Source organism: Grampus griseus (genome assembly GCF_964374135.1).
Source record: "Grampus griseus genome assembly, chromosome: 4".
In the NCBI taxonomy this organism is placed as follows: domain Eukaryota; kingdom Metazoa; phylum Chordata; class Mammalia; order Artiodactyla; family Delphinidae; genus Grampus; species Grampus griseus.
The window spans coordinates 26,331,589-26,908,304 of record NC_138997.1 but is presented as its reverse complement, the minus strand read 5'-3'; the positions used below and the strand labels follow the sequence as shown (position 1 = coordinate 26,908,304).

The window sequence follows — 576,716 nt, the reverse complement described above, 5'->3', positions numbered from 1 at the left end:
ACCTTATTCACCGCTTGACCTTGTTAGAACAGTCATGTTTCTTCATAAAATATTCTTAATGAGACTATTTACCTTGCATATCCAGTGAGATCGTACTTCATGTAATAAGTTCTCTGCTGAAACATATGCCAAGAAGGCGGCTCTTGCAGCTATTAAAGAATGAACTTTTTAACTGAGAGAAGGACCTTTTGCTGGACAGCCATAGCTATCACAGTGCTCTTTTTCTTATTTTAAGTAGATTGTAAAACTAGAAGGAGCTTTTCTGTCTTCTTTTTGCTTATTTGCTTGTGTTTTGTTTTACATTTACACAGATATCAATCTTGAGCACAGCATCATTATTCCCAAAGAATAAGAATTTACAAAAGCAAATATATTATCTGTATTTTCTAAAGAATGCTCATTTGATTTAAAAATATATTTATTCAGACTCAGAACTCAGCTATCAGTTGCAATGGAGCTTAGGAACCTTATGTTTTTTACCTAAGAATTCTGCTTTATTGGTGATGCAGAAATAAAATAAGATCATACGTGAAGTTTAGCTGAACTAATACTTATAAGAGTTGACATTTGGGTTCGTACATTGATTAATCCATCTCTACTAACCATTTCAATATTCTTGAACATAAGAACTTGATTTTTTTTTTTTTTTTTTTTTTGTGGTACTTGGGCCTCTCACTGTTGTGGCCTCTCCCGTTGCGGAGCACAGGCTCCGGACGCGCAGGCTCAGCGGCCATGGCTCACGGGCCCAGCCGCTCCGCGGCATGTGGGATCTTCCCAGACCAGGGCACGAACCCATGTCCCTGGCATCAGCAGGCGGACTCTCAACCACTGCACCACCAGGGAAGCCCAGAACTTGATTTTTAATCAGAAGGAGTAAGTTCTTCCCCCAATAAGTCCTGTTTTTTAGTACAGACTGGTTTGATTTCTGCCTGCTTTGATTTCTCCTGCCATCAGAGTTGAGGTGTCAAAACAAGGAGCAAAAGCAAAGAGACTGTCTCATCTGCTACAGCAACAGCCCCGGAGTACACAGGGGTTGACTGTCCTACACAGGGGTTGACTGTCCTGCCCAGGGAACTAGGAGAGAAAGCATCCTGTGTATTGGTACCGGTTCTTCTGTGTCTCCCATTAAAAAAGGCTGCTGATCTTGTTACTAGAGGTGATCCAATGGCAACCTCGCTGATAATCTAGAAAAGTCTTTAGGGCTCTGGGTCCTTTTCATACCCCTTTGACCTCCTGATTTGATGCACTCTGCACATGTGATGGGGTTTCTCTGTTCTCTTTTCCTATGCCCTGACAAAAACTCACTTTCTCCTAACTGCAGACCATCCTTGTGACCCTGTACAAACCACTTTACCCCTGTGTACAGTGGTGCTAACAATAGTACCTAGCCACAGGGCACTTATGAGGACCTAACAGGATAACATTTTTAAAAGATGCTATCATGCTGGACATACAGATTCTCAATTAATGATAGCCTTTACTATGAACTGTTTTCCCCACTTAAAAAAAAATTAGGTAACCTCAGGATTAGGAGAAACCACAGAGCCCATTTTCAGTACAGACCTGAGTTCTGTACCTTAAATGGTAAAACTGAAAAAAAAAAAAAAAAAAGTTGGGGGGGGCATGTGAACTCTGGGGATAGGGTAAAAGGGAGCATATAGAACTTTAGGAGTTTCTTCCATGGCAGTGGATGTTCTCCCAAGCCTGCGTTCAGTGATCACAGTATTTGCCCTTGGAGTATATTTTGGAAAAATATTTCTAAAATTATCTCTTACCACATGTACAAGTGTAAGGGATTTCTTCCTGTTTTTGAGAAAAATATGAGCCAGAGAAGTTCCACTCAGACACATGGAAGGCTGGAATGTACATTGGAGGTCATATTTCCTTCCCTTGTAGGGCTACCGGGTCTCGATAACTCATTTCATCGTCCTCCTCCTGCGCGGCAGAATTGCACTCAGGCAAGCAGGGAACCTGCCTACCTATTACTTTCGAGTTTTTAGAAAAGAATATTACATGTTCTTGGCGGTCATGCATTCCAGGCTCTCTCCATAACACATTCCAGAAAACTTGCAGGAATTTCTCCTAATGTCTCATCTAAATGCCTGCTTCTGCCCTTTAAACCCTTTAGATCTTATCTTGACCTCAGTAGAAACAGAAAATAGATGCTCACTGTGATTTGGAAAAGGGTTGTCAAGTTTTTGAAATTGCTATTTGGTTTCTCATATCCCTCACTTTCTACTCTAGAATAACTCAATCCCTGTCTTTTTTCACTTATTTTTTTTTCCCCCCATAAACATTTTTGGTCCAAAGCTTTGGGGATGGAGCGTTCGTCATTTTGTTGCTCCCTTCTGATACTCCCTGGAGGTGTGTATCAGCCCAACAGTGGCAAGGCCCAGGTAGGGGGTGTTCCGTGCAGTAAACCCGCTGTCCACCCCACCTGGCCGTGGGGTGCTGGCTGCCGCCCTTGCCCCACCACTGCCCGCGGTTCTTTAGAAGTGATGTCCAAAGGAGTTCTGGAATTACAGTGGCTCAGCCCACTGCCACTCAGTCCAGTGGCATTCTCTCTTGTTTAAACCAGCAAAGGTTTCAACAGAAGAAAGCACTGGAAACTTTCTCCATTACCCAGAGGCCATCACCAAGAGGCCATTTCTCAAGACATTGTTTCCTCTTCTTTGGAGTTTCTTACTTGGTTTAACGCAGTCCCAGCCTGGCCAGACGTCGAAGACATACTGCCTCACCTTTAAAACTCTGTCCAGAGATGGAACCCTCCCCCTGACACATCCTCCTATGTACAGACGTTCCTGAGTCTGACTGACAGTAAAAGAAAAAAAGGGAGGAGAAAATGTTGCGAAGTATTAGAGGAGAAAAAAAGAATCTAATTACAGAAAAATATAAATGCCATAAAAACAATCATGTTAATCAGCCATCTAGCCCAAGAAGTATCTCCTAGGCAGCGTCTGGCTTTGCCCCTTTCTGAATCCCTGTCTCCAGCAGGGAAGGAATCAGAATATGTCACTGGGGATTGTCTTCCAGAACCTTGTCACTGTCTCTGCAAAATCAGCAGACCCCTATTCTATCTCCCTCAGATTCCCTTGAGTCTCTGTTCACATTTAGCTTCTGGTCTGAGGGACTCTCCTCTCGGGACGGAGGGGGTGGGGGGGTCAGTGATGCTTAACATTGGGTGGATGCCCACACAGGGAAGTGACCGCTCCACGTGGGCCCTCAGTGTCATTTGAATCACACCAAAAGCAAAGCAGGGCACAGTGGGAATTAACACAGAGGGATACAGGAAAGTGGAGGCGCTCATAGAAAGATAAACCAATGTCTTCCTGCCATTGTTCACTCACCACATACATAGTCCGGAACACTGACCCCAAACTTGTCATAGCCTATTTTATAACCCTGATTGCTTTCTTATGTATTGATCCAACTTCCACAAGGTTGTAAGCTCTTGTCTGGACTCAGATCATCTTATTCAGCATTGCACTGCTCATAAAACCAGGGCACTTTCTACACAATGGGTGAATATTAGTTACTTGCTAAGTAGTAGATAAATGTATTCTATAACAATAGCAACAAAATTATGTTTGTTATAGCTATAGAGATATCTATGGTTATCGCTATACACACATTAAAATGTAATCTGTGGAGATCCACTAATCTGGAATGTCTTCTTCCCCCCAGATTTATTGAGGTTATGATTGACAAAAAATGATACATATTTAACGTGAACAGTGTGGTATTGTGATATCAATATGCCTATGTAATGATTACCACAATCGTGCTAATTAACATGTGCATTACCTCACACAGTTAACGTGCGTGTGTGTGGGTATATGTGTGTATGTGTCTGTTGTGTGGAATGTCTTAAAGTGGTCCAAGGTTGGGTCTGAGTTTGCCTTAGCATGGTTTTTATACTAATAAAATCAATAATGCCTGTTCATTTGTTAAATTATGTATATTAACGTGAGAATGTTTAGATATACTTTTTAAGACACCCAGTATTCAAGTTCTATAACCACTCAAGGAGATTTATTAAACAATTGGAATGCCACTTATTATCAATTGAGAGGCTAATTATTTATTCATAAAGCAATGTGCCCCTGACCCTCACCCCAATTCTATTAGTGTGTATGGCTTTGAGAACCGTAGATGTTCTTTTTCCTATTAGTAAAAATGAGAGAGGTTTTGCTGCAAAACCAGTTAAATCTGTAGGAAGGTGGCATTCCTTCCTTTGATCTCATGACACAGAAATACTTGGTTGTTCCGCTAACTCTCGGTGTGTTCCTCCCCTGGCAGGAGAAGGGGAGAAGTCGTGCAGATAAAGGGGATGAGGAAAATAGGAAAGCATGATTAGGAGGAGAGTGGCAAGAGAAATGGTCTATGAAAGAAAGAGAATGGGGTGGATGCTCTTACTGCCCTGTGGGGTTTTTTTGTTTTTTGTTTTGTGCGGTACGCGGGTCTCTCTCACTGTTGTGGCCTCTCCCGTGGTGGAGCACAGGCTCCGGATGCGCAGGCTCAGCGGCCATGGCCCACGGGCCCAGACGCTCCGCGGCATGTGGGATCCTCCCGGACCGGGGCACGAACCCACATCCCCTGCATCGGCAGGCGGACTCTCAACCACTGCGCCAGCAGGGAAGCCCTGTCCTGTGGGTTTAAACCAGTAATTACATTTGGCCTGGAACAGAAAAATACATGTTTTCATATAACCTCAATATATCCTCTCTAATATTTACTGCCAAGACCTAAAATTTCAAGACATGACACTGAGCATTTCTAAAATGACAGAATTCTCACTTTACATCTTTCCAGTGAAATGTTATGGTTGAAAAAGCTCCCCATCAGTCTTTTAAATTAAAGGTTTATTTATTTATTTATTTATTTTTGCGGTACGCGGGCCTCTCACTATTGTGGCCTCTCCCGTTGCGAAGCACAGGCTCCGGACGCGCAGGCTCAGCGGCCATGGCTCACGGGCCCAGCCGCTCCGTGGCATGTGGGATCTTCCCGGACCGGGGCACGAACCCACATCCCCTGCATCGGCAGGCAGACTCTCAACCACTGCGCCATGAGGGAAGCCCCCCATCAGTCTTTTATTCTACTCCAGATGGAAAAAAAAAAAAAAAAAAGACGTTGTCCCAATGACCCATCTCCAAGTCTAAAGAATCTGTCATTTGAACACACTTGAGAAAGATAGTGATGAAAGTAGCAGGAGAATCCCATGCATCTCATCATTTTACTGGGGGATGCAGAAGCGGTGTCTGTCATTCCCAGCCGGCCGTCATTCTACCACACTGGCAGTTTGTCCAAAGGGTATGTAGCAGACCAGGTCGGCCTCAGGAGACAGAGCAAACATGGGCCATGTTTCAGGGCCTTTTTGAATCTTGAGACCCCCATTGGGAATTTTCCACAATTTTTATAGGGTCCCACCAGACGCTTCCTGCTTGCTGTCCAGCTTATAATTCTGGATAGGAAGCAGGTCCTTCCCATTGCACAACTCCTGGGGGAACAATTCATGGGGAATCTATAGCGTTCTTTCCCCCGGCAGTGCCAGGAGAAAGTGGCTGCTAAGATGCTGCTAGTAATTAAGGACTTGGCACCTGGGGGCAGCTGCTAAGCATATACTGTTACTATAACATCCAGGTAGAACAAGTGAAATTCTCCTAGGCTCACGTGGGACTGGGAGACATTCACAGTCATATTAATACACACCACACACACACACACACACCCTGCAACTGTGGCTGGCAGGTGAGAAATGAATTGTGTCTGGGTCACAAGGGAACATGTGTTCCCAAGCCCAAAGGCCATTAACTCCATGTTAATTTATTAAGGTGGTAGGTAGTGATAAGACCCCTAATTTATGTTCACGGATGCTTTGGGTCATGGAAACATGTTCATTAAGTATCTTTGGCCAGAAATTTTCCTGTGTAATTAGCACACATCTTAATTATACACTTGGATTTGAAGCTGGTGCTAATCTTAAAGTATTAAAAAACAAATTAGATAAAGAGAAAAGGATTAAAAGAGAGACTGCATAGCACAGAGGTTAAGAGTGTGGGCTCTGAGCCATGGCCCAGTTCAAAAACTAGCCCTGGTGTTTACCAGCCCTGCAACCTTGAAGAAGTACTTCCTGTCTCTGTGCATCTGTAAAATGGAAGTAACATTGCCTAATCGTAGGGTCATGGTGAGCATCGGAAGGCTTAAGACCACTAGAAATTGTTTTGAACTGTGCTTGGCACGTAAGTAAAGTGCTCCATAAATTGAGCTTATTATTATTTTAGTTGTGGCATTTTCAGAGTAATAACTCTGCAGGTGGATCATTACACAGTAGAAATTTTGAAAAGGAATAATAACAATTCAGAAATTTTATCCTAAAATGTCAAACTTGCCTACATTTCCTACACAGAAGTAAATTAATAATTTACTTTTAATTTAATTTATTAATAATTTACATTTACATATGTAATAGTTTGTTAAAATGTATTACAGTTTGAAAATGAAGTGTCAACAGACATTTATTGAGTACCCATAAGGGTCATGGAAAGTGATGTTATAGGAGCACATCAGACATTGGCAACTTTCAGGGGCTTTAATTTTAGAAGGCGGCGTGTGTTAGAAAGAGTATAAAATTTTAAAGCATTTTAGAAGGGCTACTTTGGGTAATATGATTGTTATGTAACTGTACTCTTTTAGAAAAAGATGCAGGATGAATACACTTGGCTGAAGAATCTGCACACTGAAAATATTTATTTTCTTGAACTATTTAAGGAACTATAAATAAATACTCAATTCCAGTGTCCCTCATATATTCATAAAATTACAACATAAAATTAAATGTAACTGAAATGCTAAACATAATATTGATAATCTGCTCAATCAGTTGTGCTACAGGCCACAGCCTTGTGTATCAGTGCTAGAGAAAATATTAAGCATTCTTCTTCATGATATTTCATAGCATTGGCCTTAAATCAGCCATGAGAATAGACACAGCATTACAGACCAAAGGCCTAAAACAAGTATGAATTTTATAATTAACTTGCAAGCAGATATCATTTTTAATAAAATTTGAGAATATCACCCTTGTCTATTTCTCATCAATCAAATGATGGTTATCATCAGATGTAGTCTTATAAAGGATAAGGACATTTTAATGAACGGGAATAGTTTTAATATCTGCAAAATTATGTGAAAGAATGGAAGTAGCATTGAAGCGCTATTTCAGATGTTAATAATAATTTTCAACATCGTTTTTAGTTTTCTTACCTGTTGAGTCCTCTGTGAGATAGGAGAGGGAAACACTGTCATTCTCATTTTTCGGATGAATGAGTTGAGGCTTAGAGACAAGTTTATGTGACACAGAGGCAGTTAGTCCCAAGTATCTGATTCCCCAAATGACTAATCTGTGCTATCGAGGATCTTCTCAAACTCTTATAGATACAGTCATCCACTGACCAGCATTGGGGATTATCTGCCTGTTTGATTCTTTTCTTCTCCTTCTCTGTTTTGCCTAGTTTTTGAGGCATTTAGTGATGATTTTTTTCTTTGGTTCGTTCACTCATTCATTCATCAGAAGCATCTTGGTCCCCTTCTGTATGCTCAGCACTGCTGAGCAGTACTTTGTCAGCCACTCCCCATTAGCATACTACATGAATAGGATACATCTGCTTTTCATTCAGACAGTTCTAAAACTCAGGTTTTTCTGCCTCTTTCATTGAAGGAGACAGTCCATGAGAAATGAAATGATCTGAAATAATTGAAAATTTTAAATTGTTTTGCTAATTTCAAACTTCTTAAAGATAGGAATTATATCTTGTTCATCTCTTAAGCCCAATTCCAGTATTTTATGAATGTGTGGCAGGTATGTCTGTTGTTGGATAGGGGCTTGTCTTTTATCTGAATCAGTGTTTCTGTGATGCAAGTGGTAAATGTAATATTAATGGCCATACTTACAAGCATGAATGGTTATTTTGAAAATCAAATTAATCGGTGTGGCATAGCCCTACTCTGTGTTCAATTTGTATCCTGTAAGTTTCTCACACATGTTAGAGCTAAGTTGAAGGTGTCTGGTACTTCAAGAATTTTAAAATAAATTCCTCAATAGAATGGAAAACCTTACAATTGCAAAGTAAATTATTACCATAGCTCTAAGCTCAGTTTGGCACATCTGAGCTTTCTCTATCCTTTATCCATTTATTCATTCATTCACCCATCTTCCCCATTATCTATCCATCTCCCCGTTAACCCCACCCACCTGCCATCCATTCCCGAGTCCTCACATCTACCTCCCAATTCTCCCTTCCACCTCCCCAGTCTTTCTTTCCCCGTATCTATTGTAAGAACCCTCAAGAGAGATGTGAATGAAAAGCAGTTGCTGTTACACTATTTACAGTAGCCAAGACATAGAAACAACCTAAATGTCCATCGATAGATGAATAAAGATGTGGTACATATATGCAATGGAATATTACTCAGCTATAAAAACAAATGAAATAATGCCATTTGCAGCAACATGGATGGACCTAGAGGTTATCATACTAAACAAAGTAAGTCAGAAAGAGAAAGACAAATACCATATGATATCACTTATATGTAGAATCCAAAATGCGACACAAATGAACCTGTCTGTGAAACAGAAGCAGACTCACAGACATAGAGAACAGACTTGTGGTTGCCGAGGGGGAGGGGGGATAGGGGAGGGAAGGATTGGGAGTTTGGGATTAGCAGATGCAGACTATTATATATAGGATGGATAAACAACAAGGTCCTACTATTTAGCATAGGGAACTATATTCAATATCCCATGATAAACCATAATGGAAAAGAATATGAAAAAATACATATATGTATAACTGAGTCACTGCTGTACAGCAGAAATTAATACAACATTGTAAATCAACTCTACTTCAGTAAGATTTGTTTAAAAGCAGTTGCTATTAAAGTTAATACTGATTCTTTGGTTTTATGATGAACACACTATTTATTGTCCAGAATGTGGTACTTTTAGGAGTAAACAGGGCACTCACTAATAAGCATGCTGGGAAACAAGCATAAACCAGGACTGTTCTGGGTAAATCAGAATATGGTCACTTGTAATACATTCTACTAAAATTCTAAAGTGGTATTCTTGTACCGTATTGTGATATCTTTTAGTTATAGGCTATGTGACATGTTTATTTATAGTAAAAATACAGAGTAGGAGAGATTTTTAAGGATTGTGTAATGGTATAACTCACACCTGAATTTTTTAATAGCATTAATTCCTGTACGTTTACTGGTTAGTGCCCCAATTTGGAATCATCCAGATATTTCATTTCTTCCCTTCTGTTGCCTTTCTTTGGGGTTGATTAGCTCGCATTCATTCAGTGGAAATCGGTAAGTCACTTTGTGTAGGCATAGCATTTACCAAGGTGCGCCATGCGGGCTGTGAAAGAAGAGGAACACCCAATCTTTATGCCTCAGCAGTTCACAGTATAGCCGGGGACATCGGTCGGTCTAACAGCATCTGCACAAAATAACTACTCTGAGTAAGCAAGTGGTTGCACATGGACCACAGCAGGAAGAGTAAGTGGTAGAGAAGCACCAAAGAGGAATAAGTAAAGGGCCAGAGAAAGCTAATTAGAGGGAGCAGAGACAGCACTAAGATAATAAGCTCAATCGGGCGAGTCTAGCCCTTGTTGCCAATTCTTCGGTGGGTAATAGGTGGGAATTATTGGCTTACTTAAGATTTAGTTGAGGCATATGTAACTTATTAGCATCTGAAATAATTTATCCTTCCTCTGAGCTCTTAACTCTATTTTACATATACTAGCTGTGTAGTCTTGGACAGATTTCTTGACCCTTCTGGTCTGCTTCCTCTTTATAGAATGAGAATCGTAATAGTACCTAGTCATAAAATTGTTAAAGTGGTTAATTTATAAAAAGCATTTAGGACAGTGTCTGGTATCAGAAAAATATTGAAAAGAGGCTGTTCCTACTAGTATAACAAGACATCCTTAGAGGAAAAGTACGCTTTAATCAATATAAGTCAATATTTGCTTGCAATTTACCTCATGTAAGGTATGCCAAACATAATCTTTTTTTAATTCCTTCTTTTTGTGTGGTGCCACTCACTGATTTATTTATTTAATCCCAGTTTTCCTGAGATAATAATTGACCTACAGCACTGTATTAAAGTGTACTGCATAATGATTTGACTTACATACGATATGAAATGATTATCCCAATCAGATTAGTGAACGTTCGGCATCTCATATGGATACAAAATGAAAGAAATAGAAGATTTTTTCTTGTAACACAAACTCTTAAGATTTACTCTTAACATTTGTATATAACATACAAAAGTGTTGTGCTTTAGATGGTATTTATCATGCCAAACATAATCTTAATTTGCCCTGTTTATAATTTTTTTTTTTTTACAGCTCGGAAGTCCAAGAAGTTGGGGAAGTTAAAAGGGATTCACGAGGAACAGTCACAGCAGCCTCCACCTCCCCCCCCACAGAGCCCAGAGGAAGGAACTACGTACATCGCTCCTGCGCAAGAGCCGTCCGTCAACTCAGCGCTGGTTCCTCAACTCTCCACAATTTCCCGAGCGCTCACACCTTCCCCTTCCATGGTCCTTGAAACCATCGAACCCGAGATTGTGTATGCAGGCTATGACAACTCCAAACCAGATACAGCCGAAAATCTGCTCTCCACCCTAAACCGCTTAGCAGGCAAACAGATGATCCAAGTCGTGAAGTGGGCGAAGGTAATTCCAGGTAGGATGGCCTCGCGTTTCAGGGTCTGCGTCCTGAACTAGGCACGTCAGGGCAACAGAGCGTACCGTATACAACGGTGCGATTGAGTTTGCTTTCTGTTCGATCCCGACAGCCAGTTTTTTACTCATTGTCAAATGAATCAAGTGTGTAAAAGAAAAATCTGGTGAATATGCTCATTTCTCTTGAGAAGTTAGAGTTAAGGATTCTATTGTTAATAGAACAATAGAACATTGTTCTATTGTTCTGTTAATAGAACATACCCATTTCTTATGTTGAGGATTGAAATGGAAAGTTTCATTCCAGTAATATTAATAAGGCAAAACACATTCTAGTTGCCAAAGCAAGAATTGAGCCCATTATTAGCAGCTTGTAGCCAGGGCTACTCTAAGCCCTAGACCAGGTAAATCAAGACATATATACACTACTATATATAAAATAGATAACTAATAAGGACCTGCTGTATAGCACAGGGAACTCTACTCAATACTCTGTAATGGCCTATATGGGAAAAGAATCTAAAAAAGAGTGGAGGGCCTCCCTGGTGGCGCAGTGGTTGAGAGTCCGCCTGCCGATGCAGGGGACACGGGTTCGTGCCCCGGTCCGGGACGATCCCACATGCCGCGGAGCGGCTGGGCCCGTGAGCCATGGCCGCTGAGCCTGCGCGTCCGGAGCCTGTGCTCCGCAACGGGAGAGGCCACAGCAGTGAGAGGCCTGCGTACCGAAGAAAAAAAATAAAATAAAATAAATAAAAAAGAGTGGATATATGTATATGTATAACTGATTCACTTTGCTGTACAGCAGAAACCAACACATTATAAATCAATGATACTACAATAAAAATTAATTAAAAAAAAAAGACCTCTCAGGTAGGCTGTAGGGGCCTCTGAAAGAGTCTTTCTGAAAATATCTTACCTCCATAACCCTTTAATTTGTACTTGAAATGCCTACTTTAGTCTGTTTTATGCTGTAGCATTTTATTAATAAGGCTCCTATTAATCTACAGAAACATTGCTCAGAATTGTGATCACATTGTCCCAGTTCATTAATCCAAAGCAGTTTCTTAGATGCCCTGTTGTCAACCAGCAGCCGTAAGACAAAAGTCTGGGGAAAGCTCTGATGACTGACTCTTTGAAGGGGAGCTTGCCCAGGTGAAACTATATACAAACAGAAGAATACCCTGGTGCCCCTGGGAGTACAGAGGGTGAGAAAAGAAACAAAAGAAGGGCCTGAGGCCCAGAAAGGAAGACTGTGGGTAAGGCAGGACAGCATCAAGGATGCTTATTATGCCTCAGAAGTCTGTTGAAGTCTGGCATTATCCCAGCCTAGGGGAAGCTAGGAATAAGACTTTTTCAATCACTGCAAACTCATGTAAAGTAAAATCTTCCACCAGTATTGCAGATATGCAAGAGTTGATGTCATTAAGTTATCTTTTATTTTGAAGTTATTCACTGTGAGTAGGATGAAGCAAGTGGTACAGGTGAACACAAATTCTTTCAGTCTAACTAAGGGTTGTAGACCACTGTCCACAATGAAACTCCCAGAACGTCTTAGTTTTTTTTTGCCTTGGCAGTTTACCCTCATTGACAATTTAAGGTGAATTTAACATGAAATGTTGAACAGGACCAGGTCCACCATAGGTGCTCTGTAAATAACTGTGGAATTGATTTGAGTCAATGAGAGTAAGGGGGCAGTTTGGGGTTGACTTACGAAGCTTCTTCCTGGAATGTTCTTAAATGCTAAGTGTATTTTTGTGATGAATTGTTCTCTTCTTCAGGATTTAAAAACCTGCCTCTCGAGGACCAAATTACCCTCATCCAGTATTCTTGGATGTGTCTATCATCATTTGCCTTGAGCTGGAGATCGTACAAACATACGAACAGCCAATTTCTCTATTTTGCACCAGACCTAGTCTTTAATGAGTAAGTACCTATTAATTAGCCTTCATAAAATAAACCGAAGAGTTACTCGCTACGCTCTTTTATGATTTCTAAACAGATGTACCTTTGTGAAAGAATCCACTGATAACGTTTTTTAAGAGTTTAAAAGCTATCATTTGAGAACTTAAAAATGACTTTTTTACAAAATTATAATGCACGTGTCTGAGTATATATAGATCAGTGTATATAGATCTCACATGATAGTATGTGGGAATTGTCCCAAAGAATGATGATCCAGTTGGCTCCCAAAACTTGATTGGTACAAGCCACAATTAATAGAAAACAATCTCTTCTGGTATCTACTCCAGTTGGGAAGACTGTCTGATTTCTAGGAAATGTGAATGTATAACGTGCCAGTTTTTGAGCACAGTCATATAATGATTCTTTTGTTAATAGTATACATCTGCTCAGTGTGTTTTCATGACAATCATAATTACCCTTCTTTGTGATCATAAGAGAAGCCAAACTGTTATTCTGTAGTGAAACATTTTTAGGTTTATGATGCATTTTAAAAAGATTGAAAGAATAGTACTAGATTTTTCTTTGGCCGTGAATTCCTCCCTATGTGAAGTTTACATTTTAATATTGTTTGCATTCTACATTAGCACATTTCGTGCGTGTTTATATCCAGCCATGCTTCTTTGTAATTGTTGGGTCAAGAAACAGATAAATTAAAAAGGAACATTTGAATGATGATAGTAACCACAGCCATATTCTAACAGATGGCTGTCTCTCAAGATATGAAAATAGGGGTTTTTCAATAGGGAAGGAAGCAGATGAGAAATGGATTGGTGATAAAAGAGAGAAAAGGGACGTGAAAGATTCAAAGTGGACATGTAGTGCCAAAATACCTAAATTGTACCGGTAGTAGTTGCCCTGAGAGTATCACTTCATCCAAATATGCTGGACCTGGGAGGCAGTTTTAGTCCAAGATAAATTAGGAGCATCAGTTGTTGGTTCTTGGGGTGACCGTTCTTTGGGCCATTAGTCAGAACAAATAATTCTACTAGTGCATAAATTTTCATGCTTCAGAAGCATGAAGTGAGGCCAAACAACTGACAGGCACATTTTAATTTACTTGTTTTCCTGAATAATCAGCTGATATTATTAAATAGTAAGACTTTTTTAAAATGGTCTGTAAACCGAAAGGAAAACATATTTGGATTCCCTGGCGGTCCAGTGGTTAGGACTCTGCACTTCCACTGCCGGGGGCCTGGGTTCGACCCCTGGTCAGGGAACTGAGAGATCCTGCAAGCTGCTCAGTGTGGCCAAAAAAAAAAAAAAAAAGGAAAGCATATTAAGGAGGTTCTTTGTTTTAAGAGGACACGTGGGTAAATACGAATCTCTACGGTTGCCATCCGGAGTGTTTCCTTTAGATTTTGTTTTAATAGAAGATTCATTTAACCTTATTCAGTGAATCTGTTGATTCTTTGTAATAAAATACGTATAATATAAAATTTTCCACTTTAACCATTTTTAGTGCACAATCAGTAGCATTAATTGCACTGACATTGTTGCACCACCATCATCACTCTCCATCTCCAGTACTTTTTTCATCATCCCAAGCAGAAACTCTGGACCAGTTAAGCAGTAACTCGACATCCTCCTTTCCCCCAAAGCCCTGATAAACTCTGGTCTATGAATTTGCCTATTCTAGATATTTCATATAAATGGAACCATATAATATGTGTCCATTTTTTGTCTGACTTATTTCACTTAGCATAATGTTTTCAAGGTTCATCTTTATTGTAGCTTGTATCAGAATTTCATTTCATGGCTGAATAATATTCCATTGTACGTATGTATAGAATTGACCTCATTGTTTGCAGATTCTGTAGTTGTGCATTGACCTGGCACATTTATTTGTAACCCCAAAGTCAGTATTTGCAGCACAGAGAGGCCGTAAGTTTGAGGTACACAGCATGTACATTTCAGCTGAGACTCTGCCTTCTTGTTTCAGCTCTCATAGTGTAAACAAGCGTCTTTTCCGTGGTCTATTTAGTGCCATGTTTTTTGCATTGTTGTGCTTTTGGCTGGTGATTTCACTGTTTAAAATGACCCACAAGCAGAGTGCCAGGGCGCTGTCTAGTGTTCCTAAGTGCAAGAAGGCTTTGATGTGCCTTAGGGAAAAAATATAGGTGTTATACATAAGCTTCTTTCAGGCATGAGTGACAGTGCTGTTGGCTGTGAGTTCAATGTTAATGAATCAATAATATATGTTAATAAGGTGTCTTTAAACAGAAATACACATAAAACAAGATTATGTATAGATCACCTGATGAAAATGTTATGATCAGTGTCTACTACAACTTTATGGAATATAATTACCATACTTATTTTTACCAAATAAAGAGAATTGATCACATTTTGTTTATCCATTCACGGATACATGGGTCGTTCCTGCCTTTGGCTATCACAGTTAATGCTGCTGTAAACATTTGCATATGATTATCTGTTTGAGTCCTGATTTCATTGCTTTTGGGTATATACCTAGCAGTGGAATTGCTGGGGCATATGGTTATTCTACATGTAACTTTTGAGGAACCACTGAACTGTTTTCCTCAGCAGTTGCACAATTTTACATTCCCACCCTCAGTGTACAAGAGTTCCAATTTCACCACATCATTGCTGACACTCATTTTCTGGGTTTTTGGGTTTGTTTTTTGCTTTTTTTAATAGCTATACTAGTGGGTATGAAGTATTGGGGAGTTTTTTGGTTTGCTTTTCTTGAAATATATTTGTCATATAACATTGTGTAAATTTAAGGTATACAACATGTTATTTGACACATTTATATGTAATATGATTGCCATTGCAGCAGTAGTTAGCACCTCTGTCGCATTACATAATTATCATTTCTTTTTCTGGGTGGGAATAACTAAGATCTTGTCTTTTGGCCAGTTTGTTTATTATAATATGGTATTGCTGTCTGTATTCACTGTACGGTGCATTAGATCTCCAGGACTTACTTGTCTACTGGTTGCACCTTTGTCCCCTGAAGCAACATCCCTCCTCTTCCCCCATCCCCCGGCAGCCACCATTCTATTCTCTGTTTGCTCAAGCTTGGCTCCTTTAGATTCCACATATAAGTGATATCATCCAGTATTTGTCTTTCTCTGCCTGACTTATCTCATAGTAGGTGTGAAGTACTGTCAGTGTGGTTGTGATGTACACTTCCCTAATGACTACGGAGGTTGTGCATCTTTTCATAGACTTTTTGGCCATTTGTATATCTTCTTTGGAGAAATATCCATTCAAGTCCTTTGCCCATTTTTAATTAGGTTGTTTGTCTTTTGTTCCTGAGTTGTAGGAGTTCTTTATGTGTTCTGGATGGTAAACTCTTATCAGATATATGATATGTATATTTCTCCCATTCTGTGGTTAGGGGTCAAGTTGAAGGCAAACACACATGATCTGCTAGAAATTATCATACTAAGTGAAATAAGTCAGACAGAGAAAGACAAATACCATATGATATCATTTATATGTGAAATCTAAAATACAACACAAACAAACCTTTCTACGATTTCACTCTCTTGATAGTGTCCTTTGATGTACTTTTAAAATTAAAGTTTTTAATTTTAATGAAGTTCAGTTCATCTATTTTTTGTCATTGTTTGCTATGCTTTTGGTGTCATCTATTAATTTTTAATTGTGTGTAAACATCCAGGTGTACAGGTTTCAAAGTCCAAAATTGTAAGAATCCTTTTTCACAAATGAAACTTAGGGGGAAGCACCTTATATCTGAAGCCTGTACCCCTTCAAAATTAATGTCATTGAAAAAAATTAATTTTGAAAATTGTCATTGAAAATTAATGTCATCGAAGGCTTTTAGAAGTAAATAAGAAACCAAAAAAAAAGAAAAGGTCATATAAGCTCTATGCATGTCTATTCTAGAAAATGTTAATAGATATAAAATGGAAACAAAAAAAAAATTGCTTTCTAATGTTACAAGTAGTTAAATAGCATGATATTATACAATTGTTACAGTGAACATTTATTTTTTTTGCGGTACGCGGGCCTCTCACTGTTGTAGCCTCTCCCGTTGTGGAGCACAGGCTCCGGACGTGCAGGCTCAGCGGCCATGGCTCACAGGCCCAGCCGCTCCCTGGCATGTGGGATCCTTCTGGACCAGGGCACGAACCCGTGTCCCCTGAATCGGCAGGCGGACTCTCAACCACTCTGCCACCAGGGAAGCCCTAGAGTGAACATTTTGTTCCCTATTCTTAAAACTTTTGACCTCAACCCCAGCCTAGGCTTAAGTTTTCTCTCAACTAGAAAGAACAAGGCAGAGCTGTGTTTTTCAAAGGGGGAGGTAGGACCTACTCCCAGGAAACATTTGGAAATGACATAAAGCCTTTTGGTCAAATCCCCAAAATTGCCTGTACCTCAGACCCTTTGCCAAAGGGAAGGAAACTGTCTGGCATTTTGTGCAAGGGAGTAATGCATGCTATTCAGCTGAGGATAGAATGCACTGGTGGAACCCTCCCTTGTTTTCCCACCCACCCTCCCTCAACTGTCTTGGACCCCCTCTCACCCGCATTGGCAGATTTTTTTAAGCATCTGTATCCTTCCCTTGTTTGATCGGCACCTCCTCCTTGAAATCACAGACTCTGTCTTAATCATTTTTTAATTTCCAGCCCGTGGCATTGTGTCCAGGACATAGCAGGTACTCCATAAATATTTGGTGAATAAATGAATTATTGAGCAAATGAACCAAACAACCTATTAGTCAGTCTAGAAGGGGTTTTCTAGGTTATCATCGCTAGTTACGAGGGTGAAGCTTATGATCAAGAAGTGTGATGCGGGGAAGCGTTTTCACCAACAGAGACATTGCTATATTTAAAATGGTGAAGAAAACTTGAATAGTTGATCATGTGTGTTTGCCTTCAACTGTGAAATGGATCTGAAAGTTCCCAAAGATCTTATCCTTCAGCTGTGTACCGGATTCATTAGAGTTGGAGGAAAGATGCGAAGTAGAGAATAATTAAGGAAAACATTCTTTCTAAGTTTTTATTAAACATTGGGTTGAAGATATGAGTTAATACTTTAAATTAGAATAGAACTTTTCTTATTATGAACTTAAAACTTTTCAAATATGTATTAAATGATTCATTATTCAATTTCACCTTGAAACAGCTTATCATATACGGCTGCAGATCACTGCAAGTATTCAAATGTCTTATCAATTTCAGTACACGTATTAAAACTCCCATTTAAGCCTGAAATGAAATTTCTTCAGTTTTTTTAAAATTTCTGAAATGAAGGTTCAGTATTACGCTCTTTTAAGTGTCAGCCAATATTTTAGAATTAAAAGCATATATATTATTAATTTTATTGAAGTATAGCTGATTTACAATGTTGTGTTAATTTCTACTGTACAGCAGTGACTCGGTTATGCATAATATATATATTCTTTTTCATATTCTTTTCTCTGATAGTTTATCACAGGATATTGAATATAGTGCCCTGGGCTATACAGTAGGACCTTGTTGTTTATCCATCCTATGTATAATAGTTTGCATCTGCTAACCCCAAACTCCCGGTCCTTCCCTCCCCCATCCAGCCTCCCCCTTGGCAACCACCAGTCTGTTCTCTACGTCTGTGAGTCTATTTCTGCTTCGTAGAAAGGTTCGTTTGTGTTGTATTTTAGATTTCACATATAAATGATATCATATGGTATTTGTCTTTCTCTGTCCGACTTATTTCACTTAGTATGATAATTTCTAGGTCCATCCATGTTGCTGCAAATGGCATTATTTCATTCTTTTTAATTGCTGAGTAACATAGAATTAAAAGTATATTTAAAAGCATGTTTATATTGTTTCAAGTCAGAGCCCAATAAAAAAATGTATTTTCGATGATCTTTCACTGCCTTTGTAGTTCTGAACCTTCAATTATTTCAGTTCAGAGACTGTTGGTGAGAGAGAGAGTTTAAGTCTTAGTGCCACTTTCTGGGTCCCTCAGGTGAGTGCTGAGTGTGACTCCTGGGAGGGCAGTGTTTGCCCAGCTCATCAGTGAGGGGAGCTGAGCTCAGCCCACACTGCCCTCTTTGCTCAGTGCTGGCTGTGTGATGGCAGCACCAGTAGAAAACCATAGGACTTAGTTATCAGTCATTTCAGGCCATGTTTCCGTGGAGCGATGCCCGTCCCTGTTGTGTCCCCACTGGGGACCACTGTGCTGCCATTGCCCAGCTGTCCTTAGTGAGTGGCTCTCCCCAAGGCCAGTCTGCCAACAGGACAGTCTCCTTAAGGTCCTTCTGCACCTAAGGCCCTAAAGTTCCAGTAGTCTTGGCTCACTCGTGCTGTGTGTTCCAGGCCATGTCCCTTTTGTTCAGGCAGGGATCAGAGTGTCCCCACAGGGACCCAGGTGTTGGCACGCCCCGCCCTCGCCTCCTGAGGGCGCTGGTTGATATTCCTGAGCCACAGGAGATGACTTCTTTGCCTGGACCCTTGGCTCCAGCAGGGTTAGGACAAGGGGCAGAGGTGCTGATGAGAGAGCCAGAGGGTGGGATGAGCCTGGTTCAGCATCCCCTGTACCGGCTCCATCTGCTTTCCCCCATCTGTCCCCAGCCTCTCTTTCCCTCCTCTGTTCCCTTGCTGCTGCTTTTGGATAGGATTTCTTACTTCCCTCCGCTTACGGGGACACTGAACTGTGTAGTTTCTGTGTTTCTAGTCTCTGACCGCCTCCCTTTCCCTCTCCCCTCCCTACTGTCTCACTTCCTTCCCCCCCCTCCCTCCCCCTCTCTTTTCTTCCTCCTCTCCTCTCTTTTTCTGTGTCTGTCTCTCTCTCACACACACACATACACACGTACCCCTACACCTCTTTTCCTGCCACTGAAAAATCAGCAGCCTTCTGAGATTTCCATTGTTTTGCTTTCTTGTTTACTTCTGGGTCAATTTAAGGGAGTAAACTATAAAAGAAAAGAAGTCCTCTTTCTGTCTCCACTGGACCCTCCAACACCCCAGGCCCTGTACCAGCAGCTGGAGGGCCAAGGTGTTTAGCAGAAGGGGCTGAGCACTTGGCTTGCTGGGCAGGACTCAGAGCCCCCCCCTTTAGACGGTGCACGAGCTGCCTCTCTCATCACACTTCCCACACCCTCTGCCCTTGTGCCCTTCGTCATCCGTGCCCGGCCCCTGTAGATGGTTGAGTTTGAGACTCTTGAATAAAGAAAAACAATGTCACAAAAAGAGAACGGTCATTCCTTGTCTGCAAGGGACAGAAACATCGCAGAATGGAACTATCTTTCTTTTGCACAAAACTAGGTATAAAGGACATCTTGCCACCTGAAGGAGGCCAGGCAGAGGGAACTGCAGGAGAGGGTGCAGTGGGGTCTGAGGAGGTTTTGTAAGTAACAAATAAGAAATAATTAGTTATATATGAGGGCAGAGAAAATGTAGGTACAGTCCCAAAACAGGAGGTGTTTCTTTTCCTTCTTTTTTTTCTAACGATTATCTTGGGTTTTTTTATTATTATTATTTTTGGCTGTGTCGGGTCTTAGTTGCGGCACGCAGGCTCTCTAGTTGAGGCGTGCGGGCTTAGCTGCCCCACAGCATGTGGGATCTTAGTTCCCCAACCAGAGGTCAAACCCGCGTCCCCTGCTTTGAAAGGTGGATTCTTTACCACTGGACCACCAGGGAAGTCCCCCTTTTTCTTCTTTTTTCAACAATATTTCTTCCCCTTTATCAGCCTAGCATGATGATGAGAAGTAGAGTTGGGAGTTAAAAGTTACTTCCAGATATGTCAGCAGAGGAGGTGAGGGGAGGGAAGTTCTTTTTTTTTAACGTTTTTTTTTTTTATTTTCTTTTTTTGCGGTACGCGGGCCTCTCACTGTTGTAGCCTCTCCCGTTGCGGAGCACAGGCTCAGCGGCCATGGCTCACGGGCCCAGCCGCTCCGCGGCATGTGGGATCTTCCCAGACTGGGGCACGAACCCGTGTCCCCTGCATCAGCAGGCGGACTCCCAACCACTGCGCCACCAGGGAAGCCCGGGGAGGGAAGTTCTTGAAGGAATGGGTAAGCTGCTCACATCAAGAAAAGTGCATCACGGGGAATTATATTCAATATCCCGTAATGGATAAGAATATGAAACCGTAATGGAAAAGAGTATGAAAAAATAGAAATATATGTATAACTGAATCCCTTTGCTGTACAGCAGAAACTAACACAACATTGTAAATCAACTCTACTCCAATTAAAAAAAGAGAAGTTCCTGAGAGGAGCGTGCAAGGGACAGGGACCTCCCTTACCTGAGAAAAATGAGTGTGCTAAGGAGAGCAGTCTTAATTTAAAGCTAGAATCGCAGGTAGATAGTCTTACTCCTTGTCCTGTCTTGTTTTTCCCCATTCACGCCTCTCATTTTGGACCACCCTGGGGAGGAGGAGATAAGTGACGTTCACTCAGTGTGTTCATTCGACAGATATTTCTTGAGCAACTTAAATACATTAAGCACTGTTCTAGGAACCAGGAATTCAACAGTGAGCAAAACATGGGGCTCCCGCTCTAGTGGCAGGTGGGGGGCGTCATGGGAAAAATGAAGGCAGCGTCATGAAGAAATCCCACCTGCCATATCCCCAGAGAATATGACTCAGGTAATATACCATCATCTTCATATAGGACCACAAAAAAGTGGTATTGAAAATAGTAAGGGGCAGTTTGAAGGAATTCTCTCAGAGGATTTTCTAGCGCCCTTGGTTAGCCCCACTGATGACCTTTTGGTGCTTTGAAGGATCTAAGGTCATTCCTGACTCAGGCCCTTCACACTTGCTGTTCGCTCTGTGAAGGAGGATGGTGCGTTCTCACCTTGTCGCTCAGAGTATTGCTATTCAGACAGATTTTGCCCGACCGCCAGACCTAAGGTATATACCCTCCCTGACCACCTTGCCCAATCCCTCCCATCATATCACATGTGTATTTTCTCTGTAGCAGGTCCCCTGACCCCATAACGTAGGCTCAGGGAGGGGAGGAAGCTGGCCTGTGTGGTACACCTTTGCATGGCCAGCACCTAGGATACTGTCTGGCATTAGTAAGTACTTGATGAATTAATTAATTTTATTTTTTTTCTGTTTCTTTAAAATTTTTACTGGAGTATAGTTGATTTGCAATGTTGTGTTAGTTTCAGGGGTACAGCAAAGTGATTCAGTTATACATATACATATGTCCACTCTTTCTTAGATTCTTTCCCATATAGGCCATTACAGAGTACTGAGTAGAGTTCCCTGTGCTATACAGTAGGTTCTAATTAGTCATGCTTAACAGGGAGGGAAAGGGGAGGGATAAATTAGGAGATTGGAATTGACATATACACACTACTGTGTATAAAATAGAGCTAATTAATTTTAACATGCTATTTTCAGTATTATTTCCCTGCATAAACTCTATGCCAACCAAATTAACCTTCCTCTTCCCTTTGTCCTGTCTTTCCACTGCTGTGCCTTTGCTCCTAACATTTTCCTTTCCCCTCCCCCAAGCCCAACCCAAAGGATGCTTCCTCTCCAATCACTTCTCTTACCATCAAAGTCAATAGTGACTTGTTCCCCAAAAACTGTTTTTATCTGTGTCAATTTTTTCTATATCAGTCCTTTGGTACTTTCTATGTTTTACTCTGTGTGTGTGTGTGTGTGTGTGTGTGTGTGTGTGTGTGTGTGTATTTACACATACAATTTTACTCCAGATATACTGTAAACTCCTAGAATTCAGGAAGTATTTTAAATTTTTTCCTTAATGTCTAGCAAAATGCTTTCTACATAATTGGCACTCAGTGATGATTGGGGGGTTGGTAATGAGTCTTCTTTCCAGTACAAGGGTCAGAAGCAAGATTTTTGATGTGGGTTGACCCTACAGTGCTTTTAGGGCTTGGCCTGTAAACTTGATGAAAAGGATTTCCCTTTCAAGGTTGACTTCAAGAGCACTGCTGTAGGTTAATATTTCTTGCGTGGCGTTTCTTGTAGTGTACTTGAGAAATTTCCTAAGTAGTTAATGAAGCTGGGTAATTGCCAGTATAGTACGAAATTAAAGCAAAACAAATAGGAGACTGCAAATGGAATGAACTGTTTAAGCTATTTATAACTATATTGGAATCACAGAGTAGTGGTGATGCAAGAAATATGTCCCAGCTTTACTCTGGCTAACTAGAGGGAGCTATTTTTCATTTCGAGTAAAAGTCAAAACCAGTTTAAGATCATATGTTATGTTTAAAAGGCTTAGTGTGGCTAATATTAGCATGTTGTTCTTCAGTTCAGTTAATGTGCTCAAGGACTTTGGTCTCTTCAGGTAAAAATACTCTTCAATACAAAATGAACTCACTGGAGTATATTTCTTTATTGAAAAACTGATAGAGAAAAATTAGTCTTGATGCAGTGATTATATTGCAAGATGGGGCAGGTGGCAAGGAATGGATTAACCAACTAACACACTAAGGAGAGCTCCAGGCTTCCCCCCTTGACACAGGTCATAAGACACAAAGATGGTAGCTTTTTTTTTTTTTTTTTTTGCCGGGTTGGGTCTTCGTTGCTGCGCATGGGCTCTCTCTAGTTGCAGCGAGCAGGGGCTACTCTTCATTGCGGTGTGTGGGCTTCTCATTGCAGTGGCTTCTCTTGTTGCGGAGCACAGGCTCTAGGCATGCGGGCTTCAGTAGCTGTGACTCGCAGGCTCAGTTGTGGCTTGTGGGCTGTAGAGTGCAGGCTCAGTAGTTGTGGCGCATGGGCTTAGTTGCTCCATGGCATGTGGGATCTTCCCGGACCAGGGCTCAAACCTGTGTCCCCTGCATTGGCAGGCAGATTCTTAACCACTGCACCACCAGGGAAGCTCCAGAGATGGTAGCTTTGACAGCGCCCCTCTGGATTGAAGGAGAACGTACCTGCTGTGTCTTGATATATAAAGTATTTTCTGAACTTGTGTCTTTAGATACTTCTAGAACCCAAACTAGGTCACATGATTATCCATTTTTATTGTATCACACACGAGAGATGATTTTGGTTTTATGTCCCTCACTTCCCCTGATGAAACCCTAAGCTAATTTAATAAGGTTGTGTTTTGGGCAGGCTCTGAAGTGGTTATTTAATTTTTCTTAAGTTCTGAGATTGATACTTTTCTGAAAGAAACAAGTGGAGAAGGGAGAGAAACCAAAAAAAAGAAAGTCATATGTGGAGACCCTCCACCTCCTTATTTAAAACTCATCTGTGTATCTGGGTCATTAGCACTGCAGCAGGAATGTCGCCCCAGTCAACTTACACAGTGATGGGTGTTGCAAGCTTTGTCTAGCTGGACCCATCTTCTGTGCCCATCCACCTTGAAATAGACACTGCCTCAATAGAATCAATGGAATGAATAGTTTATAAACTCCTAACTCCTGTTCTGCTACAAGCATGGTGTCCCCCTCTGTCTTAGGCACCTCAGGCTGCTGTAACAAAACCCCATAGATGGGGTGGTTTAAACAGCAGACCCTTATTTCTCATAGTGCAAGAGGCTAGAAGTTCAAGATCAGGATGCCAGCATGGTCAGGTTCTGCTGAAGGCTTTCTTCCTGGCTTGCAGAGAGAAGGCTGCCTTCTCACTGGTCTCACATAGTGGAGAGAGTCAGCTCTAATGTCTCTCCTGCTTCTTGGAAGGGCACTAATCCTGTCATGGGGGCTCCACCCTCATGACCCTAAATGCCTCCCCAAAGCCCCACCTACTGATACCATCACATTGGGGGTTAGAACATCAACATATGGGGGTTGGGGGAGACGAACATTCAGTCCATAACACTCCATTTACATGGATACTAGAGTGCAAAAGTAATTAATAATCGAGTAGTTTACAGGGGTTATTTGAAGGATTATGGGCTTCTGCTGAAAGCTGGTGAAAGGCATCATGCTGTATGCCATCTCCCACACATGATCCTATTTCATCTTCACAGCTCTGTGACGTGGGAATTTATTACCCCTCTTTCAAAGATGAGGTGACAGAGGCTCAAAGTTTTGAGCCCCAGTGTTTCTCAGTCCAAAACTCAGAATGTTTCAACTACATCAACGCTTATACCTTGACCACAGAACTTGATTTTTCAGGCAGTTAGGCCTAGTGGACCTTTGGTGCTAATATTGGTTTCATTGGGTGGTTTCAGAGACTGTATGTATTTGGAAACTTTACTGACCGATCATGTATCATCTTTCATAAGAGTTACTGTCTAAAATGGGTGAGAATATGCCCAATGTATAAAGAACACAAATGGAAAATAAAATATTCTTAGAAAAACTGGAACTTTGGTTCAGAGTGTGACTTAGTCCTCCAAATCTGTTTCCTTCCTCTCTGATATCACAACAGTATTTAAGAGCTCCATTGTTGAAGACCAGGGGCTCAGTCCCTAACCTTGCTGATCAGTCCCTCAGTGTTGTCAAGTGAATGATTTAACTTCACTAGACCCTTGTCTCCCTTCTGCAGAATGAGGGAATTGGATGAGATCAACAGTTCACAAACTTTTTGTTCTCAGGACCCCCTTTATGCTCTTAAAATCATCAAGGATCCCAAAGAGCTATTGTTTATGTAAGTTATGGCTATTGGTATTTACTCATATCAGAAATTAAAACAGAAATTTTAAAAAAAATATTGATTTATTGATTCATTTTAAAATAAAATTAACCTATTACATATTACATAAATAGCAAGACAAAAACATAATAGCATAAACATTTTAGGAAAAATAACTGTTTTTTTCAAAACAAAAAAAAAATTAGAAGAGTGGCATTGTTTTGCCTTTTTTGCAATTCCTTCAGTCTCACTTAAATGAAGACAGTTGCACTCTCTTACCTGCTTCTTACATCCAGCCAGTTGTGACTGGTTGTTTGGCCAAAGTGTAGGAAAAAGATTCAGCCTCACGCAGATGTATAGTTGGAGAAAGAACCTCTCGGAATCCTGGAAAGGGTCCTGGGGACACCCCCGCATCCTCAGACCACATTTGGAGAACCACTTGTCTAAGTGATGTTTAAAACCCAACCCAGACTCTGATTCTGCTTGGCTTTCAGGAAGCTTCACTCAAGGTCCAGATCTCTGTTTCCTCATTTAATTATCTACATTTCCCACACCGGAGAATCAAAGCTCAGTAGAACATCGTCTCTGTGCTTAAAGGGCTCTCCGTCTAGTAGCAGGATACTTATGGGGCCTGCCATGTGCCATTAGCTCTACTTGATGCTTTTATATGACCCACTCGTTTATAGACAATCATATTTTAAGACAGGTACGATGATCACTGTCTTATAAATGATGCAGCTGCCTCAGGCAGACAGCAGTTCAGTGGATTATCCGCGATCACATAGCAGTGGAGAGGTGAACCTCACGTGTGGGCCCAGGTCTTCCCTGAAAACTCCTGCTGTTTTCATTACATCACATGTCTCCTCTCGTCTACAAAGTAGTGGAGAAGGAAGGGTCTCAGAGGTCCCTTCCAACCTCTTACAGTTTATGATTCTGTAGTTCTGCTTTACCAGTCACATAACTTATAGCTGTGAGAACTTGTGGTTAGCGTGAGGTCGATTAAGAAGGAGGGAGAGGGACTTCCCTGGTGGTCCAGTGGTTAGGACTCCGCGCTCCCACTGCAGGGGACGCAGGTTCAATCCCTGGTCGTGGAACTAAGATCCCACAAGCCGTGAGGTACAGCCAAAAGAAAAAAAAAGGAGGAGAACAATACTACAAAGACCATCCCAGTCACTTCCCCTAAAGTGAAAAGTAAATCTCTTCACTCTTATCATTTAGCCAAAAAAATGAACAACAACTGGTGTTTTGCTAGTCGGGAGGAAGTATTGAGAATGTCTGCATTGTGCAAGGCTCTGTGGTGGCCATTGTAAGGGAACCACAGTGACAGTCACAGTTTCCGTTCTCCAGAATTCTGTCGTGTGGTTGGTGAATTGAGATGTAGACACGTGTGGAGAATAGGGAGCCCTCCTACACTGTTGGTGGGGATGTAAATCGGGGCGGCCACCATAGAGAACAGAATAGAGGTTCCTGAAAAAACTAAAAATAGGAGGGCTGGGCTCCTGGCCCCGTGTGCTCCCCACCACCCAGCGCCTGCAGCAGCTGCAGCGCGATGGCCCTGGAGCCAAGAAGGGCATTTTAGAGTCTCTGGATAGCGGGGAGGGTGTGCTTGGAGACGGCAGCTTTCGCATAACTCTGGAGAAGAGGGGCTACGTGAAGGCCGGGCTCTGGACTCCAGAAGCCATAGTAGGACATCCAAATGCAGTTCGTCATCTTCACGTGGAGTTCTTGAGAGCGGGATAGAATGTCACGCGGACCTTCACCTTTTCTGCCAGTGAGGACAATATGGAAAGCCAGTGGGAAGCTGTAAACACCGCTGCCTGTGACCTTACCAGAGAAGCAGCCGACAGAGCTGACGCTTCAGTCGCAGAGGGGATCTGCCAGACGTCGTTGTACAAACACCACAAGGATGAGGCTAGAATTTTAAAACTTTTTCGACTACAGCTAGAGGTTTTTGCCAGGAAAAATGTGGACTTGTGGATTGCAGACTACTTTGAACACGTTGAAGAAGCTGTGTGGGCCGTGGAAGTCTTAAAAGAATCCGGAAAACCCGTGGCAGCCACCGTGCGCATAGGCCCAGAGAGAGACACGCATGGTGTAACACCTGGAGAATGTGGCGGAAGCTGGTGAAGGCGGGGGCTTCAGTCGTTGGCGTGAACTGCCGATGTGGGCCCTGGACCAGCCTGAAGACAATGAGACTCATGAAGGAAGGCCTACGGGCTACAGGGCTGAAAGCACACTTGATGGTGCAGTCCCTGGGGTTCCACCTGCCCGACTGAGGCGAAAGAGGGTTTGTGGATCTCCTCGAATATCCCTTCGCACTGGAGCCCAGAGTTGCAACCAGATGGGATATTCAAAAATACGCCAGAGAGGCTTACAACCTGGGGGTCAGGTACATAAGGCGGGTGCTGTGGATTTGAGCCCTCCCACATCAGGGCGATAGCAGAGGAGCTGGCCCTGGAAGGGGGATTTTTGCCTCTGTCTTCTGACAAACGTGGCAGCTGGGGAAGTGGTCTCAGCACACGCACCAAACCCTGGGTTAGAGCCAGGGCCAGATGAGAGTGTTGGGAGAATCTGCTGCCGACTTCGGGCAGACCTTTCTGTCCTTCAGTGTTAAAGCCAGATGCCTAAGGAGTCATGAAAGAAAACACTGAAATAGCAGAATGGAAAGAAATCCCCCTCAAGCCCCATCTGGAGCCTTTCCTCGCCTCTATCCACAGCCCACCCTGATGTCTCCAGCGGCTGAACAGCTAATGTGCTGTCAGTTCAACATAGGATGCGTATTGCATCCCTGCTGTGCTTAAGCTCTGAGCGGGATGCTGGGGGGAGATGCAAAGCTGATGAGGAAGGACTTCTCATCCATCCTCCAGGTACTTACTGTCCGGTGATGCTGCAGGACATGCTTTTGAAGGGCATCAAGAATAGTGAAACTTGTCTTTAGAGTGAATTTGAGATTTTAGAATAACCAGAAATCGGTGAGCAACAAACCCAGTGATTAATTCAGGTGTCTAAATTAGGTACAGAAGGACGATAGAGCAGCATTCTAAACTAAAATTAGAGTAATGAGTCTGCCTTTCTTAAATGATTTGTATAATGACTCCAAAGGCGATCCCAAAGGAAAAGATGCAAAAATGTTTGAGGATTTTTTGAAATAATCATATAACCTTCCAGAGTGATTACTATCAAAGATGATTTTACTTAAAGGTGTTAGGTCCCAGAATTTTTTAAATGTGTCTTTATAATCACAAATAGCTAGATTATAAACTGCTAAGGACAAGGACAATGTGATATGCTTATATTTTTTCTTAAAGTATTTACATTATGCCATACTAATAGATGCTCAATGAAATAATGTTGATTGTTGGAAATAAGTAAAAAGAGATAAACAGTTTTGGAAGACCTTTTTAAAAGTCCGAGTTCAAATCTATCTTGGTCTAATATTTTCTTGACTTATGTTTGAGCTATTTGCTATGTGCCAATTTCTCTCTATTTTTCAAAACAATGTATTCATTTGTAACAATTAATAAAATTAAAAATAATCTACCTTTAAAAAAAAACTAAAACTAGAGCTACCATATGATCCTGCAGTCCCACTCCTGGACATATGTCCAGACAAAAACATGATTTGAAAAGATACATGCACCTCTATGTTCATAGCAGCACTATTACAATAGCCAAGACATGGAAACAACCTAAGTGTCCATTGACAGATGAATGGATAAAGAAGATGGGGAACTCAGCCATAAAAAAGAATGAAATCATGTCATTTGCAGCAACATGGATGGACCTAGCAATTATCATACTAAGTGAAAGACAAATATCATACAGAGAAAGACAAATATCATATGATGGCACTTATACATGGAATATGAAAAAATGATACAAATGAACTTATTTACAAAACAAAAATAGACTCACAGATATAGAAAACAAACTTATGGTTATCAAAGGAGAAAGAGGAGAGGGATAAATTAAGAGTTTGGGATTAACAGATACACACTACTATATATAAAATAGATCAACAACAGTGTCCTACTATATAGCACAGGGAACTATATTCAATATCTAGTAATAACCTACAGTGGAAAAGAATCTGAAAAAGAATAGATATTTATGTATAACTGAATCACTTTGCTGTACACCTGAAGCTAATACAACGTTGTAAATCAACTCTACTTCAACAAAAAGTTATTTGTTTGGGGGGAAAAAAGATGGAGACACATGAATAGCGTTTTGAGAGGTGAAGTGGGAATAATAAATGACAAAGGAGTTTTTCCTAAGGTGGGTGCTCCAGGAGTGTAAGGACAAAATAACTCCTCAAGGAAAGCTGCTGGCAGAACCATCTAGCTTTGAAGGCTCTGCCAGCCTCTAAAGGAGGGTTAGAATCGGGCCGGACAGAGTACAGAGGTGGTGTGTGCAGTCCAGACATGAGAAACCATCCAGAGCAGGAAAGGTGATCAGTCTCTGAGTGCAGAGTTGAAGTGATGGAACCACAGGATCTGAAGCACTGCGGCTCACCCTCCAGAGTGGAGGGGGCTCTTTCCTTCTGCCTTCCCTTCTGGTGGTTTCTGCCTTCCCTCTCCTCCTTCCCCCTACGACCATCCTTTTCATCTCTCTCCCATCCCATCCCATCCCATCCCATCCCATCCCATGCCATCTCATCCCATCCCATCCCATGCCATCCCATGCCATCCCATCCCATCTCATCCCATCCCATCCCATCCCATCTCATCCCATCCCATCCCATCCCATCTCATCCCATCCCATCCCTCCACTTCTGCTTGGCCCTTCCCCTTCCTCCCCATTTTCTGGCTTTCTCTCCCCCCCACTTCCTCTTTTCTTCCATCACTGTCTCTCATGTAGACTGAGACCTTATCACCAAATATCGCATTTATTGAATAAAAACATTACCTCCGAATGTCTTACACTGAAATTAAATGCATTAAGGCTTTTCTACACTTTTCCGGGGGAAGAAAACTGATGACACAAACTTGCTTTTTTACTTTACTGTGACCCTGGTGCTCTTCTCTTTGGGGTGGTCACCCTACATGGAAAACTTTTTCCCACAGGCTCCACCAGTTTTGCCCTTGAAATCATTGAAATTTCTGTTCCAGATGTTACTTGAAGGGATGACTTCACTTTTCTAATTTTTATTGTATTTTCTATTTTTTCCCGACTGCTGGCCTCTGTCCTTGTGGCAGAGAACATTGACTCCAGCTGGCTGCCCACACCTGTAACTGCACCCCCAGATCTTGGTGTTGAGCACACAGTGAGGGGGCTTTTGTGGCACCCACCTCTCTCTTAAAGGTGCCAGAGCTGGTGCCTGGCTGGGTACCGGGGTCCTGCCTGCTCCAGAGACCCCAGGGAACTAGCACTCATGAAATGTGAGCCTTAACTCTCTTTGCTTCTAGGCGATGAACACAGAAACCCAAAGAATCGTTTGCTTGTCCTTAAAGAGAGACTCCATGGCCACTTCGTTCCGATTAGAGGAAGTTCAGAAGTTCACAGAATTTCTGAGTAGAAGAGAAGGTTAGAAAATGTCAGCTGTGCTCCTCAGCAGTCTTGACTAGCAGTTTTCTACAAGCAGATTAAAAAAAAGAGAACTGTTGAGGCTACACTTTGAATAAGCATTGTGTTCATGTCATTCCGTGTGCATGTGTAGTGTGTCCCGGTGTTGACATTTATGCTACTGGTGTGGTGGCCTGGGGGGGGGTGATCACCCCCTGGGGGGGTGATCATGAATGATGTAGGTGTTCACAATGTCCTAAACAACATCTGCTTTGTGACAGATGTTTGGAATCAGTAATAAGAAAGGGCACGTGGCTAATCTCTGATAAATTAATCGAGTCGAACATCATCTTTATTTTTTTATTTAGGCAGATAAATGATGCCATTTGCAGCAACATGGATGGACCTAGAGATTATCATACTAAGTGAAGTCAGCCAGACAGAGAAAGACAAATATCATTTGATACCGCTTGTCTGTGGAATCTAAAAAAAATGGTACAAATGAACTTATTTACGAAACAGAAAGAGACAGACATAGAAAACAATGGTTACCAAACAGGAAAGGTGGGGAAAGGTGAGGGAAGAGGGATAAATTAGGAATTTGGGAGCGACAGTACACACTACTATGTGTAAAAACGATAATCAACAAGGACCTCTACTGTAGAGCACAGGGAACTCTACTCAGTATTCTATAATAATCTATATGGGAAAAGAATCTGAAAAAGAATAGATATATGTATATGTATAACTGAATCACTTTGCTGTACACCTGAAAATAACATTGCAAATCCACTATACTTCAATTTAAAAATAATTTATAAATAAATAAATTTAGGGAGATGGATTTATCAGCTTTTACAATGAGTCAAACAGCAGAATCTACCTTTCACCCAGAATTATGGCACCTGAAAATGTTTTCTAGGTCCCCATTTGATTAATGAATTGAAGAGCGTCTATAATAACAGTCGCTGGAGGTTTAGCTGTTTTCTTCTTCCAAAGCAAGACTCTCAAGGTAGAAGAAGGCATCTGTGATCCAGTTGCTTCCCACCTTCCACATCTGCATCCCCATCCTAGCACACACACACTGCTAAGGCCACCTCTGCATGAGTGAGCCGCTCAGCTGTTGCCTTGGAAGTGCAGCTGCACATCCGGGCTTCATCAGAGTGAGCGTCCTTCTTTATAACCTATGGCAGGTTCTGGTTGCTAGAAAAATGTGACTTTTGCCTCAGGAAGAAAACAACTCCACAACTTGCATTTTAATACAAAGCTTTTATCATACTAGGAAAAGGTGTTTTGCTATCACCCTTTACCCAAACAATAGTCTAGCCACACTTCTAAATTCAGCAATTTACTTTGTTCATATTCTTGAAATTCAGTAGTTATCAAGTGGGAATTTGACCTTTTTATGGCCCCTTTTAACAAGGAAACTATGGTCATTTAGTTCATTAATTCATTAATAAATTCATTAATTTATTGAAATTGAGCAATGTCTTTAAGTATTGATATATACCCAAAATGCCTCTGTTTTTGAAGCAGTAGCTCACTGTAGGTTTTCTGTCTTTTGTTGAACCATCTGCAGTCTGCATACTGTTAAATTTACAGAAATTTTCTATTAAAGTCTACAGCCTATGAAAATAAGGCTTGATTATTTTAAAAAATGTTTTCACAAGAGAATATTGTTCTTTTGAATCCTTTCTGTGTGTAGAGAGATTCTAGTGATGACTTTTTTTTTTAATTTTTGTTGGAGTATGGTTGATTTACAATGTTGTGTTAGTTTCTCCTTTACAGCAAAGTGAATCATATATCTTCACTCTTTTTTAGATTCTTTTCCCATACAGGCCATTACAGAGTATTGAGTAGAGTTCCCTGTGCTATACAGTAGGTCCTTATCAGCTATCTATTTTATACGTAGTAGTGTGTATGTGTCAATCGCAGTCTCCCAGTTTATCCCTCCCATTTCCCCCCTGGTAAATATGGTTAGCACGGATTAAATCTCATAAGGTTCTGAGCATGCTGTTGGGTGTTTTAACCTGAATATAACAGTTGAGTCCAGGCTCTGAGACCAAGCTGCTTGGATTCAAATCCTAGAATACTATTTTCAGCGAGGTTTGACTTCCTAGTTTTTACTTGGAATAAGTAAGTCACTTTATCTAGTCAAGAACTAGAGCCTGTTCCTTTGTCAAGGACGTATATAAGCTTCCTTACCACAGCCAAGAATCAAAACATTTGGTTCACTAGGTCTTCACATGTCCAGGGAATAATCAGGCCAGGCTCTGTTCCCCTGCTAGAGCGGCTGCTGTCAGTAGGCATGCAGTGCCAGTAGTATTCACCTGTTTGCCCGTGCAAAAGGCTCCCACCCGTGGTATAGATAATAGACGGTGAGCCATTTTTCTGGTAAACATTCTGCACTTGGCTGGGTTCCTTACTTTATTCTAGTATGAGGTATTTAGTCACACATCTCAGAAACAGGTGTGTCCCCCATGACACAGTGGGTAGTGTCATGAAAAGTTGCTTAGAAATCACTTTTTGTAATTTATTTTTATATTTTATTGAAGTAGAGTTGAGTTACAATGTTGTATTAATTCCTGCTGCACAGCAAAGTGACTCGGTTATACATATATACATTCTTTTTTATATCCTTTTCCATTATGGTTTATCCCAAGAGATTGGTTATAGATCCCTCTGCTATTTAGTAGGACTTTTTAAAATGAATTATACTGTAACTGGCCTGTGGAAATTCACAGTGCAGTGAATACGAAGATTAAACCTTTGGTCAAGCCAAAACATTTTTGTCATGCGATTTATCACAGATACCCCCAATTTAACTTGCTCTAAAATCTGAACTTTCACAGTGGGTTATGGCTGCATGTTTCTTTCCTCTACCAAAAACATGTGTCCTGTACCCAAAAGAAACTGTGCTGACTCTATGAGTATTTTAAAAGGTAAGGTACAAAGGACTGTTTTATCAAAAACTATAGATAAAATGTATGGTAAAGATTAAACATTTCTAGATTTCTAGGACCATCTGTGGTAAATTATGGTTGTTGTATAACCAGGCTGCTTCTAGATTTTTCAATTGTCACATATTCTTTTGGTCTGTGTAACATCCATTAAAGTCAGCAGAAATTGTGATGCTTAAGTCGAGGGCAGTTCTATGAAACGTATCCCTTCTGGAACATCAATTAAGGTAACAAACAAAACACTGAACTAGCTTTTAACTATTACTGGACTTGGCGATGTAAAATTAATAGAGAATACATGAATGTTATGGAGATCACTGGGTACCACTCCCTCTGGCTCATCTGTCCAGTAAAGCAAACCACAAACAACATTCTGCAGTGATTCTTAAGCAGCTGAGTTCTGCCCTGCCTATTAATAAATGATGTAAGTACTATAAAAATGAACAGACATCTAAACTGCAACTAGAAAAATGGTCCTCCTACAGATATATATTGTTTGTCCGTTCAGGAAAAATCTAGTAAGACTATGAAAAAAAATAAAAACCACAAACTGGCATAATTTGAATGCTCAAATTGAGGTCATTTTTATTCTAATTAAGATTTGAAAAAAAAGGACTGTTTCTGCATGCTGTTTCTAGGAAAATAACAAGCTTCAGACAGGCACCATCTGTTACACTGACCATGTAACAAGATGTTAGATTTATTCATACATAAAAATGTAGCTTGCAGTATCATATGTAAGGTCTGGTCCTGCAGATCTGCTGTGATTATCTGTGTGCACCATACCACTCAAATTATTTAATTCTCTGTTGTAAGATTGACACTATCGCTGCACGCATTCCAACCTTGTATAACACACACACACACACACACCCCTACACCTGGGGCAATTGATGGAAGTAATAACATGTTAGCAAACAGCTTTATGAAGAGGCTTCTTCTTGAGATTCCAGAGATTTCAAGGAGTTCAGCCCTGAATGAGCACTAATTTTCTTTGTTTATATCTATATTTGAAGAGCAAAGTCTGTGAAATTTGTTGGATTTCCCTGTTCTCTGTAGCTATCAGGTATTTATTTAGCACTCATGTAATTTTGGACCTATGCACTGTACAAGAATCAGTCATAGAAAGATATGCGCCTTAGTATCCAGGAGAAGGACATAGACTTTCCAGGTGCTGAGAGTTGCCTGTTATTTGATTAAACAATACGATAGCCCTTGGATTCAAGGGATAAAGTGAAATATTTCAGAGGTTTATTTTTCTAGTTCCTTACTAAGTAAAGTGATGTCTTACACACCTAAAAGGTGTTTGGGTGACAGGTACAGTTTGGTGCAGTATTGCTAAAGGAGCTTAAGTTTTTAAATGTCACTGTGCCTTCCCTAGGCTCCCATAGGTAGAAGGGTTAGGAACCTCTTGTGCTTTGGCATTTATGAAATCAGCCAGTGTGAAAGGATTTCATCTATTAAATGTGAGTTCTTGGAAAGAGAAAGGAGTGATAAAGGTAGTTCTATTTTCCCTTCCCCCTTAGGATACCAGAACTACAGAAGACAGGCGTTTAAGGAGCTGTTTCTGACTGATTTTTAAAACTATGGTTTATTAAAGAATTTTCACTCTTCCTGCTTTCAAAAAGCATTTAGTACAGCTTGCAATAAAAACACTGACACAGTAAGACTAAAAATGCAGCAAAACACAAAAAAGGCAAAAGGCAAGTAGTAAAAACAGAGGAGGAAGAAGATAATTTATATATTCTAAAAGAAGAAGAATGAATGAAAAGCCTAAACCCAAAAAGAAGTTACATAATTAAACACAAATCTTAGTTTCTAATCTCTATCGAAGTATAGCAGGTAGGATTATGGGTGGCAAAGATTCGTTTTTTACTGAGGTATAGTTGATTACAATGTTATATAAGTTTCAGGCGTACAGCACAGTGATTCACAATTTTTAAAGGTTATACTCCATTTATAATTATTATAAAATATTGGCTATATTCCCTGTTGTACAATATATTCTTGTGTCTTACCAATTTTATACATAGTAGTTTGTTCCTATTACTCCCATACTCCTATCTTGCCCCTCCCCCCTTCCCGCTCCCCACTGGTAACCACTAGTTTGTTCCCTATGTCTGTGAGTCTGTTTCTTTTTTGTTATATTCACTAGTTTGTTTTATTTTTTAGATTCCACATATAAATGATATCATATAGTATTTTGTCTTCCTCTGTCTGATGTATTTCACTAAGCATAATACCCTCCAAGTCCATCCATGTTGTTGCAAATGTCAAAACTTCATTCTTTTTTATGACTGAGTAGTATTCCATTGTGTATGTGTGTGTGTGTGTGTGTGTGTGTGTATCACATCTTCTCTATCCATTCATCTATTGATGAACACTTAGGTTGCTTCCATATCTTGAGTGTTGTAAATAGTGCTTCTGTGAGCATTGGGGTTCATGTATCTTTTCAAATTAGTGTTTTAATTTTCTTCCGATATATACCCTGGAGTGGAATTGCCAGGTCATATGGTAGTTCTAGTTTTAGTTTTTTTGAGAAACCTCCATACTTTTTTCCACAGTGGTTGCACCGATTTACATTACCACCAACAGTGTACCAGGGTTCCCATTTCTCCACATCCTCTCCAACATTTGTTATTTGTGGTCTTTTTGATGATAGCCATTCTGACAGCTGTGAGGTGATAGCTCATTGTGGTTTTAATTTGCATTTCTCTGATGATTAACAACATTGAGCATCTTTTCATGTACCTTATAGCCATGATGGCCTGATGGCCTCCTTTGGAAAAATGTCTATTCAGGTCTTCTGCCCATTTTTTAATTGGATTGTTTGGTTTTTTGATATTGAGTTATATGAGCTGTTTATATCTTTGGGACATTAACCCTTTATTTGTCATATAATTTGGAAATATTTTTTGTTTTTTGATTTAAAAATTTTTAATTGCAATAAAATACTTATAGCATACAATTTATCATCTTAACCATTTTTAACTGTATAGTTCAATAATGTTAAATACATTCACATTGTTATGTAAACAAGTGCCCATTCCCTCTTACTCCCAACCCTTGGTAACAACCATTCTACTTCCTGTCTTTATGAATTTGACGACTCTAGGTATCTCAGATAAATGGACTCATACAGTATTTGTCTTTCTGTGACTGCCTTATTTCACTTTGCATAACGTCATCAAGGTTCATCCAGGTTGTAGCATGTGTTAGAATATCCTTCCTTTTTAAGGCTGAATAATATTCCATCGTATGTATATGCCACACTTTATCATTCATCTATCAGTGAACATTGGATTGCTTCCACCTTCTGGATATTTTTAATAGTGCTATGATGAACATGAGTGTATAAATATCTCTTCAAGAGCCTGCTTCCAGTTCTTGCAGAGATTCTTTAAGTTGAAGTTAGCTTGCATTCTCCTTGTAGACGGCCACAGCATGAGGTGTCCCTGTAGGTGTTCAGGCTAATGCTTAGAGCTCCTGAGTCCTCTGGTACCCATAACCTGGAATGTGTTGTGGTTTGGGCTTATCAAATGTCTATTTCTATCAGAGTAGAACATGAATATGATTCCAGGAATGTATTTAGTTTGGGGCAATAATTTCCTAAATCAGCTACCTCCAATATGGACCTCCAGAAAACTGAACAGCTAAGACTTTCAAATACATTTTTAGTAGTGTTTTGGTAAGCCAGTACTTGAAAACTGAAACAGGAGTGTTCCTTCTGACAGCCATTGGCCAATAGGTTCAGTGGACTATTCTCATAATGTGAAGTAGGACAACACTGTTAACATATAATAATGGCAAGAGTGCATGGGTCCTGTAGATACACAAGTTGTTCAGATCGTTTAGCTACTAAGTCAAAAGCAGGCAACTAGCATACAAATCATTTAAATTGTGAATGCCCTTCCCACTCTGATTTTAATGAGCCTTTTTCTAATTCTCACTCTTATTATGAGAATAAATTCCAACCCTGAATTCTCTCAAAAAACAGGAAAAAAAGTATTTTCTAATTCTTTGATTATTCACTTTTATTCCAGGTGAATCAGGTTTAGAGACATTAGATTCTTTTAATTTAATATTTTAAAACTATTTCCAAATGATCATATGATTGCAGTTTAGTGTAACACGTCCTAAGAGAGGACCAGCTGAAGTTGTAGCTGTGAATAAAATTGGTTTGCTAGCTTAAGAAAATGACAAAACTATTGAAATGTTTCTTTCATTCTTTTTTCTTCTTTTTTGAAGAGTGTCTTTGAAAATATTTTAGAACTGTCGTTTTCATGGATTTTAACCGAAGGTCTTTGGAATTGGAACTGGATCTCTATGACCATTTGGTTGTTGTGTTTATTTATTTAAAAGTGGAGTTTATGCTGTCCCTGCAAATGAGATGATATTTATAAATCGATGACATGTCCACAGAAGTAGAGACTGATGACTGTCAGTTTTTCAGGTCTGATGTTTGCTTTAATACAGGGATATTTCCTATCTCAAAAATCTCCTACTAGGGCTTCCCTGGTGGTGCAGTGGTTGAGAGTCCGCCTGCCGATGCAGGGGACACAGGTTCATGCCTTGGTCCAGAAAGATCCCACATGCCGCAGAGCGGCTGGGCGCGTGAGCCATGGCCACTGAGCCTGCGTGTCCGGAGCCTGTGCTCCGCAACGGGAGAGGCTACAACAGTCAGAGGCCCGCGTACCACAGAAAAAAAAAAAAAAAAATCCTACTGCCTTTATATTAGCCCACTGTTAAGAGTGAATTTTGCGTTTACTTTTACTTTCTAGAAACATTATACAAATTTCATCTCTTTCCCAAGGTAATCTTGGGAATACCAAGGTATTTTTACATTTTTTTTACTCAAAATGAAGTAAGATTATTAAATGAATAAAAGCATGTCGCGAAGAAGAGTATTTCTGTGAAGTAATGTTGCAGAATTAATCCCAGTATCATGCCAAAAAGATTGTCCTTATTTCAGCTTCTTTGGATGTGCATTCCTGTGCATTTAGTCTAATTGTGCAAAAATGATGTGAAGTAAAATGTGTTTCTAAGATGGCCTATTTTCTTGAAATTTTAAGCTATATTGAGGACACAGTACTCTTCATTTAGAGAACTCAATTTCATGCAGTCGAAGCAGCAATGGAATTTGAAAAACACAACATCTTACTGCATAATGGTGAGCAAAAAATAAACAAATGAGTGAATGTAATAGCAAAACATCTGAGGTTCCAAATATCTCTTTATAGCTGTAAAGAGATACTCTGGAGGAAAGAGCTATAAATGATTGAGCCAGCAGCATGGAGAGAGGAAAAGGCATGAGTTTTGAAGTAAAAAACCTGGGTTTAGATCCATGGCTACATCATATACCTAAATTATTTTCTTGTCATGAACATGAGAATGATTCTGCACAAGGCATTATGAGAACTAGCAAGAGGAAATTTAAATTTGGGCATGGTAGGCACTCCGTAAGTAATAGCTCTGAAAACCATAGAGGTTCTCAAGAAAGAGTTAAAGAGATGCTGTTCCTACTGAAGTGAAAAAAAAGTGCTTTTTATTTTTAGGTGTGTTGTTACACATTAACCTTATAATCTGTTTTCAAGTGGAACCTGAGGTCTCTCTTTAGTAACCTTTCATCTGTGTGTGGATGTTTTGCTAACACATCTGATAACAGAAACACTTTGACACAGAGGCATTTCATTCTCATGTTCTACTCTGGGCAAGTCATGCCTGCCTTCCTGAAAATCTGAGTCCTCTCCAGTTTCTCTCCTGATTTATTTACCATCCTGCATATAGAAATAACAGCAAGAACACAGTCTTATTTTCCTGAAAAGTCATTCTAAGAATTTGATTAGGGACTTCCCTGGTGGCGCAGTGGTTAAAAATCCGCCTGCCAACACAGGGGACACTGGTTTGATCCCTGGTCCGGGAAGATCCCACACTCTGCGGAGCGGCTAAGCTCATGTGCCAAAACTACTGAGCCTGCGCTCTAGAGCCCACGAGCCACAACTACTGAGTCCGTGTGCCACAACTACTGAAGCCCGTGTGCCTAGAGCCAGTGCTCCTCAACAAACAGAAGCCACCACAATGAGAAGCCCACACACTGCAACTAAGAGTAGCCCCTGCTCACCGCAACTAGAGAAAGCCAGTGCGCAGCAGTGAAGACCCATCGCTGCTAATTAATTAATTATTTAAAATGCACTGCCTTTCCTCCAGAGGTTTCAGTGTGCCTGACAGCAATTTATTAAGACACAATCGGGCTTCCCTGGTGGCGCGGTGTTGAGAGTCCACCTGCCGATGGCGCGGGTTCGTGTCCCGGTCTGGGAAGATCCCACATGCCGCGGAGCGGCTGGGCCCATGAGCCATGGCCGCTGAGCCTGTGCGTCCGGAGCCTGTGCTCCGCAACGGGAGAGGCCACAACAGTGAGAGGCCCGCGTACCGCAAGAAAAAAAAAACTACCCACAGTCATGAGTAGGTTCTAAGAAATTATTTAAAAAACAAGCAAAAAGAAGAATATGATTATTTCTTGGTTTGTTTTAACCAAAATGATCATTGGTCTCCAAGAAGCATTTTATTCTCCCCATGATATCAGCAACAACAACAAATGCTAACATTTGTACCATGCTTTATAATTTGAGAACTTCCATACAGCTGGTCCCTACATCTCTGCAAAGTAGGAATTCGTGTTAATTCCCCGCTTCACACATGATAAGCCTGGATCTCAGAAGTGACACGATGCCAGGCTCCCAAAGCCAGCACGCTGAGGGGCCAGTGGGCCGTGCATCTCTACGCCCTGCTGTGGCAAAGCCAAGGATGCCTGTTCTGCCTCCAGCACAAGGGAGAGGAAGGGGTCAAATGCTTAGGAGCGCACTTCCTAAACCGCACAGCTTCAAATGCGTGTTGTGTTATATTCCACGGGGGTCCAGATTTGCAAGCCACTTCACCAATTTTACAATCTAAATCTCTCCCTGTTTTTTATTTAAAAAAATTTTTTTAACATCTTTATTGGAGTACGATTGCTTTACAATGGTGTGTTAGTTTCTGCTTTATAACAAAGTGAATCAGCTATACATATACATATCTCCCCATATCTCTTCCCTCTTGCGTCTCCCTCCCTCCCACCCTCCCTATCCCACCCCTCTAGGTGGTCACAAAGCACCGAGCCGATCTCCCTGTGCTATGCGGCTGCTTCCCACTAGCTATCGGTTTTGCATTTGGTAGTATGAGAAACTTCTTGAGAACTTCACAAATACCGTATCTATTTCATTAGCCATTTGATCTTACTTTCTGTAAGTTTTCAGTATTCCCTTTCTCTAATCATCATCCTCAGTTGCACATCTGTGTGTCTGAAGTTCATTTTGTTGCTTTCACTTGTCCTCTTTCCTTTAGGCTTTCCTTCTCTCTCATTCGTTCATGAAACACTTTGGAGCAAATATTGACACATGGCACTTGCCTATCAGACTCTATTTGACGTTCACAGAGGTCAGTCAGACGTGGATCCTGCCTTTAAGATGCTTATAGTTGGCAATCAGAATGGTGGTAGTGAACTGAGCCTTTTTCCCCCTCTGAACACATAGAAATTTTGCATTAAAAAAAATCTTAATTATATAACCAAGTTCAAAAGAAAAGAAAAAAAACAGGTCTAAGAACAGGAAATTCACAGCTAGAGTGGTTTAACTCGGAGTTAAAGCTACACGTGGCCCACAGACTATTGGATGTAGAAAGATGCCTTAGGGATGTGCATTAGAGCACAAACAGGAACAGGACGCAAGAATGTAGACTCCAGCAAGACCAGGGCATGAAATGGAGCCCCCTGCCAAAAGCCAGGCTCTGCAAAGATTTCACTGTCTACTAACAAGGACAGTAAAACCCAGCAAGCCAGCCAGCCCAGGGACATAGCAAGGAAGCTGAAAGAAATAAGAAATACAAGGCTGCACCACATCAAGTGTGGAGTCTAAAATTTAAACAACGCAGTCTCGCAGAAAGCATTTAAGCTGAGAGATTAGCATCAAAACTGACAGAACCAGTGAAATGCTTGTACCCTGATAGTTATAAATGCTGAAACTTCCTGTAGAGTCCCTTCCACAAGACAGCGCCCCTGGGATTCACCTAGAAAACAATATATACCAAAATAATGCATGTTAGATAGGCATATGAGCATCCCCCCAAAAAACGAATTTAAAACATTTGAAAGAAACTATAAAATAAACATGTTAAAAGTATTTAGAGACAGAATAGGTAAGGTATAATTTAGAGGAAGGGGATGTAGTAACCATAAAGTAAGAAGTCTGTCATGGAAAATAACAGAAGTGTTTGAGAAAGAACCAAATAGAGCATTTCTAGGCACCCAGGCACTAAAAACATCCAAATGAAAACACTGGAGGCATTAAACAGATTAGCCCACAGAAAAGGAAAAAAAATTATTAGAAAATAGATCTGAGAAAACTATCTACAATGCAGTACAGACAGATAAAAAGAAAATATGAAAGGGAGGTAAAGGTGGAAGACAGTGAGATGGTCCAACACACTGCTAACAGGTGTTCAAAAAGGAAAAATAGCAGGAATGGGGTGGGGATGATGTTTGAAGAAACAATATCTAAGACCATTTCAGAACTTAAGAAATACCTGCATCTTCAAGTCAAATAAGGACATTGAGTCCTGAGCAAGAGAAATAAAAATCAGTCTGCACCTCCGTCCTTCATATTGAAACTGCAGACATCAAAAATAAACAGAGGGGCTTCCCTGGTGGCGCAGTGGTTGAGAGTCCGCCTGCCGATGCAGGGGACACGGGTTCGTGCCCTGGTCTGGGAAGATCCTACATGCGGCGGAGCGGCTGGGCCCGTGAGCCATGGCCGCTGAGCCTGCGCGTCTGGAGCCTGTGCTCCGCAACGGAAGAGGCCACAACAGTGAGAGGCCCACATACTGCCAAAAATAAATAAATTAACTAATTAAAAAATTTTTTAAATTTAAAAATATAAACAGAGGAAAAATTTTTTAAGCTACCAAAGAGAAGATGCAAATTCCCTACCTGTAAAAGAATGACAATTAGACTAACAAGAAATTTCCCAAAAGCAGTAGTGAAGGACCAGGTGTAATGGAATATTATCTTCAAAGTACTGAGGGAAATTACCTGTCACACTAGAAATCTATAACGTGTTAAAACTATCATTCAAGAATAAAGGTGAAATAAAGACATTTTCAAACATATCAAGACTGAAAGATTTGAACATTCAGCAACTGACCGCTGCTGAAAAAATTACAAATATATATATGAGTGCGTACCCCAATAGCTTAAATCCAGGCTTCTCATATGTAAAACTGGGAATTAACACAAATTCCTACTTTGCAGAGATGTAGGGACCAGCTCTGTGGAAGTTCTTAAATTGTAAAGCACTGTACAAATGTTAGCTTTTGTTGTTGTTGCTGGTATCATGGGGAGAATAAAATGCTTCTTGGAGACCGATGATCATTTGGGTTAAAACAAACCAAGAACCCAGTTGAACCCAGTAGTACGGAGTGGAGTGCAAAAAGCAATGGTGATGAGAGAAATATGTTTGTAACTCTAAACAGACATGGGGTGTGGATGTGAGAGAGAGACAGACTGATTTCAAGGGTGATCTGAAAACAAGTTGAAATTTAAATACTAAAGAGGAATAAGATGCAGGATGGGAAGCAGTGGACCAAAGATAAAGTACTCGACATCTTTTCAGTTTCTCATGGAAAAGCTATTGATTAACTTTAGATTTTTAAGTATGCAAGTTCATAACTTGATAATTATTTTAAGAGTAAAAATAGAATGTGTGTCTTCTAAATCCCAATAGATGAGCAAAGAGGTTTTTTTTTTTAATTTTGTAAGCTGGATCCATGTAATAAAAGGAAGGAAAGTAGAACGAAAGGAGGGGAGAAAGTTAGAATGGTGGAAAAAATATCCAAGTATATTAGTAATCATGATAAATGAGAACAGATTAAACTGAGCTATTATAATACAAAGACTCTCAGATTCTTTTAATCCAGCTTTTTGCTGTTTAAAAGATACATGTGTGATATATAATTATGTGGGAACTTTGTAAACAAGGGATTTTTTAAAAGGGCATTCCGGGCAAATTCTAAAGAGACAGCAAAAGAAGGAGACAAGAAGGAAGAAAGGGAGGGAGGGAGGGGCTAAGGAAAGATCATCAGACAAAATTTTTAAGGCAAAAAAATATTATGAATAAAGATGGTATTAGTGATAGGAGGGGGAAAAAGCTTTAAATAAAATGGATAAAGATATGAAGAGACAAATCATCAAAGAAGAAACCCAAATGGTCAGAAAACATGTGAAGAAATGTTTCAGCCTGCTGGTGATAATGGCAATGCAAATAAAAGCAACAGTGGGATAACCTTTTCAACCCCCATCAGATGGCGGAAAAAAAAAAATTCAAATCGGTTAATGACAAGTATTCATGGCATGTGGAATAAAAGGACATATCATCTCTTACTGGTTGGAATGAAAGCAGCAGATGTGCACACATCTATGACTCAGCAGTTCTATTTTTGTCCTGTATTTTAGAGCAGTGCCCAAGGATGTCCCTTGGGCATCATCTGTAATACTCGTAAAGTGGAAACAAACCCAAGTGTCCTTCCAGAGTGGAATGGATTAGTAAACTGTGATGTATTCAAACCGATGAAACTCACAGCAGGGAAAATGTCCTTGCTTAGAGTTACCTGTATGAAAATGGATACGTCGTAGAATCACAACGTTGAATAAAAATAAGTTGCAGAAGGATATGCATATCTATTTTCAAATTTACATAAAACCAAGCAGTACTGTGTGCTGTTTTTATGAATACATACGTGTGTGCAAAGTATACACATCTGAGAGGAAATAATAATCTCCCAAAGTGAGTGGTTCACTTCTTCAATGAGGAAGATGAATGGGGACAGGGAGGGAGACAGAGCGGGCCTCAACCCGGCCGTGTTTATTTTATAAAGATCTAAAGCTAATACGGCAAAAATATTAGCATGTATTCTTAATTCTGCATGGTAGGTCCATAGGCTCCTGCTATTTTTCTGTGTGTGTGTGTTTGTGTGTGTATGTGTGTGTGTTTTAAAAATATTTCCTTAATTAAAAATAGCTCCCGGAAAGACACATACCATGTGATATCACTTATATGTGGAATCTAAAATACAACACAAATGAACATATCTACAAAACAGAAACAGACTCACAGACATAGAGAACAGACTTGTGGTTGCCAAGGGGGAGAGGGGTGGAGATGGATAGACTGGGAGTTTGGGGTTAGTAGATGCAAACTATTATATATAGGATGGATAAACAACAAGGTCCTACTGTATAGCACAGGGAACTATATTCAATATCCTGTGATAAACCATAATGGAAAAGAATATAAAAAGGAATTTATATATATATGTATAACTGAATCACTTTGCTGTACATCAGAAATTAACAACATTGTAAATCAACTCTACTTCAATAAAAAAATAAATTTAAAAAATGATAACAATATCTCTTAGCCTGTTATGGGAAGGGAGAGACATATAGCAATAATACCAAGCAAAATGCTATGTGTTCCATTATGGGTTTTTTACAAATGTCTTTCAGACTTGGGATAAAAGAGATTTTTGCCATTTGAACCCAAGAGTGCATCCAGAAGAGGTGTCGCAGGGTTGCTTTGCTACAGACACCCACCTGGTTCGGTCACTCATAGAAATAGATCAGCCATCGTGACCTCCTTTTCTGTGTCTATAGCCTTTGTCAAGTCCTTTCCCATTTCTCACTAGTAAACTCTTTTTTACTAATTTCATTCCGGTCATCATAACAGAGTACTTATCCAGGGCCTCCCAAAAGAATTATTACTTTGAGGAAAAACATCTGAACAACTAAATGATGCCTTACTTCCTTCTCACGGAAAGAGAAAATAATGAGTTCTGTCGTAAAATCATGAGGATTTTTATGGAAACACTTGGATTTGGCGGAGAAAGTAGCTTGGTTGGCTGTTTAAATGGACACGTGTATGTATCACACAAACTCCCATATCACTTTCTCCCTGTACTGGAGAGATTCCATTTGAGGAATCTTTTAAAATGTTGTCTGATTTCCCTTTTGAAATGTGCTGCTGCAAAGAGTTAACGGACACGTTTCACGACCTCTGTAAAGGGGTCCGTGTAGAAATAAGAGTATTCATCACTGTCCTGCATCCACAGCATCTAACACAGCCCTTCCAAATAGTAAGTGCTTGGGATCACTGGCCAAAGAGGAACAGGCATCTCCAGGCTTCCCCCCACATCACAGCAGCTTCTCTGCTTGGTGGACAATCTCACGATCACACACGCCACCATCACTTGTTGTCACTCTTGACGTAAAATGAAATCACGGCACGCTTTGAGAAAGGTTGGTTTCGGTGCTTCTGACACATTCTCCCAATGGACGAGTCAACAGCCTGACAGGGTTGGTCTATAAGCCATTTACCAGTCACTGTGCAAGGCAGCTGACCTGCCTTGCAAGTACACCTCTGCTCCATGTTGAAGCCAAAAGCAAATGAGAGGTCTGACCCAGATCTCTCATCAGGCTGCCTTGGGCCGCCAGTCTGGGTCTGATCGTGGACCTTGCCTTCTCAGACATCTTTGCTTTTCCTTTGCAGAGAGAAGATGCACCAGTCTGCCATGTACGAGCTTTGCCAGGGGATGCACCAGATCAGCCTTCAGTTTGTCCGGCTGCAGCTCACCTTTGAGGAATACACCGTCATGAAAGTGTTGCTGCTGCTGAGCACAAGTAAACTGACACCCACCTGGCCCTTCTCCTACATTGTCACATCATCTCCCCTTTAGGAGAGTTGCCTATTTATAGGGTCAGGGAGTCGATATGAAAAAAAAACAGGAGGAGGTGGGCGGAGGGCTTTGGTGTTGGATGAACTAAGTTACTTGCAGAGTATGAAGCTTTGGGTAGAGCATCTGCCTTGATTCCTTCATCCATCTGATTTGTTAAGTGTCTGTTATGTGTATGGTGGGACTGGGCAATTCAGGAACGACTGGGATGAATGAGGCACAGTCTCCACCCTCAGGGAGTTTTACCGTAAGATAAATTCCAAGGTAGTTTTAATACATTGTGGAAAGGGATTATCTACCGTGATGGAGATAAAGAGGGGGCTCTTCTCTGGGGGCTCAGAGAAGAGAAGCTCATGCTCAGTTCTGGGTATCAGGGAGGGATTCGTGGTGAAGCTGCAACTCAGAGAGCTTTGCCAGGATGAGGGGTTGAATCTGAGGCAGGAGCTGGCCTGCCTGCTGGGGAACACAGCACGAGCGAGCGTGGCATGGTGGGAAGCAGACCCATGCAATAGCACTTAGTTCTCGGGAATTGTTTTGCCTGTTAATGTTTTAAATTTTTTATCTCATTTCTGTATCCACTAAATTTTTCAAGGCACATCAGGTGGTATTGGATTGGGGAGAAGTGGGGAATTAGGTTGGGATGCAGATTGGGCCGGAAGATTCGCACCTGTTGAAGACAACTGGTGTCTATTAGGCGAGCAGGGGAGTGTGGTACCAAAGGCTCTGAGCAGTAGGGTGACATGACCAAAGGGATCCTTCATGGCTTTATGAACATGTATCTGACAGTAAACTGGATGAGAGGGAATGGGACAGGGAGGGAGAGAGGCCAAGCCAGACAGAGAATTGAGCCAGACTAGAAGCCTAGAGACCTGCTGTGAGGCTGTTGAAATAACAGCCTGGAAAATAATGGTGGATGCTATGATGACAGCACCAAACGCGTTCAAGATACACTGCAGAGTTGACCTTGGCAACTGACAAGAAGGGGAAATAAAAATAGTCTGGGTCGGAAGTGACCTAGGTTTTGAGTGCAGCGAAGTGACTCAGATGGCAGTGATACCATGAAGAGAAATGCGTTCACGTCAGGACTTGGAGCAGATTTTGTGGAGCGTAAAATGACTTCTCTTTGGGATGGGCTAACTGTCAGAGGTAGCCTCTCATAGAGAGGCTGAAAGAGGGGGAAACTGGGGGACTCGAGCTCAGAAGACAGGTTTGGGTATCAAGATATAAACTTGCAATTATCCTTGTAGAAAATGAAAGTCCAATGGCGAGTGGGGTGCCGAGACACAGAAAGAAGAGGAAAGAGCCATTGAGCTACTGGAAAGGAGGATTGCAGCGGCTGAGGGACAGGGACAGAACTGTCAGGGAGGTAGGGGAACTGGGAAGGTGCCAAGAGTTCAAGGTTTCCCGAGCGGCATGACTAATGGCATCACTTCCAGGGAAAGCTGAGAAGGCTGACAGAAGCCTAGTGGGGTTGACTATTGGGCATCAGGCAGGTGCCAGACAGCCAGGGACTTGCAGATGGATGGGAAGCCTTTTTAGGCGCCCGGAACCAAGCATGAGAGGAGAGAAGTCGATGGCAGACGGTGCCAGAAGAGACGAGGGAGGGCAGGATTAGCCTTGGCAAGGATGCTGGGCGCTTCTTCCCCAGACAAGGGCACAGGCCTTTTCAAACAGAGGGGAAGGAATTTGAGGAAGCTCCCATCAGATGAGGGTGAGACCGGGAATGACGGCAAGAGACAGGATGGAGAGGAAATCCCAGAGCCAAGCGCTGTGGGCCACTGAGAAAACGGAGAAATGTCCTGAATGCCGAGGACGCCGGGGTGAGTGGCGAGGACTTCAGAGGAGGAGAGTTTGTTGAGCGACCACCTGGAAGCTGAAAAGAGCATCCAGGATGCCGCCAGCTCTCCCCTTGGTCCAGGAATCGGCAGCTTGGGAGAAGGGGCGGTTTTCAGTAGAGTCACGTGCAAGGAAGTGGCATCAGCAGCCAAGCACTGAGGATGGAATAGATAAGAAGAGACGCTGATTCCAGCAAGGGAGGATTGGGTCTGGGGAAGACTGGAGCCTGAGACGGGTAGAACAGGAAGCAGGGAGGCAGTGGCAGATGCCAAGCACTGAGGATGGAATGGATAAGAAGAGATGCTGTTGCCCACAAGGGAGGATTGGGTCTGGGGAAGACTGAAGCCTGAGACGGGTAGAACAGGAAGCAGGGAGGCAGTGGCAGATGCGGATGAGTACCTGCTCCACCTCCGTTTAACACCTCTCAGGTGTTTTTATCTGTGATCTGATTTAACACTGCAAGATGGGTAGCCCTCCGTTCTAAAGTGGACAGGATGGAGGCATGCAGGTGTGACTTGTGCAGCCTCCTTGGGGAGTTAGGACTCAAACCCAGGGCCTTGGCCTTCACTCACAGCGATTCCCGCTCTGCCCCAAGCAGGAAGTGGAAAGCAGGCCGTGACAGATGAGGGCAGCAGGGAGACTGGAGGGAGAGCAGGCTGTGGGAGGGAGCTGGGGTCAGCACTTCCCAGCTGTGTTTCACTTGGCCGGCAAGGCTTTTCAGGTTGCTTTTGGCCTTTTGTCTGGTTTGATTTTCACTGACCAGTTGTGCAGGGCAGCCCATGCTGTCCCCAGTTTACCGCGGGCCCCACCGGTCCCTCCATTCCTCCCTGTACACTCAGCCCACAGCCAGGAGCTTGTGTTTGCAGCCCCTCGTCCGCAGGGTCAGTGGAACCAGGCTTAGCTCCCTGCTCCAGTGTTCCTCAAGGTTTCTGAGGTTCCCAGTTTATTCTTTCTGGAATGTAACCTTGGAAATGTACTCTTAGTTCCCCAACCAGGGATTGAACCCACGCCCTTAGCAATGCAAGTACAGAGTCCTAACCACTGGACTGCCAGGGAATTCCCTGGAAATGTACTCTTGAAATTCAGAGACAGTGATTTTATTCCCCTTTCCAAGCTATGTCACTAATCTTAGAAAAATGTAAAAAAAAAAATATATATATATATATATATATATCAGATGGGTGATATAATTTAATTTTTTTCTAAAATGCGTGTGATACTAATCCTTTGTTAACTTTGACCACTCCTTGTAATTGGTGTCTTATCCTTTTACATCCATTTAATCAGTCAGCCTATAATCAATTCTGATATCACTTTGAAGCTCCCTGAATTAATTTATTAGCTTCCAAGTAGCTCAGTACATTCAAGGCTGATTTTTGTAGATGCAGAAAAAGCAAAATCAAAAAGTAGAACAGAAGTAAAGAATTTTACTGCAGCTTAAACTGCAGCTTATTTTACTGCAAGCCTATTTTGCTAACCTGTGATACAACGTATGAAAAATTTTCTTCTTATTTAGAAGCTTAAACGACACACTTGATGTCCAGTGTATCAGGAAAGTTTCTAAGCAGTGACATCAAGAGAAGATCATGTTCTTTTTGCTCACAGGGGAAAGCAGACCATCTTCCCACCCAGTTGCCTCTTTGCTCTTCTCCAGCCCATAGATTTTGGATGGTTTCCAGGAGCCCTGCTGCATTTAATAAGTAAATTCAGAAAATCCGGGCAGACCTCCAAAATTTGAGGTTTTGCCTAAGTTCTCTTTTTTTGTGGGTTTGTTTCAACTTCTAAAATATCTGGCTGGGAAACTGGTACAATATATTTCAGTCACAGCAGTAAAATACAAGTAATATTTGATACAAGTTGTTCATAATCTTGAGAATTTTGATAACACAGGTATCAGAAATATGAAGGCTTCTGGTTAATCTTAGTAGCTCTACCAAATAGCATTGAAATACAGTTGTGAAATGTATTCACTCCATTCTAATTTTAGATAATTTTTTAAGGTATGACATCCATGAGTATCTATACTGAAAAACTAAAGGTTTACTCCATAACATTTTGAAACTTAAAAAAATAAATGTTTATCTGTGGGTGGGCAGTGTAGGCACTTACTTGCAAACTTTCAGTTTCTTTTGGAACGTTGTGGGTTAACATTAAAGTTTTGGTAGAAAGTGCATCCGTCGTTTCACTATTAACGTCCTGGTTATTACCATCCTGCTTTACGTTTTTTATACTTTTACAGCAAGGGTTTAATTGCAAAGAAAAATAAACTGTCACATAATGGATGATATTTAATTCTGAACGTGAATGTCAAATATTTTAAACCACAACTAATATTGTGGCAGCCTCAGGAATTTGTGCAGTGGCCATTAGGGATTTATTTTTTCCCCACAAAAAATAGACTTAGATAAACGACAAATCAAAAGCCTCAACAATTAAACTCAAGGAGAAGATTATTAACATCATATGGGAAGTTAATTTGCAAGATAATCTGTATCTTTATACAGGACAACAGGGTTTATTTGGAAACAGTGGTATTCCTGCTCCCAGGGTTACATGTAACACTCAAAAACATATTCAGCCATTCTAAAGAGCTGATGGCCCAAGTAAGTTATTATTTATACCAGTTATTGTAAATTAGCAAATAGGGTGTGCACTTAAGAAGTGAGAGTAAGAGCAATTTCAGACTCTATTATCACAAGTTGAGTTTTTATTATCTTCATCATCCAAAAAGGAAAGTTCTAAGTGATTTGATTTTTCAGAGTTAAAGCATAAGCATGAGTACATATTGGCTGTAGTGAACAAAAGCAAACATGTAAGTAGATTTTCAAAGGGGACACCTGTAGCTTACACTCTGCCCTAGATCTCCTCGCAGAACACAGACCCTGGTGCACCCCCTTCTCCATAAAGTGTGTTCACATGTGTCCTGGGAAAGAGCATCTCCTTTCAGGTCACAGAAACACTCGTATCCTTCCAGGTGCTGAATTTCAAAGTATTATTTTTAGTGAGATGTTTTTTTGTTTCATTAGGAAAGCCAGCCACTCCATACAAAGAAAGAAGAAAACATAACCCTTAATTTTCTATCTTATCGAAGATAATGATGAATGTGGTTTCTTCTCTTCGAAAGTTTTTGATCTTGCCTTGTATGCAGAGCACTGTTTTGTTACCCGTCACACACACACAAGCCAGTGCACAGACCTGCCAGCAGGTCTGGGCAGTCACATGACAGTGCCTCGGTGGTCATGTGCTCTTGGAACAAAGAGGACGGGAAGTGCTTCTTTGCCACACACTGTCTTGCCCCTGGTAGATGTCAGGTTTCCCCGAGTGTCTTTGACATTGGAACTGGAATATGAAGATGTTGCTTTCTAATTCCAGCCCCAGCTTAGATTGTCTGTGGCTCTTCCAGTTGTCCTGGAAAATCAAAGTATATTTTCCTATGTCTGAGGTATTGGCAAGTTGGGATTCATAAAAACTTTGATGACAGACCACAAGACAGTATAGCACTGTGGTTAAGAGACAGGCTTTGGAAACAGACAGACTTAGGTTTATACCCTTCCTCTACCATGTATTTATTGTGTCCTTGTGCAAGTGATTAAACCTCCAGTCTTCAGTCTCCACATCTGTAAAATGAGAATAACATAATGATTATGGCGTAAGACTGATGTCAAGATTAAGCAAGCTAATATAAACAAAGTGCATTATAACGTACACCCAATAAACCAGTTATTATTCTTTTGTATATGTGTGTGTACAAAGGTTAACCGTCATATAGCTGCCATGTTTATTCATAAATGTAATCGTTGAGATTCAATATCAATCTCAAAGTGTGAGCCTCATGACCTCAAAATAGTCTAAGCCGTTTGACTATGAGGACGCTAAAGCTGTTTTCCAACTTGGGAGCTTACATGTCGGTATTCCTTCAACACAGTTCCAAAGGATGGCCTCAAAAGCCAGGCTGCGTTTGAAGAAATGAGGACAAATTACATCAAAGAACTGAGGAAGATGGTAACGAAGTGTCCCAACAATTCCGGGCAGAGCTGGCAGAGGTTCTACCAACTGACCAAGCTTCTGGACTCCATGCATGATGTAAGTAGAGCCTCTTGGTGCCTGTTAAATGAAGGATCCACAGCCACACACTGTGGACCCAGAGCAACTGGAGAGCTGAGAAAGTTCTCGAGGCTTTGGGAAGAATAGGGGTAAGTTATCCACGGGAGGCAGCAAGAGTTGAAAACTCAGGAGGAAAGAAGCGTTTCTTCAGAATACCTTTGAAACAAACTTCATGTAAAGGAAAAAGTGTGGCTCTTTTCCCTCCTGAGCGGAGTGTGAGAGAAATGTGCACCATGGTGGCAAAGCCTGAGCTCTGGGCCAGGGAGGGCCCTCGGATTTGCTACAGGTGTCAGATCAAGTTTCCCATTTCTGCTTGCAATTTAGGAACTGTTTGGTTAATGAAAATGTTTGCTTTAACATTGCATAAATAGAGTCCATCTTCTACAACTGTTAATCTAATAACCCAATCTTTCAAAAACATTATTAGTGGTCCAGGGCCAGCTGGGATCATCTCATTTGTTGCCAAATTTTGAATCTTATATTCAGTATTCTTCGTAGGAGTCACCTTTCTTGGCTTGTGTAAATGTGGAAAGTAAATTCTGAGCTGGTTTCTAATTTATTCAATTACAGATGTAGTGGCGGTTAGCAGTTTCTACAAAATACTGACTTGGATAACTTGGTTTGTTATGTCACTTAAAATATGCTTCTTGTTTCATTTTGCAAGCAGTTTCTCTAGTTCTGGCTCAAAAAAAAGTTCTACACGGTCATGCTAATTTAGCTTTCTTATATTTGGAAGGTTTTCCTACTTTCTTTTGGAAAATTTATTGCCCAAGTTCAGCCCATGTAATTTGGGTAAGAAACCCCTTTTCAAGTACTTCTGTATTGTTAAGGACAATGTTGACAGACTTGATGACCAATATTATAATGGTATTACTACTGAAATAATGGTTCATCCTTTAGAGATTTGTTTATGCCAGTGGAATGGTATGGCCTTGTGGGTTGGTTGATAAAAGAATGTCACTTTCCAGGGTTTCTACACTGAAGACCCTGTGCGTATCACGTTGGCCCTTGCTTTCTCTGAACGTTTCATACAATAAGAGTCAAATTTCCACAAGGTGAATAGAGCGATAGATAGTTTTGCTAATTATTAGTGGCCTGAAAGCATGGCTCAATAGAAAATCTCAGGGATAAGAAATGATGGTCTACAGGACTTTGGGGAACACACAAACGATGCTATCCACAGCCCTCACAAGAGGAAGTAAAGGAAACTAGACCGTGGCGCAGGACCATCTACCCGAGAACAAGCAGCACAGTTACTCGCTCCTGTTGGTTTTCTTGAAAGTCCTTCTTAGTGGAGCTGGGGTGGGGGCGGAGGAACAGCAGGTGTGATTCTCTCTTGATGAATTCTGTCATTTGTGCAAATGATTGGGCAGGCACAAGCGCAGTTTCAAAATGAGTGTGTAAGTGTTATCACAGCATATGAAAAGAGATGATACATTTTGAAGCAATTTACATGTAATGAGACTGACAATAGAAGTTAAAACCTGTGTATCCACAGCCTTTCGGGATCTCCATGCCTTGAGCACAGTAGGACAGTGGAAACCCTCGGAGGCTGCACCGGTGGTCAAGGTGTCAGACCGTCCTCTGCTGGCTTGCTTTTAGTGCAGCACAGTGCTTGGCACAAGATAGGAACTCAGTGGACAGTTGCCAAATCATAAATGATGACTTGCTGCAAAATCCCCCAAGGCAAATCAATGTCTTTTTAGTATTTTTTCTATTATGGTATAATTGATACAAAATAAACCAAACCTAGTTAGCGCATACCATGTGAGAAGTCTGACACATGTCTACACCCATGAAACTATCATCACAATCAAGACAGCAAACATGTCCATCACTCCAGAAGTTTCCTTGTGCCTTTTTTTTTAATTGAAGTATAAGTGATTTACAGTGTTGTGTTAATTTCTGCTGTACAGCAAAGTGATTCAGTTATACAAATATATATATTCTTTTTCATATTCTTTTCCATTATGGCTTATCACAGGATATTGAATATAGTTCCCTATGCTATACAGTAGGACCTTGTTGTTTATCCATAAGCTTTCCTGCTACCTACTACTCCCCAGGTGCTTTCCATATTGCTTTCTGGCAATGTAGATTAGTTTATATATGCTAGTGTCTCATATACACGGAATTATGCAGTAGATAGTCTTTGGTAGCTGGCATCCTTCACTTGGCGTAATTATTTGGGGATTCATCTATGCTGTTGCCATATATCAGTACTTCATTTCTACTTATTGCTGACTAGCGTCCCATCATAAAGATATTTCACAGTTCAGCGGTCCTATCACCTATTGATGGACATTTGGGTTGTTTCCAGATTGGGCGCGACTAACAGATAAAGTTGCACTGAACATCGTGTATACGTCTCTGTGTGGACATTGCTTTCTTTTTCTTGAGTCAATAGCAGCGGAAGACTGGGTCTTAGGGTAGGTATGTTTTCGTTGTTTACGAGATCGCCAAACGGTCTTCCAAAGTCACTGGACAATTGTGCATTCCCTCGAGAAGTGTGTGTGAGTTCAGATTGTCCCACATCCTTGCTAACACTCAGTATCATTAGTCTTTTTAGTTTTAGCCATTCTAATAGCTGTGTGGCGATGTCTCCCTGTGGTTTTAGTTTGCATTTCTCTCATGATTAATGCTCTTTTCTTGTGCTTATTCCCCATCTTTGCTGAAGTATCTGTGCACCTCTTTTGCTCATTTTTAACAACTGGATTGTTCATTTGTAATTAGATTGTTGAGTTTTGAGCCTCCTTTATATATTCTAGAAACAATTCCTTTATAAGATATATGACTTGCAAGTATTTTCTCCCAGGCCGTGGCTTATCTTTTCATTCTCTTAACAGTGTCTTGTGCAGAGCAGGGATTTTGAATTCTAATAAAGTCCAATTGATTATTTTTTTCTTTTATGAATTATGTTTTTGGCTGTAGCTAAGAAATCCTTGTCTAAGCCAATGTCACAAAGCTTTTCTCTTCCATTTTCTTCTAGAGATCATTGTCCTTCATTGACTGATACGTAGTGTCTCAAAAACCTTTTCTTCATGTATTTTTTTTCTGAGTATTTTTGGTTATTTCTGGTGGAAGGGTAAATCCAATCCACCTTACTCCACTTTGGCTAGAAGGAGAACATTCTTTTGGGAATCACTGGAATCACTTTAATTCTAAAACCTTTATTTTAAGTAATCAAAAATGTTTGCCCTTAGAAGTAGCCTAACAGAAGCATCTTGAATGCTCTGTTTATATTCCCATCCCAGACAGAACATTGCAAAATGCATTGTAAGTCTAGAGGGACCTTTCTAACATTCACGCTTACTCAGACTTGAGACTGCTTACAGCTTTTTCATTAGAGTAAATAAAAGAGTCAACATTTGTAGAATTTTCTTCCAGGGAACAAAGAGCTACAGAAGGACTGGCTCTGTACTCAGAGCCTCGTTCTGGTCACCTTGTAGAAAGAGAGCATGTGTTCCTAAGGGTCACACAAACAAAAACCCTGTACTGGGCTTCCCTGGTGGCGCAGTGGTTGAGAGTCCGCCTGCCGATGCAGGGGACACGGGTTCGTGCCCCGGTCCGGGAGGATCCCACATGCCGCGGAGCGGCTGGGCCCGTGAGCCATGGCCGCTGAGCCTGTGCGTCCAGAGCCTGTGCTCCGCAACAGGAGAGGCCACAACAGTGAGAGGCCCACGTACCGCAAAAAAACCAAACAAACCAACCCTGTGCATGTAAATCAAAGTTCTGCTTAAATAGCGTGCATAGTACGCAGCCCTCAGGACACACATCCTTAGATCTGGGGACACGTGTACACAGCTCTCGTGATGCATGGTTTTCTCCCACTTGGTGCACACATGGGTTGGCAGAGCAGTGCCGAGGTGCGTGGAAGGAACATTCTCTGAAAGAACAGGTTGGCAGTTAAGTATTTGAACTGGTCAGCAACTTTCATGAATCACAAGCCCTCCAAACATCAATCTTCCCCCCAAAAAAGATTCAAAGAAAGCAGCTCTGGCCAGGCTTCTCAGGATAGGTGTATTTTTGCATCGTAAATGGGCGTTATATGTAAAGCATGTAGATTCCTTATTCTAGTGAGAACAGAGAATTACTAGTCACTTTCTAGGTATTGCTGTGAATGGCAGTTAATTTCCTGTGAGTGTAAGAGGCACGTTTCTAATGAATTTGTTGGTAACTTCCACTCATTCATGGAGATCAGGGACTATTTATGTTACTATCAGTGTGTAGAACAGCTGGTAAACATTAATGGATGATATTAGTGTTTCTTAGAGGCAAAAAAATTGCCCTTTCTCTGTTAACTAGTTTCAAGGTTATACTGTTGTAATTGACTTTATTTCCACCTACACACTAGCCTACAGAGTGCCTCATGCCTAGCAAAATTGATGAGATTGCAGAGGATACAAAATAAACGTGGGACACCAACCCAACCCTCAGACTGCTTAGATTCTAGAGAGACAGCTAGAGTGTAATACAAGGCAGAAGGTAACTAGGGGCAGTGGGACCTTTGAGAGCACCCGCATGTTCATTCATTCATGTGACTGAGCCCCTACCATGTTCTAGGACCAGAGGTGCAAGTGGGAACAGAATGCCCGTCCTTAGGAATCCCACTCACCCTGATGGAGGAAGAGGTTCATCCCATTCTAAAGGGGAAGCCGAGGGGTGAACATTGGTTTGGATGCCTCAGTACCTATGTTATTTCATGCAGTTCTAAAAACCCCCTACAAGCTGGGTATTATTCTCATTATTCCCATTCCTGTCCTTAGGAATCCCACTTGCTCTGATAGAAGAAGAGGTTCATCTCATTCAACAAATACATTAGTGTCTAAAAGCACCAGGCAGGGCACTAGTGGGAGAGACCCAAACCTGGCCACGGGGGGCTTCCTGCCTGCTCAGGACCACCAGACAGCACTATACAGGGTGGCGGGCCGGGAGCTCTGTAGAGATGAGCACACCATGAGTCATGGGCTCACTGATGTTTATTCTGAGTTGCTGGAAAGGCTTGTCGAGAAGGTCTAGGAGCCAGCTGTGCTGGGCAGGGGTCATGGAAGGCTTCCAGTGGTGGGGTAGGGGCATCTCAGAGAATCTTTCTTTCGTAGAAGAAGAGACAGAGGTCCAGAGAGTGATTTCTCAAGGTCCTTAGGTAGCCAGTGGCAGCTTGGAACCCTCTTAACTGACTGGCAGTCTCTATGCCACCCACGTGATGCAGGAGGGCTTCAGGCTGATCATAGCTGCTGGGTTTCAGGTTGGGCTGCATCTCTGGAGATCAGAAAATGAGTACATTGAAAATAGCTGCACTGCTCTCCGGCTCTCCAGACTCATTTTGCTCTTCCCTGGTATCTTCTGGGATGCGTTGTTTTTGTGAGGCATGGGGTTACATCTTGAAGGCAGTGAACCTGGTGTTATATTAAAATGTCATGCACGTTCGGCAGTTCCCAAAACCAAATGTTGGGTCTGCCTCACCATAAGCTGAGCCGTCTTTGGTGGGGAGGGCTTTCATCTCTTCTGATGATCGTTAAACCCGGCTAAGAACCTACCCATTGCCTGGGCAGGTACTGGCAAGTCCCTCGGCATGACCAGAGGGTCCTGTTGCTGAGTGATCGCTTTCTGTGGTTGTAGAGGGAAGGCTGCACAGCCCAGGTGGCTCTTCTACAGCCAGGCTCTCAGAGCCGAGCTTCCCTTCTGCAAGGGGGATGCAGACGAGATGGGAGCAGAACATCTGGTGATACAGTACCTCCCTGAGTGCCCACTGGGAGACTCCCTGCTTTCCATGGAGAGGGCATTACGTTTCAGTTTCATGATCATCAACAAAAGAGACATCGCTGCAAGCAGCTGGATCTATTAACGAATAATTTTGAGATCCCCATTGCTCATTTAACGAGTGGGTGCTTTTGCATCCGGCAGTGATAGTGGCAGTTTCCATCATGACCACGCTCAAGGTGGTTTTCAGGGCAATGCAGATCTATTTCTTCCCGCACACTGAAGCATGCCAGCCCCCAGGTTCGGTGGATCCACCATTTGGGCTGTCTGCTGCTTTGACGTCTGATTCTGTTTCACGTCATTACAGTCAGTATCTCCTCGAGAAAAGTTCCAAGGCCCACATGGGAATCTGCCACAGAATTGTGACCACTGGAGACAGCAGATAGAGCATGGCCTCTGCTGCTCCACCAACATTTCTCTCAGTAAACTTGGGCACTTGGCCTAAATTTTTGGCCCTCCGTTTTTTCAGCTGTAAAATGGGAATAATAATCATTATTATTATGGGAATAATAATAATTTCCTACCCATCTTGTAGGAAATTTTTAGAAGCGCATGAAATAACACAGGTACTGAGGAGTCCACAGGTAACAGGCACCGAACAAATATTCGCCCCTCCGCGTCCCCTTTTCCAAGACTGTGTTTGAGTTTCCCAAAACCCTGTCTCTGCACCACCAAAGAGCATCATATATCAGGCAGTTTTAGTTTACTTTCAGCCCAGAGACACTCAGACAAGCACATGGCAGAGCCTTCAAGGGGGTGACAGTGTAAAGTTGGCAAGATCAAGCAGGGACATGAGCAGGAAAGGCCATTCTACAGGGTGGGGCAGTCACCTAGTCGCGAATCACATAGACCGAGGTCGGTATAGAAGCCTTTCGAGGCACTTCCGGTCCCGGTGCTCTACGTGTGCTGCCACTTACCAGGGGGGCTGGTGTTGCTACAACGTGTTGGGTGTGCTTGAGACACTTTCAGATTCACAGATGGGATGGAAGGTGTTTGGTGATGGAGACAAGGGCAGATTGCTGTGAGGTCACCATCAGGAAAGATGGATGTTGGTGAATGAAAACCCTTGCCCCTGTGATATGATTGTTGGCGGTATTACATGGCCTTCTTCTTTGACGAGACCATGACTAAGAAAGATTCTAAATAAAGGCAGATTTGCTTATCGCCAGAGTCAGCAAAGTGAGCAAAGCCTTATCTTTCAGAGCACGAGGGAGGGGCAAAGACCCACTCGTCCGGGAAAAGAAATCTTCATAGGTAAAGATTTCAAATTAATCGAGTAATTGACCGGGCAGATCTTACTCTTTGTCTAGTTGGTGAAACCAATGGGACAGGTATTAATGGTTCACGGCATCTCTCTCTGCAGCCCTATTTTTGCATTTGCCTCTACAAATTTCCCACTTCAAGGGTATAGCAGGGCTTCCCTGGTGGCGCAGTGGTTGAGAGTCTGCCTGCCGATGTGGGGGACACGGGTTTGTGCCCCGGTCCGGGAAGATCCCACATGCCGCGGAGCAGCTGGGTCTGTGAGCCATGGCCGCTGGGCCTGCACGTTTGGAGCCTGTGCTCCACAACGGGAGAGGCCACAACAGTGAGAGGCCCGTGTACTGCAAAAAAAAAAAAAAAAAAAAAAGGGTATAGCAGAGTTCAGACTGCATTGCCCTGGGTGAATTGTGCCAGTGGATAAATAGGGAAAGGATGACTTCGGGTGTGTGGTGTGAAAAGGTCTAGGCAGTTCCAGGATTGGTGTGTTTCATGCACTGGTAGCTGGGGCCACAAAGCCCAGCTGGAAGATGCAACTGCCTGTAGATACAAAGCGTGTCCTTGCGTGTTGTATCTCCTTTGTATACCATGTTGATGGTTAAGGTTACTGCTGCTCAGTTGTGTTTCCGATCACAGTTGTGTTTCTCCAGGCTACCCTGTAGGTGCCCCAGGAGGCTGTTGCTTGATGTAGTCGTACTCATTGAGCTTTGCCTTTGTCACTTGTGCTTTTGGTGTCACATCCAAAAAATCATTGTGAAAGACAGTGTCAAAGGGCCTGGGGCGGGCAGACACCACCGGGCCAGGCACTGTGCTGGTGCCGAGGATACAACAGTAGCCAAGGAGACTAGGCCCCTGCCCTCCGAGTGTGCGGTCCGATGGGGGAACAGAGTAGACAGGTGAACTGGGAATTAGAATGCAGAGTGCTGGGTGCTCGAGGTGGACTGGAAAGCCCATGGGCCGGGCCGGCGGGGTTGGGGCGAGCATCCAGAAGGTGAAGTGGCAGGGTGGAGATGGGCCAGGGCAGCAGACGATGGAAGCCCCAAAGGCAAAGTGGGAGTTGACCAGACAGACAGAGGGAAGCTCACCGAAACCAAAGGCGTTATTATGCCAAAGGAGAAGGGTGCATGGTGATTTTTGAGAAATGGAGAATTTCATTGTATCCAAGGATTGGAGAAAAATAAGGATGGAGACAATGAAAGGACCTGTAAAACCATGTTGAGGGAGCTACTGAGAGATTTTGAGCACATCTGTGGAGTCTAGCGCCGCTCCTTCCAATGTGGTAACCACTGGCCATGTGTGGCTCTTGACATGTAAATTTAGTTAAATTGAAAATTGAGTTCCCCTATCACACTAGCCACATTTCGAGTGCTCAGGCAGCCACATGTGCCCAGTTGCCATCATCTTGGGCAGGGCAGACGGTCATATTGACAGTACTGATCTGGAAAGTCTATTAGAAGAGGAGCAGAGGGCCAGTTAGGATGCTGGTGCAGTGGTGCAGGTAAGAGATGGGGGCTGGGGGCTAAGTTAGAGCAGGGGTAGGGGGACCTAGGACATATTCAGGTGGTGGGTTGGATGGTTCTTGGTGGTGGATAGGACGGAGAGGTTGAGAGAGAGGAGGGAGCGGATCTAAGATGACCCCCAGGGCTTCCCTGGTGGCGCAGTGGTTGAGAGTCCGCCTGCCGATGCAGGGGACACGGGTTCGTGCCCCGGTCCGGGAGGATCCCACATGCCGCGGAGCGGCTGGGCCCATGAGCCACGGCCGCTGAGCCTGCGCGTCCGGAGCCTGTGCTCCGCAACGGGAGAGGCCGCAGCAGTGAGAGGCCCGCGTACCGCAAAATAAATGAATAAATAAATAAATAAATAAGTAAGTAAATAAATAAGTAAGTAAATAAATAAATAAAATGACCCCCAGGATTTGGACGTAGGTTGGTGGATGGAGTGGCACCAGCACTGGGCCAGGGGATGCAGGCGAGGAGCTTTGTGAGTGGAGAAGATAAGGATGTTTTAGATGTACTGACTTGAGGTGCCCTGAGGAGTCCCGGGGAAATGTCAGGCGAGCTCAGGGCTCCATGGAGATGAGGAAGCAAAGTGCTGATACTGCCTGAGGAGGTACAGCGCGTGGTGGTCACTGAAGCCCAGGGCTCGACAGAACTGCCTGGACATCCGTGTGGCCATACGGTGGACAGAACCGAGCCCGGAGGAAGAGAACCACCAAGGGACCAAAACCAGGAAGGCGCCTGCAGAGAGTCTGGGCAGGAGCTGCCGCTGAGGTGAGATAAGAAGGCAAAAAGAGGGACACGGGGGACAAGCCAGAAAAGCGTGTGTCCCCCCCGTGCAAACGTTGGGGCAGAGGCTGCAGACAGGTCAGTTCACAGAAAGTCTGAAAACTCTTCAGTAGCCATAGCAACGAGGAGGTTTTTGTGAGGAATAGCTGATTGATTCACCTAGGTTTCCAGTAACTCTGCCGGAAGCCACAAAGCCACCAGGGGCTGCAGGAAGCTTTGAAAAGGTCAAGGTGCTGTCTGGTAAAGCCCTTTAGTAAAACTCCTTTAATAAAATAGAACTATAAGTCTTTCTCTGATGTGATGGCAGGTATGTAAAAGGAGCATTTTGAACGTGGTTGAGTGAACTTGCAAAGTTTTGTGTTTATGTGTTTAGATACAGTGAAGAAATCACAGTAGCCTAGCAAACTATCTTTATAAATAACCCCCAAACAAACTTTGCTATGGACCTAGACCCGTGTATGAGTAGTTTTGAATTAGTGAAAGCTTTATTATATATTATATACATGTACTATATATTAATACATGTATATGTACTATTTATAGATAAATCATAGATGATTAGATAGATAGGCAGGCAGACACATAGGTAGGTAGGTAGATAGGTGGGTAGGTGAATGGAGGGATGGATGTGAGTGTTTGGCATTGAAGAGCTATAGATACAGATACGAGATTTCGGCATCAGCGGGAGCCATGATGCTTCAGAGCTGGTCTTGCGCTTCAGGTCATGATTTTATCAGTAATGTTGGTCCTGAGTCCTTTCTCACCCATCACCTTCACATCACACCGTAATTACAAGGACAGTTGATTTCCACATACAGCCACAGAACTTGATCTCCTTTGGTCTTTGCTCATGGTTTTCTGCGGCTGACTTAATGCAAAACCTGGGTTATTTCCTTACCTCCTTGGCAAAGGTTGATTTAAAACGTTTAGATATTTTCAGTGGCTAATGTGTAGACTCTTGAAGACAATGCTTACCAACTGCTGATCCATCACCCGGACACATTCTAAGATGCAGTTGTATTTGACTTCAGAGAAATGAGGAAACAAACTTCAAAACAGGAGCTCATCATTCCTTTTTATTTTTTTAAATTGTGGTAAAATACACAAACAAAATTGACTACTTTAACCATTTCTAACTGTACAGTTCAGTAGTGTTAAGTACATTCACACTGTTGTGCAACCAATTTCCAGAACCCTTCATCTTGCAGAACTGAAACTCTATACCTATTAACTCCTGCTTCCCCTCCCCGCACCAGAACAGCCACCATTCTGCTTCCTGTCTCTGAATCTGACTGTTCTAGTACCTCATCTGTGTGGACTCATCCAGTATTTGTCTTTTGAGACTGGCCTATTTCACTTAGTATGATATCCTCCATTGCCATCCATGTTGTAGCATATGTCAGAATTTCCTTCCATTTCAAGGGAAATCATAATCCACTATAGGTATAGACTACATTTTGTTGACCCCTTCATCTGCCAGCAGACACTTGTCTTGCTTTACTTCTTGGCTATTGTGAATAATGTTGCTGTGGACATGGGTGTGCAGATATCTCTTTGAGACCCTACTTTCAATGTGGGGGGTATATTCCTAGAAATAGAATTCCTGGCTCACATGATAATTCTATGTTAAATTTTTTGAGGAACCACCAAACTGTTTTCCAGTTATTTTTACCTTCCCACTAACAGGGCACAAGGGTTACAGTCTCACCAACACTTGTTATTTGCTGGGGTTTTTTTTTTGATAGTGGCCATCCTAACAGGTTTTAAAGTAGTATCTCATTGTGGTATTGGTTTGCATTTCCCTAATGATTAGTGATACTGAACATCTTTCAATGTGCCTGTTGGCCATTTGTATGTCTTCTTTGGAGAACTGTCCAGTTTCTTTGCCCATTTTTAAAAATTGGTCTTTATCTTGTTGAGTTGTAGGCATTCTTTATATATTCTGGATTTTAACCCCTTATCCAATATATGATTTGCAAATATTTTCTCCCATTCCATGGGTTTTTGTCTCGGTGTGAAAAATCTTTCTCTTATGAACTTACAATGATAACAGACAGTAGTTTGTTCCTTTTAATCCTTAACTGGCAAAATTAAAGATTATGTCTGATCCCAATTTATTTAAAGAGAGGGGAAGAAGCATTTTCTTCTTATGATAACCACTCCTTTGGCTTCGTTATTCATTTCATAAGTTTCATAAGTATACCCACAGAACATGTGCCATTGTTCACAGCTAGTTTTGAAAATCTGTAAGAAAAGAAAGTCCTGTAAGGATGCTGGGGAGAAACTTGGACCTTGCCTTTTTCAGGGACGTTAAGGGAAATGTGCATTCCATTTCCACGTGATCCCGTGAGATTTATGATGCCATAGGGTGGGCTTTCTGGGAAAAAAAACATCAGATAGAAAGATCCACTGAGGGTCCAGGAAGCCATGCTCATAGAAAATCACATCTGACGTACAGGAGTCTTCCCAATCTGAAATCTGTCTAGGGAAGATTTTGGAAAGCTATCTCATTGTCTAACACCTGTGTCTATAAATCCCGCCCCCCCTTAGGCAGCCTAAATCCCTCCTCTTACAATTAAAATAACTACATAATGCCTGGGATTTACCTAGTGCCTTTCTTCCTAAGTCCTAGCATTAAAGCCTTCTAATATCTCCATGAAGGAAGGATGAGTAAATACTACTATTTACACTTCATCACCTCATCTTAATTCCTTTCTCTATAAAAAGGGAATAATAGTAATATTTACTCATTTCTTTTTACCCTGTTTATAGAGAAAAGAATTAAGGCAGGGAGTGATTAAGTGCATTTTCCCTGGTTCATGAGCGAGGCAGGCGCAGAAGGCAGCAGCAGAGGGGAGAGAAGCCCCTGTGGAGGATGGCAGTGCAGAGCCAGCCCTGCACCTGGTCAGCCCTATGGCTCCTGGTATCTTAGCTGCCACTTCGGGGGCCCCGCACATAAAAGGGCCCCCCTCTTGGCTTAATGGTCTGATGTCACCATCTTGAAATTCTTAGCAAACTTTGAACAAGGGGCCCCAAGTTTTCATTTGGCACTGAGCCCCACAAACGATGCAGCCTGTCTCGGGCATAATATAATCTTTTTAAGATCATGTTGATCAGAGGAGATGCTGAGTGTGAAGAGCAGCTTGTAGCCCGTGGTGCACCGTGCAAATGTGTCTGTGGAAGAAGCAGGGGTAGGAAAGGCAGAAAGCTTCATTGGAGCAGGGCGTGAGGACGGAAGGGAACAAGAGACACCAATGCACTGTAAAGGAACCTTAAAACTAAAATCATTTTAAATGACTGAGATTGAAAAGGCTGGGAAGATGCCAGTGGATCGATTTTATTTATCACTGTCATGGTTAATGGGACCAGAAATTGTATATGGTTTCACAGTACAGTAAATAAGTGTCCTTTTGGTGGACTATTTAGTGTCTTTTTTTTTTTTTTTTTTTTTTTTTTGCGGTATGCGGGCCTCTCAGTGTTTTGGCCTCTCCCGTTGCGGAGCACAGGCTCCGGACGCACAGCCTCAGCTGCCATGGCTCACGGGCCCAGCCGCTCCGCGGCATGTGGGATCTTCCCGGACCGGGGCACGAACCCGTGTCCCCTGCATCGGCAGCAGGACTCTCAACCACTGCACCACCAGGGAAGAACTTTTTTTGCATTTTTGTTGGTGATTTTGCTGTTTAAAATTGTCCCCATGTACTGCTCACACACTGTCTTGTGCTTTTCAGCGCAAGGAGGCTGTGATGTGACTTATGGAGAAAATAATCTTCGTTCGGGCATGAGTTATAATAATGCTGTTGGCCGTGAGTTCAGTGTGAAGGAATCAGCAACACACATGGGAATAAGGTGTCTTTAAACAGAAACACGTAAAACAAGGTTATGTATCACTTGTTTGATGAAAATGTTGTGACCAGTAGCTTGTGGGAACCTAACCCTCTATATCCCTAGGAGCAAAGGTTCTGTATTCGCTGACTCACTCTTGGCAATGACTTTATAGAACATAACTACCACGAACAGTGGGAATCAACTGTAAATGTATGTGAACTGCAGTGACTATAGGTTCAAAGGTCAAAAATGGAAGACATGAGTGATGGGAACTCTCCATTTAAATGACAAATTCTGGATCCTTTAAGCTGGGCAATGTTTTCGGTTCCCTAGTTCAACCCCTTTATGGACAAGGATTCTTTCTAAAGCCTTTTTTTTCCTAAATTTTATTTATTTACTTTTGGCTGCGTTGGGTCTTCATTGTGGTGTGTGGGCTTCTCATTGCAGTGGCTTCTCTCGTTGCGGAGCACAGGCTCTAGGCATGCTGGCTTCAGTAGTTGTGGCATGCAGCCTCAGTAGTTGTGACTCGCGGGCTCTAGAGCGCAGGCTCAGTAGTTGTGGTGCACGGGCTTAGTTGCTCTGAGGCATGTGGGATCTTCCCAGACCAGGGCTCGAACCCATGTCCTCTGCATTGGCAGGTGGATTCTTAACCACTGCACCACCAGGGAAGCCCTCCAAAGCATTTTTTAAAGCCTTGAAGAATCTGTATAATATTTGGAACACCAGATCTGGCCACCACCGTATCACTTGATCCATATACTTCTTTTGCCCACATTTAATATTTCTAAAATCAGGAAACATCTTATACTTGCTTTATTTATTTTAGCAAGCGACCAAAACCTGTTCTCCCAAGGCTGTTACTGAATCCGTGGCGTGCCTTCCAATCCAGGGCCAGCAGACTGTTTCCATAAAGGACCAGGTAGTAGATGCTGTAGGCCTTGTGGGTCCCATGGTCTTTGCCACAGCTACTCAGCTCTGTCACTGTAGCCTGAAAGCAGCCACAGATAGTATCTAAATGAATGAGCATGGCTGGGTTCCAGTAAAACTTTTCCATATAATTTTCATCTGTCACAAAATATTCTTTAGATTTTTTTGCAACCACTTAAAAGTGTAAAAAACAAAATGAAAAGACTTACAAACACCATTATTAGGTCAGATTTGCCCTGGAGGCCCGACTTTGCCAACCCCTGATTCCTTCAGTGGCATCGTAGGATCAAAGGAATAAATTCAGCCACCTTGGTCTCTACTGTAGTAGCCCTGCTTGGATCAGAAGAGGCCTTCGGTCCTTAGCCAGGGGTGTCTGCCCTTGTTACTCAGTGTTCCTTTTCTTTCAGAGACTGAAATAAGGATTTAACTGCTTAATCTTAATGTAACCAGACAGTAAAGTTGGTAACTTATAAATATGAATTGGTTTAGGTTTTTACATTGTTCCGTGTAGCGTACATTTGCAAGAAGGATCTAGAAAATATTGAAAACAAAAGTAGCAAAAGTTCATACTTCTATATACAGTAACGTGCCAATGCATTTCACACATAACCCTTTCATTAGATTTCCTTTGTTCAGCAATGTTCTAATTATCCCCTTATCTTTAAGCTCTACTTTCTGCTTTTGCATTGTGTCATTTTTCTTTGTGTTTTTCACATGTACAACAGACCTTATTCACAGGAAGGCGGAGCCGCGATCTAGAATGAGGCTTGTAATACAAGGAAACTTAAACAGAGTGGAAATTAAATAAATTTAAGTACCAAAAAAAATAATCAGAAGGAAATTGAACCCATCTTGCTTAGCACAGCATCCAGACAACGTATTTTGAAGATTGAATATTCATCACTGACCAGAGATCAGTGACTGGTGCTGAATTTATTATAAAAATGGTGATGAGGAATGAATTAAAATGTAACCTCAGATAACAGTCAGATGCTGATGGATGGGAAGCAGAGGTGAGTGTTCAGAAATGCGCTTGGCTTTTCATGAGATGTTGAGCAGCCTGCTTCCCATCCCGGCCGCCAGCCCATTCCTGGGCACCTGGTGTGGCCCAGCTGCTCCAGCCCGTACCAGCCTAGACTCAGGGACCAGCCCTTTGAGGCCACAGGGGACATCCCTGGCATCGTCAGGCAGCTGGGCCTCTGGAAGCAGAGCCAGAGGTGCCCATTTTGGCCTGGAGTCACCCTTGCAGAGAGTCCGCTTGCCTAGAATTTGCAGGCAGGGCTGACATGAACAAGCAACCCCACCGAGGCTTGTCTCCTGCTTCAGGGACACACTTGAATCCAGATGCCCGCCTCCATGTGGGCTGGCCCTTGGGAGAGGACAGCAGTTTTTTAAAATAAGGAATCAACAAAAGATACCCCTTCCAGATGGCAGCTTTGCTGCTGCCGGTGGTAGTTCAGAGCCCCGTAACACCCTGCTAAGTTCCCCAAATGCCTCCTGTAGGCCAAGAATTTAGCTGATACATTGAGCGTACTGACAGCCAAGCTTTTGGCCAAAAAACACCCTTTTGGTGAGCGTTTAAAATCCAATCTTTTTAGGTATTTTTCTGATGGCATTTTTTTTTTAATTGAAGTATAGTTGATTTACAATGTTGTCTTAATTACTGCTATACAGCAGGGTGATTCAGTTATACATGTATATACATTCTTCTAATATTCTTTTCCATTATGGTTTATCATAGGATAGTTTTTTAATTAAATTATTTATTTTTGGCTGTGTTGGGTCTTCGTTGCTGCGCGCGGGTTTTCTCTAGTTGCGGCGAGCGGGGGCTGCTCTTCGTTGCGGTGCACAGGCTTCTCGTTGCGGTGGCTTCTCTTGTTGCAGAGCACGGGCTCTAGGCATGTGGGCTTCAGTGGTTGTGGTTCGTGGCCTCTAGAGTGTAGGCTCAGTAGTTGGGGCGCATGGGCTGTAGAGAGCATAGGCTCAGTAGTTGTGGCGCACGGGCTTAGTTGCTCTGCGGCATGTGGGATCTTCCCAGACCAGGGCTCGAACCTGCGTCCCCTGCATTGGTAGGTGGATTCTTAACCACTGCACCACCAGGGAAGTCCTATCACGGGATACTGAATATAGTTCCCTGTGCTATACAGTAGGACCTTGTTGTTTATCCATTCTATATATAAAAACTTACATTTGCTAACCCCAACCTCCCATTCCACCCCTCCCCCAACCCCCTCACCTTTGGCAACCACCAGTCTGTTCTCTATGTCCATGATTCTGTTTCAGAGATGGGTTCATTTGTGTCATGTTTTAGATTCCACATATAAATGATATCATATGGTATTTGTCTTTCTCTTTCTGACCTACTGCATTTAGTGTGATAATCTCCAGTTGCTTCCATGTTGCTGCAGATGCCATTATCCCATTCTTTTTTATGGCTGAGTAGTATTCCATTGTGTATGTATACATCACATCTTCTTTATCCATTCATCTGTCGATGGACATTTAGGATGTTTCCTTGTCTTGGCTATTGTGAATAGTGCTGCTATGAATAGGGGTGCATGTATCTTTTTGAATTATAGTTTCGTCTGGATATATGCCCAGGAGTGGGACTGCTGGACCATATGGTAATTCAGTTTTAATTTTCTGAGGAACCTCCACACTGTTTTCCACAGTGGCTGCACCAGCTTACATTCCCACCAGCAGTGTAGGAGGGTTCTCTCTTCTCCACACCATCGCCAGCATTTGTTATTTGTAGACTTTTTAATGATGGCCATTCTGACACATTTAAGGTGGTACCTCATTGTAGTTCTGATTTGCATTTCTCTAATAATTAGCGACGTTGAGCATCTTATCATGTGCCTATTGGCTATCTATATTTCTTCTTTAGAGAAATGTCTGTTTAGTTCTTCTGCCCATTTTTCAATTGGGCTGTTTGTTTTTTTGTTGTTGAGTTGTATGAGCTGTTTGTATATTTTGGAAATTAAATCCTTGTTGGCTGCATCAGCCTGTAGGCTGTCTTTTCATTTTGTTTATGGTTTCCTTTGCTGTGCAAAAGCTTGTAAGTTTGATTAGGTCCCATTTGTTTATTGTTGTTTTTATTTCTATTGCCTTGGGAGACTGACCCAAGAAAACATTGGTATGATTTATGTCAGAGAATGTTTTGCCTATGATCTCTTCTAGGAGATTTATGGTGTCCTGTCTTATGTTTGTCTTTAAGCCATTTTGAGTTTATTTTTGTGTATGGTGAGAGGATGTGTTCTAACTTCATCAGTTTACATGCAGCTGTCCAACTTTCTCAACACCACTTGCTGAAGAGACCTTTTCCCATTGTATATTCTTGCCTCCTTTGTCAAAAATTAATTGACCATAGGTGTGTGTGGGTTTATTTCTGGGCTCTCTATTCTGTTCCATTGATCCCTAAGTCTGTTTTTGTGCCAATACCACGCTGTTTTAATTACTGAAGCTTTTTAGTATTGCTTGAAGTCTGGGAGGGTTATGCCTCCTGCTTTCTTCTTTTTCTTCAGGATTGCTTTAGCAATTCAGGGTCTCTTATGGTTCCATATGAATTTTAGGATTATTTGTTCTAGTTCTGTGAAAAATGTCTTGGGTAATTGGATAGGGATCGCATTAGATCTGTAGATTTCTTTGTGTAGTATGGCCATCTTAACAATATGAAGTCTTCCAATCCAAGAGCATGGGATATCTTTCCATTTCTTTGAATCATCTTCAGTTTTCTTTATCAGTGTTTTTATAGTTCTCAGAGTATAAGTCTTTCACCTCCTTGGTCAGGTTTATTCCTAAGTATTTTATTTTGGGGGGTGCGATTTTAAAAGGGATTTTTTTTTTTACATTCCCTTTCTGATATTTCATTATTGGTGTAAAGAAATTCAACCAGTTTCTGAATGTCAATTTTGTATCCTGCTACCTTGCTGAATTCGTTTATCAGTTCTAGTAGTCTTTGTGTGGAGTCTTCAGGGTTTTCTATATATCGTATCATATCATCTGCATATAATGACAACTTTACCTCTTCCCTTCCAATTTGGATACCTTTTATTTCTTCTTCTTAGCTGATTGCTATGGCTAGGACTTCCAGTACTATGTTGAATAGAAGAGGTGAGAGTGGGCATCCTTGACTTGTTCCAGATTTTAGCATGAAGGCTTTCAGCTTTTCACCATTGAGTATTACATTGGCTGTGGGTTTGTCATAAATAGCTTTTATTATCTTGAGATATGTTCCCTCTCTACCCACTTTTGTAAGAGTTTTTATCATGAATGAATGTTAAATTTTGTCAAATGCATTTTCTGCATCTATTGAGATGATCATGTGGTTTTAGTCTTTTCTTTTGTTGATATGACATATCACATTGATTGACTTGCATATGTTGAACCATCCTTGTGAACCTGGGATGAATCCCACTTTGTCGTGGTGTATGATCTTTTTTATGTGTTGATGGATTCAGATACCTTTTTTTATTGAGATATAACTGACATAACATTGTGTAAGTTTAAGATGTCCAACATATTGCTTTGATACATTTATATATTGCAAAATGATTACCACCATAGCATTAGCTAACACCTATCATGTCACATAATTATCATTTCTTTTTTGTGGTAGGAACAATTAAGTCCTAGTCTGTTAGCAACTTTATAAAACAGTATTGTTGTCACTGTGGTGTGCATTAGATCTCTAGGACTTATTTATCTACTGGTTGCAAGTTTGTACCTTCAAATAATATCTCCCTAAGTCCCCCATTCCCTGGTAACCATTCTTCTACTCTCAGTTTTTAAGCATTTGGCTTTTATAGATTCTACATATAAATGAGATCATAGAATATTTGTCTTTCTCCGTCTGACTTATCTCACTTACCATAATGCCCTCACAGTGCATCAGTGTTGTTGCAAATAGCAGAATTTACTCCTTTCTCATGGCTGAAAAATTGTGTGTGTGTGTGTGTGTGTATCACATCTTCATCCATTCATCCGTTGACACTTAGGTTGTTTCCGTATCTTGGCTGTTGTGAATAATGCTGCAGTAAATATGAGAGTGCACATATCTCTTTGATATCCTGTTTTCCTTTCCTTCAGCTATATACCCAGGAGTGGAGTTGCTGGATCATAGGTTAGCTCTGATGTTTTGAGGAACCTCCATACTGTTTTTCGATAGTGGCCAAACCACTTTGCATTCCCACCAACAACAGTGCACAAGGGTCCCCTTTTCTTCACATCCTCACTAGCATGTATCTCTTGTCTTCTTCGTGATAGCCATTCTAACAGGTGTCATCATCTGATATCAGTGAGTTATTTCATTGTGCTTTTGATTTAAATTTCCCTGGTTAATGATGTGGAGCATCTTTTTCACATACCTGTTGGCAATTTGGATGTCTTCTCTGGAAAAATGTCTATTCAGTCCCTCTGCCCATTGTTTAATCAAATTGTTTATTATTGAGCTATATGAGTTTTTAATATATTTTGGATATTAATCCCTTATCTGATATATGGTTTGAAGATACTGTCTCCTGTTCTGTCGTTTGCCTTTTCATTTTTTTTTGATTCTTTTGCTCTGCAGAAGCTTTTTAGCTTGACATAGTCATACTTGTTGAACTTTGATGTCATGTCTAAAAAATCATTGCCAAGACCAATGTCAAGGAACTTCTTTCTTATATTTTCTTCTATGATTTTTATGGTATCAGGTCTTACATTTAAGTCTTTAATCCATTTTGAGTTCATTTTTGTGAGTGGTGTAAGATAGGGGCCCAGTTTTAGTCTTCTGCATGTGGTTATCCAGTTTTCCCAATACCATTTGTTGAAGAGACTATGCTTTCCCCATTGAGCGTTCTTGGCTCCCTTGTCAAATGTTAGTTGATCAAAAATGCAGAGGTTTATTTCTGGGCTCTCTTTCTGGTCTGTAAGTCTATGTATCTGTTTATTTGCCAGTACCTTACTGTTTTAATTACTATGGTTTTGTAGAAAAGTTTGAAATCAGGAAGAGTGATGTCTCTGACTCTTCTTCTTTCTCAAGATTGCTTTGGCTATTTGAAGTCTCTTGTGGTTCCATACAAGTTTTAGGGTTGTTTTTTCTACTTCTGTGAAAAATGCCATTGGAATTTTGATAGGGATTGTGTTGAATCTGTACATGGCTTTGAGTAGTATGGACATTTTAACAGTATTGTCCTTTGATTCATGACCACGGGATGTCTTTCCATTTGTTTGTGTCTTCTTCAACTTCTTTCATCATGGTCTTGTGGTTTTCATTGTAAAGATCTTGCACTTCTTTGGTTAAATTTATTCCTAAGTATTTTATTGTTTTGAAGCTATTGTGAATGGGATAGTTTTATTTCTTTTTCATATGTTTCATTGTTAATATGTAGAAATGCAACTGACTTATGTATGTTGATTTTGACCTCTGCAACTTTATTGAATTTGTTAATTAGTTCCAACAATTTGGGGGCTTTGTATTTAGGATTTTCTGTATATAAGATCGTATCATTTGCAAACAGAGGTAATTTTACTTCTTCTTTTCTGATTTGGATGCCTTTTATTTCTTTTTCTTTAGTAATTGTTCTAACTAGGATTTCCAGTGCTATATTGATTAAGAGGGGTGAGAGTGGGCACCCTTGTCTTGTTCCTGATATTAAATGAAGAAAAACTTTCAGTCTTTCTCCATTGAGTATATAATGTTAGCCCTGAATTTGTCGTATATGGCCTTTATTACATTGAGGTATGTTCCCTCAATACCCAATTTGTTGAGGGTTTTTATCATGCAAGGATGTTGCATTTTGTCAGATGCTTTCTCTGCATTTATTGAGATGATTGTATAATTTTTATTTTTAATTCTGTTAATGTAGTGTGTATTTATTTATTTGTGTATGTTGAACCATTCTTGCATCCCAGGGATAAATCCCACTTGGTCATGGTGTATAATCCTTTTACTGTAATGTTGAATTTCGTTTGCTAATCTTTTGTTGAGAATTTTTGCATCTCTATTCATCAGGGATATTGGCTTATAGTTTTCTTTTCTTTGGCTTTGGTGTCAGAGTAATGCTGGCCTGGTAAAATGAGTTTGGAAGTATTCCTTCTTCTTCAGTTTATAGGACAAGTTTGAGGAAGATTGACATTAATTCTTCTCTAAATGTGTGGTAGAATTTGCCAGTGAAGCCAGCTGGTCCAGGGTTTTCTATATTTGGAGATTTTTGATTACTGATTCAGTCTCTTACCAGTTATTGGTTAGTTCAGATTTTCTGTTTCTTCCTGATTCAGTCTGAGCAGGTTGTGTGCTTCTAGGAGTTTATCCATCTCTTCCAGGTTACCCAACTCGTTAGCATATTATTGTTCTTAGTAGTCTCTTATGATCCTTTGTATTTCTGTAGTATCAGTTGTAATATCTCCTCTTTCATTTCTGATTTTATTTGAGTCTTCTCTCTTTTTTTCTTTGTCTACCTAAAGTTTTGTCAGTTTCATTTATCTTTTCAAAAAACCAACTCTTAGGTTCATTGATTTTTTTTTTTCCTATTGTTTTTCTGGTCTCTATTTCATCTATTTCCATTCTGATCCTTGTCATTTCCTTCCTTCTGCTAACTTTGAATATAGTTTGTCCCTTTTTTCTCCTGGTTCCTTGAAGTGTAAATTTAGGTTATTTATTTGAGATCTCTCTGTTTTCTTAATGTATGCATTTATCACCATAAACCCCCTCTCAGAACTGCTTTTACAGCATCCCATGGATTTTGGTATGTTGTGTTTCCATTTTTATTTGTTTTGAGATATTTTTTAAATTTCTTCTTTGACCAATTTGTTATCCAGGAGTGTGTTGTTTAATTTCTAATATTTGTAGATTTTCCAGCTTTTCTCTTGTTGAACTCTAGCTTCATACCATATGGCCAGAAAAGATACTTGGTATAATTTCAATCTTCTTAAATTTGCCGAGACTTATCTTGTGTTCTCCCACATGGTCAATCCTGGAGAATGTTCCATGTGCACCAGAGATGAATGTATAGTCTGCTTCTGTTGGATGGAATGTTCTCTTAATATCTGTTAGGTCTATTTGGCCTAATATATGGTTCAAGTCCCGTGTCTCCTTATTGATTTTCTGTCTGGACGATCTGTTCATTGCTGAAAGTAGGGTGCTTAAGTCCTTTACTATTATTGGATTGTCATGTATTTCCCCCACCAGATATGTATTTGCTGAATATATTCAGGTGCTCTGATTTTGCATGTGTGTGTGTGTGTGTGTGTGTGTACACACACACACGTTGTTTTCTTGATGAATGTACCCCTTTATCATTATATATTGACTTTCTTTGATGCTTGTTACCATTTTTGGCTTAAAGTCTATTTTGTCTGTAATAAATAGAGTTACTCCCACTTTCTTTTCGATTCTACTTGCATGGAACATCTTTTTCCATTCTTTCACTCTGAGCCTGTGTGTGTCCTTAAAGCTGAAGTGAATCTCTTGTAGGTAGCATATAGTTGGGTCTTGATATTTCACCCATCCAGCCACTCTGCATCTTTCGACGGTGAATTCAGTCCATGTACATTTAGAGTTGTTATTGGTATGTAAGGACTTAGTAATGCCATCCGGTTCATTGTTTTCTGGTTGCTTTGTATTTTCATTGTTTCTTTTTCCTCTGTTTCTGCCTACCTTTGTAAATTGGCATTTTCCATTTTGGTATGCCTGTTTCCCTTTTCTTTATCTCTCGTGCATCTACTCTAGGTGTTTTGGTTTGTGGTTACCACAAGGCTTACATAAGACATTGCATAGATAAAACAGTCCATTTTAAGTTCATAGCAACCTAACTTCAGTTGTCTACACAGGCTACCCCATTTTATATTTTTGATGTCATTATTTAACAAATTATAGTCACTATAATTATTTTTGATACTCTTTGACCTTTACAGTATAGTTAAGTGGTTAACATAGCATCCTATTACAGAATTAGGATTTTCCAAGTCTGACTGTATATTTACCCTTACCAGTGTCTTAGATACTCATATATTTTCATGTCACTGATTAGCATATATTCATTTCAGCTTGAAGTACTCCTTCCAGCATTTCTTTCAAGGGGGGTCTAGTGGTAATGAACACCCTCAGCTTTTGTCTGTTTTGGAAAGTCTTTCTCTCCTATGTATTTGAAAGGTAATTTTGCCAGATAGTTTTTGGCTGGCAATTCTTTTCTTTCAGCACTTGGAATATGTGATTCTGCTCTCTCCTGGCCTGTAGGGTTTCTGTTGGGAAATCTTCTGATAGCCTAAGGGAAGTTCCTTTGTAGGTTATAATCTTTTTTCCCTGGCTATTTTTAGAATTATTTATTTTTGCTGTATGACAGTTTCATTATAACATGTTTTAGAGTAAGCCTCTTTGCATTGAGAAAACAGAGTGAACTATTAAACTTGTGAACTTGGGATGTCCATTTTTCTCCCCAGGTTTGGGAAGTTCTTGGCTATTTCTTGAAATAAATTTTCTGCCCCATATCCCTCTCTTCTCCTTCTGGAACCCTGATTTTTCTAATGTTAGGTGTTTTAATGGAATCCCTTAGATCACATAGGCTTTCTTCACTCTTTTTCATTCTTTTTTCTCCTTTAATGTGCGTATTTTGGAATCTTCTGACTCACTTATTCTTTCTTCCTTTGCTCTGCTTTACCGCAGATGCTCTCTATAGCATTCTTCACTTCATTCCATGAGCTCCTCAGCTCCAGAATTTCTGCTTGGTTCTTTTTTATGATTTGTGTTTCTTTGATAAACTACTCATTTTGAGCCTGTATTTCTTCATGATTTTGTTGAACTGTCTTCCTGAGTTTTCTTGTAGCTGAGTTTGTGCAAAACAGCAATTCTTGAATTTAGCTAGATTGCAAAAGTCCATGCCTTTGAGCTCAGTTATTAGAGAATTATTATCTTTTGGAGATGACGTTTTCTTGATTTTTCATATTCCTTGTAGTTTTGCGTTGCCTTTTTCTTGCACTTGAAGTGGCAGATACTGTCTTCAGTTATTGCTAGTTGCCTTCAGATGGGATAGTCTGTTCATTGGTGCTCTTCTGCCTTTGTAAGGATACATCTGTTCCACTCCTTTTTGCTTCTCGTTGTGGCAGAATTCTGCAGCTTTTATGTCTTTTCTGGTTCTTACAGCTCCCCAGGATGGCTACTAGAGGCCTCTTTTTGTTTTCCAGAAAGTGGCACCACTGTAGCTCAAGTTTGTGGTTTCTCCGTAGCCCACAGATCCTGGCCTGTTTTCTGAGCACACTTCCTGTCTACTGGAGCTCACTCTTGCCGCCACACTCAGGAGTGTGCACAAGATGCCAGCTGCAGAGTGGGGGAAGGTATGAGTTTAGCACTCAGGGATTGGGGGGTACCTGTGGACCCTCTAGGGAGATCCCCAGAGGCTCAGGGTAGACCTTAATGGCTGTGTCCCTTTAATGCCCTTGGATATTCCTATCTGTCTCTTTCCCAATCTCCTCCTCCCTCCTCCCAGTCATGGAAGTCCCACCTCAGTACTCTGGGTGCCACTGGTTTCTCCAGCTGTATCCTGCAACACGAGGGTAGCCAAGCACTCACTCACCACTCTCCTTTTCTCCTGGGGGAGAGGTTGCTGCTACCTGATAATTTGGTCCCATGCAGTGTCGCCAGGGGTTGGGACAGCCCTGGTAAAGTTCTTTCCTCTCCACTACTTCCAAACTCATTTAATTTTATTGCTCCAGTGGTGTGCAGGAGTCTCCCCTTGGGAAGGCTGATTTTCTGCGATTTCTCCCTTGTCAGTCGGTATCTGCCCAGGTCAGCAGTCTCCAGGTATTTTCCTGACCATGGCAAGAGGGGTTGGGACAGGTTCACTGGTTTCATAGCCCATGCCAAAGTCTGTCTGCCTATTACCAGATGCACAGATGGGCAAGACTCCTCCCCAGGTCCCTTTGCACGTGGGACCGGATCCCAGAGCTCCACAAAGGTGCTTTTGTTCATGGATGGATGACTAATTCTTTGTTGAAAGGGGGGCATTGTCAGCGTCATGATGCTGACAGTACTCTTTGATGGTCTCTTGCTGATACTTCTTCTCTCAGTTGCCTCTAGGAGGCCTTCAGGACTCTCCTAAACTCAGCCTCTAGTAGAGCCTGCCAGCACTCAGCGGGGTAGCCTCACTGCAGGGCCTGGGTTTTCAAAGGGAATCCACGAGTAAACAGTCTAACCTTGTTGTTAAAGGTACATTTTCTTCTGGGTGTAGAAACAAGTGCTACCAAGTTGAGGGGGTGTTGTTACCATCACATTTTGCTGAGACGTCACCAGCCAGAGAGAAGCAGTCCTGCGTGGCCACGGGGACCCAGCCTGTGCACATGCCAGCATCTTCCACACTAGCCCTCACTGGGTGGCGGTTGCGGGTTTTGAATGAAGCCCAGACTCCTTATATAATCACTGTGCATCATTTTCCAGCATTCAGAAGGCCATTGCTAGAGGGTAGAGAGTTGCTAGTCGTTTCTGTCTATACCTTAACAGTATTTAGAGTTGAAGCTGTGTATCTTTTGCCCCTAATGCTATCAGTATATCTGGCTAAAATTCTGATCTTTGCAAATAAAGCTTCAAACCTCCCAATGCTCAATTCAAGCCAAAGCGCCATCCTCATGAGGTGAAAGTTCTAGAGTCAGCGGCTAACTTATGAGACATGGGCTTGCTGTTGAAAACCCGTGGGACCCAACCCAGAGAGGCTGTTATCATTCAGTTGCTCAGTCACTGCTCACTGATTGTGTAATCTTGGAACAGCAGTGCCGAACCCTCCCTGCGTGCCCCTCCCTCCAAGAGACTGCAGCTCATGGTGGGAGCAGGGCCCAGCTACTGGCCTGCCACAGGCGATGACTCAGTGGACAGAGTGGGAAATAGGCACCGACTGAGCCTGATAGCTTCAGTGTCGAACAAGCAAAGTGCCACCAGTCAACCTGTGACCTTGTCAGGCTCCTCTGTCACCCTAACAGCTGTGGCCCTGACATCGGGCTCTGGATAAATCATGTTGAGCGTCCAGCTAGACTTCTGTGATCCCAACAGATGCCTTTTGTACAGAACGAGAAGTCAACGCAGGACTCTCTTTGATTCCTAATAATATGGACTCTTATTACTGATTATAATTAGGGTTCTTGACTCTCCTTCTAGCCTAGTATTAACCAGCCTTCCAGGCTGTGACCGTGGGGCCTGCCTGCCCCCAACCAACCCCCTGTACCTGGGGCAGAGGACAGGATGGCGCCTGGTGAGGGCACACGCATCATACCTGGTTGTCCCCATGTTTCCTGGCTCCTCCAGGCTCTGGCAGAGGTGCCACCTGCCTTGCCTCAGGCCGACATCCAGGAGACACACGTGTGTAACGTGACCGTTGGACACTTCGCTGTGACACGGCAGTTTGGCTCAGGAACCGGTATCTGTTCTGATGGGTCAACATCTCTGCCGACCCAACAGTATGTGACCCCCCCCCGCTCTCAGGACCTAGTTCCCACCGCCTCATGCTCTGACCACCTGCAGCTTTGCCCTCCCTGTGCCTTGTTTTTTCCAGGAGGGGTGGTGCCCTCGTACCAACCTCAGCAACAGGCCAACTCCGACATCCGCTAAGGGCCAGGGACCCCTAGGGCCCGGCGCACTGGCAATGCACTGTGGGTCAGCAGGCAGGTCCTGCAGCCTGGCCACTCAGTGACTGGGGGGTTCCTGGCTTCGATGCTCAGATGATCCCTGACCCCAGCAACTGCAGCCGTTGGCTCAGGCCCTGCTGGGTTGGGATCTTCAGAGGTTTGCAGCCCTCCCAGGGCAGGCAGGTCCGGCAGGCTTGTGAGGCAGCCAGCGCCTTCTGGTAGCTGCTGGGGCCCCCAGGCATCTTGGTCAGTTAGTGGTAATGGGGGTCCCCTCTCCAGGTGTTCACAGGGTCAGAGGCCCAGCCCTGGCCTTCCAGGCTGACCCCATGTGCCCCAGGAGAGCCCCCATCCCTCAGCAGCTGACATCTATTATGAACAGAAGCCCTGGGTATAGCTCATAACTGGAAATGAGCTGCTTTCCCAGTCCATGGAACGTGGACCAGAGATGCGTGGGAAATGCCAGCCCCCGGTTAATATGCAGGGTCTGTGAGTAGCGTCTGGGACACCTAACCCCCAGCCAACCTGCCAGGAAAAACAGCCGAGCCCCTGGCCCTGGTCTCTCTCCATCTGGTCTAGTTCCCCAGCATCTCCTAGGCAATACTCGTGTGGGTGTTAAAGATGGGGCAGGGGACCTGTCCCCATTTACAGGCTCACAGAGGTGCTCCCCTGCACACTGCCTCAGGTTCACGGACTGATTTACTCTGCTCCTTACCTCTCGTTGTATATAGGAATCTGCAGGCAGTGCTGTCTCCTGTTTACAAGCATAAACCCTTCGGCGGCCCTGGCCCTGCAGGCTCGCTCACAAGCTTCCTGCTGCTCTGAACCCTCTGAGCGACCCCACACTTGCTCCCTGAGTGCCACACGGCCCAGCTCCACCCCCCTCGGGTCATATGCCAAGGCCACCTTGTCACCATGACCTTCCACCTCACCCCTGCCCCACACCTCAGACTCTCTGAGCACCGGGAGCCTTTATCTCCGGATGTGAGCCAGTCCCAGCCCCGGAGATGTGCAGGCTGTGGCCGCCAAGCAGAGCTGTCCTATGTTGGGGGGGGGGGGTTAACATGGCCTAGAAACTCGGATGTCAACGCTTGGGTTAAAATTCAAAAGGAAAAACACCCTCCTTCACAGCCCTGAAGTTGGCCACCCAGAGGGACCCTCGGGGGCAGTGGCAGGGGCAGAGATCAGGATGAACTTAAACTGGGTCCCGAGTGCCCTTGGCCGGTGCCACAGTGAGACTCGTCTGTGGTACCACACCTGGAGAGCAGGACCCAGTGTGGCTTTTAGCGCCCGCAGCCACTGGCCCACCACCGGAAACAATTAAGAAACCTGCCACCCCAAGTCTATTTCAAGACTCTCTTTCCAGGAAAGGCCAAACACAAAGTTCCCCCATCCCACATTTTATAGAAGGAAGGCCTGAGGACCAGGTTACACAAAGATGACCCAGAGCAGGTCCTGCAAGCTGTGTCCCAGTTTGCAGAGAAAAGTGATGGTTGAAGGAGTTTGGGAAGAGGGAGAGGATGACTGAGAATTGGCATCTGTTCAGCACTTACTTACTCCGTGCCAGTTCACTGACTCAGCCTCTGCTGCACCCCTCTGCAGCTGATACTCTCACGGCCCCCATTTTACAGATGGGGAAACTGAGGTGTATCACTCACTAAGCAAGCACAAGTGTGTCTGAACAAGCCCACAGCAGACGGTGCCTTGTGCTCTTTCCCAGCTTATTTGGCCCCAGCTTCCTGTGGGTACAGAAAAGTCAGTCCTTGGACCTACCTAGGAAGATATCAGTCTACAGACTGAGGGCCTATTCAGGCACCAACAGAAGCACCAGGTACAGCTCCCAATGAGTTTTTCTGGATTCCTGGTTTGTATCGAAGGCCTTTACCACACAGTTATTTACTACGCGACTCAATTTAAGCCTGCTGATTGTTTTGGGTTTTTTTAATCTTGAGGGAAAGTTACAGATTTTCACTTAATAAAGTGAAAAACACTTTACTAAGATGACCGTTTTGACATGTAATGTTAATGTTGTCTGCTTTAATACAGTGGGAAATGACCCAAAGTCATTTTTCCCATGATAGGATACAGAATTAACTAAAGAAAAATTAGAATGTATACTTTCTGATTTGAAAGTATATTCCTAGTAAAGAGAATAGCACCCAGTAATGCTATACTGCATTTGTGGGTTGGTTTGTTTTTTTTAACCTTACCGAATTGGGAGTAGTTCAGGTCCAGGAGGATAGGAAAGGTCCTTGGGTCACAGAGTAGGGAAAATGGCTGGACAGGCGGAAAGACATAGATGTTTTCCTTGATGTTTTCATGTTCTCCAAGGGGCTGAGAATGGATGAATGGATAAAGACGATATTAGATAAGGCCGATATTATGTATCATCTTTATCCATATCCACACATACACACACATAACGGACTATGACTCAGACATAAGAATGAAGGAAACCCCACCATTTGCAACAACATGGATGGACCTAGAGAACATCATGCTAAGTGAAATAAGTCAGAGAAAACTCATACTATCTGATCTCACTTATATGTGGAATCTAAAAAAGCAAACTAATAGAGACAGAGAGTAGAATGGTGGTCACCAGAAGGTGGGGGAAATGAGGAGATGTTGGCCAAAGAGTATAAACTTCTAGTTATTAAGAGGAATAAGTTCTGGTGATCTAGTGTACAGCATGGTGGTGACTATAGTACTAATGCTGTACTCTACACGCAAGAGCTACTGAGTAGATCTTAAAAGTTTTCATCACAAAAAAGAAATGGTAGCTACGTACCTTGATAGAGGTGTTCCTCATTTTGCAATATTATAAGTGTATCAAATCCGCTACACCTTAAACTCACACAAAGTTATATGTCAGTTATATCTTAATAAAGCTGGGAATGGGGCTGAGAAGTTCAGCCCCAGCCCCCAGCTCAGGACTGGGGTCCTGAAGGAAGGAGGACACTGGCAAGATGAGGCCAGGGGGCTGCCGGTGGAAGTCTGGCTCCCCCTGCGGCCACAGCTCCATTGGCAGGGCCCAGCCAGGCCTCGAGGGGGCACAGCACCTGCCCTTACAAGCTGGGGAAGGCCCAGCGCCAGGACCCAAAGCTACACGCAGGTGCTTGCCCCGCCCAATTCACACATTTATAAATGAGGATTGGATGAGAGCAATTCAGTGACCCTGCCGCTATGAACTCTGTTACTGGCCCTGTTGCTGCTGATATATTTAAGACTCAACAATGACACAGCTCCTGTTTGAATCTGTTTTGCACGAAAGACCTATTACGTGCAGCGGACGTTGAGCATCCTTCCTCCCCCGAGACGGATGACTTAGTCACGTTAATTAAGCAGCTTCGTAGACACAGTGGGATTTGTGAATGTTGCTCTGAGCTTACTCTGGAGTTAGTTAGGACTCAGAGGGGCCCGGAGACAGGGTGGGAATCAGGCCTTGATGTCACAGCCCCTCTGTCTGTCTGTTGCAGCTGGTGAGCGACTTGCTGGAATTTTGCTTCTATACCTTCCGGGAGTCCCAGGCCCTGAAAGTGGAGTTCCCAGCGATGCTGGTGGAGATCATCAGTGACCAGCTGCCGAAGGTGGAGTCCGGGAACGCTAAGACCCTTTACTTTCACAGGAAGTGACGGGAGACATCTCACCAGAAGAACTTTGCCTTAAGTTTCCCCGTGTTACTACACACCCACGAAGGACCCAAGAAAATCATATTTTTGACACGTGATGGTTGATTCCCACTTGTTCAGCAGTTGCTCAAGTTGAAAATCATGTCAAGGGTTGGGAGGCAGGCGGGCAGGGTGACGTGGATTTGGCGAGACCTGCATAGTCTGAAAGGTTCTTCCCTCTCCAACCCCCAGCACTTAGAAACACGTTCCTGTTCCTCTGGATGAAAAGCCATATCTAGTCAATAACTCTCTGATTTTGATATTTTAACAGATGGAAGTTTTAACTATGCCATGTAGTTTCTGGGATCGTTCGCTTGTTTTAAAAGGGTTCAAGGACTAACGAACTTTTTCAAGCTCACCCTTGGTTTGCACATAAAGCGTATAGTCAATATGGGGCATTAATATTCTTTCGTTATTTAAAAAAACAAAAAACACAAAAAAATATATACAGATTCCTGTTGTGTAATAACGGAGCACGTGGACTGGACTAGCGACCCCCTTGGGGGCATTGCTTCGCCCACGTCTTTCTGCATCACTGGTATCCACACCCTCTAGCCTCCATTTATTATTTAATTAGAACGGATAAGATGTTCAAACAAATGCCTTGGTTTCAATTTCTAGTATCTATTGTGTTGGCTTTACCAATAATTTTTGCAGTCTTTTGCTGTGCTGTACATTACTGTATGTATAAATTGTGAAGGACCTAAACTAAGGTATAAGGAACTTTTGTAAATGAGACACATACAAAAAAAAAAAAAAAAACTTTAATGGTTAATAGGATGAATGGGAAAGTATTTTTGAAAGAATTCTATTTTGCTGGAGACTATTTAAGTACTATCTTTGTCTAAACCAACAAGGTAAAAAAAAAATTTTTTTTTTTTGTAAAGTGAAACGTTCTGCATGCATCATGAACCGTTTACAGTGTATTTAAGAAAGGGAAAGCTGTGCCTTTTTTTAGCTTCATATCTAATTTACCATTTTACAGTCTCTGTTGTAAATAACCACACTTAAACCTCTTCGGTTGTCTTTAAGCCTTTCTACTTCTTCTGTACTTTCGTTTCGTCCTTGGTCTCCCGCTTGGGGTGTTCGTGGGACTTGAGCACGTTTTCCGGCTTCGGCTCCATCCTCCTTCCACTGGGGACGGCGCGCTGTGGTGTCTGCAGCTCCATGAAGGCGTCATTCGATGACACCCTCCCTGAGAGGATGTCCGGGGAGTGCAGCAGCTCTAGGAAAGCTGCCTCTTTTCCATTTTCCTCAAGAAGCAGAATCAGCTTTAGGGGAGAGAGAGACTGGAAATGCGATGGCTCAGAGAGCGTATCCTCATCCCATTTTAGAAAATCGAATTTTCTCCTTTGGGGGGAAAGGAATTCCATGCACGCGCTACGTCCGCAAAAGGTGAAATGTTCACTTCTGGTCTCAGAAGGGGTTGTTGCACTCCTGGCACTGGTCATGGGAACACGGAGGTCATGGCAGGAGGCACTGGGAAGGTGTGTGTGGGCACAGCACGGTTCAGTCAGAACGGCGAGGAGACTGCACGATGATTAGAGGGTTTTTAGATTTTTAAAAGGTAGGTTTTAAAAATGAATTTTATATGTAAACAGTTTTGGAAAAAAAAAAAAACTACAGATCATATAAGCAAGACAGTGGCACTAAAATTTTTAATTCACTAATCTGTTTGGCACTGATGCAGTTTATGGCTTTTTCTCTTGCCCCAAATCACAAACATGTATATCTTTGGGGAAACTTAACAATATGATTGCACTAAATACTTTGAATAGAGGCCAAAATTAATCTTGTAAAAGTGATGATAATCATCAGGTACTCAGTGAAATCGTATTCTTTTCCAAAACCTAAAAGCTGTAGCTGGAGAAGCCCAAGGCCGGGAGATGGCAGCGTTGGGATCAACACTTTTCTCCAGGGTTCACCATGCAGGCAACATTACCATGTCTTTCAGAAGACACCTGCCTTGTGCAAGGGGGAACCTGTGAAAGCTGCACTCAGAGGGAGGAGTTTCTCTTACATAATTTGCAGTTTCAAGAATTTAATTTTTATGCAGATCTTTAAATACAGTCAACTTACATGCACAGCAATATGAAAGCCACACTTGGAAGGTGATAAATACACAGCATGCAGACTGGGAGTTTCTAGAAAAGAAATGGCTTCACAAGAGCAGCTTTTAGCTCAGACTGACTTTTGATGAAATCGGAATCTTGACGTAACCAGGTTTGGGGATGGAGACGGTCTGCATCGGCTTTTTGTATTAACGAAGTTACTGGCTCTTTGTGTGTCTCCAGGTAACTTTGCTTGATTAAACAGCAAAGCCATATTCTAAATCCACTGTTGAATGCCTGTCCCAGTCCAAATTGTCTCTTATTTTTGTACCATATTGCTCTTAAAAATCTTGGTTTGGTACAATTCATAATTCACCAAAACTTCTTCATATAATTAAAAAAGACACTAAATTAGTTTAAAATGAAGCAATTTATATCTTTATGCAAAAACATATGTCTGTCTTTGCAAAGGACTGTAAGCAGATTACAATAAATCCTTTACTTTAATCACTTGTTGTTTTGGAAACGGTTCATTTGAACGTCTGTAGGAACACGTGGACTTTGTGCCCTTTTCCACCTGGATAATATGCCCTTCTGCCTACATCCAAGATGGAGTCACCATTTTTCCCCCATGTTAGAAAGCCCTGTGTAATCCACATATTAATTATCCTCTTTGGGGACTCGTTAGATGTCCTGTTTCTTACTGCTGATATTTGGTTCACTGAAATACCCCATAACAATTTTATAACAATAACTACTACTGATGTAGCCACTAAATGCTGTAGGTACACTGCCTCATTTATCTTCGCGACCGCACGGAAGCTTGTTCATTTTACAGACTTCCAGACTCACCTGAGTAGACCAGATGCCCCGTCTCATTCCCAGGTCTCCCTCCACACAGTGGAATCTTGCTCTCACCCCAGGTCCTCTTGGACTATCAAGAGACTCCATTCCAACTGGCTGTGATGCTTCTCACATTCCTTACAGGCTGCTCCCCTTGATGTCCCTCATTAATACGAACAACAAAAGAGCAGTAAGCAATTATGAGTTCATCTTAAAACTAGAAAACATGTATTTCCCACAAGAGAAATTCAGGTACATTGTTAATGTGTCATTTAACTGGTGATTGGTCGAACTAGAAGACTATTTGAGAGTTAACCACAACCTTGCTTTAACACAACTGATATATTTCTGGAACACAACATAGCCGTGAAACACAGCCCAGGGAAAAAAACTATTTAAAAAACCTTTGTGGGGCTTCCCTGGTGGCGCAGTGGTTGAGAGTCCGCCTGCCAATGCAGGGGACACGGGTTCGTGCCCCGGTCCGGGAGGATCCCACATGCCTCGGAGCGGCTGGGCCCATGAGCCACGGCCGCTGAGCCTGTGCGTCCGGAGCCTGTGCTCCGCAGCAGGAGAGGCCACAGCAGTGAGAGGCCCGCGTACCGCAAAACAAACAAACAAACAAAAACTTTTGTGCACAAATTTGTAAAGCCTTAATTGAGAATGAAGGTAAGTTTATATCTTAAAATTTATGCAATCTGACCTATTAGGGAGCACAGTTGGTCGCAGAGAGCCCCTAACTTTAAACAAAAGCCATCGTGGGCTGTGAATCTGCTGTGGCCAGCGGTGGGGGGTAGGGTGGAGGCCCCAGGGTTGTGCACCCTTGGCTAAAGTCGGTGCCCTTTCTGAATAGAGCAGGCTCGTTCTTGGGTCAAGTGTGACTGCATTTCTAAGACCAAAAGTGCTCTCGGGCCCAAAGGATCCAGCTGCACATTTAAGAATCACTAGCTAAGAACTAAGTCTCTGCCACTGAGCCAGCCAGCCACTGTACGCCAAAGCAGGAACAATTATGCATCATGATGCATATATAATTAGGGGTTGGTTTACTTCCGTATGACCAATGTCCCTCAAGCAAAAAGGAAACAATGTTCCTTTATGTTAAAGTCAGCTCCAACATACTTTTTGATAAACTGCGAATGTATCCAGACTAAAATGACTTGATTACATGTATCTCCGACACTTTAATTCCAAGTCATGCAATTGCTGGTGCAGCATTTTTCTTGGAAATAAAACAGTGGCTTCCCAAACAACACTGGCTAAGAGAAGATTAAGATGTGATCTCTTAACGTTCAGCATAGACCAAGCCTGGATCCAAAGCAAAGTGAAAGATGGGGCAGAGTAGCAGGTGCTTAGCTGCAGACCACCCCATCACCGAGTGGTTTAAATCAGCCATCATTTATTATTCTCATGAATTAGCTAGCGGGGGGAGTTCTGCTCACCTGGGCCAGGCTTGGCTGGGTTGGACTGGTCATGCAGCCGACTGGTCTGAGATGATTTTGCTCCATGTGGCCTCCCCTCTTCCAGCAGGCCAGCCTGGACATATTTTCATGGTAGAAGAAGAAGGCTCTAAGACAGTAGAAAGGGTTAGCACTTCTCAAGCTTCTGATGGTATCAAGTTTGTTTCCATCCCTTTGGCCAAAGCAAGTTATAAGGTCAAGCCCGGAGCTGACATGGCAAAGGCTCCACACAAGGGCATGGATCCGGAGAGGGGTGAAATTTGGGATCATTCAACCGATGTACCGCGCACAATTTAGGTATTTTTTTTCATAGAATGTATGTTGCCAAGACAGTGATTTCCAAGTTTTCCAAATTCTGAAAAAGCCAATTCTTTGGATCTTCATGCCCTGGTCCAGCCTGGTCCAGAGAGGGTCATGGTTCTTGTGAAAACTGGCTTGAGCTGAGTCGGATCGTGTTCCGCCCACTCTCTGAGATGCTCCACCTGCAGCCGCTAAGCCCTCCAAGGAAGGAAAAATTCAGAAACTGACGCATGGTACCAAGCAGCCTAAAGGAATCCCATGCACTTACTGCCCATCCAAAATGCAGTCTCTCTTTGGGCAAAAATCAAAAGTCTACTTTCCAGTCAAGTTGATATTCTGATAGGAAAGAATTCTCCAAGGTACTCCACCCAGCAGATTGATATACTTTTAGCCAGACATTAAAGCATTAAGAGAACGTGCTGGGTTACCCAAATAGGGGAGCAGTAAGGTACCACCCAGGCCAGCCAAGGAAAAAGAGTGCTGACAAGCATCAGAGAAGACACTTGCAGAGCTAGGAGACAGAAAGCTGTTTGAGGACACTCTCCTGGAATAACTTCCCTCCCAGAGGAGGGAGGAAAGAAAGTCGGGTAGCTCAGGAAGATTCAGAAAGTCACGCAGGACTCTGGCTGAGGAAGGGGTCACCAAACCTGGCTGTGAGAGTCTTAAGGGGAGAACCAGTGAGAAGGGGCCCAGCACGAAAGCGAATGGGGAACAGAGACAAGGTCAAGATGAAAAAGGCAGCGTGTGCCCTTGGGAAGACAGAGAAAGGGCGAAAAATGTAGGGCAGAGGGAAAGAGCAACGTACGGCCTTGGAGAAGGTACGCTGGAGGGAAGCAGGCATAGCTAGGAGATGAAAAGGGGGGCAGAGACTAACCCCACCCCCCAACATGGTACCCTGCGGCTACCCTCTCCCATCTTCCCCGGTTACTAAACCGTATTTCTTGCCAGGTACCCTTGAGGCATTTAATATCATCATTTGTCCCAACCTCCCAGTGAAGTTGGTACCGCTCTCTCCATTTCACAGAAGAAAACCGATGCATAAAGGGGTGAAGTGAACTCGTCCAAGGTCACCAAGGTATAAAACAGTGAAAAAAGAATTTCAAAATAGGTTGTTTTTTAACTCAAAACACGTACTTTAGTCACTGTATTTGTTTCCTAGAAATGTCGTAACAAGGAACTACAAACCGGGGGCAGGGCGGGGGGGTGAGGCACTTAAAATCAACAGAAATGTCTTGTCTCCCAGTGTGGGAGGCTAGAAGTCTGAGATCAAGAGGTCATCAGGCTTGGCTCCTTCCAAGGCCATGAGGAAACATCTGTATCTGGCTCCTCTCCTTGGCTTGTACGTGGCCATTCTCTCCCTGTGTGTCTTCACACTGCCTTCCCTCTGTGCTCGTTTCCGTGTCCAAATTTCCCGTTTTCATAAGGCCACCAATCATATTGGATTAGAGCCCAACCCTACTGACCTCATCTGAACTAATTACATCTGTCATGATCCTACTGCCAAATGAGGTCACATTCTGAGGTACTGAAGTTAGGACTTCAACATATGAATTTTGGAAGGTGGTGCACGGTTCAACTCGTAACAGCCATTGTCCCCTACCGGCCCCCAGTGGCAAGATGGTAGAGCAGAAAGACCATGGCTAGCTTACTGAATCTAAACAAAGCGCTCTGCTCGAGAGCCTCTGTTAAAATGAGATCATTTCCCCTGGCTCAGTCAGTCCCCGTAAAGAAAGAATGAGTTGATGCCCACCACCGGTACGGACAATCCATTGCTTTCCCCACCCAGACTCCCAACTACAGACGTTTCTACTACTACAAAGAAAGGGGGGTTACAGCCCCCCCTAGGCCACTTGGCTCTGATCTCACCTGGCATCTCCTTTCCAAGCACAGAGACCACCAGGGCCAGCCTTGGGGTGACACCATCAAATGCAAGCCCCACCGTGAGAAACAAAATCTGAGCGCCCTCTTTTGCCCAAACCCCAGGGCCCCAGCGTGTGCCTCTGAATGAACACAGGCTGAAACCCGGTCTAAGCAGCTGGTGCTGAAGGAGGCGGGGCTGCGGGTCCTGAGCCGTGAGGGAGGCAGGGCCATTGCTCAGCCAGCCTTCAACAGATGCTCAGGGGATTGGCCGCACCCATGCAGCAAAAACACAGAAAAACCTATCACCCCATCCCCCCATCTCTCCTCTGGGGAAATGAAGATGATCTGCCAGTTAAGGGAACACTTCCTGATCTGGTCACTAAGTACACTTTGGGCCAGGCCCAGAGGGAGGCTCCCTAGCTGGGGGCTGTGGCCAACCTGGCCACACTGGTCCTACCTGCAGAGGAATACACCCCTGGCTCCCCTCTGGCGTGACCCCGTTCTTCCTGAAACAACCACAGGAGGGGTTGGCAGGGCTGGGGCTTGGGGAGCCCTTGCAACCAGTGCTGTCCTGAGGCTTCACCCTTGCCACACTGTCATCCTACAGAACACAGCTGCCCCGACAACAAAGAGGCAAGTGACACTCACAGCAGTAACAGCATGGGGACTAGCAGTGCTAACTGAGCACGTACTATGTGCTGGGCATGGTGCTAACTGAGCACGTACTATGTACTGGGCATGCTTCTTGTATTCAGGCACTTCAACCCAAAACCTCTGAGTACCGTTTTCTTTTTAGAAAGCGGGAACAGAATCACAGAGTCAACTTAATTTGCCCCAAACCGCACAGATAGCCAGACCTCACAGCAATTTTCTTGACCAAGAAAGTGGTGATAAACGCACTTTGGGAGTTAACAACAGTTTGGTGGCGACAGCAGGTTGGGTGCACCTCACGGTGAATGAGCAAAGTCTTCCTCAAGCGAGCAAAGAAATCAAGCCCCAGTGTGGTGGGTCATATTTTTACTGCCCCATGGATATATACCAATTAAGAACACGGCCAGGAAATCCTTCCCAGTGCTAACCTGAGCCCACTCACTGTAACTGCCCATGAGTTTGTATTTTCCCACGGAAATAGGAGGGTTTGCCCCAGGCCAAGTTTTTCTTCTACATCCCTAAGCAGCGGGCAGGGGCAGGAAGTGATAACTCAGAAACGCGGGGGACACGGGGGACGATGCCATCCCCACCCCCTGGTCAGGCTGGCCCTTGGCCTTAGGGCCGGCCATTGTCATGGGGCCCTGGTTTCTTCAGCAGCCCCAAAACCCTCCACTGGGCCTGCAATCCAGTATTTTAAATTATGCTGCACTGAGAGTGTCCTTACTTTTTTTAGGTAGAACGTGGATACTTTTCAATGGGCCTGTTCCCCTCTACACACCTGACCCCAAACTTGACACCTTACCTGGTCCAGGGGAGGTGAGTTCCAAACGGATAACCAGCGCTCTGGAATCATCTTACCTGGGGAAGAGGCGACGGACACATCCTTCCTGTGACAATCTTAGGGGAGAACTGTGACAGGCCGAGGAGCCTCCCATGGGGAAGACAGACATGCCGGGCCCCCAGAGCGGGCCCTGGGGCAGGGCTGGCTTCACAATCCTGAGGCCCCTAGAAATGAGCTCCACAGCCCAGGGACTCCAGGTCAGGGGACAGAGACGTTCCCCCTTCCCGGAGAGGTCGGTTTAGCCTGTGCCTGGGAGTCGGAGACTGACAAGACAAACAACAAAGCATCCATTGCAGGGGCATGGCTGAGGTTCCTCCAGGACCGGTCCGAATGCCTGACCCGCCGCCCTGCAGCCCGGCTTAGATCCAGATGGAGACGTGAGCGTCAAGGCCTGGAAAACATAGGGAGTGTGGGGTGGGGACAGGGCTGTACACTGAAGGTCATTGGGAGGGAGGGTCTCACACACAAAGCCCTGGGGGGCAGCGCCCCAGCCCCATCCTGGCCCGGGTTCCTGCAGGACACGCGGGAGAGGCCAGCTGAGGCAGTGGAGGGGGCCCGCCAGGATCTCACCTGTCAGAGAAGACCGCTGCCCCCAGAAACACGCCCCGCTCCGAAGCGGCAAGGCTCCTGGGTGACCCATCCTGCCTGTGAGTGCACACGTGCCAACACCAGGGGACAGTGCCTCCCCACCCACCGGCTGCCAGATCGTGAAATGTTACAGTGAGTGAATTCCACAGTCTCTTCCCCACGTGAGGACACAGATCCAATAGGAAATTATATTTTATTTCATGTACAGAGAGCTCAGGGCTGAAAGATGATGGTTGGGGAAACAGCACACAGGTGAGCAGCACGGAGGAGAAAGCCTGTTGTGAGTCCACCGGTGCCCTAAGTCCAGTGAGGGTGGGGTCCCCAGGGCAGCTGTCCATACAGCAAGGAGCCTCTGTCCGCTGCCCTCTGGGTTTAGACCAATGCACCGCCCGCCCGCGGCAGCCCCTCCACGACACCAGAGTTAAGGGCACGTCCTGCAAACGCAGTTCCCTTTCAGGTGTGCGGGGGGGGCGGGGGGCGGTGTCCGGTGGTGTGGCCGCCAGTGGGGCAGGCGGGCCGGCAGAAGGCTGCCCTTCCTCTCGCTCTGCAGATGGGAAAATTAAAACTCACGAGTCCCAAGGCTTGAAAATGCAGTCCATCCTGTTAACCTGGACATCCTCCTCCCGCTGCACCTATCCACACAGCCCTATGCAGCTCTGTGCCGTGCGTCCCCTCTCCCCCCACGTCTAGCAGTATTAAACCACCCCCCCACCCCTGGAGTGCCAGTCCGTGATCTGTCATTGCCGTGTGTCCAGGTGGCCGTGGGTTCACCTGGGGGGAAGATGGTGCTCACACCCCACAGGCAGGTCCTCGGGGGCCAGGGTCTGCAGCGGGGCCCTCACGGGCCAGTTGCTACAGAAGCTTGACGTAATTCTGTGGAATCAGGCCCCTCTTGCCATTCAAAGTCCCTTCCAGCCAGCCAGGTTCTCTTGAGGTTTGCACTGAAAAGGAAGAGAAATCCTTTTTAAATGCTCCCGGGTACTTTCCGCCTGGGAACTCACCGCACCGCTGTGGGTCTTAAAGGCTCAACCAACACCGAAACGGGGGCCATTCCTGGGATATCTGGTTACAAATCTGCACAAGAGTTATTTATAGGTGCCCCCTGGTCACCCCAGCCTTCACCTGTCTTCACGCCACAGCCTCCTAACCGGTCCCCCAGCTTCCGGTCAGGTTCTTCCCAATCCACAGTGCACAAAGGAGCTCAATGAACCTTCCAGAACACACAGCTGGACACGGCACTGCCCTGCATAACATCCACTGTCTGTAGGAACAAACCCAAGCTTGCCCGGGCACCTGGCCCTGCCACCTCCCGAGCCACCAGTCACTCGCCCACAAGCACGTCATGCGGGTCACCCACAGTGAATCATCCAGAGAAAGCCCCGGCCGAGCCTCTAAACCTCTGTAGCTGCAGCGCCGGCCGAGCCTCTAAACCTCTGTAGCTGCAGCGCCGCCGTCTGCTGACATGCCTTTCCCGACTTCTTCACCGGGGAATTCTTCCTCGTCAGAGACCCCAGATGCCCTGTCCTCTGGGGAGTCTTCCTCGGCCATTCTCGGCACCTGCCAGGCCTCACCGGCATCATCTGGGCACCTGTCTGACTGCCACCTGGACGGGGAACTCCTGAGGGCAGGGCGAGACCTTCCACAGCTGGGCACAGTGCCCAGCACGTTCCACAAAGAGCCATGACGGACACACAGGACAGGGACCACAGGCTAGACAGCAAAGGGCACAGGGTCCAAACATTCATCACCAGGGTTTAGAAGCATCCAGTAACCCCCAGCTGCGGGCAGGCCCCGACTCAGGCCTCGGCCATGGCCAGGAGCAGATGTGGCGGCCGTGCATGTAGAAGAGAGGGGAGGTGCGGGCTGGATCAGCAGAGCAAGTCAGGAGCTGGCCCAGCAAGGCAGCCATGACCGCAGCCCATCAGAAGACGGCTGACTGTGTAGCTGGAACCCAGCACACACGTCCACGTGCCCAATACACAAGCGCTTCACGGAACAGCACTTCCTCACTAGGTGTGATGCACTCTTTTCTATTATTTTTCAATGCCGATGGCAACTCAGCAAACGGGCTTCATAACCCACTCCTGTGTAGCAACCCACAGTCCAACCTCTGCATGGCTGGTCCTCTGCTTTCCTCCCCGTTTATGCCCGGACAACCCTCCTTGCCCTTCAGATACCAGCTGAGGTATCCCCTCCCTCCGAGACTACTCCCAGTGCTCCAGATCAGGACAGAGCCACCATATGTGCCCCCTACTCATTCCCCCCCCACACACAGGACCCTCCCTCCTAGTCTAGACCGGGACGATTTGCTGAAAGGACGAATAAACAAATGAACCAGAGATGCGCCCTCCAGGTGACCTGGCGGCACCCCTTTCTTCGCACCCTTTTACCCCGACATCGTTCCTCACAGCAGGGTTTTTAAGGGCTCTCACTTAATCCCACGCTGGCAATGCCATCGGAGCACAGCCCCTGTTGGGGAAAAGGACTGGATTCTATGGGAAAGGCACCCAGGGGTCGTGCAACGCGGGGTGGGGGTCCGGGGGCCAAGTAGATCCTTTCCTCAAACACTCAGGGAGGTAGTGACCATGGGAGAGGAATGAGGACCGAATCCGCTCGTCCCCGCATGCTGGGATGCCACCTGGCCACCATCTCCCGTGGGGACAGGGCAGGTCGGTAGCTCCACGCCCCACACCAAGAGGCTGCTCACTGAAGACTCCCACGACACACGGCAAAGAGTACAGCACTCACTTGGCACACACTGGGGAGCACTAACTTTGTGCCAGCTACCGCCTACGCCAGAGACCCTGTCCTGCCACTCACGAGCTGCGTTGGCCCCGGGCAAGGCTCACATCCTTAAGAACCTGATGAGTATGTGATGACGGTCACACCAATACTGCCTGCTATCATCATCTTTTCTACTTGCGGTAAAATACATGTAACATATATATGGAGATATGTAACCACCGGAACCGTTTTTAAGTGTACAGTTCAGTGGCATTAAGTACATTCACAATGCTTTATAACCATCACCACTCTCCATTTCCAGAACTTCTTCATCTTCCCAAACTGAAATTCTGTCCCCATTAAACACTACCTCCCCCCTCCCCCTCCCCAAGCTCCTGGTAACCTTTATTCTATTTTCTGTCTTCATGAGCATATGCCTACTCCAGATATTTCATATCAGTGGAATCATACAATCTGTGTCCTTTGGTGACTGGGTCATCTCACTTAGCATAATGTCCTCCAGGTTCATCCATGTTGCAGCACGTGTCAGAATTCCATCCCTTTTATGGGTGAATACACTATTATACGTAGAGACCCCATTTTGTTTATCCATTCGTCTGTCGGCGGACATGTGGGCTGTTTCTACCTTTTGGCTATTGTGAATAACGCAGCTATGCACATGGGTGTACAAATCTGTTTGAGTCTCTGCTTTCAACTCTTTGGGCTACATATCCAGAAGAGGAATTACTGGACTACATGGTAATTCTATGATTAATTTCTGAGGACCTGCCCCACTGTTTTCCACAGCAGCTGCACCATTTTACATTCCCACCGGCCATGCACTGGGGTACCAATTTCTTCACATCCTCACCAACACTCGTTATTTTCCATATCTTTGATAACGACCATCCTAACAGGTTGTAAGGTGGTATCTCACGGTGGTTTCTCCATGGCCTCCGGATTTACCATCCCATAACAAGGACACTGAGCCAGGGACAAGAATACTTTGTGAGAAGCTTTCTCCAGAACAGAATCTGGTCTCAGCTTGGGGTATTTTTTAGCATGATGTAAACAATATGAATGAGAAATATCTAAATCATCATTACACAACAGAGAGCAGGAACCCACACTCAACTCAAGAACTGCAGCCGACATGGACGCCTCCGTCCTGGGCTCATTCCTGTGTCCTGCCCTCCCCCCTCACACCCTCCCCCTGCTCCAAGGGGATCGGCAGCTTCCATGCTGTGTTTCTCACTGTCTTACCCCAGCGATGGTTCAAACACAGGTTCATCACGTACGTTTATATCCCTAATAATATACTACTTATTTTGTTTGTTTGTGAGTTGAACCAGAATCATACACTATAGAAGCTTCTTGCACTTAATTTTTTTTACTTAAAATGAGTTTCTAAGAGTCCCTCATGTTAGGGATATATATAAGAACACAATTGTTAGGCTGTGGGGTCTATAAGAGGGTCAACTTTCTAAGATAATGATGGCAAGCTGTCTTCCAAGGATTGCTCTTTATATATCCGAGGACTTTAAAATGAATCACCAGCAGCTTTTAAAGATGAATCTGGGCCACACCTGCTCCCCAAACAATGGACAGATCCTGTCTCCAGATTAGAAATGAACAAAGTCTGGCAAACAAGGCAGCCAGCCTCTCTGCCCAGAGAGAGCCAGACCTTGGAAATCCTAATGCCGGGCAGCCCTGGGACGGAGACCACTCGCTGCTTGGACTGGTGGGTCCGGAAGCTGCAGGGCAACCTATCGGGAAAGAGAGCAGAACTGACTGGTCACCAAAGTAACGTATTTCTGAGGTTCCCCAGGCCCAGAGAAAAGGGCCCTGGCCTCTGGCTGACACACGCACATCAGCTGCCCTGAGACCTTACACATGGCGCCCCCTGGAGGATATGGGAGGCACTGCCCCAGAACAACAGCTAAGCATTAGTGCGTCTACTATAGAAATGAATCTTCAGCTTAGAATTTAAACTCAAGTCCAGGCCCACACGGTAAGAGCGAAGAGCAAGGGACAGTTATGGGGCAAGGTGATTACTAAAGATCCCTTTCCCTTCCACACTCTGGGTCAGGATTTCCTACTGTTGTATATGTTCGCAACCACGTGACTACTGACAATGCGGCCCAGGGACCACTCTGACCTGGATTTTGTCTACTCCAAAGGCCACTGAATGGCGTAAGCCAATTTCCTTTGTTGCCTGCACGAGGGACAAGAACGGCTGGCCGGGCAAGAGCAAGAGCATTTACGGTAGCTGGAAGACTCCAGATGGACACAGAAAAAACGTCTTAGGTATTTCAGCGATGCTACGTATCCCTGGTCTGCAGGAAGGACATGTTCCCAGCGACACTCCAGTGGCTGAGCTATAAACAGTGGCCGCCTGGAGCAACGGCAGCTGAGACCAGGGGAGCTGCTGCTCCGGCCCGGCCTGCGTCCGGCATCGGAAGGGAAGAGCCGCAGCCGTTCCAAGAAAGGCATCACTAGACGTGCTCCGAGCAAACACTTCTAACTAGTTATCAAGTCTCTGCTAAGAGATCAACTATGCACAGAAGATGAAGGTACAAACACCCAGAAAAGAATAAATCCTGCTTAAGGGTCTTCCATTTCCTGTGACCTTTAAGAACCACCCTAAGAAACAGTAAGTTTGGGGACGTGGGTTCCGATCGTGGTCCCCGTGCGTATCTTTGGCAACAGGAGTGGGATGCAGGGGCTGCAGGGCAAGGAGCTCACATCAGATGAGATGTGCACGTGCTCCTGTATGGGGAAGGTGTCAACACATCAACAAGCGTCTCTAGAGCAGCTGGCCTGGGGGAGGACCTGAGGACACCAGCGCCACAGAGCCCGGAATCTGAGTGGTATGTGCCTTGGCTCAAAACGAAGCCGGGTGCACGGTGCGCCAAGCGAGGCTCCAAGGTTGGCAACATCCTCCACAATGTCTGTGCTGCACACGTGACCCAAAATGCTGCCCTGACACATCACCACACGTGTGGACATCCTTGCGGATTAGGATGGAGAGGCTGATGCAGAGAGAACTTAAGGAACTTGTCCAGGGTCACAGAGAAAGTGGAAAAGCCAACTGACCTCAGGCAAAATAAGTGCAGAGTTGATAGCTACCTGCTATCAATCACTCTCCTGTTCCCGAAACACACTGAGATATGTGTGTGTATGCCTGTATGTGTGTGTATACATGCATATGAGTATATACAGAGAGACAGACAGACAGACAGACAGACAGACAGACAGACACACACACACACACACACACCCCCCTACGCACACACTATTTTTCTTAGGAGGTCTCCTGCAAGTCACCGAGGGACTTTAAAAGTGCAGAACTTCAGTGTCCCGCATCAGACATCTACCGGCCTTTCCCAATATCCAAGTTGGCAGAACCGGATTTGATTGGGGTCCTGACCCCCATTCCCATGTCTGAGTGCCTAGAGGAGAAGCCCCTGGATCCAGTGTGGTGCTGATTGATCTGAAGTCCTGGCTGGCAATGACTTTAAGGGGAGCACATGACCTCATTCTTGCTATTGAGACGTGAGAGCAGGTCACCTAGGAAGGATGTTCTGAAAGAGTTTTCTCATGCTTCAAAAAAGAACACAAGGATGAGGCAACCCCCTTCTGCTAGGGTTGAGTGTGGCCATGAGGCCTGGAACTGGGACAGCCATCCCACCCGCACTGGGGAAGCAGCCAGGGGCTCCTGTCCATAAGCAGAGATAGAAACACTGCGGTCTTGGGTGACATCTTTGAAAAGGTGATTAACCAGCCCCTGGAGCTCCCCACGTGCAGACTTCTTAGCGCGTGAGCGAATTCGCTTTCGTGACTGATTTAACCAGCTCTATCTGTTACTTGCAGCCAAAGGCATTCTAATAGATACACCTTCCACCAAGGTAAGTATCACACGAACAATACTGTGTTCTGAGGCCCCGAACAAATCCAATCAACCACACAGCGTCAAGATTCACCCTCATTTCCTAAACGGTGGGTTTCAGTGCTCTCCGCTTTCCCTTCTGCCATGTGGGTGCCCGTACATGCCAGGCCTGGAGGAGGGCAGCTAACTGGCTCTCCTGCCAAAACTGCATGCATGTATGTTATGGTGACAGAAGACTGTTCTTGCTTCTACTCCAAGAGCAAAATTTCTCCACGAAGTATAATGCTGTCATATGTGGGGTGTTTTGTTGTTTGTTTTCTGACGCTATCAGGAGTCTCTGGCTCTCCAGAGTACGTATCACACAGATATCGAAATCTACTCTAAATGAGGCAACTCGCTTTCTAAAAAGCAATCATCAGCTCATGCCGCATTACTGACAATATAGCACCAGGCGTTGTGTTGATATACTCCGTATATTCCAAACATTCTGGCTAATCAACCATTCCATTCCAAGCATCAAAGGTTCTCGCTGCCTCTCCAGAACGCTTTTGGGCAGCTCTGCCCCCACACAACATCACTGTTTCCATAGCAACCAATGAATTTCATAATGAGGAGGACGGGGAAGGAAGAAATCAAGGGGGAGGGAAGAGATGTACGCTGAACCATGGGAGGAATTTGTGCAATGTGAAGCCGGGCATAGCTCCTCAACGCTTGTGTGTGACTATTAAACATGCAAACAAAAAGCTATACCCTGGTTTCAGTATGCAGAATCAGTACCCCTATCTAGAGATTCATGCACTATTCAAACAAGCGAAACTCATGTAAAGCAAAAGAATGGTAAGGGAATGATAAACCAAAATTGGTCGACAAAGCACTTGTCTGTAGCACAGAGCTGGTGAACCTGAAGCATTTAGGAGGCTAGGGTGGGGGAGGAAAACAGAGGATGCAAATCACAAACATTTCTTGACTCCAAGTGGCACCGGCTTCTCTACATCAGGAGAAAGATATCCCAAACGAAGACCCTCAAGAGTTACAAGAGTTGGGGAATAACCAAGATTAAAGCGGAAGTGGGCACCCACAGCCCCCTGGCGTTCGGTTCCTGGGACCCAGGTGGGCAGGCTCTCGCCCGTCCAAAGCATCAAGGGACAGACTTCTACTCCTGACAAACCCACAGCCAGGGACCGCCTGCGTGCTCTGGGTGGTAGACCCTCTGCGCCGGCAGAAGACAGCCTCCCACAAAGCTCCCACTAACACTTACCATCCTCAAAAATCGCTCCTATTTCAAAAGACAATTCCGAGCTGTGTTCTGCTTCACACGGGTACACTGCCCGGGCCTTCCGACTGATGAGGCTGAAGAGGGAACATGCAAGGCACCAAGTGAAACATGAGAAACCTCACCTTTCCCCCACCCACATTGCCCAAATCTCATTTCTATGTCACCAGCACGGCAGCTCCTTCCAAAAAGGAAATCAGCGGGAAAGGGAACATCGGGCAAACCACAGCACTTGACTGTCAAGTAAATGACAGGTTTCAAACCCCAATCTTTCTTTAGGGAGCCTCTCCGAGAAGCTTTCCCTGAACCTCTTCACCTACTTTTCCTCTCCGCTCAGTGGGATGCCCTTCCCTCTCACTCAGCGTTATTAGAACCACAGGGCATGTTTATTTCTGAAGCATTTTGGTTTATCTATTAAGGAAAAGCACCGGTGTCTTGAGACCGAAGGCGAGGCATTGAAGGGCAGAGGCACACGGGCAGTAAGAGGCTCCAGCCACGCACCTCGGACGCCCATCAGTCTACAGTGACGCTCTGCTTTCACGCCACCCTGGAAGGGGCTCATTGCTCTCAGCTGGGTCTCGCCCCCAAAAGGTACATCAGTCTTGGCTTCTCGACACTTGTCAAAACATCCTGTGTGTTCTTGTGGGAAAAGAACACACTGGGGAAGGATGGAAAGCAGGCTGTCAGCCAGATGCACGCCGAGGCAGAAGGAAGCAGCCCACCTCACCGGAGCAGGGGAAGCCACTGATGGGGAGAAGAGCCTCGGCCTGCTGTCCCGGAGGAAGGGCTTTGCTACAGGGTCAGCGCCTCTGGCCTCTGCACCACTAGCCCATTAAAGAGCTGTGTTAACTACAGTTTCCAGTGCCCCATTTACCTTCCTTTAAAACAAACCGTGTGCTTTCTATTCACGTATAAAAAGTTCTTGCAAAACACGTGGTTTCATAAATGCACAACCAGCACCAGAAAGAGTAGGTTCAAGCAGGTCTCACGTAAGGCAAATCTCTAAGAATGTACTTGAACCTTTAAGTCTAAGGCAAGGTTGCAAATGTTGTCCACGAAGTCCAGGAGACCAGAAGCTTCTTCCATGTGGGGAGCACAAGAAGCTGCTCAGGTTGATCAAGCCCCTCTGTGTGCCGCCCTCACATTCTACATCACACTCCAAACCACATACCTTTCAGGTGGCTTGTCCGCTACGGTGGCAGGAAGAGAGAGGGGGAAAGATGACAGCTTGGGTGAAGGAGGTGTAGCGGCTGGGTTGCAGCTCGGTGTGGCTGGTGACTGAGGGTTAAGCCACTGGACGGTCGATGATCGGGCCTGGCCTGGGCTAAGTGTGGAAGTTTGAAGAACAGGATTAATAGTATAAAGGCCACGGAACACCAAATACATGACACCCCATCGCTCAATGGCTAGGGTGATTGTTCCTTTCTCTCTCCTGATGACTGAAACGGACAGAGTCCTCTCCACCTCCTCCCAGGTCTGTAGCCCCAAGAGCCACACCCCAAAACTAGAGATGCCTCATTGTACTTCTTCAGGTTTGTGGAGAAGATCTAGTCTTGTCCAACCTAGCACCATACTGGTGCACTAATTACAACACCAGAATCCAACGGCCAAAACTAGTTGCTTGGACTTTTGAGGTATTCATGTTTTCTGCTTATAAGGAAAGTCACAAGAATCTACAGTCAAGCCCATGACCTATAGCTCTAAATATTCAACAGTGGCCTTTTAATGTCTAAATTGGTACAGCCATTACGGAGAACAGTACGGAGATTCCTTAGAAAACTAAAAATAAAACTACCATATGACCCAGCAATCCCACGACTGGGCATATACCCAGAGAAAAAACATAATTCAAAAAGACACATGCACCCCAATGTTCACTGCAGCACTATTTACAACAGCCAGAACAGGGAAGCGACATAAATGCCCATCAACAGAGGAATGGATAAAGAAGATGTGGTACATATATACAATGGAATATTACCCAGTCATAAAAAGGAACAAAATTGGGTCATTTGTAGAGATGTGGATGGACCTAGAGACTGTCATACAGAGTGAAGTAAGTCAGAAAGAGAAAAACAAATATCATATATTAAGGCATATGTGTGGAATCTGAAAAAATTGGTATAGACGATCTTATTTACAAAGCAGAAATAGAGACACAGACATAGAGGAGAAAGGTATGGATACCAAGTGGGGATGGGATGAACCGGGAGACTGGGACTGACATATATACACCATTGATACTATGCATAAAATAGATAACTAATGAGAACCTACTGTTTTATAGAACAGGGAACTCAACTCAATGCTCTGTGGTGACCTAAATGAGAAGGAAATCCAAAAAAGAGGGGATATACGTATACATATAGCTGATTCACTTTGCTGTACAGTAGAAACTAACACAATATTGTAAAGCAACTACACTTCAATAAAAAAATAAAGCTCTTTCATCTGGTCATATACATGTGGCAACTCAGAACAGAATGCCACTGGGAATCAAGATTCCTGTAGAGTGGACCAAAGACTAGCCTTTAAGGGAGAAACCAATGAACAGTAAATCTTTGGTGACCTTAACATTCCCTAGTAGTTGCCAATTTTGAAAATAAGTTAATGTAAAAAGGTCAGTAGACAGACCCATGGAGGGGCTTCTAAACGTGGAGGGTTCGATAAATACATGTTGATCTGAATAAATTATTCTTCAATGATTTCAAAACTGGAGGCTTGTGACGATGGTCTACGAAGCTTGCTTTCAAAGCACAGTGCTGAAAGCTTCTCGTTTTACTCAAGTACATTTTCAACACATATGTATTCAATGCTGCTATACCCCGATGCCCCTCACCTCAAATTCACCCTCTTTGGCTAAAACCAGTTTCTACAAGCAGCTTCCGTGTCCTTCCATATTACTGAGTGTTACCTTTGATTCTTCTTCTAAAGCAGAACTAACACCACATCCTGTCCATTTTTACTGCAAAAAGCTCCCAGGCTGTTCCTTTCTCTACGCTCTCGTCAAGAACAGGAGAGGATCCCAATCTCACTGCTCATGCTGGTGTCAGGGCGGAGCTCTCCTAGCCAAGGCCCTAGCCCCGGGCCTCCCATTCGGCCAGTTCCATCAGCCACGTTCAGCCACCTGGGTAAGACCCAGTCCACCCCGTGTGCCTCCCCAGGAACAGGTGTGCTCTCCCACCTGCCCTGGCAGCCTGGCGGCTCAGCCCACAGCTCTGCTCCCCTGACTTCCCCTCCTCCCCCCTCAGGCTCTTCCGCTCCTCTGCTGGCTCCAATCTGTCCCCTCCCCCCGGCTCAGCTCCAGCTGCCTCCCCCAGTTCTTCTCCTCTGGGCTAAGTCACAGACCTTCTCTGAAGGCCCGTCACACCAATAAACGGGAGGGCCGATCAGCATGAGTTGTTCTGTGTTGGTTTCAGACATTTCTCTCGCCTCTGGGTTGAGAGCAGGTGGGTTAACTCTTTGTGTGGATTCACAAAGCCGGGCAGAGGGCTTGGCACAGGAAGTCTTCAAGCCACATCTGAAGCAGCCAGTTCGCATGTGCTAACACTACAACTGAGTATTATACAGCAGGCCCGTGAAACATTGCATTACTGACTGGATAGATATTTAGCACACAGAAGGTTGCCTTTACTCTGATCAGAAAAGGGGGGGAAGGAGGAACATTTTAAAAACATTATTCTCTGAACAGCTTATTTACAATCCCCCTATCCAGCCATTCATTTGGAAGTCATAAAACCTACTTCATGCCAAGCGAAGACACCTAGAAATCTCAAGGTGATCTGTATCACCAACAGCAAAAGTCACTCCATTCTTCAGCAGAAAATGAAACTTTAACGAGTTCTTCTTACTAATCAGGAAGGGAGAGGATGGCGTGAGTGAAGCTCTGACAGAGAATTTAAGACCACAGTTAGCCAAACAACTGACATGTTATCTCCCAGCAATTACTCAAGGCGTTGGTGGGTGCTGGTGGTGGTGGAGGATGAGGTGGTTTACCCGACCCGAACCAACCCTTCCTGGTCATAAATAGTCAGGTGATGAAACGACGGCCATCTATCTGCTGAGCGGGAGGACAGCTGCGGGATGAAGAGAAGCTCACAGTGTGCGTATCTATAAGGCTCTTTAAAAGTAAAGGTCATAAATTGTACAGCTATGATCTGCTTCATCCTCACATCTTTCTTTTAAAAAGAAATGTTGGGCTTCCCTGGTGGTGCAGTGGTTGAGAGTCCGCCTGCCGATGCAGGGGACGCGGGTTCGTGCCCCGGTCTGGGAAGATCCCACATGCCGCGGAGCGGCTGGGCCCGTGAGCCATGGCCGCTGAGCCTGCGTGTCCGGAGCCTGTGCTCCGCAACAGGAGAGGCCACAACAGTGAGAGGCCCGCGTACCGCAAAAGAAAAATAAAATAAAATAAAAAGAAATGTTTTTTTTTGATTTTTTGTAAAGGGAAAATACTCCTCCTGGCAAGTGAAAGAATTGTTGGAATAGCAGGTTTAGAAGGTAAGGGCCTATCCTTAGCTCGGCTTTCTCCACCCTGTCCCAAAACAGGAACTCAGAGTCACCCATCCTTGTCCAGAGTCAAGCTCGCAACATGAACCTTTCTTGCTTCTTGGTTTGTCCTCTGTGATTTTTCTGTTTTCTGTCAACACACAGATGTGCTATGTGATCCCACACTCACTGGTTCACCAAGAGAGTCTTTTCAGGCTTCCCACTTAGGCCTAAATTTCTGTATTTGAGTCCCTGGGTTTCCCCACAGTATCTCAGAAGCCTCCGCTCGGGACTTCTCTGTGGGCATGAACTTTGCAGACTGGACTATTCATGTTCGCCTCTAATATGGGGAGGAGGTATCCTAAGTCATGTAGAGAACTAAGTCCTGTGAAAGAGGAGACCTGCCCAGCCAAACAAAGTTCAGGAAATGGAGCCAAGGAGCCATGAGGATACAAGAAAATTTCCATGGGCTTCTTCGCTGGGAAGGAGTGGGGATGAGGTAGGAAGCGGTTAAACACACTCAAGACCTAAGACCTGAATTCTCGCCTCAGCCAGCAGAGGCCAGATGACGTTTCACAGGTGTCTCCAAAAGCAACCTGCCAACAATTTTTTTTTGGAAGGCAAGAAATTGTAAATATGAGTTTCTTTATATAAACCATCTCCTACTTTCCAGAATTTGGGTTTTATTTTGCTTTTTGGTAATAAGGATCAAAAAATACTTTTTAACTATTTAATTCTTTAAAAGATAATACTTATAATTTTCTCAAAAAGCAGTAAAGTATTCCTTTTAAAGGAGAATTTCTGGCATTGTCTTTCTCTTCTTTGACTTAAAACATTTTAGAGGAACCCTAGGCATTTGGGAAACGGCAGCCCAGAACAAAGGTCTAGCAGTTTTTCTCAGCCTGGGCCTCCGGAGAGAAGGCGTCCTAAGGCATCCATGTACATAATGAATTAACCCCTCTCCTGCATGTCTAGAACCGTTCTAGCTACCCATGTGTTGGGAGACAATTCAATACGGGTCTCTGGTGTGTCTGCACTTCTAGTGAGCAAAGGATGGATTATCTTTTCAAGGATGCTTTTAGAGCACAGAGCCTTGGAAGATAAAGTTGTGTCTTCCTCTGGAGCGAAGAGCAGGCTTTACTGTCCGTCATAAAAGATGTGTTTTTCCTGAGCTCTGGGTTTCTCTCTTGCTAACACTCCACAGGCAGGTGTTATCTGGGCCACGGGACATCACCCTGTGGCAACTGGGACTCGGATTAATACTCTGAGGACTGCTACAGCTGTGATTAGTACAGTCCTTGGACTCTGACCAGGAGCCCATGTCTTCTGCCAGCATCCTTGGAATCATGGCAGGCCAATGCGGGACCCTGCAGAGTCAAATTTCAGATGTCACAGTTCTTGACAGCATCCTTGGGAGCACTGAGGAAATACCCAGGTCATTTTTTGTATTCTGTGGTTCAGAGGAGAACCCTGGCTAAGAAAGTCTTCGGGTTAACGATCAAAACTGGTAGGTGATCTTAGAATTCAAAAGCCCATTGCCTGCAAGAACGCATGGAATATTTCAAGTGTGCTCTCCTACCACTTCCCAAATTTAAGCATTTAAAAAAAACAAACAAAGCTATTTAATTCCTTCTTCCTCCTGCCCCTTTAACTATGGATTTTTGATGACCAAGACTGGCATGATCAGAAACCACTGATTTTATTGAATAAGGAGCTGCTGAGCAATGATAAAAAAAGCACCTAAAGCGCCATGTTTCCTGAAAGCCAAGCTGTGGTTTGCAAAAATGCAGGCAGAAGTCTACTCTTCCTGAAAAGCTCAGAAACCACATTTACCAAAACAGAAATAAATTACAGAGAAATATGTATCTCTTTCTCTGCTCTCTTCCCAATTTCACACACTAGACTGAAAGCATCATGACTTCTCTCTGTCTTCAGGGCAAAAGAGCCAACCTCCCTTTGAGGAGAAATGTTTCCTTCTCAAAGAAAAGGAAGAAATGGAAACAAGAGGGTTTCACTAAAAACACCGAGATTTCCTCCTGCTAGCTCAGAAACTCATCCTCGAAAACGTTCTGACATTGGAAGGCTACCTGGTATTCCTAAGGCAATGGGAAGTCTCCTGCCTGGGGGCGGGGCAGGTGGAGTGGAACACACATTTGTGAAGGTGACGAGCGAATTCTCTCCACTAACAACACTCTTGCCTTGGCAAAACAGGTCTGCACGTCAGGGAAAGACCGTGTAGCTTTCACGATGGGGAGGACTAAACCCTCAATAACATGAAATTATGACCATTTCTGTGTATGCATACACTTTACAGAGTTCATTTTTCTGAAAACGTAACAAATCAGTGGTATATGCTGCTTGGGATTCAAACTGTGACCCGATCGTCTCCAATAGCAGACTCCACGCGCCATGCATATTAAAAAAAACTTTTTGGCAGCAGAAAAGCACAAACATTTCAGAAATGGGGGAGGGGACTTAGGGCCTTAACTGTTAAAATTCGACAACAGCTGCACCAGTCACCAGAGAACGTCTGCCTCTAACAAACATTTCTTGCAAAGCATAGGCAGGTCAGGCTCTGGGCAGTGCTCGCAATACAAGTGCCTGATTCCAGGCTCTGGGAGCACAGAGCATAATTTAGCATTTGAGGGAGGATACACATCAGGAAAAGAAATGACTGCTTCTCTGAAATGATTAAATCCCCCAAATAGCAAGATATTTGACGATGGCTTTTATGATGTCGGCATCAAATCAGAAGTTTGCACCGGAAGGAAAGATTTTAAAACCTCATTTGCAAGGTCTCCGAGCAGAAGCCAACACATTAGTGAAATGATCTTTCATTCCAGGCTGGGAAACAACGTACAGCATAAGTCTAGAACAGCTGTCCTGGGCAAAAGTGTTTGAAAGTGTTAATAAAGACAGAAGGAAATATTGTCGATCTGTATATTATGAGAAATCTCTGTTCAAATTAATGCCACTGTTCTTCTTTACGTGCCAGAGAGGGGCAATTCCCCAGCCAGCACGCTGTTGGTCCCAAGCGAGCACAGTGAGGGACACAGCCGTGGGGAGAAGCATGCACCTGTGACAAGGGGCCAGAAGCTACAGCACTGGGCCGAGAGGACATCACTGATCATGAGGAGGGTTCGAACTGGACCCTGTTCGCTCATCACTCTTGGTCTGAGAACTACCTGTCAGGCCCCACGCCTGCCCTGGGGACACCCAGGGAACTATAACAGCTCTTTTCCATGAGCACCCAGTCAGGTGAGAAGAGAAGGACAAACTGATGATCATGACGCAGCGTGATGAGCGCCACACAACAGAGAGGGGGCCAGGGTCCCGCAGGAGAACAGAGGAGGGAGCAGCTACCACGTGGGCAGCCAAGGAGGCTTTCCGCCCGGAGCCCACGGCGCCACTGTCAGTATCATCACGTCCTCCCTACATCCTGGCACAGTCGGCGCTGCGCCAGGCACAACCGGCACGCGCTAATCCACTCATTCCCAGCTATGCTACCGCTCCACGCGACACGTGAGAAGCCGAGAGCAGAAAGGTGACGGTGACTTACTCCAGGTCAATGTCGGGTCAAAGCCCCGTTTTGACAAGACCGCACGGAGCTCACAGCCTCAAGTCCCTCCGAGCGAGCAGCTGGAGTGGGACACAAGGAGCTGAATGGAGACACAGGAGAGTCAGAGGCACTCACTGCGCAGGTCCACTGAGTCAGATGCTCACAGGCAGGGTGACTGAAGGATTTTAATCACACCGATTACAATTGCATGAGATGCCGCCACTCTACACAGAGCCTGGGTTCCAAAGATAGCCCTGGCAGTGTGCCCATTTGCAGTTTCCTAATCTCCCTCAGCTTGTTCCTTTTTTTGTTTTTTAAAAAAAGGAGGCAGGGCTTCCCTGGTGGTGCAGTGGTCGAGAGTCCGCCTGCCGATGCAGGGGACACGGGTTCGTGCTCCAGTCTGGGAAGATCCCACATGCCGTGGAGAGGCTGGGCCCGTGAGCCATGGCCGCTGAGCCTGCACTCCGCTATGGGAGAGGCCACAACAGTGAGAGGCCCACGTACCGCAAAAAAAAAAAAAAAAAAGAAGGCAGGAGGGGAATGGGGAGAGAGGGGAGGACACTTCTCACTCTCAGAGGCTGGGGCAGAGCTGGCATTATCAGCCTGGGCTGAGAGTCAGCCACAACTGAAACTTGGGAGAGTAACCATCTCCCTGGTCTCAGTTTCCTTAGCTAAAATGAAAGTAAGTGTTAACAGGCTGGGTGGCAGTAAGATGTAAATAAGATGACAGGTATAAAGCACCCAGCAGTGACTGGAGAACAGTGAGTACTCAACAGGTGAAGCCCTTCTTATGAGCATTAGGTATATTGCCTCTGCTTTCCAAGCTTACATCTTCACCAATGAATCATTTTCTTTACCAAAAGACAACAAACTCTGTCAAAGGGGAAAAACTATAAATATTAAGTAAATGTCACCATTGGGAGAAAAAAGTTGCTAAGTGCAGTATGATTGCATATGATCCAAGACTGAATCCTGGAACAAAAGGACATGAGTGAAACAATTAGTGAAACAGAAATAAAGTCTGTATGTAACAGTGTCGCACCAATGTGAATTTCCTGGTTTTAACCAAAGTACCATGGTTTGGTGTAAGATGTTAGTAGTAGAGCCGGGTGAAGGGTCTATGGGAACTCTCTATACTATCTTTGTAAATTTTCTGTAAATCTAAAACTATTTCAAAATAATTTTTTTTAACAACAGGTTGTAAAAAGAATAACCCCAAATAAATTTTTCAATCACTGAAGCACTAAAAAGCCTTTTGAAATTATGATCACACACTTGAAGGCATCCAAAAGCCATAAGGAAAACTTTTGGTTAGTTCAATGACATGAAAAGATTCCTAAGAGTTACATTTAAAAATCACTTGGACCACCCATCTAAAACATGGCAATTACCACAACTGTTGAAACTGGTTTTTAAGGAGTGTGGGCTTTCCCAAAAAGATCAGTTTTGTTTATAGATTAGATCGAGGTCAGCAAACTTTTTCTGCAAAAGGCCAGATGATAAATACTTCAGGGTCTGCAGGCTGTAGGTCTTGCAACTACTTAACCCTGCCATCATAGCAGCACGAAAGCAGTCACAGACACAACTGTAAATGACTGGGTGGCTGTGTTCCAATAAAACTTTATTTATTAAAAAAAAAAACAGGCAGTGGTGGGCCACAGTTTGCTCACCCCTGGATGAGATGGATCAGATGTGAATCCATTTCGTAGTGGAGAGTTGGAAGAGGTGAAGATAATGATGGTAAACTCCCCTGGGCTCAGAAAACCCACTCGCCTTCCTCCGTCTTCACTGGCTTTGCGGCGTCGGGACTCCTGTGTGTACCAAAAGCCGATCTGCAAGCACCCAGGGCTTTCCTGCAGCAGGAGCTCTCCTGACTAATTGCTCAGGATCACCTCCCATGCAGGAGGCAGACAGCCAATAGATGGAGCCAGCACGTAAAAGCAAGAACTTGGTCCCCCTTGAGGAAAAGGAGGCAGGTGGGCAGGGAGAGGAGGAAAGGCATGGAAGGAAATCTCTCGAACACAGATAAGACAGAACCTTTTGAGGTTGCATACAACCACACTGAACACTCAGTCCCCACCCCCCAGGATGCTGGGTCTGCTGGGGGGTTTCCCTCGACAAGAAAGGACACCACTAGACCTAGTCAGCCCATATCTTATGAAGTTCACCCCCAGGCTGATCATTTTCTCGGGGTTTGCTATGAGAGAACTGAGAGTTACACCTCTGACTGATCTTTCACTCAAAGTGCTCCTTGAATTGCATTTCTCTTCCTTCCAGATCATCACTGTGGAATCAGGGACCAGGCCTGAACTTTAGCTTGCTAGCCAAACAGAAAAGGAGCTGCAGCTGCGTTTCAGAGAATTATGGGGCTGTAGAGAGGTCTCAGCATTATGGTCCCGCAGGGCAACCGACGGGAATATTTCCACAAGCTCAATTCGTATGTGGAAGACAGCCACCAGTCAACGTGAGGGTGGAACATATAAAACAGGGGCTCCCAAGCACAGCTCAAAAGGGGTACAGCACTACTCTGCTAAGAAAATCCTCTGGTTACTTACTAAGCTGTTTTACGGGTTACCTGTGGTGATAGGTGAGCTTCCCATACTGCTCAGAACAGTTTAGAGAGCTGGCTGGGTCCCACTGGGAACACTACGCCTTGGTCATGAGCTACCCAAGGGCCCTATTCTCCGAAGCTTCTACAGAGGAGCTTTCTACACAGCGAGGCAAGGACAGGAGCTGCGGGTTCTCCTGGTATAACTGCTGTAAATGCTGGAAACAATGCAACTTCAGGTCAACACTAAAGGCTTCTCCAGGACTAAAGAGCCTATTTTCCCTAAGCCATTTAGTGGGGAGATTACATAACTGATGAACCAGGAAGTTGGGTCAAGTTCAACTAAGAATATTAAATTAAGTTCTCGGAGGAAAGGAAAATGCAAGCCTAGGGCTCCCAGGGGAGCCGTGACTGGGTTTTATGACATGTGGTACCTTGAAACCTCACAACAATCAGGAGGGCTGGGTGCTGTTACTCCCCCTTTGCAGATAATCTTGCTAAGCCTTGGTTTGCTGACGTAATTTACATAAGGCCTCCAAGGTTTGAAGTGGCAGGAGAAGAATGCAAAGCCAGGCTTGTCTGACTCTAAAATCAGTGCTTTACCAGTCTACACCACGGTCTTCCAACTCACAGAAAGCTCACGAGGCCCCTGCCTGCATTTCAATATTGAGACCCAGCCAACCAGTCCACGCAGAGCAAATGATACATTACAATAGCAAAAACCAGTGAAACAAAAAAGAAAAGCAAAACCAAAACAAGACTAAGGAGAAGACTTAATTTTTGTTTGTTTGTTTGTTTGAATCTTAAGCAGTAGAGCAGCTACTACAAAAATTCAGACCGGCGTCTTTAATTTGGAAAGTCAACTTTCATTACGGGGCTTTAAAGTTAGATGAATGACCAACCATTTGGCTTGAAAATAAAATCTCTGAATTTCAGAACCTGTCTTTAGAGCACAGCAAAGGAAGAGGTGACTCAGGCCACACGCAAGTGCCAAGTACACAATACAAATACCAAAAATACCCCAGCAGGACCCAAGGGACATGTATGGAAGGCTGTGAGGATGCTAGGCGGTCAGTCGGGATGGCGTAATTTCTATACTGAGTTGGAGAGAAGATTGAAGAAGATATACAGGACTAAAGTTATCCACCACCACCACCCCAATGAGTGTGAAGAGACTGAGGGTCGACGGCCAAGCACGTGGGCCCCGAGATTAGCTTCAAGAGCTGTACCGGATATCATGCTACTCATGAAAAGACTGCGGATGCTTCTCTGTTGTAAATATCAAATTTCCAAGTCTCCCAGCTCTGCGGCAGGGGAGGATGCCCTCCTCCACAAATCTCAGCCAAAGGTGTTGGATGGTGAACGTGCCGCAATTCAGATTCAAGGGTTTATTCTCCACAGGTAACTATAAACCACAGCAGCGTGTCTTAACACAGGGTCAGCGCTCCCTCTTCAGAACAAGGGCAGCGGCCAGCTGGCAGCCACTGTTAGCTCACTGTGGGTCTCAGAATCGGGGGAAAACTACAATTGAACAACGTTCCCATACGCCACCAGACTTTCCATACCAACAGTAAAACAAGTCCAAGGGAACCACAGATCACAAGGTCAGACAGATCAGGGTCATAATCCTTCTCTGCCCCTTACTAGTCATGTGGCTTGGGGCAAATTTCTGACCTTCTTTGTGCCTCCATTTCTCTATCTTTAAAAATGAACATAGGGCTTCCCTGGTGGCGCAGTGGTTGAGAGTCCGCCTGCCGCTGCGGGGGACACGGGTTCATGCCCCGGTCCGGGAAGATCCCACATGCCGCGGAGCGGCTGGGCCCGTGAGCCATGGCCGCTGAGCCTGCGCGTCCGGAGCCTGTGCTCCGCAACGGGAGAGGCCACAACAGTGAGAGGCCCGTGTACGGAAAAAAAAAAAAAAAAAAAAAAGAACATAGTTCTACCTCACTGGGTCTGATGTGAGGATCAACATGACATAGTTATAAAGCAGCTACAACAAAGTCTGTGGCCCCCGAGAGTTAATGCTCCACAGTCTTTGATTCTGAGAAATGCAAGAGAGGATCTACCGCATCGAGCCTTCTCTGCAGCCTCTCACCACCAGCCACTGCTGACGCAGACGCTTCTGCCCCCTCTAAGTCCCCAGCCCCCAACAGGTCCAGATGGGCTAAGCTCTGGGCAGAAGTCACAAGGCTGCCGGGGCTCACAGCAAGGCGGTCTACTCCTGCTCATTCATGTGCTTCCCTACGAGCTATCTTACACCTCCATCTTTCTGAACCCACCAGGGACTTTGCCGCTCACTTAGGTATGGGAGACTGGCTTCCAATCCACTCCTCACAGCACCCAGCGCCACATGAAGGCACCAGCTCTACTAGAGACGCCGGTCAATGGAACCCACCACTTTCTGTAACCAGGGTCCACGTACAGGTAAGCAGAGAAGAAAAGGTGCTCCCCTTATTAGGATATGATGTCCTAACTAGCCAATAAAGATGCTGGAAATGCCTGTGATGGGCAATTCACTTTTGGGGGTTAAATACCACCGTCTCCTGATCTCTTTTTAAATATACATAACTTTTCTCCCCTTTTTACAAAAGCCATACGTGCTCATCTTAGTCAAGTTAGCAAAAAAGCAGATATGCACCCCCCCAAGAGAGAGAAAACTTTTAAAAGTTAAATGCCCTATTTTCTTTTGAAACAATCAAAATTTAAGACATCAACTTCTAGGGTGAACTGACTGCCCTGGCAGGGTTGGGAGCAGTAAAGTCAAGGAGCAGTGGGGTTGAGGAAGCCCTCCCTGAAGGGGTGGAGGAGAGAGAGAACAGAAAGAAAGAGAGACGAAGGGAAGAGGCAAAGACAAAGTTTGCCCATGACTGCTACCTTATAATTTCTAAGTGTGCACCCAATTTCACCAAAACCTGCTAAAAATTGTTTAAGGTGATTATTTTTCTGAACTTCAGACAAATCACTCATGGTTTGTTGTCACAGACACAAAGCCAGTTTAAGGGGTACTTTGCTATCTCCCCGCAAAATTCATCAACTCCTTGAAAAGCAATCATGGAACCAAGTCAAGTAATCTCAAATGCCAAGTAGCTGTCTACGGGAAACCTCTATGTGTTTGCCCAGTTTAAAGGAGGCAAGTTATTATTTCATAGACAAGAATAAAAATGGTCACCAGTGAGCACACACAAAGTCTACAGGTGACATGCACGAGGCTGTAAATGGGCATGGGAGCTTACCGTCTAATGACTTTAACCGACTAGCACCAAGCCTGGGGAGGCATATGTACCTCTGAGGCACAACAGCGGCTCAGGGCAGCATCGGGGATAGACGTTGTTAGGAACACCTTCACATTCAGGATAAACCAAACTAAGCCAAGCCTCTCACTGGGTGGGAGAGAAGGATCTATTGCCCTCCCAGCCTGCCAGAGCACACACTGAGTTACATCTCGGGGTACCAACGTTCCCAGCTACGAAGAACGATTCTAAGATGCTGCTGCCATCTTGACTACGGACACGTGCTAGCAGGAGGTACTCCTTTTCATTTGAAATCTGTACAGGAAGCAGATAACAACTCCTGGTATCTACTTACAAGAGATTTTCTTTTGTGGCAGAAAACCTAAAAGAATTACTTATCAAGGACCTGCTCCATCATTTAAAAATGAAGAGAAAACTACTTTACTGGGGAAAAAATGACTTTGGAACATTTGAAATACCTTGACCTATGATGTAATGTCCTCCAAGGAGACTGAGCTAGCAATTCTTTACTGGCAATGAAGTCACCCATCACCTTGAGTGTACAGGTAAGGAATAGCTAGAGATTGATTGACTGCAATGAATAATACCCACAAGTCATAAACATCAGCAGAAACCCAAGAAATCCAATTCTGCTGGATTGTTTTCTACCCGTCAGAGACTACAGCTGTATTTACACACTGCCTATATCAGAATATCAGCTGCTGTAGGTTTTCCTGCATAAGTTTGCTTTCTGGTAGCTGGGGTCATGGCATTTCTGTACAATAGAGCTACTGGGGTCCTATGTGATCTACATACATTTGGGCTTCATTTTTCAGGACCTAAGATAAGGCAGGTGTAAGTTTTGGAACAGAGAGTCACCAGGCTGGATTAAAACCAAGCAGTCCAGGCAGTGCCTCCGTTTTAAGGCTCTGAGAAGAGTTTTAATGACTACACAGCAACTTCAGTTTTATTAAAAGGGTTCTTAATCAGATTTACTCAGATCCTACTATAATCAATACTGTACAGCTGGTATGCAGAGATGATGGATTTTAAAAAAAAAGAAACAAAAAGAAAAGCACATACAATGAAAACTAAATTTATAAGTGCTAAGGAAATAAAGAAAAACGTTATAAAGAGAAAATGGTGAGATTAATTCTGTGAAATTCCCAAAGAGTTTTAAATTGCCTAAGAGACATTCAATGACACACAGAAAGAAATGAGACTTCCAAAAGAAAAGTATTTTTATAAATGCATAATAATTTAAATTGGAAATAAAATATTTATTAATAACTATGTCAATATCACTAAAAAGTTCAAAGAGTATGAGACCCAATTTTATTGTCAAGAATTTTATGATCGAGGGCTTCCCTGGTGCTACAGTGGTTAAGAATCCACCTGCCAATGCAGGGGACACAGGTTCAAGCCCTGGTCCAGGAAGATCTCACGTGCCATGGAGCAACTAAGCCCATGCGCCACAACCACTGAGCCTGCGCTCTAGAGCCCGTGAACCACAACTACTGAAGCCCGCGAGCCACAACTACTGAGCCCGCAGGCCAGAACTACTGAAGCCCATGCGCCTAGAGCCCACGCTCCGCAATAAGAGAAGCCACCGCAATGAGAAGCCCACACACCACAACAAAGAGTAGCCCCCGCTCGCTGCAACTAGAGAAAGCCCGTGTGCAGCAACAAAGACCCAATGCAGCCATAAATTAATTAATTAATTAAATCTATTAAAAAATAATTTTATGATCGATCTTGGAGTGAGGGAAAGATTGGATAGTGTTATGCATCTAATGTTTGTGACCCCCCCCAAATTTGCATGTTGAAACCCTACCCCCTCCCATGGGATGGTGTTAGGAGGTGGGGCCTTTGGGAGAAAATTAGGATGCAATGAGAGTGGAATCCTCATGAATGGGATTAGCGTCCTCCTAAGATCCACGAGAGAGCCTGCTTCCGCTCTCTGCTCTCCATCATGTGAGGATACGTGAGAAGTGAGTCGTCTGTACACTGGAAGCAGCCTCCCACTTCAACCCAGCCAGGCTGACACCCTGACCTTGGACGTCCAGCCTCCAAAACTGTGGGAAATAAATTCCTGCTCTTCATAAGCCACTCAATCAAAGTATTTTGGTTGTAGCAGCCCAAACTGAACAAGACTGATAGATAAGCAGGCAGGCAGATGGAGACACTGATATAGATACATAGATAGACACACACATATACTACACATGTACTACTATCAAATAACAATAAAAGGTAAGTACCAACTAGTACTAGAAGGGGATCGTTTTCTAACATCACGTATTGGGTATAGACAGAGGAAGGGATTATTCCGAACCCTCCAGTAGACTAGAGCCCTAGAGAAGGCTACCTGAAAGTGAAAACTAAATTAGATCCTCAAGACAGGTCAAGATTGTCTTGAGCAGAAAGGAAGGGAGACATGTCAGGCAGAGGGAATCAAAGTTTGCAGGGGCACCCAAGGGCTGCTTGAAGACAGCAAACACAATCCTAGGAAGAGAGAGGAGGGGAGGGGAGGGGAGATGAAGGGAGGGAGGGGAGGGGGGAGGGGAGGGAGGGGAGGGGGGAGGGGAGGGAGGGGAGGGGGGAGGGGAGGGGAGAGGGGAGAGGAGAAAAAAGAAAAGAAAAAAGAAGGAAGCACTGTCACTTCTCCTAACTACACTCCTCAGAGAAGCTGTTTACATCAGCACATGCCTAGAACCATGCGGGGAGGGGCGGACAGGAGTCTATGTCAGGGTTTGCCAAACATCATCGGGGAAAACGTTAGAAATCCGCATTTGCAGGCTCTCCCCAATCCTAAGCCTCACTATGGTGTGGGCCCAGTGCCGTGGGCTGCACAAGCCCTGCAGGGGGTCCTCACGGTCCTCAAGTATGAGAGGCGCCCCCCGACTTCATGAGAAATCTGCACTGAGATATGCTTACCAGTAAGTCCTTTAAAAGATACACAGGAATTCTATTATATATATATGAAAGAGAGAGATGCGTTTTATCCAGTGCCCAGAAAACAAAAAGTCAAGCTCTTCAAGTAGCAGGAAGTCTCCACTATAACAAAAATCTCCTTTCCAGACTTGTTTCAGCTACTTATTTTGGCCCCTCCCTTTCGGGCCTCTCCAAGGTTGGAGTGCTTTCCATGACATTTTAAAATTTGCATGAATAGGAAGCTGGGGGGATTCACTCCTCATCTGACTGATGACCAAAAATATCAAGCTCTTCATGTTTCAGCCATGGATGTGCTGTGAACTGAGCACTGCCTGCGTCGTGGCTTGGAATGTCACTTCTCCACAGAACCACTGTGGAGTAAGAAGCACTGACTAAAATGCTCTCCACTGACTGTGACAGACACTTACTGACAGGAATAATTAGAGACCTGGCTTGTGCTCTAAAACACACACGCGCGCACACACACATACCCCAAATTCCACTGCTGGAGTGCCCAGCATTGCAGAGGCTGGGTTCCTATGTTACCACTGTCACTGTGGCTTGTAGCACAAAAGTGAAAGAGTATTTTTATTTTGAAAAAAGAATAGCAAAAATGACAGGCCTGTTTGAGTACTCTGCGGTTTAAATCCACAATACACAGTCTTCAGCATTTAAATATACATATAGGACAATTTTGAAGGGGAAAAAAAATCTCATCTGGAGAATGCGTACCCATATTTTGAGTTCCACTTGGATTTTCGGTTAGTTTTTCAAAGTCTTCAGGTCACCCCCAAATTTTAGCATACCCAACTTCTCCCAGCCTCTTGTAATACTTACTAAGTTCATAATGAGTTCATGTGAATCCAGCAGTAACTATAAAAAGCCAAGTGATGTGAGAAACACTCTCCAATTCCATTTAAAGTCCCCAGAATGCCCAGCTAGGGTAGAATGACATCATTATCTATGACTTATTTTAAGCAACTTTGAGTTTTTGAAAACATTTTTTTTTTAACTTTAAAGACAGGACACCCAAATACTCTCAGGCTGAATTATAGATGTATTTTTGGATGTCATTTGATTGACTAATCAAGTAATGTCATGTAATTATTAGCAGAGTTCTTTTTTTTTTTTTTTTCCTTCTCTGAGCATCTGTTTGAAATCTGATGCTCCACACCACCACCAACCTGCACTTACGCCACAGCCTCGGGAAGCAGAGAAAGACAAACCCTCATGTGGTCAAACCAGGTCCATGGTATTTTGTTTGTATTGGTATTATTTGTCTTAATACACCTGAGCTGATCTGCTCATGGCTGGCACTCACAAACTGAGAAACTAAGATCGGGTATTTCATCCATCAGTTGTCAATTATGCAGGGTGCTACGGAGTAAACAGAGCAGGACACTAGCGTAAAGCTTGCAAAAATTCATATAACTAAGATATCATCCAATAGAAAGCCTGGAAAGTCTACTGATCACAACGCACGCATTTGCATCTTTCTAAAAGTTTGCAATAACTAGCGAGAAAACATCCCGAGCAGGACAAGAGCAAACTTCCTACGTGCAACCCCAAACTGCCATGAATTGAACTTAAAACAGATTTGAAATAGCACCTGCCCACCCCTTCCATACTGGGAACACAGACACCCTATTAAAGAAAGGCCTTGTTTTATGGACCCTCTCCTTTTGGCAGCCCCACTAATTAGAGAACAAAGGTCCTGAGATCTAACGGCTTCAGTATCGACCTGCCACATAAACTTCAAAATGAAGGGCCACTTTCATTTCAGGGCCCTCCCTGCCTCGGCACCAAACAGAAAAGCACAGCTACTTACGCAGTGGATGCCCAGTCCCCAAAGGTACCCCCATCTGCAAGAAGGTGGTTTCTGTCTGGTCCAGGGGGCCCATGGGCAGCGGCAGCCATGGGAGATGGGGAGGAAAATGAGTCCAGGCTGCTGGGAGGAGTGTCCTCCTTAGGAAGATTGGGACGGTCACCTGGGGAGGAGAAAAAGCCATCAACTTTCAAATACTCAGAGGAGAAAAAAAAACCTCCACTAAGAACTACATGGTATCGCTTGATTAGTCAATCAAATTATATCCAAAATTACATTTACAATGCAGCCTGAGAGGATTTTGGTGCCCTGTCTTTAGGGATTTTGGTGGTTTTTATTTTAACCAAAGATGCTTAAAATACATTATAGGTAATACAAAGTGAGGAGTGTTTTCCCCACAAGAAAAAACAATAATCAAAGTCAGATCAAACGGAAGATGAAAGCCTTAATGGCGGCCACAGTGACCTCCTGGTCTCTAAGGAGCACAGTCATAAATCAGTGATAACCTCGAAAACAATCCAGAGCAGTACCCCAGTCCTGCAGGGTCCAGCCTCTCACTTTCTGGTCACAAGATGGCCCTTTAAGCCACTGCCAATCACCACCCAGTCATAACAAATTCAACAACTTGAAAGGGACCTTATCTTCTGAGCTGGTGTCTTGGATTACAATTTAATAGCCCAATTTATTAAATCCCGGACACAGAGAAACTTCCATTTCCCGGTGAACATTAGGGAGGATGTTCTACAAGAACCAGACCCCTGCAGTGACTGCAGGGGATGACTTTAAACCCAAACGAAAATGCATTTCTTAAATGGGTTGCATGATTTATTCGTTCACGGAGGACCATTTTGTGAAATGCGTTTGTATCATCTGTACACATTATGGGCGTGGGTGGGAAATGCAGAAGGTAGAAAAGCTCAGAAGAGCAACCGTGTCCCTCGACTGGTCTCCTCGCTTTCATGGTACTCCCAGCTGCCATCAACACATCTGAACAGCCCGCACTGAAGCTTGGACCCTTCAGTCAAAGTCACAGTCCCCATTACATTGTAACTGCTCCGGGGCAGCGACTTTCTATTAAGACAGCACTGGCTTGGCCTTGATTTTATAAATGCCGGGTCACAAGAGTGGCTCAACAAACTGCCGTGGCAGATGACACACAATGTGGAGGGTCACACCCCAGCCACAAACAGCTTCCAGCTGATTAAACCTTCGTATTTCCTCAGTCCCAAGTCCCAGAAATGGAGGGTGTATGAACACCAGGAACAGCGAGGAACGTGCTCTCGGAAAACCATCTTAGATGGATTTCAATTCTGCTAATAATGGAGCGCAAGAGCAACCCCGGGCTCTGATGAAGCTCGCTCCCAAGATACTAATCTTGAAAATTGACTGTATAAAATAATTCTTACTTAATTCTGACCTAGCTTACAACTAAGGCTAAAAGAATCTTAGAAGTGGAGATCTGGAGAAGCAGAATTCAGGCCAGGAGGAATTAGAGGGGGTGGTGATGGCTGGAGGAAGGGACCCCTTATAGAAGCAGCTAGGGGGATCCTGTGCAGAAGATTGCGGTGAGGGAGTTTTCTGAACTTTTTCTTTCCTAAGTGCATGGTCAGGGAGAGGGATACAATGGGGTGAGAGGTGAATGTGATCTCTGTGAGCAGGTCTTCTCCCTGGGCAAAGTCGCTCTACAAAGCCTTGCTCTCTCTCCATTCACAAACACACAGCCCAGAAGACCATATGCTTCCTCTTTCAGTGAAGTTCCTTTTTCTACTGCCCTTCACCGCAAACGTATTTAGCTAACTGGAATCATTCAGCCCCAAAAAGAAGGGCTCATTTTCAGGCAAATGAACCCAAACCCACTGATAGATCTCTATGATTTCCTTTGGATTTATTTTCGTCCTGGGATACAGTCCACTTTGAAACAAAGGCTGCCTCTCCCCCTGTGCCTGGATAGCTCAATCCATCCAGTTCTTTCCTGCAAATGAGACCTGGAGCTCCAGCTTTCCAGGACCCTTCTGTGCGTCGTTCAGTCGTCCTGGGCAACAACCCCCTTCAAAACTAAGAAGGTCTCCTATGTAACCCCAGCGCGGAGTCTAAAGTAAACTCCTGAACGTTTACCTGCACGAGAGCTGCCAATTCAGGGCTTGGCCAGAAGTTGCAAAATAGGACCAGCTCTGCAGCAGGACAAGACAACCTCCAGAGTGGGTCACACGCTAGCAGCTTCCTGGCTGCAGGAGACTGGATGTTGGCCCTCTGCTCTCTGGGCTGCAGGCCCTGTCTCTGGGGCAGGACCTGACACAGCAAAGCAGCAAGTGAGAGTCTGGGCCCAGCTATTCCCTGACTCACTCCTACAAGGAGAAACGTGTCAATGAGAAGCTGCTTTGGGGAAGTGGAGCCCAAGGGTCTAAGGTTCCTTTCAAAAAGATACCTGAAAGGTTCTCACAACCATACACACTAGCTCATCACCACCCCCTCCAATCCTGTCCCTAAGCAGACTGACACAGCACAAATTGTCACGCAACATATTAAATCACGTGCTAGTAAGAGAATTTCTCCCTTACTTCCTGCCAAAGAGTGGCAATCTGAACCGTCAAGTGAAAAGAATATTGATACAACGGCATAGGTTTACACAAAGTGATCAAACGAAGAGATCTCTCAGCCTGCTTTCCATGCGCACAAAATTCCTCTCTCTCACTGTTCAAGAATGAGCTTATCTACCTGAGAATCACTGCATTTGAGGAAACACTAATACCAGGCATGTAAAGGTTAAATAGTCTAAAATTTTAGTTCACCAAAATTAAATGACTTCTTTTTAACTAGTAGGAAAATAATAAAGCTTTAAAAAATTCTGTTTGACGATATCAGGAATAAAGATTTTAAATCCTATGAAACTAATTTGTACTTGAGAACTACAGTCCGACACCCTCGTCATTTTTCACCTTTTATTTCTCCAGAGTGTCACACAAACTCTTTCCCTAGGTGCTACCCTTCAACAGGCATCTCCAGACTCATCACCTGCGACTAACAGTGTTGATCCGAGTACGTGAACAAAAAATGGTGCTGAAGGGCTTTTGTTATGAACAGACTCCAAGATGAGAAATAGAACACAACTACCACATCTAGAAGAGACAATGACTTCCTCACAACACCCAGCTTAATTCCCACCTCCTCCATAATCTCTTGCCAACCACCTTTTCTGCTTGTTCTCCTTTCTCACGACAGCAGGCAAGCAGAAGTTTACGTTGCACTGTCAATGCTTTCATGACATGATTTTAGCTCCCCACCTCCGTTATGCATCTTTTGAGGGTGGAGACCATGTCTCATCTTGGTAATCCGTAGAGAACACAATGCAGTGCCAGGCAAATCAGGAGGCTTCAGGAAATACTGGCTGTGGACTCACTGCCACAGAAAAGATCATGAAATTGAAAAGCCAGTGCCTCTAGGAATTAAGAAGGAAAAAAATCTCCAAGTATTGTTAGAAAATCTGCACGCAGCTTCTGATAATCGTCCTCTCCCCTTTCAAGCCACAAACATCTCTCACCCTCTTTCTTCAATTTATTGAGGTTCTACTTATATAATAAGGCACACTGCAGATGCCAAGTTACAAAGGTGAAGAATCAGCCTCTAACCCAAAGGTGCAGAAGACAGTCAGGTAAAGCCAACGCAGCAGAAGGTGGTAGGGTGTCGAGTTTTATATCTCGCTAAGGCGTCTGTATTTGTGCTACAGGCATTAGGAAGTTATTGCAGGGATTAAACAAGGAAGTGATACAGATTCAAGAGATATTCAGGTATTACAGTCATCGGACCTCTGTGAATGAAGGTGAAGGTTGAAAGAGGAACCTACCATGACCCTCAAGTTCTTGCTTTAGGTAACCGGGTGAATGTAGACTTATCCATTGAAATAGGGCATGAAAAACAAGGAGCAAGTTGTGTGTGGGAGATAATAAGACCAGCTGTAGACATGTTGGATTCGAGGGGGTAAGAGATCGAGGGGAAGATGTCCAAAGGAGAGCTGGTTATACAGCCCCAGAGCCCTGGAGAAAGATCTGGGATGATTTTATTGAGAGGCATGTGGGTTGAGTTGAAGTCATAGCACTGGATGGAGAGGGCAAAGGAGAAGATATAGAAATGGAAGAGAACCCTGGAGGAACTTCAGAGTAAGGAGCAGCCTTCTCCATACTGATGGTGGTGGTGGTGGTTATTGTTGTTACTATGGTAAACAGAGAGAAGTGTTATCTTACAAGTATTTCGGTTTCCGGCCCAGACATAGATTCGCATAAAAAATGGACCAAAAAAGTATTCACGAGGACATGCCTTTCATGTCAGCTACTGGATTTCACTATTTAGTCTGATTTCTTTATGACCCTGAGTACATGCACATGTGTTTTGTTTTCAGGAAAAGACTAAAGCGATCTTCAATGACTGGCAGAAAACTGAGCAGGAAGAGGGAAAAAGAACTTGATAATTCTACCACAGTTAACAATACACAGGATGTTTATCTATCTTTCTATCTATCTACCTACCTATCTATCTATCTATTTATTTATTTATGGCTGCACTGGGTCTTTGTTGCTGTGCACAGGCTTCTCTCTAGTTGTGGCGAGCAGGGGCTATTCTTCATTGTGGTGCACGGGCTTCTCACTGTGGTGGCTTCTCTTGTTGTGGAGCACGGGCTCTAGGTGCGCAGGCTTCAGTAGTTATGACACACGGGCTCAGTAGTTGTGGCACACGGGCTTAGTTGCTCTGTGGCATGTGGGATCTTCCCGGATGAGGTCTTGAACCCGTGTCTCCTGCATGGGCAGGGAGACTTAACCACTGCACCACCAGGGGAGCCCTATCTCCTATATTTTAATATGCTGATCAACTTTTACTCTAGATAGTTGAACTTTCTTGTTCTGATGATAAGTGCTTCTCTCCACTCACCTTCTGCTCATTTCACTTAAACAGAACTGCTGTTGGAGGGAATAAGGCTTAGAGTTTTCCCTCCCATTTCATTCATTTCTTCTTTGTCCATCTCTCAAATAAACTTCCTAACTGTTAAGACGTCAGAGATGGTTCCCCTTGAATCCATTACCTGCTGTTTTCTACTCAGTCTAGAATGTTTGAGTATGAGCTGAAACCACAGGAGATTTCTGTTATTTGTCAGAGATGAGTTGTCTCCACTCATAAGGCTGGTCCATGCTTCCCTCTCTCAAACATCCTGGCTTATGAATTAGAAGAAAGAAAGAAAAAGAAAGGGGACAGAAGAGAAGAAAGAAAAATGGAAAAAAAGAAAAGAAAGAGAGAAGAGAAGAGAAGAGAAGAGAAGAGAAGAGAAGAGAAGAGAAGAGAAGAGAAGAGAAGAGAAGAGAAGGGAAGAGAAGAGAAGAGAAGAGAAGAGAAGAAGATCTAATGAATTAGTTAAACTTCTGACAAACTCTGCAGTTACGTATTTGGTTAAATGGAAGACAACAGCAGACTCTCTCTGTGGTTCCGCTGGCACAGAAATATGCTTCCCGTCAGAATAATCTTAGATGCTTCTAAATATCAAACAGCTAGTCACTAGGATCAAAGAAAGATTTATTGTTATAAGTGCAGAACAAAGTAACTGCACTTGTAACAACACAGTAACACTTTTACAGTAAAGGCCAATCAGGAAATTTCCAGTCAAGACGGCAATGAAATTTTAAATGGAAACCCACCTCTCCTCTCACATGTGCCCAACAACAACAGCAATGAAATGACTTTTAAAATAAATTTGCACTTGAAAACTTGTTTCCCATCTCTGTGAAACAGAAACAGAAAGGAAATAGTTTCAGAAGTCAGTGCGAGTACAAGCCAAAAGTCTACCAGCTCCAGGACTCATCCAAACCAGCAGAAACAACAGACATTTAAATCCTGTGGTATCCTTAGGTCAATATACCTACAATACACCAGGCATGGTTCAGGGGTAGAACCAGGCTCCCCGTGTGGAACTAGGGGTTGGGAGACACTCACCACACTAAATGGAGGCCAAAAATCTGTGACCAAGTTCCCCACTTGCCTGGAAAGTAGATTTGATAAGCCCAACCACTCCCCTCCCCGGGATGAGAGTTACGTACAGGAATAATAGCTGGTTCTGAACCAAAGCACCTGGTTCAACCTGGTGAACACAGTGGTCAAGAGCCGGAGAGGGAGTAGAAGAAAGAAGGAAGAGAAGGAGGCTCTAAGTCGTCCCAACGACAGGTACACACACAAAATCCTCCTTCCTGATGGACTTATACCTACAGTTTCTAAGAACATAAAGCAAACTAGGATAGTAAACTCAACAACAACAGAAATTCAGCAATTTAGAGATCTGTAACACAAAAGAGAAGTGAAATTGCCAACATTCAGATCCCAGAAAAAGAAGTATACTGAGAGGAAGAAATATTTAAAGAAATAATGACCAATTCCTCAAAATTAAAGAATTTCAAAGACCTCAATCTAAAGGACTCAGAGTACCAAACAGACAAATAAAGAAAATACTGCACATAAGATACCTTATTGCAAAATTTGAGAATATCAAATACAAAGAAAAAAATAAAAAGCATCCTGACAGAAAGAACAGACCATATTTTTTAAAAAGACCCAGAGTGACATTAGAGTTCTCAACAGCAAAACTGAATTCAGAACAATACTGAAGTAACATTCTTAAAGTATTGAAGGATAAGAATTTTGAGCACAGAACTGTATATTCAAACTGCCAATCAAATGTGAGAGCGTAACAGTGGTTGAGAGTCTGCCTGCCGATGCAGGGGACACGGGTTCGTGCCCCGGTCCGGGAAGATCCCACGTGCCGCGGAGCGGCTGGGTCCGTGAGCCATGGCCAGTGGGCCTGCACGTCCGGAGCCTGTGCTCCGCAACGGGAGAGGCCACAACAATGAGAGGCCCGTGTACCGCAAAAAAAAAAAAAAAAAAAAAGTGAGGGCGTAATAAACCTATTAGACTTTAAAAACACCCAAGGTCTGCCACATAAAGAACTATAATGATAACACTCCCAAAACACAGTTTTCAAGTATTTAAATAAAAGAAGCAATATGAGATTTTCAATGTCTATCATTGTCTTCTAAAAACTCTAGGACAAAAGAAAAGGGGGAAAAAAATAACCAAAATGATCCAGAGCCTAGAATCTAGAAAATATCAACATAGTGGGGGTGGGGAGCCCAAAAAGGAAATGAGAGTCCATTGGATATTCATCTTATTAGAGATGGAGGCAGAAACATAGTTGAGTTTAAGAATCCAACAGATAAATAAGCTTACAAATCTCAAAATAAGGCAACCACCTTAGAAACAAAAACAGGATACACATTATTAGAAACAGCATAACATTTGCTTTTGTAAAGAGAAAGGAGGAAGGAAAACAAAAAGGTATCAAAATTCATTATTAAATAAAAATTATAAAATGACAGAAATCCTAACATAATGGTAATCATAATATACATAAATGGATTAAACTCATCAATTAAAAGACAGTGATTCTCCAAATATATTTTCCAAATCCAATAATATGTTGACTACAAGAAACATGCTTACAACAAAAAGACAAAGCAAGGCTGGAAATTCAAGAAAATAAAGCTATACTAGGCAAATATAAATCAAAGTACACAATGATCTTAATAAACTACATGAGAGATAAAGAGGGTCATTTTACACTGATAAAAGGACAAGATGATGGAGCAAGAAGATAAGCACCTAATGATACAGCCTCAAGCAATATATAGAACCGTAAGGGAAAACAGAAAAATCAACTGTCATTATTGGAGACTTTAACACACTCCTCTCAGAAAGTTCTATCAGGCAGGGAGAGAGAGAAATATCTGTAATCAACAATACAAAGCTGCTCTATTGTTTAGATACACACACACCTTGAAATAACAGAGGATAAATATTCTTTAAAACAAATGTTTTTTTAAGGATTTTTTTTTTTTTGGCCACACCATGAGGCTTGTGAGATCTTAGTTCCCCGATCAGGGGTCGAACCTGGGCCCTCAGCAGTGAAAGCGCAGAGTCCTAACCACTGGAACGCCGAAGAATTCTTAAGGAAATGTTTTGAAGGATAGATATTACACATCCTCTCTTCTCAGACCAAAGTTACAAAATATTTAGAACTTAATAAACGAAAGGATAGATTTTACCATTTCAATATGCTGGTAAACTAAATATGGTTTAAAAGAAAATCATAATGGAAATTAAGAAAGATTTAGAACTCGACGATAAAGACATTTCATGTCAAAATTTGTGAAACATGGCACAATAATACCAAAGAAAACTTTATAGCTCTAAAATATTGATTAGGAAACAAGATTCAGAACATTTCCTATGCCATATTTAAACAGACAATTTCCCTAAATACTGACAGTCAAAGGGTCATCATGACTCTTTAAATATTCACATTACATTTCATCAGGGAAAACTCTCAAAACCAGAATTTACTAAAATACATTTGATTTCTTTTATATTTTAGTGTGCTCACTCAACAGGGATTACTTGTATACTATCATTAGTGTACACTAATGTGAAAAGCTAATATTCTTAACTATTATTTTTATTATCGATTGGTATGTAACACTTACTGGGGGAAAAAGTCTCCAAAATCACAGTGGAAATCGACTAGAAAATGTGACCAGACATATAAAAACTCACTACCTAAGTACAGAGAAATAAATCTCAAGGCTAAACATGACCTAGTTTACTTTTGAGGGGGGCTTCAGCCCAAACTAGGTAGATTCTTTCCCCAGCAGGGGGCAAAAAAGCTGACGTGGTGACATTTACCCTAGCCTCCTCCTCCCCTTGTGCCTGGATTCATTTTCCTGTCATTCTGCACTGTAATTATCCTCCTTTCATTCTGAATTTTCTATCTTTTAAACAGGGCTGCCCAATAATGTCTTGCTTAGAGTATTTCAATTTCTTCTTTGCCCACTTGGTGTGTCTGTTCTCATGATGCTACACCCAAGGAAGACTCAAGCACCAAAAATTGAGGCTTAATGTCTGAAGCTGAAGAGGGCACAGCATGTAGGGAACTGAGAAAGGCTGTCCTCAAGGAGAACATGTCTGGGTACAAGTCACAGTAGTAGACAGACTGATAGCTGTGGGAATGGAAGTGATGGGAAGAGGCTGAAATGGGAAGAGGATGATGAAATGCCACAGGAAGAGGAGAGTTTTGTTTGTTTTGCTAACTTATATAAGCCTGTTCAAAATACAACCTTTGAACTAAGCAGAAAATATTCAGGCTGCCCTAGTTTCCATCATGTGGCAGATATTATGACATCAATAAAATCTCCTTCGAGCCATCGTGGTCTTTCTTCCTAAGGTCACCCAGGACACACAGCATACTGAAAAGGAGAAGGGTGCCTACCATCAAGAACAGTACTCCCAAACTCATTTCAAAGACACTCTGATGTAATTTCTACTATGCTAAAATAAAGTCTGAATTGCTATATTTCATCATGTTAAAAGCTAGTTTCTAATACTGCACTGACTAGTGTAAATTAGAGTAAACCAAAATTTATGTTTTCCCTCCCCCTGCTCAATATGCAATGGGACTTGACGTTGTATATAAAACCTGATGCTGAACAATAAATATGGAAGTGACCTCTATAAATAAAACTAAATCTGTCTAGGAGCTGGTGAGATGCTTCAACATATGAAACAGTAGAAGGAAAACATTCCCCCACCAATGTTCATAAGGCCAGCATAACAGATGGGATGGGTGCCAACAGTGGCATTTTAAGGTTGATAGAGATCAAAGGACATAGCCACCATCCATTCTTTAATGACCCTGTGTACAGGAAAAGTAGCATGGACTGAGCGGTGCTGGTCCCTGAAATGTAGTTAATACAAGTCAAAGTATACTACTTAACTCATGAGAAATGAGACATCATAGAACTGTCATACTGCACTGGAACACTAACCCATCTAGGAGAGCATTCTACTTTTAACAAGGACACTCAAGAACACTTGAGTCATACATAGCCTCACTCTTCCTACCTAAGTCTTAGAAGTACATCATAATGTCTTCTTGCTTTCAAATTACTGGGTGAGACTGTTGTAGTCAATGAAACATTCAAGGGTTCCAAGGCTAAGTAAAGGAGCATGACTTCCACAACAGCTTAACACTCACTACTGCTCCAAAGGGAGGATTACAGTTCTGCCCAGTATTTTGGTTTTGCATCTGGTCCTTAGCGCTAGCATCCCCATATTTACTGATGTGCAGATACCAGTGTGACCAGATACCCAAATTTATTGAGACTGAGGAAAACAGGAAAAGGCTACATTCCAACAACATAGAAAGACAGCCTGTCCTGCCTAGCTGGATTATCTAAGACTAGTTTCGTCCAAGTAGCCCACTCTTTGGCTAGTTAAAAAAAAAAAAAAAAAAAAAAGTGAACAGGCCTGTTTCTTCATAGCATACTTAGATACTCACCCAGAACCTCACGGAGTCCTATGAGCTTCTCGAACTAGAAGCGGCAGTATACACACGGAATGACTAGTGCACAACAGAGCAGTCTGTGAGCAGCATGGCTGAGAAGGGTCAGGATCAGATCCCAAACCCCACTAACACCTAACCAGCCAAAGAAAACCCAGCACTGCCTTCATAGCTTCCCATATGCTTAGTCTACTTCAACTAAAATGGCCACGGAATTGAGAGACCTTGCATTATGAGGCACTAGCAATAGTGGCGTTATACAGACAAGATCTATAGAGAGAAAAAGAAGTCACCCCCCCACACAAAAAAGGAATCCAATGCAAGACAGAAAGTAAAGCCGATATATTTTTCAGGCCAGATATTTATTCTTATCCTTCTAAAAACGTAAGCCAAAAGAGTTATATTATCTTGTACATTAGTTTGTATGTACACGTACACACACACACACACACACACACACACACACACACAATTCCTTTCTTTAATTAGAATAATAAAGATAGGTTAGGAGACTCAAAGTTTGACTTTAAAATTGAACTTTTAAAATTGCTAATGTAATTGGGTGTCTTTCTTTAAAAAAACCAAATCCAACCCTCCCATTCAAAGGGAATTCTTCTTTGCTGTCCACAGAGCAGTAGGTAGTAAATGACTATTAAGAGAAAACAGTTTAGATTCTTTGATCAGAAAATCTTCCATTAGAGAAACAAACGGGAGGGGGGTAATAAGAAATTAACCCTGCCAACTGCCCATTAAGGAAAGAACGCTAATTGTATTTCTCAGCAGTGAAAGGTGCACTGAGAGACCAGTTATAATTGCCAAGTAGAAGGAAAGGTTCGTAAAGTCCCACTGACCCCAATTCTCAGTTCTGCTGCAAGTTAAAGCAATGTCATGCTGGGGGCGGTAGGGCAAGATGTCCCAGTTCCTCTCATTTCATTTGGACTCACCAAACAAGACAAACCATAATGGGAACCATGATAAAGCTAATTAACATGCAGGTTAATGACAGTCAGTGTCTAGCTAAGAATAATTCCCTTGGGTAATATAATTTCTTTATCTGAAATCATGTCTAGGAAAGGGAAATGTGACTCTCAATGAAATAACCTCCCACTCCCAGTCCAAAAAGTCCAAAAAACAAAAGTACACATAGATATGCATCCCCCCCCAGAAAACTGAATAAGAGAGAAGTCAACTCCTAAACTACAAGTTAAACTGTCACAGTAAGGCGTGAAAAGATGTAATGAAATTGCCATACAATTATAAAGCAGATTTTATTTTCTACTGTCTGAAGATATTAAAAATTAAGCATAACGCCTGCCTGAAAAGCTACCGAATGGCTAAGACATGGCAAAAGTGTATGCTAGGAAACGCTGATGAGAGAATCGGCTGTGTTCTAATCGCATGACATAAAACACAGACCCCATTATAACGTTACAGCAGCGGCTAACAGGCTTTCCGTTACAACTCCAGGAACCACCTCTGCTACTTACAAGGTCAATGAAAGGCTGTAGCAATTCAATTACAAAGTGAATAAGACCAGTTCAGCTGCAATGTCAATAGAAGTCAAAGCAAATTGCTTTACTCTGTAAAGCAGAGAGCATTTTTATATCGTAATCACAGTCCAGAGGCATTATTTACAGACTGAGATTTCTGCCTATATAAACAAAAAATATAACCACCATCTACGATTATCCTTAGGAACCAAAAAGTAATCAGATACTGAATCAAGCTGTCTTGCATAAACTTCTGAGGAAGCCTGACATTTTGACAGCTCAGGAAATTTAGAGCAGTGGGTTCAGAACAGACTCCAGTCCAGCTGAGAAAGGAGGGTTGTTGGACTCCTAGCTACTTACCTATCCTCCTCCCCCATCACATCATTCTTTTCACCTGAACAATGTACATTATTATCAATTGTCAGTTTAAGGTAGCAACCAATAAACTTATTAAGCTGGACAAAAATAACCAAACACAAAAGACTAAGTACATTTTCTTGGAAAGTATACCACACAGGAAAATATATTTGAAGCCCTCTCTTTTACACATCAGGCCCGCTGGAAAATCTAAGCTAAACTTGAGTATTCACTAAATATTGGGTGGTTTACAGCCATGAACTCATTTGTTCGTGGCAAAAGCCATGGGTAAGTTTACTGACCCAAACTCAGGAGGCTTCAAAGGGGAATTTGCCTAGGTCATATAAGACAGTAAGAAGAGAACAGGGATTTAAATCCAGGTTAGGTTAAATCCAAATGTAACCACAAATAATTCTACCACTCAATAAAACTCTTTGTGGCCTAAGTATTTCCAGTGATAGTGATCCCCAAAACGCTAGGACAATGTGACTTTGAGAGCAGCCCAGGTAGAAGGTGAAAGATGCATTAAATCCAACAGGAAAACACTAAGCGTGACAGCTCCCCATTCTCAATGTACTGCCAGTGAAATTTCTCCAGGTCAACTCATGCTAGCACGACTCCATATGCTTTTCTCTTGGGCTCTGCTTCACTCTTTGCACTTCAAAATCTTCAACTTACACCCAACACGCCAAATAACAAGCACAACTTGCATCAGTTTTAGGCTGAAACTTTTGTAACTTAAATACACATACTCGTATGCATGATGCATGTGTATATATGTGTATATATGTACACGTATATATGTGTATATATGTGTATATACATATATGTGTATATACGTACATGTATATAACAAGGAAAAAGAAATACAGATACGTTTAAAGAAGAAAATCATCATTCTCTCACTTCCTAAGGAAAACCACTGTCATAACTGATTAATATTTTTCTGGATTTATTTCTATGATTATACACTTATTCACACAGTTTTCCCTTTAGAAGTGAGGCTATTCTGAAATTCTGTTTTATAACTTACTTTAGTCATTCAAAATCACACCATGTATATTATTTCTGTGGACACATTTCTGTGATCCTTGGAAGGCTAGAAGCCTGTGTGTGATGACTGAGGACCTGTACCACCTGCTTATGTCTGGCTGTAGAACAAGGCCTTTAGGAGCACACCCACACAACAGAACATACAGAATACTATACAGCAGTGAAAAAGGAGAGGGCACTCTTTTTGTGTTGATATGAAAACAATACCAGATATAAAGTTTTTAAAAATACGGTGCACAACTAGCTTTTGAGCACACAGGGGATATATAAAAATCTCTATTCATCTCTGCTTATATGTACATGAAGGATTCTAGAAGGAAAAATAAGAAACTATAGGTTGAACCAAGTCAAACTGCTGCTATTCAATCAGTTTTGACATAGACAAACAGCAGAGCAGTTTCATGTGATACGACCCTCCTAATAACAGCGGCCAGCAATCCAATTTGGAATTTTAACTTTGAAAGGATTTAAGAAACTATAGGTTGAAATGACATGTAAATGAAAAAACATTTGAAATTGCTGATATTAGATAACTTTGGAACTGAGAGCTGGCCCTCTGACATGGCTCAATCTATTAATAGCAGTGGTTACAGATTTGGTTTGCAGGAACTGAGTTGATGGGATTGAATGGAGACTTTTCACCTTACTGCAACTAACGTAAGACCAGATATTTGTTCATTTAGGTAAATGGGTATCTACATCACGATAAAATAAATATACTGAAATAAAATGATTGCTTTTCCTTCTCCCTGCCCATAAAAATGAGCGACTCCTTTCTCTTAGAGGACCCATTTTTGTTACAGTGTATTGTGTCCCAGGTTTAAATCCATCCTCATCTCTGGCCCTTTCTTCTCCTTCATCTCCTTCATCAAAACCATCACTCTGATTCCTTTACAACAAAACTAGCCACTGTTTTTAATGGAAAAACTAACAATCACTCTTAAAATTAAAAAAGAATAAATCAATGTATTGTTTGAAAGGCACATGACATCTCTGAAAAGACTGGCCAAGGAAAACTCCAGAGAAGAGAAGACCATTTGCTGAGGCACTTGGGTTTGCACTTGAGCAGAGTGGTAAGGAGCCCAGACTCTGGAATGGGACTGGTTAATCCTGGCTTTGTCACTCACTAGCCAGGAGACTCAGGTGAGCTCCTGACCTTCTCTGAGCCTCAGTTTCCCCAATTATAAAATACGGATAATAATACTACCGATAGGATTGTTACGAGGGTTACCTAAGTTTAACGAATATTGCTAACAGTAGCCGGCATATAGTATGGTATCTGTAACTGTGTACTATTACCCTCCAAATTTTGTATCCTGTTCTCACATTAACTATTAAAATTTTTAAGAAAAAGAGTCCACCTTTAAAATAACTAAGATAATAACCAGAGACTTAAAGAGTCACTATTTCTATTCTGACCCAAAGAGTAAAATAAAACCACAGCCACCATCACCATTCAAGCTCAAAGACTCCTGTTGCTGAGTTCAGAGAACAAATATTAGTACATGTAAAATGTCAGCCGTCTAATTCACTGTAATAGGTTTGAAGATTTTTTTTTCCACCCAAGGTTGACACTGGACTCCTTCTAAATACTGCCTAGAAGACGTGTGTCTTCTGCCATGCCAAGCAGAATGAGCATTTGGAAGGAGCCAGGCTGCAAGGTTGCGACCCAGAGTTCATAAAAGGCAAGGAGACACAACTCGTTACAGGAGTAGCCTCCACAGTTGACTCGATCTCACATCATTTCTTTTTCCTCAACAGCTGGGAAGGATTCAGTAAGTACAAATAAACTGACCACAGGTTTGTTTGGTTCTATTAATTGTAGACAGCAGTCTTATCTCCTGGTAATTTTTATCACGGTCCGTAAGAGTTTTCTGAGTAATAACAATTGCTTGGAATTGGCCACACTGAGATAATACCTTCCCCTTCAAGATTTCTCCTCATCTTCCTAGCTACAAAGGAAACGTTTCAAATCAGTCACTCCTGACAGCCTTAAAAATTCTATTTCATTCAGGATAAACAATACTTCAGCTGGTTTGAAAAGATGTTTCTTAGACAGCCCGGCTACCTCCTACGTTGTAAGTGTTTCAAAGAGGGCTATAAAGAGAGTGACAGCTGCTTGAATTCAGAACTAGAAATTAAAATAAAAGCTATTAGAAGTGAGGAAAAAACCCACACCACAGGGAGACAAGCTTTAAAGAATTTTTCTCTCTTCTATTCTAGTTACCTGCCATGAACTTTTTTAAGGCGTTAAATAAGACTTTTTTTCTTCCCCCTCCAGAGAGAGGGGGAAATGTTCATCCCACACAGGAGCATAGTTAAGATTATAGAGGAAGTCATATAAGAAGGTGCCTCGTGCTTTGTCACTAACATTAGGGGAGCTAAGCTTCGAGGAAGCGTCTGGGGAGACGCCGGTGCAGGAGAAGCAGCGGGCATGATCTATGGGCAGGTCACAACTCAATCACAGCCCTGACATTTCTGGCTGCCTTTTCCAACCCATTGATCTCATCACGGTAAAAGTGAGAAATAATCTGTCGACAGAGCCTGTCACTGGATTCAAGCCCGGTCTTAGATTTAACTTCACAACACAGTAATTCCATGCCAGGGAATCATGACTTTGCTCAGAGGAGGTGGTAAGATGGCTCGGCCTTTGGAAAGTTATTATCCAGAATCTACCCGTGAAGCGTCATGCAAAAAAATGGTAAGAATCGAGAGAAGATTACCAAGCATAAGACATAGATCTGCTTGCAGCCGGTTACTTGGGCTGATTATTAATCTCTGCAAGCTGATCAGCTATGTCTATAAGGAAATGTCAATAGCTGCAGAAGGTCTCTGAAAATCCACATCAAAAATGGTTTTACAGTGATTCTTCTCCCACATAAGTGTCCTGATACAATCTGAGGGAGGACGGGGGTAGTAACAATTCACTTACGAAAGCATGCTTGCTTTCATGAAGGTCATTTCTTTTTTTTTTTTTTTTTTTTTAATTGGAGCACAGTTGATTAACAACGTTGTGTTAGTTTCAGGTATACAGCAAAGTGATTCAGTTATACATATACATGTATCTATTCTTTTTCAAATTCTTTTCCCATTTAGGTTATTACAGAATATTGAGCAGAGTTGTCTGTGATATACAGTAGGTCCTTGTTGGTTATCTATTTTAAATATAGCAGTGTGTACATGTCAATCCCAAATGCCCAATCTACCCCTCTAAAGATACTCCCTTGGGAGCTGAGATTGGAGAGTGCATAGTTGCCGTGACGGTCAGCTCTCCATCCTTGACTTCTACAGAAATAAACATCTTTGAGTATGGTGGGGGCCGCCCATCCTTTACATAAGCCTGTGACTGAATGGATATAAGTCTGAGAGGTAAAGTAGGAGAAAACTGAGCTCTACATTGTTCATAATTATGAGACTAATCTTTCTCTAAGAAGACACAGCATTTCAGTTATTACTTAACATTTCTCTGTCCACTGGCTTTCCACATACACTATTTATACCAAACCTATTTTCTAAACAAGTTACATATAACAATATGTATTGAAGACACTAACAAGATGAGATGATTTCTTCCTTTTGATGGAAAGATGGTCTAAAGATATATATTAAAAAAAAGCCTCAGGACAAAACTAAGACATAAACACAAGGAAAAGATTTACCTATGAGCCTACAATGTGGCTGATGACATCTGTGTTGATTAGCTGCCTTCATTCTCCACACCTGGTCAGTGGAGAAGTACCAACAACTTGCTTTCACATTTCTACCAGATATCCATTTTATTTTCAATTCCTAGAGCTCACTCAAGCCCACATCAACCTAAGCTTAAATTACTTAACCAGCCTTTTACCATGGCCTTCTTGACTCCTACAAGACAGATCTGTCCCACCCTGATTTTACAGACTGATGCATATCAGGATACGTTCTTCCTTTAAGAAAGGAGGAAAATGGTCCTGCTTTATTGTTACCCCATCTCCCCTTCAACAGTTGTATTTTCACTTTTTTGCCTATAAAGTTCTGCATCCTCGTCATGTTCTCTACCACACTGTAGGACTACAATAATACGTGTTCAACAAAATGGGCTCCAGTTAGCACATCCGGGATCCAAGTGGGAAAGTGCCAACCTAACGATACCCAAAGTAAGAACTACCCTAAAATAATATTAAATCCTGCCAATTGGCTCGCAAGATGATTTTGTTTTCAACTCTTTATAAGTCATATCTTTTCTGTTGTCTAAATAAACAAACTGCTATACCATGTACAAAAGAAGACAGGCAAAGAATACCTAATTACCAAAGAAGATACAAATAAAACTAGTCCTGTGAATGTCTAGTTGTGTTTAAAATTAGAGCTAGCGTAAAGGAAGAATGGGAGAGCTTAGTCAAAATTCAGATGATAATCCTCTTCTCACTCACCAAACCTTCTTTTAAAATGTTTCTTCTGCCTTGAAGAGAAAATAGCAAAGAATATACCTCATACAGCCTCATGAACCTTCCTTGTATATGGGGACAAACACAACAGTCTCTCTTTATATAAAAAGGTACTAAGGGTCCGGGACCCAGCCCCGTCCACCAGACACTGCACCAGCAGCCACGTTCCCACCACAAGAGGGCACATGCAGCCCACATAGGGGATACTCCCTGAATGCCTGGCTCTGGTGGCCAGTCAGTAATGCACTTCTGAGCCCCACAAGGCATCTCCTAAATAAGGCCATTCCTTCAATTCTGGGAGAGATAGCTGATTTACCTAATACATAGAAACAAACACAAAATGAGGCAAAATGAGGAGACAAGGGAATAGGTTCCAACAAAAGAAAAAGACAAAGCCTCAGAAAAAGAACAAAAGGAAACAAAGATAAGCAATCTACCTGCCACAGAGTTCAAATTAATAGTCATAAAGGTAGTCATTGAACTTGGGAGAAGAATAGATGAACACAGTGAGAACTTCAACAAAGAGACAGAAAAATATAAGCAAGTACTAAACAGAAGTTATAACTGAACTGAAAAATGCACTACATGGGCTCACCAGCAGACTAAATGAGGCAGGAGGATGAATGAGCAAGCTGGAAGAGAAAACAATAGGACTCACCCAGACAGAGCAGCAAAAAGAAAACAAAAATTAAGTGAAGATACCTTAAGGGACCTTTGAGACAACATCAAGAGGAAGAATATTTATATTACAGGGGTCCTAGAAGGAGAAGAGGGAGAGAAAGGGCCAGAAAACTTATTTGAAGAAATAGTGGCTGTAAACTTCCCTAATCTGTGGAAGGAAAGAGACATCCAGGTCCAGGAAGCCCAAAGAGTTCCAAGCAAGATGAAACCAAAAAGACACACACCAAGACATATTATAATTAAAATGGTAAAAGTTAAGGACAAAGAGACAATCCTAAAAGCAGCAAAAGAAAAACAACTTGTTACATACAAGAAAAACCCCATAAGGCTATCAGCAAATTTTTCAGCAGAAACTTTACAGTCCAGAAGGGAGTGACACAACATGTTCAAAGTGCTGAAAGGAAAAACTTCCAACCAAGAATTCTGTACCCACAAAGTTATCATTCAGAATTGAAGGAGAGATTAAGAGTTTCCCAGATAAGCTAAAGCTAAAGGAGTTTATCACCACTAAACCAGCCCTACAAGAAATGCTAAAGTGACTTCTTTAAGCTGAAAAGAAATGGCACTAATTAATAATGAGAAAACACATAAAAGTAAAAACATCACTGGAAAAGGTAAATATATAATACAGGTAGTGAAACCACTTAAAATGCAAACATGAAGGTTAAAAGACAAAAGTAGTAAACTTAACTAAAATTAAAACAATTAGTTAAAAGATGCACAAAATGACATGTAAAATGTGTCATCAAAGGTATAAAATGTGATGGGGGGAGTAAAAAGATAAATTTGGACACATTCCAAAGCTTTAAGAGGTTACCAATTTAAAATGGGCTACTATTTACTAAGATGTTATATGTAAACCTCATTGAAACAACAGGGAAAAAAACTTGCAGTAAACACACAAAAGAAAATGACAAAGGAATGTAAGCATAACACACATACATACACACGTGCGTGCACACGCGCAAAAACCCACCAAGACACAAAGGAAGCAAGAAAGAGAAGAAACGAACAGAGAAGAACTACAAAAACAGCCAGGAAACAATTAACATAATGACAATAAGTACATACCTGTTAATAATTACTTTAAATGTAAACAGACTAAATTTGCCCATCAAAGGCAGAATGGCTGAATGGAGAGAGACTCATTTCACAAGAAAGGGTACACAGAGACTCAAAGTGAAGGGACTTAAAAAGACATTCCATGCAAATGGAAATGAAAGAAAGCTGGAGAAACTACACTCATATCAGACAAAATGGATTTTAAAACAAAGACTGTAATAAAAGACAAAGAAGGGCATTACATAATGATAAAGGGGTCAATCCAACAAGAAGATATAAGATTTATAAATGTATATGCACCCAGCAGAGGAGCACCAAGATATAGGAAAGCAAATATTAATGGACATAAAGAGATATTAAAGGCAATACAATAATAGTGGAGGACTTTAACACCTCACTTATATCAATGGATAGATCATCCAGATAGAAAATTAATATGGAAACACTGAATTTAAACAACACATCAGACCAAATGGACTTAATAGATATATACAAATACAGAATATTCCATCCAAAAGCAGAATACACACTCTTTTCAAGTGCATATGGAACATTCTCCAAGACAGACTACATGTTAGGTCACTAGACAAGTCTCAAGAAGACTGAAATCGTATCAAGCATTTTCTCCAACCACAATGGCATGAAACTAGAAATCGATCACAAGAAACAAAAGGAAAAACCACAAAAACATGGAGATAAGCCAACATGCTACTGAGCAACCAATGGCTCACTGAAGAAATCAAAGGAGAAATAAAAAAATACCAAGAGATAAATAAAAACAGAAATACGACATGCCAAAATCAACAAGATGTAGCAAAGAAAGTTCATAGCAATACAGGCCTACCTCAAGAAACAAGAAAAACTCCAGTAACTTCACACCTAAAGGAACTGAAAAAAGAAGAACAAAGTCGTCCAAAATTAGTAGAAGGAAGGAAATAATCAAGAGTGGAAATAAATGAAAGAGATTAAAAAAAACAATAGAAAAGATCAATGAAGCTACGATCTGGTTCTTTGAAAACACAAAATTGACAAGCCTTTAGCTAGACTCACCAAGGGAAAAACGAGGGCTCAACTAAATAAAATCAGAGATCAAAGACGGGAAGTAACAACCAGAGAAATACAAAGAATCATAAGAAACTACTACAGACAATTACAAGCTAACAAATTGGACAACCTAGAAGAAGTGCATCAATTTCTAGAAACACACAACTGAATCATGAAGGAATAGACCAATTACTAGTAAGGAGGTTGAAACAGAAATCCAAAAATCTCCCAACAAACAAAAGCCCAGGCAGATGGCTTCACTGGTTAATTCTACAAAACACTCAAAGATTTAATACCTATCCTTCTCAAACTCTTCCAAAAAAACTGAAGAGGAGAGAAATCTTCCAAACTCATTTTATGAAGCCAGCATTACCCTGATGCCAAAACCAAACAAGAACACCACAAAAAAAGAAAATTACAAGCCAATATCCTTGATGAACATAGATGAAAAGAATCCTCAACAAAATATTAGTAAATGAAATCCAATGATACATTAAATACATTAAGAGGATCTTACATCATGATCAAGTGGGATTTATTCCAGGGATGTAAGATTGGTTCAACATCCATAAATCAATCAACATGATACATCGTATCAACAAAATTAAGGATAAAAACCATATGATCATCTCAACAGATGCCAAAAAAGCATTTCACAAAATTCAAAACTCTCAACAAAGTTGGTATAGAGGGCATGTACCTTTACATAATGAGGCCATATATGACGAACCCACAGCTAACATCATATCCTAACAGTGAAAAGCTAAAAGCTTGTCCTGTAAGATCAGGAAAAAGACAAGGATGCCCGCTCTCACCTTACTTTTATTCAACATAGTATGAAAGTCCTAGCCACAACAATTAGGTAAGAAAAAGAAATAAAAGACATCCAAACCAGAAAGGAAGAAGTAAAACTGTCACTACCCACAGATGACATGATACCATACAGAGAAAACCCTAAAGCCTCCATCAAAAAAACAGTTAGAATAAATGAATTCATTAACGTTGCAGGATACAAAATCAATATACAGAAATCTGTGGCATTTATATACACTAATAGCAAACTACCATAAACAGAAACTAAGAAAACAATCCCATTTACAATTGCAACAAAAAGAATGAAATACCTGGAAATCAATTTAACCAAGGAGGTGAAAGACCTGTAAACTGAAAATTATAAGGCACTGGAAAGAAACTGAAGAAAACACAAATATATGGAAAGATATTCCATGCTCATGGATTAGAAGAATTTATATTGCCAAAATATCCACGCTCTCTACAGATTCAATGAAATCCCTAACAAAATGCCAATGGCATATTTCACAGAAGCAGAACAAATGACTCTAAAAATTGTATGGAACCACAAAAGACCCCAAATGGCCAAAACAATCTTGAGAAAGAACAACAAAGCTGGAGGTATTACACTCCTTGTCTTGCAACTATACTACAAAGCTATAGTAATCTAAACAGCGTGGTACTGGAACAAAAACAGACACACAGATCAACAGAACAGAATGAGAGTCCAGAAATAAACCTTCACATATATGGACCATTAAATTATGACAAAGGAGCAAATAACATATAATGGAGAAATGACAGTCTCTTCAATAAACAGCATTGGGAAAACTGGACAGCAACATGCAAAAGAATGAAACTAGACCACTATCTTACACCACACACAAAAATCAACTCAAAATGGATTAAACACTTGAATGTAGGAGGTGAAACCATAAAATTCCTAGAAGAAAACAGAGGTGGTAACATCACTGACATCGGTCTTGGCTATGTTTTTGTGGATCTGACTTCAAAGGCAAGGGAAACAAAAGGAAAAATAAACAAATGAGACTACATCAAACTAAAAAGCTTCTGCACAGCGAAGGAAACGATCAACCAAATGAAAAGGTAACCTACTGAATGGGAGATGATATTAGCAAATCACATATCCAATAAGGCATTAATATCTAAAAATATCAAAATATATAAAGAACTCATACAACTTAACAACAAAAGCAAAAATAAATAAATAAAAAAACCCAACTGAAAAATGGTCAGAGGATGTGAACAGACGTTTTCCAAAACAACACAGACAGATGGCCAAAAGACTCATGAAAAGGTGTTCAATATCATCCATTGTTAGGAAAATGCAAATCAAAACCACAATGAGCTATCACCTCATACCTGTTAGAATGGCTATTAACAAAGACAATAAATAACAAATGCTGGAGAGAATATGGAGAAAAGGGAACCCTAGTACACTGTTTCTGGAAATATAACTTGGTGCAGCCACTAGGGAAAACAGTATGGAGGTTCTTCAAAGAGTTAAGAAGAGAGCTACCATATGACCCAGCTATTCCTCTTCTGGGTATTTATCCAAAGAACACAAAAACATTAATTCAAAAAGACACATGCACCCCAATTTTCATTGCAGCATTATTTACAATAGTCAAGATATGGAAACAACGTTAAGTGTCCATCAATAGATGAATATATATATGTGTACCATACATATTGTATATGTATGTATGCAACTCAGCCATGACAAAGAATGAAATCTTGATATTTGTGACAGCACAGATGGACATTGGAGGCATTCTGCTATATGAAGTAAGTCAGAGAGAGAAAGACAAATACCATATGATTTCACTCACATCTGAAATCTTAAAAAACAAAACAAATGAACAAAATAAAACAAACACATAGATACAGAGAACAGATTAGTGGTTACCAGAGAGGAAGAAGGTTGGGGAGTGGATGAAAGGGGTAAATGGGGTCAAGTGTATGGTGATGGATGATAACTAGACCTGTGGCGGTGATCACTGTGTAGTGTACACAGATGTCAAATTATAATGCTGTACACCTGAAATTTATATAATTAAAAAAAGAGGTAGGGCTTCCCTGGTGGCGCAGTGGTTGAGAGTCCGCCTGCCAATGCAGGGGACACGGGTTCGTGCCCCGGTCTGGGAAGATCCCACATGCCGCGGAGCGGCTGGGCCCGTGAGCCATGGCCGCTGAGCCTGCGCGTCCGGAGCCTGTGTTCTGCAACGGGAGAGGCCACAACAGTGAGAGGCCCGCACACCGCAAAAAAAAAAAAAAAAAAAAAAAAGAGGTAGGAAGGACATAAATTTGGAGTGGGCAGGTATAAACAAAAACACAACATACACTGAACTTTTTGAGTTACGTTACTACCACTTCTAAGGAAATAAAAACACAAAGATAACCTGAGAACGAAATAAAAGGAAGCCTTTGATTTTTTCATCTTCTTTTTAGCACTTAGCAGCCTACCTCATATTTTGCTATTTCCCAACAACTGACGTAGCCAAATCTACTCAGCTTTGAGGTTTGTGAGACTATTAAATGCTATATGAAAATGAACGATATGGCTTCTACAAAATAATAAAAAGAATTTCAGAAAAAATTTAACAGCTGCTCTATTTAAAGAAATCTAGCTAGATAATATATCCATTTCAGTTCATCTTAATCATCAACAGAGATCTTTAAGCAAGTAACTAGAATTCTAAAGTCTTCTGCAAATAACAAGTTTAATGCCATTAAATCACATGTTAAAAAGGAAAATAAATGAGCATTGTGTATGCAGTATGGCTAAATGTGCCAATACCAATTAAAGCCTTTGTTAAAGTAAAGATATTAAGTGTCTTTAATTAAACTTGGGGGGCGGGGTTGAAAAACGATGTCTAACAGCGGAGGGCGTCTCTCCTATTTCACACCAGCTAAGCTAGGATTCTCCACTTCTAGGTCTATCCTACTTCAGCTCATGCTAACAGGCTTGCTGACTGCTAATGACGACTTTCTGATCTGCCTAATGCTGAACTGAAACCAATTCTGAGTGTTTTCCAGGGTTGCCTGTTGGGTCCATCGCATGGTTTCATACCTTACTCAATGCAGAAGAAATAACATACCACAAAACCACTTCACTCAAATACCAAATCTGTGACCAAATCATACAGCTGAGGAAACTCTCCAGTCATTCAAACTAGTTCCTTGAATCTTGGCAAATAATCTACCTAAATTTAAACAAAAATAATTTGTCCTGGATTTTATTAAGTCAAATTTAACTTGTACTACAGTGAATAAATGGGGGGAGGGTAAAGGTGGAAACATACTTGCATTTAAACCTTCTATCGGACTCATAATAAACTAAAAAATTTGGAAAAATCATCAACCAAAGTTGGCTACTAATGCATACCTTAACCAAAACTAGATAAGCATGGAAAGTGACTCAACTACCATCAATAAGAAAAAATACATAAAAAGATTAAACTTTTGAAAATTTCAAATAGAGTTGACAATTAGATGACTCAGGCTACTGAAAAACATTTAAGTCTTGGTGATAAGAAGAGATTTTTTTTTTTTGAAAGGGTAGAGTTTTCAATGTGCTAAGTAATAATCAACAACATAGCCTTTTAATATCCTTTCCTTGTATGCTTCCTTTCAAAAGCATTTTCACCACCTCTTCATTTATTTCTTTTTTTAGAATATGCAAAACATGGATCCCACTTTGTTCTCCCTGAAATAATTCTTTTTCACACAACTTGAGTTTCACTAAAGCTTAGCTACAAATAATAGGTGGGGGAGGGGAGAGGATAAATAACAGGTTTTAATTGCTTTATCTTATGACCTGTAAGATAAAACAAAATCACCCCATGACCAAAATCATGGGCTTTTCTGATTCTAACAACTTCCGGAAAAATCAAAGGCTGCAATCCAGAAGGATCAATGTAAAGTTATAAAAAGACAAAATGTACAATAAGACATCATATAGATGGTGAACGTAAAAACAGACTACAGGAATTAAATATTTGTCCATCTTCTTTTTTCCCTTAAAATTAAAGAGTTGTACAGAATTTATATATGGCCTAAAAATTAGGAAAGCTATGATTGTACACCATTTTGAGTATTCCCATAAAAGATGTGCTAAATACCACTTCAGCAGCTTCTTACCCATTAATAATAATCATTCAGCAACCCAATGATCAAAAAATTAGTAAACTATGTACACATGACTGGCTATTCTGATTCAATTCCTAAAAATACCCCCCAAAGTAGATGTGATTCCCTCTTTGGTCATTACCTTTATGAAACAGAGTCAATTCAGTTTTGCTCAAGGGCCGATGAGCCCAAGTAGGTATTGTTTTACATCGCCTTGATATTGCTCCCCTCCTACTTTCCAACATTTGCCTCGTTCACGAATTTTTTAACACTTCCTCCAGAGGACAAGTGATAGATAAGACAAGGCTCAATTCAAACCAGTCAGCTTTACTCCTTATTAGCAACTCCGTTGAGAGAGTGAACACGAGAAAAGAAACAGAGAATAAGAAGTTGGCTGGGCTCAGAAGCTGAAACTAAGGGCTAAAAGGAAGCTCTGAAAGTACAGGTTGACTTTAATAAATCATGCCCATTCTCTAGAAAATGAGGATCTGATTTTAAAACTAACGTGTGTGCATGTGTATATGTGTGTGTGTGTAATATATAAGTGTATACACACACACACACACACACACACACACTACAGGAGGCATTCTGAGTCCTCGTGTACAGATCCCCTGAGAGTTAGTTAAAGACCGGTGTCACCTGCTTGCATGGGTCTTTGGATATTAGCTATGTGACATTTCATTATACAGCTGCTTACGATGGAGGTATTGTATGTTTCTATCTTCATTTCCTCCTTCCCTTTGACAATCACCTCACACCTCCAAACCAATAAAACCTTGGTAGTTTCGATCTTATTCTCCACGCCAATAACTACGTGATTACAAATCAGCAACTGGGGTCTCGCTATGGCTCACAGCCTTGTTTTGTAGGGATCAGTGTTTAAAATTCCAATTTCTAGGCTCCAGTAAAAACGAGGCAATCTGGCAATACTGAGACAAGGTGGCCACATGACAACAGAGAGTTGGAACAGCGTGGCTTGGATGGAAAGTAAGGACTTCCACTGGTCAGAGTCCCACTGCAGCTCGGTCCACTCAGCCTAGCCCCCGACCGTGGTCAATTTGCCACCCCACCCCACTTTCTTGCCTTACAAGAAAGTCAGAAAACCGGAGGTGCAGAAGCACAGACCCCAGCGCCACAGGGACCCGTGCCTTTGATCTCAATGCATTTAACATCAGACTCCAATCTGCTCCTCTCATGAAAGATCTACTTTCATTTTAGTTCCTCTTCCATTTGTCTCGGGGTTATGTAACCTCACAGGAGGTCACACAAGTCTCCCCAAAAAGAAATTTTAGCTGTCTTTTCAAAGTAAAAAAAGAACTGTGAATAACAAAGACAAACACAAAACTGAAACGTGCATTCTCTCCCTGACAAGGAAAGATTTACCACCCCCCTGCCCCGTTAATCTCAAAAATCATAATCTTAAGGGGAAAAGAAGTTAAAATCCAAAGGATGGAAGACCATGGCCCGCCCTGGGGTCATAGGCTTTGCCATATTCGCAACAGACTATCAAGAAGAAACATGTAATTAACATCTTACCATCTTCCAGTTCAAGACAAAGATTATATACAGCCACGGGTCTCTTAGTCCTCTGGCCCTGTCTCTTCGATTGCCTTGGTGGAGCATTCGGGGGTGATGCTGACAGGGTGACTGGCTCAGGCAGTGTGGCGTCAGGCAGGGTCCTAAAAATCTGCCATCAAAATATGAAGGACATTAATTGTTTTCCATGAACAGAAACCTGGGTTTTCCAACAGTCATACCAGTACCGAACAACATTTGGAGTTCATCCAAAAGGGACTGTTGGAGCCAAAAATCCATGCCTTCAAATTTTGGGTATTAAGCCGTAAGTCTTTATTTTTTAACAGAGATTTCAAAATAAAATTTCTCATTAAAATTAAGTAAAAGCAGCATCAAATCATTATATTTAAAAACAGATTCATGCCCAAACTAAACAAGTATAACTATCTTCACCAGATGTAGACAATACCACAGCTCTTCATCCACAAAGGAAGTAATCGGGATAAAATATTAAAAACAAATATCCCATTCAATTTCACACAGAGTTATATCTATGCCAAAATGCTAGTCTCAATTTTTTTTTCAAACTACAGAAACAGAAACATATGACCGCAAATATTTTTTACACATTTAAAAATAGCCTGTGCTTTACGAAATTACCTTTCGGATTCCCACGCGCATTTTTCAGAAAATGCTTCGTAGATTTCACCAATTCGTTTAATACCTTCCAACTTCTCTTAAATATTTCCCCTCCATTTATGAAACCTAGAGTATCAGCACCTTGATTATCTACAGTGTCATCCATCTATCAGCAATAACAACATTAATTAAAACGTGCTGCTTCTTTGCTCAGCAATTTTTTTTTTTCTCTTGAGAAAAGCAAACTATGCCATAAAGGGAAGCATATCATACAGAGGTGATTCATAATAAAATTTTCATAGCTGCCAAGACCTGAGTTCAGAAGCTTCCTGTCCCCAATAACACTGGAGTCCCTTCAGCCCTCAATGAAGTCATAACATAAAATATTTAGACATCACCCTGACACTGTATCTCCAGAAGGCTGATGTTCTAAAGGTAGATGCTCGAAGAAAGCCAGCTAGCATTAAACAAACTGTAAATATAAAACTCACAATAAAAGGCCCTGTGTGAAAGCCCCACTGTTACAAGGAGATTATTATTTATATACTTGAATAAAAACATGACCTGTGTATACGCGTGAGCGTATCGCATATATGTATCACATTTAATAGCTAACAAACGTGTCAGAATTATATTCATGGTCTAAAAGTTCTCACCTAAAAACTACTGTATACCAACAGAAATAAACAATTTCAACAGAGCATTTACTTTCTAAGTACCATACTGCCCCCTCATGTGTAAACTGAATAAAAAATGGTTTAAATTACTGTGGACAAATATTTGCTAGTTAAGAGTTAGTTTTGTCCTCCAACTGGTAACCTGCTAATACCATATTTCCACAGACTTTGTGCTCCAATAGGGCAGTCTGGAAACAGCAAACTACTCATCTGCCCAAAATCCTCTGCTGTCCCTACTAGAGAATGGACCTGAGGACACAGGGAGGGGGAAGGGGAAGCCGGGACGAAGTGAGAGAGTGGCATGGACATATATACACTACCAAATGTAAAACAGCTAGCTAGTGGGAAGCAGCCAGATAGCACAGGGAGATAAGCTCGGTGCTCTGTGACCACCTAGAGGGGTGGGAAAGGGAGGGTGGGAGGGAGATGCAAGAGGGAGGAGATAGGGGGATATATGTCTATGTATAGCTGATTCACTTTGTTATACAGCAGAAACTAATACACCATTGTAAAGCAGTTACACTCCAATAAAGATGTTAAAAAACAAAATCCTCTGCTGTCTAGACTATCATCCACATCTGGACTTATTGCCATCTCTCATTGTTCAAATTAAGGAAGGTTGTGAAGTAGAGGGAACAGGAGAGAAGTTAGGTTGTGAAGAGGATGACAATGGTGAAGGACAGAAGAAAAGGTGGGAAAACTTGATCCCATCAAAAGAAACTAGCACCTGTGGGTGACCAACACTGGGAATAGCTCATTGACTTATGTTCGATCTTTATAAACATGGCACATGGCTCTGGAATGGTACTCGAATAAAAAACCAAACAACACAGAGCCAATATATCCAAAGTATAAATAAACAGTGGAAAGGTTATATCCCAAGAACCGGCACTGGATAGCTGATAACCTTCCGAGCAGCTCTTCCTGGAAGATCGCACTGACTGGAATGATGAGAATGCTGACCATGGTTTCCCCTCCCTGCCCCACTCTCCTCCACCACCACACAGAGTGAGGGTGAGGGTAGTAAGGTGTGAGAGCAGCCCCGGTCTGCAGAGCCAGAATACCAAGCAAACCGGGACCCAAGAGTGTGACTCCAATGTTCCTGGGGGGCTGATCTGAGACATCCCAGAGCTGGGCCTCCAGAAGTCTCCAGAAGACTTATGACATCGTTCAGTTTACATCAGAGTATCTAGGAAACTATTATTGAGCCATCAAAAAGAAGAAAGTCCTGCTACATGCAACAGCATGCATGCACCTTCAACCTCAGTGAAATAAGTCAGACAGAGAAGGACGACACTTTATGATGTCACTTATATGTGGAATCTTAAAAAAGAAAAAAAAAAAAAACTCATAGAAACAAAGAACAGACTGCAGATTGGTGGTTACCAGAGACAGCTCTGGGGATGGATGAAGGTGGCCAAAAGGTACAAACTTCTTCCAGTTATATGATAAATAGGTTCTGGGGATGTAACGTCCAGCATGGTGAACACAGTTGCCAGCACTATATTATATACTTGAAAGTTGCTAAGAGAATACATCTTAAAACTTCTCATCACAAGAAAAAAAAAATTGTAACTATGTGAGGTGATGATGGATGGTAACTAAATTTATTGGGGTAATTTTTCACAATATATACCCATATCAAATCATTATGTTGTACACCTTCAACTAATACAATGTTATATGTCAATTACCTCTCAATAAAACTGGAGGGGGGAGAATATCTAGGAATGGGGACTGGGCTTGGGGGGGGGTTGTTTTGTTTTTCTGTGGTTTGCATTTTAAAGCTCCCCAGGTGATTCTTTTGTATAGTCAAGGCTAAGAAATACCCATTAGGCAGTCATTCCACAGCATTCTGTACTTGTCTTGGATGGACCAAAATCTAAATTGAAACACCAGAAAAATTAGTTCAAAAAAAGTGGCACTGGGGCTTCCCTGGTGGCGCAGTGGTTGAGAGTGAACCTGCCAATGCAGGGGACACGGGTTCGTGCCCCGGTCCGGGAAGATCCCACATGCCGCGGAGGGGCTGGGCCCGTGAGCCATGGCCGCTGAGCCTGCGCGTCTGGAGCCTGTGCTCCGCAACGGGAGAGGCCACAACAGTGAGAGTACCGCAAAAAAAAAAAAAAAAAAGTGGCACTGGACATATGCAATCAATTCCTTGGATCTTCCCAAGTCCTAATCAGGCATGAAATGTTTCAAAGCTTCTAAAGACCAACCATTCCCTCAAAAAATTCTGTGTATTAGCATTTCAAAGAGCTAACCTATCATCAAATTAGGTGGTTCCAAAGCACAGATGCTAACTTGAAAAGGTACTATCCTGGCTTTTAAGTCTTCCCAGCTATGGAGGCTTAGACATATTATTAAAAGAGTGTATTTCATCTTCTCATTTATATAGTGAGAGCCATAATACTTATGTCTCAAGTTATTACCGGGATTAAATGAGACATTCATAAAGTATTTGGTACAGCACTTGGTACATAGTAACCAGAAATAAATGGTAGCTTTTCTATTTGTAATATGATCACATCCAGTAAATAGTGATAATAAAAATGGATGCAGACCCTCGTTACTCTACTAAACCACTGTTTTGAGAGGTCATTAATTTCTTGAGGTCTTGACTTCCTCAAATTCAGCGTTTAGTTAATCAAAAGTGTTTGTGGAAAAACTCATCAAGAAATGGACTAAAGGGAAGCAATAAACAGAGGCTCTTGTCAAAATTCCAAAGTCACCTAGAATCACACGGTTGTTTTGTGTATTTACTTCCGCATTTCAGCACTGAAATTTGAGATTTAAATTACTTTCTCTATCATTCATTACTTAATAAACACCTACTAGGTGGTAGGCTTTCTCTAAAGCACTTCAATATCCTCAAGAACCTCTGAGGTACGTATTGCTCTTCACAGTTTAAAACAATAAAAGCTCAAAGATTAAACAATCAGCCCAAGTCTCCACAGTGTGAAGATGGCACAGTTGGTATCTTAACTCTCAACTCTGATTCCAAAGCCCCCGCTGCCAGTTGAAAAAACAAACAAAATTTAATTCTTAGGGGAAAAATCACCAATTATACTGTTCCGTATCTGTTTAGAAAGAGTAAACCTGGAGATTATAGACTCACCATCATTGTGCTATGTTCTTCTAGATGTTTCAAGAATGCATTACCTTTTATATGCATTTAACCTTGTCTGCCAATGCATCAACCTCAGTTCTCAATTCTCTTTTTTTTAAAGCTATTGATACAAAGCTATGCTCTCATGGTTCTCTCTGAAACATCAGAAATGATTTTAAAAGATACTCTTTTTAAATTCAGAAGAGGAAGAAACAGTAAATTATTTACTTTAAAATTTGGTCTTCTTTCTTGGCAATCTGATTCTAGAAGTTAAAAGTTAGCTGATCTTGTTCTGTGTAGCCAATGTGTGCCTTCTTTAAATATAACACTGATTTTCCAATTCTAGAACCATGGCATGGATGCAAATTCCTCTAGCACCCAGGTCTCCTTCCAGAATTGTGTGACTCTCCTAACTTCCCTACATCATGTCACCTTTGTTCTGGGGCAAAAGATGAAATTACCTTAAGGAATAGATCAAGTCTACTCAAAACTTATTTTTTTCAGGGTAGAAAATTTCTTCACTTCACCTACGTATTTACAACATAAGAAAAACTCAAACCAGACAATCCAATGACAAAAAACAAAACTCCACACGTAGGTGTCAGGTAAGGAAGTGCTTATTCAGGTCTCTGAAGAGTGCTAGCACAAACAAAGTCTGGCACTATTGCTCAGAGTCACAGATTCCTTACACACAACAACTGGATGTTTATGCCCACGGGACGCAGCCATACATATAAACACCTCCCCAAGTCCTTCCATTGCGCTCTGCTACCAGGGGCCACGTGTGGAAATGACCAGTCCACCTCTGCTGGAAATACTTTGCAGAGAATAGGAAACAAGAATGGGCTCTGCAAATTTCACTTTAGTACCCAACTCAAACCTACAGCATTTGGTTCAGCTGAATTAATAAATACTATGGGTAAAGGAAATTAAGGGGAATGAGGTCATTCTTTTCTAAAAAGCTGTTTCTCCAGAAGAGTTCAGTGATGCTTCTTGTGATTAGAAGATTACTAATATGTTTGTATATTCCTGTCATCTTGAACAATGACAGTTGCAACTATTGGGTACTTGCGCTATGGCTGACATTATGCCAAGTACTTGACTTACAAAGATTTGAACCCAGATTTCCTGATTCCAGCGTGCATGTCTTGGTCATCATGCCCGCCTGCCTCTGATATCACACACTCGTATTAAGCCCCATTCATATTATGTCCTCTTTGGTGATGTCATATCTCTCATAACTATGTGACCCATAACAGAGGTACAGCCAGAAGACAGTTGGAAATTAATGCATACTCCCCTTAGTAAACCTTTAACATGGAAGGAAGGGAAAAATAAAATTTCCAATCTCTTTCTAAAATACATCACGATATTGCTGTACACCTGAAACTAACTCAACATTGTAAATCAACTATATTCCAATAAAGTTAAAAAATTAAAAAAATTAAAAATACAACAAACTAAGGAATACAACAAAAAGGGCACAGACTCACAGACACAGAAAACAAACTAGTGGTTATCAGTGGGGAGAGGGAAGGGGAGAAGGACAATCCAGGGGTAGAGGATTAAGAGGTACAAACTATTGGGTATAAAATGAGCTACAAAGATATGTTGTACTACACAGGGAAAAGAGCCAGTATTTTGTAATAACTGTAAATGGAGGGTCACCTTTAAAAATTGAATAAAAATTAAAAAAAATTTTAATAAAATTACATGACCTTAAAAAATAAAATAAAACACATAAATACAAAATGGCCAAATATTTCTTTCAGCTTCAGAGTCTCTAGTGTGTTTAGACAAATACTCGTTACCTCGGGGCTGTATGACTCTTAAGTTGCCTCCAAGGTAGCCTGAACCATCCATCTACAGCATCACTTCAGAGTTTAGCTATGGTGGGAACAGTCCACGGAAAGCTCTGAAACCTTTCCAGCTGTCTGTCCTTGAATCAGCACTACCCCGTGACCAAATATGGGTCTTTTATAGGAAACTTTAACTAGAATTAATGATAGCGACTGAGAGTGAGACAACAGTTGGGTTCAGGCTAGACGCTGGAAATAGTCTGAGGCTTCATGTTTGTTCTGGTTCATCCAAACTCAGAATCTCAGAGCTGAAAAGGCTCCTAGTTATAATTTCAGCCACCCCTGTATTTCACAGGGGAACAAACTGAGGCCCTGTGGCTAAAGGTTCGCTCACATTCACACCACCACCAGCGGCAGACCCAGGCTTTGTTCCCGGACCAAGGCCTCAACATCCACTGCTATCTCCCATCTTGTTGGCACCAGCCCTTTCTCTCCAACAGACTGTCCTCTATGCATGTACTTCCTCATCGGGGGAGGTTTTTGCTCCGTGGTTGAAATTCCTCTAAGTGCTCTCACATGCATTATCGGACACAAGCCTCAACACACAGAGCTGTGAGGCTGACACAGGAGCATGTTACAGGGTCTTGCTCGGAGCCCTGCTGACGCCCGTCAGCATGAAACCATTTCCATTACATCACAGGGGAGAGGGAGAAGGGCAGCCAGGAAGAATGAGAGGGGGGAAGTGGGCAGGAGAGACAGCCAGCCCAATGGGCATCCATCCCACAGGCTCCGGCTTGACAGGCTCTGGCTTGACAGCGGCCCTGACTTACCATGAGCTTTTTTTTTTTTTTTTTTAATTTATTTTTGTCTGTGTTGGGTCTTTGTCGCTGTGTGCGGGCTTTCTCTAGTTGCGGCGAGCGGGGGCTACTCTTCATTACGGTGTGAGGGCTTCTCATTGCAGTGGCTTCTCTTGTTGTGGATCACAGGCTCTAGAGCACAGGCTCAGTAGTTGTGGCACACGGGCTTAGTTGCTCCGTGGCATGTGGGACCTTCCCAGACCGGGGATCGGACCTGGGTCCCCTGCATTGGCAGGTGGATTCTTAACCACTGCGCCACCAGGGAAGCCCGCCATGAGCTTTTTGAAGAACAACTTCAATTTTGGTTTACAACCGAAAGAAAAAAAAAAAAAAGAAACTAAATTTGGTTTACAACCAATTTATCAATTGGTAGAGTTCCTGTTTTTCTTTTTCTTTCTAAGTTTCCAACTTTAATTTCTGGAGACATTTTCCGACCCCTTCCCAAGTCCTAATGGGATATACATAGTGATTTCTGCAGTTCCCTGTGCACTAAATAGAGGAGAATACATAACTGACTTTGGGTCTTGACTTCAAGCTTTCAGTAAATGATAACCTTTATCAACAAGACTTTATAAAATGGAATGTACCTCAGAACTACCCACCCCAAACCATGGGCATTTTCAGTGACATAAACTGTGGATACAGCATCAGTGCCCTGGTCTTCCTAATGTTCAACAAAGACCAAAAGCGGTAATAATAACAGTAATAATAATAATAACTTTGATAACATACTGGAACCAAGTGGTATTAAAGAAATTCACATAGGCTCATGGAGTAACTTTCTCCCCAATCAGCTCATGAGGTGAACCTCTCCTAATTAAGCCAAAGTTGCATCACTCTTACATTCATGGTGCAAACACATATTCCCAGTTATAAAATGTTGTTTTTTGGTTTACAAACCTTTAAAAACACTCCAGTGCGGTTTTTGTACAACTTCTTCCGAAGTTCTTTTCTTTCTCTCTTTGCCACCCTTCGTCTTTCCAGGATTCAAGCCTGCCTTAGAAACATGTGGTCCTAACGGCGGCACAGAGGATCAGAACACAGGAGGCCTAGCATCTGCAGTCCCCAAAGGCCTGGGGGTCCGCAAAAAGAGGCCTCCCCCAGTCAGGGCTAGCTCTGGCCATGACAAAGGCAGGACTCTCCCTCAATGTTCCTTGTGAATCTTTAAACTGAATATGAGTAAACACATTTAAAACCGACTCATCATCTTATGAAATTTTCAAGGTAAATGACATTGTTTTCCTTTGGCATATAAGCCGTGACCCCTAGTTATTTGGGTAGGCAGGAATGACCATTTCCCTGGAAAGAAAAACAAGCCCTGGACCTATTAATTCTACAGAAGGAAATGTGTGAATTTTGATCAGTGAAGAAAACATCTCCTGAAGACATGTATATGATTATATTTATCAGAATCATCTGAAATCTTTTTCCAAGTATGTACGCCCCCAGGCATGGCCTACATATTTGAGAGTGCAACACGGTTTTTTTTTTTTCTCCTCCCATTTTAGCGATCAGAAAAATAAAATGCCTAAAGCAAAACCATGTTTTGAAGGTGGTCAATGGTGGGACTTTATGAGAAGCTGCATGGGGAGGGGTGGAGTGTGGTTTCAACCTTCATATTTAATCACTGCTCCTAAAATTTATGGGGCTAGTTTGGTTTTCATTTTTTAATAATAAATTTCTTTCAAATTATAATTTATCCATGTTACAAAAGTGATAACATATTACATTCCCTGCAGAAATCCTGATAAACACACAAAAAAAAACTCTTTAAAGATGAAAACCACCCATCATCCCACACACAGAGACATTTCAGTTAAAATGTTGATGACTATTTATCAGAGTTTTTTCTTCCCGTGCAACATTTGTCTCATTTTAAAGAAGTCAATCCATCAGGACAACTGTATCTGGGGTCCAGGTTCCTAGAATTTACCAGTGTGCAGTCCCTAGTTACACGTGAGAGGTGACCTCTGCTATATGGATCTGTTAGGAAGAAGCTTTGGGCAGGATTCTATTTCTAAACACATTAGGACTCAGCTAGATTTTACCCCCCAATTGAAACGTTTCTAATTAGGAGTTTAGAAGATAGTCCTGCATAATTTTAAGAGTATTCCAAACAGCCCAATGTTTAGACAGACCCTCATGCCTGCCAACTCAAGGTTATGTGAAGGTCACACATACTGAGGGCCGACAGCAGCCTTTCCTTCAGTGTGTACGATTTATTTTCGTAAGTCTTAAATATGATGAAAGCATCAACGATACCGAGTTCCTGCACCTTACAAGGAACATCTCAAAAGGTTAATGCTTAGATTCTTGGATTCCACCTCAGTTTGGAACTCGCTCACCCTCCGTCATTTGCAGCTGTGTTTGAAATGCCAAAAAAGGAAGATTTCCCTCAACTGATCACACTTCGCCTAGGACCAGCTTTGACACAAAGGCTTCCAATCATGATGAAAAGTGCAATGATGCGTTAAGTGTATTCCTTAAATTGGAAGGACAGAGAACAGTCAGGATAAAACAACCAGAGAGGGCTTCCCTGGTGGCACAGTGGTTGAGAGTCCGCCTGCCGATGCAGGGGACACGGGTTCGTACCCCGTTCCGGGAAGATCCCACATGCCGCGGAGCGGCTGGGCCCGTAAGCCACAGTCGCTGAGCCTGCACGTCTGGAGCCTGTGCTCCACAACAGGAGAGGCCACAACAGTGAGAGGCCTGCGTACCACAAAAAAAAACAAAACAAAAAAACCACCGGCCACTGGTGATTGATTCAACCCCCAGCCCCTCTTCGCTCCCCCCAAATCCGGGGGTGGGAATGAACATTCCAATCCTTTATTCATGGTTGATTCTCTGGCAATCTGCCCCGGTGCAAAGGGCCTTGTCATGAATAGGAAGACACCCATTTCATCTTTATGGCCCTGAAGGGACTTCAGGAACTGAGGACGAGAAACGAGAAGCGAAATATAACAAAGATGCGCCTACTGCTCTTATCGCTCAGGAAACTCCAAGGGTTCTGGGAGCTGGGAGCCAGGCACTATGGACAAAGACCAAATGTATATTTCTTATTATAAACCACATCAAAGAATGTAACCAGGAAGGTAGGAAATTCAAAACAAAGTCGTACAAGTGAAGGACCCCGAAAGAAATCCAACGGGTGCTGTACCAATTCTCAGATTCTAAAAACACTCTCATGTGGAAGAGGGATTCACCTTGTACTTGGCCCAGAGGTTAAACTGGGGCTAATGAGTTGAGATTATAAACAGGCACATGTCAGCTGAATATGAGGGGAAACAACTTTCTGGACTGGTGAAGTTGCACAACTTCTGAGCAGGTCAACTTGGGAGATACTGAGTTCCGTGTCACCAAAGTTTTACAAGGTAAGAATAGAGGTATTCCAAAAGAGGTTCAAATACTACATGCAGGGCTCAAATAGCTGACCCGTGCATCTACGGGGGACAAAATACATGCCCATCGCCCGAAGACATTCTCACTCACCAAGGTATGTGAGCCAAATGACTCAGCCTTCTCAATACAGAAGCCAGCATGTCAAGCTGCGCTGTCACCCTTTTCTGCCGACAGGGCAACCTTTCCGAATCCCTGATAAACACAGCCTGTGCCATGCCGGGACTTGAACTCCCTTCGTTCCCGACCCCAAGTCGGCCACATTCAGAGTTCTGATTTCATCGGCAGTGCACAGTTATTAACATGTCAAAGGAGGGACCTAGGCTGTTCGGGGAGTAATCTCATCTTAATATACCTCTTAACCTGGTTTTCTCTTTCCCAAAAAAGAACATGCCATATATTAACAAGTACATGAAAAGGCTCTGTAAACCGTTATCATTTCATAAATATATTCATCATAAAGTCATCCTTATTTGGCCCCCAGAAATACTAACTTTATAATTATTCCAGAGACATATCCAAGAGCATAATAGCCTCCTAGAAGTCTCCTAAGAGCCACAGCACCTACTGGCATTTTAACCTGATTTTCCTGTATCACAGTATGCAAAAATATGCAGACACACACAAAAAGACTATACAGGTGCTATAGTCGTACTGAGTACTATTCCCAAGAAGACCTGAGAGTTCCACTGACAAGTCAAGTCCGTGTGTGGGGAAAGGATGGGAGAGACAGGAGGGCAGGGAAGGTGGAAACTTAGCCAGGTAGTGAGAGCTCTAAAATTGCTGTCAATATGGGGAGAATACTATGAGAAGAAAATTGATGACCTGCAGAACCAGCACTGTATTATCATCTTTACAACTTTTATTGTATGAAAGATGCATATAACATTTGTTCTGTAAATACATAACCTTTAAAAATATTCCCGTTTCAGAACACTCCTACACTGTTGGCGGGAATGTAAATTGGTATAGCCACTAAGGAGAAAAGCATGAAGGTTTCTCAAAAAACTAAAAATAGAGGTACTGTATGATCCAGCAATTCTGCTCCTGGGCATATACCCGGAGAAAACCATAATTCAAAAAGATACATGTGGAGACCTTCAAGATGGCACACGTAAGACGTGGAGATCACCTTCCTCCCCACAAATACATCAGAAATACATCTACATGTGGAACAACTCCTACAGAACACCTACTGAACGATAGCAGAAGACTTCAGACCTCCCAAAAGGCAAGAAACTCCCCCACCTACCTGGACAGGGCAAAAGGAAAAAGAAAAAACAGAGAGAAAAGAATAGGGATGGGACCTGCAGCAGTGAGAAGGAGCCGTGAAGGAGGAAAGGTTTCCACACACTAGGAAGCCCTTTCGTGGGCGGAGACTGCGGGTGGCGGAGGCGGGAAAGCTTCGGAGCCACGGAGGAGAGCACAGCAACAGGGGTGCGGAGGGCAAAGGGGAGAGATTCCCGCACAGAGGATCGATGCCGACCGGCACTCACCAGCCCGAGAGGCTTACCTGCTCACCGGCCGAGGTGGGCGCGGCTGGGAGCTGAGGCTCGGGCTTCGGAGGTCAGACCCCAGGGTGAGGACTGGGGTTGGCTCCGTGAACACAGCCTGAAGGGGGCTAGTGCACCACGGCCAGCCAGGAGGGAGTCCGGAAAAGAGTCTGGACCTGCCTAAGAGGCAAGAGACCATTGTTCCGCAGTGCACGAGGAGAGGGGATTCAGAGCACCACCTAAATTAGCTCCAGAAGAGGGCACGAGCCGCAGCTATCAGCCCGGACACCAGAGACGGGTATGAGACGCTAAGGCTGCTACTGCAGCCACCAAGAAGCCTGTGTGCGAGCACAGGTCACTATCCACACCTCCCCTCCCAGGAGCCTGTGCAGCCCGCCCCTGCCAGGGTCCCATGATCCAGGGACAACTTCCCGGGGAAAACACACTGTGCGCCTCAGGCTGGTGCAAAGTCACGCAGGCCTCTGCCGCCGCAAGCTCACCTGCATTCCGTACACCTCCCTCCCCCCCACCCTGCATTAGTGAGCCAGAGGCCCCTAATCAGCTGCCACTTTAGCCCCGTCCTGTCTGCGGGGGGGGGGGGGGGGGGGCACAGACACCCTCAGGCAAACTACACACAAAGGCAGGGCCAATCCAAAGCTGAATCCCAGGACCTGTGTGAACAAAGAAGAGAAAGGGAAATCTCTCCCAGCAGCCTCAGGAGCAGCGGATTAAATCTCCACAATCAACTTGAAGTAGGCTGCGTATCTGGAATACCTGAATAGACAACGAATCATCCCAAAATTGAGGCGGTGGACTTTGGGAGCAACTGTAGACTTGGGGTTTGCATCTAATTTGTTTCTGGTTTTATTTGTATCTTAGCTTAGTAGTTAGAGTTTATTATCATTGGTAGACTTGTTTATTGATTTGGTTGCTCTCTTCCGCCTACTTTTATATTTTTTTTTCCTTTTTCTCTTTTTGTGGGTGTGTATGTGTATTTTTTTAGTTTAATAACTTTTTAAATTTTATTTTATTCTTTCTTTCTTTTTTTCTCCCTTTTCTTCTGAGCCATGTGGCTGACAGAGTCTTGTTGCTCCGGCTGGGTGTCAGGCCTGAGCCTCTGAGGTGGGAGAGCCGACTTCAGGACATTGGTCCACAAGAGACCTCCCAGCTCCATGTAATATCAAACGGCGAAAGCTCTCCCAGAGATCTCCATCTCAACGCTAAGAACCAGCTCCACTCAACAACCAGCAAGCTACAGTGCTGGATACCCTATGCCAAACAACTAGCAAGACAGGAACACAACCCCACACATTAGCAGAGAGGCTGCTTAAAGTCATAATACGGTGACAGACACTCCAAAACACACCACCGGACACAGTCCTGATCATTAGAAACACAAGATCCAGCCTCATCCACAAGAACACAGGCACTAGTCCCCTCCACCAGGAACCATACACAACCCAATGAACCAACCTTACCCACTGGGGGCAGACACCAAAAATGACAGGAACTACGAACCTGCAGGCTGCAAAACGGAGACCCCAAACACAGTATGTTAAGCAAAATGAGAAGACAGGGAAACAAACAGCAGATGAAGGAGCAAGGTAAAAACCCAGCAGACCAAACAAATAAAGAGGAAATGCAGAGTCTACCTGGAAAAGAATTCAGAGTAATGATAGTAAAGATGATCCAAAATCTTGGAAAAGAATGGAGAAAATACAAGAAACATTTAACAAGGACCTAGAAGAACTAAAGAACAAACAAACAATGATGAACAAGATAATAAATGAAGTTAAAAATTCTCTAGAAGGAATCAATAGCAGAATAACTGAGGCAGAAGAATGGATAAGTGACCAGGAAAATAAAATAGTGGAAATAATTACTGCAGAGCAGAATAAAGAAAAAAGAATGAAAAGAATTGAGGACAGTCTTAGAGACCTCTGGGACAACATTAAACTCACCAACATTTGAATGATAGGGATCCCAGAAGAAGAAGAAAAATGGAGCTGGAAGAATCAGGCTCCCTGACTTCAGACTATACTACAAAGCTACAGTGATCAAGATAGTATGGTACTGGCACAGAAACAGAAATATAGATCAATGGAACAGGATAGAAAGCCCAGTGATAAACCCACGCACATATGGTCACCTTATCTTTGATAAAGGAGGCAAGAATATACACTGGAGAAAAGACAGCCTCTTCAATAAGTGGTGCTGGGAAAACTGGAGAGCTACATGTAAAAGCATGAAATTAGAACACTCCCTAACACCATACACAAAAATAAACTCAAAATGGATTAAAGACCTAAATGTAAGGCCAGACACTATCAAACTCTTAGAGGAAAACATAGGCAGAACACTCTACGACATAAATCACAGCAAGATCCTTTTCGACCCACCTCCTAGAGAAATGCTAATAAGAACAAAAATAAACAAATGGGACCTAATGAAACTTAAAAGCTGCTGCACAGCAAAGGAAACTATAAACAAGATGAAGAGACAACCCTCAGAATGGGAGAAAATATTTGCAAATGAAGCAACTGACAAAGGATTAATCTCCAAAATTTACAAGCAGCTCATGCAGCTCAATATCAAAAAAACAAACAACCCAATCCAAAACTGGGCAGAAGACCTAAATAGACATTTCTCCAAAGAACATATACAGATTTCCAACAAACACATGAAAGGATGCTCAACATCACTAATCATTAGAGAAATGCAAGTCAAAACTACAATGAGATACCATCTCATACCAGTCAGAATGGCCATCACCAAAAAATCTACAAACAATAAATGCTGGAGAGGGTGTGGAGAAAAGGGAACCCTCTTGCACTGCTGGTGGGAATGTAAATTGATATAGCCACTATGGAGAATAGTATGGAGGTTCCTTAAAAAACTAAAAATAGAACTACTGTATGACCCAGCAATCCCACTACTGAGCATATACCCTGAGAAAACCATAATTCAAGAAGAGCCACATACCACAATGTTCATTGCAGCTCTATTTACAATAGCCAGGACATGGAAGCAATCTAACTGTCCACTGACAGATGAATGGATAAAGAAGATGTGGCACATATATACAACGGAATATTACTCAGCCATAAAAAGAAACAAAACTGAGTTATTTGTAGTGAGGTGGATGGAGCTAGAGTCTGTCATACAGAGTGAAGAAAGCCACAAAGAGAAAAACAAATACCATATGCTAACACATATATATGGAATCTAAAAAAAAAAAAAATGGTTCTGAAGAACCTAGGGGCATGACAGGAATAAAGACGCAGATGCAGAGAATGGACTTCAGGACATGGGGAGGAGGACGGGTAAGCTGGGACGAAGTGAGAGAGTGGCATGGACATACATACACTACCAAATGTAAAACAGATAGCTAGTGGGAAGCAGCCGCAGAGCACAGGAAGATCAGCTCGGTGCTTTGTGTCCACCTAGAGGGGTGGGATAGGCAGGGTGGGAGGGAGGGAGACGTAAGAGGGAAGAGATATGGGGATCCATGTATATGTATAACTGTTTCACTTTGTTATAAAGCAGAAACTAACACACCATTGTAAAGCAATTATACTCCAATAAAGATGTTAAAAAGAAAAAAAGGACACATGCATCCCACTGTTCATTGCAACACTATTTACAATAGCCTGGTCATGGAAGCAACCTAAATGCCCATTGACAGACGAATGGATAAAGATGTGGTACATGTATACAATGGAATATTACTCAGCGATAAGGAGGAACGAAATAGTGCCATCTGCAGAGTCATGGATAGAACTAGAGACTGTCATGCAGAGTGAAGTAAGTCAGAAAGAGAAAAACCAATATCGTATAATATCGCTTATATGTGGAATCTAAAAAAAAATGGTACAGATGAACTTTCTTGCAAAGCAGAAATAGAGACACAGATGTAGAGAACAAACGTATGGATACCAAGGGGGAAGGAGGGTGGGATCAATTGGGAGATTAGGATTGACATATATACACTAAAATATAAAAAATAGATAACTAATGAGAACCTGCTGTATAGCACAAGGAACTCTACTCAGTGCTCTGTGGTGACCTAAATGGGAAGGAAATCTAAAAAAGAGGGGATATATGTATACATATAACTGATTCACTTTGCTGCACAGCAGAATCTAACACAACACTGTTAAGCAACTACACTGCAATAAAAATTAATAAAAAATTTTTTTTGAAATATTCCCTTTTTCACCTAAAAGCACACTCCTCTGGAAGGCAACAGGGAAAGGGACTCACTAAACCAAAAATCATTTTCACCAAAATAGTGGGATACCACATAACACCACAAAACAGACCTCTCCAGAGGTGAACGGTTTCCAACAACCTCTGTTGAATTACACTCCTCATTGTCCAGCCCAGGAATCTGGACACGGCCCAGCAGGCCCGATCAGCCTCATGGGGTCTGGCTAATGGCTGGACACGCTGGGACATGAATGGGCCCTAAGTGTGAAACCCCAGTTTTGGTTGTCAGTGGGGTTCCTCAGTTTGGTCCAGTGGCGTCTGGGATGATGCCTGGGATGGGCAGGTGGGAGCAGCTGGGGCTGGCTGGGCATCTCCACCTCTCTGCTATGCAGCCTCTGCCCATGGTGAGCCAGGGCCTCCTCACAACTTGCCATTCTCAGGATGGCTGGACTTCCTCCATGGCGGCTGGCTTCCCCCAGAAGCAGTATCCAAGAGGAAGGAAGGGGTCAGTCTCTTCAAGCCACAGCTCTGAGTCACTTCTGCCATAGTCTAATGATCAAAGCAATCTCAGGGTCCATCAAGATTTAAGAGAAGGAGACACTGATTCTCCAATCTCGATGGGAGAAGTGAGAATTTGTGGCCCTCTTTGACAGGCCACAAAGAGACACATTTATTTCCTTTTTCATCTGGTATCATGTGCAGAACCAGGTATGATATGAGGAATATAACCATCCCAAAGTAACTTCAAGATATAATCGCTTCACAATAAATATAACGTGTTAAATAGATCATAAATACCGCTATTTCTCCCAGGACTGCTTCAAGTCTTTGTCATCTGAGGACAAGATGGCCACACAGGGGCTTCATTTATTACAAAGGAAGGACATGGAAGAATGGAAGGAACTCAAAAAAGGTTCAGACGCATTTTTAATGTTTCTTCAAACTGAAACCCGATCTCTCCAGCAATTTCCAGCTTTATCCAATATATAGTCAAACTGACAGATATTTTTACACTGAGATACAGAACTAGTGTGTTTATTTTGTAATATAAATTTAAGTGTGTGGTAGTTGGCTTATTATTTTTTAAGTCTAAAAAGAAAACTACAAATGAGCCATCATCTCCCCACCCTGCTAACACTGTTGATGACGATACTGACACACAAAGAATACTGGAAAAATACTAAGTCCCCTCCTCCCCACCAAGGTAATCGTTGTGTCAGTAGTTTTTCTATTTTTTTAGACTTTTTTGCTAAGAAAACTTTAAAAGTTACCTATGCATATATAATTTCTATTTATGTATTTTAACACACAAAGGATCACCACAGAGATATGGTGCATCACTTCAATTATTTTTTAATATTTTTGGCCATGCCATGGGGCGTGTGGGACCTTAGTTCCCTGGCCAGGGATCGAACTCACGTCCCCTGCATTGGAAGTGTGGAGTCTTAACCACCAGACCGCCAATTTTGAATTATCCATTCAAATATTAACTGAATGCCTACTATGGGACATGCAACATTCTAGACATTGGAAATAAATGAACAAATGCAAAGGCCCTAGGGTAGAAATGTACCATGCATGTTCCAGGAATACCAAAGAGGCCAGGATGACTGGAGTGCAGTGCATGAGGGTATGAAAGGGAAACTGGATCAGTAAATAGCAAGTGATTTTTTAATTTAATTCACAGTGAGACAGGATGCCAGTGTCTTGGAGATCATTCAATTTCAGTGTATTCATTTACTATTGCTGTGTAACAAATGACCACAAACTCACAGGCTGAAAACAATATATTTACTATTACTGTGTTTTCTAATTCTTGTTATATATAACAAAGCTTTCAATTATCTCAAAGTTTCCAGGTGTCAAGAGCCCAGACACATCTTAACTGGGGCCTCTGCTCAAGTCCTCAGCTCACAAGGCTGTTATCAAGGTGTCCGCGAGCCTGCGTTAGAGAGGCTCCACTAGGGATGAATCTGCTTCCAAGCTCATCTGGGTCACTGGCAGAATTCATTCCTTGCAGTTGGAGGACTGAAGTCCTGACTTCTTGCTGACAACGGGCTGGAGGTCACCTGCAGCTTCCTGCCATGTGGCCCTCTCCGAAAGCAGTCTCACAGTTGCTTCTTTCAGGCCAGCGGGGGAATCTCTCCCCAGTCTACTCCAATGGAGGCTTACATAACCAAACAATCTTGGGAAAGAATCCCATCATCTTGGGTCCTACTGGTTAGAATCAAGCAGGTCCCACCAGTGCTCAAGGGCCTGGATGATTGAGTCACCTTAGAGTGTCCACCACAACCAGTATCAGTATTTACATATCTACCTCGTTCTTTTAATGGGCTACCATATGTTTCTTCTTATGGTCATCACATAATTTATTTAATCTTCTTCCTGTCACTGAAGGCTATCTGTTTCTATTTTTTTACTGAGAGACACACGTGGCAGTAAACATCTTCTACATTTTTGCAAAATTTTGAGAATATTGGAATTTAAAAAAAAATTTGTGTGTGCGTGTGTGTGTGTGTGTTTTGTTTTGTTGACTGCACCACACAGCATGCGGGATCCTAATTCCTCGACCAGGGATCGAACCCGTGCCCCCTGCAGTGGAAGTGCAGTCTTAACCCCTGGACCGCCGGGGAAGTTCCTGTAGAGTATTTTGTAGCAGAGAGGTTACCTTCACAGCAGGAGTTCATTTTAATCTTTGCTGCAGGCTGCCAAACCATCTCAGAAAGGCTGAACGAACTCACACTCTCATCAGCCACATATAAGACAACTTATTTCCTCTCACGTTTCTTAGCGGAACTTTACAATTTTCATCGAGCAGGTGTTCTTCACCTCTTGATTCAGGCTTACACTTGGGGGATTTAGCTTTTCTTGATTTAGGCTTACACTTGGGTAGTGTATCTTTTCAAATGACACCAATAATACGGCCTATTCTCCCACTGTATTTTCTGATTCTTGTAATATAAGGAAGCTATCGATTTGGGTAACTACGTTTAGTCCTTTGTCACGATGAATCATTTTAGTATACCTAAGAGTGCTTCAATTTGTTCTCTTGGGCTATCCATGTACACAATCCAATCTGTAAATAATGCAACATTTTCCCCTTCCAGTTTTCACACCACCCTTTTTTTTTCCCCCCTCTCTTTTCTTGTTTAGTAATCCTAGGACAATAGTTAATCAGTAACAAGTCAGAACTTCAACATCTAAAGCATTTCAACAATTAAACAAAAATACTACCTTCAGGGTTAAAATACACATTTTAAATCACTTTAAGGAAGTATCCACAATTTCTGCTTTGTTATTTTATTAGGAATTATGTAAATTTTGTCAAGTGCTTTTAGGCATCTGCTGAAAGATTTTCTCCTTTGACTTAGTAATACGGTATTATATTAATGTATCTCCTAATACTGAGCTGCCCTTGTATTTCAGGGATGAACTCAGCTTAGATTGAAATATTATACTCTTTAAAGTGCTGCTGTTATTTGTTAGTGTATTATTTAAGATCTCTGCGTAAATATTCATAAGTAAAATTGATCTACAACTTTATCTTTGACAGGCTTTGTTACTGCCCTACTGGCGTCACAAAAATAATTTGAAGTTTTCCTTCGCTATGCTGTGGACCAGTTCAAATACCAACAGATTTAACTGTTTCTTCCAAGTTTAAATGCATTCACCTGTGACAATATCTAAGCCTGGTGCTTCTTAGGGAATAGATGGTAACTCTTTGAAAAATGTCTCAGTTTCTTTCATTATTAGTTCACTAATTTCATTCAGATTTTCAAAATTCTATACACCGTGCATCTGTGATCATTTCCACATTTGTTTCTATTTATATATGCAAGCCATCTCTCCCACCCTTTTTTTCTCGACTAACTTAGCCAATGGTTTATCTATTTTATGCTCCATAATCCCTCAAAAATGTAGGAGGTATTTATAAAAGCCATCTTTTTTTCTAATTAATTTCATTTTTTATATTTATTATTTTCTACAAATTTAGGGGGAGGTGGGTGAGTGGAAGCTTATTTCATTCTTTCTGTCTTAGTTATTTAAGGTTATAAATTTCCCTCAGAACATAATTTTTGCCCTATCCTCCAAGTTTTAATGTGCTGTTTTCATAATATTTTTCTAGGTATTGGACAATTTTTTTTAATTTCTATTTTGATCCACAAATCATGAAAGTTTTTAAATTTCCAAATGACCAGAGACATTTTTTTTTGCTTCTATAGTTATTACTGTTAAATTACTGTTAAATTAAATTAAATTAAATTAATACTACTGTTAAATTACTGTTAAAATTTTTCTGGATTTAGAGTGATATGGATCAGAAAAAGTGGTCTGCATTTTTTTTCTGCCTTCTGAAATGTCCGATTTTTCGTTGTGGCCAAAAGGAGACACTCAAGACTTATAAAACACTGCTTTATTATTTTTCAAGTTGCTGTACAAAAATATGAGGCAACCAGATGTGTCCTCCCACTGGAATTGTGATTTTTCCTCAAAAATCCAATAGCTAAACCACACTCTGTCTCTATATGAATAATTCTGAATGACTTAAAATTCAGAATTGATGTTTCCTGCAATTCAGTGAATACTTTGATCAGATTAAGGTCTCACTTTGATTGAGAAAAGAAACCTCTTATTTTTATCATTAAAATTATTTGTATCTATGTACTTGGTTCTGTATCCCCGGGATCTTTCTTGCACTGGGTTATCTTCACCCTCCATGTCTCCTGTTTTCTCAGACTTCTTCCATCTGTCTCTCTCCTTTCATTGAATGGGACTGTTTCATTGATGATGATCACTTGTTTCTTTAATTTTGCTTCTATTCATTTCCATTTTTAATTTGTTCATTTGTTTGGAAATGTCATTGGAGGTATCAGTCTGTTTTCTTAGCCCAGCATGCGTCTTTAAAAAAAATTCTCATCACTTTATTTCTGAACTCCCATTTTACTGAATATTTAGTTCTCCCAGAGAGATAAATTTTAGTAAGTTCACTTCTCCTCTTCCCTAGATCAGTATTTCTTCTGAAACAGATTCTTCATCTACAGTTTACATTTTTTCCCCTTCTGCTGCAATATATTCACATAGACTCCACACTGGACATTTTAGGTTGATTTCAATTATACTAATGTTTTAAATGGGCAGCTTTGTGAACACTCTCTATTCACACCACTACACTTCGGGTGACATCTCCTTGAATCTCTTCCCATGTTTTGGATGTCTGTTTCCTTTTTCCGTGCACTACAGTTTTGCCTGCCCAGGGTTCTGCAGCCTGAGAGAATAGCAGATTCATCTGTTAGGGTCGCCACAGCAGAATATCACAGCTAGGTGGCTTGAACCACAGAAATCTATTTCTCACAGTTCTGGAGGCTGGAAGCCCAAGACCGAGGTGCCAGCAGGGCTGGTTTCTTCCGAGACCTGTCTCCTTCTCACTATGTCCTCACGTGGCCTTTCCTCTGCACATGCACATCCTGGGTGTGTCTTCCTCTTCTTATGAGGACAGCAGCCCTATTAGATTAGGGCCCCATCCTTTTGACATCCTTTAACATAAATTACCTCCTTAAAGACCTCTCTCCAAAGAGAGTCACACTGGAGGCTAGCGCTTCGACATATGAATTTTGAGACGATACAATTCCATCCCTAACCAATGGTTATGGGGAGAACAAGGACTCAGCCAGGGCCTGTATGCAGTATAGTCTCTGACCTCATCTCTGCGGTTTTGCCAAAACGCCCGTATCTGTGTTCACTCCCCCTGCCTGGGCTACACACGATTCCTGCAGAGGGCCTGGCCCTTCAGCCCCCACGAGGAGCATCAGTCTTAGGTGGCCAGTTTATCAAACACTTCCTCATCATTTTCCAGGCAGAAGATGGACCACATACGAGAGAATGACTTCTAGCTGCTCACGCTGAAAGTTATCAGGGTGGCAAACGACACTCCTCTCCTACTCTCAGCGTTCATTTCCCCTGTCTTCTTCTTTTGCAGAAGCTCTTTTCATCTTGAAGTCTTCTTTCTGACTTTCTGTTTACTGCTGAAGATCACTGACCCTGGAGGGTCTCGGAGACAGAGTGTGATCTGTCATGCCCCACCTACTCTGGCAGAATTGCTGGGTGGCCAGGAGGAGCTTCAACCTCTGTGGAAACTGCACATCTTTACCTGAAGCTGCCTAGACCGTCTCTCCCTCCACCTCCCTCCACGAGGAGGTGTCTGAGGATTGCATGTGCGGCTGCCCCATACCGCGTCTGTGGAAGGTCGAGTTAGGCGTAAAACAGAGATGGCCCAGGCCAATTTTTGGAAAACTCCATTTGGTGGTCTCTAGGCCTTTTCCTCCATTTGGCTGATACCAAAGGGTTTTCTCCCTTTTTTAACCTATTTTTGGTTTATATTGCAACATTTTGAGATCTGTCTTTACTCTTAAAGATCTGTCTTTACCTTTATGCCATCAGAAAGCATGTGTCTGAGATAATAAATGGATGATAAATAATACTGGTAAATACATAAGTATTTACCAGTAAAAAGTCAATAAGTAAAAAGTAATAAACCATAAGTAAAAAGTAATAAACCATCACATGTGGAAAACTATAACTTGATAAACTTCACTTCCCCCACTCTGCATATTGTATTAATGGGCCACATGTTTTTATTACATTATTTCAATACCACCCAAGTTAATTTCACCTAGAGCGGGGCTTCCTTGAGGTCTCTTCAGTGTTAGGATATGCCCTAAAGTCATATGCAAATGGCATATATGCATTTGGATTTTTTCAGAAAGTGGGATGTTACCTTTCAAATTCTCAAATTCAAAGGGGCACAAAGCATAAAAACTGGTTCAGAATCGCTGACCTAGAGTAATGAACAGGAGAGCTGCCAAGAATGGAGAACTATAAACAATTTACAATAGGTTGGATTCATCTGAATAATAAAATCAAAAGAATTTTAAGTTACGTGGAATTGGGCTAAAGCCACAGCAGACTTCCAAAAAAGTTCAACTGTGGATATGTTTGTGGCCCTGGGCATTGTAGGAAACAATCCTGCAGAAACCATGGAATAAAATGATTATACACATGAAACAATTATCACTCCAAGGACCTTTCTACATCAATCTGTCCATAAGTACAGCGGACTCTGAGCTTATTAGCGCATTAATCACAAATGACTTAATACCTTCAGTAAATTTTGAAAATGATGACTAATCCTCTTAGTGGTCATTTCCCTCATTTCCACCTAAAGAGAAATGACATTCCAGAGAAACCAAGCATTTGAAGCCTTCCCTGGAGAAAGAATGTCTCCACTTTTACTTACTGCTGAGGTAGGGGGAAAAAAAAATTACCTTAAAAAAAAAAAAAAAAAGGGCTTCCCTGGTGGCGCAGTGGTTGAGAGTCCGCCTGCCGACACAGGGGACACGGGTTCGTGCCCCGGTCCGGGACGATCCCACATGCCGCGGAGCGGCTGGGCCCGTGAGCCATGGCCGCTGAGCCTGCGCGTCCGGAGCCTGTGCTCCACAACGGGAGAGGCCACAACAGTGAGAGGCCTGCGTACCGCAAAAAAAAAAAAAAAAAGCACAGCCTATAAATAAATTCCATTTTCAATACACACAAAAAAAGCAAAGTTGATTCAGCAACAAACAAAAGGGAACAGAAGGTAGATATAGAGAATAATAATATACTTGAGATTACGATCCAGATTTTGAGTGAGTTTCTGATGTGCACTGTTTCTTTCTATGAACATAACACAGAATTACTATCATTTACAAAGGATTATAAATCTTCCTCCAAACCTATTAATTCAACCACTTTAGAGGTTTGGTTTGGCACCATCTACAGTCTGTAGCCCATGTGCACTTTTGGTAATTAAGAATAAGGAATAATGATGACAAACAACACACCAGCTGTGCAGTGATGAATAAGAACTTTCTCATGCACACAACCAGGCGCTGGCATGTGTGGCTCAAGCGACTATAGAATGCTCATGACTTTATGAAATCAAATACAGAGATTTCCTTTATGACTCCCACACATTCCAACAGAGACATACATAAGCACTTTTGTTCAATTTAAATTTAGAGCTATCCATGCAGTAATATTGACTGAAACACTATGCACCATTTAAGCTCAAAAAGAAAAAAAAAAAATATGGCCTTGTTTTTCTTGGGATGGTTAGAGGGACCACAAGGAATTTTCTTACTGTGTGGCTTCATGGCCTGGAATCCTTCTTGGAACGAGGCAGGCTATAAATGAATAAAGCAAGCTGTGTGACCTTGGGTTGGTTAATATCAACTCCCCAAGCTTCAGTTTCTTGCCTGAATCTGTAAACTGCAGACAAACCCATGCTTCCTACCCTCTCGGCATTAGCTGGTCGACTCCTGGTCTGAACTAGAGCTAGCCAGTCTGGAGCACCAGGGCTCAGGAAGCCCTTAGAGCCGAGCCTCTTCCGAACATTCTAGTCTGCTAAGGAAAAGGAACCTTGCATTTCATAATTATACCCACCCTATCCCCTGCAGGCCTCGCTCACTGCTGCAAATGGAAGGGGTAAACATCTTCTGAAGAAACAACTAAGGTGATTCACCAAGGGATGCCTAGTACATGAAGTCTTTCCAGTGCAGAAATGGTCTTAACCTGGCTTTGGACAAAGAAAGCGACTAGCTTCTCAGAGGTCCAAACTCAAACACATTATCTTGAGGCCAGGGAACTAGACTTTGGCTGTGTCAGAGTTAGTTGCACTGTTGTCTTTCTCGCTAAATGCTGGACTTCGGGAAAGCAAGACTTGCTTTTTTTTTTTTAAATCTTTTGTCCCTGTCCATATACTACAAGGCAAGGAGCAGCTTTTAAAATGTTTGTTGAATGAATAATGAACTGTGTAAAAGAAATGGTGCCAACACCAAATATCAGATCACTTAACTTTTATCATCAATCATTTCAGACATATATATACAAGTAAAAATAATACTTTAACGAACTCCTATGTCCACATCACCTACCTACATCAGTCCCTAACCGATGACCAATTTTAGTTCATCCACATCACCCAGATTATTTTGAAGCAGATTCCAGACTATGTACCGTATATACATATCTTTAGGAAGCTTTAGGTGATTAGGTTTTACTCTACTCTAGAATTCCAGATACTTGTATGTTAGCATAACAACAAACACACACTTCTGCATCAAGATCAACAGAATTCACCACTACCTGGTCAGGAGAGGACTGAAGTGAAAAATCAACCCTCCCCCTAAATCGCTCTGGATTAGGGGGTACTTTTAGTATGGATATCATTAAGCTATCTGCCCCCCCCCAAAAAAAGGCGAGTTAGGTAATAATTTTTCAAATATCTGCATGAAAAGAAATAATGACCTTGAGAAAGCTCGTGGGAGGAGGAAGACTGTTAATACTCGATGGAAAGCTCACCTAAGGAATATGGACTAAAGGCTGCAGGGACTTCTTCAAATTTTCTAACAAAAAGGTTTTCTGAAAAAAATTCCAGAAGATTAAATGGAAGAAGGAGCAGATCTGAGGAGTGTCGGTGTCACCCAGATACCACGATGCCCAAGCTGAGACAAGGAGGTGGGTTTTGACCAGATGCAAAAGGGAGGGGGCAGGACAGACATGATAGCACCTTGATCCTTGAGACAACATGGGGCCCCAAAGACAGCACTCAACAGAGCTTAAGGGTGAAAACAGAAACAAAGCTAACCAAACTGATTGCTGCCCTTTGGGGTCACCCTTACGGAGAAATCAACCAAGTGGGAAGTTAAAACAAGGAAGGCTTTTGAGGGACGTTTCATACTGTGCCAAATTAATCCAGTGACATAAGGCGGCATGGCTTGAAATTGACTTAACCTGTACGGACCACATCGTCCTCGATTCCCACGCGCCTCAGCAAAACTCACCCCGCACTTTTCAACAGTGCTGACAATGGGCACTTCCCTGCTAGAATAAGGAAGGTGCTTCCAAAGCAAAAGAGGAAGGGCTCTGAATCCCTACGACAGAGAACATCCTTGCAGGAGAAACAGGAACTCACCCTCACCGCTGCCCTTCAAGCTCCTCACCGTGGCAGGTAAAAGATGCCCGGTGTACACAAAAGAGGAAACGGGGCAGGCCTAGGAAGGCCATCCTTAGAAAACCCTGCTTGCAAAGCTGGTCCCTGGCTGACGTCTGGCAACTTGGCTGATCAACCGTTCTCTAAACTGAAATGAAACATTCCCAAAATGCTTAGGAGGGCCCACTGTGCCTCAACCGTCTCCACATAAATGTGCACGCGCTGGTGTGATGTGGAACACCGGCTTTCCTTCTGGGAGTCTGGATTTCAGTACCCGCTCAGCAAAGGATGACGACATGACTATCTCCCGACAGGCACTGAGTCTCTAAGGCGCTTCCCTGAACAGACACGTTATACGCTTGTGGCTGCATTTTCGGTGCTGGGGGAAGAGTCCGCTGTGTGTGACCCCTCTGAGGAGGTGAGAGCATAAGGAAAATTCCAGTGACTCCTCCAGACCCCAGCTGTGCCGTCATCTTCTCCTTGGCATGTCCTCACTACATCACGGTGATAAACCTAAGCTGTGAGTACAACCACACGCTGAGTCCCATGAGTCCTTCCAGCAAATCCCGGGACACAGGAGTGGTCTTGAGGACCTCGGACACACCCAAGGAGGCAAGCACTAGACTTAATGGGAAGACCTCGATTTGGAGGACCCTCAGTGGCAGCCTGCTTCATCAAGCAGTCACTGTACCCACTCTGACTTTTAACTCCAGTGGAAATCGGAGGATGAATGGAAGTCTAGGAGAAAGAGAACAATTACTCCCCAGGGTCCATGAGGTAAGACCGTCAACCCTTCGTTTAGCCATTCTAAAGGCAGTTGGGTAGGACATCTGCCTAATATTCATTAGGCAGTTGAATATTCATTAACCAGTTGCACAGGACGTCAGTGTTTGCTATACTAAAGACGCAGGAGCTGAGACACTAGCACATGGTCGATTATCACTGACTAAATGCAGCAGTGGGGTTTCAAAACGGGTTAACTTCAGGGAAATGTGAAAGAATTCAAATGAGATAACGAGGCTGCTGTAGGAAGACCTGACCTGGACAGAGGGGCCTTCTTCAATCTGCCCCCGAGCTGATTTCCACCCTCTGCCCCCTGTGGCAGAAGTCTGAACACCACCACATCTCAAAATAATACAAAGGGGCTGCCTTTTGCTATTTAAGCACAATGCCTTTCAGTGGGGACTCCTACTGTCTGTGGCCCAGACAAGCAATCAATACTTCCATGAAAGGTTTCCTGGGTGGCTGGTCCCAAGTGGGGAACATAGGAAACAAAGTATGCATACTCTGGGGTGAAGTGAGAGAGTGGCGCTGACATATACACACTACCAAATGTAAAACAGATAGCTAGTGGGAACCTACTGCAAAGCACAGGGAGAGCAGCTCGGTGCTTTGTGACCACCTAGAGGGTGGGGTGGGATAGGGAGAAGATATGGGGATACGTGGATACATATAGTCGATTCACTTTGTTATACAGCAGAAACTAACACAACATTGTAAAGCAATTACACTCCAATAAAGATATTAAAAAGAATAAATAAAGTATGAATCCTTACCTGACCCCCGCCCAGCTCCTGAGCAGAAGTATGGAAAATAAGTCACCAGCAAAAGGCAAGAAAAGTCGAGCCTGAAGAAATGCTCTGGACCTCAACTCCTCATGGATTATCCTGCAGCTCTTGGTTTCCCTATGGTTCTAGGTTCTTGACCTGGGAGTCCCCAAAATTCCTAAAGTTGTATATATATTTTTTGTTTATATATACTATACTGCTTTCTGGGAACAGGACCCAAAGTTTTCTTTAAATTTTCAAAGTGGGTCTTAATGTAGTAAGGCTTCAGAACTACTGCTCTTGATAGAGGAAAAGGATGTTGGATGCGTGAGTGGACTTTAAAATGTCAACTGACTGACTGAACAGCAGACCAGAGGACCGTCCTGCCGGGAGATGTATGAGAACACAGTGGGGGGTACAATACTGGAGACCAAGCATTAGGAAAACAATTACCTGGCCAAAAAAGAAATGATATGAGAATTGAGAAGAAAGCCATTTCCGGTTTCAACCTCGGTCCAAGAGGAGAAAACTGAAGAAGAAAGTTAAAGAAGGTCTAATCATATAGTTATGGGAAGCGACCAACAAGTTAAGATTTGGGTGACCTCAAAGTACGAGTTTCTACCTAAAACTGCATCGACCAGACCCACTTGCTCTGTTTTCATAAGGACTGGGTGCAAGGAGCAGCTGACCTCAAGGACATACAGGGGCTACGTGAAGTCACTGAAACATAAACTGAGCCAAAATCAAAGCTAATGAATAAACTATCTGTGAATTTATCAAACTGGCCAGAACCCTGCACTGTGTATTTTCTCACACTCTCCAAAGACGACTTGGTTGCAACCAAAATGTTACCAAGCTGACATAATTAAACAGGGATTTATTAAAAGAAGTAGCAGAAAGCAGAAAGAGCTGGAACTCAACACTTGCCTGAATTAGGAGCTTGAGGCCATCAAGAGTCAACCAACAAGTCTCCGCTTCTCGCCTCTGCATCCCTCTTGGGATCAGCTTCCCGATCCTTCCCAGAGCACTGCCTTCCTCCACTTGGTACTGGACTCATCCCAGGGGTTCTTCAGCCCCAAGCCCAAAAGCCACCTCACAGTAACGGGCTGCGTTTCCCCACATCCCAACTCCAAATCTCTAGGAGACAGAATCTCACTCAGCCCAGGTTCCACCGTGTCTGCTCTTCTGCATCCAACTGGCCTAAATCAGCAGACCTAAGTAAGAGGAGCACAACGTCACACGAACGTGCTGGAGGGGTCGACCTCCACAGCAAGCCGCTGGGGGCTGGGCTGTCCGCTAGGACATATCTGTACTAAATGACTTACAGGACACTACAGATGAGGGGGGACAGTCTAGAAAAATGCCCTTTTCCCAGCCCTGTCTACAAAGCAGCAGGAGATCTTTCCAGGAGAAAGAAGGAGAAAAAAAAACCTTTTCTCTGCAAGTATCCTAGTCTGATGCAAATGGCTATGTTATCATGGTATAGGCTTCAACAATACACATACTATATGGTACAAACTTATCATTTTTAATTCTAAAGGTTTTGCTAAAAACATGTAGCTTATTCTCAATCCTCTGGTTTATAGTTTTGAAAAATCAGTTCTTTACATATTATTGAACTGATAACTCCATATTTATGTTTTCCCACTTATACTATTCGGTGTAATTTTAGATATCTGAAAATATATGTGAGACATCAAAATACTGTTTTTAGTGATGTAGTTCAATCTACATATATTCCAGATCTGCTGTTCCTGCGCATCAGAATATTGCAGCCCTGCCCATTAGGCAGTGACCCTGAACACAAAGCCTTCTACTGAAAGCCATTTAGAATGGAAGGAGCAGCAGTAGAGTAGAAGGCTTGACAGCTCCAACCTCTGAGCCAGACAGTCCTGGGTTCCAATCCCATCGTCGCCATTTCCCAGCTGCGTGACCGTGGGCGAATTTCACCCTAAGCCCCATTTTCCAAATTGTAAAATAAGGATGATAACGTCTACCTGAGACGTTAGACGTATAGAGTCGCTGAGCTGGTACTAAACGAGATCATGATGTAGAATACGGTATGAGCACTTGATAAGTATCAGGCAGACTGCTATCCTATTTTTTTAATTTTTATTTTGCGGTACGCGGGCCTCTCACTGTTGTGGCCTCTCCCGTTGCGGAGCACAGGCTCCGGACGTGCAGGCTCAGCGGCCATGGCTCACAGGCCCAGCCGTTCTGCGGCATGTGGGATCTTCCCGGACCGGGGCACCAACCCGTGTCCCCTGCATCAGCAGGCGGACTCTCAACCACTGTGCCACCAGAGAAGCCCTGTTATCCTATATTAATGATGCTGATGGTGATGAAGACGAGGAGGGTCACCAGGGCTTAGCTAGAGCTTTCATCAATGGTGAGGCTGAGAGGCCTTGACCCCGCCTGCCGAGCCTAGAAAGAATGCATCTCAGAAGTGGGCTGTATGTCACAGGGAAGCCACCTGAGCGGCGGGAAGAAGGCCAGTGAGAGGAGTTTGCTTTCTCGTCCTCACCCACTGGGTGTAACAGTCATTTACATAACAATCATCCTGGTTCTCTCAAAATACAAACAAGTCAGCGCTGAAAAGAAATGAGCTACCAAGCCGTGAAAAGATGTGGGGGAACCTTAGATGCACAGTACTCAGTGAGAGAAGCCAATCTGAAAAGGCTCACACTGTATGAGTCCAACTATATGACACCTGGAAAAGGCAACACTGTAAAGACAGTAAAAAAGATCAGTGATGGATGGGCTTCCCTGGTGGCGCAGTGGTTGAGAGTCCGCCTGCCGATGCAGGGGACGCGGGTTCGTGCCCCGGTCCAGGAAGATCCCACATGCCGCGGAGCAGCTGGGCCAGTGAGCCATGGCTGCTGAGGCTGCGCGTCCGGAGCCTGTGCTCCGCAATGGGAGAGGCCACAACAGTGAGAAGCCCGTGTACCGCAAAAAAAAAAAAACAAAAAGAAAGGTCAGTGGTGGCCAGGCTGGCGGGTGGGGAGGGCATGGGTGGGAGGAGATGAACAGACTGAGCACAGGATTTTCAGAACCGTGAAAACACACTGATGATCGTGATGAATACGTGTCATAACGCATTTGGCCTAACCCAAGAAGGTACAACACCAAGAGCGAACCCTAAGTAAACTCTGGTGATAATGACGTGCCAGGGTGGGTCCCTTGGCTGAAACAAATGGAGGAGGCTCTGCACGCATGGGGGCGGAGGGGGTGGTACTGGAAATCTCTGTACCTTCCTCTCAATTCTGTTATCAATCTAAAACGGTTCTAAAAAATACAAAGTCTTTTGAAAAACACAAATAAGTCATTAGTTTCATATGAAATGTGCGTATTTACACACACATGATCGGACAGCTACAGTGTAGATGTCAGGAGTAGGCTTTGGAGGCAGACAGACGGAGTTCAAACCCCAGCCTGGCCACTTGAGCAATTCACTGAGCCTCGTTTTCCTCACCTGTAAAACAGCTCACCTCATCCTCAACACAGGTCTCTGCTGGATAGGTACTTCAGCTTTTCCTCTTTCACAGGTGAGGAATCTGATGATGAGGTTAAGTGGGGGGCCTGGGTCACCAAAGTCACACAACTTGGTGGAGCTGAGATTCCAACCCAAGGAATTCTCCTTTCGAGCTGGCTCTGCTACATTCTGTGATACTGTCAGCAGATTATTTCAATAAAATGTCACACGAGGAGCGGAGCCTAGGTACCAGCACATAACCATCCCTCTGCTGGCTGAGATTATTACTGTTCTCAACTTTGTCTTGAGAGATACGGAAGAGACAGCTCTGAAAGCTGGTTTCTTTATTTTACAAAGAAAAGTTAAAAGGGGGCGCTTTGTCCATGCAAAAGCCAAGCCCATAAGCACCCTACACTCTGCTGTCCCCTAAGGAAAGTCAAGGTTGCTTCTCTAGGGCCCACCCACACACACCACGCCACGCCCACTCCTCACGCTTACATCCTTATTTTCCCTTCCAAGGATTCTGGGTATTGCTGGGAATATAAACAACATAAAATTGTTTCCTCCTCACCATTCTGAATTCTACCAACACTGATTCAGTGTCAAGTGCCAAGCGCTGAGACAAGCTCGGAGGACCTGTCTTTGCAGCTCTGCGTCTCCAAGGTCACTGGCCGAGACTTTCAGAGTGGGCCAGACCTCAGCCATCTGCCAGCTTTCCTCCAACTCCTCAGACCCATCTCTACTAGGAACACAGTCTCATTATTACAAATATTATGGAGTTCTGCCTTCTGTTGAATCAAAAACTCACCTCCCAGCAAGTTCCACTCACTTGGACCAAGTATGCTTTCTTAGACAACAGAGAATAAACCTCCCCGCCCCGCTTTCTACACCGTAGCTCTTCGATCTTCCTGAGCCAGTCCCAGTGCCTTGTCTCTGCTGGACAGGAAAATGTTACAGAATCTGCTTGCATCAAACCACTCTAGTCCCATGGGAAAATATTATCTACCATCTCCAGAGCTATAGCACAGCACACAGCAGAGACATCCCATGCCAGAGCTAAACGAGAAGAGCAGAAGACAATGTCATTATCATTTTCCAACTCTCCTTAAAGGAATGAGAAAGATCAAGCTTTCTGTGCTTTTAAAGCTTCTTTCTAAACACACCAGAAAATGCACAGCCCTGTTGAGAAAAAAAAAAAAAAAAGTAACAGTAAAGTACGTTTTCATGGCTGTGCCAAGGAGGACACTTATGAAAACTGCAAGGGGAAAAGAAAAAAAAAAAACAAAACCTTTGAAAATTTGTCAAATATTCTTGCTGCAGGATTTGACCTCTAGGCTGAGGGGTCATGACTCAGGCAGACACCAACTTTTAGAAACTTTGGAGTTTTATTGTTGTTGCTGGTGCTTAAGACATTTCTTTTCCTGTCGCAGGAAAACTGCTGCTGCCTAGCAACCCAGGGCCAGCAAAGCTCAATCAAGATGCAGTTCAGGCTGGATTCTTTTTTAAAAAGAATTCTTTTCCCCATTAAATGACAAGCACGCCCTAAGACTGGAAGGTTCCTCGCGCTCAGTGAAAAATGGTTTGCATGCTACTCACTTGGGCCTCACTGGCATTAAAGGATGACAGAGATCAACCCGCAGGAGAGAGCCAGGCTGGGTGTGGTTTCTGAAGCTTCAGGAATGGAGGAACGGGCTGCCCTGTACCCAGAAACAGACCACACGTGGACTGCAGGTGGGGCCTGAACAGGGAATCCATCCCACCATGAACCTGGGAGCAGAGGCACGTTCTTCTAGCTTTTGGCAAAGACAGGAGGATGCAGGTCAGAAAGTCAGTCCCAAGGTTAACAAAAGTGATGCACTGCACCACTGGATACCCTTGTCCATGTGCATGTAATTTAATATTCTGGGGATTACGCTGGACACCTGAGGGGAAATGTATACGTCCTTCTCACCTTTACTGTTTCTAGGTTCCTCTGTGACTGGAGGACACAGCCTATTCAAGAACTCTGCAACCTATGTTACAAAGATGCTTTGATAAAGCACAATCTACTGAAGAAACTCGTGAACAAGAACGTGGTCAGCCTTTTCCAACAAAGCGTCACCATCCCGAACGGCCTCCGTTTTCTCACCAGGAAAAACGAGACAGACTGACACAGAGCTCACTTCAAAGGTGAATATGCTTCTTTTAGCAAACTTATAGGAATCCTCACCAAGGAAAAGTTTTGTTTGTTTGTTTGTTTGTTTTTTGCGGTACGCGGGCCTCTCACTGTTGTGGCCTCTCACTGTTGTGGCCTCTCCCGTTGCGGAGCACAGGCTCCGGACGCGCAGGCTCAGCGGCCATGGCTCACGGGTCCAGCCCCTCCGCGGCATGTGGGATCTTCCCAGACCGGGGCACGAACCCGCGTCCCCTGCATCGGCAGGCGGACTCTCAACCACTGCGCCAACAGGGAAGTCCTGAAAAGTTTTATGTAAACAAACTCTTAGCACCTTGTGTCCACAGAAACTGTACTACATAAAGGCTAATACTAGAAAAAAACCCCAAAAACTTCATAACCTACTGACCCTCAGAGAATCAGTGACCATGAAAGCAACCTATCACACTGAAAATCCAACGAAAATCCTTAACAAGATAAATATAACCTGGATTATAACTATATTATGGCATGTATTTTGTAAAGTGATTTGGTTAAGAGTAACATTATGTACCTTACTTTAAATTGGCAGTTTAAACATTAACAGAAAACAAGGCAGATATGAAAAGAGAACCACCCTGATATGTTTTTTTTTTGATGATTCTCAAAGGCTCTTCTGAATCTTCAAGGGCCCCGCGGGACTGAGGCAGGGCAGAGAAAAGGCTGAGTCACATTATAAATATATTTTTTATGACATTAAAAATGTATAAAATAGCAGAATAGGCTCAAGTTAAACAGATCCTGTAACTCGACAGGGTTCTTTACATACCTGTTTAACGAAGTTCCGCTAAAGACAGCCCCCACCCCAGCTGTGAGCTAACAGGTGATCAGAATATGAGAATAATAAGCAAGCCGTGGACAACGCAGGTGTACGCGTCCTCCGTCATCCTTCCTTTCCCTGTCACGGCTGCTCTGACTTTTCCTCCCATCTGTTCTTCTGTCACATGGGAAAAACTGGAAGTAGATCCAGACTTATTATCATCCATTCCTGAACACTCACACGTTTAAGGCCTTACAAGTTGCTCTCAACAGACATCTCACTCTTGGAGAGAACACGCCTTCCACTAGTCCTCATACTTGCCCATCTCCTGACAGCAACTGGCATCACTGACAAAACCCCTTGACCACCCTGACACTGAACTCGTCTGGGCTTCTTCTGGCTCCTCTTTTATCACTAAGAGTAAAATCTCATTATTTCTCAAAGATATTGTTCTTCTCCTCTCTGAGTAATGAAAGCTTTGGGGTCCAACAATCCTTAGTGCAAACCCAGGCATTGCCACTCACTAGCTGTGTGGCCGTGAGCATGGGATGTTTTACCCTTCGGTTTTTCTCATATGCATAAAGGGATAAGATATGTAATATGAATTCTGTACACATATAAGGCTACCATTACATATATATACACAATGGGCATTACACACACACAGGTCATATGAGATAAACACCGTATATAACAGACGCACCACGGAATTCTTTCTCACATCTACCTCATGTCTTTACACCATATGGTACACTTTCTCCCACTAAATTCTCTCCCCAGGTTGAGCCCCACATCTCCAACTGTCTGCTGGGCTTATCTTGCTGGATATCCAGACAACAACTAAAATTCTGCATGTTATAAACGGAACTCACCTTCTGCCCCAAACCCATTTTTCCCCTCCTTCCATTAATAACACCAATATTCTCCCAGGATGGAATATTCAGCATCATTTATAACACCTTCTTCTGAGGTACAAATGCAGTGCCTGGACTGTGTCTATCCCACCTCACAAACTGATGCTCTCCACCTGTAACTCACCACTCTCACAACCATGCCATGCGACCTCTTACCTGGTCTTTTATTCCAACTTTCTGTTGCCAACCCTGCTGCCAGGTTAAGCATGAGAGGCTTAATTTTAAAAACCACCAGAGGCCCTGATACCTCTAAAATTAGATCCAAAGTCCTAAGGTGGCCGTCTGAAACTCCCCACACCTGGCCCAGATCTCCTTCCAATCTCATCTCGTACCGCTCGCCCCTGTGCCAACAGGAGCCTCGTGTTCCCAGAACACACACCTGCTCTGTTTCTCTGATGACATGATGCCCCACACCTGAAGTGTCCCCTTAAAACACCTCCACCTGTTCAAACTCCATTCTAAAACCTACTCAAATCACCTCTTCAGGAAACGTTCCAGATTCCCCACAGGTGGACATAAACCCTCCTTGGGAGTCTCGGCGGCTCTCTCTCTATCTGTGTGAGAGCACTTACTCTCCACCATTTCTTCTTTTCCCTACAGGACTGTCTTCACTTCTCCCAAATCTCACACCATGTCTGATTCAGAGCAGGCACTCATGACAGATGTACTGAATTAATCCGTAACAAGTACAGTCCGTCCTCCGTGGGTTCCCCGTTAGCGGATGTAATCAACAGCAGATCGAAAATATTTGGAAAAAAAGGTTCCAGAAAGTTCCAAAAAAGCAGAACTTGCATTTGCTGCATGCTGGCAACTACTTACATAGCATTTACACTGTATCAGGTATTATAAGTAATCTAGAGATGACAAAGTATACGGGAGAATGTGCATAGGTTATATGTAAATACTTTGCCATTTTATATAAAGGACCTGAGCATCCGTGGATTTTGGTATCCACAGGGGGTCCTGGAACCAATCCCCCCCCCAGATACCGAGGGACAACTGTATACTTTAAGAACAAAACATATGCAGAACTCACACATTTCTGAGGCACAACCCCAGTTTGAAAATCCTTGGGAATTTCACAGTACCCTTTCCACCTGGGAAATGCAATTTTCTGGTTTGCAAGGGAAGAAAGAACTTGATAAATTTTTTGGCCCGCGAACACTTCTTTTAAAACAACATCTTAATGTACTGAGTGGAAATGAAGCCAAAACATATGGATTAAGTTTCCTATAAAGTACATATGGATTTTATGAAAACAACAAAGAGGCTTGGATAAGATGTGATCTCCAAAGCAGATTAACCAAGGGTCTTTTTCTAACTCCGAAATTAATCTGGAGCGTTCTTGCTTTAATTATATGTTGAAAGTTTCCTTTTCTGACTTAGTGACTTTCCTAGTCAGAGTTACCATTTTTCACATTCCTAGGGAAGAAAAATAAGTAACTGAGGAAAAGAAAACATTTTCCTTCTACTGTCATTACCGCCCACCCCCCCCAATTCCTTCTCCTTCATAGACACCACCTAGGCCGTTTCATTTCATTGCTAGTTTCCCCTCCTTTTTTTAATGATAATTTTGTTTCCTTCCTCACGAGACTATTCTTTTTAACGTTTGCTATCCTTCCTCCCTCTCTCTTTTTCTCTTTGTTCTCAAACATTAAGAGGAGCCGTATCTCTCCCTCACTACATTCAAGTAAAACACCAGCTCCTTCGGGTGGTGCATGTGGGTCAGTTGTCAGGGAAATGTATGGCTCAGCTGGGGCCAGACATCCCTACAAAGTGTTTCTACGCAATCACCCTTGTTAGCAGAAATACTCCTCCTCATAGCAGAGCCTGGACTCCGAAGTGAAGACCACTTGAGCATGAACAACGAGCTGGGAGTGAGAGTGACAGTGGACAAGGATGAAATTGAAGGGGTGAATAAAGGGGTAACAGGGATATTAAGTTCTCAAAAATGTTCACTAATCCAAGCTCACTGCCCCTACCCAGCCCCAAGCAACCCTCTGCTTCCAAAGCTAAACTCACACACACAATGAAGAATCTGAAAGTCACTATCTCACCTCCTCTTGGTAGGAAACCTCAGGACTACAATCAGTATTGGTTGTGCGTTCACAGCACTATCTAGCCTGGCCACCGAAAGGGAGAGAGGGAGAACCGAAAGCCCTCTACTGCGTTCAATGAAGCTGCATCTCCGAGAGTGGGTCCAGTTCCATCTGCTGTTAACTATTATAATTGGCTCACCAATGCCACCTGAAATTCCTGTACGATTGGGTAACAAGGTGAAAGCAGCCCTATCTATTTCCCAGCAGAAAAAGATCATGTACTTATCTTCCCAGCTTCAAATAAGAGAAGAAAACAGGAAGCTACGGCATTAGATGGAGAACCTTTAATCCAAGAGCAAGTTCTAAGCTTATAGTCTAATCATTTCTTTTTGTCAAAATCAATAGTAGCCATCGTGCCCTGAAGCTGTCTGGATACTTCCGTACACATTAATGACAGTTTGACGGGGCCATAAGAGGAGGCATAAATGCACCACTAGCTACCAAAAAACAAAACCAAAAACCCCACCAATGTCTGACACCCACAAAACAAGCTGCTTTTACCACACAGATAAAGCAAATCTCTAACCAGGTTTCAAGCCTAGCTTTTCAGAGGGAATCGATATTTGCACCAGCTAGAATTGCTCTAGCCAACCAAGAAATGTTCTCGCAACACTTGTGCAAAAGGACTACACCTCTCTTCATCTGTCTCTTTCCCACTCCCCTGACCCCCAGAAATTTCACTGAATCCATTACTTCACCAAATAAATACTAACCAAGTGCCTAAGGAATACCAGGTATTGTTCTAAATGTGCAAAAAGATCTTTGCCCTCAAAGATCTAGAAGAAAGAAATAGATAACAACTAGAAAAATAAGTCAATTGCATAATATGTTAGACAGGGATGTGTGCTGTGGGACACAAGTCCCGAAACAGGGCTCAACCCCCTAGATCGTGACCCGCTTTCCATCAGGGACTGTAATGTTCATCTTCACCTCCCAGCACCTAATACATACTTGGCATATAACGCAATCTCAATATTTTAGAAAATTTATAAACAATTAAAGTTGTTGACCAAGCATTTTAAGTTTTCCAATTCCCTATCTTAAAAGTGAGGAAAGTTATTAGCAAGGTCCTGATCTATATGAACAGAATAAAGGGGGGAAAATATCTAAAAGTTCTTGTAAGAGTCTATTGTATTTTGAAAAATCATGTATTCCCTTGAATACAGAGAAACAAACAACAGGATATGTTACCTAAGATTCATTTTAAACCAGAGATTCTCAACCTGGAGGCCCCGGGTTTGAGGATGTTGTGAATCCCCTGAAATTGTTAGCACAATTGCAGGGAGAGGGACAGTTGTGTGTGTTTTTCTGGGGAGAGTGTGACACAGACTGACAAAAAATGTTTTCCCTGTGTTACAGTAAACAGAATTTCAGTGAGAAATCCAAGGATAGGAACAAAGGCAGCAAAAACCATAAACAGTCCACGACGACACTGCCGATATTCATATGCATCTGGATTAAACCTTGCTTCCTTAAACCCGTGAGATAACAGAAGACCGGGTAAAGCTTCAGATTCGTGGAACTCCATCCAAAGACAGAAGCTCCATGAGGACTTCTCAGAACCAGGCTCACCATCATGATAATAAAATCATTAAATAAAAAGAGAGAGAAGGAAAATCTAAGAGGACAGGTGTACCTCACACAGGGACAAGCCCAAAACAGGAATTCCCTTCTGGGAAAAAAAAAAAACTTTTACCTTTTCATGGTTTTCAATTAAAATTTCCACGACAATATTCTGAAACTTCAAATCCATGATGGCAGCAACAGTTTCTTCCTGCGGCCTCATCAGAGTTGGTCCAAACACCACTCCTAAATTTGCCACGGTCATGAGGTTCTGCTTGGAGTGATTTGAAACACTAATAAGATGAGGGGGGGGAAGAAAGGTCTCTGGTTAAAAGAAGGGGCAATAACTGTGGCATGCAGAGTATTTTGCAACTCTGTATTTCCCTAAAAACAAGGAGCCAGACTCAACTGTCCTCAGCGTCTGCCACTGAGATCACCGCATCTGCAAGGCCCCATGTGATGGGGTCCCTGCCTACCTTCCTACCTCCCTTTCTTTGATGCTCTGCTTAACCACAGCATCTTTCTTAATAATTCTATGTGTATGCTAAGCTTGTGTCTCTGAACACCTTCATTTACTGTTCCTTTCTACCTAGAACATTGCTTCTTTCCCCAGGTCATTATACCCTGGCTTCCAGGCACTACTAGACCACATGGCACCTTTGTAAGAATCACCTTCACAAGCACACAGAGCTTGATCAGAACACCCAACTCATCCCTCTCCCAGTACCACTGTGCAGTGAACAACCTGGACAACAACTGTTCTCAGCAGCCCTGCAACCTAATTCGGGTCTCAACTCAAAAGGTCTCATCCTCAGAAACGAAGTTCCATAACAACCCACTTTATAGTCCAAAACCCAACATATATTCTTTATCCCTCACTCTACTTGGTCTTTTTACCATTTATCACCTGAAATTATTTTATATTTTTATTTTTAATGTTTATTATCTTTTCCGTCTTAGAAAGAAGGGACTTCATGAAAGTAGGGACTTTGTCTATCTTGTTCAACTATGTATCTTTGTATCAGCTAGCACCTTAAGAAGGCATTCAACCAATATTTTCTGGCCAAATGAATGAACAGCTTTACTAGCAGTAGGACCCTTGGAAACTCATAATATCCTCTGGCCTTCAGTTTCTTTTTCATGTGAAATATGGGTTATAAAACACAGCATTCCTCAGCTTCCTCCCACCTCTAAAATTTTACAATTACAGTGATCTAGGAGTCCTTTATATATGAAGAAAGAGCTAATTTTTCCACTGAATTCTTAGTTTTTGCTTGCTTTGTAAAGAGGGAGTGAAAGGAATAAACTGGATCCTATGAAATAACTACGTATTATTGGATTAAACAAACTTGAAGGACATGTTCAGACTCAGAGTTAGGTAGGTGTGAAAGCAAAGCTAAATTTGCTAACAGGCTTATAATCACATTTCCAGAATCTGTAAGCAGGGAAATGTATAAGATTCTCTTTTCTTACTTCAAATCAAACCCTGAGTTGCTGGCAGTGACGTTAAGCAAATAATTACACGACTTCATGAGAGCATCATATTTCATCACTCTTGTCCAAAACACACACAATAAGGCAAGTGTCCAGCCTGCGCTCGCAGGTGTGGTCCCTGGTATTGTGTAAACAGCCCCAGCTCCAAGTGTTACATATCTGACACCACCGCACGGCGCCCAGAGCAAAATAAAGCAAGTTCGGAAGAAAAAGAGGCTTACTTTGTTAAGTGTTTCACCAGAATATCCAACATTTCTTTATTTTTCTCCGGCAGTTTGTGTACCAAGAAATGGATAGCGTTAACACGAGATTCTGGGCTGCCGCTTTCTTTTAAGAAAAGAAAAAAAGAAAGAAAAGAAAAAGAAGAAAAGTGGTTAGCAGAGAACTCAGAATCAAATATATCCCTAAAAACAATTACAATAGCTCATCCGTTAAATCTTCAAGCAGATAATTTACATGTATTTTGCCACTTTTCAAAGGCAAAGAAAATCCATCCATCCATCTTTCTCCCTATTATGAATCTTCTATGCCTCCCCCTATGACGTAATGTCAGCGGGGCTGCAATTAGTGCCTTTCCCTCTGCTGATATTTAAGAAGAGAGGGTAACTACGGATTCTCCCTCTGGCATGCTGCACCTCAAGTCTGCTCCTCGCTTACCTGATGAGTCTAGTCACTGGGTCACTGCCCCACATTGGAATGCAAATAAAATACCAGGATTAGGTTCCTCCCTTTTACGGGTTAAACTTTATCCCCCCCAAATGATATGCTGAAACTGCAAACCCTCCTCCACCCCAGTATCTCCGAATGCGACTATTTTTAAATGTACCAGGGATTTGTTTTTATCAGGTGTGGTAAGACACGCAGACATGGAAACAACTCTCAGGAACGAAGACGCTTGTCCTCACAGATCCCTAGAAACGGGAGGCATGGCATGGCATGCAGGGCCGCATGGGGAAGCACCGGGGAGGTCAGGAGGCAATGAGCAAAAGGAAAATGTGGGCAAGAGGGTTTATTGCAGTATTCACATGAAGGAACAGGCAAGGCAGGGTAAGCAGGCTTAAGACTGGTTGCTGTGAATTTTTTCAGCAGGCTCGGGGGTATAGAGATTGTTCCTGATTACCTGGTTCCTGGCTCTGAGGCAGTTAAGGCAGAAGAATATTGGTCTGGAGTGTTCGAACCCGAAAGATGGTGTCGGGGAGGGAAAAACGGGCTCTGGATTGGTTAGTCTGCACATGGAAAGTGTGCTCAGGTTAAATATCTCTAGGAATTGGTTAGCCCCAGGAAGGGCAGTCTCCCCAGGGTCAGTCAAGCCCCAGATGTCAAAACATTAGAATAATGAGACATACTTGACAGTGCTTATTTGGAATAAGGTCACTGCAGATATCGTTAGTTAAAATGAGACCACAGTGGGGCAGGGTGGTCCTTTAATCCAAGGACTGGTATCCTTATAAGAAAACAAAGACGTAGAGGGAAGATGGCCACGTGAAGGCAGACATACGGGAGAGTATCATGTATCAATGAAGACACAGATTGAAGAGATGCGCCTACAAGCCAAGGAATGCCAAGGATTGCCAGGAAACACCAGAAGGTGGATGGGGCAAGGCTCCTTCCCTAGAGCCTTCCAAGGAAGCATGGCTCTGCTGACACCCTGATTTGGGACCCCACCTCTAGAATTGTGAGAGAATAAATTTCTGCTGTTTTAAGCCGTCTGGTTTGTGGTACTTTGTCACAGCAGCTCTAGCGAACAAATATTGAATATATTACCTTTATCCCTTAGACTTTGGTATTAATGATCGTCCATGGCTCTTACGAACAATGTGCCCAAATTCCCTTTATTGTGTTGATAGAATATTATGGGACAAATCGATACAATGCTTATTATTGAGAATTATGCTAGAGTTGTCAGGGGTGTCAAAGAAGTGACCCATAAGAACTAGGTGCTCCGTTTACCACAGCAGGAAGGAAGGTTACAAATCGCTATGGAAGTTCACAGAGAGAGGCCAGGGATGCTCAGGAAGGTTTCGCATAAGGGAGAATGTTCGAGTCAGGGCTTGAAGAACGGGAGAGGTTTCAGGGAAGGGTGGAACTAAGGGGTGTGGGGTACATTCTGGATTCAGCAAACAGTGTGAGAAAATACACAGCCTATTCAGAGACCGCTCCTAAGCTTACATAAAGGTGGTCAGGGCCAAACTCTGGTCCGTAAAGACCAATATTACTCAGCCATAAAAAAGAACAAAATAAAAAAATATATATATAAAAATTAAAAAATAAGAAGAAGAAGAACAAAATAATACCATGTGCAGCAACATGGATGGACCTAGAGAATGTCATACTGAGTGCAGTAAGTCAGACAGAGAAAGACAAATATATGATATCGCTTATAGGTGGAATCTAAAAAACAATGGTACAAATGAACTTATTTACAAAACAGAAACAGAGTCACAGATGTAGAAAACAAACTTACGGCTACCAAGGGGGAAGTGGGGGGAGGGATAAATTGGGAGATCAGGATTGACATATACACACTACTATATATAAAATAGATAACTAATAAGGATCTACTGTATAGCACAGGGAACTCTGCTCAGTACTCTGTAATGACCTACCTGGCAAAAGAATCTAAAAAAGAGTAGATATATGTATAAATGATTCACTTTGCTGTACAGCAGAAACTAACACAACATCGTAGATCAACTATACTCCAATAAAAATTAGTTAAAAAAGAGAACTTGTCTTTACTGGTTGCTTCTAAATTAGTCACTGAAAGTAAAGCAAGGAAGGGATACAAGGAGAGTTAAATTGGGGGGAAGACATACCTGACATTTGTAGAGGATGAATTAGAATGGGGAAAAGAGCAAACTAAGAGGGAACCGCTATGTGGTCAAGAAGTATTGAGGCAGCAAGGGGCGGGGACTGGGGTGGGGAAAGGGATCAAACTACAAATAAGGAAATAGAGCAAAGAAGTATAGTGTGCAGTCAGATGGTGGAATCACCGCTTCCAAGTGACAGCTAAGTGGCCTTGGGCAAGTTACCTAACCTCGCTGGGCCTCAGGGTCCTCACCTGCAAAATGAAGCGAATAGCACTACCTCAGAAGGCCACTTGAGATTCCGTGAGGCGGCATCTGTAAAGCACTTAGCCCCAGCACCTGGCATACAGAGGCGCTGGACCGCTGTTAGCAGTCACTGCTGATGCTGTTCACGTCACTGTTGATGTCTGTGTTCCTCTTATGTCAGAGCTACTATGGAAGAGGTAGAATTGACAGGATTTAGCCTCAGACCGGCTACGGGTCAAAGGAAAGAGGCAAAGATGACTGACGTTTCATGTCCTGGTTACCTGGCAGTACGGTCAGTTCTGCTGACAGACAGGAACCCAGGAGGCGAAGCGGGTTTGGGGAGGAAGACGATGGTGGAAGTGATGGAGAAAGTGACATTCAGGGGCTGCTATTCTAGCAGGTATCTGGGAAGGGGAAGAGGCTTTAGAGCTGAAGGCCAGCCACGCTCTCCAAAGGGTGTGACCTCCAGCACGTGGCCAAGGCTGCCCGAGTATTTCAGAGGCTAACAGAGGACGCGGTGGGGAAAAGAGCTCCAAAGACATACAGGGGAGCTAAGCAAAGCACAGGAGGAGGAAGAGACAAGAGGACCAGGGAGTTTCAGGGTCATCAGAAAGTCAAGTGAGAAGAAATCTGCGAACTGGGGAGCTAGTGCTATCCAGAGTTACGGGAGACTGGGGAATCGAAAGACAGAGAAGGGGTCCACGGCTAAATTTACCAATTTTTACAAAAAAAGAGGTTAAAGAGTGAAGTGCTGAAGAGGATGGAGAGGGTGGGTTTCAGACCAATGGTTCAAAACAGAAGGAAGGGAAGGGAAGGGGAAAGAAAGGTAAAGCAGATCAAGAACAGGGAATTTGGGTGGGAGGGAGGGAGAAGCAAGAGGGAAGAGACATGGGAACATATGTATATGTATAACTGATTCACTTTGTTATAAAGCAGAAACTAACACACCATTGTAAAGCAATTATACTCCAATAAAGATGTAAAAAAAAAAAGAACAGGGAATTTGGTGGGGCTTTTTTGTTTGGTTTTTATAACTAAGGTGCAATTGACATGTAACATTATATTAGTTTCAGGTGTACAACATAGTGATTCAATATTTGGATACACTGCAAAATGATCACCACAATAAGTTACCAATTTTTTTTCTTGTGATGAGAATTTTTAAGATCTACTCTCTTGGGACTTCCCTGGTGGCGCAGTGGTTAGGAGTCCGCCTGCCAATGCAGGAGACACGGGTTCGAGCCCTGGTCCGGGAGGATCCCACATGCCACAGAGCAGCTAAGCCCGTGTGCTACAACTGCTGACCCAGCGCTCCAGAGCCCGCAAGCCACAACTACTGAAGCCTGCGTGCCTGGAGCCCATGCTCCGCAGCAGGAGAGGCCACTGCAATGAGAAGCCCACGTGTAGCAACAAAGACCCAATGCAGCCAAAAATACATACATAAAATAAATTTATATAAAAAAAGATCTACTCTCTTAACAACTTTCAAATATACAATACAGTATTAGCAACTATAGTCATCATGCTGTACGTTACATCCTCATGACTCATTTATCTTTTTTTTTCTCATTTATCTTATAATTGGAAGTCTGGACCTTTTGACCCACTTCTCCCACTTTGCCCACCCCCTGGCCTCCCACCTCTGTCAACCATCCATCTGTTCTCTGTACCTATGAACTTGGGTTTTTTGTTTTGGATTTTTTTTTTTAAGAGTCCACAAATAAGTGAGATGATACAGTATTTATCTTTCTCTGCTTGACTTAGGGAATTTTTTTTCAAAACGATAATAGTTTCACCTTCTTATCATTGTAAAAATTAAATATCTTTTCTGCTAAAATTTTAGGAAACATAGATAAAATAAAAATTCAGTTGAAAAAAACACTAAAAATCTGAAACATATAGAGTTGAGAAAGACCAAGCAATCAGATTACACAGAACTCCTACAAATCAGAAAAGAGAGAACCCAAAAGAAAAACAGGGAGAAGCATGGAGCAGAAACTTCATGAAAGGGGACAGCCATACCACCAATAAGTGTATGGAAAAAGCACTAAACCTCATTAGTTATCAGAAAAACAGAAATTAAAACCACAATAAAGGATTCCTATACACCCATCAGGATGGCTTTAAGTGAATATTAAGCTTGGGCAAGGACACGAAGAAACTGGAACTGTTATAGAGTAACTGGGCGGGAATAATTAAATGGTACAACCACTCTGGAGAACTGTTAGTTAGGCAGTATCTACTAATGTTGAACACACACATTCCCACGACCCCAAAATGTCATTCATAGAACCATTCACTAAAGAACACATAGCAGAATGTTCTCGGCAGCAGCACCCTTGGTAACAGTCCAAAACCGAAGCAACTCAAGTACCCATCAAGAGCAGAACAGGAGGGTGGTGGTATATTCATACAATGGAATACTGTACTGCAATGAGAGTGAATGATCCACTGATTCACTCAACAGGAATGAATCTCACAAGATAAGCAAAAGAATCCAGACACATTGGTATATTATGTCTGATTCCATTTACAAAAAAGGTCAAATGCAGCAACCCTCGCCTGTGGTGTCAGAAGTCAGGAGCGTGCTCACATATCATGGGGATGGATGGTGACCGTGTGGGTATGAGGAAGGGCTTCTGACAATGTTTTTGTTTTTGTTTTTGTTTTTGTTTGCAGTTCACGGGCCTCTCACTGTTGTGGCCTCTCCCGTTGCGGAGCACAAGCTCCGGATGCGCAGGCTCAGCGGCCATGGCTCATGGGCCCAGCCACTCTGCGGCATGTGGGATCTTCCCAGACCGGGGCACGAACCCATGTCCCCTGCATCGGCAGGCGGACTCTCAACCACTGCGCCACTAGGGAAGCCCTTTTTTTTTTTTTTTTTTGACTGCACCACTTGGCTTGTGGGATCTTAGGTCCCCAACCAGGGATCGAACCCGGGCCCTCGGCTGTGAAAGCGCAGTGTCCTAAACATTGGACCACCAGGAAATTCCCCAATGTTCTATTTCTTGATCTGGGGGCCGATTACATGGCTATCTAGACTCTGAAAATTCATTAAGCTGCACACTTATTATTTACACTTATTATTTGTGCACATTTCTGTTATATTTCAACAAAAAGTTCCTTAAAGTTACTCACACAGTAAATCTCAACCTAAGATAAGCTAGTAATTTTTAAAATTATTTCAGATTCTTTTTCAACAAGATATTGAATATAATTCCCTGTGCTATACAGTAGGTCCTTGTTGTTTATCTATTTTATATATAGTAGTGTGTATCTGTTACTCCCAAGCTCCTAATTTATTTCCCCCTCCCCTTTCCCTTTTGGTAACCATAAGTTTATTTTCAATGTCTGTGAGTCTATTTCTGTCTTGTAAATAAGTTCATTTGTATCATTTTTTTTAGATTCCACATATAAGTGATATATTGTATTTGTCTTTTTCTTTCTGACTTACTTCACTTAGTATGATAATCTCTAGGTCCATCCACATTGCTACAAATGGCATTATTTCATTCTTTTCTATGGCTAATATTCCATTGTGTGTGTGTATGTGTGTATACACACACATCTTCTTTACTCATTCATCTGTTGATGGACATTTAGGCTGCTTCCATGTCTTGGCTATTGTAAATAGTGCTGCTATGAACACTGGGGTGCGTATATCTTTTCGAATTAGAGTTTTCATCTTTCCCAGATATATGCCCAGGAGTGGGACTGCTGGATCATATGGTATCTCTATTTTTAGAATTTTAAGGACATTCCATACTGCTCTCTATAGTGGCTACCCTAGTAACTTTTAAATTTAATCATTTCAGAGTTTTCCTTCCTTTTTGGTAATGAGATGTTCAAACAACCTATTTCATTTAATATATAATGGAGGGACTTCCCTGGTGGCGCAGTGGTTAAGAATCCGCCTGCCAATGGAGGGGATATGGGTTCGAGCTCTTCTCCAGGAAGATCCCACATGCCACAGAGCAGCTTAGCTCGTGCACCACAACTACTGAGCCCGCGTTCCTAGAGCCCATGCTCCGCAACGAGAAGCCACCGCAACGAGAAGCCCGTGCACCGCAACGAAGAGTAGCCCCCGCTCGCCACAACTAGAGGAAGCCCACGTGCAGCAATAAAGACCCAACGTGGCCAGAAATAAATAAATAAAATTAATTAATTAAAATATATATATATATATAATGGACATCTCTCCATGCCTTTAAATGGAGTGCACACCATCAATTTTATGAATATTTAGATCTCTCCCAATGTTTGTAAAGTTAAGTTTGCGCCAATTTACACTTCCAGGAGTAGTGTCTGAGAGGGAGGAATGAGATTTTACAACACAGAACACATTGTTGCTAAAGGGAGGGGAGGGAAAAGGCTAGGAAATGAACAGGCACATGATAAAGCAGAACGCAAACAATCAAATCATGTAAAAGACTCTTTGATACAGACTACATTTGTCTTCGAAAATAAAAGTACAGCTATCTAAAGAGTTAGGTGATAAATTACAATCAAGTTTTTCATCTGGAGTTAAAACCAACATAATGCCTTACTAAATCAAAGCTGGAGGAAAATGAAAGCAATAAAAATATAATAGCATTTTCAACTCACAGCTTTGATTTTTGAAATGAAATTAAAGCAGGGACTCTGAAAAAGTCAAAAATTCCAAAGGAAGAAAAGAATAACCGCCTAGAATAAGAATTTTGTACATTCAAAGACTGAACATTTTTGAAAACTTCACTGAAACACTTTCTAACTCGTGTGTGTCTTGTCATTAATAATCATTTTCCTCCAAAGAAAACCCAACTTTAATATTTTTTTATTCATTACTTATTGAGAAACACAAGATAGGAAAATAGCTTCCCACCTTCTAAGGATAAGGGCCTTCATTTCTAAGTGGAAAATACTAGAATCAGTTTTAAAAATAAAATCAAAACCTTCCACTTGCTTTTTTGAGTCCCTCTCCCACCAGCTCACTCCCATCTCATTTGAAATCATACACACATTCTTTGCCAAGTCTGCTTTTTCCCTTTTCTTCTAAAAAGAAGAATTTGTGTACAGTAAAACTTGTTCCCCATCTTGTTTCATTTTGATATTAATTAATGCTTTGTATTAATGGGCATTTTCATGTGGCTACAATAATGACTTTAAGGTACTCAAAAAGTTTTCTAAGATAAATTATCCTTAGTTGCTTATGCTATGTGCATTTCATTATATTTTAATTGATATAAATTACAAAGAATGCACAGCATAACTTTTTAAAAATCTGAGATACTGAATTAATCATAACACTAAATTCCTGACGAATGCCAGGGACCGGAGTTTACTGTAATAGCAAAAGCATTTTTAATTGTGAAACTACAAATCAGCATCTACAACACTTAATGTCTATCTGCTTATGTTGCTATGCCAGCTAATGGAGACTGAAAAAGATAGGAGCGTAGCTTACTTGACCTTATCAAAGACACACAGTCAGGGAAACTTAAATTTGATATTTAAACGTCATCAGTCAGTAATACTGTAATTTCAGGAAAGCATTAGCAGTAACCATTCAAGCACTTCCCACAGCACACGGGGCTTCAATTACCAGACATCAAGCATCCCAGTCCTTCTGTGGGAGACACTATCTAATACCAGCAATTGACTACAGCAGGCTAAGATAGCTTGATGTCATTAAGCATCCGATTCCTTTAATTTCCAGATTTCTGAGTCCCTCCCCACCAAGACAACATGATTTTGTCTTGTTTCCCCTGTCTTGTTTCCCCAGGTTTACCAATAAGGATAGAACATTCTGGCTAAGCAAATGCCAGTGCCTTGGATCCTATAATAGTTTTCTTTTTCATCATAAGTGACTAAAGAACTTTGTGATTATGATTTTGCTTCCCAGGTACCTTGACTACAGGAAGAAAACAAACTGAAGACAGCAAGACAAGTGTTCTGGTCTGGGGGACAGAAATTTTTTGTGTGATGCCATATTAGGCGTCCAGGCTTCAGCTGTCATTCTCAAACCAAGTTTAACGTGAGTCCAGCCCTGAAGCATGGATCCAATTCTTACCAATATGATCTGTCAGAGACTCTGAGCCTGAAAGGCTGAGACACACACCAAGGACTACAACATTCTCAAAGGTAATAAACATCATGCAGTAAGAGATCCAGGTAAATGCCTGCCAGCCTTCCCCAGCTGGGAACGACCTTCTGACTCCTGCGTAAACCAAGCAAACTGTACTTTCATCTTATAAATTTCTATACTAAAGGCCCATTATATTCTCTTGCAAGATGGATGGTGTGAAATAATAATAAATATACGTATACTGGTCTCTACACCCAGTTCCTGATGCTGAGCTCCTAAAAGTCTTGTATTTGGGGGTGCTCAGAGAGTCTTTTGTTCTAGTATTTCTAGTTTCTTTTTTTATTTTTTTTTATTTTTGCGGTACGCGGGCCTCTCACTGCTGTGACCTCTCCCTTCGCGGAGCACAGGCTCCGGACGCGCAGGCTCAGCGGCCATGGCTCACGGGCCCAGCCGCTCCACGGCATGTGGGATCCTCCCAGACCGGGGCACGAACCTGTGTCCCCTGCATCGGCAGGCGGACTCTCAACCACTGCGCCACCAGGGAAGCCCTCTAGTTTCTGATACAGAGCTCCTAGGGGCTCTGTCATTTCCTGAGTGATCGGAATGTCTGACACCAAGCTCCTAAGTCCCCTGGAATTTGGGGGCTGATAAGAACATCTTCTGTTTTAATGAGGTGGCTTTTGGTGGGCTTCTAGATGGGGGCTGGTCACAAGAGAGGTTAGAAGCTTGGAATTTTCAGATCTACCCACCATTCTCTGGAGAGGGGAGGGGGCAAGAAATGGAGCTAACAATCCCTCATGGCTACAGGATGAAGCCTTCATAAAAATCCCCCCAGCACAGGGTATGGACTCTAGCAAATTCTCATGTCCAAGGTAGGGGTTACGAGAAAGCTGATTTCTAGCCAGTCAGTCAAAAGTCCCAGGGATAACCTGGGACTTGGAACTGGTGTCTTTCATGGGGGGTGCAGTTTTGTAGGACGAGTCCTTAACTTGTGGGATCAGAGGCTAACTCCAGATAAACAGAATCAGACCTGAATCCAACTGCAGGACACACAGCTGGCATCACAGAATTGGTTGGTGTGGGGAAAACCCACACATTTGGTGACCAGAAGTGCAGTACTATGTGTGTACAAAAGACACACAGGAGTGACTTTCCTAGACAGAGGGTCTCCAGTTCCTTTTAGCAATTTTAAGTTAACTCCCTCAGCTGAAAGGGTTATTTGGACGCTTTCAAAAAAAAAATTTTTTTAATTTCTCAATGCATTCACCATTGACCAGTAGGTATTTCTTTTAAGAATGAAAAACAAAAGATGTTTGCCTTCTGTGGTGACAACAAAGAAAGAAAATTCACATTTGTATCACACACTCCAGAAATTAACTCACAGGTTCTCAACGGAACTCTACAGGAAAGAAACTGATGAGAAGAAATGAAGGGACCCAGGAGAAACCTTCAGAACCCTCAGCAGGGAGGGGAGAAAAGACCATCTCAACATCACAGAACAGACTGAAACTACTGCACATGACTGAAAAGAATCAAAATTTAGTTTCCATGCTGGTGTGAGAGGCAGTAACAGAGATGGGTGATGCTTGATCATTTTAGAAGTCAGCTCAGCTAAGACTCTGCAGCAAAACAAGGGAATCTCTGCCATCGTTAATGGAAAATGATAGTTTAACTGCAATTCCAAGTTTCCAACATTATTCAAGAGGAGACTAATCCTGGCCACCTGATTTCTGTGACCGTTTTAGTCAACACTGGAAAGGACACATGTAAAGATCAGAGGACCTGCTTCTATACTCTCTGCTGAGAGTGCTCACAAGAGAACTGAATAAAAAATGAAAGTCTGCACTGGAAATGTTGGCCATGAAAATACACCCATTTAATATACGTACTTTTCCCCATTAAATAAGGTAACTATGGGTCCCATGCCAACCGTAACTCCACTTGGGTGCAAATACCTGCCAATAATACAGTAGCTACAGTGTTTCTCTGGAACAGGCTTGTTATTCAAATCATTGTGAAGACTCTATGTCAGATCCCAACATAGTCAGGAAGCAGAACACAAGGTACTCGTCTAGGAGGTGATGCTACCCTTCATACTGGCACAATGTCTTCTCCCACAGTGTTGAAAGATAGCCTCAACAACTCTTGAAACTCACCTCCTACCACCACAGACTTAGTAAACACTTGTAAGTTCCTACCTCTTCATCTGGTAAAATACATCAATGTTAGAATTTCAAACACACTGGATTCGGTTACAAGGAGTGATAATGATACTAACCTGTGGTAACTGAAAACTTTATTCCATAATCCCTTTATCTTTCTCCAATTCTCAAAGGATTCTAGATTAAAATTGGCACTCTTCTGCTTTTTCCAGACTCTGAGGCAAACATGAAACAACCGTCCCCCAATGAGAGTTTAATTTCTCTTCCCCCGGTTTGCCAAAAATGCCACGGGGAAGAATCAAAACAACTAAGCATTTGCTTGAGTTTTTGCCAAGAAATCTTTCCCCCACTTCCTTGATCATACAAACTCCCTTTAAAAAGAAAAAAGAAATCCTCTTCCATGTGAAAACAAAAGTGAACAGAACCATATTTTTGCCTTTTCCAAATGCCTGTTTTATATGTAGAGTCTAACTGGGCCTAACTATTCCTTCTTTCTGCAACCTCCTAGGAACCTTCATGCTGGCTGGAGCAGGGACCTCACAAGAAGATACATTTAAAGCAATGTTCAGGCAGGAGTAACATAGGACCCAAGGGATTGCGCTCAAGTTTTCAACAGATTAAACGATGGAATACATCCAAGGGAAGAAAATAAAAGGAAATGGAGATACAGTTACAACTACTGTCAGTGCACCTGTGAAAACCAATACTGCAGGTTTTAGCCAGTGGAACTGGGGTTTTTAATTTTAAATAAAGATCTCCAAAATCTGGCAAGTCACTTAGCATGTCTCCACCTTCCTTTCCTTAACTATTAAATACCTAACACCAGAATATTTTGGAAGACTGGGATGATTTAACACCAAGTGTCGAATAGAAAAACTGAGTGTGTACAACAGACAGTGTAAGAGAGTGTATCAGAGAGAGAAAGCAAGAAAGCTCGAAATGAGTATGACTCACAAAAAATTTAATCACAAATTAAAATGCTACCAACTATAAGCCTTTTTCATTTAACATTTTATCACATAGAATTCACTCTCTACCAAATATTGTGTGGGCTTCCGGTATGAGCTCACAATATTCCTTCTGCCTGCAATTTCCATCTCAATATCTTTCTACGTGAAGTCATTTCCAACATGCGAATCTCTCCGAATCTGCTAATCTCCCCAACCGTCTGTAAGTTAAATACTCCTGTGTTCCCATCGTACTGTGCTCACGTCATTATTATATACATTATGGTCCAGGGAGAGGTGTGTGTGCCCCAATACTTGCTGAAGAATTGGCTCCTGGGGACAGAAATCCTTTCATGGCTCTATATATTCATTATATACCAGTGACTAGTGCACAGTAGGACATAAATACATGTCTGTGAGTGAACGAATGAATGAATGAATGAATATATTAATTGTCCCTTTTTTCATCTTCTAAAAGGGGGGGCAAACACCTCCTCAAGTGATTTCCATTTTTAACACAGATTACAATAACATAAAGATAAATTTTTCATGTGGAAATTTCAGTTTGTACACACTGTCAATCACAAAACTGTTTCTATCACCTCGATGCAATACGTACTGGCTGGAACGATGAAGTCTCCGTGTAATTCATAGGTCATCAGCGGCTCTGGAAGACTCCTGTATTAAAAGGATAGCTTAGAATTACCAAATACAAACAGGTCACCTCTTTTTGCATTCATTTTTTATAAAAGGGTATTAAATATGTCATGCATTTCTTAATGTACAAAACTTCCCTAGGAAATACTTTTACATATCAAAGAAGATACATCATTCAAATGGATTCCTTTATTAAGTGTTATCTGCACCCCGCACTGTACAAGCTTAAGTAGTCACAAATCTCTATCAGATCTAAGCACACAGTACTTCATATTTAATCTTGGAAAGTACCTTTATAAACATCTGATTTCATGTATAAAACTCCCTTCCACATACTAACTTATTTAAAGTCAAATATTCTATCCAACCAAATATAAACATATAATTTTGAAAATCACCTCTAGGATATTAACTGGATGCCACAAAAAAAATATGGAAAAGATTAAACAAATTTAAAGAAATCAAGTCCTCTTTTTTTTTTTAAGATTTTTTTGATGTGGACCATTTTTAAAGTCTTTATTGAATTTGCTATAATACTGTTTCTATGTTTTGTTTTGTTTTTGTTTTTGTTTTTGTTTTGGCCATGAGGCACGTGGGATCTTAGCTCCCCAACCAGGTGTTGAACACACACCCCCTGCACTGGAAGGTGAATTCTTAACCACTGGACCACCAGGGAAGTCCCTCCAGTCCTCTTCTCTTACATCTCTATTATAAAAATATGATATCCAATATTGATGTATGCCTATGAAATAACAGAGAAATGAAATAAAATTGATGACAACTTAAAAAACACCCATATCATTTTAATTTTCTACAAACAGATTACATAAATGGTAGATTTTTATCCTGTGGTCAACAGAATGTTACAGTTCAATCAACATTTATACATATCTTAAATTTTAAAAGACGAGATCTCCAGACTCTATAAACACCTAAAGAACACTAAGACAAGTTATCAATCTGCACAGCCCTTCTGGAGGGCAATCTGGCAAGATAAAAGATAAAAACTTTTAAAAGGTTTAAATCACGTAGCCCAGAAACTCCTCTTCAAATGCTTAAAAAAAAGACATCAAAGATACACACACAAAAAAATTTTAAACATATGCAAAAGCCCCAAAAAAATGCCAGGGATAAAGAAGGTCATTTCATATTGATAAAGAGGTCAATTCATCAAGAAGACATAATAATCCTAAATGGCTGTTTGTTTTTTGTAACAATCCTAAATGTTAGTGGGTCTAATAACAGGATCTTCAAAATCCAGGAAGCAAAAATGGATGGAACTGCAAGGAGAAATAGACAAATCCACAAATATGGCCAGAGACTTAAATACCTCTGTGTCTCAATAACTGATAGAACGAGTAGACAAAATCAGTTAGGATAGAGAAGATTTGACCAAAGCTATCAACCAACTTCACCTGACTGGTACGTCCATCACCTAAATGAAACGCCATCCAAAAGCAACAGAAGACACATTCTTTCCCAGTGCATATGAAGCATTTATCAAGATAAAGAGATCCTGGACCATGAAACAAATCTCCATAAATTTAAAAGGGTTCAGTTTATACAGGGTATTTCTCTGATTACAGTAAAAATTAAATTAGAAATCAATAACAGAGATATCTAGAAAACCTCAAAGAAAGGAATATCAGGAAGTATTCTGAAATGAAACAAAAATGAAAATACAACATATCAGAATTTAAGGGATGTTGGTAAAGCAGTATTTGGTGGTAAATTTATACCACTAAGTACCTATGTTAGAAAAAAGAAAGGTCTTAAACTTCCTACCTTAAACAGCCAAAAAGAAAGTAAATTAAACCCAAAATAAGCAGAAAAACAGAAACCAAGATCAGAGCAGAAATCAATTAAACAGAAAACAAACAAACAGAAACAGAGAAAATAAATAAATCCAAAAACTGGTTCTTCGAAATAATCAATAAAGTTGGTAAGTCTAGCCATAATAATTAGGAAAAGAAAACACAAATCACCAATCAGAAGTAATAGAGGCGACTGAAGAATCACTCCAGGTTCTAAAGTATTACAAAGAAAATAAAATATTATGAAAATATTCATGCCCACAAATTCAACAGTTTAGATGAAATGGACAAATGTCTCAAAAGACACAAACTACTAAGTCTCACTCCAAAAGAAATAGGTAACCTGAGAAACAGGTAACCCATATCAATTAGAGAAAATGAATTTGTAGTTAAAAATCCTGCCAATAAGAAAGCTCTAGGCCCAAATGACTCACTGATAAATTCTATCAAACAGTTAAAAAAGAAATAATACCAATTCTATGCAAATCCTTCCAGAAAATAGAAGAGGGAATATTTTCTAACTGATTCTTTGATGTCAGCATTTACCTTAGTACCAAAATTAAATACATTATAAGAAAACTACAGACCGGTATTACTCATGAATGTAGATGCAACTATTCTAAATAAAACGTTAGCAACTGGAATTCAACAAGATAAATAAAAGGATAATACATCATGACCAAGCTGGGTTTATCACAGAAATGTAACTGCCTTAATATTAAATTAAAATCAATGCAACTCACCATACTAGCAAACAATAGACAATTCAGTGGAGAAAGGATAGTTTTTCCCACAAATGGTACTGAAACAACTGGACATCCATATTCAAAAGTGAACTTGGATCCATATTCTATATCTTACACAACGACTAACTTAAAATAGATCATAGATCTAAGTGTAAAACCTAAAACTATAAAACTTCTAGAAGAAAACATAAAATCTTTGTGACTTTGGATTAGGCAAAAGCACAATCCATAAAGTACAGTCCATAAAAACTAGTAAATTCAACTTCATCAAAATTTTTAAAGGCTCTTTGCAAGGCACTTTTAAGGGAATGAAAATACAAGCCAGGAAGTCATGAAGAAAACATCTGCAAAGCACATTATCTAAAGACTTGTATCCGAAATATCAAGATTTGGCAAGGATGTATAAAGGAAATGGAACTCTTGTACATCGTAAGTGGAAATGTAACGAAAAACAACCACTTTGGAAAAAAGTTTGTCCGTTTCTCCAAAAGGTAAACATACACCTATCGTACAATCCAGGCATTATACTCTTAGGATTTACCCAAGAGGAATGAAAGCCTACGTTCACTCAAAGATTTGTACACAAAAGTTTTTAGTAGCTTTATTTATAACAGCCAAAAGCTATAAACCACCCAAATATTTATTAACAGGTAAATGGATAAAACAGAAATTTGTGGTGTATCTATAAAATGGAACACTAGTTAGCATTGAGAAGGAATGAACTATTGGTCCTTGCTACAACACAGGTGAATCTGTAATTATGCTGAGTGAAAGAACCCAGATTTTAAAAAGTACATGCTATGTTATTCCATTTATATGAAATTATAGGAAGTGCAAATTAATGTATAATGACAGAAAGCAGACCAGTGGTTTGCCCAGGGATGAGGGAATGAGAAGAGAAAAGTGAGAGACAGGGAGTTCAAAGGGGCTTGAGGAAACTCTGGGGGTGATGGGAGGGTTCAGCCACTTGATTTTGGTGATGGCTTCACAGATGTACACACACATCAAACTTATCAAAATGTGTACTATAAATATATGCAGTTTATTGTACGTCAGTTACACGTCAATAAAACTTCAACAAAATGGAAAAACAAATTTACAGATTATGTTCCCTACATACAATTTTTTATTGAATAAATTTCACTTGGAACGTTGGGTAAGTTTAAGGTGTACAGCCTATTATTTTGATACATTTATATATCGTGATATCACCGATGTGTCAATATTTATCACATTACATAATTATAGTGTACTATTATTGTCTACATTCATTATACTGTACCTTAGATCTCTAGGGTCTATTTACTACTCATTACAAGTTTGTACCTTATACACCATCAATCTTATCCCTCCACCATCCCCTAGTAGCCACCATTTTATCTTACATACAGCCTTTGATGCTGCAGGACACACACGGACACACACATGTGCACGCATGCGCATGAAATGACAGCTGTAGAGGCCGATACTAAAACTTAAAAGCACTAGTGAAGAAAAAACTGTTCTTTTATTTCCTCTCTTCCTCCCCTTCATCCTCTAGACTCTCATTTAGGAAAGAAAAATAAAATGAATTACACCACAGACTAAATAAAGAAAAAGAAGAGGCAATCAGAAGGAAACCTTTGGTTTTGTTTCAAAACTCGAACAAGCAGGAAGTAGCGATGAAGGAAAATGCTAATCTGTCAGAGAATAAAAGTTAAAGGGTTTCGAAAAGAAAGGGGGAAAAATGAGAACACTCAGAAACCCCATAGAGAGCATTTCTTTTCCAATAAAAATGAATTTGTATCTAGGTATCTTCTACGTGCTGCTTATATCACTGCTGTATGTCTAGCCAGGCAATGCAGCATAAAAAAATATTAAGTATTGTTAATGTTGGGGAAGCAGTAATAAAAATGACAAGTTCCCCATACAAAATTAATTATATTGAGTCATCATACCTGTCGGCTTCTCACCCAACATGACCTACCTCTCAACGGGCTCTGTCTAGGGGTATAAAGCATAATATTTACTAGAGTGGCATTTTCTTCCCCAAAAGTCCCATTCTCATTTCCAGGCTTAGAAGTTTCTTCCAGGTAAAATCATTTTACTACAAACCTCACAAAATAGCTCATCTCTCCCCTGACAATGGGAAAATGCTGAAATGAACACATGACCGGAAATCAAAATTATGGTCAGAACAGATGGGAAATCAACCAGAGGGCTGGAATCCAACCCTCGTTTTAGCTTAAAAAAAAAAAAAACTTCGCCTCAAGTCAGGAGAAGATGACAGGAGATGCCATACATGTGTCTATCGCACGTCTTTTTCTACCTCCCAGACCCTGGAGGCTTTGCTCATTTTAGTTTAGTGTTTGTTGGGGGATGGAGGGGGGATGGGGATGTTTGGCTATTTCCCTTCATCTATTTCCAACCTCCGTTCCAATATTTGCAGCGAAAAGAATTCAAGGGCAACAGCTTCTTTGGTGAGAAAAGCTATATTCAGCTTCGCGTCATTGTGCCATAAGTGACCCAGGCAGGCTGGCTCCAGAGCCCATGCTCCAAACCATCACACTGTATTACCTCTTGTGCTAAAAGAAACACCCTTGCTTGACCGTAACCAGGTAGCCAAAATGAAGGTAAATAAAAACCTCAGTTTTCTCCTCTTTGGTGCATCACCAGAAAACTTATTAAATCCTGATTACTGCATCTTCAGTTGCTAAAAATAACATAGGGGAAGGGAACAGCAACCTAACTTTCAACTCTCCCAAGGCATCTGCCATTTTATGATAATCACTTTATCACCTTCAGGCAGCCTGTGTGTATTGTTAGGAGTGAAGTTATACAATAATAGCATCTCCTAATGTTCTTCTGTAGGCAATGCTTGCTTAAAAGTGAAATTCAATAGGATGAAGCAATGTAAAGAGAAAAAAACAGAAAAAGTAACACAAGACCAGAGACAAGAAGGAACTAACTTCAGAGAGTATAAGGAACCAGAAAGAGGGCTTCCCTGGTGGCGCAGTGGTTGGGAGTCCGCCTGCCGATGCAGGGGACGCGGGTTTGTGCCCCAGTATGGGAAGGTCCCACATGCCACGGAGCGACTGGGCCCGTGAGCCATGGCCGCTGAGCCTGCGCGTCCGGAGCCTGTGCTCCGCAAGGGGAGAGGCCACAACAGTGAGAGGCCCGCGTACTGCAAGAAAAAAAAAAAAAAAAAGAACCAGAAAGAAACTGTATGTATTGCAGAAAAAGATCCTCTAGTTTATTAAACTAATTCCCCCAACAAGGGAAGAAAGAATCATGTGAAGCAGGAAAAAACACACATGCAATTTACTACAAAAGAAGTGGATTTTTGCCCTTAGCTTCCAACCAATAACCAAATCATTTTGAACTGTACTAGGCATAAGCTTAAAAAACAGTAAACTGGGTTTAAAGCTACCTCCTGGCAAGGCACCATCCTCTGCTGGTCAGATTAATATAGGACATTTATTTTACTTTTATATCCTTCACCCATTCTGTCCTTCATCCGTCTAATACAGGCTTTCTCAACCTCAGCACTACTGACATTTTGGACATCTGGGGACAGGGGAGGGCCGTCTCGCGCACTGCAGATGTTCAGCTGTCCATCCCTGGTCTCCACGCGTTAGATGCCAGCAGCATCCCTCTTCAGGAATCCTGCCAACCAAAAATGTCTCCAAATATTGCCAAAGAGCCCTGGAGTAGGGCTGGAGAGTGCCAAAGTCACCCCCAGTTTAGAACCTCTGCTCTCATATTTGAGTGACAGAGTTAGCTCTAGATGCTGAGATACTGCAATGACCAAAACCACATAAGATGTCAATATCATCAGGAAGTGTACACTCCAATCTCAGGGTTGGGGCTAATGAGATATTACCATAATCCTCATCTAAACCAGTTACTCACTACCAGTGGCAAACTAAATATAAGCACAAAGATTTAGTCTTCATTTTACCCCCTTCTAGAACAGGGATAATAATAAGGTCGTCCCTCAGCATAAGCAGGGGATTGGTTCCAGGACCCACTTTGGACATCAAAATCGGCAGATGCTCATGTTCTACAGTCTGGCCTCAGTTTCCACAGATTCACCCAACTGTGGACCGTAAACAACCTACACCATCCGCGGTTGGTTGAATCCGTGAATGTGGGACCAACCTGAGGATACAGAGGACTGACTGTACTTAAAAGGTTAAGAAAAAAAATCTCAAACAGTGGCTAAAAACATCTTCTTTGGCACTTGAGGAAGATGGCGGAAGAGTAAGACGCAGAGATCACCTTTCTCCCCACAGATACATCACAAATAACATCTACACGTGGAACAACTCCTACAGAACACCTACTGAACGCTGGCAGAAGACCTCAGACCTCCCAAAAGGCAAGAAACTCCCCATGTACCTGGGTTGGGCAAAAGAAAAAAGAAAAAACAGAGACAAAAGAATAGGGACGGGACCTGCACCAGTGGGAGGGAGCTGTGAAGGAGGAAAGGTCTCCACACACTAGGAAGCCCCTTCGCGGGCGGAGACTGCGGGTGGAGGAGGGGGGAAGCTTCCGTGCCGTGGAGGAGAGCACAGCAACAGGGGTGCGGAGGGCAAAGCGGAGAGATTCCCACACAGAGGGTCGGTGCCGAGACCGGCACTCACCAGCCCTAGAGGCTTGTCTGCTCACCCGCCGGGGCGGGCGGGGCTGGGAGTTGAGGCTCGGGCTTCCGTCGGAGCGCCGGGAGAGGACTGGGGTTGGCTGCGTGAACACAGCCTGCAGGGGGTTAGTGCGCCGCGGCTAGCAGGGAGGGAGTGCGGGAAAAGTCTGGACCTGCCGAAGAGGCAAGAGACTTTTTCTTCCCTCTTTGTTTCCTGGTGCGCAAGGAGAGGGGATTAACAGCGCTGCTTAAAGGAGCTCCAGAGACGGGCGCGAGCCGCGGCTAAAAGCGCGGACCCCAGAGACGGGCCTGAGACGCTAAGGCTGCTGCTGCCGCCACCAAGAAGCCTGTGTGCGAGCACAGGTCACTATCCACAGCCCCCTTCCTGGGAGCCTGTGCAGCCCGCCACTGCCAGGGCCCCGTGATGATCCAGGGACAACTTCCCCGGGAGAACGTGCGGCGCGCCTCAGGCTGCTGCAACGTCATGGCGGCCTGTGCTGCCGCAGGCTTGCCCCGCATCCGTACCCCTCCCTCCCCCCGACCTGAGTGAGCCAGAGCCCCCGCATCAGCGGCTCCTTTAACCCCGTCCTGTCTGGGCGTGAAGAGACGCCCTCAGGCGACCTACACGCAAAGGCGGGGCCAAATCCAAAGGTGAACCTCGGGAGCTGTGCGAGCAAAGAAGGGAAAGGGAAATCTCTCCCAGCAGCCTCAGGAACAGCGAATTAAATCTCCACAATCAACTTGATGTACCTGCATCTGTGGAATACCTGAATAGACAACGAATCATCCCAAAGTGAGGAGGTGGACTTTGGGAGACATGATAATTTTCCCTTTTTCTCTTTTTGTGAGTGTGTATGTGTATGTTCTGTGTGTTATTTTGTCTGTATAGCTTTGCTTTCACCATTTTTCCTAGGGTTCTGTCCATCCGTTTTTTTTTTACTTTAAAAAAATTTGTAATAATTACTTTTTATTTTAATAACTTTATTTTATTTTATCTTACTTTATTTTATTTTATTTTATCCTCTTTCTTTCTACTTTTTCTCCCTTTTATTCTGAGCCGTGTGGATGAAAGGCTCTTGGTGCTCCAGCCAGGAGTCAGGGCTGTGCCTCTGAGGTGGGAGAGCAGAATTCAGGACACTGGCCCACAAGAGACCTCCCAGCTCCACGTAATATCAAATGGCGAAAATCTCCCAGAGATCTCCATCTCAACACCAGCACCCAGCTTCACTCAACGACCAGCAAGCTACAGTGCTGGACACCCTATGCCAAACAACTAGCAAGACAGGAACGCAACCCCACCCATTAGCAGAGAGGCTGCCTAAAATCATAAGGCCACAGACACCCCAAACACGCCACCACACGTGGACCTGCCCACCAGAAACACAGGATCCAGCCTCATCCACCAGAACACAGGCACTAGTCCCCACCACCAGGAAGCCTACACAACACACTGAACCAACCTTAGCCACTGGGGACAGGCACACAACGGGAACTACGAACCTGCAGCCTGCAAAAAGGAGACCCCAAACACAGTAAGATAAGCAAAATGAGAAGACAGAAAAACACACAGCAGATGAAGGAGCAAGGTAAAAACCCACCAGACCAAACAAATGAAGAGGAAATAGGGAGTCTACCTGAAAAAGAATTCAGAATAATGATAGTAAAGATGATCCCAAGTCTTGGAAATAGAATAGAGAAAATGCAAGAAACATTTAACAAGGACCTACAAGAACTACAGAGGAAACAAGCAATGATGAACAATACAATAAATGAAATTAAAAATACTCTAGAAGGGATCAATAGCAGAATAACTGAGGCAGAAGAATGGATAAGTGACCTGGAAGATAAAACAGTGGAAATAACCTACTGCAGAGCAGAATAAACAAAAAAGAGTGAAAAGAACTGAGGACAGTCACAGAGACCTCTGGGACAACATTAAACCCACCAACATTCGAATTATAGGGGCCCCATAAGAAGAAGAGAAAAAGAAAGGGACTGAGAAAATATTTGAAGAGATTATAGTTGAAAACTTCCCTAATATGGGAAAGGAAATAGTTAATCAAGCCCAGGAAGCACAGAGAGTCCTATACAGGATAAATCCAAGGAGAAACATGTCAAGACACATATTAATCAAACCATCAAAAATTAAATACAAAGAAAACATATGAAAAGCAGCAAGGAAAAAAAACAAATAACACACAAGGGAATCTCCATAAGGTTAACAGCTGATCTTTCAGCAGAAACTTCGCAAGCCAAAAGGGAGTGGCAGACATATTTAAAATGATGAAGGAGAAAAACCTACAGCCAAGATTACTCTACCCAGCAAGGATCCCATTCAGATTTGATGGAGAGATTAAAACCTTTACAGACAAGCAAAAGCTGAGAGAGTTCAGCACCACCAAACCAGCTTTACAACAAATGCCAAAGGAACCTCTCTAGGATGAGACACAAAAGTAGGAAAAGACCTACAATAACAAACCCAAAACAATTAAGAAAGTGGGAATAGGAACATACATATTTATAATTACCTTAAATGTAAATGGATTAAATGCTACCACCAAAAGACACAGACTGGCTGAATGGATACAAAAACAAAACCCACATTTATGCTGTCTACAAGAGACCCACTTCAGACATAGTGACACATACAGACTGAAAGTGAGGGGATGGAAAAAGATATTCCATGCAAATGGAAATCAAAAGAAAGCTGGAGTACCAATTCTCATATCAGACAAAATAGACTTTAAAATAAAGACTATTACAAGAGACAAAGAAGGACACTACATAATGATCAAGGGATCGATCCAAGAAAAAGATATAACAATTGTAAATATATATGCACCCAACATAGGAGCACATCAATACATAAGGCAAATACTAACAGCCATAAAACGGGAAATTGACAGTAACACAATCATAGTAGGGAACTTTAACACCCCACTTTCACCAATGGACAGATCACCCAAAATGAAAATAAATAAGGAAACACAAGCTTTAAATGATACATTAAACAAGATGGACTTAATTGATATTTAGAGGACATTCCATCCAAAAACAACAGAATACATATTTTTCTCAAGTGCGCATGGAACATTCTCCATGATAGATCATATCTTGGGTCACAAATCAAGCCTTGGTAAATTTAAGAAAATTGAAATCGTATCAAGTATCTTTTCCGACCACAACACTATGAGACTAGATATCAATTACAGGAAAAGGTCTGTAAAAAATACAAACACATGGAGACTAAACAATACACTACTTAATAACGAAGTGATCACGGAAGAAATCAAGGAGGAAACCAGAAAATACCTAGAAACAAATGACAATGGAGACACGACGACCCAAAACCTATGGGATTCAGCAAAAGCAGTTCTAAGAGAGAAGTTTATAGCAATACAATCCTACCTTAAGAAACAGGAAACATTTCAAATAAACAACCTAACCTTGCACCTAAAGCAATTAGAGAAAGAAGAACAAAAAAACCCCAAGTTCAGCAGAAGGAAAGAAATCATAATGATCAGATCAGAAATAAATGAAAAAGAAATAAAGGAAATGATAGCAAAGATCAATAAAACTAAAAGCTGGTTCTTTGAGAAGATAAACAAAATTGATAAACCATTAGCCAGACTCATCAAGAGAAAAAGGGAGAAGACTCAAATTAATAGAATTAGAAATGAAAAAGGAGAAGTAACAACTGACACTGAAGCAATAAAAAGGATCATGAGAGATTACTACAAGCAACTCTATGCCAATAAAATGTACAACCTGGAAGAAATGGACAAATTCCTAGATAAATACAACCTTCTGAGACTGAACCAGGAATAAATAGAAAATATGAACAGACCAATCACAAGCACTGAAATTGAAACTGTGATCAAATATCTTCCAAAAAACAAAAGCCCAAGACCAGATGGCTTCACAGGTGAATTCTATCAAACATTCAGAGAAGAGCTAACACCTATCCTTCTCCAACTCTTCCAAAATATAGCAGAGGGAGGAACACTCCCAAACTCAGTCTACGAAGCCACCATCACCCTGATACCAAAAGCAGACAAAGATGTCACAAAGAAAGAAAACTACAGGCCAATATCACTGAGGAACATAGATGCAAAAATCCTCAACAAAATACTAGCAAACAGAATCCAACAGCACATTAAAAGGATCATACACCATGATCAAGTGGGGTTTATCCTAGGAATGCAAGAATTCTTCAATATACGCAAATCACTCAACGTGATACACCATATTAACAAACTGAAGGAAAAAAACCATATGATCATCTCAACAGATGCAGAGAAAGCTTTCAACAAAATTCAACACCCTTTTATGATAAAAACCCTGCAGAAAGTAGGCAGAGAGGGAACTTTCCTCAACATAATAAAGGCCATATATGACAAACCCACAGCCAGCACTCTCCTCAATGGTGAAAAACTGAAACCATTTCCACTAAGATCAGGAACAAGACAAAGTTGCCCACTCTCACCACTCTTATTCAACATAGTTTTGGAAGTTTTAGCCACAGCAGTCAGAGAAGAAAAAGAAATAACAGGAATCCAAATCGGAAAAGAAGAAGTAAAGGTGTCACTGTTTGCAGATGACATGAAACTATACATAGAGAATCCTAAAGATGCTACCAGAAAACTACTAGAGCTAATCAATGAATTTGGTAAAGTAGCAGGATACAAAATTAATGCACAGAAATCTCTGGCATTCTTATACACTAATGATGAAAAATCTGCAAGTGAAATTAAGAAAACACTCCCATTTACCACTGCAACAAAAAGAATAAAATTTCTAGGAATAAACCTACCTATCTAGGAATAAACCTACTTAAGGAGACAAAAGACCTGTATGCAGAAAATTATAAGACACTGATGAAAGAAATTAAAGATGATACAAACAGATGGAGAGATATACTATGTTCTTGGACTGGAAGAATCAACATTGTGAAAATGACTCTATTACCCAAAGCAATCTACGGATTCAATGCAATCCCTATCAAACTACCAATGGCATTTTTCACAGAACTGGAACAAAAAAGTTCACAATTTGTATGGAAACACAAAGACCCCGAATAGCCAAAGCAATCTTGAGAACGAAAAATGGAGCTGGAGGAAACAAGCTCCCTGACTTCAGACTATACTACAAAGCTACAGTAATCAAGACAGTATGGTACTAAGAGGGAAGAGATACGGGAACACATGTATATGTATAACTGATTCACTTTGTTATAAAGCAGAAACTAACACACGATTGTAAAGCAATTATACCCCAATAAAGATGTTAAAAAAAAAAAAAAAGACAGTATGGTACTGGCACAGAAACAGAAATATAGATCAGTGTAACAGGATAGAAAGCCCAGAGATAAACCCACGCACATATGGTCACCTTATCTTTGATAAAGGAGGCAGGAATGTACAGTGGAGATAGGACAGCCTCTTCAATAAGTGGTGCTGGGAAAACCGGACAGGTACATGTAAAAGTATGAAATTAGAACACTCCCTAACACCATACACAAAAATAAGCTCAAAATGGATTAAAGACCTAAATGTAAGGCCAGAAACTATCAAACTCTTAGAGGAAAACATAGGCAGAACACTCTATGACATAAATCACAGCAAGATCCTTTTTGACCCACCTCCTAGAGAAATGGAAATAGAAACAAAAATAAACAAATAGGACCTAATGAAACTTAAAAGCTTTTGCACAGCAAAGGAAACCATAAACAAGACCAAAAAACAACCCTCAGAATGGGAGAAAATATTTGCAAATGAAGCAACTGACAAAGGATTAACCTCCAAAATTTACAAGCAGCTCATGCAGCTCAATATCAAAAAAACAAACAACACAATCCAAAAATGGGCAGAGGAGCTAAACAGACATTTCTCCAAAGAAGATATACAGATTGCCAACAAACACATGAAAGAATGCTCAACATCATTAATCATTAGAGAAATGCAAATCAAAACTACAATGAGATATCATCTCACACTGGTCAGAATGGCCATCAACAAAAAATGTAGAAATAATAAATGCTGGAGAGGGTGTGGAGAAAAGAGAACCCTCTTACACTGCTGGTGGGAATGTGAATTGGTACAGCCACTATGGAGAACAGTATGGAGGTTCCTTAAAAAACCACAAATAGAACTACCATATGACCCAGCAATCCCACTACTGGGCATATACCCTGAGAAAACCATAATTCAAAAAGAGTCGTACCAAAATGTTCATTGCAACTCTATTTACAATAGCCAGGAGACGGAAGCAACCTAAGTGTCCATCATCGGAAGAATGTATAAAGAAGATGTGGCACATATATAAAATGGAATATTACTCAGCCATAAAAAGAAACGAAACTGAGTTATTTGTAGTGAGGTGGATGGACCTAGAGTCTGTCATACAGAGTGAAGTAAGTCAGAAAGAGAAAGACAAATACCGTATGCTAACACATGTAAATGGAATCCAGGAAAAAAAAAATGTTATGAAGAACCTAGGGGTAAGACGGGAATAAAGACACAGACCTACCAAAGAATGGACTTGAGGATATGGGGAGGGGGAAGGGTAAGCTGGGACAAAGTGAGAGAGTGGCATGGACATATACACACTACCAAATGTAAAATAGATAGCTAGTGGGAAGCAGCCGCAAAACACAGGGAGATCAGCTCAGTGCTTTGTGACCACCTAGAGGGGTGGGATAGGGAGGGTGGAAGGGAGGGAGACGCAAGAGGGAAGAGATATGGGAACATATGTATATGTATAACTGATTCTCTTTGCTATAAAGCAGAAACTAACACACCATTGTAAAGCAATTATACTACAATAAAGATGTAAAAAAATAAAAAATAAAAAAATAAATCTTTAAATAAAATACTTGAAAATAGGTAACACACACCTGAACCCACTGATAAATGTTAATTTCATTAAAAAGTGGGCCAACTGGACAACACAGGCCTCCTGATGTAATAACACAACAGGAAGAACACAGCACTGCTATGATGTATTCTTGCAATAAATAAACAAAAGCCGAATGTGAATCTAACGAAGCCTATAGATTTAACTATTAGCTTATAGGAAACATGACAGATAACAGAGAAAGCTGAGGATACCACCAGCCATATCTAAAATGTGGAAAATTCTATTTTAAAAAATGACTCAGGGGCTTCCCTGGTGGCGCAGTAGTTGAGAGTCCGCCTGCCGATGCAGGGGACACGGGTTCGTGCCCCGTTCCAGGAAGATCCCACATGCCGCAGAGCGTCTGGGCCCCTGAGCCATGGCCGCTGAGCCTGCGCGTCCGGAGCCTGTGCTCCACAACGGGAGACGCCACAACAGTGAAAGGCCCGCGTACCGCAAAAAAAAAAAAAAAAGAGTAAAAATGACTCAGGTTCATCAACAAATTAAATGCTGGGGGGGCGGGGTAGAGGGAGGGGACTGCACAAATGAAAAACGACTTAAAACATACCAACCAAATGAAATGTGCTGACAGTGTTGAAATCCTGAAGGAATTAAAACAAACATTAAAATACGTTTTTGAAAAAAAAATCTGTAAAAATGGAACACAGGTTGAGTACTGCATCATACGCATTTTGTTAGGTATGATAATTATATTCTTTTTGTCTTTTCTGTAACGTCCTTTTTTTAAGTCCTTACCTTTTTTGAGATATGCACTCAAGTATTTATGAGTGCAGCAATGTGTTTTAGAAAATCTTTAAAGTATTATTCCAAAAAGTGGCAGTAGAGAGACTAATGAAACAAGAAGTGTCGAATGTTGAAAACTGAAGAGCAGGATAATGGGGCCATGAGGAGTCATTATACTCATCTCTCCGCTTGTATAAATTTGAAATTTTTAAAACATACAAATTTTTTAAAACACAAAATATGTAATATAAGTGGATTCTAATGTGCTTGTTGGAACCCAAATAGTGTTTACCTGAAAATCAATCCTGTGGGTTGGTTAAAAAGAACTGATGATGGGGGAGCAGTGCCATTTGTCTGCCAGGCAAAAAGCGAAGTCCCCAGCGGACCCACAGCCTAAGAATTACAGTCGTGACTGTTTTCCATTCCCTTACTCCGTGTACTTGTCCTTCATCTATCCTCAAGCTTTGTGATCATTCATTTCCTTTCTTTTCTCAAGAAAGGTGAATGCTCAAAGAAATGCTGAAGCTTTTCAAGCTCTAATCCTAGATACTTCCTACAGTAAATATAAAACTCAAAGTTTATCTTAAAAAAAAAATAAAAAACCTCATCAAGTAAACTTCTTTTCAAATCGCTCGGTATATGTATGTCATCATTATAATCCTTTAAGTTCACATGGTTTACACTTAAACGAAAACGTCTTCATTTTAGCCCACAACATAAAGAAAAGATTCAATGAATGTAATAAACAGCCTTCTTCCTTACTGTTTCAGAGCATTTAATTCCAAAAACTCACATCCACAATAGACTCTATTTCAAAACCCAAGTCTATTCCAGGTCTGTTCTGTTGCAATTTATCTATCAACTGATGTTCACTGACTATGTCCCACACTTCCTGGGACATCATTAGGTACCTCATAAATGTTGTCCTTTCTCATAAGGTTTGACTTTTGAGATGCATGTTCGGAGTCTGCATTTGCTGTGTGTTAAACATCCAAACAGTCCGCTCTTCCCCCGCCCCACCACCGAGAGGAGCTCACCTCAAATACTGTTTCAGGGCACTCGTTATTGTCTTCACTTCCCAATCTATAGAATTTTCCAGGTCCACCTCATTGCAGGTTTTCACATCTGGTGAGCAAGCAAGGAAGAAAAAAATAATTCAAACCTTGACCAAATGGCTCATCTTTAAACAGCCAAACCACAAATATTGAATTCTGTGGTTTCCTATAAAAACATTACATATAATTTCTTATCATATCATAAGCCATATTCTTTTATCAGACATTTCTCACACTTCAGAAAATCTGTAGTGAAGATCGAAGTAAAAGGATAAGGGTTGGGCTGGGAGTAGGGGAGAACTGGACAGAGCATTTAAATATTCATAACTGCAAAGCATGTACATGTATTATTATTACTACTACTACTCTTATTATAAGGTACTACTCAGTAGTCATGGCTTACAGCATGTGGCATTTTGCAGTGTCTATACATTTGAACTTGTTTCAGATGGCATGATTGCTATCACACTGTGTCATGACAGGGGAAGCAGGCAGTACCCTTAATGGCAAAATTCCTATTAGAAGAACAAGAAGTCAGTGGGGGCAAAGGATGGTGAGTCTGGTCCCACACTTCTAAGGTTTATACTCATCATATTATCTTTCTGAAGACTAATACGTGATCAACCAAAACAGAAATGACACATAAACTTAAAAAGTCTTTCATGGGTAATCTTTCACATTAACGTTACAATCTATACACTCATCCAAGAAATATTTACTAGAAGCCTCTATGTAACATGTCTGACATTCATTCTAAATTAGTTTTCTTTGTCCTAAAAGTATGTTAATGATGCATTTCTTACAAATGCCCTTTCAAATATCTAGTAAACTCTAAAGAAGATGTAAAACAGGAACTAAAAAAAAGAAGTAGTAGAAGAGTTGAAGGAGGAGGAGGGCAGCGCAATTAGTTCTGTAAAGGAAAAAGTCAACCCTGGTTGAAATAAAAGGAAAGGATAGTGGGAAAGGCAAGCATTCCAAGTGTGGTGGTATCTCCGAGCCTCGTGAGGCTGGGCTACTGCACTTGGCCGTGACCTGGCAGCAGGGAGGAGCGTGCAGCAAGGGACACACACCTGGGCTTCAATCCCGCCTCAGCCCTGACCAGCCTCACCACCCCAACAAGTCAGCTCCAAACCTCTCTGAACTTCAGCTCTTCATGTGCACGACGGAGATAACGTACACGCTCTCGTGGAACTACTGAGAGCATCAAAGCAAATCAGGAATGTACGCAGATTTCCATAAATCATCAAATGAGTGGGTAATTACCACAGCTGAGTCACCAAAAGTATAAGCGCTCAGTGGTGGTACCTACCCTCGGGAGGGAGCAGTAAATGGCTTATGATGAAAGACATCAAACAATCAACAGAAACTGGAGTGAGTTTCTACGCTCCAATCACACAAAGGAGAAAATAAGAGATTTGTGGAAAACACTTACTTCTCCCTCACTCCAGAATGATGTTTCAACTAAGACCCCCCCAGAAAACTAGTCGTTTCAGGTATTTTTTCCTCCCTTACACTGTTATTTGTCTATATACAGAAGGAAACTTGTTAGTATACCCTTTTCAAACTGAAGTTCAAAAAGAAAATCCTGTCCAAATGGGACCACCATGTTAAGTCATGCACGCCACTTAAAAAGTTTGAGGCTTCGGCATGGGAAAGGATGGGTGACAACGCAATGTTATTTCTCAAACTTTTTGAAAATAAAGTAAAACAGGAAGTGATGGTTATTTCACAGCCGTAACATCAGATATATGAAGTCGATTACTCAAAAGTCTGGAAACTTTTCAAAGCACTTCAACAGCTCTCGATTACAGCAACTGACAGCAATATGCGATAAACTACAACAATGGCAATTGACACTGATTACATTTTGATCGGTTCCTACAGTTCAGAACTCATTTGTTACTGAGTTTGTCAGACAAGCCACAGATACATTCAAGAAATCAAATTAAGCACCCTGATTAAAGGTGCAATCCTTTATAACTAGGACTAAATAATTCTGTTCTAAAGGCTTTGCCAACCAATTACTGCAGTAACTGAATATTCTCTCTGTCATTAAGTCAATTATTTAAATCTCATACAAGTCAGATAACATTTTCAATCAACTTGCTACCAGCAAATCACCATTTTAAAATCCAGGAGGCTTCTCAAGGAAATCTTTTATTTTCAGCTTTTGACCAAATGATCATTCTATATTTTGAGAACCATAGTCTTTATATGAAAAAATAAGCCATCCTTTGAATTCATGGAATAAAAAGGAGCTGTCACACGAGAAGCCAATGACTACATAATGTCTATGGTATTAATTCTCTATTAAATTTTCACTGTTTTCAAATAACTCAATCATCCCTAGCAGCTCTTAACAATCCATGGATACACTGGGACTAGGTAAATTTGTTAATAACTTATTTGGGATTCAAACTTAAAAATGCATTTAGAGTGTTCAATCAGAATATATGTTCTACCATAAATAAGGTAGAAATTCTGTTTCCTTTCTGGCCAAGGAACACTACACCTCGTGGATTAGTTTAAAACCTAAACTAATGAACAGAGATACAAATAGTTGACTTTTTATTTCGGTAAATGCTTCACAATTCTATAACCATTGGTCATTTTTTTGAAACCGGAAACTTTCAGCCCAGCCCAACGTGCTGGCACCCTACTTGACACTGACTTGGGTCCCAGTCTAAAGTACTTAGAGACGCCCAGTGATTGAACGAGTTTGGAGAATATTCTTTATAATCCAAAATCAGAATCTTTTTCAGCTACATTAGTTTACTTTTTCCCTCAATCTTTGTGAAAAGTCCTACAAACAAAGTAAACATGGTAATATGTTTATAGTAAAACTCCCCTAAATTAGTCTGATTTCTGGCTTTCTATGGTTCTCTTAAAATAAAATCATCCAGCTGTTTTTACAAATTAAATTTAGAAACAAACAGAAAATTCACCAGCACACACAAGCTACCACCACATTTTCCCAGCACTTTCCCTTCCCTGCTCTGATGCTTTCATTCCAAAGAAGGAGAAGAAGGAAGAACACAGGACAATCCTAACTCAGCAGAGTTCCAACCTACCAATTGCGATAATTCATCTGTTACATTTTCACCCCACTTACTAAAACACCGTGACTCACCCAAAGACACCTCATCTGCTATTTCTCCCTGCCTTCCCCAGTTGCTTCAAGTTTCTAATAAAAAAAAAAAAAATTCTACCAGACTATGTGTGCCCTCTGTTAGAGCAAAAAAAAAAAAAAAAAAAAAAAAAGAAGGAAAAGAAAAACACCTGTAAAGGGAAGGAATGTAATTGCTCACTGGGGCATGTTCTTGTGGAACCTTAAGAAACTCGGTCCAAGGGAAAGCTAGGAGGCTGTTGGAAAATCCAGCACACCGCTACTTTCTGCCCCCAGGGATGGAAGCTGACCAAGAAGGCAAACAACTCTCATCACCAGGGGAGAAGGGCAGCTGCCCACTCCTTTACCTGACCTGGAGGAGTACAAATGGTGGTCAGCTACCATTAGTACTTCATGTGTGGCGGAGAGGAGAGAAGAAAGGGGCAGGGGAGGAAAGGGAAGCGAGAAAAAGGAACGGGGGAGAGGAAGAAGAAGAACAGGAAGGGGAAGGAGAAGAAGAACAGAGAGAAATATTTTTCTCTATTGTAATTTTAAACATGAAGGTCATGAAAACACACCCAGTAGAGACACAAGTGAAGAAAACATGCAAGATATTAAGCATGCATCCTTCTTTTAGAAATCACCACAAACTTTTACACAGGAGTATTTAAAGAATGCTGAAAATATTTTAAATACAAAAATATTTTATGTAAAAATGGCAATAAAGGAAAAATAATAGCAAAGTAAATGATTAGCTCTCAAGAACTAAAGAGAACCAAAGTGAACAGAAGTTCCTGTCAAAAAATATAAAACGACTTGGAACTTTATCTCAGATTTTTAAAAAGTTAGGTTACTTTTCATTTCTGCAAAGAAAAACACATTCCAAACAAAAAGTACTTTGAAAAAATTCAAATTTGAAATAAACGTTATCTGGAGGAATCGAAATTTTAAAAAATAACTGCCTAAAAATGTTAAAACTTGGTAAATCTGGGGAAGGGGTATTATGGGAGTCTATTGTACTATTTACTTGCAATTTTTCTGCAGGCTAGAGATTATTTCAAAATAAAAAATTTTGGTTTTTAAAAGTAAATAAATAAATAAATAATTTTTAAAAAATAACTCCTAGTACCACAAATGGGCAAAATTATCAGAATTAATTGTCTACTGGAGGGAAAAAAATAGATTGGTACAAAAGAGCAAAATTAAAAACCTGGCAGACTCACCCAATTTTTTTCTCTTAAACATATATAACTTTGAAACAATGTAGAGAAGTTGGGAAATGTAGAAAATGAATATCTACAGGACAGTGTGTACACAACTATTCAGAAACTCAAATTCTTTTTTTGGAAGAGGTGTAAGTTAGTTCAATTTGAACACTTGCTGAATCAGGAAGAAAGGAAAGAAACATCTTAAGGTAATCTTAAATTCATTAGGAAATAGTGAATAAACCTCTTTCGTTAAGAGCTGAAGTTTGAGTTGGTAACATAAAGTAACAAGAAAATGATATTAATGCTAATAAACATCCAAAGTTTGTGACTGACCATCTTAAATTCATACTAGGAATTATTTAGAGATGAAGTGAAATTAATTTATCCTGTGCCGTTCCCTTAAATGCATTACTTAATAAGAAAACAGTAAGTCAGTATCTTTCCCTTGTGTCAATTCTCTAATTTCCTCTGATTGCAGAATGATATGACTGAAAACACGGCATTTCTTTTTGCCAGCAGCTTAAATGAGGTTGTGTCCTGGACTTCTCTATGCTGAGCCTCACGGAAAGTGAAAACAGTTTTCGAGGTCATGAATTTTTGAGGGTTTAGATATTTTAAGCACCTTGCAAGTTCAGAACTGTCTTGGGACATTTCCCATGAGCAGAGGAAAGTACCACCCAAGTCCAGGGATGTGGATGATCATATGGTTTTTCTAAGTTTAAGAACAAATTTGGAGACAGCTTAACACCTCAGGGTGACCACAAGGACACCTGCTTGTTTGAGCTGCCCTTGAACATGAATGAGAAGATAATAAAATAAAGCTATCGTCCTTCTAACCAATTCACTGCCAAGTGTGCCTTTCAGCCTTTCTCCCTTTCTGATACCAACAGAGTCTTCCAGTTCTAATCACCATAACACCATCTTGGAAATGAGAGAAGTGTTTCTAATTTTAAAATTAACTAAAAGCAGATGCTGTCGTCCCATTAAACCCTGCCAGCTGCTACTGAACCACTGGCAACCTGCGTCTATTTCATTTGGAGCCCACTAATGGTAAAAAGGAAAATCTGACTGCCAAAACTGCATACCCAAGTCAAACCAGAGAGGCAGAAAATGAAAACAACTCGCGAAAGCGAATGTATTCTAATAAGGCTCTCCAAGTCATGACGAGGCATTTTTCCTGTGGTTAATAAGCTCAGAAAAGAGTTGTTGCTTATTAAATCCTGAATTCAAACGCAGCCAAACAAGCAACGCTACCCGTAACATCCCGGCTGATTTGATTCAGCTCGGTTGATGCTTGCTCAAAGTAAGTCTTTGCGACAATGCTTTAAGATGCAGACGGGTTTAAATGCATTGACAGAATACCTGAGGGCACTGTTAATATTGATTAAAGTGAGATATCAAATAAATTAATATTTAGCGAGGTCATAATGACAGATCGGTTTGACACACAGGCCCTCAAGCCTGATGAGTTATCGTCACCCCCCAGGAGGCAGCCTGCTTTGGGGTCATGGGGGGCGGAGGAGCAGGGCCTCTTACAGGTGGCACTGAGCTGACAGCAGAGTGTAATGTAAAAGCGCTTTGTCATTCACATAACGTCTGGGGTAATGAAATGAATTCACTTTCTGGCTTCCTCTTGTCTGCGATGCCAAAGAACACTGTGTTATCAGCACAGATGGAGCAGGCATGGTTCTGGAGAACAGCCTGGTGCAAACTACAAACAAGCCACTGTGCATACCAATGAATCCCTGAGAATCAGACCCTTGCTGTTGAGTGACAGTTGTGGAAGCTCCAGAAAAATGAGCGAGGCCCAGTGGTCTTGTGCAACCAAATGTACTGTCAAGACTTTGGACGGGCAATTTGGAAGCCATGCAAATCACAGAGGCCTGGCTGCTACTCCCCCTGGGAGAAGCAAGCAGTAGAAGACGTTCACCCATGAGCTGCCTTCTTTTCTTCCTCCATTTCTTAGTAAGGGGGACCTGAGCAAACACTAACCGACTTCTCTGAGCCAACTATCTCTGCTCAGGAGAAAAGGACTCCAAGACAGCAGACGAAAAGGATGAATTCCCAAGTTACGTTACTATGAAACACTGAGTTGCAAAGACAACGAACATAAACAAACAATGCATGGAAAATGATTAGAAAAGAGGCATACCCATCAACATACTCAGAAGTCTCTGGACCTTTGAACTCACCCCCACAACTCTGTACAATCCTTGGTCGTTTATACCTATTTGGAAGAGACGAAATGTTAGCAAATACGAGACAGTCAAGTCTGAAAAGCTGTCAACAAACAGTGGCACTCAGAATCCTTGCTAACTCACGTTAGCAGCATTCCCGTTGCCTATAAAAACAACGTTTGACAAAAGTGAGTGTTTACCAACTTGCCTTAGCAGCTTGGTACTCATGACTTATGGTTGGAAGTTGATCTCCTGAAACACTGTTGCAGGTGGCCAAAATGTAAGGAGCCAGTGGTTATGAAAAAGAGTTGATTAAGTAGTACTCACACATACCAATGCAATTTGCAAAGATGCACGGCACCTTTCATGTTTCTTATGTTTACTTATTCTTCAGATTTGTCTTGAAAACTTTTAGCCTTTTAAAAATAATATGGTGCTGGTTAGGACACAGGAAGAAACCGTTGTGCGGCTGATTCTTGAAGACCATGGAAATCACTCACTCAAAAGTAAAGCAAAACTTGTTTTGTTCAGGGTTTTTTTAAGAGCCATTACAGGCACTGTCCAGTAAGAAGCACTAAGACTCCAAAGGAGGACCAGAGGCTGTTTCACTGGGCTGCCTTTTGTTTCGTTCTCCTTACTCAGTTTCAAGCTTCTGAAATGTCCTATTCGTCTGTTATTTGCTGAATTGTGTCCCCCAAAATTCATATGTTGAAGTCCTAACCCCCAGTATCTCAGAATGTGACTGTTTCCGGAACTAAGGTCTTTAAAAGAAGGGGTTAAGTTAAAACAAGGTCATGAGGGTGGGCCCTAATCCAATATGACTGGTATCCTTATAAGCAGAGATCAGGCCACAGATGCAAATGGAAGGAAGACAGTGTGAAAACACAGGGAGAAGATGGCCATCCACAAGCCGTGGAGAGGGGCCCTCAGAAGAAACCAGCCCTGCGGACGCCCTGTCTCGGATCTCTAGCCCCGAGAACTCTGCGAAAATAAACTTCTGTTGCTTAAGCCACCCAGTCTGTGGTACTTGATTACGGCAGCCCCAGCAAAACAGACACACCTTCTCTCTCGACTGTCTCTGGAGAGCTCAAAGGACCAGAAGAGGAAAGGCTGGCCCTTCAGCCTACACAAGACTATTAAGAAGGCTCAAGAATCAAAGTAGCAGAGAGGCACCTTCATGATGGGAAACACTGACTCCAAGAGCAGAGAAAGATGCAGGTCAGCCCTGCCAGGAGTTGGGAAAAAAAAGAAACTGTCAAGAAACACAAAAATCAGAGCTTGAGCCTGCCGGAGGAGAAAACACCAGCCACAGCCCACTCCTTCTGTCTCCTACAAGCTAGAAGACCATGCCCAGAGAATTTTAAATACCAGAGGATTTTTGTCAATACTACTCTATTTAAGAAACCTAAAATAGTGGCCTCAAAGCCAGAAGCCAAAAGAGCAAGTCATATGCTGCAAACAAACGTGCCCTCTGAGAAGTGCCCGACATACAAAGAGAAATGAAATAAGAATGTTACTTCAGCAATAATCATCACTCTGTGCTGGTAATTACTATCAGATAATAGATCAAGTTCAAATTCATCAACCCGAGAGAAGGAGAGTTCATTGCTAATGCGTAATGAAAGGTACAAGGGGGAACTAATGCTACTCAACACAGTTTTTCCTTTTTTAACATGAAATTTAAATAAACCTCCTATAAAAGCAGCTTGGAAACGGCACCTAGAACACATACACTCACGTCATGTAGGATTTACTGTTTCTTGTTACATTGTCCTTAAAAGCTCTGGACTAGGGACTTGGGACAAATTTTACATCTATGAACACACACATGACATACAAAAGACATCATATAAACAGGTTTGAAGAATATAAACCAATCAATACGCCAAGTCATACGATTCGTATATCCTCTCCAACTTCTCTTCCAAATTTCCCCTATCAGCCAAAGGGATCAGTATTTCTCATCACCAAGTATTAGAATTTTGAAAATTTTCTTTGACTTCCTGTCACTTTCCAAATGCAACAGATCGCAATCTCTGCATTTTCTTCACACTCTGGACTAATCTCTGCTTCTTCAGCATGGCCTCGAATTTGATGCCTGCATGTTGGGCATCCTTACAGGGACATACACACAACCATAATCCATTCTGAACACCATCATTTTTTCTACTTTCCATTTTTCAAGCCACTTTGATTACCTTTAGGTCTCTCCCATCCTCATTTAAAAGTTAAAGTCATCAGATCCAATCCGAATTCCTCAGCTGAAGAAGCATGTAAGGCACAGACACATAACTCCCCATAAGGGGTCCCACCTCACCTACCCACATTTATTGCAGAGTATTCGTCTTCAATCAGAGCAGACCGCTGACTATCAAATTCATCCCCTCCTCAGGCACAAGTCTCCTCTGACGGGGAAGTTCTTCCCCTTCTCTTCATTAATAACTCATCTGCCAAATACGTATTCACCAAATACATGGCAGGTGTGATTCTAGTTGCCCAAGAGTCGACAGTGAGCAAGGTGAAGTCCCATCCAGACCTTCAAATCAGAAAAAAATCCCACCTTTTCTGTCACCACCCACAGTGATATTCCCTTTTATTAAAATTTTTATCTGTTTTGAACTTATATATTCTTTTCTCACCATTTTTTCTATTGAAGTGTAGTTAATTTACAATGTTGTGTTAGTTTCAACTGTACGGCAAAGTGATTCAGCTATACATATCTGTGTGAGTATATATGTGTCTATATCTATTCTTTTTCAGATTCTTTTCCGTTATAGGTTATTACAAGATATTGACTACAGTTCGCTGTGCTCCACAGTAGGTCCTTGTTGTTTACCTAATTTATATACAGCAGTGTGTATCTGTTAATCCCAGACTCCTAACGTCTCTCCCCCACCACCGCCACTATCTCCTTTGGTAAAGCTAAGTTGGTTTCTATGTCTATGAGTCTGTTTCTGTTTTTGTAAATAACTTCACTTGTATCATGTTTTAGATTCCACATATAAGTGATATTGTATGATACTTGTCTTTGTCTGACTTGCTTCATTTAGTATGATAATCTCTAGGTCTATCATGTTGCTGTAAATAGCATTATTTCATTCTTTTTTATGTCTGAGTAATAGTCCATTGTATATATATATATGTGTGTATATATATACACACACCACATCTTCTTTATCTATTCATCTGTCGATGACATTCAGATTGCTTCCATGTCTTGGCTACTATAAACAGTGCTGCTATGAACCTTGGGGTGCAGGCATCTTTTTGAATTAGAGTCTTTGTCTTTTCTAGATATATGCCTGGGAGTGGGATTGCAGGATCATATGGTAGCTCTATTTTTAGTTTTTTTAAGGAAACTCCATCCTGTTCTCCACAGTGGGTGTACCAATTTACATTCCCACCAACAATGTAGGAGGGTTCCTTTTTCTCCACACCCTCTGATATTCCCTTTTTCTGAATGTGACTCGTAATTATTTTCTTTTAACACCTGATCACATTTTAAAACAAGCCCACATTCTGCTATTCACAGTTGCCAAAATCAAAAATCTGAATGCCTGACCTGACATCAGGTTATTTAGGTCTGTATTTTTCCCCACTCAGCATGAATATTCATATGTCACTATGTTAAAAATAGTTTCCACACCAAACCTATCTGAAGATGTTAAATATGGGACAGTATATGTCCCATATTGCCTTTGCTCAAACACGTCCACCTCAGAATTTTCAGATTAAGAATCGTGGACTCTAGGACTTCCCTGGTGGTCCAGTGGTAAAGAATCCACCTTCCAGTGCAGGAGACGTGGGTTCGATCCCTGTTTGGGGAACTAAGACCCCACACGCCGCGCGACAGCTAACTAAGCTCACGCACCACAACTACTGAGCTTGCGTGCCTCAACAAGAGAGCCCGCGTGACACAACCAAGACCCGACGCAGCCAAAAAAAATTAAAAATAAATAAATTGTTAAAGAAAAAAAAGAATTGTGGACCTGTGTTCTTCCTTTTCTCCCCAAATACACAGAAATATTACCTGGAAAGATATTAGGTTAACTTTGATTTGGACTTTTTTCGTTTGTTTATTTTTAATAGCTTTCACGGTGCCTTGCATAGAATAATTGAGTACAGAATAGGTATAGCTAGGTTGATTTGACTTGAAATTATTTTAGAACTACAGGTACAGATTGAACTTGGCCCAAACCAGACATTACACTTAAGAACTAAAAACTTTAACATCCAAGGTATTAATAAACAAAACGAAAAGGCAGCCCTCAGAATGGGAGAAAATATTCGCAAATGAAGCAAGTGACAGGGATTAATCTCCAAAATATACAAATAGCTCATGAAGCTCAATATCAGAAAAACAAACAACCCAATCAAAAAATGGGCAGAAGATCTAAATAAACATTTCTCCAAAGAAGACATACAGATGGCTAAAAGCACATGAAAAGATGCTCAACATCACTAATTATTAGAAAAATGCAAATCAAAACTACAGTGAGGTATCACCTCACACCAATCAGAATGGCCAACATCAAAAAAATCTACAAACGATAAATTCTGGAGAGGGTGTGGAGAAGAGGGAACCCTCCTACACTGTTGGTGGGAATGTAAACTGGTACAGCCGCTATGGAGAACAGTATGGAAGCTCCTTAAAAAACTAAAAATAGAGTTACCATATGATCCAGCAATCCCAATCCTGGGCATATATCCGGAGAAAACCATAATTTGAAAAGATACATGCACCCCAATGTTCAATGCAGCACTATTTACAATAGCCAGAACATGGAAGCAACCTCAATGTCCACCGACAGATGAATGGATAAAGATGTAGTAATATGTACAATGGAATATTACTCAGCCATAAAAAAGAATGAAATAAGGCCATTTGCAGCAACATGGATGGACCTAGAGACTGTCATAATGAGTGAAGTAAGTCAAACAGAGAAAGATAACTATCATATGATATCACTTGTATGTGGAATCTAAAAAAAAGGGTACAAATGAACTTATCTACAAAACAGAAACAGAGTTACAGATGTAGAAAACAAACTATGGTTACCAGTGGGTAAGGTGGAGGGGAAGGGGATAAACTGGAAGATTGAGATTGCCATATACACACTATTACATATAAAATAGATAACTAATAAGGACCTACTGTAGAGCACAGGGAGCTCTACTCAATACTCTGTAATGGCCTATATGGGAAAAGAATCTAAAAAAGAGTGGCTAAATTTATAACTGAATCACTTTGCTGTACACCTGAAACTAACACAGCATTATAAATCTACCGTACTCCCATAAAATATTTTTTTAAAAATCCAAGGTATTAAAACTTTTTCGGCATACCAAAGCTTACTGACAGGTATCATTACCACAATACTTTCTAACTTTTAACAAAAATCTATAATTGGGTCCAAGTGTTTATAGGCCTAAGGATTTTTTTTCTTTTAATTTATAAGATTGGTTCTGATCGGTAGTAAAGGCAAGGTACGTGCTCTCAAGTTCACTGACAAGCAGCTGATGACAGCTGTCCCTGGGCAAAGAGGCCAAGGTGAAATCAAACGTGCCTTCCTTCCCACCACCTGCCTCCTCCAATCTCACACAGTGCTGTCACTAAGCACTGCCCACATCTTCCTTGAGGAGAGGGGCGAGAAGTAGAAATGAGTTTCATCATCATCTCTGCCTCACTGTTTCCTTCTCCAGACCCAGAGGGTCCGTTCAGCTCCAGAAAACAGCTGCCTGGAACTCAGGAACCCCAGTGGGCAACCAGAGGTCCTTGTAGGTGGGCTGGAGAATCAAAAGAGAAAAGAAGATACTTTGAGACAATTAAAAAAAAATTACAAGCAAAAGGAAAAAAAAAAGTTTTAGAGGGTTGATAAATTCCATTAAACAACAGAGGTGGAGGTAAAGGCTGGAGGGACTCAACTGACAAGTCAATGAAGTAAGAAGAAAACACAGTGCCATTTGGAGTTAAGGAAGCAGAAGAGAGAAGACAGGTAATTAAAACTCGCACACAGGAAAGGCAAACAGGGAGAAGAAGAATATGAAATGAAAGGAATGAGAAGTTGGAAAGAAGTGAGAAGATAACAGGCTAGAAATTATATCACACTTAATTTCCTGTTAATTTCATAAAAAGTATTGAGGACTTACTATATTTTAGGCACTGAGTTAGAATAAAGTGAACACATAGGGTAAAATTAAAAAGAGAATTAAAATGAAAACAGAGAACAACTTGGGACTAACCCAGCCAGAAAGTCTTCTGTTTAGGAAAGAACATTTTTGGCTTCAGGAGCAGATTCTGTGCCTGAGAGCCCATGGTATACATTTAACAAAGAAAATGAATAAACTAATAAATAAACTGAATCAGTAATTGATAAGCTGATGATTGGTTAGGAAAGAGATGTAGAAAGAAAATGAAAAGAGAAAAAGGATTATTTATAACTACAAAAAATAATACAACATTGTAAATCAACTATACTCCAATATGAAATTTTTAAAAAATGTTTTAAAAAGAAAAAAATAGATATAACAGTATAAAAAAGTAAGGCTCAAACTGGAACATCAATACTTTTGATGGTAACAGGCACAAGATTATTGCAAAAAACTTTCCAGGTGTGTGATTCTACAGAATAAATGATCAGATTCCAGGGGTTTATAAACTAACATTCATTCAGTTCTCATCTAGTAACCAGCAAAGTGCTTGGTGTGAACTGAGATATCTGAGTAATATCTGCAGAGGAAGTGAAATGTTTATTTGCATTTGTGCACGTTGACAACAGGGGTGAAAGGTCATTAATGTTCATGTTCACATTCACATCAAAAGTCTGCAATGTGTCATTATTAATGAGGCACATGTGCATATACAAACATGGACATGCATAAGTACAAATAAAGGTTTACACATCTCACCGGCACTGCAAAGACAGACTCCCCTGTTGGCTATGTAATGAACAAATACAAATATTCATGCATGTATGTGTGTGTATAATAATTTTAAATATGTTTAGTAATTATATCTTATATATCTTGAAAGATTCTTGAAAATAAAAGGGAAACAGTATCATATGTAAAATGATTAGGAAAAATCTGTGAGGAAATACCTAGCAACAAGGCTTAAGAATGCTATGCTAGGGCTTCCCTGGTGGCTCAGTGGTTGAGATTCCGCCTGCCGATGCAGGGGACGCGGGTTCGTGCCCCAGTCCGGGAAGATCCCACGTGCCGCGGTGCGGCTGGGCCTGTGAGCCATGGCCGCTGAGCCTGTGCGTCTGGAGCCTGTGCTCCGCAACGGGAGAGGCCACAACAGTGAGAGGCCCGCGTACCGCAAAAAAAAAAAAAAAGAATGCTATGCTATATCGCTAATTATTAGAGAAATGCAAATCAACACACAATGAGGCATCACCTCACACCAGTCAGAATGGCCATCATCCACAAGTCTACAAATAAGAAATGCTGAAGAGGGTGTAGAGAACAAGGAACCCTCCAACACTATTGGTGGGAATGTAAATTGGTGCACCCACTATAGAGAACAGTATGGAGGTTTCTCAAAAAACTGGAGTTGCATATGATCCAGCAATCCCACTCCTGGGTATATATTGGAGAAAACTCTAATTCGAAAAGATACATGCATCCCAATGTTCACGGCAGCACTATTTACAATAGCCAAGACATGGAAGCAGCCTAAATGTCCATCAACAGATGAATGGACAAAGAAGATGTATTATACACACATATACACACACAATGGAATATTACTCAGACATAAAAAGGAATGAAAGAATGCCATTTGCAGCAATATGGATGGACCTAGAGATTATCATACTAAGTGAAGTCAGAGAAAGACAAATATCATATGATATTGCTTATATGTGGAATCTTTAAAAATGATTCAAATTAACTTATTTACAAAACAGAAACAGACTCAGAAACATGGAAAATAAACTTTAGGTTACCAAACGAGAAAGTGAGGGGGGAGGGATAAATTAGGAGTTTGAGATTAACATATACACACTACAATATATAAAATAGATAATCAACAAGGACCTACTGTATAGCACAGGGAACTATATTCAATATCTTGTAATAACCTATAATGGAAAAGAATCTGAAAAAGATATATATAGATATATATATATAACTGCCTCACTTTGCTGTACACCTGCAACTAACACAACTTTGTAAATCAACTATACTTCAATTTTTTTAAAAAAGAAAGAGATACTACAAAAGTCATTCAAAGAAAAGCAATGAAGAGACTCATGAATATCGTTTCAGGTCATAGGTGAATTACAAAAACTTGGTAATGCGTTCCTTCCATACATTTATAACTAACCCTCAATGAGCACTATGCTTATATGTCTGTGTAAGTATAGTAAACACGTTCCAGTCCACCCACTACACTGAGTTACATAAAAAATAAACAGGTTCATACACAAAGATACCCTTCCAAGATACAGGGTGATCCATAATATTTTAAGGTTCTGTCAAAAACACATGTTTATATTAAATTAGTTTTAAATATAAGCACATAGAACCAAGAATGATTCACTCTTCCATCAAAGGGACCTACCATTCAACATCATAAATTTAAGAAGCTCTCTATATAAAACTGCAGAATTCTAAAGCTTTAGAAGAAGAATGCATTATTTTTAACACTTAACAATGTATTAAATACTGCAAAAAGCAGTGTAAGAGACCATTTCTAAGCACTGGGACAGTTAGAAGGTTACCTATACCTTTACAAAGATGAGAAGCTCAAAATGATACCGAGTAACATTTTAACCTTTCTAGATCTTGGTTCCCTCATTTAAAAAAAAAACAACAAACAAAAACAAAACATATCCTGGAAACAGAAATTTGTTAAGGTTATAAGATACAAACTATTACAAATTAAGCTTATGGAGATTCTGGAAGCTTCCAGCTCTCCCCTCTCCCAGTTGTTACTGGCAAGTTATTCAACCTGTCTCAACTTCTTTATCTGAAAAATGAGGTTAATGATGGAATGGGGTTGTTGTGAAAATTAAAGGAGATAATGTTTATAAAGCATTTGCATGAGCCTTACATAACAAGCACTCATGAAAATCTTTTTAACTGCAACATAAAATCAAGATTAATATCAAAACACCTTGGCAAAATACATATAAAAGTCACTCTAACCAAGGCATGCAGTCTACAGCCCACTGTCATAAAATAAAGCTTATGTTGGGAAGACATCAAAGTTTATTTAATACGAATGACTCATGGAAAATATAAAATTCCTGTTCACCAATAACGTTTGGAATTTCTCCCCTGGATGATAATTATTTGGGCGGCAGATAGAAAAGCATTACAGACAGCTACTATCTGCCAGGAACTGATCTGCGTTTTCCTTTCCTATGAAGTTTTGCTTCCACTTTCGCGTTGGCTTTCCCCTACTCTTTTCATAAAAATCCGTTTCTGGGCTAGGATCAAGAGCCTCCCTACCAGCAGGCACCTAGCGGAGAGGTCTCATGATTTCATTCACGTGTTCTTTTCACACCCAGACCAACCCAAGGCTGAGCTCAGAAACCTGCCAGCTTGGCACTCCCGAGGCTGGCCGTCACATGCAGGTCCATTCCAGCAGGAGTGAGAAATACCCAAAAACAGGACAAGGCAAATATCCCATTCCAGGTCCAAGCCAATTTCTTTGGAAGTACTGATCATTTCTGGACTCTTCAGACATCTAGGCCTGACTCTAAGTCTCATCCTCTCAAATCCAAGTCTCAAATACAAAGAGTGTTTGGTTTATTAAGGGCTACCTTTGTATTGGGGTCCAAATGGACTATAGTATACTCCCAGTACTCCGTGTGGCTGGCCTCATCTCCCGTTTCTAGCCAGCACAAGGGAAAGCATTTTTGCTTCAGACCAGACAACCCCTAGGCTTGCTGTTATTCCTTGTACAACCACCAAGCCAGCAGGCAGGATGCCTAGAGAGGGGCAGGAGGAAGCTGCAAAATAACAGGGAGTTTCCTCTCTCACTAGAAACACTCGGGGTCCCAAACTCTCCCCAGGTGTCTGATGTCTAGCTGTCCCAGGTCTAAGAGATCTAGCTCTGACTCATTCGACGTGCCCTTCCATCTTTCCTCACAGCGTGAACCTCCGGGAAAGAAGCATCTCACAGCCTCTGCACCTTCCGGCATCCCTATCACCACTAAGTTGCTCGGTCACCCAACTCTTTGTCTCATTTTACTTCTATCGCCACAGAGTAATCCTAAGAATCGAAGACCGGCATTCAAATCCCAGCTCTGCCACTTTCAACTTGTCTCTTGAGCCTAATATATGCACCTAAGCCTAATCAAGATGTATCTGCTCAACCACCTACTGAGTTTTGTAGAGACTGGGTGAACTAGAGTACACAGAATACTCGGAAAATGTAAACTGCCGTTTATTTGAATTTCAAACACTGTCAGCTGCAGGTCCCACACTGACATTAGGTCTGCCACTGAGAGACTTTCCAGGGAGTTGCAGAGATTCTCAGCAAAGGGGACACATCTTCCTTGGGTTGATGGTACACCTTCAGGGGTCCATGATGGAGCTGGTCTGGAAAGAGGGCAGGTGTAACTTCAGGATGCCTTCATCCCAGATCAAGATGAGCACTTCAGAGAGTGATACTCAAATCTTCCCTCCCCACTTCCCTTTCCTATTGTCTACAGTTTCAAACCTCCTCTGTTCCTTAAACATTTGTCTTCTGAAAAGATGCTCGATGTCACTAATTATTAGAGAAATGCAAGTCAAAACTACAATAAGATATCACATCACACCAGTCAGAATGGCCATCATCAAAAAGTCTACAAACAGTAAACGCTGGAGAGGGTGTGGAGAAAAGGGAACCCTACACTGTGAGTGGGAATGTAAATTGGTGCAGCCATTATGGAAAACACTATGGAGGTTTCTTAAAAAACTAAAAATGGAGCTACCAAATGATCCAGCAATCCCATTCTTGGGCATATATCCAGAGAAAACCATAATCCAAAAGGATACATGCACCCCAGTGTTCACTGCACCACTGTTTACATAGCCAAGATATGGAAGCAACGTAAATGTCCATCAACAGATGAACGGATAAAGAAGATGTGGTACAGGGACTTCCCTAGCAGTCCAGTGGTTAAGACTCTGAACTCCCAATGCAGCGGGCACGGGTTCGATCCCTGGTTGGGGAACTAAGGATCCCACATGCCACGCAGTGTGGCCAAAAAATTAAAAAAAAAAAAAAAGAAGAAGAAGTGGTACGTATATACAATAGAATATTACTCAGCCATAAAAAAGAATGAAATAATGCCATTTGCAGCAACACGGATGGACCTAAAGATTATTATACTAAGTCACACAGAGAAAGGCAAATATCATATGATATTACTGATATGTGGAATCTAATTTTTTTTAAAATATACAAATGAACTTATTTACAAAACAGAAACAGACTTACAGTTATCAAAAACAAACTCATAGCTACCAAAGGGGAAACGGGGTTGGGGAGGGGGATAAATCACGAGCTTGGGATGAACACACTCACTACTTTATCTAAGACAGATAACCAACAAGGACCTACTGTATAGCACGGGAGCCCTACTCAATATTCTGTAATAACCTATATGAGAAAAGAATCTAAAACAAGAATGAATAGGGCTTCCCTGGTGGCGCAGTGGTTGAGAGTCCGCCTGCCAATGCAGGGGACACAGGTTCATGCCCCGGTCCGGGAAGATCCCACATGCCGCGGAGTGGCTGGGCCCGTGAGCCATGGCCGCTGGGCCTGCGCGTCCGGAGCCTGTGCTCCGCAACGGGAGAGGCCACAACAGTGAGAGGCCCACGTATCGCAAAAAAAAAAAAGAATGAATGTATGTATAACTGAATCGCTTTGCTGTATACCTGAAACTAACACAACACTGTAAATCAACTATACTCCAATAAAATTAAAACATTTAAAAAAAAAATGTGTCTTCTATTGTTTCATTCATCTCCAGCGTCTTCAGAAGATCAGCCTAGAGAATCTCCATGTCCTCACGTTCATTGTGGTTCAGAGCACCAGCTTTAAGAAGAAGTCGGTCTTGGATGTGGGCTGTAGTCTGCCATTTCCTAGCCCTGAGACTCACACAAGTCCGATGATGACCCTTCACTTCAGCTGATCATGTAAAACGGAGAAATACCACTGTCTTACAAGGTTTTTGTAAAAATGACACGTAAGTACAACCTCGTTGTTCTCCAGTTTCATGACTTCTTGACTTCTATTGGCTGTTTCTTGATCCTCCTCATACCTGGATTATCTAGAGCATTGACACTGTTGATCCCCCTTCAAATCTCCCCTTGTGGATTCCCTTACACCACACTCTCTTGATTCTCCTCCTACCCCTTTGACTGTTGTATGTCTCCTTCACTCTTCTTCTTCCTCTCATTCTCTAAACGCAAAGATCCCCAAAGATTCTGCCCTTTGCCCCACTATCTTCTTACCTCACCATCCACCTGAAGGATTTTCCAGCTATCCAAACTCTGCCTCTCTAAAAATGACGTCCATACCTCTCTGGCAGCCTTCATTGCGTTTCTGACGCAGGTATGTCACAGGTACCTGGAATCTGGGATATCCAAAACCAGTCTGTATTCCCCCTGAACCTACTGTTCCTCTTGCATTCTCTGTCTTGGCTAAAGATGTCTTCAGCTACCAGGGCTGGAAACCTTAGAGTCAGGTTTTCCTTTTCCCTTTCGTTTACCTCCTACATCCAACAGGCCACCAGATTCTATTTTTCTGCCAAGTGTCTCTTCTATGCATCTTTTCTTTCCATTGCCAATGGCAAGTTTAAACCTCCGTGATTTCTCACCTGGATTATTTCTAAAACCCAACCAGTCATCTTTCCTTCTATGCCCCTCCCCGCATCAACTCTACTTCCTGTCAAAGATCTGAACGCACCCCTGCTCAGATCTGTCATTGTCGCACCAGTGCCTACAGAACTGAGGCAAATACGCAGCCCAGCACCTGGGATCTGCCACACTCCGGCCTCAATTGCTCACAGAGCATCTTCTCACGTCATCTCCACCCACTCACCTCCGCCAGCAACACCCCAGGGTGGGTGAACACCATCTGCGCCAGCATCTCCCTCTGAAGCAAAGAACAGGTTTGCTTGCAGCCTTGGAAAATATAGTGTCCATCTAGAGCAAACGGCAGACATGCTTGCCAGTCATTTCGAAAGAGTCGAGTTTCCTAAGTTCAGAGTTATCCTTCTCCTAAAACACAACCCAATGTATGCAGATATATCTGAGCCTCTTTGCAGTGCCCTTGGGAACTGGGGCTCAGGGCCCCAACACGAAATGTAAAACACTGGCTACTGAGAGTAGTGAACTGTCCTTCACCTCTGATCCAGGAGTCTTGTGTCTTCTACCAGCATCCATGACACTGTACAGGCTACTTGTTCACATGAAAGTAAAGTAAAATCTCAGCACCTTCACTTTCTTGAAACTAAAGGTTAGATTTAAGAACAGGAACCATACCTTGACCATTTCTCCCCTGTATCTTTCCTTCAAGAAACAGCCAGAAAGTTCTGAGTAAAGTCCACCTAACATGTACACACCCAGAAGTATTAAGTAGTAAAGTAAGCGGGAATAAATGGGCAGCTAGGGAAGAGTACATTTTATTTTCAAACTCATCATTTGTGTAGCTCAAGTTGAAGTAGCTACAAATTTTTACTTACTTCTAAATTAGAGAAGAGACTCAGACTCAAGGCAAAAGTTGCCCGTTGCTATTTGCAAGACTCCTTTTTATCCCTCCTCTACAGAGATCAGAATATTAGAAAAGGTCTACTGGTGTCTCGCTACTGCCACCTGCCTCTCCTCCACCTCAGAGCAGCTGTGGCATTAGGGACAAATCCATGTTAGGCAAAGGCAACCCTGGACAATCTCTTTTTTTTTTTTTTCCTCTTTTCTTTTCTCTTTTCTTTTCCTCTTTTTTTCTGAAAGCTTGAGATAATCTAAAGCCATCATCTTGCTCCTGAGTCTCTTTTCTTCCTTGCACTCTGGCCATTTAACTGCTAAAGTATCCATAGGGCAGAGAGACAGGAGGTTGAAAGGCAAGCCAGTTAATTTCACTGCTTGTTACAAGAGCCACTTAAAATTACGTGACTAAAGTGAACTCAGGTGATTTCTTTGCCTATATAAATTACTATTTAAAAAACAAATCCCTTAGTGTTCCCAGAGCCTTGCATCAATAATGGGACCACTGAATTGTGACTGGCCTCAATTCATAGATTTATTTCTAAAGAAGCAACTCACATTTACTGAGCACTCAATATACACCAATGTCCCAAGCCTCCCTGTTTAATTCTCACAACGACCCTACGAAAAAGTTGCTACCATTATCCCGAATTACACATGATCAAATCAAGACAGAGAGGTTAACCAGCTCACTTGCATGGCTGCAGAGCGAAGAAGTGGAGAAAGAGATTCTGAACAAGGCTGACTTCTGAGTCCCTGTTCTCCAGCTGATGCTAAGAGTGCCGAGAGAGCCTTACAATAAAATGCCCACGGACCTCATCCAAATGGGAGCCGAACACACAAAGCCTCGCACACCTACTCAGGAGCAAGAAGATTTAACCATCTGTCTGTATTAATTTCACTCAACCATTCATTTGGAGGCTAATAGCTTTAGACACTTCTTTGCTCTTAAAACAAATAAGATTACTAATTGAGAAAATTAAAAATCAGTCCCGAATCGCCTGGAGTTAGTATTTCAGCTCCGCATTTGCATTTCTGCAGACACCACAAGACTCTTCACCTCCCTACCGTGGAAGCCTGTCCTCTGTATCCACCCACACACATCTCACACCCATTCTGATTCAAAAAGAGACAGCGAGCGAGAAGGTCTAGTTTACTTGCTGTAAATTTTCTGGGGACAGCTGTTCTTTATTTTCTTCATGTTGCACATAATTGGCCCTTGGCAGTTGAAGATTAATGTGCAAACGTAGTAAAATATGTTGAAGTCCATTTTGGGCATCTTCCCTCCCACAAAGATTCATACGGAAACTATACATTATCATCTTCTACCGTCCTGAGGCCCCATACAATTCCAGAAGTGCTCTGGAATCAGAAAAACCCTCAAGCCAACTTGAGAACGATTTTCCAAAGACCTAAAACTTTGCTTTCCAAAGAAAGAGAAATTCACTTTTACATGCGACAATTCAGCCTGTCACATCTTAGATATGGCTTCCTACTTCTATCCCATGAGTTCACAGCTTGTTACAAAGCTGAATTTGATAACTGACAGCTTGCCTAGACCGACATTTTAATGCCATGCTCTAGAAATTAAAGTGAATATTCAAATTATCCACATATGGAAGAATTTTTTAAGAGAAATTCATAAACAGAAGTGGCACACAAATATAGTTTTAAATCATGACGACTATTTAAAGAACTTTTTAAGCAAAAGAGCCTTACTTTGTTTTTGCACATTTTACAACATATGCACCTGAAAAACGCTGTGTCACCCAGTTCCAAACAAAAGACCAGGTATTGGGCATGGGAGGCAGCTCCTTAAGTTGTTTACTTAAGGAAATTATTCTCCAAGCTCTGAAACCTTGCGATTTTTTCATATGTAACATGATGCATCTTTCTATCTATGTCTAAAATATTACCCATAATTCAGAAAGATGCTGACAAATTCATGGAGTGAAAACCAATCCTGCAAGTTATTTGAAAGCACTAATTCCAATCACATACAGAAGAATAAATTCTTTCACTAATCTTCCAATAATATTACAAACTGTTTGAACACATAATACTGCCAATGTGGCATTTTCAGCAGATCTCTGAATACTCGAGCAAAAAGCAATTGCTTATTGAGTGCTTACTACGTGTGCAAGACATTGTACTTAGAAATGTGAAGAGGCAAAGGATAAATAAGACATTTTCTCTACTCCAAGGGAAAAGCAAAGTTCCAGAAACAAAATAAATATGTGAGACACAGTTAACGATACCAGGCAACAGAAGTGCCAAATGAAGAACGTGTACATCTCGGGATTAAAACAATCCAGGGGAAGGATGGAAAGAGGAAATAAAGAGATACATTTATGAGTAGTAAAATCTACGATCATCCAAATTAGCTCTTTTGACCTTCACAGACGTGGGTGGGAGTAGACAGTGAGAATGAACTTCCTAGTTCGTCTTTTAGAAACTAAGGGTCTGAAAGGTTAACAAAGTTTTACCAAACTACAACTTTCCAGAATGCCTCCCTTACTGCACCACTTTGGAACGTAAACCTACAAATCCTTGTCACCCACAGAAAGGTAAACCTTCCACAGAGGGACCTGAGTGCCCCCTCTCTCCCACACACCTCTCCAGCCCCTCCTCCAGTCTCACCCAATGACTCTCAGGTCCCAGGTGCAGCACATCCTTTCAAACCCCTCCACTTCAACACCCACTCTTCGCCCTGCCAAGACTCCTTGCGCCTGACACCCTGCAAATGCGCACCTAGAACGGTTCCCCCTCGTACTTTAGAAGGAAGCCCGACTGCTGGGTCCTCAAGGAAGCCTAGAGTCAGTGGTATTTCAGAGGCCCAGGAGGGGCAAAGGAAAAGACTGGACCCATCATCATCTTCCAGGGGTGCAGGCGCCTGGAAAGGCAGACCCCATCGTGACAGCGCCATGGATCAGACACAAACAATGGCCGAGAGGGTGTGTAAACTGCTTGAGAATACTGGCCTCTTTTCCCACAGAGGGAGAAACTACCACAGGGCATCAGTAACTAGGCATCATGCAGAGATGGTAGGTAGGAGGGCTAGAAGCAAAGCGGTGAGATGAGTGAACACTTCTGAATTTGCCTTGGATTAACCTACAAGCATCTAGCTTTGAACCATCCTTGACTTCTGATGCACTGCAACGTGGCCACTTCGAGACATTTTGTGATTACTTCTCTTAACCTCACTTTTTAGGGTGGAGGCTGTACCCTACATCAACTATGCTCTCTCTTGTAATCCCAGAAGTTACATGGATCCAGGACCTGGAGCCTTCATAAACTCTACTTTCTCAGGAAAGCTTCTTCTATCCCCTAAAAAGTACACGATGAGAAAACTCCCATCTCCACCTGTCTGTTCTTACTGGACCTCTCACTGTCTACCGCAGAAGCCCGGCCACCAATGATTTTGATTCAGCAAAGATGACTGAGCCCAGGAATCTGCATTTTCAAGAAGCACCCTGGTGATCCTAATATATTTCATCAGGTCTGCCAGGGACCCATGAGTTTCCCTGATATCCTTTGTTTCCCAAACTAAAACTTGAAGGTGAAATTCCTTGCAGAACTGTGATTCTCTGTGTACAACCAACTGCTCCAGATGACTACATCTTCCTCTGCTCAATCACTTGGACGTATCCGTGCTGCCCGACCCCAGTGCCAAATCGATCATCCTCAAACAGTTACCTCCCCTATGGAATACTCCAACCTAGGCAGAATTCTGAGTCATTCCACCTATGGCTACTAATACTGGTTTTTATATTTACCTTTCTAATAAGCCTGCTACTCTGCTATCCACTACGCTCTAGTACTTACCCCAGGTCCTTGCCAATTAAATGCAAATACCTGAGTACTTCTTTACCTCTGTTTCTTCATGCTTCCTTTCCATCTGGCTTGCTTCTGTTTCCACATCTTTGCTGACGTCCCTCTAAATGCTAAAATATACTTTTCTACTACTTTAAAGCCAAAGAAGGCTGTTCCTAAACACAGTCCTCAATTAAGATCAAGTACTCAGGGCTTCCCTGGTGGCGCAGTGGTTGAGAGTCCGCCTGCCAATGCAGAGGACGCGGGTTCGTGCCCAGGTCTGGGAAGATGCCACATGTCGCGGAGCGGCTGGGCCCGTGAGCCATGGCTGCTGAGCCTGCGCGTCCGGAGCCTGTGCTCTGCAACGGGAGAGGCCACAACAGTGAGAGGCCCACGTACCGCAAAAAAAAAAAAAAAAAAAAAAAAGATCAAGTACTCAGCAATCCATCAAAATGCATTCAAATTCCCCTGATCCATGCAAAATTGTAACACTTTTATTTTCGTACCTGTTGTACTTAAATTACAGATATCTATATTTTGTCTACCATTCATGGATCAAGCATTATATGTAACCAGCCTTTAATATGTATCTCAATGGCCTAGAGCAAGGCTATTTATCAATACACCACGTGAATGCTCAATAAATACTGGCCGACTGGCTTCAGATGAGAGCTAGGGTTTAACTGTGATAAGTCACCTGTTACTGAGGGAAGGAAAAGAACACTGTGCTATTTTCTTGGGAAGTTTTCTTTTTTGTTTGTCTGGGTTTAGGTTGGGTTATTTTTAAAAAGAAGTTGAAAGTTCCCCATGTAACAGGACTCTACAAAGATAACAACTGTGTATTCCATTGCTCCAACACACAAGAACATTAGGACAGTGGTGCCTGAACTTTACCATGTATCAGCATCACCTCAGGAGCACTGAAAATGCCAACTTCCTATTTCACACCTGACAGCAATGACATCAGACTGACTGGGTGTGAGAGCCAGGCAGCAGTGTGGTTTGAAGATCCCAGGTGATTCCACTGCACAGCAATGTTTGAGAACAGCTGCTTTAGGAAGTCCTTCAGCTTGGAAATCATAAGCAATACTTTCCCAGTGGTAGTCAGACTGCCTGGATCCATTAAGAGCTGGTTCACATCATTGACAAACACTCGGTAAATGGATGAAAGATCAGTTGATTTGACTCCCAAACGTGCCTTAACTTCATGAACAAACAACTCTATGGAAAAGAAGAGTATGATCTGTTAACTGACGCTGATACTGTAGTGAAACGGGGTTTGCTTTGATGCCAAAAGTACAGTAAATGCTAACAGTCCCATTTGGCCAATACAGATGATATTATATATGTGTCATATATTATATATGCTATCTATATTAGTATGTGAATACTCTAAAAGTGTTACCTTTTCTTAGGGTACTGAAGACTATAGTAAATTTTAGACATCTGTCTGATGCTTTGCAAATATTTAACTGATGTCACAAACAAAGTAGATAAAAACGCCACATGCTATTTTTAAAAGAACATGGTAGGGCTTTCCTGGTGGCACGGTGGTTAAGAATCCGCCTGCCAATGCAGGGGACACGGGTTCAAGCCCTGGTCCAGGAAGATCCCACATGCCGCGGAGCAACTAAGCCCATGCGCCACAACTACTGAGCCTGCGCTCTAGAGCCCGTGAGCCACAAGTACTGAAGCCCGCACACCTAGAGCCCGTGCTCCGCAACAAGAGAAGCCACCACAGTGAGAAGCCTACGCACCACAATGAAGAGTGGCCCCCGCTCGCAGCCTAGGTTGGAGTATTCCATAGGGGAGGTAACTGATTGAGGATGATCGATTTGGCACTGGGGTCGGCCAGCACGGATACGTCCAAGTGATTGAGCAGAGGAAGATGTAGTCATCTGGAGCAGTTGGTTGCTGCCCCGCTCGCAGCAACCAGAGAAAGCCCATGCACGACAACAAAGACCCAACTCAGGCAAAAATAATTTATTTATTTATTTATAACAAAATAAATAAAAATAAAAGAACATGATAGGTAAAAGGTACACTAACTGCTTTAACCAAAACATACGAAATGGTAGTTTTCAGACAATGATAGTCATGTTTAAAACACTGAAAAAAGTGATTAGAAATAATTCTTCAATCAGATATCATTAAATGCCTTTGGACACAGGCACGTGACACACACACAGTGGTCATTAATGTTATCCACCAAATATTCCTGGCTGTGTACTTTCCAGGCTCCTGGTAGGGTTGTGCTATGCAGACCCACTGGGTTTGAGTGGGGCCATGTGGCCATTTCTGACCACTGAACTGTGAGCAAATGACTCACTTCAAGGCCAGAGCACTCACTTGTTGGTCCAAAGCCCTCCAGGCAAGGCAACCAGGAACCTGGAAGCCCAGATATCAGTGATGGGCAAAGCCCTCCTCCCAATGTCTGAGTGAGAAATACGTCTTGTCGTCTTAAGCCACAGAGAATTTCAGGTTTCCTGTTACAGGAACATAAACTAGCTTTATCCTGACTGATGAAAAGAAGTGATGCAGGGGCACCTTCAAGATGGCAGAGGAGGAACACAAAGAGAACACCTTCTGTCCCACAGATACACCAGAAATACATCTACATGTGGAACAACTACAGAACACCTACTGAACGCTGGCAGAAGACCTCAGACCTCCCAAAAGGTAAGAAACTCCCCACGTACCTGGGTAGGGCAAAAAAAAAGAGAAAAAACAGAGACAAAAGAATAGGGATGGGACCTCCACCTCTGGGAGGGAGCTGTGAAGGAGGAAAGGTCTCCACACGCTAGGAAGCCCCTTCGCGGGCGGAGACTGCGGGTGGCGGAGGGGGAAGCTTCGGAGCCGCGGAGGAGAGCACAGCAACAGGGGTGCGGAGGGCAAAGCGGAGAGATTCCTGCACAGAGGATCGGTGCCGACCGGCACTCACCAGCCCGAGAGGCTTGTCTGCTCCCCCGCCGGGGTAGGCGGGGCTGGGAGCTGAGGCTCGGGCTTCAGACGTCAGACCCCAGGGAGAGGACTGGGGTTGGCTGCGTGAACATAGCCTGAAGGGCGCTAGTGCGCCACGGCTAGCCGGGAGGGAGTGCGGGAAAAGTCTGGACCTGCCTAAGAGGCAAGAGACCATTGTTCCGCAGTGCACGAGGAGAGGGGATTCCTTCCCTGCTTGCCCACAGAAGGCAGAGCACCACCTAAACAAGCTTCAGAGATAGGTGCAAGCCACAGCTATCAGCTCAGACACCAGAGACGGGCATGAAACACTAATGCTGCTGCTGCAGCCACCAAAACTCCTGTGTGCAAGCGCAGGTCTCTATCCACACCTCCCAGCACCCGGAGCCTGTGCAGCCCATCACTGCCGGGGTCCCAGGATCCAGGGACAACTTCCCCGGGAGAACACACGTACACCTCAGGCTACTGCAAAATCACACCCGCCTATGCCGCCACAAGCTCGCCAGCATTCCAACCATAGCTACCATACCCTTCCCTCCCCGCGGCCCAAGTGAGCAAGAGCCCCCTAATCAGCCACTGATTTAACCCCATCCTGTCTGGGCAGGAACAGATGCCTCAGGGCGACCTACATGCACAGGTGGAGCCAAAACCAAACCTGAACCCCGGGAGCTGTGTGAACAAAGAACAGAAAGGGAAATCTCTCCCAGCAGCCTCAGGAGCAGCGGATTAAATCTCCACAATCAACTTAATGTACCCTGCTTCTGTGGAATACCTGAATAGACAATGAAACATACCAAAATTGAGGCGGTGGACTTTGTGGGCAACTGTCTGCAACTGACTTGTTTCTGATTTTTATGTGTCTCTTAGTATAGTTTTTAGCACGTGTTATCATTCGTGGATTTGTTTACTGGTTTGGTTGCTCTCTTCTTTTTTATTATTATTATTACTTTCTTATTTTTTTATTTTAATAATTTTACTTTTAAAAAATATTTATTTATTATTCTTTTCTTTTTTTCTTTTTCTCCCTTTTCTTCTGAGCTGTGTGGCTGACAGGGTCTTGGTGCTCCGGCCTGGTGTCAGGCCTGAGCCTCTGAGGTGGGAGAGCAGAATTCAGGACACTGGACCACCAGAGACCTCCTGGCCACACATAGTATCAATTGGCGAAGGCTCTCCCAGAGATCTCTGTCTCAATGCTAAGATCCAGCTCCACCCAACGGACAGCAAACTCCAGTGCTGGACACCCCATGCAAAACAACTAGCAAGACTGGAACACAACACCACCCATTAGCATAGAGGCTGCCTAAAAGCATAATAAATTCACAGACACCCTAAAAGAATAGGGATGGGACCTCCACCTCTGCCCACCAGAAAGACAACCCTGCCCACCAGAAAGACAAGATTGAGCCCCACCCACCAGAACACAGGTACTAGCCCCCTCTACAGGGAAGCCTACACAACTCACTGAACCAGCCTTACCCACTGGGGGCAGACATCAAAAACAACGGGAACTACGAACCTGCAGCCTGCAAAAAGGAGACCCCAAACACAGTAAGATAAGAAAAATGAGAAGACAGAAAAACACACTGCAGATGAAGGAGCAAGGTAAAAACCCACCATACCAAAGAAATGAAGAGGAAACAGTCTACCTAAAAAAGAATTCAGAGTAATGACAGTAAAGATATCCAAAATCTTGGAAATAGAATAGAGAAAATACAAGAAACGTTTAACAAGGACCGAGAAGAAATAAAGAGCAAACAAGCAATGATGAACAACACTATAAATGAAATTAAAAATTCTCTAGAAGGAATCAATAGCAGAATAACTAAGGCAGAAGAACGAATAAGTGATTGGAAGATAAAATAGTGGAAATAACTACTACAGAGCAGAATAAAGAAAAAAGAATGAAAAGAATTGATGTCAGTCTCAGAGACCTCTGGGACAACATTAAATGCACCAACATTCAAATGATAGGGGTCGCAGAAGAAGAAGAGAAAAAGAAAGGGTCTGAGAAAATATTTGAAGAAATTATAGTCAAAAACTTCCCTAATATGGGAAAGGAAATAGTCAATCAAGGGCAAGAAACACAGAGAGTCCCACACAGGATAAATCCAAGGAGAAACACACCAAGACACATATTAATCAAACTGTCAAAAATTAAATACAAAGAAAAAATATTAAAAGCAGCAAGGGAAAAGCAACAAATAACATGTAAGGAAATCCCCATAAGGTTAACAGCTGATCTTTCAGCAGAATCTCTGCAAGCCAAAAGGAAGTGGCAGGACATATTTAAAGTGATGAAAGGGAAAAACCAACAACCAAGATTACTCTACACAGCAAGGATACCATTCAGACTTCACGGAGAAATTAAAACCTTTACAGACAACCAAAAGTTAAGAAAATTCAGCAACACCAAACCAGCTTTACAACAAATGCCAAAGGAACTTCTCTAGGCAGGGAACACAAGAGAAGGAAAACACATTCAAAACAAACCCAAAACAATTAAGAAAATGGTAATAGGAACATACATATTGATAATTACCTTAAATGTAAATGGATTAAATGATCCAACCAAAAGACACAGACTGGCTGAATGGATACAAAAACAAGACCCATATATCAGCTGTCTACAAGAGACCCACTTCAGACCTAGGGATACATACAGACTGAAAGTGAGGGAATGGAAAAAGATATTCAATGAAAATGCATATCAAAAGAAAGCTGAGGTAGCAATTCGAATATCAGACAAAAGAGACTTTAAAATAAGGACTGTCACAAGAGACAAAGAACGATACTACATAATTGATCAAATGATCAAACTAAGAAGAAGATATAACAATTGTAAATATTTATGCACCCAACACAGGAGCACCTCAATACCTAAGGCAAATGCTAATAGCCATAAAATGGGAAACTGACAGTAACACAACAATAGTAGGGGACTTTAACACCCCACTTTCACCAATGGACACATCATCCAAAATGTAAATAAGTAAGGAAACACAAGCTTTAAATGACACATTAAACAAGATGGACTTAATTGATATTTATAGGACATTCCATCCAAAAACAACAGAATACACCTTCTTCTCAAATGCTCATGGAACATTCTCCAGGACAGATCATATCTTGGGTCACAAATCAAGCCTTGGTAAATTTAAGAAAATTTAAATTGTATCAAGTATCTTTTCTGACCACAACACTATGAGACTAGATATTACAGGAAAAACTCTGCAAAAAATACATATACCTGGAGGCTAAACAATACACTACTAAATAACCAAGAGAACACTGAAGAAATCAAAGAGGAAATCAAAAAATACCTAGAAACAAATGACAAAAACATGATGATCCAAAACTTATGGAATGCAACAAAAGCAGTTCTAAGATGGAAGTTTATAGCAATACAATCCAACCTCAAGAAACAAGAAAAATCTCAAATAACCTAACCTTACACCTAAAGCAACTAGAGAAAGAAGAAAAAAAAACCCAAAGTTAGCAGGAGGAAGGAAATCATAAAGATCTGATCAGAAATAAATGAAAAAGAAAGGAAGGAAACAATAGCAAAGATCAATAAAACTAAAAGCTGGTTGTTTGAGAAGATAAACAAAACTGATAAACCATTAGCCAGACTCATCAAGAAAAAAAGGGAAAAGACTCAAACCAACAGAATTAGAAGTGAAAAAGCAGAAGTAACAACGGACACTGCAGAAATACAAAGGATCATGAGAGATTACTACAAGCAACTCTATGCCAATAAAATGGACAACCTGGAAGAAATGGACAAATTCTTAGATAAGTACAACCTTCTGAGACTGAACCAGGAAGAAATAGAAAATGTAAACAGACCAATCACAAGCACTGAAATTGAAACTGTGATTAAAAATCATCCTACAAACAAAAGCCCAGGACCAGATGGCTTCACAGGTGAATTATTTCAAATATTTAGAGAAGAGCTAACACCTATCCTTCTCCAACTCTTCCAAAATATAGCAGAGGGAGGAACACTCCCAAACTCATTCTACAAGGCCACTATCACCCTGATACCAACCCCAGACAAAGATGTCACAAAGGAAGAAAACTACAGGCCAATATCACTGATAAACATAGATGCAAAAATCCTCAACAAAATACTAGCAAACAGAATCCAACAGCACATTAAAAGGATCATAAACCAGGATCAAGTGGGGTTTATCTCAGGAATGCAAGGATTTTTCAATATATGCAAATCAATCAATGTGATACACCATATTAACAAATTGAAGGATAAAAACCATATGATAATCTCAATAGATGCAGAAAAAACTTTTGACAGAATTCAACACCCATTTATGATTAAAAAAAACTCTCCAGGAAGTAGGCATAGAGGGAACCTGCCTCAACATAATAAAGGCCATCTATGACAAACACACAGCCAACATCCTTCTCAATGGTGAAAAACTGAAAACATTTCCTCTAAGATCAGGAACAAGGTAAGGTTGCTCACTCTCACCATTATTACTCAACATAGTTTTGGAAATTTTAGCCACATCAGTCAGAGAAGAAAAAGAAATAAAAGGAATTCAAATCGGAGAAGAAGTAAAACTGTCACTGTTTGCAGATGACATGATACTATACATAGAGAATCCTAAAGATACTACCAGAAAACTACTAGAGCTAATCAATGAATTTGGTAAAGTAGCAGGATACAAAATTAATGCACAGAAATCTCTTGTATTCCTATACACTAATGATGAAAAATCTGAAAGAGAAATTAACGAAACACTACCATTTACCATTGCGACAAAAAGAATAAAATACCTAGGAATAAACCTACCTAAGGAGACAAAAGATTTGTATGCAGAAAACTGTAAGACTCTGAAGAAAGAAATTAAAGATGATACAAACAGATGGAGAGATATACCATGTTTTTGGATTGGAAGAATCAACATTGAGGAAATGACTATATTACCCAAAGCAATCTACAGATTCAATGCAATCCTTATCAAATTACCAATGGCAGTTTTCACAGAACTAGAACAAAAAAGTTCACAATCTGTATCAAAACACAAAAGACCCCGAACAGCCAAAGCAATCTTGAGAAAGAAAAACAGAGCTGAAGGAATCAGGCTCCCTGACTTCAGACTATACTACAAAGCTACAATAAACAAGACAGTATGGTACTGGCACAAAAACAGAAATATGGATCAATGGAACAGGACAGAAAGCCCAGAGATAAACCCATGCACATATGGTAACATTATCTTTGATAAAAGAGGCAAGAATATACAGTGGAGAGAAGACAGCCTCTTCAATAAGCTACATGTAAAAGAATGTAATTAGAACACTTCCTAACACCATATACAAAAATAAGCTCAAAATGGATTAAAGACGTAAATGTAAGGCCAAGACTCTATAAAACTCCTAGACGAAAACATAGGAAGAACACTCTATGACATAAATCACAGCAAGATTCTTTCTGACCCACCCCCATAGAAATGCAAATAAAAACAAAAATAAACAAATAGGACCTAATGAAACTTAAAAGCTTTTGCACAGCAAAGGAAACCATAAACAAGACAAAAAGACAATCCTTAGAATGGGAGAAATTATTTGCAAATGAAGAAACTGACAAAGGATTAATCTCCAAAATATACAAGCAGCTCATGCAGCTCAATATCAAAAAAACAAACAACCCAATTCAAAAATGGGCAGAAGACCTAAATAGACATTTCTCTAAAGAAGATATACAGATTGCCAACAAACACATGAAAGGATCCTCAACATCGCTAATCATTAGAGAAAGCAAATCAAACTACAATGAGGTATCACCTCACACTGGTAAGAATGGCCACCATCAAAAAACCTACAAACAATAAATGCTGGAGAGGGTGTGAAGAAAAGGCAACCCTCCTGCACTGTTGGTGAGAATGTAAATTGATACAGCCACTATGGAGAACAGTATGGAAGTTCCTTAAAAAACTAAAAATAGAGCTACCATACAACCCAACAATTCCACTACTAGGCATATACCCTGAGAAAACCGTAATTCAAAAAGAGTCATGTACCAAAATGTTCATTGCAGCTCTATTTACAATAGCCAGGACATGGAAGCAACCTAAGTGTCCATCAACAGATGAATGGATAAAGAAGATGTGGCACATATATACAATGGAATATTACTCAGCCATAAAAAGAAACGAAATTGAGTTATTTGTAGGTGAGGTGGATGGACCTAGAGTCTGTCATACACAGAAGTAAGTCAGAAAGAGAAAAACAAATACCATATACTAACACATGTATATGGAATCTAAAAAACAAAAAGTAAAGGATGGTTGTGAAGGGCCTAGGGGCAGGACAGGAATGGGGATGCAGATGTAGAAAATGGACTTGGGGACATGGGGAGGGGGAAGGGTAAGCTGTGACAAAGTGAGAGAGTGGCATGGACATATATACACTACCAAATGTAAAATAGATAGCTAGTGGGAGGCAGCCACATAGCACAGGCAGATCAGCTCGGTGCTTTGTGACCACCTGGAGGGGTGGGATAGGGAGGGTGGGAGGGAGATGCAAGAGGGAGGGGATATGGAGATATATATATACTTACAGCTTATTCACTTTGTTATACAGCAGAAACTAACACAGCATTGTAAAGCATTTATACTCCAATAAAGATGTTAAAAAAAAAAAAAAAGTTATGCAACAACATCTGTACCATGTAAAAAAAAAAAAAAAAAAAATCAACAGCCATGATAGGTGATGTGGGGAAAATCATTAAGAGCAATAGTCCCTGAGAGCACTTTTAAATTTAGGATAAAAGGCTCAGAGATTCCACACGGTTCCTCATCATGTTCAATAACATGAACTGACAGTTGAGTCTTTTAACTCTATTTTTTGTCTATTACGCCATTAAAAGCAAAAGGCTTTAGTAATGGAAGACTTTTAGGAACAAAAGATTTGAAAAGAAAAACATACGCTTTTTTGTCTTTTATTTTAAATGGGGAAAATCTAACTTAAAAATCTGTAGACTCATTCTTCTGTAAAGAAAATCCAACAATTTACATATTTATAATAAAAATGCGTTCAATACATGCAGATTCTACTATACATATTCCATTCAATGTACAGAACACTCCATACAACTACACAGACCAATCCGAAAGCATTCTAGAGAGATTTTTTTATCTGGTCAGGTAGAAGCAAGTATGTATAAATTATATCCTTTTGGGAAAGAATTTTATTTACCAAAATAATAAGCATGCAAGTGATACAATGAAGGCTCCCTAGAAGCTCAGGAAAAGGAGAAACATGAATGATGAAGTAAGAGATATGAAAATCACAGCATCCCAATTTTGGAAATTTCTGAAGCACTAGGAAAAAGAGGAAATTTGTCAGCTCAACCTCAGTGCAGGTTGAAATGAATGAAATTCTGTCATAGCCTGAATTGCCACTGTTAGAGAGAATGGGAGAAAAGCTTTCTGTGGCTTGGGTTTTTATTATCGATGGGCAAATACCCAAATCATACAACAGCTCGTATTCATCTGTTAGCCAGCGCTCTCATTTCACAGGTGGCAGTCCTGGCTTTATAACAAAGACCTTGTTTTGACAGAAAACGTGAGTGCAATGCTTCATCCCACTAAGTCATCCAAAGTAGGACTGGGATATACAACGTATGAGAGTGAATTAAATATTCAATTTATCCATACTTCACTAGACTCTAAACAAAGAGAAATCCACCCTCCAGAAAGAGCCTGTTTTGCAAAGTTCAATATTTAGTTTCTCCAAAGTCTGCTGGAATGGCTGCAGAGCGCCAGGACCCTGCTTTTCCTTAGGAACTGTAAACAAGAGACCTTTGAGCTTTTAGTCAGGGGACCAAAATGGGGAGGGATTATCTTTCCTGAAGTTTAAAACGGAAACAACCTAAATATGACCAACAGGTGGATGAATAAGCAAAGTGCAGTATATCCATAGAATTATATACTACCTAGCGATAAAAAGAAATGAGCTAGGGCTACACCCAACAAGATGAATCTCAGAAGCTAAACAAAGAGGCCAGACTCAAAAGACAATGTACTGCATAATTCCATTCATATAAAATGCTTACAAAAAAAAGAACTAAAGTGATGAAAAGCAGCTCAGTAGCTGCCAGGGTCAAGGAAGGAGTGGAGACTGACTGCAAAGGGGCACAAAGGAATTCTGGGGGGAGAGAGGAATCTTCTATGATTGTGGTGGTAGTTACACAACTATACACATTTGTCAAAACTCATCAATTTGTACAGTTAAAATCAATGGATTTTACTCTAAGTAAATGATATCTTAACGACGCCGATTTTTAAACTGGAAGCCAACAAGACAATGGAAGATGGAAATATCTCACTAGTGCGTGAACAAGAAGCGATTAAGACTGGTTGTCCGACACTGTTGATTCCTCTACTGATTCTCATTTTAGCCCTGACTTTGTTTCAATGCAAGGGAGAAACATGTAAATAAAAAGGAAAACCCCACCCTGGCAGAGTAAATGAACAACTCAATCTCTGATGCATAGAATGTGCATTTTGCTTTAATATATTTCATTCTACAAAACTTAACCATGCAGTAAGCATTTGAAATGACCCTTAGATTTTACATACCTATAGCCTCTCATGAGTAAAATGATTCAATCATGTTACCTCGTGTTTCAACTGCACTGATGCATTTTCTAAGAATTGTGAATCCCATCTTATCCAACTGTGCACCTAAAAGAAACAGTCATAAAATATTAAAGGCACAATTAGTTACTCACAATCTCTTCCTTACAAAAATAGGAGAAAATTATTTAAATCCAATATAATTTTTATTTCACTCTTTAAAAAATGAAAGCTAAAGGCCACGCATTCCCTGTTTAAATAATGTAAATGAGAATTTCATATACTAAGAGGAGCATTTACTGGAATTTCAAGACATTTATTACCAACATATATAAATAAACTTGTAATTTAAACTAGGTTTTCAGTTAATAAATAGTATTTTAAATAGTGGAAAAGAAAGTGACACAAATCTTTAGGGGAAGCTATCTAGAAATACCATTTTGCCCAAATTCCAGCAACAGCTCAGGTTTCTTTTTTAATTATATATATGAATGAAAGTTCTTAAATTTCTTGACAAGCTGGAAAACACAAATTTTTTTTTTTTTTTTAACCTGGGGAAAAATTTTTTTAATACTTTTAAAAAATGGTATTTGAGCCATGAGCTTGAAAATTTTTTTCATATTTTATACCATGCCCTAAGCATTTAATATTTTATTTTCATAATGAATTTAAAATAGATGATTCGTGTAGCAAAAATAGATTTTGAAAATATAATTTTATATTGTTTTCTAATATGGATACTTAACCATGATTAGGCTGACCTATTTGAATACCCTAATAAAAGGCAATTCTTGTTTCAAAAATGCAATCAGGGAAAGTGAATGCTTTATTCTGTATTTAGAACTCAGGAGCAGGAATACTAAATAACTGTTCTCAGAGGGGATAGCATGAACAAGTCATGAAAATAAACTTTGCAGATTTAAAACTGAGCTCGGACAGCATTTTAAGGAGGAAAATTGGGCAGTGGTTTACTTTTTTCAGGATCCACTATTCACAACATTTATATAAAATGCAAGTGTTTCTTTCTGCTTAGCAAAACTACTTCTCCAAAACAAGGCATGTTTTCATTTTTCTATAAAAACAAGAAAAGAAAGGAAAAAGAAAAGGAAAGAGGGGAAAAGAGAAAGAGGGAAGAGAAAGAAAAGCAAAAGAAAGGACAAAGGGGAAGAAGAGGTACTTCAGTGACTGACAACCTTCCACGGCACCAGGTCCAGTGGCAGGCTAAGTGATATGCACATCATGATCATTTCAAAATCATGGGTATTTAACAATGTTTCCAAACTTTGGACATCTGACAAATGTAGCTTCATTCCTCCAAAGATATTAAAAGTAGATTCATAAAGAATCCAACAAATTTGATCACATTTTCACTTTATCTCAGTACAAATCAAGAGTACAGAGCTAGGGAGTACTTCCTTTTCCTCTAGTGCATACAGTGCAAGTGAAAATTATTGTCCTAGAATACCTGAACGTGTTTGGTTGTTGTTTATTTTATTTTCTAAGGTGCAATGCTATACTATTTGTACAGCCCATACTCAAGAGACTTTAAGGATAAAGGATATTAAGGGTGGAGGTGAGAAGGGTTGAGAACAGGGGAGCTGGTAAACAGTTCCTATCCACGGGAGTTTACAACTTAGGAAGCTGACAGATGCGTAACTGAAACTCTTATGTATTCATTTGTGGCTATAAAAACAAATACCAAAGTGAATTACAGAGAAAGTTTTTTTCGGTTTTGTATAGGAAGACTGGAAAGAAAAACGCTCAGAGATGGGAAAGATCAAGGAGGGTTACAGCTGTCCAGGAAAATTTGAGGAGGTCCTCAATGAATAAGACATCTACTACATAGAGGACTAACACAGACAGGGTACAGAGAGTAAGCACCCAGCAACAGTTTGACATCAGTAATAAAAACAAAATAACTCATGAGAAAGGGAGACAACAGTCATTTTTATAAATTAGCACTTACTTCCTTCTGGTCTTGGGATGATGGCTCTATTAAAACTAGGGAACAGCTAATAAAAGAGAAAAGGGGGAAACAATATTTTTAGCAAATCAATAAAAGTGATTCTAGAAGGCACACCTAGGGACTGTACAAAAAATACACTGACATTGGTTAATCACCTATCATGCAAAGGTAGGTAACAAAAAAGAGCACTCTGGGTCTCCTTTGTCTCTCCCTGAGATATTGCCAAAGTAGCAAAATTAAGATGAAGGGGCCAGGACTGAAAGTTCATGTAAATTTGAAATGCTCAAATGAACGGCTGCATTCTAATCAGTAAGCTCATTTTTTTCATCACTATTTCTAAAATCTGCTGTTTACTTAAGAAACACATGACTGCTGCCCATAATTTTAATAACCCCATCTGAAATATCAAGGTGATGATCCCAGGCTGCCTCTGAGAATTCTAGTGCTGTCCCGTTATTTGCAAGGCCCATACAACACCTGGAACAAATACACAGTGCCTTAAGTGTCCCCTTGTAAACACATAGCTGAATATTTATTTTCTTTCTACATACTTGCCTTTGTCTGTATATCTTGAATTAATTACTTAGCTTTTTCACTCTAAAGGAGAGCGTATACATCTTCAAGGTTACACTGCCTTTGGCAATAGACTTATTTCTTCATGACTTAGTCATGGGATCATTTTGCTATGCCAACAGGCAAACTCACTTTCCAAAGAACTTCTTGAATCTCCGGGGGGACAAGTCCCAGTCACTGCCTTGCCTGTACTAGAGACGATTCGGATAACCTGTTTTGGATCTCAGCAACTGTCAATGCTGGAAGTACTCCCGACTCCCAGCTAAAATTTTCAAGGACAAATTAAGAGTAAATAGAAATAAAACCAAGGAGGCTAAATGCAGATCAAGTATAAGAAAATGATACACAATTCCAATCACTGCCTTTTTCCTCCAAGAATGATACCTTCTCCTATACAGGATTTATTTTTAAAAGATGTAATTTGGGCTTCCGTTTCTCAAACACCACATCAAGACTGCCACACGCGGTGCTGCCCAGCCCCTTTGCCTTATTTCCTGCACTCTCAGGGTGCTCCACTACCATCAGATAACAATATATTTTGCCCGTTTCAAAAGCTCTATCCTGATACCTCTCTTTTTACTATACATGACCCCTCTTCCACTTTGCAAATCATGCTCTTTCCTCTTTTTATTTTAAATCCTGCTGAAATGGCAAATGCTCTCCAGGTAAGCCCACCTGGTGCCTGCACTGGCGGTGTGTTCAGAGGCGTAAGACTGTAAGCAGCGTTGACTGAAATTGGTTCTCTGGTGTTTTCTATAATTATCCTCACTAAGTCCCCCATTCAATAGATGAGCTATCCAATTCTCAGCTCCCAAATGCCACCAGTCCACTGAGAGGAAGGTAGTGCTTGAATAAAGCGGCAGACTGACTGAAGTCCTGTGCCTCTGGATCTCTAGCACTGCCTTTCATTTATTCCTCAAACCAATCTGAATACAGAGGCCCATTCACTACGGCTACATGATATTGCACACTGCGAATCATTAGGCTGAACCAGAAATTGTCAAATGATGAAAAACAAGTACAGCCGTCCCTTCTAATACTGCCTGCACAGCCTCATGTTTACTGTTCCATCTCCACTGAGATCAAACTGCAAGCATTTATTGTGGTCATCACCCAAAGTACCGTCACAGGTAGGAAAAAAGAAATTGAGGATTCAGATGACTTCCTCAAGCAAAGCAAATCCTAGCGGCAAAGTCAAGAAAAATCAAAAAATAAAAACTAACGATGTATCAGTCTCATGTGTGCCCCTGCTACCTCAAGCCGAATTTCTAGAATACCGAATGCTTCCGAGAGGAATTCAGACACCAGTTTCAGCAGGGGACTTTTTCCAAATACTATAAAGCAAAAACAACATGAACACGAACACAAGCCAACTCTACAGGATTTGAAATAAAACTCAACCATTGGTTATTCTTACAGCTTCTTTTCCACCCAGAGCTTCCAACCACTGCTTCCTCTCCTCTTCCGAAAACGCCTGCATGGTCAAAGAAACTCCAGGCCTGCAAGACACCAGGAACAGATCAGGTTACTCCTTGGCTGCGAAAAACAAACCTCCTTTTCTACTTTCTAAGTTTTCATTGTGGTAATTGTTTCTTTTAAAATTTTAATTGTGATAAAATACACAGAACATAAAATATACCATCTTCACCATTTTTAACTACACAGTTGAGCAGTGTTGAGTCCAGTCTCCAGAACTCTTCATCTTGTAAAACTAAAACTCTGTACCCATGAAAAAGTCCCCATTTCCCCTCCTCACAGCCCCTGGCAACCACCCTTCTACCTTCTGTCTCTGTGAATTTGATTACGTAACTCTTAGAAGTGGACTCATACAGTATTTGCCTTTTTTGTGACTTGCTTATTTCACTTAGTAAAGTATCCTCCATTTTCATCCATACTATAGCGTGTGTCAAAATTTCCTTCCTTTTTAAGGCTGAACAGAATTCCATTGTATGTACAGACCACATTTTGCTTTTCCATTCATCCACCAACGGACATGTGGCTTGTTTCCACACGGCTACTGTAAACAAGGCTGCTATCAACACAGGTGTACAAATATCTCCTTGAGACCCTGCTTCCAATTCTTTTGGGTATATACCCACAAGTGGAGTTGTCCAGCATGACATAATAAATATATGTCTGGTCTCTGACCCTATTTCCTGGCACACAGCTCCTAAAACCCTTAGAATCTCTGCAATTATGTGTCATTTTGTATATTAATGAGCTGACGGGACTGGAGGGCTCCTGGAAAGTCTCAGGATGAGGGCCGGTTGCCAAGGGAACCAACCATGTGATTAGAGGATTAGAACTTTCAGCTCCACTCCACCCATACACCTCCCAGGAGTGGGGTAGGGCTGGAAATTGACTTCAAACACCAATGGTCAATGATTTAATCAATCATTCCTGCACAATGAAGCCTCCATAAAAGTCCCTGGGGTTCAGAGAGCTTGCAGGCTGGTGAGCCCATGAAGATGCTGGAGGGAGAGCACCTAGAGAAGACATGGGAGCTCCAAGCCCCTTCCTCCATACTTTGCCCTATACATCTCTTCATGAATCTCTTCGTCTGTTCCCATTAAAATATCCTTTGTAATAAATCAGCAACAGTAAGTAAACTGTTTTCCAGAGTTCTGTGAGGCATTCTAGCAGATTATCAAACTCAAGGACAGGGTCATGGGAATGCCTGATTTATAACCAAAAGCACAGTTGACAACCTGGACTTGTAACTGGCATCTGAAGCGGTAGGGGCCAGTCTTGAGCCCTTGATCCGTTGGGTCTTCATGAACTCTACTTAGTGTCAAAACTGAGTTCAATCATAGGACACTTGGTCTCCACAGAGAATTGGAGAATTGCTTAGTGCAGAGAAACCCACACCATTCTGAGTACAGAAGTGTCCCATGAGTAGGGAGAAACAGTTTTGTCTCACAAGAGGGGTCAAATGTAATTTTTTTTTTTTTTTAATGTTGCTCATTCCCACTAACAATGCACAGGGTTCCAATTTCTCCATATCTTTCTTCACCAACACTTGTAATTTTCTCTTTTTTTTTTTTTTTGAAAGTAGCCATTCTAATAGGTGTGGGGTGGTAGTAATGATTAAATTTTATTTATAAAAGATAACATGTTATCTTTACCCAGGCATGGGCAGAGTGAAAGCAGAAAATCATCTTTCACCCCATCCCAATTCCACTTCCAAGAAGATAGCACTGTTAACTGTTTAGGGTGTTTCCTCTGTATTTTCTTAGAGCTCTGGGTTGGTCCTCAGGGCCAAATGCCAATCTTTCTCAGTTCAGTTTATTTGGATATTTAGAGAGTCTTCCAGAAAACTCATCATATTGGGAAGGAGTCCTAGGTAGAAAAGCCATTAATAATTCCTCTTCAACTGTGGTGGTTTCTCCAATGAAACAAATTTTGTATATTTGATCAAAAGTATTAAAAATGAACCTTTCTGGCAAGGGATGAAAACCATAGACAACTGGAAATGAAAACCATAGACAACTGGAAATGAAAACCATAGACAACTGGAAATGAAAATAGATGGTTGAAATGGAAAGTAAACATTCATTCTCCTTTGATAATGAATATACTTGTTTTTGTTTTGTTTTGTTTTGTTTTTGCGGTATGCGGGCCTCCCACCACTGTGGCGTCTCCCGCTGCAGAGCACAGGCTCCGGACGCAAAGGCCCAGCGGCCATGGCCCACGGGCCCAGCCGCTCCGCGGCATGCAGGATCCTCCCGGACCGGGGCACGAACCTGTGTCCCCTGCATCGGCAGGCAGACTCTTCACCACTGTGCCACCGGGGAAGCCCCTGAATATACTTTTTAAAGTTAACACTCCTGTAACAGTACTTCATCTCATTTTCAAGTATTGGGTAATCTCTTACAAGTAAAGCAAGCTGCAAGAATCAAGTGCAATTCAATAATCGCTACAATTTTTATAAAGTACTATAAAGCATGCAGCACTCCAAAAGCATCATGCCAAATACAAACATGTGATGCCCCCAACGTTCACACCCACAGGCGTTAGGCTTTCTCCCCATGTGATGGTTATAAAGCCAGAGAAGTTATGTGCTTCAAGTTCACTACCAAGTAACTATAGCTGCAACTGACAGTCTCTTGTCTTCAACCATTTTCTCCAGGCTATGAATTTTGTGGGGAAAAAAAATCACTTGTAATCCCCCAACCCCACTCCTGAACAGCAAAACGGCTCTTTACTGTCTACCCTAAACATTTCAGCGTTGGCCCGGCTTTGCCATCACCTTGGCACTACGGAGCTCACAACCAAGATTCCACCTCCTCTTGCTCTTCTATGCACAGCATCCTTCTGGAGCAAGAATCGAGGCAAGATGCCCAGAAAACCAGGCTGTTTTAAGAAGTAACTCGAATGGGACGTGAAGATTTTGGCCCTTATTCTTAGTAACCCACACTGGGCTCAGGAGAGTTAATTAAAATTGTGAGGGAAAACTTCAGATGGCAGGCATGTTTTTCTTTACATCGGTTAAGTGATAAAACAATATTTACACACAGGGGTCTCAGGTCTGCATGACTGCTCCATTCTCGTAAAGGAGAAAAAATAGCTAAAGACCTCTCCCGAAAGTATATGGAATGGATTCAAACACTTAATACGTAACTAAGTGAACTAAAGTATAAAATGGACAGTAAGAGGCTACAGCAAATATATAACAGAAAGTTAACAGCTTTTCTAATCCAGGAATGGCAAAACCAGCAGAGGAAAACGGGACCCCAGGTTAAAAATGGCAAAGTCTGTCATGGGAATACAAACACGGGGTTTACAAACATTCAGTTCAACAACCATTGAAATATCATCTGTTGTGCTTTAGGTCTTGAACCAGAGGGTCAGGAATTATTAAATATCTCACTACCTGCTAGGCACTGGGCTCAGCATACAGCCCACAAAGGGCTGACTATCTAGCAGAGAAAGCAAAAGGTAAACAAAATGCAAATAACCAATTAGTTACAAGTACACAGAGCGCTGCCAGGGAGTCAGGTAAGTTTAAATGTGTAAAACCAGCTACCTAGAAGGAAAAGAGGAAATGAGCAGGACATCGGGAGATGCGTGTCCACATATAAAAACTTTCACTTTCAAATAGGCTAAATCATTGTGGTCTAGGAGACTTGTCGGTGAGCTAATTCCGCTGCCAGTCTCTTTGGGCAACTTCAGGATTTCAAGGTACTATGGAGATAGAAAAGGAAAGCCTGGCCTAACCCTGGAAGTTAGGCATCCCTGGGGAAGCGACATTTAATCTGAGGCTTTAAGGATAAATGAGCCATGCAGGAGCAATAGGGCCAGAGTCGTCCCCTAGACCAAAGAGGCACCTAGGAGGAAAGAGCGCACTTTCATGGAGCTGGGATCAGCCTCATCACGGGTCCTACAAACCAGCTGGACCAGCAACACGATGGAAAGCTGGAGATGCAGCCCGGGGTCCTGCCACAAAGGGCCTCCTTGGCCATGCTAAGGGCTCACTTATCCTAAATGTCACTGAAAGTTTTTAGTAGAGGGTTAACATGATCAGATTAAAGGTGTACATGAACACTGGCTGCTGCTGGGCGGAAAACAGACTGAACAGGGGTGCGTGCAAAGATTTGTTAGAAGACTCAGAGGATAAGACAGAGTGACCAAGATGAAGGAAAAACAAATGAATGGACCTGGGAAATAGTCATGAGGTGCTACTACGTACTATGGGCAACAAAATAATGAGTAAGAAAGCTGTCACTCCAAGAATAAAGAATAAAAGATCATTTACAATATAACATCAATAACTGGTTAAGGGATTCGCTGAGAGCCAAAAACAACTGTAGCAAATAAGGACTTCCTATACTTATAATACTCAAAATCAGACACCAAACCTGATGAAATTTCGTGCTTTCTAGTTTCTTTTTGTTTTCCCCCTAAGGTTCTCCATTCATACTCGAGGGGAGATAATAGTTACTACCAGTATACGGTTGGATATTCTTTTCTTTTCAATATTCATTTATTTATTTTCCTTTTTGGCTGTGTCAGGTCTTAGTTGTGGCATGCAGAATCTTCATTGAGGCACACGGGTTTCTCTCTAGTTGTGGTGTGCGGGTTTTCTCTCTCTAGTTGTGGCGTGTGGGTTTTCTCTCCCTAGTTGAGGCACGTGAGCTCAATAGTTGTGGCGTGCTGGCTTAGCTGCCCCACAGTATATAAGATCTTAGTTCCCCAACCAGGGATCGAACCCACATCCCCTGCATTGGAAGGCGGATTCTTTACCACTGGACCACCAGGGAAGTCCCTGATTGGATACTCTTAACTAAGTTGTAAATAGAGCAGCAGATAAGAGAAATAATGACCGGTTCTGATAACTTGGAAGACAAGACAAAAGTGTTGAATGATGAAGACTCATGAACTAGAATTACAGATAGTAAAGTAAGGACAAAAGCAATTGTCAGGCTTCAGATGAAACAGCCATATTACAACTGGACAGAAATCGAATGTGGCATAAAAACTAAAGCATTATTCTACTCCTTGCCTCCGAGGCGTGATGCCTCAGACTTGAGCCCCCAGCCCTTTGAGGGATACGGCGGAGAACAAACCAACCAACCTGCTGCAAGGTAAGAGATTCAGTAGAAATTTATCACCTACAAGGAAAGAATTCTATTTCTGTTCCCATTTTGACAAATAATAACACGGTTACTCACAACAATTCCAGTTTGGAGAATTAATTCATCACACTGTAGTGATCCCTCGGAACACTTCACACTTGCCACATGTTACTTAAAGGGATTAGTCACCAGTATTACAGAAAGCTGGGCCCCATCCTAACACACACGCTGCCCACAGCCATCCTCCATAAGCCCCTACCTCTAAATAAAACATCGCGCACTAAAACACGTTTCAACCATTTTAAATTGCTCAAGTTTCTTCCCCTTTTTAAATAATCAACTGCTAGGAAATCAGTAAGCCAAACTGAGACTTAAGGACACATTTTAAACTACAGTATTAATAGCATCTCATCCTTAAACCATAAAAATTCTCTAGTTTTTGAAACAAAGACATGTTTTATTAATAAGATTTAATGGAAGTGTAGAACAACATGGTGACCACGAGGCTAGTGAAGAACAGAAAATTTTACAACCATGTGCTGGATAATTCACATTTACATAAAGAAAGAAACAGCAATTATCTCTTTCGTTTCACGGAGTAGCTAAGGGAAAAACATTAGCAACTCCCCAGAAGCTAGAACCAGGATTGAGAACGTTCTAATTTGGGGTTCTTGGAGCAGATACTGCTGCAATGCATTACACGGGTCCAGCTGAGGACGGCGCCTCCTCTTCTTCCTTCATCAAATAATCATCTCGGTACATACCCGGTACATCGGGTACAGGCTGTGTATCACACACTGTGCTAAGCTCTGGAAAATCCTGCGTGCATAGCAAGGCAAAGAGGATTCCTGGCATACAAAGGCAACGGGATAAACTTCACGAAGGAAAAGTGGACCAACAAAAGAGAGCACCTGGCCGGGATAGTCTGTCCTTACTTAAAACCAAAATTATTATCTGTAGAGCACAAGGTTGAGAACTGAAATCTGAAGTAACAGGTTAAACAGGTTCTTATTCTTAAATCAGCACCTCAATCTCGTTTCATTCACTCATTCAAAACAGTATGGATGGGCTTCCCCAGAGGCGCAGTGGTTGAGAGTCCGCCTGCCGATGCAGGGGACACGGGTTCGTGCCCCAGTCCGGGAGGATCCCACATGCCACGGAGCGGCTGGGCCCGTGAGCCATGGTCGCTGAGCCTGCGCGTCCGGAGCCTGTGCTCCGCAACGGGAGAGGCCGCAACAGTGAGAGGCTCGCGTACCGCAAAAAAACAAAACAAAACGGTATGGACTATTACGCATCAGACACTACCCAAGGCAGATGCGTGAGAAACAGTTTTAGGAAACTAGTATCTATCTGTATTCTATGTTTGATCCCATATCTATTAATTCTCTTTCAACTGCATTTTTTATAGTGCTCTCGAAGCATGTGGAAGACATGCATTTTCCTCAGATTCTACATGGCAGATCAATGAGCCCGTATATTAAGAAAATATACAACAAGAGCAGAGAGAAACATTCACAAGACATTTATGAGATGTCAATTGATATTATTTTAAATGGAGAAATTAAGAGAAAAAACTAAGAAGCAGCTACCAAAATTTATGATGGTAACAAATCGGGAATATTCTATTGCTTTTCTAAGAGGAATGTTGAAAAGGAAGAGGGGAAAAAAAAATAACCCAGCACATTACAAGTCCTGCACTAAATTATACTCTAAGGGGAAAGCGCCAAAGCCAAGCAAAACACTTTTAAAAGTTTTAGAAATGTTGCAGTCATAATTAGCTTCTCATAAGGGCTGCTGGAAAATTTTTTAAATACATACATTTTTTCTTGAGATAATTAAAGCATGTTACCTGATCTTACTAAGGGGGAAGACTTCATAACAACTTCTTTCTTCTGTCCACTAAGAAACTGCTTCAAATAGAGCAAGTAAGCAATGATAGAGTCACAAGGAGGATTGTTTTCTCCAGTAAAAGTGAATTCAACCCATTCATCGTTAGAGAACAGCTGCGTAGAAGTTGTTAAGACAACATCATTCTCACCTTAAGAACGTGAACAAGATGGAGAACCTATAAAATCGCAGTTTTGTTTTGCTTTATTTTAAATAACCATCTGATGGGACTTCCCTGGTGGTCCAGTGGTTAAGACTCCATGCTTCCAATGCAGGGACATGGGTTGCATCCCTGGTCGGGGAACTAAGATCCCACATGCCGCACGGCACAGCAAGTAGGTAAAGTAAAGTAAAGTGAAGAACCATATGAGAACTGAAAATGCAAAAATCCCTAGTTAACTAAAATGCAGGAAGTAACAAGTCCTTTCTTGGAGAGAAGGCACGTGTGCACATACAGCTGTTTTCATCCTTTGTGAAGCAGCAGGACAAAGAGGCAGCCATCAGAGATGAGGAAAGCAGGATTTTAACAAAGTTTTAAAGGTAGAGTATGAGCTGGTGGGATGGCTTAAATCCTTAGAAGACACAGACACGAAGAGAATGTGAACCCACCCTCACTCCTTCCCGCAGTGTTTCCCCAGGTGCTCAGGGGCAGTCTGAGAGCAGAGATGAAAGAGATGTGTCTGCTAAGACTGAGTGGCAGGGCGGGAGAGCTTCCGGAGAGGGTTCAGAGAGCATCCTCAAATCACGGGAAGCCCGTGACTAACAGAATCTAACTAAAGTAACAACAATGCCCAATCTCAGCTCAACCACCAACTGACCTGACAGCCCTACGCATTAGCTAGCCTGATGGAAAAATGGGCATGTCCTTTACCAGATATGAATATTACTTACCTTAGTCTCTACTGCTCTCTTACGATCCCTGGTATTCAACCAGAAAATTAAAAGGCATGCAAAGAAGCAAAGAAATGTAACCCAACATCAAGAGAGGAAGTAGTCAAGAGAACCAGACCCAGAAATAGCCCAGGTATGGCTGGGGGAGGGGCAGGGGGAGGGGAACTGAAACCTAAAAACAACAGTAAATATGTTAAAGGATCCATGGCAAAAGGCGGCCGACACACATAAACTGATGGGAATTTCAGCAAAGAGATGGAAGCTATTAAAAAGACACAAATGGATATGCAAGAAATGAAAAATAAAATAAGTGATGAAGAGTTCAGGAACACAACTTCCCCATGCAAAGCAACCAAACCCAAGTCTATATCCCCAACTGCCCCCTTTATCTAACTCACACGTCCAGCCAATATTTCCCCTGCCCTAAAATCACCCCCAGGCCAGATACCAGACAACTGAAAACCACGCCTACAGCCTAGAGCTCACCAGTATTACTCAGAGTAGCTAATCCTATGCTTTCTCCCCTTCTCTGCCTTACAGAAACCCCAGTAAAAGCTCTAGTCTAGGATTTCCCCTCACTCCTTCCTGACTCCTGACCAAAACCTGGTGTATCCCCACATGGCCCTGTGTGGCATGGTGTGCCCTCTTCTCTTGGAAAGTGTAAGGAATAAAATTCTCTTCCAGTGGCATTAGTCTCTACATGACATCACTCAGCCACCTCTGTAAATTAAAATCCTGCAGGTATAACTGAAACCAGTATCAAACGATCTAACATAATGCATTTAGAGTTCCAGAACGTGAAGAAAGAGAAAAGGGGGCAAACGAAGCATATGAGGAGATAATGGCTAAAATTTTCTGAAACTGAGAAGAATTATCAACTCCCACATCCAAGAACTTCCATGAACCCCAAGCAAGGTAAAACAAAGAAAACCCCATTTAGGCACCTCATGAAAAGAAAATCTTGAAAGCAGCAAAAGAAAGAGATGACATACAAGAGAACAGTAAGACAGATAGATGACCTGTCATGAGAAAAAAAAAGTGGACCCTTAAGAAAACAAAAATGACTTCTTAGAAATGCTGGGGGAAGAAAAAAACTATCAATCCAGAGTCCTACATCCATCAAAAATGAAGGTAAAAGAAAGACATTTTCAGGTAGACAAAACATGAAAGAATTCCCTAGCAGATCTGCATTACAAGAAATGCTCAAATTAAATTAGCCTAAGGAACTTAAGGGAAATAGCACAAGATAGAAACTTAGTTCTGCAGAAAAGAATGAAGAAAATTAGAATGGATAAATATTTGATATTAAGACATGAGGGACTGCCCTGGTGGTCCAGTGGGTAAGACTATGCATTCTCAATGCAGGCAGCCCAGGTTCGATCCCTGGTCTGGGAACTAGATCCCGCATGCATGCCACAGCTAAGAGTCCACAGGCCGCAACTAAGAGCCCACACGCTGCAACTAAAGAAAAAACATACTGCATGCCGCAACTAAGACCAGGAACAGCCAAAATAAATAAATATTTTAAAAATAAAAGATGAAACCACACACACACACCCATATATACGTAAATAAAACATTAAATTTTTTAAAAGAGTACTGATTATTAATTTCATAAAGTAAAACTAGTAACGTATTGTTGGACTCAGAGTATATGTAGAATTAAAGTCTATAAAACAAGGGCACAGAGGGCAAAAGGGTGGTAATTGGAAGTCTACTGTTGTAAGTTTATATTGTTTATGGAAAGGTAAAAATATGGTAATTTAAAAATGCACCTTATACTCTGTAGGACAACTACTAAAAAATGCACAAAGAGGCATAACTAAAAATCATACAGAGGAGATAAATCATAGAGGAGATAAAATAGAACAATAAAAAAGACTCAATTCATTCAAAAGAAGGCCACAAAGGAGGAACAGAGGAACAAAGAGCAAACAGAACAAATAGAAAACAAAACCAAGATGGTGGGCTTAAACTCATACATATCCACAACTATACTATATACACATTAACTAAAACCCTGATTAAAATGCAAAGGCTAATACACTGGAATTTTTAAGAGCAGGACTCAATTATATGCTGTTTATGAAAAGCCAAGTTGAAACATAAAGACACAAAGAGTTAAAAGAAAACGGATGGGAAAAAAATATGTACACCTGAAACTAACACAGCACTGTTAATCAACTAATACTTCAGTATAAAATAAAAAGTAAAAAAAAATATGCCAAGTAAACACTGAGCATAAGAAAGCTAACGTGGCTATATTAATATCACAAGGTAGATTTCAAGATAAAAATTATTACCAGAAACAGAGAGACATTTCATAATGATAAAAGGGTCACTTCAAGAAGACATAATCATAAACGTACAGACACAAAAAAAAACAAAAGATCTCAAATAATCAATATAGGAAACAAAAATTACAAAATAAAAGGAAAACAGGCACATCTTCATCAAAGTGAGAGATTTTAACATCCCTAGTTTAGTCACTGATAGAACAATACCAAAAATCAAAACAATACAGAAGATCTGAGCAACAAAAACCAGCTTGATCTAACCGACATTTCAAGAACACTACAACAGCAGAAAAATCATTGGTCTCATGTACACATGGGTCATTTACTAAATAGACCACATTTGGTACAATGAAACAAGTCTAGTAAACTTCAACTCATTGATAAAATACACAGTATGTTATCCAACCAAAAGACAATTAAAGTAGAAAAACAATAATAATATTGCACATAGAAAATCCCCATCCATGTGGAATTTTTTTAATGTAAATTTATTTTATTTTATTTATTTTTGGCTGCATTGGGTTTTCGTCACTGTGCGTTGGTTTTTCTCTAGTTGCGGCGAGTGGGGGCTACTCTTCGTTGCCGTGCACGGGCCTCTCATTGCGGTGGCTTCTCTTGTTGTGGACCGCGGGCTGTAGGCGCACAGCTTCAGTAGTTGTGGCTCACGGGCTCTAGAGCACAGACTCAGTAGTTGCGGCGCACGGGCTTAGTTGCTCCTTGGCATGTGGGATCTTGCAGGACCAGGGCTCGAACCCGTGTCCTCTGCATTCGCAGTAGGATTCTTAACCACTGTGTCACCAGGTGAGTCCCTAGAAAGATGTTTTAAAGATTGCAAATTGGGCTTCCCTACTGAAGCCCGTGCCTACAGCCTGCGGTCCGCAACAAGAGAAGCCACCGCAATGAGAGGTCCCTGAACGGCAACGAAGAGTAGCCCCCGCTCGCCGCAACTAGAGAAAAACGAACGCGCAGCAACGAAAACCCAATGCAGCCAATCAATCAATCAATCAATAAATCAATAAATAAATCCTCTTTCTAGATAACACCTGAGTAAAAATTCAACACCTATGTCCTAATCACATAAATTTTTTTTTAATTTTCTGGAGCTGAATTACAATGAAAACACTACACATCAAAATTTGTGGGATATAAGCTAAGCCGTTTTAGAAGGAAATCTATAGAGTTATATGTCTACATTCAAAATAAAATGGAAAATCAATGCTTCCATCTTAAGAAATGTTTAAAAGAAAACCAAAATCCAAAGGAAATAAAAATAAAAGCAAAAAACAATGAAATATAATATGGACAATATGGGTCATCTGAAAAAATTAGTAAAACTGATAAAGTTCTAGGCAAGACTTATTGAGAAAAAAATGAAAAACTTCAGTACCAAGCATTAAAAAAGAGGTACCACTACAGATCCTCTTTGAAAATAAGAGGTATTATGAAGAAATTTATTCCAATAAAGTCAAAAGCTTAGAGGAAATAAACAAATTCCTTGAAAACCAATTTATCAAAACTAACACACAAAACTAGGAAATCTGGATATCACTTTACATACTAAATAAATCGAATCTGTAATTTTTAAACTTCCCACAAAAAAACCCCACTAGACCAAGATGGCTTCACAGGTAAATTCTCCCAAACACTTAAGGAAGAAACCACACAGACACTTGGAAATAACAGAGCCAGATGGAAAACTTCTCAACTCTCTGAAGCCACCATAACCCTGATATCAAAATCAGACAAAGACATTACAAAAAAAGAGCATAACATACAATATCTGTCACAAACACAAATACAAATACCCTCAACCAAATATTAGCAAAAAAATACAGCAATACCCAATGAAGTTAATACATCACTACCAAGTAGAGTTCATCTCAGAAAAGCAAGATTAGTTTAACTTAGAAAATTCAATGCAATTCACCCATTAACAGATTTGAGAAAAATATTTAATGAGCATTTCAATAGATGCTGACAAGTCTTTTTTTTCCAAAAGTCAACATCTACTTAGGATTAAAACTAGGAAGCGACAAAAACTTCCTCAATATAAAAGGCACCTACAATCTTCAGCTAACATCATACTTTACAGTGAATAATAAATGCTTTTCCCCTTAAGATGGAGAATAAGGCAAGATGCCCAGTATCACCACTTCCATTCAACATATTATTATTCGAGGTCTTGGCAGTACAAAAAGACAAGTAAAAGAAATAAAAGGCATTCAGCTTGGAAAGAAAGCAAGCAAGCTGTCTTTATTCACATAGGATACCACTGTGTACAATAAAAAAAAAGTCTTAAACTACAAGCAATAAATCAACTCAGCAACAGAGTAGGACAAAAACGAACTGCATTTTTATATACTAACAGTATACTGGAAAATGAAATGAAAAACATCATACATTTTAAAATAGCACCCAGAAACATAAAATACTTAGGGAAATTTAACAAAAGTTATCCATGACCCTACATTGAAAACTATAAAACAATGTTGAAATTCAAGACTAAATACATAGAAGCTCAGACTCATGAATTATTAAAACTCCATATTGAAAATACTGGCCTGCAGGTTTTTTGATGAAGGATCCTGATGAAGGATTAGTATCCAGAATACTTAAAATAATACAAATAAACTGACTGTAAAATTTATATGGAAATGCAAAGGATCTAGAATGGCCAAAACAATTTTGAAAAAAACCAGAGGAATCATACCACCTGGCTTCAAGATCTACTATAAAGCTACAGTATTAATGATAGCGTGGAACTGGCAAAAGGACAAATAAACCAATGGAACAGAATAAGCTAGAATTAGACCTGCAAATACACAGACAAGTGTTTTATGACAAAGGTGCCAAAACAATCCAATGACAGGAAAGACCTTTTCAACAAATGGTGCTAGAAATACTGGTTATCTGTATAGGAAAAGATAAATAACACACAATCTCGACAAATCACACCACACACTACCCAAAAATCTTCACAAGTCATAGACCCATTATAAAGCTTTTAAAGAGAAAACATGCGGGGACTTCCTTGGTGGCACAGTGGTTAAGACTGTGCTCCCAATGCCGGGGGCCCTGGGTTCGATCCTTGGCCAGGGAACTAGATCCCACATGCATGCCACAACCAAGGAGCCCTCCGGGAGGGAGGGAGGGAGGAAACATGGGAAATGTTTTTTGCAACCTTGGGATAGGTAAAGATTTCTCAGAACAAAGAGCTCTACCAATAAAACTTTTTTAAACTAATAAATTCAACTTAATCAAAATTAGAAAGTTCTTCTCATCAAAGCACTGTTAAGAAAATGAATAGGCAAACCACAGATCAGAGAAAATACTCACAATTAACATATTAATAATTAATACAGCTGATGAAGGATTAGTATCCAGAAAACTTAATTCCTACAATTCAATAACAAAAAGACCAACAACATATTTTAAATGAGCAAAAGACTTTAATAGACAGTTCACAATGTTAGAAATATAACTGGCCAGAAAGCATATGGAACGGCACTCAACCAACTTCACTAGTCATGATTAGCTTAAATGAAAAACACTAACATCATCGAAGGTTAGTTACAGGGTGGAGCAGCTGCAACTCTCATACATCACTGAACTACTTTGGACAATTGTCAATTTTCTTAAAGGTCTCTCTCTCTCTCTCTCTCTCTCACACACACACACACACACACACACACACACACCCAAACACACACACACACACACACACACACACACCCAAACACCCAGCAATACCACTCAGAGGTATTTATCCAAGAGAAATGAAAACGTGTGTCCACACAAACCCTTGTATACAATTGTTCATTATGACTTTTTTGTTTGTTTTTGTTTTTTTGCAGTACGCGGGCCTCTCACTGTTGCGGCCTCTCCCATTGCGGAGCACAGGCTCCGGACACGCAGGCTCAGCGGCCATGGCTCACGGGCCCAGCCGCTCCGCGGCATGTGGGATCCTCCCGGACCGGGGCACGAACCCGTGTCCCCTGCATCGGCAGGCGGACTCCCAACCACTGCGCCACCAGGGAAGCCCTATGACTTTATTTACAAAAGCTAAAAACTTTTTGATGATACACACTCCAATGTCCTTCAGCATGCATTTTCATGAATAAATTCATATGAATGTCAATTCAGATTTCCATTTAAATACCGGAACCAATATAAAATGTGGCTTTCAGTATGCCACGATCAACAATACCATTCTTAGGGTAAAAATCTTACATTCTATGAAAAACACAGAAGGTTACATACAAGAAATGCTATTTCTAATTCTGCCCACTCCATTTTCTACCAATTCCACCTAAATTCTTTTTAAATGACTTCCTTTCCTCTTCTCTCTACCCTGGAATCTTAGCAGAACTCCTGAATAATGCACCACGCCCGAAAGGATAACGCCAGACAGAGAGAGCCCTTTGCATTGTGGCTTTATTCATCCCCTGCACTACAACAAATTATCCTATTACACTTTTTTAACGGAAATATACACCCATAAATATTCCTGTAAACACGTAAAAGAAAACAGTACAATTCCATTCAATTCCACAAACTCTTGGAGTTGTCTTTTCAAATGCTTTAAAACAGGGCTTCTCAAGAGCAACCCTACTGACAGGTTGGAGCAGACGGTGCTTTCCTGGGGAGGGCTGTCCTGGGCTGGACATTTAGCAGCACTGCTGGCCTCCATCCACTAGACAGTAGTAACAACAGCCTGCACCCCTGCTGCCCTCCCCATCCCAACTGTGACAATCAAAATGTCCCCAGACACAAAATCACTCACTGTTGAGAACCTCAGACTTCAAGGATTACCTTAACACGTTTTCCCAAGATTTCTATGATTCCTTGTGCTTTGGGCCTTTTTTCCTCCGAGTTTCCAAACTGTGACCAAATCTTCAAGATTAAATTTAACAATCAATTTTTCTAGTATAACCTTCTCCAGCCAGCCCTATTCCCTGTTGCTTCTCAGCTCCCTAAGCACCTTAGACAGACCTCTAAACTGCTTTTTGTTTGCAAACACTCCCAGTCTGTGAGTTCCCTTAAGGTCAGGCCTTCCTTTTAGTCTCTGGTTTACTCTCCCATCCTCAGCGTCAAACACAGTCAATGGCTGTTTAGTTGCCTGAATGGCATGCACTATAAAATACTTACAAATATTACTCCAGCTAATGTGCTACAGAAACATTCTCATTATTATTCAGTCCAACTGCATGGGCTTCTGGAAGCAGTATGCTCTTAATTCACTCTTTTAAAGTGATAAAGAATACATTACCAGGCACACAGTTGCTAAATAAAGTCTCTGGTATAAATGCAGGCTAAAATGCATACTGCTTCAGATACATAGGGGATTTCATCTTCCCATCATCATCATGAAAATACAAATGGGTGAATTATAAAAATAAGAAGTATCTTGCCAACATCCTTCCAAGTGCAATATACTAGGACCTAGGCAACATCAAACCAAATATAATATTTGAAATGTCAAATTAATGAAAGCAACATGGGAAGCATTTTCTTTAAGTGGCGCCTGGCTGTGATGTGTGGGAGGACTTCACAGAATGGTAATTATTTACCAAGCAAGTGTGTGAGGGTCACAGCACAATGCAGCATGCGGCAGGCTTGCCAGTGAAACGGAAAAGCAAGTTATGTAACAAAATTGTTGGATCCGGGGATATTTCACCCTTCAGGGAGGAACGCTGCACCTCCTGACAAACTACAGCTTGCCATGGGGAAAGTAACTACACAAAATGCTCTTCTCCAACCTAAAACCAGTGACGTGACCATTTCACAGCTCATGGTATTTGAAGTGTGACTGGCGTGAAGGAGTGAATGTTTATAGTCATTTAAAAGCCTGATTTTAGTTACGGTAAGTATTCCTTTACCTGCAGCAGTGTTCCTTTTTTGTAGGCTTTATTGAGATATAATTCACCATAAAATTTATCTAGAGTGTACAGTTCAACGGCTTTTAACATAGTCACAGAGCTGTACAACCATCTCCAAAATCAATTTTAGAACATTTTCATCACACCCTAAAAAAAAAAAAAAAAACCCATACCCATTAGCCCTTATTCTTTATTTTCCTCCAAACACTCAGCCCTGGGGAACCACTAATCTACTTTCTGTCTACACAGATTTGCCTGTGTAGAACATTCTGGATGTTTCATATACATGGAATCATACGATATGTAGTCTTTTGTGACTGGCTGGTTTCACTCAGCAAACTGCTTTCAAGGTTCATCCACCTTGTAGCATGTTGTAGTGGTTTGATGTAATTTCAAATCTTCTTGTTTATGACAAAAATAAAGTTGTTTTTAAAAGTGAAGTTGGGAGAGACACTGCTTTGGGAGAGATCCCTGCTGTTCTCCTTACTTGCTGCAGGTAGTAAGTCCTTCCTTCTCCTGACTATTGGCTTGACACCCTCCGACAGGTGAACGCAGTTTTGGGGTACCAGAAGGAGTCTGCACCCAGCTGCCTTGGAATCTTCTCTGAATGCCACCAAGCTCTCCTTACCATTCCCTGCTTTGTTTTGTTTTTTGCTTTATTCACTTTTTACCAGACTGGACGTCTCCGGGCCTTAGCCACTGACAGTCATATCCTATGTTTTCAAATGCATCCATGTTCAACATGAAATAACTACATCTTGCTGTAAAACGTCTTTGAAAAGATTTTGATAAATTTCAGTTTTTGTAAGAAAAAATCATTTTATAAACATAAAAAGAGTGAAGTTGTTTTCAAGAGCAAAGTTACTGTTTTTGTATAAAAGTGAAATTGTGAGTCAGGAGGTCATCAGCCACATCTGAGGTTGCCGACAGCACTCCGTAACTCAGCTAGTGAAGGGCACTGCTGAAGCCTTATCAATAAGAACACGTGAAGAAGCAACGGTGGAGAGGGGGGATTTGGACTCTGAATACACAGTTTGTAAGGTCTACTCGAGTGTGTTCGGTCTGGGCAAGGCTACCCTCTGTTGATCTAAATAGCTCTCTGAAGACGTGGGGCATTAGCTCCTGCTGTGGTGAAGGTGACTCTTACCAGCAGCAGCAAAAGCCATGCAGCAGCCCCACAAAGAAGATCTTGCCCATCCACACTGGCCCCTTCGTTCCCTAGCAACCGGGGACTTTCCACTTTTGCTCTCAATGGGTCATGCTGTCTCCTCCCAAGAGCCAACTGGTAGAAAGGTACACCTCAACTAAATGTATCCCCTTCATCTTCCCTTGCCTGGAACAACAGTGTAATTAATCTAGCATTGGTTTAGAGTATGTTATTTCTTTATTAGCTTATTAAGAGACGTTACATATGCTATTAGAGACAGTATACATTGAGACATTATTCATCCTATATGCTACTGGCTGGTGAAATTATTATAATTCCCACAGTGAACCTGTGTTAAATAAAACACTGGCAAAGACAATCTCAGGCTCTGAGAGTAATTTGCCTCAAAACGAAACACAGCATGTATTAGCTCTTCATTTAGGTTTACTGTCCAATCATACTTCATCATATGGCCATGCACATTTATCTATCTATTCATCAGCTGATGGATATTTGTGTTGTTTCTACTTTTGGGCTCTTATGTATAATACTTCTATGAACAGTCCTGGGCAAGTCTTTAGGCAGACATGGGTTTTCATTTCTCTTGTTCACATCACTAGGAGCAGAATTTTCTAGGTCATGTAACTTTAACTTTTTGAAGAACTGACAAGTGTGTTTCAAAACAGCTACACCATTTCAAATTCCCACCATCAGTATGTAAGAGTTCCAATTTGTCCACATTCTCACCAAGACTTGTTATTACCTGGCTTTTCAATTACAGTCATCCTAGTGGGTAATACCTCATTGTGGTTTAGATGTGTATTTCCCTAATAGCTAATAACGTCAGGTGTCCTTTGATGTGCTTATACACACCTGTATAGTTTCTTGAGGAAATGTCTAATTCAGAACTTTTGCCCATTTTTAATTGGATTATTTGTCTTTTTATTATTGAGTTCTGAGCTCTTTATATATTCTGAATACAAGTCCCTTATCGGATATATCATTTGCAAGTATTTTCTCCCATTCTCTGGATTATCTTTCCACTTTGTGTTCTTGGCACATGTGTTCCTAAATGACCTCTCAACTAAGATAGTCAAAGTAACCTTTCAGTGAACCGAGGGAAGGAAAATGAACCACACATCCTCCCAACCATTGAGAATCAAAGCAGTAACGGCTAGTTGGAAATCAACCCACCCAGCTCTTCTCCCCTTCATTCTTCCTAAGAGATTCCCCAAGTATTAGAACAGCACACGGATTGCTCTCTTCTGTTTCCAGACATTTCCCTGCCTCAGCACTTCCCAGCTTCCTTGCAGCTAGGTATAACCATACAACTCCACTCAGGCCAATGATATATGACCAAAAGTAGTGTGCACTTCCTCTGAAAAGCATTCCTACCACAACAGACAATGCTACATAATAAATGGGGGCCGGCATCTTGGACCTAAGGTGACCAGGAAGGTAAACCGCGCACAAGAGTGGGCAGTGTCTGACCCCAAGCAGCATACCAACGATGACCGGATGCCCTGTAGACTTCCTAACAAAGAGAAGAAATTAAACTCCTACACTGTTTAAGTCATCTTATTTTGAGATTTTCTGTTACGTGCAATCAAACCTGATGAATTCATGTAACAATTAAGTGAAAGCTCTTGATTTACATGTCCACAGATCAAACGCAAGCCCAGGCTCCATTCTGCAGTTGATGGAAGTATTGCCTATTGTCACAATGTTACCTGACTGCTTTTCCAACACGAGGAATAAAAGATAGCAAAGACTGATACCAGGAAAGAAGACAAAAAATTTTACAGGGAACCTATGCAATCAGTGGTGAAACTGCTATATAGGAAGGTCTGCAATAGGAATTCTGTACAAACCCCGTCAGAAACCCATCTGCAATACCCACATGCTCCAAAATGCGTTAAGTTTATTTTGTTTCAGCAGAATACAAATACTGGAGCTCACAGTGCTGCCGTGTGTGCGGAAGAAAAGGACGGTTCACTAACCATCGCCTGATTGAATCTAATCCCAGTCCCGTCACTGCTAGGCAACAATTCAATTTCATTTAATCCAGTACAAATTTGGTGAATGCCCACCACATATAAAGCACCGTAGGAGCTAACATGAGGCTCCTACCCTCACGGAATTCATACCTAATAAACAAGGAACAAATTGCTTATAATCCCCAACAGTCGGCTTGGCCAGGAATCAGGGAAATAGACAAAAGAAGAGCCTATCTCATTTCAACTTTTCACTGAATAAATGCCTTCAGAACCCCAGAATCAGGGTGGAGACCTCTGAGAGAGGACACTCCCCTTCTCTCCAGAATTTGCTCCAAAAGTGGGAGACGAACAGCAACACACTGACAGTGGGGGGTGGCAGGGAACTAAGAGCCCCCAGAAACATCAAACCTGGGGGGTTTATGGTAACATCAGACCTGAATAGATGTTCCCCTGTTCAGAAATCAGGAAATAAAGCAAAGACAACAGAAGTCTGTAATTCAACTTAATTACAGTCACATGAGCCCAAAGGCTCAAGGAGATACACACATAAAGATATTTTCCAAGTTAACCAAAGAGCTTTAGAACAAGACTTACAATGAGCATGTACTTTTTTAAAAAGATTTACATGGTAGTATTTATATGATAAGATTGAATTAATATACCCATATAAAATATTGGGTCCATAAAAAGAGTATATCTTTCCCCCAAGAATTCTTGGAAATTTTACAAAAACCATTCAGTCTCTCCAACCTCTGCACTATTCAAAATGCCTATCACACATCCCAGAAGCAACTGAGTCGGCAGCTGGATATAAAAACCTAGAGTTCAGGGAAGAGATTCAGGTACAGATACTCAATCTGGGGAGTTACCAACGCATGGATAGCATGGAAAGTCCTGAGGCTGGACAAGATCGTTAGGGCTGCAGAGGGGAGATCTGAAGACTGAGCTCCAGAGAATTCCAACATCAAGAGGTCTGGGAAACGAGGAACTGGCAAAGGAGTCCAAAAAAGATGAAAAGCCATTGGGGTGGGAGAAAAAGCAGGCCAGGTGTGACATTATTGAGCCACGTGAAGCAAGTGTATCACAGAGGAGAGGGTGATTGGCCATGTCCGATGCTACTGCCAGGAAAGAACAAGAGGACTGAGAACTGCTCACTGGCTGTAGCACAAGAACATGATGGCCTTAACAGCAACAACAGAAAAACCCAGTGGAGAGGTGGAGGCAAGGGCCTGATTGAAGAGGATGCAAAGGAGCACAAGAGGAAGGAAATGGGAGACCTGAATATAAGAGCTTTTTGAAGAATTTTTGGGACTTCCCTGGTGGTGCAGTGGTTAAGAATCTACCTGCCAATGCAGGGGACACGGGTTCAATTGCTGGTCCAGGAAGGTCCCACATGCCAAGGAGCCATTAAGCCCGTGCACCGCAACTACTGAGCCTGCGCTCTAGAGCCCATGAGCCACAACTACTGAGCCCACGTGTCCTAGAGCCCGTGCTCCACAGCAAGAGAAGCCACCGCAATGAGAAGCCTGCACACCACAATGAAGAGTAGCCCCCGCTCGCTGCAACTAGAGAAAGCCCGTGCACAGCAACGAAGATCCAATGCTGCGAGAAAAAATAAAATAAAAAAGAAGAAGAATTTCTACTGTTTATGGGAAAAGAGATATGGGCAGCAGACAAAAGAGAAGACTGGTCAAGGAGGGGTTTTGTCACTGGTGATGGTGGTGGTGGTGTTTTTTGTAAAAGATGGATGAAATTAAGAATCAGTTTTGTACGCTGATGGGATTCATCTAGTAGAAAGGGCAAAGCTGGTGTCAAAAAGAAAGAAAGGAAGAAGTGCTTGAGTGACAACCTAAACCAGGAGAGAGGGGAGGTGAAGAGGGAATGGAAACAGCTAGACAGAGAGGTTGGCCTCAGTCAGGAACACAGTTCCCACGGTGATGGGGACAGCAGGGTGGGTACCGCTGATGGAGCGGGTATCCATGGCAGTGGAAGAGCTCTTCGAATTACCTCTATTTCATCAGGACCGGGAGGCAGTGCCAGAGGCTTAGAGAAGGAGGAAACTGTGAAATATCCGTCAACTAGGAGAATGAAGGAACTAAGACAGTGGAACATGATTTGTGGTTGGGATTAATGGGATTTGAAGCCAGCGGTCAGGAATCGCAAGTGATCCCAGTGAACATGGTAGAATACATTTCTCTAGAAAGAAAGAAGGCAGAGGTGAATCTTAACTTAAGTTGGAGCTGTGCAGACAAGTACAGTAAAGGGAGGGAAGGGCAATGGAGTTGAGTGTACTGAAAAGAGTGACTTTAATGAATGACTGAAATTCACACTTGGCAAGGAAAGAAGTGAGGGTGTGAGGGGCTGAGAACAGTAGGATCAGTTGATTGTAAGCTAAGGATACTTACTAGAAAAGAGTAAGCAGTGAAGAGTAGAAGGTGGTGTCAGAAGGAGAAAGCCTTGCAACTGAGATGACAGAGGGGGTGCCTGTCCTCGTAATGACACGATCTAAGGAGAGAGCACAGAGGGAATGGCTGAGGGAAGGTGAAGAACAGGTGACTGAAGGAGAGGAGCTGAAGGAGAAAGATGCAAAGTCCTACATGAATCATCTGAAATGATACTGAAATGACTAAGAAAAGCATAAAAGGAAGAGAACTGGAGACACACCATATAAGGAAGATCCTAAAAGTAGTCCCAGGGCTTCCCTGGTGGCGCAGTGCTTGAGAGTCTGCCTGCCAATGCAGGGGACTGAGCACCCGGAGCCTGTGCCCCGCAACGGGAGAGGCCACAACAGTGAGAGGGCCGCGTACCGCGCAAAAAAAAAATAAAATAAAATAAAATAAAATAAAATAAATAAATAAATAAATAAATAAATAAAGTAGTTCCAAACACGGAAAAAGGTAAGAAAGATACAGATTGTAGAGAGACACTCTGAGGGTGAAACCACGTGAATGGACGGCGAAACACAAACAAGACAACAGTGGGAAATAACACTTGAGGAGCAATGGGTGAAAATGGACAGGTGCCCAAATCGGGGGAGGACCTGCCTGTTTCACTGTGGAGACAGTCAAAGGACGGGAGAGCTGCAGGAGGTAGACAGTAAACACCAAGTCCAATGCCACTGAAGCTGCCAAGGGCTGTACTCAATTTCCTGCTGGGTGTATTACTGAACGGCTCACCGCAACCTAACTCAACAGGACCACAGCCGAATTCATCATCTTCCTCCACCCTCATGCCTCCTGTGTTTTCCTTCCCCTCCTTCACTCTATAGTCTAATATCCAACTTCTCTCTAAATCTGTCTCTAAAAGTCTCCCTCAAACAGATGCGCTGGGCTCCATTCCGGCTCCACCACACCAATCAATAACCCTTCCAACCACTCCTGCCGTTTCTAAACTTTCTCTACTCTGCCAGAGTGAGTTTTGAAAAATATAGCTCTATCACTCAGTGCCCTGCTTAAAACCATTTAATAGGTTAAGCTCAAAAACCTCAAGGTCAGGCCTTTGCCTCCCTTCTCAAGCCTCCCTCTCCCATCCTCCCTGACTCTCTGCTCCAGTGACGCTGGGTGTCCCCCGGTGGGGGGGGGGGACCTCAAGCGGACCACGCTCTCTCTTGTCTCCAGAACTTTACATATATTATACATCACTCTGCCTGGAATGTGTCTCAATCCCAGCTGGCTCCAAATAAGCCTTCAGTTATCAATTTGGACGTCAGATCCTCTGTATGCCTTTCTTGAATCACTTAGATTAGTGGTCCCTCTACACCCAGTTCCCAGAGAGCAGCTCTGAGCGTCAATGGAAATAAATTAGAGATTTCTGCAAGAATGAAGCTGAGAGGGTAAGGATCCAGGCCCCCTACCCCACTTTAATAAGAGAACTTTCTTCTTTTTTTTCTATTTCACATATGCATAAATGTAAAGGTGTTATTTGAAAAGAAGGCATCCCTATAGTTTGAAAACCACTAGACTAGATCATCTCTAAGGTCTCCCCCAGTTCTGAGAGTCTCCTTACAAGATGATATCATGAGGGAAATAACTCCATAGTAACCGCTCATCAACCTTTACGAGGGATGGAAAGTAGTTATAATCGTAATAAAGATCCCGATTGCAGAAGAGCACTTGGCACGATCAAGGTCTCAGAGAAAATATAGGGCTGGACAAAAACAATACGAATTGTGTTACTATATGGAAGTACTAGAATTATCCTTTCGAGACAAAGCAGATGAATCTCATTGAACACATTTTCTAGTAGACAGCGTTGCTGACTCGCCTCTGTCAATTATTTAGGAAACAACACACTTACACGGTTATACTCTGATGCCTGCAGCACAGTGGTTAAGAGCTTGGGGTCTAGAGGCGGATGCAAGAGTTCAAATTTCAGCTCTTCCACTTACTAGCTACGTGACCTTAGGAGAATCACTTAAGCTCTCTAGGCCCCAGTCTCTCACCATAAAATGAGAAGGATAATGTCTACCTGATAGAGCTGGGCTGAGGATGAACTGAGATAAAGCACAGAAGAATTCAGAACACTGGCACTTAGAGAAAACTCAGTAAATGTTTACAATGGGTGTATGCACACATATTTATGCTCAAGTTGTATTACACAGCCCGAATCTCTTCTTAAAGTTTTTGAACCAGTCCTAACTGGCTTGAAATTTAACCTCTTTCACAATGACGTTCCCTTTCATTTTTTTCCAGTCTTGGCAAAATGCACATTAAACCATCTGTCCTTTTCTTTGTAGGGCCATATTTATCATGGTGCATAAGAGCACATTTTTATGTACCTGGTCTTCAATTCATTTTTTGGAAAGTAAAGCACAGATCTTCCCCCTCTGCACTAACACCATAGACTCAGTTATATCATCTGAGGGAAGAGAAGAATTAATTATTTTTGTATACCTGGGTCCTGACCTAAAATGAACTTGTGTTTAAAAAATCTCATATTGTGAACTTTTATTATACAAGTATGAAACAGTGTTATCTAAAGACCATCGTTACCAAAACCAGGGCTGGCAAGGAACCTCCACAGTGTCAGCCATTAAAAAAGGAAGTATTCTACGAGTACCGTGATTTTCCTTAGTGCTTCAGGACACAGAAACAAATGCCAGACAAGCAGTAATATTGACAAACAAGCTTCGTTTTTCTTTTTCTTTTTTTTTTTACTTCCTTCTCTCCAGCAAAGATTCTTTTCTAACTAAATAACTAAAAGTCATACCACAAGAAAAAATGAGAACTAGTCTTTGAATAAACAGAGTTTGCCTATGACCCTCCACCACATACAGAGTATATACATGGAAGGCTTAGATCAACAATGAAATGCTCCAAGGTCATTTTTTAAGTGACAACACTAGTTAAGATGATGCCAAACTTCAGCCAAGGCTAAGCTATCACTGCACAGCTCAACATAGTGACCAAGACGAAACAGCCCGCGGTGAATACACAGCCTGGAAAGATAACGAGATACCACTCTTCCAGGCCACAGACATCTCAGTTGCAGTTAACTTCTATTTTTTTAAAATCATTTTTTTAAATGACTCTTTTCATAAAGTCCAATAATGCCAATAACTTACCGGTCAGCAGCTTCTACATCAAAACAAAACCTTCTGTCGATGGAGTCAGTATGTCTTCTGATACATTCTTTCAAAAAGAACACCTCTCCGTCCCCCTGCAAAGAATCATTTTAAACATTCTCAAGAACTACAGTATAAACGTATATAGAATTAAGCACCCTATATTTGATGGGGGGAGGAGGCAAGGTTCAGACTTTAGGTTCCTCTATCTGATTCTCTTTCAAACCAGTTTATTTAGAGTCGTAGCCATTTTTTTTAACTTTTTATTTTATATTGAAGTATATTAACAACATTGTGTTAGTTTCAGATGTACAGCAAGGTGATTCAGTTATCCATATACATGTATCTATTCTTTTTCCAATTCTTTTTTGTCACTGTCCTTTTCTTAAGGTTTTCAAGACCCTGCTTTGATTACAATAAAATTAAACCAGACCTTATGAGTGCTAATTTTAAAAGGTGTGTTAACAATACAGTTTCCACATGCCTATATTTGTTATTCTCTTATTGTCCCCTCGTTAAAAGAAGGATAATGTGTTTGTATGTCACATTACATTATACCATATAAAACAGTCCATATGTAACCATTTCTGACCTTTAAAGACTTCAGTTCCACAGGAATCTACCTAAAAGTACACTAAGGACCCTGGATCAGCCATTGTGAGCATCTAAAGCTGGAACCACTCCAACTATATGGTTTTGCTGTTTCTTAAAGTGAATCACCCTGAATTTATCTTTCCTGAGTTTTCGTTTAAATATCGTACCATTTACCTCCCTAAACCATCCTCATCATGCTCTTTAAGAGCATTAAAAAGAGGTAGAAAACAGGAAACAGAAGCAACGCAGAAGCAGGTTCCCAGTGAGAAACTGTAAGGAGTCTGAGTAAACCCTTCTAAACTATTTTAATATTTTCTGGAACATAAGGATCTCTAATATTAAACAAGCATTTGAATATAAAATTATTCAAAATATCAGTCATGTGTTTAAATATATTTTTTATTATTTGGTAGCTCAAACAGAAAGACACCACTAAGCAGACATGTCTTGGGACTTGACAGGAAACTCACACTCCAACCTCATGCTCAGTTTATAACTAAAATGTACAGAGATGCTGAAGTGAACCCATATTTATCCTTTTACTACAACTTTTGATTGTATCAGTGGCCCTCTGAAATGTGAAATAATCGCGGGCATTTGGTGAATGAATTGTGCACTGCTGCTGTTCATTCATGGAATTTGCTCTTTTATTAAAAAGCAACAAATTTTGCTTTCTATGCGTCTGACACATTACATTTGACAAACATAAATTACTGCGATCTTTAAAACAACACTACCACCACAAAACAACAACGACAAACACTCTCACGCTCAGTCTTAACCCATCACCCTCCAAGGGTGACAACCTCACTTCCTCCTCTTTGCCACGGACTTGATTTTCCATGTCTATTTCAATATCACAAAAATGCGTTTGTATTATAAGCGGCTTTAAATATTTTTCAGGAAGATGCAAAGTATGTGTAAATACAAGTGAACTTGGGTTCATTCTGTATTCACATAAGAAAAATTATGCCCATCCACCCAGCAAGCAATGAATTGACCTTAAAATGCATTACCAGGTATGTGCAACCCTAGTGGGAGGAGCTTTGTTTTGACCGCTATTGTTGCCACGAGCTGCAGTTTCCCTTTTAAAACAAAGATCCCCTTTCGTACCCAGCCAGCTCCTAAGGGCTTCTCGCCCTTTTCCAGCTATCATGAGTTCCTTTGCTTTTTACTTCTGTGGGAGGAGTAAGCTAAATGGGGAGTGTCTAAGTGAGAACACTGAAGTTTAAGTGAAAAACTGTAAACTTCGTTACAGATCATCTACTCTATATAATCTTTTCATCTGTATGAATCTATGTGTGCCCATCAGGCCTCCCGTGTAAATCCTGAGCAGACAAACCACTGAATCATGAAAGTCTGTTGTAGGCGTTAACTGGATCTTCCAATAACAGGGACACAAAATGATTCTACTCTTCTCCTTAAAAAAAAAAAAAAAAATCTGACCATAAAAACCCATGCCAACAATTCAGAAAACACAGGAATTATTTTCTGGCCTATTTTATTTAAAAAAAAAAAAAAAAAAAAAAAGATTTTCATTCTAAAAACAAAATGAAAGTATTTATCATGAGTGAATATAAACAACATTAAAAAGATACCCTCAAAGACCACCTCACAGAGAATATAAAGTATAAAAGGAAAGCCTTGGGACTTCCCTGGTGGTCCAGTGGGTAAGACTCTGCGCTCCCAGTACAGGGGGCCCAGGTTCGATCCCTGATTAGGGAACTAGATCTCACATGCATGCCACACTAAGAAGCCCACATGCCGCAACTGAAGATCCTGCGCGCAGCAACTAAGACCTGTTGCAGCAAAAAATAATAAATAAATAAGTAAATATTTTTTAAAAAAAAAATAAATAAAAGCAAAGACTTACTAGTTTCCCCCCAGATCTGTGCTCGAACGGAATGATGTTGAACTTCTTGGCCGCTTTCCGATACATGCAGTAGTGTTTGACCCAGCTGGAACCAAACGGAGGAGGCCCTTCAACAAGAGACATAACTTTAAATCAACAAGAACTTACTGTATTGCACAGGGAACTCTATTCAATATTCTGTAATAACCTAAATGGGAAAAGAATTTGAGAAAGAATAGATACATATATATGTATAACTGAATCACTTTGCTGTATACCTGAAACTAACACAACATTGCTCCAATATAAAATAAAAAGTAACCTGAAACTACCACAACACTGTAAATCAACTCTACTCCAATAAAAATTTAAGAAATAAAATAAAAATTAAATTAAAAAAGAAAAGAAATAGGACTTTACATTTTTTCCTCATAAAGAAGCAGATATGCAGAGTTCCAAACACAATCCTGAAGAGGAAAAACCCAAGAAGCAGCAACTAACACAGCTCAAGGAAACAAATCAGCAACACAGCTGGTCTTAGACAAGGGAAAAACAAGGGGAAATAAGAAAGCTCGTAGAGACAGTCCTAAGAGTTTTCAGCAACACGGAAGTAATTTCAAGACATACTTTTCAAATAATTTGCTAGACTGTTATCTCATACCTGAAAATCTCTTAATTGTAAACTATGCTTCTTGTTTGTGTCTACGTATGAAGAGCTCATGAGGGTTTCAAGAATTCCACTGAATATATGTGATGGTTTTGGATTCAATTCTGGCCTCTAAAAAATGACAGAACTGTAGAATCGCAGTGCAGAAAAGCATTTAGTCTATAAATCAATCTAGTGCTTTAAATCCACTGAAGCACCTTGTAAGTAGCTGCCCTTACTAACAATGGTAAAGCTAAGCTTTTTTGCAGCATGTGGAATCTTAGTTCCCCGACCAGAGATCGAACCCGTGTCCCTTGCATTGGAAGCACAGAGTCTTAACCACTGGACCGCCAGGGAAGTCCTACTGTCTTTTTCATCTAAAAAGTCTTAGGCTTAGACCAAATGCCTGAGAAATGGCAAAGCCAAACCTCAGAGTCTTTGGCCCCAAATATCAAGGAAGGTCCTTCACTGATTAAGCTGCCATCCCCTCCTGACACCACCCAAGCCTACTCAACCAGCTCTGAGCATAGAGATTAGTGATGGTTTTTCACACCATCCAAGCTTCAGGCAATACTGCAGGAGAGGGTACAACATGGACTCCAGCCTAGGACAATTCCAGCACTGAGGAGGTGTATGATCCAGGAAACATTGTTTACTCCTCAGTGTTTCCATGTTCTCATTGGTAAATGGGGTGATAACAGCACTGTACACTTCACAGGGGTTTTTAATGGATTAAATGAAACAAGTTGGATAAACAGCTTAGCACAGTGCCTGGCATACTGCTAACAAGTGGAGAATTCTGTCACTATTGTTTTTTTTTGTTTTTTTCCAGTCCAATTTCAGCCCCGTTTCTCTCAAAGCCAGTAAGTTAAGCAACAGTTATGAATCTAAAAATCAAAATTTCCTGTGATTTTTCGCTTTGGACATATAATACAAAATCTCTATCCTTCTCATGTCTCCACCCTGTATTTTTAGTTCTTTCAAATTAAATAAACAAACTGAGATTAAGAGGATAAAAAAAAATTAAAGGCGGAAGGATGGATTGGGAGCTTGGGATTAACAGATGCAAACTAGTAAATACAGGACGGATAAACAACAAGGTCCTACAGTACAGCACAGGCAATTATATTCAATATCCTGTGATAAATCACAATGGAAAAGAATATAAAAAAGAATATATATATGTATAACTGACTCACTTTGCTCTACAGCAGAAATTAACACAACACTGTAAATCAACTATACTTCAATACAATTTTTAAAAAATAAAACATTCACTCTATACACACTTCAATAGCTGTTGTGCTATTGTTCCTAATGGCACCTTTAGAAACGGCATGCTTTTACTGTTCAACCAAAATATGTAAAAATAAATTACCTCTCAGTTTTTTTGAAAAAAAAAAAAGATTAAAAAATTAGAAAAATGTAGAGTTCTGCCATGCCAGTAACTGTTCATCATGAGCCGTGAAGGCTAAGTCCACATTAAATAAGGGCAAATGGAAAAAGAACCCCTATTCTGCAATTGCCTATAACATGAACATCCGTATCACATGGCTGTTCCATGAGTCTCTCTGCTATGAAGTTATTCAGTTTGAAAATCCTGTAAATCAGCCACTTAACAAACAAAAACTCTAAAGCACCCGGCGGGAAGGGAGAGAAACAGGAAATACAGAAACATTTTCACATACTCCTCCCCCTACTGGCTAGCAATCAAGCCCTACAGTTGAAGAGGTAAACTTTAAGAGCTTCGTTAAAATAAGACCAAACTCTCAGAAGTCTGAAATCGTCTTGGGGTGCCTTAATTTCCAAATAAGGATACTCTACACACTGCATAACAACTAAGATGGCAACAATGCTGAAAATTCAGTGAGACAAGTTAGCATGTCAACTAGGAGTATTTTTTTGTAGCCGTATGCAATTGCCCTGAAAATTTCAACAAGAACAAAAAACCATCTCAAAGAAATGTGCAAAGAAATAATGTGAAAGAAGAAGAGAAATATGTCCTTCTTGACTTTAACATGGAGGAACAGGGTTATGGGGAGAGGCGTGCATACGTATATGAATGTGTGTGTGTGTGTGTGTGTCTGTGTGTGTGAGTGAGATAAAAATGGGTGGGGATGAGAGGAAATGAGGAAAAAGGTACTATCCCACCTCACTTTCAGTCTGTCACCAAATCCCGGCTCCCTTGCAAGCAAGTTTTAACAAAGTGTGGCACAGAATTCGGGGGGTGTGGCTGGAAAGCAGGGTGCTCACAGAGTTCCTAATCTCACCGTCCCCTCCCTAGAGGAGGAATGTGTTTTCCCCAAAAAAATCCAACGTATGCCTTCCAGGATAGGAGAGAGCAAGAAAGCGGTAGGAATAATTACTCCAAAAGTATCAAATTACAGTGAGAGTTTTAAACTAATTTTTAATTAGTTATTCATCACTGTTGGAGAGCCTCTTACTTTTTTCCTGTACATACAGGTAGCCTTCCGCTGTGAACTGACTCGCTCGTTTGTGGTCCTTGGGATTCTGTCTAATCTTGTTCATAAGCTCTTCCACTTCTGACCTTGTTCCTTCAAAACGATTCCGTGTCTGAAAAGGATTTAAAAAACACATACAAGTTTTAAGTGCCCACAGGAGATTTTTCATGTCTGTTTTTAAGTCTCTGGATAACTATAATAAAATTTGTAGTGTTTTTGTACAAATTTTTCAAAATATACCCACCCTTTCCCATGTATCTCTTTGTTGAGATCACTGTGCAAAGAAAAAAAAATTAGTGGTTAAGTAGTTAACAGAGATATAGAAACCAAGGTTACTAGAGGTTATTTACTTTTGAAGCTTTCTAACACCAAGAATAATTCTATTATTCAACACAAGAATTCCTGCCTGCAGGTCTCACAATATTACTAAATCTTACATTTAAAAAATAGGCCATAAAATATCTATCTGGGAAGTCTTTCTTTTGCAACAATCAATCTGACTCATTACTATTATCTCAGCAATATGTCTAGGAATTCAGAATCTGAAAAACTTAATTCTTCTTTGCAAACTAATAAACATCAGTGTCATTTTTTCCAGGTCATGGCAATTGCACTTGAAAATGATGTTTCTTCATCGAAGAAGGAAGTGGGGGGGAATCTCACTTACAAATAATGTCTTTGATATCTAAAAAGACAAATCACATTTCTGAAGCCCAGGAGACTTGGGATGTCAATATCTCTGTCAAATGGCTAGACTGAAAATGGACATGCAAGGTGAAGTGACGAAAATACCCAGGCAAACCTGACGAGTCAGCAGCACCAAGTTTCTCGACATTTCTTCCATCTACATTCAAAAATAATTGTATTAATACCGAAAAACTGCTGATGTGAAACTGTGGAAGAGCTAAGATGAAAAATTATTATTGAAATTCCTCCTCTCTCCTCCCTACAATGAAAGGGGTTACCAAGAGTTCTAAATGCAGAAAAATGATAGAATAGTACATTTTTTAGGGGGATGGAGAGTCTGATAAATGTACACTGTAAAGGGGAAACTTAACTGCAGAGGCTTATTTCAAACACAAGCTGAGAGCTTTTTTTTTTTTAATTTGTTTATGTACTATAAGAATGTACAGGGCTGCAAAGAGGGTGGGACTCATTTATTAACGGCTTGTTCCCTCTCCTGCCTTCCTGTTTCTCATGTCTCTGGGATTTCTTGTCCCCATCTTAATACTGATTATACCCTAATTTTATTCACCTGCTTTGCCACTTTACTGAGATTCTCCACAACCCTCACTTCTGTGTATCTAATATTTATGCATACATACACACACATATGTGCATGTCATATATGTATAGATGCTAGTGCACGCATGCACACGCGCAAACACACACACACACACAATTAACTTAATGAGTTGTATCCCAAATTCTCATTATTTAAGTTAATGCTCAAATTGTCCTAGATTTGACCAGCAGAGGCCCCTTCTAGCTGGCTCCTGTTTCTCTTGACATACCCCCTTAATTCTGAGTAACCCCTCACCCTCTGGTCCAAAAAGGTATCCCAGGTTTACTTTATACTTTCTCTGTCCCAGTCCTAGAATCAGCCATCTCTCCAAAGGAGTCATTGTTCCTTACAGGGGAGGGTAGTATTTTTTTTTTACTGGAGTATAATTGCTTTACAATGGTGTGTTAGTTTCTGCTGTACAACGAAGTGCATCAGCTGTACATATACATATATCCCCATATCCCCTCCCTCTTGGACCTCCCTCCCCCACCCCATCCCACCCATCTAGGTCATCACAGGGCACCAAGCTGAGCTCCCTGTGCTATACAGCAGGTGCCCACTGGCTAGCTATCTTATACCTGGTAGTGTATTTGTGTCAGTCCCAATCTCCCAATTCATCCCACCTGTTCTCTATGTCTGTGTTTCTATTCCTACCCTGCAAATAGGTTCCTCTGGACCATTTTTCTAGATTCCACATATATGCGTTAGTATACGACATTTGTTTTTCTCTTTCTGACTTATTTCACTCTGGTAGTATTTAGAAACCAAGATCTAGGGACAGTGTGCTCACAGCTAAGGGAGGGCTATTGCTTAGGTCTTCCTGGAAGACAGACTGAGAAAATGCATGTATGTATATATATATGTGCGTGAATACATTTATTTACATACATATCACAAATTCTGTACCTATCTATCTTAAAACCCATGAGTTCATACCATTACACTTAATTCCAATCCAGTACTTCAGGTTTCTTTCTAGCCCACCCCTTTCCAGTTCTGCACATTTCTTTTCAGACAGTAAAAAACATGGCTCCCATGATTCTCAACAGATTTACTTATTTGCTCAATTAACATATCTGCTCAACGTAACCAATCTCCCAAATATGCCAGCCACCTCTTCTGTACGTGCTGCCTCTGCACCTTCCCACCCCCACTTTCAGTGTCACAGACCCCTCCACGTGGTACACTCTGCCCCCACTGCCGTCCTTCCTCAGATGTGATTCTGCACTGGGAAGGGAAAGGAAGGTTCAGCTAAATTTTTTAATGTATTATTTTAGGCAAATTACAAATGAGGGTGAAAATTACATTTCTCAAAATTTGAGCACAAATAATAGAGTGGCTGGAACCTAGCAATTTCCAATTCTAATTTCTGGCTGAATAGGAAAATATCATCAAATAATAATAATGATAGACCTTAAGTGTTACCATAGGTCACATGAGAGTGTTTACACTGAATGACATGACTGAGAGCAGTTTACGGTGCTTTAATCCTCACAGTAACCTACGAGATAGCGTAGCGTTCTCCAATGCTGATAAAACAACATTGCTGTATTTCCTTTCCTTGCATGCTTTGATAAATAAACAAATTTCCAAACCAATGAGTCTTAAGTCTTATAAATTAAATATTTCATTACATCACCTACTGGGGGGAGGAGAATTCAATGTGGAGACTAAGCTGGAATTCGGACACATCTGAGTACTTTACAAAACTGGCAGGTCAGGCTTAGCACAGGTTCACACCCATATTTAAGGAGGAAAGAAAGAGGGGGGAGAGGAGGCACTGTTCACATTAAGTTTTACCCAGAAATAAAGCTTTACAGGCAAATGGCAAAGGCTAATTCCAAGTACAGATTGCCATTTTTCATTTAAGTTTTCCCATCCTGGCCCCATGACCTCATTCAGGGAGCAAAAGAATAATTAATAATACAAAGAGGGGCTTCCCTGGTGGCACAGTGGTTGAGAATCTGCCTGCCAATGCAGGGGACACGGGTTCGAGCCCTGGTTTGGGAGGATCCCACATGCCGCGGAGCAACTAGGCCCGTGGGCCACAACTACTGAGCCTGCACGTCTGGAGCCTGTGCACCGCAACAAGAGAGGCCGCGACAGTGAGAGGCCCGCGCACAGCGATGAAGAGTGGCCCCCGCTCACTGCAACTAGAGAAAGCCCTCACACAGAAACGAAGACCCAACACACCCAAAAGTAAATTAATTAATTAATTTAAATATATATAAAGAGGGTTTCACGAAGCAGCTGTAAGACATCAGGGGGTGGGCCCCCTGCAGCCTGCTTTAGTAACCTCCCAAAATAATAAAACAGAAAAGAAGGGGTAGGGTGCTAACACACACCCCTCACTGCAATCCTCAAACATCTCAAGTGCCCTATGAATGCGGACGTGACAGAGTAAGGAATGGAGTGCAGTGGATGCCACGGCAACAGGTGATCAAGTCTAAAAACACTCGAAGGACACCTTCCATGGGAGTGAGGGGAACGCAGGTTATAACTGTTGAGAGGTAGACGCGAGCTGAGGTTTACCATCGGTACCTAAATCTGAGATCTTACCATTAAAGTGACTCCCATGTTACCATGTTACCCAGAAATTGTTAAGGTCCAGGGAAGCCAAATGGCCATATCAAGATGTTCCCCAGCTCCTATATTTACTGACCCCAGATACACCATGAGTTGAACCCATTTCTACACCAACACTAAATCTGAAAGCAACTGCCTTGGGCCTGCCCAAGTTCCAGTGCTGCCCTGGCCTTAAAGCAGTATGACGTCAGCAAGTTCCTTTTCCTCACTGTCCTTATCTGTGAAGAAGGAATAAAAAAGTCTACATCATAGGACACCTTTGAAGACTAAATGTGTACAATCCAAAGAAAAGCACGTAGGTAACACCTGGCACATGGCAACAAAATAAATGTAAGTGGCATTATTATTTTAATTGCAATTAAGTCACTGAAAAGTGACAATTATTCCCTAACAAAGGAAAAAAGAGAATCTTCAATATCAAACTAAAATTTTATCTGAATGAAAGAGAAAGTACATTTAAAAAAAAATTTGGGGGGGGTTATAAAAGCTAATTCACAACATTATAAAACAGAGAGAGGGGACAGCACAAACAGCCCTGCCTGGGAGGCAAAAAGAGGCGGTATAAACAAGATTAAAAAGTGACCAGAAACTCACCTCTCAGAAACAATCATGTTCATATTTTTAAACAGTCACTTCCAATCTTTTGTTTTTTTTTCTGGTAACATAGTTTATCACTTTAGTGTTCTACTTTGCTCACAAAACTGTAACAAAAATATCTGTGCATATCCTTAAATTATTCTTCACCATTCTTAGTATCTTCTGGGTACTCCTTCGGAATCCCTAAAATTTCTTAGGATTCTACTTCTTCCTGCGAAGAACTCTACTCTAGTCTCCTTTGGGGACAGAGATCACAAAAATTTTAAATTAGTTTTTTTTTAATATCCTTTAATTTTGATGTAATTTACATTCTTCTGCAAAGTCTATTTTTTAAAAACCAACCTGCTCTTTTTTGCTGTCCATTAATTACTCTAGATCATGGAAAATGGAAAAAGACTGAATCTCTCTCAAAAAAAAGGTCTAACCATTTTTACAACAGAAAAGGTGAAACCAGTTGGGTGAAAATAGGTTATTTTCACTTTTAAATAACTTTTACCTTTTTTCTGATTATAAAATGGTTTTTGTCATTTTTTCTATAGTAAAATACCTAAAAGTTGACCAAAATTATCTCTACCATTATAGTGCACAGATAGTTCACTCTAAGATTTGGTTTCAACATTTCGGTATATTTCTTTCAATACATAAATACGCATAGCATAAAAAGTAACACACAGAAGTCAAACAGAGAAAGACAAATACCATATGATATTGCTTATATGTGGAATCTAAAAAAATAATACAAATGAACTTATTTACAAAGTAGAAATAGACTCACAGATGTAGAAGATGGACTTATGGTTACCAAAGGGGAGAGGGGCGGGGAGGGATAAATTAGGAGTTTGGGATTAACATATATACACTACTATATATAAAATAGATAAACTACAAGGACCTACTGTGTAGCACAGGGAACTCTACTCAAAATAATAACCTATAATGGAAAAGAATCTGAAAAAGAATAGATATATACATATGTATGTATAACTGAATCACTCTGCTGTACACTTGAAACTAGCAACACTGTAAATCAACTATACTGCAATTAAAAAAAAAAGTAACACACAGCTGGGATTTTTGTAATACGTAGTTTTATGCAGCCAACACTTCCCCTTCGATATGCTAAAAGCTGACATCCTCAGGGAATGAGAGAAATGGCCAAGAAAGTAGTAAATTACAGCAATACTGAGATATAGCAGGTGAGGTAGAATGAGTGGCATGTGTTTCAAAGGTTCTGGTATTTCTGAAGGGCAAAGAATGAGCTAGAAGCAAAAGTAAAGAGCACAGGCGACTTCCGGATCAGGTGTCCTCAACACTGAAGGTGAGGCGGAAGGCAGAGCCTCTACTTGCAGGGCTGCACGAGCAGCCTCAGAAAGAGCCAGAACAAAAGGCAGAGAGGTGGAGGACCCCAGGCAACTTCCTGATGACAATCCTGAAGTTCCAGAGGACACAGGAAAAGATTTTTTCCAGTAGCTTGTTCTTCGCCCAGTTCTTTATGGGAAATGAAAGTTACCAAGCATGTGTGTTAGGTTCTTAATAGACTACGTTAGATTCCATTGACCAGCTGACCCATTTCAAATGATAGGCTGTCTTCAAGTGTTGCTTACAGTAGTTCATGCCTGAGTATTGCTCACTCCCATTTAAATCCTGAATCTCGCTGAAATTATTTTGGTGTATTTAAGGTAACTATAGGCCCCTGACCCCAGGGTGGGTGTGATAAATGAACTTCCACATAAGCAAGTTGTGCATGGACAGTTTCTCTGAAGCCCCCAGGAGACGCTGATGTGTCCCCAGACCCTGAGGCCCGGCTGGCTTCACGGGCAGGTAGCCCGTGCCGTCACCCACAGCCCTGCGCTCAGAAGGTCGCACACTTGATCTAATTCTCTGCCATCGCTGTCTTGAAATTCTTCATTTTTGAATAAGGGACCCTGTCTCCTCATTTTACACAAATTATGAATCAGTTATGCCTGAAGGTTCTCATCCAGGCCAGCCCTGCCCTTGACAGATGAGGTACAGACACAAGTTATATAGTTAGTGGAGGGGGAAAAAAAGAAAAAAATCAGGATTATAACCTAATCTTCTAAACTATGTAATGTTCTCTTTACAAACGCTGTGTTCTGCTGTCTACAGAAGTATTCTGATACATCACAGTATCGTTAGACTAAATGTTCTACTACCTACAGAGACACTTTTGAAGTTAGGACTAATCTACACATATACACTTTGACATATTTTTAAATTATGTTACCTTATATCACTCATCTTGGAGGGTGTAGGGAGGAATGTACTCTTTTAGTCATTTAACTGAACAGAATGTAGAATCTTCAAATACAAATTGACGCATAAATTACAAAACACAAGAGATTTCGTTACCTACATTCCCAAATGTAGGGAACAACTATACCAAAATAACTTAGAAACAAAATCTACACAAAAACCATTAGTCCTCAATTTCTAAGATTATAAGAAGTTGAAGGTCAGGTAGCAAACAGCACAGAGATCCCCATCCTTCTCCTTGTATGTCTTTCAGGATGGGTTGAGAGTCTGTCCCAAAACTCACTCACTGTGTTTTTAACAAGGTTTGAAATTACATTAAACATAACTTGAATAGCTTTTCAATGAGGACACTTCCAAAATCAACAAAAGCGTTGAAAGGAAAAACATCTACCACCTTCTGATCAAAATCACATACATTATACTGTTTAACAGTTCTCAAAAAAACTCTTTATCCAAGACCTAACAGAAACCATACATTTCCTTGGAAAACAATAAAGGGCCAACAGCAACTGTGAACACCAATACATTAGTGAATAGGGAGGCACAAAACACAGGAAAGAAATTCCACTGGAACTGTTAGCCTATCTGGGAATAAATATCAAATAAGACATACAAGTAACAGAAGAAAGTTAAATTAGAATTGAAACGCCTTAAATTTAAAGTGGAGGACTGTTTTGTCTGTTTCATACAGAGCAGACTTAGACTTACACAACAGAGGTTATCCTTAGAACTGCCTCACAAAGTGCAGAATAACTATGTCACACTGCCACATGACTTGTTTCAAAGTTGCTAAGAGAGTAGATAGTCAAAGTTATCATAACAAGGAAAAAAAATTTTTTAACTACACGAAGTGATAGATATTAACTAAACTTATGCGGAAATCATCTTGCAATATAATAAGTGAAGTCATTAAGCTGTAACCCTTAAACTTACAGTGTTGTGTGTCAATTATATCTCAATAAAACTGGAAAAATAAGGCAAATTATGTGAAATTTTGATTGTAAAAACATACTTCATGACTTTTCTGAAAATAAGGGAAGAAAAATAAATTATAGGAAATGAATTATTGAAAAACAAAACAAAACAAAACAGAGCCGCCTGCAGCAGAATTCGGAGCCTCCCTTCCTGGAAAACAGTTTGTTACACCAAGAACTGACCAGAAGGTGGCAACGTAGCCTCAGTTTCTCGGTACCAACAGATCAGCCTGGTCTCGGTTTAAGGCTTTTCATACACCAAAGAAATCAAAACTACACCTCTCAGACATCTTTTTTAGGAGAAAGCTTCCGTTTTCTTACATTCTGAATGTTGATCTGTAGTTCCATTTTGTAGTGATTGAAGTCTTTGGCAAGTTCATGGCCTTGATGATAGAAAGTAAACATTCCCTGAAAAAATGACAGCATCTAAAACAAAGGAGAAAAGGTGACATTAGCACCCAAAAAATCTCAGTGAAAAAAATAAATTAAAAAGCCACGTATTTTGCCTCATCTCATTATGATTCTATTGAAGTACAATAATTAAAAGGAAGTCACTAGAATTCAACTACATCTAACTGCATATTATTCATTAATTTGTCCCTATAAAAAAAATAAAAGGATTTGTGATTTTTTTCCTTAACTATCAGAGCCATTAGACAGCTTTTACAGTATGCTGTATAGGAGAAATGGAATTCTACATCACCCATTTGTCCTTTTGAGTCAAGAGAATCCCTATATTCATTTATAATTGAAACCTTATCACTATAGGTCGATAGGACCTAAAAGGAAAGTGAAATACAGATCAAAGAGCTAAAAGCTCTTTCGAAGGGCATCCAGTGCAGAGTAACCTCTCTGTTTTGTTGACAAGGATGCTCAGTGACTGGAGCAGAGAGGGGCAGAGGCAAGGCAGTAATAAGCCCTGAGTTTCCTACAAACTCTCCACCTGCCCCTCTTGATCAGAGGGCACTGCTTCTCCCCCACATGTGAGAAAATCTAGAGTAAGACTGATTTGGGGTGAGGGTTAAGGAAATCCTGAGATTCACTGTCTTCAGAATGTCACACCGCATAATGGTAAGGAATTTGGGACTCTGACGTCAAGTGGCCAGCAAGGGTCAGTTCCCAACTGGGGCAAATTACTGAAGTTTCTCTACTTCAATTTCTACATTTGCTAAGTGGGATAATTAAAATATCTCCTCAGTAGGGTACCGTGTGGAATACATGCATGATCACAGAAAAGTACTTAGAACAACAACCTGAACAATGACTGAGCACTGTAAACGCTCAGTATATAAAATGTAGGCCATTATTATGATTTCACATAAAAAGAAAGCTTTAAGGAGGTTTTCTCTAATTGGTTAATTTAGGGTAATTCAATTACTCCACTGGACCATAGCTTCCACGAATGCTAATTTTTAATGAATCATTACTTGGTTTTTTTGGTTTGTTGCTCAACATCATACACACAGTGGGTAAATTGTATGGCATGTGAATTATATCTCAATAAAGCTGTTTTTAAAATCACGTGCAATATAGTCTAGGTTAAAATTAAAGTGAATCTTGACAATCATGAATCTCAGTGTACCTCTGGTTTTTATGCTAAAACCCACAGTATAAAATACCCTTTATATTTTGATTCAGAAGATACATATATTCGTAGATATGTTAACATATAAGTAACTGAAGCTCTCAGAGTGCATCTATATAAGCACAAAAAAAAAATCATGTGTTTCTAAAATAAGTATAAAGAAATGTCAGAGGGCTTCCCTGGTGGCGCAGAGGTTGAGAGTCTGCCTGCCGATGCAGGGGACACGGGTTCGTGCCCCGGTCCGGGAAGATCCCATATGCCGCGGAGCAGCTAGGCCCGTGAGCCATGGCCGCTGAGCCTGCGCGTCCGGAGCCTGTGCTCCCCAACAGGAAAGGCCACAACAGTGAGAGGCCCGTGTAATGAGGAAAAAAAAAAAAAAAAAAAAAAAAGAAATGTCAGAGTAACTTACAAAATAGTTTCAAATGTTCCACACACTGGTTCTTAACTTAGGTTGCATAAGCATTGTGAATTGTATTAGAAATAGTTGGTTACCAATAATTGCTGAAAGTACCAAGGTTTGGATGGATGCGCTTGCTTTAGAACAAACTTGAATAAAGATTATCCCATAAATATCCCACGCTCACTCACATTCCAATATAATTTCTTTCATGGGGACTTTTTTTTTTTAAGGGTGGAGTTACAGCTAGGATGGCAGAAGTTGTACCTGATTGCAGAGTCCTTGAGACCATATAGCAAAAGGAATAATACTCATTACACATTGCTGTGCAAACAAGGCCGAGAACCACTATTTAGAAGTGATTCTTTGACTTCATGGCTCTGGGTGCACTGTGTACAATTTATGATGTCTTGCTTCGTGTTTATGCACCACAGCCTCTAGCAACCATAAATTAGATCTTCAAAGAAACACATTCCTCTTATATCACGAAATTCGACTAGCAGAGCAACTTGCTATTTATACTTACAGGTTCCACAAACTCAAACTTCTTCCTCTCTTGGATTTCCTGAAGCTTACACACATATTCAAGAGACAGTTCGTAAAAGTGTTGCCGGTTCTGTTCCACTTGGATATCTGCCTATGTTAAAATAATGGAGGCCAGTCAAATTAGAGATGGTTCGGAGTGAAACTCTTTGCCCGAGGTCTGCAAAACTACAGTCCATGGGCCAAATATAGCCTGCTGCCTGTTATTCTAAACGAAGCTGTACTGGACCAGCGCCAGGACTACTCCTTTATGCATCTTCTATGTAGACTTGCGGGTACAACAGCTGACTTGAGTGGTTGCAACAGGGACCTCGTGATCTTCAAAAGTCTAAAATATTTACTAACTGACTCTCTGCAGACATCGTTTGCAAACCCCTGCTCTCTGTGACAAGACTGGCCCCGAAGGACAGAAGATCAAACAGTAAAAGGCACTTCATGAAAAACCTACCCAACCACAACGGACACCCAAGGTGGAACCGCACATGTAGAACCCAAATTACATAAACATTATTTCCATTAACAAATCGCCTAAGAATGAAGTGGCCCAGGAAGGAGGGCTGAGCAAATTCCAGTCGCCACAGCTCTCAGGAGTGAGGGCAGCAGGTGAGGAAGTGACGGCACCATCTCAAGAACTTGGCTTTTGCAGAGAGGCCTGGGCTGGAAGCCCATCTGCAGGCAGTCACTCTCCTAAGTCCTCACCATGTCCTGTCCCCTGGGAGGGAACAGGCACCAGATGGTCAGGAGACTATTCCAAAGAAAGGTTCCAGCTTCTCTTGTCTAACTAGAAGGGAATTGAGAGAGGGGATGGTTCCACAGAGGAACAGTAGTGAAACCTCTGGTCCTCAGAACTGTTCTTACAAGGCATCTTGTATTTCCTAACTCAGCTAATTTTATGTCCAGAAGTATTTATCTGGACATTTCTCCAAAGAGGCCATATCTAAGCACAGAGAAAGATGCTGGACATCACTTGTCATTAGGGAAACAGAAATCAAAGCCACAAGGTATCACCTCACACTTATCAAAAACAAAAAACAAACAAAAGATATCAGAAAATAATCCAAAAAACCCTATCTCCCCCCACCAAAATAAAAAACAAAAAAAAAAACAGAAAAATAACAAGTATTGGTAAAGATGTGGAGAAACTGGAACTTTGTGCACTGCTGGTGGAAATGTAAAATGATGCAACTGTTATGGAAAACAGTATGGCAGTTCTCTAAAAAAAACAAACAAAAAAAACTTAAAAATAGAATGACCATATGATCCTGCAATTCCATTTCTGGGTATATACTCACAAGAACTGCAAGCAGGGACTCAAAGAGATTCTTGCACACACACATTCACAGTAGCATTATTCACAACAGCTAAAGGGTAGAAGCAACCAAAGTGTCCACCGACAGGTGAAGGCATAAACAAAATGTGGTCTCCAAAGATAATGGAATGTTATTCAGCCACAGAATGCAAGGACATTCTGGCACTGCTACAACATGCATGAACCCTGAGAACATTATGCTAAGTGAAATGAGCCAGTCACAGAAGGACAGATGCTGTATGATTTATCTTAGATAAGGTAGCTGGAACAGTGAAATTCACAGAGACAGGAAGCAGGATGGTGGTCCCTGGGGAGCTGGGAGCACAAGGGGGCTGGGGAGTTAGTGTTTAATGGGCACAGAGTTTTCAGTATCTCAAGCTGAAAGGGCTCTGGAGCTGGAATGTGGTGGTTACTGACAACAGTGTGACTGTACTTAATGACACCGAATGAACTGCATGCCTGAACTTGGTTAAAATCATGCTTTGTTGTGTATATTTTACCACCACAAAAAGTTTTTAATTTGGGGGAAAAAAAGTATTTATCTAACAGGTGATCATTTTTTTGGCATCGTATCCTTTTTTAATTAAAGTAATGTTTAACTATAATAAGAGTGTTTGTTACTAAGCCAAAATGAGAATTTCTATCTAACACTCATAAAAATCATGATTTTTTTATGCCTCTAAGATCCAGAGATGGAGAGTTCAGCCACTAGCAGTTAACAGACACAACTCCCATGAGAAACAATGTGAGTGTGTTGAGTATTTAATAAAATGGAGATAGGGGAGGTTAAGGGTGGATTTTTCATGTTATTGTTACTAGGAAATGTCCTTCAAGAAAATGACACCAGGGTCAGATTTACCAAGGTGGTTTTTTAATTTAATTTTAGTGGATTCTCTCGCCTGGCTGTGTTACTGCAATTACCCCGGCATGGCAGGTCAGCTTCTGTCCACAGCTTCCTAATGCTCTGGGTGTTCAGAACCACTGTGCCAGGTGCAGCATGGTCAATCACAAGAAACCCTGGGACTGCTGGTAACCCGTAATTTACAACAATGCCACAGACATCCAAATTATACCTAGCAGCACCGTCCTTTAGCCTGACTCAGTCTAAAAGGCAATCACTATATATGTGATGTAAGGAAAAGTGTATGTGGTCTTTGTCTCAGACTTCCTGGCACAAATCTCCTAAAACCCTTGGAATTTCCTGAGCGAGAGAAGTGTCTCTAGTCATTTGTAAGGAGCCCCTTTTGAGAGCGCTTGAGTTTATGCTAATGAGGTGATTTAGGGTAGGGGCCCAAGATAGCACTCATTAGAGGGGTAGAACTTTCGGCTCTACCCACCTATTTCTGGGAAGAGGGGAACACTATAAATTAAGTTCTATAACAGCTCTTGAACAAGAGCTCATGAGCTTCCAGGTTGGTAATGTAAAAAATTAATAAACGGAAAACTCACCAGAAGGGGGAGCTCACATGGCTTCAGACCATCGCAGAGCCCAACAAGAAGAAAGACCACTCTTCTTTCCTGGCTAGGACCCAGCCCAAGAAAAGCCAGGGACTCTTTACTATAGCCCTCTCAACTCTCTTTCCCTCTCAACAAAAGTGTTGTCCTTCCCTTGCCGTGCAGAAACTTGCCCTTGGTTCCCCATGGTTGCAGACCCTAAACTGCAATTCTCTGCTGATCCCGAATAAACCCATCTTTGCTGGAGAAATACCTAGCAGACTATTTATTTCAGGTTAACAGGAAACACATCCACTTGCCTAGAGAGTGACGTACCGCAGTTCCATGAGGACAGAAGTTTCTGCACTTGGGACCCTTCCAGAACCCGCCCTGTGCACCTCTTCATCTGGCTGTTCAACTGTATCCTCTATATTATCTGTTATAATAAACTGCTAAACTTAACTAAAGGTTTCTGAGTTCTGTGAGCCGCTCTAGCAAGGAAGGGGTCATAGGAACCTCTTCTTTGTAGCCAGTCAGAAGCACAGGTCCAGGGCTTGGGACTGATGTCGGAAGTGGGGTAGTCTTTTATTTTTTTTTTAACTGAATTACAGTTGATTTACAAGGTGTTAGTCTCTGGTGTACAGCAATGTGATTCAGTTATACACACATACACATTCTTTTTCACATTCTTTTCCTTTATGGTTTATTACAGGATATTGAATATAATTCCTTGTGCTATGCAGTAGGACCTTGTTGTTTACCCATTCTGTAGATAATAGTTTGCATCTGCTAGTCAGAAGTGGGGCAATCTTGTCCAACTGAGCCCTTAACCTGTTGGATCTGATGCTGTCTCTAGGTAGTGTCAGAGGTGAGTCAGTTGCTTGGTGGTGTTGGAAAACACACATTACATTTGAACTATACTTTTTATTACACCAAGCAAAAGTCATTTTTTTAAAACAAACATACAATTTCAATTTGATTATCATCTCATTTCTAACCATTCTTGCTGTTAATATGTATAAAAGAAGTAGATCACTCACACAAAGATATTCAAAGGATCTATTTCTCTGGTCATATTTACTGAAACATAATTATGTGACGACTCAGTGCCGACTTAAAAAAAATGTACAGCGTGCGAGCTGTGAGTTCAGTTTGATTTGGGGCAAAACGAGGACTACAGCCCTGGAGCAGTTAGTTCCTCAGAGCTAGGCTAGTGACTTAATCCTTGTAGAGACAGGTGGCAGGTGCCAATTTTTAATTGGCATCAGGAAACAAAAATATACTTCAAAAATCAGCAGTCATGGAATGTTCTCGAATATCCAATTCTTGTTCTAGTGCAAATATTAATTAGAATGTCGGGTTGTGATGGAGGCAGAAGCCATTGTGCTCAATAAACAGAGCTACAGGTAAAGGTACTAATAGAATTACTAAAATTGCCAGCCTGGTGTCCGCCATAATTTCCTCCTGTTATTTTCATTGGAAACAAGAGGAAAGAATAGATAGCAAGTTTCTATGCCTTTGGTCAGTACCAGTCTCAGCAACCTTTATTAATCTCTTGAGCACCTCAGTTTACTGAAGATGAGCAATGCATTAGCCACTGCCAAAAGTAACCAAAATCCAGATCTAACCTTTTCCCCATTAACGAGCATCCCCCTTCTTACGGCCTTCACGCTTGCAATGGAAAGCTAGGTCAAGTGGGAGTCTCTATGTCTGTAAAGAGCAAAGAGAGCAAGACAGCCAAGAATATGTAATTTAAGTGAAACTAAAATGATTCTCCTTGAGGGTCTCTTCAAATTTCCCATCTGGAGTTTAATTATCTTTGGGAATGATGAAACTATCAAAGCCCTACCTCACAACCTTCACACTTGTTCATTGGGTAAATATTTATTAAGTGCCTATTCCCTGACAAGTCTCATTCTAGGCACTGAGGACAGAGTGTTGAACAGAACACAGCTGTTGCCTGCAAGGAGCTTACATCCTATGGGAAGAAGCCATGTAACAACGGAATATGTAGTGAGTCAAAAGGCTGTCAGAGGGCTTCCCTGGTGGCGCAGTGGTTGAGAGTCTGTCTGCCGATGCAGGGGACACGGGTTCGTGCCCCAGTCTGGGAGGATCCCACATGCCGCGGAGCGGCTGGGCCCGTGAGCCATGGCCGCTGAGCCTGCGCTCCACAACGGGAGAGGCCGCAACAGTGAGAGGCCCGCGAACAGCAAAAAAAAAAAAAAAAAAAAAAAAGAAAAGGCTGTCAGAGTATGAAAAAAAAATAAAGGAGAGTAAGGGGGACACTCTAAATAAGATGGCTGGAAAACTTCTCCAGTAAGGAGAAGTCTGAGTGGAGAGTATTTGGAAGACTATTTGAAGGAGTGAGGCATGCAGATCTGGCAGAAGGATGAACAAAGCACAGGCCCTCAGCATGGAACCAAGCCAGAGCAAGGCAGCCACGTGGGTGTGAGGGCAGGTGGGATGCGCCCAGGGCCTCTAAAGGGAGCTGTTAGGAGTATTTAGAGAAGAGGAACACGAAGGCTCACTCCGCTGTTGTACAGAAAATAAACTGTAGGGACACGCTGGTGAAAGCAGGGTGGCCTTTGCAGTAATCTGTGCAAGAGATGCCGGGTGACAGGGGTGGGGAGTCAGGAGAACTGGCCATAGTCCGAGAATATTCTGAAGCTAAAGAAGACATAGGCTGATGGTCTAGATGTGGGGTGAGAGCGAAAGGGCCAAGACTGACTTTACAGACTTTGCCTAATGATACCTCATTAGATAGTGAGGTGGAGATGGAAAGTGACCCGGCGCATGAAAATCCCTTCAGGATACCTGAAAACAGAGATCAGGGGAGAAGAGAGGTAGAAAAATGCTAGCATAAAGAGAGCCTCGAAGAGCAACAGCTGTCATTTCAAAAAAGACAGAGGGTAGGAGATGAGGGAGCACACATAACAAGTGCATGGTTTCCTACGTAATATGGAAGAGAGAATGGAGCCCTACCCACAGTATTGGAGTGAGGATCAAATGGTACAAAAGGGCCTCTCACTTTTACAGAACGTCAAATGCCATCTAAACGTCCGTCAAAAGTACTAGCGAGGGCTTCCCTGGTGGCGCAGTGGTTGAGAGTCCGCCTGCCGATGCAGGGGACACGGGTTCGTGCCCCGGTCCAGGAAGATCCCACATGCTGCGGAGTGGCTGGGCCTGTGAGCCATGGCCGCTGAGCCTGCACGTCCGGAGCCTGTGCTCCGCAACGGAAGAGGCCACAACAGTGAGAGGGCCGCGTACCGCAAAAAAAGAAAAAAAAAAAAAAAAGTACTAGCGAGACAAAAGAAAACGTGACGTGTAGGTAATGTCAAAATAACCCCGCCACACACACACATACACACACACACACACACACACAGAGTTTGCAACTAAATCTGTGACATGTAAACATAACCCAGGTTTATTCTACAATGTTGTCATTTTGATGATATTTCACTAAGTGTATATTATAGTGGCATATCATGCCTGGATTCCTTATGTGTTTAAAAATAAACAAATGGAAGAAAAAAAAATCACACTTTTGTGGGATGAGTCAAGATCCTTACAGCTGCAAACAGCATTATGTTTAAGGAAAGCATATGTTACAAACTGTAAACAACTGAGTTTCCATTCAAGTGTGCGAGTGAGGAAAAACAGGTGGCAGGGGATTTAAGAAACAGAAAGAGAAAATGAGAGACAAGATATAAATTCCTTTCTTCTTACATACAGCTCCCTCCAAAAACAAAAAAATGAGTCTGTTAACACAAGTAAAACAGATGCTCTCTTTCCAATGAAGGTGAAAACTCCTGAATCTTCTGTGTTAAGATTAATGCTGCCTTCACATAAAAGCCAAATGGGGGAGGAGCTTATTCAATTCACTTTCAAGAAATCTTGAAAGCCAATTAATGAATCTATTCCTGAAAATCATATATCTGTTCTCAGTTATGCTGGTTAAAATGACTGTTCCTGTGAAAATACACTCAGAACCAAAACTTTTAATACTATGAATCCACACTGCATTAATCACCCTAAGAGGTCTATATTTTACATCTTGTTCCAAAAGAGCTCTTTTATTCATGGTGATACCTGGTCATTTTTTCCACCTCTAATAATCCTGGATGAAATGTTTTCAAAAGAAAAGCACAGTTTTTTAAAAAAAGACATGCACTGATTACTGAATTTTAGAAACAAGTTAACAGAAAAATAAAAACAATACCTCTTGTAAATGTGAGTCTTTCTTTTTCGCTGATAAATTCAAATGTTTATCAATTAGGCTATAGTTCTTTTCTGTCTCTTTGTCAAACTTCTTTTTCTCTTCCTACAAATCAGAAAAACATAGACAACTGTGATTACAAAAGGGAAAAAAAAGGCATACACATAGTTAATCCATTGGGAAACTCAAAATATGAAAAATACCCCAAAATAAAAGAAAATACCACGAAGTGTGAAGGAGTTATCTGGAAACTCTATCTGCACCCAGGCCATACTGCTTACTACTCATCAAGACAGCGTTAGGATTGAAGAGTCACTTATTTTTTTTCTTTTTTTCCTTTAATGGGCTTTTTTCCAAGCCTGTTATTTTTCAACTCTTCATACGTATCAGTGTTTGGAATTAATGCCATTCACTTGTCCTTCCATTCAAAAAAATATATATTTTTAAGATGAACACATAATAAGAACATAAAGTTTAAAAAAGTAAACTTGCTACAGTACAGATTTTGGCACAGAAATGGAATTCACTTAAAACTGAGTAAGTTTTGATCTACATTAAAAAAAAATCATCATCATCACCACTGGGGCAGTAGGAAATATCTTAAAAGATCTTCCCCAATTGTCCAGTATGAATATCACAATAAAATCCTCTGACCAGGAATGTCATCTACTCACCCAAACCTTAGGAATGATTTCTTTAGCACTGTCTAGAATACTAGCAATAGGTCGACAAGGCCTAAAATAATACTGACATACTTGTACCAAGATCCTTTGGTTAACATTACAAACATTTCTCAGGCACTGCCTGGAAACAGCACTTGCTTTCCTTTTGCTAGAGTAGCTTTTTTTTATTTTTTTAAATATATTTTTCAAATATTTATTGGAGTATACTTGATTTGCGATGCTGTGTTATTTTCAGGTGTACAGCAAAGTGAATCAGTTATACATATATCCACTTTTTTTAGATTCTTTTCCCATATAGGTCATTATAGAGTACTGAATAGAGTTCCCTGTGCATTTTTATTTTTTTAAATACATCTTTATTGGAGTACAATTGCTTCACAATGCTGTGTTAGTTTCTGTTGCACAACAAAGTAAATCAGCCATATGCATACACAGATCCCCATATCCCCTCCCTCCTGAGCCTTCCTCCCACCCTCCCTATTTCACAAGGAACCAAATTTTTTTAAGGCAGCAGCGAAGACAGAGTATCTCCCCAACACTGCTTGCCAAAGGTAAGTAGATTTCTCATAAACATTTCGGAGCACCAATGAGCACACGCGATGTCCTCATGCTGTCAAAATGTTTCCATTAACTTCAAACTCTCACCAACTCTCCAAGGCTTCCTGAAAAGGAACATTCCCTTCCCTATTTTCCAACCTCTGTTTTCTAGGTCAAAAATAATGGATTCTCCCAGCCTTTTCTGGAATGATCTTTTCCCTATTAAGCAAAAGGAGTAAATAAAGCACAAAAATTCTGTTTCTTCACATTTATTATCATTTTCTCACTCCGCGGGACTACAAACTATTGTGAGAAGCCAGGAAGGGAGCTCTGCCAGCCCACCTTAAGACCCTAAATTAATCCCCACACTGATGGACGAGACAGACTCGGGAACTGTTACTTCTTCCCATTTCTACTCCAAGTTTAATTACCAACTAGCTGCACATCTTTTGGGGCGGGGGAGGGGAATACCTAACAATACAGAACCTTAGTTTTCCTACTGAAAAGATCAGGGATTTGGTTTTGTACTAGTTCATTCTTAGACCCAATCCTAAAATTCTGTGACCCTACAGTTCGCCTATGTATGAGAATAGTCAAACTTCTGTTGAAACAGAAGCACATTTTTTCTTTATGTCCTAGGTCTAATTTACAACTATTTTTTTAAAAGCTTAAGGCATTAATACTACATGGTTACTCTCTTTTCTGCTTTTCATTATGACGCACTTCCTGAACAATTTTAATGACTAACAGAAAATAAGCTAAAAAGAACATATGGCCACTACTTCAAAATCTCCACTATTTTTAAAAGTTCATATTGCAGAGCATACACTGGATTAGGTGTCAGAGACGCAGGTTCTAGCAGCCACGCATTGTTCTGTGACACTGCCCCAGGGTCACAGCATTCTCTGAGCATCAGTTTCTCAGGTTTAAATGAGATAGAAATGGAGGTGACACAGCTGCATTTACCGCAAGTACGCTGCAAAGCGAGATCACGTGGTTAAACGTGCTCACCATCTGCAGATTAGTACTTACCAGAGAACACTGAAAACATTTTTACTCCTTTGATTTCATGTGAATCACAGAATGGGACAAAGGATGCAGTGATGCTAAAGTCAGCAGTCAAAACACCCCAGCACACGCAGCAATAGTGGGGCATGTAAATTAGCATGTGGGTTAGGTTGGGAATGAAAGAAAATGGTTCTATCAAGGCTCTGTGAAGAAAGAATTTAGCCAAGAAACAACATCACGCCCACCAATTAGAGTGGAAATATAATTGTTCGTACTTGGTATGGTATTATACAAACGCTACTGTGTTTTGTTTTTGAATCTTAAGACTCAGATAATTGTTTCTCCTTGCATTTCTTCTCAAGGTCACTATAGAATATTCTGTTTCTTTGTATTCATATGACTTTTGGCACTTAAATAATATGAATTTTAAAAGGAATTGTGTTCAAGCAGCATTCAATAAAGAATGGAGCCCTTTTTCTTCAACACTGCAATGTAGGATACATATATATGTATGTGTGTGTATAGATATATAGATATATATATATACACACATATATATAATAAATTGAGCCATATGAGACAAAAGGCTCTATCAAGGATCAAATTAATACAATGAAAGCTTTTTTATGAAACAGCATTACTCAAGTGAGTCTGAGTCAAGCGGGAAGTAAAACTCAGTAAGGAAAGGTGGAGGCAAGGGCAAATCAGGTAGCCCACATCTATTCTAGGGCGGCAGGCAGCCATAACAGAGCCCCTGCAGATTTCTGCCATGTGGAGATATAAGCCCAGTACACAGACCTTGTCTTCCGATTTTTCTGGAACAGCTGGAAAACCCAGTGATTTTTAAATGGTGGCAACAAAAAAGGTTTTTTTTCAGTTTTAACATGAGTAAGCCAAACAAAATGTTTACAAGTTAAAGATGACTCATGGGAAGTCAGCTTGTAATGTTATAAAATCACACATGCAAAAACAACAACAAAAAAAACAGTGAAGAAGAGCTATTACTTAAAACAGCATAACTAGTCAAATAAGATGTACATGGTGTAAATGGTAGAGGGCCTTAATAAACCTAAGAAACAAAACATAAATAATCAGGTTTTTTGAATCTATTAGAAGTAAACATATATATATATATATATATAAAGGTTTCATCACAAATCACTGGATAAAAAAATATTACTCAACCAATGGTGTGGGTATAACTGGTTAACTAGCTGGAAATAAAAAGAGAACCATGTCTCAAATCAAAATTAATTCCAGATGGACTGAAAGAGCCACAAGTAAAAAAATGAAGCCAAAAAAGAGTATTTTCAATCAGATCTCAGAACAGAGAAGGAACTTCTGAGCAAAAGAGAAATGGAAGAAGCCATAAGAACTTCTAGATATCAAAAATACACAAGAAATAAGGCAAAAGGCAAACAACAGGCAGGGAGAAGATACAATTAATACGGAAGAAAAGAAGTAAACGTTCCTAACACATAAAACACTCTTTATTGAGCAAGTTTTTACTCAAATCACACATTACACTTCCAAGGAAAAATGAGTAAAGAACATATAAAGAATTCACAAAAGTTTGAACACACCTGTGAACTGTCCACATTTCTGCAGGGTACTAGAATTTTTTGCTTTGTTTTAGAAGAAGGGGAAATTTTTAAGTTACCAGGTAACTTTCTTTTTTAAATATTTTTGGTATTTTACAAATTTTCTAGGATGAGGAAATGAAAAGACTTATTTTCAAACTATGAACAGTAAATAATAAGGCCTGACTAGTCTAGACAGGAGCTTAAATACTTTCTTAGAGATTCCAACTCCTTCTCCCTCTTTATTTAAATAAAAAGGTGGGAGTAATGCTGCACATACAAGAAACAAGATTCACAGCACATACAACACACTCGGCAGGAGCACTTTTTCCTGTATATCCAGGCCAACCAGAGCTTTGCAATCCCTGTTCTGCTCCCCTGGTCCACCAACACCCTACAGCCCAGGGCATTGGAAATTCAGCCTTTACCCCCAAACCAGGCGGTGGAAATGCCACCTCTTCCATGAAGTACTCCTTGTCTCCTCCAGTGGGGGGACAGCCGCCTCCCTCAACTCCTGCACCAATGTCACCAGTCCTCCTTGACACTTCATTTGCCTACCCAACCCCCCACCCCCTTTTGCCTTTAAGCTCCTTCAGCCTCTCCACGGCAATGAGAATTCAGCCTCTACCTGCACACCCAGTAGGCGCCCAGGAGATATCGGTCAGAGGACATGGGAAGGGAGAAGCCTATAGAGCAGCGACACCGACCCTGACAAAGTGCCCCTGCTGGTTCCGGTGCCGTTGCTCTCGAGTCACCTATCCATCACCTTAGCACCATCCGGCCAGGGGGGTCACAAGCCACAGTGCTTGAACCCGGCACGCCAAGAGTGGACAAAAACCTGCACAGTTCTTTTTGGCAAGCTGATATGGAGCATGTCACAAAGGGGATCCTAAAAGAACTGCAACTGTGTATATGCCAGGCCCTGCACTAGACCCCAGAAATATCTTAGCAAATGCACGGAAGCCTCGTGAAAACCTTCAGAGACCGGTGTCCTAAGTCTCGTTTTAAAGATCAGGAAACAGGCTCAGAGGCCTTAAGTAACTTGCCCCAAATCACAGAGCCACTTAAGGGGCAGAAGGATTCCAAACGAGGGAGAATCAGGTCTTCCTGAAAGACTTTCCTGGCGCTCCAAAGCCAAGATGATAGGACACCTACAGAGCACCGATGCTTACTCGTATTAGAGCACTTTTCACGGTGCATTTTTATTGCCTTTTTTTTAATTTTGACATCACCCACACAGACTTGCCAACTTCTTAAAGGCCGACCAGTGTTTTAATTCATAGTTGTATATCCCAAGGCCTCTCGCACTGTGCCATATGATAGGCCTGATAAGGTTGTTATTACTAAAAATGAAAGAAATGTGATTAAATCACATTTTTCCTGCTCTATCAAACATAATTTGAGAAATTATTCAAATAAATTTGCTTTTTAACCCACATTGTGCAGTCATTTACAGAATCTCAGGAAGTTGATTTTTATTAAACATTTAGTCGTTAGGCATAGTCTTGAAAAGAGATACAAAGGAAATACAGAGTGAGAGTCTGGTAATGGCTGAGCTACTAAGGTATAATTTATGAAATAAACATTTTTTCAAGCCTTCTGGTTAAACCTTTTACTCTATTGAATAAAACAGTAATCAGCTCTTTGCAAAACAGCATTTGAATAGGCTCTATAAATTATCAGTATCATTTCGTTGTATCCGTTTGATTATTTGCATGCTGCCCCTTTCAGAGAAAGCAATTTTAAATTCTCCCACTGTTAACTCTTAGCAAGTTCTAGTATTTCTTGGAGTTTGTACACAATGCACTTGGCTCCGATGTCGTCTGGTGCCTGTATTAGTTTCCTGTGGCTAAACTGACATTTAATGAGCAATGGTTATCGACAAAATGTTATGCAGATACTTAGGAATAAGTGACAAGCTTCTGGGGAAGGGAAAAGAGCTTCCGTGAAAGTAAAGCTAAGAGAGGCCGTGAAGAAAACTCTGAACTGATGGGACACAGCACAGAACGACTGTGTCCCGCAGTGGGAAATGGGGCTCTTTAAACAGAGACAAGAACCGGGCAGGCACATGAGAAAATGTGGCAGAACCTACAGGACGGAGGTTGAAGCCCAAACCAAACAGACGTGACTGACAGGGAACATATCCAAATAGAAGTGAAACAGCAGAAAAGAAGTCCTGGGGGCTCCTAAAAAATCCAGTTTACAAAAGCCACCTAGCAGTTTCGATTATGTTAAAAACACAAATTACACATGTCACTGGGATGCTGGAAAATGAAGAAGTAAATGGAACTGAAAGAGTTTGCGTATAAAAGCGAAAGACAGGACCGTCCCAGATGGGAAAAAGGAGACGGGAAAGAAAAGATAAACATTTTGACAAGGGTATCTAAAAACTTCTGCTGCGGTCAACGTTTAAAGACTTTTGTCTTTTTCTCCCCACATGAAAACTGCTTCACGGTATTTAAAAAAAGATCTTTAACCTAAGAGAATTTAAGTTATTTTTAAGTATCCTGCGTAAGTAAATAAACCACTGGAACAAGAGCGTGTGCTTTTCAAAATAGGACTGGTGTTTAGAAAGCACAAATGGAGAAAATCATCAAATATCCAGGTTCTAAGCCCTTTCCTGGTTCTTCTAGAATAGAATAGAAGAACAGTAGAATTGGTTTATTTATTAAATATGTTATAGTAAGACAGAGTGGAGGCTGGTAGAAAATAAAGAAACAAGCATAGGTTTTTCTCTTAAAGATTTAACAATCTAATGAAAAAGACAGATGCTTATATATCACTATATAACCTAGAAAACTACCTTTCTCTACTGTTTAATACACAAAACTGCCAGTAAAAAAAAGGCTTCTCCCAGGTAACATCGATAGGTGTGACAAGCAGCACACACACTGTACTGAACAAGAGTGTAGGATACACCCTTCATAAACCTGAAGCCAGAAAAAAAAACATGAAGAAAGAAAGAAATGGGGGACTTCCCTGGCAGTCCAGTGGTTAAGACTCTGTGCTTCCACTGCAGGGGGTGCGGTTCGATCCCGGTCAGAGAACTGAGAGCCCGCATGCCATGAAGTGCGGCGGAGGGGAGGGGAGGGGAGAAAATGTTTTTAAATAAGAAGAAGAAAGAAAGAAAGAAAGAACTGGGACTTCAGGATAGAATTTGGCCATTACACAGCTCAAGAGACAAAGTATTAAAATAATTTAACCTTGTAATATGGCAATTTATTTTGCAAGCTGCTCTGCAGGTTAGGCTATACAGTGAGTTAAGCCTTGAACAATGCAGAGGTTAGGGACGCCAACCTAGGAGCAGTTGAAAATCCGAGTAGAGCTTAGAGTCGGTCCTCAACATAGGCGGTTCCACATCCGTGGATTCAGCCAACCGTGGATCCTGTAGTACTGTAGTATTTACTAATGAAAAACACCCACATAGAAGTGGACCCACACAGTTCAGACCTGAGTTGTTCAAGGGTCAACCACACTTAGAACGGGCACAACATGAGAAGCTGGGCAAATCTTGGGAGGAGAAGGAGTCAGTAGAAGACTCAAGGCCAGACATTTCTAAAAACCCAGTAGGTAAATAAAAAGGAAATACATCTATCAATTAAGTCACATTCATTTTTCATGTACATAATCTAACCCTTATCCTTCCCGACCATCATCCAAGTAAAGTAAGAAAAAGAAGAAATGTTTACATTCAGTACCTGCCATGAAATGTTCAAAGAGAAAGAACCAAGATTATTCAAGCTTTAAGACAGCCTATGAAGATCAGAGAAAACAGAATCATGAAACTGCAAACTAGAGCAGTCAGATCCCCAGTCTGTCATCTTACAGGTAAGAAACTAAAGCCAATTACTTGCCCAAGGTCACAGATGTGAAGCCAGACCCCCCAATGTCCTGCTACAAAGCCAGCAGACACAAACCAGCTTCATGCAGCTCAGCAAACGATTCCAGGAAGAGGACTTGGGGGGGTACCCCCACTGACCTCCCCTCAAAATACAGCCCTTCGTTAAAAACTGTAAAATATCATGCCAAAAAGAAGTGTCTAATATGTTAACAGGTCACTTAAAGGAGAACTGAGTCTATAAACAGCAGCTAAAAAGCTGGCCCTCTCTGGATCCATTTGTATAGCTATCGCCATGGAGACCACAATGTTTATTCGTAGAAAGGGATTTTAATAGTTTATTTACAAAGATAAAGGAAAAAAAAAACCTCACATCACCAATGCATGGGGGAAAAAAAGACAAATATAAAACCTCTCTTCCCTACCTAAAACTGAAGTTATTCCCGTCTCCTTAGGCCAAGCCAAAAATGGTCAACAACACGGAAACGCTATTTTTTCTCCCTCAAGTACGTGCACAACATTCAAGAGAGGCTGGTGGAAATTACTTCTCTGAGTTAATTTCAAAGCTTCTTAGTTAGCAGATGTTAGAAGTTGCTAAATACATCCTAGGCTCCCAGTGGCAAAGTCCCTGCACTATTCCCAGAAATCCTGGCTACATCCCAGAGCTCTGAGTACAGAGTCTGTGGTTCACTCACCTCTGAATCCCCAGCACCCATAACAATGCTGGCACATAACAGACGCTCAATAAATTTGTGTTAAATTGAAGGAAATACATCCCAATACAGTAAGCCCCCTACATACGAATGAGCTGCATTCCAAGAGTGCATTCGTAAGTCCAATTTGTTCGTACGTCCAACAAAGTTAGCCTAGGTACCCAACTAACACAATTGGCTATATAATACTGTACTGTAATAGGTTTGTAACACTTTTCACACAAATAATACACAAAAAACAAACACAAAAAATAAAGAAAACATTTTTAACCTTACAGTACAGTAATCTTACAGACACATCAACTAACAACATGACTGGACATACGAACACACGTTCACATCTTTGAAAGTTTGCAACTTGAAGGTTCGTATGTAGAGGACTTACTGTAACCGAATATTCTCTTTCTAGTTTCAGTGGCATGCTGGTGTAGCAGCATTTCTAATCTTAAACCCTAGTATGATGCTACAGTCTGCCATCAAGCTGAGGCGGGCATGGAAATCACTGCCCTTCCTACAGAGATAAGATGTTTCTATACAGAGTAAACGTGTTGTCTGCTTAAAGATATTTTTAAAACTCTACATGGAAAGGTGCAGCCAAAGATGATTACGAGAGGTTTTACCATCCAGTCCAGGCGTTTCTGTTTTGTTTTCAATTTCATATTCCCCCAGAAGGGACAAAGCACGTTTGAAACATAAAACAACAGACGGTGGACTCCAACATCTCCTTCAACGCTGCTAACTGTGAACCGAGCGTACGCTCAAGCAGCAGAGGTGTCTACAGTTGCTGTTTACAAGTGTGCTCAAATTAGACACAAACCTTGACGGCTCCAAGTTGCTCTTTTCTGAATTTTTCCAAGGGTTTAATCAGGGTTTCGGTGACACTTAATGCCTAGAGAACAAGAGTGATAACAGAAGAGCAGAGTATTAGCTTTCCAAAGAGGAAAAAGTTAGTCTTTCATTTCCCTCTTCCACCCCACCCAGAAACAAAATGAACAACACACTGAACTGCTTTATCTCACCCTGCCAATGTGACCATTAAATCACTTCTAAACTTATTAACACACCAAATATCCATAAATATTTTCGGGGAAGAGGAGGTGTGGCAAAGTGCCAGGGAAATGTGCAACCTAGCCCCAATACAGCCCTTTTCTTCAGGGAAACAGCAAGAGGGTTGGCTTCAAACAACAAAGGGGTCTATCACATTCATTAACAGAACACTTCTGTTGGAAGGTTTTTTTTTTTTTCTCCCACTGCTCAGAAATTTAAAAGTCGATGACATTCCATTATTAGTGATCAGACTACATAATGTAGAGGGCTAGGTTTGTGGCTACAAGTTTAAATGTAGCAGGACAGCCCTTCATCACTGAAAATTCCTCATGAGGATTTAGGCTATGCTAGCAAAGCAGAGTCACTGGAGCTCAGGACAGTCAGTCACCCAAATATTCAGAGAGCTGGCAAGGTCACCAGGACAGGAACCACACACAGACTCCACCCACAACCTCACTCATTTTTATATTGGCTCGTTTGGGGCTTCTCATTTTAAGACAGAATCTACATATCACTTATATGTGGAATGTAAAAAAAGACAACAGGGACTTCCCTGGTGGTCCAGTGGCTAAGACTCCACGCTCCCAAATAAGGGGGACCTGAGTTCAATCCTTGGCTGGGAAACTAGAGTCCACATGCCACAACTAAGACCCAGATCAGCCAAAATGAATAACTAAATAAATAAATATTAAAAAATAAAATAAGGTATAAGGAAATAAAGTACAATATGAGGAATACAGCCAATATTTTTAATAACTATAAATGGAGTATAACCTTTAAAAGTTGTGAATCAATTACAAGAGACAAAGAAGGACATTACATAATGATGAAGGGATCAATCCAAGAAGAAGATATAACAACTGTAAATATTTATGCACCCAACATAGGAGCACCTCAACGCATAGGGCAAACGCTAACAGCCATAAAACAGAAAATCAACAGGAACACAATCAGAGTAGGGGACTTTAACACCCCACTTTCACCAATGGACAGATCATCCAAAATGAAAATAAATAAGGAAACACAAGCTTGAAATGACACATTAAACAAGATGGACTTAATTGATATTTATAGGACATTCCATCCAAAAACAACAGAATACACTTTCTTCTCAAGTGCTCATGGGACATTCTCCAGGATAGACCATATCTTGGGTCACAAATCAAGCCTTGGTAAATTTAAGAAAATTGAAATCGTATCAAGTATCTTTTCTGACCACAACACTATGAGACTAGATATCAATTACAGGAAAAAAAATCTGCAAAAACTACAAACACATGGAGGCTAAACAACACACTACTAAATAACCAAGAGATTACTAAAGAAATCAAAGAGGAAATCAAAAAATACCTAGAAACAAATGACAATGAAAACATGACAACCCAAAACTTATGGGATGTAGCAAAAGCAGTTCTAAGAGGGAAGTTTATAGCAATACAATCCTACCTCAAGAAACGAGAAAATCTCAAATAAACAAGCTAACTTTATACCTAAAGCAATTAGAGAAAGAAGAACAAAAAAAAAAAACACCAAAGGTAGCAGAACGAAAGAAATCATAAAGATCAGATCAGAAATAAATGAAAAACAAATGAAGGAGACAATAGCAAAGATCAATAAAACTAAAAGCTGAGAAGATAAACAAAACTGATAATCCATTAGCCAGACTCATCATGAAAAAAAGGGAGAAGACTTAAATCAATAGAATTAGAAATGAAAAAGGAGAAATAACAACTGACACTTCAGAAATACAAAGGATCATGAGAGATTACTACAAGCAGCTATCTACCAATAAAATGGACAATCTGGAAGAAATGGACAAATTCTTAAAAAGCACAACCTTCCGACACTGAACCAGGAAGAAATAGAAAATATAAACAGACCAATCACAAGCACTGAAAATGAGGCTGTGAATACAAATCTTCCAAAAAACAAAAGCCCAGAACCAGATGGCTTCACAGGCGAATTCTTTCAAACATTTAGAGAAGAGCTACCACCTATGCTTCTCAAACTCTTCCAAAATATAGCAGGGGGAGGAACACTCCCAAACTCATTCTACAAGGCGACCATCACGCTGATACCAAATCCAAACAAAGATGTCACAAAGAAAGAACACTATAGGCCAATATCACTGATAAACATAGATGCAAAAATCCTCAACAAAATACTAGCAAACAGAATACAGCAGCACATTAAAAGGATCATACACCATGATCAAGTGGGGTTTATCCCAGGAATGCAAGGATTTTTCAATATACCCAAATCAATCAATGTGATACACCATATTAAAAACTGAAGGATAAAAACCATATGATCATCTCAATAGATGAAGAAAAAGCTTTCGACAAAATTCAACACGCATTTATGATAAAAACTCTCTGGAAAGTGGGCATAGAGGGAACTTACCTCAACATAATAAAGGCCATATATGACAAACCCACAGCCAACATCGTCCTCAGTGGTGAAAAACTGAAATCATTTCCTCTAAGATCAGGAACAAGACAAGGTTGCCCATTCTCGCCACTTAGTATTCAACATAATTTTGGAAGTTTTAGCCACAGCAATCAGAGAAGAAAAAGTAATAAAAGGAATCCAAATTGGAAAAGAAGAAGTAAAGCTGTCACTGTTTGCAGATGACATGATGCTATACACAGAGAATCCTAAAGATGCTACCAGAAAACTACTAGAGCTAATCAATGAATTTGGTAGGGTAGCAGGATACAAAATTAATGCACAGAAATCTCTTGCATTCCTATACAGTAATGATGAAACATCTGAAATAGAAATTAAGGAAACACTCCCATTTACCATTGCAACAAAAAGAATAAAATACCTAGGAATGAACGTACCTACGGAGAAAAAAGACCTGTATGCAGAAAACTATAAGACACTGATGAAAGAAAATAAAGATGATACAAACAGTTGAAGAGATACACTATGTTCTTGGATTGGAAGAATCAACATTGTGAAAATGACTCTACTACCCAAAGCAATCTACAGATTCAGTGCAATCCCTCTCAAACAACCAATGGCATTTTTCACAGAACTAGAATAAAAATGTTCACAAGTTGTATGGAACACAAAAGACCCCGAATAGCCAAAGCAATCTTGAGAAAGAAAAACGGAGCTGGAGGAATCAGGCTCTGAGACTTCAGACAATATTACAAAGCTACAGTAACCAAGGCAGTACGGTGCTGGCAGAAAAACAGAAATATAGATCAATGGAACAGGAGAGAAAGCCAGAGATAAACCCACACACATATGGTCACCTTATTTTTGATAAAGGAGGCAAGAATATACAACGGAGAAAAGACAGCCTCTTCAATAAGTGGTGCTGGGAAAATTGGACAGGTAAAAGAATGAAATTAGAACACTCCCTAATACCATACACAAAAATAAACTCAAAATGGGGCTTCCATGGTGGCACAGTGGTTGGGAGTCCACCTGCCAATGCGGGGGACACAGGTTCATGCCCCGGTCCGGGAGGATCCCGCGTGCCGCGGAGCGGCTGGGCCTGTGAGCCATGGCCGCTAAGCCTGAGCGTCCAGAGCCTGTGCTCCACAACGGGAGAGGCCACAACAGTGAGAGGCCCGTGTACTGCAAAAAAAATAAATAATAATAAATAAATAAATAAGTAAACTCAAAATGGATTAAAGACCTAAATGTAAGGCCAGACACTATAAAACTCTTAGAGGAAAATATAGGCACAACACTCTATGACATAAATCACAGCAAGATCCTTTTTGACCCACCTCTTAGAGAAATGGAAATAAAAACAAAAATAAACAAATGGGACCTAATGAAATTTAAAAGCTTTTGCACAGCAAAGGAAACCATAAAAAGACGAAGAGACAACCCTCAGAATGGGAGAACATATTTTCAAATGAAGCAACTGACAAAGGATTAATCTCCAAAATTTACAAGCAGCTCATGCAGCTCAATATTAAAAAAACAAACAACACAATCCAAAAATGGGCAGAAGACCTAAATACATATTTCTCCGAAGAAGATATACAGATTGCCAACAAACACATGAAAGGATGCTCAACATCACTAATCATTAGAGAAATGCAAATCAAAACCACAATGAGGTATCTACTCATACCAATCAGAATGGCCATCATCAAAAAATCTATAAATAATAAATGCCGGAGAGGGTGTGGAGAAAACGGAACACTCTTGCACAGTTGGTGGGAATGTGAATTGATACAGCCACTATGGAGAACAGTACAGACGTTCCTTAAAAAACTAAAAATAGAACTACCATATGACCCAGCAATCCCACTACTGGGCATATACCCTGAGAAAACCATAATTCGAAAAGAGTCATGTACCACAATGTTCATTGCAGCTCTATTTACAATAGCCAGGACGTGGAAGCAACCTAAGTGTCCATCAACAGATGAACAGATAAAGAAGATGTGGTATATATACACAATGGAATATTACTCAGCCATCAAAAGAAACGAAATTGAGTTATTTGTAGTGAGGTGGATGGACCTAGAGTCTGTCATACAGAGTGAAGTAAGTCAGAAAGAGAAAAACAAATACTGTATGCTAACACACATATATGGAATTTAAAAAAAAAAAGGCTCTGAAGAACCTAGGGGCAGGACAGGAATAGAGACACAGACATAGAGAATGGAGTTGAGGACACGGGCAGGGGGAAGCATAAGCTGGGACGTAGTGAGAGTGAGGCATGGACGTATATACGCTACCAAATATAAAATAGATAGCTAGTGGGAAGCAGCTATATAGCACAGGGAGATCAGCTCGGTGCTTTGTGACCACCTAGAGGAGTGGGAGAGGGAGGGTGAGAGGGAGACACAAGAGGGAGGAGATATGGGGATATATGCTTATGTATAGCTGCTGCACTTTGTTATAAACGGAATCTAACACACCATTGGTAAAGCAATTATACTCCAATAAAGATGTTAAAAAAATTGTGAATCACTATACTGCACACCTGTAACTTACATAATACTGTACATCAACTATACTTCGATTTAAAATTTTTTAATAAAAATAAAATAAAATAAGAATCTACAACAAACAATGCTGAAAATGCACATAGAAGGGAATATTTACCGAAGGAGAATGCATTTAACCACAATGTGCTAGTGAGTAGTAGCGTTCTCACCACCTCCAGAAGGATTCAGAATAGAAAAGCAACCCTCAAAACACTTGACAACAATGTGCCATCCCTCTTGTTACAAAAAAAGCCCCCCAAAAATCCAAGCTTAAAATTACAGAAAAAAATAAGTGACTCACAACAGGAAAGGATTCTTCATTTAACCCTAGGCTCCTTTGCAGTGTTTCATTATGGACGGGTTTCTCCCAAAGAGACCATTCATCCAGTGACATGCAGAATCCTCAGAAAAAAATGATCCTGTCCACACTCGAGATGCCCAGAGCTTGCTTAAACTCTCTTCCCCAGGCCGGCCACTGGACTTCACTCACTCCAGCCCTGACAATTTGTTACTTAGGTATCAAAGAGTTGAGGCAACAGACAGAGTTAAGAGCAATCACTAGTCAATGGAAAGGGATCATCTTCAAAATACGATCATTTTATCCTCTTCATATTGTAGGCCACGTGACCTGCAACAAGGGCAAACCAAAGAGCAGAGCAGGGACACGGCAGCACATGCCAGGAATCCTGACGACTCGAAACAATATGGAATGCCCCAAGGTCCACCTGGGAAAGCAGATGAGAGGCTCTGCCATACATTTTCAAGGTGATCCAACTGACACACAACATCTCAAAATAATTTAAAGCTCACTTCCCTTAGCACCAGTATCATCTCCTAGGCATCCACATCTGGACCTAGCCTACTAGTGGTCCTGAATAAACCCACATTTGATCGTCCGTGGAGGCTGGATGAAGCAAGACAGGGGTTTAACTGTGTGAGCTGCAGAGAAATTAAAGAATGAATGAGATCTCAGCAATATCCACGGAAAGGAGGGAGAAAGGGCCAGACTAGAGTTGGTTTATAAATAAAGGGTGAGGACATTTGTGGGAACGACCCTTCTTCAAAAGGACGGCCACGAAGGACAGAATCAAAAGAAGACAATGGTTGAAACAGAACACGAGGTAAAGTGAAGGCAGATTGTTTTTTAAGAAGATCAGTACTTAAACCCACACAACATTACTACACTGTAAAGCAATTATACTCCAATAAAGATGTTAAAAAAAAAAAAAAAGATGACAGCACATCTCCATGCCCATGCGAAGACTCCAGAAAAGATGGTTCAAAGTCTCTAACGTGGGAGGAAACGGAATGCTGACCCGTCACAGGAGTAGAGATCCCGCCTGCCCTTGTAATAGGAAGCAAGGAGAAAGCAACGGCCCAATGGGTTTGTAGGTTTCATGAACAGAAGCTGAAGAAGTTGCTACCAGATAGTTATTTTTTCCGAGAAGTACAAGGCAAGGTCAGTTCTCAAGATATGAGGCGTGGTGAGAAGTCTGAATAAAGCGGGGCATGAAAGAAGGAATCATTACAAACAGGGAGGAGAGCACTTCCTGGGCTGAAGGCCCTTTGAGAGAGGTGAACAGGAGTTTCGGAGGACATCCATCGGGCTTTGTGAGACTAGCAAGGCAGGGAGAAGGTGAGCAGTTCGATTCACCTGCGCTAAGAGTACGCCCGAGAGATGTAAGCCCATCAGCGTAACATGATGTGGTGTGCACAGTGTGGGTGAGAACAGGAAGCTGCCTGGGTGAGGGAAGACTTCCTGAGGGGATAATGCAGACCTGAGCCTGAAACAGAGTACAGGAGCTCTCCAGGTCAAGGATAAGAGTAAAACAAAGGCCCTCCATGAGAGAGGGGAAAACAGCATTTCCAGTGCACGGAAGTACCAGCAATTCAGCATCACTAAAGCCCCTGAAGAAGTCAGGAAGCAGCGGAGGAGGTGGACGAGATCCGATGGGCTCCAGTGGCCGTCAGAACAGGACCCGGAGATGCTCAGTCGGGGCTAGATGTGTGCATCAACAACATGGGTACACGAAGACCTTTTAAAATTCAAACCCTGAAACTCCATACCCTGGAGTAAACACTGTCGTTCACAAAAGGACCAGGACACAAAGATTCCACATGAGCAATTTTATATTTGTCCTTCACTTGGAGAATTTGATGCAATATTTGTCTGACCTTCAAGGGCTAGCACTAGCATAGACAAAATATATAAGGAGTTTCCACCTTACCATTGGCAGGTCAATAAGCCTGTTTCCAAATCAAAGAAAACAGTAGTTGTGACAGGCACCACTCTAATGCAATTCTTTAATAAAAAAAAGTTTTAATTTTTTTTTAATTTTTTATTTAAAATTATCATTTTCCTTCCTTAAGAAAGTCTGATTATGTCATTTCTGAATTGAACCCTAGGCATTCTGTTCAAGGACAAAATCATGAAGTAGCTGGTAAATGCTTCAGAGTAAGGCAATGTAGACTGAACAACAAAGATGGCTTTCTTCTTTTTCTCAAAATAGAGATTCCATGAAATCTCTCAGTTCCTTTTATAAGTTCACAGAAGTGCTATATAATATTACTAGAAGTGCTAGTAATAAGTGTATGGAAGCTAGTAATAAGTGTGTGGACGTTTTCTAATGCCAAAACATGACTCTTCTTTCCCAGAGGTACATGCATACCAACTTTAGGGACGGCACCTAAAACTCGAAGACAATTTCTGGTGGGGAAAGTTTCCAAATTTGAAAGAGACAGCCGCGGTAATAGTATGGAGAAGCGCTTTCAAATACTAACACATTAAAAATCAATCAAATAATTTAGAGAGAAAGCAAATTTAGAATGTGACTTTTTATAAGCACACATATAAGACTATATAACTATATTTTTTCCCATAAAATACTTGAACCAGCCACCAAAAAAAATGTCATAAGAAGCCTTGCTAATGCGCCTTGGAAAGAGATTTGGATAGTCTTGTATCTACATCAACATAAAACATGCTAATGAATCAGTTGGTCTCACCTTAGAACAGGGGTCAGCCAACTTTTTCTACAGAAGGCCAGGTAGTAAATAATGTAGGCTTTGAGTCATACAGCCTCGGTTTCCAACTACTCAACTCTGCGATTTCAGCACAAAAGCAGTCATACATAGTGTATCAATGAGTATAGCTGTGGTCCATCAAAATTTCATTTATAAAATAGGTGAGGTGGGTTTGGCCCATGGGCCATGGTTGACTCAACCCTGCCTGAGAGAATTCTCTTGAGAATCACAGCATAAGATGTTCTTCTTACTTCCTATATGTTTGTATATTTTTTAAATGTACGTTTGCAAGGCACCAACAGTTGGGAGGGAAGGTTGAACGCTGCATGACAGAATCACAGCTCGAGTAGCTCTCGACCTAAAAAGGATGCAAAAGTGGCACCACAGAATTTGCCTGAGATAAGCAATCAGCCAGGTTTCAGTCTTGAAAGGCAAATGCTCAAGTGTAAAAGGTATCTTAACAACAGCTCATGTGAATTTAACAGTGGACTTTAACGGGGGCCGCAGCCCCTAAAAATTTGAGTTAACTGAAAGTTCAGCATGAACTAAAGCAGTTAAATTGTCCTAGAAGATGATGAACACATATATAGGTTACATATATTGTTCAAATCCAAACAAGGTAATCATACAACTGTGTCCTGTAAAATCAGAACCTATCTCGACAGTATGGTCACCATATTTTAAGAGAGACCTTCTCTAACTGAGGCAAAGCAGGAATGTGAGAAGAGAAGGCTAAAAACGTGTAGAAGGAACAGGTTTAAAAAAAAAAAATCAGAGGTGTTTAATGAGACTTGGGAGGAAGAGAACATTGAGAGGGAAAATGATGAAAGCTGTCTTCAAATATTTAAAAGGGTATCACATGAGAGAAGGAAAAATCATTTTGATTTGCTTGAAGAGGACAAAACCAGGTCTAACGAGGAGAAGCTACAGAGCAGGTTTGGGTTCGCCATCAAGAGGAATTCAGTACAAATTACAATGGACCCAGCAAGGTAATGTGACACCTCCCCACCCACCGCTCCTTCCGTATCAACAAGTAGAAGCAAGTGACAGGTGTCCAGAGACAGAGTCACAGATTCCTGCACTGAGAGGAAGTTGGCCGAGGAAACCCCTGAGGTCCCACCCATCTCTGTGATTCAGGGATTCCACATGAGTTGGGAGAGGCAGAAACGCAAACTACATTTCCATGTTGCCTTATGATGGCAAACCACAGAATCCATCCAAACTTCACAATCCAAAGTAAAAGAACAAGCTTATTATATAACAGTCTGAAGGATTACATTTTTTCCCACTGTAGAGTCTGAAACCCCTTTTTGTAAGACATTTGGATATGAGAGCTTAAATGTCTAAAAAAGGAAAGAAAAGATAGGGTAATATCTTTACCTACCCCTACAGTTTAAGCCAAAGCTGAGAATCTCTTGACAATACTAGCTGACCGGAAGAGAATCAGACTCTACCGGGGGTGGGGGGAGAAACCACTGCCGGTACTTTAAATTTCCCTCACGTTTGAGATCAAAGGCTAAGTTCTGATGTATTGATACATTCTAATGCTAATGGAGCTTAGGACCAGAAACCCATATTCAGTAAAAAGCAACAAAGGCAGAACTGCATCCTAGGATAGCTTTAGTAATTTTTTTCAAGTCTCAGTCCAGGTCAAACAATGAATAAACCAGCAGAAGCACGACATCCTGCCTTCCTAATCACTCAGCACTAACGAGGACAGACTGAGTCTAATGAAACAGAAGGAATTATGTCCATTCCCCCACGGACCTCGTTATTTTAAGCCTGGATTCCATGTGTTCTTGACCCCAAAGGAATGCATAATCTGAGAGCAAAGGAGAATTTCCACAATTTTCTCCCATGACCGTCCAGAGACTTCCCATTTCATTAGACTGAAGCGAAAACGCGACTTTCCAATTCCAATGTCAAGAACAGCAGCAAAGAAACCGTTCAGCAAAGACATGTTTCTTATTTTTCCTTGAAACAGAACCTTGAGAAAGGATGTCAAGGAACCCTCATACATATCTGAACATAAGGAATATTTTTCCCGAACTTGTCCCTTAGGAAAAAAGGAACTTAGCCCTATATAAGAATTCTTATACTCTCCTGAAGGAGTGCACTCCCCATCATTTTGATGAACAAAGAATTGTTTGAGGAATCTTAGCCTAAAACGGCCCCAATCACATCTAGTTTCAGCTGCTTAGAGCTCACAAACAGGTCTGGGTTACAAACGCAAGGGGAAGCTAAGAAATTTAAGAGATTTATTTATCGTTCAGGAGATGACCTCAAATAAGTCAGTAATATTACTGACCACTTTTAAGTGGTCAGTAATATAAAAACCGCTCTAAAAAAACAAGCTAAGTAGTTGCATTAAGAAAGTCATGAATGTACATATATGTAAAACTGAATCACGTTGCTGTACAGCAGAAATTAATACAACGTTGTAAATCAACTGGACTTCAACAAAGTAAATTTTTTAAAAAAGAAAGTCATAAAAATACATCTCAGGGATAATTTTTTTTAAGTGAGACTGTCCAAATGTGCACTAAGGGGGTACCTGTGACTTGAGATAAAATTTCCAATGAAAGCATCAGAAAGATATTTTAAAAGGGGCTGTATCTCAAATAACTCAGACGGATGTGGCCATGAGGAAAGCTGTGCTGAAAAATTCCGAATGTGTCCGTGATATGATGTCAAAGTCGTCAAGAGTTGGAATAACTTTTTCATGAAATAAATGGGGAAAATATTCCTAAAGTATACATTGATAATTTAATTTTTAAATACAGACACACATTTAATCAACTAAATAATGAAAATACACATCTGATTATCTAGCAGACACATAAATGCATACCTAAAAGTGTGTAAGTTCAAGCTATCCAAAAATTTTTTGTTTAATCTTTTCATGGGAAAATGGTGTTGCCTTACAATCAGGCATAAACATTATAGGTAGTGTATATCTGCCCTTTTGGGCTACCTGGTACTTGAAACCCCTTCCTATGTTTGAGGAATTCTCCTCCCAAATAGGGCAAAACCCACCTTCTACTATAAAAGCTGAAAATCACAGACACTTGCTTTCCCTGCCATCTTCCATGAGGTCCTGGCACCTGGCCAGAGTTCCACTAATCAGATGTTCCCACTCAAGAATTTGATTTGGAAGCTAGTGCTTAAAAAACAGTGAACAGAGATTCTGGTGGGTGGTAGCAACAATTCCTTCCAGATGCAGCAGTTCTACCAACAACCACCAGGGGCAGTGGTGTTGCCTGGTGCACACTGTACTGTTCTACACACCTGGTGGCAACAGTGGTGACTGTCTTCTCCAAGCCCAGCTCTGTAGTGCAACTCTCAGCATCATTCCCGGTTCCCCAAAACTGATAAAGATACTGGAAGCTACCTAATATTCTTTAATAAACTCTCTTTCTGTTCAGACCATGCAACTGAGAATCCAGATTAACATTTTTTAAATTTCAGAACCTTAAACAATCTTGTCAAACTGATTTCAGTACTATCTTTCTCAATATTCCTAAACAAGATTTTTCTCCTGATTAAACCAATTCACTTTAATTAATGAGATTACTCCCCATCCACATGCATCCTTTGCTACCTTTTTCTCCATCTAACCAGTCTCACCCTGTGCTATACCTTCCCCCATTAATCTAGGCTCAAATCTTAAAGGGAAAAGTTAAACGAAGAATAGAGTCCTCCCACTTTTTTTTTAAAAGGCTCTAATGTTGGCAAAAAATGAAAAAGTTTCACAATTGGTTTTTCTAAAAGAACCCTGCTGCAGAGACAAATAGGAGACCAACATTTTCTCACTTGGCCTTTGTCCGAACTAGTTCTGTTTTTAGACCATAGGAAAAATAATTCTCTTTTGTTGCCTGCATATTCCCAACTATAAAGAAGGATAATACCTGCTCTCTGTCTACTTAACACAATTAAGTAAAACAAAGAAGAGTATATCATGCTAGAAGCAATTTTAACTTCAAAATAAATAAATCCCTGGATGATATTTTATTTTTAAGTACAGCACAGGCTAAGCTGATCCCTCCTGGTAGAAAAAAAATTAATGTAAAAATGAAATTAAATTGTATAGTGCTAATAGCTCAAACTGACAAGAACTGGAGAGCGTCTTAATGAACCTGTACACAAAGTTCTAAAGAGGACACAGGTGCAGAGGGACTGCACATTAATTCTGCAGAGTTTACACCTGAAAATCAGGAGCCAATTAATATGAAATGGCTCCTTGGATGTCTGATTCTTTCAGACCAAGGCAACTTCACTGAAAAGCCTAGGAACCATAATTTGTAAAATACTGACATATATTCCAAATTCATGACTTCACTTACCACACTTATGCTTTCATTCAGACAGTCCAAGAATAAAAACTCCCGAGTTTTTATCAACTTTCAATCCTAAACTCTGAGTAGCTTGACACCTAACAAAACAAGAGGATTTGAGCTCAAGGTCTGACAACTTCTGCTCCGAGTTAATTCCCTCGAGGTTTGGCCATGACCTAGCTCTCAAAAAAGATGTTAGGTCATTGTATCACAAAATTTTAAGGTTCACTTAATGCCTGTCTTCTACAAATATCTTAGCGTTCGTGGCGGGGAGAGGGGAGCATCAGTTTTGAAGGACATTAATAGAAAAAAAGTACCAATTTTACTCATTATTTAAATCAAACAGACCCCACCAGTAAAGGTTTTTGGCGTTGTTTTCAATCATACTTAGGAAAAATCGAGAATCTTCAAACAAAAGCTATTGGGTTTAGTAGGAGTGAGTTAACCTAATAAGGATGTGCAGATATTTAACCTCGAGCCTCATTCCCTCTGTGCCTGAGGGACACAAAGACCTGGCTTGTATTTTTTAGACAAAATAAATACTTGGGCAGAACATGATGAGAAGGAATAAAACCCCACCGGAGTAAAAGATAAGCCAGTCAGAAAGCTGTAAAAGCTTCATGAGAGAACTGGAAATTGGGTGGGTTTGTAGCTTTAAATAAGAAAATTTTAATTTCCGAGGTGAATGGTATTACTCAGGGGCACAGGTAGAAATGGAACCTCATGAATAAGAAGGCAATGAACTACTGAATCGAGAAAATATGAGACAAACTCTATTCAATTCTCCATAATGGCCTACATGGGAAAATAATTTTAACAAGTGGATATATGTATATGTATAACTGATTCACTCTGCTGTACACCTGAAACTAACACTACCTTGTAAATCAACTATACTCCAATAAAAATTAGAAAGAAAATACGAGACAGAGACAGAAGTAGAAAGGAGAACTATTCAGAAAAGAACACCTACACTTCTGACCAACAACAAAGAGACGAGCTCTCCAGTCCTTCTGTGAGGGCTGGGCTCCTTGAGTGGCCAAGAGGGAAAAGAGAGGGCCTGGGGCAGAAAGGCCCTTGATAGCTCGTTCTGCTATGCAGCCACGAGCTAAACACCTCATCCTGGAAAAGGGCCTAAGTCCTCACTGTATCCTCAGGTGCTAGAACACTGCCCAGCTCATAATGGGCATTCAAACATATTTGTTTTATGAACGAAGTGGGATTCTCTCACAAATTTAGTAGTATAAAGAACAGCATTTCTGGATCAATGCAACATTTCCTGCTGCTGGTGATAACAGTCACCGTGAAGGCCCACGTTGAGTCTCCTGTATGGACACGTTCTCTCTCCTTCAGAACAGTCTATGTCTGGATTAGACCAGGTCCTCTAAAAAGCAGACACCAAGACAGGGCTCGAAATACAAGAAATTTATTAGGGGAAACATCTATGAGAGAAAAGGGAGAGGGAGCCAGGGGAGGCTGGAAGAGGCAAGCAACGCAGATCTGGCCCCAGGGGAAGGAGACAAGGTGGGAGAAGGAAGGTGGGGTGGATGCATGTTAGACTGCAGTGCAGTTCTAGAAAAAGTCTGACCAGACCATCAGGGACTCCTCGAGCCAAGGCTGCCTGTCAGAGGACTCCAGAGTCCCCAGGAATGAGACTGCTTTAGTACCCCTGCTGTGCTCACTCACTGGCTGGGGGCAGGCTTGGAACCCGTGGCCTTCACACTAAAGCAGCGATGGAACCTTACAGCAGCTGGGCCCAACGGTCGATTCCACTCCCTGATGCAGGAGGTCTGGGGGTGCCTCATGGCTGCCACGGCTTCCAAAATCCATATTCTTTCCACTACACTATCATGGCCACTAGTCTTCCCCTGGACCTCTAACAATTCCCATCACCACTGCAGTACTGCGATTCATTAAATCTAACATGCCACTAATACTAAGACACTCCATATTTTTACATACTATTAAAAAAAAATGATGATGACATCTTCATTTACTATCTTAACTCTAAGAGCTTTTATATTTACTGAAAAAGCTCTTTGGGCAGTTAGATATATTTTTATCACACATCCCTCTTGTGTACACTTTTTAAAAAGACAATAAGCAAAATATACTTCAGATATTTCTAAAGCTTTTTCAGAGTCCAACTCTTCCAAATCACTTTTCAGCTCAGTCACCAATATCTGGTTTTCCCCACACATTTCTTCCTCTGTACCATCAAGAATCTTGGCGCTGCACCGTTTCTTTAAGGGGTGCTCCCTTAAATCCCAGATACTATGGCGTCTGGGATTTTCTTCCAAGATGCCAGCACCCACTCTTTAGGTACTAATACTGGTACTTCCTCGACCCATCCAGAAGGTCTCAATGGCAGGTCTCCCATCCACCATCAGGGTTCATAATTTCTTCCTTCAGCGGTCCTTAAGTGGTTTGCTGATTGAAGCAGTGAGGGGCTACAGCTGTCCAAACAGGCCAGGAGAATTAAAAACCAAATTCACGTCTCCTCCTGACTGCTGCCTGGGGGATACACCTCACCCATATTCGAAGGGGGAGGGGAGGGTATTAAATCTCGAGGAGCTCAAGGCAAGGACCAGGAGATGGGAGAAAGATGCTCTTTTCATCTCTGTCACTAACTTGTGCTATAAATCAAATCCCTCCACCTCATTGTTCCTGTTCCCCCCCCTTTTTTTTTCATTGAAGGGGTTAAATCTAAGTTTCCCTAAGTTCCCCCTCAGCTCTTTGTTTTAGGAGTCTAGGCCATACCTTTGAGTGTTTCACGACAGGATCTGAATGAAAATAGTTTCCTCATGAAACTGTGGATTCAGCTGAACTAATTCCCACTAAGGGAACCAGTCCTCTGGATGAGAGAGCCGACTGCGCGGACTGGTTACATTCTGGCGCCCCCTGTTGGAGGTGGGGGAGTAAACAGCAGGAACCCACGCCTGCTTTTTACTCTTTCACGTCAGGATTGACCAGTTTATGGCAAGAGCGAGCTGATTCCGCAGAAGCAGAGAACAAGCCCAAGGAGCTGAAACACAGGAAACGTAAGTTTCAGTAGGGAAGGAGCATCTGATGATGACAAGGCTGCGAGGGCACAGATGACAGTGAGTCACCAATGGCAAAGACACTGAGTCAGGAGGCAAGGCCGCACATGAAAAGGGTCAGCGAGGAGCCCAGGCCTCCTGCCTGTGACACGTGCGCTCATGACAGAAGTCTGATTTGAGTTAGCCCCGACTGTGGCCTCTAGAGGATTCTAGGTCAGAGAAAGATCTCAAAAGGTGCATTCCTGAAGAACAGGTTTCACAATGACATCTGCCTCTGACTGAATTGTAATGAATGTACAAGAAAAACAGTGCTGTCCAATTGTAAAGGTCAGTTCCAAGGAGAAAAGTTCTTCATGAATTTCCATCACTGACAGGAGGGAATTCCCTGGTGGTCCAGTGGTTAGGACTCCACGCTTTCACTGCTGTGGGCCCAGGTTTGATCCCTGGTCAGGGAACTAAGATCCCACAAGCTGCATGCAGCCAAGAAAAAAAAAAAAATTTAAAAAAAAATGTAGAACACTGACAGTTTTTAAACTAAACTGAGAAATGTTTCTGTAAGTTCAAGGGATATTCTTTCCCAGCTGAATGTGACTGCCAAGAGAATTCTGCATAAAAAAAATGTGTCACTTTATCTGTAAAAGAACTGATTAAAGTAGGTTTGATACACTATAGAATTAGATAACACTAAAGGCACAATCTTTCCGATGGCATGTAATACCTTAGATACTTATCACACTATAGAAACTCGTAAGCAATGTTAAACACAAATTAAGGCACGCTAAAATTCCGAACAGCAGAAACTTGTTCCTTTATAATAAACTAATATAGTCCAAAACCCTTTGGAAACGACAAGTGAAAGCTTAGGGTCTTGAAGACTACTTTAACATCCTGGGAAGCATAAAGTCATCAAAAAGCCATTCATAGTGTTTCCAACTTTCAGACAGATCTAGCTACAAGACCATGACGAAAGCCGGTGGAGATTTCACTTGCACCCTAGGCCAGTGGTTCTGCTGTCAGCAGGTTGCACAATAACCTGGAGGCCTTATTAAAACACAGCCTGATGGGCCCCACCCCAGAGTTCCTGATTCAGTAGGTCTGGGGTGTGACCCAAGAATGTGCATTTCTAGCAAGTTCCCAGGTGATGCTACTGCTACTAGTGCAGGGACCCAGCTTTGAGAACCACTGCCCTAGGGTGTACTAAAGAAAGAATATCATAAAAATTCCTCCCCAGAAATAAAAGATATTTAGTTCATTGTAACCAACAAATATTATTTTAAGAACATCATGAAGGACTTTTGAAATTTTAAAAGAGTCAGAGAAAGTTTGAAACAAAAATCAGTGTCAAAACTCCCAAAAGATATAGAAATCACTTAACCAAATGCTTCTGTAAGATCCTTGAGAAAATGAAAGAATGATGAGAAAGGAGTGAAGCAAATCAGACGAGGGCTGAAGAAACACCCATCGTGTCTTGCCTGGAAGCATCTAAACTACAGTTAAGTCCCCTACATATGAACCTTCAAGTTTCGAACTTTCAAAGATGCGAACGTGCGTTCCATCAACGTCAGGCATGAGTGAAATTGCAGCTTGGCCTCCGTCTCCTATTGCTGACAATCTTTCAGCTCTACCCTCTCCCACCTCCTCTCCCTCCTCCAGTCAGTAACTCCTCTTGCCTGTTCACTTGATGCCAGCCCCTGTATGCCAGCTGTTGTACTGTACTACTGTACTTTCCAAGGTACTGTACTGTAAGACTAAAAATGTTTTATTTTTTGTGTTTGTTTTTTATGCATTATTTGTAAGAGAAGTATTACAGTACAGTAATACTGTAATTACTATTACAGTACAGTACTATATAGCCAATGATATTAGTTGGGTACCTAGGCTAACTTCGTTAGACTTAACCACCAGGTTCTCAGAACGGAACTCGGTTCGTGTGTAGGGGACTTACTGTATTAACAAAAGCCTTCAGGATTCAGAAGCCTAGTGCCTTCTTTATCCAGACGGAAGCTCAAGGCCAATCACCCAGCAAGTGTTCCCTGGCCCAGTGTTTTCACAAGAGTGAAATCCGTTGTGGGGAAAAACATGGGGAAGGGAAAATAAAAGAAAGAAAGAGGTCTCAAAAGCCAAAAGAGTCTGTATACATGGGGCTTCCCTGGTGGCGCAGTGGTTGGGAATCCGTCTGCCAATGCAGGGGACACGGGTTCAATCTCTGGTCCGGGAGGATCCCACATGCCACGGAGCAACTAAGCCCAAGTGCCACAACTACTGAGCACGCATGCTGCAACTCCTGAGGCCCACATGCCTGAGCCCGTGCTCCACAACAGGAGAAGCCACCGAAATGAGAGGCCCGCGCACCCCAACGAAGAGTAGCCCACCGCAACTAGGGAAAGCCCACATGCAGGAACGAAGATCCAACACAACCAAAAGTAAATAATAAATTTATTTTTTTTAAATGGTCCACATCAAAAACAAATAAGTCTGTGTACACACAGGGTCTTCCTGCTCAAGGGAGAGAAGGATGCAGCTGCGGGACAAGACACCCCCCATGTCTGCTGGCCAGCTCAGTCGCCCCCGGCCCCTTCTGGATGAGGAGCAAGCACCTTTTGTGCACCATCGGGCAGCGAGCTCTCCCTTCTCTCTCCGGCGTCCCCTCCTCCCCCAAGCTTCCCTCCCCCGCGGGGTCTCACGCAAATGCCCTGATGTGCCAGAACCTTCAGACGCTGAGAGTCACATTTCAGCAACAGACAAAAACTGAAAGACAGGATGACAGGATGCATGCAGAGAAGTAAATGCAACATGAAGGGCTTTCAAAAGAACACCATGAACACGACAGCACTATTTTAAAAGTCCTTAAATTCCTGGACAGCTGCCCACCTCAGATAAGTACAGCATGTCCTGCCACGCCAGGGAGAACCATGTCTGGAATTCTGGCAGGGAAACACCGCACAGGACTTTCCTTGGAGGACACGCACGGAAGCGACACAGCCATCCTGGCCACTAACGGTGCCCGGCTCTCCACCTCTAGGTTGGCAATATTATCAGGAAAAACTACTCGCTTGAAAACACTGTCCTGAAAAAGGCAATATTGGCCTTTTCAAGGACACAGCACATCCATTCAAAGAAATTTGACTTTCATACATGGAGGGAACCACTGATTTCCCAGACTGGCCTTCTCTCCACTTTCCAACACTTCATTTGAATAGCTACAGAGCTGGACACTAGTGGGGGGGCGGCAGGGCAGTGATATGCAAACATAGTCCTCCTTCATTCTCAAATTCAATCCATTTTCCCTTAAGGAAGTGAAACTGGGGCTTCACTTCCATCTTTCCTTCCCTGGCTAACTCTGATGTGTCAACTCAGACCAGAAATGATGTCTCCAAAGCGCCTTCCCCGAATTCCCCAATAACTGTTACCACAATGCACGCTTTCAGCAATCTCCCCAACAGACAGCCCGCCACTCAAGGGGAGGAACGATGCCTTTGTCTCGATGGCGCTTGGCACAGTGCTGGCCACAGCGTTTGCTCAACTATGCATGTGTATCTAGCCTACTGAGGTAGAGAGGAGGCACATGACCAGATACACCCAGTGGCTCAAAACCAACAAAACAAGCACGTCTTCCTGACTGTGGAGCTTCCAAACTCATGTCTTCATACCTTAAAGCCCTAAGTCCTACATTTTAACATTTATTCAGGAGATGGAAAGCTTTTTAAAAAATATCTGGCATTGATCTTTGCCTTCTAAAACACAGATTATAGATATCTTTTAACATTTTAATGACTCAGCCTTAATTATAAATGTCTAATTATTATGCTGCACCATCATTTAATTTAGGACTTTGGGAAATACTAATTACCTTTTTTTAATTGAAGTAGAGTTGATTTACAACGTTTTGTTGATTTCTGCTGTACAGCAAAGTGATTCAGTTATACATACGTATACATTCTTTTTTATATTCTTTTCCATAATGGTTTATCCCAGGATAACTGAATACAGTCCCCTGTGCTGTACAGTAGGACCTTGTTGTTTATCCATTCTATATATAATAGTTTGCATCTGCTAACCCCAAACTCCCGGTCCATTCCTCCCCCATCCCCCCAACCCGCCCCAGCAGCCACAATTCTGTTCTCTCTGTCTGTGAGTCTGTTTCTGTTTGCGTGGCTTGTGGGATCTTAGTTCCCCAACCAGGGATCGAACCTGTGCCCCTTGCAGTGCAAGTGCAGAGTACTAACCACTGGACCACCAGGGAATTCCCGTGTCATATTTTAGATTCCATACATAAGTGATATCATATGGTATTTGTCTTTCTCTTTCTGACTTACTTCACTTAGTATGATAATCACTCGTTCCACCCATGTTGCTGCAAATGGCATGATTTCATTCTTTTTTATGGCTGAGTAATACTCCAGTGTGTGTGTGTGTGTGTGTGTGTGTGTGTGTGTGTGTGTGTGTACACACATACATATACCACATCTTCTTTATCCATTCATCTGGATAGGTTGCTTCCATGCCTTAGCTATTGTAAATAGTGCTGCTATGAATATAGGAGTGCATGTATCTTTTTGAATTATAGTTTTGCGTGGATATATGCTCAGGAGGGGGACTGCTGGATCATATGGCAACTCTACTTTTCTGAGGAACCTCCATACTGTTCTCCATAGTGGCTGCACCAACTTACATTCCCACCAACAGTGTAGGAGGGTTCCTTTTCTCCACACCCTCTCCAGCATCTGTTATTTGTAAACTTCTGAAAGATGGCCATTCTGACGAGTGTGAGATGGTACCTCCTGTAGTTTTGATTTGCATTTCTCTAATGATTAGTGATGTTGAGCATCTTTTCATGTGCCCACTGACTAACCAATTTTAAAGATTAAGTGACCATAAAGACTGTTAAACTCTTAGAACCAATCTTAGAATATTTCTACCTCTGCTTTACAGCTATCATTTTGCATGCCTTTTTTAATATGTGGCTTTTAACATGCTGCTACTCTGTGGCAATTTTAAGGAAAACACGAGTTTTTCAAAGTTCTCAGAAAGCACTGGCATCCACTTTAGCTCCTGAAAGGCCTTCCTTATCTCCTTGTCCCTGTGTTGGTGGGTATGAGCTTGTTAAACTATACAAACACCCCCCACAAGCCACATCTCTGCCCCACAAGCTCCAGTTCAAATACTGCTTCTTTCACAAAGCCTTTCCCAACCAGCACAGGCTTAGCTCCTCCCCTCCCCAGGCAACCACACCCTATACTTTTGTTTAGCACTTAGTATAACATATTTTAATTCACTTTTTACCAGTTACTCTCCAGGGCCACACTGGATACTTCTTGAGGGAGCTATCTTTTCTTATGCAAAAGTTTCAGGCTGGGGACTTCTCTGGTGGTGCAGTGGTTAAGAATCCGCCTGCCAATGCAGGAGACACAGGTTTGAGCCCTGGTCCGGGAAGATCTCACATGCCACGGAGCAACTAAGCCCGTGTGCCACAACTACTGAGCCTGCGCTCTAGAGCCCATGAGCCACAACTACTGAGCCCACGAGCCACAACTACTGAAGCCCGCATGCCTAGAGCCTGTTCTCAACAAAGAGAAGCCACCGCAATGAGAAGCCCGAGCACCGCAACAAAGAGAAGCCCCCGCTCGCCGCAACTAGAGAAAGCCCGCACACAGCAACGAAGACCCAATGCAGCCACAAAAAAAAAGTTTCAGGCTGGTGTCGAGGAAATCATCAAAGATTTGTTGTCTACGAAGTGTTCAAAGCTATTTCATGAACCAAAAGTAGCCATAATGATGCCACGCAATTTTCATGGTTTAAAAAAAAAGTGATCACTGACTACCAAGATTAGACAGAAACACCCAAATAACGTCAATATGGGTCAAATGCCTTTTTTTTTTACTTTCGTTATTATCCATTTTATTATTATAACTCAACGATAACTCAGGAAGAGTGCTATTTTAAAGGTTTTTTAAAATGAATGGAAGAGTATCAGGAATTCCTGTCAAGGGGAAAAGGGAGAAAGAAAAACCCATAGATTAAATGGGACTTAGAAACTTATCAGTCAAATGCAACGTATTTGGATCCAGATTCAAACCGACTGTTACAGGACGCAGGCATGAGGAGGAAACAAAATGTAAATGAATATCAGGGGAAAAAATGAATATGGCCCAATTCTTTGTAATCTCAAGGAATTATTATTTGTTTTTAGGTGTGACAAGTATATTTTGGTTCATAAAGAGAGTTATCTTTGAGAGTTATACACTGAAGTATTTATGGATGAAACGATGTAATACTGGGCTTTCTGTCAAAACAATGGCAGTGGGGTGGTGAGGCGTATAGGAGAAACAAGGCTGGTTGTGTGGCAATGGTTATCAAAGGCGAATATTGAGCACATGTAGCTTAATTATATTTTCCTTTCTGTTTGCGCATGCTCAAAATTTTCCAAACTAAAAAGTTAAACTAGGGCTTCCCTGGTGGCACAGTGGTTGGGAGTCCGCCTGCCGATGCAGGGGACACGGGTTTGTGCCCCAGTCCGGGAGGATCCCACATGCCGCGGAGCAGCTGGGCCCGTGAGCCATGGCTGCTGAGCCTGCGCGTCCGGAGCCTGTGCTCCGCAATGGGAGAGACCACAGCAGTGAGAGGCCCGCGTACCACAAAAAAAAAAAAAAAAAGTTAAGCTAATAATTTTTTAAAAAGTATTAGGCGTCCTGTTAATTCTGTGGTTGGTAGTAACTGCCCTCCACTGCTTTCTGCCTTTGGATAGATTCCTGCTATCCGGCAGGAACTGCCATTCCCGCAAATGGGTTGGAACATGCTGTCCCATTCCTTTCTGAGGTTCGTGGCCTTATACAGACAACATCCTACTCCTACTTCTACCCAGCACTGGAAACCCAGCCCTGTCATCCTCATTCTGCCTAAGACAGAGACCCCATCAACTCCCATCATAGCTGAAGATTAAATCAATAGGTCAGTTAACAAGAGCTCTGAGAACCATGCTTTCTTTATCAGACAGCCTGGAGCTAAGACCACATTCCAGCCAACTCATCTCAAGGAACAAAAAAAGGAAATACAGTCGTCCCTCAGTATCCAGTGGGGACTGTTCCAGGATCCCCATGGACACCAAAATCCAAGGATGCTTAAGTCCCTTATATAAAATGGCATGGTATTTGCGTATAACCTATGCACACCCTCCTATATACTTTAAATCATCTCTAGATGATTTACAATATGTAATACAGGCAGACAGACCTCAGAGATATTGCAGGTTCAATTCCAGATCACTGCAATAATGCGAATGTTGCAGTAAAGCGAGTCACACGTATTTTGTGGTTTCCCAGTATATACAAGTTATGTTTTCACTGTGCTATGATTCATTAAGTATGCAATAATAGCATTATGTCTTTAAAAAACAACGTACATACCTTAATTTAAAAAAAATACTTTATTGCTAAAAAATGCAAACCATCAGCTGAGCCTTCAGTGAGTTGTGATTTCTTTGCCATAGTACCGTTAAAGATCACTGATCACAGACCACCATAACAAATATAATAATAATAATGACAAAGTTTGAACTATAACAAGAACTACCAAAATATGACAGAGACAAAAAGTGAGCAAATGCTATTGGAAAAATGGTGCCTGAAGACTTGGCTTGACACAAGGTTGCCACAAACCTTCAATATATGAAAAAAACAGCATCTGCGAAGCACAATGAAGTGAAGTGCAATAAAACAAGGTATGGAGGCTTCCCTGGTGGCGCAGTGGTTAAGAATCCGCCTGCCAATGCAGGGGACACGGGTTCGAGCCCTGGTCCGGGAAGATCCCACATGGCGCGGAGCAACTAAGCGCATGCGCCACAGCTACTGAGCCTGCACTCTAGAGTCCGCAAGCCACAACTACTGAAGCCCATGCTCCGCAACAAGAGAAGCCACCGCAATGAGAAGCCCGCGGACCGCAACGAAGAGTAGCCCCCTGCTCACCGCAACCAGAGAAAGCCCGCGTGCAGCAACGAAGACCCAAGACAGCCAAAAATAAATAATTTTTAAAAAACTAAAAAAACACAAAACAAGGTATGCCTGTACAATGAAAATACTAAGTAAATAGTTGTGAACACAATGTAAATGCTAGGTAAACAGTTGTCAGCACGTGGTAAATTCAAGTTTTGCTTTTTGGAACTTTCTGGAATTTTTTTCAAATATTTTTTGATCTGCAGATACAGAATCCGTGGATACAGAGGGCCAACTATAGAATATCACTCTGTGTTTCTGCAGAGCTAAACCCCAGCACCACACTGCCTGAAACTCTCTTCCCCCAGATACCAGGATGCCTCCATAGTTCTCCACTGGAAAGGCCTTCCTTCCTTCGCCACTCTAGATGTAATGGTGCCCTGGCTCCTTGCTCTTCTCAATTTCATTTTTTTTTTTTTGGCCACGCCACACGGCTTGTGGGCTCTTAGCTCCTGGATCAGGGATTGAACTTGAGCCCTCGGCAGTGAAAGCCCAGAGTCCTAACCACTGGACCACCATGGAATTCCCTCAATTTCATTTTGTAGCACTTACTGCTACTTGACAATGTGTTATACATTTGTTCATTTATCACCTCCCCTTTCCAAAATGTAACCTCCGTGAGGGCAGGGACTTTCCTTTGTTTGCGGCTGTGTGCTCAGATTCTAAACGGTAACTGAAACATAAAAGGAGATCAAATACATATTTGCTGAATGCTCAGGATCCCAGGAAAATACAACTAAATTTCAAGGAGGATTGAGAACAGAAAGTTGATACTATGAACATAAACTAAGAACGCGCACTTCTACCACCCACACGTCCGCACCCACTTCATGCAATAGAAGGGTGGCTTCATGGCACTGCAGTTATCCACTCTCACATTTAGACTGCTCTAAAGAGCTTGAAAGATCTGTGACTATAGGAACACACGAATAAGGGTTATGTATGTCACTCTGTGCCAGAAAAAACCTAGTGGGAGCACAGTACCTTCACGTGCCCGCTTCGGTAGTTACAATAGGCACAAATCATCTCAGAATTTAGGGTGCAGTGCGAATTACGCTAGAGCTTTTAGAGGCCATAGGTCTCTGTCATGCTTCAGTCAAAAATCAGTGCTTTCCTCCTACTTCTTCTCCTACTCCAATTCTACCAGCTAGAAATCCCCACCAGCCACCAGCCAGATTGCAGCAACATCTAGGAAGCTGGCCACGCTGGCAGGTGGTCCAGGGTGTCTGGTTGTGGCCTGACCGGGCTCTACCCCTCAGCTGCCATGCGATCCTGGGCAAGGTGCTGCACCTCCATTTCCTCATTGGTCAGTTAGGGGTCAATCACGGAGTCTATTTCATAAGGCTGATGTGAGAATTAAATGACTTAAACGTAGGTAAACAGCTTAGACCAGTACCACGCACAGAGTAAAGGTTAATTGTCTTAGCTGCCATATTCAATATTATTACCACCACATCTGAACCCCCTCATACAGGTACACTTCCACATAATTCTAGGTAGTTCTCATTCTCGAGAACATAGAAAAAACAGATGGTCATTTTTTTTAAAAACCTGAAAAAACTGGTGAAAATAGATAATGTGTCATAATCCAATGGCGAGTCTGCTGTAAATCTTTGTTGAATGAATATCAGGAGAGAAATACAAAGTTTTCAGAAAGGTGGATGAATACTATTCAATACCCTCAAAATGCATGTTAAATAGGATCTACTCAATGCACTCAGCGTAGCATCCGGCACATGGAAAGCACTCAACAGAGGGGAGCTATTATTCACTACTACTGTGATCATGTATCTCAAGGCAAAGTGGGATTTTAAGGACTTCCAGGTTCGAGCTCTCTTCCTCTCCACACAGCCTAGAAATCCACAGAAGACTGAGGCAAGCTCCAACTGTGCCCTGCTGTCCTCTCCGTAAGATGTTCTGCTTTTGTCTTCTTAACATATTAAGATTCTGCGTGAGACTCGATTTAAATGCAACTGCTCCAGGGCTAACAAAAATCTAGAAAGCACCGATATATTTCAACACAGTCTTTTACAGATGAAGACACAGGGTCTTGGTCTAGAGGTCCAGCAACTTATCCAGGATGGTCGGCACCCCTGGGGAACTAGAAATCCAGGCTCCCCAAACCTCATCTGGGAATCTTTCCATTACTGTGCGCTATTCATCCATGGACAAATGCACCAAAACTTCCACCAGAACCAGCTACCCAGATTTCCACCCCACTTAAAGATGGACTTGTTATTTTACACCCCACCACTCACCATAATTTCTCTCTGCTCTTCCAGATTCTTCAAAAAGTTAGAAAATTCACGTAACGAAGCATCTGTAAGAAGAAAGGAATGATTATTTCATGGCCAAAGCAAAGGAAAGCCAACCAAAACCCGGTCTTTACGCACCTATGCAGCGTTCATCGTCAGTCTCTGCATCGCCGATAAACTCAAATTTGAAGTCTCTGAGTGAATGAGCAAACTTCCGCTGGGCTGCCGAAAGACCTGGAAAGAAAGATGGAGTGATTACTTGGGTCCTTGCTTCAGGTCAAGGCTCAGCAGGAATTGATTCTTCCTCAGATGGCAGAGCTGTAGAGCTCTCCTCCACGTGATCTGTGAGGAGACACAACCCAACTCCTCGGCCAAGGGGCCCATCATCCCACCCGGGCACTCTCTGGTGGCTTGTCTTCTATGCTAATGCTCTCGGATGGAGCAGGTGCGGGAGAAATATATATATTGTTCCTGGAAGCACTTTCCCTTTCTCTACTCACTCAGGTCAGAACTTCCCAGATGCAAAAGTTCCGTCTATGATTAGGAGCACACACACTTGATAGTATCTCCCAGGGCTGGATGAGATCCAGCTGGCTGCCAGCGTTTCAAATATTAAGGGTCTCAAAGCTCAAAGTCAGCCAACCAGATGCCCTAAACTGATGGTTCAACTCCAGCCAGAGAAATCCAGAGGATTCAAAGAGTATTCATAGAAAACAGCAGCAGGAACGGAAACCAAAGGCCACATTTAAGTGGCAGAAAGAATTCATTCTGCAAAAGACCTACAGGTCCTCATTTTTCTTTCTTTTTATTGTCGTCATAGAAAATAGTGGAAAACCCAACTTCTACAACAGGCTAACAGTTATTTTATGGGCCATGCACCATGCTAGAGAATAGGTGTATTTTTAACTTTACTCAATACTCTTGAGAGTCTCTATTTAACCATGGAATGCCAAAGCTCCGAGATGTTAAATAACTCGCACAAAGTCACACAGGTACTACATCAGCAAAAGTCTGATCTATTCCAGAGCCATCTGTCCAAAACCCATGCCCTCACCAGGGTACAATTCTGCCTCTGGTCTAAAGCACTTTCAAAGAAGCTGCTTCCCAACTCCTGCACCCCGTATGGATCCTGGCTCACTACAATGAATACTGACAGATCGTGTTAAAGTAAAACTTCAGGTCAAGCAAACTGAAAAGTTGAACAAAACACAATCCATAATTTCTGATAAGAGTATTCAGGCAAAAAAATAAATATGAACAAAAGCGAACCACACAGTATAAATGCTGAGGGCTGTTTTGAATAAGTTGGTAAGATAGTAGGAGCAGCAATCTTCTCTTTCTTAGTCGTTGTATTATAGCTAACAGACAAGGAATGAAAGCAAAAAATTATTTTTACATTGGAAAATGTTTTTTGTTTTTTTTTTTAACCAACTCTTGACCTCCAATCATTAAGTACAATGGTTCCCCAATGCCCTCCTCGACAAGCTGCTTCCTCTCACTTCTTAAACTTTCTAATCATGCTCACCAGCTCTTTCAACTGCTGTCATGGTCTGGTTTCATGTTTTACTTTTTCTTAACAGACTCTATTTTGGAGTAGTTTTAGGTTCACAGCAAAGCTGGGCACAAGGTACAGAGATTTCCCCTAGACTCCCTGCCCGGACACAGGCATATCTTCCCCCATTATCAACATCCTCCACTGTCACAGTTTTTGAAACTTCATTCTTCCAAAGCTAAACCAGAAACCTTTTAGAAGATGATACAGGATTGTAATTTCTTACCCTTGGAGTAGAGAAGAAAAGCAAAACCATAATGTATAATGTGATGGATTGCAAGCACGGTCTGAATTCTCCACCCCTCCTTTGTAGGAGCTTCTCTTTTCAGTGGGACTCTGCAGCTCCTCGGGTGAAAGGTAGCGTCTATTTTCCCACCCCTTGAATCCGGGCTGGTCTTGCGGCCAAAGAATGTGGTAGAAGTGACACTGCGCTAATTCGGAGCCTCTAGCTCTAGAACCTTTGCACACCCATGCTCCACTCCCTTGGAAGCCTCTGGCGTCCACGTGATCAAGCCCACGCTAGCCTGCTGGGTGATGAAAGACATGTCGCCCAGGCCCCCCACCTATGGCCCCATCGGTCAGACATCCCACCCTCAGAAGCAGAGCTTCCCGCCATGCAGGAGGCAGTCCAGATGAGACCATACTGCCCAGTGTGCTGAGTCCAAACTGAAATAAATAAATGGCTGCTGTTTAGGCCACTGGAGGTGGGGGCGATTTGTTACAAAGCAATAAATAGACTAATATAGAAAGATTAAAAAATGTGACTGCATTAAAATTTTAAAGACATAAAAAGAGTGAAGAAAAGCACACACCCGAAGGCACAAATAACAGCTATGAATCACTGAGGTAAGGCAGAAAGGCCAATAAAAAATGGGGCAAAACGCCTGAAAAAGCCCTTCACAGAAGGAAGTAAAGGAAATCCAAATGGCCCAAAACCACATGAAAAGGTGCTCAAAACTCATTAGTGATTATAAAAGTGAAGAGAAAACCTCAACATACCTCAATACACTCATGAGATTGGCAAAATGTAATTAAGTCCGGCAACCTCAAGAACGGGTGTATGTCGAGCAACAAAAATTCTCATATACTGCCAGCGAGGGTAAAAACCGGTATAATTCCCCTTTAAGTACTTTGGCATTTTCTTGTAAGTTTGATGATACCCTACAACTCCCAATTGACCTTCTAGGTAAATTCCCAAGATAAACTTTTGCACATGTGTACTTACAGACATGTACTTTCTATAGCAGAACTGACCACAGCAATAGCCAAACACTGGAAAAGCAAATACCAAACAACAACCAACAGATGACTCAATTATACTATATTCATACGTTATAAAGTAAAAATAACAATAAATGTATGTATCAACTCAGGTTAACCTCACAATTTGGAGAGAAAGAAGCAAGCCATGAAAGAATACACACAGTATGGCTCTTTCATATAAAGTTCAAAGCAAGCTACACTAAACCCTATGTTTGGATTGCACGTATAGGTCACAAAATTACAGAACAGCAAGTAAGTCATTATCTCAAAAGTCACACGATGTTTACCACTGGAAGCAAGGGAGGGGGACAGTCAGACAGCTACAAGGGGATTCAAGGTATTTTAGTTCATAACCTAGTGGTGAGTCTACGGCTATTTGCTTTATCTTTCTTCTTTAAAACATACGCTTGGTTCATATACTTCTGTACTTCCACCATAATTCCACGACTAAACAATAAAAATTTTTTAACCGTAAAAAAGTAAAGCCTGGCTATTGGAGTCACTCCCAAGTTAACTATTCTGTTGTAATCCAGGAAACCTACCATTATTGCCTACGATCTGGCCACACTGGCTTGCTCTTCATTCACACGTGCCCAACTCATTCCAGAAGGGCACTGACAGGCTTCAAAGTGCTGTCCCACCCCTGGAAACGCTCCTTGCCCAGCCCCACCTTCACCTGGATGGCTCCTTCACAGAACCCTCCCCCTCGTACCATCACGCCCAAAAGAGCATCACCCCTCTGCCCTAAACTCTTCCCGATCCCATGGCGCTTAATCTTCTTCATAGCACTGATCACCTGAAACTGCCTTATTTAGTCAGTATTTCCTCCAGGTTATCTATTCTGCTGAAGAATATCCAGTCCCTGAGACAGCAGCCGACAGCCTTGTGCTTCCCTGCATCCCTGAAACAAAGACCACACAGGGCTTTTCTTTTTGAATTTATTTCATGCAGCTCTTTCCAAATATTAAGCGTGTGGGCTTATTATCATTTCTAATAACTTTATTCCATTCTGCTAATGCTTGCGCTGCCAGTTCTCAAAAGGGGCATGTAATTGGTTCTGTTTGTGTGTGTGTATACGTGTATATATGTGTGTATGTCTATATGTACTTATTTATAAATATTATATATAAATAATATACAAACGTGTTTATAATATGCAGATAACTATAAATACTGGTATAAATTCTATTTTTCCCCTCTGGAGCCATTTCCTTTGAGTATTTTATCCAAAATTACCAGATCAGGGACTTCCCTGGTGGTGCAGTGGTTAAGAATCCACCTGCCAATGCAGGGGACACGGGTTTGAGCCCTGGTCTGGGAAGATCCCACATGCCGTGGAGCCACAACTACTGAGCCTGCGCTCTAGAGCCCACAAGCCACAAATACTGAGACCACGTGTCACAACTACTGAAGCCCACGTGGCTAGAGCCCATGCTCCGCAACAAGAGAAGCCACCGCAATGAGAGGCCCGCGCACCACAACGAAGAGTAGCCCCCGCTCACCACAACTAGAGAAAGCCTGCACGCAGCAACGAAGACCCAATGCAGCCAAAAACACATACATAAAAAATAAATAAATTTATTTTTTTTTAAATTACCAGGTCAAAGGATATCTTAAAGACCATGCTTTCTTATGGTCAGGGCAGGATACTCTCCAGAAAGCTAAAATTTAAATGCGTCTGTTTTTCAAGACGTATTTCATAATTCCTAATCTCATTAGTTGAAAATGTTTATAACAGTAGACTGAATTTGGGTTCGTTTGCACAGCTAATACGATATATTTCTCCCTATGTAAATAGCATGCTTTTCTCTCTTACCGCTGTGCTAGGTACTGTAGTTACATCAAGTCTTTATTTTAGCATATAATCATTTTTTCTCTCTGTTGATTTTTCTGGTGTTATTAGAATTCATTATGCAAAATTGTTATTGTTTAAAAATTGGACCACACCAAACTCCCGTTCCATTTAAAAATCATAAATTTATCACCTGTTCGTTATGTAGTACATTTTAAATTTATTCTCATGTAGTTTATACTTTTATAGATATCTTCTGCCTTTCCAAACATAACATAAAATCATAAGACAGTTTACTACATTTAGTACAGTCCATTGAAAAAGCACAAAGATGCTTTGTGCAAAAGTTAATGGTTTATCATCACACATGAAACTCAAACAGTCTAAATCACAAAGGCTGGCAGCACTCCTCTACTAGGGGAAGATGGTGAAGAGCCCACTAGATAGGACTGCCTTTATTCAGGGCCTACTCTATGCTAATGGACTCACAGATATTATTTCATTTATTCCTTATAACCAGCCTACAGGGTAGGTGTGGACGTTACCTTATTTTACAAATCATAAGTAGATTCAGCGATAGATTAGTGACTTGATCAAGGTCACAGACCTCTTCGGACGGTTGGTATTATGTCCTGGAGGCAAAGGATCAACTCCTTGGTTTCTCAAGCTTCTACCAACATCCTTTGCATCACATCATTCTGACTTTCAGGAGATTTAACATTATTCCCAGGGCCCGTGCACAGATCTCAACTATTATCTTAATGGCTCTAATGCAGAACTCTAAATGAAAAGTTCACGTATGTGTGCCTCCACGCCCCCAGTCCTCTCCTGCATGCTAATTCCTGAAGACTGTAAATTAACATGCTCTCCTGAAACACCTTCAAGGCTGGCATATATATATATATATATTTTTTAATATCTTTATGGGAGTATAATTGCTTTACAACGTTGTGTTGGTTTCTGCTGTACAACAAAGTGAATCAGCTATAAGTATACATATATCCCCATATCCCCTCCCTCGTGCATCTCCCTCCCACCCTCCCTAACCCACCCCTCTAGGTGGTCACAAAGCACCGAGCTGATCTCCCTGTGTTATGCATCAGACTCCCGCTAACCATCCATTTTACATTCGGTAGTGTGTGCATGTCCATGCCGCTCTCTCACTTCATCCCAGCTTACCCTTTCCCCACTGTGTCCTCAAGTCCATTCTCTACGTCTCTGTCTTTATTCCTGCCCTGCCACTAGGTTCATCAGTACCGTTTTTTTTAGATTCCACATATGTGCGTTAAACATACAGTATTTGCTTTTCTCTTTCTGACTTACTTCACTCTGTATGACAGACTCTAGGTTCATCCACCTCATTACAAAGAACTCAATTCCGTTCCTTTTTATGGCTGAGTAATATTCCATTGTATATATGTGCCACGTCTTCTTTATCCATTCACCTATCAATCGACACTTAGGTTGCTTCCATGTCCTGGCGATTGTAAATAGTGCTGCAGTGAACATTGTGGTACATGACCCTTTTTGAATTATGGTTTTCTCAGGGTATATGCCCAGTAGTGAGATTGTTGGGTCATATGGTAGATCTATTTTTAGTTTTTTAAGGAACCTCCATACTGTTCTCCATAGTGGCTGTACCAATTTACACTCCCACCAGCAGTGCAGGAGGGTTCCCTTTACTCCACACAGGCTGGCATACACTGATGGATACTGCCAAGCCTGCGTGTACACAAAATGCAACAGCTGACTTTAAAGAACTGAAGTGATCTGCACACTTTCAAATAAACTTGCCACTTCAGAGTCTCCCAGAGTAAGACTTTTAGGTCTTCGATCTGCAGACCAACGGGAGAGAAAAGCACAGGCACTAAAACTCTTCCCAGGGTTAGGAGCAGTTTGAGAGAGGAGCAGTTGTATTTGAGACCTGCTGAGTTTGAGAAGCAGCACACCACGTGGAGAGATCCAACCACAGTTTAAATCCAGGTTCAGAGAACCTCCGGACACTGGCAGGAATTGCCCCTGGTCACCCTTGATGGTTTGACAAATGAGAAAATTCTTTCTTACAGCACAGCCACCTATGAACAGTTTTCAGTGATCATGAACTATTAGACGCATACAGGCACTAGGAAGGGTGGGAAACCTCTCTAAACGGGTTGGTCTACTTCACTGCTAAACAGCCTTCTGGGTACGTGAGAACCCCTGAAGTTACAAGCCCGGCCCTGCGAATAAGGCTGTAACTCTCTCCTGGAACTTTCGGCCCCACCAAAGCACTGAGTGGTATACCTGAGGAAACGTGGCATGCTAATTCCGGGCTTGAAAAGAAAAATGAAACAGCAAATCAACGTACCTTTCTCACTCAGTAAACGTGAAGCTCAGGATTCTTCACCAACCACACCGGATTCTGAACTCTTTTTCCAAACAGGCAAAATTGCACTTAGAAGCTCACATTCCTCGGCATGGTGAGACCCAAATCACTAGATTATCAAATATGCAGAGGCTCTGCCGGGGGAAGCTTTGCTACCCATCCTGCCCATCAAAACAAGTCCCCAAATTCTTCTGTGTTTTATTTAAAGAACAGGGTACAGACTCTTAAGAACTTAATATCTTTCACGTCAGATTCATACCAAGGAAATAGTGCTAATGTTAATCCAAGGAACTTGGAAGTGAAACAAAATTCCTCCAGCACTGTGGACTGGCTTCTCATTTTCCTTCGTGGTTTCCAGATTTACAGAACTGGCAGCAGCGCTATGTACAAGAGTAGCATTCCGGCCTCTCTGTACCAGTCAGAAAGCAAGAAAATAACTCACTGGATACATGTTTTAAGTGGTGCGAACGTCCCCCAAGCCCCAAATGCATTACTGGGCTAGTGGAGGCCTGAAGGCCACATCACAAGCTGTTCTAGGAGCAGCTCAAGGGCCAGCACGGTCTCTGTGACTGCTAGGTCAAGGTCCTCCTGGCCCTAACTCTCCACTTCCAGCCCAACCGGAGTGGCTGTGTAGTGAGTTCTTCTTAATCAGAGAATAAACACCATCTGACGTCACTAGATTGACCTGAATTGACAAATGTATGGGGTAAAGGAACACAAGCTGAGTCCCCAGAGATGCAGATGCCTCAAAACAAATGCATAAAACTGGACTCAAGACCCAGTATGACACACGACAGACAACCAGATAACCGTTGATCAAAGTGACCAACTCATCATGACGAACACTTAAGAAGGGAGTGCCCTGGGCACTGCAGAGAGTCCACAGGCAGGTCCACACTGGACACCACCACTCAACCTTCACCACCCCCCCATTCCAGACTTCAGCTGCACTGCACGCACTCAGCAAACACGGACAGTCTTCTTGGACAAAGGTCTGCGTATAGAGAGAGGACCCGCCACAGCAGGCTGTCAGATGAGAAGTGCAGGCTGGCGATCACCCAGCTTCCTGGTTTTCGAACTGTCTTTGGCCACACATCCCTTTGTTCAGAGAAAAATCTTATTTACAGTGAGAACAGTAAAAACAGCTAACACGTCTGTATTAGTTTCCTATTACTGCGGTAAGTAACTACCGCAAACTTGAGTGGCCTGAAACAATACAAATTTATTATTTTATATTTCTGGAGGTCAGAAGTCCAAAATGGGTCTCTCGGGGCTGTATTCCTTCTGGGGGATCTAGGGGAGAATCCACTTCCTTGCCTTTTCCAGCTCCTAGAGGATGCCCACATTCCTCTGCTCTTGGCACCCGGCCACCACTCACATCACTCCGACCTCTGCTTCTGTCATCACGTCTCCTTCTCTTACTCCTTTAAGGATCACCGTGATTACACTAGGTCCACCATGATAACCCAGGATAATCTCACCGCCTCAAGATCTTTAACTGCACCTGCTAAGTCTCTTTTGCCACCTAAAATAACATTCACAGGTTCCAGGGAATTAGGAAGGGACATCTTTTGGAGGGTCATTATGCTGCCTACCATACCTGATAATGTCAGGTACTCTCCTAACCACTTTACATTTATTGACTCATTGGAGTATCACCGCAACTCTACAGGGCAGGTTCTGTCATTATGCCCACTTTACAGAGGAGAAAACTGACGTACACAGGTCAAGCAACTTGTCCAAGATCTCACAACTAGTAAGTAATGGAACGAAAAGATAATCAAAGCTGCTCAGGTGGAGGTAGGATGAAGAACCCTGCCCAATTGGTCCCCATCTCCCACTGAGTGCTTCCCAGTGAGACCACACCCTGCAGGACCCAACCTGAAAATCACTGACAGTCTCACCCTCACTGAACAGTCGGGAAATGAAAGTGCAACTTTGGACAACTAGTTCAATTTCACACACCTAGTTCACGGAGAGCACTAACTAGAATCCAGGTTTTGGCATAGAACCCAGTTTTAGTACAACTTGGTGAGGCACAGAATGACAGTAACAGGTGTCCAGGTTAGTGAGGTATACATGGCCCACCAGTTGGACAGCATGACCCAGAGAGAGGCTGCAAAGGACACGCATGTGTGTGTGTGTGTGTGTGTGTACATGCATGTTGTGCGGTAAGGGGAAGTGTTGAAGTATGAAAAATATCCAGGATAACACACTCTCAGCCTCCACCTTCTCTAATCACACGAGAAAACAAGAAGAGCTGACAAACAATGTGATGACAAGACTGCATGTTGAAAACTAGGATGGCTCACATGTCCGGAGAAACACCTGAACCTGAGCAACAAACACTGGTAGTCCTGAAAGCTTTTGCACAACCAAGGAAACCATCGACAAAACAAAAAGACAACCTACGGAATGGGAGAAAATACTTGCAAATGAAGCAACTGACAAAGGATTAATCTCCAAAATACACAAGCAGTTCATGCAGCTCAACATCAAAAAAACAAACAACCCAATTCAGAAATGGGCATAAGAGCTGAATAGACATTCTTCCAAAGAAGACATACAGATGGCCAGACACGTGAAAAGATGCTCAACATCATTAATCATCAGAGAAATGCAAATTAAAACCACCATGAGATATCACCTCACACCTGTCAGAATGGCTATCATCAAAAAGACCACAAATAACAAATGTTGGCAAGGATGTGGGGAAAAGGCAACCCTCCTACACTGTTGGTGGGGATGTAAACTGGTGCATCCACTGTGGAAAAAATACGGAGGTTTCTCAAAAAGCTACAAATAGAACTACCATATGACCCAGAAATTCCACTCCTGGGTAATATATCTGAAAAAAATGAAAACACTAATTCAGAAAGATACCTGGGCGCTTCCCTGGTGGCGCAGTGGTTGAGAGTCCGCCTGCCGATGCAGGGGACATGGGTTCCTGCCCCGGTCCGGGAGGATCCCAAATTCCGCAGAGCGGCTGGTCCCGTGAGCCATGGCCGCTGAGCCTGCGCGTCCGGAGCCTGTGTTCCACAACGGGAGAGGCCACAATAGTGAGAGGCCCGCGTACCGCAAAAAAAAAAAAAAAAAGTGCTGGACCCAGAGCCCCTACTTCCTACATGGGCAGGTTTTATAGCACATGACCCTACGCAAACTTCATTAGGGCTAAATGAATAAGGACAGAACAGGCCCCACAGGCCAGTGAGAGACAGGACATGTGGAATATGTATATACAGAAGGCAAGAGATGAGCAAATGCCACGAGATGCTAAACAACGGGTGGGTCCAAGAAAGGGTATATGGATGGTCACAATTCTATCCACGCACTTTTCTTGGTAAATTCTGAAAAATAAAGTAGCACACAAGAACAAAGTCATCACGATTTTATTTATTAAAATGAAAGACAAGCACACACGCACACACACACACCTGAATCAATAAACCATTGTGTTCTCCTCCTTCATCCCATCCACCTTCATCTCATTCCTATACTTACAGGGACCCAAGTGGCCAGAATCCCAGTGTTCCCTCCTCAGTATTCTCTGCCTTACTCTATACACCCACACCCACTTGTGCTGTTTATTTATCCTTACTTGCCAGGCAGTGTTCTAGGCACAGGGGTTACAGCAACAAACAAATCACACAGACGGATGAGAGAGGGTAACATACCAGGTCGGGGGGTGGGGGGGCGGCAGTAATCTGAGATAAGACAGATAATAAAACATAAATAAATTACACAGTATGCTGGGAGCTGTTAAGTGCCAGGGAGGAAAGTGAAGAAAGGTTAGGGGGATGGGAATGCGTGGGGAGGTTGTGCAGGTCTGAGCAGACCTCACAGAAAAGCTGGCATTTGTGGAAAAGCTGGCATTTGTGAAAATGCCCAAGGACACAAGAAGCAAGCCACCCAGGGAACTGTGGAGAAGCCTTTCAGGACACAGGGGGCCATCTGGAGGCAGGACAGGGACAGGATGGTACGGCTGGCCCTGAGTGCGGGCGGGACAGCAAGACTGAGAGGAAACAAGGTCAGGGATGACGGGGGCCAGTTCAGGAAGGACTCGAGCTTTTATTATGAGCAAGATGGGGGGCTTCTGGAGAGCTGGGAGCAGAGGAGGGATGTGACCTGACCTTCAGCAGCATCGCTCCGGCTGCTGTGCTGAGAGCAGGCTACATACAGATGGATCAGAGCAGCGGCAGGAAGACAAGTGAGGCGGTCCCTGCCCTGATCCAGGTGAGAGACGACAGCACTTCTTTCAAGAATTTCTGGAAATGATGCCAACAGCTAGTGAGACTCAGGGGGTCTCAACCTAATGATCTGAGGGGTCTACACACAAAAACTGCCCCAAGGATGGCAATCACCTTTGAAGCGTCATGGCTGTGGCACCAAGAAAGTCTGGTTTACAGGCGCAGTGGTAATCAGTAGTCTTCTTGTATGGGTTCAACTGTGTCCCTCCGAAATTCTTGTGTTGGAGTCCTAACCCACAGTATCTCAGAATGTGACCTTGTTTGGTGATAGGGTCTTTACAGAGGTCATCAAATTAAAGTGAGGTCATTAGGGTGGGCGCTAATCCAATGACTGGCGTCCTTGAAAAAAGGGGAAATTTGGACACAGAAACATGCATACAGGGAAGACAAGGTGAAGAGACACAGGGAGAAGATGTCCATCTACAATCAAGGAGCGAGGCCTGGGACAGATCCTACCCTCCCAGCCCTCAAAACAAACCAATTCTACCAGCACCTTGATCTTGGACTTCTAACCTCCAGAGCTATGAGACAATACATTTCTGTTGCTTCAGCCACCCAGTCTGTGGTAGTTTGTTATGTCAACCCTAGGAAACAAATACACCATGATTTTTTTTTGTTTGTTTTTAAGGAAAATAGGGTAACTTTGAGGTTCAAGGCAATATACGGTAGAAGAACACTACTTGCAAGTATCGTTCTTCCGGATCAGGTATTTAAGCTCAATGACGAAACGTAACATTATTCAAACATTTTGGTCCTGAAGATAGTAATCTGGCAAACAAAGTGCTTTCCAAAATGTCTGAAGAAAGGGGAGACAGAAAAACAAATAAAACCACATACAGGGGATAATGTCAAGAAAAGCCACCTTGTTAACCACAGCGTATGCTTAAGGCCCAAAGTAAATATTAGCAGGGATTTAGATGTCAGGTGTTCATCTGGTTTATTGAATATAGGCTTTCCCACCCTTTGGCCACTGTATCACCATTTCATGGCACAGACTAGATACTTGGTTGCCGACGAAAGCCAAGAGTTACTGTATAACTCTCCCGTTTCTCTCAAACACTTCAATATTAATTTCCTTTAAAATTTTAAATCAAGTAAGACTCACCCTTAGGAGGGGCTAAAACCTCCCTGTTTGTGCCCTGAGTTAAACCAGGATCACAAGAACTGCCACAAGTCCACGACCCCCATCGGAGAGAGATCACCGTCACATCCTGCACACGGGGTCCAGACGACAAACTTCATAGGAGTTCAGTGGAAGACAAACTCAAAAAAAACAGTAAAGTCATCAGAAAAACACAGCACAGAATGGGAGTTGAACAGGGTCCCAAAAAGTGAGTTAAATTTTTATCACTGTAAACCACAGGGGAGACACTGAGGCATCAGGAACAAAATGGGGAGAATCCCTGAGATGGGAAAAAGGACTACAAGTACTCGGGGACCCATGTATGTTAGGGCCTTTGAATGCAGGGAGTACTCAAGTCATGAGAATACAATCGCAAAGAGCCAGGAAAAAAAAAAATAGTGAACAACTTGTCCTGAGAACGTGCACTACAGCCTGCCCTGGGATGCCCTCTCCGCCGTTACTACAACGCGGCTTCTCTCTGAGTGTTTACTTCTCTCTCACTTCTAATTGCGTGGTTTCTTCTATTTCATATCAGTCCTTGTTGCCGGAACTGCTGCTTCCTCAGAGGGTCTGCGGCCTTGCCAGCGCCTGGAGGGCCCTTTCACTGTCCTCACATCAGCTGAGATGCATTCTTTCAACGTCAGCTCCCGCTGTTTATCCCATCTATGTTCCCAAAGTAAAATTCTCAAGAGACTCAAAATGGCCTCGCTCACTGCTTTCCCACAGAAGGATGTGACAGAGGGAGCTGTCTAGTGCCCCTCCCTAGTCACATCAGCCAGTTCAGGGAGAGGAGAGGGGACGTCCCACGGTCCTCAGAGAGCCTTCTCCTCAGAGAGGCTGTGAGCAGAGCCATTCTCCCTGAGAAGAGCCGTGAAGTAGTTAGCAGACACCATGTGTCACAACTAGAGTGCAAGGCCAGCAAGTACAAAACACATCCTTTAGGAACCCTCCTACACTGCTGGGGAGAATGTAAAGTGGTACAGCCATGATGGAGAACACTACAGAGGTTCCTTAAAAAAACTAAAAATGAGGGAATTCCCTGGCAGTCCAGTGGTCAGGACTCCACACTCCCACTGCCAAGGGCCTGGGTTCAATCCCTGGTCAGGGAACTAGAATCCCACAAGCCACGCAGCGCAGCCAAAAACAAAAACAGAAAACTAAAACTAGAGTTGCAATATGATCCAGCAATCCCACTCCTGGGCATATACTCAGAGAAAACTCTAATTCGGAAAGATATATGCACCCCAATGTTCATAGCAGCACTATTTACAATAGCCAAGACACAGAAGCAACCCATATGTCCATCGACAAATGAATGGATAAAGAAGATGTGGTGTATATATACAATGGAATATTACTCAGCCATAAAAAAGAATGAAATAATGCCATTTATAGCAACATGGGACGGACCGACCAATTATCATACTAAGTGAAATAAGTCAGACAGAGAAAGACAAATATCATATGATATCACTTACATAAATTTGGGAAAAAATGACGCAAATGAACTTACTTACGAAACAGAAACAGACTCACATATTTCAAAAACAAGCTTATGGTTACCAAAGGGGAAAGGGGGTGGAGGAGAGATTAATGAGCAGTTTGGGATTAGCAGATACAGACTGCTATATATAAAATAAACAACAAGGTCCTACTGTATAGCACAGGGAACAATATTCAATATCTTGTAATAAACCATAATGGAAAAGAATATGAAAAAGAGTATGTATAACTGAATCACTTTGCTGTACACCAGAAACTAACACATCGTAAATCGACTATACATCCATTTTTAAAAAATAATTTAAAAAAAAATCTTTAAATGCCAAAATTACTTCTAAAGATTTTTCCATGTTGACATACAGAATTCCAGAAAAAAGTCCCTAAAGGCAGAAACCAGTCCACTGAAAAAAACTGCAGCAGGCAGAGCCTGAGCTCATGAGATGGGCCATTTTAATGTAAGGAACTATGTTCAACATAAAGAAATGTTAACACTCATCACTGACTAGAAAATCGTTTCCAGTCCAGGGCTCCCACATGGTTGAGGTATGTGCAACAGCCACGGAATATTTATTCAGCACCTCCGATGTGCTGGTCACTGCTCCAAGGAAGTACTTGGCATGCATGAGTTCCTTCAATCCTCACCACACCCCGGGAGGCACGCATTTCTCACTGCCTATTAAGGTCAAGCACAAGAAGACATAAAGAGGTCCAGAGGGTTAAATCGTGGAGCCAGGATTTGAAGCCTGCAGCCAGCTTTAGGTCTAAACCATCACAATCTGCTGCCTCACCACAGGGAATGCAGACTACAGAGGCCACCACAACTGGGCCACGACACCCTTTCCTCGCGATGCCCTTACAAAATACATGCAAATAATCAAAGTGTCTTTCTTGATGGTGTTGAAATGTAAAGGAGAGATCAGGAATTTTCCACAAAGGTTTTGTGGGCAGCCCTGGGAAAGAAAGGAAAGCATCCTGAAGGAGCTACACGGAGGAACCCACCGCCAACAGGAAGGAGGACACAAAGCCAACGTAGCAAAGCTGTCAGGTTGGGCAGCGAGGTCTGTCTCTTGGCTTCATGCTTCCTCAAGGGCAACGTCAACATATACACCAAGATCCCAGACAGCAGAGCCCACACGATCCAGGCCTCTCAGGGCATATCCTGACACAAGTTGGGACCTCCCGCAAACTGGCCCTGTTCAGAGGGAGGAGGCGCCAGTGTGAAGAAACAAGACACATGGTCAACTCGTGAACTTACTGAAAGCATGAGAAAGGTATGCACGTGCCCACAAAACAGTTTGGAAGGTAAGCCCCCTGCCAAAAGAGTAACCAATGATTTTCACTATTTTCAAAATCATCTTCATTTAGCATAACTTACTTTTATGATCAGAAAAAAATCAGTTAAAGCCAAAACAAAACCAAAGAGTGGACGACAGCTGATCGTCAGGATGGGCAGGGATGTGAGACAATGTGTCTGTAATGGTTTACACATGAACTTGACTGGGTCATGGGACACCTAGATATCGCATTAAGACTCATTTCTAGGTAGAGCTGTGAAGTGCTTCCAGAAGAGATTACATTCCAGTTGGTAGCCTGAGCAAAGCAGATGGCTCGCCCCAGTGTGGGTGAGCATCACCCACCCACGAATAAACGCACACACACGAAATTCAATGTCACCAGTAATGAGCAGAAATTTTAAATAATACCTTTTATGCCTGACGGCCAACACTACTTTCAATCATGACATTCAATCTTTGCAAGTATATGGGTAAATGAGCCCTTTCATGTATTGGTAGGGAGGAAAGAAATGAAGAACCTGCACCCCACCACTGCCACTCCTCTCTTATTCCCCCCAAAAAGGGGAAAATGCAGATAATCTGGCATAGCAAACTGACAAATTTCTTTTGCGTCCATAAAAGAGATAACATATGTGCAGCATTTCCAGAGAAAACAGACAGCTAGTATAAGTATTGTTTGTTTTTTTAATGTTTTATCTGTTTGTTTATTTTTGGCTGGATTGGGTCTTTGGTGCTGCACGCAGGCTTTCTCTAGTTGGGGAGAGGGGGGGCTACTCTTTGTTGTGGTGCGAGGGCTTCTCATTGCGGTGGCTTCTCTTGTCGCGGAGCACGGGCTCTAGGCTTGCGGGCTCAGTAGTTGTGGCTTGTGGGCTCTAGAGCGCAGGCTCAGTAGTCGTGGCGCACAGGCTTAGTTGCTCTGAGGCACGTAGGATCTTCCCAGACCAGGGCTCGAACCCGTGTCCCCTGCATTGGCAGGCGAATTCTTAACCACCGCATCACCAGGGAAGCCCCTAGTATAAGTACTGTTAACAGCAGAAATCCCAACCACTGAACATTTGACACAGTTTACAAAGTAATAAGGGGGCTTCCCTGGTGGTGCAGTGGTTGAGAGTCCGCCTGCCGATGCAGGGGACACGGGTTCGTGCCCCGGTCCGCGAAGATCCTGCATGCCGCGGAGCGGCTGGGCCCGTGAGCCATGGCCGCTGAGCCTGCGCATCCGGAGCCTGTGCTCCGCAACGGGAGGGGCCACGGCAGTAGGAGGCCCGCGTGCCGCAAAAAAAAAAAAAAAAAAAGTAATAAGGTTAGCTGTCCTTTGGAAAAGGCTTATCACAAAGCTCCTTGGTGATAGGATAGCACAGTGATTGGGAGTATGGGTTCTGGTGTCAGACAGACTGGGGCTCGCACACTAGTGTCAATGGTGACCAGTTGGGTGACCCTGGGCAAGTAACCACTCCAAGCTTCAGTTTCTTCAGGGAAGGCCTTGGGAGTAATATTGGATTTCCTACAACAAACTGTAGCAAAGGAAATTAATGAATAAAAGATTACTAAATTATCCTGTCTGGGTGACAGAGAACAGCAGAACCACCAAAAAGAAAAAGGGAAGTTAAGAGACGAAGAGTTAATTTTTTTTAAATTGAAGTATAGTTGATTTACTATGTTGTATTGGTTTCTGGTGTACAGCAAAGTGATTCAGTTATACATGTATATATATGTATTCTTTTTCATATTCTTTTCCATTATGGTTTATTACAAGATATTGAATATAGTTTCCTGTGCTATATAGTGGGACCTTGTTATTTATTTTATATATAGCAGTTTGTATCTGCTAATCCCAAACTCCTAATTTATCCCTCACCCACCCCCTTTCCCCTTTGGTAACTATAAGTTTGTTTTCTTTGTCTGTGAGTCTGTCTCTGTTTTGTAAATAAGTCCATTTGTATCATTTTTTCAGATTCCACATATAAGCAATATCATATGGTATTTGTCTTTCTCTGTCTGACTTACTTCATTTAGTATGATAATCTCTAGGCCCATCCATGTTGCTGCAAATGGTATGATTTCATTCTTTTTTATGGCTGAGTAATATTCCATTGTGTATGTACCACACCTTTATCCATTCATCTGTTGATGGACACTTGGTTTGCTTCCATGTCTTGGCTATTGTAAATAGTGCTGCTATGAACATTGGGGTGCATATATCTTTCCAAATTAGAGTATTCTCTGGATACATGCCCGGGAGTGGGAGGTTTTAAGAAATAATATTCCCTGCATGAATAAGAAAACGTTGGGGCACTGTGTTTCGTTTGGACCACAATTTAAAGGGACATTGGCAAAACCAAACATCTAAAAAATCAGAATAACAACTCCAAAAACCCCATCAGGATATCAGAATAACAACTCCAAAAACCCCATCAATTAAGACAGGATGTTAGGAAGATAGAATCGTAACTTCTGTTTCTGAATTGTGGGGAACGTTAATCAGAACAATTCTTAGATTCACCCTGCATGGTCTAAAAAGCCAATACAGGAAGAAGTTAAAGGGAGCAGGTTTGGTTTAGGATAAAGCAGGACTTGCCAACTATAATACAGTGGGCTGTCTCCTTGCAGGCAATTATGAGACATCATCACTGCTTGTATCGTGGAGACACTGCTGAGAGTGGGAGGTCAGAACAGTGGTCCAAAAGGGTCCTGTCTGATGTTAACATTTTCTAATTCTAAGCCATCAACAGTTGGTAAATCATTAGCACTCATACTACTATCTTACCTGTAGCATCACAGCTCAACTACATGCATCATGGATTAGAGAAGGCAGGTTTGAAAACCTAACCTTTATACTGTACAGCTTTTTTATGATTACAGTATATAGGATTTTTCATGAAACTTTACTCCAAATTCTAAACAACTCATTTTCACATATGGATTACCTATGCAAGTGGGTTGCGTTTTTTTTTTTTTTAATATAAACTTATTTATTTATTTTTGGCTGTGTTGGGTCTTTGTTGCAGCACACAGGCTTTCTCTAGTCGTGGCGAGCAGGAGCTACTCTTCGTTTCGGTGCACGGGCTTCTCATTGTGGTGGCTTCTCTTGTTGTGGAGCACGGGCTCTAGGCACGTGGGCTTCAGTAGTTGTGGCATGCAGGCTCAGTAGTTGTGGCTCATGGGCTCAGTAGTTGCGGCTTGCGGGCTCCAGAGCACAGGCTCAGTAGTTGTGGCACACGGACTTAGTGGCCCCGCAGCATGTGGGATCTTCCTGGACCGGGGCTGAAACCTGTGTCCCCTGCATTGGCAGGTGGACTCTTAACCACTGCGCCACCAGGGAAGCCCCCATGCAAGTGTTTTATCATGAATGATGGGAAAAGTTCTCCAAAGCCCAATATGTTTAATTCCCTTCTTCAGTAGGGATCAGAGATTTTATCTTTTCAGCAAGATTCCATGAGTACGGAAGAGGAAGAAAAAACAAAAGCAGGACGAGAAGAACAAGTACATAAGGGGACAGAGAGGCAGTGCCACCCATCCCATGGGCCCCTATGGTCATCATTACCCAAATGACATTAAACAGAGCCAGGATTTAGTCCTAATTTTCATACCTCATTCTTGTGGTGCCTCATGGAAAGTCTTAGGGGAAGAAGTAAATGCTTCCCCTCTCAGATCTACAGAGTTTGGGCATCAGTTCAGCTCTGACCCTATTTTCTGTAAAACCCTGGAGACTTCAAAAAAAAAAAGAAAAAAAAAAATTTACAAACAACCAAAGAGTTCGGATCTGGATTTCTCCATTTCTCCAACTCTGCCATACAGGAAAAAGCTTCCTGGGAAAACACTAGGAGAAGTATCTAATGTCTATGGAGGACACAGAGATTATCTGTTAAAAAGCCACAGAGAATGCTATGATAGTAATTTGTTTAGACAGCGTCACCAATCTTTGTTACATTCTTTACTCTCTTTGAAGTAGACTATGGTGATGATTACCAGCGATAGAACTCTCTTTTGCAAGAGGAACATTATATAAGGTCATTCAGATGTTTTTATAGTAAAAGCAGAAGAATATTATCTTAGACTTTATCAAAAATGATTAGTATTAAAATGGGTACAAATATACAGCAAGCCTGTCATTCAATCTCAGTCAATAAAAGATAAGACTGGATTCTCTTCTTCTTGTATTCGGATACGTTTTTCACTTGGGGAATAAATTCTTTGGTGTGTTAATGTTCTAACCACACTACAGCACTGCAAGGTTCTCTTCTCCTCCAGATAACTCTCTGACCTAATGTGCTACAATGAAACACATACTGGATTCCTCACCAAGAACCTAGGTCAAGGCTGGATTCTGCAATGAACTAGCAATAGGACCCCTGAGCAAGTCAAGTAACCTGACTGGGTCTCAAATTTCCTAACCTAGTAAAGTAAGACAGCTCAGTCACATGATTTGGCCAACATAGAAAAATCAATGCTAAACTTCCCTGACATTTTTAATTGCTTTTAAAAATCTGACATTTAGAGATGAATGATTAGGGACAAAATAGCATGGACATATTTCCACTGCTCCTCCCCGCTAACTAGTAAAAATGCTGGAAATAACAAAAGAGAACTCTAAACGGTGGTAAGAAGAAAGCAAACCAGCTTGTGACTTCAGGACTCAAGGAATCGCACAGCAAAGGCTATCTTGCATTTCCCCCCTCCCCACCAACCAAAGACGGCAGCCACCCAGGCCCACCATGTCCCAACCCCCATCCTTACGACAGCAGGCAGCACATGGAGGCTCACTCCTACTCCAGACGGAAGGAGTCCCTCTGGCAACATCAGGCAAGCCCTACACCATACAAAAAGGGGTCTATCTGAAGCCCCACCAGTAATAAGCAACTAGGAGAGCCAGGACATACGCACTAAGACAGGAGGCCACACACAAGGAACCCAGTGACACATGGCCCAGCCCAGGAAGCCTCTTTGAGCCTGAGACTCCCCACTTCCCCTGCCCAGAAACCTCAGAGAAGCCATGGGGCACCAGTAGAGACATCTCACTTCAACAAGTGACCAGATCAAGAAAAGGTCTCTGTCCCCCACAGGCAGGGGAGATCCACTGCACTCAGGGAAGTTCCTATTTCCCAGAGGCCTGAGTCTACCGTCTTCCACCAAGAGATGCCCAGTGCCCCCGCCCAGGGAAACACCTTCCACCCCGGCAACCAGTACCAGCAGGGAGCAATGTGAGCTCCAGCAACACCTGGTCAACCAAGCAGATTAAAATTAACACTGCAAAGGCACTGAAAATTAACCTGTCATTGAAACCACAGCCTACAACTGTACTAAAACTAAACAGGGTGACTGCCTGCTGAAATACAAGATTTAAATGAGACCTCATATGTCCAGGCAAAATGGATACAGTGGGAAATCACCCATCAGACCAAGAACCAGGAAAACCGCAACTTGAATGACAAAAGCCAATCAACTGATGCCAACCCAGAGAAAAGTGAGATGTTGGAAGTACCTGATAAAGACTTTAAAGCATAAAAGTCATAAAAGTGCTTCAACAATCCATTATAAATTCTGTTAAAACAAATTAAAAAATAGAAATTCTCAGCAAATAAATAGGAGATATAAAAAAGAATATTATATAACTGGGAAATAGAATAACAGAAGTAAAAATTCACAGGATGGGCTCAACAGTAGAGTGGAGATGAAAGAGAACAGAATCCATGTACTTGAGGACAAAAACAAATAGAATTCACTCAATCTGAACAAGAGAGAAAACAGGCTGAAAAAAATGAACAGAGCCTCAGGAACCTGTGAAACAACAAAAGATCCAACATCTGTATCATCAGAGTCCCAGAAGGAGAGGAGAAATGGGGTGAGGCTGGAAGAGTAGTCAAAGAAATGATGACTGAAAACTTCCCAAATTTAGTAAAAGTCACAAACATACAGATTTAAGAAGCTGAGCAAACTCCTGAATCAGGATAAACCCAAAAAAATCCATGCCAAGGCTGGGGTCAATGGTAAAGTATCATAACATCCTAACTGAACTTCTGAAAACTAAAGACAAAAAGTCTTGAATGCAGCCAGATAGAAATGACACACTATCAGGAGGGGAACACCAATTCAAATGACAGTGAATTTCCCATCTGAAAACATGGGAATTAAAGGAAGTAGCACATTTTTTAAGTGCTGAAACAGAAGAACTGTCAACTGAAAATTTTATATCCAGCAAAAGTATCCTTCAGGGATGAATGGCAAATAGACATTCTCAAAGGGAACTAAAAGAATGTGTCACTAACAGACCTACTTTTAAAGAACAAATGAATATTAAATAAGGAATTCTATTTTTCACAGAGACAATTCAAAATTATCTATGAGAAGACCTCTAACTTCAGAGTTTATAATCTAACTAGGGAGAGATGACCCATACACAACAAAAGTACAAATAATAATAGCAGGTGTTGGGCTCCCCTGGTGGTGCAATGGTTAAGAATCTGCCTGCCTATGCAGGGGACGCAGGTTCAAGCCCTGATCCGGGAAGATCCCACATGCCGCGAAGCAACTAAGCTCGTGTACCACAACTACTGAGCCTGCACTCTACAGCCCGCGAGCCACAACTACTGAAGCCCACACACCTAGAGCCCGTGCTCTGCAACAAGAGAAGCCCCGCTCACCGCAACTAGAGAAAGCCCACACGCAGCAATGAAGACCCCACACAGCCAAAACTAAATATACAAATAAATTTTTTTAAGTGTATAGGTTTAAAAAAAATAATAGCAGGATGTCGTATAAGTGCCACAGCCAAGGGTGAACAAACATAGGTGGTTCAGAGGTAGCTGCCAATATTCTGGGGTGCCATAATCACAGAAAACTTCACAGACAAGGCATGAGAAACTGGCCCTTGAATAATGCACTACATTTAAATAGAGCTGATGGTAAGGCATGTCCATCATTTAAAAAATCATGCAAGCAAAACAAGAGAGATGGGAAAGCAGGAAGTGTGTTTATAGGGACGATCTATTTGTCTGACATGTAACATGGGCCTGACCAGGGGACAAAGAAGAATCAGGCACAATTCCTGGCCCTCAGTGTAATGGGGGAAATGCAGAGGGAGACAGAGGGTTGTAGCGTAATATAGAAACCCTACAAGAGGACTGATTGGACAGACGTCAGGGAACCCAGCAGAGGGTACTAATTCTTCCTGGGAAAGGTAGGGAAGGTTTCACGGTGGGGGGGGGCGGTGACAGCTGAGCTGGATCTTAATACCTGACACAGAAATGACACATCAGAAAAAAGGAGAGTACATGGGGCCAGGAAATAACAAAGATCTCAAGGCATGCTCTGACATGCAGTATGATGGGGTGCACTTCATGCAGGCTGGGTCAATGGTAAGGACCTGGACTAAGACGCTGGGTTTTCATCTTGAGGATGAGAAGGAGTCACAGAAGAATTTTAAGCAGAGGAATGATGCCAGGGGAGGGGGGAGTTCTACTAATTCTGAGGACCCTGTATAGAGTCAAAGGGAAGGAAAAGAGACAAGAGGAAGGAAGACCAGTTAGAGATCACTCGGGTCATTCTGGTTCAACAGAAGTTTGAACCCACGATGTGCCAGGCTCCAGGTCAGATGCTTAAAACACAACCAAAACTGATTTCTACCCCTTTTCCTCCAAACCCAGGAAGCATCCATGGGAGGAAAGAGAGGACAAGACAGGAGAAACCACATTCTAAAGCCATGTCAGAGCTCGAATCAGCATGACCCCACAAGAGAAGAGCCAGGTGATGTGAGGGAAAAAGACAAAAATTAGATTTTTACATTAGAAAGGGTAGAATATTGTAACTATGGGCAGTACTCCCACTCTAGAAATAAAGGGGAAAAGAGGTGGAGTAGCGCCTGGGTGGAAGGTTGTGTAGGAATTTATGCACTTTCCCTAAGATTCTGTTCCAGTGTCACCTATTCCAGGAGGACCCAGGATGGACACCCCTCTCCATCCGCTATGCTGAGGTCTCCCCTTCCACGGTGTTCAAAAACCAAAACCTACTCACAGCTATATTGATCTATTTTACCACACTGTATTATATTCATATATGTGTCTGTCTCTCCCACTAAGTTCCCCAAGGGCAGGGAATTATTTATATGCATCTTTCTATGTCTACTGCATGACATTCAGTAGGTTGGGCTTCAACTAATAGTCAAAGAATGGAGAAAATATAAGAAACTTCATATTATAGCAAAACCATTATAAATTTATTTTCTAGTGCACTCCTAAATCACTCATCTTTACTATCAGAATAGAGAAAAAAACTTAAATAAACAGCTCCAGGTATTTATTTGTGTTTGAAGAGTCTAAGAAAATTAATCATATTCCGCAAAGCATAAGTCATGACATTATAGAGTTCAATCAAAAGAATACAAGCCTGAGGCTCCAGCAGGTCCTCAATGAGTCATTTATTGAGCACCAACTACATGCAAGGTGCCATGGTGACTACCACACAGCTCCTACCTTCCAGGAGCTCACACTCCAGAAGTTCCCTTTGTGAATCACAGCACTAAACAATGTTTCACAAAGAAATGTCAACACAATAAGCACATGAAAAGATGTTCAATGCTGCTAATTAGTAGAGAAATGCAAATCAGAGCTCCAATGAGGTATCACCTCACACAGGTCAGAATGGCCATCATCAAAAATCTACAAATAATAAATGCTGGAGAGGATGTGGAGAAAAGGGAGCCCTCCTACACTGTTGGTGGGAATGTAAATTGGTGTAGCCACTATGGAAAACAGTAAGGAGGTGTCTTAAAAATACTAAAAACAGAGTTACCATATGATCCAGCAATCCCACTCCTGGGCATATATCTGGACAAAACTCTAACTCAAAAAGACACATATACCCCAATGTTCACTGCAGCACTATTTACAGTAGCCAGGACCTGGAAGCAACCTAAATGTCCATCGACAGATGAATGGATAAGATGTGGTATATATATACAGTGGAATGTTACTCAGCCATAAAAAAGAATGAAATAATGCCATTTGTAGCAACATGGATGGACCTAGAGATTATCATACTAAGTACGTCAGACACAGACAAGTATCATATAATATCATTATATATGGAACCTAAAACATGATACAAAAGAACTTATTTACAAAATAGAAACAGACCCACAGAGAAAACAACCTTATAGTTACCAAAGGGGAAAGGGTTGGGGGAGATAAATTAGAACTTTGGGATTCGCGGATACAAACTACTATATACAAATAGAGGACTTCCGTGGTGGCTCAGTGGTTAAGAATCCATCTGCCAATGCAGGGGACACGGGCTCGAGCCCTGGTCTGGGAAGAGCTCACATGCCGCGGAGCAACGAAGCCTGTGCGCCACAACTACTGAGCCTGTGCTCTAGAGCCCACAAGTCACAACTACTGAGCCCGTGTGCCACAACTACTGAAGCCCACATGCCTAGAGCCTGTGCTCCGCAACAAGAAAAGCCACTCCAATGAGAAGCCTGCGCACCACAGCGAAGAGCAGCCCCCACTCACCGCAATTAGAGAAATCAGGCGGGGAGCAACAAAGACCCAACACAGCCATAAATAAATAAATATAGAAATAAATAATATAAAAATAAATTTTAAAATAAATAAAATAGATAAACAAGGTCCAACTGTATAGCACAGGGAATTATATTCAATATCTCGTAATAAAGTATAACAGAAAAGAATATGAAAAAGTATATATATGTGTGTGTCTGTGTGTGTGTGTATATGTGTGTGTGTGTGTGTGTGTGTGTGTGTATATATATATATCTGAATCACTTTGCTGTACACCAGAAACTAACAACATTATAAATTAACTATACTTCAATTAAAAAAAAAGAAAAAGAAAATTCTATGTCCTCTGAAGACTCATTACCCCTGGAGAGCCTCCTGAAGGACTCATCAGTAGACCAAAGGGAGAGCTACCCCTCAGGCAAAGGAATGTAATTTGGGGCTACAGCAGAACTGAGATGATCTAATAAATTTTCAAGGAGAAAAGGGGAGTAAGAAGAATACAACAGAAATAGGGCAAAAGGAAGAAAGCAAGGACACTACATACACTTACAAGGTACTTTCAAAAGGCAAGTAGACTGGGCTTCCCTAGTGGCGCAGTGGTTGAGAGTCCGCCTGCCGATGCAGGGGACACGGGTTCGTGCCCCGGTCTGGGAAGATCCCACATGCCGTGGTGCGGCTAGGCCCGTGAGCCATGACCACTGAGCCTGCACGTCCGGAGCCTGTGCTACGCAACGGCAGAGGCCACAACAGTGAGAGGCCCGCAAACCCAAAAAAAAAAAAAAAGGGCAAGTAGACCATGTACAAAAACTACAAAAGCCACCCCTGACTGGCAGCTGCTACCTCACAAAGAAGCCACAGGGGAAATCAATACTTTGTTAGCGGCCATATTTATATGGACCTGATCATTGTCAACCGCAAAGTAGCTGGAAACTAAAAACGTACTTTAAATACTGAAATGGATTTTTTTCTTTTATGGTAAAGTATCAGTGATGACATGTTAGAAACAACCCAGATATCCATCAGAAGGATAAATTCATTGGGATTAAATTAATCATTCTATACCTACATGACAGAACACCAACACCGTAAGAACGGGAAAAATCATGTTTCGAAAAAAACGCTTAGTGGCACTGTAATACATTTGTTACTAGTTGCATGATCTCAGCCTGTTTCCTCATCTGTAAAATGGGGCTAATGGAATACTAGGCAACAATGGGAATGAGCAATCCCAAACTACATACAATAGAGCAACATACCAAAAGAATACATACTACAGGATTCCATTTCTAGAAAATACAGAAAAAGAAAAAAAAATTGCCGTTGGAAGTCAAGGAGGCATAAGGGGGCGCTCTGGAGTGTCTGTAATGTTTAGTTTGTTCTTACTCTGGGTGCTGGTTACACAGGTGTATACAACTCATGAACGTCCATCCAGGTCTACATGTGTGAAAGTGGACTTCTCTAAATATATGCTAAATTTCAATAAAAAGTTTTTTAAATGAGGATAATTATAGGATCCTCTTCAAGGGGATGTTGTGGGAATTAAATTACATTGTAGACATTAACTGTATATAAAATGTTTGCAGCCTAATACATGGGTGAGCGTACAATAAATCTTAAGTACTTTTGTAATCCTCCCAGTGCTGACCACATGGAAGCTCTAGTAAATGTTCACTGAATGAACAAATCCCTGAGGTGAAATGAATCACTGCCAAACTCTGCTATCCCGAAACTATGTTAAAATTTACTATAGCACTTATTTGGCACTTTGCACGTAATGATTTCTGTTCAAGCTTGTCACTCCCTAACAGGCAGAGCACACAGTCGTCTTTGTATCCTTCACAACACACAGAACAGCAAAGATGCTCAATAAATGTCTGCTGATTCTGGGATCTGAAGACGATTCTAAGAATGGAAGAATGATTTGAAAACTGTAAAAAATTTAACTGCAAAATAGCATCCCTTCTAAGCTTTATTTTTTTAACATGTTGAAAATCTACATAGTGGGTAAAAGTTATGTATGTTTAAAAATGCCCACGTGTTTCCACTTGTTCACTTATTCATTCATTCCACAAGCACACTGATGTACACAGGTGCACAGGTGCTTCTTGGAATGTGTCCACATTCCAAGAAGCTTACTGCTAAGGGAGAAGACATGTAAACAGCCACGGATTTGTTTTAGGGAGGCACCTCAGCAGAGGGCCATCACTGACTCTGTATTGGATTTTATGCTAATTCCCTGACTTGGTGATTCCTGGAAAACTTGGGTTGCATACGTGTGAACCCTAAGAGGTAAGGGACCACCTGTGCTTTCTAATTTTAGGAAGAGACCAGAGCACCTGCATCCCCTACCCAGAGCCCAGGCTGAGATGGACAAACTTCTTCAGATTTCTGTGTTGGTGGGCAGGTGTTTTCTGGTCCATCCCTTCACTGAGGGTGCAGCCATAGAGTGGTCCTGGCAAACTAGATATGGAGGAAGATCCCAGCTCCAACTCCTTGCCCAAAACCTCCTTCTCTCTCCCCATGTTGCTGTGAAGACACCAAGCATCTTGATTCTGACTCTGCTGTAAGTTCAGTATATACCTAGTATACCGTCTGGAATTATGTCTTTTCCTCATTGTCAGATGCTAGGGATTTTTCCATACTTTTTACACAATCACAGCTATGCACATTACAGGATGTTTATTTTAGTTTACCCAACTTTGCTAAGTATTTTGTCAATCAAACTCCTACTCTATATTTTTAATACACCTTCGACCCAGGTCTCCCAGGACTCCCACAGATAAAACTCAACCGAAAAGGAGCTCACAATCCAAAACTAAAAAACACACAAGGAAAAAAGCCACCATGAACAAACAGAGCAGACACTACAAAACAGCAGCGATTCTACCTGCTTTAACTTTAAATAGACTTATGAGATATATTATAAAACCAATAAATCTTAAATAATTATCAACATAAAAGCAGGAATCAAATACACGTGAAGAGAGATGCTGCAAATGACCTAAGCCCACATGGCCACCCGCAAATATCAGGTTCTTTTCACAAACAATGGGAGCCTCCAGCAGTGAGCCAGGCAGGTTTATGGGTTCCTCCCCAACTCCCTCCAGACCAGCTGGCGTGTTACAAGGAAATCAAACCTTATTACCAATTCCACCAAACCAAGAGCTGTGTACCAATGAGAATTATATACACAAAAAGAACTACAAATTGAGAAGAAGCTCTAGAGCAACCTGATTCACTGCTCATGGGAACATGAATGGTACACCTTGTAGGGAAAAAATTGGAATTAGCTAACCAAGTTAATATCAGAATATCTAATCCAGCATTTCCTGTCCCAGATAGTATTCAAGAGACCATCCTGATCACAACCAGCAAGATTCATAAAAATGAACATTGATAGAAGAATGGTGCATAACAACAAAACTAGAAATATCCCAGTCACAGGTGAAATGATAGAAAAATAGTAAAACTGGGGAATGTTATAGGGCAGTGAAAATGAATGGACAAAGCCAAGGCAACAACCCAGATAAATCATACTAATAACAGGGAATGAGAAAAACAAGGTCCTGAGTGAAGAGCACATACAGAACTAGATGAGAAGCAATGATTAAAGTTCAAGATATTATTTTTAAAAATGGGGGGTGTGGGGGGACTAGATGAGAATGATTAAAGTTCAAGATAGTATTTTAAAAAATGAGGCGTGTAGGGGGAGGCAGAGGAATGGAGCAGGGAGAAGCACAGGCAGATGGAAACTGTTGGTAATGTTTCAGACCCTGATGAGTTCACAGGTATTCATTACATCAAAAATATGAATAAACGAGAGGGTCATACAAAACCCGATGATGATCATGTGTCATGAATCAAAGATTACAGTCAATCCACTTTTCTGCACCCGAGTCCCACCACCAATAAAGAAGTGGGGGTACCTTATGAACAGGCACACAGAAGCAGCAGCCTGAAAGGCCAACAGACATGTAATAGGACAGTCGACCTCACTGCAATCAGGGAACTGCAGCGTTAAAGCTAGAAACAGTAAGGTATCACTTTACACTACACAGATGAGCAAACTTCCAAAGCTTGATGATACCAAGTGTTGGGGAAGATGCAGTTCAACAAGATCACAGATATTCTGAGGAGAATGTAAACTGGCTCCTCTGTACAGCAATGTGACACTATCTGGTAAAGCTGGAGATAAGCTTCACCCAGCAACTCCACACTCACACGTGTCCCCAGAGAATCTTACACACACACATCAGGAGACATAAACAATAATGTCCAAGCAGTGCTGTTTACAATACTGAAAATTCGGAAACATGCCAAGCATATCTGACAACAGGAGAACAGGCTAATATAACATAGACTAATCATACAAAGGAATACTATATACATCAGTTTTTTAAAAAGAACTAGAGCTAGGTATCAAAACGAATGAATCTCAAAAGTAATTTTTTTTTCTTTTTTTTTTTTTTGCGGTGCGCGGGCCTCTCACTGTTGTGACCTCTCCCGTTGCGGAGCACAGGCTCTGGACACGCAGGCTCAGCGGCCATGGCTCACGGGCCCGGCCGCTCCGCGGCATGTGGGATCCTCCCAGACCAGGGCACGAACCCGTGTCCCCTGCATCGGCAGGCGGACTCTCAACCACTGCGCCACCAGGGAAGCCCCAAAAGTAATATTTTATGGCTGTTTTTTCTCTCAAGGTACAGAAAAACTTATACAGTTTGCTATCTTTTTCATAAAGTTTTAAAAATGATTATTTTACATTGCTCATAAACTCATACATGTATAATAAAAGCATAAAATCACACACGGTAATGGTATACCCCAAATCCTGGATAGTGGTTACTTCTAAAAAAGGACAGAGACACGGAGGACAAGGTGTGACACACAAGGGTCTTCGATTCCCAGCGATGTTCATTTCTCACAATAAAAAACATTTTGACATGTTTCCTTCAAATATTAAGATCTGACAGAGCCAGGTGTGAGTACTTAGGTATTCATTATATTATCTATATATTATGTGTGTTCATAATATTGCATATGAAAAGAACAGGACAAGACTGCAACTTGATAAAATTTATTTGAAAGAAGATTGGAAGAAAAACTCTTTGTAGACAACTTTAATACTGGCTACCAAAGGTGTGCTATAGCTTTCTTATCCCTTCAGCCTAGAGCCCAGCACAGGGCCTGAATCCCAAGATGTGCTCAAGTAAATATTTGCTCAATAACTGGACAAGCACATAGAAAAAGTCAAATTATTAGTCATCTCTGAGTCTTTTCAAATACAGTGCATCAAATCTTTGAATATTTGTATGAATAATAAGTACTGATACACTGGATCTCCTCTAGAACACATATTTTCTACCAGACAGCCCATTTAAAAAATAGTATCACTGTGTGTTATGGACCCAATGTTTGTGTGCACCCCAAATTCATATGGTGAAGCCCTAACCTCCAAAGTGATGGTATTTGGAGGAAGGGCCTTCGGGAGGTAATTAGAGTTAGATGAGGTCATTAGGTTTAGATGAGGTCATGAGGGTGGGGCCCCTTGATAGGATTAGTGTCCTTATAAGAAGAAGAGACCAAAGCTTGTGTGCTCTCTCTCCACCATATCAGGACACAGCAAGAAGGTGGACAAGCCAGGAAGAGGGTTCTCGCCAGGAACAAATCTGGCGGCACCTTCATCTTGGATTTCCCAGCCTCCAGAAATGAGAAATAAATATCTGTTGTTTAAGCCACTCAGCCTATGATATTTTGTTATAACAACCCAAGCTAAGACACGAGGATTAAGAAAAAACAAACTCTCTGTTCATTAAGAACACACCTTTTCAATTGCTAATAGAAAAGCACCAAATGTGAGCCCTCATAAATCCCTACCAAGGAGAGCTGATGAGATGCCCACATTTCATGTGGATCCTGCCTCCCTGGACCAACAGGAATGCTCTGACTCTAAACAACTTCCATCACTGTTTTAAAGAGAAAAACTGTAGTTTATTGGGGAAAGCCCTGAATAGGAAGTGAAAATACAAAAGGTGTGAGTTCTGATACCACCTAGCTGTGTGACACCAGGCAGCCCAGTTCACCTCCACATACCTGACACACTTACCTGAAGCATGAGGTCAGAATTAGGATATTGTGCTAAGCAGAATTTCTGAAACTCGCTTAAAATATGCGGAGGCCATAGCCAGGTGGCACTCAGCACACACACAGAGATACACCTACACAAAATATTGCTTAGGTTGTAATTTAGCAAGCTGAATTTAAGATTATCGTTAAGCTGACTTCCACAAATTGAACGCAGATAATGTTTATACCAGGAGCCTCTTTTTTCAGGGCTCACCCGCAAAGACAGTAGGAGCTGCTAAGAGGGAAGGATGCTCTCACCAAAGCAACCACCCCCTTGCAGTTTGCACTCAGGTCGGCAGGTCAGTGAAAATTCCAGTAGCTGAGGAAAGTTGCTGCTGCTGCTGCAAGAACTGAATGGATTTATGGCATCAGCAACATGTTTATGATCACAATATTAACTGACGTTCTAACGTAGGTAGTCCTAGTTTTATTCCATCTGAGTGACTTTCCAGACATCCCAACTGTTCCATAGCTTATAAATAACAATGAAGCATGAATATTTTCTCAAGCATAAGAAAGTATCTGTTTCCTGATGTCACAGGAATCTATCAAAACACTTACAATCACAGTTCTCTATTCTCTAATATCTCAGAAGGACACTTTTTTATTCATTTTCACCCACCAGAAAGATCTAACATAGATAACACTTATTGAGATAAGGCAGGCAGCCTGCTGATTACCCATGGCTCAAGTCATGTGCACAGAACATTCCCAAATGTGTACAAAGGAAGAGAGAGGCCAGCAGAGGTGAAGACAGGGGATCCCAGCCCAGTGCACTTGTCACCCCACCTTTTTTTTTTTTTTTTTTTGGTGGTGTGCGGGCCTCTCACTGTTGTGGCCTCTCCCGTCGCAGAGCACAGGCTCCGGACGCACAGGCTCAGCGGCCATGGCTCACGGGCCCAGCCGCTCCGCGGCATGTGGGATCTTCCCGGACCGGGGCACGAACCCATGTCCCCTGCATCGGCAGGCGGACTCTCAACCACTGTGCCACCAGGGAAGCCCTGTCACCCCACCCTTGATCCTTGCCCCCAAGCTCACCAAGGTTTGGAAAGAAAGAAGTGCCTTCAGAATGTTTCCTTCATACTTTCACTTGACCTTAGAAGTACTTACTCTTTTAGAGAGAAAAAAACAAAAAGCTACTATGATGTCAATGTGGCGTTTTTGGGAAGGTGTGTTTAGTTTGTGTATATGGGGGAAAGGAGTCCTGCAGAGGAAGAGAGGAAAGTCACTTCTCATGTTTTCCATTCCTGGGAACTATTAATTAGGGTTTTAAGCAAACACTGAGCCCTGATTTTACCCTAAGCCCCTTATTCCTAATCCCATCCAAGGCACCCAGCTCACAGGGCCCACACCCTCTTCACGCACTTTCCTACATCACAGACCTGCTCAGGGATCTGGGGCTTCGAGTTAACTCCACCCACACGCTGTTGTATTTCCCACCAGGTACCAAGATTTCTCCCAAGGTTACTGCATTTGTATTCGTGTTATCAGGAGACCGGAGTTAAGGCTGTTATTACTTGATATGCTGTGCACGCAAGGTGGTAGGAATTCAACAGTCAATGGTCATGGGACCAGGTGGTTCAGGTGAAGTGACCAAAGGACAAGAGGACTGAGCCAGGGCAGCAGGAAGGCAGTGGCTGGGACTTGACCCCTCCAGGGACAAAACGCCTGAGAAGAGTCCAGAGGTGAGACCAAAATGAGGTTGTCCTCATTCTAACCCCATGCAACACGCTGCTGCGGAATTAACCTTCCCAATGCTTCCAGCTGCACCTCCCCTCCACCCACTGCCTAACAAACACAACCCGAAATTCCTTAGCTGCCATTTGCAGCCTTGCCCTCCTCCTGCCCCACCCCACCCCCACCCCTACCCCGGCCAAGAGAATGATTCATTTTCACCTTCAAAGCTCCATCATCCCCCTCAGCTGACTGCGTTGCTCATGCTGTTTCCTACACTGAAACTCCTCTTCCCGGATCCAAACTGTTTGTTTAAACCCTGCCTTCATTCATTCAAGTACTGAGCTCCCACCGTGCCAAGTGCATCTCAAAAGCCACTTAAACGAGAGGAAAAAAAAAACTCAATGCTGCTTCTACCAGGAATTCACACCTGGTCCTCCAGTTTCCCTCCTGTCTTCTAAAGGCCTATGGCATCTTATACGTGTCACACCCCTGATCTCAGCTTCCACCTGGATTATTTGCTGGGGAGATAAGACTTGTGAACAAGAGGCTAACTTTTTTTGCAGAAGGACTGAGCAGTCCTTCAGAATCGGGCAGGGAGTGCTTCAAGAACAAAGGGGTGACTTAACACAGCAAATGCTCCCAAGGGGTGAAGGTAAGAAGTAAAATGCATCCACTACGCTGAGTCCAAGGAGACAGGAAGCATGACCGTGGGGAGGGAACACATCACTGGAGAAGCCAGAGCAAAACACAAGGCACAGTAGGGGGCAAGGAAATGGAGACTGAATACAGATTCAGTTTTGTACCCACCTTTCCTCCACCCATACCTCCAAACAGCTTTAACAGGTCTTATGTGTAAAGAGATAGTAATTATTGTTATAAATTAACTCAAACACAACAACTAATTTGTGCCATCCAGTACATATGACCTGCAGCATATCTACCAATGAATTTTTTTTAAGTTTCCATTTATCTTCAGCTGTCCTTTAAAATATTACAGTGTTTTTCCTACTAACCCGCCAATCAAAATGTTTCACGGAATGTTTTCCCCCTTCTGTTCCTGCAGATGGGACAGCATCTAGGTTAAGAGGATAAGCTAATGGGAAAGTAGGGGGAAAAATTCTTCCTATAACGTTTTGACACGCTTCTTTTCCCTGCCAAGGGTAGGAACTGAGTTTCTGTTCATGGATCCCTCAGTAGGGTGTTAGGCTTCCCATGCCCACAGGGCAATTACTCCGGGGGTCACACAACTTGAAGGTTGGTATTGCCAGATTCATAAAACAAATACACTTAAAGACACTACTCGGTCTGCTTTTCTTACTAACATTAATGCAGATCAGTTATTTGATATGATGCAGCTGCTTACAAAAGGCTTACAGGCTCTCCAGCTGCCTTAAGGCTAGTTCCACTTAACAACTCTCAGGCAGTTTACAACTGTCACAGTGCCTTCGCCTAGGGTCTCCCTCTGCCTTATCTTTAACCAAAAAAAAAAAAAAACAACAACCTTGCACATGGAAAATTTGGAAACCGACAGTTTTTAAATGACCCAGCCCAGAAAAATTCTTACCAATAAACATGAACACACAAACCACAATTCTCCTAAGATCAGAAACAAGTTTATCCTGTAAAAGGAATTCCAAGGTTCGGTTTCTCACTACTAACTTGGGACTTAAAAAAATGTGTTCGGTGATTAAATTATGAAAATAGGGAGTGGTTTGCATACCTAAAGGATTAAGAATATGAGCGTCAGCTAACAGTCATCTACGAGCCAAGCCTTTATAGGTATTTTTAAGCCTACTGTAATATTAAGATCACAGAGTCCAATCTTCCTTACTTCAAGTGATTGCTAAAAATCCACAATAACTGGCCAAAGTCATCGCTAACAATGAGAGAGGGAAAGCCAAATTCACATCTTCCTCGTAAATACCTTCAAACAGGCTTAGTACCCATTTTAAGAGCAAAGAGCTCAGATATGACAATGGTGGGGGGGGCAGCTTGCCTGGATGACTTTTTTTTTAATTTGTTTTTGGCTGCGTTGGGTCTTCTTTGCTGCGCGCAGGCTTTTCTCTAGTAGCGGCGAGCAGGGGCTACTCTTCGTTGCGGTGCACCGGCTTCTCATTGCGGTGGCTTCTCTTGCTGAGGAGCACCGGCTCTACGCATGTGGGTTTCAGTAGTTGTGACACACGGGCTTAGTTGCTCCGCGGCATGTGGGATCTTCCCGGACCAGGAATCGAACCCATGTTCCCTGCGTTGGCAAGCAAATTCTTAACGACTGCACCACGAGGGAAGTCCCAGGATGACTTTTTTTAAAGGCATAAACCACATGTCATTTACGTCCTGGATACCATGCATGTGCATCCATTTCAGGGATGTCCAAGGAATCCAAGGAGCTGCTTAAGATATCACAAACACTACCTTGGCCATACTCATGTTCTAAAAGTTACATGCTATCAATCTGAAGGGTGTAATACAGCTTCCACTTACGCCCAACATTGTCAAGTCACCTTTCAAAAACAACTGGGAAGCCATAACAATAAATGTTAAATCCAGGACTAGAGAAAAGAGAGAAGCAAAGTGGAACACTGGATTACAGACTCGGCAGAAGGAATGAGACACAAGTCATCATCAGAAAACTGGGAAATCTAAAAAAGCAGAACTCCAGCCCTGTGATTTTTTTTTTTTTTTTTTAAGATTAGTGATGCTTCAAGATACATAGAGGCCCTCGGAGCGAAACAAGTCACTATTCAAAGTTATTCTACCCCTTTAGCTTATGTATTATTATTCGAGTGTCATACAGTAACACTTTATTTTCCTGTTAGAACATAATCACCCACACACTTCATCATTTTGGAATGGACTGCAGTCTCTTATTTAAAATAGAAGGAAATCCTTCCTGGGTCTTTTGAATCTTCACAGACTAGTCGAGCTAGGAACAACTGTGGAATGCTTTCAAACTAACCAGGAAGTTTTGACACATGAACATTCCAGAAGTTTCTTCTTTCCTGTTTGCAAACTGGTCTGACCCCTCTGAGCAAGTTGTAACACAGTCAGTAATGTGCACCCCAGGCCCAGGGCTGGCATGCTGCACAGAGACGTTAGCAGTGACCGAACCCGTTACCACACGGCCTCCACAAAGCGCCTTCACTTCATCTGATCCCGTGATCTACACGCACAGTTCTCTCAAAGCTGACTTCCCGGCTTTAGTTCTCCCTGAGGTCAGGCAGACTTTTTTTTTTTTTTTTGCTGACAACCATTCCCACAAAGTAGTATTCTATAACTAGTAGCTGACTGGTCAGCTGCACGGCTGACTCACACTGGAAGAACCCACTGCTGAAAATGTGCTACTTCCATGCTGATGAGATGCACGTGCCACGCGAGAAATGCCACCGGTGCCCCCATGATGTTGTGCAACTGTCATCACAGACATAAAGAATCATGTTCCTCCTGAACACTACACACAGCTCAACACGCCCAATACTTGATCTTTCAACCGTGGTGTGCCAGCTTTCAATAAAGTCAGGAAAAAATTTTCACAGGCAAATGTTTCTTTGTCCACACCCCGCACAAGCACCGCAGTTCCATTCAGTATAATCCAGTCTCTCCAAGACGTTTGCTCCACGGCAATGTGAAAAGAGTTTGCATTAGCAATAAAAGTGTTATTTTATAATTTTATTTTACAATGTGAAAAAATGTTTATTTTTGTCGATAGAAATTTTCTTCCCAAAACAAACAACTTTTTATTGAAATACAGTTGATTTACAATGTAAATTTACATTTACAATGTGTTAGTTTCAGGTGTACAGCAAAGTGATTTCATTATATATATATATGTGTGTGTATATATATATATATTCTTTTTCAGATTCTTTTCCATTATAGGTTATTACAAGATATTGAACATAGTTCCCTGTGCCATACAGTAAATCCTTGTTGTTTATCTATTTTATATATAGTAATGTTTATCTGTTAATCCCAAACTCCTAATTTATCTAGCCCTCTCTTCCCCAAAAGTCTTTTCTTTATTCAAGTTGTTGCTTCATTGCATTACCCTTTGTAGTCCAAGGTCATAAGTGGTAAAAATTATCTAGTGACTTTCAGAAAATCATGTATTTCATAGTAGTTCCAAAACCAAGCAGCTGAACTGTCAGACTTTTTCAACTGAGAAATTCAAAATTACCGTAAATGCCTAGAACTGGCCATACATATCAAGAACCGTACAATCTGATCCAGTCGTTCTATTTCTAAGAATCTGACTTCTGAGGAAATACTGAGACATACACAAAGATTTACTGCTTTTGTTATCATTCATAGTAGCAAACAGCTGGCATGGAATCTAGATGATTAACATGATGCAATTAATAAAATTGTGGTACATTTATAAGATGAAACAACTAGCCATTAACAATATTTTTGGTAAAATATTTAGTATAGCAAAATAGTCCTAATATAACAAAGAGCTACTAACCTTAATTTTTTTTTAAGGCAGAACAAAAAAGCCAACGTATGAAAACAGTTTAGGGCCTTGGGAAGGAGCTACTCAAGCTATAAGAAGGAGTTCCTAGAGATCTTTTTATGTGTATATGTGACCTGAATATCCCTGATATCTAGAGTGATCTGGGCTTGCCAGGTCCAGTCCCAATGCAAATATTAACAGTGTCCCAGTTTGGTCAACAGATTAAATGGCCACCACACCTAGGTCCCAGTAGTTTCTGGGTCCTAAATAAGGTCACTCACAGTTATTCCCTAAGTCTGCAGGATCAATGGCTCCTACAGCCAAATAAAGACTTGAGCCCTTCCTCTTTCTTTTTCTCTGGAGTTCCCAAAGGCGAGAGGTGGAGGAGACAGGGCTTACCCCGCACAAAGCCAGGCTGCTCACTTAGCCCACTCCCCCGTCACCGGACCCCCTCTCGGAGCCACTCAAGCAACATCCCTTTGGGCATCTGCTCACCCAGCTGCACCTTAAGCTCTGTCACTACCTGCCTTTACTGACACCTGTACTGTTCCACCCATGGCTGCTGTCCTGCTCAGGCCACCTCGGGCTGAGGCTGGCCTGTCACTGACCTCAAACGTTTCCTTCTCTCTCTGCGTGATCGGCGAGGAACTTCCCCTTCTCAGGTCCCTCTACGAGGACAAGGCGAGGGGAATTCTGCTGTGACACAGTTTCTTCAGCCTGATTTCCCCAGCCTCCTCCTTCCCCAGGCCCTAAAGCCCCAGGAGGACAAACCCGAATGAGGCAGAGATGAGAACAGCAACTCATCAGAGCCCGGAGCACAGCCCTCTTCACTCCCAGCCCCTGCTCGCCAGACCCCTTCCTTGTCCAGGTCAGCATCTGGTTTCCTACCGTCGCCCCCAGTCATGAGGCCCCAGGCAAAATACAGGGGAAGTCAGATCCTGGGGCAGAGGAGAGGCCAAAGAACACGGGTCACGGAACTCCACACCCTGGCACAATGGCCGCAATCCACACGCAGCCCTCGGGAGACTGAGTGAGATGAAGGAAAACGGTAAAGGCGTAATTTACGGGTAGTTCAGAGCAGATTTTCCCTTCTTCTTAAACTGTTATTAATTATGTTCCAAATTTTCTCCAACTTGGAACATGTATTACTTTCAACAAAAAAAAAAGGAAAAACCCAAATGTAAACCAATGTGTGTGTGTTCACAAGGATCGAATAACTAGAAAGTGATAACTCAAAGAAAAGTTAAAGAGCTACACCGCAACCCAATGTAATTAAGGCTCTACTGCTAAAAACGTAAGTGACTTTTATTTTTTAATTTTTATTTATTTATTTGGTTGCAGCAGCTGCGCTCCTTACCTGCAGCTCGCCAGCTCCTTAGTTGTGGCATGCGAACTCTTAGTTGCAGCACACATGTGGGATCTAGTTCCCTGGCCAAGGATCGAATCCGGGGCCCCTGCATTGGGAGCTCAGAGTCTTCACTACTGCGCCACCAGGAAGTCCCCCCCACAAGTGACTTTCAAAGATACTATTTCACTTATACTTAAGGCAAGACTATAAGGGTATAAATATCTAGAGAAAATTATACTGGAATGGCTAAGACATTTTTTAAACAATAGTCTTCCATTTAAACCTCAGGATAAGAGGAAATTATTCCAGGAGGCAAGTGACTGTATGTTTAGGCTCATGAAAAACTTAGATATTGAAGATAAAAACAATTGGAAAGCATGGAACATGACGCAGACCCTTGACTTTGAAACTAGGATCGATAATAATCTCCTTGGGAGAGAAGATAAGCAATTTCAACTCAGTTTTTAAATAACTGAGAGGTTCTCTCCAAAGGAGGCGGGGCTCTGATTTCCCCTTTACGTCAACGTGAGCACCATTCTCCAGGCTCCCAAGCTGAAGGTAACATTGGGTCACCTTTGTGACCCACCTTTGTATTCTTCCTTTTTCTTTCCTTCCAGATCTTCCTCCCAAATCCACTCCTGAAATAACCCACCCTCTGGACACAGCCCTACCCTTCATATTGTCTAACCATCTCTGGCTGCTTCCCCCTCTGTTACCAAATTAACAAAAAGTTAATGCCAATAACACGATCCAGATAAAATTCTCCCCTGGCTTCTCATAACCTACAGTCAAGGGCCAGCTCCTTAGACTGGAGCTCCAGACCTCAGCAGAGCTCTGCCCAGGGCCAGCCCGGAAGGGAGCACACGTGGGAAAGGTGATCCCCGGAATTGGGGAGCACGGCTGCCCCGGTCACCCCACCACCACTTGAATGTGACTCCTCCAGCAGCACCTGACCTCCCCGTAAAGCAGGACCAGCAGCATCGCCTGGGAACCGGGAAGACATGCAAATTCGCGAGCCCTGCCTCACACCTAGTAAAACAGAAACTCCGGGGATGGGGCCCAGAGGTGACTGACACACTACAACTGAGAACCACTGCCCCATAAAAACCCTCCGAATCTACCAAACGGACTTATTCACCATCCCCAGATTAGGGGTTTACTTCCCTTCCTCTCCTGTCCCTCTGTTCACAAGACAGCTTCCTCCCCACCACCCAGCAGAATCCTCTCCCCCCTTCTTCCACCATCGAATCTTTCCTGATCACGCTAACACGTTCTTGGTCATCTTCTGAACTCCCACACCCGCTCACACTTACTAAAATGACAGCACAACCAAAAGATGACAACACCTCCAGCCTCTAGGGTATGGATCACAGATGTCATAAAATGTGCCAATTTTAAGCCAACAGCAGTTGCGACCAGGAACCACGTGTTCAGGAAGACTCTGAGGCTCTACCCAGGTAGGAAAATGATATTTTGCTAAGCAACATCCCACTTTGTTTGGGAGAGCTGGAGGAGAACAGCAGCATACTTACCATATCTCTTCCCTGCTCTAGGGTTTGAACACAAAGTGAGATGGGGAAAAGGGCTGTCACAGACCCAGAGACAAAATAGACTGCAGTAAGCACAGTTTTGGGGGTACAGTTCACTGCTTGTGCACTTGGCAGGCAGGGCTGACTTCAACATGTCTGCGAGAAAGGAGCCCAGGTCCCAGCAGACCTCAGCACGTGATGCCCCAGAGCAAAGAGTTGTAGCGCACTGTAAACACCACGCGTATCTAATTTTCTCCAGAATTCCACAGTTACACTATCCTGGGTGATGTGAGGGACAAAAAACAAAACATTTCCTATCAAGAACAGTAACATCTGTCATTGGCAGATGACACCCACTTCCCTCTCTCTGTGTTTAAGAAATCTACACAAAAATATCACGTCTAAGCCAGGCTCAGAGGCTGCGGGTCTGTCTATTTCAACGCATCTTGCTCCGCTTGGTGCCAACGTTAACAGACATTTCTAACAAGATCTTCCCTCTTACAAACCTATGTCGTTTTTAAGCTCACTTACATCTCGTCCTAAGCCATAGGCAACTTGAAGACAGGAAGCAGGACTTATTTTGACTCCCAAGTTATCTAGTTTAGTGACCTGCGCAGGTGGTGCTGAAAGGTAACCACACACTGGCCAAAGACCTGCAACTCCCCTTCTGCTTTTAGGCTTCCAATTTCTCAAAATATCTCCCACCTATAGGAAGCAGAATCTCATTTTTAGAAACTCAGGTCATTATGTACTACTGTTGTACCATTTATGGTACAATAAGGGTTCCAATGTATAACTTTACGTGTGTTAGAGTAATAAAGGCCGAGTACACTCCCCCAATTCATATCACTATTTAGAAAAGCAAAATGTCCCTACCAGACGTATAGTAAAGACACAGTTGGGAATCACGAATGACCCCCGAAGCCCAGCCAGTGTGATTCACAGATCAGGAAGGTTCCTTCTCCAAGCCATAGGTTCAACATGAGGCCAAGTTTGAGCAGCACACCCTAGCCAGACAATTCAATCCAGCTACACAAACCTTCATTCAATCGGCAGAAGTCCAGAAAACCCAATTTCCTAATGGTGTGTAAGCAGACACGGACATGTAGTTGAGACTCAACTCTGGCACGTCCAACTTAAAACAGTTTACCATAAATACACACTTAGGTCCAAAAGACGAAAACTGATGATGACAGCTTATGAGAGCATCACAGGGCTTTCCGCTGCCAGGTTCAAGCCCAGCCAGTGTTTTTCTAGACTGGCCGGTGATGCATACAGCCAAACACCTTCCCCCAAAGCCTCAGGAGGCCACTAGGGGATAGAGTTGACTTGCTCTCCCATACAGAGGAGCTACCCTAGAGCTTTCACCAGGCCCTGGCAAAAGTCCCCCAAACGCTTAGCAGGACCAGAATGAATCACACGTCATCTGAGCCTCACAGCAGATAAGCAACTGTCCAGGCTCCAACGCGCATCCCATGACCAGGGGCAGCTGCTCCCTGTCAAGCCGCACCCTCCACGGCAGGGCAGAGCCCCAGGACAACCCGGATTAAGGACAAATGCCCAAGGAAGCAAAAGGGTCTGGAGACTCATCAGAAGTTCTAGAACAATGACTCCCAGCCTGCGTGCCGCCCATGGGGGCACTGCCCGTGGTCTCCGAGTGGAGAAGAATGCTTCCCACTGAACCGGGACGACCCTTTCCACTCCATCTGTCACCGCTGCAAGAGGACAATTTTCTCATCAGTGGGTTGTCTCTGTCGCCCACAGCTGGGTCTACCAGGAGGTGAATGCACCAGCCAAGGAAGTGTTATCTGAGAATTGAGAAGTAGCTATAGTTTCTAATATCGAAAGTCTTCAAAATGATCAAAAGGTTATACATCTGGACAATGGCGTAAGCAAACTTTTGAGGGCCTGGAATCAAAGCTGAGCTTCAGTGCCAACGTGTTGTATTCACCTTTCTGGGCAAAACAGACGTGCAGTTCTGGTGGGGCTCAAGTAACAAGCTACGTGACATCTTAGGACAACACCTGGTACAAAGCAAGGGCTCCACCAACGTTAACAGATACCATCGTCATCACTGTTTGCCACTATCCAGGTACGCTGCATCTCACACGTGTTTCTACACCACAAACGTGTGCAAGAGAAACGAGAAGCCTGCCTCCTGTTCCAGGAGAGGAAACTAAGGCTGAGTGTGAGTTTTTTATTTGTAGTCACAGAGTGAGAGACACAGCCAGAATTCAAACCCAGGTCCTCCTGTGATCTTCCCATATTCCTGCCCTGCCTGCTGGGCGAACAGAAAGGAGAGAGAAGCCAAGGGCACTGACGAGAATCATCATCCTTCTCCAAGCGGCCAGGCCATGTTACAATACACTGCTTCAGCACGCGTGAGAGCAAGGTTTGGCCCAGGACCTCGTCGCAGTTTTGAGATGGTCTTAACCATCACTGGCCTTTAGGCAACACAAGACAATGGGCACTGCACTCTTCCAGAAAGCTCCCACCTGCCCAGCTCAGCCCCTGCAGAGAGGCCACCTCCATGAGGCCCAGATGGGGGTGGAGCGGCCACAAGCAAGCCCGTTTATTTCTACAGGGCCCAGGACTGCCCAGCAGGAGGGATGAAAGCTTTGCACCTAGCCTCCATGAAGCTGGGCCTCGGAGGGCAGTTAAGGACCATCAAGGAGGAAAGAACCGTGGCAAAGTATTAGCATGGAGAAGACCCAGGGACTGCAGCCTACATCAGCTCTGAGCCTTGCTGGGGCTCCGTCAATGCCAAAATGTTTATCTTATCTTTGCCTCTTCACGCAAGCCCAAGGAAAGAACTAAAACACACGCAAGTGGCTGGCTAAAAGCATTATTCGAATGTTGTGCAATCTGCCACAACACACAAACCCCAAACTCCCAGGTGGTCCCTCTCCCACAAAATAAAGTCACAGAAAATAAAGAGGCTAGGCCTTAAAGTTAAAAAAAAATTAAAATAAAAAAAATAAGTATGTTATAGCATGGAGAAAACCAGAAGGAAAAAGAGTTTAAAAAAAGAAAAGAAAAGAAAAAACACACCTTTGATCTCAAAATCTCCCTTCTTCATAACCCTCATCCTAATAAAGACACACTTTAAACACAACAGACACAAACCCAGGTCAGGTTCTTCACATTCGTCCACGCAAACAAAGTCTTCCGCGTCGATGAAACCATCTCTGTTCTGACAGATCGTGCGGAAGGCCTCCTTGAACTCATGAATCTGTGACTGGTCAAATGTGGCAAACACACTGGATGTTGTGCGCCGGGGACCCTTCTTGGTGGTCTTGGTCTTTGCTCTTTTGCTCGACACGGTGGCGGTTAAGTCCCTGCTCAGCCATGAGAATCCGAGCACTTCAGGGACCCCCTCATTGCCCTGGCTGCCACTCCCAACTCCCTTCCACTCCCAGAGACGCTTGACAACATATTTTAAGAATTTCTTAATATATAAAGAAAAGTGTCCCTTTCACCAACCAAAAAAGAAAACTAAGGCAAAATGCAGAAGACATTTCTTCAGGTACTTTGCACATAAAGTGTTCTTATTACCACTTAACTTCAGAATGTAGGGGTTCTGTCAAAAATCTCTCCTAGTATATTTCCAAAGAGTTCCCCCTAACCACCTGCATGTATTGCTTTTGGAATTCTAATCAGTTCCGCCCACCCAATGCCTCAAACTGAAATATTAAGAGATATGAACAGCTGCACTCAGCCACTACACCAAGAATAGCTTTCAGGAAACCAAGCTCCAGTTGGAAAACTGCATTTAGTACTAACCCTTCTCAAATTGAGAGAACACACTATGGGAAACTCCTCTTAGTTAATAGTGAAGACGCCTGTGAAAGCTTTTTTAATGACATTTATAAAATACGTATTCTCTCCTAGAAGTAAATAAGTAAAATGATCTGGGGACCATTTATACCCTAGGATTTTAAACTCGTGTGTGTTTATCTGGAATTCTCGGGATGATGAACACTTGCTAATGCCTTGTCAAACATGTGAAGAAGACATACATACATATGACCAACAGGCACATGAAAAGGTGCTCAACATCACTAATCATCAGGGAAATATAAATCAAAACGACAGTGAGGGGCTTCCCTGGTGGCGCAGTGGTTGACAGTCCGCCTGCCGATGCAGGGGACACGGGTTCGTGCCCCGGTCCGGGAAGATCCCACATGCCGCAGAGCGGCTGGGCCCGTGAGCCATGGCCGCTGAGCCTGTGCGTCCAGAGCCTGTGCTCCGCAACGGGAGAGGCCACAACAGTGAGAGGCCCGCGTACTGCAAAAACAAAACAAAACAAAAAACAAAAAAAACAACTACAGTGAGATACCAGCTCACACCTGTCAGAATAGCTACTATCAAAAAGACAAGAAACTACAAGTGTTGGCAAGGATGTAGACAAAAGGGAACCCCCGGGCTTCCCTGGTGGCGCCGTGGTTGGGGGTCCGTCTGCCGATGCAGGGGACGCGGGTTCGTGCCCCGGTCCGGGAGGATCCCACATGCCGCGGAGCGGCTGGGCCCGTGGGCCATGGCCACTGGGCCTGCGCGTCCGGAGCCTGTGCTCCACGGCGGGGGAGGCCACAGCAGTGGGAGGCCCGCGTACAGCAAAAAAAAAAAAAAAAGGGAACCCCCAAGCACTGTTGTGCAAGTGTAAATTGCTGTAGCCACTTTGGAAAACAGTAAGGAGGTTCCTCAAAAAAACAAAAAGAGAACTACTGTACGATCAGCAAGTCAGCTTCTAGGTATTTATTTGAAGAATACAAAAACACTAATTCAAAAAGTTATATGCACCCTGATATTCTTACAGCATCATTTATGATAAACCAAGATATGGAAACAACCTGGGTGTACGGATGAAAGTGTCCATCGATGGATGAATGGAAAGATAAGATGTGATCTATATACACAATGGAATACTACTCAGCCATAAAAAAAGAATGAAATCTTGCTATCTTGGACAACATGGATGGATCTTGAGGGTATTAAGTAAAATAAAATGGCATAAGGTGAAAGACAAAAACACATTATTTCATTTATATGTGAAACCTAAACAAGCAAACAAACAAAAATTTATAGACAGAGAGAGCAAACTGGTGGTTGCTGGAGGGGAAGGCATTTGGGGGTGGGTGAAATAGGTGAAGTGGGTGAATTACATGGCAACAGGTAGTAACTAGACTTTTGGTAACGATCACTATAATGAATACAGTTGTCAAATCATAATGCTGTACACCTGAAACCTATAAATTTATATACCAATTTTATCACAATAAAAACCTCAGAAAATAAAAAACAACATAAAAAAAAAATTATCCTTCAAGAGAACATTCTCAGAGGAATTACAGCTCACTCACCATGAGGCCCAGGCCAGGGGGGTGCAGGTCTGAACTAAAACAGTAAGTCATCCAAAGCCTGGGCTCATTTTTCTTTCTACCCTACCCTGCCCTAAACTTCCAATCAGTGTGTAGAAATAAGGCGAGAAAAAAAAAATTACAGCCAAGTTGAGGGGGAGAAAAACAGAGGAGGGTCCAAAAAACACAAACCATGACATCTGAAAAGTGCCCACTGGCAAATACACACCATTGCCAGGGGGAAACGGTGAAAGAATCCAGGGAGAGAGAAGGAGCTCAAGTCCAGCACTATGCCTTGGAAAAGTCTCAGGCGCGCCTGCCAACGCGAGGAAAGAAGAGCCCAGCATGGTTTAAAAGCGGAAACCATGATGCCCAGGTGGGCAGGGAGCAGAAGCAGAGAGAACTAACTGCCTAGGAAAGATCACAAGTAGCCATGAAGCAAATCACCCGTTCGGCTGAATGAATGGAGGGAAAAGAAGATGAGAATCAGATGAAAAGAGACACCTAAGTATTCAAAACACAACCCCACCAACGTTTACGGTTCATACTTGGATGGAATATAAAGCAACCAAGATTTCACCCCACCTCTAGCAAGAAGGTTAACACTGAGTGGGTACTAAGCTCCTGGGTCAGGCCTTTGCCTGTATCATTTCATTTAATCCTCACAACAATACAATACCCGAGCACATACTTTCATTGCTGTTACGGGCTGCAGACTGTGTCCCCCAAAATTCACACGTTGATGTCTTAACTCCCGGTAGCCCAGAATGTGACTACTGTCTATTTGGAGATAGGGTCTTTAAAAAGGTAATTAAGTTAAAATGGGGTCTTCAGGGTGGGCCCTAATCCAGTACGACTGGAGTCCTCAGACACACAGAGAGGAAGAGACGTGAAGACACAGGGAGAAGGCAGCCTCCACATGCCAAGGAGAGAGGCCTCCGAGAAAACCATGCAGACACCTTGATCCTGGATTTCTAGCCTCCAGAACTGTGAGAAGAGTAACATACGTTGCTTCCGCCACGCAGTCCGTGGTGCTTCGCTGTGGCAGCCCCAGCAAACTAACACCAGTGCTATCCAGAAAAATACAGCAGAGCTCAGAGACGCTGAGCAACTTGATCGAGGTCACACAGCTAATATGCGGCAAAGCTGGAATCTGAATCCAGGTCCAACTCCAAACTACTCTTTCCAGGTTGAGCACTTTGCCTGGCTACAAAGCAAGTGCTCAACAGATACTGGCTACTTTTTTTATTTTATTTGAAGTATAGTTGATTTACAATGTTGTGTGAGTTTCAGGTGAACAGCACAATGACTTAATTATACACATATATCTATTAAACACTGGCTACTCTAATGATACCCAATGACTACCTACTGAATGCAGGATACGGAGATACAGTCATGACACAGTGTGATTCAGGCTTAATTCCTCAGTGCTATGACAGACAAATACTACTGCAACAGCGATTCTATGGTTTGGAGTTAAGTTCAAAACTGAGAGAAATGCCCCAATTACATGACTGATGAGATGGCACAGGTGAGACCCAATGGTGACGCGGACAGAGAGCTGGGATAAAGTTAGAATAAGATGTTGTATGCCTCCATCTCCATGGTGACAGCTGCACAATAATTTTTCTTGCCTGCTTTTGTCAGGACCTTGTTATCTGGTATACATGCACAAAGGACAGGATGACTTTTCAAGGCCCCCCATTTTAATCATCCTTAGCTCAAAGCTGTACTCCGCAGTCCACGGTTAGGGAAAGGTGGAAGGCACTTCCGGCTCCTCTTTTCCTCCCTAAGCACAGTTCTTAATTCCAGCCATTGCTTTTTTTTTAACCAGGTTAACAAAGGAAAACAGGTTCCACAAGAGCATCCTACAATTTCTTATGTGAGCAAATAGGGCATTTAACCAAGAAAAAAATATCACACGCAGATTCTCAAGTTTCAAACCATTAGAGGACAATACATTTGTGACATGACAGCTAGACTGAATCTAATTTACTCGAGAGGTTTTTGTGGATCCTCAGGGTAATCATTACAAGCATTAATCATCGCTGTAGAAAGAACCTCAACTTAGAGAAATTCCAGACTAACAGAATGCCAGCTAATAGGGAATTTACTATGTAAAGAGAAGCTCCGTGGCTTGCATTTGAAAGAAAAGACTTGATGCATGGTTTGTTTTTAATGTTTGTAATATGATTAAAGCAAATAGAACAAAGACATATAGGAACCTAGATACATATAAAATTTATACTTAATTTCTAAATAGGGGTTTACCTTAACTTTAAAATTATGGGCCATGATTTTTTCATTTTTCATTTCTTCCTTTTTTTTTTTTTTTTTTCAGTTTTCCTTTCTTCTTCAAGCACATTTACTGAATAATTTCCCTGAAGACCAGAACTACTACACTGGTGAGAAACTCCCTCATCACTGAAACAGACTAGTGGTACCTTAAGGGTTCTAATGATATCACCACTGCATAATTTATTTTCCCCCATTTTTAAGTACTTAAGTATTAAATCAAAACTTTCAAAACCATACAATCAGGCAGGAACTGAACAAGTCAAATACCACATAAAGAAACAAACTAAGGAGAGATAGGACTTTAACTTGGAGAAAGAAAGAGAAAAAAAAAGCTACAAAGAACAACCGTTAACAACAACAAAACCCCTATATTTTGTGAGCTGTAAAAAGAAAATGGAGACAAACAGTTGGAAGGAGGGAAAAACCAACATACTTTGAAAGTCTTCAGACATGACTCCCTGGAGATAAGCTATTCGCCTCTCAGTTTGCTGCGTTTTTCTGACCTTCACAACAGGATGAAAGGGATTCGTATAGGAGTTCCTGTATCAGTTATGCAGAAAATACTAAACCCGTCAGGCAAGATCACGATGCACTGAAATATTTTCATGTCGATTTAAGAAAAACTATTCCAGCAATCAGAACACTAAAATATATGTATGTATATATACATATATATATATAAATATATATATGAAGTGTGATTAATAGCTGGACCATCCAAACATTAAAATGATAAGTTCTGAAAGACTGATGATAAAATGATGATGATGTCAGGGTATCAGTCAGGATATGCAGATGAGACACAGTGCCCGAGATGAACCTGGGGGAATCATCAGCGTAGTATTCACTGACATGAGTGTTAAGCAATGTACTTGCGTTTAACTTGCTTGTGTTAAATAATCTCTCCTCATATTGTAAAAGCATTTAGATTTTTGGCTGTTGTTTCTTTCCAATATTACATTCCTTTATTTGTCAAAAAATCAAGTCAAGAGAAAATGGCACATTTTCCACAATCCATTGCTAAAATCCAGAGGAGAAAGGCCTGAGAAGTTTTTTTCAGAGAATGCTGGTGAAGAATTTAGCAACTTATGCTACTGTACTGTAAATGTTTCTCAGCTTTGTCTCCCTATCATATTTGATATTCCATGAATATAGCCCTATGTAGTTGAAGATTATAAAATGTGGAACAAAAATAGAAGTTCAAAACCATACAAGGTAACATCTAATTCTTTCAGTTTCTACAGTTTCCATCACCCATTTCAACTTAAAAATGGCAAATATATGCTTTGGAAAAAATGGAAACCTTGGCAGAGGAGATTCTTGGAATGAACAATTTCATAATGAGAATATGCTCAAGTTTCTTGTTCCTGAGAAAACTTAATAAGTAAAATTCATTAAATCCAAAAACTTTAATGACTTCTCTTAACTAGGGAGACTGCTGTGATAGGAATAAGGAATCGGTAGGTCACTGATAAGTCTTTACACTGATGTTAGTAGGGAATCCTTTAGGATTATTGGGCCACAGGTTTACAATGTTTCCAGACACTGGAAACCATCAAGAAGTGTTTGACAACACAAGAAGGCAAAATAAGTATTGCCATGCTCCTTTCCATGACTCACTCAGCCTGAAATTAGGCTAGCAACAGTAGATAGCAATAGTGAGTAGGGGTCAGGGGGTGGGAGGGGTTTGCAGGAGAGAGGGCCCAGAGAGGAAAAAGATGCAACCCAGAGGAAAACTGCATCAGGAAAGCTACTTCCACCCAAATTAGGAGCTTCTCAGGGGCAGGAGCCATATCCTATCCTTTCCTGAATATTCAGCAGCTAGGGTACTGGCCAGTCAATTACAGATGCTTATCCAGTGTTTGGTAGGTGATCTAATCAATTAAATGTTTGAAAGTCATCCTAAAATAGATAATAAACTATTAAGAAGGACTAATCCATTAATCACACTATAATTTTCATACCTTAAGACTTATACCATTTTCGGGGGGAAGTTACTGCCCAGTATATTCATATATAACATCCTTCATGATCCTATAATCGTTTATCAGTGCTCCTTCAATACATAAAGCACTCTAATTTATCGGTCCTATTATTTTAAGACCCATTCCCTTGAGCATTCAAATATGTTATTCCCCGGTCCTCCACCCCCATCGTGATTATTTTCAAATTTGCAATTTATGCTGGGGAAAGAAAAGATTCTAGTTGAGCAAAAGCCAAAGGTTAGCAGAAGAAAACTGTCAAGTTTTTCATTTGATTTTCAACACGATTCTTGATAACCTCTTGGTATGTTCTGTCTTCTTTCATAGGAGCAAATACAGGGTTTTTTTTAAGGTACTACTAGGCATATCTCAGTCATCTCACAATATTATTCAAAATTCTGACAACAGATTTGTGGGGAGATGAAGTTCACACCCGAAGTGTCTACATAATTCCTTCCATGTGGGTTAAAACAAAAAAAAGTAAATTCTGCAGCTCACACACATTAAGGCTTCATTTATATTTCACGCAGCCAACTTTGATTACCATAAGTTTAATTAATATCTCACAATACTGGACATCCCTGGTGGCGCAGTGGTTAAGAATCCGCCTGCCAATGCACGGGACACGGGTTCGAGCCCTGGTGGGGGAAGATCCCATATGCTGCAGAACAACTAAGCCCGAGCACCATAACTACTGAGCCTGTGCTCTAGAGCCTGCGAGCCACAAGTGCTGAGCCCGTGTGCCACAACTACTGAAGCCCACGCGCCTAGAGCCCGTGCTCCGCAACATGAGAAGCCACCGCAGTGAAAAGCCCGTGCACCACAACGAAGAGAAGCCCCCACTCGCCGCAACTAGAGAAAGCCTACGTACAGCAACGAAGACCCAACGCAGCCAAATAAATAAATTAATTTTTTACAAAATCTCACAATATTTATTTTTGAGAAGTTAAAGAGTGGTTTGAGAAGGGAGGTCCTAGTTAAATAAACTTAGGAATCAATGGGTTTAAACCACACTAAACAGGCTTCTTTACTGCCAGACTTCCTTTAATATAATCAGGTGTACGATGTATCTTCAAAACAGGACAGAACATGTCATGAGTTACAGAACAATGTTTACTTCAGATACTGTTTTCAAGGAGCTTCTTTCTATTGGCACTAGCATTCCCTCACCCCACCCCACCCCCCAAAACACCCTGGGAATCGCTGGATTAGATCATATCTCGTGTGTTATTTCAGAAGACCTAACAAAAACACGCTCATTGCTGTGCAGCCTGTCAGGAGTGAAAACGGATGTGGCATAAGTCCCACACACACACCTATTCTGACGTGTACTTAATTATAGTACTATGATATGCAAACATTTGGTTGTGGCTTATGCCAGCTTCATTCAAAAACTATTTGCTAAATAGATGTTGAATTACTCATAGGTCTTGATGAATTATGGCTAATAACTAAAAGAAAAGAAAATGTCCGAGACGGCTGTATTGCTCCACTCCCCTAAGATGTAAGCAACATCACAGTTATTCCATAGTCTACTCTAAGCATTAACTTGGAGTCTATGAGACCTACAGGAGTTATGAACTGATTTCAGAGCATTTAAAAGCCCTAAAATTATAAGCAAGATTACATGTCTCCGTGTATTTTTGTAGAAAGGCAGCTCTTGCTTTTATTAGCTACTCAAAGGGTTCCACAGCCCAGCATATATATATATATATATATATATTTTTTTTTTTTTTTTTTTTTTTTTTTTTGCGATACACGGGCCTCTCACTGTTGTGGCCTCTCTCGTTGCGGAGCACAGGCTCCGGATGCGCAGGCTCAGCGGCCATGGCTCACGGGCCCAGCCGCTCCACGGCATGTGGGATCTTCCCAGACCAGGGCACGAACCCGTGTCCCCTGCATCGGCAGGCGGACTCTCAACCACTGCGCCACCAGGAAAGCCCCCAGCATATATATATATATATATATTTTTTTTTTTTTTTTTTTGCGGTACGCGGGCCTCTCACTGTTGTGGCCTCTCCCGTTGCGGAGCACAGGCTCGGGATGCGCAAGCCCAGCGGCCATGGCTCACGGGCCTAGCCGCTCCGCAGCACGTGGGATCCTTCCGGACCGGGGCACGAACCCGTGTCCTCTGCATTGGCAGGCGGACTCTCAACCACTGCGCCACCAGGGAAGCCCCCCAGCATATATTTTTAAAACACTTCCAATGAACAAGCAGTCTTTCAGCTTTCCTCTGGTAATATTTCCAACACAAAACAATTGTATGTGTCAAGTCAAGATCCTCAAAAACACTGCAAATTGTCCTGAGTAAGACGTTTGCAATGAGCCCTGACTGTGACATTAGAATCGGTACACAAATAGAAGTCACAGTTGCTATTTTTCTCCTTGGTCTGATGGACTGGGGTCTGCAGGAATGATATAAACGTGTTACCAACACAGCACTCTAACACACGTTTAAAAAATAACCTAGAGTTCTTCAGCATATCTGCTATATAAAAGGCACTTAATAAAAGTTTGCTGAATTAAGTTATTCCAGATTTAGAGGGTTTTAGTTCAAGTGTCACCAGTTTATTACTCCCTGGGAGCTGATATGAAATGAAACAGTACTTCCCAAGTCACCGCCCCCATAACCACCACTTCCTAGTGTCAAGGACACCTACCCTCTGGACATGTTCACCCACCTGGCTGGCTCAGGCCAGGCTCTCCAAACTCAGGTATCTCCAAGGCTAACAATGCAAAAACGAGGCTCCTCCAAGTGGCACTGAAGGCCCTCTACCTTCCCAGCCTCATCTTGCATGTCTCTCCCACTGAAACCAACTCTCTCAATGCCCCAAACACACCTTCTGCTTTCCCACCCACACTTCTGGATTCTATGCATTACTCAGACACTTGCTCAGGCCCCACTTTCCAGGAAACCTGTCCAACCCATTCAGTACCCAGTGATCTCATGACCCAATACTCTACTCCTACCAGAGGGTTTCTCAAACGGTAGCCCAAGACCCAGGACAGAATTTGAGGGAAGACCAGGAAACTGCATTTTCAGTGAGTCACCCTAGGTGATTCTGATTCCCTAAAGGTCATGAATCACTCTCTACGTAAGGCTTAATTCATGACCCCTCTCAGATATTCCCAACTCTTCAAAAATGCCCAACCTTCACCCCAAAGCAAGTAGAATCACTCAACCTTTTTTTTTTTAAGGCATCAGCATCTTTTTTTTAAAAAACAAGTTTCACATTTGATTGTAATGCATAGTGAAGGTTGAGAGCCACTGTTCTTTAATATCCATCTTGCAATAAACCTTATACACCCTTATTATGGGTCTTCTGCTTTTTTTATAATATCATTATATCTGATTTTCCTTTCCTTGTGCTTACGGCCTGTCAAAGTTTATGTCCTGTCTCAATTGTTAAAAGCTGTTGTTATCCTTCAGAATTCCTGGCGAATGCAACAGAGAATAGGTGAGCAGCAGATATCTGTTCTTTGATTAGTAACAATACTCTCTGCTTCCCAGCCCAGCCCTCTTAGAGAAGAAATAAACAAATCATTCCTCTTTGGGGCTGTCTCATCAACCACATCAACATTCATTTTTCTTTTCCTCCACCCCTACTGGGTTACCATTCTGTATCTGCTTCAACTAGCCTTATAAAATATATCAGTGCCGTGGGGGGGGGCGGTCCTTTCATAATGTACACATATAACAGATCATTGCGTTGCACCCTTTAAATATCTTACAATTTTACTTGTCCATTACAGTAGACCCTTGAACAGCATGAGGGGTTTGGGGTGCCGACCCCCGTGCAGTCAAAAATCTGCATGTAACTTTAGTCAGCTCTCCACACAGGCAATTCTGCATCTCCAGATGCAGAATCAACCACAGACCATTCAGTACTGTAGTAAATATTTATTGGAAAAAAATCCATGTATAAGTGGACTTATGCATTTCAAACTGGTGTTTCTCAAGGGTAAGTTGTATACCTCAATGAAGTTGAAAGAAAAAATACCAATGCTGAAGAGTGTAATCTGTTAGAAGACAATAACATGAATTGGTATCGTGTTTATATTTCAAAAGGAATGAATTTCTAACAGTGGAGAATCTGGCAGCTTCTGATCTAGGCATGAGCATGAAAACCAGAGTCAAGAGAATGGACCCAAGAAAAGACGCTGCTGCTACTGCTGCTGCCCAAATGGCTGAAGCAAGTGGCGACTCACTTAATTCAACTCATTTAGCATTTTTCCTTCTTTTGTCCTAGAAAAGCCTTCTTAAAATCACCTTAAAAGTTGCTTAGCACCAATCAGCACAAAATCTTAAGAAAAGTCCAATACTATGCAAGGCAAACTAGCCCACACGTTCTCAATGGACAGATTTCCCAATTCATACTCTTCGCTTTTATATGATTCCAGAAGTCCACGCAATTCCTTTTTAGAGTGGATAAACTTAAAAGTGTGATGTAATGACTAACCCCCCAACAAAAGCGTTCCTTCCATTCATGAAAGAATGCTGCTTCTCCCATGAAGGCGGAATAAATCCAAATACCAAGTTTTCAATCAGAGAGGAACTGCTAGGTCATGCTGCAGACTATGCGGTCTGAATTAAATGTCACTGCCACACCCACCCCAGCCCAATACAAACACAAAACACACACAGAACGGCACTTGAGGTCAGTAAAGAAACTACTATTACAAGGGAAAACCCAAGAGAAGACATAAACCGTTCTCGACACATTTAACTCCAGGATACCAGAAAGAGAATGCCTCTCAGAAACAATTGCCCATAAGCAGCTCTTTTCCAGCTCTCAGTCGAGGATTCTTAACTTCACACACCCAGCCTTTTGTTCCAATCCACATAGTTTCCGCAAGCCTGGCAAGGACTGCCAGCTCTCAGCCGCTGAAAGCCCCACCCAGCACCCACACAGTGCAGGCTCTCCCCTCCTGCCCAGAAGACACCCACAGAGCCCCCTCAAACTGGGAGGGCAGGAAACCAGCCACAAATGAGAAATCTTTCCTTCCCCTAGTTCCATACTGCCAACTACCGAACCGGCCCTCAGACAGTCAAGTCGGCAAATTAACAAATCTTTTTCTCAAAAGATTCATATGGGTTTGTCTGACGTTATCTATCGTGAAAGGGACAGGACAGGGAACTTCCAGGGGAGAATTGGGGGAAATAAGAAAGTCTCAGAAGGAGCCCAGTCTGAAAGAAGAGATCCAACAAGTGAATGAGGGTAGGGAGGGAAGAACAGTGTTCAAAACAAGAGGAAAAATGTGCAGAGACTGAAACCAGCAACACAGAACTTCTGGGGATCTCGGACAGAGCGAGGTCCTCGGGCCAGCTATGGACTTGGGGGCAGACTTTATGTCGAAGGACTATCCCAAGCCTCACGTGAGCTGGATTCTATACCTGACCCTGCCAAGTATCAATAGAAACCTTGTAAATTCAGACAAGCTATTAAGCTCTCTAGATCTCCATACCATTGCCTGTAAAATTTCTCTGCTGATTAGAAGGGAACTGGGACCTGACAAAGTTACTTCCTTGAGTTCTTCTGAAAATCAAAGGAGCTGAGCATGTAAACTAAGGCTTCTATACATGGTTGGCCTCTACAAACGTCAGATGGAGATTCTGCTATTATCTTCCCAAGCTGGAAAGGGGTGGCAGCTTGAATACAGGGAAGCAGCAAGGGACAGATGCAGGACCATGAGATTTGATGTCATTTAGAGCCGGGCTCCCAACACAACAGTCATTAGCCACGTGGGGCTCTTGGTCTCCAGAAATGTGGCTGGGCCCCATGAATATTTACCATTTTAGTATAAAATGCACACGGGCTTCCAAAGATTTGGTTTGACAAAAATGCACAAGACAATTTTTATACTGGTTACAATTTTTAGGTTGAAATGGTAATACTTTGGATATGCTGGATTAATGAAATCTGATTTGAATTAATTTCACCTGTTACTTTTTTTTTAATGACGTTACTAACAAAATGTAAATTATATACGTGGCTTACATTACATCTTCAGCAGACAGCAACGAGCTACACTGATTCACAAATCCGCTCTGCCAGTTACCTACTTGAGGCAAATTATTCCACCTCTGAGCTTCAATTTCTATAGGAATAAAATAAAGATAGTATAAGGTACAGAGTTCTTAGCACAACTGGTAGCTGGAAGCATAACAAATTGATTATAATTCATTCATTCAGCAAATATCTGAATACTGACCAGGTACTGGACAGTTTAAGTAGGATAAAAACCCCTTCCTCTATAAAGCTCACATTCTGAGAAAAACAAACATTAAAGTAGATATATAAAAACACACAGTAGGTGATAAGTGCTATGTGGCCAAGGGGGAAGAAGAATGGGGAAGCAATGCAAATGGAAAAACTGTGGTCAAAAAGGCCTCACTTGGAATAGCACTGGGGTGGGAAGCATGTTACACATTATCAGGGTGGTTAAGACTCTGCGCTTCCACTGTAGATTCGATCCCTGGTCAGGGAACTAAGATCCTGCATGCCATGGGGCGCAGCAAAAAAAATTTTTTTTTTTAATTAGCCCAAGGGATACAGGGCTTCTTTGGGGGGTGATGAAAATATTCTAAAATCGGCTGGGGTGATGGCTACACAAATCTGTGAACGTACAAAAAGCCACTGAATTGTACATTTTAAATGGGTGAAGCATATGGTGTGTGAATTATGTCACAATAAAGCTGTTAAATAAATACCGACAGAAGTATTAATCACAGGTTTATTCATATGTAACTGCACATTCTGCACAGAGTGAGATGGAAAACAGCTCCCTCTGATAAAGAAATGATTGTAAAACACCAAGCAAGCTCTGGCACACGGACCAGGTTCATACTTGCACGGTGCCTGCCCCCAGCCAGCCCTCTCCTCCTCTCCCAGGCCCTGGTGAGGCGACAATCTTGGGCAAACCTGTTCTATATGATAGCTTACAACTGGCCAGGCAGGGAGGGGCACCAGATCCAAGAGCAGCCAATCGAAAGGCTGGCCAAATAGGCAACATCACTAATTATTAGAGAAATGCAAATCAAAACGCCAATGAGGTATCACCTCACACTAGTCAGAAGGGCCACCATTAAAAAGTCTACAAACAACAAATGCTGGAGAGGGTGTGGAAAAAAAGAGAACCCGCCTACACTGTTGGTGGGAATGTAAATTGGTGCAGCCACTATGGAGAACAGTATGGAGGTTCCTCAGAAAACTAAAAATGAATTACCGTATGATCCAGCAATCCCACTCCTGGGCATATACCTGGACAAAACTACAATTCAAAAAGATACATGCACCCCTATTTCAGAGCAGCACTGTTCACAAGAGCCAAGACATGGAAACAACCTAAATGTCCATCCACAGAGGAATGGATAAAGAAGATGTGGTGTGTGTGTGTATTTATACACACACACATACACAATGGAATACTACTCAGCCATAAAAAAGAACAAAATAATGCCATTTGCAGCAACACGGATGCAACTACAGATTATCATGCTAAGTGAAGTAAGTCAGAAAGAGAAAGACAAATACCACCTGATATCACTTATACGTGGAATCTAAAATATGACACAAATGAACCTATCTACGAAACAGACTCACAGACACAGAAAACAAAAAATTGCCAAAGGGGAAGGGGTTGGGGGAGGAATGGAGTGGGAGGTTGGGGTTAGTAAATGCAAACTATTATATACAGAATGGATCAACAAGGTCCTACTGTATAGCACAGAGAACTATATCAATATCCTATGATAAACCATAATGGAAAAGAATATTTAAAAAAACAAGTGTGTTGGGGCTTCCCTGGTGGCGCAGTGGTTGAGAGTCCGCCTGCCGATGCAGGGGACACGGGTTCGTGCCCCGGCCCGGGAAGATCCCACATGTCGCGGAGCGGCTGGGCCCATGAGCCATGGCCGCTGAGCCTGCGCGTCCGGAGCCTGTGCTCCGCAACAGTAAAGGCCACAACAGTGAGAGGCCCGCGAACCGCAAAAAAAAAAAAAAAAAAAAAAAAAAAAGTGTGTGTGTGTGTGTGTGTGTATATATATATATATATATATATAAAATGTATGTAAACTGAATCACTTTGCTGTACAGCAGAAATTAGCACGACACTGTAAATCAATTATACTTCAATAAAAAAAATAATAAAATTTTTAAAAAAAGGCTGGCCAGTGACCTCCCAAGAGCCAGACAACTTCTCCCCCAAACAAGAACAATGGTAATTAGCTGGGCCAACCACATTCCCTTAGGAAGCTGACTTATGAACGCAGACGTGGAGTATAGGAACAGTGAGGCTGAGGGAACACTCAAAGAAGCAGCCCATGAGTTAGCCAACATTTGGAGGAAGCAGAAACTGTGAATAAACAGAAGCTATCGGTGCTACAGGGATGGAAGCTGGTAAAGGGAAATCAAGATGATGAACACAGAGCAGCAGAGACTGGGAAGACCAGTTGGGGCACAAAGCCTTTGGCTCAAAGCCAAACTGCCCTGTGCTCCCAGTGACTTTCTTGTTCTGGTTTCTGATGTTCTCCTAGCGTGCCAAACTGAAAATATTATCTTTGATTTAGATTTTTCAGCAAATCTAAGAAGCCAGTGAGTCCTGCTAACTTTCCTTTGGCCTCATTCATTCATCTCCCTTGGGCTCCCTCCCCAAAGGCACTGCCACCAACCTAGACCATGGCCCTTGTCCTCAAGGTGAGCAGAACAGGACTTCATGGGCTTCCCTGGCCCCAGGCTCTACCTGCTCCCACAGAGGAGTATCTGATCATTTTTTCTTAAGCAGCCTACCTCCTTATTTCCTGTTCCAAAACCACAACTCTCTGGTTTTGTTTTAGGGCAGAACTTATAGCCACATTCATCTTTCCTATAGGCCCTAATATTCTGCACTACATCCTAAATAACCCTGGGTATTCAAGCTATTCCCCTTTCCCAGACACCTCTATCCGTCCCATCCACCCATCCCCAGTCAATTCTACCTTCTCCATGGAGCCCTTTTAACTACACCAGGTATCCATCAAGGTCCCTCTTCTTATCATCCGGTGAGAAAACATAGCACTTAATTTCCCAGAACCATTTCTTTCACGTGTTTTATATTTCTATAACTAGACTGTAAATCCTAATAAAACACATTATCCATTAGCATCTCTCTGGCTCGCTAAGACCAATAACTACACAGCTCACATCAACAATGCTCTGTGACGACCTGTTGATTAAGTGACGTTAAATGGAGAAACACTATGAAGATCCTCAGCACGAGAATTTGGACCTGCTTATGGCAGATGCAGAAACTGTCTCATTCAACAGCCATTCCAATCTTCTCTCCCTTTGCCTTCCTCTGCAACAAAGGCTGGACTACAAACAACTCCTTCCCAGACTTCCTTGCAGCGCGGGGAAACCACGTGAATGCTGCAGCCGATGATCTATGAGCGGGAGCTGATAGGAGATTCCTGGGAAAGCCTTTGATACAGACTTTCCCCCTTTGCTCTTTTTCCTCTTTCTTGTCCCCTAGAAAGGGGGTGTCATGGCTAGGCCATCTTGCAAACCATGAGTAAAAGGCTACAAAACCTGTAGACTCCTCAGCCTTGAAAACCAGCCAGCAACCACCAACTATTGACTTACTATGGGAGGGGAAAAAAAAAAAAAAATCAACCAACCGACACAGTCAACATCTGTCAACTGGCTTTTCTGTAACATGCAGCCAGTTGTTACTGACACACTGCTCCTCAAGACATAATGGGATAAAGGGCCTATTGTATGGCACAGGGAACTATACTTGGTATCTTGTAATAACCTATAAGGGAAAAGTATCTGAAAAAAATAGATATGTATGTATAACTGGATCACTTTGCTGTACACCTGAAACTAACACAATATTGTAAGTCAATTATACTTCAATGTAAAAAAAAAAAGAAAATTTAAAATCTAGATTAAGCTAAAAAAAACATAATATAAACCAAGGACAAAATACACAGCCAACAGCCACAGAGGCTGACTCACCACGTACTACATACACACCCACACACACACACCTACCTTCTTTAGTGATAGTCTAGCTTCTAAAGGAGACAGAGAAAAGTATCACCTGCACTATAATAAGGGTAAGAAAAGCCAAAGAGGCCAGTCTCTGTTTACTGTGTCTACAAGAGCAAACAGAGAGCTAGCTACTCCCTACAATATTTTATCAGCAGCTTGCCAAAGAAAAGGTCAGTGATGTCACTGTTTTCAAAAAGAGCCCTCTCTCTTTTTGATAACACGGTACTGGGGTCCCTTCCTATGGCCGAGGTCCCTTCCCGTGTACAAAGCATCCAATGGATGGAATGCCTCACAGTTTTCTAGGAGAAATAAAATGAGAAGTGATGCCATGAACACAGAACGTCCAGACTGAGTTTATCACAGAGCTGGTTATGTAAGAAAAAAATTTTAATAAGGAAAAACATGACATTTTGTTCTTCTTAAGATAACAAGGACTTCTAATATCACAGCTCTGGTTTTGCATCAATAATACGATTCCTTGTATTTTATCGTTACTGCTTGGGAACGTTTTGGAGTTATTATTCTGAACAGATTTTAACATTCCTTCAGGGACCTCGTTCTATTAAATCTAATAAAAGAAGTACAACTTGACTGTGTAGCCACATCACTGTTTTTACTTGTCTTTGTCCTGTTATTTTGCTTGATGTGAAACAAATGAAACATTAACACCCTTCTTTACTCACGTACAACAGAGAAAATTCACCTACGCTATTTATCTCTATACAGAGACAGACTAAACAGAAACTTATATACAACTTGCAGCATATTAAATATAAACAGTCATTAAGGAATGACAATAGAAAGTCAGCCAAAAGAAATAAACTACTAACCACTCTTGAGCTTTTCTTTCCATGTGGAGGCAGTCTGGGACCCTGAACAGAATTTGAATGCTGTGCCAAATGTACCCTAACTCCTCCCAGGCCTCTCTTCATGCTTTGAAAATTTTATCAACTCAACTCAGGCCAAAACAACCTTCTAACCAGACTCCAGCCACTTTCACCTCCCGAGAGGTCTGATTCTGACTGTGTTCATCAGATAGATGTAAAGCATCCTGGCGGGCATCTGCAGAGGAGCTGAGATGGGAGATGGTAGTCCAAAGTTACAAAAGGCCCTTCCCGCCTTCCATCAGCAGCTCGGAGACAGGGCAGCCATCAGAGGCCCTGGATTCTCACAATCGCATCTGCTTCTCTACTGGTATCATCCAACCTCTGTACTTCAAGGGCTTCCAACATGCCAGGAGCCAGACAGGAATCTACACAGCAAGTATGAATCCAAAACCTGAGAGCCAGGCACAGTCCTTGGCACTAGTTGGGGACCCAAATCGGACAATGCCCTCAAGGGGCTGAGCGTCTACTGAAATGCGGAACAGGAGCAAGGTGAGGGGCAGGACATTTTTAGGAATGTTCAGGCTTTATTAGGACCAGTCGTAGCAGATGAATGGATGTCCCAACCACAAAACAATGTCACATCATCTCTATCCAACTCATTAATTTCTCTACTTCACCTTCAAAGGAGGTGTCAGGAGGACACGCTCTTACTCATGGGAATGATTAAATGGTTGAGGGCTGAGGATTTGCTTCAAACGGCCTTAGGAATCTCAGATTAAAAACAGCATGTATTTGTTTTTCTCTTTCTGACTTCACTCTGTTTGACAGACTCTAGGTCCAACCACCTCACTACAAATAACTCAATTTCGTTTCATTTTATGGCTGAGTAATATTCCATCGTATATATGTGCCACATCTTCTTTATCCATTCATCTGTCGATGGACACTTAGGTTGCTTCCATGTCCTGGCTATTGTAAATAGTGCTGCAAATACTGTATGCTAACACATATACATGGAATCTAAAAAAAAAAAAAATGGTTCTGATGAACCTAGGGGCAGGACAGGAATAAAGATGCAGACATAGAAAATGGACTTGAGGACACGGGGAGGGGGAAGGGTAAGCTGGAACGAAGAGAGAGTGGCACTGACATATATACACTACCAAATGTAAAACAGATAGCTAGTGGGAAGCAGCCGCATAGCACAGGGAGATCAGCTCGGTGCTTTGTGACCACCTAGAGGGGTGGGATAGGGAGGGTGGGAGGGAGGCTCAAGAGGGAGGGGATATGGGGATATACGTATACGTATAGCTGATTCACTTTGTTATACAGCAGAAATTAACACACCATTGTAAAGCAATTATACTCCAATAAAGATGTTTTAAAAAACCAGCATATATTATTGGGGTAAGCTTAGTATGGAATCATAGCTTCCTTTGGGACTAAGTTAGTTTATGCACACCTATAAATCAGAGAATTGGGAACAGTACCACTTATCTCAATGGAAGGACACATAAGCATAATTAATATGTGCAAAATACTTGATAGTGAAAGTCAAGCCAGGAACTTTTATAAGGACTCTATTAGAGGGACCAGAATTGGCTTTATTCCAAGCCTCCTACTTTGAAGAGCTTGTTGGCCTGTTGTAACGATCTTCGACCTTGTATTTTCTCTCCTCCGGATCTAAATTTTTGATGAACATGAATATGATGTGAGCATCATGAAAACAGTTGGTTTCCAAAGGGGAAAAAAAAAAGTCACCCTTTACATAGGATTTCCTCATTACTTGTTCATTAATGCTGCAAACATACAGATAAGAAAAATGACTTCAATGTAGACTCAACACTACCAAATGAGCTTCATGAAACCAACAGACGGGACAGAGCAGGTATCTAGGTGGACACGTGGGGCATGTTTCCTCAGCTGTAGAGTAGGAAGCCTGGGCATTCGTTCCCGCTCCACGGTAGTCAGCACTGCAGGACTTTAATTCCAGCTTTCTACATGGAAACTGAGGTTTTACTAAATTCAAGATCAGACAGAATCTGAAATATTTTAAACCTAACTACAATGTCTTCATTAACACTGTCTCTGCCTTCGCCATATGACTTTGGGCGAAATTCTTAACCTTCTGGATAGCAAGTCGCTCATGGGTAAACCAGGAGAAAATTCATTTCACGGTAAATAGATTCAGAATATCATCAGCAGAAAGAATGAAAATACATCTAGAGAGAAAGGGAATGGCTATTTGCGAAGAAAATTAAATGGCAGTACAGTTTGGGGACATAAAATAAGCAGCAAATTTAAGCAAGGGTCCAAACTGACATTGACAGCAAAGCATCCATTCCGCAAAACAAAGGAAAGTGTTTTCCTTTAAAGAGAGAAACCCTACAGGCCTTTGCCTATCAGTGACAAGACATGGAGGCTGAAAATGGCATAACAAGCTGTCAGCACCATTCAAACCCAATGAGCCCTTTGGATGGTTAACAATGACGTTACTCTTTAAATTCTGCTTTGGCTAAAAAGCAAGCAACAGCGCTCTTTTTCATTTTGTGCAATACAAGTAGAATCATACAGCCACTATTCCAGATCATCTGAAAATGACTTCCTTTCCTGTGACTTTTAATAGCTTAAAGGAAGTTTCTATCACCTGCATGGAAAATTTTTAAATTTCCTAAAGTACGCTCTACAGACATAACACCCTCCCCCATGGCTTTACACGAGATACTACCAAAAACAAAGCTTGTGAAATACATACGGTATCAACGGCAATAATATATGCTCTTCTAGAAAACTAAAGGCTTCAGAGAGTGTGAAACAGGCGGGGGCCACACAGCTTTCCAGGCAAGTGCCCTTTGGGCAAGTAACTTAACCGACCTAAACCCAGGTTCCTAAACTGCAAAATGGTGTGTCCTGTCAGAGTAATTACCAAACAGGACGGTTGTGAGAAGTCAATGCTAATTAATGTAAAGGTTTGTCCCCTTACATGGTTTAAAAAATAATAATAAAAATTTTTAAAACCCTATTAACTGCTACTTCTACGACAACTACTATTATTATCATGACTTCTAGGAAACTTAAACTTGTGTTAGTACATCTCAGATAATGTTTACCAACAGCTAAACTTATAAGTAGATTATGAGGCAAATGAAAATAAAATCTAACACTTCTAATTTGAGATTGTAGTAATCTACTCATTGCTGTTTCAGATTGAAGATATTTTATATGCACCTTCATTTAACCAAATCCAAGACAGAAAAATGGATATTCACACACTGTTTACAATAGCCAAGACAGAGAAGCAAGCTAAATGTCCATCAACAGAGGAACGGAAAAAGAAGATGGGGTATATGTATACAATGGAATACTACTCAACCATAAAGAAAGAATGAAATAATGCCATTTGCAGCAACAAGGATGGACCCAGAGATTATCATGTAAGTGAATTAAGTCAGACAGAGAAAGATAATCATATATCACTTATATGTGGAATCTAAAAAAAGGATACAAATGAACTTATATACAAAATAGAAATAGACTCACAGACATCAAAAACAAACTTATGGTTACCAAAGGGGAAGGGGGTGGGATAAATTGGGAGTATGAGATTAACAGATACACGCTACTATATATAAAATAGGTAGACAACAAGGATTTACTGTGTAGCACAGGGAACTATATTCAGTATCTTGTAATAACCGATAGTGGAAAAGAATCTGATATAACAATCACTTTGCTGTATACCTGAAACATTGTAAGTCAGCTAATATTTCAATAATAAAAGGAAAAAAATTAAATGGATATTCACATACACAAAAAAATAGGTTGAGAGATGACTTTACACTTTAAAGGAATCATCACTGATGCTTCTTAAATAATAAACATGGTTTAGTTACATCTAAAGTGTGATTAGATTACACACACACACACACACACACACGTAAGCCCACAGAGCTGAATGTGCATTCCACTCCATTCCAAATTTTCTTCCTAATATAAACTCTGGGTTTGGGTTCACCATGCCACAATCTAGCAGGCTTCACTCCAAGGTGCCCTCCAAAGGTCAAATGCTCACTGATGCACCAGCTGCCACCATGGACCCGACTCCCTCTCCACTCTTCTGCTGTGCTCTCGCTGCAGACATTAAACTGAGGAAGTGTGTTTACTCAAAGCTCTACTTTCAGCTTTAAAGCTTTGGGAAATGAAAGCTTCGAAGTCACAAAACGTGAAGGTCTTTACTAAAGTTGCCTCTTTGTTCTCTGGACAAAGAAGCACTTTTTAAAACCTTTTTGGTCCGATGACTGTCAAGATAAATCAGTCCTACAGACACCCTGTAGACACTGCCAAAAGGCACTGAACCATCGTATAGCAACAGCAACAAAAAAACTTAACTGTGGTTAAGTGATACATCCGGTTTCTGGACATAGGACTGCTCATTACCAGGTTAATTTGCAAGCCTTTTAGACAATATCAATTAAGACCTAGCAGTCAATTCTAAAAGATTTCAGAGCTCACATCATAAGTATTTAATTTAACCATCTCAATTCCCCTACAGTATGATTGAAAAGAAAACAGTCCAAACAGGTCACTTACCTACTTTTGAATCCTTGCTTTTGATACTATCCAGCATACACAATAAAACAGAGACAAGGAAAGCATTTCCAGGGACTATCATACAATTTCAGAAGAAAATAAACTTATTTGGACAACTCTTCTAGGTGCTTATAGGATTTCTCAATTGATTTCAAACTTAAAATCAAGCCAGGAATATAGAAAATTAGAAATTTTTAAAATCTGCTCTCATTTCTGTTCAAATATGTTGTTTGTTTAAAAGGAAAAAGAACGTAAAATTACTCAATCCACTCTGCCAGATGAATTACACTCACAAGGATCAGTTTTTCTTAACAATATTTCTCCAAAATTAAACAGGAACACTGTGTCAGAAATCTAAATGAAGCCATAAAATCACTATTTCGTTTTTAAAACATTTTCTTGAACTCTAACAAGTTAAGATGTTATAAACGTTAACTACTTCCAGCTTTTTCCACAATGATCACAAGCGTCTGAGCTACTCCATAGCTCAGAGGTTAAATACTGGTCGGCACAGACACTAAGCACTGCAGTGAATCAACAACCTCGATGTTGTATCCAGACGAGCTGCGCAGACCAGAGTCTTCCCTTCCACCCTCTCACCTCTCCCCTCCTTCTCTATTTTGGTTAAAATGAATCAACCGAACAACAGGAAAAAAGAGAAGGCTTCCTTATCTTGACTCGCTAATCTCACAGAGTCCTTTGCCACACGTGGCCCCTAGGCCCGGACAAAAACAGTGTCTAGTAAAGCTGCTTTCCTAAATCCGTGTTCCCAACAAGGACCTACTGTGTAGCACAGGGAACTATACTCAGTATTTTGTAATAACCTATAAGGGAAAAGAATCGAAAAAAACAAATACAACATTGTAAAGCAACTGTACTCCAATAAAAAGAAAAAAAAGAAAAAAGATATATATGTGTAACTGAAACACTTTGCTGTACACCTGAAACAAACACAACATTGTAAAACTACAATAAAAACAAATAAATAATAACTATTTTTTTAAAAAAGAACTTAGAGGAAGCTTCAAAAAAAATGCACCTTCTCTTGCACGCTAGACAGCTTTATTCTATGTTCTGCACATCCCTTGTTGGGACCCTTGGCGTTCCGGTGAGGCAGACATCACTTGTCACCTGCTTCTCCCCCGTGGTAAGCATGCAATTCAGGCTGGCCAAGGCATCCCATCTGCCACACTCAGTGATGGGTCCAGGCTGAACAAGTGACCCAGGACTGATGGGCCTTCAGAGAGGGCAGCCACCTGTTCCTGTTCACCCAGGACAAGACCAGTTTATGCCTGTGGTCCCAGCGTAATTTTACCCCCCAAAGTATTCTGATATAAACGATGTGGTGTTTCTATGTCTAAGGCAGGGTTTCTCAGCCTTAGTGCAATTAGCTCTGAACTAGATCGTTCTTGGGAGGTTGCGGGGTGGGGGGTGGGGTGCGGTGTCTGGCCCTGTGCATCGTAGGGTGTTCAGCCACATGGCAACGTTGGCCTCTACCCACTAGATGCCAGCAGCACCTCCCAATTATGACAACCAAAAATGTCTCCAGGACATCACAAAACCATCTGATTGAGAACAACTGCTCTAAGGAAAAGGAGTCACTGTTCTCTGGAATCCCCAGAGCAATGAGAAAGATGTAAGTAAACTTAAGCTATCGCCACTGTGGAAAGAGTGCCCATCGGGGTCAAGCCAATTGCAGGAAACGCTAGCGATGCAAAAAGAGAGACCTGATGACATCGCTTGAACCCTTGGATGCCAGTGTAGCCAAAGAAACCCCACTCCCAAGACTTCACTCATGCAAGCCAGAAAGTCTCTTTTTTGCTTCAACTAGTTTTAGTTGGGTTTCTCTCACTTGCAACTGAAGGCAATGCATGAGGATATGCAGGATGTCTTATGCCAAAATCTGAACTGTCAAAAAAAAAAAAAAAAAACCAGAATTAATCTGAACCCTGTCCTATTGCTTTCCACAAGAACAGGCCACCAACTCTAGCTGTAGCGACACAGGCTATGAACTCCTCTGCTAAGTCCTAGAATCTCTCTCCCAGTGAAGAACTTGAAAGTCTGCATGCTTCCCGTCCTTGAAGGTGCCGCGTGCTCACAGCCAGTGCATCCGGAGCCAGAGGGAAGAGGACGACCATGAATTGTTTCTTAAACTAGTTGGAACCTAACTAAGTAGTTAGCTAGAAAAGAGGAAGAAAAGATATTATATGTTTAGTGCAGGGGTCCCCAACCCTTGGACCATGGACCAGTACCAGTCTGTGGCCTGTTAGGAACCGGGCCACACAGCAAGAAGTGAGCGGCGGGCAAGCGAGTGAAGCTTCATCTGTATTTACAGCCGCTCCCCATCGCTCGCATTATCGCCCGAGCTCCGCCTCCTGTTGGCATTATGGTGAGTCGTATAATTATTTCATTATATATTACAATACAATAATAGAAAGAAAGCGCACAATAAGTGTAATGTGCTTCAGTCATCCCAAAACCATCCCCGCCCCCGTCGTGGAAAAACTGTCTTCCACGAAACCGGTCCCTGGTGCCAAAAAGGCTGGGGACCTCTGGTTTAGATCACTGATAATGGCTACGCCTTTAACTCTTATAGGTTCTCTTCTGAACCTGAAGTCCTGGGATCTCTTCTCCGATGTTGCCAAGAGAAACTTCTTCTTTACAAACATCCAAAGAGAACCAGCACAATTCCACTGAGAGCAAACCGAAACATCAGCAGGGTCCCTCAGTGAAAAAGAAAAAAAGCCATCCTCATTGAGTATTTTTTTTAAAAAACCAAGATTAAAGATTGTTTGAATAAAGTATTCGACCTGCAGTGCCAGCAGAACAAACTCTGAAATAGACGCACGTCTTGGTGTCTTGAGGACTGCTTTTTGTTTTTCTGGTTTGTTTGTTTTTTTACGGGGGGGCATGCCATGCAGCATGCGGGATCCTAGTTCCCCGACCAGGGATCGAACCTGCGCCCCCTGCAGTGGAAGCGTGGAGTCTTAACCGCTGGACCACCACGGAAGTCCCAAGTCTGTTTTTCCAGACATTTTATTCCTACTTTTTCTCCCCACTCACCTCTCACCACTTCTTCTCTTTCAACATCTATATTCCATCCCACCCGATTCAAACAGACAAAACTTTTACAAGTCATGTATTACTTATTAAGCGGAAAAAGAATGTGGTAAGGGAGAAATTAAAACAGAATTCATTACTGAAAACCACCTTGCTGTCTACCTCACAGACGAAATAAATCCATCGGTTCCTCATTTCCTCAATGTCCTGACACAAAGCTACAAATGGACCCGGGTGTGCACCCATCCTTTCCACCCCTTCAGTTACTGAAGTAGATGTGTCTTGCCCCCCTCCACCTGGAATCTGAATCCCACCTTCTATGCTATTCAGAAGCCCTGTGAATGCTAGAATATTCCCTGAATCTTCCACCTCTTCCTCTCTGTTGGACACTTAAATCGGCGTGTTCAAATCTCACCAATTAGCCAACAGCTTGGGAGAAATGCCTGCACCACAGGCTCATGTATTTTCCAGGCACCCTCTTCTCCACCCTGTGCCATCAGGCTCCCATCCCTGCCGTGCCACAAACTCATCTCCCACTCATTACCCATGACACTGTCTTTTTGTTGTTGTTTCGTTTTGTTTTAATTTTTATTGGCATACAGTTGACTTACAACGTTGTGTTAGTTTCTGCTGTACAGCAAAGTGAATCAGTTATACATATACATATATCCACTCTTTCTTTTTCTTCTTTTCCCATATAGGCCACTACAGAGTATTGAGTAGAGTTCCCCGTGCTATACAGTACTTATTAGTAACCTATTTTATATATAGGAGTGCCAATGACACTGTCTTGCTAACGCAGTGTCATCTGGACTCCTGGGACCTGACTTCTCTGTAGCATGACCTTGTCTGCTCCCTCCTACTTTCTGAAACAATCTTTCTCCTTAACTTGTGAAACCCTCTCGGGGCTTTCCCACCCCCTCCCTCCCTCCCTCCCTCTCAATGGCTACCGCTGTCAAATCTCTTTATCAACCTCTTCTTCTACCCATCCCTTAAAAGTTCTGCTCTCCAAGATCTGCCCTGAGCCACCCTGCCTCTTCCTCTACATTTTCTCTCCAGCTGGTTTGCTACCCAGCTGCCTGGTGTCATTTCCTATCTCTGTGCTGTGTCTCCAGAATCTTCAGCTCTGTTCCCTGTTGTGCAGTACACACTCGTAAAAGAAACAAACTCCACCCGTAAAAGAAACAAACTCCCGAACACATCCACTGGGTAGCCCAGAAGCACCTCCGCCTCCACACAGGCCAAACCAAAAACACATCTTCACTCCCATGAAACCCGTTCCTCTGGCTGGACTACCTCAGCGCCCAGCGCTCTCCGCCCAGGCCAGGAACCCAGGAATCGTCTTGGACACCTCCTTCGTCGGCCCCTACACCCAAGCACCCACCAAAGCCCGCAGCCTCTGAATCCTGACTCCTGGAGAATCTGCCTTTTCCACCCAAGTCTGTGGCCTGGGTCAGTGAGGACCCACCCTCCAGGCCTGCTGTCCTCAAATCCATTCTCCCAACCGCAGTCTGGGAAGCCTTTCTCAAATGTGACTCGCATGATGCCAACCCCCTGCTCAAAATGTCGCCATGGCTTCCCACTGTGCTTTGAATAAATTCTGAAGTCCCTGACCCTGAGGTGGGCCTCACCAGGGCTTCCCAACACTGCGCCTGCTCGCTCTGGAGCCCCCTCTTCCCGCCCAGACCCGTCTGTGCAGCTCCTGCAACCACACATGTTCTGGCTCTGGTCTCCACAGCCTCCCGCGTGCATTTCACTGTGCTCGGGGCATCTTTACCCTCAGCGCAGAGAGCTCCTAGCCTTCCTTCTGGTCTCAGATTTTTTTTTTTTTGGCCATGCCGCGGTACGCAGGATCTTAGCTCCCTGATCAGGGATCGCATTCGCGCCCCCTGCACTGGAAACCCGGAGTCTTAACCACTGGACCGCCAGGGAAGTCCCATAGAAGTTACCAATTTCTTGAAGTTGTCCTTGACCCCCCTCAACTAATTAGTCCTGTTAACTACGGCCATAGCATCCCATTCTCCATTCTCACTCAGGGGTGTGAATGACAGTGCTTAATTAATCTGTCTCTCCCCATTAGAACTCTTAACTTCTGCACGGAGATATAAAAGGTCTCTTTTCACTGCTAATCCTCTAGCAACTCAACAATAGGTCGAGTTCAATGACTTGGGATGACACCTCTCCCCCACTGTCGTACAGGAGATTATCACAGTGAAGACTATATAGTAAACAGATTTTTACAAATTTTTTTCCAAGACTTAACAAACACATATAGGGCTCACTATGGATCAGGCTGTTTTCTTAAGTGCTTTACAAATAACTAATTTAATCTTAGCAACATTCAGGGAGATAAAATTACTATCCACATTTCACAGACAAGGAAATTAAGGCACAAAGAAGTTAAGCAAGTTGCCCAAGGTCACACAGGAAGTAGATGTAACTTCAAAGACCATGATCTTTAATATTTTGGCTGTGCTGCCTTTGACCTGCATTTCACAAAAGAAAAACAAAACTATCCATCACAGTGACAGAAGTACTATCTACCAGATTCTCAAATACAAGTAACAACACGTCAACGACACTCTGCTCCCTTGTACTTTTTTTGGCTTTGTTTCCAAAACTTTCAAGCAAAGATCTTCAGTAATATGCTGGATTTCTACAGATGGTTTCTCCTGTTTAATAAATGAGAGGCCTACACCATCCCTGCACTTCAAAATATGGTTCGCTTCAAAGAGAGGCAAGAACACGTTCACAGATTACTCCTACTGTCACTACGGGTAAAGCCACAGCTGTACCCAAATTCAACCAAAGGAAGCCAGGACAGTGCTCTTCCGACAACGATGATGGTGGTGGTGGTGATGATGATAATTACAGCACCTACCATGGGCCAGGGAGAGTTCTAAGATCTTCTAGTAAGTAACATGAGAATTAAATACCACTACCCCTTGAGACAGAGTTCTTAGTATCTCCATTTTACTAACAAAGAAACAGAAAATTAGCCACTGACGGTTTCAGTAACTTGCCCAAGGTCACCTAATAAGTGAAGCAGCTAACTTTATAGTCAGAGATTAAAAAAAAAAAAAAATTTTTTTAAGACAGTCTTAAATATATCCAGCATTCAGACCAGAGGTGACATCTCCCAGCCAAACTGATTTTTCCTTCAGCCACACACCTCATCGTGACTCACTACCAGACGATGATGGGACCTCGGGACCCAAGGGCAGACAGTGCCTGCGGTGAACCAGGCAACGAAGAAGAACCCATACTCCCCGTTGAACTATCTAGTGGCATAGGATTAACAGCTTCCTCAGGAAACACAGGGAGGGAATTCTGGTCTGACCAGGGAGGCAGGCCTAGCATCCAGCAGTGGTCCCAGCAGATCTTGGGCCTTAGAGAGATGCCTGCCCTTCGAATGTAAAGCGTCAGGGGTTTTTCAGTGTGCCTGCCTGTTTGTTTAAAGAGAAGGGTGTCAAGGCTTTCTCATTACAAAAGCAACCCCTTGGCAAGTCTATAAATTATGTTCCTACATTAGGGTAATGAAATCAACAGGCTGTTTGCATAGAAGCCTATCACAAAATACCAACCAATCCCTGCCTAAAAGTCATGCTCATCTGACCTATCTAGACTGACGGCTTCCAGAGTGCTTCACTAGCACTGTGTCTATGAAGATATCATTTTCTTCTCTATACGCTAACACTGGAAATCTCATTTCAATGAGGCAAAAAGGCCCTTGAAGATTTTTTGTGACTCAGACCACTTATTTCTTCCAATCCTGAAAGTTAAAGTCGTTTGCTCTGATTACCCATGCCAAGCTGATAACGTTAAATATCAAACAGAACTTTTATTAAATGTCTTTAAAATTTATGGATTCGTTATCTATAGATTGTTGTCAAAGCTAGTGTTTTAAAGTTTATAAAATTAATTATAAGGCTTTTATATTGAATAAATTCTCTAAGTATATTGTTTCACAATCCAAAAATGCATGGAAATAAGGTACATCATAAAACATCTTAAGTTCTTTATATAACATCTACATACCATCAATCAACCAAGTCTTTTCAAATGCCACTTGTAGGAAAAAGAGGTTGAACTCAATGAAATTGAGCTACATGTGTCCACATGGATAAATCTCACAAGTATCTTGAGGGAAGAAAAGAAACTGCAGAAAAACAAATAGTATATGAATTCATTAAAGTCTAAAACCATGCAAAACATACTATTATTCAGGAATGTGTACAGATGTATTAAAATATCTGGGAATAATATACACCAGATTTGAGACAGTTGCACCTCTTGGGGGAAAGAACAGGTTCTCTATTAGAAAGGGTGCCATTGGGAAGAGGCAGACAGGAAGCTTTTATTTCTAAGCTGAGAGGCAAATACAGAGATGATTATGAGATTCTTTGTACTGGTTTATAGTTCTAAAACAACTCAAATTTTCTGTAGAGGAAAAAGCCTAATACGAAATTACGAAAACAAAATTAAAATTTACTCTTCTAAAGGGTGGGATGAGGGATGGAGAGTAAAAGAGACACTAAGAGAGGGGGAGAGATGAAGATTAAGAGACAGGAAGAGAGGGGACTTCCCTGGCGGTCCAGCAGTTAAGACTCCATGCTTCCACTGCAGGGAGCATGGTTTCATCTGTGGTTGGGGAACTAAAAAAGAAAAAAAAAAAAGAGAGAGACAGGGAGAGAGACTGAAGGAAGGAAATCATACTTTTTTGAGTGGACGTCTGCATCTAGTAATTCATCCTAAATCAATCCAATCTCTGAATATCTACACTTACTGCACAAATTAATAATCAGTTTTATTTACAGTAACCATCCCAGGTGGCCTTAAATTTTAAATCATGCTCCTTGGGCTTAGCTAACAAGAATAGTCTCCTAACCAGACTGTGAAATGTACACACTTGCCAGATAACCAGGATTTATCGTAATAACATCCCCTAACAGAAGAACGCACTTACATCTCTTTACAGGGACAGCTTACTGTTGTGGTTAAGGGTTTTGCAGTCAGACAAATGTAGGTTTTCGTTCCAGCTCCACCACTGACAAACTATGTGACTGGAACAAGCTGCTAACCTCTCTAAATTCAGTTTCCAAATCTGTAACATGGGGTAAATAACAACATACCTCAATAAGGAAGTCTTCACATTAAATAATAGAATTTACCACGAAGTAAAGCAAACTGTAAATGCTTAATAAAAGTTAGCTGGGACTTTCTTGGTGGCGCAGTGGTTAAGAATCCACCTGCCAATGCAGGGGACACAGGTTCGAGCCCTGGTCCGGGAAGATCCCACATGCCACAGAGCAACTAAGCCCGTGAGCCACAACTACTGAGCCCGTGCGCCTAGAGCCCGTGCTCCGCAATAAGAGAAGCCACCACAATGAGAAGCCCGCCCACCGCAACGAAGAGTAGCCCCCACTCTCCACAACTAAAGAAAGCCTGAGCACAGCAACGAAGAACCAACACAGCCAAAAGTAAATAAATAATTTATTTAAAATAAAAATAAATAAAAGTCAGCTATTATTAAAATCATTAACATATACATTTTAAATAACATTTTTCGATTGTAGTTTGTGATTGCCTATTTGTCTCTGAAATGTAATTCCATTAAAAGTAACCTAGGGCTTCCCTGGTGGCGCAGTGGTTGAGAGTCCGCCTGCCGATGCAGGGGACATGGGTTCGTGCCCCCGTCCGGGAAGATCCCACATGCTGCGGAGTGGCTGGGCCCGTGAGCCATGGCCGCTGAGCCTGCGCATCCAGAGCCTGTGCTCCGCAACGGGAGAGGCCACAACAGTGAGAGGCCCGCGTACCGCAAAAAAAAAAAAAAAAAAAGTAACCTAGTAGGGACTTCCCTGGTGGCGCAGTGGTTAAGAATCCGCCTGCCAGTGCAGGGGACATTGGTTTGATCCCTGGTCCAGGAAGATCCCACATGCCGCAGAGCAACTAAGCCCGTGCACCACAACTACTGAGCCTGCACTCTAGAGCCTGCGAGCCACAACTACTGAGCCCACGTGCCACAACTACTTAGCCTGCGCACCACAACTATTGAAGCCCGCACACCTAGAGCCCACAAGAGAAGCCACCGCAGTGAGAAGCCCGTGCACCACAACAAAGAGCAGCCCCCGCTCGCTGCAACTAAAGAAAGCTCCCGTGCAGCAATGAAGACCCAATGCAGCCAAAACAAATAAAATTTTTAAATAAAATAAAATACTGATCTGTGCCACGAAGGAAATAAAATATTTTTTTAAGAAGTAACCTAGTAAAACATCCAAGACACCCTTAATCAGAATTATTATCTACAAATTTCTAAACACTCTCCTACAAATCCTGAAGGAAAGCCAACCTGACTAAATGAGTTTTCTCTAAACAAGATGTAGAATCAAAGGCAATGCAAGACCATACTGAATCCCATAAAGCAATGTGTTCATAGCTACGTTTCTAACATCAAACTTTTAAAAAGTGAGAAAAGACACCAGATGTTACTAACTATGGTCAGATGTAAACACTTGACCTATTCACTGCCACATACAGTTAGCAATCACCTTAAGCATGACTTACGGTAACCTAGCTGACTACCCAATATTTTTACCTCCTTCATAATTCTTGCCTCCCCAAAAAACACAAAATCATAAGGTGATAAATAGCTATTGGAGTCAGAATTCAAAACAGCTTCTTTGCGAATCTGTCCAGGAGACTCTGAGTATCGTTTTGCAGAAAATAGGAGGATTACGTAACAACTCTTTTGGGCGGTCTCTGGCTGCCTTGTGTTTCTCCTGGTACATTTCCCACAGCAAATACAAGCACTGTCCAGTAGGTTGTTAGGGTCTCCTGCAAGTTAAACACTAAAGTGAATACCTTCTAAAGGCATCACTGCAATTTTAAGTATCTGCAGGTTCCAGCCTCTGATGATGTCATCCCAGTTCCTTGGTCAGAGCTCTCCCCGCCTTCTTTGGCTTTCTTAGCAATCCCCTGAATGAGAGGCCTGTTCAAGTCTCAGCTGCAGACGGCTGGGCTAGATTTCCAACATTCTTAGTGACACCTTCCACATCATCCTCAGATCTTTGTGACTCAGAAACAAATCCTGGGACGTATTTTCCCAAGATACCACTTAGCTTTGATTCATCCACTTACCTGCCAGATTTTCCAGCATACTGAGCTACATTTAAACTTTCGAAGCCTTACCAGACTTTGACCACTTTGTCTTTCTTCTTGGTCACTGGTCACGATGATTTGGACAAATACATTCTTAGGGGTAATGAGTGCTAAAAAGTTAGACGCTAGCCGCTGGGCCAGAGCAACCCTCTTTCAGGCAAGAAAAGGGCCTGCATATTAAAACATATACCTGCAATTTAGAACATCATGACTGCTCACGTTTGAGGGCGTATTTGAAATGCTTTACACGTATGAACTCATTCAACCCAACTGGCAACCCTACAGGGCAGACAGTATCATTATCTCCATTTTCTGTTGGACAACACAGATACAGAAAAGCTAAGCAACGTGACTGAGGTTTCCAGCGTGAATGAAAGGCAGCGCCTTAGCACGCTCTTAATCTTCTCTACTACACTGTCTCATCAGCCACGTTAAACGTTAAAACACAAAAATGCCCTCCTCCTGGGCCTTCTCCCTCTTCCAGAAGTCCACAATGCTTCTGGTCCCCCCGCCTCAAAAACAGAGTGAAGAGGAGGTGGTCAAAGGAACCCCGGTAGATGGGAGGGCAGGGAAAAGGCAATGTGGCAGGAAAACTCACAACAGCAGATGACTCACAGACCCAGCAAACGTTCCATACAGACAGAGTCGGCTGGTGGAGGGCCCTCAATTGGAACTACTCTAAATGGAGACAAGGACCACCTGCAGACAGTAAAGCAATGAAAGCTTTTAGAGCCCTTCTGGGTCCACAGCCCAGTTCCAGCCAGATAGGAAATCTTTTCACAGCAAATCTACATTAGCTTTAGAGACCAGCCCATTAGTAAGACCCCAAGTGAGAGGTGAAGACTTACCCCCAAGTGATGCCCTGAAATGTAGGGGGTCCACAGTAATTTCTTTGGGGCAAAGAATATAGATGAGTCTTCTTGTCCATCTGGGGTAAAATTATATTTGTAATTTAAATATCATTTCACTTCCATGCCTCTCTAAATTCCACTTAACCGAAGCATCAGCCCAAAATTTACAATTATATCTCTCCATCAAAATTAGGGTGTTGGAAATTCCCTGGAAGTCCAGTGGTTAGGACTCTGCGCTTTCACTGCCGAGGACCCGGGTTCAATCCCTGGTGGGGGAACTAAGACCCCACAAGCCGCGTGGTGCAGTCAAAAAAACCCCACAAAATTAGGGTGTAAAGTAGCAGAAAACCCAACTCAAACTGGCTTATGTCATTTAACAAGCTATGCAGAGGTAGGCTTCAGGCACAGAACCATCTGTGGCTTCCATGACCGCATCAAAAACCCAGATTCAGTTACCTCTCTGCTCCAATGGTCTTTACCTTGAGCTCCACTCACTGTCCCAAGATGGCAGGAGCAGCTCCAGGCAACACAACCAGACATCACAGAAGAGTCTAGAACCCTTTTTACAAGTCTCCTCTCACACAAAAGAAAACCTTTCCCAAAGTCTCCAGCAGACTTCCTATCATGTCTCACTGGTCAGAACTGAGATACATCCTCATTTATCCAATTACCAGCCCAGAAAATAGGTTTACCCTGCTGAGTTGTTAGAGTTCAGTGTTTCTCAATCCCAACTGCATGGTTTTTACAGCTCCCCAGGTGATTCTAACGGTCAGCCATGCTCAGGACTGAGAACGACTGAGTCAGACTAATCAGAATTATACCTAATCACCTTTCTATGAGTCACGTGGGAAAGTGTAGACACCTGAACAAAATTTGGATTGTCAGAAAAAAATATTAGCTGCGCAAACAATAAAGCCTACACAACCGCTTCACACTTGTGTTTTAAAAACATTTTGGGGGCTTCCCTGGCGGCGCAGTGGTTGAGAGTCCGCCTGCCGATGCAGGGGACGTGGGTTCGTGCCCCGGTCCGGGAAGATCCCACATGCCGCGGAGCGGCTGGGCCCGCGAGCCATGGCCGCTGAGCCTGTGCGTCTAGAGCCTGTGCTCCGCAACAGGAGAGGCCACAACAGTGAGAGGCCCGCGTACCACAAAAAAAATAAAAACACTTTGGCACATGTGGTTCAATCCTCAAGGCTATATGCAACAGTCCCATTTCACAGATAAGGAGACCAAGGCTGAAGTTTACAAAGTGAAATTCTTTTTTTTTTTTTTTTTTGCGTTACGTGGGCCTCTCACTTTTGTGGCCTCTCCCGTTGCAGAGCACAGGCTCCGGATGCGCAGGCCCAGCGGCCATGGCTCACAGGCCCAGCCGCTCCACGGCATGTGGGATCCTCCCGGGCCGGGGCATGAACCCGCGTCCCCTGCATCGGCAGGCGGACTCTCAACCACTGCGCCACCAGGGAAGCCCAAGTGAAATTCTTTTAAGTCTTCCGAATCTCCCTATGTTTCCATGCAAGAGCAACCTGGGAAATTTCCCCAAAAGGAATTACCACGTGAACCATGTTTCTGGAACAATAAATACAAAGACAGCAAAAGGGAACTTTTATGTTGTCCTGAGAAAAACAAGGCAAAAATCATTAAACATCAAGGCCTAAAGAAGTACCAAGACTTGAAATACTCAAGTTCTGGTCCTGGCCACCACTAACATCCTTCTCCTTCTCTAGAACAGAACATATTCTTTCAAGAATACCTAATTGGGGCTTCCCTGGTGGCGCAATGGTTAAGAATCTGCCTGCCAATGCAGGGGACACGGGTTCGAGCCCTGGTCCGGGAAGATCCCACATGCCGCAGAGCAACTAAGCCACAACTACTGAGCCGCCAGCTCTAGAGCCCACGGGCCACAACTACTGAAGCTCATGCGCCTAGAGCCCGTGCTCTGCAACAAAAGAAGCCACCGCAATGAAGCCCAAGCACTGCAATGAAGAGTAGCCCCCACTCTCTGCAACTAGAGAAAGCCCACATGCAGCAACGAAGACTCAACGCAGCCAAAAATTAAAATAAATTAAATAAATTAAAAAAGAAAAAGAACACCTAATTGTAAAATGTATGAGAAAAGTATATATAGCTTATTGCTGTTTCTGGTAAACAGACTATGCATTTCTACGAATCATAAGCATCTGCAACTACACAGACATCCTACGAAAGGCTCACAAAAGTTTAAACTGTATTGAAAGAAGACACTGATTATTCTAGGCAAGGAGTGAAAAAAGAAAAAGGGCTAATAAAACCATTTAAACAAAGACTCCACTGAACTGAGTGAATGATCTCCAAATCCACCACATAAATCAGTGGTCCCAGACTCTGCGCTCCGCAGCCCCTCCCCAGCCCCACTGCTATCTCCAAAAATCACCTGACACACAGACAGATACCATACACAGCCTCTAAACCATCTCTTTCCCATTATGTCAGTGATTCTCCACAGGATAAAGCCCACATTCCAAGCCCACTTTTATGGCTTCCACAATCTGAAACTGACCTTTCCATGAATCTCATTCTACTCCCCCAAATGAAATCATCACCATTCCAGCCAAACTGGTCTTCTCATCCTCTTCAGACACGGTGGCGGGAGGGCGGGGGGCCCGCTGGTTTCTTCTCAGCTGTTTCCAATCTGACAGGGTTCTACAAGGTTCTATCCCTTCCTTAAAACACCAATGAGTCCACAAACTTCCACTCTAACCTACAACATACTCTTGTTTCTGTCAAAGTTAGAAACCTTGCCACTGAATCTTCTGAATCTTTTAATATGTGTGTCTGTGTATCCTTCACTTCTTCAAGAACTTAGCACAATGCATGCAGCAGTTCAAACATGTTCCTAGATTGAACTGAATTCAACTATAGGACAATAACCTCAAGGACAAGGGCCTCTAACTTCTTTCCTCTTTGTGTCTCAAGCCCAATATTTAACAAACTGTAGATGCTAAATATTTGCTGATCGCTACATAATTGAACTCAGCAATAAACTTTCAGGTCCCACAGAAGTCACCTCCAACTTCTTTAAATATCTGCGGATTAGTCAAAGCATCAAGACATTCTACACGGAAGTAACAATATGGTCGTCAGTTGTGTATTTAGAAATGTAGCAGGGATGTTTTCATAATTTTCAGAGATTACGCATTCCCCAACGACTAAAAAATTTTAAAAAAAAACTAAAGCATCAAGACATCAAAGTTATATAAATCCAACATGTATTTAGCGCATGGAGGAGGCATCTTACAGAGCAATTAAAAGCAGAAATCACTTAAACACGCAATTCTGAAAATGCGCAAAACGCCGTTTTTGCAAAACAAAGCGCAAAACATCTGAAAATATAATCAGTCTGACATAGCTGATTGTTCCTTTCTGTAGCTCCCCCTCGGTCTCAGGTCCTGCCTCGACCTCTTGAGCTTTTCTCAGATGTTATAGAAAAGCTCGACTGGTTAGGCCAACGACTGACCTAGACTGCAATTTCAAATGACCTAATCACGCCATTTCCAAACACTGCAGAATCTTACTGATGCCTCTGAGAAGTAGGACAAGAAAAACTGAACACAAAAATGACCTGCCCAATTGTCCTGTAGCCAGGCTCTAACAGTGAAGGCTAATTACACCCAGGTGTCCTGACTTACGTCCAGGGCTCTTAGTCTTGATAGGAGCTGGACGTCAACTTTACGTACGGGGCAAGCTGGGCAAAGGCTAGGTCCCCCTAACTTGCCACAAGCGTGTGAGCTAAAGCTGTATCTCTGTCCTCCTCTGGAAAAGAATTTAAGGTAATTACACACAATGAGAAAAGATATTTTCTTTGAGCATAAATTATGTTTCCTATGGTAAAGGACAAGAATCAAAAGGAGTAAGGAGCCAATTCGTAAACTCAAGAAAGTCTACATTCTGGAGGGGAAGGCTGACAGCTGGCCCCCCAGATGCACTAGCTGCTGCTGGAACACCGGGCATGTGTCCTGTTGGCAGAAGAGCGAATATGCAGTCACATAAATAGCTTTCTACCAGTGGCCAAACTGGCTTTGCCATCTACCTCTCTCCACACCAAAGCCTCCCTCCTCATGCCCCATGTCCCAGAGAGAGCTGCTACAGCCAGTAAGAGAGAAGGGGCACTCCCCTACCTAGTGACGCTAGTTAAGACCAAACTACAGAGGGAGATGTTCACTACACACACATACCCACACGCATGTGCATGCACGTTCGCGCGCACACACACACACACACACACAGGCACCGCATACCCTTCTCTCCTCCTCCTTTCTCCACTCCTACATATTTACAGCCCTTCCCCACCTCCATCCCAACACACATACCCAATGCCAAGGCACTGGAGAGCCACCAACCAAATATGCCCACCTATCACATGTCCCAAACAAAGTGATTCCCAGTCCTCGTTTTGCAACACCAAAGAGGTCACAGAGGCAAAAGAAACCACGGACAACATCCAGAGAAGTCGTGGGACGTGCTTCCAAAATTACAGAGCTGGCTCACTGAATTCTACCCATGAAGACGTATTTCTTTCAACTCATTCATTCAACAAATAGGCACTGGGCTGGGTACCTGAGACAGTCTGCTCAGTATGTTTTCATCTTCCTTAATGCAAAAGCGGGGGAGGGATGACACGGGGCATTTTTCCCAGTCTGCTATACGGGTAGGTCTTTTTAATTGGGAAAAGGGAGCACTCACAGGCTTCCTCAGAACCGGCTATGGGTTACAGGTGTGGTCAGGCTGCGCAGCTCCTCACTCAAGCTAATGTCTCCCCATTTCCAGCCAACTCAGTGTTTCAACACGAATTTCAGGCCCCCTCCCTCCTAGAAAGACTCTTCAGATAATCAACTAATTAATTGTGTTCTCCTGTGTGGCCACTTCCGAGTTAAAAGATGGAGGAAGAGAGGGGAGGAAAGCATTAAGCTTGACCGGGGTGAAATTCCCTCTTTGCAGGCAGTGCTCGCTCGGGCCGGAGGGCAGGCTGTCTGCACAGCCTCACAAGCCCCAATCTTTGAACCGTCCTCGGCGCAGGAGGAGGGAAGGAAAGCACAACGCCAGGTGGACTTTCGGGTTGAGCACAGTAAGGGACCCGGGACGAGACTGTCGCAGGCGATCCGAAAATGACACGGAAAGCGTACGGCTTAAGGGCCTTCTGAACAATTCAACACCCAGCAGGTTTTCAAAGAATTCCCAGTCTCGTGATCTCTCAAAAGAACTTGACAAGACCCGTGAAACTTATGTGTCTGTTTCGGGAGAGACACTGATAAGCTCTAGGGGGTAAAAGAACCTGCCCCGGGGGGGTCCAGCGGGGAACACAAGGAGCCGGGTCGGAGCAGCGGGGCTGGCGGGCGGCGCGCTCGCACGCACGGCTCCCGGCTCCGGCCGCCGCGCAGGGCAGGGACGGGAAAGGGGACTCGCCCCTGGCTGCTCGGGGAGCCGCGGAGGAACGACCCCGGGGCCTCCGGGTCCCGGATCAATGTCCAAATCCTCCGGCTGCCGGCCCCGGGCACCGGACGGTCGGTCTCCCTCCGGGAGAGGCTCCTCCCCGCCTCGCCACGCCGCAGCCCGCCCGCGCCCCCACTTACTTTTGGTCGCCGCGATGAGGTTCTTGCCGTCCTTGATGAGCTCTTTGATGAACTTGTTGGTCCTCTCCAGCTCCGCTTCGTGGGCGCGGATCCTCTCCCGGAACCACGGGCTATCGAGGTAGCAGTCGCTGAACTCCAGGGGCTGCAGCCCCATGACGGCGGCGGTCCGCGAGCACAGCGCGAGCCGGGCTTCGGTACCAGGTGCGGGGCCCCGCGCGCAGGAAGCGCCGGAGAAGCTAGCAGTCCCAGGCGCGCGGCGAGAGCAGCGCAGACATGCCCTGCGGAGGTGAGCCCGGCCGCGCTGAGCAGCGCCGCCGAGGCGAGCGAGAATGCGGCGCTCAGATCCCGGCGGAGCTCCGATCCCGGCAGCCCCCGCCTAAACTCGGGCGCCGCGGCCCCGCCCCGCCCGGCCCCCGCGCCGCACGCCCTCCCGGAGGCGCGAGCCCGCCCCGCCCCGGCGCCTCCCGCCCAGCCCCCTCCCGCGCTAGCCGCTCGCCCCCTTCTCTTTCCTCCGCCTTCCTCCTTCCTTCTCTCCCTTCCCTCCCTTCCTCCCCCCAGACGCCTCTTCTCTTCCCACGCGCAGTGGCCCCTCCTCTTCCTTCCGAGGCTTCCTCGATCTAGAATTTCGCCCCGCGGCTCTCCTCCGGGCGCGGGCGCCTCCCCTTTTCTTAGCGCCCTTCTTCGGGGTGACTCACTGTCGGCTCCCCGAAGCGGGGAACTTGACCGGGCCCAGGAAGGGGCGTCTTCAGAGCATCTGTAAATCCCCGCAGCCGGGCGACTTAACTCAGCTCTGGCTTGCTAGGGGAAACGATGGACAACTATCTCATGGAACCGGGACGGACCCTGAGCTGTGAATGGACTCGCATTCATGGCTCTTTCTTCCCCACTCTCGATCCCCATCTAAAGTAAAATGCGTGTAAATCTCCGCTTTAGATTGAAAGCTTTTTAAGGGTAGGGTGCATTTTCTTATGGGCCGGGCAGCATACTCTTCTGTGTATCCACACTGAACGACTTGGGGGGAGGAGAGAAGGTATCTAAACCACGGAAGGGTTCTGTTGTATTCAGCAAATTAAATTTGCCTGGGTAGGTAGAGTCGATCTTTATTATGCTAAGTATAACCACCTGACAACGAATGCCAGGTTCTCTGGTTTTCGCGAGGCGGGGATCAAAGGCGGGGATCAAAGGAGAATTTGTCAGGGCAGATGGAACAAGGGTACTATTCCACGTGTCCTGAAACAACTCAAATGTGTCCCCAAAATGTTAAGACATTTTAAATGATTGAAAGCCTTACCTCAAAGAACCCGATTGTTCATTAGAGTAACTTTTAGTAATTAGCAGCTAACAGTTTATTAAGCAATTATTATGTGCCAGGCACACACCAGGAACTCTACATACATTTTTACAGGCTCACAACATATGTTTACATATATAGGTTCACTAATAATGTCACCAAGCGACTTCAAAGTGATTCTTTAAAACGTTCAAACTCGGAGTAGGGTAATTGAGGCTCTGGATGGCAGGTTGTAGGGCTGTAACCCTCAGAAACAAGTTAAATAAGCCTCCTACTCAATAAGATTTTCGTTACAAAACAGCTCTGTGAGTGGCTAGCCCACAGATAAACATTATTACTTTAATGGCCATCCTCCAGAGAGTTCAAAATGTTTTACAAATAACTTTTACCCGTTGAAAAGCCTGGTTCCGGCTACAATCAGCTGGGGGGCTGGAGTCTACAGAGCAGAAAATAAAAGAGGCAAATAAAAGGGGGAAAGACACTCAGGAACAGGAAGGGTGTAAACAATGAGGGCCTTGCAAAACAACCAAACACTGACAGGCATGCGACCCTCTGGGCAAAATCCTAGACCTTTCCTCATAAAGAGGGGCCGCTGTCACTTCCCCGAAGTGTTAAACATGAAATTAGCATATGAGCCGGCAACTCCACTCCCTAGGCATATACCCAAGAGAAATGAAAACATATGTCCACACAAATGCTTGTTCTTGGTAGCATTGTTCATAATAGCCAAAAAGTGGGCTCAACCCAAATGTCCACCAGCTGATGAGTGGATAAACAAAGTGTGTGTATCCATACAACAGAATAATTCATCTACAATAAAAAGGAATGAAGTACTGATGCATGCTACAACGTGATGAACCTTAAAAACATTATGCTAAGTGAAAGAAGCCAGCCACAAAACACCACATATAATATTCAGTATGAAGTGTCCGAATATAAATTGGGAGTGGGGTTAAGAAGTCCTCATTAGGGCTTCCCTGGTGGCGCAGTGGTTGAGAATCTGCCTGCCAATGCAAGGGACCCGGGTTCGAGTCTGGTCTGGGAAGATCCCACATGCCGCGGAGCAACTGGGCCCGTGAGCCACAACTACTGAGCCTGCGCGTCTGGAGCCTGTGCTCCGCAACAAGAGAGGCCGCGACAGTGAGAGGCCCGCGCACCGCGATGAAGAGTGGCCTCCGCTTGCCGCAACTAGAGAAAGCCCTTGCACAGAAACGAAGACCCAACACAGCCAAAAATAATAAATAAATAAATATTTAAAAAAAAGAAGCCCTCATTGAAGGTGTCATTAAACAGTGACCAGAAGAATCAGTAGGGCGTGACCATTAAATAGGCGGGGGGGGGGGGGGGGGGGGGGGCGGGGGGGGGAGGGAGCAGAGGAATCCAGGCAGGGAAGCAGCCTGTGCAAGCCCCTGGGATGGGAAAGAGTCTGGTACATTCCAGAGACTAAAAGAGGAGGTCAGGAGGCTCAAGCCCAGTGAGTGAGAGAAACTATGACAATGCTGGGTGGTGGAGGGTCAGCAGGGGTCAGATCTGGTGGAGCCTCACAGGCCATATATAGTGATGAAAGAAATTTCCACGTATGGAGGTATGGGGAAGTCTTACTGGGTTATACATGAGTTAACTCAAATTTTATGCTAAAATAGCCTGTTTGTAGCTTATCAAACATACATTGTACATCTGCTTTAATCTTTAAAGAAAAGGCTGCATTGACCAGAAGATAAGAATGTCCATGTTAAAAATAAAGATTCAATGCCTCCCCTTCTGGGACACCAGTGCTGGAACTCATTCGATGATAAGACTCCCTTCCCAGGGGCCAAGGCCACACTAACTCACTGCATTCGCGATGATCTGGTTTGTTTGGGTTTTTTTTTTTTTTTTTTAACTTGAAGGAATGTATCCATGATTCATGTGATGTTCTTTGTTCTGACAAGACATAAAACTGCACTGAAAACCATGCTTCTCTGGAGCAGTTCCTCAGAGTTATCTGAGAGACTGTCTTCTGGGCTATAGTCCTCAGTTTGGCTCAAATGAAACTCTTTTCTATTCCTACTGTAGATTGTTTATTGATTGTTTTTGTCAACAGTAGGATTTGGGATTGTATCCTAATGCTATCGGGAGCCTTTGAAGAGGTTTCAGTGTGGTGGTATCGTGATCTGGTTTGTGTTTTCTCTCCAGGTGCTGCATAGGGAATGGGAATCCAGAGGGAAGGCTTTTGGAGTTGTCTGGGCAAAAAATGGTACAGCTTCACCCTCCAAGTGACAGTGGAGACAGAGAGTAATAGATCCAAATGTATTTTAGAGGGAGATTCTGGGACTTGACAGAGACCTGGATATAGAAATGAGGAAGGAGGTGTCAAAGATGGCCCCAGGCTCCTGGCATGATAAGTTAGGTAGACAGCTATGAACTCTACTGAACACTGACTGCAAAGAAAACAGGGGATAAGGAGTCCATGTGGTGGTGGTGACTGGGATGGGCAAGATCAGTTTCAGTTTCAGACTCATTAGGCTTAAGATGCCTGGGAGATATTCAAGTATGCATGTCAGTTTGTCAGGTGGGCACTCATCAGTGCCTGGATGAGTTAAGGATTTGAATCAATAAAAGTTGGTCAGGGCTTCCCTGGTGGCGCAGTGGTTGAGGGTCCGCCTGCCGATGCAGGGGACGCGAGTTCGTGCCCTGGTCCGGGAAGATCCCATGTCCCGCAGAGCGGCTGGGCCCGTGAGCCGTGGCCGCTGAGCCTGCGCGTCCGGAGCCTGTGCTCCACAATGGGAGAGGCCACAACAGTGAGAGGCCCGTGTACCGCATTAAAAAAAAAAAAAAGAAAAAGTTGGTCAGGTTCCAGTCTAGATGTTAACTCAGATGAAACCTTCCCTTTATGTAGGTTCCACTACATACAATATTGTCTTTCCCTGATGAGTCACAAAGTTGCTACCTGTAAAGTCAAATATGGATTCCACTGAACATTATCTTTGGATCTGTTTCAGGCTGTGAGTCAGTTAGAATTAGGTTCAGATACATTATAACAGAAACGTATAAAGAGGGGAGAGCGGAAAAACCTCCTCCCCATACATAACCAATGGTAGCAGTTTGGAGTGTATGTTTTCTTAAAGATAAATTATCACAGAATAAACAGCTGTCCAAGCGTGTTTGACATTTTCATTACATCTATATTTTTAAAAGAAATTTTTTTCCTTCACAGAACCCTATTAAGAGTTCATGAACTAGTAATCTGGGTAATGCAATTTGAGAAATTCTATTCTGAGAGCACCACATTGCATAAGCTCTACTGAGGGTCAAGCCAGAATCTCTGTGTGATGGTTACTCTTGTGTGTCAATTTGATTGGGCTAAGGGGTGCCCAGAGAGCTGGTAAACATTATTTCTGGGTGTGTCTAGGAGGGTGTTTCCAGAAGAGATTAGCATTTGAATCAGTAGACTGAGTGAAAAAGATCACCCTCACCAATGCAGGTGGGCATCAGCCTATCCACTGAGGGCCTGAATAGAAAAGGCAGAGGAAGGATAAGTTCCCTCTGTCTCTTCTTAAGCCGGGACATCCATCTTCCTCTGCCCTTGGACGTTGGTGCTACTTGTTCTCTGGCTTCAGACTTGGACTGGGATTTACACCAATGCTTTCCTGGTTCTTCAGCCTGCAAATGACAGATTGTGAGACTTCTTAACCTCCATAATTATTGCATGAGCCAATTCCTATAGTAAATCTCAATCTCTCTCTCTCTTTCTCTCATATATATCAATATCAATATGATGATATCTAGATAGCTATTGATATACAGATAGAAATATATATTATCTCCTGTTAGTTGATGACGTTTCTCTAGAGAACCCTAATACACTCTGTGTCTCCCAGGATTGCAGAGAGTAAACCCATGTGGTGTAGAGAAATTGTTACTTGTGCCTCTAACAGTAACTGTTCTCCCATTATATACATGCCCAGCGGTGTGCTAGAACCAGGAAGACAACAGCAAACAAAACAAGCACAATTCATGCCCTCATGAAGCAAGAGTCTCCAGTCAGAGAGAAAGCACGTATCAGATAATTACAAACACTAATGTAAATAGTAATTGAAAATCCTGATAAGTGCTGGGGAAGAGCCGCACAGGTGTTAAATGGGAATTTGGCCTATTCTGAGACGTCACTGAGGAACTGACAATTGAGCTGATATCTGTGGGATGAGGAGTTAATGGGTAGAGGTGAAAAGGATGTGACGTGGAGAGGGAAGACGTGTTCCCAGGGAAAGTGTTGTCAAAGAACTAGAACAGGAAACTGAAAAAGGCTCTGTGGCTGGAGCACCACAGGCTGAGATACAGCCCCCGAAGACGGAGTGAGGGCCCATCCCACCTGCTTCTGCACAAGACTCATTTCTTTGCTGAAGAACACTAAGTGTGAGGGACTTCCCTGATGGTCCAATGGTTAAGACTCTACGCTTCCAATGCACGGGGCGTGGGTTCCATCCCTGGTTGGGGAACTAAGATCCTGCAAGCCACACTGTGTGGCCAAAACTAAAAAAACAAAGAAAAAAAAAAAAAAACAGAACACTAAGCGTGGGTTTCAGAACCCCTCCAGGGTTCCCTGACTGCTTCTAGGGAGAGCTCCCTTTCCCAACACTCCTAGACATCATAACTTGGAAGAGTTTGGAACCCCAAGGAAGTTCTAGAACTACTCCACTTTCCTAAGGATATTCAGTCAGCAAATACTGATTGCATACCTGGAGTGGGCAAGCTACTGTGGAGAGTCCTGCAGGGAGTACTAAGGTCAGACAGTCCCTAATCTCAAGGCGTTTACCATCTAATATGCTCCAGCTATGGGGAATAAGCTGACACAGGGATAATTACAAAACAAAGTTCACTGCCGCTTGGTCTAGCCACCCTGGTGGTCTGGCTGAGAAGGAGATGTTTCCAGTGAAGCTAGGGTGGGGGAATTGGGAATGAGTGTGTGGGCAGGGAAGCGGGAGGGATTTTCCAATTCTCTCTCATTTAAGTTAAAATCCTCTGAAAAATCTGGGACTCTTATCTTTTCAAGTTTGGAGTTAGAAGAACCTGGCTTAAAATGTAGGTCAAGGCACACAAGCGGTACCCTCCCCAGGTGGTGTGCCCTGTCCTCGTGCAATCACTGCTTCCCCTGCCCTCAGCTTTTGGAGAGACCTGGCGTGGAGAAAAGGGAGCTGGGTGCCCCAGCTTATATTTGCTGATGTATATCAGCAGGCACGCCCAGTGCCTATGGGTCCCTCAGGCAAATGCTACCCTCTTTCCTATAACATGTGGATCGACTGACCTAAGCAGTGACGCTGCAGTTTATTTTATCCAGATAGCAATGGATATAAAACAAATGTCGAAGGAAAGAGAAGAGCTCTGAAGAGTATGTTTTTCCCAGTAGCCCAGATGCCCCTGGCATGACCCAGAGAGAGGTTTCCGTAGGATGACCTTCAACCAGGCAATTATCCTGTCACTAGAAACCCCATCTGCCATGACTAGGGACATATTCTCAGAGTCCATGGTCACTTCAGTAAAATAAAAAATGAACACGTATAAATACTCATATCTTTTGATGCAATAATTCCAGACCTGGCAATTTGTCCTAAGAAGCTAATTTTTTTAGATGTATATGCCTCGGGCTATTCGTTACAGAGGGGAAAAAAAAGAACCAATCTAGTAAGTGAAAATAGTAAAACAAATCAGCACATATCAACTCAGCAGACTCATGGGTTCACGGACTTTGATGCCATTAATATGATCGTGCTTTAGCTCTCAGTGGTGGACACTGGCATTTTACCTTCACTCCCACTTCCCCAGAGCACAATGATTTCCACCTGAGTAATCATTTTCCCACAAAGCATGGAGTCTCGGTAAAATGCGTGTGCCTGCCTCACACTGGGGAATCCAGAGATCCCTGGAGGTTCCTTCTGTTAATCCCTCCTCTCAGGCCTGCCGCTGCCAAAGGCTGAGCACGTGACCTACCCTCAGCCAACTGGACTTTGACTCCTGCGCCCGGTAAAGCACTGACAGGAGAAACAGTTCATCTGTCCAGCCGAGAGTGTCAAAAGAGACCTGCTGCCTGGAAGGCTACCCAGCTTCTAGTTCCCAGGCTGGTTCTTCAGGCTTCCTTTAGCACCCCACATTCTTCCAATGAAATGCCTTTTGGCTTAAGTTGCCAGAATCTTTTTGTTTTTCCTTGCAACCCAAGAAGCAGTAGATACCTAGATTGGTACTAGAAGGCAATGGACCTTCAGGGAAATTGTAGGGCACTTGGAATTGGTTATGTGGCTGAGCTAGAAGAGAAAACAGTTACATACCCTTTTATATTCTGCGAGGGGAACCTAGTAGCCCATGGCACACACTGGAGAAACAAGTCAAGACATGTGTTGTCTCCAGCCTGAGGCATTTAATTGCTGGTACAAGGCTCCACTGCACTTTCTTGCCCTGGCTTAGTAACCATGAAGTCCTTGTGTTCCAAAAGACGAAGCAATGAAATGATTGGGCCTCTATTAGCCTGAACTTCTGAGAGACTGAGAAGCAGATATACTCACTGACTAGCATAGATTATGTAACTTGAGTGAGAAATAAAGCCTTGTTGGGTAAGCCACAAGATTTTGGAGTTGATTGTTACCACAGTATAGCTTGTCCTATTCTGACTAACACAGAAGAATTCCAAGATCTTAGGAAGGGGGAAGAGTATCGCTCATGGGATTGAATAACATATAGCAAAAGAAGGGCAATATTTTTAAAAATTATTTTAAAGTTTTTCTTTGTTTAATGGGTACAAAGATTCTGTTTGGTATGATGACAAAATTCTGGAAATAGATAGTTATGATGGTTATACAACATTGTGAATGTACTCAATGCTACTTGAACTGTACACTTAAAAATGGTGAAAGTGGTAAATTTTACATATTACGTATATTTTGCCACAATTAAAAAATCCCCAGGGACTTCCCTGGTGGCCCAGTGGTTAAGACTTCACCTTCCAATGCAGGGGGTGAGGGTTCAATCCCTGGTCGGGGAGCTAAGATCCCACATGCCTCGTGGCCAAAAAACCAAAACATGATACAGAAGCAATACTGTAACAAATTCAACAAAGATTTTAAATCGGTCCACATCAAAAAAATCTTTAAAAAATCACCGAAAACTTTTTTTCTATCAAAATCTTCCAATAATGATAAGGGTTGGAAAAATAGGCATTTATATGTTGTTATTGAGAATATAAATACGTACTTCTTTCTGGAGGCAATTTTGGTACTAAAAAAGCCTTTGAAATATGAAGCCCTTTGATTCATTTATTCCTTTTCTGGGTATTTGACCTAAAATTTAAAAAATAAATACAAAATTTTCTGTAAAATTATCATAACCCCGGCATGGTTTTTAAAAGCTAAAAATGTGAAACAGTGGACCATGGGGGATTGGTTATGTAATTTAGGGTATAGTCATATAATTGAGCATTATTTAGCTATTTAGAATTATAGTACAGTAGAATGTTTAATGAGGAATACTGGTGAACTGCTCCAATATAATATTAAATAAAAAAAATATATAAACCTTCGTTCGTAAGTTGAGTAGTAAGTTCCTAGATGTAAGGTTAGTTTGACAGTTTTGACTTAATGAATGCAGTTGACTTTCTGTTCATAAAATTATTTTCTAAGATTGTTAACCATGGTTGCATGATTACAATTACAAGTTCTCTAAATATCTCAGGATACAATGTATCTGGGCATAAAAATAAGTTCATTAAAATAACTAACTTTAAAAAATATCTCCTCCTATTTCTTACCTTTCTTGAATTTAGGTTCTGTCGTACCATAACTCGTTTCCCCTTTCCATCTGAAGGTAATTATTGAGAGAAGAATGGAGAAAAAGAGACTTTGGTTAGTTCTGCTTTCTCTGTTATCTTTTTAACATTACATCATCTTTCCCCAGAGTCTTTGTGTTTTTGTTCTTGCTATGAACATGACCTTAAAAGGACCCTTTTTGGTTTTCTACTATTTTTCACATCTCTAAGCTCATTCTACATCTGCTTTTCTTGATATTGTTACTTAAGGGTCATGCGTAAATAATGTGCTGCTCTCTGGTATTTAGGTAAATATAAACATTATCCATTAGCTCATATTTTGAGCTCAGTAGAGGAATGCCTCTGCAGCTGCTTCTGGTTTTTTAAGATATTGCTCTTTATTTCTTCCCTATTGGAATTAAGACAATCATCTTCAATTTGACTTACAGGAACCCCCAAAAGTATGTAGAAATTTTCCAAGAAGCACTGTTGGCAGGGAAAATTTTATTTCCAGATCCCCAATTTCCATTTGTTCTTCTTCCTAAAATTGATCTGTCTGAAAAGCTATTTTGCAAGTTCTCCTACCCACCTCCCCTTTCACAATAACCCTTTTCCCAGAGAAGAGGAGAAGGTGGAAAAGCACACTGCGAGCTCATTCATCTGCATCCTTGTCCCAAGATGTAAGAATCTCCAGGGTACCAAGGGGACAATTTCAAAGATTTTTTTCTCGAAGCCTTCTGTAATGATTAACCCACCATAGTGCGTTTTGTCTTTCCCTGTCTTTTGTACATTTCTGTTAAGAGTAACTATGGCCTTAGAAACTGTCCCTTTGAGATATTCTGATTATGTTATAGGGTGAGGTGGTAGGAATGATGACAATTTCCCTTTATTAACTTGCCTCTCCCATCTTCAAATATAATTAGAAAATGCATGATTATTGAGGAAGAGACACATGTAAGCAAGAAAAATGTCCTTAAGAAATATCGAACACTAAATATGGCTCTCCTTTTCTCCTTTTTGAACATAAGCTTTTTTTTTATTGGTCTCTCCTCAATATTCCACCCTAGAATGTGTTGTCAGCTGAAAAGAAAAGCACCTTTGAACAGATTAGTCATGCTGATTCTTTAAAGTATAACTAAAATGTATAATTGCGAAGATTTTTGAGACATGATGGGTAAAGTCTGTGCAGAAAAAGTTCACATGATTTATTTCAAAATAAGTTTGCATTATTGAAAAAGAGAGTTAAAACTTATTTCATCAGTTCATAATAGGAAGTAGTTATTGTTTTACTGACAATCTTTCTATGCCTCAGATTCCTTCTCTGTAAAATGGGGATAACAATCGTCCCCTCTCACTGAGTTTATTTGGAGATAAACAAGTCACCCTATAATCTATGCAAAGCACACAGAACAGTGCCTGGTGCAGAGTAAGTGCTTTCATGTTGCCCTACTCCCCCTCTCTAGTCTAGTTCCTCTTCTCTTGGTCTGTACTCACTCCCTTGGTAACCTCACCCAGTCTCCTGGCTTTTAATATCATCTATATGCCAATGATTCCCAAGTGTATATTTCCAACAGCTACTCACCCCAGAACTCGAAAGTCGTATTCAGCAGCCCACTGGACCTCTCCACTTGGATATCTACTAGACGCCTCAAACACTCTCTCCAAATGAAATTCCTGTTCTTCCCTCTCGCCAAGCCTGCTCCACCTACAGCCTTTTTCCCCTGTCACTTGACGTCAGTGTCATCCTTCCAATTGCTCAGGCCTCCAGAACTTGGAGTTAATCTGCACCGCTTTCTTTCTCTCGTACTGCACATCCAGTCTGACTTCCTGCAAAAAAGATATCCAGAATCTGACCTCCATTCACTCCCTCCATGCTGCCCTCTGCTGCAAGCCGCTCGGACCTGTCGACTCCGCCCTGGGCTCTGCCTCTGCTCTTGTTCACTGCAGTCTATCTTTAACGGGGCAGCCAGGGTGATCCTTCTAAAATGAAAATCAGGAATTCCCTGGTGGTCCAGAGATTAGGACTTGGCACCTTCACTGCCGGGACCCAGGTTCGATCCATGGTTGGGAAACTAAGATCCTGCAAGCTGAGTGGCCCGGTAAAACAAACAAACAAAAACAGATCATATCATTCCTCTGCTTACAATTCTTCAGTACATCCCCTCCTATACATAACACAGTAACAACCTCCCCCCCCAAAAAAAAGTATATTCATGCACATACATATTCATTTTTTAAAAGACTAAAGATATGCATCAAATTGTTGGCAGTGGTTTATCTTAGGGTGGTAATAGCACATGTGACTATTTAAAAATATTTGTCTTTTGACCCAATAATATTACTTTTAGGAATTTATCTATAGTAAATAATTAGGATATGCCCAAAGATTTAAGTTCAAGGATGCTAGTCACAACAATATTTACAATAGGTAAAAATTGGAAATAATCTAAGTGTATAACAATAGGAGAGAAGAGTTGACCTTGAATAACTAAGGGGGTTCGGGTCGCTGACCCTCCTCGCAGTAGAAGATTTGAGTATAACATATTGTCAACTCTCCTCAGGAGTGGTTCCTCCACATCCGTTATTTCCTCCACAGCCACGGTTCTGCATCCTTGGATTCAACAAACAGCGGATCAGGTTGTACTGTAGTATTTCCTGTTTGAAAAAATTCTGCATATAAGTGGACCTGCACAGTTCAAACCTGTGTTATCAAGGGTCAACTGTAGTTTAATAAATTACATTATAGCAAATGATGGATTATCTGACATGGTTAACCATTTTTTTAATTAATAAGACTGTTAATGAAAAAAGATTACAAACTAGCAAGTATACTATGGGATTAATTTTGCAAATTAAAAAATGTATATGGTGGCACAGTGGTTGAGAGTCTGCCTGCCGATGCAGGGGACACGGGTTCGTGCCCCGGTCCGGGAGGATCCCACGTGCCGCAGAGCGGCTGGGCCCGTGAGCCATGCCCGCTGAGTCTGCGCGTCCGGAGCCTGTGCTCCGCGACGGGAGAGGCCACAACAGTGAGAGGCCCGTGTAACAAGAAAAAAAAAAAAAAAAAAGTATATGAAGAGAGGAAAAGACAGGAAGAATATGCACCAAAATATCAGTGGCAGTCGTCCCTAGGAAACAGACCCAGGTGGCCGTGATCTAGAGCTACACAGCCATGGAAGAGCCGCTCCTTCCCATTAGCAGACCTGCTTGGAATTCACAAACTCAGAGCAAATGTGCAAAGTCTAACCTGTACTTCCTGCAATGTTTTACAGCATCAGTTTAAGCAACGATCTATTTTATAGGCTGGAAATGCCCTCATGGAGTATATCACATGAATAGGAAGATATTTAAATCTGAATTTACTGTAACACAAATGATTCTTATTCTGCACACAGCAAATAGAAAAAATAAATAAATCCCCTAAAACTTTAAGGAATTTAGGCCTTTTAAATCTTGCCAGATTAGGATGGGTTAAGCTATTTTTTGCAATGACTGATAAGAGTTTCCCAAGCTTCTTATCAGTTTTTAACCTGTTTGAAAAAAGGAGTTACGAGTGCAAGAAATAAGTTGCTTGGCATGCTTGGTGACTAATATCCAGTTTCTAATTTACAAGTTGGTTTTTAAACATGGAGCTTAAAAGTTAGTTTTTAGAATTTTATGTTTCATGGGTTTCTTGTTACTTACGGAATGAAGTGATCAAAAGAAAAAAAGAAACTCTACATTCACAACTGCCTTTCTGTTCCATTCAGCCTCAGTCATCTTCCTCGAGAACACATTAATACGATTAAGAAGTCTAAGAAGTCATCTCTCTTTATTCTTTGCATAACTGAAGCATAGGTGCCATTCAAGCTACCAACTCATTTTCACTGAAAAGTAAAACAAACTACTGAAAAGCAAAATACGAAGCTTGTAAGTAACAACAGAAGAAACCACAAGACTATCAAATGACCTGAAAGCCAAGCTTGCAGATTTTTTTCGTGAATCAAGGAATAAAGTCAACCACAAAAGGTGTCAGGTATGCAATGAAATAGGCTGGCTTCAGCACATTGCTTTGTTTCATCAGTTGGTTTTGACATAAGGCAAGGAGACTGCCCTTAAAAAGCCACATATTGAATACTGAGAACGTGACAGTTTATCGGACTTTGTTGCAAAACTAGAATTGTGTGAGAACACCACCACTTAGTTCTTCTAGAACATAAAGCAGAATTTACCAAACAACAGTCCCCATGAAAGGCAGGAAGATCTGATTATGCGCTTATGAGCTTAAGGCTTTCTTTCTTTTTCAGACTATTTTGGCATTCTTTGTGAACAAACTAAAATTCCTTTGTTTTCTAGGGAGAGAGAGAGGTAGAAATTACTAATGTAAAACAGGAGCTTCTTACCAGTATCAAAACAAGGAAATCAGCTCCAGCCTTACTTGGATTGGGTGTAAGTAGGCTAGGAGTGCCCATTTTGGTCATCTCCATAGGCGAGCTGAGTCTGTACACCGCATACGTCTAGCAAATTAAAAAATCTGAATGTTAATGACATCAACAAAAAGCCTCCAGTGGTTAAGAATCTGCCTTCCAATGCAGGGGATGTGGGTTCGACCCCTGGTCTGGAAAATCAGATCCCACATGCCACGGGGCAACTAAGCCTGCGTGCTCTAGAGCCTGCGCGCCACAACTGGAGAGAAGCCACCATGTAGATCCTGCCTACGGCAACTAAGACCCGACACGGCCAAATAAATTAATTAATTAAAAACAAAAACAAAATGTGGTGCTGATGGGGTGAAACTCAGACACTATAGCATTTAAAAAAAAAAAAAAAAAGAGTGTGAACAAAGAGAAAATCATTTGCTCCAAGATATTTAGTCAAATCTAAAGTAGAATTTCTCTCTCTCAATTTACACTATGGTTATCAGTTTAAGGATTGTAATTCTTTGGCAGATGTTTCAAGAAAACCATCCTAAGGTCTAGGTGCTTGTTTTCTTAGTGACAATTTTAAAATTACACTTTGCACAAAATAGGGAGTAAATATTTCATTGATTAAAAAATGGACATATTCCAGCTCAAGTATCTCATCCTTTGATAATGGCAAAATTAACGATCTGCAGCCTCTATATAGGTAGGGGCTACTTCAGTGATATCTACAATCACAGAGAGGTGAAAGGAGCACTTGTTTGCCAATATACAGTCATCAGAGCCACACAGATAATTAACTCCAAACAAGCTGAATGGCTGTTTTTTGGCACCTAGATACATCCTGCAAATTAAAAGGGCTTCACCAAAGAAGGGTAAATATTCATTAATGTATTAAACATGAATTTCTTGGGCTCTTTATGTCCTTATTACTATACTTAGTTGCTGAGTCCCCTTTCCACTCAAGAGCCTAAGACTTAACCTTTTATGTAAACTTTGCAATTTACAGATTTAAACTCAGTCAGTACAGGGGTTTTCCCCCTCTCCATTTTCCTTCTCTTTTCTGTTGTACTGACCTCAAAGGCCCCTGGGCCCAGGATCCGCTGAGCTGGGCAATTCCCTAGTCTGGTTGTCAGCTTCTTTCCCTTGCTGCCCCATGTCTGCACCCACCTCTGCCAGCTTTGTCCTGAACACTAGGTCCCTCCTGTTCTGCCATCCGTCTCTCAGCCACTCCTGTGTGCTTTGGGGGCTGGGGGTGCTCAGGAAAGTGCTGGATGCTCACTAACCTGGAGGGTGGGAAGCAATGTCTCAGTCGCCTAGTGAGGCCTGCTGGAAGCGAGGTGAGGATCCTCTCTGCCCTCAAGTCCTTCCTGTCTTCCTGCAGGGAATTTCTTGTCCTCTCAGCTGACTGAGGAGAGTGGACAGAGGGTACAATCCTTTCTTAAGCATCTAAATTCTGTCATATGCCCTTAGATTTTCTTCCTCTTTTTTCCTTTCCGTAGACAACTTCATACCTCCTAACTCTTTGGTTTATGATGTAAACGTCCTGAGTCCTCCAAGCGCTTATTCATTTAGAACTCAAAAAATGTTTCCACTTTCAAGAAACCAGCCCTATAATAAAAAGCCTACTGTTTCAGCTTTTTTTTTAATTAATTAATTTATTTATATTTATTTATTTTTGGCTGTGTTGGGTCCTCGTTGCTGCGCGTGGGCTTTCTCTAGTTGCAGCGAAGGGGGGCTACTCTTCATTGCAGTGCTTGGGCTTCACTGCGGTGGCTTCTCTTGTTGTGGAGCACGGGCTCGAGGTGCGTGGGCTTCAGTAGTTGTGGCGTGTGGGCTCAGTAGTTGTGGCCCGTGGGCTCTAGAGCGCAGGCTCAGTAGTTGTGGTGCACAGGCTTAGTTGCTCTGTGGCCTGTGGGATCTTCCCGGACCAGGGCTGGAACACATGTCCCCTGCATTGGCTGGCGGATTCTTAACCACTGCGCCACCAGGGAAGTCCACTGTTTCAGCTTTGATTTTAAAATTCCATTCAGAAACTTAGTTGTCCTCTTTGTTCTTGGCTATGTTCACCCTCATCCTAGAGCGATGACTGCTATTGATTCAGTGGGTGAAGGGGGAAATGGTAATCAGGGGTGATGCGAGCCCCCTAGTGGGCATTTGGAAACGTGCAGGACATTTTTAGTGGTCACAGTGACTTAGGGATTTACTGGCATTTGGTGGGCGAGAGTAAGGATGGTATATATCATGCAGTTGCAGGACAATGCCATACAAAATGCCAATAGCTCCCTGCTGAAAAATACCAAAGATGTTCTTCTCTTTGGGGGCTTTTCCAATCTTTGGCCCCATCTGTGTTACTAAACGGTACAGCTCCAGGGTCCTCCTTTCTTACCTCTGAGAAGCTGACTCTTTTCCTCTCCACAGTTCCAAGGGACTAGCTTGTCTCCCCATGCAGTCTTTGCACCTCTCCAGCCTGAGCTGTTTGCGGGAGGAACAGGGTGCTGGACGGAGAGGTACCTTTAGGTGTTCCATCTTTTAACTTCATTTTCCTCTTCCATCCATGGAGTGGTTTGAGTTTTTGCCTCTGAGCTTGCTTGGCCAGTCTCCTACATAAAAAATACACCAAAGTTCATCTCTTGCTTCTCATTCCCATTCCCATCATTGCTATGTGCAAGAGAAAATGTGAAAGAGCCTATATTTTAGCCCTGTCACTAACTATGACTTAGGGTCCATCATTTAACCCCACAGGCAGCTTGGTTTTCTCATTTGTAAAAATGAAGGTATTGGGCTAGATGATCTAACGACATCTCAGTTCTGTGCTTCAACGAAAAAAATGCATTTGTTCTGTGGTTTGGGCACGCTTTACATTTCTTCCTTCACAAAGGTCCTTTAGTCTTTTTTGCTCATAATTTAGAAGTCAGTAGAGTCTTCAGCAGAGGAAATGGCAATAATGAAACTAGATTTTCATACCATTTTGTGGCAAGTGTTGGTTGATTATTGAGCTATATGTAGTAAAAAAAATATATACATTTTAAGTTATTCTGTTCTCCACAGAGGATTAATCTCCCATCTGTCCTTGTTTCATTAATACATTTAGGAAATATTTACTAATCATCTACTGTGTGTCAGGCACTGTTCTAGATACAGCAGTGTTGAAAATATAACAGTGGGACTTCCCTGGTGGCACAGTGGTTAAGAATCCGCTTGCCAATTCAGAGGACATGGGTTCAAGCCCTGGTCCGGGAAGATCCCACATGTCATAGAGCAGCTAAGCCCGTGTGCCACAACTACTGAGCCTGCACTCTAGAGCCCATGAGCCACAACTGCTGAAGCCCATGCACCTAGAGCCTGTGCTCTGCAACAAGAGAAACCACCGCAATGAGAAGCCTGTGCACACAAGAGTAGCCCCCGCTCACCTCAACTAGAGAAAGCCTGCGCACAGCAACAAAGACCCAACGCAGCCAAAAATAAATAAATATTTAAAATAGAACAGTGAACAAAATAAACTCAATGCTTTCATAGAGCTCACATTCTAGATCATCAGTTCTCAAAGTCTGGTCCCTGAAAAATATCTCAGAGGGTCCAAGAGGTCAAAAACATTGTATTCATAATACTAAGGTATTATTTGACTTTTTCAGTGTGCTCATATGTGCACTGATGGTACAAAAACAATGGTGGGTTAAACTGCAAGTGCCTTAGCATGAATCAAGGTAGTGGTACCGGGCTTCCTGGTGGCGCAGTGGTTGAGAGTCCGCCTGCCGATGCAGGGGACACGGGTTCGTGCCCTGCTCCGGGAAGATCCCACATGCCGCAGAGCGGCTGGGCCCGTGAGCCATGGCCGCTGAGCCTGCGCGTCCGGAGCCTGTGCTCCGCAACGGGAGAGGCCACAACAGTGAGAGGCCCGTGTACCGCAAAAAAAAAAAAAAAAAAGGGAGTGGTACCAACTGTATAGTAGTTACTGCATTCTCCACCACCACACACCTTCAGGAAAAAAAAAAAAAAAGCCAGTTTCATTTAAGCAGTCTTTAATGGAGCAACAAAACTGATCAACTTTTATGTTAAATTTCACCCTTTGAGTACACTTTTTTCTTAACATTCTGTGTGACAAAAAGGGAAATACACATTAAGTACCTCTGCTGCATCCAGAAATACAATGGTTGTCTTGAGGAAAAGCACATGTGATGATTTGTCTTGAGGAAAAGCACATGTGATGATTTGATTTGAAATGAAACCTCATCGTTCCTTGAAAGAACAACTGGAAGATAAACTATGGTTTTCTAGACTTGAAAATTTGGCAGACTTTTTTTTTCTTTTTTTGAAAATGAGCCAAGTAATTCTGCAACTTCCAGGAAAATAACTGGCAGTAAAATTCAACCTTTCAGGTGAAAATCAGAATTTTGGAAAATCTGTATCCACCACTGTTAGTTTGACAGCTTCCCAAAACACAAAGAATTCTGATGAGATTGGTGGCAATAGTAGCAAATGTGATTTTTTGATATTGTGTAATGAAGTGTGCCAACATTTGGAAGATCCACAGAGCTCAGCGAACTATTTTCCAAATGACAAATGCATGAGGTTACAAAATCATCCATGCGTTAAAGGTCGGTGAAAGGTGTGAGAGAGACATTAAACTTTAATGTAACAGTATGAAAATTCATCGAGAAGGGGAACTGCGCAGTTGAGGTGACCGGGAACTGAGCTTTCCAGATCCTTCTGGGGTTTTCCACCCAGCTTTAACCAAGGCCTCCCATGCCGTGAAGAATTTCATTACAAAGGATCAATGGCTCTTAACACCCAGGAGGGAATACACCACCAAGAAAAGAATTGAGAACCATTATAGAAATACTGGCCAATAACTCAAGGAGGCCTCCCCGGAACCATCAATGGAAGAAATACATAAAATTGATCAGTTACGGTGACTTCCCTGTTGGTCCATTGGGTAAGACTCCACTGTCCCAATGCAGGGAGCCTGGGGTTGATCCCTGGTTGGGAAATTAGATCCTGCATGCATGCCGCAACAAAGAGTGCACAACCGCAACTAAGAATTCACATGCCACAACTAAGAATTCACATGTCACAACTAAGAAGTCCGCATGCCACAACTAAAGATCCTGCATGCTGCAACAAAGATCCCATGTTCTGCAACTAAGACCCGGCGCAGCCAAAATATAAATAAATAAATAAATAAATAAATAAATAAATAAATAAATAAATAAATAGAAAACACAGACATAGGTGATTCATTCTCCCACTGTTCCTTCTCAGTGCTTTTTTCTTTTTTTCTTTTTTTTTGCATGCCAATAAACCATTATTCATACAAACAGGCAGAGGCAGGCCACAGTCTGCGGATCTCTGCCCTGGAGACATTGGGGCTCATCCAGGGAGAATGAGAAATGAGGTCCTGCCCCTCCAGTTCTCCAAACAGGAAACAAAGAGTAGCTGGGATGTGGGCCCCAGGGAGCCAGGGAAGGCAGTGAGCGTGCCCTTGCCGTGCGGGCGACCTCGGTGATTATTAATGGCACAGGGACAACGCTCGTGGCAGAAACCTGGCCTGGGGACAGCGCCGGGGACAGTCAAGCACAGCACTCAAGATGCATAGGTTGATGGAGTGAGAAGAATGAAACTTTATCCCCTTTTTTTCAGGCCTGTCTGGGTGTAAAAAGCTCTTGGGTGCCGCGCCCCTGATTAAGGGCTTGGCGATTCTTTTGTGGAGTCCCCTAAATATTGTGTAGCCAGTTTTCTTTTTTGGGAGGGGGTGGTTCACGGGCCTCTTACTGTTGTGGCCTCTCCCGTTGCGGAACACAGCCTCCAGACGTGCAGGCTCAGCGGCCATGGCTCACGGGCCCAGCCGCTCCACAGTATGTGGGATCTTCCCAGACCGGGGCACTCTGTGATTTATGTCACAGAGTGTTCTGCCTAGGTTTTCCTGTAAGAGTTTTATAGTGTCTGGCCTTACATTTAGATCTTTAGTCCATTTTGAGTTTATTTTAATGTATGGTGTTAGCAAGTGTTCTAATTTCATCCTTTTACATGTAGCTGTCCAATTTTCCCAGCACCACTTACTGAAGAGGGTGTCTTTTCTCCATTGTATACTCTTGTCTCCTTTATCAAAGATAAGATGACCATATGTGTGTGGGTTTATCTCTGGGCTTTCTATCCTGTCCCATTGATCTATATTTCTGCTTTTGTGCCAGTACCATACTGTCTTGATTACTGTAGCTTTGTAGTATAGTCTGAAGTCAGGGAGCCTGATTCCTCCAGCTCTGTTTTTCTTTCTCAAGATTGCTTTGGCTATTCAAGGTCTTTTGTGTTTCAATACAAATTGTGAACTTTTTTGTTCTAGTTCTGTGAAAAATGCCATTGGTAGTTTGATAGGGATTGCACTGAATCTGTAGATTGCTTTGGGTAATGTAGTCATTTTCACAATGTTGATTCTTCCAATCCAAGAACATGGTATATCTCTCCATCTGTTTGTATCATCTTTAATTTCTTTCATCAGTGTCTTATAGTTTTATGCACACAGGTCTTTTCTTTCCTTAGGTAGGTTTATTCCTAGGTATTCTATTCTTTTTGTTGCAGTGGTAAACAGGAGTGTTTCCTTAGTTTCCCTTTCAGATGTTTCATCATTAGTGTATAGGAATGCAAGAGATTTCTGTGCATTAATTTTGTATCCTGCTACCCTACCAAATTCATTGATTAGCTCTACTAGTTTTCTGGTAGCATCTTTAGGGTTTTCTATGTATAGTATCATGCCATCTGCAAACAGTGAACACTTTACTTCTTTTCCAATTTGGATTCCTTTTATTTCTTTTTCTTCTCTGACTGCTGTGGCTAAAACTTCCACAACTATGTTGGATAACAGTGGTGAGAGTGGGCAACCTTGTCTTGTTCCTGATCTTAGTGGAAATGGTTTCAGTTTCTCACCATTGAGAACGATGTTGGCTGTGGGTTTGTCATATGTGGCCTTTAATATATTGAGGTAAGTTCACTCTATGCCCACTTTCTGGAGAGTTTTTATCATAAATGGGTGTTGAATTTTGTAGAAAGCTTTTTCTGCATCTATTGAGATGATCATATGGTTTTTATCCTTCAATTTTTAATATGGTGTATCACATTGATTGATTTGCGTATACTGAAGAATCCTTGCATTCCTAGGATAAACCCCACTTGATCATCGTGTATGATCCTTTTAATGTGCTGCTGGATTCTGTTTGCTAGTATTTTGTTGAGGATTTTTGCATCTATGTTCATCAGTGATACTGGCCTCTAGATTTCTTTTTTTGTGACATCTTTATCTGGTGTTGGTATCAGGGTGATGGTGGCCTCATAGAATGAGTTTGGGAGTGTGCCTCCCTCTGCTATATTTTGGAAGAGTTTGAGAAGGACAGGTGTTAACTTTTCTCTAAATGTTTGATAGAATTCACCTGTGAAGCCATCAGGTCCTGGGCTTTTGTTTGTTGGAAGATTTTTAATCACAAATTTCAATTTCAGTGCTTGTGATTGGTCTGTTTATATTTTCTATTTCTTCCTAGTTCAGGCTCAGAAGGTTGTGCTTTTCTGAGAATTTGTCCTTTTCTTCCAGGTTGTCCATTTTATTGGCATATAGCTGCTTGTAGTAATCTCTCATGATCCTTTGTATTTCTGCACTGTCAGTTGTTACTTCTCCTTTTTCATTTCTAATTCTATTGATTTGAGTCTTCTCTCTTTTTTTCTTGATGAGTCTGGCTAATGGTTTATCAATTTTGTTTGTCTTCCCAAAGAACCAGCTTTTAGTTTTATTGATCTTTGCTATTGTTTCCTTCATTTCTTTTTCATTTATTTCTGATCTGATCTTTATGATTTCTTTCTTTCTGGTAACTCTGGGGTTTTTTTTTTCTTCTTACTCTAATTACTTTAGGTGTAAGATTAGGTTGTTTATTTGAGATGTTTCTTGCTTCTCAAGGTACGATTGTATTGCTACAAACATCCCTCTTAGAACTGCTTTTGCTGCATCCCATAGGTTTTGGGTCGTCATGTTTTCATTATCACTTATTTCTAGGTATGTTTTGACTCCCTCTTTGATTTCTTCAGTGATCTCTTGGTTATTTAGTAGCGTATTGTTTAGCCTCCATGTGTTGGTTTTTTTTTTACAGTTTTTTTCCTGTAATTGATATCTAGTCTTTTAGTGGTGTGGTCGGAAAAGATACTTCATATGATTTCAATTTTCTTAAATTTACCAAGGCTTGATTTGTGACCCAAGATATGGTCTATCCTGTAGAATGTTCCATGAGCACTTGAGAAGAAAGTGTATTCTGTTGTTTTTGGATGGAATGTCCTATAAATATCAATTAAGTCCATCTTGTTTAATGTGTCATTTCAAGCTTGTGTTTCCTTATTTATTTTCACATTGGATGATCTGTCCATTGGTGAAAGTGGGGTGTTAACATCCACTACTGTGATTGTGTTACGGTCGATTTCCCCTTTTATGGCTGTTGGCATTTGCCTTATGTATTGAGGTGCTCCTATGTTGGGTGCATAAATATTTACCATTGTTATATCTTCTTCTTGGATTGATCCCTTGATCATTATGTAGTGTTCTTCTTTGTCTCTTGTAATAGTCTTTATTTTGAAGTCTGTTTTGTCACTTTCTGGGTGGTGGGGACGCAGGTGGGCCTGGAGGGGTCTGCAAGGCCTCAGGGCTGGAGCCCAGGTCCCCGCCCACCCCAGCACCCGCCGCCAGCCGAGCCCCACATCCTGCACCTCCATCCTGGGTCCCAGTGGCCAGAGGTGCACCCAGGTCTGCGGGACAGGCAGGTGCAGAAGTTGTTTGTGTTGCAGGGGGGTGTGGCGAGGTTCCGGTGCCTCCGCGGAGCATCCTGGGTCTGGGGCTGAGGGCGCCGCAGCTTGCTATGCTCTCTGCACTTTCCTGGCTCTGAAGCCTCGAGAACACGTCTAGGCAGCAGTAGCATAATGGGGAGTTTGCCTGCTGGGAACTAGGGCCTGCTGGGGTCTCAGTTCTTGGCTTGCCCTGGAATATGAGGTTGCCAGGCATGTGAAAGCAGCAGGTAGGAGTCAGCCACTGGTGCAGTGATGAGCAGGAAAGGAAGGATGGTGGCTGTTGGCCTGTGAACCTAGGCAAGAATGATCAGCCAACAGAATCCAGACCAAGGACCGTGGGCCCAGCTCGGTCCTGTGCAGCTGGTCAGTGGAACAGACCTGCAGGTGTGGCTCTTGTCACTCTAGGACTGGATTCAGGACAGATCCTGCTGATGAGCCCAGGGCACCGTCCTCAGTGCTCCAGGAGAGTGCGCAGTAGTGGAGCGAGGGTGGTGTGCCCGACTCACAGCACAGCGGCCACGCACGTCCAGTCTGCTTAAAAGTGCAGTGGAGAGCCGGAGGAAGTCATGGCCTTGGGAATATCCTCTGATGAAAAAGAACCTACAGGCTTATAAAATAATTTTTGTGTGGAATGTTGGTGTGTTGAAAAGCAGTTCTGTGTGCTTTTCACCTCTTGGTGTGGATCAGCAGTGCTGAGGCAGCAGGAAGTGATACAGAAGTATGAGCAGAGACCGTTTGGAATCCCCATACTTCAGGGAAACTAAAGGTGACAGCAAGCCTAGTGAAGAGGACAGGAGCTGGGGGCCAGTGGCGGTGGCAGCAGGAAGGTGCCCGAAGGCAGTGGCGTCCCATCTGTGGTGGCAGCAGCCCAGCAGGCACCCCTCGTCTCAGGGTCCTAATCCTGGTTCCAGCCGGGTGGTCAGGGGAGCTGCAAGGTCTTCTGGGAGAGCAGAGCCCACAGTCCTGAGCTGTTCTTTGCTGTGTTTGGGTCATCTCCCCCCTCCAAGGGGAGAAATCTAGATGAGGTTTAAGAATTAGTGCTTTAAGAATGTGGATCTCATAGTTGAAACCTTGGAACATGTGTTTTCAGCACAAGGTGTTAAAATGAACTGAAGGATTTAATGCCTTTTCAAGGAGGGTATCTCCACATGGGCAGAGCTAGAGAATGGGTCTTGAATTAAAAAATAAATAAGTAAAAAATAAAGTCTATTTTGTCTCATGAGAATTGCTACACCAGCTCTCTTGTGATTTCCGTTTGCATGGAATATCTTTTTCCATTCCCTCACTTTAAGTCTGTATGTGTCCCTAGGTCTGAAGTGGGTCTCTTGTAGACAGCATATACACAGGTCTTGTTTTGGGATCCATTCAGCCAGTCTATGTCATTTGGTTGGAGCATTTAATCCATTTACATTTAAGGTAATTATCGATATGTTCCTATTACTATTTCCTTAATTGTTTTGGGGTTGTTATTGGGGTTCTGTAAAACAGAACCCCAATTTGAAAGAGGAAAAAAGAAAAAAAAGCCTTAGCTATGGGGGTGGAGTTTAGGCGGGGGTGGGACTTGGGCAGGGGCGGGGTTTAAGGTGGGGTGGGACCTAGGCCGGTGGTGGGGTGACGTTTGAGTCTGGGGTGGGGCCTTGGCTCAGGACACAGGCAGCCAGAAAAGGCCCTGGGGGCAGGGCCTAGGCAGGGCGATGTTCAAGCGTGGGGTGGGGCCTCTGTTTAGGACCTGTGTGGAAGGGGAGAGACAGCATGTCCAAAGGAGGGCCTCTGGAGTGTGGAGTTTGGTGAGGGCCGAAGGGGGCCCAAGGGGGCAGGGGAATCCTGGACATGCTCCTTTTTGATTCTCTGCCTTCCCAGTGGTCCCCCAATTTCCCCCTTTGGGTGTAGGATCCCTTCCCCTCCCCCAGCCACCTCTCAGGGGCACCAGTCCCGTCCCGCCTCCACTTCTCGTCCCCCTTCACTTCCCCCATGCCCCACGTCCTACCCGGTTGTTGCGTGTTCCTCCCGTCCCCTTAGGTGTCCGTGGTCCCCCACCAGTGCCTGGTAGGTGCCCTAGTCGTATGGAGACGTGAATTCCGCGTCCTCCTGGTCCGCCATCTTGACTCTGCCCTCCGTGCTCTTTTTACAACACAGATGTGATTATGTTTGGTTTCTCATTGTTTGACATTGTTTGGACAGTCCAGAATGTTAATCATATGGAGAAATCCTGTTGTACATAATATATCCATAATCCCAGACACATAATATATATTGTATGTGTGTGTGTATATGTGTGTGTAAATTTCATTTCCGAATCTTCTAGAACAAAATAGTCAAAACTTTTCTCAGGATAAAATATTCAAAGCATGAAAATTGTAATTTCAAGCATACAAAGGATACATTTATAGTTGCTGAATTTTTTGAAATACCTTATAGAATATATACTTGTATTTCTCATGTCTTTAACTTTGAAGCTTTTATCCAAAGAGCCTATTTGTGGCTTACACTTGAGATTTTGAAAGCAGTTTTTCTCCTAAGACTTGGTTTCTTGTGTTGCTTCTCAGACAAAGCGCCAAAAAGGAAGGCAAAGCTAGGATTTCTTCATGAACTGTACCATTCAAAAATGTAAGGGGGAAAATGTTTCTTTAGAGCTTTCCCTAGCAGATTTTTTCTTCTCTACTGTGTAGACCATTAGCTAACTCTCTTGTGACATTTGTAAGTTTTTTGATACAGAAGAATTATTTTTGTAAGTACTTTATGAATAAAATAAATGTCTATGATTACTCAGATACTTTCTGACAAATATTTATTACAGTAATCTGACAAGTATTATATTACAGATATAACTATTCTAGCCACCTCAAATTACACAGGATGCTTATTTCTGAAATAATAATGGTTCCAGCCAGATGATTTTTTTTTAAAAGTCCATTTATATATTTTCAGATTTCATATTGTAACTAGCCTTTAAGAAACTATTCACTGTTGAGTATTGTATCAAAGAAAAATATCCTCGATTATGCAAAAATGTTATTAGAATATTCCTCACTTTTACAGCTACATATCTATATCAGGCTGGATTTTCTTTATAAAATTCTACTAAAACAACATATTGCACTCATAGAATGAGAAGATATGAGGATCTTTGTTTAAGTTAGATATTAATCAAATTTGAAAATGTAAAACAATGCCACTGTCCTCACTATTTTTTTGTTTTGGAAAATGTAATTATTCTTCATAAAAATATGTTATGCATGGTAATATTTAATGAATTTATCACTGTTATTTTAAATGCATTAATAAATAACAGGATTTAATCATGACATATATATATATATATATATATATATATATATATATATAACCTGATTTCCTTTGTTTCAACCATATTATTAAAAATTTTATTATGGGATATACTATTCTTTATGGTATTTATTATTTTCAGGAGAGAAATGGACATGATGTGTTATCAAACAAAGCTTTACCCTTTCTTTTAATTAGCTTTATCAGAGAGACAAATGTATAGCTCTGCTTATATACTTATATTGCTTTCTTTCTTTTTTACTATTTATTTATATTTATTTAGGCTGTGCTGGATCTTAGTTGTGGCACGCAGGATTTTCGTTGTGGCATCTTAGTTGTGGCCCTTAGTTGCGGCATGAGGACTTAGACGACCAGGGAAGTCCCACTTATATTGATTTAAAAATTTTTCTAAATTACTATTTGAATACCACATTTACACTTGAAGGTAATTTGCCTATTTACATATTTGAATATCCAATAAAAATTTCGGGTTCGTATATATTTATTATACGCCATAGAGAAAGATAAAAATTTGCTATCGGGCTTCCCTGGTGGCGTAGTGGTTGGGAGTCCGCCTGCCGATGCAGGGGACGTGGGTTCGTGCCCCAGCCCAGGAGGATGCCGGGTGCCGCGGAGCGGCTGGGCCCGTGAGCCGTGGCCGCTGGGCCTGCGTATCCAGAGCCTGTGCTCTGCAGCAGGAGAGGCCACAACAGTGAGAGGCCCGCGTACCGCAAAAAAAAAAAAAAAAAAAAAAAACAACCAAAATTTGCTATCAAATGATTCTCCTTATATTTCCATTTGCTGCAAAGAACGTTCTGGAATTTCTCCTCCTGCCTTCTGCCAATGTCATCAAACATATGGCTTGATACTGAACATCTTGGACTAAGGAGGAAAATTTTGAAATTGAAATTAAACATAATTGATTTCTCTGTCTTTTCCATCTCTTTTTCTTTTATCAAAGAACTAGATAAGGTATCCCATGAAGCTGTATCCCATCCACTATTCTTTATCTCTATTCCTTGGGATGGTACTAAGTGGTCTTACTCTTTTTTACTGGGATTAAAAACCACTCTACGATAATCTCTCCGTAAGTTCCTAAAGTATACAACTAAAACAACTCAAAGGGGAAAAAACCACTAAAATAATATCAAATAATAATCATTTTCTATGTGCCAGGTGCTTTATATATAGTATTGTTAATCTCACAAGAACATACAAGGTGCGATTTATTATATTATCCATTTTTCAGATGAGGAAACTAAGTTTCAAAATTCTTCTTGAGTTCAGATTGCTAATAAGTGGTAGACCTGGAATTCAAACCCGGGACGCTATATACCTCAGTCAGAGATAATAAATGTGAACAGGACTTGAAATCAAGTCCCCTGATACAGTGCTCTTTCCATTACACCATGCACCTTATGGATAACTTATGTTACTGCAAGTAATAATAATAATCACAATATCAACAGAGTAAAAAAGGCAACCCACACAATGGAAGAAATACTTGTAAATCATTTATCAGATAAGGGATTAATATCCAGAATGTATAGAGAACTCCTAAAACTCATCAACAAAAAAACCATACAGCTCGATTCAAAAATCAGCAAAGGACTTGAATAGACATTTCTCCAAAGAAGATATATAAATGGCCAATAAGCACATGAAAAAAAAGATCAACAACATTAATCATTAGGGAAATGCAAATTAAAAGTAAAATGAGATACCACCTCCTATCCAGTAGAATAGTTAATATCAAAAAACCAGAAAATAAAAAGTGTTGGCAAGGATTTGGAGAAAGTGGAACGCTTGTGTACTGTTGGTGGGAAAGTAAAATGGTACAGTGGAAAACAGTATGGTAGTTCCTCAAAAAATTAAAAATAGAATTACCATAAGATCCAGCAATTCCACTTCTGGGTATGTACCCAAAAGAATTGCAAGCTGCGTCTCAAAGAGATGTTTTGTACAACCATGCTCACAGCAGCATTATTCACAGTAGCTAAAACATGGAAGAAACCCAAGTGCCCAGTAATGGACGCATACATTGTATGTAATATATACACACAATAGAATATTATTCAGCCTTAAAAAGGAAGAAAATTCTGACATATGCTACAACATGAATGAACCTGGAGGATATTATGCTAAATGAAATAAGACAGTCACAAAAAAACAAATTCTATATAATTCTACTTCCATGAGGTACTTAGAGTAGTCGAACTCAGAGAAGCAGAGAGTAGAATGGTGGCTGCCAGCAGCTGGGGGGAGGGTGGAATTGGGTGTTATTGTTCAATGGATATAGAGTTTCAAGAAGAAATAGAACTGTCTTTGTTCATAGATGACATGATTGTTTATACATAAGATGTGAAATAATTGCCAAAAACACCTTTCTGGGACTAATAAGCAATTATAGCAAAGTTGCAGCATACAAGGTTAATATACAAAAGTATATGGCTTTCCTGTGTACCAACAATGAACAAGTAGAATTTGAGATTTTAAAAGATAGCACATACATTAGCACCCCTCCCCACAAAATGAAATACTTAGGTATAAATCTAACAAAATATGTGCAAGACCTAGTTGAAGAAAACTACAAATCTCTGATGAAAGAAATCAAAGACCTAAATAGATATTCCATATTCATGCATAAGAAGACTCAATATTGTCAAGATGTCAGTTCTTCCCAACTTGATATATAGATTCAATGCAATCCTAATAATCTTAATAAATTATTTTTTGGATATCAACAACTGTTTCTAAATGTACATGGGGAGATAAAAACCCAGAATAGCCAGCACAATATTGAAGGAAAAGAACAAAGTCAGAAGGCTGACACAAGCTTACCTTAAGACTTACTATAAACTACAGTAATCAAGACAGTGTGGTACTGGCAAAAGAACAGACATGTAGATCAATGGAATAGACTAGAGAGCCCAGAATTATACCCATATAAATATAATCAACTGATCTCTGACAAAGAAGCAAAGGCAACACAATGGAGCAAAGGTAGACTCTTCCACAAATGGTGTTGGAATAACTGCACATTCATATGCAAAAATGTGAATCTAGACACAGACCTTATACCTTTTACAAAAATTAACTAAAAATATATCACAGACCTAAGAGTAAAATGCAAAACTATAAAACTCCTAGAAGATAACATTGGAAAAAATCTATATGACCTTGGGCATGGTGATGACTTTTTAGGTATAACACCAAAGGCAAAATCCATGAAAGAATTGATAACCTGGGCTTCATTAAAATTAAAAACTTCTCCTCTGCAAAAAGACACTGTCAAGAGAAGGAGAAGACAAGCCACAGAGTGGGAGAAAATATTTGTAAAAGACAGATCTGATAAAGGTCTGTTATCCAAAATATACAAAGAACTCTTACAACCCAACAATAACACACAACCTGACTAAAAGATGGGCTAAAGATATGAATAGACACCTTATTAAAGAAGATACACAGTTATCAAATAATCATATGAAAAGATGCTCAACATCACATTTCATCAGGGACTTGCAAATTAAAACAAGGTATCACCATACATCTATTAGAATAGCTAAAATTCAAACCATTTGATTACATCAAATGTTATTGAGGATATGCAGCAACAGGAACTCTCATACATTGCTTGCAGGGATGCAAAATAGTACAGCCACTCTGGAAGGCATTTGGTGGCTTCTGAAAAATGAAACATAATTTTCCACCCAATCTAGCAATCATGATTTTGGTATTTAGCCAAAGGAGTTAAAAACTCATGTTTACACAAAACCTGCACATGGATGTTTATATCAGCTTTATTCATAATTACCAAAACATGGGAGGAACCAATATGCCCTTTAGTAGGTGAATGGATAAATAAACTGTGGTACATCCAGAAAAAGGAATATTATCACTGAAAAGAAGTAAGTTATCAAGCCATGATAAGACATAGAGGAACATTTATCACATATTACAAAGTGAAAAAAGCTAATCTGGAAAGGGTATATCTTATATGATTGCAACTATACGGCATTCTGGAAAAGGCAAAACTATGGCGACAGTAAAAAGATGAATGGTTGCCTGGGGTTAGAAGGAGAAAAGGATGGATAGGCAGAGCACAGAGGAGTTTTAGGGCTACTATGTACAATACTGTAATTGCAGATACATGTCATTAAACATTTGTCAAAACTCATAGAATGTACAACACCAGGAATGAATCTTAATGTAAATTATGGACTTCGGGTGATAATAATTGTATCAACTCTCCATTTCCGAGGATTTGTTCTTGTTGCTGCTTATTGTAGTTGTTATTGTTTAATGACTTTTCTAAACAGACAAATTCTGTAGTCTATTCTTTGTTTTATGTGGCTCCTGAAGTCTCTGTTATATTATCTTAGTGGTCAGCAAATGATTGGGCAGAGTCCTTAAACAAAGGAATACCTCAGAGAGATTGCAGGTTTGGCTCCACATCACTGCAATAAAGCAGATATCTCAATAGAGTGAGTCACATAAATTTTTTGGCTTCTCAGTACATACAAAAGTCATGTTTACACTGTACTGTAGTCTATTAGCATTATGTCTAAAAAAACCAATGTACATACCTTAATTTAAAAATTTTATTGCTAAGAAAATGCTTACCATCATTTGAGCCTTCAGCAAGTTGTAATCTTTTTGCTGGTAGAGGGTCTTGCCTTGATGTTGATGGCTGACAGATCAGAGTGGTCAGCAGGGTGGTCAGCTGAAGGTTGGGGTGGCTGTGGCAATTACTTTTCTTTTTTTTTAATATTTGTTTTTTGCTGCATCACGTTTTAGTTGTGGCACGCAGGATCATTTTTGCGGCACGCGGGATCTTTCGTTGCGGCGTGCGCTTCTCTCTAGTTGTGGCCTGCGGGTTTTCTCTCTCTAGTTGTGGCGTGCGGGCTCCAGAGCATGTGGGTCTGTAGTTATGGCACGTGGGCTTAGTTGCCCCGTGGCATGTGGGATCTAAGTACTCTGACCAGGGATTGAACCCGAGTCCCCTGCATTGGAAGGTGGATTCTTTACCACTGGACCACCAGGGAAGTCCCGCGATTTCTTAAAATAAGACAACAATGAAGTTTGCTGCACTGACTCTTCCTTTCATGAACAATTTCTCTGCAGCATGCAATGCTCTTTGATAGCATTTACCCACAGTAGAACTTACAAAATTGCAGTCAATCTTCTCAAACCCTGCTATTGCTTTGTCAACGAAGTTTATGTAATATTCTAAATCCTATATTTTTGTTCAACCAACTTCAGAGCATCTTCACTTGGAGTAGATTTCATTTCAAGAAAACACTTTCTTTGCACATCCTTAGGGAGCAACTCCTCATTCATTAAAGTTTTATCATGAGGTTCCAGCAAGTCAGTCACATCTTCATACTCCACTTCTAATTCTGGTTCTCCTGCTATTTCCACCCCATCTGCAGTTACTTCCACCACTGAAGCCCTGAACCCCTCAAAGTCATCCATGAGGGCTGGAATAAAGTTCTTCCATACTCCTGTTAATGTTGATATTTTGACCTCTTCCTATGAATCACAAAGGCTCTTAATGGCATCTAGAACTGTGAATCCTTCCAGAAGGTTTCCAATTTACTTTGCCCAGATCCATCAGAGGAATCACTATGGCAGCTACACCCTACAAAATGTTTTTTTTTTTTTTTTGCGGTACGCGGGCCTCTCACTGTTGTGGCCTCTCCCATCGCAGAGCACAGGCTCCGACGTGCAGGCTCAGCGGCCATGGCTCACGGGCCCAGCCGCTCCGCGGCATGTGGGATCTTCCCGGACCGGGGCACGAACCCGTGTCCCCTGCATCGGCAGGCGGACTCTCAACCGCTGTGCCACCAGGGAAGCCCCAAAATGTATTTCTTAAATAATAAGACTTGAAAGTCGAAACTACTCCTTGATTCATGGACAGCAGAACAAACGTGTTAGCAGGCACAACATTAATCTCACTGTACATCTCCACCAGAGCTCTTGGATGACCAGGTTCATTGTTGAGGAACAGTAATATTTTGAAAGAAAACTTTTTTTCTGAGCAGTAGGTCTCGACATTGGGCTTAAACTACTCAGTAACCTATGTCATAAACAGATAGGCTGTCATCCAGGCTTTGTTGTTCCATTTATAGAGCACAAGCAGAGTAGATTTAGCACAATTCTTAAGGGTCCTAGGATTTTTGGAATAGTAAATGAGCATTGGCTTCAACTTAAAGTCACCAGCTGTGTTGGCACCAGCAAGAGTCAGCCTGTCCTTTGAAGCTTTGAAGCCAGGCATTGACTTCTCCTCTCTAGCTATGAAAGTTCTAGATGGCATTTTCTTCCAATATAAGGTTGTTTCATCTACACTGAAAATCTGTTGTCTAGTGTAACCACCTTCATTAATGATCTTAGCTAGATCTGGATAACCTGCTGTAACCTCTACAACAGCACTTGCTGCTTCAGCATGCACTTTTATGTTATGGAGATGGCTTCCTTTTTAAACCTCATGAACCAACCTCTGTTCACTTCAAACTTTTCTTCTGCAGCTTCCTCACCTCTCTCAACCTTCACAGAGGTGAAGAGAGTTACGGCTTTGCTCTGGATTAGGCTTCGGCTTAAGGGAATGCTGTGGCTGGTTTGATCCACTAAAACTTTCTCCATATTAGCAATAAGGCTGTTTTGCTTTCTTACCATTCATGTGCTCACTGGAGCAGCACTTTTTTTTTTTTTTTTTTTTTTGCGGTACGCGGGCCTCTCACTGTTGTGGCCTCTCCCGTTGCGGAGCACAGGCTCCAGATGCGCAGGCTCAGCGGCCATGGCTCACGGGCCTAGCTGCTCCGCAGCATGTGGGATCTTCCCGGACCGGGGCACGAATCCGTGTCCCCTGCATCGGCAGGCGGACTCTCTACCACTGCGCCACCAGGGAAGCCCAGAGAAGCACTTTTAATTTCCTTCAAGAACTTTTCCTTTGCATTCACAACTTGGCTAACTGTTGGTGCAAGAGGTCTAGCTTTCAGCCCAGCATGATTTCCTCACTAAGCTTAATCATTTCTAGTTTTTGATTTAAAGTGAGAGACATGTGACTCTTCCTTTCACTTGAACACTTAGATGCTAATGAAGCGTTATTAATTGGCCTAATTTCAATATTGTTTTTTCTTAGGGAATAGGGAGGCCCGAGAAGGAGAAAGACAGGGAACAGCTGGTTGATGGAGCAGTCAGAACACACATGGCATTTATTGACTATGTTCTCTGTCTTATATGGGCATGGCTCGTGGTGCCCCAAAACAATTACAATAGTAACATCAAAGATCACCGGTCACAGATCACCATAAGTATAATAATAATGAAAAAGTTTGAAATATGGTGAGAATACTAAAATGTGACACAGAGACATGAAGTAAGCAAATGCTGTTGGAAAAATGGTGCTGATAGACTTGCTTGATGTGGGGTTGCCACAAACCTTCAATTTGTAAAGAATGTAATATCTGCAAAGCACAATAAAGTGAAATTAATAACATGAGGTATGGCTGTACCTGGAACCAAAAAATCTTCCAGTCTTTGCAGAGGGCTCATACGTGTTTGTTTTGGCCTGCTTTCAACACTTGCCAAGAACTTTACAATTCTACCTTAGCCATTATTTCCAGCTTTCTTAGACTCTTAAGGTCAGCGGGAGGTGAAAATTTCTGTTTTTTTTGGTTTCTCCTGAACACGCACACAGCCCTATGCATGCATTTGGCTTTCTACATTCTCAGGACTTTGTCAGAGCTTTGTAAGCCCTTACTGGACACTCATTCCCCAGCCTCTCCTCACAAGCTTTTTGTTTAGTCTGTTTGCCCCTGCTGTTAGTGATCACCACAGGCAGTAGTAACCTAAGATTATTAGACTGTAAATATTTTCAACCAATACTCCAGGGAAGGAGATTTAGCACTAGGCTAGTTTGTAGCTAGGCAAAATAAAGACACGCCTTTAAGCCACTATTCTAGGAAGCCACCAGGCAGATGAGAACAAATAACTAACCACAATTCTTTACTCACTCTGGTACCAGGAATGCAGGCTGTTATTCTCACAGCTACCACTGATCTAAGGAGAGGGGGATGGGACTGGAATCACATTAGTACTTATTAAGAATCAGCTATTTTCCTTAAATAAGTATTTTTGCCAGGTTGTTGCAGGCCTTTGGCTAATTTCCAGAGTTCAAAAAATGTTGATTCTGACAGTTGTTTGCCCATTTTTCATTGGGAATTTTGCCTAATAATTTTAAAAAATGTTTGTTGAGATACAACTGATTAGAAAGTTCAGTTTTGTGGCCAGGATTCAATTGTTGGTGGAACCTCTATCTTTGACATCTTGAGGAATCTTAGTTTATGGCAGCTGTGCAGCTAAGAAGATGTCCAAAAGAGGTCGTACAAGTCTAGGCAAGGTCAGATCCTGAGATGGTTTAGCTCTAATATGACCCTCAACTTTTCAGATCCTTAAACTCTAAAGAGTTACCTCTAATTCTCAGAAATGATTCATGCTAACCAAACTAATAAGAAACTAATTTATAAATCATAATGTCAATAAATTATTTCATAATGCAAACTATTTCTGGCAAGATAACCAATATCAGACCATTTTTTGGTCTCTGTTTCCCAGTGTGTTAGTAGCCGTGGAAGAGACCAGGTCAAAAAATTGCCTGGGGGCTTCCCTGGTGGTGCAGTGGTTGAGAGTCCACCTGCCGATGCAGGGGACTCGGGTTCGTGCCCCGGTCCGGGAAGATCCCACATGCCACGGAGCGGCTGGGCCCGTGAGCCATGGCCGCTGAGACTGCACGTCCGGAGCCTGAGCTCCGCAACGGGAGAGGCCACAACAGCGAGAGACCCGCGTACCGCAAAAAAAAAAAAAAAAAAAAAAATTGCTTGGTGAGCACAGGGTAGAATAATGCAGTTGGGTGTTACTGTAAAATATTTCTTCTAGGCAGGGTACCAGGGAGAATTTCCATCTCTAATTCTGAGCCTCATTTATAAAATGTCAATTACAGTAACTACTTAAAAGTATTGGTTAGGATTAAATGAAATTACACATGTGCATGAATCATGATTTCACTATGACAGAAATCAATTCAACTTTAGCTTAGACAAAAAGGAAAACTTCATAATTCACAGAATCCAAGGAATGACTGAACAACCAAACCATAGGAAGAGCAGGAATAATACCTTCCTCTCTGTCCCTGTTTGACTTTACTCTGTGTGTTGGCTCTGTTCCCTGCAACTGCAGCTTAGTTTCCTCCATATGGTGAGGAACATGGTCACTGATAACTCCCACATTTTACATCTTACAATTTGGCTACCAAGATTCTACTTTTTTTTTCCTTTCGTTCTCAATTCCTGTTAGAAGATGTTTGGGTTACGTCCTTAACCCTGAAGAAATCAATTGTGGCCAAAGGAAAGAACATGCAATTTTCCCACAGGTGCTACAGGGTTTAAGCTGACAGAGGAACAGTGTGGTAAATTGTATTATTGCCCCCAATTATTTGTTCCTCACTTTCCATGTATATGTGACTTGAAGCTTCCTTTCCTTGTGGAAAGAGTATATATCCCCTCTCCACTGAGGTTGAGCTTAGCCATATGATGTGACACTCGTGCAGAAGCTTTAAGAGGCACCATGATCCTCTGGCAGCTCCCTGGCTGCCCCACTCTGCCCTGAGATTGGGCAAGTCTCATGTAGGAGTTGTTTCTTCACCCTGGAATCCAGGATGAGACAGCACATGGTGCACAGCCATAGTCTTCCCAAAGCCTGAAGCAGCACTGTAAGCAACTTGTAGTCTACATGTAACATAAGCAAAAATTAGTCCTTTGTTTTCTAAGTCACTGAATTTTCAGAGCTGTTTGTTATATAGCATAACCTGGTGAAAGCTAATACAAGCAGTTCCCAGAAAAAGAGAGGGGAGATGCTGGCTGGTGAAACATTATTTAAAACAGTGCCTACAATACAGAATGCATTCAATATAGACTCCCCTGAGAAACATCAATAAATCCTAACTTTCCAACTCCCATGTTTAGTGAGTCATAAAACATTCTCATCATAAAGGTGAATTATAATATATTGAGAAAACATAATTTATTCATATTTCTTATATATGCTGGTTGCCCTGATTGCATTTAGGAGAGACCCTGGTCCTACTGGCAACTCATTTTTTAACCATTCCTTAGAATGATGATCCACCTTATGCAGTATCTTACTTTCTTCCACTCTCAATATTCAGAAGATTCTCCCAATCAGAGGCTTTGCTGCTTCCTCTCTGGTCTACATTTTTTTTTTCCCCAGTCTACATTTTGGTTTGCATATTTCCTCCCTCTGCATACTTTCCCTGGAGAAGTATAATCGTTCATACAACTTCAACCTGCCAACGTAATTAAAACCTCCAAATATATTTCTAGGCCAGATCTTGTTCCTGAGCTCTAGACACACCTACCCATCTGCCCACTGGATACCTTCACTTCATGTCCCATTGACACCTCAGACACAGCCACTTTACTCATCATCTTTCTTTTCAAATCTGTTTTCTTCTCCTCCTTCTTTGGGCCTGTACTGCCTATCCTGGTTAACGGCACCACCATGTACCTAGTTGCTCATGCTCAACATTTTGGCATCACCTTCATTTTCTCCCCTTTCCTCATGCCCTTGCTATTCCAATCATGTAACTGTTTCAACTCCTGTAGTCTGTTCTCTACACGTGTGTCAAATCGTCCTTTTCCTCTGGTTCTCCTGCCATGGCCTGCAGCTCAGTTCCATCAGACATTTAATGACTTCTTTAATACTAATTGCTATTCTAAATGCTGCAGATAAAGAATGAATAAGGCATACTCCCTGAGGCCCAGGAACTCACTTTCTAGTCAAGAGGATAAACAGATCATTTCATGTATACAACAGGGTAAATGCTAAAACAGAGTTATGGATAGGGGACTACGGGAAATCAGAGAAAGAATGCTTTACCTAAACTAGCCATTTGGAGAAGTGGAGAATTTTGAACTGAGAAAGGATGACATGGAGTGAGCAGAGCAAACTAAAATGGAACACATTATATACAGGGAGGGAGAACTGCCTTAGCAAAAGTGTGAATGATGATAGCGAGAAGGAAATATTGAAGACTGAGGCTAGAGGGAGGGGTTAAGTGGGAGCCAAATCATGTAACATGGACTTACTTAAGGAGCTTAGACTTAACCTTACAGGGCAGTAGTTTCAAACTGGGCTAAACAAAGCTCCTCAGGGTTCACTGAGTGGGCGGGGGCATGGAAGGCCAGCTGGGCTTCACAGCTTTGGTTCTGACACCTACTTCAAGGGGAACAGCTCAGCTAACCTTTATCCCATCATTTGCATAATAGTTCCCTGACCTAAAGGTGTTGGGTGTTTATCAAAATCACACACATAACGGGGTTGGAGAGGGTATCATTAGCTTGGAAAGCATGAGTGCTGAACAGTTTAAGCCAACTGCTCTGCAGACGAATCACAAGATGAGACATTCAGTTATTATTTCCACATAGCTTTCTATGATCTTTCACATCCAATCAGTACCTTGCGCAAAAATTAGGTGACAGGAATCTTCTGTGATCACTTGCTTTCCACCAAGTTCAAAACACCTTCTGTGGGCTTGTTACCACAATTTAAGATCTATTGTACCAAGAAAAACACTGTATTTGCTCCCTTTCCTTAACTCAGCTGTGGGAGAAAAGAATTAAGCACTTATTGTTCAGCTCTGAAGGTAGATGTCAGTTTATTTGGGAGGCAGCAGGCAGAGGAGGAAAGACTTCTTGTCTTCTTTCCCCCCAGTTAGAGGTCTCAAAGTCCAAGCATTGTGTAAGGCTTCTGTAACTGGCAGGAGATACGGCTCCTCTTGGGTGGAAGCCTGGCTCCTCTGAGAATCATCAGAGTTCTGCTCCAGGGGGAGCTGGAGTAAGAACGGCAACTCACCGAGGGCTTAATATGTTCTGGGTACCATAACTGCATTAACTTATTTAACCATTACAACGAAGCTAAGAGATAGGTACTGTGTGATCCTCATTTTAAGTATAAGGAAATTCAGGTATAGAAGCTAAGTAACTTGTTCCAGATACCTAGGTGGTAAATGGCAGGGCCAGAATTCAAATTCAGACAGCCTGGCTCCCGTATTTGATCTCACAATCACTGAGCTAAAGCGTCTCCTTAAAAGTGGGTCTTACACAGAGTCCTTCAATGCAAAGGGTGTAAAAGGCCAACCCCAGTAAGCCTAGCCTGGGACCGGGGCTTAGTCTTTTTAAAGTCAATTTATCTCATCTCTACCATTTGAAAAGAAAGCCTGTACAGTAAGTCCCCTACATACGAACTTTCGAGTTGCAAACTTTCAAAGATGCAAACGTGCATTTGCATGTCCAGTCACGTAAGTTAGTTCACATGCCTGGCATACATTGTCACGCACGTGCATCCTCTGCAAGTGGTTGTGTTTTTGTGTACTTTACTGTACCGTACTGTATACAGTAGTGCAGTATCTTTATTTCAAGCCCAGGATGTCCGGAAGCAAGTGTAAAAGCAGTGGTGATGTAGCTGGTACTAAGAAGCGCCAGGAATTGGAGGCCCAGAGAAAGGACGAAGAGAGACAAGAGGAAGAAGGAACTGAAGAGCCAAAGAGACTCACGACGCAGGAAATGGCAAGGGGATTTTCTTTATTTGAGGAGGCACTGTTAGTTTTTGAGGCACAGGACTCAAATGTAGCACGGTACACGAAGTTTGCAGCAGCTGTTCAAAATGCACCCAGTGCTACCGTGTCATCTATGATGAAAGAAAAAGAGCTACTACCCAGACATTATTAGATCGTTTTTTCAAGAGGGTAAATAGAATTGAATCCAGCAAGGAACCAGAAACTGTGCCATCAACGTCAGGTGTGAGTGAAATTGCAGCTTACCCTCCGTCTCCTATTGCTGACGATCCTTCAGCTCTACCATCTCCCACCTCCGCTCCCTCCTCCAGTCAGTAACTCTCTTGCCTGTTCATTTGATGCCAGCCCCTATATTCCAGCTGTTGTACTGTACTACTGTACCTTTCAAGGTACTGTACTGTAAGATTAAAAAATGTTTTCGTTACTTTTTGTTTGTTTTTTATGTGTTATTTGTGTGAAAAGTATTATAAACCTATTACAGTACTATATAGCCGATTGTGTTAGTTGGGTCCCTAGGCTAACTCTGTTGGACTTACGAACAAATTGGACTTACGAACACACTCTTGGAATGGAACTCGTTCGTGTGTAGGGAACTTACTGTACTTTGATGGTCCAGTTCCCCCAAGGTTGCTACAAAAGAAGTTGAGGCTGTGTCCTTATCAACTCGTTTACTAACCACGGGTCAATTCTAATTGGGTCAACTATTTTATTTTGCTCAGGGAGGACACTATAAGTAGAAATTCTTGGGTCTTTTAACCACTAAGGAACCCCACATCTTTAATACATTTTTTCAAATGTACATTCTAAACCAAACAACCTCAGTGTGTAAACTTACACATTCAACATGACTCTTGCTTCCCCTTTTCTAAGGGAAATCTTTAATTAGGATTTAGAATTATTCTCCACACAAATAATTTTTTTTAAGTTTATAATACACAGCTATAGGCGTTAGGGAGCCACTGAACGGGAAATTTGCTTTTTAGATTGTTCTAGCTTCAGCATGGAAGGTAAATTTAAGGGGTGCATGACTGAAGCCTCGATGATGAAAAGGCCATTATAACAGACAAGGTGAAAGATTAAAAGAAGATGAACGCAGGCAGTGGTAATAAGCATGGAGAGGAGAGGGCAGATTTTTCAAAATTTCATAAGTAAAGAGGTAAAACTTGGTAATTATGTTGGTTATTCTCCATTTGCCCTACAGCACCATTTTCTACCTTTCTTTGCCCACCTCTGTGCCCTGGAGGGTGGCTGACTCTCTGGACTGTATCATCCAAAATCCCTTACTGGCTGGCTTTGGATTGGGTTCTGCTAGTAGGAGGCATTAGTAAGAGACTGGTGGGCAGGGGGAGAAAAAGGTCAGGGAATTCTCTCCTCTGCTTACGGCTATAGTTCCATCTAGGTGGTCCCTCTTCCATAACTACAACTTTCTGGTTCTGGTAATACAGTCCTCTCCTGCTTCTTCAGGTCTGTGGGTACCTCTCAAATCTTGCTGACTCCCTTAACTTCCCTGACCTCTGTAAAGAGTCCTTTGGCTAAACTCTCTTTAATTAATAAGCCCTCTGAGTCTTTTTCCTTCTGGGACCTGGACTAGCAGTGATTGATGGGGAATGGGGAGAGGAGTACAAAGAGTTGAGGTGACTCCCGGGTTTAGATTCTTTCCTCTCAAATGGATTTTTAGCGTTTTCCTGAGTGTCTTGTTAGGACATGCTCTATTCAGATTACTTGGAATCCATCCCTGGCACCACCACTTTGGTTGGCATTTCCAGCAGGAGATTCAGGCAGGTTCTCCAGAACCAAGCATGGTGCCTGGTGTAGAACGGCACTCCATACATGGATTTTCTCTCTCAGTGTCTCTGAACTTTACTGTCACATTATTATAGGCCCCCATACACTCAGAGTTTGAACTCAGCATTGGTCTGGCCATTCATTGTTAGTTTTATATCTAACTTTGAGTTCTAGATTTTGAAATGTACATGGGACAGTTAGAAAGGGCTATGTAAAACAACAACAACAAAATTCCCAATTATAGTAAAAGCTTTGAAAACATTGAAGAAACTGGGATTATTTAGCAGTGAGAATGCATTAGTGCACATTTTAATACCCAAGCAGTTGGCCTATGGCTGTAGTGTTCTGTTGATTAAATTATAGAATTTTCTCTCCAACAAGTAATTCAGTATGATGAACAATCTATTCTTCATCATATAACAATCACTTCAACTCACAAGAATTTAGTTTTAGTTGAGAGACTCTTCATAATGCTTGTATAAGGCATTAATTGTATCTCTACTCCCTACATTGCCTTTATGCCTATACTGCATACCCTAAATACTTCAAATACCCTAACAACCCCTATAGAAGACTGCCCCAAACCCGGCACCCCTCGCATGCACATTAGACTCACCAGGGAGCTCTTTAAAAATACTCATTCCCAGACTCCACCCCATGCCAATTAAATCAGCAATTTGGAAATGAGGTCCAGTTGAGGATATTGTTTTAAAGCTCCCCAGGGCATCCCTGGTGGCGCAGTGGTGGCGAGTCCGCCTGCCGATGCAGGGGACGCGGGTTCGTAATCCCGGTCCGGTCCGGGAGGATTCCACAGGCCGCGAAGCGGCTGGGCCCGTGAGCCATGGCCGCTGGGCCTGCGTGTCCGGAGCCTGTGCTCCGCAACGGGAGAGGCCACAACAGTGAGAGGCCCGTGTACCGCAAAAAAAAAAAAAAAAAAAACTCCCCAAATGATCCTAAAATGAACAAAGTTGAGAACAACACTCCAAACCATAAAATAAAACCACCAAGATCACACAAAAAGATATGACTCTCCACAGAATGTATAAACCCAAGATACCTTGTGTCTGTTTATCCCTTGTTAATGAACTTCCTGTGAGCCTTTCCCCCCCATTAACCTTCAGTTTTTGCACACTGGAAAGCTGATTGAGAGCCCCTCCGTTGGTTTTGCTTCCTTGTTTGACGTGTGTGGTTTGTTGACAAGCTGCCCAGAACATGGTGAAAGACAACCACAATTAAACCTACCTCTGAGTCAGCAGTGGTTTTCTCCATCAGTGAGGTTTTTCTTAGGACCCTAAAAGAGGGTGAAAAAAGAGCATATAAATGAAGGAATCAAATAGACTCTCAACAGTCGTTAAAGGTAACAGTTTGGGTTGGGGAGGGGGAAGGCTATTGTGAACAAAAGAACGATGCTTTCAATATTTTCAAAGAAAGCTTTGACTAAGGATCAAGAAGTAAAATGTGTATTCTGCATTGGTTTTGCATCATGCTTCAGGGTTCTTCGTGATCAAATATAGGGTTCTTTCAAAAGTGAAAGGTAATTGCAATAAATACAGTTACTTTCAATAAATATACATGATCTTGAGTAATTCCAAGTCTTAGTTAGGAATGAGGTAATAAGAAAATAGTTTTTAAAATGTTTTCTGTCTCAGTTTCTTACGGTGAGCAAATGTTCCATGTTATTTGTGTCAGTTCCATTTTTTCTAAGTGACTTTCCCTATGTAGAGAGTGTCCTGAGTTATAGATAAACTACACAGGAATGCAGAGAACCTGTGATTTCTCTATCTAGGATAATTGCAATGTAACTTAGTGAGGCCTAGTAGCTCACAAAGTTATCTGAAGTATTTCAGAAGGGACAGGAAGCATCCCTTGCACTTTTTTAGCAGTAGTCACTGCCCACAGGTTGATACTGTAGATGATGAAACAACCCAAGTTGGCTTCTTTTATTTCTTCTCTGCCCTTTCTCCACTTCCTGTCAAGTTTTCCCTCCATCTCAGCCTATGTTGACTTGGTAATAATATGTCCACTTTCAGTTTCATGCAGTCTAAATGCTTTAGGTAGTTTGGTTATCTCACAAACCAAACAGACCAAAAAACAAAACAAGGCAAAACAAGACAAAAGAAACCTTGCCCTGTGGAATGGGAAAGCAGACCCTGGAGTTCAAGATAATCTGTAAAATGAAGTATTGCATAACTCAGAGCAGGGACTCAAAGAGGTGATTGAATGATGAAGTCTAAAGTGATTTCTCCAAACCAAAATCTCTGGAGAGAATGATTGGGAGGTCTCCCTCTGCTTTCTGGAAAGAGATTCCAGCCAATTACATCTGACTCTTAAAGGATATGAGTTGCATAGGGTTCTGATCAAATGCTTAAAGGTGTTAGTGACTTAATTTTTAATAATCCATCTAAGTTTTAAATGACTCTAGATAATAGTAATAACGCATAGCATTACATATGTATATATTATATATAAAATGCTTTTGTATATAGTATCTCATTTGATGGTCATATCAATCTTGTGTCCAAAGTAGGAAAGGTAGCTTTGTTAGGCCTTCTTACAAATAATGATTCTTAAGGAAATGTTCTTAAATGGGCCAGAAAGGACCAAGCTTGGACTAGAATGCATGTATTTTTTTTTTAAGTCTTTTCACATTCTACCACATCGCACTGGGACTCTCTAAGTCCTTAGCATTTCAGTTGTGTGAGGTGATGAAGGAAGAAGTTTTCATATACTGAGGTATGGGGAACACATTCTTGCTTACACGTGATTTAACTTAAACTTTATGCTAACCAGAACAGCCTGTTTTGTGGCCTATTAAACATACATTGTACATTTGCTTCAACCATTAAAGAAAAGGGTGCCTTGTCCAGAAGTAATATGTCCATTTTTAAGATAGAGATAAATGTCTTCCTCTTCCTGGGACGTCAATGGTCAATGCTAGTACTCCTTAGATGACAAAGCTCCCTTCCCAGGCACAAGGCCATACTGACTCGCTGTGTGCGTGATGCTGTCTTTTATGAAACCTTGAAAGAATGTACCTCTCTCGCGTTTGATATTCTTTGTTCCGACAAGATATAAAACTGTGCTGAAACCATGTTTCCTTGGAACAGTTCCTCAGAGCTACCCAAGAGGCTGTTTGTCAGGCTATACTTCTCAGTTTGGCTCAAAACTCTCTTCTATTCTTATTATAGATCAGCTATTGATGACTTCCCTCTACACAGTGAAATAAATACAATTCAATCTTAAATTTAGTAAAGCAGCAATTGAGGTTGAGAAAGAAATAAGGACCTTAAATGGTTGGGAAAGTCTAAGTGCAAAACCTGGGAGTTGGGGGATGTAGTTTCCACTAAAATTTAAACATATGAGTACTTACTTTGAGCCAGACTCTGCTAGGTGCAAAGTTAAAAAATGGTTAAGAACAGATCCTGCCTTCGAGGAACTTTCTGACTAGGGCAGCAGGTCACAATCTAGTGATCTGGACTTTGAAGAATTGATTAGGATTTACATGTGTGCTCAGAGGAAGGGTGGTTCAGATAATCAGGTCAAAAGACAAGGCAAAAAGGCATATAAATGATGAATTTTTGAGAGTGAAGGAGACCCCAAAGTTTGTCAGTTTGATACGGAAAATTGCTCTATTATTTTGTTTCTTAAGTAAAATACTCACCATCAGCATGTATGAAACCAGGGGCAAAAGAGACTTTTTTCAGCCGTAATTCCTATGCACCACCCCCTCCATTTAAAAGTTCTCAATCTACCCCTTAGGGTCCACACTTGAATGCAAAAAAACTTTTAAAATGTAACCACTATACAGTGGTGATACACCAAACAGTGAGATAAACCCTAAGCTCGTTTGAAAGAAAACTGAACAGGGAGCCAGTGACTCGGGTTTGAGCTGTGCCTATGCTACGAACTGTTCTGTGATCTTGGGCAAGTAACTTCTCAGGATGTCCCTCTCGGTCTGTAAGATGAGTATGACCCAAAGGTCCACCTCACCGAGCTCTGCGAGGATGATTTTTAAAATGCCAGTGAAAGCATTTCCTCTACTCCATTTAGGGTGCTTCTGCTATCTCCGGGCTCCTTCCACTCTCGCCACTTTGAGATTTGGTGCGTCACGACCCAAAGGTCTTAAGCATCACCACAATTGCCTGACCGTCTCTCCTCATACACACCCACGTCCCTCGCGGTAACTGAGTCTGCCGAAGGAAGTCTCGTAGCTGAAGTCACACACTCCTAAAGGCCAGGAGAAAGGAACAGAAAGCTCCGATTCCAGCCGGAGAGATGTGAGGGACGCCAGCATAGTAGAAGGTCAGGAAAGATCCTCTACGCGCAAGCGCAATGGCCCCCCCGCACCTCCCCTCCCACGGGAGGGGGCGGGCCACGACGTGCCCTCGTCGGACGCACTGCCGTTCGCGAAGCGTGCGTCGGCGGCGTAGGACACGCCCCTTGGGGAGGGGAGGGGTTTCTGCCTGGCAGAGGTGGGAGCTCTTGCAGTCGTAGGGGAATAGGTTTCCTGTTCCGGTTCTCGGGCTCTGGTTAGTCACGTGGAAGTGCGATCACCTAGACAGTTTGCGCTTTCCGTTCACCAAAGCATCTTCCCTTTGGAGATACAGGTGCAGATTTCGGCCGGTGACTCTGCCATGCCGAACTTGCGGCCCAGGCCCCGCCGAGGCGCCGGACGGGGCGCCAGGGCAGCCGGGCGGGACGAGCTGGTGTCGCGGTCCTTGCAGAGCGCAGAGCACTGCCTGGGCGCCCAGGACTTCGGCACCGCCTATGCCCACTACCTCCTCGTGCTCAGCCTGGCGCCGGAGCTGAAAGACGATGTGAAGGTGAGGAGGGCCCTTGTTTCTCTCGCTTGCAGGCAGATCCTGTGTTCTCGTATAAATAAATGAATACATAAATAAATTGGAGGGGGGTACTATAAGTGATTGGTGGTGGTTATTAATGTTTACTGTTCACCCTTGACTCTTCTTTTGTTCGTAACCACAACCAGCGTATCAGAAAATATTGTCTGCTGCACCATCGAAATATATATCCAGAATCGTATCCCTTCTTACCACCTTCTTTTTTACTGCCCTGATTCAAGCTTCAGTCATCTCCTTCTGACTTTTGCAATAGGCTCAGGCTCGAAACTAGGCTTTCTCCTGCAGCCTACCGCAACACAGCCAGTATGAGCTTTTCATAATAAAAGCCAGATGATGTCATTTCTCTATTTCAAAACTTCCATTTCATTCAAAATTCCGAAGGTTATATTGCATGAGGCCTCAGGTGATCTGCCACCTCCTATATCTAATTCTAGCAAGTCCCTGCCCCAGGCCCTTTGCACTTGTCTCTACTGTTACGTGGAACGAATGTTGAATTAAGTTTTGGATTAGCCTAAAGTAATCATTCGATGATGCATTCTTTAAGTTTCAGTTATTGGATTATTTGAGTTATTCTGTTGAAATGCTGTACATTTTTTCCAAGTTATTTCAGAATCTAAATTTCAAAAAGTGATTTAACTTAATTTTGCATTCAACTTTCAGCCTGAAGCTACTTTGCTTTATTTCACCCAGGGTTTCTCAACCTCAGTACTACTCATATTTTGGATGGAATCTTTGTTGTGGAAAGCTGTCTTGTGCATGGTAGAATGTTTAGCAGCATCCCTGACTTCTACCCAGTAGATGTCAGTAGCATATAGACATTTAAATTTCAGGATCAGCTGGCCTCAGGGAGGAGAACGTGTTATGCTGAGATACAGTTTGCTCTTTTAGGTAGGCAGAAGTAGAATAATGGATCAATCCAAGTGCTTTTTCTTCAATTCTTTGTTCGTTAGTTTCCTCTTTAGTAAAACAGGGAAAATATCTTTTTTTATATTTAGTGTGTATTAAAAGTATTATCTAAAGTTTGTATTTCTTTGCCTGGTGTTCAGTAGGGTTAAGTAACTAGCTCTGTTTCCTGCAGAACAGAGTCCCATATTTCTTTGCAGGGTCCTCTGCGAAAGACCTATCTCTTTAGTCTTATTTCCTTCTACTCTCCATCCTTACACCTCAGCCATACCAAGTTGCTTAGCTGTAAATTCCCTGATCCATTTAATATAATCAGTGTTTTTTCCCCTCACATCCTAGAGTCTTCTTCCTTTCCTTGACTCTCTAGTAAAATTTATCAAAATTCAGTTTCAGATGTACACTCTTCTGTATAAAATATGTGAAGATGATATAAAATGTGTTCCTGACTACAGTCTTCTGTCTTTGCACTGGGTTGCAGTGTGGAGAATGTTTGGTGGAGGTGTAATTAGAGCTAGGGTGACAGTGGGAAGACTCTTCCTGTAGTCCAGCAAGTGATTACAAGGACCACGTTGTAACAGTGTGGGGGAGAGGAGGTGACAGATTTAACTATAATGAGAGAGAATTGGCTGGGTTTCAAATTAATTGTACTGGAGTTAAGGTGGCGTTCTAAGGTGACTTCTTAGTCTGAGGTTGGGCGGTACCTTAACCTTCTATCCTGTGTGAGAGAATACGATGGGTTCAGTTTAGAACATTTTGAATTTTTTCAAAATTGTATGTTATATTTCTCTCTATGAGGCCTCTCTGAGGATAGGAACAGGATTTATGTTATGTTGTTCTTTGATATTTGTACACCGATCAGGAAATATTTGGGTTGAGCTGAATTTGAGATGACTGAGGGTCCCTGGTTGAGATGACCAATAGGGAGTGGTAACTATGGGTCTGAGGTTCAGGAGAGAGGGTCTCAATTGGAGATGTAGATGTAGCATCCATTAACACATAGGTGATAGTTAATGCACTGGGGATGCGTGAGAAGAGAGAAGCCGGTCAAGGAAGTACCGCTGAAACATAGGAGCCCACAAAAAAGAGGTTGGTGGAGAATATGATATGGCAGCCAAGTACGGACAGATTTTGCAGAGTGGTCAAGCTGTCTTAATTCTGCATGTTACTGCCATGTAGGTGGTAAAATTTATGCATTTATGTATTTATTTAGCAACAGGGCCTATTACAGCTAAATTAAACTTATGGTGATTTTCAGTTATAACTAAGTTTTATTTTCTGTGGAATCTTCAACCAGTGTTGAATATTCTTTCATCTTTTTTTTTTTTTTTTTTTTAATGGCCGTGCCATGCGGCTTGCGGGATCTTAGTTCTCCGACCAGGGATTGAACCATGCCCTCAGCAGTGAAAGCTCAGAGTCCTAACCACTAGACTGCCAGGGAATTCCCTCTTTCATCATTTATGTTACTGACTAATTTACTGTTTTCTCTTTTGTAAAGGAAACTTTTCAGTATACGCTCTTCAGATGGGCTGAAGAACTTGATGCACTCAGTCGAACACAAGACCTACTTGGTTGCTATGAGCAAGCCTTGGAACTGTTTCCTGATGATGAAGTGATTTGCAATAGTATGGGGGAGCATCTCTTCAGGTAGGTAGTGGTTTCAGTATTACTAGTTAAGGATTATTCTGCATCAGTCCAGATCGGATAAATTGTTGTACACTAATTCGAACATGGGAAGTTTAATATAAACAATTATTAATTATAACAGAGGATCAGAGTAATGAAGGGTTGGCTAGTAAGAAGAGAACTGAAAAGAATATAGGAATAGCAGATATAATATGTAATAATATTATATGTTATACTACGTAATAGCCAGTGCCCCTGGGGCTGAGATCGAGCATCCGTGGAAGAGTTCCTCTCACTGGGCTGAGATCCACACCTTGTTGGAGAGGACATAGCCCTCATTCACAGGATGGCAGAGAAGTCACTGTGGTCCCTTGCCAGGGAATTTGTTGTAAATCTGTCCTCTGGAGCTTCCTGGAAATTTGCTGTTTCCTTTTGTAAGAGTGCCGTTCCCTGTTTGGGTTCCAGAATGTCTTTTTTGCTTAAACCATACCCAAAATGAATAGTCCAATTCAATCTTTAAAACTGGCAGAATGCTTAGAGGTGCTTGTGAAGAAGTATGAGTGTAAAAGGGTTCTACTAGCTTAGTTCTCTTCAGTGTGTGGACCACACACTGGTGTGATCCACAGATTACCAGTCAATGACAGAGAAGTATAAAAACTGTGAGTAAACAGTTAGAAATCTATGTAGCAGTTTGACATTGCTGTAAATCCAAGCATGTGGTCAGGGAACTCCCTTGTTGAAGAGAGCATGGACCACTCTGCTGCTGAAATCTGGTGTGGGAGTTGCACACTAACTAATCATGTGCAGTACAAGTATGTTGGTCTACAGATACTTAGATATTTTAAAAGGAAAGGGAGTTCTTTATCATAGATAGTTTAAGAAATACTGTTCCGGATGGTTTGATAGTTTTCTCCCCCTGTCTTTTATTATTGATTTGCTCACATCTAATTTAGTAGTAGTTTTTTGGGTGACTCACCTTTAACTTTTTTCCTTAGACACAATGCCTCTCTTTTTGCAGTCATATTTATTTGGTTTCTTTTGTATTTAATTAAAATATATAATAATAACAAGTGCGACTGGTGTAAACTGGTCTGGCAGCGAATACAACTGACTTTTTTTTTTTTTTAATTTAGACTTATTTATTTATTTACTTATTTTTTACTGAAATATAGTTGACTTACAATATTATATTACTTTCGGGTATACAACATAGTGATTCTGCATTTTTATAGAATATGCTCAACATAAAGTTAATATAAAATATTAATTAACTATATTCCCTGTGCTGTGCATTACATTGTTGTGTCTTAATTATTTTATTATTATTTTTTAATAGATCTTTATTGGAGTATAATTGCTTCACAGTACTGTGTTAGTTTCTGTTGTACATCAAAGTGAATCAGCCATATGCATACAGATGTCCCCATATCCCCTCCCTCTTGCGTCTCCCTCCCACCCTCCCTATCCCACCCCTCTAGGTGGTCACAAAGCACCAAGCTGATCTCCCTGTGCTATGCTGCTGCTTCCCACTAGCTATCTATTTTACATTTGATAGTGTATATATGTCGATGCTACTCTCTCACTTCGTCCCAGCTTACCCTTCCCCCTCCCTGTGTCCTCAAGTCCATTCTCTATGTCTGCATCTTTATTCCTGCTCTACAACTGACTCTTGATGACCATTCAACTCAATTGCTGAGGGAAAAGGTATGCAGGTACAGCGAAGAGGCACCTCTTAGCCATAGGCGTTAATATCTTTTACAGAGGGAGTGGTTTTTAGAAACCACTGGTGTTCTAGAAAGTTGTTTAAATGGAGGATGGCTAGGAGAGCCTCTACTCTACCATAGTAAAGTAGTAATTCATAGTCAGTCAGTTGTTAATGTCCTGGAATGCATAAATATAAAAGCGATTCAGAAAGGAAAGAAGTGAATGAGAATCGCAGTCCTCACAGAAGGCTTCCCAAGGAGATGGCGCTTGGGTTGGGTAGGATCTGGGGTGCTGGTGAGAGGTTCTCAGGCCAGATAAGCGGCACGAACAAAGGCACTGTAATTGATAGTATATAGTTGAATATCTTGTCTGTTATGTTTTACTCTAGAATGGGCTTCAGAGATGAAGCAGCCGGGTATTTTCGTAAAGCAGTGAAGCTAAACCCGGATTTCAGTGATGCAAAGGAGAATTTTTATCGTGTTGCAAACTGGTTGGTGGAGCGCTGGCACTTTCTCATGCTTAATGACACCAGGAGGAATATGATTTATAACGCAGCGATCCAAAAGGCGGTTCGTTTGGGCTCCGGAAGCGTTTTGGACATTGGAGCAGGAACTGGAATACTAAGGTTTGTTGGAATTGTGTTTTAATTATGTATACCTATATACTAATGTAAATTAAGGATTGTACCAAATATGGAAACTTTAACAGCAGAATTTAAAAGTAGAGTTTATTTCTCATAATCTCGTTATGATTATTCATGGAACTATTATTATTATATTTTTCACTATAACTTTTACTTAATTAAGAACTCGACATAACCACCAAGAAAAATTGGGGGTCATCATTGAAATTTTAAATAATGAATTTTAAGAGTACTTTTTACATTAACATTCTGGTTGAATCTGGTTGTTTAAAGTCTGTTAGCATCCTGCATGCCAGTTATGTTTTAATAAGGTGAATGTCATGATTTATTGTGTGATTTATTGCTTGACAAGAATATTAGTTCATTTCTTAAAATGCAGAACGAATAATGGTTGTGTTAAAAAATAAAAGGAAAACCTCATGTTTAAGCATTATAATTCCACTAAAATTTGAAAGATTACAGTAGGTTATTTTTTCCTGATGGAACACTTTTTCCTCTTGTAGCATGTTTGCTAAAAAAGCTGGAGCGCACTTGGTGTATGCCTGTGAGTTATCCAAGACCATGTATGAACTTGCCTGTGATGTAGTGGCAGCAAACGAGATGGAAGCAGGGATCAAACTCTTACATATGAAGTCGCTTGACATAGAAATTCCAAAACACATTCCTGAAAGGTATTATAATATGAACTAATTTTAGTTTTTATAATCCACTATTTTTTTAAAAAAAATTAAGATATTCACATTTCTAGCTTCTAGTCCAAACAAAAATGCTAAAACCCTTATATTGTAAAGATGCAGATATAGGATAGTTTAGCCTAAGATTGATTTCATAGTAAGATCATTTTCTTGGTAAAAAAGATTTAAAGATCTTGAGAAAAATTTGTGGCAAGGGATTTAATACATAAACTTAAGCGTTAGCAAGTTACTTGACCTTTGTTAATTTCAGTGTTCTAGTTGTCCTTCTGTGTGGTCAATAACTATTTAAAAATTGTACTTAAAAATAACGCGTGGGTAGATGAAGCTTGATGGGCTTAATCACATTTGGTGTTAATATCCCTGGCTAAAATGAAGGATAGCCTTTGGCTTTGGAAGCGTCAGCTGTCAATGTATTTTGGCTTGGGCCCTTCAAATGCTTTGAATATTATCTCATAAGTCTTAGCTTTTTAGTATGTTATTTCACCTTGATCCATATCACAAGGGGATGGAATTTTAGAGCTAGAGGGGATTTAAAAATCATCTGGTCCAGTAAACTATCATTTTAGATACAGAGTTTTCTCTGAGTAGCACTTGCTCTACTACCTCTTCTGGGTAGTCTATCTTTTCATCTTAACTTAAATTCAGTTTACATTGAAACAGGGCTTTTTTATGCCCTGTCATCATTGAGACTATGATTTTAAAAAGTCTTTTGCCATATATGTATGATAATATTTATATTTACATAATAGTTATGCTTTTCAATGGTCTCTACATATGTTCTCATGAAAGAAGTCCTGTTAGATTGTTGAGGCAGATATTATACCATTTTATAGAAATAAACAGTGTCCTCAATTGTCTTAGTCTGCTCAGACTGCTATTAACAAAATACCAGACCAGGCAGCTTAAACTACAGACGTTTATTTTCTCACAGCTCTGGAGGCTAGAAGTCCATGATCATGGGTGCTGGCAAATTTGGTTTCTGATGGGCGCTCTCTTCCTAGCTTTGCAGATGGACTTCCTGTGCATCCTTACATGGCCTGTCCTCTGTGCATGTGAGGAGAGAGGGATCACTGCTGTCTCCTCCACTTTTATAAGGACACATGCCCTATCAGATTAGGACTTCACCTTTATGACCTCACTGAACCTTAATTACCTCGTAAGGATCCTATCTCCAAGTATAGTCACACTGGGAGTTAGGGCTTCAGCGTGAATTTTGGTGGTACACAATTCAGTCCAGAGCATGAATCAAAGTTATGTTAATTCAATCTACATTTTTGTCACAGATGGTGTTGTAGAAGGATCTATTGTCTTTGAATTAAGAGATACGGTTCAGTAATAATAATTAATAATAATTTATTTTGACCTTGAGCAAATCTAGAGACTTGAAGATCTTGGAATAGATGATTTGAGATACCTTCCATGTTCTAAATATTTGCAATCATAAATATTGAAAATTTTGTGAATATATATAATACTGGGCTTAGGCACTGTAGGGGATACCAAAGTCTGTCCTCAAGGCACCTACAGTCTAGATAGGAAGATAAGGAATATTCATGAAAATATCTTTACCTTCTAATTACACAAATGAACAATACTGGCAGTAAGTAGTAAAGAGGTTCAGAGAAGGGAGAAATTTTTTTGGTGTGTCTTTGAGTGAACTTTTCTAGAAAGAAAGAATGGACAGAAGATCAGAGCTCTGTGGATTAGGCTTTTGTGAAAACTCACAGGTGTGGGTAAAGCAAGAGAAGTAACAGGAGAGGGACACTCAGTGTGTAGAGGTAAACACACCAGAGGTAGAGGAAGGATTTTGAGGGGCAGGCCTCCTCACCCGCACTAAATGTTATTTACAGATCAAGGAAAATTAGAACCGAGAAAGAGTATTCATTTTGGTAAGTCGGGGAGTCACTGATGATAGAGAGTATTTTTATAGAGTGTTGGGGATAGAAGTCCAGTTACTCAGGGTTAAGGAGGGGGACTGGTAAAAAGGTAATGGGTATGAACCACTCCTTAGGATTTAGGCAATGAAAGGATAATCCGAGAGGCAGGGGGTCAAGTGAAGGTTGTGGACTCCCACTACTGTCCCCACCAGGAAGCTGCCGGTGGAGGACAGAGGAGCCTGAATCTTCCTCAAGATTCCAGGGTAGATATTAAACACAAAATGTATTAGAAAATTTTACATATGAACTGTTTCTATAATAAATGCTTCCTTTCTGCTCTCAGCTTTGACATCTTTTATATAAATAGCATGATATTTTACTTACATATATTTTTAAAAAATCATTCTATAGAGTGTCCCTTGTTGTAACAGAAACTGTCGATGCAGGTTTATTTGGAGAAGGAATTGTGGAGAGTTTGATTCATGCATGGGAACATTTACTTTTGCAGCCAAAGGTAAGCAGCATGAAAACACTTACATCTGATTAAGAATTCATTATTCAGTAGATAATTTATTGAGCCCCTAGCATAATTGCAAATCAGTATGAGATACATCCCACTCTTGAGGTGCATACTGTACTGTTGGAAAGAAATCAGTGTGAAAAAACATTTAATAACATAGTGCAGTGTATACTTGTGTGCCCAAATGGTGTATATAGGCAAAAAACACTCCAGGACAGAATTCTTAGGAATTGAGATTACGTTATGAAGGGATTGACTCTGGAATTCTTGAGCAGGGTTGAGAAAGGGAAGTACTTTCAGTCTCACAGCCTTCACTGCTTGTATTTTTTGGCAGATTATCAAAAGGGAATATAGTGATAACTGGCATGGTATGGTTTTAACGTATCAGTTGGACCCAGGCTACTGCTTGGACAGGACTGATTCTTATAATTGCCAAGTTATATTTTGCATTGAAATCCTCTACTGTGGCCCAGTAAATTGTAGATTTGGTTTATATATATGTATTATGAATGAAAGAATTTTAACATTTAATAAGAATTTAATACTTACAGAAAATGATTTGGATTTAAAATAGCTAATGAAAGGTTGAAAGAAGAGCAGTTTGTTTTTCAAGTAGGTAATGGTGATTTTGGCCTCTAAGTTAAAGTCATACTGAATAGTCTTTTGTTGTATGCAGACTTAGAGATTTCTAGCTCCCCACCTCCCTCCCTCCCTTCCTTCCTATTTGTACTGGAAAAAAAGAAAAAAAAATATGTATACACACAAACATACATATAGCAATGAAAATAAAAGAAACTTTTTAAAGGAAAAAGACCCCTTAACCTGCTTATCTTTTTTTTTTATTTTAATAAACTTCTACCTTTCCCATGATGAGTACTTTATTTTTTAAAAGTTATTTATTTTGGGCTTCCCTGGTGGTGCAGTGGTTGAGAGTCCGCCTGCCGATGCAGGGGACACAGGTTCGTGCCCCGGTCGGGGAAGATCCCACATGCCGCAAAGCGGCTAGGCCCGTGAGCCATGGCGCTGAGCCTGAGCGTCCGGAGCCTGTGCTATGCAACGGGAGAGGCCACAACAGTGAGAGGCCCACGTACCGCAAAAAAAAAAAAAAAGTTATTTATTTTAATTTATTTATGTTTGGCTACATTGGGTCTTTATTGCTGCACGCAGGCTTTCTCTAGTGGCAGCAAGTGGGGGCTACTCTTTGTTGCAGTGCACAGGCTTCTCATCGTGGTGGCTTCTCTTGTTGTGGAGCATGGGCTCTAGGCACACGGGCTTCAGTAGTTGTGACACATAGGCTCAGTAGTTGTGGCTCACGGGCTCTAGAGTGCAGGCTCAGTAGTTGTGGCACACAGGCTTAGTTGCTCTGTGGCATGTGGGATCTTCCTGGACCAGGGCTTGAACCCGTGTTCTCTGCGTTGGCAGGCAGATTCTTAACCACTGTGCCACCAGGGAAGTCCTGCTTATCTTAATTATTATTTTTTTGAGTTCTTTTCTGATAAATTTTCATAGCTTGCCATCATACACACATATTTTGACATAAATATAACAGAATATAATTTTTATTGTTATATTTTTAGACCAAAGGTGAAAATGGTAATTGTGAAAAATATGGGAAAGTTATACCGGCAAGTGCTGTTATATTTGGGATGGCAGTAGAATGTGCAGAGATAAGAAGACATCATAGGTAAGTGATTATTTAAATAGTAAATATTAAAAAATAGTAATTTTAAGGCATAGACTGTACTCCAGAGGTTATTTAGTGGACATTTATTCAGATGAGAATGTGTAGTTTTCTGACCTTTAAATTCATGATGTTTATTCCAGTCTTAATTTTCTTTTTGCTTTTTTTAAACTTTCTTCGAAAATAGAACTCTAGGATTAAAATCAGCTTTCAGTTTTCTAGTGGAAAATTAATTTTGATACAACTTAGTATCCTTTCGATGTGTGATAGATTCATGAGAAAAATACTAAGTTAAGACTGATTTTAGAGAAAGGGAAGTAAAAATTTCCAATGTGAAAATAATTTTATTTCTTCCATTTTTCTCTTCTTAATAACTATTGACATTATAATATTTTCTGGTTGGGTGGGATGAAATTTTAGGATCTTTCTACCCTTGAGATTCTGAGATTTATCACATGTGATACAGGTGAAAAATTTTTTTAGTTATAGAAGTTTCTTGGTTACATGTTTTTCTTGAACATTAATGAATTTTTTTATTTTGCTAAAATATTGATCCATAGTTTTTTGGAACTTTTTAAGGAGGCCCTCCATCTGATAACTTGATAGTGTTAAATGTAACATATTTACATTTTAAGAAATACTGATGAGTATTTGAAGAAAATAAAAATCATCCCAAAGCCTCACTAGTAGGCAACTACTGTTCATCCTTGTTGTATGAATACACCACAGTGCATTCCTCCGTTTTGCTGGTGATGGACATTTAGGTTATATCCAGTTTTGGGAGTATTGGAAATAAATAGCACAGCTATAAACATTCTTGAACATTCTTTTGTTGGTGGTATGTATGAATTTCTGTTGGTTGTGTTCCTAAAAGTGCAAATGTCAGACACTCTGAGGTTCCCATATTAAGAGTGAATCTAGAATAGTCATGTTCATCTTGAGCAGGAACTACGAAAGTCTTCCAGAGTGGTCTTGTTAATTTTCTATTCCTACCAATAGTGCGTGAAACTATTCTTACAACACTTACTTTCCCCATTCTGGTGGTTGTGTAGTATGGCTTTAACTTCATTTCCCTGGTGACTAAATTTTCATATGCTTATTGGTCATTTGGATATGTTCTTTTGTACAGTGTCTAAGTCTTTTGCCTATTTTTGTGTTTCTTTTATTGTGGGAATTTAAAAATATATTTTGGATATTTGCCCTTTGTTGAGTAATGTATTACAAATCTCTTTTCCTACTCAGTGGCTTGCCTTTTTACTTTCTTCCTGGGTATCTTTTGATGAGCAGAGTTCTTAATTTTAAGGTACACTTATTTATCATTTGTTTTCCTTTATAGTTAGTGATTGTGTTTATAACTGCGTTTAAGAAACCTTTGTCTATGAAGCTTTATTGCATTTTTATATTTATTTTTGCTGGATTCAGTATTAGATGGTGTTACTTGATTCTTAAAAAAACAAAAAAACAAACCTGTCTTTCTCCTTTTCCTCTCTTATTCCCCCTCTTACCAGGGTGGGTATTAAGGACATTGCTGGGATCTGTTTGCCAACCAGTGTGAAATTTCAGAGTCCAGCGTATTCTTCTGTAGATGCTGAAGAAACAATTGAACCTTATACAACCGAAAAGATGAGTCGAGTTCCTGGAGGATATTTGGCTTTGACAGAGTGCTTTGAAATTATGACAGTAGATTTCAACAATCTTCAGGTAAAAATGAAAGTTCAATTACTGTTTTTTTTAATATATATAAATTTATTTATTTACTTAGTTTTATTTTTGGCTGTGTTGGGTTTTCGTTGCTGTGCACGGGCTTTCTCTTTTTGTGGCAAGCGGGGGCTACTCTTCCTTGCGGTGTGAGGGCTTCTCATTGTGGTGGCTTCTCTTGTTGCAGAGCATGGGCTCCAGGTGCACGGGCTTCAGTAGTTGTGGCTCGCGGGCTCTAGAGCGCAGGCTCAGTAGTTGTGGTGCAGGGACTTAATTGCTCCGCAACATGTGGGATCTTCCCGGACCGGGGCACGAACCCGTGTCCCCTGCATCGGCAGGCGGACTCTCAACCACTGTGCCACCAGGGAAGCCCCAAACACTTTTTTAAAACAAAATAATCTCTATTGCTTTGCCACTCGCTACCTTCATTCAACACTATGTCATGGACTTCTTTCTACATCAGTAATATGTGTCTGCCTCATTGTCTGTAATAACTGTATGGTACTCACTACCATATACCATATATCAGAGCTTCCCATCCAGCATGCCTTAAATGATTGTAGGTGTGCCAAGATACCGATCCCCTAAGGGCGCTGGGCAGGACTGAGAACTTACAGAAATGGGAATTGATATGATATTGGGGCAAGTATATAATGACTGTCTAAAATCCTCTTATTCCTTTAACATTTTTTCAGGAATTAAAAAGTCTTGCAACTAAAAAACCTGATAAAATTGGTATCCCTGTTATTAAAGAAGGCATACTCGATGCCATTGTGGTTTGGTTTGTACTCCAGCTTGATGATGAACACAGTTTATCCACAAGTCCTAGTGAGGAAACATGCTGGGAACAGGCTGTCTACCCTGTACATGACCTTGCAGGTATATCTTGTCTAATTTTTGTTGTTGTTGTTTTTTAAAACTTTTTGTTTTAACCCTCTAAGCATTTGAGTCAGTGTCAGAAAATTCACTATGAATATGAAGTTTCTAGTCAAGGGAGATTGGTCAAATCTTTCAGAATTTTCTTTTTCTTTTTTAAAAGTAGTTTTAAATAATTAATATATGTGGTTAAGAAGAGAGACTAAAATTGACATGTACACACTGCTGTATTTAAAATAGATAACCAACAAGGACCTACTGTATAGCACAGGGAACTCTGCTCAATACTCTGTAATAACCTAAATGGGAAAAGAATTTGAAAAAGAGCTAAATACATGTATATGCATAAATGAATCTGTCTGCTGTAAACCTGAAACTAACACAGCTTTGTTAATCAACTATATTCCAATATTAAAAAAAAAAGACTAAAACACAACTCTGCTGCATACCACTCAAAAATATCTATCATTAAATCATTTCTTCAGCTCTGATTACTCTAGTTATCAGTAAATAAGAGAAATGCTAGTCCATTTTTTATGGAACACAGTGGAAAAATACTGCTTTTAGTGCAGGAGTTCTTACCACTTACAGAATCTGATAGCATCTGTGGAGCCCCAGGTCCTAGAAATATGCACACTCATAGAAGTACAGAATTTTGCAGTTTAGAGTTCATGAATCCATGGACTTACTTAGGGATGTCCTATATTAAAGATATTTTTTGTATAGAAATTTTTTACTAGCAATTTTATGGGTTTCAATATAGTTTACAGCAGTTGTATTACATAGAAAAATTCTACCTTTTTAAAACTGGAAGGTAATAAATATTTACTTCTATATAGTCTCTATTTACTTCTATGTAGTCTCTTAATCAGGGATCTAATTTGGCAAGGTCATTAAGTCATGGAATCAATATAGTATTGTGGCCAGTATGGGTTTTGGAGTCAGTCAGGTAGATTTCTTTTTTTTTTTTAACATCTTTATTGGGGTATAATTGCTTTACAATAGTGTGTTAGTTTCTGCTTTATAACAAAGTGAATCAGTTATACATATACATATGTTCCCATATCTCTTCCCTCTTGCGTCCCCCTCCCTCCCACCCTCCCTATCCCACCCCTCCAGGCGGTCACAAAGCACTGAGCCAATATCCCTGTGCTATGCGGCTGCTTCCCACTAGCTATCTACCTTACATTTGTTAGTGTATATATGTCCATGACTCTCTCTCGCCTTGTCACAGCTCACCCTTCCCCCTCCCCATATCCTCAAATCCGTTCTCCAGTAGGTCTGTGTCTTTATTCCTGTCTTACCCCTAGGTTTTTCATGACATTTTTTTTTTCTTAAATTCCATATATATGTGTTAGCATACGGTATTTGTCTTTTTCTTTCAGTCAGGTAGATTTGAAATTGGGTCTTGGCTACTTACTGACTTCCTGGCAGGCCTTGCTGGTTATTTCTTAGAGCTTTTGTTATGTGATTATAAAAATGGGAATGATGCTGGGAATTCTTTGTTGGTCCAGTGGTTAGGACTCTGCGCTTTCACTGCCTAGGGCCTGGGTTCAGTCCCTGGTTGGGGAACTAAGATCTTGCAAGCTGTGCGGCGTGGCCAAAAAAAAAAAAAAAAGAGAGAAGATGCTGCCTATGTTGCAGGATTGTTGTAGGAATTATTAGACATACTAGGTATAAAATGCCTACCATAGTGACTGGCACTCAATAAAGAGCACTTACTTTAAAATTTTGTTTATTCTAACTCTCTTTCAGTAACTTAGATGGTATTTTTTTAAAAAGTCCTTCTTTGGGAAAGGATATTTTAAATGTGTAAACACAAGAATAGCAACTTGTATTTCCAACTGGCTCTATGGCTAATGAGAAGGAATTGCAATTATACATTTACACTTTAAAGTTTTACCACGTGTGAAAGCTCATGGATAAGAGCAGGATACAGTCTTTATTGTAGGACTTAGTCCTTCCTTATATTTTCAAATTCCTAAACATGCAAGAATATCTAAGTACTTACAGTTAAGAGATATTACTGACAAGGTGCTACTGAATGCTGCCTTGTTCTTTGGGAAATTTCTCTTAGAGAAAAGAATGTCCCTTTAAGCTAAAGTGAGTTTTGGTGCTGATCCCTGAGTTTCATCTATCTTTGTTATTGTTGGCTTCATTACCAAAGATTGAGAGTCCCCTGAAGTCCTTCCCCCACCCTCCAATTTGGGGACATTGATGGTACCTAGTGATTACGGTAAAAGCACTATAATAGTGATAGTTAAGGTCCAATAATGATCTCTTGAATCTATTATGCTGTAAGTCAATTGGATCTTCTAACCTCAGTTTTTCCCTATGTAAAGCTGGAGGGATTTTCCTAGTTTTGTTTTTTTGGGTTTTTTTTGAACTGAATAGATTAATTCACTTAATTCTTTTAAATCAATAGATGCAATCCTTCCTGTCATGGTTTAAAAAATGACAGGAGGACAGAGGTGTTTGTGTGATCCTCAGACTTATAAACACTCGTATTCATCAACTACAACTTTTTTTCTTTCTTCTTGTTTTATGAAGACTACTGGATAAAGCCTGGGGACCAGGTGATGATGGAAGTGTCTTGTCAGGATTGTTACCTAAGAATCCAGAGTATCAGTGTCTTCAATTCGGAGCATGAAATGGATGTTGGGAAAAGTTTTACCAAGAATAAAGACTTGCTGCCTTTAGGAAATGAGGCTGAGCTCTGTAGTGCCCTGGCCAATCTTCAGACCAGTAAACCAGATGCTGTGGAGCAGACTTGTGTTTTGGAATCCACAGAAATTGCTTTGCTTAATAACATCCCATACCATGAAGGCTTTAAAATGGCAATGAAGAAAGTGTTGTCTTCACTGACTCTGGAGAAACGGGGTCAGGCCATGGATACCCAGTGTCAGAGTAACGAGATGAGCTGTGAAAGTGGACAGAATAATTCTGCACAGAGCATCCCTGAACCTTTGTATGTGTTAGATGTGTCTGAGGGCTTCTCTATTCTGCCTATAATTGCTGGCACACTCGGGCAGGTTAAACCTTATAGTTCTGTGGAGAAAGACCAGCATCGTATGACTCTGGACCTCATATCTGAAGCCAATCACTTTCCTAAAGAAACACTTGAGTTTTGGTTGAGACATGTGGAAGATGAATCCGCTGTGTTGCAAAGGCCAAAATCAGACAAGTTGTGGAGTATAATTATACTGGATGTCATTGAGCCATCTGGGCTCCTTCAGCAGGAAATAATGGAAAAAGCGGCAATATCCAGGTAAAACACAAAATACAACCTTTGGCTTATTTGAGCTTAGACTTCACGTAAGTTCTTTTAGTTCTTTAATGGTGTCACTGCACAAATGAGTCGTGATCATCGTGTGTTCCTCAAGCATTGCTTTTCAGGACCTGTGACTTCTTGTCTTTCTCTTTCTGTGCATGTCATTACTGAATTTTTTTTTTTTTTCTTTAAAGGATCCTCTGCCCTGCAGGTGTGAAGAGAGCCTGCGTTGGGATTGGACTGCCTATGTATAATATAGGGAATTAATTAGAGCTCTGTAAGAACAGATAAGACATTCAAGGATAAATAAGGAAAAATCAAATTTCATCTTTATAAGAAAAACTGATGAGAAACATATAGTATGCATCTGATGGTGTATAGGGAGAGCAGAGTGCTGCTTGGGAACAAGTCCTAGTCCTTTTAGGTCCTAAAATCTCTATAGTACAGTTCTGTGCCTAAGGAATTTGCCCTTCAGTTTAGGTTACTGGTGACAAACTTGACCCTAGTATTTAAAATTGAAAGCAAATCTGGCTAAGCTTCCAGGTTCTTCAGTTGTGCTGCTCATATCTGAAAAGATGGCAATATTGAATATTTGGGGGCCCAAGTTTAAGTAGAATGAATTTATAGGTTTTAAATTGTGTGGTATATGAACAGGGCTGGTTTTGTAGTACAGGAGCAGTGGTGGAAATGCAGACCAAACTGCAATAGCAAAAGGCAAATTGTTCAGGAAAAAAAATTTGCTTATATAGTTAATTATATTTTAGGTTTTATATGCATTTTCTTTTGTTAACCACACTTATCTTTTCTTATGAGGTAACTAGTAAAAATCACTGCCATTTTCTAGTCTTTAAAACAATCTTGTACATATCACAAATTATGGGGATATAGAGGTCTGACATATATAAATAGAAACATACACTCTTAAAATTTTAAACAGATGTACTTTAGGTAGAGTATAGAACAAGGAGCTGGAAGGGTGTGTTTGAATCTAGTCTCAGATTTGTCTGTGAATTCCTGAAGTAGTAAAAATTTTTTTAAGTCATTTAATATCTCTCGTCCTCAGTTTCCCTCATCTATAAAATGAGGGATACTGGATTAGATGCCTTTGAAGGCATTTCAGCCCTACGAATTTCTGACACAGATGAGGTTTGACTTATTTGGTAGAATCACCTTGGAAAGGTGTACAATTTACCTAATGGTTTATTTATTTTTAGTTTTGATTTAATTCTTTTTCTAATTTTTTTTATTGTGGTAAAATGCACATAAAATTTTTCGTCTTATACGACTTGAAGTGGATAGTTCAGTGGTATTAAATATTTTTGTAGTGTGGGGCAGTCGTTTCCCCAGCCATCCTCGGAACTCTTTTCATCTTGTAAAACTGAAACTTTATACCCATTAAACAATAACTCTTCATACCACCCCCACCCCCCCACCCCACCCCAGGCCCGGGCAACCACCATTCTACTCTCTGCTTCTATGAGTTTGACTCCTGTACCTCATATGACTGGAATCATGCAGTATTTGTTGGTTTTGTGTGTGTGTGTATGTGTGTGAGACTCTTACTTCACTTAGCATAATGTCCTTCAGGTTCATCCATGTTGTAGTATATGTCTGAATTTCCTTCCTTTTTCAGGTGGAATAATCTTCCATTGTATGTGTATGTCACATTTTGCTTATCCATCCATTGATGGACTGATTGGTTATGTTAGTGGGAAACAACTTATGTAAAGCTGCCTACAGTTCCCCTTCAGTGTTTCTCAGCAGAGGGAGGGGTCCTGTTGGCAGTTTGGGTGGGACGGTCTTTTAGGGGGTGGGGTGGGGTCAGTTCTTAGGTAGGACTATCCTCTATGTGTTGCAGGATGTTTGGCACCTCTGGGAGCTAAATGCTAGTAGCACCCGTGATCACTGTTTCAGCCAGTGTTCTCCCAGTCCCGCAGAACAGCTCCTGAGCAACAGTGGAGAGCCAGTGCTCTGCCCTTCAGCCGAAGCTCCTGCACAGGCCCCTTACCAGGTGCTCCTGGAGGTGTCAGCTTCCCTTGCTTCTGGGGCCAGAGGTGTGCAGTGACTCCCACCCAAGCCTTTTATTATTATCTTTAGCCGCTGACAGTGGGGAGGCCTCATGACTGGTCAAAGAGGATGCACTTAGGGGTTGGGAGGATAGATTGTATTTAGGATAAGGATAAAGGGCATCTGTCTCACTGGATACCAACCCTCCCAAAAAAACGCAAGGAAAAAAAATAAGCCACTACACAAACTTAAGTATTCCGTTACCTTTGCTAACATTGTTTTAAAATGTTCATTATTAACTTTTATTCAGTCATACTAGATTAAAATACAGGAGAAAGTTTAAAAGCCTGGTGAGCTTTTTTTTTTTTTTAATTTAAACCCATTTTAAAACACTTTGTGTTGGATCACAAGGCAACAGCGAAGAGTTTCTTCAGAATTTTTGCCATTTATGGTTAGAGTTTTGAGTTGGAACATATATATATATATATTTATTTCTGAAGGCACAGATGGTTCAGAGATATTACTTGGCTTTGCAGAGGATTCCGTTGAGTCTGGCAGCTGCAGTGGTGTAAGTGACAACAAACCACTCAGTGTCAGTAAAGCTAAGTGGAGTTGCAAGACGATTACTGTTTTATGACTAAGAAGCATTCTTGTTAGTAACGGTAACATTGAGTTAAGAAGGATTTGAGTTAAGATTTTAGATTAAAATAGTGTGAACACGGCCTTTTAAAATAATTTGCATACTTGCTTTTGTGTAGTATTTATCTCTGCATGGTTGTTAGTACTTGATTCACCTTTTCTGACTTTACAGGGTTCACCAGATGGTTTTTTTTGTTTGTTTGTTTGTTTGCGGTACGCGGGACTCTCACTGCTGCGGCCTCTCCCGTTGCGGAGCACAGGCTCCGGACGCGCAGTCTCAGCGGCCATGGCTCACGGGCCCAGCCGCTCCGCGGCACGTGGCATCTTCCCGGACCGGGACACGAACCCGTGTCCCCTGCATCGGCAGGCGGACTCTCAACCACTGCGCCACCAGGGAAGCCCCAGCAGATGTATTTTTGACATCTTGTTTAGCCTGATTTCTGGTTACCCCCTAAATGACCTAATGGTATTTAGTAATACTAATAATACTAGTAATACTAATAATAATACTAATAATACTAATTAGTATTAGTATTAGTAATAATACTTTATTAGTAATACTAATAAAGTAATATTCTTTATTGCTTTTTTTTTCTCCCCAGTCTAGGTTCTAATCAAGGGACATGTATTACATTTCGTTACCATGTCCTGTTGTTATAATTCAGTGGTTGTTCTGGTTTTAGACATTTTTAAATGGTTGAGATAATCAGTTTACTAAAAGCAGAATGAAGAATTTGAAACTAACTTAAGAGCAGAAGGGCCAAAGTGGTTTTGAGGAATGGGGTGTTTTTATAGTTTGTCAAGATTTAAGTGATCTATTCAGGGAAACCGCATGGCGTACAATTTTAGAAACTTGCAGCAACTATTTTTTTAGATACGCATTGGTCAAACATTTAGTCCTGTATTTTTATAAACAGATCCTTACTGACTAGAAATATTTAAGACTGAAAGCTTAATATGAAAGATACATACGATAGATAATACAAAGTCCAGCTGTCTGTAGTAGCCTGTCCTAGAAGTTCAAGTGGAAACCGACTTGGAATGTTCAGTAAGAATGAGGGATTTAACGTTTGATTGTAAATGTGGCGAACGATGAAAGTGCCTTACAGTATCCTCCACGTCCGTTTCCTTTGGTGGCAGTAGGTGACCCACCCACCGCTCTCGTGCCTCCCACACAGCTCAGGTGTGTGGAAATAGCCCTGTGCATGTGGGCGTGGGAGCTGCCTTGGCTCAAGAGCCTTACATCTCACATAGGAACTTCTCCCCGGGGCATAGCTTCCAAGTCCCAGCAATAGGAACACGTGGTTACAAGTCATCCCACACTCAGGGAAGCCCAGAGGTGGTGTGGCTTCCCATCAGGCATTTATAGTTTACAGTTCTCTCAATCCAGGTGCATCTACCTATTAAGAGGCATTTAAAAATTTTTTAAATCATAAGCAGTGTTGCTGATAACACAGCTGACATTCCACCTTTTTGGGATTTCCAGGGAAACAGAAGGTGAATCCAGGATCAACTGTAGGAGGAGAAAGGGTTTTGTTAGCCCTTTATTCATACTTTTAATAGAGTGTTTGGATTTTTAATCACTTTTTTTTTTACCCTTTCAGAGGGTTTAACTTTTTATTTTGAAAAAATTTCAAGCTTACAGAGAAGTTAGAGAATAGTACAAAGAACCAAACATGTACCTTACACCCAGATTCACAAATTGCTACTGTTTTGCCACATGTGCTTTAGTATTCTCTCTGAACACTTTAGAGTAAGTTCCAGATATCGTATTCTTTTACCCCTAAACACCTTGGTGTGTATTTTGTAAGAAAAAGGACACTCATTTATATATTCATCACACACTTAACAAAATTAGGACATCTACATGGACACAGTACTGATATCTAAGGGAAAAATCTTACTCAGATTTCACCATTTGTTGGAGTAATATCCTTTACAGGCTTTTTGTTCCTGGTCCAGAATTCAATCTAGGATCGCACATTGCATTTAGTTTCTTTAGTCTCCTTTATTCTGGAACAGTTCCTCAGTCTTTTTTTTTTTTTTAAATTTTATTTTTTTATACAGCAGGTTCTTATTAGTTATCTATTTTACACATATTAGTGTTTATACATCAATCCCAATCTCCCAATTCATCCCCCCCACCCACTTTCCCCCCTTGGTGTCCATATGTTTGTTCTCTACATCTGTGTCTCTGTTTTTCCTTTGCAAACCAGTTCATCTGTACCATTTTTCTAGATTCCACATATATGCGTTAATATATGGTATTTGTTTTTCTCATTCTGACTTGCTTCACTCTGTATGACAGCCTCTAGGTCCATCCATGTCTCTACAAATGACCCAATTTCGTTCCTTTTTATAGCTGAGTAATATTCCATTGTACGTATGCACCACATCTTCTTTATCCATTCGTTTCATTTGTCGATGGGCATTTAGGTTGTTTCCATGACCTTGCTGTTGTAAATAGTGCTGCAGTGAACATTGGGGTGCATGTGTCTTTTTGAATTAATGGTTTTCTCTGGGTATATGCCCAGAGTTCCTCAGTCTTTCATGAGATTCGCAGTTTTGAAAAGTGCAGGCCTTTTATTTTGTGGAATGCTTCTCATGTTTCTTACTAGAGTCAGATCACCCATTTTGCAGAGGAATACCACAGAAGTTTTGTCACAAAGGCAAATGGTGTTGCTTTATCCCATATTGTTGTTGTGAATTTAGATGAGTTAGTTTAAGTTGTATCCATTAGGTTTTTCCACCCTAAGTTGCTATTTTCCCTTTGTAATATGTTAGTCATTTATGGGGGTGATACTTTGAGACTATGTAAATATCCTTTTCCTAATCAAACTTTCACCCACTAGTTTTTTGGTTTTTTTTTTTTGGCTGCACTGCGTGGCATGCGGGATCTTAATTCCCCAATCAGGGATCGAACCTGTGCCCTCTGCAGTGGAAGTGCAGAGTCCTAACCACTGGACCACCGGGGAAGTCCCTCACCCACTAGTATTTTTTTTAATTTATTCATTTATTAAATTTATTCATTTAATTCATTTCATTTATTCATTTATTTATTTATTTGGTTGCACTGGGTCTCGGTTTTAGCAGGCGGGCTCCTTAGTTGCAGCTCGCCAGCTCCTTAGTTGTAGCACGTGGGCTCATTAGTTGTGGCAGGCAGGCTCCTTAGTTGTGGCTCCAGGGCTCCTTAGTTGTGGCATGCAGGCTCCTTAGTTGTGGCATGCGAACTCTTAGTTGTGGCACGCATGTGGGATCTAGTTCCCTGATCAGGGATCAAACCCTGGCCCCCTGCATTGGGAGCGTGGAGTCCTATCCACTGTGCCATCAGTGTCCTTACCCACTAATTTTAATAGCCATTGATGATTCTTCCTTAATGTAAAAACTTGTATCCATCCAGCTGACCCGTTACTTTTCAAGCGGTCTGCCATTCTAAGCTACCAGCCAGCTACCAGTCTAAAGTGTGTTAGATTATATACTATCTGTAGCTCCCCAATTAGTCATGATTTAGTTATTGATACTTATAGAACATGGAGAATCAGGATGCTTTTTAAAGCACTTTTCCTTCCTCCAGGTGTTTGCTACAGTCTGGAGGTAAGATCTTTCCCCAGTACATGCTGATGTTTGGGTTGCTCGTGGAATCGCAGACACTGGTGGAGGAGAACGCTGTGCAGGGAACAGAACGAACTCTTGGATTTAATATCGCACCTTTTATTAACCAGTTTCGGGTAAGTGTTTTGAAGAGAAGTTCAACCACTTGGCTGTCGCCCACAGTCTGCCTTATCTCTCTGTAGTTTTATAGTCACTATGTTTAGCTGGACTGGGATGGTAATCAGTTTTCTGTAGCAAAGGAACTTACTACTGGTAAAAATCAACCTAGGGGTTAGTATAGCTGAGGAATTCTGTTGTTCCTACTGACAAAAGTCTATAGATTTTGCTCGGAACCACTGTTGTAAATGGAAAATAGGGTACTGGGTTTAGTCTTATGAAAAAGTGTGCTCCTTGTCTATAAAAGCAGCCGCCAGAGGGTTCTAAACATGAACCCTTAATCACAGTGAGACTTCCGGCTGGCAGGTGACAGGTGTGAGCAGTTAACATCTGGGCGGTCAGGCTGCAGCGAGCCGGAATGGAGGAGCCTAGGAAAGGGGTTAGTTGCTCTTTGGGAAACAAGGATTTAGTGCTGGCAGAGCTACTAGCAGCAAAATAAAATTTGTGAGTTATAACTGTGGGAGTGGATGGAATGTCTAGGGAAGAGGTGTGTGGTTGGAAATAGGTGGGATCTGCTGTGTAAGCCAAAGCGACATTTTGGGAAGTGGGATGTTGAGTACCGAATTAAAGGAGTGATATCTAAACCTTCTATCAAAAGGCTATAGATGGTAAGCTCTTGAATATGCATTGTTAGATCTTCCATGAACAATACTTGCTAAACAAATATAAATTTGTTGAGTAAATGATTTTTTCAGAGCAGACTAAGGTTTTAGTTTATTTACTTAGTTTTTCTGGAGAGTTTAATAAACAAAATACACTTAGCAGAAGACAGAGAAGTTTAAATTATTTCTTTGTGTGGTCCCAAAATACTACCATCTCCTATCTTTCTAGCTTATTCTCTCCCGATCCTGACATCAGCAATTCTTCGATTCCATCAGAATCTATGATATTTTAATCCTGCCATCTTTTCACCCTGCCTCCCATCTCATAGCCTCCTTTCCTTCACAGCTTATGTTTCATGGTTGATATATTTTTCACATATCATGGAGCTAACATACAAATTGCCGATAAAGAGACAAGAGATGGACAGTAAACAAAGGAGTAGAAAGATTAGTATGATAGATGGTGAGAAGTGAGAAGGCTAGAGGAGAATGGGAGTTGGAGGGATGGGATATTCTATTTTATTTAGGTAATGCCTAAGGAAAGGACTCAAGGATAAGTGATATTTAAGCAGAGACCAGAGAGAAATAAGGAAGCAAACCATATACAAGTCAAAGGATCAACAAGTGCAAAGACCTGAGGCAAGAGCATGATTGGAGTATTCCGAAACAGCAGGAAACCATGAGGGAGAGTCGGATGAAGGATGCAGTGAGAAAAGTATTAGGAGCCAGATCCTGTAGAGCCTCCTGTAGAGGTCGTGGTGAAGGTTTTGGCTTTTACTCTGAAAGGGGTGGAAAACAACTGGAGGGCATCGACCAGAGGAGTGATAAGGTGTGACTTGTTTTGAAAGGCTTGCTATGGCTGCTGTATTGGGAGTAGACCACCATGGAGAGCCGGCAGAGGCATAAGGTTACTGCAGTAATCCAGGAGAGAGGTGGTAGTGACTTAGACTAGAGTGGTAGCAATGGATGTGTTGCAAAGGGGTCAGATGGTTGATGTATCTTGAAGGTAGGTTTTGTGATAGATGGGACATGGGGTATGAGAAAGCGCCTGGAAGGATAGTTGCCATTTACTGATATGGGGAAAATAACAGGAGGATCAGGTTGTGCTTCACGTTTTTATGGGGTCATTAAGCAGTTGGATAAGAATTCAGAGAAATAGCTAGCCTGGAGATGTAAATCGGGCAGTCAGATTTGGTAGATGATATTTAAAGCCAGAATAATGGGATGCAATCACCTTGGGGATGTGTAGAAAGAGAAGAGGGCTGAGAACTAAATTCTAGAGAACTCACAAAGTTATGAGCTCTACATTGGAAATCTAAGAAGGAATTAGCAAAGATGACAGGAGTGTCCAGTAGGCTAGGTTAGGAAACAAGTGAGGACAGATTATGAGGGATGGGTACAGCTGTGTGGGGATTAGAGTGCAGATGATGAGAGGTGACACAGGAGTCTAGGGCTGTTCTTCTGGTGACTGATACAAATAGGGATACAGGGCAGGAGTCCTGGAAATGGCATGGCATTGCTGTTTTTATGTGGAGGAAAGGTTGGATGCCTTCAAGGATGCCCAGGGAGAGGTTGATATATGTGTCCTTTCTCACCATGAACAGTTGCTCTCTAATATTTAAAGGAAAGAGAACACTTTTTAAACAGTTTCCTTTCTATTTCAAATGAGAAGGCTAAAAGTTATTAGTAGGAAGTGTCCATTGCTACTAAAATTGATGGAACAGTTTATAGCAGTGGTTCTCAACCTTGACTGTACTCAGAACTACCGGTATCTGGATCCCAACTCCAGATGGATCTGAGGTGTGGCCTGAGCAGTTGGACTTTTTAAAAGCTCCTCAGGTGATTTTAATTTGCAGTCAAAGTTGAGAACCACTGCCTTCTAGATAAATAACCTATTTTCAAAATGAAATCCACTATTAGCTGTTTGGCTGAATTTGGCATATTTGCTCAAACAGTTCAATAATTAATGTTGTACAGTAAGTCCCCTACATATGAACCTTCAAGTTGCGAACTTTCAAAGATGCGAACGTGCGTTCGCATGTCCAGTCACTTAAGTTAGTTCATGTGTCTGGCGTACGTTGTCACGTGCGTGCATCCTCTACAAGTGGTTGTGCTTTTGTGTACTTTACAGTACTGTATAGAGTACAGTGGTACAGTATCTTTATTTCAAGCCCAGATGTCTGGAAGCAAGCGTAAAAGCAGCGGTGATGTAGCTGGTACTGTTAAGAAGGCACCAAGCGATAACGATGGAAACAAAAGAGAAAACAGTTGAAAGTGGAGTGAGGCGAAAAGATGGTCGACGTCACTCATTCTTATACCGTGAATCGTTCAACCATCAGCATGATTCTAAAGAACAAGGACAAGATCGTGGAACATGTGAGGTCTGCTGTGCCGATGATGTCAATAATATCGAAGCAGCAGCGTGGGAAAGTGATGGAGGAGATGGAGAAACTTCTCAGCGTGTGGAGGCAGGATCGGCATCAGTGTCGAGTCCCGCTCAGCTTAATGCTGATGCAAGAGAAAGTTAGAAGCCTTTATGAAGACTTGAAGAGGAAACATGGCGAAGAATCAGAGGGCACATCTTTTAATGCCAGCCATGGCTGGTTTCGTCGGTTCAAGGCTAGAGCCAACCTTCACAGTGTAAAAGTGGCAAGGCAGTGAGTACGGATACGGTAGCTGCCCGGGAATTTCCTGAATTCTCTTCGACCCAGAGAAAGGACAAAGAGAGACAAGAGGAAGAAGAGACTGAAGAACGGAAGAGATTCACAGTGCAGGAAGTGGCAAGGGGATCTTCTTTATTTGGGGGGGCACTGTTAGTTTTTGAGGCAGAGGACTCGAATGTAGAACGGTACCACGAAGGTTGCAGCAGCCGTTCAGAATGCAATCCAGTGCTACTGTTTCATCTGTGATGAGAAAAAAAGAGCTACTACCCAGACATTACTGGATCATTTTTTCAAGGTACTGTACTATAATATTAAAAATGTTCTCTTTATTTTTTGTGCTTGTTTTTTATGCATTATCTGTGTGACAAGTATTATAAACCTATTATAGTACAGTGCTATATAGCTGATTGTGTTAGTGGGGTACCTAGGCTAACTTGGTTGGACTTAACAAATGTGCTTTTGGAACGGAACTTGATCATATGTAGGGGGCTTACTGTACTATCTGCTTATTAGTTCATCTTTCACACATAAGCACATCCTTGGCTTAAACTTTTTGGAGCTGCCTAGTTAAGTAAAAATTTGCTTTCATCCAAGTGAAGAATCTATAGATAATTGAAATCACAGAAAATTATTTAACCAGCCTCAAACCTTGGTTTGTTCATTCTTCCTGTAAAACGGAATCATGGAAGTCCTTATGCCTTAAGGTTGATGTGGGAATTAAATGAGGTAATAGATGTCAAAAGCACTATATCATACTGAGCGAAGTACAAAGCAGGAAACTTAACGAGACTTGGTCAAAAAAAGAATTGAGTAAAAGTGAAAATTTTATACTTTCTTTAGGTACCTATACGTGTATTTTTGGACCTATCCTCGCTGCCCTGTATACCTTTAAGCAAACCAGTGGAACTCTTAAGACTAGACTTAATGACGCCATATTTGAACACCTCTAACAGAGAAGTAAAGGTAATATAAAATGATTACTCTTGTCATATTCAGAATTATCTTAAACTATATAGTACTTTACATACATAAAATAGTTTTAGCCACTTCCTTTGAAGACTTAAATTTTCTGAACAATATCCAAACATGGGCTTGGGTAAATATTAGTGAATAAAACAGGTTGGTATTAATTTGAATTGGGTGATTAAATATATTCCTTTATAAAATTTGGATCTAAAGCTACAAAGACAAAGACTTATCCAAGTCTGCTCTGTTTACTCTGATGAAATTTTCATGATTTCTTAATTTTCCTAGGTATGCATATGTAAATCTGGACAAGTGACTGCCATTCCCTTTTGGTATCATATGTACCTTGACGATGAGATTAGGTTGGATACTTCCAGTGAATCCTCCCACTGGAAACAAGCTGCAGTTGTTTTAGATAATCCCATCCAGGTGGAAATGGGAGACGAACTTGTACTCAACGTCCAGCACCACAAAAGCAACGTCAGCATCACAGTAAAGCAATGAAGAGCAGTTTTCTAATGAAAAAAGGTGGAAGTAGAGCAGCAAGTACACAGTTCTAGTCTGAATTAGTAGTGGGATTGTAATCATAAAATGGAGGTACAAAGATTTAAGTCCTTGTAATGGTCAAATATTTTTTAAAAACTGACATTAATAAAGTGTATTTAAAAGATCCTAAATTAAAGAGTAGCATGATTACAAAAATATTGCAGCAGACTTCCTTACTGGAAAAGGCTGTCATTAATTTTTCAAATTAGGAAACTTTTTATTGCTTGGTTTTACTTACTATAGATTAAATTTTGCCAAACCTGTTAGTTTGTACTCTAGAGCTATAAATATAAGGAATTTTGAGGCTCATTTTCAGTTTTTTCACATCTTGGCTATTTTTCTCAAATCCAAACTTATAGTGGGGATACCTCAAAAAGTTGGCTTCCACTTTAGATTGAGGGTTTATGGTTATCTGTAAATTCCAAGCTTGCTTCTTGTAAATAGTAGAATACTTCTGAACCTCCATCTCAGTTTTTGTGTTTTGGGTATGCAAACCTGAGTAAGAATTTAAGCTCTAGACTAAATGTAATTAAAAGAGTAAAAGAGGGACAAAATAAAATCTTAGGAGGCAGTATTTTTCGTGGTCTACGTTTGGCGAAGAAAAAATTTTAAGCTGATAAATTAAGTTCAAGGAAGAGTTAAACCTAAACCAGTTATTTTTCAAAGTTTTGATTTGAATACACAGAAAGAAAAAAATAATTAGTCCAGATTTTAAAGACTTGAAATAGGGAGATTAATAAGGAAGAAGATTATCATGCCTTGTATATACTGTGTGCTCTCTGTAGGTTAGCCACACAGAAAATAAGATGTACCTTCTCTTCACACTGCCTGTTCTCCTTGCCTCTTATACTGCCCAACTTTATTTTCAATAGAAATGTTTAGTTTATAATAATGGACAGAATAAAAACTTTGTATCTAATGACTGTGAACCAGTAGGTATGTTTGTGTATGTGTGTGTGTGTATGTATATGCGCTTAAATATATAAAGCATAGGTTTTGAGAAATGATACTTATCCTTGCTATTTGCAACATACCGCTCTGGCCCTTTCTGTATTTATTTTCAGTGTAAAATGTTAGACCCAATGGGCTGTGATTAACAATTAGAGGAACTCCATCCTAAGTAATAAATTTCTCCCAAATAGCATCTATAAGCCTTCTGACTGTGGTTTGATAAATAATTAAGACGACTCAGCTGAGATTTACATTTGCTGACACCTTTAGTAGCACTGAGGAAAAGCAGACTCTGTTTCTATCACAAGTTTCTTATTTATTCTTCCACTCTTCCATCCACTTTATTCTTTTCATCTCAAAGTCCTGGATAACGTATTAATCTGTTCACATTGGTGCAAATATGATTTTTAGACAGTAGTTGTTTTAAGATTAATAGATTAGGTCAGATATTTCTCCTAGTAGGAATGTAAGATATAGGCCTCTTTCATTGTAGGTATATGATTTTCAACCCTTTAATTCTTTGGACTTAATTTTTTTCTGCTGTGCCTCTCATCATGAACTTTTTGTGATAACATTAAGGGTCTATGTTGAAAGAATGAGAGATATAAAAAGTTGCAGAAAATAAATGATAAATTCTTATTTATTGAAAGACATCCAGTTGAGAAATAGAGAAATAATTGTTAGGTAAGCAGATATGGCACATGATTATGATTAAGTTCCACTAATTCATATTTCTGAATTCACTTTCTGCTAATTCCAGAGCATTATATTCATGCAGCGGTGGTAGAAAGCACTTTTTTTTTTTTTTAACGTCCTCCTCTTGATAGAGCACTGTGATGTCAAGAACGTTTAGTAGTCATTTCCTCCATTTGAGTACGTGATACTCTATAGTGTTAAGAAGTCAAGTCTAAGTCTAGGATATTTAGACTGGTTATCTGTGATATACAAAACCTAGTTGTATGAATCCAGTAGTTGTACCTGGTTTTCGCCGTTTTGTTGAAATTTTCCATCATTAACGGCTTGTCCCAAGCACAAAATCCTGAGCAATGGGATACCAGGTAATGAAATAACGTGGTAGTAGCACAGCTTCTGCACACTGTTCAGGAGGCCACGGACTTATCTGAAGGGTCTTTTTTCTCTCCTGTAGTATCATTACATATGTCATCAGATACATTAGCTGTAGTAGGTGTAGTCTGGGGAGTCACAGTGTGTCCAAACCCTTGATAGTGACCCATGGGTGAAGGTGGCACAGAAGAGGCAACGGAAATTGCATCTTGTGATGACGATGATAACAGGCTTGTGTGTTCATTTTGATCTTGATCCTCAGGAAAAAACTTTTTCCTAGAATGTCCCATGACTGTCCTTCCTTTAAAGTAACATAAAGGTTTCTGAGTTAGCCAAAAGTTTGGTTATTTTTACCACTATAAACTTGCCATGCTAAAAATAAGCTCCCCGCTTCCCTCCTCCCAATTTGGAGAGCCTTACTGTGGTACTGCTTTACACGAAGTCTTTTCACCTCTTAAACAAGACCTGATAGGAGAACTACAATAGCCTATTCGAATGAATTAAATGGCTGGTACTTACCAACATGCCTTACTTGTTCAGAAATATCATCCCTAATATCTGAAACATCCCACATGGCAAGAAAGGAGTCAAAGCATGAGCCCTCTTCTGCTTCTTGGACATACGGTTTATATGAGAAAGTGTAGTGATGAGCAATAGCAGCAAGGAACATCTCAATACAGATAATAAAGTCCTACAACAACAATATCAACAATGTCAGCCATGTTGGAGTTTAAATCTAGTTTTGCAGGTCAAAAGGGAAAGCACTATCTTTCTCTCTTTTCAAAAGTACTTAAGTACCAACAGCTGTTTTTTTCCCACAAGACTGTATTCATTTTTTCATTTTCCAAAATTATTTTTGACCTCTTCAAAAAAAAAAAAACACAAAACACCAGAAGTTTAACTCTATTTTGCACTACCTCAATCAAGTACTTCTTTGCCAAGTACAATGCATTCTCTTCCACTGTCCAAGGACTTAGAGGAGAAATGCATAAAGTGAAATAGAGTAGGAATAACAAAATCTAGGTTCTGTTCCTGGTTCTACTACAAATTAGTAACTGTGACCAATTTTTCTAGGGCTCCCCCATTTCCTCACATGTGAAGTGAGGATAGCAGTAGCTCCATAGCCTGCATGTGGTCAGGCTGAGGAGATAACATGTAAAAATGCTTAACAAATAGTAAAGTTCTGTTGAATTCAGAGAGAGCATTACTTACCTGGAGTCCTGTGGCCACAGCTTCTACTGTTTGCCATTCCCACGTATGCTTTTCAGAAATAACGCCAACTTTTACCAACAAAGCAATAACTACTGCTTGCCTATATGTTAGGAAAAGGTAAACGCCAAATCTATATCAAGCATAAAATGAGCAGTTGCTTTAAAAATATGCCATTTAAAAAGTTAAACCCCAGCACAACCTGTGGACCACCGCCACCCTGCCTTTACAGTGTATTCCTGAAGACACTGTGTACCTATATTAAATATACTTGTTTTACAAATTTACTTCTAGTACAGTTTCATCACATGAATTTTGATTATGTGTTCTTAGAACTTCAGTACGTGGTTTATAGTCATTTTTTGTTTTGAAAGTGTGCACAGTAATTAGGTTTTAAGTTCTTCCTACACATAGACAATGCCTAACACCTTGTACAACTGGAATTTAAAATGAAATAAAGAACAGATACTTATGTTATTTATGCATGTATCAACTGATTACTCAGATTATTTTAAAGAACATTTTGAAACCAGTCTTGTTTGAAGTCCTGGAACTAGAGACAAACTCAGAAGGGGTCTCTGACTCCAAGATGGGGAGTGATATTGAGCATTTCAAGCAAATCTAGGCATCTGCCCCTAGGTTAAATTTAAACAGCTAAAATGAGATAGATAAGCTTTCATAGATCTATATACAAGAATATTCACTTCAATATTGCTTGTAATGGTAAAGAAAAATTAGGAACAACCTAAATGTCAATAGGAGATTGGTTACAAAGTTCTATCCACATATCAGAATACTATATGAGGTGAAAACAAAAGACCCAAACAAAATTACATCCTCACTGTACTTACAAAGAACTATGACTGCAATCTACTGAATGTATCATTGAGTTCTACAAGTTTTTATAGTATGTATTTGTGTTTCTGTGGAGTTATATAAAATGATGGGGACTACAACGTCAATCATTCATGCTGGGTGGTAGGATTTCAGGGATTTTTCTTTCCCCCCTTTTTGTATTATTTGTATATTGTTAAATTTGGTGTATTTGTTTCTAGGCCCCTATCACCCACGCCTTTACTAAATTGGGACCATGTATAGTTTTGCCCTCTGTTTTAAACAGTATTTTTACTAATGAACATTTCCTCACATTAAATATTCTACATGATGTTTATCTTCCAAACTGTATTCTCTTATATAAAGAGACCATGATTTTTTTTTTAGTGTTGAGACATTTAGTGTCTCAAACTGTTTTCTTTTTATAAATGTTACAGTGACCATCTAATTATTTCTTTATGAAAAACCAAGAAGGGCTAAAAGAATGAACTTTTTGAAAGCTAAGTAGACATTTTAATTCATCTTCCATATTAAGACTTTTAAAAATCCTTCCAAATCAACAGTTTTATTGCCCTTTAGAAAATGAGAACATTTAAGAGAAAGCAACACTTACCAAAAAGAAACAAAAACCACCAGCTTTACACAAAGAAATTTGCCAACAGGTTGGATTGGACTCAGTTCTTCTTTCAGTACTTTATAAAACAGGAGGAGACAATACATGGCAAACTAGAAACAAACAAAGTTCTTAAATAAGAATAACTAAATATGGTATTAGAGATATTGATATTAAAGTTATAGACTAGAGACCTGGTACAGAGTAATGTTTCAGGCAAAATTTTCTACGCTTTATTTTGCTATTTTTAGATTGACAACAAGCTTTTATATTTTACTGTGGATGAATATATACAGTATGAAATTTCTCAGAAGAGATGTATAACATCTTCCCTGAAAATGGTTTTAAGTGTTCACTTACAGAAGCCCACAAAGAACACAATGAACAAGTGACTGCCATGAGTGGAAGAAAAGGCTCTCATTCAACCAAAATAAAAACATCTATCTGCTTGTTAATGGCTTTTATACACAAATTACCGTTCATTGTATAAGGGCTGAGCTTACTAACTACTAATTGTATGCGTATTATTTATAAGTGAACACATTAAATAAGTACTACTTCAATAAAACTGTGACCATGAAATCAGAAAGTAAGGAATCAGGGAAACCATTTTTCTTGAGGGCAGTATGTTAATCCAGCTGAATTTACTTTTTAAAGATAAATGCTCAAGACATTAACTATTTTTAGAAATCAGTTGTAATTAGCGTAGTGTTGCATAACAATGAACATTTCCCTAAAAGTTTACTTTTTCCTATTATAAAATGCTCATTTAAATTATTTTAGAATATGAAAGCATGGTCCCATCATCCAACCATTTCTTTCTACACATAAGGTGGGTTTTAGCAGGTATAACCAACTAAATATGAAATTTTGTTGCCTGATTCTTTTTTCCACTTAAAGTGCCCTTTTCCATATATTTCATTAAATAACAGCCTAGTGTTTTGGCCAATGGAAGGTACATAGTATATTTAACTAGTTGGACTGTTTCCAGGCTTTTGCAATTAACAAACAATAGGCTTTATATACAAACACACTGAAAGCAAAAGTACTTCTGGCCATTTCTTGAGGCATTCCCAGAAGTGGAATTACTGGTTCCAGAGAATATGAACATATTGAAAAGCTTTGAATACACAAGCATTTGATTTTTATTATAAATTTCTAATACCACACATGCATGCCATTGCACCTAAACTATTATTTTGCTGAAAGCATTAATGAAAGATTTTCAATAAAATGCACATTCCTGTTTTGTTTTTTTTTCGGTACACGGGCCTCTCACTGTTGTGGCCCCTCCTGTTGCGGAGCACAGGCTACGGACAGGCAGGCTCAGCGGCCATGGCTCATGGGCCCAGCTGCTCCGCAGCATGTGGGATCTTCCCGGACTGGGGCATGAACCTGTGTCCCCTGCATCGGCAGGCAGACTCTCAACCACTGCGCCATCAGGGAAGCCCCACATTCTTAAGTTGAAAGGATCCAATAGTTATATCTTTGGAGCATTTCAGTTTCTATAACATCATTTTTAAAAACTTGGCATTCTCAATTTTCAATTCCAAATATATGAGAGAATTTTATTCTCCCATTTTAATTCAAACCCTGTACTGTCATATACCAATAAAACATTTTTCTTACTCAATATGCCTAGGATATGTGCTTTTTATTTAAAAGGAGAGCATTGTGTTTTTATTTATGACATATCCATATAACTATGCAATGAATACCAGAATCAAATGAAAAAACATAATCAACGAGTCAGTGTATAAGTCACCAGATAATCAACAAAGATATTATATCTTTATATATGTATAAAGATACATGTTAAAGTTTCAAGTTCTTCCTACAGATGAAGTTCAATATTAAAGTTACAATTAAGCTTTATTCCAGAAGAGACTTTCCCTAAAAACATTTAGCACTATAGATCTAAATTTAGTACAGTTAAGATGAGTATTTACTTACCAACTGTGACATATTATTTATTATAACCAAGTAAGTCCAAGCATTTGAAAAGCTAAAGTTCCCTTCATCATATATACCAAGCAGCTCACAGATTCTAAAAAATGGTAAAAATGAGACAACTTTATGAATAACTAAATCAAAAATACATTTTAAAATACAGCAATGACAGCAATACTTAAATTTAGAAGTCAGTTTATTTCAAAGATCCTGTAGATAGTCACTTGATTTTGGCCATAGAGGTTGTTCAAAAATTAAAAGAAAAACATTTTTCTAGAAATGTTACCATATTACTATTCCTCCAATTTGAAGGAAATCCAAGAGACATAACATTGAACTAGAAAGGGTAATTATTAGATTCAAAAAAATGATGCTGCCTAATTTTTAAAAGATTGTTAAAAACATATAATGCAGGTCTATAACTACAACTATAATTTTTTCTCCCAAATTGTCTTGGAGGCAACTTTTATGATGACCCAGATCTAAGTATTAACTTGTCTTGATTACCCAATTTCTAAACAGCAGAGAAATAAAGCATGCCTTCATAAATAAGTGAATTAGTTTTAATTCCGAGGCAAAGTCACTTAAGAATTGCTAGCACAGAAGCAGAATAAAGAATGCTTCTTTCACCTTTCTTTCCATTCTTCCTCTGTTAACAGACAAAATGCTTGTATAGCTAGCAGATAAAATATATACTCTACCTGCTTTAAACTATTTGATGTTCTTAAATTTTTAGGGAATAGTTTTACCAGGTAGCTTAATGATACCCCATTTTACCTGAAGTGCTAAGACTTGACAGAATTTTTTAAAAAGAAAAATATGTTTTCTTCTTTAGAATACAGTACTCATTTAGAAAATAAAAGCATGTAATGAATCTATAGTGGTATACTTTAACTTCATGTACTAGATGTTTCTGTAAAGCTGTGTGAACATTAATACTTGAAAAAGAATATTTGATAATGCTTTCCAGAAATCTCCAGAGAATATTATTTAGAATAATTCTGTGGTGATTCCTTGTCTATTTATTCCTTGTCTTATTTATTATAATATAGTAGGATTTCTATATACTGTGTTTTTATACCAGACTAGATGTGTTATAAACAAGTAATGCTTTTTACATGCTTTTCTACTCAGTTGTCCCACTAAGTAAAAGCATGAGAATTTTTGAAAAATAAATAATAATATAAGTTCTGTGCACTTACAAAGCAACGATGGTGGTGAATGGTCTGACAACTGTATATTGTAATACACCCAGTTTGCATCTGAACAGCAAGACTCTGCCAAAGAAAAAGAACTTAGCATTTCACCTACTCATTTCACTAGTATCAAGCTTTCTCCAAAGCCCCCAAATTAAATCACTTTCACAAATGATGCCACATTTATACTTAATTCTTCTAATTTAGTCAATCTAAATGGCTACTTGAGAAGAATGGGGATGGTAGCATACAAATTATCTAAATACTATTTTTTAAATTGCGTAACAACTACATCTTCTGAAAGATCTCCCTTCCTATGTCCAGTCTCAAATTCCTGAATAGTGCAGCACAGATCAGGAACAAAAAGAATGAAAGTGGGTCCCTGTGTATTTCTGGAAGAAAAACCAAGTAACAAATAAATTACGTGTAGGGTTGCATATATGAAACCATATTCAGAAAATATTATTTACAGTTAGGATTCAGTTTCAAGTTTGGATTTATATATATATATATATATATATATATATATATATATATATAATTCCAGAGAGTATCACTGACTAGATACTCTGAAAGAACAAAACAGAGAGCCTATCCTACATAAAACAGTTTTTATCACTGAGGTCACTTAATGTAGGGGAAAATTCACAAGGAGTAACAAACAGAAACAAAGCAAAAAAGTCCCAAAACAACAACTATCAAAAAAGGCTCTCTACGTGACCACCTTGTGTAAGCCTCCTTAGGAAACAATGATGCTCTGAGCGCAAATGTTTATTTAGCACTCCTCCGTCAAGTTTATGTATTATAAATCCCCTAATTTAAGAACTACATCTAGACTGAGAAGAATGAGCCTGACATACAGACCCTGAGGCATTGGGTTACTAGGACTGAATGAAAAACTGATCAGGTTCTATGTGCTGAGAGCCTTCTCTGTGCTGAAGCGGCTCACTCCCACTGACAACTAACTGTGCCCCTGTGGAGGTGGGTGTGGCAGCTGCACTTGGGCTTGTTGTAAGACCTTTTCATGAACATGCCTGGGCTACACTGTGCTTCTGGTCCCATACTCTTTACAAAGCTAAATTAAGTAGAAGTTGGGTTAAACCTGTAGTGTTCTATGAGCTGATTGTCAAATCAAACCTGAGACCAGTAGGGTGACTATGCAAATGTATTAAATAGTCAATTAGATACCTTTGAAAGCTGTGGAGAATTAATGAACTGGAAGATGTATCTGAAGAAATTGGCCATAATGTAATAAAGGCTGAGACAAAGAGACAAACATGAAAGAGAGTTACAAAGAATAGAACAGAATCAGAAGGTCTAACATACTTAAAAGTTACAGGAGAGTAGAGGAAGGGCAAAAGCAGAAGTTTATGGCTGAGAACCTTTCAGAACTGATCAAAGACACAAATCAACAGATTGAGGCACCCTGTAAATGAAGCTGGACTAAAAACAAAAAACAACTTGGTAGGGAAACTACAAAACATCAAAGACAGGGAGGGTCTTAAAAAATGCAGTTAGACTCCCTCTTGCGAGAGCACTGGAATCACAACTAACTGCTGAACAATCATCAACAGGAAGACACTGGAATTCAGCAAAAAAGTTACCCCATTTCAAAGACAAAGGAGAAGCCACAATGAGACGGTAGGAGGGGCACAATCACAACACAATCAAATCCCATAACCTCTGCGTGGGTGACTCACAAACCTGAGAACACTTATACCACAGAAGTCGACCCAATGGAGTGAAGGTTCTGAGCTTCACATCAGGCTTCCCAACCTGGGGGTCTGGCAATGGGAGGAGGAATTCCTAGAGAATCAATCTTTGAAGGCTAGTGGGATTTGACTGCAGGACTTCGACAGGGCTTGGGGAAATGGAGACGCCACTCTTGGAGGGCACACACAAAGTACTCTGTGCATCAAGACCCAGGGGGAAGGAGCAGTGACCCCATAGGAGACTGAACCAGACCTACCTGCTAGTGTTGGAGGGTCTCCTGCAGAGGCGGGGGGCAGCTGGCTCACCGTGAGGACAAGGACACTGGTGGCAGAAGTTCTGGGATGTACTCCTTGGTGTGAGCCCTCCGAGAGCCCTGCATTAGCCCCACCAAAGAGCCAGGTAGGCTCCAGTGTTGGGTCGCCTCAGGGAGGGGACCCAGTCCAACCCATCAACAGCCAAGCAGATTAAAGTTTTAATGAGCTCTGCCCACCAGAGCAACACCCAGCTCCACCCACCACCAGTACCTCCCATCAGGAAATTTGCGCAAGCCTCTTAGATAGCCTCATCCACCAGAGGGCAGACACAGAAGCAAGAACTACAATCCTGCAGCCTGTGGAACAAAAACCGCAATCACAGAAAGACACCCAAGATGAAAAGGCAGAGGGCTATGTAACAGATGAGGAACAAGATAAAACCCCAGAAAAACAACTAAATGAAGTGGAGATAGGCAACCTTCCAGAAAAAGAATTCAGAATAATGATAGTGAAGATGATACAGGACCTTGTAAAAAGAATGGAGGCAAAGATCAAGAAGATGCAAGAAGTGTTTAACAAAGGCCTAGAAGAATTAAAGAACAAACAAACAGAGATGAACAATACAATAACTGAAATGAAAAATACACTAGAGGGAATCAATAGGAGAATAACTGAGGCAGAAGAATGGATAAGTGACCTGGAAGACAGAATGGTGGAATTCACTGCCACAGAACAGAATAAAGAAAAAAGAATGAAAAAAATGAAGACAGCCTAAGAGACCTCTGGGACAACATTAAATGCAACAACATTCACATTATAGGGGTCCCAGAAGGAGAAGAGAGAGAGAAAGGACCCGAGAAAATATTTGCAGAGATTATAGTCGAAAACTTCCCTAACATGGGAAAGGAAATAGCCACCCAAGTCCAGGAAGCACAGAGAGCCCCAGGCAGGATAAACCCAAGGAGAAACACACCGAGACACATAGTAATCAAATTGACAAAAATTAAAGACAAAGAAAAATTATTGAAAGCAACAAGGGAAAAATGACAAATAACATACAAGGGAACTCCCATAAGGTTAATAGCTGATTTCTCAGCAGAAACTCTACAAGCCAGAAGGGAATGGCATGATATACTTAAAGTGATGAAAGGGAAGAACCTACAACCAAGATTACTCTACCAGAAAGGATCTCATTCAGATTCAACAGAAAACTCAAAAGCTTTACAGATAAGCAAAATCTAAGAGAATTCAGCACCACCAAACCAGCTCTACAACAAATGCTAAAGGAACTTCTCTAAATGGGAAACACAAGAGAAGAAAAGGACCTACAAAAACAAACCCATAACAATTAAGAACATGGTAATAGGAACACACATATCGATAATTACCTTAAGCATGAATGGATTAAATGCTCCAACCAAAAGACACAGGCTCGCTGAATGGATACAAAAACAAGACCCGTATATATGCTGTCTACAAGAAACCGACTTCAGACCTAGGGATACATACAGACTGAAAGTGAGGGAATGGAAAAAGATATTCCATGCCAATGGAAATCAAAAGAAAGCTGGAGTAGCAATACTCATATCAGAAAAAGACTTTAAAATAAAGAATGTTACAAGAGACAAGGAAGGACACTACATAATGATCAAGGGATCAATCCAAGAGGACGATATAACAATTATAAATATATATGCACCCAACATAGGAGCACCTTGATACATAAGGCAACTGCTAACAGCTACAGAAGAGGAAATCGACAGTAACTCAATAATAGTGGGGGACTCTAACACCTCACTTACACCAATCGACAGATCATCCTGACAGAAAATTAATAAGGAAACACAAGCTTTAAATGACACAATAGACCAGATAGATTTAATTGATATTTGACATTCCATCCAAAAACAGCAGATTACACTTTCTTCTCAAGTCCTCATGGAATATTTCAAAGGTTAGATCATATCCTCAGTCACAAATCAAGCACTGGTAAATTTAAGAAAATTGAAATCATATCAAATATCTTTTCCGACCACACGCTATGAGACTAGATATCAATTACAGGAAAAAAAGTCTGTAAATAATGCAAACACATGGAGGCTAAACAACACACTACTAAATGACCAAGAGATCACTGAAGAAATCAAAGAGGAAATCAAAAAATACCTAGAGACAAATGACAATGAAAATACGTTGATCGAAAACCTATGGGATGCAGCAAAAGCAGTTCTAAGAGGGAAGTTTATAGCAATACAAGCCTACCTCAAGAAAGAAGAAAAATTTCAAATAAACAATCTAAACTTACACCTAAAGAAACTAGAGAAAGAAGAACAAACAAAACCCAAAGTTAGTAGAAGGAGAGAAATCATAAAGATCAGAGCAGAAATAAATGAAATAGAAACAAAGAAAACAATAGCAAAGATCAATAAGACTAAAAGCTGGTTCTTTGAGAAGATAAACAAAATTGATAAACGATTACCCAGACTCATCAAGAAAAAGAGGGAGAGGACTCAAATCAATAAAATTAGAAATGCAAAAGGAGAAGTTAGAACAGACACCACAGAAATACAAAGCATTCTAAGAGACTACTACAAGCAACTCTATGCCAATAAAATGGACAACCTGGAAGAAATGGACAAATTCTTAGAAAGGTATAACCTTCCAAGATTGAACCAGGAAGAAATAGAAAATATGAACAGACCAATCACAAGTAATGAAATTGAAACTGTGATTAAAAATCTTCCAACAAACAAAAGTCCAGGACCAGATGGCTTCACAGGTGAATTCTATCAAACATTTAGAGAAGAGCTAACACCCATCCTTCTGAAACTCTTCCAAAAAACTGCAGAGGAAGGAACACTCCCAAACTCATTCTATGAGGCCACCATCACCCTGATACGAAAACCAGACAAAGATACTACAAAAAAAGAAAATTATGGACCAATATCTTTGATGAATTTAGATGTAAAAATCCTCAACAAAATACTAGCAAACAGAATCCAACAATATATTGAAAGGATCATACACCATGATCAAGTGGAATTTATCCCAGGGATGGAAGGATTCTTTAATATATACAAACCAATCAATGTGATACACCATATTAACAAACTGAAGAATAGAAACCATATGATCATCTCAATAGATGCAGAAAAACTTCTGACAAAATTCAACACCCATTTATGATAAAAACTCTCCAGAAAGTGGGCATAAAGGGAGCCTACCTCAACATAATAAAGGCCATATACAACAAACACACAGCAAACATCATTCTCAATGGTGATAAACTGAAAGCATTTCCTCTAAGATCAGGAACAAGACAAGGATGTCCACTCTCGCCACTATTATTCAACATAGTTTTGGAAGTCCTAGCCATGGCAATCAGAAAAGAAAAAGAAATAAAAGGAATAAAAATTGGAAAGGAAGAAGTAAAACTGTCACTGTTTGCAGATGACATGATACTATACATGGAGAATCCTAAAGATGCCACCAGAAAACTACTAGAGCTAATCAATGAATGTGGTAAAGGTGCAGAACACAAAATAAATGCACAGAAATCTCTTGCATTCCTATACACTAATGATGAAAAATCTGAAAGAGAAATTAAGGAAACACTCCCATTCACCATTGCAAAAAAAAGAATAAAATACCTAGGAATAAACCTACTTAGGGAGACAAAAGACCTGTATGCAGATATAAGACACTGATGAAAGAAACTAAAGATGATACAAACAGATGGAGAGATATACCATGTTCTTGGATTAGAAGAATCAATATTGTGAAAATGACTGTACTACCCAAAGCAATCTACAGATTCAATGCAATCCCTATCAAATTACCAATGGCAGTTTTACAGAACTAGAAAAAAACAAATCTTAAAGTTTGTATGGAGACACAAAAGATCCTGAACAGCCAAAGCAGTCTTGAGGGAAAAAAAGCGGAGCTGGAAGACTCAGGCTCCCTGACTTCAGACTATACTACAAAGCTACAGTAATCAAGACAGTATGGTACTGGCACAAAATATAGGTTAGGTATATAGAAATATAGATGAATGGAACAGGATAGAAAGCCCAGAGATAAACCCATGCACCTATGGTCAACTAATCTATGACAAAGGAGGCAAGGATATACAATGGAGAAAAGACAGTCTCTTCAATAAGTGGTGCTGGGAAAACTGGACAGCTACATGTAAAAGAATGAAATTAGAACACTCCCTAACACCATACACTAAAATAAACTCAAAATGGATTAAAGACATAATGTAAGACCGGACAGTATAAAACTCTTAGAGGAAAACATAGGAAGAACACTCTTTGACATAAATCACAGCAAGATCTCCTTTGTTCCCACCTCCTAGAGTAATGGAAATAAAAACAAAAATAAACAAATGGGACCTAATGAAACTTAAAAGCTTTTGCACAGCAAAGGAAACCATAAACAAGATGAAAAGACAACCCACAGAATGGGAGAAAATATCTGCAAATGAATCAATGGACAAAGGATTAATCTCCAAAATATATAAACAGCTCATGCAGCTTAATATTAAAAAAACAAACAACCCAATCAAAAAATGGGCAGAAGACCTAAGCAGACATTTCTCCGAAGCAGACATACAGATGGGCAAGAGGCATATGAAAAGCTGCTCAACATCACTAATTATTAGAGAAATGCAAGTCAAAACTACAATGAGGTAGCACCTCACACCAGTTTGAATGGGCATCATCAGAAAATCTACAAACAACAAATGCTGGAGAGGATGCGGAGAAAAGGGAACCCTCTTGCACTGTTGGTGGGAATGTAAATTGATACAGCCACTATGGAGAACAGTGTGGAGGTTCCTTAAAAAACTAAAAATAGAATTACCATATGACCCAGCAATCCCACTACTGGGCATATATCCTGAGAAAACCATAATTCAAAAAGACACATGCACCCCAATGTTCACTGCAGCACTGTTTACAATAGCTGGGACATGGAAGTAACCTAAATGCCCATCGATAGATGAATGGATAAAGAAGATGTGATACATATATACAGTGGAATATTACTCAGCCATAAAAAGGAACGAAACTGGGTCATTTGTAGAGACGTAGATGGATGTAGAGACTGTCATACAGAGTGAGGTAAGTCAGAAAGAGAAAAACAAATATTGTATAGTAACGCATATATGTGGAACCTAGAAAAATGGTACAGATGAACCAGTTTGCAGAGCAGAAATAGAGACAGAGACATAGAGAACAATGTATGGACACCAAGAGGGGAAAGTGGCTGGTGGGGGGTGGTTGTATGATGAATTGGGATAATGGGATTGACATATATACACTAATATGTATAAAATGGATAACTAATAAGAACCTGCTGTATAAAAACATAAATAAAATTTAAAACTTCCAAAAAAAATGCAGTTGGAGATAGGTCACCTATAATGGAATGACAACTGGATTAACAGTAGAGGCTTAACAGTAACAATTGAAGCCAGAATTAGGTGGAACAAAATCTTCAAAATGTTTGGAGAAAATTCCTGTCAACAAAGGATTATATCCAGCAAAACTATCTTTCAAGAATGAGGGCAAAATAAAGATATTTTTGGTTAAGTATATCTGAGAAAAGTTGCCACTGATACACTGACACTAAATGAACTTTCAAGGGCCATACTTTAGAAAGAAGGAAATGATCCCAGTCAGAAGATCTGAGATGCAAGAGGAGTAAGGAACAAATAAATTGATGCACTACAGTGAAATCTATAAAAGAATTACCAAAAAAAAAAATTCTATCCAAAAATTGATATCTAATTTTTAAGATTAAAATAGGGCTTTATATAATCACAATAAGACTAGAAATAGAAACTATAACTTCCAAACTAGTAGTGAGGGGGAAAAAAATGGAATAAGAAAAACAGCAACAAAATAATGTAATCAACTATCAGTGAGATTTGGAGTAGCACCTGTAACCCAACATTGATACAGCTGCAGTGTACTCCATAAACAGTAAGATAGTCACATTAAAACTACAAATAGTCAAAGATTATAAATAAAGTTTTATCACTAGATAAGCTATGAAAAAACTTTTGGTTTTCAAGGCTTTATGTACATATATATACATTCTTTAACAATTGCAAATATGGAATCACGGACCTGTAATGTATTAACTTTTGTTCAATGTGGGTGGTATAAAATAGATTTGTCTATTACATTTATTAAATTTATTTGTATCCCAGAAATGATTGAAAAACTTTAAAATTATTTATTAAATAATTAGAAGGACCTTCTCAAACTTCTTATAGCTTTTTCAAAGTATTAAATGAAAGTTTATATTTTTAAAAAGAGACTAAATGCAATCTGGATTCCTGGATTGGATCCTGGAACAGAAAAAGGACATTAGTGGAAAAACTGAGGAAATCTGAATAGTCTGCAGTTAATAGTATTGTACCAATGTTATTTCTTACTTTTGACAAATGCACCAGGATTACAAAAGATGTTAATATTAGTGGAAGCTGGATAAAGGGTAATAGCAAATCTCTGTCTTGTCTTTGCAACTTTTCTGTAAATTTAAAATTATTCCAAAATAAAAGTTTATTTTAAAAGTGTAATCAATGAAAAAAGGGAACTAGAAAAAGTGAGACAGAACAAAAAGTCCCCAAAATTATAAATGAATATATCAATAATCACAAAAATATAAATAGCATACCTTGTATAAGTGATGTATCATCAGATTAGAATTAAAGAAAACACTAAACTTAAGAAAAAAAGTTATACACCTCATAAGGACACAGAAAAGATGAAAGTGAAAGATAGTGAAAGGTAAGCCAGGCAAATACTAAACAAAGGAAAGATAGGATACCTGTTAACATCAGACAAAGTAACTTTAAGACAAAAAAGATTTTTTGGAATAGAAACTATCTAAACATAAAGCAAAAACTGACAGAAGTACACAAAGAAATTGACAAATTATCAGTGGCAGAATTTCAACGTCTCTTTCAGTAACTGATAGAACAAGTAGCCAAAATCAACAGAAATGTAGACAAACTGAATAACATAATAAAATAAGATTGACCTCATGGAGATAAACACTACACAGCCACTCACTAATACAGCATACACATTCTCTTCAAGCACACAGAGAACCATTATAAAAACTGATCATGTACCAGAGGGCATGAAACAAATCTTAACCAAGTTCAGAGACTGTCTCATACATTCTCTGACTACAATGCAAATAAATAAAATGAAAAAAAAATCCTCATATTTGAAGTTTTAAAATACTTCAAAATAACTTGGGTGAAGAAAAAATCCAAACAGAAATTTAAAAACCTTAAACTGGATGATGATGAAAATGTTAAATATGAAAATGGATTCATGGGGCGATAGATGTTAAATAGACTTATTGTGGTAGTCATTTATTGTATATACAAATATTGAATAGTTATGTTGGACAACTAAAACTAATATAATGTTGCATGTCAATTATACCCCAACAAAAACAGGGATTCAGTGAATGTAGAACATGAACAGAATTATATAGTTTTAAATGCAGTATTAAAAAAGAAGAAAGGCTAGAAATTAATGAGCTAAGACTCATGTTAGAATAAGAACAGAGTAAACCAAAGGAAATGGGAGAAATGAAGTAAAAATAGAGTATAAATTAATGAAATAGAAAACAAACATACAGATAATCAACAAAACCAAGAGTCAGTTCTCAAAAAGACTAGTTAAAAATAGGCAAACTTCCAGCAACACTGTTCAAGGAAAAAATAGAGATACTAGTAACATTAGAAAGGGAAAAGGAGTCATAATGACAGATTCAAAAGAGATTAAGATATAAACTAATATATGCTTATACATTTTATTTTTATTTTTTATTTTTTGGCCGTGCCATGTGGCACGTGGGATCTTAGTTCCCCGACCAGGGATCGAACCTGCGTCCCGCAGTGGAAGCATGGAGTCATAATCAATGGACCACCAGGGAAGTCCCTACCTATACATTTTTTTGGCTGTGTTGGGTCTTTGTTGCTGTGCACGGGCTTTCTCTAGTTTCAATGAGCAGGGGCTACTCTTCATTGTAGTAGGCGGGTTTCCTCATTGTGGTGGCTTCTCTTGTTGCAGAGCATGGGCTCTAGGCACACAGGCTTCAGTAGTTCCAGCACACAATCTCAGTAGTTACAGCATGCGGGCCTTAGAGTGTGTGGGCTTCAGTAGTTGTGGTGCGTGGGTTCAATAGTTGTGGCGCATGGGCTCTAGAGCTCAAGCTCAGTAGTTGTGGCGCACGAGCTTAGCTGCTCTGTGGCATGTGGGATCTTCCCGGCCTAGGGATCGAACCCATGTCCCCTGCATTGGCAGGCGGATTCTTAACCACTGTGCCACCAGGGAAATCCCCTAACTATACATTTTTAAACTTTGTCTATTCTGCTTAATTCCTAAATGCTATAGTTAAAAAAAAATTTTTTCCAGAAACAACGGGAAGCCTAAACAGTTCTATAATTGTCCTCCCACAAAGAACAGTCCAGAACTAATCTTTCAAGGTATAGTATATAATCTCTTTCTGTGATATATAAATAAAATGCAATAACTCCTATTCAGGCAGCAAAACTTGGATGTGAAAACCAGACAGGGCCAGTATAAGAAAGGAAAATCATAACCCAATCTTTCTCATGAACAAAGCTGTAAAAATTCTATAAAGCTTATGATGTAGAAAAGCTGATGATACATCATAACCACTTAAAATTTATCTTCTAAAAGCAAGGGGATTTTAATATTAGAAAAGCCATTAATCTAATTCACTATATTAACAGGGTAAAAGCAAAAAATTATGATTGTCTCAATAGGTATAGAAAAAGCATTTGATGAAATTCAATACATATTCATGATTAAGAACTCTTAACAAACTAGGGGTAAAAAGGAGCTTTTTAACCTAATAAAGGATGCCTACAAAACACCTTTAGAAACATTAAATCCAAATGTGAAATTTTATAAGAATTCCCTTTAAAACCAGGAATGATACAAGAAAGTCTAGAGGTACTCATCAGCACAGTGAGAAGGAAGAGAAATGTGTGGTATAAAGACGAGAAAGCAAACAAATCCTTCTTTTGAAGATGACTGGCTACAGAGAACTTATTAACATCTACAGAATAAGAAGACTTGACAAGACTTTTGGATATAGGCTCAATATGCAAAAATCAACTGCCTTTTTACACACTGGCAGCAATTAAACTAACTTTTAAAAAGATGTCATTTATAATAGCAATAAAATATAAGATGTTAATAAGGTCAACAAAAGATTTACAAGACTTTTATGAGAAAACTATACTTAATCAAAAGATAAATGCAGAGCTAAATAAGTGAGAGTAGACAATATTCATAGATAAGACTCAAAACCATAAAAATGTCAATAAACTGAAGATTGAATTCACTTCCAATCAAAAACCTCCAGGGGCTTCCCTGGTGGCGCAGTGGCTGAGAGTCCGCCTGCCAATGCAGGGGACACGGGTTCGTGCCCCGGTCCGGGAGGCTCCCACATGCCGCGGAGCGGCTGGGCCCATGAGCCATGGCCGCTGAGCCTGCGCGTCCGGAGCCTGTGTTCCACAACGGGAGAGGCCACAACGGTGAGAGGCCCGCGTACCGCAAAAAAACAAACAAACAAAAACTCCAATAGGGCTTTTCAAACAACCTGATGAGCTGATTCTAAAATTTATATGTAAGAGCATCGACCCAAGAATAGCCAAGAAAACAGGGGTGGGGCACCTGCCCTTCTATTTTAAGGCTTATTAATAAACTATAGTAGTTAATGTATGGAATTGGTCCGGGGATAGAGAAGTTAACCAATAAAACAGAAAAAACGAAGATCACAAATAGACCCATATATATGGAACCTTTATATACAGCAGAGATGGCTACATAGACCAGTGAGGTAGGAGACAGAATGGTGCTAGGTCAGGAAGGCAATGGAATAAAATGAAACTGCATTCCTACCTCACACAACATATGAAAAAAAAATCAATATGTGTTTATAAGTCCTTTTTTTTTTTTTTGGCCGTGTTGCATGGCACGCGGGATCTTAGTTCCCCAACCAGGGATCGAACCCGCACCCCCTGCAGTGTAAGCACGGAGTCTTAGCCACTGGACCATTAGAGAAGTCCCTGTTATAAGCTTTAATGGAAAAAATATGAAATGTTTAGAAGAAAAGCAGAGGAGAATGGTTTTATAATCCTGGGGTCAGGAAGAATTTTTTGAACAAGACGCTAAGTACTTACTATAAGATTGATAAATTCAACAATATAAAAATTCACAACTTTCATTTATCAAAAGATATAGTAAAAGTGCCAAAGCAGGCCAAAAACTAGAAAAAGATATTTTTAACATGCATTAAATAAAGAATTAGTTTCTAAACATATCAAGATCCTGTACAGACAACCCATTAAAAAATGAGAAACAGAAACAATCATTCCTCAGAAAGGAAACACAAGTGGCTAATAAACATATGAAAAGTTGCTCAACCTCACTACTAATCAGGGAAATCCTTTACACCCTCTTAACAGGCAAACATAAAGAAGTCCTGGTAATTCTAAGTATAGGTGAGGCTGTGGTTCAATTAGAAATCTTTTCTACTGTTAATGGGAGAGTAATTTGGTACTGCCACTTCAGCAATCAATTTATCACAAAGTTGCACAAAACCTAAAGACCTAGCATATCCACTCCAAGGTACATACCCTAGGGCAAATTTTTTCAAATTGTGTCAAATGTAATTCAGTAGGCTGTGACCCAAATTTTAGAAACAAGAGGGAGGAAGGGAATACATAGTAAGAGTTAGTACTGTTTCATGAAAACATTTGTTTCATAACAGTATTAAATCACTGGGTAAAATGTTCCCCTCCTCTCACAAACTAACATACATAAAATCTAAAATTCATGAAAAGAAAACTCATTATGCTCACTGCTTATGTCACAGAAATCAGAGTACAAAAAGCAGACTTAATTTTAACATCTAAGGACTAGAAACTTGCCATGGCATTTGCATCTTAAAACCAAAGCATTATACTGAATTATCCTCAACAGCAATATTCTGAGTAATGATCATATATATAACACCAGTTATCTAACAGAAGGAGACTGGTAACCTAAAATGTACTTATATACGAGAGAATGAGAAGTTTTATATTACTAAAACCATACCCCCAAACGGCATGGATTTGGTAAATGCTTAATGTTTTCAAAGGAAAGAAAACCTGGGTTACAGTTATGGATGCACTGCTGATATTATTCAGGTAGCAGCTGTCAGAACCTAAGCGTCTCAGGGAAAAAAATGAAACCAACACAGAGTCTTAACAAGAATAAATGTAATTGCTTGTGTAGTTAGGAATAAATCAATTGCACAAGCACAGAAAAGGGAAATTCTGACCTATAGCATCATTTGAAAAAGCTCTGGGGTTGACCACCTGCTGTGATAAGCCAGCCTGAAGAGGCAGCTAGAGCCTCATCTCAGGTTCTGTGTTAATAGAAGAGTCCTGCTTGAAGCCAAGCTGCCGCTGCCACCACCACCACCATCATCATCATCATATTAACTGGACCACTGCAATCTCTTGCATCTATGCCCACGTCCAGTTCAGTCTACAAAGAGTACAAGTAATCTTGGAAACCAGACCTCTGCTTAACATCCTATAATGGCTTCTCACTTGACAATCTCTCTCCTCGATCAAACTTTAGACAGGGCTCCTCTGAGCCTTCTTTTCAACTAGGCATCATCCTTAGGCCCTGTCCTTGGCCTGTGAAGTCAGTCTGAGCAAAAAATCCTGCTAAGACACCCATCACCAGCACACCCCACCCCCAGTTTCTGATTACCCTGGAAATGCGACCAAGCTCCTCTTCCCTCACCCTTGATGTTTACTTGGCCTGCCTTTAGTAGGATTCTTATCAGGCCAGTTTAGAGAGAATCCCCCTACCCTTGATGTCTCCTTAGTAATTTTCCATCCAGTGACCACCCCAATCTCTTTGGCTATAAATCCCTATTTGTTCTTGTTTTATTTGGAGTTGAGCACAATATCTCTCCCCTGATCCTCAACCTACGTTACTTTTTCCTCACTACCCTCTTTCATAGACTCCTGTTCTTTTTCCTTCATAGTATTTCCTGAAATAAGTAACTATATATTTGTGTCTTCATTTAATTCCTAACCAAGCTGTAAGTGCCATTAAGTTCCACATCTGTTATATGTATTATATCTATATACTAGCACATACTAGGTGCTCCATTTAGTGCTGATGTTGTAGAAATGGTTCCGTACTGCATGGAAGGCAATGGAGCTAACCCTAGGCCATATATCTACACTGATTCCTCCAAGTCATTCCAGTTACACTGGCTTGCAACTTCCACCTACATCCCCTTCTATCAGTGATCAAGTCCTGTTGATTCTCCAGTTGCATTCTCTTATTGTCTCCCTTTCTATTCCAATTTCACACTCCTCTTCAGCTTATCTCACAAATGAACTACTATAATAACCTCCTAATTTATTTCCCCTTCTGGACTCTTCTCCCCCTAACGTATCCTGTATAGTATTGTAAAATTAATCTTTCTAAAATTCTGGCTTCAAATGTTTCCTGCCGAAAAATAAATTCATAGAGTAAATGCAATCTTAGTTTCAACTTAACCTTTTAGGCTTTATTTTTCTTTACTGTCCTACATGAATGTATAATAAGGCCAACTTACATATTACTAGAATAAACATTGCTATTTGTTGCTCTAATTTCATATCAAATGCTGTTTCCCCACCTAGACTACCTTCTCCTTGAGTTTTAGACCTGATTTTGCCATTAATTCACTGTGTGACTTGAATAAGTTAATCTCTGCAGACCCTGGTTCCCAACTGTAAGAGGATGTTGATTAAATGATTTCTAAGGTTTTTTCCCCACAACATTTTAATTTTCTATTTAGGGTGAATAATGTAAAAGAAACTATCTTATATGTGTGGGTTATAAAAATGTGTTTTCTTAGTCTTCACACTTGACTATGAACTACATGAGGGTACGGACTCTGTCTTATACTTTTCGTCCTGCATATAGTACTTAACACACTACTTTGCAGAGAAATGATAGTTAAACCCGCTTAAATAAAACCCAACATAAAAGAATTAAAACCAAACATACTTACTCTCCCATAGTCCATGGTGGACAGCAACACAAAGGAGGGAAATGTTTCTGCTGATCTTTGGCTTCAAGGATTAATACCAGATTTGGATACCGGTTAGTTAGGTAATTGGTAAGGAATCCCATAAAGTTGTAAATGACATAAGCTTCATAACATTCTCTGCAGGTATCCACATATATTGCAATGCTGGGATATTTCAATGCTATCCACTATGAAGAAGCACAGATGTTAAAAACAGTTGCAACTACGATAAAATGAATTACCACTCCAATTCATGGTACTCACATAATTAGATCAAACTTTCTAAATTTTATCATTACGAGGGCTACCAATCTGTGAAATGAATTTTTAAAAGCAATAAACATCTTGGATATTGGTAAACAAAAACATTTGTGTTGGGGGTAAATAATGAATATGAAGAGAGAAGTTAAATTATGTACTTGAGTTCTTAAATATAATCTGAAACTTCTTGACACAATCACAGAAAATGATGTTAAAGATATTTTCTTTATATTTAATCAAATTAAAGCAGTTATCTGTAACAACTGCATGTATTAGAATCCACTGGGGAAGATTTCTGTTTTGGTCCAAATAAATATTATAATAAATAAAAAGGATGATAATGTAATTTAAGTATTACATTCATTAAAGGACTAAGAGCTACTAATCTTAAATTTTAAAACATCTGCCTTTTCTATGATTATACTTTATCTTCTCTATTAATATTAAAAACAAGTGAAACTTTTCACGTATTAACCTAACTCCTTATTGCCAAATAATATTCCTTTTATTACCTTAATTACAGTTAGCATCATCAAACAAGTTCTTAGTTAATGAGATAAAATGAAGCATACTTACACTATCTAAACTGTATATGGGTACCATCCAAAGAATCCTATTTGGAAAGCAAAACATAAATTTAAAACAGTTTACATCATATTTATGAGATAAGCCAACACAACACTAGTAGAATCAAAACATATATTTACCTTATTATTGGTTTCTGTAGTTCAGGTTGTGTATAATGCACTAAATGCTGCAATATCACCCAAAGCGAGATAGGTATAGTCAACAGCAAAAAGATTCCAGCAATAAACCAAGCCTTGGTGTGTATTCCAACCTTAATCAGCAAAGAATATGTTAGTATAAGTTCTCTGATATTAAAACTAAAGAGCTAAATAAAATATTTGTATTTAAAACTTTTTATTTATTTGATTATTATCGAGGCTCAACATTTTCCAAATGACTAGTGGCTATTTTTATTACTTCTTCAATAAACAGCCCATTTATGCTTTTGTGGAAGGAGGGGGTGGATTTTTCCTCATGTGGCCTTTTGTAACAGCACTGTATGCATTAAGAATATTAACATCATGTCATTTCCCCCCCTAACTTGTTATTTGCCTTTATATTTGATTATTATGATTGAGGATGTACAAAAGTTTTAAAATTTTCTGCAAGTCAAATCTAAAAATCTTCTTCTGGTTTATTCCTCTGCTTTTATGTCTGGATAAAAATCTGCAAATCAATGTTTTCTGCAAATTTTACTGTTACCCAACATGTTAGTAAAACAGTTACTGATTGCTGACTATTTGCCTGATAACTTTGCTGAGTTCTTTACATGCATCATGTCTTTTGACCCTCCCATTTGCTAAGCACTGCCACAACTCCTGTCCAAGGGACCCTTGCTAATAGAGGCTGCCCCTCTTATATACAACATTATCAACTCAGGACACTACATTTTCAAAAGATCTTTCTTTTTTTTTTTTTTTTGGCTGAGTTGGGTCTTCGTTGCTGCGTGCAGGCTTTCTCTAGTTGCCGAGAGCGAGGGCTACTCTTCGTTGTGGTGCATGGGCTTCTCATTGCAGTGGTTTCTCTTGTTGTGGAGCACGGGCTCCAGGCACGTGGGCTTCAGATGTGGTGCGCTGGCTCGGTAGTTGTGGCTCACAGGCTCTAGAGCGCAGGCTCAGTAGTTGTGGCACACGGGCTTAGTTGCTCTGCAGCATGTGGGATCTTCCCGGACCAGGGCTCGAACCCGTGTCCCCTGCATTGGCAGGCAGATTCTTAACCACTGCGTCACCAGGGAAGTCCCTAATTTCTTTCTTAGGTCAATATCTGATCAACATTTTAACTTCTAAAATCTCAATTTCTAAAAATATACTTTGAATTACCTCATCCTAACATAGAGTTGAAGTAATCCACTCGCTTTCTGGTAAAAACAAATTTAGCTGAAACTCTGTTCTATCTGAGGAGCCCTCGGGAATGAATTTTATGCTAACTTGTACTCCTGCCTTGAAGAATGTGAATCCTTTTAATTAAAAAAAAAACCAGCAAATGCTAACTTTTTAAAGCAAAAAAGGTGGGCATTTATTTTTAGTACTTGAGGAGTTTGAACAGTTAATGGAAAAGGAACTTAAGTCCACAACTTGTAGTTTTTGCTGTTTTAAACAAGATTTTTTTTCATAAAGGGTCAAAGATTAAAGAAGTAGAAAACAAAGTATAGAGAACAAACGTATTTTTACAACAATGAATTTCTATATTCAACTGTATGGAAAACTTGAAAAGCAAATAAAAGTCTTGCTGAATGCTGGAGATTAATCAAAGCAGCAAGTCAAAAGCAAATACGCAGAGGTGAAGATTCTGAAAAGAACGTCTGAACAATAATTTTCCAGACATTTTTCCTTGGCTCAGTTTCATTTAAAATTCAGTACTCATTTTAATGATGACTTAATAATAATATATTCTAGATCTTCATTATAAGGTGATCATTAAGAACAGTAGTGCCAAGTACTTTTAATACCCACATTTGTTTTTATGATTGCCTTAGTGCCAAAAGGTAGAACTTGGTGGTAGAGTTGAGAGAAAAATTATGTGCTCGTGACTAATGATGGTCAAGTGTCCTCCGTGTGCTATAAGGAAGAAAGTTCTTTTTCAAATGATCATAAAACAAGTGACTGGATAAAGAAGATGTGGCACATATATACAATGGAATATTACTCAGCCATAAAAAGAAACAAAATTGAGTTATTTGTAATGAGGTGGTTGGACCTAGAGTCTGTCATACAGAGTGAAGTAAGTCAGCAAGAGAAAAACAAATACTGTACGCTAACACATATGCACATATATATGGAATCTAAAAAAATAAATAAATTAATTAAAATGGTCATGAAGAACTTAGGGGCAAGACAGGAATAAAGATGCAGACCTACTAGAGAATGGACTTGAGGACATGGGGAGGCGGAAGGGTAAGCTGGGACAAAGTGAGAGAGTGGCATGGACATATATACACTACCAAATGTAAAACAGATAGCTAGTGGGAAGCAGCTGCATAGCACAGGGAGATCAGCTAGGTGCTTTGTGACCACCTAGAAGGGTAGGATAGGGAGGGTGGGAGGGAGGGAGACGCAAGAGGGAAGAGATATGAGGATATATGTATACGTATAACTGATTCACTTTGTTATAAAGCAGAAACTAACACACCATTGTAAAGCAATTATACTCCAATAAAGACGTTAAAAAAACCAAACCAAAACAAACAAACAAAAAAAGTGACCGGAGAATTGAGTCATTTCACTATAGTGATTCCAAATTTTAAAAATCTTGCATCATAGAGTTAGTACCAGTTTTACATTGCAAGTGATGAATCGGTTTCAGAAAAACATCACCTGTCCACATTAATGCCACTAATTTGAATCACTGGTCTTATAACTGTTTTGACTTTTAAGCTATTTAAAAAGCTGTGTGCATAAGAACTGAACCTATTTTACGTGTGTACATATTTAGGTGACATTATATATAATAGGTCAACTCTAGGTATCTGTAGAAATTATTTATATGATTATTACATTTATTTTAATTTACATTTATCTCTAAATAAATTATTCACATTTGAGACACACTGATAGAAGGATACGATTAATGTTAAACTTATCAGCCACGAGTAGGGTTTTTTTGGGCTCACAAAACAAGGAAGAGATAAGTAGTGTAGATTTTTTTTCCTAAGGTAACTTGAAGAAAGTAGAGAGGAAAGAAAAAGACCATTAACGACCAGCTTCCAGGAGTGAGTTAACTCACTCAGCCAAAGGCTTTCAGAGCAGAGAGTTAAAGAGAAACAGGAGAGTGCTTTCTGGGCTCACTTGTCCTGAGGGCAAGAAGGGAGCACTTCCACAGAGTAGCTACTTGGAACATAGGACCAGCAGGGCAGGGTGAAACGAATGCAGAGCAACGTGACATCATGTGTGCATTTATTTTTTATTTTATTTTTTTAAAGATTTTTTTGATGCGGACCATTTTTAAAGTCTTTATTGAGTTTGTTACAATATTGCTTCTGTTTTATGTTTTGTTTTCTTGACCCCAAGGCCTGTGGGATCTTAGCTCCCCGACCAGGGATCGAACCTGCACCCCCTGCATTGGAAGGTAAAGTCTTAACCACTGGACCACCAGGGAAGTCCCTGACGTGTGCATTTAACTTACATGACCTCCCTTATACATGCCCAACCAAGTAAGAGAATGAGAGAGATGGTTTAAGTAGTGCAGATGGTCACCTGGCCACTCCAGTCATGAGTATATGCCCCATGGACGTGGGATGGGCTAGCCGAACCTCCAGTTTTCTACAACCTTAGTTCCCACTGACTTCTCACAGGGTGAGCATTGTGATTCTGATGTTTAAAAGACAAGTATTTTTCACACGAAACTGTCCCTAAACATGTCAATTACTTTTTCTAGTGATCAATCAGATGCATTATAACTTTGCTTTAGGTGTTCAGCTGTGAAGCTAATTCCAATGAAAATGCTACCTGAAAATGCTATCCCACGAGAACAGAACTGTTGCCCCACTGCAACAATAGTGATGATATTTTAAAAACAATAGTGATAATTCAGGCTTATTGAGCACCTGTTATGTGCCGGGCACAGTGTTATGCATTTTAGAGACATAAACTCATCCAGTGAATAATGAGAATGATTGTATATTAAGTACTTAGCATAGTGTCACTTTAGCCACTTATCCGTCTCAGTTTTCACATCTGTAAAACGGGGATAATTCCTATGCTTCAGGACTTTTAAGAATATTAAAGAAAATTATGCCTTATCTTAGGGGCATGCTGTGGCTAGTGTCTCTAACACCTTAACAACAAAACACAATGGTTGGGTGGGGTGGGGGTGGGGGACCCTCCCTTAACCCACACTTCTATCTACTGTGCCACTCATTCTCCTGAGTCAAAAAATACTCAAAACAAACAAAATGAACAAAAACTTGTCTTCATATTTTTTAAATTAATTAATTAATTAATTTTTGGCTGCATTGGGTCTCCGTTGCTGCGTGCAGGCTTTCTCTAGTTGTGGCGAGCGGGGGCTACTCTTTGTTGCAGTGCACGGGCTTCTCATTGCGGCCGCTTCTCTTGTTGCAGAGCACGGGCTCTAAGTGCGTGGGCTTTAGGAGTTGTGGCACGTGGGTTCACTAGCTGTGGTGCACGGGCTTAGTTGCTCTGCGGCATGTGTGATCTTCCCGGACCAGGGCTGGAACCCGTGACCCCTGCATTGGCAGGTGGATTCTTAACCACTGCGCCACCAGGGAAGTCCCTGTCTTCATATTCTGATACCACTTATTCACTCCACATTTATTCTTCAAACAACTCCCATTAGCTTCGGACTTGATACCTCCATAGAAACCATGACGAGGATCACAAATGACCCTCCAATGGATGGCTCAGCAGCAGACTGTTCACTCCTTTGTCCTTCTGTTCTGGCTTCCACGACACCCCTCTCCTGGCATCCTACTTCCCCACTGGCTGCTGCTGCTTTTTAAAGTTCCTATTCTTCCCTGTGACCTATAGATGTTGGTGCCAAATCCTCTGCTTTTTCTTCTTCTTCTTCCCCTTTATAATCTCATCCATTTTTATGGCTTTCAACACCATCTCTGTTCTGACAACTCATATTTATATCTGCAGCTCAAACATTTCTGAGCTCTAGACTTGCATTTCCAACAGCATATTTGATGTGCCCATGTGAGTGGAATGTCTCTCATATACCCTGAACTAAGTGTCCCAAACAGAACTCAAATGCTTTCAAACCTGTCCTTATCTATCAAGTTTCCATCTTGGTAATTGGCATCACCATTTACCTTGTTGTTCAAGACATAAAACTCAGAGTGGTTCTTGATTTCCCCCTTTCTCCCACTGCCTCTCTTCCCCAATCCAATCCAGTGTCAAGCCCTGTTTCTTCAATTCCAATGATACTTAAAATTCATTTTTCCATCTCTGTTTCTGCTATCCTGACTTGGGCCATAAGTCATCGTAGCCCAGGCACCCACTAGTTCTGAACTACCTTAAAGAACTTTCTAACTTCTTCCACTTCCACTTAATTTTCCATAGGCTGGTAGAGTTGTCTTTTAAAGATGTGTAATAATGTTGCCCTGCTTGTTCGCTTTTTAGATCTTTTTTAGTTTCCTCAAAGCATTTTACATAATTTTATTTTATTGATTTGTTTTTGCTGGTTGTGTTTGTCTCCACCACCAAGTTCCATGAAAGTAGGTGCCATGTTTCTCTCTCTAACCATACAGAATACCAGCCTGATTTATCACTGGGACTCAAATAATCATTTATTAAGTATCCGATATTTGAGAAGAAGGAGAAAACAAATAAAAAATGTATCCTGTTAGATGGTGGTGAGTCCTAAAAAATATGAAGGGAAGAGGATATGAAGAGTTGAGGAAGTGAAGCTTGCGATTTTTAAACTGGGTAGCTGGGTGACATTGAAGTAAAAACCTGAAGGACACAAAGGAATGAGAATATCGTCTGGAGAAAGGCATATTATGACATGCAAAGGCCCTAAGGAGGGAGCCCGCCCTGCATTTGAGCAAAGCAAGTGTGGAGGAGACCCAGGAACTGAGGAGAGTCAGAGGGCGGTGAGGTGGGGGTGGTCTCAGATCATGTTGGGCTCCAATGCCATAGTCAGGAATACTGGCTTTTAATCCAGGACTAGGAGTGACTGGAAAACTTTCAGAGGACACACATAACGTGACTTCTGTTTTAACTGGATACTCTGGCTGGTATGTTCAGAACAGTCCAGGGAATACATGATGAGAATCTGGCTCAGGATGTTAGCAGTCGAGACTGCAGATTAAAATTGTCCTTAAAAGCCCGTACTGAAAAGTACACTTGACATCAGTGATGAAATAAAAATTTACATTTTAAGGCAAGACAAGAAATATTTACACACAGAACTTTTTCTCTGCCCTTTGGCCTCCTCCCTCCCCTCCAGATGCATCACGCATCTGCATTATGCATTAACCAGACCTCCTCAATGGCAGAAATACCTGCTCAACCATAGTGATCACTTTTTCTCCTTCTGGTACCAGCCACATAATTCCTTAGAAGATAACATTCCTTTTTCAATTCTGAAAGGTGTCACGGTGACCCACCACTAGCCTTGTCAGTGCAGACATCTCTGGTGAGCTTTATGTGCAATGCCAATATATCATTCCCCTTAAAGACAGCGATTGGTGCAGAACAGACTGGTCAGACGACCTGGGGAGATACCGGGCCATACCTAACGAAGTTCGTAGCTTAATACTTACTTATGACGTTATTAATGTTACTAGCTAAATTACTTGTATTCTGCTTGTTTTACAAGATTATTGTTTCTTGCATTACCAAATGTGTGACTGAGACTCAGATAAAATTAATGATGATTAGGCCACTTGAAACAACTGACCAAATATATAGTTCTATAAGATCCATAACCGTAATCGTGTAACTTCTTCTATATGGGAAGAGGGATCAGCAAGAAGAGGGAACCGTTTCCTGGACAGTAACAGTAAGATAGGTGGCCCAGAGGCTTTTGGTTATTGTTAACAGAGCCTCGTCCAGTAATAGCACATTGAGTGGCCTATCAACAAAATCCTCACCTGACCTGGGAATTAGCATTCCTAGCCACATGGGACAAACTGGTCGAAATGCCTCCCAAACTTTGGCTGAAATTAAGACCAAAAAGGAAGGGATTGTAAAATAAAGACTGCTGCCCACCATCCAGTTCTACAAGAATCAAATCACTAGCCACTGAGGCTATACACCCTGAAAGGAATAATACACCCTGAAAGGAATTTGGGGTGTGTGTTGGGGCAAGATCAGGATGAGGCACTCTGTGCTCTGGGAAAACTTGTCTTCAGGTAGATATTTTCAGGAGAAAATTTTTATGAACCTGGATTCTTGCATCTTCCCATACTTAGAAAAGCACTAAAACCATTAACTTAGATGTCTGTTCCTCATGACCTGTGACCTTCTACCGAGATGTGCGCTTCATTGCACATACCCCCTTTGCCAAAATCACGTATATACTGGCTTTCCCCTTTATCTCTTCAGAACAGTCCTCAGAGCTCTCTGAGAGACTGTCTCCCGGGCTATAATCCTCAGTTTGGCTTGAATAAAATTTTCCATCTCTTTCTTAATTTTTTGTCATTGACACCAACAACTAAGAGAAGTCTTAAATTAGGTTATTATACATAGTATTAATCTTTAAAATAGTTCCTATATTTCAAAGTAAGAAATACTCCAAAGTAAGAAATCCCTATTTGTATTAAGATGTCTATATATGAATTCTGGTAGACAAATTATGGAAGTAACCTATAACAAACTAGAAATACTTAATGTAGTGTAATATTATAGTAATATTAAGAATAACTATATGGACTATGCTAGTTTAGAAAAGTCAACCAAAAAAAATTGAGTGAACATACAGAAAACAAACATATATTAAATGCATTTCATTTAATTACATAAAGATTGTTCCCACACAAAAGGCCTAAAATAGCCATGGTCTTGTCATAACTCTTGTGAAATAGTTGTTTCTAAGTAAAAATACTTCCCTGGATTTTATGAACTTCAAACTTAAAAGCTCATTACAATTTTTATAAAGTACTTAGTTAAATATTTACCTTGGGTTCTTTCAGCTTATAGTACTTTACTGATGTCATAATAAGAATATGACATCAAAAAATATACAAGGGACTTTTTTCAAAACTTTTGTTAAGAGTTAATTTCTAAAGTAAAAACGAAGTTAAACCAACTCGAACCCTTTAATTCAGGAAGCTAGTTAAATGCTAATAAAATTCAACACCTGGTCTTTAGATTTAGTTAAGTCTTAATATTTAAACAGATCAGATTTCAGAAGTAAAGTTACCTTACTTTCAGGATATTGATGAATGTTTGCAAAACAGTGCTCTCCGAAGCAGCTATCTTAATATATTTTATTTTCTCGGTCCTACCTTCACGAGTAGCATGGTTTGAAAAACGGTTAACAACCAGAAACCAGACAGGTTATGTCACGGGTTCATTACAGGACATGGTTTTCAGGATATCAAGTCTGGAGCATCCGGGATAAAAATAGGCTACCTTAGCTGGGCAGGACGGTAGAAGAAAGGGTAGAGGCGGATGGTGCGGGACCCTCTTACCTCCAGTTTCTGTAATTCCCACACGCATAGGGGAACCGCAACCACTATGGACACCAGATAAATGACCACCGCTAAAGGTCGAATCCACTGTCTCCAGTTCCTCCAGGTACAAGTGCAAGGCATGTTTCCGCATAAATCAGCTCCGAGTAGCAAGGGAAAATAGCTCGAAGGAGATGGTATTGGGGTCTCTGTTCTTTGGCTGTTCTGTCGACTCGCATACTACGGAAAAACAGCCGTGGAGCGACTTCACCAGCTGGAACCGCCTCCTCGGCCCACGCTGTGCTTTCTATTGCTGCTACTGCTGCTGCTGCCACAAACGCGGCGGCTCAGGGTACTACTGGGGAGCAGTGCGGTCAGCATTCTTTCTTCCCCACCTTGCAACTACCCAGTTCTTCCGCGGTGGAATCCCCGGCAGAGCCGCTGCTCTCACCTAGGAATCGCCCGGAGCTCCGCCTGCAGCATGGCCTCGAGGGGAGAGGCGCCAAGCCGGACCGGCCTGTAGAGACCCTTAAATCAGTTCGGTTCTGCCCCGCGGCTGCCTGCCCGCTCACTCTTTTCTTGGGCGGTGAAGTTCCCTCCCTCCCGCGCTCGCAGGCGTCTGCTCGGCCGATTCCGCTGATAGATAAGAGATGAAAACTTAAACCCACCAGCCACAGGATTTCTTCACTGGTTCCCACGGGCCAGTCCCCCAAGGCGGAACCAAGGCCAAACCAGGGCTTCCGCTTCCGCCCCCGCTGTCTGAGGTTGGTGATTCGTGGACAGCGCCAAGATAGGCCCTCCCCATCCGGCTCACTTCCCACTCTCTGATTGGTCATTTTCCGGGGCGGGGCTGTTGGGATGGATACCAAGGGTACAAAGTTGGATGAAGCCGAGGTGTGTGGAAGTTGTGCCGTTGCTGCCGGTTGGCCGGGTGGCCAAGGAGGATTCTGCAAGCTGTATAGGTCGTTTGAGAACACATGAGGAACTCCTGCTACATTGTTCTGCTGACTATATTCCAGCTTTAAGAAAGCCTGGGTAAGAGGCCATTACCTTAGAGCTGAACCTTTATCTGCACGAACATCTCCGATTCTCCCTGGGAGTGGATAGGGGAGTCAGCTGGACTAAGAAGACAGAAAAAAAAAAAAAGGGAAACGTCCACCTAGTTTTGTGTCAGTTGCCAGAATCTAGGGGTAGAGCCACTTAGTTATTTCGGGATTGTGCGGAAGGATCATTCTAGGGATAGCTTAATTTTAGAAGCAGTACTGCATTTGGAACTTGTTAAAAACTCGCATACGTTTAAGTTTCAGAGAGTTGACATTACAACTGACAAAGAAATTTTATGTGCTTAAAGCTTTTAGCTGAACCAGAGCAAACAAATGGCAAATGGGATCTTAAAGCCTTCCTAAACCAATAGAGCAAACAAATATGTACCTCTCAATTAGATACACAAATACGTCCTATATCTGTCCTTTTCTACGCGCTTTTCTTACATTATATTAGTTGATGTACACAAAAATCCCCAAAGGTAGGCAGTTTTCCATGTTACAGGTGAGAAAACGGATTCAAGTGGTTAAGTAGTTTGCAAAGCTCATTGAGCTAGTTAGTGGTAGAGCTGGGATTCTAACCTTGATGTCTGACTCCAGCATTGGACCTGTCAGTACCTGCCACCTGAGAATTTCTGACTAATGACCATATATGGACAAGAAGGCTTGCAGTATTGAATACACCCAGACTAAGATTCTCACAGAAGCACTGAGGGAATGTTGTCTTCCCCAGGGTCCTAGCCAAAGTTTGGAGCTTCATAACATCTCCTTTTTAAAATTTGGCCTCTTTTAATACAAACTGATTTCTTAAAGGGAAATAGGCCTTTTGTTTGTTCTTTCTAAACTAACCTACAAAATTGAAGTCGTTATTTTTAAAAATTTCCTGATCATTAAATTAACACATACTCCATTGTTGAATTTCAAAAAATAGAAGAATAAAGAAGAGAAAAGTAACCCTTACTCTACAACTAAGTATATCCACTACTTACTTTTTTGGTACACAATATAGTCTTCCTTGGATATACTGCATACATAGATTGTCTCTGTGCTTTCAGCCACAGTCACTGCCATCTATAATAATCTTTCCCATTCTTTCTCATGGGCAAATCTTTTTCACGTAATTTGTGAAAACTTCCTTGATCCCCTGTCCCCCTCCCCCCGACCCGTAACCTTATGGCACTCACATGTTATAATAATTTACTTATTTGTCTGTCTTTATTTATTTTTAAAATTATTTATTTATTTATTTTTGGCTGCGTTGGGTCTTCGTTGCTGCACATGAGCTTTCTCTAGTTGCGGTGAGCGGGGGCTTCTCTTCATTGTGGTGCTCGGGCTTCTCACGGGTGGCTTCTCTTGTTGAGGAGTGCCGGCTCTAGGCGCGCGGGCTTCAGTAGTTGTGGTGCATGGGCTCGGTAGTTGTGGCACACTGGCTTAGTTGCTCCGCGGCACGTGGGTTCTTCTGGACCAGGGCTCGAACCCATGTCCCCTGCATTGGCAGGCCGATTCTTAACCACTGGGCTGCCAGGGAAGTCCCTGTCTGTTTTTAGTTTGAGTTTCTAGGAGCAAGCTAAAGTTCTAGGACTATTAGAATAAAGCAAGGGAGCGAAGGGACCAGAATGTCAGATGCACAGGTGGTTTCCCACACCAGTGTGTGAACTGGGGTTCATTCATGATGAAGGTTCTACAGGTGAGCAGAGAAATAAGAAAAAAAAAATACATAGTGAGTTTTTATTTGGTCAAACTTATTCATTCTAAAGGATTATGCTTTATTTTGAAATTGTCCATTCTATTTTTTTTTTAATGTGATGATAGTTACAGAGTAGTTGTTTTTTAGATGTTCTTACTTTGGAAAATAAAAAGTTGGTAACTTTATTTGCTCCCATTTGTTTTATTCCTGAAATTGTTCTTGGTCCGTGAAATCCTAAAGTCTAGTACTCACTGAGACAAGGATTGGCCGCTGATTTCAGAAGCCATAATGTTGGCATGATCCTGATCTACTTGCTTTACTTGCTCTAGGTGTTCTCTGTATTCTTTCTTAGGATATGACTTAGCCTAAGTCTGAGAGTGGATCTGAGCTTGATCGTGTTTGAAAAATAAGAAATGGTTATAACTAGCAGATGGTACTGGGGTCAAAAGCAAGCTGTTAGTCATTCTTGATGCAATTTACATAGATAAAATGAAGTTTCTGTTTATTACTGAATCACATGAAAATAGGTAGCTGAAATTTTGCCATCCATGGAGGATATGCTTGGATTAGTCTGACTTAAAATAATAGGTTAACAAAATTCGCTTTGAGGGATTCTGGGAGGTGGGCACTGTTAACCCCTTGGCATTTATTACCGTATCTCTCTATGGAAATATGTCTGTGATGGTTTTAAAATGTGGCTGCAACTTCTTTACTCTTCCCATAAAAATATATACTCTGTACCCCTTCCCCTTAAATCTGGGAAGGGTGTGACTGATTTGACCAATAGAGTACAGTGAAAGTGATCATCCTCACCATATGACCTTAGCGGCTAGGTCATAAAAGGCCATACAACTCCACCTTATCTGTTGGAACAATTGCTTTTGGAACTCTCAGCCATTGTGTAAGAAGTCTAACTGTCTGAGGCTGGTGTGCTGTGAAAAGCCCAAGACACATCAGGAGGGCCCTTGAAGGTATGCTGAGTGACAGTCACAGCTGAGCCCAGCCCTCCAGTTAGCCCAGCCCAGGTGCCTGTCATGTGAGTGAAGAAGCGGATTCTAGCTTCCAGCCATTTGAGTCACCCATCAGCATTTTGAGTTTTCCAAGATGAGGTGCTAGACTTATGGACCAGAGGAAGCCATTCTAGCTCTGCCTTCTCCTAATTCCTGACCTGATGAATCAATGAGCTCAAGAGAACTAGAAGAAAGACACAAACTGAGAAAAAAAGTTGGAAAAGACACATCTGTTAAAGGACTGGTATCCAAAATATACAAAGAACTCTTAAAACTCAACAACAAGGAAGCAAAACATGATTAAAAAAGGGGCCAAAGACCTTAACAGAACTCATCTAAGAAGATATCCAGATGTCAAATAAGCATATGAAAAGATCCTCCACATCATATGTCATCAGGGAAATGCAAATTGAAATAACTATGACATACTGCTACATACCTGTTAGAATGGCCAAAATTGAAAGCTGAAAACACCAAATGCTGCTGAGGATTTCACCAGTGATTGAACTCTCATACACTGCTGGTGGGAATGTGAAATGGTATAGCTACTTTGGAAGACAGTTTGATGGTTTCTTACAAAATGAAACACACTCTTACCATAGGATCCAACAATCGCACTTCTTATTGTTTACCCAAAGATAGTTTAAACCTTATGTCCACAAAAAAAATCTTCTGCACATGGATGTTTATAGCACCTTTGTTCATAATTTCCCAAACTTGGAAGCAACCAAGATTAGATAATAAACAGTTTAATAAACAGTGGTACATTCAAACAATGGAGTATTATTCAGAGCTAAAAAAAATTGAGCTATCAAGCAATGAAAGGACATGGAGGAATCTTAAATTCATATTACTAAGTGAAAGAAGCCAATCTGGAGAGACTACATACTGTATGATTCCAACTATATGACGTTCTGGAAAAGGCAAAACTATGGAGACAATAAAAAGATCAGTGGTTGCCAGATGGGGGGAGGGGTAAGGTGAATAGGCAGAGCACAGAGGATTTTTAGGGCAGTGAAAATATTCTATATGATATTATAATGATGAATGTATGTCATTATAATTTTGTCCAAACCCAAGAATGTACAGCAACCAAGAGTGAACCCTAAGGTAAACTGTGGACTTTGGGTGATTAGCTGTGATCTTTGGGTGATTATGCTGTGTCAGTGTAGATTCATCCTTGATGAAAAATGTACCGTTAAGGTGAATAATGCTGATAATGGGGGAGGCTGTGTGTGTGTGGCTCTCGGGGGTTGGGGGGATATGGGAATTCTTTGTACATTTCTGTCGATTTTGTTGTGAGCGTAAAACTGCTCTAAAAAAATAAAGTTAAAAATATCCATGAGCATAATGAAAATGGTGTTTTTTTTTTCTTTACTGGATCCTTCCTTTCCATGGTACCAGCCTGTTGAGCTTTATTTAGTATCTTCATTTTTTAAATGGGGACAAACATACCTGTCTTACCATTCATAGGACTGATTTGTGGGTTTAATGAGATATCATCAACATACTTTATAATCTACAAAGCATACATTTATATAATGATAGCTACTTTGTATTGAGCATCCTCAAATTCTACTACCCTACAATTCTAGGAATAGTAGTGGAAGCTTTACGTATATAATTAATAGTATCTCTTAATCCTCAACACAACCCCCCACTGTTGTTATGATTACATTCAATATATAAATCAGTTAATAATCAGCTCAAAGAGGTTGGTTGGATTGGTTTGCTAAGGTCAAACAAATAGAAAGGGGAAGAGAGGATTCAACTTAATATTACTTCCAAATAGAGGCCTTCCTTTCCTTTTAGCATACAGCTAGGAAAACATTTTATGTCGTTCAGAACAGTGGGCGTGATTAAGAAAAAGGGGAAATGGGGTTGGTGGAGGGTGGGTAGGGGGTGGGGGAAGAACCACTGAATAACCTGCTGCTATAGCAAAGTTAACAAAGAAAACACCCTGATAAAACTTGTGCTTGCGTTTTACAACAGACCACCTGAAAATCCCTGGACTTCATAATACACTGGGTTTTTTTATGTATCAAATATAAGGTGCAAAGTAAAAAATAGATGTTTTCGAAGCTAGAAGAGCCATCCATCCCTGCCAGATCCAAACTTAGTTACCACGCAAATACACAAGTCAAAAATGACACGAAACCAGAAAAACAGGACTTCCTCTGCTTTCAGAAAAGCCAAGAAGCAAAGAAAACTCTTTTTAGAAATACAGAAAAAAAATTTTTTCATAGTAGCTAATATGCCTTCCTTAGGCATTAAGACACGTTTCTGTTCATAACCTTGATACAGCCATATTTTTACTCTTTATAAAAATCAAGTCTCCCAGTAAAAATGGTATTTTACCACACTGATCTTTAAATTCCATCACTGAAAACAGAATACATACCAATTTCTAACCTCTTGGAACATTCTGCAAAATGGATTTTAGTCACTGGAATGAATAATTGCTAGGAAAAGCAGCACTGCCTCAACTGTGGTACGATTCGGTAGTCAATATTCTTGTTTTCCAATAAAAAGGAGATCGCATAAGCAGAAACACTGGACTCCTTGTGGTTTCATCGATCGAGAGAACGTTTCTGAGCAGCTTCTGAGCAAACATTTCTTAACAGGTTGATCACGGATCTGGGGTCTTCACTCCTCGTAATGGCACTACCAGATACAATCATGTTAGCTCCTGCCTCTGCACATTTATGGGTGGTGTCAGGACCTACTCCACCATCAACCTCAATGTCCAAAGACGGGAACTGGGTCCTCAACCAGTGAACCTTTGGCATCATACCTTGCATGAATTTCTGCCCTTCAAATCCAGGTTCCACTGTCATAACCAAGGCCATGTCTATCTGATTAGCCCATGGTGCCAAATACTCAACTGTAGTTCCTGGTTTGATAGCAAGGCCAACGTTCATTCCATTCTCCTGAATGTCTTTGATCAAAGCCCCCGGATTCTCAGTAGCCTCGAGATGAAAAGTATATTGATCGGCTCCTGCTACAGCCATTGGTTTTACCCACTGTTCCGGCCTGGACACCATCATGTGCCTGTCAAAGAAAGGGTCCTGGCCTAGCTGCTTTCGGAGACTTTCTACCACAGGGTGACCAAAGGTGATGTTGGGAACAAAATGCCCGTCCATTACATCCAGGTGCAGATAATCGGCCCCAGAGTCCAGCATCCGAAGGCACTCCGCCCCTAAACTGGCCAGGTCGCTGTTGAGGATGGACGGGCCAATCCTGCAGCCGGACACCATGGTGCTAGTTCTCTCTGAAAATGGTTTTTTTTACCTCACTGAGTTTAGGGTTGTTTGTTATGCATTTGTTCCAGTGAATGGATAACTGAAACAGTGTCTTGTGTCTATGTGTGTATATACTGTCTACCTAATCTGAAAGAAGCTTCCTGCTTAGAGTGATTTTTTTTCTTTTTTTTTGCTTAGAGCTGACTTTAAGTCTAGATAAATTGCCTCAAGCTTTTCTCCTTTAGGAATATGTTGCCTTCAGAGTCTGAGGTTGTGTCAACCAGTCAAAGAGTTAAGTGAGTTTTAGATTTAAATGTTGCAAGAATGCAGGGTAGAGCTCCTAGCAGATCTTAAACACTATGCTTAACTTTGTAAAGTGTAATCTTTTCTCCTACGCCCAAATGGAAGGAAAATTGTTTACTATGCACCAGATGAGTGGGGAAGAAGATAAAAGTGGTACAAGCTATAATATCAAACTTTCAAATTTGAACTTTGAGTATTTTCACCCATTAAGTTTCAGCTTTACCTACCACATCTTCAGGCTACATTTTAAGCTTTGTTGAAGATGCCATGGTTTATTGATCTCTCCCTCTCCTATACTTCTCTACATCTGTAACAGATAAAGCTGTAGACTCCTGGGTGTATCACCATATCTCTATGAGTCTAGATGTCTTTACATACAATCTATCTTGTCTTAAAGAGACTCAAGTATGTTTTGGTAGATAAATACTGTAGTTGCATGTATAAGTTTTGGTAAATGTAATAAGTACATTAAATGTGAAACTCTAACATGTTCATGTTAAAATAGAAATAAATTGTAATTTAAAAAATTATTTTATGTCATTTTGTTTATTGGGTCTGATGATTCAGAGCAAACTATGGCCTGCAACCCAGGTGTGGTCCACAGTCTGTTTCTGTATGGCCCATGAGCTAAGAACGGTTTTTACATTTCTTTTTTTATTGTGGTAAAATACACATAACAGAAAATATACCATTTTGACTATTTTAAGTGGTTAAAATTCAGTGGCATTAAGTACATTAACATCGTTGTGCAACTATCACCACTTTCCATCTCTGGAACTTTTTCATCATCCAACTGAAAACTCTACTCATTAAACACTAACTCTCTATTACCCTTTCCCCCCAAGTCCCTGGTAACCACTATTCTGCTTTCTGTCTCTATGAATTTGCCTATTCTAGGTACTCTGTATAAGTGGAGGCATAGAATATTTGTCCTTTATTTGTCTGGCTTATTTCACTTAGCATAATATTTTCAGGGTTCATCCGTGTTGTAGCATGTATCAGGATTTCCTTCTTGTTTAAGGCTGAATTGTATTCCATTGAATGTGTAAACCACATTTTGTTTCTCCATTCTTCTGTCGATGGACAGTTGGGTTGTTTCCATCTTTTGCCTATTTCAAATAATGCTGCTGTGAACATTGGTTTCCACCTTTTGCTTATTGTGGATAATGCTTCTATGAACATAATTGTATGTACCTGGAGGAGGAGGTATGGATGTGATCCTCCTCTATTGCTGTTGACCTTGACCAGAGCACTCTCCTTCCTGTCCCCTAATGGTGTCCAATGCTGCTATATACACTGGTGTACAGGGGAAATGGGGAATTGTTAATTCAGCGGGGGTAGAGTTTCAGCTTTGTAAGACGTGGAGAGATCTGGAGATTGGTTGGTGACAATGTAAATGTACTCACTTCTTTTTGGCTTTTACATTTTTAGAGTTGTAAAAAAAATTAAAAGAGTATTTTAAAATATTTACTATCAGGCCTTTTATAGAAAAAGTCTGCCAACCCCTAATTTAGAGTAAATGTTTAAAATTTTATAATGGGCTATTATAAAGTTGCTAAATGAATCTCAGTATACAGTTCCCTCATTTCTTTTTCTTTCTTTCTTTCTTTTTTTAAAAAATTTTTGGCCGCACCAAGTGCCTTGTGGGATCTTAGTTCCCTGACTAGGGATGGAACCTGTGCCCTCAGCAGTGAAAGCACGGAGTCCTAACCACTGGACCACCAGGGAATTCCCAAGTTCCCTCATTTCTTCACTAGGAATGTATTTAAATTTCAGCAGACTTTCCCACACTAAGTATTTGGGGAACTCTAGTTCCATCCCAAAATCAACATCGAAAATCTCGGTTTTGTTTTTGTTATTAAGATTTACTGATTTAAAAGCAAGATTCACTGATTTTTTAATACAGGGATCCTGTAGTAAATTCAGAATAACAGGGCACAAGAGTTCTTTTCTTTAGAGCCAGGATCACATGAAAGAAAAGGCCCCACCATGTATATTAACTATGTAGAAACTGGAGATGCTGTCATTTCCACTTTTAATGTGCTTCTCTGATTCTCCTCTGAGCAGTCTCTCAATGTCCTTTGAACCTTAGCTTGTCCCTAAGGCAGAGATTCCCCAACTTTGTTTCACAGCACCCTTAGAATCTCAGTAAGTTTTTCATGGTGTCCTTAGGCCAAAGAAATTTCTAATAGTTCCATTTAGTAAATAATTAAGTCCAAACAACCTAATTGTAGACATTCATATAATGTCTGACAGATGTTTCTGTGTTTCTCTGAAAAATTTAAACTATCCAATCCCTGCGGCCTCTGAATCCACTCCAGTGCTCTGTGGCCCCTCAGCACACAATTTGGGAATTGCAGTCCTAGGGTCTCATGCCTGCGTTTCTGACTTGGACTAGCCTTTGTCCTTGGCTTTGCTTCTTGTTTTCAGATCCTACTCCCCACAATTCCAGGGTTTGCCTAACAATTTATTTTTTATTTATTTATTTTGCCTAACAACTTCTGATGGCTTTCTTTGCTTAACAGATTTAATTTTCACATTCTTGATTCGGGTCTATTCCCTCAGTACATTAACTTTTTTTTTTAATTTAATTTAATTTATTTTTTGGCTGCATTGCGTCTTTGTTGCTGTGCGCAGGCCCTCTCCAGTTGCAGCAAGTGGGGGCCACTCCTCACTGCGGTGCGTGGGCTTCTCATTGCGGTGGCTTCTCTTGTTGCGGAGCACGGGCTCTAGGTGCACAGGCTTCAGTAGTTGCGGCTCACGGGCCCTAGAGCACGCAGGCTTCAGTAGTTATGGCTCGCAGGCTCTAGAGCACAGGCTCAGTAGTTGTGGCGCACGGGCTTAGCCGCTCCACGGAATGTGGGATCCTCCTGGACCAGGGACTGAACCCGTGTCCCCTGCATTGGCAGGCGTATTCCCAACCACTGCGCCACCAGGGAAGTCCCAGTACATTAACTTTTATATTGGATTTTCTTAATAAAGGCTCTTTATTTAAACTACTGAAATAGTTAAATAGAACATTTGCCCTCCTCTTCAAAAGTGTGTTATTGGCATTACTGGATTAATGACTGTCAGGATCCCCAATTACCTCACAAGAAAGGTGATAAAGTAAAGGTGATTAAGCCACCTGTAATTCTTAGTAGTGTATGTTATCCTTTGTCACTCGAGTGAAGAGGATCCTGTGAAAGGTGCAAGCGACTCGCATAGTAAATAATAAATCACCTTTTCTATAAATTATTACTCAGTGGATGAACTTTCCAGTAACTCTGATGAGGAAGTTTTTTTAAATTGATATTTTATTTTCAGACTGATTTAAGATACTTCTGGCATATCAATTTACAGGCTAAAAGGAATATGAAAAACCTTAATAATTGTAACAGATTCAAAACTAGATAATTCAGGAGACTTGGGAGAGAAGGTATTTCTGGTTAGGAAGAAGATTCTGTGCATTATCTGTTAGGATGATCTGTGCACTGAGAAAGGAAACTATTTTTATACTGAGACAAATTCTTTTAGGATTTAAACAAAAATCACTGTGTCATTTAGTGTACTTTAGATGCTAGGCTGTGGTGATCCCCACAGAAAGAAGGCTTGACTTACATGAAGTAAGGAGAATTCATGGGAGGATTTCGCCTCTGTGTGGAGGAAGTTTTCTCTTTCACATGTGAGCAGAGCTCTCTATGGAGCTTGAGTTTTACCTCTTACTTTTCTCATGTGTTTTAGGCTGTCAGTTGCCCTGTGTAAACTCATGAGCACATGTCCTGCTTGGTTTTATGTGGGTCAGATCTGGGGGTGGAGTGAGAATTGATTCCTCTCTCGCCCCGTAGAGCGATATTCTGTGCATGCAAAGCTCTGATTGGAGCCCACCAGGCTTTACTTTGTAGATGCAGAACTAGACTTTTTTTTTTTAACTCCTTGGGTGTGAATCGTATGATTTGTGCTTTCCCAATTTTCTCATTTGGGAAAGGAGAGGAAAACAGGTGAGCAGTGTCTTTGTTTTTCCCCTTCCTCCTTGACACTCTCCCTAGGAGGGTCTCTAAGTCAGGATATAAGAATCAGGCAAGTGCCCCAGAACTAAGTTTTTTAACTCTCCTTATTCTCAGGAACCCTGGGTTTGTGATCAGTGATCCCAGGAAGGAAGACTTAAGTAGAAAAATACCTTGCCTAATGTATTTTCTTTTTTCTTTTTCTTTTTTGGCTGTGCCTTGTGACTTGTGGGATCTAAGTTCCCCACCCAGGGATTGAACCCGGGCCGTTGGAAGTGAGCGCGGAGTCCTTACCACTGGACCGCCAGAGAATTCCCGCCTGATGTATTTTCTGTTGCTACCGTAACAAATGACCAGAATGTTAGTGGCTGACATAGAAACACATGGCTTCAGGATGGTGGGCCACTGAGCTAGGAGTTCTTGGACTGTTAATATCTGTGAAGGGTCTGAGATTTGTACCGTATTTGCAAGCTAACAGGTTAGCCTGCCACAGTTTCATGGATGCTGACAAGACATGAGACATTTGAGTCAGAGGCAAAAGACTTTTCTACTAACAGCACAGCAGGCAGTAAGAGCTTCGTGTTTGCATTGATTCCTCTTGCCTCCCAAGTCCTATGGGGCGAGGTGGAGAGACCCAGGTGTATGCTGTGTAGGAAGGAGTTTGCACCACAGCCGAGCAACTCTGAGCTTAGAAAACGCTGTCTTTTATAATGACCTGAGAGTAAACCTGTCAACCTTTGTCCTGGAGAGAGACATTGTCTTTATCATCCTAGTCGGGAAACAAATGTGCTCTTTGCCCTAGAAGGAGAGGCTATCTCTACCTCTCAAGGCTGCTTGCTATATGAATATCCTTGAAAAGATATTCCAGAACAAAAGATAGAAAGATAGTATACAGAAGTACCATGGGGATTGGCTCCCAGTAAACTGGATAACCAGGTGATTTATATCACCAAAAATTACACATTTGGTGAATGGAAGCCTGACTTGAGTCAACCTGACAGAGTTACTTGCTTTCCCTCCCTAAGACTGCTCTTAGACCCAGAGACATTTTAATAAAAGCAAGGCCACATACCCTTGAGGAAGGTCTGAGATAATATTGAAGGTACATTCCACGAATCTTGTCTCAGGTGTATCAAGGAAGCTATGCACAAGGTAAAGGGAAACAGCCACACCTTTTGTTATTATCACACAACTGTTTTGAATTAACACTGTCAAATAATTCTAAATAATGATTACCATCATATGATTCAGTCAAGGTTACTCATGGTTGGTCAAGTTGGGCGATTTGAAGAGTGTTCAGTAGGGGACTTCCCTGGTGGTCCAGTGGTTAAGACTCCTTGCCTCCACTGCAGGGGTCATGGATTCTATCCTTGGTGGGGGAACTAAGATCCTGAATGCTGCAGCGCGGCCAAGGGGGAAATAAAAAAGAGTGTTCAATAGAGGGACTGTTTACAAAGGTTTGGTCAAGGAGCATGGAAACCACTTGGGATGGTGAAGTAACAGCAAAGAGGAACACGATGATGGAGAGGCTGTGTGGAAGGAATGGGTCATCTGAAAAGAGCTATGAGATATATATGGTACATATATGTATTGTATATATATATATCATATATATATATATATACATGATACATATATCTAACTGAATCACTTTGCTGAGCCCCTGAAACTAACTTTGTAAATCAACTATACTTCAATTAAAAAAAAAAGATTGACAAAGATATGACCATGACGATGTGAATCAACTGTAACTCTCATAATACATCATTTGATGGAGTGTAGAAGAATTCAACTACTTTGAAAAACTAGTTGTTCCTTCTAAAATCACTTACAGTGTTTTATTAGTTCCTTATAAAACTATGACCCAGCAAGTATTAGGATTTTATCCAAGAGCAAAGAAGACACATATTCACAAAGAAACTCAAACATATGTTGGCAGATACATAAACAAATTGTGATATATCCATGTAATGGAATACTAGGTAGAAATAAAAAATGAACAAAGTACTAAAACAACTTAAATGAATTTCAAAAATGCTGTCTTAGAAGGAGGTTAACTTCTGAATGGTAGAGTAATGGCCACCCCAAACCTGCTCCTCCATAAAAGCAATGAAAACGCTGGCAAAACTTGTCAAAATTACCTTTTCAGCATTCTGGATATTAACTAAAGACTTGCAACAACCCTAGGAGTGTTAATTCAAGTAAGAATATTGGAATCCTGCTAAAAATTAAAAAACATAAAAAAGAGCTATGACTGTCTGTGGAGGGATGACCCCACCAAGGGAAGCAGAAGCCATTAGTGCTGGACCTTGCTCTCTTCCCTTCCCTGATCTTGCGTTCATGTCCCCTATTGGCCAAACCCACTGGAAGCCAGAGGACAAAGGAGCCTTTTGCTGTAGTCCAAGCAGATCAGCTTCCCGGGGCACAGAATACAGCAAAGAAGGGCAGAGGATGGATTCAGAGTGAAAAAGAAAGCCAGCCCAGCATAACATAGCAGAAAGTATTCAAAATAATAGCTTAAAATATTCTGACTCCCCAATGCTTCCATTACTAACATTTTTATTATGAGAGGAAATGAGCTGGAAATTTGATGTTTGGGACATAAATCTGCCTACATTTCTATGAAAAACAGTATTGTTTATTTTTACTCCACACCCATATAAATACATCATCTACATCATTTTACTTGCTAGTGTCCCTCTGAAATTAGCTGATACTTCACTAGCATCACTCCTTTTTTACCTGCAGGGAATGATCCATTATGATTTTTGAATATGCCCTCATTTTTATGTGACCAGTGAATTGGCCTGCTGCAGATTTGACCCAATTATTTCAGCCATCTTCATGTTTGATTCTCATCACTATGGGTTGAATGAACTGTGTGGCCATCTATGCTGATAACGAAGGGGCTTGCAAATGATAGGATCAGTGGTGCCACAGCCTGGTCATGCTGCACAGAAACATTCTTCTCGAGAATCAGTTTTTAAAAATCAGCAGAAGGAAAGATGCTGACCCTTTCCAATCCTTTTACCATTTGAATTTTCAGCTACACTGTCACCAGCATTTTTAAAAGCTGATACAACAGGACAGGTGTCCTGAAATAAGTGCCCTGTCTTTGGAAAGAGCAAATGGTTGACAATATCCACATCTGAAGTCTACAGCAACACCGAACTGACCATACTAGCTATCCTCAGGGAGCCCAAGACTGCACGACATATATTTTCTGAAAAGAGGTGAAGCCAAGCAGAGTGAGAGCAAAATTTGCAACTGAAGACTAGTTAAAATTTTATGCAAAAATCTATAATACCAAAATGAGGCTTGGTGGTCTAGTTTTCTTTCCAATTATAGTTAATCCTTAAAATCTCTAATAAAGAGCTATCATCATATATTGCATCAGCTATATCACTGTCATCTTTACTCACAGTCTTAAAGAATTTCAGCTTTAAGGGGGGACTATAGTTTCTTAATCAGATTATTTTAATCTTGGGAGATGTGTGTGTGTGTGTGTGTGTACAGTTACAAATTCTTAGATCTAGCAGGATGTTGTTTTTGTTTATCCCCAAAGACGGTTTATAAAGCTAGACACTTTCTTATTATGGAAGCCTATTGATATGAACTCATATTTCTAACATTCATATTATTTATTTATATGTTATGTATTACATATATGTAATACATAATAATATCTATTGTGGAGGCCACATAATCCAGTTTACTGCTGATTTAATAAAAAAGATTTCTTTAGTCTTAACTGGCAACACTTTCTTCAAGAAAGAGTTAGGAATCTTACGATTTATCTCTTAGCAGCTTTTTTCATCACTTTTCTTTTTCCTTTTTTTTTTTTTTAACTTTTGCTCAATAGGAACCTGTAAGCAGATAGGGCAGGGGGTCCCCAAGGGAAGAGAACCAGACACAACTTTCTTAACATAAGTTTGTGATCTAAGCCTGGCCACAATGCTTGCCCTTGCAGAAGAATAGGTCTCTGGAGTTAAAGATTTTAAGGAACAAAAGATGGTAAAAAACAAACAGCTATTACCAGGCCAGGGTGATAACCCAATCAGGAGACAATGTATCAGTTGTAAAGACTCCCAGTTCTGTTTCAAAAGTAAAGATTAGCCTGAAGCTCATTCTTGGGCTGTTTTGCAGAATTCAAACCCCCTGGAGCGCTCAACCATCAGATTAACTGGAACCTAAGGAATGATGCTGCTGACCTTTATGACCCTTATGACTCCAGTCGACCCAAGCCTGGACTCTGTCAACCTTTGCCCCAGTTCTATACTGAATTCTCCTCTGATCAAGCTCCTTCATAATATGCATACACCACCACCCCCTCATGAATATGCATGTACCCTCAGCTTAAAACTTCCTTCTTAATCTTGTAAGGGGCCACCATGACCTGTGACCCACTAGTTGCTAGATTGTATAAACTGTCAAAAATATGTCATTTAATGTACAGCCCTCTGTCTCAAAAACTTATATAACTGTGGTTTGACCTCTGATGGACGGAACAGTTCTCAGAGTTTTGTGAGAGGCTAGTCCCAGGTTATAATCCCCAAATTGGTTCAAAAATTTTTCCATTTCTTTCTTTGATCAACTGATTAATTTTTTTGTTGACAAGTGGAATAGTATGTTTTATGATTCTCTGATACCTCTTATCCAGCCTGTACACCATTGCCCATTTACTCTTTTAAAAATTTTTTATTGAAATATAGTTGATTTACAATGTTGTGTTAGTTTCAGGTGTACAGCAAAGTGATTCAGATGTGTATGTATATAGATATCTATATCTATGTAAAAAACGTTTTCTCATTGTTCCAGTCCTCAGTGATTATTCCCTATTCTGTATCATTCATGTAGTGGTTAGAATAGGCTATCAAGAAGAGTTGGTTATGTATGCTATGATTGTATTCTATACACTCAACCATATTTTAAAAGGGTAAGACTGAGACTTCCCTGGTGGCCCAGTGGTTAAGACTCTGCGCTTCCACTGCAGGGGGCGTGGGTTTGATCCCTGTTTGGGGAGCTAGGATCCCACGTGCTTCGAGGTGAAGCCAAAAAAAAAAAAAAGGGTAGGACTATGTTTTATGCACTCACTTTTTTCTGTTATGCCTGGTACAGTGCCTTATAATAGCATGCTCAATATATATTAGTTTTTGTTGATAATGAAATTCTGAAAGGAAAAGAAACAATGATCTTCCAAGCTATTGTTCCATTTTGCTTTGACCTTTCTTTCTGGTTGAAGGTTCTTAAGTCTGAAATAGTGTCAATAGCAATTTACATGATTCTATCAAGTGTGGGTTTTTGTTTTGATTCTGTTAAACTAAATGTACTTGAGAGTGAACACAGATTTTTCTCTTGCCACAAGTAAGAAATTAGAAGGAGCTTTGATCATATTTACTGCAGTGGATGATCAAGCGTGCAGGGCCAGTGTTGCACAGGGAGAAGAGCTCTGTACCAGGAGTCAGGGCGGGCTTTTCTCCAGATGTACAGACTGCATCGGCATTTTGTGTGTTTTCTAAGGTCCTAGTCATTTAGGGCATGCCAAGACATCCCTCCTAAGGTGAAGGGCAAATTGTTGCATCTAATCTGTATCAGTTTTCTATTGCCAGCTAACAAATTACTAGAAACTTAGTGGCTTACAACAATCTGAATTGATTATCTCATAATTGATGCTGAAACTCGGCCTCTTTGCATGGGTGCTGAATCGAATCTCGGCGACAGAGTTTTGGGTGAATTAGAAAAGGAAAGCTTTATTGCTTTGCCAGGCAAAGGCAGGGGACACAGTGGGCTAATGCGCTCAAAAATGTGTGTCCCAGCACCAGGGGGATTTGGTGAGGAGTTTTATAGCACTGGTTCAAGGGTAGGGTTGCTGATAAGGATCAGGGTATGTGCAGGACCTGCATTCCTTTGATCTGGCCTCACATGGTCTCCTGATGAGTTCCTGTGATTCTCGAGGTTATCAAACTGTGACCTTCTCTCTGGAAAGAAAAATGCTTCATCCAGTAGTTAACATCTTCCATTTGTTGGGGCTTTTAGTTCTGCAGATAAGCTGAAAAATATTATGTATCCCTTGAGGTGGAACCAGGACCCTGCTCCAAGGCTGCACTATTGTTCCTTTTTTTTTTTTTTTTGGCCACACCGACCCTCCTGTGGGATTTTAGTTCCTCCACCAGGGATCAAACCCATGTCCCCTGCAGTGGAAGTGTGGAGCCCTAACCAATGGACCGCCAGGGAGTTCCCTGCACTACTGTTCCTTGACTGCTCCTCCCTTGTCTCCACATCCTCTCCCTTCCCTGATTAGCAACTGTTTGAACCTGCTCTTTGGAACTCTGGGAAAAGGTCATGGAGGCTGAAGCCTATTCCCTACAAACAGGAAATGGGGGACACAGAAAGGCTTCCATGCCCAGGAGCCCCACAGAGTCCTGCTCGGTTTCATGATTTCAGTAGGTCAGATGGTGGATTCTCTGCTTGGATTTCCCTGGGCTGAAATCAAGGTTTGGCTAGGACTGCAGTTGTCCTCTGGACCTGGTCATTTGCTGCTCTCCTCGTTTTGGAGATCCTCCTTTGTTAGTGACCACATAAGGGAGGGTGTGCTGCTAGAGCCAACTTTTAAATGTTTTTAAAGTACATCAGATACGCTGGATGTGGGAGGCAGAGAGAGGGGAGGAACGGGTGGCCAAGGAAGGAGGAACTTTAGTAAAATGATTTTTAAGATTGTGGGGGCTGTTGGCACAGGCAGGACAGATTTTAATAAAAAAGCTAATAAAATTATCTGCACAAAGACTTTTTTGGGGGGTAGCAAGTGATTGGAAATCTAATTGTATTTTTTTAAAGAAAACAACATGAAGAGAATTTGTTGATGACGTAGTTGGAAAGTTCAGAAGTTCAGGGAACCTCAGATATGGCTGGATCCAGGGGTTCAAATGATTTTGCTAGGACTCTGGTTCTCTCCTCTTAGCCCAGATCTTTCCTAGCCTTTATGCCACCCTTTGATTTTTTTTAAAAGTAAATTTATTTATTTATTTATATTTTAAATTTTTGGCTACGTTCGGTCTTTGTTGCTGTGCGCGGCTTTCTCTAGTTGCGGTGAGCAGGGGCTACTCTTCGTTGCGGTGTGTGGGCTTCTCATTGCGGTGGCTTCTCTTGTTGTGGAGCACGGGCTCTAGGCGCGTGGGCTTCAGTAGTTGTGGCTCACGGGCTCTAGAGCGCAGGCTCAGTAGCTGTGGCGCACGGGCTTAGTTGCTCCGCGGCATGTGGGATCTTCCCGGACCAGGACTTGAACCTGTGTCCCCTGCATTGGCAGACGGATTCTTAACCACTGCACCACCAGGGAAGTCCCATCCTTTGATTTTTAACCCTTAATTGATTATACAACACCTAACTCCTCCTATGGACTCATTGTAGCAGAATGTTATTTCTGTTATTTCTGTTGTTCCTGTTATTTCTCAAGAAGGATTTCATGGATAAGGATTGTCTTGGCTTCAGCCACATGCCTCTTCCTGAATCACTGCAAGGGGGCTGGGGTGGCCTAATCGGCAGGTGGGGTTATATGCCCATTTTTGTAGCTGGGCGAGGGGTGGGGGGGTTGGTGGGGGTGGAGTGGTACAGGGCCAGCCCCACCTGTCCTGCATGGAATGAGATCCCTACAGGAAAGAGTGCTGTTACCAGGTGAAGGGGGTGGCTGGTGTCGGGCAGGCAGAAACAACCAATGTCCTCTATAGCATTCCTCTGGGCTTAGGTACAGGCAAGGTCATAGGGTGGAATCAGGAGGGTGGAGAAGAGATACTGACTCATCCACAGGTTTGAGTTACTTCCTTCTGGCAAGTGGGAACAGATCCACGGTTCCAGATACTTCAGAGTATCTTGAGTATAATTTTTAGAGGAACAGTCTAACACCCTGGGAGAGTGATTCTCTTCATCTTCCTATATCCAGCTTTTCAGTATATTGTTCATGGTGCCATTTCCCTCATTACTCTGGGGCAGTGAGTGAGCTTTCTTCATTCTTCCTTCTCTTTGACTCTTCAGTGACTCGGGTTTGAAAACCCCTTCTTTGTACCATCGTCTGCACCTTCCTGTTTGCTACTCTTGGTTGGGTCTTTATTGTCATGGGCAGGGACTGTCAGGTGTCTACTCACCAATCTCTGCTTCGAGCCACTGTCAGATGAATCTGATTAAATCTTTTTTGTTTGTTTGTTTTTGTTTTTGTTTTTTTGCGGTACACGGGCCTCTCACTGTTGTGGCCTCTCCCGTTGCGGAGCACAGGCTCCGGATGCACAGGCTCAGCGGCCATGGCTCACAGGCTCAGCCGCTCAATGGCATGTGGGATCTTCCCGGACTGGGGCACGAACCCATGTCCCCTGCATCGGCAGGCAGACTCTCAACCACTGCGCCACCAGGGAAGCCCTAAATCTTATTTTGATCATGTCAATTTTCTTCTTTTAACAACCTTCATTTGCTGCAGATAAGTATTTAGATGCACTCCGTATTTCTTACTTGGCATTCCTAGTCCTCTGTGATATGGCTTTGTCTCCTATATCCTGTCCTCAGGCCACCTGTCTGTGTGTAGTCAGTACACATGCCCAGCCCTTCTTCTGCACTGTGCTCACCCCTCCTTCTCACCCAAAACTGTCACCTGCCCTCCTTCCCACCCCTGAATCCACCACATCCACTAAGACTCACCCCAAGTCCAACCTCTCCCGTGAAGACTTCCCTAATTTTTCCAGTTCGCTATTATTTCTTCAGATTGTTTCAGAGAAGAATCATGGGACTTCTTTTCTGAGCTACCTAGTATACACTTCAGCCTACTCTCTTGAGTTGTTAGTTATCTTTTCATGATAAATATTGTTTCTCAACTCACCTCAAGGCAAAGGCATTTGCCATAGCTGTGTGACTTCAGAAAACCTCTCTGAACATCCATTCCCCCCCCCCCCCCCCCCCGCTTTGCAATGTGAGAGATAGCTACCATGCAGAGTGGTTGAAAGGATTAGCCAGGATGCCTGTAAAGGGGCTCTCCCCGTGCCTGGTACACGAATCGAGTGTCACGATTGTTAGCTGGAGGCATTGCTGAGCAAGGGAAAGAAGTCCCATCCCGATGCACCTCCACACCCTTCAGCATCTGGTATGTCCCCTGAACTCGTATCTGAAAACGAGGATTTAATTCAATAAGCATTTTGTTTTAGGTTGAGTTCCCTCAGACGCAGATCCTGAGACAAGGATGTACATGTGAAGGTTTATCTGGGAGGCGACCCCAGAATAGCAGAAAGGGAGTGAGAAGGGGAGATACTGAAGGAGAGGAAGCCAAGGCGGGACACATTCACAGACAGGTTACCACTGAGGGCAGCTGGGCTCCAACCCACTGGGAACCTCTGGGATGCTTTGTAGAACATGTTTAGGGTTGTCTGCCAGAGAGAGAGGAAGCTGATACCTTTGTCCACCAGAGTACATCCATCATTGACTGCTGGCTGCTAACAGGGGCCCTAACTTCCCCACACTTCCGGCCGATTCCTGCCCGTGGCTGAGTTGCTGCAGTGGAGAGAGTTCTCAGGCAGGGAAATCCAGGGTGGGGTTGCCAGATTTAGTGAATAAAACTACAGGATGGCCAGTTAAATTTGAATTTTCGATAAAAGACAAATCATGTTTTAGTGTGTGTTATGGGCTGAATTCTGCCCCCTCCCTAATTCATATGTTCAAGTCCTCAGTCTCTCAGAATGTGACGGTATTTGGAGATAGGATATTTACAAAGGCAATTAAGATAAAATGAGGTCACTAGCGTGGGCCCTAATCCAATATGTTTGGTGCCCTTATAGGAAGAGATTAGGACACTGTCGCACACAGTGGGAAGACCACGTGAGGACACAGTGAAAAGATGGACATCTATCTACAAGCCAAGGAGAGAGGCCTCAGAAGAAACCAACTCTACCAACTGCTAGCCGTCAGAATGGTGAAAACATACATTTCTGTTGTTTTTATACCCCCTAGTCTGGATTACTTTATTATTATAGTCCTAGCAAACAAATACAGTGTGTTACAATATTGCGAGGGATGCAGTTATACTAAAAAACTACTTTTTGTTTATCTTAAATTCAAATTTATTTGAGCTTTCTATATTTTATCTGACAACCCCAATTCAGGGGCTTGTTTAAAGTATAAGAACAGAGCAGTGTCGTCATTTATTGAGTATCTACCATGTGTCTGGAGTGGGGTTTATTGTGGGAATATGGAATTAATGAATGTCTCCAGACCCTGTTTGCTTACCTCTCAGTGTTGTAATTAGGCTTGAATGAATGAAGGAGGTGTTTAGAACTGCTCTGAAAATTATAAAGTACTGCACAAACAAATGAAATAAAATTATTCATTTTTCACCTATTTCCTAAAACTCCCAGAATAGTGTCTGGTACATAGTAACTGCTCAACAAATATTTGGTAAGTCAAAAGGAATTATTATTATAGGTCATCAATAAATAATTATTTATTTCTTGATGAATGTCCTAAGACTCAGGTAAGACTATTTTTTAATATCTTCCTAGGTCTTAGACATGCTTATTTTTAGAGCCTTGCCTCACATCACATCATTCATATTGAAGTGAATATCTCATGTGTGAATCAAGGGATTTTATATGTATATGATGTATATATTTGCTGTAGGCATTTTTGAATTAATTTTATAATTTTTTATAAATTATGATTTATAATTTAGTTTTTGAAAAGATTTGTCTATGAGTAATTCACTTCAGATTGATTTTTCAATTTAAGAGGGTGAGGGGCCCATGAACCTGGATGAAAAGAAATTCTTATTTTCATTAACTTCAAACTGAAATTTGGCATTTTCTTTAATTATGAGTATAAGCTACATATTAACATTAACAGTATCTCTCTCACCAAAAGAAGTCACAGATACATTAAAAGCACATTACAGGGGTTACAGATATCTCAAAATATCATTTATATTTATTGTTACTTTAAAAATATAGTAGTTATTAAATCTACTGCTACATCTCATCATTTAACGCATTCATAAATGAGCACATAAGTTGCGAAGTAGTTTTTAAAAATATTTTGAAAATTTTATTTGAAAATAGTTGATTTTCCTTGCAATATGCTTAAAAGGATTTTTTTTGGCAATGGGTTCCAGAAACTTCACCAGACTTCCGAAGGGATATATGGCACAAAAGTTGTAAAGATCCCCTGTTAGTGCTTCATGGGTGAAACAGCCTAGGTGTGAAGCTCAGGTGACTCCTGCCTGGCTTTTCTTCTTTGTTCTTTTCTGGAACAAAGGAGGCACTTATCGGACTCAGAAGAATTGCATGCAGAAGCAAGAGAAAGTCAAAGTATGTCTAAAGTTTACTGGAAAAATTACTGGGTGTGGAGTAAAATGACTTTGGCTCCAGTCCAGGCTTAACTTTACCATCCTTGCATCAGGTGCATTTGTTCACTGTCAACAGTGATTTGCTGAGGGCTGATCATCCGCCAGACCCTGAGCATGGGCCTTGGAGAAGGGTTCAGTCCCTCTGTCACTCACCAGCTGAGTGACTTTGAATAAGTTATTTCATATCCCTAAGCCTCAGTTTTCTAATCTGTAAAATGGAGACACTGATCCTTAATTTATAGGGTTGTTGACAGGATTAGATAAGAGAATGGGTGTAAAGTACCATAAACACATAAAAGATGACAAGTTACTATGAATCACCATTTTGTCCAAGTCCTGCATCAGTGGTGTTGCTAGATGTGAAAGAAAAGCAGATAAAACTGTCTTCTCTTTTAGGGAAAAAAAAAAACCAAACATGTCCTTTCAAAGAATGGAACTGAACTTAACTGAGTTCTTGTTAGCTAAAATTTCAAGGTTAGGAGGAAAAGTCTTATGACAAATGCATCTTTTTTTCTTTTGATGGTGCTTGTTTTACCTGAGACACAAAGAGAAAAAAATCCTCAAAAGACTGATAAACTATTTAGTTTACTTTCCTTTATTACTTATTGAAGATATTTAACCTCTTAAATGCTTTTGAAACATTGTTCATATAATTTCATAAGTCATGATAGGGATTACTGTGAACATATATGAAGGCTAAAATTTGTATCCCTCATCAGCAACCTAACTAAACTTTTCTTAAAAGGTATATTATATTAAAAAATATAAAAAGCTCTACTCGCAATTATGATTTAAGAGAGCCACTCCACTGTTCTTTTTCTTGATAGTTTATTTTCTAAAAGCCTAAATACAAGGCATTCTTTTATTTCCATTTGTATTGTAACTTCTGCCCTTCACAGGTGTAAACCGTGTTAATTACAGTAATCACCACCAGGTTGCGCTGTAGTTCCACAATGGAAACAGACTAGAGTCTGTGAAGAATTCTCGGAGGTCTTAGTTAACCATATTGTTTCTGTTTTTTGAAGCGAAGAGGGGTGGAGACAGATACTTAAAAGGAAAAAAGAAAAGACTATGCTGAAAATAAAGAATTCCAAATTCACTATGATTAAAAAATGTGATATTCAGCAGAAAAGATTTTCTCTGAGAATATTGTTAAGGTTCTTTTTAGAAAAAATTGCTCAGTACTGTTAGTTAAAACTATTTTCCTGATGGCAAACAAAACAAAACAACACAAAGCAAAACAAAACTCTGTAGAAAGTTTTGTTTCCTATTTTCTCTAGTTGATGGATAAGACTATTTTTTAACATACCAAGATAAGGTGTATTTTATTTAAAAATCATAATGGTATCTTTGATATAAATCAGGCTTTGGAAAATATATGTACATTCCAACTTGAAACAACTTCAAGAAAAGTAAAGCTCCCCCCCCGCCCCGCCCCTTTTTCTTTTCTGCTCTTGTTTTTCCCAAATGTCAATATTTATGAGTCAGGGGTTGTGGGAAATGTTACCTAGAGTCACAAGGGTCCAGAGTTTGCCCTCTTTTATCCCCGGGGAGTTGAGTATGAGTGCCAGAGGGCAACATTTGGCTGGAAGGACCCAACCCCTTCTTTCTTTGCACCCTGTAGTATGCCCTTTGAAGTGAAGGAAAATTCTGTACTCAGCTCTGCTTTATAAGATGTCAACTCAAGATGAGCAATGCATACAGGTTTCTGTATATCCCTTTGGCATAAAAACAGATGCTGATGCAGACTTACAGAAAGCAAAAATGCCAGAATTATGCAAGTAATTTTGAGATTTTGAGAACTCCTCAGATAACATATTCACAAGTCTAAATTTCTGGGTATTGCCTGTCAAATTTACGCAGTTAAAAAAAATATTCTGAAAAAAAAATTCTGGATAAGACCTTTTTTGTGTGTGTGTGTCATACCGCTATCAAAACATCAGTCACTTTAGGTTTAACCCCTTTTAGGATTTGGGTGGCGTTAGTTTTAGCAATGGTAAAGACAGAAGGCAATGACAATGAAACACTCACAGAAATAAGGTAAGAATCTCAGAAAATATTAGGAAATTGTGGAGCTTATATTTATCATATAGTTGAGTTGCTATCCATCAAGATGATGAAAACAATTCATTATTTAGTCCAATGCCTTCTTTTAGTTGGTTTCCTTTCAAATTGTCAGTCATTAGGGGCTGAACAAGAAAATAAAAGCTGAAAATGAACAAGCTTTAATAGGCAGAATACACTGGGAGATAAACTGGAAAATTGGGGCCATTAACAAATGAAAAAAAAATCAAAAACAGTTTTAAAAACAAAAAAGTCACCAGTAAAATATGTTTCTAAGGTCAATTGAAATGCCCTGACATTGATTCTCAGCTTCCTCTTTGTTTTATTTGAAGGCTCTTCTCTTTATTTTTTTCCTAATTTAAATCTTTAACTTATTACCTCCATAGGTGGTTAAGTCTCCAAGTATCTTTTAACTAAGGTTCATTTTTTTCTTTATTCTATTTATTTCAACAATTCTTTATTTAGCTTGCTTTATTTTTATATGTCCCACCCAAACACTTAACTGGTTCAAGCACTTAACTGGTTTCCAAAGGCTCCTTGTAAAAATAACAAGATAAAAATTCATAGAACATTTTATTTTCCCAGATTGGGAGATAATTACACTTTCATTTTGGGGAAAAGTGTGGCAAAATAATTATTGAGATTAATGAAAAAAGTGATTAGGGGGGTATGTTAACATCAGTTTTTTTGGGGGAAAAAAATGGCTCTCTGTGGAAGATACTTACATTTCATTTTCCAAAAGCCGTTGGCTTTTTTCTCAGTGGTCAGCTAGTTCTGAATGCATTTCTCCCACTTGCCAGTGGTGTGCCAGTGTTCTGCTGTTTAAATTCCTCACACCTCAGTTTCTTTATCTATAAGTGGGGATAAACTATTTAGCTCAGAGATGCTGAGAGAATTAAATTAGTACCATGTTCAGTTTTTCATGAACAGTAGGTGCCCAGTGTTTGATGATTTCCTTCTGCCTTTCATCATCAACAGGAATACAAAAAACAAAATGCAGGTTTATCCACATATTAAACACCTCTGTGGGGGCCAAATAGGAAACTTGTTTAAAGTAATTTGTATGGCACCTAACATTCCAGGACATGCCATGCTTGCAACCCCATCATAGACATGCCTAATGAAATTAGCTTTGGAAACAAGACTTTGAAACCAACATTATAAATTCCCATAGGTAGACTTAGTATTTTAATATTTCGTTAATATTCATGTGCATGTTTAACGTATGTTTATCTGTTGTGCATAGCATATATGTTACCAAACTTAGGTTTGGCTGCTTGTGGCTCGAAAGCCCATACTTGAAGCCCATAGCTTTATTCAGGAGGCTGGCAAACTGGGGAGAAGGTGGACTCGTGTGCAAAAGCCAACTCTGAAGATTCTGTTTGACCATGAAAGTTTTTAAGGGGAGAATCATTTGGGGAGGGGGGGATCAAAGTCTTCATTATCTTCCGTTCTGTGCATACTTTATTCTGATTGGCTCGTGGTAAGGTAACAGGATGGTGTCCCAGGCATAGTGTGCTCAGCCTGAAGTTACCATCCTCTACCTGGGTAGGGACTTTAGATCCGGCAGAAGAACTCAAAGGTATTTTGTGTATATTCCTTGAGGAGGAACCAGGACCCTGCCCCAGGGCTGCAATAATGTTTCTTGACTGCTCCTCCTTTGTTTCTGCATCCCCTCCCTTCCCTGATTAGCAGCTGTTTGAATCTGCCCTTTGGAACTCAGGGAAGATCAAGGAGGCTGAATGAAGCCTATTTCCTAAACAAGAAATGGGAGAGAGAGAAAGGATTTATACATGGGAGGGTCCCACAGGGTCCTGCTCTGTTTCATATACACTGACTTCCAGATTGTATATCCATGTGAATGTTTTAAGTTTGTTTGGGGAGAGATCAGTAAAGTATAGTTCTAGGAAGTAATTTCAGATTGCTTCAAAAATGGGATTGTTAAATAAAAATGTATCGTGTAGCAAGCTAAAGAACAGCCAACTCCCTTCATCTGGTCACCAATAGCATGGAATACCTGTGGAAAATCAAAGTGAGGATAGCCTATTTTTCTTTAAAAAATAAAATAAAATAAAATAAAAATATATATTCTAAACATATTTAATTAGATATAAATGTAAATAAATTTATTTATTTATATAAAATATATATAGAAAAAATATAAAATATATTCTAAACCTTTTAAGAACTTCTTTTGGAATTACCTTTGGGACTAATTAAGGAATCATATTAAAGAAAAAGCTAGTCTTATTACATTGTAGTCACTTCTTACTTAGGCTAAAGCAGTTCTATTCAGTCAATTACCATCTGCCTTATTGAATGACTTGATTGTTTCTGAAAATGAAACTTACACAGATGAGAAAAAGATTTTCTTTTAATCGTTCAGGAAATTCAAAGTAATTCCCTCAGCGTGAGGAGGAAGGCAGTTACTAACTGGAGTCCCAAAGCTGTTTCAAACAATAGCAAAGTCCTTGGAATATTGCTACCTATTTGAAGGGGAGAGCGTTTAACAGCATGGATAAATTCAGGAATGTTTGTTAAAAGCCATTGGCCTTGCCTTGTAGTCAGGTCTTTTGAATGTAAATATCTATGGGGTCAAACAGGGATCCTTTTGGGTTAACGGACTTCGTTTAAAGACAAATGCCTTTATTTAAAAAGGAATCTGTGAATTTTTAACCAGCGTCCTGTGTTCAGTTGTACACTTTAGAAACTTCTGAAAAGGAGAAAAATATAAAGGCCTTTGTGCCCAGACCAGTCTGCCATATTCCTTTTACCCACACATGGATTTGTTTAGCGAGTTGCTGAAGCTCTGTGTATATGATTAAATCTAAACTGGTCACCAGGGAATAAAAAAAATAAGGACTATGTGGTCCATATTTTGAAACAGAAGCAGGAAAACAACATGAACGCATCTGAGGATGAATCCAGACTTTAATCTTAGCAAAAATATTAATAGTAGCAGGATAGAAACAAAGACTAAAAATATTTACAACCTTTTTGTGTTTGGTTATTAATAAAAATGCGAGATTGGTTAAAAAAAAAAAAGGAAGGGCTGAAAAGGAAAAGTAAAGCCTCAGCATAGGTACGTATGTCAGATTGTATAAAGCTGAGGAGTTGGCAGCATATAAAATCTGTGCCCCGGGCTGAAGCCCTGAGTGGGCCTCCAGGGTTTGGGTGTTTTGAAGCGGCCCCTGTGCCCTTCTGGCTGCCATTCTCAGACCCTTTATACTGAGGGCTGCCAAGCTGCTCCTTTCCCACAAAACTTCAGCAGGCTTGCAGTCTGGGCTGGCCATCTGTGCAGGACAGTCCCTATAAAGCTATGCCTTCTTTCAGATTACCCTCACTGTAGAAACCAGCATCTAGCAAACCTGGGGTCCTTCCATAGCTCTGGAGCTGTGTCGTGCGAACTAGGAAGGGAGTATCCTTGACTCACATTTGATTCAAAATCTTCTTCTTCTGGAAGTGATTTTTGGAATTGAAATGGCGTCCATTTTTTCCCCTATAAATATGGTCTCTCTTTTTAAATAAAGTCCATGAATAATTTACTTTTCTGCCAGAGACATGCTTGCTTTTTATTTTCCTCAAGACCTAATGTGTTGGGAGACAAACATCTTTGTGCCCCTCAGGGCTGCCTGACCTTATGACCCCATGGTCCTGCCAGGTCACTTTCAGGGAAGGAAGGCCTCCCTGATGGGTGGGGGAAGAGGGTCCCCTGAAGTGACTTCACATTTACCACCCTGTCCTGATGCCAGCTTGTGTCTGGCTGCCTCAAACCTCCATGGAAAGCAGGAATTAATAACATAAAGCACAATGTCTGGGGCAGAGGAATCACAGATGAGTTCTCCAAATCTTGGTAAAACAACGAAATAGGTAGTTGGTGTGATTTTAAAGATACCTCAAAATGTTTACTTCACAAAATATAGTCTACTTTCCATTTTTCACCTTCCCTTAGCTAAGGAGGCTAACATTCTTCCTTAGTTACGTGAAGGAAGCCAGATACCAAATGCCACATAGTGTATGATTCCATTTATAGGAAATAAGAGAATCAGCAAATCCCTGGAGACGGTTGCCAGGGGCTGGGGGAGGGGGAGTGGGGAGTGACTGCTTAACGGGTATGGGGTTTCCTTCTGAGGTGTTGAAAAAATTCTGGCGCTAGATAGTGGTAATGGTTGTGCAACATTGTGGAGGTCCTTAATCCTACTGAACTGTACATTTTTAAACGGTTAAAATGGTAAATTTTATGCTATATGTATCTTACCAAAATACAAATTTTTTCTTCCTTAAGTAAAGTGCAGGTTAAATGCAGTAGTGAGAATAATTGTTAAGTCATTTGCACTTACCAATATCTTAGCAGTAATTTTTAGAGCAATCAAGCAGTCTCTTAGAAAGATTCTGATTATTGGACAAAATCAGAAAATTGTGGTGAACAGGTGAGATTAGGGTTAGACATGTGAGGAAAAAACAGGAAAGCAGGTCAAGGCAGATTGACCTGGTGTGATGGTTAATTTTATGTGTCAATGTGACCAGACCATGGGGTGCCCAGGTATTTGGTTAAACATAATTTGGGGGCATGTCTGTGAGGATGTTTCTGAATGAGCTTAACATTTGCATCAGTAGGCTGAGTAAAGCAGATTGCCCTCCTCAGTGTGAATGGCCTCATCCAATCCACTGAAGGCCTGAATAGAATAAAAAGTCTGAGTAGGAAAGAATTCTTTCTCTCTGCATAACTGCCTTTGAGCTGGAACATGAGTCTTCTCCTGCCTTTGGACTTGGACTCTGTTGGCTTTCCTGGGTCTCCAGTTTGCTGACTGTAGATCTTGAGACTCGTCAGCCTCCATAATTGTGTAAGGCAGTGCCTTATAATAAATCTCTTTATATATTTGTTCTGCTTCTCTGGAGAACCCAGAGTAAGAGAGATTTGGGTACTGAGAAGTGGGGTGTTGCTGTAAGAAATACCTAAAAATGTGGAAGCAGCTTTGGAACTGGGTGATGGGCAAGAGGCTGGAAGAGTTTTGAAGTGCACACTAGAAATATGGACATTAAGGGCAGTTCTGGTGAAGTCTCAGATGGAAGTGAAGAACACATTATTGGAAATTGGAGGGAAGGTGATCTCTGCTATAAAGTGGCAAAGAACTTGACTGAGCTGTGTTCTAGTGTTCTGTGGAAGGTAGAATTTATGAATGATAAAACTGGATATTTAGCTGAGGAGATTTCTAAGCAAAGTGTTGAAGGAGTGTCTTGATTCCTTCTGACTGAGGAATGAGAGAAGAGAGGGGAACTGAAGAGGAAATTGTTAAGCAAAAAGGAACCAGAACTTGAAGATTTGGAAAATTCTCATCCTGTCCATATTAAAAAAAGTGAGAAAGCATGTTCTGAAGAGAAGACTAAGGGCGTGGCTGCACTGTCACTCAATCGATAAAAGTTTATGGGATTATAGGAGCGAAACACTGTCGGTTTGAACTGAAGGGCACAGAGTGAAGGAAGGCTCTTGGCCTTCTTGGATCCTACAAGACAGGGACATAGACCTATCTGGCTGTGAGCTTGTGCTCTTCCTGAAGGAAAGGGAAAAGGACACCAAATTAGATTCTGAGTTCATGAGGACTGCTGCTTCCACTCCCAGGGACCCCTGCCCTAGTAGGTTCTGAAGACAGAGCACCAAACCAAAAAGGATTTTTCTCATGCCTTAATATCTGATGGAGTTTGCCTTGCTAGGTTTTGGACTTGCTTAGGACCTGCCACCCTTTCCTTTTTTCCTATTTCTCCCTCCTAGAATGGGAATTCTGTCCTATGCTTGTCCTACCATTATATATTGGAAGCACATAACTTGTCTGTTTTCATAGGTTCACAGCTGAAGAGGAATTTTGCATCAGGACGAATGATCTCTCAAGTTTCACCTGCATCTGATTTAGATGATGTTTAAATGAGCCTTTGGAATTTAGAGTTGATGCTGGAATGAGTTAGGACTTATAGGGCTATTGGGATGGAACGAAGGTATTTTGCATGTGAGAAGGACATGAATTTGGGGGTGGGGGCCAGGGGCAGAATGTTATGGACTAAATGTTTGTCCCCCACATTCACATGTTAAAGCTTTAACCTCCAATGTGATGGTATTTGGAGATGGGGCCACTGGGAGACAGTTGAAGTTAGATACAGTCACGAGGGTGGGGCCTTCATTATGGGATTAGTGCCATTATAAGAAGGAGAAGGGGGGAGGGGAGAGAGAGAGAGAGAGAGAGAGAGAGAGAGAGAGAGAAAGACAGACAGAGACAATATCTCTCTCTCTGGGCAAGCACAGAGGAAAGGCCATATGAGGATGCAGCAGAGGCAGCTGTCTGCAACCCAAGGAGAGAGAACTCTCACCAGACACTGACCCTGCTGGCACCTTCATCTTGGTTTTCCAGCCTCCAGAACTGTGAGAAGGTTAAACCATCCAGTCTGTGGTATTTAGTTATGGCAGCCTGAGCTGCTTAAGACACGTGGTGAGTCTCAGTGGGGAAGAGACAGGACAAGAATGAGGTGGGAGTATACTGAAGGCAGATCTGCTCTCTTGTTTTATTCCAGGCTGGTTGTACCTTGGAGCAGGAGATCATAGATTCAGGCAACTGTGTGAGTTTATCAAAATGGCAGTCCTTCTTACCAGTCCTCTCCTCCTCATAAGTTCAGCAGGCACAGAGAGGCACGCTCCAGCAGAGAGCCCAGTGCTGATGCTGAAAACTTGGCCTCTGTGCACCGGTGCCAAATTGAATCTCAGAGACAGAGTTTTGGGTAAAGTAGAAAAGAATGGCTTTATTGCTTTGCCAGACACAGTGGGCTTGTGCCTCTCAAAATTGTGTGTCTCAACCTGGGAGGAGTTGGTGAAGAGTTTTATAGCAATAGTTCGAGGGCGGGGTTGCTGATAAGGTCAGCGTGTGCACAGGGCCTGCACTCCTTTAATCTGGTCTCAGGTAATCGCTTGATGAGCTTCTCTGTTTCCTTTAATCTGGCCTCAGGTGGTCTCCTCTGGAATGAAGAATGCTGACATCTTCCATTTGTTGGGGGTTTTATTTCTGTAAAGAGCTTAAAGATATTGTTATGTGTATCCCTTGCACTGTTGTTTCTTGTCTGCTCCTCCCTTGTCTCTGCTCCCCTCCCTTCCCTGATTAGCAACTGTTCTAATCTGCCCTTTTGGAACTCAAGGAAGGTCATGAAGTGGGGGGTCTGTTCCCTGGAAACAAGGAATGGGAGACACAGAAAGGCTTCTATGCCTAGGAGGCCCACAGAGTCCTGCTCGGTTTCAGTGCTAGCCAGGAAACAAGGCGACTGAAGCATCATCACCTGTCCATATGTCCCGCAAGAGACCAAAATCAAAGTGAATATGTATTTGAAATTCTCTGACGAAGAACCATCATGTGCTTTGACCCACATTCCTGAGTCATGAATGTACCATAAAGTATTTGGAGTTATTGCAACTATGCTTGTTTACTTCTATTGATGGTTGCTCAATGACTTCTTAATACTGGAGAGAGGGTGGGGCGTGGGGAGAGAAAGATCATCACCCCCATATGTTTGCATGGAGAAGAGCAACAACTCCCAAATAGGCATCCATTTTCCATAGTTGTGCTTTTCAGCAAACATGAGGGTCCAGTGACTTCTTGGTGTTGTGTGTGGGGAAACGCTCTTAGTGTGAATGAGTACCTCGAAGGGGAAGTTTCCTAAGTCACATCTCCATCTTTTGTTGGATTATAAAGAGGCCCATCTGAGGGAGGCCTCCTTTTGTGAGCTCCCTCGTGGTGCGGGGGCAGTTTGGCCCTTGCAGTCCGGCTCTCACTTATCTCTGCAGACCTACCTCCTCAGAATCCCCTTCCTTTCTCCCTCCTCCACCCTACACAGCCCCTTGCTGCAGCCACATTGAACTACTTACTCCCCCTGCCAAGAAAAGTGGGGTCTTTGAAGAGTCTGTGCTTTGCATATGCGTTTCCTTGGCCTGGAAGTCCCTCTCGCCTTCTTTGTTTGGCACAATCTCTCCAACCTTCAAACATCCCGATATTTTATGAGCTGTGAGAAATCTTAGACATCACATCACACTGGCCTGCAATTAAATGTTAGAAACAACTCTTGGGAGAATCAAATTTGGTTTTCCCCCCGGTCTTTTCTTTAGATAGAAAAGATACCATCTGAATTCTTAACTGAACTTGGTAGAAAAATATACAGGAAAGCATTTTGTAAGAGCAGATTCCCTGAGGGTGGTTGACCTTGAGGACTCTTGTTCTGTTCTGTGAAATGCAGGAAAAGGATCAGGAACTCCTGAGTCTTTGCCATTTCAGGCCTGAGCAGTCAGTCATCTGCTACAAAGAGATCCTCAGAATGTGCATTCTCCTGACCCAGCTGAGCAAGGGAAATGGTAGAGAAGAAAAAAAAAAGCTCATTACTTGTGCTATTATTCATCTAGCTCTGGGTTAAACTGAACAGTAAGATCCAAGTGGTTTGTTTGTTCAACTGGTTTGTTTTTTGGTGAAGTACTTGTTTTTTTTGTTTTGAGGTACTTTCTTTGGGGGGGCTTAAAGGCAAAGCAGAGTGGAAATGATTTGTTTCTACCGTGTAATCCTGCAATAAGTACAGGTTTGTTGTAGTCTTTTGGTTCCCATAAAGGGATCTGCACCCGTGTGTGTGTGTGTGTGTGTGTGTGTGTGTGTGTGTAGGGATGTGAGGAGACACGAAGCTGAATACAGGGGAATTGTGCCTTGAGAAAGTAAGAGAAGGAAAACAGGGAATGCTGTGGTGGAAAGTGAAATAAATACAGCAGAACCTGGGTAAAGGGGTGAGAAACTCACCAAGGATAGTGGGGAGAAAACATAAAGGTATGTAACACAGTCAGAAGGAATTAGAGCTGAGTTGGCTCTTCAGAAATATTGGATCCATTCTCTTTATTTCAAAGATGAGGGAACTGAAGTCCAGGGAGGCTATATGAATTAATGAATTGGTTAAGGTCTGAGCTAAAACCAGCACCTGGGTCTCCTGCCCCATGAAGTACATGGCTGTGTGCAGAGGGCAGAGGTCACGGGTGGGGGAGAGCTCTGAGCTAAAGACAGGACAGTGATGTGATTTTCCTGTTCACTATTGTTAGAGAATAGTATTTTTAAGTGGCAAAATCATGCCTCTGATACAAATGTAAGATGAACATGCATTATAGATTTTAACTCATCAGTTGTTGAGGGAACCAGTAGGATGTTATAGGCTGAAAGAATTCAAAGTAACACACATATACATAGGCGGATAAGGAATGCTGAAATGAATTAACAAATAAATGCAACATGGCACAGATTTTATTGAACTCATTAATTATTCAGGGAACTTGATAAGAAGTTACAACTGGTTGAAAGGAGAATTCAAAGTACCACACACTTACACAGCAACATAAGGAATGCTGAAATGAATTTTAACATTAACAAACACATGTAATACGGATCTATCCACAGGCAATAATCAATTGCTTCTATCTGACACAACTAATTTGCATTTGTGTGGACAAGAATCGTTTGTATTGTTTTCAGCTTTCTACAAATTATAGAGTTGTATAGCTCAGAAACAGTAAAGGGCAGATATAATCAGGAAAGGTACAATGAACAGGACACACAATAATCTTACTTATTTTTTCCAGTCCAAAGTCTTGCATAATTTCTCCCAACAGAAATGTATAATGGGAGCTGAAAAACATGCTCCTTCATGTCTTTCGGCTCGCAAAATTGTTAGCAGTGATGAAACCAAGCTGGTAAAATGGGAGGAGTCAGCGCTCCAGCCAAGGTCCTGCTGCAGGCGCTTTGGATCAGGGTGCTGCCGCTGCCACTGCCACTGACGGACACTTGCCACCAGCATTGCTAGACGACCCATATTGGACTACCCCTCAGGATTTAAAGTCTAGGGCAGGGGCATCAAGTTGGCCCAGGTCCCACGCTCTCACTCCCGCTGCCACAGGCGAGGGAGAAGGAATATCTGGTCATTTGGTTTCACTCTGGCAAGCCGAGGCTCACAAGTGGGTATTTCTCTCCAAATAGGAAGGATATGTGATACGTTGGATAGTAAAAAAAAAAAGGCAAATATTTATTGCAATTACTATACTAGGGATACACAAAACAATTGGAGAGGCTCTAAGCTTTTTCCGGAGAAAGATAATACGATGAAGTGGAAAGAGCAAGGGTGTTAGACCCAGATGTACCTTGGGTCCATGCTGGGCTCCACCATTTACTAGCTAAATTATTGTAGGAAATTCACAAACCACTCTGAATTCCAGTTATCTCATTTACACCACTAGTACTATCTGTCTCACAGATACCTAAGACTCTACATGATCTGGTTAATTGCTGTTTCAGTGACCTTATCTACTACTGCTCTTCCCTTGCTAGCTCTGCTCCAGCCCTACTGGCTTCCTTGATGTTTTTTGAGCATACAAACACCCACCTGCCTCAGGCCCTTTGTGCATGCTGATTCCATATATCTCCCCACATGACTTGTTTCCTCACCTCTTCATTCAGCTCTGTTCTCAAATGTCGTCTTGGCTACAGGAATGCTTTCTCTGACAACCCTATTGAAAATTTCAAAAATTATAATTCCTTCCACCTAGTACTACCTATCCCTTCTTTTGGCTTTCTTTTTCTCAGTAACATTTGTTACTTGTCTGTCTCCCTTCTCTAAACCGTAAGATCCACGAGAGCAGGAAAACAAGTCTGTGTTTACACAGCTGTATCCCCAGCACCTTGAACAGTGTCTGGCACATAAAAAGGTGCTCAGTAATATCTGCTGGATGAATGAATGATTGCAAAGTGCATGGCATACAATAGGCACCAACAGACTATTTTTTTTAATCAGGCTTTTCTTTCTTTTCCCTTTCCTTGGCCAACTACCCACAAGCTGACCTGCTTTCCCAGAGGGCTTCTGATCTAGTAATAGAATTTTACCAGTCCAGGACCTTAACCTCCAAATTTCCCAGCTAATCAACGTAAGACAGCCAGAATATTACAGTACTCATTTTAGCAGTGATGTCTGGGGGTTCATACTCATTCTGCCCCTTTGTCCATTAATGTATCTGAACTATGGTGGTGGTACCAAATGGTTTATATGGAAGCTGTGCAAAAGCTTGTAAAATCACCTTGAAAGTGTATTTTGAGGCACCTGAGAGACACAACATCTGAACATTAGGAAAGCTCACATATTAGTCAGGATTCTCCAGAGAAACAGAATCTTTCTTTCTTTCCTCCCTCCCTCCCTCCCTCCCTTCCTTCCTTCCTTCCTTCCCTCCATTCCTCCCTCCCTTTCTCTCTCTCTCTCTCTATTTATTATATAGAATTGGCTCGCATGTTTATGGAAGCTGACAGTCCCAAGATCTACAGGGTGCGTTGACAAGTGGAGGCCCAGGAGAGCTGATGGTGTAGGTTCCAGTCTGAGTCTGAAGGTCTAAGAACCAGGAGAACCAGTGGTGTAGTTCTAGCCTGAAGGCTGGCAGGCTGGAGACCCAGGAAGGGCTGATGTCTCAATTAAAGCCTAAAGGCAGGAAAAAAGCTGTTGTCCCAGTTCAAAGGCTGTCGGGCAGGAATTCTTTTCTTAATTGGGAGACGGTCAGCCTTTTTGTTCTTTTCAAGCCTTCAACTGATTGAATGAGGCCCACCCACACTAGGGACAACCACATGAGGGAGGACAATGTACTTCCTTCAGTCTACTGATTTAAATGTTAATCTTATCCAAAAAACTCCCACAGAAACCCCCAGAATAATGTTTGACCAAATATCTGGGCACCCTATAGTCCAGTCAAGTTGACATATAAAATTAACCATCTAAGTCACTCTTTTATATCCACCATTAATTCTTTTTTTTTTTTTTTTTTTTTTTTTTTTTTGCGGTACGCGGGCCTCTCACTGTTGTGGCCTCTCCCGTTGCGGAGCACAGGCTCCGGACGCGCAGGCTCAGCGGGCATGGCTCACGGGCCCAGCCGCTCCGCGGCATGTGGGATCCTCCCGGACCGGGGCACAAACCCGTGTCCCCTGCACTGGCAGGCAGACTTTCAACCACTGCACCACCAGGGAAGCCCCACCATTAATTCTTTAGTGTCATGGTACAGCTGTTATAAAGAAACTGTGATGACGGCAATATCCCAAGTAAAAAGAGATATAGGTCAGCTACCTTATGTAGGTAAACCCTATTTAGTATATGTGTAAAGGCTCTTAACGTTGAAATTAGCACAGAGAGACTACAAGCAACATAAAATCAAGATTGCAACAACTTTATTCTAGTTACTAACTAGAGATTTGGTCTTCAGCAATTCATTTCACCTTTTGGGAATTTGCTCTCTTCTTTTGAAAACTAGGTGATTTTTACTTTTTTATTTTTTATTTACTTTTTAAAAATCCCCATTTTATTAATTTATTTCATTTTCTATTTAAAAATTTTTTTGTTTTTAAAAAATATTTTTATTGAAGTATTAGTTGATTTACAATATTGTATACGTTTCGGGAGTGCAGCACAGTGATTCAGTCATACATATATACCTGTATATTTATATATATTCTTTTTCCCTTATAGGTTATTACCTAACATTGAATAGAGTTCCCTGTGCTATACAGTAGGTCCTTGTTGGTTATCTATTTTATACATAGTAGTGAGTATATATTAATCCCAGCCTCCTAATTTATCCCTCCCTCCCACCCCCCTGGGTGATTTTTAAAGATCCCCAGTAGCCCCTGGATCTTGGGTTCTTGAAGAATGAATAAAAGGGGTAGTCCTGTGTGTCGGCCAGCAGTGTCACACACAGTGACACATCCTTGAAGTTGTGTGCATGGTGTTACCTGTATTTGCACCCGAATGACAAAAATAATTCAGCCTGGCCTTTATTTGTTCCCAGTCAGTGGAAAGTAAACAGTTCATCCTAGGAAATACCATGTCTTCTTTATGAATGTCCTCACCCCGAGTCTCTTCCTGCCCCAGTTACCCTGCCCTCACACGGAATCCGAAACGGCTTCCCACCTCACCTGATTAACTTTGATCAAAATATATTTATGCCGCAATATCACCTCAGCCAGACTTTGGAAATTTAATCTTGTCATTTCCTTTTTTGAAGTGAAAGACTTAGCCCTGGTCTGTAAGAAAATGTCGAACTCTGCAGTCCCCAGAATTCACATTTTATTTAAATCAATGGATCAGGAAGACTTGAATACCAGTTTTACTTTGCAGAATGAGAAGAAGGAAGGTCAGAAGGAATGGGGCATAGCTTTCCCACACTGCTTTCCCCAGACCCACAGTGAGGATGGGGGTGAGGGGTCAGGTCCAGATTGCTGGTGGGAGTGCAGGAGCGCCACCTGCAGGCCCTGGGAAACCACACCCTGGGACAATTGAGCCACCCCTCTTTTTTTTTTTTTGCGGTACGCGGGCCTCTCACTGTTGTGGCCTCTCCCGTTGCGGAGCACAGGCTTCGGACGCGCAGGCTCAGCGGCCGTGGCTCACGGGCCCAGCCACTCCGCGGCATGTGGGATCTTCCCGGACCGGGGCACGAACCCGCGTCCCCTGCATCGCCAGGCGGACTCTCAACCACTGCACCACCAGGGAAGCCCGAACCACCTCTTTTAACTGACTCTGTCCTCCCCTGCCTCTCCCCAGGGTCCTCGGATATGTTCTGTGTTTTCTGATACAACAAAATTCCTTTAGTTTGAGTTTGGGATGGTAACTTAACTGTTTTAAAAAATGCATCCATGGATCTCTTATATTATTAATCCATTGCTGCATAGTTGGGTCATTGGAACGTATTCCCTTTATCAGGAAAGATGTTTTTGCCATATATAGAAAGTCAGTGCTGCTAAATCCGCTAAAGAAGCCTGATTGCTAAGAGGAGTCAGAGTTCAAAATAGAGGAGTGAATTTATTGAAAAGTTTAAAAATTGGCCTAAAAGTTTACACAGCGTATTAACAGTGGTTGTCTCTGGTATTTTAATTTTCATCTGCATTTATCTCCCCCCCCCCCAGTATGAGCAGGTGTTATTTTTGTAAACAGGAAAAAACAGCATTAAAACATTTACAGAACAAACCATTTTATTTTAAGCAAATGCACTTCAGTGAACACCAGCACAATGAAACCTTTTGGGAAAAAAATCAAGAATAAGTTTGCAGTTGAGAAGACGTTGCACGTCCGTTTTCACAGATCTGCTGCCCAGGAATTGTGAAAAATTTTGCCCCCTTGAGTAAAGCTTACATCTCACCTCAGTGCTGAATAAGATATTTCCTTATCACATTTGGAATATTATTAATTTTATTACTTTTCTTGTTTTGCTTTACGTAACTCCTTAGAAACTAAATATTGTATTAAGTGGGACTTAGTTTGCAAATTGTTTTCCTTATTAGGAGAAACCCAATTTCCTTGAAATAATAAAGCAATGATCAGGAAAAAGAAGAATATATTATTTCCCACATTACTGTAACATAGTTATCTTCCTTCCTTTGGCTCATTTATTGTAGAATTGTCTAGATGCCCAGGATTTCCGATGAGTTCAGTTTTACTGTGTACCAAATTTCTGAAGATGGTAATAGCAACAAGGACATGTGATTACAACAGCAGTAACATGTGCTTAGTGTTTTACAGTTTACGGAGCACTTGTATACATATTCTCAGATGATCCACAATATTGTTATATCCCAATAAGGAAACTGATTCTGAATGGTCAAAAGGTCGGCCCAGTGTCAGCAATGCATGGTAGGCTGAGAAAAGATTGTGCACTTTAGAATTAGACAGACTTGGATTCAAAACCAAGGCCAGGCATGGACTAACTGGCAAACCATTTCTCCACTTAAAGACCCGTTTTCTTCCTTTTTCCTAAGGACATCTTGAGATAATCAACGTTAAGTGCCTACAGTAGACTTCCAGGCACAGAGTGGATTCTCGATAAATCTTAGTTCTCCTGCCTCTTTCCTTTTACCAACTGCATCCTGGGTTCAGAGCATCATTTGGGAAATGGACCTCTTGGTCATGGAGTGTCTGGCCTCTCTGTTCTTTCTTGTTAATTATACTGAGGGACTCTCGGGCACCTTCATGCTCTGGTAGACCAGGACCCTAGGAGAACCAGGTGCCTACTCTTGGCACCTTGCACAGTACCTAGCACATAGGTCCTTGATACACATTTGTTGGGTGAATTATTGAGCTATTGAGCCAATGCATGTTTAGCTCCTGGAAACAGCACTTGGGACACCCTAGGGTGCCTGACCCACTTAGGAGTTTGCTCTGGCTGGTTAGTTGCACAGTGGCCAGTGAAGCAATCCCACCCCCTTTCTGCCTGCTTTCTGCCTTTCCAGTAGAGGTCAGATAATTTCTACTCTCCATTCCGTCTCCATTAATTTGAATCTCTGATACTGGTGACAACGGCCCTCTTGCCCATGCCCCAGGGATGGTAGCCCCTGACATGGTGGCAGAGGTGGGATAGATATGAATGTCCTCCATTAGAACAGCCATGAGCAGGAGCTGTAAGAGTAGGGGTTTCTGAGGGTATGTTTCTTCATCCAGGTCTGTTGCCCCTTGTGAGCACTGAGGAAAGGAGAACGTTTTTTGTTGTTAGTTCAATGCAAATCTTTCTTCATTTGCCAGTAATCTCCTCCCATTTTCCACTTCAGGATCACTTTATCAGTTTTGAGACCTCTAATTGAATTACATCTGCTTTCAGCACAGGGCAAAAGGAGTTGGCACAAATACTGATGAAGTCTTGACAGGGACAACCCAAGAGAGAGACCACTAAAGAGGACAGGCTTTATACAACTCGTTTCGAGATCCTTCTGTTGATGTCTTAAATCTTGCCTCTCTATTTAAAAAAATGTATTAAGACTTTTGGAACCACTTTTCAGGCTTCTGTATTTAAATGTCTATCATAATAACAGATTTCTATAGCACATTATAACTTATAGTGTACTTTCATACACATTATCTTGCTTATTTTTTCACAGCAGCCTTATGTGTTAGGTAAAGCAAGTGTTACAAAATCTTCACATCGTAGGTGAACAATCTGAGCTTCAGAGAAGTTGGATTATTACCCAAGTTCATTCCACTGTTTTGTAGTAGAGCTTAAATTTGAGTTGAGGTATTTTTCTCCTAGAACCAGGATTACACATCATGCTGTCTCATGTAGTATATAGTACTCAGGATGCATTATCTGTGTTGTTTTGAGATGGCCACGCTTCCTTGTCTTTCTGCCCAAAGTAAAACTAAAGAAAAGTGATAGAACTTTTGAAATCATAGAGAACCTTGTGGAGGAGTTCTGAATCTGGGGGGGGGCTGAGTATGTGAATGGGAAAAAAACCGCAATTTTATATTCACTCACTTCAAACTAGACAATAAGCATTTCCTTCAATTATGAACATAGGCAACACACCTCCGTAGTTAGCCAAACCTATGATTTTGTGATTAACAGAAATCATGGATATTTTCACGTCATATTACAGTTATTGGTAGATCTTTCAATATATCACCTATACTCATCACTACCTTGAAGTGTTGAAGCCCTAACCCCAATATGATGGTATTTGGAGGTGTAGCCTTTGGGAGGTAACTAGGGTTAGATGAGGCCTAGAGGGTGGAGCCCCCGTGATGGAATTATCGCCTTTACAAGAAGAGGAAGATAGCCCTCTCTCTTTCCACCATGTGAAGAAACAGCAAGAAGGTGGCCGCCAGCAAGCCAGGAAGCAACTCTTACCAGACACTGAGTCTGTGGGCGCCTTGATCTTGGACTTCTCAGCTCCAGAACTGTGAGAAATAATTGTGTTTTTTTTTTTTTTTTTTAGCCACTGAGCCTATGGTGTCTTATTATAGGAGCTCAGAGCAAGACAGTCCCTTGCACCAAAAAGAATTAGTCACACAGGTGGAGTTGGTGGCACAGCGTTCATTGGACGAAATAGCCTGTATTCAGGTCTCACAAGATTCTTGTAATACTACTTAGCAACATTTTGATATCAGAATTGTTCCCAACTAGCTATTAGCCCTATATCAGACTCAGCTAGTTCTAAGATATGAGAATTAATAGGTTAAATTATTAAACTATTTAATACAACAAATTAAAGTGCTTTCTTGGGAGCAGGACTCTAGAAAAACTTAACCGAGACCCATTGCCTCATAGGCCTTGGCGTCTTGACAGATAATTCCCCCCTTTGGTAAAGACGCTAAAGCCACAGCGAATGGCTTATGTCTCACTTTTTTTATGTCCTGTGGGTTTGTGGGGAGGGATGTTTCTTCCTTTAAATGTCATTTTATTTATTTTTTTTCCGCACATAAACATTTCTCTTTGGAGAGATCAAAAGATATAAATTATATTGATTTATTTACATTGAATGCTTTTATTTGGCCTTGTATGCATGCTGAGTGCTCACAGAAGTTATTAGATTAATGAGTCTGGAGACTAAAGTCTTCTGTTTATCTGCGTATTTGGGAAACAGAAGATCTCTAAGACATTTAGTGTAAACTTGCCTGCACTATGTAGCTAATTGCCTCAAACTCGACCCAGGAAACTCTAGAGCTTCATCTATAAGTCTATCATAGGGCCATAAAAACACTAGCTACCACTCTAAATCATTGTATAAGGAGGCCCTTCCTTCTCCTGTCATCCTTTTACCCTCTCCCCTGGTGTTACCAGGAGGCCACAAATTGGTATTTTGTGACTTTCCCTCTCCCAGATACTTACGGTGGCCATACCATCTCCTCTCCAGCCCTTCATAAATTCATTTTATTCTTCCCTTTACCTCTTCTCTTAGTCCTCATGTAGCTATTTTGCTCTATATTCATGGTATTTATCCATTGCTTCCTGAACTAAACAGAAAAGTAGAGAAGTGCCAGCTTACCCATAATAATAATAATAAATAGTTAACATATGTTAAAAAAAAAAAGTAGATAAGTGGATTTCCAGTAACATTCTGTGACGCTCCTTTCCTCATAATCTGATCCAGGATGAGGAGACCCTGGTCCTTCTAGCTCCACTTCTACCAGAGAAATTTTATCTGTTATATTTGTCTGAACACTCCTCGTAAAACTTCATTTGAACAGAGGGTTCTGTGGGTAAAGGAGTTTAGAAACCATTGAACTAGAGAATGTTCTTAGCAAAGTTTACCACTACACTTTGACTCTGGTACAGGCTAGGGGAAAACTTTAATTGTCCAGTTATCCAATGATGTACACCATGATAAGTGTGTAGTAATACCTACTGTGTTGGCCCCTGAAGCCGCATGTCTATGTGGACAAAAGGACAGAGCTATCTGGTTAGTTATTCGTCTTTGGGGACTGTACTGGGCTGAATAGTGTCCCTCCAAAATCCATGTCCACCAGGAACCTCAGAGTGTTACCTTATTTGGACATAGGTTTTTACAGATGTTATCGAGTTAAGATGAGCCCATATTGGATTAGATTGGGCCCTAATCCAACAACTGGCATCCTGATAAGAAGACGGAAGTTTGGGCACAGACACATAGACATACAGAGGGAGAACACCATGAGAAGTAAAGATCTGGGGAAAGAAGAAGGTGGATGGACCTATGAGTGTAGGCACAAAAATCTTTGGACTTATAACAGTGTCTACTAGGAAGCATTTATGGCAGAGAAGGCACCGGGCAGTAAGTTGGACAAAATGATGCATCTGGTGGATGTCAGCCAGACGCTGTTGGTGCTTGTGCACTGGGCCCATGAGTGCAGTGGCCATGTGTTCCAATGATCCTTTGCGACGTAACAAACCACACCAAAATTTAAGGGCTTAAAACAAAAATGATTGTTTTGTTTTTTAATTTCTCCTGATTCTGTGGATTGCATAGCTGGTTCTTCTGCATGATTGATTCTGGTTGAGCTAGGCCTATTGTCTAGGGAGCTTCGGAGCTCCTCCACAAAGCCCCTTGATTTAGCCAGAGTGGGCTTCCTCATAGCGTGATGGTCTCAGAGTATCTTCTGGCTTTTTAAATGGTGGCTGGCTTCTGAGAGAAAGGATTCCCAAGAGCATGAAAATAGAAGCTACTGGCTTCTTGCTGCTAGTAAGTCATCCCAAAACTTAGTGTCTCAAACTAAAAGTGATTTATTGTTTTTTATCATCCTGTGGGTCAGGAATTTGGGCCAAGCTGTGATGGATGGTTCTTCTGCTCCCTGTGGTGTCAGCCATGCATTTTGCTGCATTCAGTGAGAAGCTGGTCTGGTTTTGTGGTCCAAGAAGTCTTACTACTTGTCTGGCACCCCAGTGCTTTGGTGCTTCTCTGTGGTCTCTTATTTTAGTTCAGGCTCATCATTCATTCACCTAGATCAAGTTTTGTTTAGCAGAAGATGGGTTTACATTCACTGCCATTAGTAGTGTCTTATGACCTACAGTATCTGATTTACTGACATGGATTCTCCGTAACATTGCCTTGGACCAAATGACCTAATTTGGGGGCAAAGGATGTGTGTCCATGGGCTTATGACCATAAGATCCATGAGTACTACAATAGACCACATCACTGGGAAGCAACGGTCTGATAAAATGTTGGAAAAATGTATTAAAGGATCAGATAAGATGAGAGCTTGGAGACAACACCCTGTGGGCTTGGGGCACTGTCCCCCAATTCTGAGATGCATAATACCAGGTTCTTCAGAGGGTCTCCAGCAGGACCAGATTCTAGTTATCTACAGATGTCATGAGCTTAAAATAAACCATTTGCTGACTTTTCTTTCTTCTCTCTCTTAATTTTCCATCTCCTATATTATGTTTCCCAGAGTCACCTTTCAAATAAGCCACCTGTCCAAGTCTGTGTCTCAGGCTCTGTTTTAGAGGGAAGCCATATTCAGACCCTACTTAAGATGTATTGCTTTTTGCTAGCATGAAAAAAATGGAAATTGACATTGTTGGTATACAACTTGCTTTTCAGATAACTTTTTGGGTAGATTCCCAGAATTGCAATTGTTGGATCAAGATGTGTAGATTGCACTTAAGGCTCTTGCTATGTCCATTGAAAATAGTGTTATTTCTAGAACAAATTTGATCTGTTATGTCTTGCTTTCCTTGTCAATTTTCATTTCTGAAGTTGCAAGAAAAAAGCTTGGGAAATCACTGGCTTGCTTCAAAAGTCATGAAATAGGAGTACTTGAAATAATGGTTCTCATGCCATGTTTCATTAGTCAAGTCCATTTCTCACTAATTGACAAAGTACAGCGAGAAACAGCTAAATACAGTTGTCCTTCACAAAAGAAAATTCTCAGAAAAAAATATGTTCACATGAAAGGAAATTCTGGGACTCTGAACACTTTCTGGTAAATCATTTCAGTAAAATTGCTGTGGGTGTTAGGGAAACAAATGAAAGTCTCTTCTCACTTAAAGACTTTACCAGGTAATAAAGTATCACTTAAACCTTTCGTCTTTTGATGGGGGTGGAGTTTATGAAGATAGAAAGCAAAAAATAATAAGCTAAATCAGAAAATTCCTTTCCCCCCTCAGATTTATAGTGTTCATTTATCTCTCTATATATAAACCACATCCTTTGGCTCAAGAAAAATGGACCTTAAAAATAGTTGACTTTCCTGGTAAGTGATGTTTGTTTGTGCAATGGAAAACTCCACTAACTTTGAAGACTGAGAACTTAATTGATATCAAAGTTGTTTTTAATATGAGTTCACATAAGAAATAATGTGAAAATTTTAAGGGGAAGTTCACAAGTGCCCCAGAAGTGTATTATGTTAGTGTGTAACTTAAGCTCTGGTGGCTATGACTAAGGTTAACAAATTATAGGGGACCAGATTGTTTTAAAACGAGTATACCACTCACATATTTCTGATTACTTAAACATTTGTCATTAAAAGAAACCAGATTTTGGTTCAAATGGACACTAAGTCCTCTTCTTCTCAAAGTTCCAAAATAATAGAAAATATACCTTACAAAAGAATAAGACCAAAAAAATCACTGAAAAGTGAGGACAAGTACCATAAGCAGCAAACTAGAAGAGAATTCCTGGAGAATTCCTGATTGAAAGCAGAAGGTGTTTTATTGATGGAAAAGGCACAACAGAGGAAAAACAGAAAAATGCAATGGCAAAGAGTTTAAGGATATTTATTGGTAGAAAAACTTGGTAAAATGCCCAGTGGTGAGTCAGGGCTGTCTCAGTGGGCATGTGACCTGTACAGTGGCAAAGTGCCTATGCTTGGAAGAGACCTCTACTTGGTTTAATGCTCTGACATTGTCTTGAAATTCTTAATAATTTTTAAACAAGGGACCTTGCATTTTTGTTTTGCATCAAGACCTGCAAATTATATACTGGGTCCTGTTACTACTGTTCTTCCACCCGCTAAATTGGGGCCATGAGGAGCAGTTGCTTTACTCTTAGGCCCAAGTTAACCACGGCTTTTAGTTAACAATGGGCTTGCATGAGGCTCCTAGAGAGATCATTCTGAGCAAAAAGTAGCACAGAATTTAAGATAACTGTCAACTTGTGAAACAAAACAAGATGAAGAAGAATGAGGAGGAGGAGGTGGAGGAAGAAGAAGTTTTCTAGGAGTAAAATAAACTAAGCAGCCCTTCATAATTTGATATTTGAAAGTGTTCTTGGCTGCTCACCCATATTGGCTGCCTGGAAACACCCCTCTGTCCACTTACCTACTGTCAGATTCCAAGGGAGAGCCCACTGGAGAAAGGGACCCACACAACTAGAGAGAAAAACTGTCTCAGTTCCCTATGTTAACTAATGTCATCCACCATTGATAAATATGAATAGATAACAGCTCAGCAGACACAGGAGGAAAACAAACAACGGGCAGGGGAAGACTAAAGTTGAAACAATAACCAATCCTGGAGAAAACAGATAATTCAGGGAACAGAAGAGAATTTTTAAAATTCTAAAGACTATCCTCAGAGATATTTAAGAAAATATTGTGTCTGTCAAAACCAGGCTGCTATATAAAAGGAGAAAGCAGAGTTTAAGAAAGAATGCACGTAAATTAGAGAAAGAATGCCCCCCCCTCAAATGTATGGACTAGCTGAGTTATAAAATTAATGGGGAAAAAGATCATGTTGATAGTTTAAGGATAAAATGAGATAAGCTCTTAGAATTTAGAACCGAAAAGAAAAAGAGATGGAAAATATGCGAAATCTTTTCCTTTAACTCTTATGCCCTGCTTTCTTGAGTAAAATAAAAATACGAGTAAATTATAATTAATACATTTCCCTGAATCTTAAGACTCTGTAGTTTTCAGATGGCAAGGGCTCACAGAGCTCCAAGCAAAGAACAACAACAACAACCAAAACAGAACAGAAAAGAACATTAATCTGTTTTGTTCCCAGCTATATTGCTTGCACTCCTGTATCACTTGTTTGGTAAAAACTTGTCAAGTGAATGAATGAACAGATGAAAATATCCCCATAAAGCCTCAAAATTCCAAGGGAAAAGAGAAGAATCTCGACTGTGACCAGAGAGAATAAAAGAACATCTTACTTCAAAAGAATAAGCATTTGATTGTTAGTAAATGTCTCTTCAACGTCTATGGATACTGATGACACAAGCGATACCTTCAGAATTTTGAGGGAAAAAGATTTTGTACCTAGAATTCATTATACGGCAGAATTATCATTCCAATATGAAGAAAAAATAAAGACATTTCCAATACTTTGAAAAGAAAGATTTTTTCTCCCATCTGAAAAAATTACCTAAGGATATTCACTAGGAAAAAAAAAACTAGAGGAAGATACAGAAGCAGTGGAAGCCAGGAGTTCAATGATAAGTGATTGCAGGATGGCACTTGTATAGAGGCTTAGAAAGCAATAATCCATAACAGAACAGGAAGACAGAGGCTCTGTAAAGAACATCTTTAAGAAGAAAACTATTTCTCACCACAACTAGTGTTATGAAAAACACAGAGCATCTTAATATCATGAAAGCATATTTCTCTTCAGCTGTCAAAATAATAAAAGACAATTAGAAGGTAAAATGCTTTATCCCATACATAGTCCAAATATATACCGAAGCAAATTTTACTCCTCTTTTGGCTTGTAGGGCAATTTCTAGATAGTTCTGCCTGGTCCCATCTTGGCTGGAAGATGAGGCTTTCTCATGATGTTACTGTCATCCCAAAAAGTATTAAAGTCTCCAAAGGTTGATGAGCATTATTGCAACTTGATAGTCACTGATGATGAATGGCGAATGCTCCTCGGTTCATGGCCTGAGTGAATTCATTTTGCTAATATTTTGTTGAAAAATTTTGCGTCTATGTTCATCAGGAATATTGGCCTGTAGCTTTCTTTTCTTGTAATGTCCTTGTCTGGCTTTGATGTCAGGTTTTGCTGCCCTCAGAAAATGAGTTTGGAAGTGTTCCCTTCTCTTCAATTTTTTAGAAGAGTTTGAGAAGAATTGGTGTTGATTCTTTAAATGTTTGATAGAATTTCACCAGTGAAACCAGCTGATCCTGAGCTTTCTTTTGTTAGCAGGGTTTTGATGATTGATTCAAGCTCTTACTTAGTAGTGATCTGTTCAGATTTTCTATTTCTTCATGATTCGTTCTTGGTAGGTTGTATGTTTCTAAGAATTTATTCACTTCTCCTAGGTTATCCAGTTTGTTGGTATATAATTATTCATAGTCACCTATAATGATCCTTCACACTTCTGTTGTATCGGTTGTAATGTCTCCTCTTTCATTTCTTTTTCTTTTTTTTTTTGGCCACACTGCAAGGCATTCAGGATCTTAGTTCCCTGACCGGGGATCGAACCTGTGTCCCCTGCAGTGGAAGCATGGATTCTTAACCACTGGACCGCCAGTGAAGTCTCTCCTCTTTCATTTCTGATGTTATCTACTTGAATCTGCCAAAGCTCACTCTCACTGCTGTTGTGAGCATGCACAGGGAGCTGGCCATGGGGTGGAAGGTGCGTGTGTGGGTGAGGTGTGTGGCGTGAGGCATGCTGGGGGTGTCTGAGGGCCACTTGGGGACATCTGAGGCAAGGTGTCCCCGAGTGCGTGTGGGCAGGCTTCCTGAAGGAGTCTGTGACATGGGTGGTAGGATCTGCTTCCCTTTCATGCCCTCTGAGAGTCTTATCTGCCTCTCTTTCTGTCACTCCCCACTGCCCCCAGTCGTGCATCTCACGATTCAGTACTCTTTTGGTGTGAGCAGGAAATGGGCCTCTTTGGCAGCATCCTGCACAGCTGGAGAAGCCAGGTGCTCACTCACCCATTCCCTCTCCCTGCACCGTCCCCTCCCACCCCTCCCCCACCCCTTGTGGGAGGAGTCACAGCCGAGGGCTCTCAGGGCCTTAGGCTGTGCTATTTTCCAGGAGAGGTGGTGCAGATAAAGTCAGGCTGTTCCTCTTACCCTCTCCAGTATGTCCAAACTTGGATTTTTTTTTTCTTTTTTTGGCTTCAGTGGTGTGCTGGCCCTTCTCTGCTGAAAACTTGGACTTCCACGAAGACTCTCCCATCTGTGGGTGGCTGTCTAAGGCAGTGTTCTCCAGGGGCTCCCAGACCGTGTCTGAGAGCAGCTGGAGCGGGTTCATGGGCCACTTCAGGGTCCACAGCTGGGACCAAGATCTACATGCCTATTACCCAATGCAAAGTGGTGGGAGGTGGGGCAAGAGTGTCCCTGGGTCCCTTGGCCTATGGTGCTGAATCCACAGCTCCCACAAAGGCACTTTTGTCTGAGGATGAGTGCTACATTGTTGTTGGAGTAGGCACTAAGAGTGGGGGATGGGTTGTTTGGCCATCTTGCCGATGTCATTCCTAGTTTGAATAATTTTGGAGAGCTCTGGAGCTTAGGGGCTGTCCCAAGTGGTTTGGTACTTGGCTCTGGGATAATTAGGGCAAGGAGTTAGGGTCCCTGAGTGCCAGAGCCAGATAAAGGTGGTGGTGGAGTGTGGGCTTGGGATTAGTTGGCTCGCATATGAAAGGTGTGCTTTGCAGGCCCGTTGTTTGCTATTTCAGGAATTAGCTAACGCTAAGAGGGGCAGTAAGAGGAGAATAAAAAACCTCTTCTTTTATTTTACCCAATTAGGTTCATCCTGTTTAGTAAACTGATGAATTCATATGGTGTTGTTTGAGTCGTGGGCCTGGGTTGGGGAGGAAAGGTAGACTTTAATTTTTCCTTTTATACTTTCATAATTATTATCATGTTCATGTATTCCTTTTATAAACCAACAAGTATCATTTCAAGAAAAAAGATAATCTTGCAAAAGAAAGAATAAGAAAGCGAAGGAAAAGGTTGTAGAATCCATATTTTTGGGTTTCCCAATGCAAAAGACTTCATAAAAATTGCTACTGTGTGTCTTGGATGAAAACTTTGCATCTGATCTTTCACCGCTATTTAATTTAGCATTTATCAAACTCTGCAGGATGGAAACTAGTTCATTTCTTTTGCTCTCTCTCTCTTCCTCCCTCCCTCCCTCCCTCCCTCCCTCCCTTCCTTCCTCCCTCCCTCCCTCCCTCCCTCCCTTCCTTCCTCCCTCCCTTCCTTCCTTCCTCCCTCCCTTCCTTCCTTCCTACCTTCCTTCCTTCCTTCCTACCTTTTTCTGCTATTTTTCACTTAAGCAGATTTCCAATGACCTGAGTACCATTGGAAGTAGATCTGTCATACCTAGAGTGATAACTAGGGTTATCATTCTTAACCAGGACACATTTGAATGTGAAAACGAGCACTATTAATTAAGAATTACCCTGGGGCAACAGGCATAAACGGGAATAGTCTTGGTCAAAGTGGAACATATGTTCACCCTAAGTAAAGCTCTTCTTCATTGGATCCCCCTGAGTGGAGGAAGAAACTTCACACTCTGCAGAAAGGCACACAGCCCTGTATGATCTGGCCATAGGCTGTCTCTCATGTCAGTTCGTGCTTCCAGTGCCTACTTGGGCATCATATAACTGCTTGTAGAGCCATCTCTGACCATGTACCATCCCCACCTGCAAGCTACACTCAGCTCTATGCTTGCTTTGGGACTTTGCCCATGCTGCCCTTCTCCTGGAATGACCTCTCTCTCCCCACCTACGATGCCTCTTCCTACTTTAAGATTTTATTAATTTCCTTCATAAAAGCTTTGAGTGCCCTCCTCCATGCTACAATGTGCTTATTTATTTATTTTTATTATTGTCTGCCACATTGTTTATACTTATCTATTGGATTCTTTGTCCCTACACTAGAGTATGAGCTCCTCCAGGGCCACAGCTGACTTTGTCTGCTCCTGACACACTATCAGACACTTAAATATGTGTTGAATGAATGAATGAATAATACACTTCAGATGCATTTTCTTAAAAGCACAAGAGTCTTTAGAAGGCAGTGTGACTTATTCTTGCCCAGAAATCCATGGCTGTATCCACCTAGAACATCCTTTTTACTTTTTCTTTTGATCTTAATGATATCATTAATGTAAAACATGCTACTCAGATTAAATAATTATTTTGGGGAGGATGGGTATTGGAAGCATTGAGATTTGAGACCTAGTTTTCAAGATCAGTTCTTTCTTTCATATATCTGTGTTCTTTATTGGTTTCACTTTTTCTTTTCTTTTCTTTTCTTTTCTTTTTTTTTGGCCACGCTTCGGGGCATGCAGGATCTTAGTTCCCTGAACAGGGATGGAACCCGGGTCCCCTGCAGTGGAAGTGCAGAGTCCCAACCATTGGACCGCCAGGGAATTCCCTGGTTTCACTTTTTCTAGAACCCCTTCAAACAGGGTGACTCAGGACTGGGACTTTGAGTTTTAATTGTTATGTTTTTTTTCTGACATCTAGCAGCTTGAGTTGCAATATGCTACCCAGAAGCTGAGTTAGCTATGCACATATATGTGGACCCTTCCTGGATTTAAAAGCAGAAGGATTAATGATTCTATAACTGCTTATGGAAGTTGTAAAGATAGGAAAGGAATTATCATAAGAAGGGTAGAAATAACTCCCTTCAGTTTAGAGTAGGGGGAATATTGCCATGTTGCCTAGCCTCTGATTTTATGACTCAGGGAAATTAAAATTCTGACCTGATAGAGTACACAGTCTCTAGAAAGAACAACAACCTAAATATCTATCAGTAATGTGCTACCTAAATAAATTATAGTAAATCCATACAGTGGAATATTATGGAGTCATTTAAATTAATAAGCTTTATCTTTAAGTGTTGACTTAGAAATAGGTATGAATACAAAATGTATTAAATGGAATGTAGATAATATGTAAAGTATGACACAATTTTTGTTAAAAATATATAAATGTGACAAGATACAAACATTCAACTCTTCAAGTTATTTTTAAAAAATTTTCATTTTGGGCTTCCCTGGTGGCACAGTGGTTGAGAGTCCGCCTGCCGATGCAGGGGACACGGGTTTGTCCCCCGGTCCCGGAAGATCCCACATGTCGCGGAGCGGCTGGGCCCGTGAGCCATGGCCGCTGAGCCTGCGCGTCTGGAGCCTGTGCTCCGCAACGGGAGAGGCCACAACAGTGAGAGGCCCGTGTACCGCAAAAAAAAAAAAAAAAAATTTTCATTTTTAGGTTACTGTAAAGTCTTATGCAGTTGTAAGAAATAATAGAGAGGGACCCCACATGCACTTCCCTCCATCTTCCCCAATGGTAAAATCTTGTATAACTACAGCACAGTATTGAAACCATGACATTGACATCAATACAATCCACTGACCTTATTCAGATCAAACTATTTAAAATTAATTTCTATTTTAATGAAAATTATACATGTACATTTAAAACATTGGCACTAAAGACTTGCTACTCTTTAGTACTAAAAGACTTAGGTTCTAGTTATCTATCACTGTATAACAAACTACTCCAATATGTAATAAGTTAAATCAACTGTAATTTTATTATGTCTCATGATTTTGCCCATCAGAAATTCAAGCAGGGCTTGGCTGGGTGAGTTTTCTGTTCCACATGGCGTTAACTGGTTGTGGTCCTCTGGTCTGGTCTGGTCTGGCGGTTTGAAGACAAGCTTCATTCACATATCTGGTGTCTTGGTGGGGTGGGTAGAAGGCTGGGCTTAGCTGGTTATTTCTCTCTTAATACCGTCTCAGGGCCTCTGTATGTGGCCTCTCGAGGGAGTGGTTGGTCTTCTTACATGTTGGTTCAGGGATTCATGAGCCACAGTGGAAGCTTCTAATCAGTTATAGGCCAGCCCAAATTCATTCATGGGGATGTGAAATAGACTCCACCTCTCCATGGGAAGAGTGTCAAAGAATTTGTGACCATCTTTAATCCACCATAGCTAATAATGAAGAAAAGAAGATCCCTGCCCCATCCTTTACCTCTCCTGAGACCTGCTCCCCAGAGGCAACCACTTTCAACTTTTTAACTGTTTTTACTAGTATTTAACTCCATATTTTTGAACAATGTGGTTACACTGCATTTCCCTAGATTTGTCAAATTTATACATTATCTTTTGGCTTCTTTTCAGGGTAAATGAGATCTTACCTCAATCAACCTCTGCACCCCCACCCCGCCCCCATCTTACACACACACACACACACACACACACACACACAACTATATTTTTCCTTTCTCTGATTACTACAATGGAGCAAGGTCATAATTTGGACAGTATTAGATCATCTACTAATTCTGTCTTTTTCCTCTGGAGACAAGACCCCCTTTCTGTCCTCCTGCTGTCATCTGGACTGGTTGCTCTAGGCCAGCTGCTGCTCAGCTGTCATCCTGGGACTTCTCTTCATCTTATTCTGGGACATCTCTTTGTCTCTCTACGGTGTTGGAGCCTCTGTTTTTCTGGATTCCACATTTTATCTTGGTTAACCATCTTGTTTTACTAGTGTCAATCTCTCTTGTTCACCAAACTGTCTTAGGTTTATCTTTTCTATTTGGCATTGGTAGAAGTCATTTGTCTTTCTGGGGATGGGAATGTTTGCGTGACCTTCTCCAGCATGGGAAGCAAAGCTCTCTCTTCCCTTCCAGGAATGGGAGATCTGGAAAAACTGTTCCTGCTCCTGAAAAAAAAGAACTGGTGCTATGGGACCTAGGTTCAATGGATGATCATGACTCTACCTATTAGCCATTAATACTGTGTTAGAAAAAGAGAAGAGAGAACTTTTCTGTAGTGGCAACAGGAGAAGAGGGAAATAGGTTTAACTGGGAGAGGCTAAGGAAGGGAGAAGAAGTATATGGGGGGTGTGGAGGTGAACACAGGGCTTGGAGAGCCCTGATCACTGCCAGAGAAGTTCAGGGTCACGCCATCAATGGTCCTGGTCATTGGGGAATTTCATATTGCCGGCCTCAAGTGTCCTGCCCGTAAATCACACAGCCACTGTGGGTGTGGAAGCAATGCCCAGCCGAGTCTCCTCTCCTTGACTCCACAGCACATAGAAGAAGCAACTCTCTTATCTGCACCATACCTCTGCCTCCAGGACAAGTAAAGATCAAAGGAATCCTAGGGCTCCCAGTGAGGAGGTTTGTCAGTTGAACTAAGCATGCTTGAGCTTCTCAAGCTGGAACGTTAGGAGGGGACACTTGCACTGTACATACAGAGTATGGTTAAACTGGAATCAATCTAAAGTCACTGTGTGACAAGTTTAGCTTCTCTGTTTCTATACCTGACTTCATCTTCCTCTGCACCTACTTAAATTGCTGGTGATTGTCGAATATCATTTTTTAAAGCTTACGATCAGAAGGTAATTTATACTCATATTCAAGCAATTTAAAATTCAGACTCCCTCCCAGAGTTGTTTCTCTTCTGGAGAGTTTCCCTTCCTTCTCCTTATACCCAAGATGGTGTCTGGGTGCAAAAGGGAGCTTGTTTATCTTCATAGCTTTGGGGAAGGTCTCCTTGCCCAAGTGTTACCGTTCTCTCTGTTTTCCTATTGCTCACCCCTTGAGACACAGCCTCACCTCTGCAGGGAGTGACTTCTGTCTTCACTGCGTCCACTGCTGAAATGTCCAGCCTTGTCCTCCTGGCTCTCTGGCAGACTCTGTCTTACCTGTGGTCTTCAGTGTCATTGCAACTCTCTCTAGTGACCCAAGGGCAAGCTCCCTCGTCTTGACTCTTGGCTAGCTTTCGTGACATTCTCTGGGAGCAAGTGGAACTTCTGTGTCCTTTCTGCACTACATAGGAAAGTATGGGAGACTTGAAGATAGTACAGTCCTCTCTCTCTAATAACTCATGCTTATCCCTCCTTTGCTGCAGATACCCATGTTGATTTAGGTCAGCAGACACTCTGTGAGGTGGTCTGTTTATGTGTTCCAAATAGGAGCTGTAATGCACTGGACCTTTTTTCTACACAGGGCACGATTCACCATCCTGAGGCTTCTAGCTTGTCTCTCTTGGCCTGGTTTCTGTCTCCATAATCAACAAACCCCTCAACTGGCTAAGTCTTAGGAGTGTAGGGTAGGAGCATTGAAACCCTGAAGAACCCAGGTGGGATGTGCACATAGTTCCCCCCAGACTTTCCCACTGCTCATCAGAAGAGCATGTATTCTCCCTCCTCTGGTGGATACTTCCCTCATCATGTCTTCCACGTGGTCTTTTGTTCTAGATGGTATCTGCCATCACTTCCCTTCAGTTGATTAAGCCTTAATGGTGGAAGGAGCTTCAGGGACAAAGGAAAAAAAAAATCTGGAATACTACAAAGGAAAATACTCTGGGAGGCATTGAAAATGATTTCTCTCATGACCTCTTTTTAAACCCACTCTGTAAGTTCAGTCCTATACCTGTTCTGTTGAAATCTTGGGTCAAGTCCATAATTTTTGGGGTCACTCTTCAACAGTTAAAAAGCCCTTTGTTAATAA

At 41.6% G+C, this 576,716-nt stretch overlaps 5 protein-coding genes, 1 long non-coding RNA gene and 1 pseudogene across 8 annotated transcripts in view; 3 read left to right on the top strand and 4 right to left on the bottom strand.

The window, feature by feature from the left end:
- NR3C2 (nuclear receptor subfamily 3 group C member 2) overlaps nt 1–85,259 on the top strand; it is a 364,942-nt gene extending 279,683 nt beyond the window's left edge. Inside the window, exons 5-9 of the mRNA XM_082653045.1 lie at nt 10,419–10,757; nt 12,532–12,676; nt 46,296–46,426; nt 52,241–52,398; nt 82,538–85,259. Of these exons, the coding sequence (XP_082509171.1) occupies nt 10,419–10,757; nt 12,532–12,676; nt 46,296–46,426; nt 52,241–52,398; nt 82,538–82,693 (929 nt within the window). The 3' untranslated portion in view covers nt 82,694–85,259. The remainder of the gene's footprint in view (nt 1–10,418; nt 10,758–12,531; nt 12,677–46,295; nt 46,427–52,240; nt 52,399–82,537) is intronic.
- Nucleotides 20,766–27,826, top strand: LOC309821770 (S-methylmethionine--homocysteine S-methyltransferase BHMT2-like; annotated as a pseudogene). Its single transcript has 4 exons — nt 20,766–20,785; nt 21,476–21,550; nt 25,112–25,213; nt 26,685–27,826. The product of its transcript is annotated as an S-methylmethionine--homocysteine S-methyltransferase BHMT2-like (transcript).
- Nucleotides 85,260–91,503: 6,244 nt separating the features above from the next.
- On the bottom strand, nt 91,504–417,736 carry ARHGAP10 (Rho GTPase activating protein 10). Of its 2 annotated transcripts, XM_082652719.1 has the most exons (23): nt 417,451–417,736; nt 336,044–336,139; nt 335,909–335,970; nt 310,067–310,138; nt 300,894–300,995; nt 293,912–294,022; nt 291,725–291,829; nt 283,670–283,799; nt 280,601–280,707; nt 278,134–278,228; nt 253,315–253,396; nt 251,325–251,370; nt 249,401–249,466; nt 220,250–220,324; nt 213,766–213,853; nt 197,872–197,930; nt 185,248–185,353; nt 183,666–183,825; nt 144,805–144,955; nt 117,788–117,947; nt 100,375–100,527; nt 99,189–99,280; nt 91,504–92,258 (listed from the first exon to the last, which is right to left on the bottom strand). In XM_082652719.1, exons 1-23 carry the CDS (start codon nt 417,602–417,604, stop codon nt 92,170–92,172), a joined length of 2,361 nt encoding a protein of 786 aa, XP_082508845.1. In that variant the 5' UTR covers nt 417,605–417,736; the 3' UTR covers nt 91,504–92,169. The 2 variants fall into 2 exon arrangements, with proteins under 2 accessions (XP_082508845.1, XP_082508846.1); XM_082652720.1 differs by lacking the exon at nt 310,067–310,138.
- A 4,239-nt stretch (nt 417,737–421,975) lies between these two features.
- On the bottom strand, nt 421,976–428,446 carry LOC309821667. Its single transcript, XR_014296651.1, has 3 exons — nt 428,095–428,446; nt 426,516–426,565; nt 421,976–422,383 (listed from the first exon to the last, which is right to left on the bottom strand). It is a non-coding gene; the product is annotated as an uncharacterized lncRNA (long non-coding RNA).
- Nucleotides 428,447–462,003: 33,557 nt separating this feature from the next.
- PRMT9 (protein arginine methyltransferase 9) lies at nt 462,004–490,089 on the top strand. Its single transcript, XM_082652666.1, has 12 exons — nt 462,004–462,271; nt 464,706–464,854; nt 466,926–467,162; nt 467,684–467,851; nt 470,164–470,266; nt 471,850–471,956; nt 473,462–473,654; nt 474,347–474,530; nt 477,078–477,795; nt 484,019–484,172; nt 488,318–488,440; nt 488,732–490,089. The coding sequence occupies exons 1-12, from the start codon at nt 462,083–462,085 to the stop codon at nt 488,945–488,947; spliced, it is 2,541 nt and encodes an 846-aa protein (XP_082508792.1). The 5' UTR covers nt 462,004–462,082; the 3' UTR covers nt 488,948–490,089.
- Nucleotides 490,090–490,568: 479 nt separating this feature from the next.
- On the bottom strand, nt 490,569–522,038 carry TMEM184C (transmembrane protein 184C). The gene is made up of 10 exons (XM_082653847.1): nt 521,351–522,038; nt 512,895–513,025; nt 512,764–512,800; nt 511,909–512,114; nt 496,814–496,888; nt 495,615–495,708; nt 493,662–493,774; nt 492,218–492,317; nt 491,525–491,696; nt 490,569–491,306 (listed from the first exon to the last, which is right to left on the bottom strand). The coding sequence occupies exons 1-10, from the start codon at nt 521,471–521,473 to the stop codon at nt 491,041–491,043; spliced, it is 1,317 nt and encodes a 438-aa protein (XP_082509973.1). The 5' UTR covers nt 521,474–522,038; the 3' UTR covers nt 490,569–491,040.
- Nucleotides 522,039–527,639: 5,601 nt separating this feature from the next.
- LOC309822180 (ribulose-phosphate 3-epimerase-like) lies at nt 527,640–528,326 on the bottom strand (the record flags this gene model as incomplete). Its single annotated transcript, XM_082653890.1, has 1 exon — nt 527,640–528,326. The coding sequence occupies one exon, from the start codon at nt 528,324–528,326 to the stop codon at nt 527,640–527,642; it is 687 nt and encodes a 228-aa protein (XP_082510016.1).
- Nucleotides 528,327–576,716: the final 48,390 nt, after the last annotated feature.

Excerpts from the sequence above, each read along its gene's own strand:
- ARHGAP10 (XM_082652719.1), bottom strand. The coding sequence starts at position 417,604 with ATGGGGCTGCAGCCCCTGGAGTTCAGCGACTGCTACCTCGATAGCCCG. Across the intron at positions 251,371-253,314 it reads CTCTGGGTGGAAAAGAAGCT|CTGTTCCCTAGTTTTAATAG; the intron begins GTAAGAATAACC and ends CTCTTTTATTAG. Across the intron at positions 197,931-213,765 it reads GCCCTGAAACAGTATTTGAG|GAGTCTTCCAGAGCCGCTGA; the intron begins GTGAGCTCCTCT and ends CTTTTAATACAG.
- PRMT9 (XM_082652666.1), top strand. The coding sequence starts at position 462,083 with ATGCCGAACTTGCGGCCCAGGCCCCGCCGAGGCGCCGGACGGGGCGCC. Across the intron at positions 464,855-466,925 it reads ATGGGGGAGCATCTCTTCAG|AATGGGCTTCAGAGATGAAG; the intron begins GTAGGTAGTGGT and ends GTTTTACTCTAG. Across the intron at positions 473,655-474,346 it reads TAGATTTCAACAATCTTCAG|GAATTAAAAAGTCTTGCAAC; the intron begins GTAAAAATGAAA and ends ACATTTTTTCAG.
- TMEM184C (XM_082653847.1), bottom strand. The coding sequence starts at position 521,473 with ATGCCTTGCACTTGTACCTGGAGGAACTGGAGACAGTGGATTCGACCT. Across the intron at positions 493,775-495,614 it reads TAAATAATATGTCACAGTTG|TTTGCCATGTATTGTCTCCT; the intron begins GTAAGTAAATAC and ends GTTTGTTTCTAG. Across the intron at positions 491,697-492,217 it reads CTGTGGCCACAGGACTCCAG|GACTTTATTATCTGTATTGA; the intron begins GTAAGTAATGCT and ends TTGTTGTTGTAG.